We start from the raw sequence: 562004 nt of genomic DNA, 5'->3' as shown, positions 1-562004 counted from the left end.
AACGAAACGATGAGAAGAACGACAACGACTTGAAAACGACAACAGGAATAGGGCCGAATAACAATTTTGTTATTTATTTCGTTTTGTCGGACAGAAAAATGATTATTCTGTAGCCCGAAATAATTTTTAAAAGATAATGCCAAACCCTTATCTTTATAATAAAACTGAATTCTTGGGCGTAACATTAAATTAAATAACAGTTTTCTTGTTTTTTTGCAAACCACAAGTCTAAAACCAGCACCCTTTACTTTGTAATTTGGCTATGGTATAGCTATCAAACTAATTTTCAAGGTGGAAACATTTTAAACGCGAACATTTATGATCACGAATACAAAACATGAATATTTTGTACATGATATACTTATATTCGATATTGTCAATGTTGCTAACGTCACACTTCTATGTATATACATATGGATCTATAAGAATTTTCCCCTCTCACCTGTCCAGCGGCTGTAGACTATCCCCTGTCATTTTGCCTGAGCATTGAGCTGACTTGTTCGTTCATAATTACAATCAAATTATTTGACAAGTTTATTCTCAACACAAAATTAACTTTCGTGAGTTTGCCGGCGGTCAAGTTGTTCAATTTAATATTTTAGTGGGAAACACTCACAAAGTGTAGAAATAATTAAGTGTTCCGACATAAACCGTTGTTTGCATGTATCTGCATGTAACTGCATGTATTAAGCTTTTGATTTTATTTCCTTAGTTTAATAGAGAGTGAAAGCAGCGAATGTAGGAAACAATCAAATTTAGTTTTAAAAGGCAGCACAAAAAAATATATATAACTAATTAATTGGGGTGATGTAGTGCAGGTGGCTTGCTATAACAATCTGTTATCATATTTACCGTTTTTAATTTGCATTTTGCATACATATATGTTTCCATGAAGAGTGTATAGTTGGATATCCTTATATAGATGTTTCCGAAATAGTCTGTCTTATATCATCAATAACGTGCCAAATGTTAGTTCTCAACAGGAAAGGTCTGGATGGTTTAACAGCATAGACCATTGATAAAACACATAACCTATATGAACAGTTGGTAGACTAATTACTCTTCTTCGTTCACTAAGATTATTTTCTTATTGAGGGATGGTCCCAAGCCTTCTATGACAAATTTCCTGCTGAAATCATTTAATACTCGGGTGATTCATATTGCTGTGGTTAATTGTGCGATAATGCTTTCGACTTTCGAATCACTGCGGGCAGTAACTTCTTATATGGGAAGCCAGAAAGCTTATTTTGAATTTTAAGAATTTCGAATTCGAAATAAGAAAGTTTCGCTTATTTACGGCCCATTTAGTCAATCCGTTTCATTTCTGAATATGGAATGCCTATAAAAATTTATATGGAAATTTGCTGCAAAATTTCATAAATTCCAGCGAGAGAATTTCATAAATCTTGTTTTTGCATTCGAAACACCATCGAATCATTCACATTTAAAATACTTTAACATGTTTACCGCCAAATATCGCTTCATATTTTATAGCTTGCAATTCCCACGGGGCTTCAAGCTTGATCCTCCAAGTGTAAATGTATGTATGTATTCAAAATTGTCATCCCGGAATCCTTGCGATTTCTGCATTTCAAAAGCAACAAATCGGAAGTAAATTGGAAACTTGCTAGTTGCATCCCTAATCACACATTTTCCAACACCCAACATCCGAACGCGAATCAGCGCAAGTTGGCACGAAATGAATATTTACCCAACAAAACACTCGTCGCAGAACACCGCGGTTTTGGATTTTCAATTTGCGCTGAACTGCTTGCGGTGGCAAGTGTGATGCCACGTCGCGCATATTTACCGTTACAACTACACATTAGCGCTGTCAAACGACTGCTGTCCTCCCATATTAGTGGAATTGTGTGTGTGTGCGTTGTATCTTTTCGCGAAAATCCACAGGTCTGCTGACTTAGTTTGCATAGAAATAGTGAATCTCTGAGGGAGCATTCGCTCCAACATCTACATGAACATTTGCATTCACACATATTTCGTATGTAAATATATGGAAAGCTCTACTGGGTTTGCAGGTGTTATTTAAGTTTCGCCCTTTTCGTGTCCTAAATGTTGAAGCTAACGGTGACAGTGGTTGCGAGTGATTTCATAAAGTAAGTTGATGAGTAAAGTGTGTGATTTAAGCTATGACACTTATTGTCTCTTGATACAAAGCTTTTCGAATCAGAACAAAACTCTGCGAAAACAACTTCATGATTCTAATCTTTAACTTCATGCCACACATATTGATGTTGACTTGATAAAAGCTTCGGGAGTCTGTTTCATCCACCTTTTAGTCCAGACCAGGGCTAGAATTGTAGCAATATGTCGGATCCGGAAGTATACCCATATAGCTTGAGTGGTTATATTTACATATTATGTTATTCTGTTAAGTCTATTTAAGACGTGCGTACAAATGGAGAATAAGTATGCAAATTCCAAAAGAACTCGCTTAAGTTATAAATAAGCTTCTTCTGTTATTAACTATTTAAGATAGGTTGAACGTCACTTTAAAGTATATTGTATGTACATATAGAGATATTATTTATTTTGTAAAATATTATATACTTTTATTATGTTAAAATATAAAATTACAAATAAATCCAGCAATTCAAAATCTCTTTTCTATATGGTGCACATGTCGGGATTCATGTTTATAAAGCAAACAAAAATTTTACGTTGTTGCATCTGCAATCATTATACATATATGTTCAAGGATTTCCACTCATATATGCACGGTGACAATAAGGAACTTATCATAATATCCCACTGGTCACAATAGTTAGTTATTAGACTAGTTTGCAACATACCATTTGGTTAATTTAATGATTTGTTGCCGTATTCGACTCGTCGAGTTTTGTAGAATTGCGAATCAAACACATTCCAACAGGTGCTCGAACATACTGCGAGCATGGAATAGGACAATCGAAAAATTCTTATATTTAGTTGCACTGACTAAATTTGTAATTGCAAACCGGTTATTTCTTGACTTGTCACTTGTCTACTTGGTTATTCTGTGTACACTCTTATTCACCTACACATCGTCCCATTAGCATTTCCGATTTCTCATTCTACGCGTCATTTCTTTGAAGGAAATTCCTTCTTTGAATTTTATTACATCCAACTCTTGTCATTGCATTCATATTTTTGCAATCATCGTTAAAGACCGCAAAAGGAGGGGTTTCGACAATAAATATATTTGTAACCATTTGCCACAACATTTGAGTTGCGTGTACATATGTATTATGTATAGATTTACGTGAGAAGATCTTCAACAAGTGAGCTCATCAATAAAGCTCTCATAATTCACATACATATACAGCTACGGCCAACTACTTGACAACGATATGCACCAAATAAATCGTGTTGCCCTAAAACCAAATATCTCTTTAATCTGGTTTTGCATGATCTTAATTTTAAAATGGTTCCCATGTCTTATTTGTCTAAATGTATTCAAAAATACCCGGTAGTTTACAAACCTCGTGTGTTTTTCTGACTTTTACTTTTTTATGCACATTTACAAATAATTTAGGTAAGTTTATTTAATTTATGCATAATACAATAATTTCGAAAAGTATAGTGCCTAATTAGGTTGGTGTGAAATGGGCAGAAACAAATCCTGTGACGAAAGTACGATAGTCATTATTAATAATATGAGCAACGATGCGAAGTCCTATTTTGAGATTGCACACTCTTAAAAGATCTTTAAAATAATGGGTTTCACCACTGTTCAGTAATTTAAATCCCATAACACCACAGTAAGAGTACCAAGCAAGAAAATCCCTCATATAACCATCGATAGAGATGACGAGCGAATCAAAAAAATTACCCCATAAAAGAGCAAATGCAATTCGCGTAAATATTTTTGGAGGAGTAGAAAAGAGTCCTATTTTCGAATGAAACTAAAATAAATACACATTCACCAGATGGAAAAACTTCCGCTCGGCGTTCACTAAGAAAGGGCGCAGCACGGCGGGTGTACTATAATGATTAGTGATGTTGTCATGAAGGGGTGTTGGGTCTATAAAAAAAATGATGGAAATATGGATCAGTACTAGTATATTTCTATACTTTAAGGTGTAATGCTTCCATATTCCGACGACAATATGTCTGTTTCTTGCTGTTTCAGCAGGATAACGATCCCAAACATACCGCGGGTTAAACTAAACGATGGATGGATGGAAATATAATTTCTTAATTAGACTTGCTTTTGTGCAGTTCAGACCTAAACTCTATTAAGAATCTCTGGGGGCAATTAAAAACGAAGGTTCGATTGAACAAAATCGGAAATTTGATCGAATTATTAGGAAGGGTAAATATAGAATAGGGAGCAATTTCCAAAAGCATTGTGAGCAGTTAATTGAATCAAAGCATCGCAGATGTAAAGTCTTTATGCAAATAATGATTTTTCTTTAACTTTTCAATAACAAACAAAATTGTTCTTTAACAAAATATCAAGCTTTGCTTCTTACGTGACACATCCTTTTTCAAAAAGTGAAAAACGTAGTGAAAAATAAAATAAAATAAAATTAAATTAAAAATCCAGAAGTTTCAATTATACTAGTCAACTTTCCGATTTATGAATGATTACATGATTCAAACAGCAGCTTTGCTAATTAATTGACCATAGCTGTATATATTTATATTAATATAAAACTTTTTTTGTTGCAATGTAATTGCCGAGGAAGGTATTGAGACGTTGTTTGTCGTGTTATATGCAATAGATTCCATTGAAATAAAAGTAAAGAGGTAAAGGATATTTCAATATCTTAAATAAGGGCTTGTAGGATAAAGTTTCAATCCAGTCAATTTGGGAATATAATATTTATTTGAAATCATTTAATTAATACAAGTAAATTCATAGATTAGGTCTCTTTTCTGAAATTCGGATTCAGAATTACAAACTTACAAGTTCAACTAACAAGTGTATCGGGTAATATTTTCTACTATCTTACAAAATCCTCGAGAAAAGCCCAATCTGTAACGAAATCACAATATTTCAGTCCTTTGCAGAAATGTTATTTTTATTTTTTTGTTTGGACCCTCCCCGCCTATCCCAATATTTTTATTTTCATGAACTATACGTTGGATAATGATTCAAATATTCGAATTTTCCTAAGGGCATGTAGGACAGATTATCTGCGTCAAGATTGAACTGTGTCTTGCCTTTCTTGCAAAAAATTTGGTTTCCACCCAAATGAATGCTTATTAACGCGCGAGTGAGCTACTTTCTTTTTTGAGGAGGAACATTTAAATGAAATTAAATATTATAGATGGGCATATGCAAATCAAGTACACAAATGCCGAAATGGATATACATATGTACATATCTGTATGTGCTTATATATAAAGGACATAAGAAAGTCTTCAATCATCTTTTTGTGTATAATTACTGTTGACATATAGCCATGCGTGAGACGATGACATAGTGACACAAGCATATATGTACATACATTTATATGTATTTATGCGTAAGTGTGTGTGTGAAGAGATGTAGAAAACGCTACTCTGACGGTTTAGAACCTCTTTAAACATTTAAATTTAATTTGCCAAAGTCTCCTGCTCTCGTTTCAGCTTAGCCAACTACGCTGCCGGCGTATGGTTGCGTCACTTGATGTGACAAGCGCCTAAAATGAGCTGAGAACATCAGTGTATATCTCCTGAATATGAACGCTCCGAAAGAGTTTAATTAAATTTGTAACGGGTGATTTTTTTGAGGTTAGGATTTTCATGCATTAGTATTTGACAGATCACGTGGGATTTCAGACATGGTGTCAAAGAGAAAGATGCTCAGTATGCTTTGACATTTCATCATGAATAGACTTACTAACGAGCAACGCTTGCAAATCATTGAATTTTATTACCAAAATCAGTGTTCGGTTCGAAATGTGTTTATCGACAAATTTTGTTCAGCGATGAGGCTCATTTCTGGTTGAATGGCTACGTAAATAAGCAAAATTGCCGCATTTGGGGTGAAGAGCAACCAGAAGCCGTTCAAGAACTGCCCATGCATCCCGAAAAATGCACTGTTTGGTGTGGTTTGTACGCTGGTGGAATCATTGGACCGTATTTTTTCAAAGATGCTGTTGGACGCAACGTTACGGTGAATGGCGATCGCTATCGTTCGATGCTAACAAACTTTTTGTTGCCAAAAATGGAAGAACTGAACTTGGTTGACATGTGGTTTCAACAAGATGGCGCTACATGCCACACAGCTCGCGATTCTATGGCCATTTTGAGGGAAAACTTCGGAGAACAATTCATCTCAAGAAATGGACCCGTAAGTTGGCCACCAAGATCATGCGATTTAACGCCTTTAGACTATTTTTTGTGGGGCTACGTCAAGTCTAAAGTCTACAGAAATAAGCCAGCAACTATTCCAGCTTTGGAAGACAACATTTCCGAAGAAATTCGGGCTATTCCGGCCGAAATGCTCGAAAAAGTTGCCCAAAATTGGACTTTCCGAATGGACCACCTAAGACGCAGCCGCGGTCAACATTTAAATGAAATTATCTTCAAAAAGTAAATGTCATGAACCATTATGCGTTTTTTTTTTTAAAAAGTTATCAAGCTCTTAAAAAATCACCCTTTACATTGCCTAAATACACACACAAACTCAGGCGTTTTATTTAATACGTCTACACTAAGCTAAGGATTACTTCTTATACCCGCGGGCGTTTAGTCGCACGAAATCAAATTTAGCGCTTTTAAATGGAAAAAAAAATTGTTGGCGGATTTGAAAAAGGAAGTTAAATTATCGAAAGAAAACGTTTTTGAAAAAATTGTAATAACAACAAAGATCCTAAGTTCCCTATTAGATAATGTTACATGGAGCTACAGTTGAAATTCAAGTGGATAAGTACGGTAGTTTCCGCCTACCTTCATCCGTCGATTTCAAAATTCACTTTCGAATCTTGCGACATATGTATGTATGTCTTCAAAGGACCGTGGTTTATGACTCAAAGCAAAACATATTGTTTTCTACTTAATTTCATTGGTAATTTGTTATTGTAACAATTAAACTGCGCGCGGATTAGACTACTGTGCATGTTAAGCGTTGACGGCATTTCATCGCCTGATTGCTTACATATACTTATATAGGAAAATAAAAACAGAGTGGATTTATTGTATGAAATAATTTTTAAGTTACGCAAATTTCAAGAGATAAATCTGGTTTCTGTTTGTCTACTTTTGATGTGGGTTTTATCGTCCTGTTCCGTTGTTAAACAAAGTAAATATTATTTAAAAAGTATATGTTTATAGAGTAATTTAGAAGAACAATTTGTTTATGGTAAATTATTCAATTGACTAAGTTCAGGTAGAACCAAATATTGTATACTGTCGCAATTTGTAAAGGTCACAGGTATGAAAATACATATTTTTAGGTGCTTTTTATTCTGTTACTACATTTTGCTTAATGAGCGAGATATTTTCATTAAATCAATCTAACTAACACAAATCACTATCTTCCTCATGCTAGTGTCGTGATAAAGTACATATCAATAACTGACTTTTTTTTGCGAATGATATAATTCTCATGTTATATTGTGCAATATAAAATACAAATGTACAAAACGTAATACGAACAAGTAAGGAAGGGCTAAGTTCGGTTATGTCATTTTATACTCTCGCAATTTATTTATTTTATTTTATTAATATAGTACACAATTTGACTCTTATATTCGTCATATATATAAAGTCCATTGAAAGTTGGAAACCCTAATATTAGATATATGTGGGAGCTAGGCACGGAGATATATTATTAGCAGAAAAATATTCCCAATAAATTTCTTCAAAATATCTGAGAGACTCACCTATATTTTCGGTAAAAAAAAGATTAGAAGCACTGAGGCCCTCGATATATGGGGCCTTGAAAACCTATGGTCCAATTTCGGCTAATTTTAGAAAGGGAATGCCACACTATAAATGCAATATTTGTGCAAAGCTCTGTTCCGATATCTTCACCAGTGCTTACTTTATATAAAGTAAAGTAAACGTTGCAGATTGATTTCAAAGTTCTGGTATATAATAATTTGGCCTATTTTCACAAACATATCATTGGGATGCAAGGAAAATATTACAAACCGAATTTCACTGAAATCGGTCGAGTAGTTTCGGAGATATGGTTTTTGACCCATAAGATTTAAGATTTTGTATACCAATTTGAATACATCCCTTCTGTACCTTCTTTATAAAGAAATTTAAGGTTTCTGGAGTTTTTCTTTGCTGAATTAAAGCATTTTTATTGGTTTTCAACATAACTTCTATATGGGAGGTGGGCGTGGTTATAATCCGATTTCCTCCATTTTTGGACTGTATAAGGTAGTGCCCAAAAGAAATGACTGTAGAGAGTTTGGTTGATATAGCTTTAGGAGTTTGCAAGATATGCACAAAACACCTACTTTGGGGCGGGGTCACGCCCACTTCCCCAAAAAAACTACATCCGGGTATGCCTTGTCCTAGTGCGATCCTGTGTACCAAATTTCACTTTTAAGCTTAATTTATGGTTTAGTTATGGTACTGTTTTCGGGTTTCGCCATTTTGTGGGCGTGGCAATGGACCGATTTCGCCCATTTTCAATACCAACCTCCTCAGATCATTAAAGATATCTAAATTGTTAACAAAATTATCGCTTGCACGGAGAGACATCCGAATTTCAACTCCACTCGCCATGCTGATCATTTATATATATGTATATATCTTCATTTCTAACTCTTTTATTTCTGTGTGACACAAACAACCGTTATGTGAACAAAACTATTATACTATGTGCAACATGTTGCGAGAGCATAAAAATACCACCAGATTCAGGAAAAATATCACCTATTTCCGCCATCAAGCTACACTATATCCAAGACTATACGCTATGTTTCCCTTTAAAATTATACAAACTTTTCAACTTGATTGGTTACTGACGTTTCTGAATATATATTTCCAACTTTTTTTTATAGCTAAACGGTATTATTAGTGGCTATAAGTACGTCCTTTACTATAAAATAATGTAATACCACGCAATTAAATGAAATACTCGTACAGATTTCATTAATGATGTACGTGGCTTAAAATGCAAACAAATTTGCATCGAAATGAGCTCGATTAACTCCACCCGAACTCTTCGCACTGAAATTAATTTATGCGCGCTCAAATGAATGTCATACCCACACACGTGTGTGTGTGCCTACAGTTTTCCACACCTATTCAATGTCAATATTTGACATTCTGCCGCTTCGACGCTGATAATTGATCTGAAAAAATGTGGCAGGAAATTAAAGGAAATGGTGGATGGAGGGCGAGTCTTTTGCATTAAGTACGCAACGAAAGCGAACAATATATTTTTCACGCTGACCAAAGCGAGCTCTTGGTTATTTAATGCGCAAGGTTTACAAGCACGTATTTACATACTCGTACTTTTATATATGTATATAGCGTCATTTAACGTTATAGTAATGCGTAATTCAACGGCATTTTTTGCTTGCAGAATTGCTTTTTTTGTAATTTTCGACTTTCTGTTTTTGATTTATTGAAAGTGTTTACGCATCCGTTGCGCGTCAGCAGTTTTTCCGTCGCCTACAGCAATTTAAATCGACTCAAAATTTCAGTGAAACGAGCCTCCGGCCATTCAAATAAACAATCAACAGAAGCCAAGGAAGGAAGTGTATAAAATGAGCCAAGCAAAAAGCTCGAAAGAATTTTACTTTCGAAAGCAAACAGCGAGACTTCATAGACCGCATGAAAATACTCACATAATGAACCTGTTTGACCTGCCTCCATCAAAAAGCAAGTCAGTATACATGCATAGATGAGAGTGGACGCTGCTGACCAGTGGCGTGGCGTATGAGTAACATTCGGTGGGCTGTCAAGCCAGTCCTGAAGTACTCATGATTTATGTGCGTTTAGACCAACATATTTTTCTGCTGTAAACAAAATAGTAGCGGGTGGCATAACCGTTGAAGACACCACCCAAAAAAATGCATTTGTATAGGTGTTATCTGGTGTGTGTGTGTGTGTGTGAGTTCTCCACATGAGTCGATGTTTTCATAACCGAAAGAAGTAATATTCATGTGCAGGTGTTGGAGCAGCTGGAGCGTGTGAATTGAATTGATTTATCGGCATGTTGGCGTTACGTTACACAACATAAATAACAAACAATAAACAATATGCGAATCTGCCGCAAACATGTTTTGGATCTGTGCAATGAAGCAAAGTGTGCACAGACAACAGCTGACTTTACTTACGTGCAACAAAGCTCTTTCTTGTAGCTAATTCCGAATTAACTGTAATATCTGATTTTGTTTGACTGCTAAACTTTTTGCTTTTATGCCGATCGGTTGGAAACGTCTGGCGGGTGTTTAGCTTTCAATGAAACAATCACTAGTAAGAGGTTGTAAGTACAGGTATTTATAGCATATGCATGCCGGTGTGTGTGTGTGAGTATGCGTATGTGCAACATATCCGATAAAATCCGTTTACATGCTTGTTTACACGCAACGGAAGTTCTGAAGGTATTATGAGTTATTTTCGGAACTATTTTTACATGCAACGTGGCAGATAGTTATATATATCTACAGTGTATCTCATTATTCTTGTCACAATATGAGACAAAACGTGTGTTCTATGATTAAAAACAATTTAATAAAATGTATCATGGTAGCATGAGAGAAAATTTCACAATCATACACAAGACGATTAAACTTTTCAACAACACCACGGAGTTTGAAATATTTGATAATGTATTCGACGCTCCAAGAGGTGACTAAAGTGTTTGTTCATTTTTTTACTCTCGCAACAAAGTTTTATTTACATAACGGTTGTATGTAACACCCAAAACTAAACGAGTTAGATATAATTATATATACCAAATTGATCAGGGTGACGAGTGGAGTTCAAATCCGGATGTCTGTCTGACCAAGCTGTAACTTAAGATAAAATTGAGATATCTCGACTGGCGACATCGGACCACTGCCACGCCCACAAAATGGCGAAAACCAAATTGGTATACAAAATTTTAAATGGCGGTGGCACCGCCCCCTTATGGGTCAAAAACCATATATCCGAAACTACTCGACAAATTTTAATGAAATTCGATTCGTAATATTTTCCTGGCATCCCAATGATATGTTAAGAAAATAGGCCAAATCGGTGCACAACCACGCCTACTTCCTATATACCAGAACTGCGAAACCTTCAGGTCGTTTACTTCACAGTATATTAAGTAAGCGCTAGTGAAGATATCGGAACAGAACTTTGCACAAATACTGCATTCATAGTGTAGAATCGCCCTTCTAAAAATCGTCGAAATGGGACCATAAGTTTTAAGGCCCTATATATCGTACATGAAGTTCTCATTGCTTCTAATACATTTTTTAACGAAAATATAAGCAAGTCTTTCAGATATTTTGAAGAAATTCAGAGGGAATATTTTTCTCCTAATAATATGCCTCCGTGTCAAAAATGCGTGAAATCGGGTCATAACTTTACCTAGCTCCCATATAACTAATATTAGGGTTTCCAATATTCAATGGACTATGTACCATATATATGACGAATACGTGGGTAATATTGTGTGTTATATTAATAAAATTAAACAAATAAATTGCGAGAGTATAAATTGTTCGGTGACACCCGGACTTAGCCCTTCCTTACTTGTTTTATTTGAACTTCGTTTTCGAAATGTGCAAATTATTTTGAGAGTACCGAATTTGATCATTTATTCTTTATTCCAACTTAGAAAAATAAAAAGAAATGCTTTTTACTTGTTAAACGCAAATAATTACATAAAATCACTTATGACATAAGAAAAATATTAAATAAATATGTACATTACCTTCGAAATCAACTTCGAAAATTTCATATTTGGCCAATATATCCACATAAAAATATAATAATTTTGCGACATACTGTCTGTTTCCGTGTGCTTGCTAATGCAAGTCTTTGCAATGTGTTTTAATACTAAGCTGCTTTAGAATATGTCAGCGTTGCATTAATAATGTACATGTGTATGTGCAGAGTGTTGAGATAGAAGTGTGGAAAATATAAATAATTACTTGAATACAGCAGGATACAATATCATAAAATTGTTTCATTGTTTGGATATTTGCATATTTCCCACCAGCTTCTATGAAAATTAAATTATTTTCAGTTTCTGCTAACATGTCTTAAACTTTGAATATGCTGGCACTATATATGTACATATCTGATATGTGCTATAAATTTAGTTCGCTTACGTAACGTGTACGAGTTTAACAAATACCATACAGAAGGTATTATTCACCAATATATGTATGAACATATATAAATTCATTCGCTACCAACGCTGACTGCCAACATTTCTAATTGGACACAGACCAAAGAAACATGAAAATTTATATGAATCTACATATCTACATAACTGCAACTCTACAAGGTCAATTTAGAGTGTAGCCACATCATCATTCCAACTTAGATAAAATTGTAAATTGCTCGAGATGTTGACATTTTTGTTGAACAATTCCAGTTTGTGATAGAATTAGGGAAAATATGTTGGACAGAGAATTTAGATACTCATTTTAATACTCCACCTTTCTTATGTCTGTGTCGAAGTAAAACATACATATTAACACAATAAGAAATCCTTGAATCATAGGTTCAAAACAGCTTTAAAAAAATATTGATTTTCCTACACAAAATGTATTTAAAAAATTGCTTAATCATGCATCAATTATTACTGATACACTGAGCTATTTAAACGGTAAATTGGTAAGTTAGACAAATAAATTTCAAGGCCATGCTAAACACTATGCATGAGTCCCAAAGTACAAACCGGTTTCATTAAACCCACAGCTCTTTGCTTACTACACCCAGAAGCTCATAATGATGACATTACTCTTTTTTGTGGCATCGAATTTCTACTTTTTTGCTACGTAATTCACAGTTCATTAGCTTTGACAGAATTTATTTTTTCTACGTCTGATTTGCGTTCTCAATTATCCAAACTGGGATTAGTAAATGCGAAAACTGGCGAATACACACATCGGTATGTATGTATGATAATATATATATATTTCTTGTTACATTAAAGCTTGTTACATTTACGTTCAGAAAAAAAGCAGAGCTCATATGACATTGTGTTATGTGTAAAATAGTCATCTAATACTTTTGAGACCTCTCTCATGAACCAAAATGTGTGGTTTAGTGAACCAGAAGGTTGTTATGTTCGGTATGGAGGTTTAACGCCTGGAGTTCTTTGAACTCCATATTCTTAATTTCAGCATTTTTTCTTTATTCGTGATTCAATTATAATATTTTTGGATAGGTCCGATCTCGTCATATTCAACACTAGACAGTCATCACATGAGTTATCAGTTCATTGTAGGTTATTCTATGCCAATTTCACCTCACACACATTGTAAGATATTTCTGCATTGACTGTTAATCCCGGCTAGGTCAACGTTTGCGTCGGCTTACCGCGATTCGACCATAATATATTCTGAGCGATATTTATCAAATGCTTGGTTTTGCAAAATTAGTTACATGCAATCAAAATGAACCCATCCCAAAATCATGCGGATTTCAGATAGAAGATAATTTTGGTTTTTAATGCGGATGTAAGTGTTTTTATCAGGATCATGGCATCTAATATAGACTACACACTTGATATATATGAATGCCATTGAGTTATGCTCAATTTTTAATGAGTGTAGCAGGCTCTTACAAAAGCAACTTTTTAGTTTAAATATTACCATAAATGAATGAAATAAAATGCTTTAATTAATTGTCGTTCAGCTGTCATCCTGACTATCGCACGGCCAAATTAATTTAATATATTAAGATTATAATTGTAAAACCAGTTTTTGTCTTTCCCACAGCCGACTACTTGATTAACGAATAGCTGCTATAATTTGTTTTTTTCTGTTAATAAGAAGTTGGTAAGCTGATTGCTATTTGATCAATAACCAGAACCAAATTTCAGGCGTGGACAACTACCCGTAGTAGTGATTTGTATTTGATTAAACATTATCGTAGTAAAAATAGTAAAACGATATAATACTACGTTCGGACCGACATTGAAAACGTGTTTTCATTGAAAAAATGGTTTTTTGTTCGAAAACTTGTGTTTTCATCCATGCAAAATCTGACAAACGAAATCACAGTTTTCGCTGAAAACTTTTTGAAAACTTACATTCAACTCATTATAATCGATTTCTGCTCTAATTTGGTCGATATTATTGGAAGACATATTTTGCCAGCTCTAAATTGTCATTTGATATTGTAAACAAAATAAAAAATAATGGAGAAACAGAAATAAAAATAAGAAAGGAAGAGCTAAGTTCGCGTGTGGCCGAACATTTTATACTCTCGCAATTTATTTGTTTAATGTTATTAAGCGCGTTTTCTTTTCTTTTCTCGAAAGGTGCCTTTTTATATTTCAACATTATACACATGCTGCTTTACCTTTTTGAATGATTTGCATGATTAATTTTCATTTTTTAGATGATTAAAGAACAAAAAAATGTCACCCTATTATGCTGGTCATTACTCACTGACAATTTGATAACTAAAGGGTGATTTTTTAAGAGCTTGATAACTTTTTAAAAAAAAAAAACGCATAAAATTTGCAAAATCCCATCGGTTCTTTATTTGAAACGTTAGATTGGTTCATGACATTTACTTTTTGAAGATAATTTCATTTAAATGTTGACCGCGGCTGCGTCTTAGGTGGTCCATTCGGAAAGTCCAATTTTGGGCAACTTTTTCGAGCATTTCGGCCGGAATAGCCCGAATTTCTTCGGAAATGTTGTCTTCCAAAGCTGGAATAGTTGCTGGCTTATTTCTGTAGACTTTAGACTTGACGTAGCCCCACAAAAAATAGTCTAAAGGCGTTAAATCGCATGATCTTGGTGGCCAACTTACGGGTCCATTTCTTGAGATGAATTGTTCTCCGAAGTTTTCCCTCAAAATGGCCATAGAATCGCGAGCTGTGTGGCATGTAGCGCCATCTTGTTGAAACCACATGTCAACCAAGTTCAGTTCTTCCATTTTTGGCAACAAAAAGTTTGTTAGCATCGAACGATAGCGATCGCCATTCACCGTAACGTTGCGTCCAACAGCATCTTTGAAAAAATACGGTCCAATGATTCCACCAGCGTACAAACCACACCAAACAGTGCATTTTTCGGGATGCATGGGCAGTTCTTGAACGGCTTCTGGTTGCTCTTCACCCCAAATGCGGCAATTTTGCTTATTTACGTAGCCATTCAACCAGAAATGAGCCTCATCGCTGAACAAAATTTGTCGATAAAAAAGCGGATTTCACATTTCGAACCGAACACTGATTTTGGTAATAAAATTCAATGATTTGCAAGCGTTGCTCGTTAGTAAGTCTATTCATGATGAAATGTCAAAGCATACTGAGCATCTTTCTCTTTGACACCATGTCTGAAATCCCACGTGATCTGTCAAATACTAATGCATGAAAATCCTAACCTCAAAAAAATCACCCGTTAGAGTACAGGGCAGAATAAATTCAAAAATTTTTTGAGAAAAAAAGCGCTTTACATGCAACTCGACTCGTGTATTGGGCACAAAGTCCACTAGAAAACAAAAATCATTATATGAAAGATGGAGTAATTCCTGAAGTTTCATTAATATATCAGAAGTTTTACTCAAGTAAACGCTTGCAAACAACTTGAGAACAAAACTTTGATACTTTCTTAGCAACAGGTTGCGGGAGAATGAAAATGAAAACGCATCGAAAACATAAAATGTCGGTCAGAACGACTTCGGTTCCACAATCCACAAATTGTGTTTGCAAGAGGTTTTCAATGTCGGTCCGAACGTAGTATAAGTCAGCGCTTTAATAAAGCAAAGGCCGGTCAATTGATCAATTAACTTCTGTGCGAAAAGGCTATAAGACTTTTGGATGATCTGGTAACTGTGGGACGGCCACAATTTTTTCATTAATAATACTCAGTGGAAATATTTAAACCATTCCCCAAATGGTTTGATACTGTGGTCCTCAAAATTGATTTTATAGTTATTTAAAGGCTATTGCAAAATACCCTCTCAAATTGAAGAACAAACTTGGGCAAATATCTATATCTACATCTTAACTCACTAAAACAGGAAGAAGTCTCAGTTTTCTGTTTGATTTTTAAAAATCCTCAATTTTTGGAATGATCTATTCATGTTTTGAAAAGCGATTTTTATAAATCAAATATCGTCATCGATTCGGCATTTCATATATTTTATTGAAATATCAAAATGTTAGACGAATATAATATTTTATAGAAAATGTTCATATTTGTCAGAAACGAAGACTACTATTTAAGACCTTCCTTCGCGGAACTATGGGATAATATATATATTTCGTCACTAAAGAGTGAGACTATATAATATGCATATGTATGCAATTTGAGCAACTGTATACTTCATGGGTATACATTTTGCTACTCTCTAAGTTTTAGCGTATCGAAGTTCACATATCACATCTCGTTTAGGGGCGTCATATATATCAACTTATCGTCATATAAATCAATTTAGAACGCTTTCTGATCCATATTTTGTTAAATTAATTTATAAGGTGTTTATTAAAATGATGTAATTAACTCCCTTATAAAATAATAGCTTTAAAATTTCTAGAAGTGTCCATTTGGACCTGTACGCAAGCGAGTACAATGGGATAATGAGGGGTATGTATGCAGTTATATATAAAAAATTAATCGATTCTTTGAAGATCATTAGTATGATAATTTTTGAAACATTCTCGCTCTACGTAAAGTGCTATCTTATATAGCTCACATATCTACCGAATTATTTGGTGATACCCCCTGGCCCTAAGGTGGTTCGGGATTCATTTTGATGTGAAAAGAGGCCACCACCATTTCTTTCCCCAAAACTTTAACCGGTAAGCATGCAAGACTTGGTCGTGGTGGTCAACTCCACCTATTGCCGAGTTGTATTCAGCGACATTCCTCTTACGTCCTTCCCGTCTTGAGCATCGTTTACGGTATGCAACGGTTAAATTGTATTGATCGAAATGAGCACGATCGACCGATCAACATAGTCGGTGGCCACAGAAAGGTTCTTGAACATTTTACCCTAAAAACATTGCATATTGTACCCACCAAACAGCTCTTTTTCACACTATTTGTCTTATCTGTGTTATTTATTCTCAAAACCAGATGAGTTTTAAATGTTTTATTACCAAACTTCCTGTCCGAGCTGTCCGAGAGTTAAATGCTAACTGATTCACGAAAAAAAAAACAAATTTACAAAAATGAGCGCTGAGATAAGCGAATAGCGGATAACGGAACCTATTACGTATACACCGGAAATTATATATACATTCATGACATCTCGATGTATTATAAACTGGCGCGTGCTTGCAAGATTATGCCTGGGTCTGCTCCTGACAGTGTTTCTAAGAAGAATATTTTTCTGTACCCAATGAGTACGAGCGAGTACAATGGGAACGAATGGGTTAATAAAGTTATATATCTCAGGTTCAGCGGAATACTTACTGGATTATGTAGACAGCTGAAGACTTTAACCTCAATTCAGTGAATCGCAGTTTTATTTCCACGAGTTTCGTTCGATTGCGAACTAAAAGCCTTGAGTCCAAACGAAATGTATCCTTAATAATTTAAATTTAAATGAAACAAAATGCAATCAATTGTTTATTTACTTTTTGCTAATTTATTTAATTTCATTTAATTATTCCGAAATATACAACAAATATTGTTTATAGCCAATACTGGGCTCTAATATAAGTATTCAATTCTAATTATATTAATGGAATAAGACTTTCCGAAATTAGTACATTCAAAATTCACATATTCATTCGCTTTTAAGCACATATATACATATGGTGCATATCTACTTGTACGCACTTAGAACTAAATATACATACAAACATTTATATATATATCTATAGATAGTATATATTGGAGATTATGATTGCTTTTCTTTATTTATGTTTATACTTCAGAATGCTGACATGGAACAACATAAAAGTTGAAATGTGTACTAAGGAGTAAGATAAAAAATATAACGGGTGCTTCTAAGCGATGTACCACAAAGAAACAAAAAATATATTCTCATTGCATTTGCCATTATTTTAACCAGAAATAATATTTTCTAGTATTAGAATAATATTATCTATCAGTACATTCATAGCTCAAAACGTCACTGAGATCTTCCATAAAAAGCACTTAACATTCTGCTTTAAATTTCATGCCTCAGCAGAAAATATAATTCTTATTATTACATAGAATCGTAGTAACTTGCGCACTGTTTCCCCATCTCGGCTTAGCGCACCCTCTATTTGCTTTGAAACTTTGAAGCGAGCATTTAGCGGAACTAATTTCATGAGTAATTAAAAGGTAAATAAACTTGCCTGCCAACTGTAAAAGGCACCACGAAGTGCCGGCGGAGAGCGCGTCGTTTCAAGGATAGTTTTGGCAGTCTGTTGTGTGTTCTTGTCTTTTTTGGCCGAAAATTTTCGTATGCAAAGCTATGGCCGCGGGTCAACACGTTGCTTTGTTTAAAAGTTCATTTATCATACTTTGCATTTGTTGGCGGCGCTGTTGTGGTGCTTGTCTTCCAACAAACTAGGTGGGACACCGCCCCATTTGCCGCCACTGGCCAGTTGGCGAGTATACCCATGCTGTTTGTTTGGCGTGCGCTTAGCCGCGCTTGCGATTTTAATTTACGGCATTGAATTACACACGGTGGTGTGAAAATCACCGAAACCACTGCACTGTGGTGGCAATAAATTAGGCACTGTGCAAACGCCCAGCGCACTCGCCACACTCGGCTCTTTGCCAGCTTGTGCCATGGGAGTTGGCCACCTCCGCCTCCGCAACTGACCACGTTTGGCTGTGTCACCCCGAAACATAAATTCAATAAACAAATTGAAGTGAAGAAAAAAATGTTTTTTTTTTTGTTTTTGTTTTCACTAGTTCTGGGAAATGTTTTTTAGTTTCGCCAGCACACTTTATCGGTAATTATTATTATCATTTACAATGCGACAACACTGACACCGCTGACACCGTTAAGTAAGCTCATTTGCGTGCGGCGTGTTGCCATTTGTTTACGGTTCGCGCGCCTGTATGCGTGTATAAGAATTTTAATTAAGCATAGCATAGGGTTTGTGGTTCATTGAGTGGGCGTTCAACGTGACTTTTGTCGCGTTGCCAGCGACCCACCTAGACTTGGCCTGAGCGTTTGTGCTTTTGGCTTCCGCTGCTTTGACTCGGTGACTAACGCGAAACACGCTCCCACACACAGACATTCATGTATGTGGCATACTCATATATCTCTGTGTTTGGACTCATGTCTATTTGCAAAAACTCTTTGAGCTCTCGACAACCAACTTCGTCAGTCAAGTGTCGCAAGTATTTACAAACGCTTGTCGGTATTTGCCCACACTCACTCATACATATTTACCTATGCAGCTCAAGTACTAACTTAGTGTGATTATTAAATATTATGATGATTATTAAATATGTAACATTTAGCAGCGTTTTTCTTACTCTACTTTTTAATTACGTTTTTCATTGAAAATTAAATTTATTTTTTAACAATTTTGTAATTTTAATTATTGTAATTTGTAATTATAAATTGTTTATGACGAAATACATTTGGTAAATATTTACATTACACTTTAATAATTGCTACAACTTGTTACAGACACACATATTTTACATAGAGCTGTTGGTTGTATACCCAGTAGGGCTTAACTAATTCTACCACTTTGACTCTTTATGCATAACAAATATATCAATAGTAGCGGTTGGATTTGAGTTAAATTTGATTATAATTACATAGCTAGTATTTGAGTTAATCTCAGACACAGACACACGTGTCTACTTAAGTAAGTAAACTAAACACTACATCACAAGGTTTGGAATTCGCTTTGTAAAAAAAAACTTTGGAGAACAATTATCAATGGCTTGGAAGGCGTGGCTTCAGAGATGAGGTTGGTATTTAAGCGTTTTAAATATTTATTCTGCAGAGACTAGTGGTTAAGTAATAACTACGTAATCTAAGTATAATTTAATAACTGCATTCTCTTGATCCAATATATTTTTTCCAAAAATGAGTGGCATGTTGAACAAAGAATATTAGTTCTTCAAATAATTAGACTGGTAGCACTTGCGGCTTGATACCTCTCACTAACAAGACCTTTTTTTTTTCAATGGAATGGAAGTCTTCATCTTCCTTTGCTTCCACCAGCAGGTACTGCATCGAACACTTTCAAAGCTGGAGTGCTTTCGTCCATGATTAAATTTAAGAAAGAAAAAGTCGAAAGCGTCGAGATCTTAAATACATCTTGTGTAAGAACTGAAGTCGCTCGATCTTTTCAAGCGACATCGCTTCGTTCTATGGGCTCTTGAAAAGTTCCAAGCAGATCCGCCTTTTTCGAGCCAAATTCTGTTCAGAGATGAGGCCCATTTCTGGATCAATGGATATGTAAAACAAGCAAAATTGTAGCATTTAGGACGAAGAGCAACCTGAAGAGATTCAAGAGCTGTCATTTCTTCCAGAATAATTATAGTTTGGTTTTGTTTGTGGATCGGTGGTATCATCGGTCCATACTTCTTCAAAAATGTTGCCGGTGAGAACGTCACCGTGAATAGCGACCGTTATCGCGCCATGATAACCAACTATTTGATGCCTAAAATTGAAGCTCCTGATCTCGGTGACATTTGATTTTAAGAAGACAGCGCCACTTCACACACACATTCCATCAATCAATAGATTTATTCAGAGAACACTTTAGTGAGCGGATTCCCGGTTCGATTCAGGCGTTGGAGCAAAACTTCAGGCGTGTAATTCGCCAGTTACCAGTCGAAATGCTCGAACAAGTCCTCGCGAATTGGACTCAACGGATGGACCATCTGAGACGTAGCCGTGACAAATATTTGAAAGAGATAACCTTTAAGAAATAATGCCAAAGAATGATAACAAATATTCCCCATTCAATTATAATTTTTTGTTCTTTTTTTCTTTATAAAAATAGGGAACCTCGAAATGGATCACCCTTTTTTATAATTTATTTAATGAATAATGTGTATTTGATAAGAAGTCTTGTATTGGCGCTAGTAGCCATATATAATGGGAGTATAAGTTTGTAAATAATTTGGACAATCATCTTGTGAAATTGTCTTTCACTGCGCAAAAATGGCATCATCAAGTTAATTATTGTTTGATAAGATCAGCTCATTCCATTCGAACACAAACTTAATTCACTCAAAGGCCTTTGGCTAACTGTTTACATGACGTTGCAACATTAAGTACATACATCATTTGCCATTATTTGGTTCATTTGTTCCTTAATTATTGTGAAAATTTCGAAGTTACTCATACGCACTGTTGAGCTGCACACTACGCAACTGCGTGGAGCAACTTTTCGCCCGTAGCAACTTCAATTTGAAGTTTCCACGAAACTTGCCATGGACACTTTTATCTGTTTTTGTTTGTTACGTTAAAGTTTAACAAAGCATGCCTTGCTCACCGCTCCTCCCGCAACTGATTTGCTGCATTGCGTCCAATTTCGTAATTTTTTGCTTTTATTGTTTTCGTTTCCTTGCAACACAACTTGTGAGCGCACGAATCGGTGCGACAGGCAAAAGCGAAGCTTTCTGCTTTGGCAGCTGCCACAAATTCCACGCAACTAAATTACGTTAGTGAGACACACGCTGCTGCGGAGCGAATTCAAGTCACGTGGCGTTTCGGCCATTTTCGCGCCGCAGCAAAACGTTTGCGCCGCATTCAAAGTGTTTCCCCAATGCATGTGAATACATGTACGTACGATGTATGTACATATGTATGTATGCTTTGTGTCGTAGTACATGCAAAAGCACGAAACAATACAGCAAAAGCAGCTGTGTATTCTAGTGAAATATGGCAGTCAATTTTCAATTCAACTTTGCATAGAAAAAGGAAAGCGGGCGCATAAGCATAAATGTTAGATATTCGAAATCAGTTTATCGTGGCAGCCGCATTCATATAAATATTCATACACGCATTTGTGAGCGTCTACATATGTGCATGTGTGTGTGCTTAGTGCGCCGTTCTCGATTTGCATTTAGAGTTGCTCGACGTCTCTACGCCTCTAAATGCAAATCGAGCCAACCAACTGTTGCCCTTGAAATGAATTGACGGCTGAAGGTTGTTGCAATCTGCAGGCTCCGCTCCAGTGGGTTTTTCCACAAGTCAACGTTGACATTTGGGTTGATGATTTTATCCGAGCGTGGGCAGGATATCGCTTGCGCTGATTAAATTCTAAAATGTCACCATTGTGCACAGTTCCGAGCCTATTTGTTGTACAAAAAAGAAATGAAAATCGGAGAAACAAGTGCAGGAAAAAATGTGGATGATGATTATATCGTTACTTGATTTGTATCCGAACAAGGACAGTCTACTCGGTGGCATTCCTCAAAGCTATTTTGAGAAAGTTTCCTCCAGCTACTACATCAACAACAATAAATAAATATATTACTTAAACTTACTAATGATTGCCTGGAATTAGTTAAAACTTAGTACCATAGACACCAATCAACTTGATGGTCTTAAGTATCTGATATAGTTTTAGTCAGCAATAGACTCAGAGTTAACTGGACTCTGGACCTCTATAGGGACTGACCTAACAAAACTGATAGATATGAGTTTAAGTTAAAATGTGATACGAGTCTTTTGAAGATATAAAGACAACTTTAGTTTTGGAACAAAATTAGAACTTAAGTATACGAGGGCTGCTATATATATTTCTGGCCTAGACAACACTAAGTGTTGCCAGGTGCAATCTGACATTTCCATTGGAAAGTTTGACATTTTTTAGCATAACATCACTCAGAACGTTTTGTCATTTAATCGTGAATTGTTTTATTTACAGGGAATTAAAAAATTCATCTCGGCCAAAAAATGGAATTAACTCGTGAACAATTTCGTGCGATCATTTTTTACAACTTTCGACGTGGATTATCGCGACAAGAGTGCATCTATGAACTAAAATCTGTGTATGGCTATGAAGCACCATCCTATAGCACTGTGAAAAACAGGTACAACGAATCCAATCGTGGCCGACGCTCGCTCAAAGACGAATTCCGTGAAGGTCGTCTAAGAACAGCCGTTGTGCCAGAAAACATCGATGCCGTACGTGAACTGATAATGCAAGACCGTCATGTAACATACCTTCAGATAGAGGCATGCCTATGCATTTCTCCCACCAGCATACATTCGATATTGCATGAACAACTGGCCGTAAAAAAGGTTTGTTCCCCTTGGATCCCGCACAATTTGACAATCGCTCAAAAAAAGGCTCAAAAAAAGTTCTTCGAAAATTGGTTTGAGCGCAAGCAAAAGTGTATAAATCTTGATGGAGAATATTTTGAAAAAAATGAAAACATTTTCGTTGATAAATATTCCTATTTTCATTATTAGGCCAGAAATATATATAGCAGCCCTTGTACAACTGGACTAATCGCAACATAACATAGGTAATGAACTCTTAATGATATCTTTTAAGGATGGCAAGTCAGACTGACTCGTACAACATTGCTGAGTCCCATAAGACTGTCATCGTCATCATATAAGATGGTTGGAATGGAGAGATTACAACCTAACCTACTCTCCAAGTTAATACCTATACATATTAGTCAGACTGACTCGTACAACATTGCTGAGTTCCATAAGACTCTGTCATCGTCATCATATAAGATGGTTGGAATGGAGAGATTACAACCTAACCTACTCTCCAAGTTTCATTTCTTCTTTCCTGCAAGGATCCATTACTATTCATTAACTGAACGAAACAATTCAAAGTGTACCGTCTTTGTACAAGATTCGCCGTCTACCGACCGAATTAACAACCTCAAAATATTGGAAGCAACCGTTATGTGAATTACCCCTTGATATTGTGGATACTTAGCCAGATAGACCCTACATATCCAACATATCTCATACACGCAAAGAGTCACCGAATGACGGTCACCACCTCTCGACGAGTCTACTCAAGCAAAATCATTTCCATATCGTCCGACTCCGCCACTACTATAGAATGGTCATTAGTTCAATTTTTTGTAGTATAGACTGGCGATGAAGAAAGCCAAGTATTTAGTATGCAGAACGGGGTATAAAATCCTGTGTCAAAATCTAGTAATATGTATAGGTATTAATTTAACCTCCAAACAATTTCTGTGTGTGTCAACTCTGTCACAGAAATTTCATAAAATTCTGAAATGAGTCGAACTCACTTCCACGTTATCCCCATAGAAACCACGACATTCCGCCGAATTATAAACGAATGGAATATTTTGTCCCCGCTTCTCCTTATCTGTCTTAGTGGTTAATTAAAAGCTAGATATAACTATGGTATTATATTTGCAGAGCGTTCAACTATCGTCTTATAGACATAGTGGTGGCTGGAAACTGTGGTTTCATGGATACACTGAAGAAGCGCTTGCAAGTTAGACGCCAGAATGCCGCTCGAAAATCCACACTGTAGAAGGCATAAATAAAGGGATTTATAGCGCTGTTAAACCAACCCAGCCAGGTGAGTCCCTTCGCCAGTGTACGACTTACTTGATGCTCCTCCAGGAAAGGGGTTATCAGATAGTATACGAAAAACGGTAGCCAGCAGGCGATGAAACCGCCCACAACGATGCTCAACGTTTGTGTAGTTTTATTCTCTTTCTTCAACGAAGTGATGCGATTCGATAAGGATTTGGCGTGATGATGATGGTGTTGTTGCTGTATGCGCGTGTGACGTGTCAGTGCTGTAGCTTCCGCTTGCAAATTCGGCGAATTGGTCGCACTAGCTGCAGGCGCATTCGCACCTGAGCCCGTACCGCTGCCGGAAGCGCCGAAGTGGTGGTGATGGCGCACGCTAAGCGTACGTGTCGGCCAATGCTGATCGCTCAAACTTGTAATGCCAACTGTTGGAACGGTGAGCCCACCGCCACCAGCGACGGTGGTGGCCCCGCAACCGCTTGTCATAACGGTCACGGTTGAGGACGATGTTGGTGTGCGTCTTAAAGACGACGGGCGCGTCAATTCGTAACAACTATTCTTGGCATTCGCTGTGCTTAGTGCAAGCAGTGAGTGACAATGTGGCGAAGAGCCGCCACCACCACCGCTGCCAGTTGCTGCCGTGGTAGTGGCGCCGCCAGTCTCACCTTCGCACTGCATGACGTCGTGCAGCTCCTTGGCAATGGTTTGGTTCGAGAATGTACGGGCTGCCGCTTGCTTTCGTTGGCCCGAACTAAGCTCCTGCTCGGAAAAGTCATGGTCAATGTCATTTTCTACATCGGCGGCTGTGTAGCGCTTGAACTTCTGCCAGAGAAAAGAGAAAAGAGAGAAGAGAAATACAGAAATATCCAATAAGCTTGTTATTATATGCTTTGTCGTGCTCAACATCCACAAACGAGCACGAAATTTAAAATTGAAATGAAAAAGTATCGGAAGGACACCAGTACGTTTTCTGTGGAACTTTTCATATTTTTCATCTCGCCATTATCAAACACAGGGCACATTAATTTAATTTTTTGCAACCATAATTTCACCTAAACATATTTTACTGGCAACTTTCAAATTACTCACCTTATTATGTACACTGATGTCAGTCATATGGTCATGGCGTGACGCAATAACACATGAAATTCTCGCATAAACATAAATCATAACGGCCATTGGAATGAAAAATGAGCCCATGGCGGAGAAAATCACATATCCTTCATTCTGATTGTAACGGCACTCGCTTAGGTCGCGTCGTCCTGGTTCATACCTGAGTTGGCGATGGCAAAAGAGAGCAAAAAAATTACACCCTTGATAATAATCCAGACTTTAAATTAAAAATTATTTAATATTTTCAACCAAAATGTACAAATACACATACAGAAATGAAATCATGCTTAAGTCAAGTTCACCATAAAGTAGTTCCAGTGCCTCAAAGTGCTTTACACTGCGACAACACGTAGTATGTCCACTACAGAGGAAAAATATTCGGTAAATTTATATTATGTTATTATATTATGTTAATTTATATTATATTATATATTCGGTAATATCTATGAAAGGATGTTCTAGTAAAACTGGCAGGTCCTCAGGAAGCTGGTTCTAAGCTGTCCGATATACATATGCATCTATTGTAAAGCCTTTATTGGGAAAAAAATTTCCAGACAAAATTTCCGAGCTTTAGATTAGTCGGTATTCGACACTTCTATCTTCTTTGAAGTAGTTATGCGGCTATTTAATTGAACCTACAGTTCGGTACAAAGAATTGGAAATAGAAATAGAATAAAACGCAGTCAAATAAGAACCTCTATTCCACTTCATATAAATAGGGAAATATATTTTTTGAGAAGGCAATACGTTTATTATTTTAAAAGTTTTCCTCATTCAAAAAAAGTGTAATTTTCTTTAGAAAGTAAGCGCGACAAATATTTGATTACCCAAGCTCAACGGAATATCTCAGTGGTGTCTACAACGAAAAAATTACAGCTATTGAACGCTATTTTCGGCATAAATTCAGCCATTAAAACTGAGGTCGATATCTGGGGGCTTAAAAAGTTATAGTAGTTGCAAAAAAGCGCGATACATACATTTCAAAAATCAAAAAACAAAGAAAGGTTTTTTCAAAAGTCATTTGCTTGCTTTCTATTTCCATTTGAAGCTGCATATTAACAATGTCATTTTCATTAAACGGTGCTCTACTCCGGTTGGAAAGGAACGTTCACAGCTATTTATACACACATGTACGTACTCATGAGTGTTTGGGTGCCGTGCCACTTTTGTTGAGTCTTCAAATTTAATCAAGCAATGCAGCTTTTAATGGCCGCCAGACAATTTGTTAAAGGTACAATCACACCTAAGCACACACACACACTTGCATATGTACATATACTTACCAACCCAACATTGGTGGGCACGTGATAGCCAAGGCCAGAACCCAAACAACCAGAATCATTATGAATGCCAAACGCTTGGAGCGCCTTCTGCGTGAATAGGTCAGAGGTTGCGTAACGGCCAAGTACCTAAAGCGAAAAGGGCATAATACATATAAAAAAACGCCTCAAGTGAATGTGGCATATAAAAATTAAGGACATTGGTAAAAATGGTTTCAAATGTTGCCTTTTGCCGATGCTCATTTTGGAAATGAATTTTGCATTTTCATAAATTCATTTTTAATTAAAATTTCCACTTAACGTTTTCGACATTCTCAAATATTTAACGGTTAATTGCCAAGTATGACCTCCTCATTAGGCGCTCGTTTGGCCCTATGCGTACTCACCTGTCGACACTGATGGCGCAGAGGCTCAGTATGGACGCCGTGCAGAGCAGTACATCCAGTGATATCCAAATGTCGCAGAGCACCCAACCCAGACGCCACGAGCCTGCAATGACACGCAGTGAAAAGGACACGCAATTTAAGTGATTTCTTCGCAACGAAAGCGCAAATAAAATTGAATTAAAAGTTTCCAAAGAAAAATGCAAAGTAAACTGGAATAAAAATGCCAAATACAAAAAATAAACAACAAAAAGTTGAGCGTACTAAAGAGCGAAGACTTTAATTTTTCTCCTAAGAGTCCTTGAAAAGGTGTTTTTGTCTTGTATTGTGCGAATGTAAAAAAGGTGAGGTGAAAATGGCAACTGTCCTTGTAAGGAGCACAATGATAATGTGTAAATGACAGTTGTTTGACTGCGAACGAAGCATTAGTGAGGAGCAGCAGCTGTCTCAGCAAGCGGACAAGTTGCAGAACTTATGCGGAAAATAAAAAAAATAAAGTTGAATGCTTTTCCTTCGAAGTTTTCTTCGATACTTTTATTTATATCATATTTTTAGATAATTTCATTATTAAATCAATCATTTCTTCTAAAAAGACATTTGGTTTGGACCATTTTCTCATATACGATCGATAAGATGAATATAAATATTTGGTTATACTAATCGTCTTATACAAAAAGGATAGGAGCTTATAAAAAAGGTCATAGACAGACTTTGTCACCGGATACTTATTCTAGCGACGGAATGGAAAGTAGTAATTCAATGTAAGAGTTATTTTCCAATTGCACTCGCCAGAAACCCGTTATAAATAATTGAAAACAAACATAAATATTTATTTGCAAACACAACTCTTTCTCTTCAAATTCTTAAAGTTTTCCGATTTATTTGCATTGATGCGGAGAGGTGCTAGTGAGCATACTAATGAGTTCGCCTTCAAAAGAGAGCCCATTCCCAGCCATTGTATTGACAAATTTAGTGTTTTTCAATACTCGATCATAAGTTTGGCAACCCGTAACGCAAATCAGGGGCTTTAAAGTACAGCAGTGCAAAGTATTTTTCGAAGACGTAAACATTTTTCACGTTCTACCCAAGGGTCTAATGCGGAAAACTTTTATTATGCAATAAAGGTTGCGCAAACCACAGTTCTGCTGTTCGACATGCTTTGCCATCCATTTTTTATAACTTTATTTCAGCTCCCATACATATTTGTGCATAAGTTTGTAGTGAGAATGAAACAGTATTCAGAAGTTCTACCCAAAGCTAATATAAAGTATGGAAAATATGAATTTTTGCAACAAGAAATTTGGATGAGAGCGCAAATCGGCTTATTGCTATAAAGTGAAAGTTGAAAAGTTCGATGCTGAATGGTCTACGTGTACGTTTTGCCCTTCTCTACCTTGCACTCATTGCTTTTAAATATACATGTATACATTGTATCTCTATGTATAATATATACAAATGTTTTCATTAATATTTACATAGAAGGGTACTGTTATCCTCTTAAAAACGAAACACTTTTCACCGAATTACACGAATCCCAAGTTGAATTTTAAAACCAACATCGTCTTTGTTAGCGCAAATATTTAATCAATAAACTTTTGCACGGTATGGCACTTGACCCAAAACAATAGACTCTTGCTGTTTACAGAAAACGAAAATTACTAAAAGTAAAAAATATCTTTTAAAACCTACTTTTTATATAAGTGGAATCGAAAGCTGTCTGACGGCAGAGAGATCTTGAAATAACAATTGAGTTACACAAAAAACTTACAAATTTGCGAATTGCGGTAATGAAGCTACATATTCGTATACTTGCATCATATAAATATTATTTTTATCGGCTCCAGCGTAAACGAATATTAAACATTATCTCCTTATGAAATTTTATTACGTGTTTTAAGTTAACATGTGCTATAAGGATTTAATGGGAATCTCACAACTCGAAATTTAGAAATCTCTCAAACACTGTGTGAAAAAGTATATTATGTCTCCGAAAGGTGAGTGGTGCCATGCAAAGTGACCTATTATTGGACTAACCGGTATAAATTTGATTTTCCCGGCGGTATACCTTTTACTTTTAATGGGTCTGGAGGTGAATGAGGACAAGACGAAATATCTCCTGTCATCAAACAAACAGTCGACGCATTCGCGACGTCTCCCACGTCACTGTTGACAGTCATAACTTCGAGGTCGTAGATAATTTCGTATACCTGGGAACCAGCATCAACAACACGAACAATGTCAGCCTCGAAATCCAGCGCAGAATAACTCTTTCCAACAGGTGCTACTTTGGACTGAGTAGGCAATTGAACAGTAAAGTCCTCTCTCGACGAACCAAAATCAAGCTCTACAAGTCGCTTATCATTCCCGTCCTGCTTTACGGTGCAGAAGCTTGGACGATGGCAACATCAGACGAGACGACACTCGGAGTTTTCGAGAGGAAAATTTTGCGAAAGATTTATGGTCCTCAGAACATTGGCAACGGCGAATACCGCAGACGATGAAACGATGAGCTGTACGAGTTATATGACGACATTGACATAGTTCAGCGAATAAAAAGACAGCGGCTACGCTGGCAAGGTCATGTTGTCCGAATAGACGAAAACACTCCAGCCCTGAAAGTGTTCGATGCAGTACCCGCCGGAGGAAGCCGAGGAAGGGGAAGGCCGTAGGAGGGACCAGGTGGAGAGCGACCTGGTTACACTTGGGATCTCCAACTGGCGCCGAACTGCGAAGGAGAGAGAGAGGTTGCGCGCTATGGTCGATTCGGCTATAACCGGCTGAACGGTTGCAACGCCAATCACATACATACATACCTTTTACACTTTATGTAGTATGGGAGGTATGTTTCTAACATATGTAACTGACATAGGTTACCAGTTCAAAAGAAAGATATACTACTAAACTTGTTAGCAGACGGACCCAAGCAATTGTACGAAAATGGTTATAAAACCTGACAAGGTGAGGTTTTATAAACATACGTTCTGTGAAGAGAACTATACTCAGTATATATTCTCCCAAAAAAATTACAAAAGGTGGATTGTGAAACCAGTTGACTATTGTAGGGGGTGGGGATTCTTTTGGGGATACCCTTATTCAAAAGGTGGGCATATATCTAGAAGTGGGAAGATAAACTGCATAACCTCTATTAATTTTTTTCGCCTAATTGATTTCGCTTTTATTATCAAAAATTATCAAAATTCGGCAGGATTCGACAGAGAGAGGGTAAAAAACAAATATATTATATCAATAAGGTTTCACATTTTATATTTTCTAAAAATATGGGGTCATATGTAGAAGTTCACGCAAGTGAGGAAAGTTTCTGATTGCCATTCACTGGGGAATGGCCAGAAACGATTCTTTTGCATATGACTCAAGCAGCTCACGACTTCCGGTTTTAGACCAAGTATCCCCTGGGTAGCTAATAGACATCCGTATGGAGGCGAGCTAAAGTGAGAAGGCGAAGCCCGCTTCTGCGGTTGTGCGTAGGGCTTGGGACAAACCACATAAAAAAACCTCCCCAATGAAAACAAACAGAGCCTCGGATGAGACACCGCCCTTTTGACAACGATCCCTGCAAACGTTTTAAAGATAAAGATTTAAGGGCATGCACCTGGAATGTCCGGACCCTTAATTGGGAAGGTGCCTATGCTCAGCTGGTTGATGTCCTCATACAACTAAAGGCTGACATCACCGCCGTCCAAGAAGTGCGATGAACGAGACAAGGACGGAAGAAGGTGGGTCCTTGTGACATCTACTACAGCGGCCATATAAAGGAGCGCAAATTTGGTGTTGGATTTGTGGTGGTAGAGAGACTCCGTCGCCGAGTCCTGGCATTCACCCCGGTGGATGAACGTCTAGTCACAATCCGCATAAAAGCGAGGTTCTTCAACATATCGCTGATTTGCGCCCACGCCCCAACGGAAGAGAAGGACGATGTGACCAAAGACGCTTTCTATGAGCGCCTAGAACGCACCTATGAGCGCTGCCCCCGCCACGATGTCAAAATCGTGCTTGGCGATTTTAACGCCAGGGTGGGTAAAGAAGGTGTCTTTGGCACAACAGTCGGAAAATTCAGCCTCCATGACGAAACATCGCCAAACGGCCTGAGGCTGATCGCCTTCGCTGGGGCCCGAAATATGGTTGTCTGTAGTACCAGATTCCAGCATAAGAAAATACATCAAGCTACTTAGCTGTCTCCTGATCGAAACACGCGGAACCAGATCGATCATGTTGTGATAGATGGACGACACAGGAGATGGAAACACAAGGAAGGTTCGACGTCGAAAAGCTGCAATCACAACCGACAGCCGAACGATTTTCTACTCGACTTGCACTCCTGCTCTCTGAGAGCACTCATCAGCATCTCGATATAAGGGAGCTGTGGAACGGCATCTCAAACTCATTGCATACCGCTGCAGCCGAAACAATTGGTCTCCGACAACGCCAAAAAACCAGTTGGTATGATGAGAATTGTCGTTCCGCAGTGGAGAGAAAACAGACTGCCTACCTCGCAACGTTGCGATCGACCACAACACGTTCGGGGTGGGATAGATATCGAGAACTGAAGAGGGAAGCGAGACGCATTTGCAGACGTAAAAAGAAAGAGGCCGAAATGCGTGAGTATGAAAAGCTTGAAAAGCTGGCCGACATGGGTAATGCTCGAAAATTTTATGAAAAGATGAGGCGAGTAACAGAAGGTTTCAAGACCGGAGCATTATCATGTAGGAGCCGAGGAGGTAATCTGGTAACGGATGTCCAGAGCATACTGGGATTATGGAGGGAACACTTCTCCGACCTGCTCAATGGCAGTGAAAGTACAACATCAGGAGATGGCGAACCCGATTCCCCAATCGATGACGATGGAATAGATGTTCCATTACCCGACCATGAAGAAATTCGAATAGCAATTACCCGCTTGAAGAACAACAAAGCGGCGGGGGCCGATGGATTACCGGCCGAGCTATTCAAATACGGCGGCGAAGAACTGTTAAGGTGCATGCATCAGTTTCTTTGTAGAATATGGTCGGAAGAAAGCATGCCTGAGGATGGGAATCTTAGTGTGCTCTGCCCAATCCATAAGAAGGGAGACCCCACAATCTGCGCCAACTACCGTGGTATAATATATATCGCATATAAGGTTCTGTCGAGCGTATTGTGTGAAAGACTAAAGCCCACCGTCAACAAACTGATTGGACCTTATCAGTGTGGCTTTAGACCTGGAAAATCAGCAACAGACCAGATATTCACCATGCGCCAAATTTTGGAGAAGACCCGTGAAAATAGGATCGACACACACCATCTCTTTGTCGATTTTAAAGCTGCCTTCGATAGCACGAAAAGGAGCTGCCTTTATGCCGCGATGTCTGAATTTGGTATCCCTGCAAAACTAATACGGCTATGTAAGCTGACGTTGAGCAACACCAAAAGCTCCGTCAGGATCGGGAAGGACCTCTCCGAGCCGTTCGATACCAAACGAGGCTTCAGACAGGGTGACTCACTATCGTGAGACTTCTTCAATCTATTGCTGGAAAAAATAATACGAGCTGCAGAACTAAATAGAGAGGGTACAATCTTCTACAAGAGTGTACAGCTCCTGGCGTATGCCGATGATATTGATATCAGCGGAAGCAACAACCGCGCCGTTTGTTCTGCGTTTTCCAGACTAGATAAAGAAGCGAAGCGTATGGGTCTGGTGGTGAATGAGGACAAGACGAAATATCTCCTGTCATCAAACAAACAGTCAGCGCACTCGCTTCTTGGCTCCCACGTCACTGTTGACAGTCATAACTTTGAAGTTATAGATAATTTCGTTTATCTGGGAACCAGCATTAACAACACCAATAATTTCAGTCTTGAAATCCAACGCAGAATCACTCTTGCCAACAGGTGCTACTTTGGACTGAGTAGGCAATTGAAAAGTAAAGTCCTCTCTCGACGAACCAAAATCAAACTCTATAAGTCGCTCATTATTCCCGTCCTGATGTATGGCGCTGAAGCGTGGACGATGACAACATCCGATGAGACGACTCTTGGGGTTTTCAAGAGAAAGGTTTTGCGCAAGATTTATGGTCCTCTAAACATTGGCAACGGCGAATACCGCAGACGATGGAACGATGAGCTCATCGTTCGTTCGATTTATACGACGACATTGACATAGTTCAGCGAATAAAAAGACAGCGGCTACGCTGGCTAGGTCATGTTGTACGGATGGAAGAAAACACTCCAGCTCTGAAAGTATTCGATGCAGTACCCGCTGGAGGAAGCCGCGGAAGAGAACGACCTCCACTCCGGTGGAAAGACCAAGTGCAAAGTGACCTGGCTTCACTTGGTGTTTCCAGTTGGCGCCAAAAAGCAAAAAGAAGGAATGAGTGGCGCGCTCTGGTGGATTCGGCTATAATCGCTTAAAGCGGTTCCTACGCCAAATATATATATATAAATATAAAATTTAAGTAAGGAGGGGCTAAGTTCGGTTGTGACCGAACATCTTATGCTCTCGCAATTTATTTATTTAATTTTATTAATATTTGTATATAGTACACAATTTTATATACATATGTATATGGTATAAAGTCCATTGAAAGTTGGAAACACTAATATTAGATATATGGGAGCTAGTTGAAGTTATGACCCGATTTCACTCATTTTTGGCGCGGAGACATATTATTAGAAGAAAAATTTTCCCTAAAAATTTCTTCAAAATATCTGAGACTTACCTATATTTTTGGTAGAAAAAGGTTAGAAGCACTGAGGCGCTCATTTTCGATACATGGGGCCTTGAAAACCTATGGTACGATTTCGGCGATATTTAGAAAGGGGGTGCCACACTATAAATGCAGTATTTGTGCAAAGTTCTGTTCCGATATATTCAACAGTGCTTACTTTATAGATTATAAAGTAAACGATACAGATTTAAAGTTCTGGTATATAGGAAGTGGGCGTGGTTGTGAGCCGATTTAGCCTATTTTCACAACATATCGTTGGGATGCAAGGAAAATATTAAAAACCGAATTTCACTAAAATTGGTCGAGTAATTTCGGAGATATGGTTTTTGACCCATAAGTGGGCGGAGTCACGCCCATTTAAGATTTTGTATACCAATTTGAATGCAGCCCTTTTGTACCTTCTTTATGAAGAAATTTAAGGTGTCTGGTGTTTTTCCTTGCCGAATTAAAACATTATTAGTGGTTTTCAACATAACTTTTGTATGGGTGGTGGGCGTGGTTATAATCCGATTTCCACCATTTTTGGACTCTATAAGGTAGTACCTAAAAGAAATGACTGTAGAGAGTTTGGTTGATATCGCTTTAGTAGTTTACAAGATATGTACAAAAAACCTATTTCACTTTCATAGCTTAATTTAAGGCTTGGTTATGGCACTTTATATGTTTTCGCCATTTTGCTAAGGAATATGTGTTCCAAGTTTCTTTAAGATATCTCAATTTTTACTCAAATTATCGCTTGCACGGACAGACGAACATACATCCGGATTTCAACTCCACTCGTCATGCTGATCATTTATATATATATAACCCCAAGTCTAACTCTTTTATTTCTGTGTGACACAAACAACCGTTATGTGAACAAAACTATAATACTCTGTGCAAAATGTTGCGAGAGTATAAAAATATTTAAAATAATTTGAATTTCCTCTATTTATGTACATACAAAAAAGTATATGTTAATAAAACCTAAAATGAGGTCCCACCGCTTCTTTTTTTAATTCTAAATGCCGCATCGTCGCATTGGCGTCCTTTGCTTTTTATAAAAACCAAAAAAAAATCACAAAATCGAAAAGAGGAACGTGTTTATATCGGCTTAAGATTAGCCAATTAGGTACCCTGCATCGAAGAGCTGTATCAGGTCTAAAACGATGAAATCTTCCAGGACGATTCTGAGCCAAATCACAGGTCCAACATCATAAGTATTTTGTTTTTAATTCTACTACCAGTTATTAATCGCATTCAGAACTAATTTTGACATCCTTCTTTGTTATATTTTTGGAGGTACGGAGGTTTGGAGGTATTTTATGCCTGAAATGGGAATAAATCAGTGGACGTGGCCTGGGAACAGTGCCGATTTAATCGCGATCGAAAATATGTGGGCGTTTATGAAGAAATAGTTAGTCGCATAGAAGCCGAGAAACCAAAAAAAGGTGCATTCCGTCCTTTGAAATGAGTGGTATGATGACATGGGTCGGATTACTCCAAAAGGTCATTTCGTCCATACCAGCAGAGACTAGGGCAGTAAAATTAAAACATAAAACAAACAATCACTTTGATATTACCGTTTTAATAATTTTTCTGATAAATTTTATTTAATATCCCTATTTTTTGTGAATTTGACCAAATTTGAAAAAAGTTCGCTCCTGAAAAATGTAACATTAATATTTTTTTTGCTAATAATTTATTTTATCTCTTATTTCAAATACAAACAATCCCTCATTCAAAACTGTTTACTTGGATGAATATTTTAGCTCATAATTCAAATTTTCATAATGACCCGATTTTTTTGCCCAGCACTGTATACATATGTAAATGCGAAGTCAATTGTGGAATAGTGCCAATCAATGTTAGCATAATTAAACGAGAACTTCAATGAACTGTCATTTCTCACAATGCGACTCACCTATCAAGTGGACAGCTACAGCGGGTGGCATTACAAATATTCCCACTAGCAGGTCCGCGATGGCCAAGCTCATGACGAAACAGTTTGTGACCGTTTTCAAACGTCGCGTCGTTATGACAGCCAATATGACGAGCGTGTTGCCGATGATGGTGACCACAATGAAGGTGCTGAAGACAGCAATTAGACAAATGCCCTGCCACGACAGCATCAGGTCGTAGAAACGCGCCCATTCCTCGTCCGCGTCAATAGCAGTTGTGATGTTATTCGTGGTGTTGGCCATAAACACCGTCTGCAGCGGACTGTTGTTGTTGCTATCGCTGGCGGGCGTGGCGTTGGCGCTGACAGCTGTTGTCAGCAACAGTGAGCGATTGATGACTTCCAGGTTGGGCTCGTAATACATGACCGTGCTCGTGTGTGGCGAATCAGTTAGCGTCGTCACTGTTGCTGTTGCTGTTGTGGGTGTATGCAGCAGCTGTGCGCTATTGTTGCTAGTGTCATAGTGACGATTGTTGTTGTTATTGTAGTTATTAGCGGTATAATACATCGCTTGTGGCATTTCTTGTGTCATCCTATTGTAAATTCCGTTACGCGTCATCATTAACGGTACATTATTAGCGATTTTGCGCAACGAGTTAATACCAATGGAGCTCTTCGCGCCAGCTGATATTGCCCAAACGATGGCGAGTAGGTCGTCGTCGTCGGAATTTGTAGCGGAAGGCCGAATTATCATTATACGCACTCATTTGTGAGCTTTAAAATCCTCAGTTTGACGTTTAATGCTGAAATGAAGAGAGAAATCGTTCAATATTTGACTTACAAAAAAACGTTCAACGAACATATGTACATATGTACGTATTGTATATCAACATCAAATGCTTTCATACACAGAGATGTTGTTGCTTCAAACAAATTCTTTTCAGCATATGTCATTATATCATTCACGGCTTTTGTTCTTGACCGATTTTGAAGCTTGTCAGCCTCCGATAACGGAAAACATCTGCTGTGTTATTCTATGAATATATATCTAATATATAAAATTCTCGTGTCACGGTGTACGTTATTGAACTCCTCTGAAACCGCTCGACCGATTTTCGTGAATCTTAGCGTGCATATCGGCTAGGGTGGAGAATCGGACAACATCTATTTTTCATCCTCCTAAATGTTAAGGGTGGTCCACCCCTAATTTTTTTAACTTTCCGCGAAGAAAATTAAAATTTTTCTAAAATCGGGAAGTTATTGGTTGTTGAAGTTCAAACCGATTTGGCTAATTTTAGTCTTGAAATATTCGTGGAAGGCCAGAAAAAGATTAGAAAGTGAGTAAATATGGAAAAATTGCGAGGAAGATATCAATAAGAGAATTTTATTCGAGTTGACTAGAAAAATATAAAAAGAGAAAACAAAAAAATAATATTTTGAAGGTTGTCATTGTTGCTTTGTTAAAATATTTTTATTATTGTTCAATTGTATCAGGTTGTGTCGATAGCCCAAAACTATTTGGAACAAATAAGGAAAGGCTAAGTTCGAGTCAAACCGAACATTTTACACTCTCGCAATTTATAGATGTAATTTTATTAAGATAACACACAATTTGACCTATATTTTCGATATAATGTCCATTAGAAAATCATCATATATAGTATATGAGCGCTGATGTAATTCTAAAGCCAATTTCACTCATTTTCACTACCAAGATTAACGGGAATAGGGGCAACTTGGCACCTGTTAGTAGGCAAAACGGCCTTGAAATTACTCCTAAATTGCAAATGAACGAAGCACCAGTCGGTAAAATCGTCAAAAATAGCGCTATAACGAAGATTTTCCAAATATTCAAGAAGTCGCTGGAGGTACTGCACAGGACTTTAAAAGATCTTGATTGTCGATAAACGTTTTTGGTGGAGCCAGGATTCTGTTAACAGGTGATTTATGCCACACTCTTCCAATTATTCTTGGATCAACTGTTACTGACGGGCTAATCGCATGCCTAAAATCATTTAATTTGTGGCGACACATAAAGTATCGCCAATTAACAACTAACATTTGAGTGTTTTTGCAACAATATCAAATTGCGATTGTAGAAGCAGTTGGAAATGGTAGGGTCGCAGTTGACACCTCGATGGATTAATAGCATTTCCAACAGATTTCTGTCTCTTCATTGACTTGAAAGAGAAGTTTTCCTGACATGAAACCTCAATATGATAACCATAAATGACTGATTGAATGACCTATATTGGTGGTAAAAAAACAAAGATATCGATGATCTTAATGCGACAATTTATAATTTCGGTCCAGGAGAGTTGACACAGCTACAAAACAGGATGACGTAGTCAATTATCCCAAACTATTTAAAATTGCCTGTACTATCACCACTCACTTTGCAATTAAAAGTAGTGTGAGTTGTCATCATGCTGCGTAACATAAATCGACCTCGAGTAATCAATATCGTCGCCGAAGCCAAGATTGGACCAACTTAATTTAATGTATACCTTAGCCACAACAAAGTGTGGCCGGGTCTGCTAGTGTATCTATATATTTGTGTGCTCCCAAAAACGCTTCGAATTTTAATATGATGGACAATTGCTGCAATGTTGGGAGTATGGGGTGCCGAAGAATAAAATAAAGATGTTTCTATGATTCTATATACAAAGATATTATTTAAATAGTTACGAATTTTATGTATTTTGTAAACACGATCGACATAAATACCATTATAAGATCTTTGACGTCGGATTCAATTATTTCACTTCACAGACCTATGATGTTTGTGAAATTCTCATATTCGGATTGTCGGATTTCACAGTCCGCTGTCTCTCAAACACATTCGCATAGTTTCTGGATGCACTGAAGCAATATCCGAGTTTTTTTGGGTTTGTATGCAGACTATATTGGGTGACTGTATATAATACTTACGGAGAAAGTCCAAAATTTCGTTGGATATCTCAACGGGAAGGTATATTATAACATCACTGGGTTTTGTTTCTTAACTACACTCGGATAAGTGAAACATTCTAAACTAGTTTTGTTAAGATATTAGACTAACTAGGCGATATTTACATTATACAACTAGGAGATAATTTTTTACAGTCGGTCGGTTTTCGGTATGAATTAGTTTTCACTAAATGGCTAAATTGCAAATCAAATGATATTAAAATAAAACTCTCATTTAAGTGAAACTCTAGTCCCATAATGGACGAAATAGACCCAAATATATTCCAATTACAGATCCGTCCTTACAATTGTCTTATAATAATTATATAGAACAATATCAACAGTGAGTGCCACTCAAAATGGCCCCCCTGCGAAAAGCTTTCAAAACATGTTAGAACACCAACCCTTATTATTTATTTTGAATTTCTGTTATTTTCCCCAAAGCTTAATTAGTAACCAATAAAAAAAGCAAAAATTATTAAATGAGAACGAAATATTTTCAATATTTACGAGAAAACATAAAAACACACCGAAAAATTAGGCGCCCCTCAAAGGGACCCACATATTGAAAGTATCTCAAAAAACAGTCTTTTACTAAAGCCGTTAACAATTTTGTGTCTGTTTGCTTACTATGATATCGACCTATTCTTCTTCTTGACTGGCGTAGACACCGCTTACGTGGTTATCTCTCCTTTTGGCATTTTGGCGCCAATTGATAATACCAAGTGAAGACAGGTCCTTCTCCAACTGGTCCTTCCATCGGAGTGGAGGCCTCCCTTTTCCTCGGCTTTTCTTTTCTCTCGAAAACTCCTAGTGCCGTCTCATCGAAGCTGTGACGCGAATGCCTTGACTGCTTGTTTGATGACAGGAGATATCGACATATTCTATTTATTTTGAAAGAGTAAGATATTGTGAGTTTTCGTGAAGAGTGTTGGATTCTCCAAAAAGTAAAATTAATTCCAAGCCTGAGTGTCCCAAATCTTCGATATATGTTAGCAGAATAATTTAATACCAAATGCAGTGCAACAACCATCAGAAGAGTTCTTCATAAGGCGGGTTACATGGAAGAATTGCCCGGAAAAGAACATTTGTTGGTGAGAAGAACAAGAAAATTCGTTTAGAATACGCTCAAAACTACCAAATGAAATGGAAAAACGTAATTTTTATGGACAAATCCAAACGTTTCGAACCACCAAGTAGATTATATTCGCTACCATTACCTGTTGGCAGCGTTGAGCTTTAATTTCTTCCACTTCTCACACCTTCCCCCCTAATTGTCAAGAGTATTTGCATTTTGTTGCAAGCGAATGCGCTTCGAGGCCACTGCATTTCATTCTAAATTTCTAAATGCAACAAAACAGAAAAAAAAACAAAAAGTTAACTGTTTTCGCATATGCATGTGAGTGCATTTGGTGCACGCATTAAAGCGCGCAAAGCACTTACCACTCAAACTGCCATTTAGGTAATGAGTAAGTAGCTGGGATTCTATATATGTATGTATGAAGTGCAGAGTATATGTGTGCGTTTGAATGCTACTGGCGAATGCATAAATCAGAAATGCGTGCCTCCAATGTATTAGCAGCTGCTCGTCTGTGTGCGCAATCGACTAATTGCATTTCAAAACGTAACGAGTTTCAAAGGTGTTAATATGCAAACAAGGGTATCGTTATATGTGTATATGCTGGTGTATTGTATTTTAGCGATTTTGCATAAATTCCAACCACTTGAGAAGTTGACTTTAAAACTAAGTGTACTTTTAGCCAAATAATAGCAATGTTTTTGAAAGTAGATTGGCCTAACCTCTTAGAGAAAATACAAACTCTAAAGTTGTATAGCCGTCCAGAGTTATAAAGACATATTTCAAAGCACTTACTTGGCTAGAATCTGTCCGATTTTAAGTTATTTTCATGACCCTTTAATAACTCAAATTGTATAAGTGAAATAAATCAGTTACTTTTGATTTCTCCAATTAAAATTTGTTTTAGAAAAGTTCATATTCAAGGAGAGCCAATTAATTTGTTACAATCATTAAATCAAATTCCCATAATTAGTTAAACTTTTATCAAGTTTTTAACAATTTTGAAAGGAAATTTCATCATTTGATAAGCAAACTGTGAGAATTTCAAACAAATTACCCCATATGTATTGGAGGCCTTCAAATGAGGGGCGCATTAAAAAACCCCCTAATTAATTTGTAAACTGCTGTGTACACACTTATGCCTCCAATTTTCATCAATCGGCCGTCAAGACCAGGCAAATAGTGGTGCTAAAGCGAGCTTATATCCTGTTTAATGGGTTATAAAGTATGCTCCATACATAAAAATATTAAAACTAAATAAAATATTTCCCTTTAACGATGACCGAAGAGATACACGATTACAGTTTGCCCAGGTGCATAGAGATGGTAGTCTTATTGGCACTATGATGTTTTTTCGGATGAAAAGAAGTCTTATTTGGATGAATCGGAAGTGTATAATTACTATTTCCATGATGTTCGGTCGGAGGAACGTCCGCTGGAATGGCTACATAGTCGTGGGGGTGGTGGATGGGTTGGTCAACCATCTTCAACCATACTGACCTCAATTTTTGAATACTAATTTGACTGCATATAAAATGTAAAGAAAATTGATTTTATCTATTTTCAAAATTTGTATGGAGCTTTGTCATGGTATTGCCTCATAATAGTGCACATATGAAAAGTGGTCGAGTATTAAGTCTTGAATTAATGGGCAAAATGGTGTTTTAACGCAGTGGTCGCCTTACTCACCATACATCAATATAATAGAAAACGTGCGAATATCATTGGCTGGGAAAATTTACGAGTCTCGCCGGCAATATTCCACTAAATAAGAAAATTTTCAAATCATTATAAAGCCATGGTCATTAAATTCCTGAAATTATATTAGAAATTTCAACTAATTCTTTCTACGATTCTTTGATGTAATTCTCAATAATGGGTGATCGACACACTCTTAAAAAAATATATAAATGTTTAAATTAATTTATACAAAAATTCATAAATATGATCTTGGCAGAAAATGTTAAACAAAATTAAAAAAAACATGTGCTAACCTGATGACCCAATTTAAATCACTAATTTTTCTATTGATTTTTTAGCTTATTTAGTTTTGTTAGAAATTAACTAAAACTATTTGATCCAGAGGGGTGTTAACCAGATGACGCTCAGTATACATACATTCATTCATATATACTACAGATATTTCGGATGTTCGTGTTTTAAAACACACAAATAGCAATCGGGTGGAAAAGAAGGCGCTAGTTGAGTTAAATGATGAACTTGGAATAATTATCTAACGTGAATTACCAACGCTATAGAATGAGTATTCAAGGTTTTCCCAAACGAGAAGGCCATAGGAAGAATAGTGAAAACGAAGGAATGTAGGAATCCTGAGAAACGGTCCAGTTGAATTTAAACAGTGCATGGGCAAGCATGAAGTTTTAAAATGATATCTGCTGGTCTTGTAAATATTAACATTGACTGTGGGAACGGCTTTCTCGAAACATAGTGGCAATTGCGATATAACTCAAAAGCTACAGCGTATATTTTATACACAGCGCTTATTTCGTCGATTGGCGTGAGCTTATAAACTCTTATTTATAAATGTGAGAGAACACATATTTTTTCTAAAAGGAGGACTTTTATTAATTATTTACAAAGCAATATTTCGCATCAAATTTTTGCCGACACAAAAAACGAACGAATCATCATTTTTTCGATAATTGATGATGATGGTGTTTGCTCGGTGTATAATGATTTTATTTCACCGTTACATTCTTGTTTAAATAATCCATGTCAAAAATTGTGAAAAATGGCCGCATGAAAATTTTAACGATTTAATTCTATTTTTTATAATATTTTATTTTTTAAAGCTTTATAAACATTACAAACAGTACTAATATAGCTCACAAAACTGATACTTTTGCAAGTTCGGCTATTTATATACACAAACATATGCTTGAGTACGATGTTATACGAGGTTTATTAAATTATATGTATTTTTTACTTCTTCTTGAGAATAGCATATCTAAAAAAACACCCTTTATGGATTGTTGAACTCCGTCACGAATTAAGCAACAAAACTTATATTTAAATAGTTTATAACTAAGCTCATTTGGACATTTGATTGTGACACTTCATCCTGTTGGAGAAATCAGCTAATAACCTCGCCCACCTCCCATTTAGAGTTTAATTTTTTATTTTTTCAAAACGTGACAACTGTTTAAGGAATAACTTATATTTTATCAAGTCAGAAAAATATTCGTTTTGCTTAGATTTATTAGTTAGTACGGAAATTTGAACCCCAACAGCTGATTTGCCTTTATGAAACCTATTTCCGGCATCCGATTTGTTGTGATGAAAGCTGAATTTGAAATTTTGAAAAATGTTAAGCAGAAATCATTTATCAACATTACAATCTGACTGAAGGACCTTTTTTGGACACTGTTTCCGGCAGTATGAGTTATAAGCACTCGTGGCGGACAAACTGTTTTCACAGTGCTCAAGTTAAGAAGTCAGATCATTCCTACCGATGCCGAAGTGCCCTAGCTTTAGGAACAAGAGGTTTCTCATTTAATATTCGCATAATAAGCTTCCTGAGCCATTTTACTGATGCGAAGACCAGTGTACGCTATGGCTAATTGCCACGTTTAAATTATGGCTTAAGTAGTAGGTGTTATGCCACTTTCTAATTTCTAACGGCCGAATGAAGAGAGAGGGATTCGCCACCGATGCATTTAAATACTTCAAATGAAGCCACCGGCTTATAAATAACAGCAAGCTTTGGTGAGCTTGGCTACGTTCACTTACGTGAATACGTGCATTGGTACCGTTATAGCGCCAGCACATAGCTCCTCATTGCCAGACAGTCCTTGCACTGCGTCGCTGTGAAATTCATGACGAGCTCTAGCAATCGTTGTGACAGTAATTTATGCACATCTCGGAATTAAGTCACCACAGCACAAAGCACATGGGAGTGGGTGCCAGGGGCAGTTAGCCGCTGCGTGCTAACGACAGGTGTGGCAATTGCAAAGGAGCGCATTTGAAATTAATTCAAAGCGACACGCCAAGACAAGTATTTGTGGTGTGCTTTTCAAATAGTTTGCTTTGACTCAAAAGATCAGTTAATTAAAAGATACCGTAAGTGTAGTCTGTCTTATTTAGACAAACACGCTTTGAAATTCGTTGCAAAGGAGTGATTGCAACTAAAATTGTGTGAAATACTTCAGTAATTGAATGGTTTACATAAAATTACATCAATCAACAGCAATGATATTAGAGCACTCGTTACATATTTGTGTATATACATACATATGTATATGTGACTTTATATATGAGGCATATTTCGAAAGAGTGGGTAAAAGTAAAGAATTTTAATTGATCCATTTTTGAATTTTTTTTCTGATTTTTTTAATTCACATTTGGGCCGATATATGCGACATAATTTCTAAAGAAGTAAGACAAATGTGTTCGGTATGTTGTGGTAGTTGATAAATATCAGAAGTTACCTATTGGGAAGTAAAAGAGTTGGTGGGATACTCTCTGCACTCAAATGTTTCATAAAATTCCTCGATTAAATATTTTTTTTTTGTAAGATGGACTTGGTTGCCATCCGATTTTCTCAACTCCCCAGAGGCTTAACATGGAAATACTCAAATACTAACAAGTAAGGACGGATTAATTGGGTGCACCCCACAATTGGAAATAAAGCCCACCGAATGTTTGAAAATCCGAATAATAGGTATATAGGAGCTAGAGGATGGATACCGGTGCAAAGTGTTATTCCGATATCTTCACTGGTGCCGTTATAGCCGAGTCCACAACAGCGCCCCACGCATTTCTCCTTTTGGCAGTTTGGCGTCAATTGGTAATACCAAGTGAAGACAGGTCCTTCTCCACCTGGTCCTTCCATCGGAGTGGAGGCCTCCCTCTTCCTCGGCTTCCACCAGCGGGTACTGCATCGACTTTACTTTTCAATTGCCTACTTAGTCCATAGTAGCACCTGTTGGCAAGAGTGATTCTGCGTTGGATTTCCAGGTTTACATTGTTATTGCTGTTAATGCTGGCTCCCAGATAGACGAAATTGTCTAAAACATCAAAGTTATGACTGTCAACAGTGACGTGAGAGCCAAGACGCGAATGCGCTGACTGTTTGTTTGACGACAGGAAATATTTCGTCTTGTCCTCGTTCACCACCAGACCTATACGCTTCGCTTCCTTACCCAGTCTGGAAAAAGCAGAACTAACGTCGGGTTGTTGTTTCCAATGATATCGATATCATCGGCGTACGCCAGTAGCTGTACACTCTTATAGAAGATTGTACCTTCTCTATTTAAATCTGCAGCTCGCATTATTTTTTTAAACTCCCACCGTCTTCCTAATATTAACCTTACTTTAGTCATAGATAAACTTGTTTCGATTAATGTAAATTTATTTGTATCTGACGGCTGACATCTTTAAAACATGATTTCTCGCTTCACTACTTACACACACATTTAACATTGTATGAGACAGCAGAGTGAAATTGATATCGCCCACCGTAATAATTCAACATCAATAGCCTTAACGTTGCACAAACAAGTTGTTGTAAATTATAAATGCCTTCTAAAGATAATTTTGACATTTAGCATGTTTGCACAGTTCACTTACTTAGCTTCATACTAAATGTCAAAATCGATTACAGTTACTATCTGTTGAGAGATAATGGAAAAGTACTTAATAGGAACATAATATTCACATTAATGCAGAAAGCTGCCGTGGCAAACATAACTGTAATATTTGTTGCAACCACCAATAAGCAATATTAAGTTAATTACAACACTTCAACACTTTGGGGGTTAATTGAGTATCAGCAACATTAAACGCTTTGAGATACCAATCAGAAATTGGCTCGCAACTAGTAGAAAATATTAGCAAAAAAATACATTAAATTATAAATTCACTTTACGATATGGCTCACATGAGTTATAATTTTATAATTTAATACAAATCGACTTTTCTGATGTGGTATTTTTTCAGTGATTAAAAAGATGATATTAAATTCAGAAATAAGTCGAAAATTTATTTTTTTTAATTTCACTTATTTTACTCTGGAATGCAATATTTTTGTTCCATTAAAATAGAAAATCAGGAAATTATTACATAATATAATAGACTTTATTGCATTATAATAACAATAATCTGTAATAAACATGTGGGGCTTATCTTTTTAAACAAAACTTTTTAGGACCCAAATGTTCTACAGCAAAAGGGTGAATTTGAGTTTTTCAATTTACTCACAAAAATGGTAGCAAGGCCCAGGCAAAAGTATTTTGTGCATCTTTTTCAGGGAGGGTAAGAGTCAAAATTTAGTGTGCGTTTAAAAAATGTTGTTATAAATTCATAACACACAATGGCAGTTTTTAATCCATATAAGTATGGCTGCACTTAAAATATTTTGAGGGACATACATATAATATATTTAAACTTTAATTTCAATATTACTCGCCAAAACAATTAAATTCTTTATTGAGTTTATAGAAAAGTCACACTAAGGGAGTATCGAGGTATCGGTTCGTCTTGCTGCTTATTAGGATGTCTTAGATTTGTATTGACAATTTCAGAATGTATCTGAAAAGAAGTAAGGAAGAGCTAAGTACGGCTGCGACAGTACATTTTATACTCTCGCAATTTATATATTTAATTTTGTTGTCGACTTCAAAGTTCTGGTATATAGGTAGTACCTAAGAGAAACGACTGTAGAGAGTTTGGTTGATATAGCTAGTTTACAAGATATGTGCAAGCAACCTACTTGGGAGCGGGGCCACGCCCACTTCTCCAAAAAATTACATCCGGATATGCACCTTCCTAGTGAGATCCTTTGTATGAAATTTTACTTTTAAAGCTTTATGTATGACTTTGTTATGGCACATTATATGTTTTCGGTTTTCGCCGAATGGTCCGATTTCAATACTTACGTTTCATATGTACGAAGTTTCATTAAGATATCTCAATTTTTACTCTAGTTATCATACTAAAGAGCAACGTTTCAACAATACAGCTCAATCAAACAAAGTAAGTAAATGATAAATGTATCACAAGATAGAGAGAATATAATCAATTGGTATTCAATTGCGCGATCTCAATCTCATATGAAATATATGATTTTATATTATATAAAAAAGGCTGTTACGGTACATAGAACCAAAAATATAAATCGGGGTTTACACTGAGTTGATTGATGTTTCTTTATTGTTTTTGTATTTATAAGGCTAAGGCTTCAACTCAAAAATATATTATGAGATATTTGATTTAGATTGATATTGAATCAACGAATCCATTCTACAAGAAAGAGCCCAATACATCCTTCTGCCTTGGAGATAGTTAAAACATGAAACTCCTCTTCCTTACTTGTCTACATGAATTATACTTTTTTCTACATAAAGCATGATTCGAACTGGATTCTCTATATTTAGCCACCCAATATTTTGCATATGTTTCATATTCAGCATCCAGCCTCAAAACACTGTGTAATTGAGTATGCGCTGTCATTGAATCGGCCCATTTAAGATAAACGAATTGTTTCAATTTAATTCAAATTAAATATAAATATTGACTTCAACGCTTTACTTTACTTTGGCATATGAAGGTCGCAACTTAAATAAATGCCGCTTACCAAAAACTTTGCATTGACATGCTGCCAATGAAAAGCGTAAAAATCAATAGAGCCGGGAAACAAAAAACATACTTCTCCACACATACGTATATATATATCTATGTACTTATATAGACTTTGTACAGTTGCATGTAATTGTGTGAATATGGTTTGTTCCAACACACACAATTAGGTTTACAGCAGACCATGACTTTTATTACGAGGAACCGAATAGACGAAAGTTTTTAAATTTAATAGTAACTCCATTTCGGAAAGCTTTTCTTAAAGTGGCTGAAAAAATATATTTACTAAAATTTTAGTCTAATTTTTATCTCAAAAGTGAATGGTATGGATCATAGATTGTCGTTTGGACGGATATACGGAAATCAAATCGTCTCATTTTACGAGAGTATGAAAATGTTCAATTGCTTGAGTCACTGTACACATTCCTGGCTCTGCGGCAATTTTCAGTGCAAACAGTTGCATGCAACCCATCACCAAACTGCAAAGTCTGCAACAAACGCCACCAAAATTGCTCACAAAATGCCAGATTTGGTTGCGTTTCATTTTACCAATTTGCATGTAAGTAAGTAAGTGCGAATAGTTCGCTACAATTCACAGCACAAATGTATGTACATTAGGAATATTCATGTGGGTGCAAAATGCGTGCGTGTGTGGGTGTGGCAAGCTGCAGACGACGAGCAAGCGGCTAACGGTGGTTTTGTTTCCAGCAAACAATAGCTGGAAGGCATTTGCTACTTTGTTATTTCAGCATGCGTTTGCCATATCGGTTTCCCTATCGATTTGGTGTCGGAAAACAATTCGCTCAACACATTCGGGTACATATGTGCTCGGCATCTGTGCTAAATATGCGCGTCAAGGGAGATCTCCCTGGGATCACAATCACACACAGACGACTCTTTGCGCGCATACAAATTAGAATAATTTTAAAATTGAATTGTGATGAGATTCCGAGCGTAATTCAATTTCACTGCATTGAATGTCAAATTGGATAAACGCTCTCGCCAATTTGTGATTTATTTTGTCCAACTTGCAGTTAGCAAAACAGCAGTTTCTGGTCAACTAGTTAAAGAGCAGAAGTAGTGACTGATTTAAGACTGACTTATCAATAAGCGCTGTAACTAATAATTCAGCTCAAAATTAAATAGAAAATTTTGATTTTCTTTTTCGATCGACCATTTGTTTCCGTCACAAATCCACCACTATAATTAAATTATTTCAAACTATTAAAAATAAGTAAGCAACATGTTGCACAGATAGTTTTGTTCACAATAACAATAACGATTGTTACATTAGAGTTCTTCGTATTCGACTAATCGACTAATCGAATTAACCGGATAAGGCATTATTCGAATAGTAATATTCGGTTTGCAGTATCTGGATAGTCGTTGTGGTTGTAAGTTGTCGACTATTCAATTAACCGCTCATTTCCGACTATTCGATTAACCGTATGGTATAAAGTCCATTGAAGGCGTGGTTGTGAACCGATTTGACTATTTTCATAAAATATCATTGGGAAGCCAAGAAGATATTATGAACCGAATTTCATTGAAATTGATCGAGTAGTTTGGGAGATATGGTTTTTGACCCATAAGTGGGCGGAACCACGCCCGTTTAAAATTTTGCATACCATTTTAGTGCAAATTTAAGGTTTCTGGTGGTTTTCTTACTAAATTAAAGCATTTTTAGTAGTTTTCAACATAACCTTTTTATGGGAGGCAGGCGTGGTTATAATCCGATTTCCGCCATTTTTGGACTGTATAAGGTAATACCTAAAAGAAACGACTCTAGAAAGTTTCCTGATGTAGGTTTAATAATTAACGAGAAGGACATAATTGGATATAATTTCCTTCGAATAATTTGCATGGCTCCATACCCAAATAGGCTTTTGTATATACTATCTCTACAAACTACAAAAGTTATATAAATCCAACTTAATGGAATCATGTCCATTTAGTACCCTTTCATGTATGTATGTGATTGGCGTTGCGCCACCTCTCTCTCTCCTTCGCAGTTCGGCGCCAGTTGGAGATCCCAAGTGTAACCAGGTCGCTCTCCACCTGGTCCCTCCACCGGAGTGGAGGCCTTCCCCTTCCTCGGCTTCCTCCGGCGGGTACTGCATCGAACACTTTCAGGGCTGGAGTGTTTTCATCCATTCGTACAACATGTCCTAGTTTCTGTCTTTTTATTCGCTGAACTATGTCAATGTCGTCGTATAACTCGTACAGCTCATCGTTCCATCGTCTGCGGTATTCGCCGTTGCCAATGTTCTGAGGACCATAAATCTTGCGCAAAATTTTCCTCTCGAAAACTCCTAGTGTCGTCTCATCTGATGTTGACATCGTCCAAGCTTCTGCACCGTATAGCAGGACGGGAATGATAAGCGACTTGTAGAGCTTGATTTTGGTTCGTCGAGAGAGGACTTTACTGTTCAATTGCCTACTCAATCCAAAGTAGCACCTATTGGCAAGAGTTATTCTGCGCTGGATTTCGAGGCTGACATTGATACTGGTTCCCAGGTAGACCAAATTATCTACGACCTCGAAGTTATGACTGTCAACAGTGAAGTGGGAGCCAAGACGCGAATGCGTCGACTGTTTGCTTGATGACAGGAGATATTTCGTACCCTTTCATACAACATGAAAATAAGTGAAAATGGATAATAACCACACCCACCCTCCATACAAACGTTATGGTGAAACTACCAAAAGTGCGTTAACTCACTTATAAAAAATGTCAGAAACACTAAATTTTATAAAATCAATGGTATAAATTAGCTGAACTCGTATTGGTATAAAAATGAAAAATAGGTGTGGCATCGCCCACTTTTAGGTCAAAAACAATAGCAAGATAATATTTTCATGATACCCAGATTTCTCAGATTGGAAATGGGCGAAATCGATGATGAAAAGTTAAGAATCTTTTAAAGCTTAGAACGTAGTCATTACCTGAAACTCCACACTATGACACTATGAGATAGTGAAATGCAATATTCAGACTGAAGATAGTTGTCATTATTTGTTTTTTAGATATCCAATAGCAATTTCTACAGAGTCTCAAGGCGCAATCATACCAAGTTACATCCATAATAAATTTTCTCCTCGTCATACCGAATTCGTTTAGGCAATGCGTCAACATTTTCAGCAAGAAGTTTTAAAATTATAATTGAAAAATTTAAAAAAGGTTCTCTAACCGGGGAATCAGCCAGAAATACTATAATATTAAGAACTCTTACATTGAATTCACATCTTGTCAACAAGCTAAGAGTTTCTTTCAAATGTCTAATTGAAGCTGGTTGTTTTTATACTCTTGCAACAAAGTTGCTAAGAGAGTATACTAGTCTTGTTCACATAACGGTTGTATGTAACACCCAAAACTAAACGAGTTAGATATGTAGTTATATATACCAAAGTGATTAGGGTGACGATTGGAGTTCAAATCCGGATGTGTCCGTCTGTGCAACCTAGGAAGGTTGCTTTCGAAGAAATCGCTTTGAACGAAATCGGACCCCTGCTATGCCTACAAAATGGCGAGAACAGAAAAAACACATAAAGTGCCATCAGTAAAGAAAAACACTGGAAACCTTAAATTTCGTTATAAAGATAGTACAGAAGGGTTGCACTCAAATTGGTATACAAAATTTTAAATGGGCCTAGCTCCGCCCACTTGGAGTCAAAAAACATTTCTCCGAAAAAACTCGACCAATTTCAATGACATTCGGTTCGTAATAATTTCCAGGCATACCAATAATATGTTGTGAGAGTAGGACAAATCGGTTCACAACCTACTTCCTATACACCAGAACTTTGAAGTCAATCTGAATCGTTTACTTTACAATATATAAAGTAAGCACTAGTGAAGGTATCGGTGCAGAACTTTGCACAAATACTATGTTAATAGTGTGGCATCGCCCTTCTAAAAATCGCCGAAATTGGACAATAAGTTTTCAAGGCCCCATATATGGATCTTGAGGACCTCGGTGCTTCTAACAAATTGTTTACCGAAAATATAGGTAAGTAAATTTATTGCTATATTTTTATTAAGATAACACACAATTTGACACATATATTCAGCATAAATATATTTCACATATTAACGATTTATAAGCTATTAAGCTCATCGTATTTTTGAAAATCCTATAATTAGGTATTCTCATATATTCATATATAAGGGAAGTTATGACCCGATTTTAACCCTTTCTGGTACACACACAGAGACACACTATTAGAAGAATAATATTTCCTCTGAATTAAATTAAGATACCTGAGAGATTTACCGAAATTTTCGGTGAAAAGTTACCTTGGGGCACTGAGTTCTTCATATTCGATATCCGGGGCATTGTAAAGTTATAGTCCGATTTCGACAATTTTTTCACAAGTGATGCCACAGATCATATACAATAATTGTGTAAAGTTTTATTTCGGTATCTTCATTGGTTCCTTATGTATATATTATAAAGTGAAGGAATAAGATGGAATTCAAAAATGAGTTATATGGGAAGATGTATTGGTTGTGAACCGATTTCGTCCATTTTCCACACGTGTCAGCAAGGTCAAGAAAATATTATATACTGAAATTCATTGAAATCTGTTGAATACTTCCTGAGATATGGTTTTTGACCCATAAGGGGGCGATGCCACGCCCATTTTCTATTTTGTAAAAAAATCTCAGTGCAGCTTCCTTCTGCTATTATTGCTGTGAAATTTAGTGTTTCTGACGTTTTTCGTTAGTGAGTTAACTCACTTTTAGTAATTTTCAACCTAACCTTTGTATGGGAGGTGGGCGTGGTTACTATCCGATTTCAACTATTTCCATGGTGTGTGGTGGGGTACGCAGGAGAACCGACTGCAGAAAGTTTGGATTATATAGCTTTATTGGTTTGCGAGATATATACAAATAACCGATTTGAGGGGCCCACTTCCCAAAAAATTACATCCAAATATGCCCCTTCCTAGTGCGATCCTTTATACCAAATTTTACATTTAATAACTTTATTTATGGTTTAGTTATGACACTTTATGACACAGGTTTTTGGTTTTCGCCATTTTGCCCATTTTCGAAAGCAACCTCCTCAGGGTGCCAAAGAATACGTGTTTCAAGTTTCGTTAAGATATCTAAAGTTTTACTCAAGTTATCCGTTGCACGGACAGACGAACGGACGGACGGACGGACAGACATCCAGATTTCAACTCGCCTCGTCATCCCGATCATTTTGATATATATGTATAACCCTGTATCTAACTCTTTTAGTTTTAGGTGCTACAAACAACCGTTATGTGAACAAAACTATAATACTCTCTTAGCAACTTTTGTTGCGAGAGTATAAAAATATCAATCGCACTACAGTATTTAGTACAAATTAAAATTAATATAAAATTGAACCGATTGCGTGGCTTTTCTCAACATAATATCTTTAAGTAGAATACTTACAAAAAATTCCCGAAAATTCTTAAAGAAGAAAGAAAATTAATTTGTATGATTTATTTATTTAAATAATTTCTTCAATAATTTAGCAAGCCCAAATCGCAAATAAAGCTTTAACCAACTTATTGCACAGAAAAAGTTTACAGAGTGATTTTATGTACGGGCATACATTGCGAACCATCTTATATAATAATTTCTTTTAAGTTGTACATAAATTTTTAACACGAAAACTCCCACTAAATAAGCACAGATGCCATAAACCCGACAACCTCATCTTTTTTAATGTTGCTCATAAATATGTCAAATCGACAGCATTGATGGTTATTTTATGACCTTTTAGCCCCTGAAACATCCACACCCACACAGGGCTGCATAAAGCCCAGCATTCATAACACAGAAATGAATGTTGAGTCCGTTAATTACGAGACTCGCTGCAGATTCTCGCCTTAGCAGTACTTACTTTGTGCGAAGTACTTTTGACAGCAAATGTGCTGCTCGCATTTAATTATCATCACAAGCACAATCCTCACACAGGTCCGGCCAACACCAGCCAAAGCCAAAGCTCGAGTACACTAATAAAACGGCAGACAAACGCCAACACAGAGGCCACTTGCAACAGCGATACAAGTGGCAAGGACGAAGGCAACTGCTGCTCGCTGTCTCATGAATTGTTGAACACAGTTGAGGAGGTGTTCATTTGGACACCAGAAACAATAATCAACGCCAACAGCACCTCGCCAATGCAGGCCACAAGACAAGACTGTTGTGTAAGACAGCACTGGGCAAGGGTACTTTGATGGCAGGATTTAAGTGCACCGAACAAACACAAATGACAGCACCGCACACAATACGACTTACCGCAGTAACGTCAATGCGTGTTGGAGCGCTTTCCCATGCGCTACGAAGTGCAAATGAGGATGTGTTGGGCGAGGAGGTCCGCTGCTTGTAATTGTTGTTGATGTTGTTGACGATTATGCACTTAAGAGAACACATAAAAATTACATAAAAGTGGCATCAGCTCCAATAATGGCCAAACGGCCGGCCAGCAGATGGTGTGGCCGACGGCCGATGTGAGGCGAACGCGAGCACTTAGACGCGGAAGTCTGCGGCACGGCAATTGCTTCCGTCTCGCTAACGGATTATTTGTGCTTTCACTTAAGATTTTAACGAATGCAAATTGTGATTTTCACTTTTCACTTCAGTTTCGCAGCCTCTGGTGGCAGGCGTCTTTTCAACGCATTGATTCGCACTTCCGTTTCCGGCTGTCGTTTCGAATCCAAAGCCAATTAACGTTTCAGACACAACTCACTTTAACACCTTTAACACCAAAAACCGTTAGTATGAAGAGTAACGGCACAAATCAGCACTTTTCACAATTCACTTGTGCACATAGCGACCATCACATTGCCTTCTTGTGTGTGTGTGTGTGTGTGTGTGTGCGTGTGCACGAGTAACCAAATGGTCGCAGGCCTTTAAAATAATTTTGAAATTTGTTTTTGTTTTTTATTATTATTTGTCTTTGATGAGAGCACAATCTGAAATTAGTGGCGATTCTACGCGCTAACAACAACCGTTTCAGTGCAGCGTTTCAACCGAACTGCTCCAAACATTCGCAAAGATTTGTGCAGCTCTGCTCGCCAAGCAGGCGCTGTTAGTGGCGGGCTCTGTTGCTAGCATCCTGCGTGCGAAATAACGGAAAACACTGCTCTTGCTTTCATTCTGTCCGTTAACAGTGTGTGGCGGTGAACTTTTCCAGCGCGCTGGAATCACGAGTGTATGTGTGTGTGTCGGTGCGGCGCATGCGCATTGCGCAGATAAACCAATAGAAGATTTTGTGAAAAGCGCGCCAAAATATCTGCTTGTTGATTGGGAAACCGCGTATTTCACAGCCAGCAGACCACAAAGCAAGTAAACAACAACAGGCAGTCTTGTACAGCTCAATTAGAAGCGGGTCAAAGGCGTTTGGTGCCACGGCATCTTCAAGCAGTGCGTATGTGGGTGAAGAATTATTGCTGGCGATGTCTACAAGCCCCAGCAGACGTGTTTATGGTCATTGACATGTTTACATTTCGGCTGAAACAATTTGTTCTTTAAGGTAAACAAAGAAAGTGCTCTACCGGTAAGAGGGCGAAGGTCTCAAGACAATTAAGTACTTAGCTGTGTGTATGTAAATTTTGCGAGTTCAAAAGATAAAAAATGTACAACTTGTATACTTAGAACCAAAGAACGCAAATTAATTAACATGTGAGTATGTATTTGAGCATAAATATTATATTTTGGGCAAGCGGAAACTCAACACACTGTGAAATCAACTTGTTATAAACCACCTTCAACTAGTTTGACCAGTGGACACAATTGGTCAGCATATTATATTTTATCCAACTCACTCACTCAAATTGGTATTCATTAAAGGTCAAGTATCTGAAATATCGGGTGATCCAAGTAACGGGTAATTTTTTTGAGGTTAGGATTTTCATGCATTAGTATTTGACAGATCACGTGGGATTTCAGACATGGTGTCAAAGAGAAAGATGCTCAGTATGCTTTGACATTTCATCATGAATAGACTTACTAACGAGCAACGCTTGCAAATCATTGAATTTTATTACCAAAATCAGTGTTCGGTTCGAAATGTGTTTATCGACAAATTTTGTTCAGCGATGAGGCTCATTTCTGGTTGAATGGCTACGTAAATAAGCAAAATTGCCGCATTTGGGGTGAAGAGCAACCAGAAGCCGTTCAAGAACTGCCCATGCATCCCGAAAAATGCACTGTTTGGTGTGGTTTGTACGCTGGTGGAATCATTGGACCGTATTTTTTCAAAGATGCTGTTGGACGCAACGTTACGGTGAATGGCGATCGCTATCGTTCGATGCTAACAAACTTTTTGTTGCCAAAAATGGAAGAACTGAACTTGGTTGACATGTGGTTTCAACAAGATGGCGCTACATGCCACACAGCTCGCGATTCTATGGCCATTTTGAGGGAAAACTTCGGAGAACAATTCATCTCAAGAAATGGACCCGTAAGTTGGCCACCAAGATCATGCGATTTAACGCCTTTAGACTATTTTTTGTGGGGCTACGTCAAGTCTAAAGTCTACAGAAATAAGCCAGCAACTATTCCAGTTTTGGAAGACAACATTTCCGAAGAAATTCGGGCTATTCCGGCCGAAATGCTCGAAAAAGTTGCCCAAAATTAGACTTTCCGAATGGACCACCTAAGACGCAGCCGCGGTCAACATTTAAATGAAATTATCTTCAAAAAGTAAATGTCATGAACCAATCTAACGTTTCAAATAAAGAACCGATGAGATTTTGCAAATTTTATGCGTTTTTTTTTTTTTAAAAGTTATCAAGCTCTTAAAAAATCACCCTTTAGATATACTTTTCCAATAGCCTTTTTTGACATATCACGTGTGAGTCGTATCAAGCGTCACGTTAATTTTGTTCAGTATTGTTTGGCAAATTGGCAAATTTTACAAATTGTTAAATTTTCTTACGAAAATGCACATTCTGTAAAGAATGTGTTTCTTGCGCTTTGCTCAACTTATAGCCAGCATAATCGGCCTACTAAGTGTAATATTCGCCACATCATAACCCATCTTGAGACACAGCATTCATTATTGGATAATATTCGACCGAATAGACCACGTCCAGCACGGAGTGAAGAAAATATATGTAGCTGTACACGAAGACTGTGGAGAGACGATTCGGCGCCGTTCTCAGCAACCTGGACTGACGTATGGCGCATTTTACGTCGAGATCTTAAATTGAACGCATATAAAATACAAGACTGAAGCCGCTCGACCCTCCCAAGCGACATCGTTTCACTATATGGGCTTTTGAAGAGTTCCAAGAAGATCCGACGTTTACACGCCAAATTCTGTTCAACGATGAGTCCCATTTCTGTCTGTGTCTCTGTGGGTACGTAAACAAGCAAAATTCCTGCATTTCGGACGAAGAGCAACCATAAGAGATTCAAGAGCTGTAATTATATTCAGAAAAACCAACGGTTTTGTGTTGTTTGTAGGCTGATGGAATCATCGATACATATTTCTTCAAAAATGATGCCGGAGAGAAGGTATCAGTCAATGGCAACCGTTATCGCGACATGATAACCGACTATTTGATGCCTGAAATTGAAGCTTGTGATCTCGGCCACATTTGATACCAACAAGACGGCGCCAATTCCCACACATCGCATCAGTCAATGAATTTATTGACCGAATACTTCGGTGAGCAGATTATTTCATTCCTGTGGACTTTTAGACTTTTTCCTGAGGGGATATATGAGTCTAAAGTCTATGCGGACAGTCCTGCTTCGACATCACGCTTGTTATTCGCCAGTTACTAATCGCAAAAAACATGTCCCTTTAAATTTGAATTTTCTTTGTTATTTTCTTTAAGAAAGTAGGGAACATGGAGAATTATTTGTAAAAGCAAAAAAAATCTAGATTTTTTATTTATCCTCCCACTTAAAGGACAATTTTGATTTTTGGTATTTCCCTGGCACTGACTGTGAATTTTACAAGACTTTGAAATAAATATGCATAATTATAGTCGACATTATCTGCTGCTACTTTTGAAGCTTCTCACATTTTGTTATTAATTGATCCGCTCAGGAACTTCAAATATTTCACACTGTCAAACTGCAATCCCCCCTCCCCGTGAGCCCCGATTTGTCTCAATGCTGAAGAAAGGCGACATTTCCAACTCAAATATCAACACAGCTTAGCCGGCGTGCAAATAGGTGCAAATGTGTGTGTGTGTTCTCTTGTACTTGTGAATACGTAATTGTGTAATTACGTCGATAATGCAACAAAAAGAAGTAGATGTAAATATTACAGTTAAATGACGCACTTAATGGGCTGCACAACAGTGCAAAATGATGTCATTAGACGAAGAAATGGAAATTCACAGTTCGCAGAAGCATTGCGCAACACAACCGACTTTGGCCAACCTCAACGGGAGGAGGAGCGCCTCGGTTTATATCTAGATCTCTAAACTGTTGCAATGTGCGGGCGAATAACTGTTATGTACTGCAAATGCATTTAATGAAATGATGTGTTGTTGCTGTTGTTGGTGGTACGAAACGTGACTGCAATTCTTGTGACAAATGCTAAGTTAACCAACACAATCAGCAATTTGCGTGTACTTTTTGTTTTTGTTCCTACATTCTTTTTCTTATTCATTTGCATTGTGTAATTACATTGAAGGATTGTTGTGTGCCGACAACTTTCGCTTTACGAAGCTACGGAGGGAAGAAAGGGAAAGGGATGAACGGATAAAAAATGGCTTTACAATTTCACAAAGCTTAGAGATGCTGAAACCAGTTTTGCTTTAGAAGCTTGGACTGTTATTACATTTAGATTTCAAAGTATAATTATACAAGCTTGGCTTATGATGTATCCAATCTGGTAGAACTATCAACCAATGAGCCGTTGGCTCTGTACCTAAATTTAAATTTTTTAAGAAAATAAATTTGTATGCAATTATGTAAGATAATATGTAAGTATTAGTCAGGCTAAAAAGTTCTGATGACTTGCCTTCAAAATATGCCTCAAATTGAGAGCAGTAAAAAGCCGCTGGGACCAAATACAGCAGATGCGGAAGCAACTCGAAAGCTTTTTTCTGTATGCATTTCAAAACTTAGGTCCCTCGGATGGCTGGTGATTGGATTAAAATGATAACGCCGAAATAACTTGGGCTGATTCATATCTCCCACACGTAGCTTTGATATCTGAAGAGTATAAGCTATCTCGGTTAACCTCATTTTATGATTGTGCTCAACATTTAAGCAGTAAGCATTTCTACCAATTCATTAAATTAACTTTTTAAGCTAACTATGTGCTTGTAATTACAATACCTTCATATAAGTATTCAAGGCAATTAAATTAGAGAAATATACCACACTGCTCTTATTGAAACTTTCAAGTTCACATTCGTGTTTTTTTTACTCGTGATTCGCTTCAAGTGCTCTCAAAATATTTACAACTCTCACAGCACCGCTTGACGTGCCACATTTGCTCTGCCACATTTCCCTTCATATGTGTGCATATGGGCTTATAAAGCTTTGTAAAACAACAAAAGAAAAGTTTGGAACATTTTTAATATTCAGAGAATTCATAAAGGAATGCATGATGGATTGGGTAATGGGACGTGTAAGTCACTGACATAAATCATGAAATATCAAAAAATTGTCAAATCGCGAAGAACACGCCTGCATACAGCTGTGTTCGTAATAAAAGCAGCGCCATTTATGATTACAAAAATATTTTCTTGTAAATAAGTTCAATTATATTCGTTTTCTGGATTTCGGACTGTATGACAGCGAGGGGATGGAATCATTATATACGTATTAGAGGTGTGGGAACTACCAAAGGTCTAGACTATAAATGGATATAGAGGGTTTTTCAGTAGGAGCGCAACAAAAACGGTGGGATATCAATGAATTCTTTATTCCTGTGAAAGTACATTCGATGCAATTATGTATGGAACTTTGCATGGCCACCACGGGTACGCTTGCAGAAGTCTAGACGGTGAACCCAATTTTCGTGGATAACACGTTCGCCAAACTTGGTTTACCATAAATGGATTTTTGATTCGTTGTGCGGCTTGTAGCGCCGTCCTATTGGAACCACATATTGTCCAAGTCCATGTCATCCAATTCGGGTCAAAAATATTCGGTTATCATTGAGCGATCAGACAGGACGATTATGCGATTATGACGAAAATAAATTGTAGGTAGCGTTCTCAAAGTTGAGGCCACTTACTCAGACTTACCTATCGGTCTACTTTTGTTGCGTCCCTATTGAAAAACGCTTTATATAAGTAGAGGTATGGACTACGATCTTTGGACTATTGTGCCCAAGGTCGAGACAAATTTCATACATATTCAACATTCATTTACATTGAAGTTAAGAAAACAATATACACGGTATACAGTCAATTTGAAAGTCGAAACCCCATACATTTTGTGTATATTGGGGGTAGAGGAAAGTATGAACTAATTGCATTTACCTTTGGAGTTACTAAAGTATAATTGAGAACATGTGTCCACCCAAACCAGTAATCTTCTATAACAAACTGTGATTTAGTTATAGCACTTAATAGTATTTTTCCGAAAAAGGACCCAACGGAAATTGGTTTTGAAAGTATTTTGTATCAGAGCGCATTCCAACTCCCACTGCTGTTATTATGAACACAAGTGTACGCTACCGAACACAAAACGGTTTAGAAGTTAAGAATTTTGATCTTTTTCAAGTGCTTTTACTGCGCTCCAACACACTGACATCATTCAAGTCAATTGCCTCCGTTGTTTTGTTCTTCGTTGTTAAAATTTAAATTACAAAAAAACAAAAAATTTAACTAAAAGTATAATATAATACATAAACCGTGGAAATTTAAATGAGATATAATTATTGTTAACTTAAAAAATTTACCAATTGTATTATAAACAAGTAAGGAAGAGCTAAGTTCGGGTGTAACCGAACATTTTATACTCTCGCAATTTATTTATTTAATTTTTTTTATATTATATATAAGTTCGATACATGGGGCCTTGAAAACATATGGTCAGATTTCGGCGATTTTTAGAATGGGGCTGTCACACTATAAACATAGTATTTGTGCAAAGCTCTGTTCCGATTTCTTCACTAGTTCTTAATTTATATATTGTAATCGTCTTCAAAGTTCTGGTATATAGGAAGTAGACGTAGTTGTAAAGCGATTTGGCCTATTTTCACAAAATATCATTGGGATGTAAGGAAATTATTACAAACCAAGTTTCATTGAAATTGGTCGAGTAGTTCCTGAGATATAGTTTTTGACCCATAAGTGGGCGACCCCACGCCCATTTTCCATTTTGTAAAAAAAATCTGACTGTAGCTTCCATCTGCCATTTCTTATGCGAAATTTAGTGTTTCTGACGTTTTTCGTTAGTGAGTTAACGCACTTTTAGTAATTTTCAACCTAACCTTTGTATGGGAGGTGGGCGTGGTCATTTCCGATTTCTTTCATTTTTGGACTGTATTAGGAAGTGACTAAAAAAAACGACTGCAGAAAGTTTGGTTTATATAGCTCTATTGGTTTGCGAGATATGTACAAAAAATCTATTTGGGGGCGGGGTCACGCCCACTTAAAAAAAATACATCCAAATGTGCCCCTCCCTAATGCGATCCTATGTTCCAAATTTTATTTTCATAACTTTATTTATGGCTTAGTTATGACACTGTATATGTTTTCGGTTTCCGCCATTTTGTGGGCGTGGCAGTGGACCGATTTTGCCCATTTATCGCTTGCACGGACCGACGGACAGACGGACGGATGGATTTCAAATCCACTCGTCATCCTGATCATTTATATATGTATATAACCCCATATTTAACTATTTTATTTCTTGGTGACACAAACAACCGTTATGTGAACAAAACTATAATACTCTGTGCAACATGTTGCGAGAGTATAAAAAGTCTAGGCTGTCACTGCATTTTTATACTCTCTCCGTCTTTCCGTCCGTGCAAGCAATAACTTGGGCAAAAATTTAGACGTCTTAATGAAACTTGCTAAACTTGTTTCCTGGACCTATGGGAGGGTTGGTACTGTAGATCGTAGCGTCTGACCATTGTCAAGCCCATAAAGTCCATAAAATGGTGTGAAAATCTATAATGTGTCAAAACTAAGCCCTAAATAAAGCTATAAAATTATAATTTGATACAGATGTTCAGACTAGGGGCAGATTTCTCTGAAAATTTTTTTTTTTGAAAGTGGTCTCCTTATAGGTTTTTTGAATATAAACTACCAAAATTATATAAACCAATCTTACTATACACATTTCACACCACCCTCTCCATATAAAAACTACTTAAAGTACTTTAACTTAATAATGAAAATAGTTAGAAGCATAATTTTTATAGAAAAGTTGGTATAGAAGAGTTACACTCCGATTGTTATAGAAAACTCCTCATTAGCGTGACCTCACCCACTTTTGGGCCAAAATCCATATTTTAAGAACTTCTCTATTTTAAGTGTTTAGCTTAAATTTCCTAAGAAGGAAATTCGTACCTGATATAAAGCAGCATGCAACTTGGAACTCAATCATACTGTACATAAATACTGAATTCTACTTCAAAATGGTCGAAATCGAACTATAATTTTTCAAAGCTCAGAATATCGAACACTAAGACCTCAGTGCCTATGGATATTTTTACAGAAAATGTTGAAAAATCTCTCTATTATTTTATAGAAATTCAGATGTGAATTTTTCTTTCAATAGTGTGCCTCTGTGCAAAAAAATGGGTAAAATGAGGACATAACTTCCCGTAGTTCGCTTATGGCTCATATACAGGTTTTCAAGCTTCTGGTGGTCTTTTTATCGTATATATCGGTTAATATGTGAGATATCAGCAAAATTAGCGAACTTATAATCTTGTTTACAGTGTAGCTTAGTGGCGAAAATTTATGAAATCGATCAAGGAATTACTAACTCTCATATATTTAATGATTTTCGTTATTCTAGTATACTTAAGACATTAAATTTATTGACTTTATGGATCAATTTGTTAGTTATTTTAAAAATAATATAAATACTTTAGTATACTTACTTGTTTAAATTGCAAAATTATTAGTTTTACACGTACATACATACTTATTTAGATACCCGAGTTTGAGTTGTCTTCACGAAGCTTTGAAGTCATCTTAGACTCCATAAAAAACTTAGCACTTTTAGTAGTTAGATATTCACTTTCGTGCTTTCTTATCTAATCCGCTTAATCGCAACACTATTCTTGAAGCACGAGTCTGGCTTACTTTGGTTGCTTTTGTTTTTTAATTGCACTTTTCAATTTGGTGACAATTCATGTTAATTCCACTTTATGGTTAGCAGCTAACTTTCTTAACAAGTCCACAAAATTCGTTTTTCTCTTCTCTGTCGTGTTCATTTACGCACTCTATTTTGCCATTTTCATCCATCTATTTGACAAAGCAACTCGTATAAATTACCACAAGGGGAAGCGAAGGGGACGAATGAGTCTACAGCAGGTAAACTAAGTGGTCGTTTGTAGTTGTTGTTGATTATTTTAATTGCAGTCGAGAATGGCAAAAACTTTTATCCTCTGCAACAAATTTAATTTCATTTGTTGTTTATTATGCAATGGCAACAATTGAGGATGGATTAATTCGGCTAGTAGGTACAAGAAGACAGTTAGGAATTTGGAGAAATAACTCCGTGTTAGTGACAATTATACAAAGTTGCTGTGAATATTTGAGTAAGTTTCGGTAGATTTTTTTGGTGAGTGGCTAAATTGTTTTTTTTTTTGTTTTATGAATCATGCAACGAAATGTCGTTGTGCAACGGAATTTTATTACAGATACATACTGTATACAAAGCGCCATAATTTTGAAGGCTACTCTGTTTTAGATACTTATTTATGTTAAAAGCAGTCAAGTAACTTAAACCGAAAAAAAAGTAAGGAAGGGCTAAGTTCGGTTTTGACCGAACATTTTATACTCTCGCACTTTATTTATTTAATATTATTTAATACACTATTTGACCCACATATTCGTCATATATATGGTATAAAGTCCATTGAAAGTTGGAAACCCTAATATTAGGTTAGAAGCACTGAGTTCCTCATGTTCGATATATGGGGCCTTGAAACCCTATGGTCCGATTTCGGCGATTTTTAGAAATGGGCTGCCACACTATAAATGCAGTATTTATGCAAAGTTCTGTTCCGATATCTTCACTAGAGCTTACTTTACATATTAAAAAGTAAACTATTCAGGTTGATTTCAAAGTTCCGGTATATAGGAAGTAGGCGTGGTTGTGAATCGATTTGGCCTATTTTCACAACATATCATTGGGATGTAAGGAAAATATTACAAACCAACTTTCCTTGATATTGGTCGAGTAGCTTCGGAGATATGGTGTTTGACCCATAAGTGGGCGGAGCCACACCCATTTCAACTTGTGTATACCAATTTGAGTGCAGCTCTTCTGCAAAATCTTTGTAATGAAATTTAAGGTTTCTGGTGCTTTTCCTTAGTGAATTAAAGCATTTTTAGTATATAAATGATCAGGATAACGAGTGGAGTTGAAATCCGGATGTCTGGCCGTCCGTCAGCCCGTGCAAGCGATAACTTGTGTAAAAATTGAGATATGTTAATGAAACGAATCGAAAAATGGGCAAAATCGGAAAAACAAAATGACGAAATCCAAAAACGCATAATATGTCATAACTAAGCCATAAATAAAGTTATAACAGTAAAATTTAGAATAAAGGATCGCACTATGTAATTTTTTTGGGAAAGTGGGCGTGGACCCGCCCCCAAATCGGTTATTTGTATATATCTCGCAAACCAATGAAGCTATATAAACCAAACTTTCTGCAGTCGGTTCTCTTACGTTCCCCATAGTTGAAATCGGATAATAACCACGCCGACCTCCCATACAAAGGTTAGGTTGAAAAATACTAAAAGTGAGTTAACTCACTAACGAAAAACGTCAGAAACACTAAATTTTACAGAAGAAATAGCAGAAGGAAGCTGCACTCAGATTTTTTTACAAAATGGAAAATGGGCGTGACATCGCCCACTTATGGGTCAAAAACCATATCTCAGGAACTACTCCACAGATTTCAACGAAATTCGGTATACTATATAATATTTTCTTGACACCCTGATAACACGGACATAAATGTGCGAAATCGGTTCACAACCACGCATACTTTCCTTATAACTCAATTTTGAAACTTGACACAAAGAGTGTATATCATCTCTGGCTTCATTTATAAAAAAATTGTCGAAAACGGACTATAACTCAGAGGCCTCAGATATCGAACATGTTGAACTCAGCGCCTAAGGGTAAATTTTAACCGAAAATATGGCTAAATCTCTTAGATAATGTAATGTAATTCAGAGGAAATTGTTTTCTTCTAATAGTGTTCCGTTCCAAAAATTATTAAAATCGGGTCATAACATCTCCTAGCTCCCATATACCTAATTACCGGTTTTCCTTCAGCGGGTACTGCATCGAATACTTTCAGAGCGGGAGTGTTTTCTTCCATCCGTACAACATGACCTAGCCAGCGTAGCCGCTGTCTTTTTATTCGCTGAACAATGTCAATGTCGTCGTATAAATCGTACAGCTCATCGTTCCATCGTCTGCGGTATTCGCCGTTGCCAATGTTTAGAGGACCATAAATCTTGCGCAAAACCTTTCCCTCGAAAACCCCAAGAGTCGTCTCATCGGATGTTGTCATCGTCCACGCTTCAGCGCCATACATCAGGACGGGAATAATGAGCGACCTATAGAGTTTGATTTTGGTTCGTCGAGAGAGGACTTTACTTTTCAATTGCCTACTCAGTCCAAAGTAGCACCTGTTGGCAAGAGTGATTCTGCGTTGGATTTCAAGGCTGACATTGTTGGTGTTGTTAATGCTGGTTCCCAGATAAACGAAATTATCTACAACTTCAAAGTTATGACTGTCAACAGTGACGTGGGAGCCAAGACGCGAGTGCGCTGACTGTTTGTTTGATGACAGGAGATATTTCGTCTTGTCCTCATTCACCACCAGACCCATACGCTTCGCTTCTTTATCCAGTCTGGAAAGCGCAGAACAAACGGCGTGGTTGTTGCTTCCGATGATATCAATATCATCGGCATACGCCAGCAGCTGTACAGTGTACACTCTTGTAAAAGATTGTACCCTCTCTATTTAGCTCTGCTGCTCGTATTATTTTTTCCAGCAATAGATTGAAGAAGTCGCACGATAGTGAGTCACCCTGTCTGAAGCCTCGTTTGGTATCGAACGGCTTGGAGAGGTCCTTCCCGATCCTGACGGAGCTTTTGGTGTTGCTCAACGTCAACTTACATAGCCGTATTAGTTTTGCAGGGATACCAAATTCAGACATCGCGGCATAAAGGCAACTCCTTTTCGTGCTATCGAAGGCAGCTTTAAAATCGATAAAAAGATGGTGAGAATAGATTCTTCTCTCTCGGGTCTTTTCCAAGATTTGGCGCATGGTGAATATCTGGTCCATTGTAGATTTTCCAGGTCTAAAGCCACACTGATAAGGTCCAATCAGTTCGTTGACGGTGGGCTTTAGCGTTTCACACAATACGCTCGACAAAACCTTATATGCGATATTGAGGAGACTTATACCACGGTAGTTGGCGCAGATTGTGGGGTCTCCCTTCTTATGGATTGGGCAGAGCACACTAAGATAAGCACACAAAGGCCTAATATACTATAATATATTTGACGATTTTCGTTATTCTATTAAACTTTATGCCGAATTTATGGGTAAATTTAAGTGTTATCTTATTAAATCTTCTTCAATAAATTACGAGAGTATAAAATGTTCGGTTACATCCGAACTTAGCGCCTCTTTACTTGTTAAACATAACCTTTGTATGGGAGGTGGGCCTGGTTTTTATCCGATTTTCTCCATTTTTGGACTGTGTAAGGAAGAGCCTAAAAGAAACGACTCTAGAAAGTTTGGTTGATATAGCTTTAGCAGTTCACGAGATATGTACAAAAACCTTAGTAGGGGGCATGGCCACGCCCACTTCCCCAAAAAAATTACATCCACTTATGCCCCTTTCTAATGCGATCCTTCATACCAAATTTTAAAATAGCTTAATTTATGGCTTAGTTATAGCTCTTTATATGTTTTCGGTTTTCGACATTATGTGGGCGTCGCAGTGGTCCGATTTCGCCCAACCTCCTCAGGGTGCCAAGGAATATGTGCACACTTTTTAAAATTAGACGACTCCCTCACGCAATGCTCTCACTATGTTAACACAACATTTTGTGGCTGGGCGTTTTTAGCTTTAAATAGATACAAATTTATTAACACAATCAAGTTATTTCCTTTATGCTCAGCTCCCAGTGGCATCATAACATAATTAGCTGCGAAACCAAGCTAATTCATATGCATATGTATAACGGTACCCAATACGTTTTTGCGCAGAAGCGTTTGTAATCTCCTAAAGTAATAATCGAACTAATTGGCTAATTTAGCGCGCTATTCATCCGCCTCCACAGTTCGGCGCTGATGCGGCACTCAATCCGCGGCTAATAATGCATGGGTGACTCGTGCAACTATGATAGCAATGCGATTAAACTTAAACCCAGTATTTCCACGTAAATTTTAATGAGTTTAACGTTTTCAAAGCTGATTAATGGCTGCCAGTTGACATCACATCACAACATTGAACTAAACCAATATATATAATAGATGTGCCATATATGTAAAGGGTGGTTCATACGTGTGTCCCACTTTTTATAACAATTCTTGAGAATCCTAAAGAATCACCTTCAAGTATAATTTTCAAAATTAAGTTTCCATCAACCTTCAAGCAATGTTTATATTCTTGGGAAAAATTTACGAAATTTAAGTCTTCTGATAGCATTTCTAAATAAAGAATTTCGTATATCTCATCCCACCATCCAAAATGCCAAAAGTGTTTAAGCAGCACTTCAGTAGTAAGTACGCTTTTTTTAACGCATTTACATTCTTTCATAAACGGTAATTAAAATTATGTGCGCTTGGTTGGGAATTTCAGACGAAGTTAGAAAGTTACCCGTGGCGTTGCTGAGACGATAAGTGTCTTATTACGTGTAGATGAGTGTAATGCTGACTTATTAAAGGCATAACCAGCATTTATGCAAATGTTTGCATGTAGAATAAGCGGGATTACAACGGTATAATAAGCAGCGAATTAAGAAGATTTTAAAGCAGAAGAATTACAAGCTTGTCAAGCAACGCAGCTTGATATTTAGCTGTGCTTGTGAGGCTTAAGGAAATATTTCATATATTGTTGGTACAAACAACTGGTGAGTTATGGTATATCACTATCATTTAAATTCAGTTAGCACGTATGAATGATTCGTCGGCTCTTCTTGCGATATATGCTTATCTATCTCTAATGCATTAGCAAGATTAAATCAGCTGATTCAATACATAATTATATATGCATATATTTATTAGGTAACGTAATACAAAAGTAAACCGTAAAATGCTGATGTGTGTCAACTACCTGAGTTGAGCATTAAACATTCATTAAAGAGAATATTAAAGTTAACTTGTTCAAACATTATGAAATCTCCTATGCAGTGAGACATACGTGTGTGAATTTATAAAGTGGGAGGCAAAATTTATGTAGATTAAAACACCTTGTTTCATTTCGTTCCACTTACCATACTTGTACACTCAAAATTAGTACATTATCAGTCAATTTGTACTAAATTGTCAATATATATGCTTTTTTGTGTAAACTCAAACGTGTGTTTAATGAAGTCTGAAAGATAGAAACTGGATTCCTTTTTCCGTATTCTCAGAATAATGCCCTTGATTGGGGCTGGTTAAGGTCATACATATCAAATTTGAGATACTATGTATCTTGTTGAATCGAAATGTTGTTCAAAACTATTTACAATTATAAATGTACTGAGGACAAGACTGATTTAATAATAGATTACGCCACAGGTTAACCGTTCGGTATTTTGAGTTTTCATTTCCTGTGATGTGACGCCATTCAAGTCAGATAGACGCTTTTTTACTATGTTTAACATTTCCGTTTTTCAATAGACAGTTCTTCATGTTGCCTATTCTGATTCTGACTCGCGTGACGTCATTGTGTCGTAATCTCGTCTTGGTATCTTGCTTGGCTGAGAACATAATATTGTTATTTGACTTGCTTCGTTTCACTAAAATTGCATTAACACTACGAGTATAAGTGTCAAAATCCATTACAGTTACTATCTGTTGAGAGATAATCGAAATGAGCATAAAATAAACATAATATTTACATTACTGTAGGAGGTCTATGTGACAATCATAACTGCAATATGTATTTGTTACAACTACGAATAAGTAATATTGAGTTAATTACAACACTTAAGCACTTTGGGTAGAGCAATTAAAAATCATGCGAAGATTACTTATCACCTGCACAAAAATCATAGAATTACGCATTCTCTTTATCAATTGGTACACAACAGTTATTACATTAACTCGATTGGTAAGTGTCTTTTATAATTTTCTATTAACACTAATTTGTCACAATTCTCAATCCAGTAGGAATAAAAAATGTCATTTTTATTTACTTTGGGATACGATATTTTCGTTTAATGAATTATAAATTGTTATAATGATAATATTTATAGTAGTAATACATTTACTAACAAGTAACGAAGCATTTTCTTCAGACCCAGAAACCGCGTGATATATTCATCCTCATTAAGACAATTTGTTCCTAATGTCCAAACATTTACGTTAAATTAAGGGGACTGTTTCATGTAATATCCATATATTCTGTAATTGGAACTGAAAGAACCTTTGTTAAGACCGATATATATAAAAGCCATTAATTAATGAAGGGGATGGGATTTGTTAGATATCGACGCACTGTTTAAACCAAGTTTTGTTTTGATATCTTCATTTATGCTTGAAATATTAAATACTATTCGAAATCAAATATGTTGTTCGATTTCACAAATTGCGTTTTATCAATAGTATGTGTGGTTACCAATTGCGTAGTCTTAAGTGGTTATGGGAATAATTTGTAAGAAATTTAAAACAATTGTAAGGTCAAGTAATTTGTAATATATAAAATCGTCTATTATTAGGCGGTGGTCATGCCCACCAATTTCGCAAATTAACAACTTGATTTTCTTGTATAAATTTCATTCTTATATTTAAAGCTTACTAATATAATATTTCGAAATTATAGGCCATATTATATTCGCATTTAAAAATAAGTCTCAATTTTATTACCAGTTAACTTTGTAATGATTTCCTAGAGTCTTAACAAGCATTCTACACTGTCAACAAGCATAGGAATCACATTTTAAATCTCTGTTACTTCCGTAGTACTAAATGTTAAGGTTTACAATATTTAATCCTCTTTGCTGAGGAATGAGAAAGCGGTGAGTGTCATTTGTCAAATGCTATAAACAAACTCACTCAACTGAGCTGTTTGCTTTAGCTTCGATTTCTTTTTCTCTTTCGATGATCCACTTTATGTCCAGGCAACGAATGATGGCGAAACTTTTCTTACAAACTTTAAACTTAAAGCTACTTTTCTTCGTAAGCATTCTGGAACTTTGAAGATTCGCTCTAATATTGCACTTCTTGATAAATTCGTAATGCAAATAAAATGAAAGTAGAAAGATATGATATTATTTATCAGAACTAATTTATTTAAAGTGGTACAGAGGCTTAACTTAAGTTGTCATACTATTTAATAACAAATTTTATACCGATATGATTGGCCTTTGACGGAATAGTAGAAAAAGCAAATTTCATTTTTATGATCAAATACCGCTTTGTTATTTATGGGAACACTACTGGTGGTAGTAGTTACTTGAAATGTCACGGACGAACTCACTGTAAGTGTTTAATGACTCAGTGAAGTGGTTCAAAGCCTACACTGTTTACGATACTTCAAAAAAAATACTCGCCGCTATTTAGTTCAATTTTCAAACTGCTATTCCAATTTTTTCGCAGAATATCCGTGAATTGATTCATTGATACTCACTGCTCTTATAAATCCTCTAACCTCTCTGCTTTCCGAACCGATTGGACTAACTATGTATGTATGTCAGTTAAAACTACTGGTTACTGGTTACTGGTATGCATAAAATAAAGTTTCCACCCACTCCTGCATATTATCATAAATGTGTATGATTGCGCTCCACATAAATATCAACTGGTCGCAAATGTGCGGTAAAACACTAATGAGACCAAGATAATGTGGTTATATGTGCTCGTGTGCAATAAAAATCGGATGCCAGCACACAATAACTCGATAAATCGCCACCGAATTTAATTAATTAGCGGCATAATTGCATAACAGTTTGTTGTTATTAATTTGTTGCTACAAATTTTCATTGAAATAACTAAACACATAATGAATGGGCGGGCCGCGGTTATTGAAGATTAGTCAATAAATATTTTAAAGCGCACGATTGTGTACACTTGATAGAATCGAAAGTGTTTTCAACACAGATTTTTTAATTTTCGTTCACTGGAAGGAAGGAAGGAGGGGAATTTCATTCCCGAGAACAATGTTAATATTAGCATTCAGCAAAAGTAACCGAAAACCAAATTTAAAAATCAATGTAGTAACCTAATTAATAATGGAAGAAATACTTTCTGATTTTAACTTAAAAATAGTTTCCCAACTCATAAGTAGGATAAACGATTAAAAGCCCATCGTCAATTAGCTGATTCCAATAGGTCCAATATATCTGAGTAGACCTGGTCCTTGGAAATTTAAAATTTACTAAATATATCGCGATAGCTGATCGATGGTCAATAACCGGAGAAATATTACGCAATCTACCAAAGAATTGTATAAAAAAATTTTTAAACATTATCAACAGTGTCAACAGTGTATTATACTTAGGGTACGTTCCATCGCTTTGGAAAGTATCTGAAGTTATTATGATACCGAAGCCGGGTAAACCACTACATGATGTCACATCTTATAGGCCAATATCGCTGCTGCCAGCTTTATCGAAAGTCTTCGAGAATGTTCTCATAAAGAGGCTCAAATCAATAATAGATCGAAAACACATTATAACAGTACATCAGTTCGACTTTCGTGATCACCATTCAAGAACTGACCAGGTGCACCGAATCGTTAATTTCGTTGAAAACGCTATGGATAAAAAGAACGTTTGTTCGGCGGCCTTCTTAGGCGGGTCTCAGGCTTTTGTTAGAGTTTGGCATTCGAGTCTACTGCTGAAATTTAAATGCATGTTATCCAAACAATATTGCATACTCAAACTTGCAACCGATAGAAGCGGGTCTTCCCAAGGAAACGTGTTGGGGCCAATGCTTTACTTGCTTTTTACAAGTGATATCCCCACTGACTCAAGTTATGTGACAGCGACATTTGCGGATGACACAGGCATGTAAGCAGCAGGAGAGTCAACTTCAGTATCTACCCTTCGAGTGCAAACAGCAGTCAATGATATTACTAAATGGGCTTCCAAGTGGCGCATTAAATTAAATGATTCCAAATCAATGCACGCAGACTTTACTTAAAAAAAAACCATCATACCATCCCATTTATATAAATGGTACTCCTATACCACATCACAATAATGCTAAGTACCTAGGAATTACCCTAGATGCTAAGCTTCGCTGGAAAGAGCATGTCAAGAAAAAAGGAGTGAGCTTGATCTAAAACATGCAAAGTTTTACCATCTAGTCGGTAGGAGATCCACGCTTTCAATCGAAAACAAGCTGTTTATATATAATCAAGTACTAAAGCCAATTTGGACCTATGGAGCTCAACTATGGGATTGCTCAAGTCAAAGCTGTATTGCCTGCATTCAGCGCTTACAAAATAAGATACTAAGAAGTATAGTTAATGCTCCTTGGTATATTAGATCTGCTGACCTTCACCGTGATCTTGGAAAAATGGTGGTTATTTAGCCGATTACTTTTCAAATACATTCATTTATCAAAATGTATCGATCCCAAATTTTTCAAAATAAAAACATTGAAACTTTGCAGTGCATTAGTGGTATAGCCAACGGTCAAAACCGAAAAATAATGACTTCATTACTTTGCAAATATTTAATCAACACTATTAATTAAGAAAAATAAATCTCACTTTTCCACGACGTTTAACTTGTTTATTTTCCACTATTAAAGTTGGCTTTCCTTCTAAATTTAACACAAACTATCTCGATAAGCCACGGTAACGCACAAAGCGCCATAAAGAAGTTCAAACAGTGAAAGGTCACGATGTAGTCTTGTGTTAGGTCGCGCAAATAGCCCACCAGAGGACCGATGGCGAACATTATATTGCCTTGCAGAAACATGAACAAACCGTAGCCAGTGGCGAATCTGCGAAGAGTGAAAATTCTATAAAACTCATTTCAATTGTTTCCTCTTTGGCGTATGCCGCCTTTACCATACCTCTCCTTCGGCAAGTACTCGGCGAAGACAAGCGGCAGCGGTACATGGATCCAAGTACGCAAGAAGCCCATTGCCGCCGTGGTGCAGGCCATGTCCGCATAGCTGTACACATTCAAAAATGCTAAAATCAAACGACAAGCAAAACAAAAGCAAAACTTTTAGACAACTCAATTTGTGCGCGCCCAAACTGTAGTCACACCAACCACAAATACAAATACTCTCCACCCACATAACGGCGAGTGGCTGTGGTGTCATATTTCATACCCGCTTATCTTAGTCAAAGTAAATATTGATTGTGCGCGGGAAACACGGAGCACGCAAATCGGTTTGTCCACAATAAACCGCTCACTTCGCTGGACTGCGCGGCGCGGGTTCAACGTACATCAGTTTAGCCGTGTATATACAGCGGTCATAAATATAGAAAGCGGATATCACTATATCACAATCGCACTATCAGCGCGAGTTTATCGTTTGATGCTGATAAGCTTTGGAGCATCATAATTCATTTTCGTAATCTCAGAAGTAGGTGGGTTTGCGTGCGTTTATTGCTTCCCCAATTCGTCAACACATTTGTTTTTGTGGGCAATTGGAAGCCAACGGTAATTGTTGGCAACATGTGTGTCAAGGCCGACGGTACTTACCAAAACGCGCGATAACTGTAAAGAAGGAACCAGCCAAATAAATGTAACGGGATGGCATTTGAACGAATATAGCGGAGAATGCCAAAAATATGCGTGAAGCCAAATCAGCAGCAGCACCGATGGCGATGATATTGGCTGTGTCCGGCTAGAATTATTCAGCATATGCAAGTTCAATAGCAGTGAGCGCTAATAATGAAGTTACTTACTTTTGTGAAGCCCAACTCAAAGAGGTAGAGTGGTTGCAGTGTGAAGAACGCAATGTCAGAGTACAGCGCGAAAGAGATACCCAAGACAATATTCACGTAAATGGGTTTCTTCAGCAACTCTAGATCTAAGAAGTCTACTAGAATTTTCCAACAGCTGCGCTCCTCTTCGACGTGACCACTCGCTATATTTACCTCAAGCGTTGAATGAAACCGCGTCATTTCCGGCGAAGCGTCGCGCACAACAATTGGGCCGGTCCAATTACCCAGACTTGTTATGCTTGACGCACGACTTGAGAAATTTTTCAGATTCAGGTTCTCTCTTGATATAGTTAGCGAGCGATGTTTTTGTTGCATTAGCGGCGACAAGTTATTGGAATCAACCATGGATGTATCTTGTCCAACATATTTCTTGTATTCGTTGTTATTTATGGTTTTGTTCAAAGTCAAAGTGACATCTGAAGCACCATTATAAGTCTGCTCCTCTTGGACCGTCACCTTGCGCATATGCCATTCCACTGGTTGCATCAGTAGCATGCCCAGAATAGCATGGGAATTGATTGCTGCCAGCACCAACAGACAACCGCGAAATCCATAGAGCTCCATTAGCATTTGCATGCCTACCGGATAGAACATAGTGCCCAAGCCGATTAGCGACTGTGCAAAACTCATCCACATAACGCGTTTCTTAACGAAGTAGTTGTTGAAGGTTGTGTATGAGGTCGGCACAATAAGCCCAAAGCCCGTGCCCTGAATAATGCTGAATGCGAATAGCAACTCCCAAGTGGAGCGCACGAATATTTGTAAAATCGAGCCGAAAAAGTACAGCCCACCGCCCAGTAGACCGACGGCACGTAGACCGTATCGATTAAAGAGTGAGCCAGAGAAGAGACCGGCAAAGCTGAAAGCACAAAAGAAGGCGCTGGTTATGAAAGCCACAGCGCTGGTCTCAGCGCCGATGCTCCGCAGAAAATCACCAAAGATCAGTCCAAATGAGGGCAATGCAGCCAAACCACTGATCTGTAAAACAATTCGTTCTAATTTAACTGATTCAAGTTAATACTTTCAATTTTAGCTTGATTTTACTTACAAAGGGTAGCGCCATGCCGATACACACGAAAACTCCCCAGCCTCCATCTGGCGCCTCTAGTCGCGATTGCGTCTTCATTTCACAATGAACCTTACACTCGAATTGCGAAGACTTGACTGATCTTCGCAGGCATTCTCAGCATCTTCATTCACTCAGTGTACCGTATATTAATCACATAAACAACATTCAACTAAATGATAAGATAAGTATCTATTGTAATGTGCGTAACGGAAGAAGTCTCCCACACTTTACGACTCAAGTACACCGGTGTTCTACTCTGACAAATGAAGTGGCACTTTTATGTAAATTCCACAACATTCAATACGATAAAATTATATGTAAATGCCTCACACCTCGTGCCATAAAACCATAAATTAAGCGTTGGTAAATATTTTGCAGTAGTTGGAACAAAAGCGCTGAGTTCATTTTCTACTTGTTGAAAAGACAAAAAAAAATTGATATCTGTATGTTATTTCTTTTTTTTAACAAAAGACACTAAGACTATATCTTATGCTTTATTTTTTGTACCCTTGTATGTATGTAATTGGCGTAGAAACCTTTAGCCTGTTATAGCCGATTTCACCAGAGCGCGTCATTCATTTCAGCGTGTACTGCAACGAACACTGCCAAAGCTGGAGTGTTTTCGTCCATGCGGACAACATGACCTAGCCAGAGTATACCCTGTCTCTTTATTCTCTCAACTATGTCGTCGTATAACTCGTACAGCTCATCGTTCCATCGTCTGTGGTATTCGCTGTTGCCTAGGAGCATAAATCTTGCGCAGAACCTTTCTCTCGAAAACCCCAAGATTCGTCTCATCGGATGTTGTCATCGTCCAAGCTTCAACGCCATATATCAGGACGGGAATGATAAGCGACTTGTAGAGTTTGATTTTGGTTCGTTGAAAGGGGACGGTTTGGAGAGGTTCCCGATCCTAACGGAGCTTTTGGTGTTGCTCATCGTCAGCTTACACAGCCGTATTAGTTTTGCGGGGATACCAAATTCAAACAAAGAGGCAAAAAGGCAGCTCGTTATCCCATAGTAATTGGCACGGATTGTGGAGTCTCCCTTTTTAAGGATTGGGCAGAGCGCACTGAGTTTCCAATCGTCGGGCATGCTTTCTTCCGACCTCATTTTGTATCCTTCGATTGTCCAATAAAGGCCTGTAAACATATCACAAAATCTACCTTAAGTGCATTGAATGAGCCACGAATTGGTACCGGTTAAAACAGTACACCTCAGAAAGAATGGTAACTGTTTTTTACAGGGATATCTTTTGAGACCTAAGAAAATGGTCTAAAGGAAATATCCTGAGAAAACAACTGACTGATTTCATTGGCACAACTGTCGGAAAATTCAGCCTCCATGACGAAACATTACCAAACGGTCTGAGGCTGATCGACTTCGCCGGGGCCCGAAATATGGTCGTCTGTAGTACTAGATTCCAGCATAAGAAAATCCATCAAGCCACTTGGCTGTCCCCGGATCGAATTACTCGCAACCAGATCGATCATGTTGTGATAGATGGACGACATGTCTCCAGTGTTTTTGATGTGCGTACGCTTCGTGGTCCCAACATCGACTCGGACCACTATCTTGTAGGAGCTAAGATACGCACCCGCCTCTGTGTTTTTTTTTTTTTTTTTTATGGATACGCCAAAGGTTGATGTAAATCTTCAAAAGATATTGATGGCCCGTACCATCAATTATGCACGATTCACTGTACAAAGCTACAAAGCTTATACAGCGCATACGTACTAAAGCACCCCCTGCCTGTACTTCCCCACGGAACTACCTTTCGGCTTTCCTTCGCGGGGCAGGTATTATAAATTATATTGCCCATTAGTAATTGAATACGTCGTCATAAACTTTCCTTGCAGCTTATCGGGGCTGCACTCTCGATCGTACCGCGATTTCGTCTTCTCGAACCCTTTGCATGATGTAAGTTGTTATGCCACATACTGTATCCCACGCAATCTGAGACGATAACATAAAACCTACAATGTCCGCGCCACATATTGGTAGGGGTTTTCTTAATTTCTCGGACAGGATTCGCCTTTCATTTCGAAAACGGACACAGTCCACCACCAGATGATCTGCTGTTTCTATACAGTTTTCACAGTACACGCAGTAGGGAGATTCAACGTGCTTGAATTTGTACAGGTATCCTCGGAAGCAGCCGTGGCCGGTTAAAAACTGGGTAAGATAATAATTCACCTCGCCATGTCCCCGCATTATCCAGTCTCTAATATTGGGTATCAGAGAGTGGGTCCACCTTCCCTTAATTGAGGTATTCCATCTTTTCTGCCATTGACAGATGCATTTCTCATCGACTTTTGCCATTTCTTGAACATGCTGGTTACATGCTTTGTGGTGTCTTATATCACGGAGTAGTGCGCAACGCTCAGCGGCTATATCTATGGGAAGTCTACCCGAGATAACATTTATTGCATCGTCCGATACTGTTCTGAACGCACAGCAGGTTCTTAGTGATGCCAATCTGTGTACCGAGGGACTCCTCTCATGTACGAAGTATATTTAGTCGCAGAGAACCAAATTGGCGCCGCGTATAAAATGATAGAGTTACTAACACAAGTTAACAGCTTTCTAACTTGTTGCCTGGGGCCTCGCATATTGGGCATTATCCTAGATATTGCCGACACAGATCGCGCCGCTTTGATGTGGGTAGCTCTCAAGTGCTGTTTAAATGAGAGTCTGTGATCCAAGACAACTCCCAGGTATTTGAGATATGGGCTCGATTTTATGGTATGCCCATCAATTATGATCTCAATGGTCTCAACTCTCTTACGACTACTCATTAATACCACTTCCGTTTTATGCGCAACTATTTCTAAGCCAGCGTTGTCCAACCATTTCTTAACGTACATATGGTTTCGTTACATTTATGTTTTGCTTCGTCAAGTGTTTTCGCCACGACTACAACCGCTATATCGTCCGCATATCCTACTATCTTTACCGAGTCCGGCACGACAACTCTTAGAACACCGTCGTACATTATATTCCACAGTACAGGACCAAGGACTGAACCCTGCGGGACGCCGGCAGTTACTTTGTACGTTTCAGGGCCGCATTCTGTGTCATATACAAGCACCCTATCTTCAAAATAACTTATAATAATACGAATAAGGTATTCAGGGACTTTTAACTTTGTCAACGCTTTGATAATCTGGGTCCAGTTAGCTGAATTGAAGGCATTTTTTATGTCAAGGGTGATAACAATGCAGTATTCTTTATCCCCCCATTGCCACCTAGTACCTTCTAATGCTTTCTTTGCTATTTTCGTGACAGTTTGTATAGCATCTACAGTGCTTCGTCCTTTCCGGAAACCGAACTGCATTGGATTCAGCCCGGAAGTTCCCTCGGTATATTGTTCAAGCCGCCTACATATTATTGTTTCAAGTACTTTTCCGGCCGTATCAAGCATACATAGCGGGCGATACGACGAGGGCTCTCCTGGAGGTTTGTCACCCTTGGGAAGTAGAACGAGGCGTTGGCGTTTCCAGCATTTGGGAAAGACTCCTTCCTTCAAGCATTTTGTATATGTTTTCCGAAACAATAGCGGTTTTTCACGTATAACCAGTTTGGTAACGAAATTTGGTATTCCGTCTAAACCTGGTGCTTTCCTAGTCTTTATTCTTGACATCGCAGTTTTTATTTCTTCAGGGGACACTTCCATGATTTCCTCCGGGTTTATTATAAGATTAGGAATTTGCATAGGTTCTCTTCTTGGGAATATAGTATGGACTATTCTGCCAAGTATAGTGGGGGATACAGGTGAGCTTCTTGATCTGCCTATTTTATTCATTACGAGCTGGTAGGCTTTTCCCCAGGGGTCATTTTCCACTTCTGAAATAAGTTGGTTAAAAGCATGCTTCTTGCTGCTGACTATGGCTCTATGAAGTTCTTTCCTTTTTTCCCGAAACTGGGCGAGGAGTTCCTCAAAATCTTCTCTTCCTCTAGCCCGTTGTTGCCTACGTCGAAACCTTAGGCATTCAGCCCTCAGTTGAGCGATTGCTTCAGTCCACCAGTACAATGCAGCTTTGTTTCCTCCACGTTTTTTCTAGGCATCGCGGAATCGCAAACCATTACTAGTGATTTTGTTAAATGTTTTGTTTGACTTTCAGCATCACCTTGTGAATCCTCTTGAATTTGGCTTATAGCGTATTCGAGCATTTCCAGGTCACAGGCTTTTGTTTTCCAGCTTGTTTTTGCTATTTTGGATACAGAACCACGACGGTGATATTGCTTATTGCGCAAGTTAATCTCGAACGTTATAGCTTGGTGGTCACTATGTGTATAGACTTCGGAGACTTTCCATGTTGTTTGCGAGGCTATCGAAGAGCTTACGAAGGTAAGATCAATAAATGATGACCCCCTGCCTTTCATGAAGGTTGGTTTGTATCCATCATTGAGGAGAACCAAGTCAAGATTTGCGAAAGCTGATAATAATGCTGTACCCCTCATGTTTGTTATCGCACTTCCCCGTTCAACAGCCCATGCATTGAAGTCACCAGCAATGACTAGAGGTACCTTTCCCCTTGCGTGGGACGTGAGCTTGAAAAGCATGTCAAGGAATTCTAGAATGGTTAAACTAGGAGCAACGTAACAACTATACAAATGTATTCCTTTTATTTTTGCGTACACGAAACCATTTTCTTGGCTATCACCAGCTTCTTCAAAAGGGACGTTATTAAAAGTCCATATCGCAGATTTAAAACTTTTGTCTGCGATCCAGTTATTATCATTGCTTGGGGTCTTGTATGGTTCACTGAGTAACAACACGTCTTTGCTAAGGTCCACTACCGTTTTTGCCAGCAGAGCTTGAGCTGCCGAACAATGATTTAGGTTTAATAGGAGGCACCTAATCATTTGTCTATTATTTTCCCAACAGCCTTTTTATATGCTGGGCAGCTGAAGCTGCCAGTCGGGTGTTTATTTGCCCCTTGAGGACATAACACACATAGAGGGTCCTTTCTGCAGCCTTTGGCGGCATGTCCCTTTTCCCCACATCGGTAACAAGAGCCGGTAAGATCTCTGGAGTTTGTGCAGTTGCGAGATGTATGCCCGAATTCGAGGCATTTGAAGCACCGCACTGGCGTTGTGAATTCACGAATCCTACAGTTAACCCAACCTATCCGTATCCTATTTGTACTGAGGAGTTTGTTTGAGGTTGAGACTGGACGACTAATGAGGGCAATTTGTGATTCGTCCTTTAATCGCCGCATGGATTTAATAGCGCTACATTCTACAGGGTCTTCGTCAGGAAATTTCTCGTTTATAGTCTTACAAATTTCGTCGGCTGTCGTTGCCTCGTCCAGGTCTCTGATTTCAATCGTGATTGTCTGTCCTAGGACTCTTACTAGTGCCATGTCTTTCAGAACCTGTAATGCACGCTCCTTAAGTTTATTCGAGGGCTCCTTTGTTTTTGCCTTGAGTTTAAGCAGGAGTTCACCCTTGGCTGTTCTCCTTGTTTTGCTCAAGCTATCGCCAAGATCTTGAAGTCTTGGGTCGGATTTCATCTTTTTAAGCATGTCTGCAGTTGCGAGCGGGATGGGAAAGATACCGAGAGCTGAAGAGGGAAGCGAGACGCATTTGCAGAAAAAGAAAGAAAGAGGCAGAAATGCGTGAGTATGAAGAGCTTGACAAGCTGGCCGACAAGGGTAATGCTCGAAAATTTTACGAAAAGATCCGGCGACTAACTGAAGGTTTCAAGACCGGAGCACACTCCTGTGGTGATCTAGTGGTTGATGACCAGAGTATACTGTGTTTGTGGAGGGAACACTTCTCCAGCCTGCTGAATGGCAGTGAAACTACAACACCAGGAGATGGCGAACCCGATTCCCCAATCGACGACGATGGAACAGATGTTCCATTGCCCGACCGTGAAGAAATAAGAATAGCAATTACCCGCTTGAAGAACAACAAGGCGGCGGGGGCCGATGGATTGCCGGCCGAGCTATTCAAATACGGCGGCGAAGAGCTGATAAGGTGCATGCATCAGCTTCTTTGCGAAATATGGTCGGAAGAAAGCATGCCCGACGATTGGAATCTCAGTGTACTCTGCCCAATCCACAAAAAGGGAGACCCCACAATCTGCGCCAACTATCGTGGGATAAGCCTCCTTAACATCGCTTATAAGGTTCTATCGAGCGTACTGTGTGAAAGACTAAAGCCCACCGTCAACAAACTGATTGGACCTTATCAGTGTGGCTTTAGACCTGGAAAATCAACAACTGACCAGATATTCACCATGCGCCAAATCTTGGAGAAGACCCGTGAAAAAAGGATCGACACACACCATCTATTTGTCGACTTTAAAGCTGCTTTCGACAGCACGAAAAGGAGCTGCCTTTATGCCGCGATGTCTGAATTTGGTATCCCCGCAAAACTAATACGGCTGTGTAAGTTGACGTTGAGCAACACCAAAAGCTCCGTCAGGATCGGGAAGGACCTCTCCGAGCCGTTCGATACCAAACGAGGTTTCAGACAAGGTGACTCGCTATCGTGCGACTTCTTTAACTTGATGCTGGAGAAAATTATAAGAGCTGCAGAGCTAAATAGAGAAGGTACAATCTTCTACAAGAGTGTACAGCTCCTGGCGTACGCCGATGATATTGATATCATCGGAAACAACACCCGCGCCGTTAGTTCTGCTTTTTCCCGCCTGGATAAGGAAGCGAAGCGAATGGGTCTGGTGGTGAACGAGGACAAGACGAAATATCTCCTGTCATCAAACAAACAGTCAGCGCATTCGCGTCTTGGCCCCCACGTCACTGTTGACAGTCATAACTTTGAAGTTGTAGATAATTTCGTATACCTAGGAACCAACATTAACACCGATAATAATGTCAGCCTTGAAATCCAACGCAGAATCACTCTTGCCAACAGGTGCTACTATGGACTGAGTAGGCAATTGAAAAGTAAAGTCCTCTCTCGACGAACAAAAACTAAACTCTACAAGTCCCTCATCATTCCCGTCCTACTTTATGGTGCAGAAGCGTGGACGGTGTCAACATCCGATGAGACGGCACTAGGAGTTTTCGAGAGAAAGGTTTTGCGGAAGATTTACGGTCCCATAAACATTGGCAACGGCGAATACCGCAGAAGATGGAATGATGAGCTGTATGTGTTGTTCGACGACATAGACATAGTCCAGCGAATAAAAAGACAGCGGCTACGCTGGCTGGGTCATGTTGTTCGAATGGATGAAAGTGCCCCAGCTCTGAAAGTTTTCGATGCAGTACCCGCTGGTGGAAGCCGAGGAAGAGGGAGACCTCCACTCCGGTGGAAGGACCAGGTGGAGAAGGACCTGTCTTCACTTGGTATTACCAATTGGCGCCAAACCGCCAAAAGGAGAGATGCGTGGCGCACTGTTGTGGACTCGGCTATAACCGCGTAAGCGGTTTCTACGCCAGTTAAGAAGAAGAAGAAGCATGTCTGCATATGACGTGTCACTGGTTTTTGAGATTACCAGTGCTTCTGTGCGCTTCAGTTTCCATTTTGAGATATTTCGTTTTTTTTGGTTCTGGATTATTGTTTTTCCCTTTGTTTTTACTGGTTACCAGTACCCATTCGGGAGGCTGTCTTTTCGGGCGAGTGTTTTCTTCTGCTTCTCGAAGTACTCCGCATTGAGGCGTTTTCGCTTGTGGCGTCTTATCAATGTCGTTTCGCCTCTTGCTCTTAGAGGTTTCTTGGCCACTTTCAAGCTTTCTTTTAGCCTGCATCGCTATCATAAACCACGGCGAAGTTTTAGACGTGTTTTCCCTCCGCTCGCATTGCATTGGGTTGGTAATTCGTTCGGAGGCCGCTTGCTCGTATAGTGTTGTTAGCCGCCCTATAGTGCCCCTCATAGCTTGATGGATTGATCTTCTTTTCCCATCCTCAAGCATAGTTACCAAATTTCCGATTTTTTCGCCAAGTTGGTAGAATGCTGACATATTTCTTCCAGTAATATTTGCAGTGACCGTAGGAGTATCAGTATCAAGTTTTTCTTGTTCGATACTTCGCACTGCGATATTGCCTTCTCGTCTGTTCTGTAGTGGCGGTGTTCTCATTATAGTTGAGCTTCGCCTAAATGCTGTTGACTCGTTTCCGTTTCCATTTCCGTTTCCGTTATCATACTCATGTTTGTTTTGTGCTGTAGTGTTCATGTAATTGGGTCCCCCCTCAGGGCCGCTATCTCTGCTCGTTATGTGCAATCGCTATGTCGATCCCGTGGTTATCTTTGCATTGCAGGGAGGTCACGCAGGGGTTGACGTAGATCCTTATGGGTACCTACGTTCAGTGCCAGATCAGCGTTAATCGGGAGCAGAGCTCAACCGGAAATTGCAGCGTCAACTCAATGACGACAAGCATCGAACGTACCCTAAGGCCTTGCCAGGGTTTTAGTGGGGACGGGAGGCATCCGTAGCATTAACCGGCAAGCCATTTCAGCAAGATTTCACTCCGCTTACTAAAGTTACCGAATGCCGCGTCTGTCAGCGCCGATATAGTCCATTTCCGAGAAACGTTTCCAGTGGGGTCTCACCAGGGTCTTACTGGGCTCAGACTCTGGCGTCCGTTTTGTAACACGTTTGTGTTCCAGTCGTTGACCACCAGTCAACTTGAAAGTGTATTGGAAGGTGTTTTCCAGCCGCTCCTACTTTGGAGACAGACGCTGCCTAGTGAGCCGCTCACTCTGAGTCAGACGCTCACATGATTTTTGGGTTTTAACACTTATTTATGGGCGGTGTTAATTCGCCCCATCACAGGGACTTCGTCGGGCAGATGTAGCCTTTTGAGCTACACCCTCCATCCCTGCTGCTTTGGTCGGGGACTGCTTATTGGATATTCGCAGCTAACCTACATATCTGGAGGCCGTTCAGCTATCCGCCACCTGCTGACCCCCACAGTAGCCCAAGCTAGCCCTGTGTAGAAAAGCGCACACGTCAACAAACACAAGGAAGGTTCGACATCGAGAAGCTGCAATCACAACCGACAGCCGAACGATTTTCTACTCGACTTGCACTCCTGCTCTCTGAGAGCACTCATCAGCATCTCGGTATAAGGGAGCTGTGGGACGGCATATCAAACTCCTTACGTACAGCTGCATCCGAAAGCATTGGTTTTCGGAAAAGTCAAAAAAACAGCTGGTATGATGAGAATTGTCGTCTCGCAGTGGAGAGAAAACAGACTGCCTACCTCGCAATGTTGCGATCGACCGCAACACGAGAGGGATGGGAAAGATACCGAGAGCTGAAGAGGGAAGCGAGACGCATTTGCAGACAAAAAAAGAAAGAGGCCGAAATGCGTGAGTATGAAGAGCTTGACAAGCTGGCCGACAGGGGTAATGCTCGAAAATTTTACGAAAAGATCCGGCGACTAACTGAAGGTTTCAAGACCGGAGCACACTCCTGTAGGACCCTCAGAGGTGATCTAGTTATTGATGACCAGAGTATACTGAGTTTGTGGAGGGAACACTTCTCCAGCCTGCTCAATGGCAGTGAAAGTACAACACCAGGAGATGGCGAACCCGATTCCCCAATCGACGACGATGGAGCAGATGTTCCATTGCCCGACCGTGAAGAAATTCGAATAGCAATTACCCGCTTGAAGAACAATAAGGCGGCGGGTGCCGATGGATTACCGGCCGAGCTATTCAAATACGGCGGCGAAGAGCTGATAAGGTGCTTGCATCAGCTTCTTTGCAGAATATGGTCGGAAGAAAGCATGCCTGACGATTGAAATCTCAGTGTACTCTGCCCAATACACAAAAAGGGAGACCCCACAATCTGCGCCAACTATCGTGGGATAAGCCTCCTTAACATCGCTTATAAGGTTCTATCGAGCGTACTGTGTGAAAGACTAAAGCCCACCGTCAACAAACTGATTGGACCTTATCAGTGTGGCTTTAGACCTGGAAAATCTACAATGGACCAGATATTCACCATGCGCCAAATCTTGGAAAAGACCCGAGAGAGAAGAATCTATTCTCACCATCTTTTTATCGATTTTAAAGCTGCCTTCGATAGCACGAAAAGGAGTTGCCTTTATGCCGCGATGTCTGAATTTGGTATCCCTGCAAAACTAATACGGCTATGTAAGTTGACGTTGAGCAACACCAAAAGCTCCGTCAGGATCGGGAAGGACCTCTCCAAGCCGTTCGATACCAAACGAGGCTTCAGACAGGGTGACTCACTATCGTGCGACTTCTTCAATCTATTGCTGGAAAAAATAATACGAGCAGCAGAGCTAAATAGAGAGGGTACAATCTTTTACAAGAGTGTACACTGTACAGCTGCTGGCGTATGCCGGTGATATTGATATCATCGGAAGCAACAACCGCGCCGTTTGTTCTGCGCTTTCCAGACTGGATAAAGAAGCGAAGCGTATGGGTCTGGTGGTGAATGAGGACAAGACGAAATATCTCCTGTCATCAAACAAACAGTCAGCGCACTCGCGTCTTGGCTCCCACGTCACTGTTGACAGTCATAACTTTGACGTTGTAGATAATTTCGTCTACCTGGGAACCAGCATTAACAGCAATAACAATGTCAGCCTTGAAATCCAACGCAGAATCACTCTTGCCAACAGGTGCTACTATGGACTAAGTAGGCAATTGAAAAGTAAAGTCCTCTCTCGACGAACAAAAACCAAACTCTACAAGTCTCTCATCATTCCCGTCCTACTTTACGGTGCAGAAGCGTGGACGATGTCAACATCAGATGAGACGACACTAGGAGTTTTCGAGAGGAAAATTTTGCGGAAGATTTATGATCCTCTAAACATTGGCAACGGCGAATACTGCAGATGAGCTGTATGTGTTATTCGACGACATAGACATAGTCCAGCGAATAAAAAGACAGCGGCTACGCTGGCTAGGTCATGTTGTTCGAATGGACGAAAGTGCTCCAGCTCTGAAAGTGTTCGATGCAGTACCCGCTGGTAGAAGCCGAGGAAGAGGGAGACCTCCACTCCAATGGCAGGACCAGGTGGAGAAGAACCTGTCTTCACTTGGTATTACCAATTGGCGCCAAACTGCCAAAAGGAGAGATGCATGTCGCGCTGTTGTGGACTCGGCTATAACCGCGTAACCGGTGTCTACGCCAGTCAAGAAGAAGAAGAAGAAGGAGTTATTACCTTCCCATGATTCAGTTATTAGTACACAGTCTAGTCAAATATCTGTAAATTGGACTCTGCGGTAAAATAATAGAGCCTATTTCAGTTTTCTTACGCGTAAACAGCTCTAAGCACTACATAGAATCATCTATTATTTTTTTATTTATTTTTTTTTTATTTTTAAGAAATTTGTACAATAATAAATTATTTGACAAATGAATATTTAGCAGCGCTAGCAACAAGGGCCTTCGGCTGTCTGTAATCTAATATAACGTTAATGTTTAAGGTGTTAGTATAGCTAACTACGATTTATTCTTAATATTAAATATGCTTTAACAAGTCAGTCTCTTTCAACAATTTGTACATCTTTAGAACGTTTGTGATGTTGGCCTCTCTCAAAAGGTCGAAGGGATCCGTTGTACTCAGGATATCTTTTCGGGTTGAGTCGATAATTGGACAATGTAGTAAATGCCAAATTGATGCCGGCTCTTCACAAAATGGACACTTACTGGGTGGGGTACGTTGTAGAAGATGTGCGTGCGTGATAATTGTGTGCCCCAGGCGTAGGCGAATAAATGGCTTAATTGTTGAGAGAGCTATGTCGGCAGCGATAGTTCCTTTCTTTCTGCTAGGATTGATAGCGGAGTAGTGATGAGCATAGGTGTTCCAATCGCTAATTTGAGTCTGGCGTCTTTCGTTTGCGATTTCAGTCAAAATGTCTTTTTTAGACATGTAGTTAAACATTATGGATGGTGTTTTTGCAACGTTTTTTGCAGCCGCGTCGGCGTTTTCGTTGCCAATGATTCCTGTGTGGCCTGGTATCCACATTAGTTTGATTTTTCGAGGTGTGGCTATTAAAGTGTTGCGTATCGCGACTACCTCATTTTGACTATTGGAGGGGCATTCGATGGCGTCAAGGCATGAGTTACTGTCGGTGCAAATAATGAACTTGCCTCGGTGAAGCTTGGCATATGTGATGGCTTCGAGAATAGCGGAGACTTCAGCGGTAAACACGGAGCAAATCGGGTGGAGTAGGCCGTGCCGAATAATTTCTCCATTTTCTTTTGTTACTGCAAATGATGTGTTGTCGCGGGATTTAGAGCCATCCGTAAATAAGAAGTTCCATCCATTTTGGCTGTAAAAGTGCTTTTCTTTCGCATAAATTGCTCTGTATTTCTCTTGTGGTGTATTTGTTTTTGGAAATTGGAGTGTTTTAATTGTGTGAGGAATGTTGTTAATCAACCACTGTTGGCGGATAGTGGATACTCTAGGCCTTGAAGTATGCGGTATCTGAAGGTGTTTAAGGAATTTCAGTGGTCGACTGATTGCTGGCAAGAATCTTGGCTCCCGTTTTCTTGACATTGCGTTTTTTACGTCTCTTTTTAAAATATTGTTTGGAGTAAATAGCAATTTAGGGAGTAAACGACGGCAGCTATCGATTGTTCTTTCAGCGATTGTAGGCAAGCCAGTTTCTGCAAAGAGGTTTTTTAGGGGTGTCGTAGGGAATGATCTTATGCTTCTCCGTATTGCTACGTGATAAGGCGTGGATATTTTGTTGATTGCAGATGCTGGACAGTTTCCATAGAGTGGAAGTGCGTATTCAACCTTGGAGAGTATTAAGGCTCTGGTTGCGTTGATAAGAGTGGCTGGGTGAATATGGCTTTTCTTAGATGTTAGATATTTTATTATATTTAATCTTGTCACAAGACAGTCTCTAACATATTTACAATGTGATTTAAAGTTATATTTAGAGTCTATTATTAATCCTAAAACTTTAAGTTCATTAACAATGCTAATATTAAGGTTAGTACAGAAGTTAGTTAGATTAGAGCAGTTCACTTTTTTGCAAATATGTAAAATTTTTGTTTTTTCTATTGATATTGTGATACCAGCAGTCAGGGACCATGAAGTTAACTCTGCTAGGACATTTTCGAAAATTTGAGTGACTTGAGCAAGATTGTTACACTTTGTGTAGAAGACTACATCATCGGCGTAGAGCTGACATTGGATGCCGCGGATATTTGTTGTTCGGAGAACAATTTCATCAAACGCGATTATGAAAAGAAATGCAGATAAGGGTGAACCTTGTGGGGTGCCATTATCTAAAGGAACACTGTTGGACAGAAATCCGTTTATTTTGACTCTACACTTTCTATGCTGGAGAAAATTTTTAACAAATTTTTTAATTTTTGGGCCCACTTTCCAAGCGTCAAGTTGTTTCAAAACTATGTGTATGCCGATTCTGTCGAATGCTTTTTGAAAGTCTATCGCTAATAAAGACACGTGGTTTTTGGAGGATAAAGCGTTTGAAATAAAGTAGTCTAGATGTAGGAGTGCATCCATGGTGCCAAATCCCTTTCTGTATGCAACTTGATTAGGGCTTATAAGGTTTTTCACTTCAGCATACCACGCTAAGCGATTGACAATAATCTTTTCTAATAATTTTCCAAGACATGATAGGAGCGAAATTGGTCTATAACTGTTTACATCAGAAGGGGGTTTGTTGGGTTTTAGTATTGGAACAATACATGCAGTTTTCCAAAATTGTGGGTAGGGTCCACTATCAAAAATGCAATTGTAAAGCTTGAGTAGTCTACTCCTGACTGAGTTTGGCAGGTTTTGAATTATGGGATATGTAATCTTGTCCAGGCCTGGTGAACTTCCTTTGACTAAGGAGAGGGCAAATTCGAGTTCTGATGGGAGGATTTTGGACTCAAGTTGCTTGGCTGTGATTGATAAAGGGTAAGAGATTGGTGGTTCCTGGTTTAGTCGTCTTGCTTTTAAGTTGCGGAAAGTGTTTGAGAAGGTTGTATCGGAGGAGGAAAGGGAGAACTGAGAAGCAAAATTGTTGGCAATAGCATGTGGGTCAGAGAGTGGTCCATTAGCGGAATTAATGTACGTAAAGGACATTTGTCTTGGGGAGCGAGTGAGTATTCGTATGTCATTCCATATTTTTTTAGGTTTTGTTGATGGGTTTATGCTGGAGGTAAGTTCTTCAAATGCTTTGCGCTTTGCTAATTTGGCGTTTCGCTTAAATTGTGCGTTTGCTTTTTTGTATCTCAATAGATTTTCTGATGAGCGAACGGTTTTGTATTGGTGCCACAAGTTCTGCTTGGAAACTTGGAGTGCGGATAGTTCGGAGCTCCACCAAGGAACGGTTTTATTGGATCTATTTGGTTTAGTTTGTGGTATGGTGAGGTGAGCTGCTGATCGTATAACTCTTAGGATTTTAGCTGCTTCTTGGTTTATGTTATTAGCAATTGGAGAGGCTGCACTGATTTCTTCGCACATTTGACTGAATTTCTTCCAGTCGGCTTGGTTAGTTTTAAATCTGGGTGTGAATTTTACTAAGGATTGATTGCAGACTGAGGTTATTTGGGTAAGGATAGGGAAGTGGTCGCTTCCATGTAATGAGTCAAGGACTTTCCACTGGCAGTTTGAGGCTAGAGTTGCGGAACAAAGTGTAATGTCAACTGTAGAAAAGGTGTGGTGAGTCGAAAAGTGGGTGGGAGCACCATTATTTAGTGATATAAAATTGGATGGGATTAACGCGTCTTCAATTTTTTGTCCTCTAGAGTTTGTGTAATCAGATCCCCAGATAGTATTCCAGGCGTTGAAGTCGCCTCCAATGATACATTGTGTACTGAATTGGTTCAGAAGTTGGGAAATATCAGATGTAGAAAAAGTATCTTTGGGAGGAATGTACATGCAAACAGCCACTATCTTGGTTGTTGTATTGATGTCAATCGCTAGTGCTGAGAAGCTTGTTTGAATAGGTGATAGTTTGTGTTGAATATTCCTTTTGACTAATATTGCAATTCCTTGCTTTTTACTAGTGATCTGAGGTAGATTGTAGAAATGCCCTATGTAATTTTTGGGAGTGTAGGCAGTTTGGTTTTGGGGTAAGTGAGTTTCGGTTAAAAGAATGATGGATGGGGAATAGTATTTAATCAGAATTTCAAGTTCGTGATAGTTATTGAGGTAACCATTCATATTCCATTGCAAAATTGATAACATGATGAATAGCAAATAATATGGAGGTAAAACGAAAAGTTATGGGAGAACGAATATATGCATACACACACGCATGTAACTGCTTTTGACACTCTGCGAGCAGAGCGCCGGTAGCCACCTACAGTGAGGGATGCATTACATTTCGAAGTCACTGTTATGATCAGCAACGCTCTTTGGCTCAGCTTGTACTGAGTCGGAGAGCATTAGACCACCACAGTCGTTATTTCTGGGCGAGGGGAAGACATAATTGTTGCTTAAGGTGGGGTTGATTGTTGAAGAGTTGGTGAGAGAGAAGGGTTTGGTCAAAGTAGAATTAAAAGGTGAATTGGTGATTGAAGTTTTGTTGTTTGTTGGCGTAGTCGTGCTAGAAGCCCATGAATGGGCGATAGATTTGTTGGAGTTTGGTAAACTAGTGTTAGTTGAAGTGCTATTTGGAGAGGTGGAAATTTTTTTTGAAGCTTGAGGTGTATTTTTTGTTTTGTCGTTTTCGGAAGGTTTTGATGTTGTGGAGGCTGAAGTGGGAATGTTTGGAGTGGTTATTTGTGCAGGTAGAGAAATTATTGTTGAAAAGGGTGTAAAAGAAGAGGTGGAGGAGTGCTGAGATCTGTATTTAGTAGCTGCTTCACGCATGCTGCATTTGTCCATGGTTTTTATTTTTAAGATTTCTTTGGCCTGTATAAACTTGGGACAAGTGTTTGCGGAGGAAGGGTGTTCGCCTGAGCAATTCACACACATGGTTCTTGAGCATTCGCTGTCATTGTGAGGGGGGAGACTGCAGTTGACGCATGTAGGAAGGCTTTTGCATTTTTTTATTGTGTGTCCGAGCTTTTGACAGGTTTTGCAGCGCATCGGGTTGGGATAGTAGGGACGGACTGAAATTTTTCGCCAGGCTACATCAATTTCCTCAGGTAGCTTGTAGGCATCAAAAGTGAGGAGCATTGCACCTGTTGGGACTATGACACCTTCAAGCTTCTTCTGGAATTTATACACTGCACTTACTCCATAATCTTCAAGGCCTTCAATAATTTCTTTTTCAGGCAAATGGTTAAGAAATGGCGCGAAAATCGTGCCTTTTACGGAGTTAAGGTGTTCATGGTAATTAGCTGAAATTTTGCAGATGTTCGAAAGTGTTATCGTGTTTGTGAATTTTTCAGCAGTTTTTTTATTTTTAACTAATAAGAGAAGACTTCCGTCGCGCAATTCTGAGATGGATTTAACATCTTTGCTAATGCCTAAAATGGCTTTATGCACCGCAAAGCATGAAAAAAGTGACAGTGGTTTATTGTCTTCTAATGATTTAAGGACTATGTATTTTGGGTCGTCGTTTTTAGAGATGTTAATGGGGGGAAGCTCAGGGAAAGTCTCTTGAGATTTGTTGGCTTTTTTTCGTTTTGTATGAGGACTAGAGGAAAGTAGGGCGAACCTATTTTCCCCTGGGTTGTGGGCCCCAGGGGGCATTATGAACACACCTTACGCAATCACTTATGTATAACTATTTATGCACTTTTTTTTTTTTTTTTTTTATGAGATCAATTGATACACAGAGAGCGTCACAGAGTAACGAAACGGTATAACGAAAACAGAAGAATAAGCGAATACTGATAACTCGCGAAAAGAGTGAACGTCCGCACGCGTCAGAGGTTAGTCGGTGACTGAATCATCTATTAGTTTTGGGTAGATTGTGAGCTTTCATATATCCAAATATCTTTTAGAATATCAGCTATCAACTTCATTTTACAGACAGTTTGTGGTCTTTTTTTTAATGTTCCTTCTCATTCACTCTATCCACGGCGATCAGCGCCGAAATTGTTAGCTGTGAATTGTTTATGTGCGTTTCTATATCTGGTGTTTCTAGAAACCCCTTTCTCTAAAAAACTTATTTTTTTATGTTCAGTTGTGACGAAAGAAAACTGCTCTGGGTCAGATCTAATTTTTTCAGTGCTGAATTACGGGTGCTTAAGAAACAAGGTAGACATTGGCTTGATAATTAGAGATTTGCTACAAACGTTACATTTGGTGTCATACCGCTTAAGTGGCATAGTATTTCCTAACTGTAATTTCACGTGAGTGACTGCATAATTGACAACTGATTAGCCAGAAATAACCAAGGCAGGTGCCTACATTAAGAGGGAAGCAAATATAAGGTGGATTCGCAATCTATGTTTAACAGCATTAGTATATAATATATAGTAACTCCAATCGAACATGACAATAAAAACGTTTTACCAGTAAAGTTCATGTCATCAAATAGCATTGTAAATAAGATAATAAAGGTTACCGGTTTTATAGAGTCTATAAAAGTTGTATTGACAGACACGCATGTATGCACTTGTTGTCTTAGTTCATATGTAATTAATAACAATAAAAATTCATTAGACGTGGCATGTCACAAATCTTATTTTTATGTTGTTAAATGGGAGGAGAAGCGAATTAATTTTTATTTTTGTTTGGAGAGGGAAGCCGACTTAGTGAAATACATTTAGGGTACCGAACCAATATTAATGATCTTAATTAAAGCAATAGTTCCTAAAGTCTAAGGATTAGCGTAGGTTTGTTAAAGGCATCGTTGTAAAAAAAAATCAAAAAGATGGCTTTCTTGGTTCTTACTATTAAATAATATTAAATTAATCTCCTCTTTCCCCAAAAATTTCTAAAATTGTACCTAATAATGATGTAGGCACGTGATATGTTTTCTATTTAACGGTTATATTTAAGTATTTATTTATAAAGGATGCTCCTATACACCTACGTTTTTGAGATCCTTCGCATTGCTTGAACTCACCTGCGAATGCGAATAAATGGAAGGGTGCAAAACGTGCCGAACCAGTATTTCTGCTGTCTCATTAGTTGAAACATATTAAAATTAATGAAAATTACATATGTTTCATTACATATGAGTTAATAAGTTTTAAGTTTTATTTTCTTAATTGTGTGGAAAATAATTGCTGGCTCTCTGCAATACTAAACAAGCCTAATTTGAAAAGTTTGCTTGAATGTCTAGCACACGTTTTGTCTCCCAAAGTTAATTTGCTGCAAATGACACGTTTTAATAACGTAAATTTTTGTTGTCCTTCTCAAGAGTGGCTTCCAGTAAAATTGCCCAATTATAAATGAGTAGACCCTTGATGACACTTGAATCCTACTCAAATAATATTTCATTTTGTCACTTTTACGTGTTATCAGCAACTACAAAGGGTCACTCAGACACTAAAGTTGCCATCTTCATACAGTTATCCAAATAATTTTTAGCCAAAAGTACAAAGAAAACTGTCTGATTCAAATGCATGACATTACGAGTGTGTTTACACTGTCACAAGTTGGTCATGTAAGTATGTGTGTGTAAATAGTCTGAATTCAAACGAAACATTTAATTTATTCGACAGAATTAATTTAAATAGACATCGGCAAACATGCTATATTAACATGAACGAAATGAGGTTTGCTACACCGCATAGGAACACCCAAACACCCGATTGCATGTGTGAGAAAGGGGCTCCACTGAGCGATGAACTACACAGAATGAGTTGTGGATGATTAAAGAGGGAAGATGTGTTAAGAATCAAGGCTGCGAAGATGGCAGGAAATAAAAACTAACAACCGTCAGCACCAGCGGATTCCTCATATTACTAATGACATTTAAAACGTTTTATTTTTGATTTTTATTAGTCCCCACTGTTTTCGTCGAAGAGTTATTTATTCGATGCCTTAGCTAAGTTGTCTTACTGAAACAACTTGGTTTTCTTGTCATAAAGAAGAATTATTACTCTCACTTAGGTAAACCTGTTCTCAATTAAACTCTTGCAAATTGCTTATTCAATGGCGAAATTTGTGTTCAATTAATGTAGAAAAGCGAGTTGTTGTAGTTGCGATGTTCGGTTGTGGAAGAGCTCTGCAATTAACTGCAAAATTAAGTTAGACTGTTCGATGTGAAGTAAGGGGGGCGTGCCAGCTTCTGTGTAGTGCCAAAAGGCTCATAGCAAACCTCATTACACAAATCTGCAGCGTCTGCTTTATCGCTCAAAAGTTGGCCTTCAATGTAGCAAACTTTTCGAATTTCAAAATGCTATCAATATCATATCAACTACCACTGCAACCAATTAACTTGCCCCAGCGGGCTTTCCTGCATTAAATGCATTACGCGAACGACACTCCAATGCAGTCCCCAACGAAATAGTGTGGGGGTGTGTGTGTTTATTTGCTCACAACTGCTGCGGCAAGGCAAAACTTTTTGACTTAATTCCGATGAGCAAACAGCGGCACGCCGCGTAGAACGCAGAGACGTCACTCGTCTGCCACAAGGGCTGGTTGCCTTAGATGCCGTCGCTTTCCTTTTCTTTGCTTTGTCTGTTGCGTGTGCTGCGGAGCGAATTTGCGCGCAATTAATGCCAAGTGCAGACAAATAAAAATTGATTACACTCGAACTTGCCAAATGGTACCGAAATTGCTGTTATTTTTCGCATTTTCAACACATTTACTGCGTGTGATGTTGTTGTTATTGCTGCTGAGTGTCGTACATTGTGTGTTCTCTGCGGTTCCGGTGTATTGTTTATTAATATTTGCTGTTATCGAAATAATTTCAATTGGAATGCCTGAAATCACATTCATTATCAAATGCATATGGCAACTCTGCGGAGAAAATTAGTTGCTGTCAAATAAATAAAAACACAACTTATCATTAAAACAATGCAGCTGAGCGCATGTAGCATGTAATTGCGAACATTTTTAGGTTGGTTCCTAAAATCTGTGCAATTCTGGAAAAGAAGAAAAATGCACTAACTCGGCATTTTCACATTTTTTATACTCTCGCAACAAAAGTTGCTAAGAGAGTTTTGTTCACATAACGGTTGTTTGTAAGTCATAAAACTAAACGAGTTAGATATAGGGATATATATGTATATCAATTGATGAGGGTGACAAGACGAGTTGAAATCCGGATGTCTGTCCGTCCATCCGCCCGTGCAACGGATAACTTGAGTAAAAATTGAGATATCTTAATAAAACTTGGAACATATGTTCCCTGGGACAGTGAGAGGGTTGCTTTCGAAAATGAGCAAAATCGGTCCATTGCCACGCCCACAAAATGGCGAAAACCGAAAACACATGAAGTGTCATAACTAAGCCATAAATAAAGTTATAAAATTTGGTACAAAGGATAGTCCTAGTAAGGACCATATTTGGATGTAATTCTTTTGGGAAAGTGGGCGGGCCCCAAAAATCATTTTTTTGTATATACATATCTCGCAATCCAATAAAGCTATATAAACCAAAATTTTTTCAGTCGGTTCCCTTACGTACCTCACCATAAGCCATGTAAATAGTTAAAATCGGATAATAACCACGCCCACCTCCCATACAAAGGTTAGGTTGAAAATTACTAAAAGTGAGTTAACTCACTAATGAAAAACGTCAGAAACACTAAATTTTACAGAAGAAATAGCAGAAAGAAGCTACACTCAGATTTTTTTACAAAATGGAAAATGGGCGTGGCATCGCCCACTTATGGGTCAAAAATCATATATCAGGAACTACTCGACAGTTTTCAATAAAATTCGGTATATAATATTTTCTTGACACCCATATAACTCAATTTTGAATTCCATCTTATTCCTTCACTTTATAATATATACATAAGGAACCAATGAAAATTGCGAAATAAAACTTTACACAAATACTGTATATGATCTGTGGAATCATTTGTGAAAAAATTGTCGAAATCAGACTATAACTTTTCAATGCCCCGAATATCGAATAAGAAGAACTCAGGTAATTTTTCACCGAAACTTTCGGTAAATCTCTCAGGTACCTTAATTTAATTCAGAGGAAATTTTTTTCTTCTAATAGTGTAGCTCTGTACCAGAAATGGTTCAAAGCAGATCGTAACTTCCCCTAGCTCTCATATACCTAATTATAGGATTTTCAATATGATGGGCTTAATAGTGAAATCGGTTCAGGAATTATCGCAGTCCTCATATACTATATATGATGATTTTCGTTTTTCTATTGGACTTTATGCCGAATATGTGAGTCAAATTGTGTGTTGTATTAATAACATTAAATAAATAAATCGCGAGAGTTTACAAAATGTTCGGTTACAACCGAACTTAGCCCTTCCTTACTTGTTTTATAATAAGTCTACGGCAAAATCGTAAATCAAGACGCGAAATTTCTTTGTTTAGAAACTTCTATATACTCGAAACACTTAAAGCCACTTAAAAAATACTAAAAATCCCTCCACCCTAGCACATGTCCACACATAATATTGTGTGCCCTTGTGTGCATACAAGGTTTTTGTCATTTGCCGGAAGCAAATAAAACTTTCTACTTTTAACTGCAAGTCACAAGTGCATGAACAGTCTGCAGCTTGAGATAGGTACATATGATATATATGTGTGTGTGCGTGTGTGTGTGTGTGAGTGAAAGTGTAGCGATTGTGGCATATAAATCCTTGTCTTGTGGTGCAAGTGCCATCCATTGTGTGCCGCAATCTGTTTATGTTGTTGGTGTAGTGATTGTAGTAGCCACTCGCTTTTGGGTCAGTTGTTGTAAGCAAGAAAGTTTTGAGCAAAACTTTATGTGGCCACTGGATACAACTTCGACTAGACTAAGTTTAATGATGCAGCTGCTTGTACTTTGTAGCCAATTTTGGCAAATGAAAAAACTTTTTTCGAAAGGAAACACAACTTAAAACTGTTTAACAGCCCCACAACGGGTTGGTCTGGCTTTATGCACTCAAAAAAGCCCATATGTGGCAATACATTTCCTAATGGGTGTGGCATCACAGCAACTTTGTCAATACATATACACAATATTTTCATAGTCACTGTAGATACATTTTAATTTATATTCTGCTGCGAACAAAAGTGAAAGTGACAACTGGTAAGGAAGAGCTCTAGCGGTGTGAAATCGAAAATGTAAATTTTTAAAAGTTCAAGTCGAAAATGGAATGGAGATAATTGGTGTAAAATCGACTTTTGGAATTCTTACCGCATTTCCGTAAGGAAAAAATTGTAAAATATTTATTTATAATTTCCACAACAAAAAATTTAAAACGTGCTCTTGCTTAAATTTGACTATTTATGAGTAATTTGGTTATTAGATGTACATATATTCAGACAGCCAGTCAGTTGTTTAAATGGTTTCTAATCGATTTTGTTGATTGATCATAATACTGGAGATCTTTATATGACGTTCTTTTTAGAAATCAGCACAAATTTTAATCAAGAATTATGGAAGATATGCATTTACTAAGCAATCAAGAATTTATTTGAAAATTGCATCCAATCAACAATTATAAGCGGTTCAAATACAAATGAGAGACCTAATTAAATGCGGACGTGCATATTTAATCCCGTTAAAGAGGAACTCGAAGTAAACGACGATTCACGAACTAATCTCTTTGCTGAAGATTTCTGCAATAAGCATGTATTATCCGCGCTTAATTTTAAGCGTCTTATCCGAGTCGCATATGTTCATGCACTTCTCGATAAGCAGGTATACAACCGATAAATGTGCATATGGATATATGTATGTATATATAAATGCCATTGGAATTGTTCTACGCATACAATTATTGAGCTCATGAGTGGGCCAGAGATTAACAGCAATTGCACAGCGTGTCCATCAGAGACAAGTGGTTGGTAATTAAATTGAGAAAAATGCGCACCTTCGTATTTAATTTGCAAGCTGCTGTCTCCTTGGGGTAATGTTGCTGCTACACTCGTGTAATGGGCCAAAAAATAATTCGATACAAGAACAGCATGCGCTCAATAACGACTCATTACTCTTAGCTACGTGTATATATCATCTTAAAATCTCATTTCTCATCTTAAAAATTTCAAATAATTTAAGGGAACAATCAATTAGTTCCATTGGAGGTCTAACGTTCTCTGGCTTCAGTTCTTTTACATATCTCAAAATCTCAGAAAATCCAAACTCCTCGGCTGTAAACAAGTTTTTACAGATACCGATGTACCACTACTTTGACAACTGTCCACCGTAAATTCATTAAATTCCTGTTGTCTTTTACTCATGCAACTCATCAGTTGGTCATCGAGGCAATGACAATAATTGGCGGGAAATCGTTTAAAATCCGATACCACCATGAAATATTCGACTTTCATTACATATCCGATTTACATTTAATATTGAAATTTATGTGATGTTAAGCACATACAAATATACATATATACTCGTGTGTACGGTTAAGTATTTAAAATTGTCGCGCAATTTGTAAAAGTAATTACTCGGTGGTTAATCTGATCACGGTACTGATACAATTTGAGCAACAGTGTCTTATTACATACAATTACTTACACGTAATTAATCTTATTAAGGTATCTCTGACTTTAATTATTAACTATCAGATTTTTGGGTTCCATAAAATTTAATTTTATCGACCGTTTTCAGCAGAATATTATTACATATTTATATATCGCGTATTGTGTAGAAGTTCACGCAAGTGAGGAAAGTTTTGGAGGATGGGACCATGTGTAGAAGTTCACGCAAGTGAGGAAAGTTTTTGATTGTCATTCACTTGGGAGTGGCCAGAAACGATTCTTCTCCACATGGTTCAAGCAGCTCACGACTTCCGGTTTTAGACCAAGTATCCTCTGGGTAGCCAACAGACATCCGTTTGAAGGCGAGCTAAAGTGAGAAGGCGAAGCCCGCTTATGCGGTTGTGCGTAGGGTTTGGGACCCACCACATAAAAACACCCCCCAATGAAAAATCTACGAAAGCCTCGGATGAGACACCCCCCTTTTGATGACGACCCCTGCAAACGTTTTAAGGATAACGATATAAGGGCATGCACCTGGAATGTCCGGACCCTTAATTGGGAAGGTGCCTCTGCCCAGCTGTTTGATGTCCTCATACGACTGAAGGCTGACATCACCGCCATCCAAGAAGTGCGATGGACGGGACAAGGACGGAAGAAGGTGGGTCCTTGTGACATCTACTACAGCGGCCATATAAAGGAGCGCAAATTCGGTGTGGGATTCGTGGTGGGAGAGAGACTCCGTCGTCGAGTCCTGGCATTCACCCCGGTGGATGAACGTCTAGCCACAATCCGCATAAAAGCGAGGTTCTTCAACATATCGCTGATTTGCGTCCACGCCCCAACGGAAGAGAAGGACGATGTGACCAAAGACGCTTTCTATGAGCGCCTAGAACGCACCTATGAGCGCTGCCCCCGCCACGATGTCAAAATCGTTCTTGGCGATTTTAACGCCAGGGTGGGTAAAGAAGGTGCCTTTGGCACAACAGTCGGAAAATTCAGCCTCCATGACGAAACATCGCCAAACGGCCTGAGGCTGATCGACTTCGCTGGGGCCCGAAATATGGTTGTCTGTAGTACCAGATTCCAGCATAAGAAAATACATCAAGCTACTTGGCTGTCTCCTGATCGAAACACGCGGAACCAAATCGATCACGTTGTGATAGACGGAAGACATGTCTCCTGTGTTTTAGACGTGCGTACGCTCCGAGGACCAAATATAGACTCGGACCATTATCTGGTCGCAGCGAAGATACGCACCCGCCTCTGTGCAGCAAAGAATGCCCGTCAACAAACACAAGGAAGGTTCGACGTCGAAAAGCTGCAATCGCAACAGACAGCCACGAAATACTCTACTCGACTTGCACTCCTGCTCTCTGAGAGCACTCATCAGCATCTCGGTATAAGGGAACTGTGGAACGGCATCTCAAACTCACGGCGTACCGCTGCAGCCGAAACAATTGGTTTTCGGCAACGACAAAAAACAAGCTGGTACGATGAGGAGTGCCGTCTCGCAGCGGAGAGAAAACAGACTGCCTACCTCGCAACGTTGCAAACGACCACAACACGTGCGGGATGGGATAGATACCGAGAGCTGAAGAGGGAAGCGAGACGCATCTGCAGACAAAAAAAGAAAGAGGCCGAAATGCGTGAGTACGAAGAGCTTGAGAAGCTGGCAGACAGAGGGAATGCTAGAAAATTTTATGAAAAAATGAAGAGGTTTCAAGACCGGAGCATCTTCATGTAGAGACCAAGGTGGTAATCTGGTAACCGATGTCCAGGGCATACTGGGATTATGGAGGGAACACTTCTCCGACCTGCTGAATGGCAGTGAGAGTACAACACCAGGAGATGGCGAACCCGATCCCCCAATCGATGACGATGGAACAGATGTTCCATTACCCGGCCATGGAGAAATTCGAATAGCAATTACCCGCTTGAAGAACAACAAAGCAGCGGGGGCCGATAGATTACCGGCAGAACTATTCAAATACGGCGGCGAAGAACTGATAAGGTGCATGCATCAGCTTCTTTGCAGAATATGGTCGGAGGAAAGCATGCCTGACGATTGGAATCTCAGTGTGCTCTGCCCAATCCATAAAAAGGGAGATCCCACAATCTGCGCCAATTACCATGGGATCAGCCTCCTAAATATCGCATACAAGGTTCTATCGAGCGTACTGTGTGAAAGACTAAAGCCCACCGTCAACGAACTGATTGGACCTTATCAGTGTGGCTTTAGACCTGGAAAATCGACAACTGACCAGATATTCACCATGCGCCAAATCTTGGAGAAGACCCGTGAAAAAAGGATCGACACACACCACCTTTTTGTCGATTTTAAAGCTGCTTTCGACAGCACGAAAAGGAGTTGTCTTTACGCCGCGATGTCTGAATTTGGTATCCCCGCAAAACTAATACGGCTGTGTAAATTGACGTTGAGCAACACCAAAAGCTCCGTCATGATTGGGAAGGACCTCTCCGAGCCGTTCGATACCAAACGAGGTTTCAGACAAGGTGACTCACTATCGTGCGACTTCTTTAACCTGATGCTGGAAAAAATTATAAGAGCTGCAGAGCTAAACCGAGAAGGTACAATCTTCTACAAGAGTGTACAGCTCCTGGCGTACGCCGATGATATTGATATCATCGGAAGCAACAACCGCGCCGTTTGTTCTGCTTTTTCCCGCATGGATAAGGAGGCGAAGCGAATGGGTCTGGAGGTGAATGAGGACAAGACGAAATATCTCCTGTCATCAAACAAACAGTCGGCGCATTCGCGCCTTGGCTTCCACGTCACTGTTGACAGTCATAACTTCGAGGTCGTAGATAATTTCGTATACCTGGGAACCAGCATCAACAATGCGAACAATGTCAGCCTCGAAATCCAGCGCAGAATAACTCTTGCCAACAGGTGCTACTTTGGACTGAGTAGGCAATTGAACAGTAAAGTACTCTCTCGACGAACCAAAATCAAGCTCTACAAGTCGCTTATCATTCCCGTCCTGCTCTACGGTGCAGAAGCTTGGACGATGTCAACATCAGATGAGACGACACTAGGAGTTTTCGAGAGGAAAATTTTGCGCAAGATTTATGGTCCTAAGAACATTGGCAACGGCGAATACCGCAGACGATGGAACGATGAGCTGTACGAGTTATACGACGACATTGACATAGTTCAGCGAATAAAAAGACAGCGGCTACGCTGGCTAGGTCATGTTGTCCGAATGGACGAAAACACTCCAGCCCTGAAAGTGTTCGATGCAGTACCCGCCGGAGGAAGCCGAGGAAGGGGAAGGCCTCCACTCCGTTGGAGGGACCAGGTGGAGAGCGACCTGGTTACACTTGGGATCTCCAACTGGCGCCGAACTGCGAAGGAGAGAGAGAGATGGCGCACTATCGTCGACTCGGCTATAACCGGCTAAACGGTTGCAACGCCAATCACATACATTTATATATCGGATTGTTATTTAGATATATGGAACTTATATTATCATATAAGTACCCTACGGGCTTAGCATGATATTATTCTAAGATTAGAACAGAGCGAAAATGCCAAATACGGTTGTTTGTAACACCCAAAACTAAACGAGTTAGATATAGGGTTATATATACCAAAGTGATCAGGGTGAAGAGTGGAGTTCAAATCCGAATGTCTGTCTGTCCGTCCGTCCGTCCGTCCGTCTGTGCAAGCTGTAACTTGAGTAAAAATTAAGATATCTTGATGAAACTTGGAACACTTATTTCTTGGCACCATAGGAAGGTTTTGCTTTTGAAAATGAGCAAAATCGGACCACTGCCACGCCCACAAAATGGCGAAAACCGATAACACATAAAGTGTCATAACTAAACCATAAATGAAGCTATGGAAATACAATTTGGTATGAACGATCGCACTATGAAGGGGTATATTTGGATGTAATTTTTTTGGGGAAGTGAGCGTGGCCCGCCCCCAAATAGGTTTTTGTACATATCTCGCAAATCAATAGAGCTATATAAACCAAACTTTCTGCAGTCGTTTCTTTTAGCCATTTCTTAATACAGTCCAAAAATAAAACAAAGGTTAGATTGAAAATTACTAAAAGTGGGTTAACTCACTAACGAAAAACGTCAGAAACACTAAATTTCACATAAGAAATGGCAGATGGAAGCTGCAAAATTACAAAATGGAAAATGGGGGTGGCGTCACCCACTTATGGTTCAAAAACCATATCTCAGGTAATAGTTACCTTACATCCCAATGATATGTTGTGAAAATAGGCCAAATCGCTTCACAACCACGCCTACTTCCTATATACAGAACTTTGAAGACGATCTGAATCGTTTACATTACAATATATAAAGTAAGCACTAGTGTAGATATCGGTGCAGAACTTTGCACAAATACTATGTTTATAGTGTGGCAGCCCCATTCTAAAAATCGCCGAAATCAGACCATAGGTTTTTAAGGCCACATATATCGAACACGAGGACCTCGGTGCTTCTAACCTAATATTATGGTTTCCAACTTTCAATGGACTTTATACAATATATATGACGAATATGTGGGTCAAATTGTCTATTATATAATATTAAATAAATAAATTGCGAGAGTATAAAATGTTCGGTTACACCCGAACTTAGCCCTTCCTTGCTTGTTGTTTTTGCTTTTCATAAGAAGGTGGTAAGTTTCATCAGCTGATTAATATTTTTCAGAAGCGACATCTATCGTAGCTTTTTTTATTAAAAAATTCAACCAATCGCAAACAAAGAACGTATATCGTACGTCTTTGTCGCAGAGTTGCATTTGATTTTCAACTCGATTTAAATTGAATTAATAATAAATGTAGATTTGATTTTGTATGGTAAATCGATCTTAATTAGCGTTTTAATCGAGCAGAGACCGTTAAATTGATCATTAGCTCCTGTTTAAAAACGCTATTAGATCGCGCGATGAGAACTATCTAAGACAAAAATTCCAGCCTGTTAGAAACCCCAAAAAGATAAAAAGAAATACTTTAAATTTTTTTCGTTGAAAAATTAAAGTCAAGATGTTAACAAAATTTAAAACAAAAAATGGGGTTATGTAAATCAAACCATCAGCGCATACAGGAACAAGTTTATAAGTACATATATACACAAGAACTTACCCGCATTACTTACCCAACGATGTGAAAAGCGTGTGAACTTAAGAAGTACTAAAGACGCAATCGGTCTTAAGTCCGCTTTTACACGGTATGTATGTACATACATATATATTTGTAGTTGCACAAGTGACCTAGCTTGTGGTGCATCCAGCATTTCACTTAATCTTTTATTTATTGCCCGTTTTGTCGGGGCGTTGACGCATTTGCGGCTACTTAGCTACAAGACACCGAGCTTCAACATCAAAATAAGAAGGTCTACTTCATATATACTCGTACACATGTCCTTAGCCATTTGTGTATACTTACATACGTACATATTACGTATGCGAAAATTTGATAAGCTCAGAAAGTTCTATTGGCCAAACTAAATCCGGGAAAACATTTTCTGTTATTACACATAACCAAGAATATATTCATATACTATATATAGCTTTTATATAGTATGCAGAGTATATTGCTACATTTCATATCGCATATCGGCCGCAAATTCACATGAACAAGTATTAATGCGATATCATGAATAAAATGATTCGCCCACGGCTGCGGGTTTATACGATGCTCTTGTCGAGACAACTAACGGAACTAAGCAGAGGAAACGTATTTGTGTTATATATGTACCTACATATATATAGATGTGTTTAAAAATCGATTTAATATTTCATTCGATGGGGTCATAATAATTTACACATTGACTAAATGGATAATGATTAATGGCTCGGCATGCAGCAAAACGCTCGAGTGGACTAGTGGACTTTTATGGGTTTCATGAGATCTTGAATAGAGCGATAATAATTTATAAACCAGAAGTAAAGCAAACGATAATTAGAAAAAGGGAAATTGTTGACTTTTACAACCAGCTTCTCCTGCAGAAAAATATTAGGTCTACAACTTTGCTTCCGCCGTTTCTTTTTTATCTCTACAAATGCTTTGTTGGGTTAATGTTAACTCAAATGTCCAAGATCGATATAAAGAAATTTAATCGACCAGTGCTTGACCCTAGAGGCATTCCCGCAAATGTCGAAAATTCGGCTCAAATCGGCTACAAATATTTTGTTGGGTTAATGTTAACACAAATTTCCAAGATCGAAATAAAAAAAAATCGATTTAATCGACCAGTGCTTGACCCTAGAGACATCTATTGGAAAACGGCGTAAGCAAAGTTGTGATGTTAGAAAACACTTTAATTCAAAAAGATTTACTATATATTCATTTTTTTGGTACTTTTTAAAATACGAAACTATGAGATCACAACAAGCAGAAGCATATTGTCCATAACGAGCAGTTCAATGTAAGTATTAAATAAGAAGAGAAGAATAAGCTCAAATCCTTGAAATAGTTTTTTCATCATAATATTTCACCATCTCCATTGGTCTCGAAATTAAAACGTGAAACAAGTCTCTAGATGGCCTGAGTCATGATATTTATTTAGGAACTATATGAGGAGTCGTTACGCGATCTCTGAAACATGATACCCAATACATCTTTGGAGACCTGCTGTCTGATAGGTCTGCTAATTGCATGCGTATATGTATACACATATTATCATTACCAAAGAACAAAATGGAGATTGAAGATTTATGCTTTTCGTATTTGAATTATTTGCTGCTGATTTATTCGTATTCTGTTTGAGCATTTCGACTTTGATTATGCTGCTTTCAATCCTTTTAATGGTGCTGGCTTTTACTGCGTTACTGCGTCAGGTCATTTCTTCCTTTTTTCTCCGTTTTCCATTAAATAAATGGCAATGCAAACGTCGAGCAAATAAATGCTCTATTATTTCAGTCGCATCGCCGATATTACTGTGCACATATGTATGTGCATATGTTACGGTAACTTACTTGCAAAAATACAAAGTGTTTATATACGAATAGTACATAGTGTGCATGCAGTACGTAACGGCAATGTAGTTGAAGAAAATTGTGTTGCATTAGTACCACTGTTTGGGCTAAAATGTTTTTCTAAGCGAAAGACGGAAGAGGAAACATAAAAATAACACATATGTGAATTCAGTTTTATTTTGCAGAAAAACGTCAAGAAAATACATTTGTCTTTGAGTGTCCAATTCTCTAGAGTATCATTCGTTATTTAAATTTTTGGAGACCGCAATTGGAGGCTGGCTTTTAAGGAAGAAAAACTAAAGACGAAAGAGGACATACATTTATATAATTATATATTTACATACATCTATATGCAACTAAGTAAATAATATCATAGAAATATATTTAATGACCTAAGCTGAGTTGAATTTGGTTTTAAAAAATCCACATATTACATGAGTTTTACATACCCAAAAATAGTTATTTTTGCAGACTAGCCAACAAAAATTTTTATTTTATTTTATTTTATTTCATTTCATTTCATTTCATTTCATTTCATTTTATTTTATTTTATTTTATTTTATTTTATTTTATTTTATTTTATTTTATTTTATTTTATTTTATTTTATTTTATTTTATTTTATTTTATTTTATTTTATTTTATTTTATTTTATTTTATTTTATTTTATTTTATTTTATTTTATTTTATTTTATTTTATTTTATTTTATTTTATTTTATTTTATTTTATTTTATTTTATTTTATTTTATTTTATTTTATTTTATTTTATTTTATTTTATTTTATTTTATTTTATTTTATTTTATTTTATTTTATTTTATTTTATTTTATTTTATTTTATTTTATTTTATTTTATTTTATTTTATTTTATTTTATTTTATTTTATTTTATTTTATTTTATTTTATTTTATTTTATTTTATTTTATTTTATTTTATTTTATTTTATTTTATTTTATTTTATTTTATTTTATTTTATTTTATTTTATTTTATTTTATTTTATTTTATTTTATTTTATTTTATTTTATTTTATTTTATTTTATTTTATTTTATTTTATTTTATTTTATTTTATTTTATTTTATTTTATTTTATTTTATTTTATTTTATTTTATTTTAAAAACCATGCCACTCTGTTATAAACAAATAACATAAGTTCAACACTGTTAATAGAAATAGCGCTGTTAAAGAAAATACACTGACAGCTGTTACAATCTTACAAAACAGTTGGACGCATTTCCAATATCGTAACAAAGTATTCATTTTTAACATTTTGGAAGTGTTTTCCGTTAACATTTGAACGAAATTACATGAATGTAAACAGAAGAGCTGACAGACCTTAAATTATCAAATGTATTGAGTCAATGCTGTTGTCCAATTAAAAGTAGAAAGCTTAGACTAAAATCTCGCCTTTATTATGTTGAATTAGCCATCGTCTTAATAGAGAAACCGGCCCGGACTTAAGAGAAAGTATAATTAAATAATGATCATTCACAGAAGAGTGGACATTCCTTACAGAGGAGTATGGCGTATACGCAACATTTTAATAAATTTCAAAAATTGGCGCTGTGAAGCACTTCTTAAAAGTTAATGAAATGAATGATTAAAAAAACTACGGTATTAATTTATACTATAACAGAAATTACTAAATCCAGGACATTACTGTTGGGGGATAATGTAATAATATGAAAATAAAATTATAATTTTTATTAGGTCTAAGCCCATTTAAGGGCGATCCTCCTTATGTATTTGGCAGCTAGAAATGCTATGGGTCAATATCGGTAATTTTTTTACTAGATTTGTGAGATGTCATATGATATCAACCTTATCAAACTGTCAAGTATCACGTGTACAAAGATATTTTAATTTCTACTAAAGTCATCGCTTGAACGAAGGGCCGAACACACAGATATCCGGATTTCAAATCCACTCGTTATCCTGATCATTATAAAATATAACTGTCTATATAACTTTAGAGCTTACAAACAACCATTATGTGAACAAAACTACTATAGCCTTGCAACATTTTGCGAGAGCATAAAACGTGTTAAGGCGCACTGTTATGAAAACCTCTTTTTGTTTAATTGAAATTAGAAAACATAAAGAAGCGAAAAAACGCAGTTTATTGCCGCAATTGAAATTTTATCTGTATAATTGACACATTCACTGCAACTGCAACTGCACCGTGGCAGCTTCAATATCCTTGTGATTAAGCTCTCAAGGCAATCAGTATTTCAAACACAAATGCGAACTCATGCGCTCATACAAAGCTACATTATATACTGTTTGTATGTATGTATCAGATTTGCATACAGTTACTTGCCTTTTGTAATGAAATTTTATTTGATTTTACCTTTTGCATAAATATCGAGCAGTAATCGGGTCCATTTGTAGAGGCATTGACATTCACACTCAGTCTCCGTTCGATTGCCACTTTGCATTAAACCGTTAAAACAATACGAATCACGCCTTTATTTGCCTACGGCTAAAATCCGCACAAAGATTGCCGCTGCTACATGCAGAGGCCTTAGGCACAAACGGGATGGGAGAGTGCGAAATTGAAAAGTGCGCAGCAGCACTGGAGGCGTCGAGCTGCATGCGCTAGCCTTTTCGCTTCGGATTGCTCAGTAGGCAGAAAAATTGAATTTTTATTATGAAAAGGACAGAAGCCGGCAAAAAAGGCGGCATAATTTGAATCTGTGCACGCATGACATTGAATTGTGTGTGAGTGGTCGACCACTACAGCATCCAATAACAACTATAGAATGCAAGTGTGTGCGTGTGTGCATAGTAACAAGGTGAATGGTGTGTGTGCGTGTGCGTGAGTACATAGCAAAGGCTCAACTTAATAAAAACCAGTTTGAAAGGCAATTTAAAATCAACGACAAAGTTAATCAACTGTGAAATATTTCAGTGTTTCCCAACAGACACATACACACGAACATCTATAAGTATGTACATTAAATAGACGAGACTCGGTATATCTTTGCCAGCAGCCTATCTGAAGAAAGCTGCGACAATGGCACGTCGAAAAACAATTTAGATTCAAAGATGCTGGCTGTCTAACGGTCCGCTGCATCAATCAAAGCGCGTATCACTTTGAGCGCCCAATTTGAGTTCGTTAATCTCATTGAGCCGACGATTTCGCAGACACCGGCATTGAGTGGCCAACAGAAAGGTATGCGTACTTAGGGTTTCCCGCTATTCGCCGGAGGAATGAAAATAAGCAACTAAATAAATAAATGCCTATACAAACAAGTTGTCATTCCCATAAGCGGGTGTGGGGTGTAAACATAAGTACATACTTGAAAATGAACAGGTCTAAAAAATAATAACGATAAATAAAAATAAGAAAATTGCACATAACACGAATTATAGACGTCAATAAGTCGTTAACAACGGCAATGCGAACTGATAAAAGTAAATCTGGATTATTAGGAATTTCCAGTGTCTTCGATTTTTCGGCATTGTGTTGCGTACGCGCTAAAGGAATTCGTAAGAACTTTATTCCGCGCGAGTGCACAGTGGATCCGGTTGTATGGAGCCGCGGCCATAAATACTTCTAGTTGAGATATCGTTATGAAATTTTTACCAAAAATCTAGAAAAATATTTTAAATATGCTGTTGGCCACATCGTGCGACTATATCCTATAGCTCCCATAGAAACGATCGGGTCAAGTTTTAATATTTTTTTTATTTTCGGTTTTAAACTTTTTAATTTTATTAATATAATAAAAAAATAATATTTAGAGGGAAAAGGAAACGGTTCATTCCTGTCCGCTCACAGTTATACATATATATTCTTAATAAGTTAATTAAGAAAAAAAAGATAACAAATAATATTTATAAGATTGTGTCATTTAAAAGTTGATATGTAGATTTTAAAAGTGCTGATTTTTTACAAGATGGCAGTTTTCTTTGACCTGTAATAAAGGGATCTGAGCTTAAAAGCATTCTATTTATTAGATCCTCGTTTGCAGCAATCCGTGATATCTTTCGGGTATGTTGCCTTCTAAAAATTTTGATATCCTTATTTCTAGATTCTGCCGCTTCTTCAGATAACTCTCCAATGGACACAAGAGCATGATTTATTATGTCTGGGGCATGAATTAACACTTTGTGTACTGTGGGTGGTAGATAGTACCAAGGATACAAATGGATTAGCTGTTTGGCAGTCTCTAGTGCATACTCTGCAAATTTGTCTACATTGATTTTGTAGCCTGATGCCAAGCATTGCAGCAATGTTGAACATCGCATTATTACATTTTCATTCAGACCAGTAATTTCAGCTGCCAATTCCGGGTTATTAAAAAATATTCTTCTTTTTGAATTTTAATTTTTCTTTGCAGAAAGCATTATTTTCCTTCTGAGGTATAAATTCGCCAACTCTTCAGGTCTAGTCTATACGACAAATGCAAAAAATATTCAAAAAAATGAATATAAGAGTGTAATGGAGACAATCCAAACTCAAAACGTGTTTCATGAACATTTTTTTCCAAACATTTTTTCAAATCGTTCATCTCTGTTGGTTTCGCTTCACATATGTAGCACTTAGAAGATGATATTTCACTTAAGGCATTACAGATTTTTCCATCAACCATTGTAAGCTGTAAACTGTGTTCAACTATAATTTTCTTATTAGATATCATACATATCGTTGGCTTTAGCAATTCAATTTTATCTTTAAAATATTTTCCTTCATTTACTCATTTCACATTTCATTACTTAGCATCTTGCAACGTAAAGCCATAGATGCAGATTCGTCAATTTTCGATAGCTGAGCTATTCTTCGACGCTTTGTTCTCTTTGATGACCTATTAAATACTAATTTCGGACGTCCACGCTTAGCGCTTCTAACCACTGTTTCAGTTTTAGTTTCTATGCGATCCATTGATATTATTACTTTTTCCTTTAGCCAATTCGATTTATATTCTACAACTGTTGATTTCTTACGATTGTACTGAATCCAAAATGCTGCAATATTTTTGCAAGTGTACCCAATGCATTTCGTTAACTCGCTCATCTCGGGCATGTAGCCGATTTTTTTAATATTTCTTTCCACATGGTCAATAGCCTTTTGAAATTTTTCAGCATTGGTACCAGTTTCTGTGCACCAAAGCTCGAATATATACCAACGTGTGAACATACACTGATAACAGTCGCCTATCAAAATCAAATCACAAAATGGAAATCAAAATCAAAATTATAATTTTAAATTAATAAGTACACAAAACACAAAAAACAAAAGCAAAGAGATGCCACAACACAAGAAACAGTTACTTTGCAATGCAAATTCGACATTGAAGAAAAAAGGCGGCGTTAGTATATTGTAGATTGTGCACATATCTGCAACTTTCTGCAGCTAACTTTAACATTTATATTATCTTAAAACCCACACAAATACAGTAAAAAAAATTTTAAGGGGGAGAGGGGGGGAACATAACTAAAACTTTAACTAAACATGGAAAACGCACACAAAATATACAAAAAAAACAAGGCCAACAAAAACATTGATAAAAAAAAATAAAACATAAGTTAACTTTTATTAATTTTAGAACATAAAATAAATACCTTCCACTATAAAATCCATTTAAAATAATTAAAATTCGATAACTTATTTATTTGACTGACCACTTTGAATTACGATTTACTTATGAAATATTCGCCCTATATGCAGCTACGCTTTGAAAATGAACACGAGTTCTCGCCATCAATACATTTTTTTTAAAGTCCCGTTAGATTTCCAGTTAAAACTGGGTTGCCATTTAAAAGTTTGGTCATTTTAGAGATAACTCGTTAACATTTTATCAAAATATATTCTGATCGATTTTTTGATTTTTAGCCTATGGAGGGATCCACGTGGAGTGGTTCGTAAAGGGTTCGATTTATTTACAAGTATAATAATTTATTTTTAAATTTAAAGGAAGTTGGCTGATCGTACGCGAACAGACAAAATTCCTTTAGCTCTCTTTAACTCGTTGATTGATACAATCCTATACTCGTCCTCATATACTTCCTAGCATTAAGTTATGTAAGCATAATAGGCATTTAACATGCCCATATTTCTCAATTAATTTCAAAATACATATACTATGAACGAAAAGTACTGTTCTGCAATCTTTCTTAATGGGTTACATTCAGTGTTTTTTTTTCAAGAGAATATTGAAGCCGAAGCTTTCTTATTACCGATAAAAATTGTTGTTTTTATACTCTCGCAACAAAGTTGCTAAAGAGAGTATAATAGTTTTGTTCACATAACGGTTGGTTGTATGTCATAAAACTAAACGAGTTAGATATATAGATATAGGGTTATATACAATATCGGACAAAACTAAAGCACCCCTTAGTGCGTTTTTTTGAAGCTGTTGTTTTTCTTAAAACTAAGAGCTCAGAAATAAAAACTTTTTGCATATATTATTAGGCTATACAATCACTTGAAATAAAGCAATAAAATTTTTTATTATTTTCTTGTGATTTAAAATATGTCAAGGAAAATATTCCATATCCCTCAAAATCCCATCGGACAAAACTGAAGCATCCCCTATATATTTTTTGGTAAAACTAATTAAATTTTAAATAAACATTAACTAAATGTTTGCAAACATGTTGGAATACTTAATAGGATTTCTAATAAATAGTTCTGAACGAAGTTTCAGCAATATTTTACACTATTTAAGCCTCACATGGTTAACAGTATTTAAGTATTAAAAATTGTAAGTAAAACAGGTAATATTCAGAATTTAAGAACAAAATAAATGGGCGAAATCGGATCACTGTCACGCCAACAAAATGGCGTTAACCGGAAACATATAAAGACATATAACTGAGCCATAAATTAAGCTATTGAAGTAAAAGTTGGTATGCAGGATCGAACTATGAAGGGGCATATGTTGAAAACTACAAAAAAAGCTTTAATTCAGTAAGGAAAACCACCAGAAACCTTAAATATCATTATAAATTATTATAATTTATTATTTAAAGGAAATACAATTATAAATAATTATACTACCTATAAGATATAACAGCACTAGCTACAAGGCCTTCGGCTGTGGGCTAATATTAATTTGTAATATGTTAATCTAGTTAAGAATTAGTATATGTACAATTCTTATGTTTAGTATAAAGAGTTATTACATTATAGATATATATATGTATATACATAGGGATTTATAAATATAAAGGTATTTGTATAGTGAATAATTAATTTGTTTTAGATTAGATGTTTTAATTGGGCTTTGGAGATGAAATTGTATATTGTTTTAATGTTGGTAGTTGACGGTTCTTTAAGAAGTTTGGATATGGGGTAAGAGAATTCCCGTCTCATATTGCATAGAGCAGGGCAGTGGTTTAATAAGTGCTCTACAGAATTCGTAGAACTATTACAAAGTCGACATCCATGTGTTGTTTTATTGCGTTCCAGAATATGCTGGTGTGTAAAAATACAATGTCCTAAACGGAGCCGAGTGAAAATTTTAATTTCCGATATGCTGCAGGAAGTAGGGTATACTGCTTTATTGCGCTCAGGATTTGTGAGATGATAATGGTTGTTATATGTAGACCAAGCAACCTTTAGTTGAATATACGTATACTTTTCAATAAACTTTGAAATATCTTTGTTTTCATAAGTTTTAACAAAAATACACGGCAACGTATGGTGTTTTTTGCTTCTTTGTCGGCGAGTTCATTGCCCTTTATGTCACAGTGACGTGGTACCCACATCAGTTTAATCTTTCTTTTACCGTCAATCAAATTGTCCCGAATTTCTTTAATTATAGTGTTGCTGATGGTTGGGTTTTGTACAGCAGATATCGTGGAAAAACTATCCGTACAGATGACATATTTACCTTTCGAAGACATGATCCATTGGGTTGCAACTTTTATGGCATATGCTTCAGCGGTAAAAACAGAACATGGAGGTAAAAGTAAGCCCTTTGTGATGATTTTTGAGTTCTCGGATACCACTGCGTATGCAGTATTTTGATCGGTTTTGGATCCATCAGTATAAATGAATTTCCATCCTTGTAATTTCAGCTCACTTTCTCGTTGCATAAAGAGTTGTTTAAATACCTCTTTGTTGGTGGAGGTTTTGTTAAAGCTCACTAATTTGTCTTCTATAACAGTAGAGTTTAGAGCCCACGTTGGGTGTTTACTATTTCTTGATGGAATTGGTTTAAGATTAATATCCAATTTGTGGGCATACTTAACGATTATGTCTATTGCTGATTTGCATTTTGGTATTCGTTTTTGTCGGATGATCGAACGCACATCCTTGAGTAAGGAAGGATTAGAGCCAAGGTATACTTTTGGTATTAGTCGCAAGGTGTTAATCTCAAGTCTTTCGTTAATGTGAGGCAATCCAGATTCAACGAGTATGTTTTTAGTGCTGGAAGTAGGGAAAGCCCTGAGACTACGTCTTATTGCCGTGTGATAAGGCGCGTAGAGTTTCTTTATTTCGCTGCCTGCATGATGTCCGTAGATAGGAAGCCCATAGTCGATAATTGATAGTAGTAGAGCACTCGAGATGTTGATGAGAGTTGTAGGATTGATAAATGAATGTCTTGATGTTAGGAACTTAATAATATTTAGTCTTTCAAACAGTTTTTCCTTATGTATAAACATTGATCCTTAAATTTAAACTTAGAATCGAAAGTTATTCCTACTATTTTAAGTTTATTTACAGTAGGTATATTTATGTCTCTAAACGAAAAGTTAATATTATTACAATTTCTTTTACGACATATATGTAAAATATTACATTTTTCTAAAGATAACTTTGCTCCAGATGTAAGAGACCATTCACTTAAATTATTAAATATTTCCGTAAATACAAGCTTTATTCTATTCAAATCGAGTTGTTTTGAAAATATCAAGATGTCGTCCGCATACATACAATGGTCGACTGGGAATTTGAACAGAATTTGGCTGATTTCATTAAATGCTATTATAAATACAATCACCGATAAGAGGGAGCCCTGAGGTACTCCGTTTTCTAATGGTAAACATTGAGAAAAGTTGTTATGCACTTTAACTCGAAATTTACGATTTGTTAAGAAGTTTTTCAGTAAGTTGTATATCTTTGGTCCTAGTTTCCATTTTATTAATTGTTGCATAACAATGTTTTTCAAAATCTAGGCTTAAACAAGTAACGTGTCCTTTGCTAGAAATAACCTTGGAAGAATGGTGTTCGAAGTGTAAAAGAGCGTCTATGGTACCTTGGTTTTTTCTGAATGCAACTTGATTATGACTGATTAATTTATTTTTCTCTGCGTACCACATTAAACGTTTAGAAAGTATTTTTTCTAAAACTTTTCCTAAACAAGAAAGGAGCGAGATAGGTCTATAGCTCGTGAGTTCCAATGAAGATTTACCAGGTTTGGGTATTGGAATGATTTCAGCTATTTTCCAACTTTGAGGATATGAACCTTTTGAAAGTATTTCGTTGTAAAGGTTTACTAACCTTTTTTTAAGATCTTGAGGGATCTTCTTTAACATATCGTAGGAAATCCTGTCAAAACCAGGAGTTTGGCCTCTAGCATTGGAAGTTGCGAAATCAAATTCGTCAATAGATATAATTGTCTCTAAAGAAAGCGCTGAATTGTTAAGTTTATTAATGAGTAATATATTATAGTTGAGAGCTTTCTGTTTCTCAGCTATGAATTGGTTGGTAAAATTAGAATCTTTTGAGTAGGAACTCCAGTATGTTGCAAAAGCATCTGCGATAATCTTTGGATCATTTGTTAAACCATTTTGGAGAGCCAAATAACTGATAGATTTATTTGTTTTTATACCCGACAGACGTCTTATATCTTGCCAAACTTGTTTAGGATTGGATTTGAAATTGATGTTAGTAGTAATTTTTTCCAAGCAGGCTTTTTTTGCCTTTTTGGTTTGTCGTTTAAAGATAGCGTTGTCACGTTTATATGTTAAAAGGTCTAAAAGGTTCTGCGTTTTTTTGTATTTATACCAACTTCTTTGTTTTAGTGTTCTTAACTCTTTTAACTCATTACTCCACCAAGGTTTGTATAGGGAGTTACATGAATTTTTTGTTTGAGGGATCGAGTAGTGAGCTGAAGAGTTTATTATTTTACGGATAAGTGCAGCCTCTCGATTAATGTTATTGGAAACAGGGAATTTATCAGATATTGTAGAGCAGATAGCTTTATAATTAAACCAATTAGCTTTGCTAGTCAGAAAAATGGGTTTAAATTTTTTAATGGGTGTGAACGTCTGAGTTCCAATTTCTATCGTCAGTGGGAAATGATCACTTCCGTGAAGGTCTCTACAGACTTTCCAAGTACATAATGGAGAAATATTGGAGGAACATGTTGTCACATCTACATGGGTAAACGAATGATGAGTGGAAAAGTGTGTAGGACTGCCATCATTTAAGATTACGAGATTAGTGCATAATAAGGTATCCTCAATTTTTGTACCTCTATCGAAGGTTTTAGGTCTTTAATTAGTAACTGCAATTCGTGATAATTATTAAAATATCCGTGAATATTCCATTGCAGTATTGTAAACATTTAATTTAGTGTAAGTTAATTTGAATAAATTTTGTTAAATTATTGTGGATCTTGGTGTTCTATGGTTAATGAATGTGTGTTGTTTATATGGAAGGAAGGACTAGCGAGAGCAGAGTTGAATGATTCAATTGGGTTTAGCGTTATTTCTCTTTCCTCGATTTGCACTGTATCATTATTGTAGGCAGATCTATTATACGAAATGTTGTTGTTTTCTGTTGGATTGTTGGTTTGCGAAGGAATTTCATTATTCTCTTGCACAGGTAGAAGATTCTGATATTCGATGATACGTTGCGATAAGAATTCATACAATACTTTATCACTGTTTGCGTTTTGTGGAGAGGGAATTTTGTTTAAGGTTTGATTTTGTTGCAGACTAGTAGTTTGCTCAAAACAGGTTTTTTGTTTTATGTTTTCTGTTGCTTGTAATGCATTTTGATTTTGGCTACTATTTATGATGGGATTTTTAGTAATTGAAGAGAACGAAAGGCCCCCAACAATTGATGGTGTTTGTTGTTTATAAAAGTTTATCGCTTCTTTCATTGTACATCTGTTTTGAACTTGTAATTTTAATATCTCTTTTGATTGTAAAAACTTAGGACAAGATTTGTCATATGATGCGTGCTCTCCTGCACAGTTTCTACACATAGTACGTGTGCATATATCGGGGTTATGGGGGGGAAGATTGCAGTGTTGACACATTTTCGGGTTTTTACAGCGTTTAGCTGTATGATTAAGTTTACCACAATTTTTGCATAGCATGGGGTTGGGGAAATATGGTCGGACAATAACTGAATGCCACGTGATGTCCATGCGATTAGGAAGGCAATATTTGTCAAAAGTAAGGAGGCAGACTCCGGTATGTTTTGGTTTACCATCTATGACCTTTGAAAATTTGTAAACCCCTACAACTCCTTGATCAGATAGGTTTTTAATTATTTCGTCTTCACTAAGGTCGATTAAGCATGGGGCATATATTGTGCCTTTTGTGTAATTAAGTTTTCCATGATATTTCGCATTCACTTCACAGATACCATGTAAAAATTTAGTACGAAGGAATTTTTCCGCAGTTGGTTTGTCTTTTAGTAATAAACATAAACTCCCGTCACGTAATTCAGTGATTTTGATAATATCTTTGCATATTAATTTTAGTGCAGAATGTAAAGCGAAACAGTTATACTTATTTAGAGGTTTATTTGCGTCGATTGATGATAATACTACATATTTAGGGTTTTTCAATTCGACTTCTGGGAGTTTGGGGAAGGGTTCAAGAGTTTTTTTTAAATATTTTTCGTTTTGGTTGGGGTTCAGATCCCAGTAAGGCGAATCTGTTATCCCCTAAATTGGGGGGCCCGGGGGCCATATTGTTTTTAATTTAGCACACTCCGAAATTAAATATTTAATATATGCACAAAAAGATTATTAGTTAATTCAATTAGCGAAAAGAATGAAAAGAAATTAAACAAAAAAAGAACCGTAAGTTATACTCAGGCAAGAAAATATACACTATGAACACGTCTGCTCGACACGAGTGATAGTCGGTGACTGTTTGTTTGTAATATTTTCATTGCATCCCAATGATATGTTCTGAAAATAGTACAAATCGGTTCACAACCACGCGTACTTCCCATACGCCAGAACTTTGAAGTCGATCTGAATCGTGTATTTTACAATCGGGTACTTTACAATATATGTATAAAGTAAACACTAGTGAAGATATCGGAAGAGAACTTTGCAAACATACTGCATTTAAAGAGTGGCATGGCTCTTCTATAAATCACCGAAATCGGTCCATAAGTTTTCAAGACCTTATATATCGAATATGAGGACCTCAGAACATATATCGAACGAATAAAAAATTTTAATGATAATTACAAAATAATTCAATTAGCTTCCTAACAAAAATTCTGAACATAACGTTGATGACAAAATGTAGCTTAAAAACTCTAAACTATTATACTCTGTGCAACAAGTTACGATGTACGTACATAAATATGTAAAGAGATGTTGATTGAAATCGGTCGAGTAGTCTGAGATATAAAATTTTAAATTTAAGCAGATGGTATCATTTCTACTACCATTTTTTTAATTAAATTATATGTGAATTTAACTTTTCGCACAGAAGTTAATTGATCAATTAACCCGCCTTTGCTCGGTTAAGGCGCTGATTTAAATTGATTTACCATACAAACTGAAAATCGCCCTTTGCTACATTAGTTTTTAATCGGTGGTTTCTCAATTATAATCTTAATGTATTAAATTAATGTGGCTGTGCGAAAAGGCTATAAATGAATTTTTACGATTATGCCATTGTTCATTAAAAAGTAATCGCAAGTACAATATATGTATAACTTAGACATTGTTATTGTAGACCGAAAATCATTTCTGAACTCATGCTGAGGTTTATGTGAATCAAACTAGCCAGGCATACGTATGCAGATTACTTATTTTCGATTGCGATTTTAAGTTTGCTAGCTTAATCTTAAAAATTTGGAATTATTTTATCAAGGAGACAAGCATGGTCGTTCGAAATTCACTAAAAATAAAATGAAACTAAATAATTCTAAATAAATGAAATTTTAATAAAATAATCAAATTAATAAAATTAAAAAGAGAGGTCAGTGTTGAAAAGGACGAAACCACAACAACTATATAAAATGATATCTCTTTTTTAAAATTCAACAGAAATTCGAAAGTAAAAACAAACTTGGAGCTTAAACGGCCGCTCAACAAACAAAATCTCAAGTCAGCAAAGCAAATATTTGCAGAGGAAGAGATCAAGCGTGTGTTGGCAGCACACAGATACATATGTGCAACCGCATGACAATACCAGATACTGTGGTCAGCACTCTAAAAGCGTCTACAAAACATAAAAAGATGCCGCAGCGCCCGAGTGTGTGTATGTGTGTGTGATGACAGGCGGCGGGAAGTGTTAGGCGAGTATTGTGCATGCCTCGGATTTCATTGCTTCAGCTCAACTTTTTGTTATGCAAATAAATATCAAATTCTCATTTTTCTCATGTACTACAATAGATTAAATTTGCTCAAATTTCATCAGGTTTTATTCAAACTTTAAGTGAATATTTTATTTGTTGTATTTTTCTTTATAGAAAAGTGAATTATTATTTTTCCTATGCAGAATTTACAATGTGTCTCCCCTCTTGTGTGGGTTTATTTATGTATATATATCTTCCGATAGAGAAGACTATCTTCAAAGTGAATTCTCTCAAAGAATTCAGTTAAATAAATTGCTTGTATTGTGGCTCGCTTGACCATTTAATCTAATTTCGTTATTTACTTTGATTTCGTGCGTGTGTGCCGTTATGTTGTTTGTATGTTCAACACACACATACATGTGAAAGCTCACATCATTTCTCGGTTTCTACCAGTTTTTCATTTGTAAGTAAAAACGTCGCCGCCGCAGTTGCACAGACGAAGCGATGAGGCAGCACATTTCGTGGTTGTTCGGATTCATATACAAACCGTTAACAAACGGAAAACGGAAATAAAGGATTTTTCTTGTGAAAGCACAATTGCACGGATGCTTATTGAAACTCGAAGTGTACAATAGAAGAAAAACATTGTTAAATCAGCAGTCTATTGGTGTTCTCATTATATTCGGAAGGCATTCTGCTGCCTTCCAGCGCACTCGAATGTTGAACTAAACAAATTTGCAACAAAATAACGTGAATTATAACTGTAAGCAATTGTATACGAATTAACGTGAGAATTAACGTTTGTGCTAGCGGAGAATAACTGCAAAAACAGTAGGCTTTTGTCTGTAAACTTGTATGGGCTTATTGTAAGAAAAAAATCATTTGAAATATTTTCTTTCTGAATAGAGCATTGACGTGCGGAAAGCACGTGTATAACCTTACATTCCTCTAGCTAAATTCGATTAAGGGGCTACATGGGTTTTGTGGGGTGAAAAAGGCCTATTTTCAATATTCTTTTTTATATATTATATGTAAATAATTATTTATTTAATTCCAACTTTTTTCTATCTCATAGATACATGTTTACATGTAATTTCTGAAATTTTCAAAAAAAAAGAAATTAAAACTCCTCCATTGAACTCGTGTGTGAACGAAAAAAAGACAAAAAAACTAAAAATTGGAATTTTGGCAGACATTTTTCCAAAAAAAAAATAAACATTTCGGTCAAATTGGCTTGCCATTTTGTTTTTTTTTTTTAAATAGTTGTAATTGAAAAAATAAAAAATCCTTCGTCCAATCACGTAAATTGTATCTCACTATCAACACTTATGCAAAATTTCATCGGTTGAGTAGTTTTCGAGAACATTTGACAACCAACTTTGAAAACACGGTTCCGAGAAAACCGCGTTTAAAGTTTTGAGTAACAATAATACCTGACTTGTAGCGCACACCTTCCAAAGGCTATATGTATCTCCGAAACAATTATTCGGATCGACTTGAAAATTTAGGATAATATTCTTGAGATGTTGTAGAAATTAATAAGCAAACAACAAAAAAGGAAGAAAGTAAGTTCCGAGTAAGAATTAGAGAAAAAAGATATAGTTCTTGAATCATGAATGATGCAAATATTCCAAGAAACACTGCATCATAAGTCTTACAATTGTTTGAAGAACATACGAAGTAATTTCATAAATGTCAGATATCATTAAATTTTGGCTCAGATATTTACTACATTGGCTGAAAAGGTTTTCACCTTCTGAAGGAACAAACAAAACAACTTCTCCTCTTGCCTAAAATACTAATTTTAATTAGAATATTATCAGAGTTTCAAAAATTTTTTTATAAATTTGACCTAATCAACCGAGGTGATCTGCTGTCGGCAGCTGGACGCAAAAAATAAAAAAATACGAAAAGTATTTCAATGGGAAATTCTTGAAATCACATATTAATCGCTCTGTCTTTAAGTTAAGTACATACTTCATTTAATAGATTCGATTTTAACCACAAATTGACACAGATTACCAATCCGCCAATCACAATAACAATCAAATGTAAGCCCGCCACGAATGTACATAAGTATTTGCCAAGTTCTTTTGTTGCGCAAATTTTATTGAGCCATAAAGAAGTTTAAAGTGCGAACGAGCAAATACCGTCGACGACGCAGCAATTCGACAAGTATTTTATGACTGCAAATGTCATGTCTGCAGTCAATGAGCACAATGGCACAATATACTCGCAGCATTTATTATATTATCGCTGCACTGTGCGGAAATGAGGCTCATCAACTTTCTGAAAACAGTTACAAACACTCATATACTCGCCATTATTAAGTCTTGCCGTGTTATAAATACTGTCGTTAATTGCTGTATTTTAGTATTGGTGCGTCCTAAAGCGCTGGATATACGAATATGTAAATAAATCCCTTTTTCGGACAACGAGGATGCCATTATTTATGCCAATGCGGTCCGATACAATTAGAGTCAGTACGAAATACTTCTGCATAGATTTATTTGATTTCAGCTATAATTGCAAAATTTTGATTATTAAGGCTGAGTAATTTGTCATATCGAGCCTTTTTATGTAGTCCATATTTCAACGAATACAAAAATCTACATAATTGATATGTGAGTAAAATATTAATTTCACCATTAGTGATTTATTAGTTTCAAAATAAATAAATGTAAATATGTATATGATTCCATCATCATCAGTACCTTTACGACATTGATAACTGGTTTGCGGACATAAAAGGAAAATATGGGATTCGTTAACAATATAAAACTAGTCAAACCATTCTTAGAAATGTTCGAAAATCAAGAGCTAAAGAGCTAAGGTAGAATATAAACAAGTGCTCCTTAGGAACTAGTCAGAACAGGACATTCTAATGAAGTGTTTCTTAAATTGACTTAAGGAAGCCGGTTCTTCGCCACATTGTTTATGTATATTTATTTTATATTAATTTTCGGGTCGGTCACCAAGTAATTTCGTTTTTTTTTACTGCAATTTAAACACTATTTTTTATTGGGCCTAATCATTGAATCCGTTTCGATCGAACAATTTTACGTCGGAATCATTGAAACCGTATCGAAAATAAAATTTACGATCACATTGAACTCACTTACCGACTCGAAAAAATACATTCCGCGGCTAATAGATGTCGCTAATTACGAAATCATTGAATCCGCAAAATCGAAAATTTTGTTCGAAATCTATCCGTTGATGAGTGAGTTGCGGAAATTTAAAAGAAGTAAACCATTTGGAACTTTTTATGTAAACAATTACTGATGACGGACTAAATTATATTTTGAATGGGTATTTTAGAGACTAAGAAAGTTAATTAAAAATGTTTAAAAGCGATATAAAGTTGCCACCCTCGAAATAGCGAAAGAGTTTTGTCAAAGACCCACAGGCGAATTAAATATTTTTTTGAAGAAATTTCACAATAGTTAAAGGTCAGTTTTAATTTTTTTAACAAAGCAAAAAAGCAAAGACTCTTTATTAAATTTGCCGCATTTGTCGATGTTTTTACGATCTCACTTTGTGGTAAAGCAGTTTATCGACGGAAACAATGATTTTACGAACATTTTCGATCGAAAATCTTTATCATATCGAAATCGAATTCGCTGCGGATTCAATGATTAGGCCCATTATGTAAAATATTAAAAAAAAAGATGTGAATTCTCCATTTTGATCCAATACCTTTTGCCAGCTTTCGGGCAATACATTGGTTCCACGATAATAAAATATTTTATCCTTGCAGGCAAAAAACCTGGACCAAGTGGTTTTTGACATCCTGTTTTGAGGTAAAGGTTCATACAAAAAATTTTACAGAGACCGAAATAAGTAATTGTCCGAAGGTGCCAAGTCTGGTGAATGTGGTGGGTGTGATAGCACATCCCATTCAAGCTGCAAAAGCATAAAGCAAATGCTGCCTTCACCAACATTTAAACATCTCATTACAAGAAAGTAATTTATATCTTTCACATGTTTTCTCTAAAGCGTGTAATAAAAGAGTAAAGAGAGTGAAATATTTTAAATTCCTAAATTTAAAATTGTTTGAATGTGAAACGTTTCTTTTTTGTTGCAATAAAAGCAGCTAACAATCCGTTTAAAAACTTTTCACGCCACTTTTGCTTAGCAAAAACTTTTGATTTACCTATTAAAAGCCACATGAGCTAAAACTAGTGCTTGAATTGAGTTTTCAGTTTGTTTTTACTGTAATGCTTTTCGTTTTAGCTGTTGTAACATATAAAATAAAAATAAAATTAGAAAACTTTAACTTTATTTAATTTACTTATGTAAATTCAAACTTTTGCTCACAAAAAGAAAACTCCTTCCAACACCGTAATTAATTTTATATTGTGCTCTGAATATTTAGATAACTCAAATTCGTACAAACAGATATCAGTTAACATCGAAGCTAGTCTAAATTAAGAGTCACCGCCCAAAAAATAGTTATACCAAACTGGGTCAATTAACTTTAAGCATTATTGAGATCGGAAGGAAGCTTTAAAATAGAGAGGAAGAAAGTTCCGGTCTTATGCGTACCCTGTTAGTGCTCACTACCTCTCATATACACATGATGGCACATTTGAATGCGGAGCTTTAATGCAGACGACATTGACGTAGGTGTGCACAGTTATTCGTTGGAATAGAAACTGAACAGCACTTCTAGTAAAAACCATCTACAACGCCACCAAATATATTTATATCCTAGTGGCCGACATTCACAAGTTATGTAACAACGTCGGTCTGCAACGCAACGCACCCACTGGCCCAGATAGTCCAAGTCCCTACACAGCCATTATTTTTTCACCTATTTGGTGCGCCGCGAAAAGTTCGCGTGCCCGGGTTTGTTGCCGCCTCTGCTATTTCACTAAGCCGAAATGCACTTAGCTCGACGGAAGCGGAAGCACTCGCTCAAAGTAGGTACCAGCCGACTTCGCTAACAGCCATTGCGTCGCGTCTCATCGAGCCGCAACACACTTGCGCACACACCGTCGAATTAACCAATCCACAACAAGGTCTTACAAATATACAACGCCAGCCCATCAGTACTGATAATTCTGGCCACATGTAGGGCTTAATGCGGACACACACACAATCGCCGCTGGCGAGCCAAGCAAATTTTACAGGAAATTTCCAGAAATAAAACAATTGTATGCAAAATGTGCGCAGAAATTTAAATGAAAACGCATTCTCTTAATTTTCGTGCAATAAAAGCGGCATGTTGCAGCATTGATTGCGTGGCCGTAATGTGAATCTTGCACCCTCGGCGCAAATGTAAATGACCTCTTAGCCAGGAATGCATGCATTGTGTTGCGGCCAAAGTTGGCATCAAGTGCTGTTGCATGAGCAAACCAGTTGGAGGATACTCGAGGGACGGCATTATTCGGGCGTTGGGACTCACACAATGATGGTGATGCGTAGAGCGGCAATGCGTGGCATAATCAACGGAGCAAATATTACGATTTTACATTTTAATCTGCCGCCATTAATGTATGAACGACAACCGCCAGCATTTGCCTGAAGAGAGCAATAAATTGGAGCGCTCCGCGATGTACCGCAACACGCACATGCTCATACCCTGCGGGAAAATGCAACAGTTTTCGAATTCAGTAAAAATTGCAAATCACAACCTCGCATACCTTTTTTATCAGCTCCGTTCTCTTGCAAACACTCTCTTTTCTTGAAAGAATTCAGCTTGATTGTTAAAAAATAGGTGACTTTAACATAGGCGCTGAAGAACAAGGTATTTGGTGTAACGATCCACTATCAATTCGATATCGGTTAGAATGTGAAATTCGAGGCATTCAGAATATGTATTTTTTCGATATGGACCTTCTCATTTGAGTGAAATATATTTCTAGCAAATTTCTAAGGCTGGAAATTGTCGTTGAGGGCCAAGTCTAGTCAACTATGGGTGAAAGACCAACTTTTCGCGAAATGATGATGTTGGATTAGATCTCAAAGTAAAATGGACGGTAATGATAATAGATGAACAACTTGAACAACTTTCATGGGTCAGTAGACTATCGAATGAGCTCAGGTGTTTAATGATATATCCAGGTTTCATTCATTGCCACTAACTAGTTCTTACTGCGTTTGCAATAATGCCAGGTTATCTCTCGCTCAGTATAATTTAATTTTCAAAAACTGCAGCCAAAATCTCGCAAAAGATATTGCAGTTCTTAGCATACTAAGCATTTTCTCACAGGTAATGTATGAACGAACTCACTGGAGCCACTCAACAAAAACCTCAAAACAATGCATGGACAGCAACGATGCTCTTGCGGGTTTGTAGCATGCAAAATGCATTCGCACACTTCCATAACAGTCTGACCAACGCCATCACTGCAAGTGAGCCGAAATTTGTAAAGGCGAAAGTAAAAAAAAAAAACGAGTATGGAGTGTGGTCGTATATCGCTTTGAAGTGTGTATGGCATTTCGTGCTTCGGCATGTGAAGTAGCCAAGGCATAAGTCGCGTCCTGTGGTCGATTTTAATATCCCGTTTGTAGCAAGTTCGGTTGACTGCAGATTATGACCATGGTATTGTGGAGTGCATTGCTTGCGGACATAATGTTGTGGCAACTTTTTATGCAACCCTTGCAAGCATGTGAACTTTTAGTTGGACAACGTTCAGGACATTGTTCGCCATGTCACTATGAACTATGTCGTCTGCTAAGGTCCCAAGGTCGTAAACGTTTATGGGAGTACATATGTACTACATATGCATTTTATGTATATACATATGTATATGTAAACTTTGTCAACAAACTATAACTGTTGTAGCGGAAGTTGGAAGTTAAAACTAAATACATATCGCTGAATGTTGACTCATAGTATCACAAGTGCATTGACAAACTCCATTTGAAATCAGTCTGACGATCGGTTAGCATATCTCAGAATTTATGGATACATATTAGTGATGAGCGATAATACTATTTTTAAATCACTGTGATTTCAGTGATTGCTATTTTTAAATCTTGTGATTTTATATTTCTATTGCGATCACAACAAAAAAACGAATTTATGAGAATTTGTACTCCACATTTTTTTTTTAATTATAAAAATATCCAAAATTTACCTGCTTTTGTAATCACAATTAACTAATTAATACATTTTGGGTACATTTAACTGCTTTTGTAATCCGTGCCCGGATTAGTCGTACCCAAAATTATCAAAATCTCAACCAAAATTGCTACTGTGATCACTGAACAGTGATTGCTACTTTCGAACTGGTATTGCTACTGAATTGTGATTGCAAAGAACGTATAATAATGATTATTATACTTTCTTTGGTGATTGCTACTGAACAGTGATTGTTACTTTTCGAACTGTTATTGCCACAGTGATCGAATTAGAATCACTGAACTCCTATATGTACTGTGATCGAACAAAAGCACTAAACTTCTCTATAGCTATTGTGATCGAAATCAAATTACTTAACTGCAATTGCGATTGTAAATCACTGATATTTACAGAAATTGATCACAGTTGCTAGATGCGATTTTTCAATCACAGTGAAAAAATCACCGGTAGTGAAATATCGCTCATCACTAATACATATCGTTTAACATGAGGGATATTCTAGCAAAATTAATTTTGGTGAGCAAAATTTTTGCAGAAAAAGGTACTAACAAATCGAGAGAAATTATCGAAGTTCAGCGATATTTGGAAGACGAAGACATTGTTTTAACAGATGAGAAAACAGAGGAATCATAAGCATAACAAAGAATTGATTTTCCTAAATGCAGCGCAGAACTAACGAACCATTCAGACAGATATCGGAAACCCAATTTTATTTGCTTAGGTTAAGTGAAATATCTATTGGACTAAGTCGTCTTGAAAATAGAAGACGAATTAAAATACTTCGGTTTACAGTTTATATAGATATACGGCTGTTAGAGCAAACTAAAGAAGTACCGTGAGCAGCAGTTCAAAATAGAACAAGACGAAATGCTGAAAAGCGTGCAACTGACAGAAGCATGAATACTTCCCAACACAATACTCGCTGAGAAAACTGTGTAATTCGCTCCATGATATATCGATTAAATATATTATTCGATGATTATTTGCAAGCTGAAGTCAAGTTTATCAAAACCCATAATTTTTTAAAAGAAAAATACAGGATCGATACCTAAATACATATAATCCTCCATAGTGCGAATATGGATATCCAATATATACTGGATCGATATGCATACTGTTCCTACATAATTAATAAATAATTTATTAGCATTTATACAAAGTAGTAATTCTAAATTCTTTTGGATATTCCATTGTATTTTCATCACGACTTTTTCATTTCACAAGCTGAAATCACCTATAAATTGCTAAATGTGGGACTAGTGTGATCAGTGAAAGACATCAAAAGTGACTGAGGTGAGAATGTGTATACTTTCAATATACCACCAGATAAAGCTCACTTTTAGGAGCATACATACATACATAAGTATGTTCGAAAAGTTTTTGGTGAAGTATATCTTCATTTGCAACGATTCCATTATTATTTCTTTATTACTAGACGTCCTCCTCTATAATTTAACTGTCATTACATTATTTTTTTCCTTCGATGGAGGTTCTCTGGCCTCTCTATATACCCAGCTAATGGTTTTACGTCTTTAATGATCAAATTGGATCAAATTATGGAATGTGTTGCGACGATATCCACAGTCAGTACGCTCTTTTTGCAGTCCCCACATCCACTAACGGTAACATTATTCGTATTCCAATTTATTTGGGAGATAGTGATTACAGGGCATTCACTTTGCGGGAGCCAGCACGTCGGACTCGATTTAGTTTAATGATTTGTTTGTTTTTAGAGTTAGTTGATCTTCCTCAGCTTTGGATTTGCATAGGTTATATTCAAAAATACGTTTACGTGACAAGTTACCGCTTTTTCCGCACTTGAAGCATTTAATCAACTATCATTTTTCGTACCCGTTAGTATATATATATTTGGCGTAGGAACCGCTTTAAGCGATTATAGCCGAATCCGCCAGAGCGCGCCACTCATTCCTCGTTTTTCGCTCTTTGACGCCAACTGGAAACACCAAGTGACGCGAGTTCACTTTCCACTTGGTCTTTCCATCGGAGTAGAGGTTGTCCTGTTCCGCGGCTTCCTCCAGCGGGTACTGCAACGAACACTTTCAGAGCTGGAGTGTTTTCATCCATTCGTACAACATAATCTAGCCAGCGTAGCCGCTGTCTTTTTATTCGTTAGTAGATCCTGAAAATTACAATATCCGCCTGCTAGTGCGGCATAGCGCGCAGTATCTTCTCGTGTACTATTAACGAAGCTCTGAATTTGTATGCCCTCTATGTACTTTGCCGACGCCTGAGCCAAATGAGCTAAATTTTCAATCAAGGTAGCAAATTCTTGCAGAGAATCACTGACTTTCTGTTTGCGATTTTGCAGTTCTGTTTCCTGTGCTCACACCATACAGTCTTTCTGCAGCACTCATCAATGCTTTCTAGCTGCTTGATTCGTAATTGGGAATGGTTGGTTATGTTTCTGCTGCAGGTCCTTTAAACGCGCCGACTCGATCTGCCGCGTTTCAATTATTTGTAACTACCATCTTTTCAAATTCGAGTTTGAAAATCTGGAATAGAAATGTTGCGTCAAATGATGGAGAACCTAGACAAAACCTGTTCACCATTGGCCGATTAAGTTTTAGGTATCGGAAACGATCTTTCATTTATTTAAAAACCAATTTAAATTCACTACTCTTAACTTCATGCAAGTTATTTTACTCGCTATATGTTTCCGCCAAGTGCCACTATCCATGTGAATTCCAAGATAAGTCCTTGTGTTACTAGGATATTATTTATTTTAAATGCCCGACAAGTTTCAGGTCTTAGCGCAAAGGTAACATATTTGCATTTTTGTTCATTCACATTTATACGCCGGTTTCCCAACCATTATTCGACAAAAGTTAAATGTTCTTCTAATACTATTGATTTCTGATGGGGGATTTGTGTCATCCACAAATGTGGATATTAATACATTATTAGCTTTTGGGATATCGAAATTACCTTTTACTTTTTTATTATTCCATAATAACCTTAATGTCCGACCTTATCGATCGCCTGAGCTACATCTTGAAATCGACTTGAACAGTCTCTCTATGCTTTCCTACTTTCGTCATTAAATATATTTACTTGATCGTGTCATGTCGACTTTGTCGGATTTACCTCATTTATGATCCTATTCATTTCAGTCTTAATAGATACAAGCGGCATTGTGTAATGTTGGTAGCTTAAAATTTGTCTTTTCTTCATCACTCCGAGCGATAAATTGGAAGGTAATATTATAACGATTTTTTTATATAATTAATTTTATGTAGCTTACCAAAAAGAAAAATCAACATACCTTAATTACAATAATGGCAGCGTTGTTTCCCACTTCTCCCCTCCAAATTATATTGAGTCATTAAAATGCCAACAAATAACGAACGAACCCCATCGACACTGTCTTTGTGACCCTTTGCATTTACCAAAAGCCGCATCTTCATATGATCATAACATCTGCATTAGACCTCGTTTGTAGATGAGTTTCCACAGTGTGCAAAGTTTCCTCTGATGGCATGGTGGGTTTGGCCGATAGTTCCAAACACTTCTCATCCTCCATATCACCGGTGATGCGGCCAATGTACTTTTGGCTCCTGATCTTGATAAGTCTAAAAAGAATTAATTGAAATAATGAATAAATAAATATGGCCTTGGATTTAGGGATCGCCATTGTCATTGAAAATCGGCGCTTTGCACAAATACTGCATTTTTAATGTGAGATCCCTGAACTCGGACAATAATTTTCTTGAAAACAACCGGTTATAACCACGCCTACCTCCCAAGGCTTTCTTGAAAAATAATAAAAGTGCTTTAATTCAGTACGCTCAGCCTGTCGTAATCTTGTCTCCTATCATTCTTGTCCCAAATGCAAGTCTCATTGGAAACTGAATACGTTTGAACTGAAATGGCAAATCGTTGGAACTCAAAGAAATTCGTGGAATCTGCCCCTTGTAAGTCCCTTTAAAAAATTCTTGCAACTATTAAATACATTATTCGTTAGCTGCTTGAAGATTGCGAAGCATAATAAATGACAAAGCATTGTAATGACAAAGAATTTCGAAATTTCACTGGATAATTCACAGCTTCGTCGCCGTTCTTCCAACTTCAAGTAGCGTTGCTGCAATTCCAGTAGATACGAGAGCCAACGTAATGCCATTTCGAGATTGTTGCCAAAATCCCGTTTTTTACACATTTACCACTGTTTCTTCGCTCCTATTGGTCGTGATGCTATATATAGCCTATAGCCTTCCACGATAAATGGACTATCCAACCCAAAAAGAATTATTCATTTCGAACCAGTAGTTTCGGAGATTAGCGCATTCAAACAAACAAACAAACAAACTCTTCAGCTTTATAATATTAGTATAGATTTATGGCATAGTTATGTTACTTTATGTATTTTCGATTTTCGTCTTTTTGTGGTTGTGGCAGTGGTCCGATTTCGTCCATCTACGGAAAGCAACCTTCTTATGGTGCCAAGAAACACTTGTACCAAGATTTATCAAGAGATCTAAATGTTTACTCAAGTTATCGCCTACACAGACGAACGGGCGAACGGACTGACAGACATCCGGGTTTGAACTCTATTCGTTAACCCGATCGCCTTGGTATATACACATAACTCCTTTGGTTTTGGATGTTATATGAAGAATACATATTGAGCGGTTTTGTTTATTTATTTTAAAGATTTGCAAATAAACTGTTACGCCACGTTCAGCGTAGACACGGGCACGATTTACCGATGTGTGCGGGTCCACAATATCGTGCGTGCAATACAAAAAAATGTCCAATTACAATAAAATGATTACTCTGTGTGAAATGGTCTTGTTATGTCATTTTTTTTTTTTGGGAAAAAACGATAATGGCTTTTATTCCACAAAATAGTAAAAAGTTTAACTTTCAAAATTATAATTTCAATTTTCACTATGGAAATGTCATATTCTCTGCCGGCTCGATAATCGATCAGCTGTTATACATTTTTGTTTTTGCTTTTCATAAGAAGTTGATAAGTTTCATCAGCTGATTGCTATTTTATTTATACGTTTATACGTTCTCTGCTTAACCACAATCATTATTAACAGCAGCGACATCTACCGTCTAGTAGTATTACTTATTTTATCAAAAAAATACAGCCAAATTTACAGCGTGGACGACAGACAAAAACGTATATGTAATTACAAATACGTTATTTTTTCTTGTATGGTAAATCAGCGCTTTAATAGAGTAAAGGCCGGTTAATTGATCGTTTAGCTCCTATACGGAAAAGCTATAAGTACCAATCTAAATATCAATGGTGGTTTATAAAAGTTCGATTTATATGGAATCATTGAGTATGGAGAATACCCGTTTTCGCAAAGTTGATAAGAATCTTTTAAAAAAAGTATTAATTTTGGAAAAGAAAAATGAACAAACGGACATATCATAACATTTATATATTACAAAATCAAACAATAAAATAATCTAATGTTGTTGGAAGCAGCCAATATTTTATGATTTTGAATGTAAAATGGCATACACTATTTTGAGAGAAATTCTAGCAGAAACAAAGAAGAGTGGTTCTACTACTGAAACCTGGGAAACCCGCCAACCAAAAGGAGACCTATGGCCCGATAACTCTTCTTTCCCCAGTAGTGAAGACACTTGAGGCCTTGCTGCTTCAGACACTCATGTACGACCAGAACCAGCGGAACATCAACATGGTTTCCGTAAAGTTCACAGCACCACCACAGCACTTAGCGTCATAAACGCCCGGTTAGTTTATGGTCTTAATCAAAAACCACCCTGTAAGAGAACCGTCCTAATAGCGTTGAACCTGTCAAAAGCTTTTGACATGTCAACTTAACAACGCCACTAGAAGACATTGAGCAAACAACACTTTCTGTGGGGCTGAAGAGATGGATTATGAACTACCTGAGCGGTCGGCAATCATCCGTTTTATTTCGAGATAAAACATCTAAACTCAGGAAAATTAAACAGGGGTTTCCACAGGGCGGTGTCCTCTCCCCGTTATTGTTTAATTTATACATCTCTAAACTCCCTCAACCACCAGAGGGAATTTCAGTTACCTCCTACGCAGATGACTGTACGATAATGAAGTCGGGCACTGACATCGATGACATGTGTTCGAAAGTGAACAACTACCTCCTCGAACTTTCTCGCTTCTTCTCTGCGAGGAGGCTGGCACCCGCTAAATCCACGGCGACCCTCTTTACCAACGGGACGAAGGAGTACAGACTAAATTTTAATTTTCACGTCGATGGCACACCAATACCGACTGTGAATAATCCCAAGATTTTGGGTGTCACATTTGACAGCCTGCACTCCTTCACTCCACACACGACCGCGATAATCACTAAAGTACAGAGCCGTAACAAAATCCTCAAGTCGCTAGACGGTAGCACTTGGGGAAAGGACAAAGAAACGTTGCTGACCACTTACAAGACTATCGGCCGGCCGGTTGTAAATTACGCAGCACCGGTATGGTCGCCTGGATGCAGAGGCACGCAGCAGAGGAAGATACAGACGTGTCAAAACACCGCACTCCAGACAGCTACAGGAATCCTCTTGATGTCACCAGAAACACATTTGCTCAATGAGACCACTATGCTGCCTATTAAGAAGCATAATAAACTGCTTACCAAGCAGTTTCTACTAGAGTGCTTTCGTAGAAATCACCCATGTAGTCACTTGCTGGAAGCAGAAACGCCCCCCAGGTGCATCAAGAGGTCACTCCTACAATACGTCGACGAACTTGAACAATACATCGACCAGACTGCGGACGCAGACAGTTTTAGACACGCTCTAAACGCCTTTCAAAGTGGAACTATTAACACCTTCCTTGACTCCCTTCCAGTGAATGGCGTCCTTGGAACCAAACCACCACCTTTAGCAGACGAAGAGCTCGTGTTGCCGCGTGAAACCAGAGTGACCCTTGCGCAACTTCGATCTGAATATTATAGCAGGTTAAACTCCTACTTATCCAGACTGAACCCCGACATACAAAATACATGTCCTGCATGCAATGAGTCCCCGCATGACACTAACCACATTTTTGCATGCCCAACGAACCTACTCATCTAACAACTCTTTCCCTTTGGTACGACTCCGTCGAAACAGCATGTTTCCTGGGCCAGCCGTTAGATGACCTCGACGACAACTAGATTTATGCTTTCCGTTCCGGCAGGGATAGATAATCGTTACAACAACAACAACACATACATAGGAATTGTAATTAGAAACTACATATATACATTGGGCAGAAACATACATGCTCTGAATCATATAGTTAGATAGTAGGTTATGAAATACGCAGCTTTTAACGGAGAGCATATACAATTCCAAAGTTGTTCTGGTTATAAAAAAAAATTAAATTATATTTAGAATAGTACATCCAATGGCCTTGGAAGAATTTCTAGTCGCAACCGAGTTACGGCTCAAAATCTATTTACAATTTCATTAAACACGGTAATGGTTATCGGCTCTTGCGATTGCGAGTTTCACCAATATGGTATTCCCACCTTCTTCATAACATCTCAGTGTGTTGAACTTTTTGTCATTATCTCTAAAACTGTTGATTCTAAAAATAATAAAAATTTAAAAAATTTAACTATGTATGTATGTACATGGGTCATAAATTTATATCTGTTACAGAAATATGTGCAGAAGAATAAGTGCACTGGGCTCTGAAGCGGAACTTCAAAACCTTCCTTCAGGTTCTACTCAAATATTTGTAACTGGTATTTTAGATCGTTTGTGCAGCGACCGATCGGTTAGAGGTTATCTCCTCAGCTGATTTTTCATCACTTTTTAAATTTGTTAAATCTAGTAGAAGAGTACAAAACCGCGATAATAAAGAAGAAGAGATGGAAGGTTATAAACTTCTCTCATATTAAGCTTCCCAAATTTCTTAAGGACGGTATCGCTTTTGTTAAAAACGTACCAAACCATGTATAATTCGGTACAGAAGATTTAGCTAGAGTTGAGTATTACAGCGAAATGGTAATGCTTCTATCCATGGCGGAATGAACAGCAAGATCTTACTGAAAATGACAATGAGCGAACTTGTATAATACATCGTATTTTTATAGTGGCAAACCGAAAAAATATGATGTTTTTGAACAAAGAGAACTGGAAAATGTCTTAGAAAGTCTCTATAATGAGGCAGACTTAGAAGAAGATGTGCAAAATGAACTACCTATTGTGGAAAATGAGTTTCGGGTGTTAGCACTTCCAGAAATAAACCCTAATATTAATTTGTTAGATTTGAACGTCGAAGATTCGACTATTAATGGTACTGAATCTGATTGCAATATTAGGCTTATTAAATTACCCCCTTTAAATCCGGTTGAGGAGTTATTTTCTTTAGTTCAGAGTTTAAATATTAAGCAAAGAACATACTTGACTCATTTGATGCACCAGCTAAAAACAAGTTGTCCATTTTATGAGTTCATAGGGGGTGGAGCAGGTGTAGGAAAAAGTCGTTTGATATCTGCAATATATCAAGCTCTTAACCATCGCTTCATTTCCACACCTGGATCCAACCCAAGTACTATAAAGGTTCTACTTTGTGCCCCTACCGGCAAAGCAGCATTCAGAATAGGGGGACTGACTCTTCATTCAATATTTTCTTTACCTGTCAATCAATTGAATAGAGATTTGAGGGCTCTGAGCAATGACATCGTTAACTCTTTGTATACCAGACTTGCTGATTTAAGACTAATCATAATTGATGAAATATCAATGGTGGGCGCTCGTATGTTTAGCTCTGTTGATGCTAGACTTAAACAATTTTTTAAAACAAACAACCCGTTCGGTGGTATACCTATTATAGTTTTTGGAGATTTGAAGCAGCTTTCACCTGTTGGAGATAGGTGGATATTTTCATCTAATCCTAATGATGCTTACAGCACTTTAGTTGGTTCCCCTTTGTGGGAGTTATTCAAATATTTTGAATTAACAGAAATTATGAGGCAAAGCGAGGATCAGGCTTTTGCTATAGCGTTAAACCGCATGGCATCTGGCACTATGACAAATGATGATATATCATTAATTCAAACTCGGGTAGGTAATTCTGAAGAAGTTCCCGAAGATGCGATCCATTTATTTTGGTCTAACGAAGAAACGAATAATTTAACGACCCCTAAACTCAGATGCTCGGTAAGAGGATTAGTATAGGGGATCAACAAGAAAATAGTTTGGACAAGCTAAACCCTTCCAAACTTCAAAAAGGCAAGGAAACCCCCATAACACCATAAACCGTTGTTATGATTACAATTAATATAAACACAAGTGATGGGTTGGTTAATGGAGCAACTGGACAACTTATGCAAATTGATTTCCATTGTTATTTTCCAACAATTCTGTGGAACCTTCTTGAAACCTTCTATTGGTTTGATAGCATGATCAGAAAAGCCTCATCCTCTAGAAAGTTCTTCGACCTCAATTGAACAAGTTATGAGATCTTTTCAATATAAAGGAAATGAACTAATTACAATTGAAAGCAATTCTTTTTCAGTTGTTCCAACAAAAGTCAAGGTGCCACATAAAACAAAGTTGTCGTTCATACTCAACCAAGAACGCCCTAAACCTATATTGAAGCTTGTTGTAGAGCTCCTGTATCAGAGTTAAGTTTTTTGAATCGAATCCAGTTTTTTAAGAATAATGGAATTGAACACATCTAAATCCCTGAGTATAAGTTTCAATTTTATGATTTTATTTTTATTTCATAATGTTCAGAGTCTTCATGCGCACAATAATTATTTAAAACTGGAGTTCTTCTTGTGAACATTTTTATATACTTGAATTTACTCTAAATAATGAACGAGCTGAGGATAGACAAACTGACACGAATAATAGAAATAAACAAGGGATTACAATATATGCAGCAACACTAGCTGGCTCTACAGAATCAAAGATTATAATAGAAAATTTATGCAGATCGAAAAGAATATGTCAGTTTCATTTCTCAAGCTGATGTCCGCTAAAAATTGTTAAACATGGGAGTAGTGTGATCAGTGAGGGAGATCAAAAGTGACTGAGTACTTATTCTTTGAAATAACTGCTATTTATATACAAAAAGAATTTAATAATTTTTAAAAGATTAAATTTCTGTATAAATTTAAATTTAATATAAATTTGCAGTTATTATAATCATAACAATTTAGTTAATTGTCTATTTTATTTTATTTTTCACATTTGTAGCCTGTTTATAGGTGTGAATACTTTCTCTATATCACTACATATAAAATGCACACTTTTAGGGGCATGTATTCGAAATACATATGTATTTTTTGCTATAGAATAAAGTATATACATTGTTACATACATATGTATATTTTAAGTTGTATGGATTTTATTCTTCTTCTTCTTAACTGGCGTAGAAACCGCTTACGCGGTTATAGCCGAGTCCACAACAGTGCGCCACGCATCTCTCCTTTTGGCGGTTTGGCGCCAATTGGTAATACCAAGTGAAGACAGGTCCTTCTCCACCTGGTCCTTCCACCGGAGTGGAGGTCTCCCTCTTCCTCGGCTTCCACCAGCGGGTACTGCATCGAAAACTTTCAGAGTTGGGGCACTTTCATCCATTCGAACAACATGACCCAGCCAGCGTAGCCGCTGTCTTTTTATTCGCTGGACTATGTCTATGTCGTCGAACAACACATACAGCTCATCATTCCATCTTCTGCGGTATTCGCCGTTGCCAATGTTTAAGGGACTGTAAATCTTCCGCAAAACCTTTCTCTCGAAAACTCCTAGTGCCGTCTCATCGGATGTTGACACCGTCCACGCTTCTGCACCATAAAGTAGGACGGGAATGATGAGGGACTTGTAGAGTTTAGTTTTTGTTCGTCGAGAGAGGACTTTACTTTTCAATTGCCTACTCAGTCCATAGTAGCACCTGTTGGCAAGAGTGATTCTGCGTTGGATTTCCAGGCTGACATTGTTATTGCTGTTAATGCTGGTTCCCAGGTAGACGAAATTATCTACAACTTCAAAGTTATGACTGTCAACAGTGACGTGGGAGCCAAGACGCGAATGCGCTGACTGTTTGTTTGATGACAGGAGATATTTCGTCTTGTCCTCGTTCACCACCAGACCCATTCGCTTCGCTTCCTTATCCAAGCGGGAAAAAGCAGAACTAACGGCGCGGGTGTTGTTTCCAATGATGTCGATATCATCGGCGTACGCCAGTAGCTGTACACTCTTGTAGAAGATTGTACCTTCTCTATTTAGCTCTGCAGCTCTTATAATTTTCTCCAGCATCAAGTTAAAGAAGTCGCACGATAGCGAGTCACCTTGTCTGAAACCTCGTTTGGTATCGAACGGCTCGGAGAGGTCCTTCCCGATCCTGACGGAGCTTTTGGTGTTGCTCAACGTCAACTTACACAGCCGTATTAGTTTTGTGGGAATACCAAATTCAGACATCGCGGCATAAAGGCAGCTCCTTTTCGTGCTATCGAAGGCAGCTTTAAAATCGATAAAAAGATGGTGAGAATCGATTCTTCTCTCTCGGGTCTTTTCCAAGATTTGGCGCATGGTGAATATCTGGTCCATTGTAGATTTTCCAGGTCTAAAGCCACACTGATAAGGTCCAATCAGTTTGTTGACGGTGGGCTTTAGTCTTTCACACAGTACGCTCGATAGAACCTTATAAGCGATGTTAAGGAGGCTTATCCCACGATAGTTGGCGCAGATTGTGGGGTCTCCCTTTTTGTGGATTGGGCAGAGTACACTGAGATTCCAATCGTCGGGCATGCTTTCTTCCGACCATATTTCGCAAAGAAGCTGATGCATGCACCTTATCAGCTCTTCGCCGCCGTATTTGAATAGCTCGGCCGGCAATCCATCGGCCCCCGCCGCCTAGTTGTTCTTCAAGCGGGTAATTGCTATTCTAATTTCTTCGGGCAATTTCGGGCAATGGAACATCTGTTCCATCGTCGTCGATTGGGGAATCGGGTTCGCCATCTCCTGGTGTTGTACTTTCACTGCCATTCAGCAGGCTGGAGAAGTGTTCCCTCCACAAACACAGTATACTCTGGTCATCAACCACTAGATCACCGCTGGGGGTCCTACAGGAGTGTGCTCCGGTCTTGAAACCTTCAGTTAGTCGCCGGATCTTTTCGTAAAATTTTCGAGCATTACCCCTGTCGGCCAGCTTGTCAAGCTCTTCATACTCACGCATTTCTGCCTCTTTCTTTCTTTTTCTGCAAATGCGTCTCGCTTTCCTCTTCAGCTCTCGGTATCTTTCCCATCCCGCTCGTGTTGCGGTCGATCGCAACATTGCGAGGTAGGCAGTCTGTTTTCTCTCCACTGCGAGACGACAATCCTCATCATACCAGCTGTTTTTTTGGCTTTTCCGAAAGCCAATGGTTTCGGTTGCAGCTGTACGTATGGAGTTTGATATGCCGTCCCACAGCTCCCTTATACCGAGATGCTGATGAGTGCTCTCAGAGAGCAGGAGTGCAAGTCGAGTAGAAAATCGTTCGGCTGTCGGTTGTGATTGCAGCTTCTCGATGTCGAACCTTTCTTGTGTTTGTTGACGTGTGCGCTTTTCTACACAGAGGCGGGTGCGTATCCTAGCTGCTACAAGATAGTGGTCCGAGTCGATGTTGGGACCACGAAGCGTACGCACATCAAAAACACTGGAGACATGTCGTCCATCTATCACAACATGATCGATCTGGTTGCGAGTGATTCGATCCGGGGACAGCCAAGTAGCTTGATGGATTTTCTTATGCTGGAATCTAGTACTACAGATGACCATATTTCGGGCCCCGGCGAAGTCGACCAGCCTCAGACCGTTTGGTGATGTTTCGTCATGGAGGCTGAATTTTCCGACTGTTGTTCCAAAGACACCTTCTTTACCCACCCTGGCGTTGAAATCGCCAAGCACGATTTTGACATCGTGGCGGGGGCAGCGCTCATAGGTACGTTCTAGGCGCTCATAGAAGGTATCTTTGATCACTTCGTCCTTCTCTTCCGTCGGGGCGTGGGCGCAAATCAGCGATATGTTGAAGAACCTCGCTTTGATGCGGATTGTGGCTAGACGTTCATCCACCGGAGTGAATGCCAGGACTCGACGACGGAGTCTCTCTCCCACCACGAATCCCACACCGAATTTGCGCTCCTTTATATGGCCGCTGTAGTAGATGTCACAAGGACCCACCTTCTTCCGTCCTTGTCCCGTCCATCGCATTTCTTGGATTGCGGTGATGTCAGCCTTTACTCTTACGAGGACATCAACCAGCTGGGCAGAGGCACCTTCCCAATTAAGGGTCCGGACATTCCAGGTGCATGCCCTTAAATCATAGTCCTTTATACGTTTGCCGTGGTCGTCATCAAAAGGGGGGTTTCTCATCCGAGGCCTGAGTTTCTTATTCACTGGTTATTCGTATTTATGTGGTGGGTCCCAAGCCCTACGCACAACCGCATAAGCGGGATTCGCCTTCTCACTTTAGCTCGCTTCCAGACGGATGTCTGTTGGCTACCCAGAGGATACTTGGTCTAAGACCGGAAGTTGTGAGCTGCTTGAGCCACATGTAAAAGAATCGTTCCTGGCCACTCCCAAGTGAATGGCAGTCAGAAACTTTCCTCACTTACGTGAACTTCTACATATGACTCCATCATCGATTTTATTCTAATTTATTGAAATTGCCATTACATTATTTCATATCATTGATTGGAAATTGAAGTCTGGTCGGCTATTGCTCGATGTCGTCGACATACTGTAAGAGTGACTCCTAGACACGGATACCGTTTGACTTTTAATTTATGGACCAAAAAGTGGACCAAACCTAACACGAAACCGAAGAGATTGGGGAGTGTGTAAGCAACAAAAGAAATATATTTTTCCACAAAAAAGAAATATACATTTACTTTATTAACATTAGTCATTAAACTTAGTATCAATTTATACATTTAACAAATATTGGATATTCTTCAGGTGTTTATATCACATTAAACATATTAACAGTATAAGCAGTTCGGATTATTCCGAAAAGGGAGCAGCTTATGCAACGAGCTCTAAAACAGCGAGCACGAAGACAGTGGCTAAGCCTGGTCTGAATGCTAAGGTTGGCCAAAGCAACAACAACAACGGCAGCTGGAGCCAGGCCTACCAATCAGAGGCAGAAGGTAAAGGAAGAAGCCAAGCGTGTAGTTGGTGGTGTATCAACCAGGAAATGGCCTGCCTTTAAGGTGGAAGAGCCATCGAAAGCGAAGTATGCGGAGAGGAAACGCTTATTTTACGAAAAGCGCACCTGCACCCTCAACAAAGGAGGAGCTCACAAAAGAGCTCCAGGAAACAACTTTAGCTTGGAACCGCCAGAAGGTAGGTGCAGCTAAGCGGTCGAAAACAAGGGGTGAGATGCCCAGATGCCCAATAGATCCTTTGTGGATGTGGCCCGGAACCGTATCACGTGGCTCTGGAAGTGCTATTAAGCAATCCAGGTCCGCCGCAATCATGTACAGATGCTGGATGGTACCAGGGTCAGATCAAGTTAGTAGCTTGTGATGACGAAAGATCGGTCCAGCTATATCAAGCCGCTATAGCGAAAGTGGGAGAGGTGTATCCCGGAGCCAAACTAGTAGCGGTTGACAAAAAAGACATTCCGTCCAGGCCAAGGGCAAGAGTTTGGATACCGGCTACACTATCCCAGCCGGAACAGATCATGCAGCTGATCAAAGCTTGCAACCCAAACCTACCAACGGAGGGTTTGAAATTTGTCAAGTCGTTCGACGAAGCGACATCCGAATCGGGCGTGGAGACCAAAAGGGCCACGATGCAGATTCTGTTGCTGCTGACAAATGACTCAATTGAACCGCTGAACAAAAGTGGCGGTGAAATTAATTATGGCTTCACTAAAGTCAAAGTCAAGTCTTACAAAGCGGATGCTGGCGCTATCGACCATCTAACCTCGGATAACGAGATGGATGAGGTAGAGGAAGATCCAATGGAGTCCTCGAGCGATGTCGATAGCCTCGAACAAGGTGAGTGCTCCTCAGAGTCTGAACTAGTGGGCTGGCTCTCCAATTTATATACCTTAACTAATGCATCTCTTACAAATAAATCTTCACCATAGCAAACTAGCGTCAGTAGCTCTAATTAACGGCATGGCAACAGATCAACCTGACTTTGTCCTCATTCAGGAGCCATGGGTTAATGGAGGGCGGATTTGCGGTCTGAGGACACCGAATTATAAGTTATACGTGTCACATTGCGAAGGTAAGAACAGGGCATGTATATTGGCTAGAAAAGATCTTAATGTTTTTATATTATACGAATAACACAACGGCAGTAAGCTGGGAGACAGGCAGAGGTAGTTACCGGCTGGTCTCTTGCTACATGCCGTACGACGAAGAGCAAGTGCCATCGCTGCTTATAAAAAGGCTGGTACAAGATAGTGAGGCGTCCAAGAGGTCATTGACACTTGGATGTGATTGAAACGCCCATCATTCACTGTGGGGCAGTTCCGATAACAACGTAAGAGGTGAGTTGCTCTTTAATTATTTAGTAGGCACAAAACTCTTGTTGAGCAATAGAGGCAACACGCCAACCTTTATCACTAGAAACCGACAAGAAGTATTAGATATAACACTTGTGTCGGAAGAGTTGATAGATAGAGTAACACGATGGGTTTTAGAAGAACACTCCTTTTCCGATCATCGGTATATTGATTTTGTACTGAGTGTAAAAGTAGATCGTGAGAACAAATACAGAAATCATAGGAAAACAAATTGGCTAGTGCACATGCAAGAGCTAAAAAAGAATATTCCTACGTTTCCTCCATTCCAACCTAAGTACAAGGAAGACATAGACACCTTAGTCCCAGTTTGTGAAATTTGTTTTTCTTATTTCAATGAGTGAACAAGTCCCTATACTTACGAAATTTATTTGATTTTATGCTTTCAATTTAGCTAATGGACTGGAATCGTAGTTACGGCAAGCCTTTTTGAAAAAAAAAAACGCGTTTTGCGTAAAATGTCATATCAACTATTAGTATTTTTTATGTTCTTGAGCTGATTTTACAGATTAGACATTGTTCTACGCAAGACGTATACCAAGTATTCAATAACAAGTAAGGAGGGCTAAGTTTGGGTGTAACCAAACATTTTATACTCTCGCAACGTAAAGTGATATATGTATATTAATATATATATTATTAATATGTATATACAGTGGCGTGCACAAATGAGTACATAATTAATTTCTTTACTTTCCTGAACGATAAAATAAGTAATAACAAAGAAAATAAGAACAAATATTTTTTCCTTTATTCGTTGTTCCATTCTAAATAAAACAACAAAAAATTCAAAACATAAAGCAACAAATTCATAGAGATAAAAAACCATAACAAAAATAACTCGCATGTACTCAATTTTGCGCTTTTGTATGTACTCAGCATAAAACCAATTTATACCGTTATTCTTGAATTGTTTGCTATCGTCTACGACCAGTAACGCAAATTTATGTGTAAAAACGTGTGATTAGTAATAAATAAAGTGTTATATCAAGTGTACCGCAATAATATTCTGCATTTAAAAAAAAAATTAAAAAGTTATCGTTTGATGTGGAGAATAATGTAGTTTCCTTAACAAATAATGGTGCTTCATCTCGGGAAATTGCCAATAAGTTAAATATTAGTCAATCTGTGGTCATTCGCGTTCAAAAAAGACGACATACTGCTCCCAAAGAGCAAACCAGAGGCCGCCGCAAACTGTTGACCGACGCGGATGCACGTCTTATGATGGCCGAAATGAGACAGAACAAGACCATTACACCGAAAAATACTTTAGTTGCCAAAAATAAGCACGTTAGTGAATGGACAACACGACGAGCGCTGCACAACATTGGCTATATTTCAGCCGTTAAAAAAAATAAACCTGCATTGTCCAAAAAGAACCAAAAGGCGCGAATGAAATTTGCAAGAGAGCATAAAAATTGTACGATAAATAACTGGCAACGAGTTATTTGGTCAGATGAATCAAAATTTAATCGTTTCCAATCGGTAAGCAGTACTGCTGGCGTCGCCCTGGTGATACCATTCAACGCAACCACATCAAGCAAACTGTGAATCATGTTGGTGGAAACATCATGGTTTGGGGATGCTTTACTTGGTGGCATATTGGGCCATTACACAGAATTGAAGGTATAATGAAGAAGGAGAACTACCTCACCATTTTGCAGACTCATCTTCCCGAGTTCGTTGACAAGTGTGCCTATCCTGAAGAAGAAGTCGTGTTTCAGCAGGATGGTGACCCAAAGCATACTGCGAAAATAGTGAAAAAATGGTTGAGTGAGTAAAATTTTCATCTGATGAATTGGCCAGCCCAAAGCCCCGACCTCAACCCGATTGAGAATTTATGGTCAATCGTGGGGAGGCGGCTGGGGTTGTACCAATCAGCTCCATCAAACCTAGAAGAGCTGTGGGCACGAGTACTGCTAGAGTGGCAGAATGTACCAAAAGAAATAATAAAGGAACTGGTTGAAAGCAAGCCAAAGCGTATTAATATGGTACTAAAAAATAAAGGGTTATGGACCGAGTACTAAAAAAGTGCTCCACTAACAACTTTATTGAAAAGTGCAAAATTGAGTACATGCGAGTTATTTTTGTTATGGTTTTTTATCTCTATGAATTTGTTGCTTTATGTTTTGAATTTTTTGTTGTTTTATTTAGAATGGAACAACGAATAAAGGAAAAAAAACGTTTTTATTTTCTTTGTTATTACTTATTTTATCGTTCAGAAAAGTAAAGAAATTAATTATGTACTCATTTGTGCACGCCACTGTATGTATATTAATTAAAAGTATAAAGTTTTACATTAAGGGTATTCGTTTAAACGTGTAATGTTACCCATCGCATAAATTTATGCAAATACGCAGTGTGTTACATGAACGCACTTCAAATTCTTTGTGTAAATGCCACTTATTTATGTATTAAACAGCTGTTTGGGTGTCAAAATATTAAAATGCCGAAAGTTAGCGAAAAAGCAAAATTTATTCAACTTTGCGAAAAATCACTAGTATTTGATTTGTTAATGTTGGAGCTGTTTGGAAAACATGACGGTAATTGTTTTGCGTCAATGCTACATTTTTTAAAGGCGCATATATACATAAATATATAAATGATTTCAGAAATCCAACGCAAAAAGGAAGATGAAATTATGGAAGACTTTAGCTTTGCATTGGCAGCTGCTGCATATTTTAGATATGGATCTACATTTGTTCATCATTCTGTCCCAAAATCACCCAACTTTTTAATAGATGTATTACCGCATTTGGATGAAAACAGGTTTCGAGAAATTGTGCGAGTCAGCAAAACCACATTTGATTTTATCATTGATCTGATAAAGGATGACGAAGTGTTCAATGGTCCACGTTCATGTAAACAGTTTCCTATCCAAATTCAATTGGCTGTAGTAATGTACCGACTGGGTTCATGTGGAGAAGGAGCAACAATTACTAAAATTGCTAGTTTGTTTGGTATTAGCGATGGTGGAGTAATACAGGTGAGCTATTTACATATGTATCGGTTAAAATTTGTGTTTCAGCTGTATTTTAAATTTCTCAATAGGTCATGACCAACAGGGTATTTGATGCAATTATTAAAAGGAAAACTCAGTTTCTGTTTTGGCCGGACCCTGTAGAGCGTAGAGCTTTAGTTGTTCAAACACTCAGTGAGCTACCACATTGTGTTGGCTACGTAGATGGAACGGAGATAAAATTGGCGGAAAAACCCACTGTAGATTGCGAAGCATATTTTTCTCGCAAGCATATATATTCACTTAAGGCTCAATGTGTGTGTGACCACAAACTAGTAATTCGTCATATGGTATTGGGGTATCCCGGTAGTGTTCACGACGCTAGGATATACAACAATTGCGAGCTATCCACAAACGCCACTGAAATGCTAACAGGATCAGAGTGGTTAGCTGCAGACAGTGCATATAAATTAACTTCGACCCTTATTACTCCTTTTAGAATAAACGCAACGGAAGGCACCTTGAATCAACGAATTCTGTTCAACAGAACGTTCAGCCAGTACCGAATAAGAATTGAGCATTGCTTTGGTTTATTGAAAGAACGTTTTAATAGCTTGAAAGAACTCAAAATTCAAATAAAGAGTGATAATTCGGTAAAGTTTGCATGCCGGTGGATATTAGTTTGTGCGATATTGCACAATATTATATTAAAAGAAAACGACGGTGGTTTTGATGTTGACGAAGAAAGCATTAGTGAAAACAGTGAAGTCGACGAGCCTGGGGATCAAAACTTACCAACAGTTGAAGGTGCATCTAAGCGCCTTTCATTGTTATCACTAATGGAAACTTAAAAATAAAGTATTGAAACTCATGTTTACATATCTTTAAAATCCATTAATATATGCTTTTATTTACAGAAAAATAAAAAGTGCTTCTGTGCCTATTAACATTTAGTTACATTCAAATATACATGTATTTTGCTATGAGATCTTTTAAATTTGCGAAAAAAGTACCATGTGAAATCTCTTAAAGTTTCACATTTATTTTGATTTTAACTTTAACTCTATTTCAAACATTTTAATGCGTTCTTCACTAGCAAGTTTCAGTTTTTCAATTTCCAGTTTGGTTTCTTTTTCTGATTCAGTTTCAATTCTTTTCATTTCTAATTGATTATTCAGTTCAATTCTTTTCAACTCGACCTCATTCTTTTCTTTTTCTTTTTCTAATTCTATTTTCTTAACTTCTAATTCCAACCTTTTCTCCTGAATAAAAATCAATTTATTGAACGGGGCTTCACTCTTTCTTTTTGGTTTTTTTGTTGAACTTCTAAAGTCCAACGAACTTTGTGGTGTAGAAGTTGCCGCGGCGGCGGCACTGCAATCGCTACTTATACTTATAGGTAATATTGGGTCAACTAAATCCTCACAATCGAGCGCACACAAGTCGTAGGAATCGATGGTATCGTTTAACGAACTATCAGCACAAGGGGAATCAGCCAGTACTTCAATGCTGTCAGTGCTTTCAAAAATTACTCCGGGATTTACATTTTTGCGTTGCCCGAAGATAACTTCCAGTAAGTCAAAGTTGGGACAAATTTTGTTGACATGCGCTGATACGCTTGACTCGTCACCATTAGCGAGTAGTCCAGACCCAGTTTTGTTTTTCCAGGCTGCCGCGGCAACGTACAACGCTTTGAGATACCTCATTTTGCTTTTCATAGCTACGCAAACGACAGATTGAAGTGCCGGTGTATTTTGCTGCAATTTTTCGTAAAACCTTTGGGAGGTCGGTTTCTGGAAGATATGCGTAAATTCGTGTTAAAACAAACATATGTACCTAAACATTTTCACTTTTCTAAAACCCTTACCTCAAAAGATTCTGGACTATCTTTAATTGCGTCGGATACTGCTTGCAACAGCTGCAGGGACTGCGACTCTGTCCAGCGATGGGACGGTTTCAGCCGTAGACGCTTTTGCTTTAACTTTTTATCCTGAAATATAAAACAATTGCAACAATTAAATAAAATTTATGTTCCGAGTTTCATTCTTACCTTTTCCATTTTAATTTTCACAATAATATTCATCAGCTGGTCGTTTGGTAGGGTTGCTTTTGCAATATCGTAAATTTACAAGTGTTCTTTACACACTGACATTGGTGCGTAATGTGTTTAAATGAATTTCCATATAAGTTGCTGCCAGATTTTTACGCATTCGTAAATATACACGGTTTAAGAGGTTTACGGGGCTTTTACACGTTTAAACGAATACCCTTATTATGTATCTACAATTGAAGTAAAATTAATTATATTACAGCAAAATTATTATACTTTTTTCGAGTCTCTTTTTAATAATAATTAAACTTTGAAATGTTGAGGAATATGAAAAAAACAATCGTTTATTAACAGTGAATTCAAATTTTATTTCTTAAAAGAACTTAAAAGTAAGAAAACATATAATTCATTTATTAAGTAAATATAATGTTTTTAAATTTAAAGATTACAAACAGTCTGATCAACATTTTCCCTACGTACATTTCATTTATTCTTAAACTTTGTGTTATAAAGTATTCCTTATATTTATAAATTATTTCATATATTTACAAATAGTACAATTGATTTAAATATTCTTAGTTAACATCTTTGTCATTTATCTTAATTTATTTAATTTATATATCTATACTAATATTATAAAGAGGAAATGTTTGTTTTTTTGTTTGTTTATCTCGAATAGGCTCCGAAACTACTGAACCGATTTGAAAAATTCTTTCACCGTTGGAAAGCTTACTATCCCTGAGTGACATAGGCTATATTTAGTTTAAAAAACAAATAGGGTTCCTTACCAAAACTCCGATAATGTAAAAAAAAATACCAAAAAGCTTTCTTTAATCGCGAATTCTGCGAAAACGATTGAAGATATAACAAAGTGATGTACTACAATTTTGTAGAACTTATCTACAAAAAACGACGCGACATCATATCTCTAACTATTATAGTTTTGTCACTATAAGCGATTTTATATAAAAAAAATTAATTAAAATACCACTACTTGAAAAGGCTCTTTATTTATACCTTAGTATTAATCCTTATCGAAATAAATGATTTATTATTTAAGATCGCTTCAAAACCTTTATATAACTTTTTGAATTATTAGATTCTGACATTCCATTCAAAAGATATCACGAGTTAAAAGTTTCCGACAATGAAAAGACCTTCTGCCGTAGTAGCTCTACTGCAAACTACATATATCGAAGCTCTATGCATTCTGGGTCGAGTATGAACGACAACTTTACTATATGTGGCACCCTGACTTTTATGAATAGTTATTCCCTCAGCCGGAACAACTGAAAATTGATTTCTTTCAATTGAAATTTGTTAATTTCTTTTATATTGAAAGGATCTCATAACTTTCTCAATTGTAGTCCAAGAACTTTCTAGAGGATGAGGCCTTTTTGATCGTGCTATCAAACCAACAGAAGGTTCCAAGAATTTAACCCAAATAATTGCTGGAAAATTACAATGGAAATCAATTTGCATAAGTTGCCCAATTGCTCCATTAACCAACCCATCACTTGTGTTAATATTCACTGTTATCATATATTTGGCAGTGGTATTTAGTGTCCCCCAAAGGGGAACCAACTAAAGTCCTGTAAGCATCATTAGGATTAGATGAAAATATCCACCTATCTCCAACAGGTGAGAGCTGCTTCAAATCTCCAAAAACTATAATAGGTATACCACCGAACGGATTGTTTGTTTTAAAAATTTGTTTAAGTCTAGCATCAACAGAGCTAAACATACGAGCGCCCACCATTGATATTTCATCAATTATGATTAGTTTTAAATCAGCAAGTCTGGTATACAAAGAGTTAACGATGTCATTGCTCAGAGCCCTCAAATCTCTATTCAATTGATTGACAGGTAAAGAAAATATTGAATGAAGAGTCAGTCCCCCTATTCCGAATGCTGCTTTGCCGGTTAGGGGCACAAAGTAGAACCTTTATAGTACTTGGGTTGGATCCAGGTGTGGAATTGAAGCGATGGTTAAGAGCTTGATATATTGCAGATATCAAACGACTTTTTCCTACACCTGCTCCACCCCCTATGAACTCATAAAATGGACAACTTGTTTTTAGCTGGTGCATCAAATAAGTCAAGTATGTTCTTTGCTTAATATTTAAACTCTGAACTAAAGAAAATAACTCCTCAACCGGAATTAAAGGGGGTAATTTAATAAGCCTAATATTGCAATCAGATTCAGTACCATTATTAATTGAATCTTCGACGTGCAAATCTAACAAATTAATATTAGGGTTTATTTCTGGAAGTGCTAACACCCGAAACTCATTTTCCACAATAGGTAGTTCATTTTGCACAGCTTCTTCTAAGTCTGCCTCATTATAGAGACTTTCTAAGATATTTTCCAGTTCTCTTTGTTCAAAAACATCATATTTTTTTCGGTTTGCCTCTATAAAAATACGATGTATTATACAAGTTCGCTCATTGTCATTTTCAGTAAGATCTTGCTGTTCATTCCGCCATGGATAGAAAAGTATTACCATTTCACGGAAATATTCAACTCTGGCCACTTCAGGACTAAATCTTCTGTACCGAATTATACACGGTTTGGTACGTTTTTTAACAAAACCGCTATGGTCTTTAAGGGGAAGTGGAACTCCAATTTCTGGTAAGTTATCGGCTTCCCTCTCTTCTTCTTCATTATCACTGTCTTGTACTCTTCTACCAGATTTAATAAATCTATACAGAGATGCAAAATCAGCTAAGTAGACATTTTCTAACTGATCGGGACGCTGCACATAACGGTCTAAAATCCCATCTACGAATATTTCAGTTGACTCTGAAGGAAGGTTTTGAAGCTCCGCTCTAGATTTTATCATTCGAACCCGCTCTTCAGGTCGGGAGGTATTAATAAATATTTCTGCATTACTTGCTTCCGAAAGATGGAGCCCAATGCAGCAATAGACTGCTTCTTGTGCAGATATTTCCGTACTTGATATAAATTTGTGACCTATATGTTGAAGTTTTTGCTTTACTGTGTAATTTCCGGCATTAACTTCGGATATGGCTTCATATAAGAGCCTAGAAACTCCTCTGTTTGATTTATTGATATAGTTAATTCTATATGAACAGCAAGCATATGCATCCAATATATATTGGATATCCATATTTGCTCATTTATAAAGCGATCCTCTATTTTTCGACAAAATTGTTGTCCTCTTACTTCCCTAGTACACGACCTACTGTGATTATGCTTTTGATAACATAAATAATTTTCCAAGTGGCTCACTGAACCATCTGTAGAAATATAATTGTCAATGAAGTCAATAACTTCGGGGAATGTATCAGGATTTTGAAGGTTGATCCTGGGAGCATTATTTAGCCAGTACATTCCATGTACATGCGGGGAACCTCTCTGTTGAAACTCGACTCTCCAGTAATAGATTTTAACATAATGTTCTCCAAAAATGCCGGTATTATCTTTAAACAATTAAAGGATTTGACGGTAGTGGTAGTCAAAATATCTAGCGCAAGTAACTGCATCTGAGCGGATTAAACGATATCTATCTTGCGTTGATAAAATGTTGGCTTCCTCCTCCGAAATGTCTTTAGAATCTACAGTTTTTGATAGAATTACCAAAAGTTCACCAGACTGAGATTCAGCAGCCGATAGTGTTATAAAGAATGTCGGAAGTCCAAATTGCCGAATCATTGCAATTGCCTTTTTCTTCTCAGCTTCCCACTGCGCGGGAGATGATCTCACACCTTTCAAAACTTTATAACCATCATCGTGTTGAATCAAATTTTGAACAAAGTTTTCGTTTAATACATTTTGGGCTACAGCCCAACCAACCGTGTTACAACACGGTTACGACCTGAAAACTTACGAAGGCAAATTGATGTACTATTCTTAATTTGCAAAAATTCTAATTTTTTATAATCGTAAAACAACTTTGGAATAGTACATGCTCTCCGATCAAATCGGCGAATTTCAGAACGTACTATCTTACTATATGTTTCAGAGCATGTACGTTTCTGCCCAACGTATGTAGTTCCAAATGACAATTCTTCTGAATTATTATCCTGAATTATGTCAATTGGTGTTTGTCCTTCACCTGGCGCTATAACTAAGCGGTTATAGTCTAAATTTTCTACAGGAATATTGCCCAAAAGGGTCTCTTGACCACCTGGATTATTCTCTGTAGGCACAGGTACGATGTGGATACGATTATCTGAGACGTTATTGTGGGAAAGTTGTTCCTCAATAAGTCTAGTATCTTCAGCAGATGCAACAAAAGGGACTTCTTGGTTATTAAAACTTGATATTCAGTTTTCATTAACACGTATATTGTGTTCACGATACAGAGGTGTGTTTATTAGGAATTGCAAAGCTTCCATAACTTTCGCAGGCCGAATGGTATCAGTCATATAATCATGATTGTATTCCAAACGCCTTCTTAAGTGAATTTGTATCACATGTGTTTGATCAAAAGAACGAGGTAAAGATGTCACAATGTTGTTAACAGAAATGGGAATGTTAACAACGGCACCTTTAAGGGAACTTTGCCCTTGATATCCCAAAGGACGGATTGTCATAAAAGGCAATCTAGGCATTATTAATCTTTCTTCAATTGGGGTTAAATCTTTCAAACAATACGGTATTTAAGGAAAGTCTAGACCATTCGATAAGCAAATTTTTGGAATGTCATTTTTTGTTATCGCATTTCTGCAAGTAGCACAAAAATTATAACTTCCATCTTCTGAAGGAAATTTTTGCTTTAAAAAAATGCGGATGCAGCACTGGGATGACATTGAGCAATAATTTCAAAATTTAGTTTGCGAATTTGGTATGAAAACCATAACCCCCCACAGCAAATACAAATTTCGGTAGGACCTTTCTTAATATTTTGAAAATAAATGTATTTGAAATCTGCTAAATTGCTACGATTAGCATCAACATCAATTTCGACAACATTATTTCCCCTCGTTAATCTAATTCGCTGGGACTGTCTCTCGTTCTCATTCAGCCTATTGACTAGATTATCTCTATGATAGCGAATATAAGCTTGTTGGCGGCGCCTTTGTTCAATAATGTCTTCTCTTGCAAGCCTTCTGCAAAGGTGCCGACGTTGTCTATCTCTACTACGCTCATCCCTCCTTCTTTCGGCATTTCTTCTAGCATGTTGCCTTTGTACTTGGTCGGGATTACTTGCACGAAGTTCTTGGTGTGCTTCGGTATTATGAACTTGCTCAATTGACCGGATAGTAGGGTCTTGACGCTGAATTCCACGTCCCCTAGTATTTCTACTTTGCTCTTCTGAGCGAATTTGTAGATTTTGACGTCTAGTTCTGTGCTAAACAGTATTTATGCTTTGTTCTGCAGATCGTACGTCTAAGTTTTCCCGCCGAAACCTACGTTCCCTAGTATTTCTACTTTGCTCTTCTGAGCGAATTTCTGAATTTTGACGTCTTGTTCTATGCTAAACAGTATTTACGCTTTGTTCAGCAGACCGAACGTCTAAGTTTTCCCGCCGAGACCTACGTTCCCTAGTATTTCTGCTTTGCTCTTCAGAGCGAATTTCTGAATTTTGACGTCTTGTTCTGTGCTGAACAGCATTTACGCTTTGTTCAGCAGACCGAACGTCTAAGTTTTCCCGCCGAGACCTACGTTCCCTAGTATTTCTGCTTTGCTCTTCTGAGCGAATTTCTGGATTTCGACGTCTAGTTCTATGTTGAACAGTATTTATGCTTTGTTCTGCAGAACGTACATCTAAGTTTCCCCGCTGAGACCTACGTTCCCTAGTATTCCTTCTTTGCTCTTCAGATCGAATTTGAGGATTTTGGCGTCTAATTCTATGCTGAACAGTATCATTAATTTGGTCCAAAATACGAATTTCTGGATCTAATCTCCGATTTGCATGACTTTCTGTATTCTGTGTTTGCTCGCCAACTCTAAATATATCGTTTGTACGAAGAATTTGCATGCGTCTCCTATTTTGAAGGCGACTTAGTATAATAGATCGTTTACTTAATCTAGACATAATTCAGTAATTGTAATAGGCTTACCAAAAAAGTTAAAATAATTGCTTAATAGAAATTTTAAATCTACTTCTCCAATGTACTGCTTCACTGCACTGCTTCTCCTGTAATCGATTCCTACTAACATCGGACTAAAATTTGTTGTAAACCCGATATATAAATCGAAAGCATTTAAATCGAAGTTTTCATACAACTAGTACAAGACAGTTGTTTTAATAGGAAACTTTAAATCAAGGGTTATTACGAATTCAAAAAAATATTTGTTTTTATAAGCGCCAGCTTATTTTTTTTTTTTAACAAAATCTAAAACTCTGAACAAAATCTAAAACTATTAAGATGATTCATGCACGGATTTTCAATTAAATTATCGGAAAATATTATATTGTCTATATGGAGACGGGGGGTCCCTTTGTAACATTACATTTGGTATTTTTGACATTTAACAAGGGAAAGTTTCAGATAATAATTCATTGCAATTTTTTATGGTATCTGATAGTTTCACCGATACTCAGTTAAGAGTCATAAAAGGGACCTGAAGTCTAGAAAGGTAATGGAACGATTTTGGAAAGTTACAACACCTTTTTGAGCTGGAATATGTGATGTGCAACGTGTTGCGAATATAAAAATGTTGCAATCGTTGTTCAGAATTCGTTATTCGTCAAATAAATCATATTGAAATAAAATTGAGTTATATATTAACATATACCATTGGTCTTACACTCACTTAGTTTAATTTTTACTAGCACAAATCACTATATTGACAACATATTGGGTATTAAGCGAACATTTTATACTATCTCAATTAATTGATGTAATTCTGGTAAGATAACACAAATCGGCTCATATATTCGGCATAAAGTCCACTAAAATAACGAAATTCACTATATATAGTATATGCGTGCTGAGGTAACCCCTGAACCGATTTCACAAATTTTCAACACCAAGGTACACTATATCCAAGACTATATGCTCACTTAATTTTGCTAAGATATCTTACATATTAACCGATATATGCGGAATAAAGCAACTCGTTTTTTTGAAGCCCCTATAATTAGGTACATATATGGGAGCTAGAGGAAATTATAACCCGATTTTTATAATTTTTGGAACAGAGACACACTATTATAAGAAAAAAATTCCCTTTGAATTACAGTAAAATCTCTGAGAGATTTACCGATATTTTAGATGAAAAATTGCCTAAGGCACTCAGTTCTTCATATTCGATACCCGGGGCGTTGAAAAGTTGATATTGATTTCGACAATTTTTTCACAAGTGATGCCGTAGATCATATACATCATTTGTGTAAAGTTTTATTCCGCTATCTTCATTGGTTCCTCATGTATATATTATAAAGTGAAGGAATCAGGTGGAATTCAAAATGGAGTTATAAGGAAAGTAGTCGTGGTTGTGAACCGATTTCGCCCATTTTTTATCCGTGTTATCAGGGTGTCAAGAAAATATTATATTCCGAATTTCATTCGAATCGTTCGAGTAGTTCCTGAGATATGATTTTTGACCCATAAGTGGGCGATGCCACGCCCATTTTTAATTTTGTAAAAAAATCTGCGTGCAGCTTCCTTCTGCTATTTAATCTGTAAAATTTAGTGTTTATGACTTTTTTCGTTATTGAGTTAACCCACTTTTAGTAATTTTCAACCAAACCTTTGTATGGGATGTGGGCGTGGTTATCATCCGATTTCAACTATTTTCATGTGTGTGGTGGGGTACGTAAGTGAAACGACTACAGAAAAATTGGTTTATATAGGTTCATTGGTTTGCGAGATATATACAAATAACCGATTTGGGGGCGGAGCCACGCCCACTTCCCCAAAAAAAATTACATCCACATATGCCCCTTCCTAGTGCGATCCTTTATTCCAATTTTTATACTCTCGCAACAAAAGTTGCTAAAGAGATATTTATGTACGTCAGATTTTCGATTAAATTGAAATCTTATAGTAGCGATAATGAAAAAGCCCCTGCTCATTTATTGGATAAATTGTTGCATTCATGGTATTTATTCCAATGTCTGACGTCATAATCATACAATCATCATCAAATGAGGCAAAAGAAATAGTCTCTGGTCGTTTAAGGAGTTTCGAAATGTAGTAATTAACAGTATCGAGGAGAGGACACCAACAGGTGGAACCTGTTTAATTTTCCTTAACTGCGCATTTCACGGAAATCGGGCGATAGACTCCTTGGTTGACGGATTTTCCAGCTATCAGCAGTGGGACAACTTTTATGATTATCCACATTTTAGGTATTTTAGAAGTGGGATTTGCCGATTTTATATGATCCAGCTACTTGGTCCGCTTTTCGTTCTGAAGATGGGTCAAATCTCTCGATTCAAAATCTAGAAGAAGATTGAAGTAAAGTTATTCAGATAATACTCAACTTGACCTATACATTCGGCAAAAAGTCCACTAAAATAACGACAAACGTTATATATTATATATGAGAGTGGCAGTAATTCCTAGACCGATTACACAATACTAGGCGACTCCACGCCCATTTCAAATTTTGTATACTAATTTAAATGCAGCCCTTCTAATACACAGCCTTTCTCACTTGTAAACCTAAAAGACTGAAATGTCGGACAACAAGCATACAAAAATTGGGGTGTCACCAAAGTCAACGTTCGCTTTAGACACACTTTCGTCATTACTTGGTGTAATAATCATTTGTTCGACAATGTTTTCGGCAGCTACTTGAATTACCTTTTGTTTGGTTCCTGTATGATTTTTTATTTAACTTTTGCAACTAGCAAATCCGCCCGCAAACCGCTGTTTCAATTGCAAAAGGCGAACTTAAATTCACTTCAACAAAAGTTTTTTTTCTTATTCTTACTGAAGACCCTTTTATCGCTTATGGTTCGCATACTTGACTTCCTCGAAATGCGAAATCTCAAAGCGAACTTGCAAACAAAATGAAATGAAAGCTTCTCAAGTGTTTTTGCCAAAGAAAGAAAGAAGAGATTTTAAAGTTTTCAACTTATGATAAGAATTTAACGCACATGCAAAGTGAAAAAAGTTCGAAATTTTTGATTGAAGTGCTGAGCGCTTCCTTTTCACCGCTACACATACCGTTAACAAGTTTTTATTTTGCATTCGAATTCGCACTGAAGTATAAAATTACAGTTACGCCATTACAAACATTCATACATGCTTACATATTTATGCACATGAACTTCCGCTTCTTGGTGAATACTTTTCAGGCTCGATGAACACACGCTCATCGGTGTATTCATGCAATGTCTGGTACGTGTAACGGTACAGATTAACCCAAATCAAAGTTTTGGTTAACAGTGTCCTATCAACGGGACTTTTGGAGCATTTCGGATAAATCTGTGTGTGATGAGCAGTGATTTATTTTAGAATAAGAAGTAAACCATAGGGTGGTTCAAAATTCTTTTAATGTAATGAAGTCCAAATCTATTTTATGTTTACCCAGCAACGTTGAATGCCATAAAATTAAATTTTAAGGAAATAAGAAGTTCTAACATTTATTTTGAACTGTATTTCGTCCAATCTATTTCGTTCTGAAATTTATTCAGTGTTCCAGCGATAATATATCGCTGACTTGAAGCGATTTCTAATTCAAGAAAAAGTGCAAGCATACTTTAGATATAACTACGACGAATATGGATGATCCCAATATAGATTTTTAGTAAACAAATATTTTTATTTTTATAAAACATTGAACCACATTAATATTCCACAAACACACTCGTTATATACGAAAAAAATATATGCAAAACAGTTTAGAGCTATCAAATGTTGCCAGAAATCCGTTTTCAATCCATCATATCATTTTGTAGAACTTCAAATGGCATAAAAATCAGCATCAAAACAAATCAAAGTATTCTTCTGAATAGTTAACACGCAGTCTTATGCATGAGTGATTTCTTTAAGAGGCATAATGCCGCCACAGTGGGTTATTTATGATGAAAAGTGGGTTATTTAACATACGAGTATATAACATATGTTTTAGTTAGTATAATAAAATGCAATAGATTTGCACCAACATATATTGGGGATAGGATCAGACTATAGCGAAAAGCAAAATGGTCACTATTTTCTCATAAAATGCCAAAGACAGACATATTGTTTCCGTATTACAATGTGTAGTACAATAAAAGCTCAAGAAATCATGTACCTGCAAAGTGACACACATATAGTATTGTACTATGTTGACATCCATCAGCTGATAATTTCAATTATAATTGTTACTACTCAACATATTTTTCCCATCTTTCTTTTTTAATTTTTGTTTTTAATTTCAGTTTATTTTGAATTTAATTTATTTTCTGTATGTCAAAATGTCAGAAAACATATGATTGTGGCAGAAGAGCTTAAAGCTTTCGGTGTGTTCAATGCAATCCATTGTAGTACATTTTACAACACCACAAAATTTCAATGGTTTCTAAAACTCTATTGTGGTACGGAACACCATTTGCTTTCAAACAAAATTCGTAAAACCGGTGATACACATACAAATGTATGGTTTCTGTAGCAAACTACAATATGTACTGCATGTCTGTCTCTGGTATAAGACATTTAAAAACTCGGATCTGACTGAGCAGTAACTCATATTCTTTCAGATTAAATCCTTCTATATGATTTCCATACCTTAGAATATTGCTATTGAAAATTTTGGGTAGATACTATTTACCGTTATTGGAAAATCTACAAAACAAAAGGTAAAACACATAAAGAAAGTATTTTCCGGAGAGAGTTCTCATATTATTGGCGTTTGCCAGTCGCAAGGATTCCGATCCCCTCTCTAGGCTATCGACTTCGAATAAAAACAATTACCATGAAAGGTTTTAAAATGCAGCGAACATTTATTTTCAGTCAACACTTCGAGAATTTCGGGCATGAAAAGCACATAAGTTGGGAGGCGCCTTAAAGTTTGTTGGACTCTTCAATTTTAACTTCATAGAACAAGAATAAACAAGAAAAGAGGTAAATATTATTATTTGCTTTGGTTTTGAATATGGTATGGTGAAAGTAAATACTTGAAATAACTTGTGAAGCAAAAAAGTACACACATGACAATACACATAACTGTAAACAAAGCCAAAGGATCGGATACAAACAATTGGTGTGCTCAACTGCTCACAATTCACTGCACTTGAAATTATATGCATATATGTATTGTATATGTATGTAAATGATAATAAATATGTATGTGTGAGTACACTTATTTGCTCGTGCACAGCTATTTATTTAAATGAAATTTAAAGATGTACCGTGAGAGCTGTTTGTTTTTCCAGCCATGTCAGTGCTAGTGCATGCTTCAGCAAATCTCACATCTGTCACTTAGAATTGTATGCTTAACCGGTTAAAAGTCCTTGAAAATTTTGACGGGTGATTTCTTCTATTTTGCAATATATTAACTGAAGTGGCAACGTTACCCAGTAAAAAATCTTTGGATTAAAACCAAAATCGAGTAATAAAGGAGTAATTACTTGTTCATCCATTTCGAGCATTAAGTGAGTAATAAAGGCAGTTCCGTTAAATTTTTCAAAAAAAATTTTAGTTTTCTCGCTTATTGATACATTTTGGAGGAATAGACGAGCTATTAATATGCTAACGCATACTTCTATTGCTCGTTTATTACTCCAAAATGTATCAATAACGAATTAACCATAACAGCCAATCATAACTGTTAATTTTTGTGGAATTCTTTTGTTTACAATAAAAGCGTATTTTGTCACTTTAAAATAGTCTGAATTTTGTAATCAACGCGTGAACATTATTGTAGTATCGTGAATATAATCAGATAAAAAGTGGTCAACTGTCGCGAATATATACAGGTAAAAAGTGATAATTAATTAAAAAAAATGTGTGGAAATATTTATTCTAAGCGTCACCTAAGGCGATTAGTGAAAAAAGAAATTCAAACATTTTCTACAAAGAATCGAGAGGCTGTTTAACTTTTTCTTTTTCGGTAAGATCTGAGTTTTATATATTTTATCTTAAATAACTTATACATATATGTATGTATTTTTTCATCTTTTGCAGAATCAGTTACAGAAACATATTCGACTTACGGGGATTTTGAAAAAGCGATTAAACTGGCCTTTCGAAAATGTAAGGCAACTTTTTACCGAAAGACCTATTCAATAAAATCTGCTTCGTCTCAGGAAAATTCCTAAATCATAACTTGATTTTAAATCATTATAACTATACATATACAATGTATTTATAATTTATGTGAATTACTAATACTTATATTTTGAAAATAAAAACATTGAATTCAATTATTTAAAAAACAGTTTATATTTTTCTCTGCACTTTTTGGATGTAAATAATATTACTCTTTTTTGTGCTCTTTCTGGAGGCTAAAATCATTACTCTTTTTGTGCTCTTCTATTCCAAAATCATTACTCCTTTTGTACTCCTTCTGGAGATAAAAAAGATCACTCCCTCTGCTCTCGTTTCGGAGGTCAAAAAGAGCTCAAAAGAATGTTCGGTTTGCGCTCCATTAGGAGCTCAAAAGGAGTGATCCCTCGTAAGGACATGCTATGTTAAAAAGGAGTAATAAATGCATGGGCCTCGGAGCATTGTGGAGTAATCCATTACTCGCAAAGGAGCGATCTAAGATTAATCTTTGGATCATCCCATTTTTTACTGGGTAACTACATTTCCAGATGAATATATACAGGTAAAAAGTGATAATTAATTAAAAAAAATGTGTGGAAATATTTATTCTAAGCGTCACCTAAGGCGATTAGCGAAAAAAGAAATTCAAACATTTTCTACAAAGAATCGAGAGGCTGTTTAACTTTTTCTTTTTCGGTAAGATCTGAGTTTTATATATTTTATCTTAAATAACTTATACATATATGTAACGGGTGATTTTTTTGAGGTTAGGATTTTCATGCATTAGTATTTGACAGATCACGTGGGATTTCTTACATGGTGTCAAAGAGAAAGATGCTCAGTATGCTTTGACATTTCATCATGAATAGACTTACTAACGAGCAACGCTTGCAAATCATTGAATTTTATTACCAAAATCAGTGTTCGGTTCGAAATGTGAAATCCGCTTTTTTATCGACAAATTTTGTTCAGCGATGAGGCTCATTTCTGGTTGAATGGCTACGTAAATAAGCAAAATTGCCGCATTTGGGGTGAAGAGCAACCAGAAGCCGTTCAAGAACTGCCCATGCATCCCGAAAAATGCACTGTTTGGTGTGGTTTGTACGCTGGTGGAATCATTGGACCGTATTTTTTCAAAGATGCTGTTGGACGCAACGTTACGGTGAATGGCGATCGCTATCGTTCGATGCTAACAAACTTTTTGTTGCCAAAAATGGAAGAACTGAACTTGGTTGACATGTGGTTTCAACAAGATGGCGCTACATGCCACACAGCTCGCGATTCTATGGCCATTTTGAGGGAAAACTTCGGAGAACAATTCATCTCAAGAAATGGACCCGTAAGTTGGCCACCAAGATCATGCGATTTAACGCCTTTAGACTATTTTTTGTGGGGCTACGTCAAGTCTAAAGTCTACAGAAATAAGCCAGCAACTATTCCAGCTTTGGAAGACAACATTTCCGAAGAAATTCGGGCTATTCCGGCCGAAATGCTCGAAAAAGTTGCCCAAAATTGGACTTTCCGAATGGACCACCTAAGACGCAGCCGCGGTCAACATTTAAATGAAATTCTCTTCAAAAAGTAAATGTCATGAACCAATCTAACGTTTCAAATAAAGAACCGATGAGATTTTGCAAATTTTATGCGTTTTTTTTTTTTTTAAAGTTATCAAGCTCTTAAAAAATCACCCTTTATGTATTTTTTCATCTTTTGCAGAATCAGTTACAGAAACATATTCGACTTACGGGGATTTTGAAAAAGCGATTAAACTGGCCTTTCGAAAATGTAAGGCAACTTTTTACCGAAAGACCTATTCAATAAAATCTGCTTCGTCTCAGGAAAATTCCTAAATCATAACTTGATTTTAAATCATTATAACTATACATATACAATGTATTTATAATTTATGTGAATTACTAATACTTATATTTTGAAAATAAAAACATTGAATTCAATTATTTAAAAAACAGTTTATATTTTTCTCTGCACTTTTTGGATGTAAATAATATTACTCTTTTTTGTGCTCTTTCTGGAGGCTAAAATCATTACTCTTTTTGTGCTCTTCTATTCCAAAATCATTACTCCTTTTGTACTCCTTCTGGAGATAAAAAAGATCACTCCCTCTGCTCTCGTTTCGGAGGTCAAAAAGAGCTCAAAAGAATGTTCGGTTTGCGCTCCATTAGGAGCTCAAAAGGAGTGATCCCTCGTAAGGACATGCTATGTTAAAAAGGAGTAATAAATGCATGGGCCTCGGAGCATTGTGGAGTAATCCATTACTCGCAAAGGAGCGATCTAAGATTAATCTTTGGATCATCCCATTTTTTACTGGGTAACTACATTTCCAGATGAAGGGTTGAAAAACACACGTAAACAATTCCGACAAACTCTCTACGTACATATGTACATTATCTAGCGACTCGAAGATGTATTCGATTAGCGATTTTTTCTGCTCGCTATCTGTGGGCGCTGTCTCCTGTAAAAAATTGTATATGTAAAATTAACAACAAAGTTATCGACTTGCAGAATTCCAAGCGCTGAACCCAATTTTCGTGAGATATCACGTTCTCCAAACTTGGTGTTCAGTAAATCGATTGTGACATTCGCTATGTGGGTTGTGGCGCTGTCCTGTTGGAACCACATATTGTCCAAGTCCATATCATCCAATTCTTAAAGTTGAGGTCACTGTCTCCGAATTTCGGTAGTAAATTTTAATAATTTTGACTCGTTGTTGGATCGTATAACTTTCAATGATGAAATGCCAAACCTTACTGAAGAGAAATGTGAAAAGGGCGGGAAAAATATGGCATCGTTTGCTGACCTTCTACTTTATAGCGCCCCGTTTGAAAACCCCTTTATATTCACAGTATTTTACCACTGAACTCTTGAATAGTTCATAATTAGCAGGATGATGAAACGATTCATCTTGTGGATGAATGAACTGAGTCAAACAAATTTGACGAAGTAGAAAGGGTCACGTGGCCAATACCTGACAGTCTAATAAGTTTTACAGGATATACTCATGGGGATCTATTAAAAAATCAGACATGGAAATTATTTCTGTCCGACCGATATCGGCATCGGCAATATGTGGCCGATTCTTAATCAAACCTTCCAAATCAGCTCCCGAAACTTCTATCGAGTCGCTATTATTATGTGTGACCTGTTGTTGTCCTGATGGAACACAACTTATACTACTTACTCCTTTTGGCGGACCGCTTTCGCGCAATTGCTGCCTTCAGATGGTCCCATTGTTGACAGAACAGAATTAAGTTTGGTCGCAGGGGGTTAGCTCAAAATTAATTATTTTCTGTCAAATCCACCAAACACATAACTAAACATTCTTGATCGTCAATCCTTGCTTGGTCACCCTGGTGGTTTCTCTGATCACCTCTTTAAAATCTTACTTTTAAATCACGATGACTACTGACGCACATGACCTCCATAGTTTGCCCTGCATTCAGAAAATATTTTATATTAGTTTCTTTCATTTTGTTCAACGCTTGGGTTGGCCATGAATTTGATTACATTTATCAAGAAATTCGCATGTCCGGACACACCATCAGCAAAGCGGCCATCCATTAATTCACGTGGACCATGGCGTTCGTGTTGCATAAAAATGTTATGGCACGAAAATTAGCAAAATTAAATTGACGCAAATACGTGCAGTTGCAAGCAACATCACCATTGTTCCTTGGTACCACACAATCACAACCTATATACTGGCTTGCTTGTTAATTTGCATTCATTTCGTGACACTTTCGGATTCGTATCGTAAAATGTATTTTTAAAGTATACTTTATTACATAATATCAATCTGAAATTTAAATACAAAGTTAAATCAAAACAAGTAAGGAAAGGCTAAGTTCGGGTGTAATCGAACATTTTATACTCTCGCAAATTATTTATTTAATTTTATTGATATAACACACAATTTTACCCACATATATGGAAACTTCAACCATTTTTGGCACAGAGGCATATTATTAGAAGATAAATATTCCCTACAAATTTCTTCAAAATATCTGAGAAACTTACCTATATTTTCGGTAACAAAAAATATTAGAAGCACTGAGGTCGTCATGTTCGATATATGGAGCCTTGAAAATTTATGGTCCGATTTCGGCGATTTTTAGCAGGGCGATGCCACATTATGGTATATGGGATGTATGCGTGGTGGTGAAACGATTTGGCCTATTTTAATAACATATCAGTAGGATCCCAGGAATATATTATGAACCGAATTTCATTGAAATTGGTCAAGTAGTTTCGCAAATATGGTTTTTTACCCTTAAGTGGACGGAGCCACGCCCATTTATAAATTTGTATACCAATTTGAGTGCAGATCTTCTGTACCATCTTTATAATGGAATTTAAGGTTATTGGTGGCTTTCCTTACTGAATTAAAGCATTTTTAGTAGTTCTCAACATAACCCTTGTGTAGAAGGTGGGCGTGATTATAATCCGATTTTCATTTTTAGACTGAATAAGGAAGTGCCTAAAAAACGACTTCTGAGAGTTTCGTTGATATAGCTTTAGTAATTTACGAGATATGTACAAAAAACTTATTAGAGGGTGGGGTCTTGACCACTTTTGGCATAATTTAAGATTGTTTTAAATTGCTTCTTTCGTCATATTTGTCAGCGAGACAGGCAGTGAAAGTAGGAGACATTTAAAAATAAAAAATTATGAATATTAGTTTTAGTATCTCTTTCATGTTATTATACAAAACAGATCTTAAACTGTTTAACATTTTCATGTCAGTAATATATTCCAAAGCGTTACCATTGCTTATCGCATAGCAACCATTGAAATAGGTACCTTCATTTTTATACTCTCGCAACAAATGTTGCTAAAGAGAGTATTATAGTTTTGTTCACATAACGGTTGTTTGTAACACCCAAAACTAAACGAGTTAGATATAGGGTTATATATACCAAAGTGATCAGGGTGAAGAGAGGAGTTCAAATCCGAATGTCTGTCTGTCTGTCCGTCCGTCCGTCCGTCCGTCCATCTGTGCAAGCTGTAACTTGAGTAAAAATTAAGATATCTTGATGAAACTTTGCACACTTATTTCTTGGCACCATAGAAAGGTTGCTTTCGAAAATGAGCAAAATCGGACCACTGCAACGCCTACACAATGGCGAAAACCGAAAACACATAAAGTGCCATAACTAAGCCATAAATAAAGCTATGGAAATAAAATTTGGTATGAAGGATCGCACTATAAAGGGGCATATTTGGATGTAACTTTTTTGGGGAACTGGGCGTGGCCCCGCCCCCTACTAAGTTTTTTGTACATATCTCGCAAACCAATAGAGCTATATAAACCAAACTTTCTGCAGTCGTTTTTTTTAGCCACTTCCTAATACAGTCCAAAAATGAAAGAAATCGGATAATAACCACGCCCACCTCCCATACAAAAGTTAGGTTGAAAATTACTAAAAGTGGGTTAACTCAATAACGAAAAAAGTCATAAACACTAAATTTTGCAGAAGAAATAGCAGAAGGAAGCTGCACGCAGATTTTTTTACAAAATTAAAAATGGGTGTGGCGTCGCCCACTTATGGGTCAAAAACCATATCTCAGGAACTACTCGACCGATTTCAATGAAACTTGGTTTGTAATAGTTCATCCCAATGATATGTTGTGAAAATTGGCCAAATCGCTTCACAACCACGCCTACTTCCTATATACCAGACCTTTGAAGACAATCTGAATCGTTTACTTTACAATATATAAAGTAAACACTAGTGAAGATATCGGTGCAGAACTTTGCACAAATATTATGTTAATAGTGTGGCAGCTCCATTCTAAAAATCGCCGAAATCGGACCATAGGTTTTTAAGACCCCATATATCGAACACAAGGACCTCGGTGCTTCTAACCTAATATTATGGTTTCCAACTTTCAATGGACTTTATACAATATATATGACGAATATGTGGGTCAAATTGTGTATTATATAATATTAATAAAGTTAAATAAATAAATTGCGAGAGTATAAAATGTTCGGTTACACCCGAACTTAGCCCTTCCTTACTTGTTGTATGTAATTTTGAATTTGCGAATTCGAACGCATTATAATCTACTCATAACAAGTAATCACTGCTCTACAGTGTAATGCCATGCCATTTGACCTAGAGTATTTTTTTTGTGAATTATTATCAAAATGTTGATGTGTAAGTATTTGCCACGAGTGGCAGCTGTCTGTTATTTAAAATGTATGTAAGTATACTTATCAAATTCCCTATTTCTAATCAAACCAATTGCTATTTCTGGCTTCTCCCAATGCTCCGCATCTGAAGGCAGCTATTTTGCGAAGTAATTGTGTTTGAGGGCAGACATGGTTATTTCTGTGCACGTGCCTTCGTAATTCCTTGTAATGCTAATGATTTCGAGTGTAATAATAATAGTGTGGCCAAGGGCCAATAAGTGCTGAACTGTCTACTGAACTATCAAAGTTATTTGTAAAATGTGGAAATAGTTGAGAGTTTAGAACTTTGTCTCATTCAATTTTGAACATATGTATAATACAAATTTAAGATTTGATAAAATCACACGAATATATGTATGTGTCAGATTTTGTTGCCAATGTCCAAAGGGTATAGCCTTAAGTAACTGATTAAAGATGACCAAAATTAAAAAAATAACAATGAAGCAAAGGCTAAGTTCGGGTGTAACCAACATTTTATACTCTCGAAATTTATTTATTTAATTTTATTAATATAACACACAATTTGACCAGGATATTCGTCATTTATCCATATTAATATTATAAATGCGAAAGTAACTCTGTCTGTCTGTTACTCTTTCACGCCTAAACGGCTGAACGGATTTTGATGAAATTTGGTATGGTGATAGATGATAACCTAGAAATGGTCATAGGCTATAAATAATCACCCCATCGTTCTTAGTGGAAAACTGAATTGAGTTTGTGATTTTTTTATGGTTTTTGCTGGGAGTTTTGCTCTATCATGCCTAAACGGCTGATATTCGACATTATTTGGCATTAGTCCGACTTAGACTTTAAAATATCTTGATTGTCAATAAACGTTTTTGGTGGAGCCGGGATTTTGTTAGCAGGTGATTTACGCCAGACTCTTCCAATTATTCCTGGATCAACTGTTATTGACGGGCTAATCGCATGCCTAAAATCATATAATTTGTGGCGACACATAAAGAATCGCCAATTAACCACAAACATATGAGTGTTTTTGAAAAATATCAAATTGCGATTGTAGAAGCAGTTGCAAATGGTGGGGTCGCTGTTGAAAACTCGATGGATTAATAACATTTCCAACATATTTCTGCCACTTCATTGAATCGAAAGAGAAGTTTTCCTGACATGAAACTTAAATATGATAACCATAAATGATAAAGATATCGATGATCTTAATGCGACAATTTAGAACTTCGGTCCAGGAGAGTTGTCACAGCTACAAACCAGGATGGCGTAGTCAATTATCCCAAACTATCACCACTCACTTTACAAATAAAAGTAGTAAAATAAATAAATATCGTCGCCGAAGCCAAGATTGGACCAACGTAAATTAATGTATACCTTGCCACAAAAACGTGTGGCCGGGTCTGCTAGTATGTTATAAAGCCAATTGAAAGTTGGAATCCCTAATATTAGTTTTATGGGAAATAGGGAAGTTATGACCGGATTTCACGTATTTTATGCACGGAGACATATTCTTAAAAGAAAAATATTCCCTCGGAATTTCTTCAAAACATCTGAGAGACTTACCTATATTTTCGATAAAAAATTATTAGAAGCACTGAGGTGTCATGTTCTATATATTGGAGCCTTCAAAAAGTTTGGTCCGATTTCGCCGTTTTTTGGAAGGGCGATGCCGATGTCTTTATGTATTGTAAAGTAAACGATTCAGACTGACTTCAAAGTTCTGGTATATGGGAAGTTGACGTGGCTGTGAATCGATTGGAATTATTTTCACAACATATCATTGGGAAGCTAGGAAGATATTACAAACCGAGTTTCATTGGTCGAGTAGCTTCGGAGACATAGTTTTTGACTCATAAGTGGGCGGAACCACGCCCATTTAAAATTTTGTATACCATTTTGAGTGCAGCTCTTCTGTACCATCTTTATAATGAAAATTAAGGTTTCCTTACTGAATTAAAGCATTTTTAGTAGTTTTCAACATAACCTTTGTATGGGAGTGGGGTGTGGTTATAATCCGATTTTCTCCATTTCTAGACTGTATAAGGAAGTGCCTGAAGAAAATGACAATAGAAAGTTTCTCGTAGTTTACGAGATATGTACACAATGCCCCTTCAATCCAAATATGCCCCTTCATAGAACGATCCTTTGTACTAAATTCCATAGCTTAATTTTTATCTTAGTTATAAATTGTTATAGGTTTGCGGTTTTCGCCATTATGTGGGCGTAGCAGTGGTTGGATTTCGCCCATTTTCGAACGTAACCTTCTTATGGTGACAAGGGACACGTGTAGCAAGTTTCATTAAGATATCTCAATTTTTACTCAATTTGAACTTTACTCGTCACGCTGATCATTTTGATACAGTGGAACTTCCATAATTGAACTTCTATAACCTGAAGATCTCTATAACTCGAACTTTTGTATTGGCAATAACGTTTAGAAATCAAATTTCATAAAAATTTCCTACCATAACTCAAACTTCCTTAACTCGAAGTTTTCCATAACTCGAACTCTTGAATTGACAATAGAAGTCAAATTTCATACAATTTTCCTTCCATAATTCGAACTTTTCGGCCAGCGCATAATACAAAATTTAAAATTTATCGAGGCACAATTTTAAAAGAGAACAAAAAATATGATATTACTCTAATAGATTTCATAAATCATGTAACAAAAACATGGGATAAAGACGTTGAGAGCCAAACAATAGCTATGTTCAACAAACAAAATTAAAGAATACATGTAAAACATGTCGTTGTTAAATAAAACGTTATGCGAAGTAAATAATTAAAACTGTGTATAATATATATATTTTGAAAAATCTATGTTTTAGTGAAAATTTCTATAACTCGAAGTCTCTCTACTCGAAGTTTTTGTGGATTATTGTGATTCGAGTTAGAGAAGGTCCACTGTATATCAAACTCGTTTAGTTTTAGGATTTACAAACAAACGTTATGTGAACAAAAGTATTATACTTTCTTTAGCAACTTTGTTGCGAGAGTATATTAATTGTTATTGCAATTTGAAATCGTTTTCGTATACAATGCCTGTTCTTAAGAACATTAATAAATGTTCTTTTAAATGATTCAGAATTGTCTGTTACTTTTGAAGTCTACAACATCGAATGGAGGGTGGACACACAAGTAAAAAAATTTTAGATAATTTCATACATACATACTTAAGTATATAAAAGGAATCTAAATCTGTTCTTTCCTATAGACTTTCTGATGAAACCGAACTGATGTGAATTGTAAGAATTTAAATTACGTGAATTGCACAAAGTGACAGGCCTCCTAAGCCCTTATATTGAAGATAAGATTTAAAGCAATTGCGCTTATTTGGAATAAACCCGCGCAAATCCGTGGGACTGAGTTGGTACTTTTATTAATACTTTATTTATTTATCTGTTATAATCTTGAGAAAACGGATGGTTTTCAAAATTACGTTATATGTAAATATTTATATCTGTTACTATTCTTTTTTGTTGAACATATTGCGAGAGTATTAATTATTTATTTATTTACAATTATTAAAACAACATCTATTTTCCACCATTGAGCTTATTTTAATTGTTTAAAAATGTTCTTTATGAAAATTCCGTCCCTAAACCGAAATTTGCTATGCCTATAAGCCAATTGGAATATTAATAATTGTCAGCCTTACGTTTGGGCTTCACAAAATACATACATATGTATGCACTTACATTCCATGTTGTTGTATTGCATAAATTTATTGAAACACTATAGGAATAACAATAAAATAATATTTATTGCCTCGCATTGCATGAACAATGGTTGCTTGGGGCAGAAGGCTTTAGCTTTGTAATTTTCCATTTAATTATCACTTCGCTGGTGCTATACTCATTTGCACTAATTTTATTTCATTTAATGCTCGAATTTCTAAATTTAGCATTATTTGGCAACACATGCGTTCACTGTGTGCATTTATTATTCAATATCTAACAGTCATAATTTTGAATTCTCAAATTGGTATTATTTATGTTAATGCATGTTCTAATATGTTAATGATTTATTTTGTAATGTATTTACAGTGAAACTTCTGTAATTCGAATCACCATAATCCACAGAAAAACTTCGAGCTAGAGAGAGTTCGAGTTATAAAAGGTTGTATTCTGTAATTTTGTTTGTTGCAGTTTGCTTTTGTTTGGCTCCTACCGTCTGTATCTCATGCATTTGTTACATGATTTATGCAATCCATATGTGTAATATTATATTTGTACTCTCGCAACAAAGTTGCTAAAGAGAGTATAATAGTTTTGTTCACATAACGGTTGGTTGTAAGTCCTAAAACTAAACGAGTTAGATATAGGGTTATATTTATCAAAATGATCAGAATGATTAGTAAAGTTTAAATCCTTCCGTCCGTTTGTATTATGTCCTGGTCGAATAGTTCGATTCATGGAAGGAAATTTTTATGAAATTTGACATCTATTGTCAATTCAAAAGTTCGAGTTATGGAGATCTTCGTATTATAGAAGTTCGAGTTCCACTGTATTTATTTATGAATATAGTATGTAGAAAAATTTGCTTATAGGTCTGTTTCATCATTCCTATAAAAGAATACATGATCTTGTTTGGAGTTGAGATCGGACTCGAGTCTTGTATAATGATAATGCGCTCAACTACTTTCAAATAGTAAAAAGTGAAGACCTCAAAACGATTTTCATAATATTCTTAAAATTGATATTTCCGAAGCCCTTGGTTTCTTTGATTAGCATATGGAACACTTTGTTTTCAAGAAATCATAATAATCATGCCACACCCAATATGATTTCCAGAAAAGCAGATATTAACTTGCTTAATCATTTACCAGACTTAATTGTCCTGTGATTGAAGTAATCCCGAGCGAATTCGAAATATTTCTAGATAAATCTGACAAACTCAAGTAACAGTTTTCAGGGCGATCAAGATGACGGAGGATCACATATAGAAAAAAAGATAAAATGAAAAAATAATTTAAATACCACCATAGAAGGGTATATTTCAAGATTCAAAAACACAACAAGCTTCGAATACTACTTTTTCAATAATATTAACATTAAATGTATGAGTTGAATATGTTTTCCGACATTAGTTGTTGTGTTTTATTAAATAAACAGTATTGTTTGATTTGCTTCTGCTGATTTTGCTGCCTTGCCAAACCTAACCTCATTTATGCTAATTTTATTTGCGTAAATTTGAAAATTTTAGTAAATATTGCAACTAAAAATGTGCAGCGTTGCAAAAAACCTTTAATGTGTACATTTAAAAGCAATTAATAATGAAATCGCATTGAATAAAACACCTATAGCGGTCATGAATAAATTAAGTCGTTTAACCGGAATAAGGCAGTGTCAAAGTGGGGAAGTTTGGAAACAAGCAACCCAATGAATATTTGAGTGCCGCGCAGTGTTTCCCAATTGCCAAGTGGCATTGTCATGAATTTGTGATTTTGCGGAATGGCTAACGGCGGTGTTCATTCGAGTAATTTCGGAACTACCGCTACTATCGTTCGGCATGGATTGAAGGTTTACAATAGATACACTTATTAAGTTTTATTCCCTCAGGCGTTTGTACTTATGTAGGTAAGTATGATGAACCAGTAATCGAGTTTATGTTCAGTAATTCAAGGTGAGTTTGCCTGAAATCACTGTTAAACGTGGCTACCTGTAACCCAAGCGCGTGAGACGTTCTCTTTATGGTTTAAGTTAAATTGCACAAAAGGACACGTGCCTCTCTTTCTTTACTGTGTGACTTTTTGGTCGATGGTTACAGGTTTAATTGACGGTTGAGTGGCATTTAATAAGTTTTCATGTTTCATTTCGCAAAATATCAGTATTTGTTTATATATACCTCTCTGTGTGTGATTACTTCATATGTCCCTTTTGTAACCCTAAAATTTTATTAACCTGGGACCCTGCTTAAATATTCATTCACACTAATAATTTATGAATTCAAAAATACAATTGCCGTCATCGTCAAGCGAGTTGGGTGTGGTGATACTATTCTGTGAATCTTAGTTTATGTACCGGTCTTTGTAGTATCAAATACTGCCCAATAAACTCATTATGAATTGTGGTTGTCTATCGATAGGTTATGACCTTGAAATTTTGTCATAAATAAAAGGTTCACATAAAATACAGAATACAGATACATATGTAATACGATGAGCGGGGCGCAATCGGTAAATGAACGCAATTTATCCAACTATGAAATGCAAGAGTGGATCAAGATTTAAACTGATCAAATGGTAAACTATGTTTTTAATCAAATTTTATCTAACTTATCAGAATGGTTTCGCTAACTAGGGTTTCATACCTTTGAATAGTTTTCAATAAAATCCTCATCAGAATAGTCAAAATAATTTTTAGTACGGATTTCACAAATCTTTATAATTTAAGCAATTAATACCGTAATACAAGCGTAAAATCATGTGCTGAACACATAGAAGACGACAAACGACGAGCGACATCTGTCAAATATTAAAATACACCCGTTCTAATGGGCACAGATTTTTTGACAACAGCACGACTACGCGACAACAGGCTTGTAGTTGTCGTTGTCGCCAAATTAGAAATGTTTCTAATTTTGCCGACGACAATGGCCGCTATAGAGCTGCCACTAACATGTGAAATGTAAAATTATTCAAAGGTCTCACAAGTATGACGTTATTTTGCACGCAGAAACGTAAAATAGCTTTGATATATCATTTATAATAACAATCGATTATTTAAAACAAATAAATCGCAAATTTTTACATTTTTTGCGTAAATAATTTCACTTTAAACTAAATATGTAAATTTTATTGAAGTGAAAGATGTTAGTACGGCAACAATGAAATTGATGTTTGATATGTCGCTGCCGTCTTCAAAATGTTCAAGACTCTGGCTTCGAAGCGACATTTGTGGTCAGCCGTCGCTACGTTGTGTCGTGTCGTCGTCTTTGTGTTCAGCACTTCACTGTCGTTATTGTAATTGACCGGAATTATCAGTTAATATGTATGTAATATTTCCAGTCTTGAGCATATTTCATTTGATCGGAACAATATTTAAATATCCATGACCTTGAAATTTCAACATTAATTCAATTTTCTTCAGTGTGCACATATAAATATATATATATATATTGGCGTAGGAACCGCTTTAAGCGACTATAGCCGAATTCAACAGAGCGCGCCACTCATTCCTCCTTTTTTGCTTTTTGGCGCCAACTGGAAACACCAAGTGACGCCAGTTCACTTTCTACTTGGTCCTTCCAACGGTGTGGAGGTCGCCCTCTTCCGCGGCTTCCTCCAGCGGGTACTGCATCGAATACTTTCAGAGCTGGAGTGTTTTCTTCCATCCGTACAACATGACCTAGCCAGCGTAGCCGCTGTCTTTTTATTCGCTGAACTATGTCAATGTCGTCATATAAATCGGACAGCTCATCCTTCGAAGGTCTGCGGTATTCGCCGTTGCCAATGTTTAGAGGACCATAAATCTTGCGTAAAACCTTTTTCTCGAAAACCCCAGGAGTCGTCTCATCGGATGTCGTCATCGTACACGCTTCAGTGCCATACATCAGGACGGGAATAATGAGCGACTTGTAGAGTTTGGTATTGGTTCGTCGAGAGAGGACTTTACTTTTCAATTGCCTACTCAGTCCAAAATAGCACATATTGGCAAGAGTGATTCTGCGCTGGATTTCGAGGCTGACATTGTTGGTGTTGTTAACGCTGATTCCCAGGTAGACGAAATTATCTACGACTTCAAAGTTATATGACGTGTTAACACTGACGTGGGAGTCAAGACGCGAGTGCGCTGACTGTTTGTTTGATGACAGGAGATATTTCGTCTTGTCCTCATTTACCACCAGACCCATACGCTTCGCTTCATGATGGGCATGATTGGATGAAACAGTATCCGGACCATAAAGAGTATTCAAATTTTAAGGCGCCTGGCGTACGTTTTCGTATTTATCGATGAAAAATGTAAAATATGGCGTATTTTCTATTGGCAAAATAATGTATTACTTTCTTCTAGACTTACAATTCATAACTATTTATACCATCTGTAAAACGATTTATAACCATTATCATTAAAAGATAAAATTTAGTTCATTAATATTATTTAAAGAGAACGACAATTCATGCGATTTACTGCAAAATTTGAACAAAACTTTAAGCACTCATAAAGGACACCACGCTTTAAAAATAGCCACACTGCTTCATTTGATTTCATACTCTCAACCACTTTAAAGAAACACAATGCACATATTGTGTGTGTGTGTATTTTTACCTGAATGTGTGTGTGTTTAAATATGAAATGAGCTTCATTCTTCGAAAGTAATTATTTTTTCTTCCTTCAATGTTGCTGTATCAGCTTTTGATCCAATATCCGAGTCTAACAGAATAAATTAATTATTGTCTGAACATCCCTTTTAAAGTGAAACAAGGCAACCGCACACAGGTACAAGCTTCTGATGCGTCATACCCGTACTTTTACAGGTTATACGTGTATACTTTGCCGTTGTGTGGTCGTTGTGGTTGGCTTTGTCCGCCGCAGCATAACAACACATTCAGGCGCACATACGCTCACATACTCTCTAATACTTTCTAGACTTTTTGCCTTGGCGTTGCTTTCATTACACACAGTTGTTCATTGAGGTAATCAAACATAAATTGAGTGCTGCTACTTAGTTTCGGAAAGTACGCATCACAGCAAGAATAAATTGGGGTAACAACGTCAGGGTTAGAGTCATGATAAATGTGCTCCAAGATGTGGGTTTATAAATTAATAATTGACAAAAAATGGCAATTCATTAATGATCTCTAGGTGTCTCTTTTGAGTCTTATCTTCTGTTGTGTCAAAACTAGTCAGTTTCCATACGTGGCATGGTATAAGAATATGAAGCTAATCACTCGAGATATCTTCAAAGCCCCATTAGGGCTGGAACATTATACAGTTAGGAGCAATTATTAAAAGAACAAACAAAACTAAAACCATGACTTAAACAAATAATAATGACATAGAGCGACATTTTTGAAAATCATCTTCGTGAAATGATCCACAATCTCCAAAACTCCTACTTTTAGAATACCACTTTTCCCCTTGTATTGTATACTTCTCGCACTGAACGAATGCGATCAGGATTGCCATGAATGACAGAAACAAAGGTGACTAGAGTTTTGACTCGATGACTGTCTTAGTGTGTTGTTTATAGAAAATTGCTCTAAGTCATGACACCATAATCGAAAGGAGGGCAAATATTTATTACAATTATCATAAAACCTTCGACAGTCTCCTTTACGTTTGAAGTCTCCTTTCGAAGAGTTGCCTATTGTGTGAAAATATTAAGTTTTCCTTCGTTAAAGGCAAATCCGCTTGAGAAACGTTCCGTGAGATTAATAGTGTTTTGAGGGATGGTACTCTATCACTACGAACTGCAGAGGAATGGTTTCCGAGCGGGTAAAAACGCCACTATGGATCACATACGACAATATCAAGCGAAAACAGTCGTGGTCGAAGGCCAGTGAATCGTCCCAAACAGTGGCCAAGCCGGGATTGACGGCCGAGAAAGTTTTGCAGTGTATTTGATGGGATTGGAAGGGAATCATCTATATCACTATGAGCTGCTCACATATGGCCAGACGCTTAATTCTACCATCTACTGCGAACAACTGGACCGCTTGAAGCAGGCGATTGACCAGAAGCGTACAGAATTGGCCAACAGGAAGGGTGTAGTATTCCACCAGGACAACGCCAGACCACACGCTTCGTTGATGACTCCTCAGAAGCTACGGGAGCTCGGATGGAAGGTTTTATCGCATCTACCATATAGCCCGGACATAGCGCCAAATAATTACCACCTGTTCCTGTAAATGGCGAACGCCCCTGTGGGTGTAACGTTGAACTCAAAAGAGGCTTGTGAAAAGGGGCTGTCCGAGTTCTTCGCAAATAAGGAAGGGGCTTCTACGAGGGCGGTTTTATGAAGTTGTCGTCTAGATGGAAACAGGTTATCGAACGAAAAGGCACATATTTGAATTAAATCCGACCACTGTAACACTTTTTAGAAAGCATTGATATATCGCATTAGATAATTAGTATTCGAAACTCTATAAATTTAAAAAAATAAAAAGTTAAAAATTACTTACTGACTGCTTTCAGACAAACTTTCTTTTTAAGATTATTGGATATTATCATATGTTTGCAACAGACTGTATACCCACATACACTTAAGCATGGGTTTATATGTATGTATGAATATTCACATGTAGCCAACATTGAACAAATTGCATGCATATATTTGCAAGCTGACACCGCAACGTGTTGCCTCAGTGTTTATAAAGAAGGGGCCGATGGCAAGCTGTCTGGCTCTTAGGAAGTATATGTGAGAGCGTGTTACCACCATTGCTGCGTAGAAGCGATGAGCCACTGAACTGTTGTAAATGCACAACTATTGATGTTGTTGTTGTCTTTTTTGTGCTGCACTCCTGGTGCACTCCTGGTGCACTCCTGTCTTGGCTTACGGGTTGACTTGCCGGCTGACTGGCTGGCTGGTTATGCTTGGCATTTAGTAACTTAATAGAATTAATTACTATAATAAATTGAGTTTGCGTTGTTGACATCACAGCGCCGTCAACTTGAAGGATGCTTTTGTTATTGTTTTTGGTAGCTGTTCAGGTAAATGACATTGATTTCACTTTACCATCGATATTTCACTTGAACCCTAGCGAAACTGTGCGGCAACGTCTAGTTACCACTGCGTCTCAACTATCAGCACGAGTTGTAAATGTGTACACACGCACATATAAGTTGGAAAATTTTGAAGGGGAAGCCGCAGCGCAGTATAAGTTTTATTGACCCCTTCTCACTTATTTGGATACAGTTGAAAGGTAATATTTTTTAAATTTTATAGCAAATTTTAGAATTTAAAATTTTTGGGAGCGGTGTAATTTCTCTATATAAAGGAAGTGTCTTAGAGAAAGCTATTTAATATATAAGATGAAATGATACTTGAGGTAGATAGATTTAATTCGGTGCAATCCATACGGATAGCTTACTATTGGATTTCAGGGTGAAATATGGCTTCATATATAATTCAGTTTCACCTATCGATGCAAAAATACGACAATCATCAAGTTTAGTCGACACCCACATTGCACTTCTCGCTCGATCTACTCGTCACACAGTCACATATCATGTTGTCCGCATGGACGAAAACACTCCAGCTTTGAAAGTGTTCGATGCAGTACCCGCTGGTGGAAGTCGGGGCAGAGGAAGGCCTCTACTCCGTTGGAAAGAACAGGTGGAGAGCGACCTGGTTACACTTGGGATTTCCAACTGGCGCCGAATTACATACTTGGCAATTCCATTCATCGTCCATCCGTAATCGTATAACATAACGAAAAGCAAGCCAATCGCCACCCAATTTGCAGAATACGCTCCTTTTAGGATCTCGAAAAGATCTCTGATACAGCCACGACAATAGAACTGGCATTAATACATATACATATGCTCTGCTCTTCAACTCTTCTACTGAATTTCAACTTACTGTTAGTAGAATGGCACATTAACGTTGGGAACCTAACGAAATGAAACAAATTCAGTACGCGAAATACATATATACATATGTGCCACGGTCCAATGTTTTCCCTGCAGAGTGGGTACCTATGGCTTTACATACCAACATACATATATCTGGAGCACATTTGTAAACAAAGGCAAAACGTGCGTATGTATGTATTGCAAATGTGGCAAGAACATCTGTGTGCTACCGCCATATTAACGCCGTGCTGCCTGTGTCGCAAGGCATTTCTAGGCATGTACTGGCTTAATGTAAAAATGATTCGAGTTGAAAGAAAAATGATGTTTAAGGACAGTGTAATGTTTATTTAACCCGTGAAAAATGGCGCACGCGACGCCACCCACACACTCTAGCCACCTACATACTTAGGTATGTATGTTTGTGCTGAGCATGTTCAAGGTATGCGGATGCTCCGTTGTGTGTGTTGTGTCTTTGCTGACATACTTGCTTAGGCAGCAGTACTTACCTACAAATTTTTTACCTGGAAAAGTCTTAGCTCCACAAATGACTCCGACGGCATTTGTTTGTTTAGCAATTGTTGACTGAAAAATGCTCATTTCGCATATGTGACCCATTTATGCCGACGGCCCACGCCTATACACATACATATATACAGGTGTGTACATTTAAATATGACAGTATTTCAAAAATCAACGGTATCCAACGGTAAATTTCTTACATATATACATTTTTTAGACCTTAACTAGACGAGAGGAACTAACTGCATCTCTAATTTTTACACAGTTGTTTTTATGAGAGGGGCTTCTTTAAAGCTCCATGTTTCAAAATTTTATTCCGATATCTTCATTGGCGCCAGATTTATAAATATGTGTATATATATATTGTAAAATGAAATAATCAGATTAAATTTTTAAATTTTTTTATATGGTAAATAGGCGGTGTTGTAATCCAGTTTGAACAACTTTCAAAAAATAAAATACTGATATCAAGAATTTGAAAGCAAGGTGGGCGATGCCACACCCATTATTCAATTTTACACGTGTTCGAGTTCAGAATTTGTTGCACGGAGTCACATGCAGTTCTATTGTTATTTATCTTCTTAGTAAAATTTAATGCTCGGTATAAAACTTGGACATTGGAAATGGCCCCGCCTATTTAGTCTCCGTGCGACTTCCAACCTGAAAAGAACCCCTATGATTTTCAGAAAAGTATTTTTTAGATATTATAAACAATGATTAAACAAATTGGAACATTGCTGGGTCATCTGTCTTTTATCTGTTGATAAAAGTTCTCTGGGGTAGCCTGGATGAGGGCCTTATCTTTCAATAAAATTAGCAGATTTTATAGCAAGGAAGGGCTTTATATACAAGTTTTTTGATTATCTATGTTGGATGTTGAGTGGATTGCTCATAGTATAATAGATTTTCGAAAACTGTAAGTAAAATATTTTAATCGCTGGAAAATTACAATAAATGTTATAAATTATGTAACTCTACATTTTTCTGAAAAGCTAGTCTTTATAGGTACGTATTCTAAAAACCGAAAATTGAAAATTTAGCAAAAAATGTTTTATAAGGTAGCGTTTGAGGAATACTTAGACATACAGTGGAACTTCTCTAACTCGAATCACCATAATCCACAAAAAAACTTCGAGTTAGAGAGACTTCGAGTTATATAAATTTTCATTAAAACATACATCTTTCAAATGTTGTAAAATATAGATCCATCCACAGTTTTAGTTATATACTTCGCATAAAGTTTTATTTAAATACGTTAAATCGTGTATTCTGTAATTTTGTTTGTTGCACTTTGCTATTGTTTGGCTCTTGGCGTCTGCTTCTCATGCCTTTGTTACACGATTTATGAAATCTATAAATGTAATATCATTTTTTTGTGCGCCTTGGTCGAAAAGTTCGATTTATGAAAGGAAATTTGTATGAATTTTGACTTCCATTGCCAATTCAAAAGTTCGAGTTATGGAGAGCTTCGAGTTATAGAAGTTTGAGTTATGGAAGTTCCACTGTATTTTGGAATAAATTTGTTTTATATTAAGACATATCTTCCTAAAAATAAATATTTTTATAAACATTTCTTGATTGTATCTAATATTTCTCTAATCAACTGTTCTATGTTTTTGTATCAGACTATCTATCTATATTTGGCGTAGAAACCGCTTAAGCGATTATAGCCGAATCCACCAGAGCGCGCCACTTGTTCCTCCAGGTCACTTTGCACTTGGCCTTTCCATCGGAGTAGAGGTTGTCCTGTTACGCGGCTTCCTCCAGCGGGTACTGCAACGAACACTTTCAGAGCTGGAGTGTTTTCATCCATTCGTACAACATGTCCTAGTTTCTGTCTTTTTATTCGCTGAACTATGTCAATGTCGTCGTATAAATCGGACAGCTCATCCTTCGAAGGTCTGCGGTATTCGCCGTTGCCAATGTTTTGAGGACCATAAATCTTGCGCAAAACCTTTCTCTCGAAAACCCCACGAGTCGTCTCATCGGATGTTGTCATCGTTCACGCTTCAGCGCCATACATCAGGACGGGAATAACGAGCGACTTATAGAGTTTGATTTTGGTTCGTCGAGAGAGGACTTTACTTTTCAATTGCCTACTCAGTCCAAAGTAGCACCTGTTGGCAAGAGTGATTCTGCGTTGGATTTCAAGGCTGACATTGTTGGTGTTGTTAATGCTGGTTCCCAGATAAACGAAATTATCTACAACTTCAAAGTTATGACTGTTAACAGTGACGTGGGAGCCAAGACGCGAGTGCGCTGACTGTTTGTTTGATGACAGGAGATATTTCGTCTTGTCCTCATTCACCACCAGACCCATACGCTTCGCTTCTTTATCTAGTCTGGAAAACGCAGAACAAACGGCGCGGTTATTGCTTCCGATGATATCAATATCATCGGCATACGCCAGGAGCTGTACACTCTTGTAGAAGATAGTACCTTCTCTATTTAGCTCTGCAGCTCGTATTATTTTTTCCAGTAATAGATTGAAGAAGTCGCACGATAGTGAGTCACCCTGTCTGAAGCCTCGTTTGGTATCGAACGGTTTGGAGAGGTCCTCCCCGAACCTGACGGAGCTTTTGGTGTTGCTCAACGTCAGTTTACATAGCCGTATTAGTTTTGCAGGGATACCAAATTCAGACATCGCGGCATAAGTGGCAGCCAGGTCTAAAGCCACACTGATAAGGTCCAATCAGTTTGTTGATGGTGGGCTTTAGTCTTTCACACAATACGCTCGACAAAACCTTATATGCGATATTGAGGAGACTTATACCACGGTAATTCGCGCAGATTGTGGGGTCTCCCTTTTTATGGATTGGGCAGAGCACACTATGATTCCAATCGTCGGGCATGCTTTCTTCCGACCATCGACCCCCGACGCTTTTATGTTCAGCGTATGTGTATCAGACACTACAGTAGGGTTTCGTATCACCAGACCTTAGTCTTTCCACAACTATTTACAGATAAACATACATATATGTATATAATTCATTGCCAGACAGTTTATATACAAAGTGTGTGGCGAGAACGGCTTTAGTTTTTATAAAAAAAAATTGTGTGATTTTCGTGTAATATTTTTTTTCAAATATGAACTCAGTTCAGCTGTTTATTACTAAATTATACATATACTACATAGAGGCTTACATAAACATTAATACAATGACAGCTTATTGTTATATATAATTAAACATAAACACATTAATTATACTTAAATACAGTGACATCACAAATAATTAGGCGTTTTTTATATAAATACTATAAACTCTAAAATGTTGATCGTTGTAAATACATAGTATTTAGTTATTTAGTGTATTTCATTATACATATAATAACATATATATGTATATATATGTATATGTATTTATTATATATGATTTTATATATACATACATATGTGGGTCTTAATTAGAATTCTTTGGTCTTCAGACATACTTTTATAGATAAAGACCTTACTTTATTATATACAGCTTTACAATTATATACACAAAAATATATGTAAGTACATAACAGTATACTTAAGACCCGATGTACACATGTAGTAAGTTCTATATATAAATGCAGTAAATGGATTTAGTTTATAGTAAAATTTACATTAAATGAATTAGCTTTGACATTTACAAGGGGACAGTTGAGTGGAGTGTTGGTCAAAAGATCTATTTTAGGTCACGACTTTACACACCCGAGGCTTCAGAATCGGGATGTTTTGGGTGTTATTAACTCTTGTAGCCCTCTTGATAAGGGTGCATCATTTGAGCTTTGTGTAATACGCGGGCTGACATTCGAAGAATTCTCAGAGAAAATTAAACATATTTACCACTACCACTTTGGATACGTCATATTTACAGTGACGTGTTTATATACAAGCATAGGGGTATTTAAGCTATTTAAAAGCGATTATATAACACCCCAACATCGAGTCAGCCATATTGAATGCGTCTTCATACGGATGTTGAGCACAATGCTTTACTGATAGCTTTAAAATATTAGAACCACAAACATATATACGGAACATAGAACACTCATTACACATACATACACATAATCCGATGCATAACGAGTCAATTTTTTTGTAGCTTATAATTCTATATATACATATATGCTGGTACATATGTTTTCCACTCAAATAAACCTACGCGGATGTGCAGAACAATGTAAAACAGGTGGGACCCATTGACCTTCGATTGTGCGCCCATATGCTGGAATTTCTGCTGAGCGCTGCGCTTACAGTCGCATCGATGTCGTTGTGGTGGGCGTTTGCGGTCGCATCATATTGCTGCAGCAGCGTCGGCAGATGAGTCGCCAGAAGGCCACGCGAAAGTCGATGCTGTAGAATGCATAAATGAAGGGATTTATGGCACTGTTTAGCCACCCCAGCCAGGTGAGCACATGCGTGAGCGCCCGACTGACCTGGCTCGGCTCTAGAAACGGTGTAAGCAGATAGTAAATGAAGAATGGCAGCCAACAGGCAATAAAGCCGCCGACCACAATGCTCAGCGTTTGCGTGGTCTTATGCTCTTTACGCAGTGAAATGATACAGTTGGCCAAGGACCTCAGCTGTTGCTGTTGCGGTTGGGATCCGCGTGGCTGCTGCATGCGTGCTATCGAACCGGGCGGGCACGACTGGGCGTACTGCTGCCGTTTGCCATTGGACGCGTACTGATACACTGCAGCTGGTTGCGTTTTCCATGACACCGGTCGTGTTAGCCCGTAGTTATTGCCCTTACCGTTATGTGTCGCCGGTAAGCTAAGTAGTGGTCGGGCTTTCTCCACATCGGCCGCCATGACTTCAGAAAGCTCGTTAATGATAGTTTGATTGGAAAATCTGCGTTCACCCGAGGTCTTCTCGCGTGTCAACTCGAAGAAATCCTGTTCGCCATAATTGTCGGTATCAACGGTAGTATAGCGTCGGAAGCGCTGTGAGGAAAAAAAAAGGAAAATTCAATAAATCTTAATTTGCATCTAATTACCAGCTTAAAGGGCGTCTTAATTAAAGTTTACAATGCAATGTATTGCGTAAGTATGAGTGTTGCCTATATAGACATGTGAGTCGGGCATTTCAGTCAAACGGAAGATATTCTTCCAAATATTCAAATTTGGTACAATCGTACTAGGAAGGGCATATTTGGATGAATTTTTTTGGGAATTTGGGCGTAGCCCCGCCCTCAAATAGGTTTTTTGTATATATCTCGTAAACCGATAAAGCTATAAACCAAACTTTCTGCAGGCGTCCCTTACAATCCCCATCACACACCATGAAAATAGTTGAAAGCGGATAATAAGCACACCCACCTCCCATACAAAGGTGATGTTGAAAATTACTGAAAGTGCGTAACTACGTAACGGAAAACATCAGACACACTAAATATTACAGAAGAAATTACAGAAGTAAGCTGCACTCTGATCAAAAATGGAAAATGGGCGTGGCGGCCCACTTATGCTTCAAAACCCAAATCTCAGGACCAACTCGACCGATTTCAATGAAATTCGGTATATAATATTTTCTTGGCACCCTGATAACACGGTTGAAAAATGGAGCGAAATCGAAATTTACAACCACGCCTACTTGCCACATTACTCAATTTTGAATACTAATTCGTTGACTTTATAATACATATATACATTAGGAACCAATGAAGATAGCGAAATAAACTTTAGACAAATACTGCATTTGAGCTGTGCCACCACTTGTGAACTATAACTTTTCAATGCCCCGTACCAAAAATTATTAATATCGGGACATAACTTCCCCTAGCTCCCATGTAAATTATATTTGGATTACCAAACTTCCGGTGGGCTCTACACCGCATATATCGGTTAACATGTGAGATACTTAGGAAAATTAAGTGAGCATATACTCTTGAATATAGTGTACCTTGGTGGTAAAAATGATTGAAATCGGTTCAGGAATTACCTCAGAACCCATATAATATATATATTGACTTTCGTTATTCTATTGTACTCTATGCCGAATATATGAGTCAAACTGTATGTTATCTTAATAAAACTATGTCAATAAATTGCGAGAGTATAAAATGTTCGGTTGCACCCGAACTTGTTTATATTAATACATATCCCATAACTTTTGATCATATCAAATCCGATGTATAGATTTGGAGGTTGGGAGAGGGAGAAAATTCATCTAAGTCACCATAAACTAAACATGTATATTAAGCTAGAATAATGAATAATAGAAAATCTGATGGAGATACCATATACTAATCACAACCACTTTCTCATGTCTTAAAACCAGCTTAACCGAATTATCTCTACTAGAAATTTCGTGATTACAAATTAAAAACTCCTAAATCATTCCCCAAGCATCCAAATTAACCTTAAAACTACAGACCGACTTCAACACCGATTAGTCTGATTAGCCAACAAAACTAGTAATTTATCTAAATTAACCTTCACGATAATTGAATAATTGAATTCGGTTAATTAACATGTTATTCATTGTATGCCACTACTTATTAATTTACCTTGCAGTGCACACTGGTGTGGGTCATTTTGTCATGCCTCGAGGCGATGACGCAGGAAATACGCGCATAAACGTAAATCATCACAATCATTGGCAGAAAAAAGGACCCACTGGCCGAATAGATGACGTATCCTTTATTTTGATTGTAACGGCACTCATTTCGGTCACGTCGACCCGGCTCATACCTGTAACAATATGGAAAAAATTACACGAACATCAGAAATTAGATTTCAATTTGGTTGAAAGGCAAAAAATGTGGCAATCGCAATGGAACATTCGAGGGGCCACTTTGCAGCGGCAGCGCTTAGTACGACGCGACGCCACATTTGCTTAATGCTTAATGCATTTATTATGACACTACTTACCAACCAAGCATGGGCGGACAAGTTATCGCCAATGCCAACACCCAAACTATGAGTATCATTAACAGCGCCAGGCGTTTCGAACGGCGCTTACGCGAGTACTTAAGCGGTTTCGTCACTGCCAGGTATCTGCAAATAAAAAATATAATTGTCATTAGCCAACTTACACACACAAAACGTCGCAATTGAACTGTAGCTTGGAATCTATTGCACTAGTCAATTGGGTTCAGAGAGTGGGTGGCTCACCTGTCCACGCTGATGGCGCACAAGCTGAGTATGGACGCGGTACAGAGCAGTATGTCAAGAGAGATCCAAATGTCGCAGAGTATCCAGCCGAGACGCCAGGAGCCTAGAGAAAATGTAAAGAGTAAAGTTGTAGTCTATTGAATAAGCCAACACCCATATACTTATATGTATGTATGCTAAATTTAATCAATTCTAATTTGGTTAAATACAAATGCAATTAAGCTTCTAGTAATTGAATAACCCAAATAACTTGAGTAATTGTATACTTATTAGTATATATATTATATTTATAAGTATAGTAAGTGGATATAAAATCATTGGTTGGTTGAAAAGGGAGGCGAAGAGAGCCTGACCGCAAGCGGCCGCACTTAGGCCATTGTTAGGCCCATTGTGCTCCCCGAAGGTACCCTGGTAAGCGTCACCTGAACAACTCGGTCGATTTAACGAAGTTTCTGAGTTTATTCCATCCCTGCCTCTTAATTTCTCTCAGATTAGAGTAATGGGAGCCTTGGAAGGTATCTCTTCTTAAACGACAGAAGGTCGGGCATTCGCAGGGATAATGCTCTAGTGTCTCATCATCTTCCGCGCACGCCCTGCATTCCGCCGATTCTACTATGCCAAGCCTCCGCAGGTGGCCTCTTAGAGGCAGGTGCCCCGTGATGACCCCTGTGATACAGCTCTAGTTCTCTTTTGCTTAAAGTAAGAAGTTTTTGGTCTGTCCAGTGTCAACACTACCCCATAGTAACTTTGTGGTGCGACTCGTGTTGCACATGTTCCAGGACCTGAGATGTTCCCCTAGCATCCATTGCTTTAGGCATCGCTTGAGAGAACTGAAAGGTCTGGGGCAGTTTAAGGGAACTGTATTCCCAGCTGCTCCTGAGCGAGCCAACTCATCTGCCTTTTCGTTTCCTTCTATACCTGTATGACCGGGTACCCAGATAATGCTAACTGAGTTTTCTCCCGCTAGTCTATTAATTGCCTCTTTGCATGTTCTGACGCATTGAGAATTTGTATTGACGCAGCGGATAGCCTTAATCACGGCTTGGCTAACCACAAGAAAGTTAATGGACCTGTTTTTTTGGGCGCAGGCCCACCTAGCGCCTTCCCTTAGTCCGACAATCTCAGCTTTAAGCTTCTTTCTGTGTGTGGGTATTTACAGAAGAAGCCTGCTCCCGTTCCTGTTTCACCTTTTGATCCGTCGGTGAATATATAGATTTCACCGTTGGTACTATCTATGATTGTTCACAGGACCAATCCAAACCGAGTTCAGTGACAAGATTTATTATGATCCCATGTCCCCATTGGTGCAATGTTTGGGTCCAGTGGCCCAATATCTTTAGCCTACACGCTCTAAACGCTGCAACATGTATGTGTATGTGATTGGCGTTGCAACCGTTTAGCCGGTTATAGCCGAATCGACGATAGTGCGCCACCTCTCTCTCTCCTTTGCAGTTCGGCGCCAGTTGGAGATCCCAAGTGTAACCAGGTCGCTCTCCACCTGGTCCCTCCAACGGAGTGGAGGCCTTCCCCTTCCTCGGCTTCCTCCGGCGGGTACTGCATCGAACACTTTCAGGGCTGGAGTGTTTTCGTCCATTCGGACAACATGACCTAGCCAGCGTAGCCGCTGTCTTTTTATTCGCTGAACTATGTCAATGTCGTCGTATAACTCGTACAGCTCATCGTTCCATCGTCTGCGGTATTCGCCGTTGCCAATGTTCTGAGGACCATAAATCTTGCGCAAAATTTTCCTCTCGAAAACTCCTAGTGTCGTCTCATCTGATGTTGACATCGTCCACGCTTCTGCACCGTAAAGCAGGACGGGAATGATAAGCGACTTGTAGAGCTTGATTTTGGTTCGTCGAGAGAGGACTTTACTGTTCAATTGCCTACTCAGTCCAAAGTAGCACCTGTTGGCAAGAGTTATTCTGCGCTGGATTTCGAGGCTGACATTGTTCGTGTTGTTGATGCTGGTTACCAGGTATACGAAATTATCTACGACCTCGAAGTTATGACTGTCAACAGTGACGTGGGAGCCAAGACGCGAATGCGCCGACTGTTTGCTTGATGACAGGAGATATTTCGTCTTGTCCTCATTCACCTCCAGACCCATTCGCTTCGCCTCCTTATCCATGCGGGAAAAAGCAGAACAAACGGCGCGGTTGTTGCTTCCGATGATATCAATATCATCGGCGTACGCCAGGAGCTGTACACTCTTGTAGAAGATTGTACCTTCTCGGTTTAGTTCTGCGGCTCTTATAATTTTCTCCAGCATCAGGTTAAAGAAGTCGCACGATAGGGAGTCACCTTGTCTGAAACCTCGTTTGGTATCGAACGGCTCGGAGAGGTCCTTCCCAATCATGACGGAGCTTTTGGTGTTGCTCAACGTCAACTTACACAGCCGTATTAGCTTTGCGGGGATACCAAATTCAGACATCGCGGCATAAAGGCAGCTCCTTTTCGTGCTGTCGAAAGCAGCTTTAAAATCGACAAAAAGGTGGTGTGTGTCGATCCTCTTTTCACGGGTCTTCTCCAAGATTTGGCGCATGGTGAATATCTGGTCAGTTGTCGATTTTCCAGGTCTAAAGCCACACTGATAAGGCCCAATCAGTTTGTTGACGGTGGGCTTTAGTCTTTCACACAGTATGCTCGATAGAACCTTGTATGCGATATTTAGAAGGCTGATCCCACGGTAATTGGCGCAGATTGTGGGATCTCCCTTTTTATGGATTGGGCAGAGCACACTGAGATTCCAATCGTCAGGCATGCTTTCTTCCGACCATATTCTGCAAAGAAGCTGATGCATGCACCTTATCAGTTCTTCGCCGCCGTATTTGAATAGTTCTGCCGGTAATCTATCGGCCCCCGCTGCTTTGTTGTTCTTCAAGCGGGTAATTGCTATTCGAATTTCTTCATGGTCGGGTAATGGAACATCTGTTCCATCGTCATCGATTTGGGGATCGGGTTCGCCATCTCCTGGTGTTGTACTCTCACTGCCATTCAGCAGGTCGGAGAAGTGTTCCCTCCATAATCCCAGTATGCCCTGGACATCGGTTACCAGATTACCACCTTGGTCTCTACATGAGGATGCTCCGGTCTTGAAACCTTCGTTAAGTCGCTTCATTTTTTCATAAAATTTTCGAGCATTCCCTCTGTCTGCCAGCTTCTCAAGCTCTTCGTACTCACGCATTTCGGCCTCTTTCTTTTTTTGTCTGCAGATGCGTCTCGCTTCCCTCTTCAGCTCTCGGTATCTATCCCATCCCGCACGTGTTGTGGTCGTTTGCAACGTTGCGAGGTAGGCAGTCTGTTTTCTCTCCGCTGCGAGACGGCACTCCTCATCGTACCAGCTTGTTTTTTGTCGTTGCCGAAAACCAATTGTTTCGGCTGCAGCGGTACGCAGTGAGTTTGAGATGCCGTTCCACAGTTCCCTTATACCGAGATGCTGATGAGTGCTCTCAGAGAGCAGGAGTGCAAGTCGAGTAGAGTATTTCGTGGCTGTCTGTTGCGATTGCAGCTTTTCGACGTCGAACCTTCCTTGTGTTTGTAGACGGGCGTTCTTTGCTGCACAGAGGCGGGTGCGTATCTTCGCTGCGACCAGATAATGGTCCGAGTCTATATTTGGTCCTCGGAGGGTACGCACGTCTAAAACACAGGAGACATGTCTTCCGTCTATCACAACGTGATCGATTTGGTTCCGCGTGTTTCGATCAGGAGACAGCCAAGTAGCTTGATGTATTTTCTTATGCTGGAATCTGGTACTACAGACGACCATATTTCGGGCCCCAGCGAAGTCGATCAGCCTCAGGCCGTTTGGCGATGATTCGTCATGGAGGCTGAATTTTCCGACTGTTGTGCCAAAGACACCTTCTTTACCCACCCTGGCGTTAAAATCACCAAGCACGACTTTTACATCGTGGCGGGGGCAGCGCTCATAGGTGCGTTCTAGGCGCTCATAGAAAGCATCTTTGGCCACATCGTCCTTCTCTTCCGTTGGGGCGTGGGCGCAAATCAGCGATATGTTGAAGAACCTCGCTTTGATGCGGATTGTGGCTAGACGTTCATCCACCGGGGTGAATGCCAGGATTCTGCGACGGAGTCTCTCTCCCACCACAAATCCAACACCAAATTTGCGCTCCTTTATATGGCCGCTGTAGTAGATGTCACAAGGACCCACCTTCTTCCGTCCTTGTCCCGTCCATCGCACTTCTTGGATGGCGGTGATGTCAGCCTTAAGTCGTATGAGGACATCAACCAGCTGGGCAGAGGCACCTTCGCAATTAAGGGTCCGGACATTCCAGGTGCATGCCCTTATATCATTATCCTTAAAACGTTTGCAGGGGTCGTCATCAAAAGGGGGGTGTCTCATCCGAGGCTTTGTAGATTTTTCATTGGGGGGTGTTTTTATGTGGTGGGTCCCAAACCCTACGCACAACCGCATAAGCGGGCTTCGCCTTCTCACTTTAGCTCGCCTTCAAACGGATGTCTGTTGGCTACTCAGAGGATACTTGGTCTAAAACCGGAAGTCGTGAGCTGCTTGAACCATGTGGAGAAGAATCGTTTCTGGCCACTCCCAAGTGAGTGACAATCAAAAACTTTCCTCACTTGCGTGAACTTCTACACATGATCCCATCCTCCAACATACTTCACTTGAATATATATTGGCCGGATATCAAGGATATCCAAGGACTTTGTTGAAGTTGTTTTCATAGCATAGCATAGGTTATCCCTATCAAGTAGGTCCTCTGAACCTGTTCCAATGGTTTAATGGGGGATTGAATTGTGGAATTTTCGTCCTTCTCGTAAAAAGACAGATTTCTGATTTTTCCGGATTTACCGAGAGCCCAGTCTCTCCGCCCAAATAGAGGAGATTTCCAGGGCTTTCTCTAAGAGCCGTGATTAACGATTGAGATTTTTCCCTGAACAGAGAATCGCTAAGGCGTCCGCATAACAGACGACATTAAAATTCTCCCTGTCAAGTAGGAATATCAGTTTGTTGATCAAAGTGACCCACAGCAAGGGGGACAAGATTCCTCCTTGAGGGGTTCCGCAAGTGAAATGGTGAGAGATTTTTATTGCTTCCCCATCGTAGACGGTCGTCTGTTACTGAGCATATGACTCAACCAAGCCAAAATGTTCTGGTTGATGTCGAATGAAGCAACAGACGAGATCAATGCAGCGGTGTTGGCGTTATTGAAGGCCCCCTCGACGTCTATAAAAGCCGCGAGGGTGAACTCTTTCTTGACCAAAGATTTCTCTTCCTTCTTTGGCAAGGGATAGTTTTCTTTACCCGGTTTGGGGATGAAGATAACCTTGGCATCCTGCCATTTACATGGGGTGTACGCTAGCCGGACACAGGCGGTAAATATTTTAGCCATACGGATTGATAGTAAGTCTGCCCCGTATTGTAAAAGTCTTTGAAAGGTCTGAAACTCCTAAAAGGCCTAATCACCATCTCCGGAGTGAGCACGAGGTCGTCAACCTGAGTAGATTGTACAAAAGGTTGCGGACTGCCCGTCGTGGACTGTGGGAAGTGTGTATCTAATAAGATTTTTATTGAATCCGCCATGTCTAAAGCCCTGCGTCCTTGGCTGTCTACCATTAGCGCGGTCTGCATGTGGTCTTTAGATAAAAATCTTTTAATTTTTATTGCGCCACTTACGCTATCGACTTGTTTACAGAACAAGCGCCACGAATTACGTTCTGCTATTCTGAGTTTGTATTTATATTTGCGAAATGCGGTCTGGTATTCGTCCCAACATTTAGGACTGTCAAACCTCTTGGCTTTGTTGAAGGCCCTGCGAGAATTTCTTCGAAGACTTTCTAGTTCCCCATTCATCCAAGGTCTGTTGGTGGTAGAACCCGCCGTTCGAAGAGGACAAGCTTTTTCAAATGCATTAATAATACAATCTGTGAGATTCTTCACTTCTTAATAGCTGACTTGGAGTTGAGCTGATCTGTAACTGCAAGTCTACCTACTAGGCGCCCGAGTTCAGCCACATATTTGCACCAATTGGTTTTTGATTTGTTCCTAAACATCGGTTGCTCTGTGCCCCCGATGTTGATACTAAAATCAATGTACGTGTGATCGGAAAATGAGTGTTCCAAGTCCAACACTAGGCCTACCGCATTAGTATTGCATATCGTTATATCTAGGACTTCCCTTCTACGTCTATTAATAAAGGTGGGGGTATTACTTATATTCATGGTCAGAAGGTCCTTAGAATTAAAGTATTCGAACGGGGCTAATCCCCTAGGGTTACAGTCTGAGCTGCCCCAGGCCATATGATGAGAATTAACGTCCGTTCCAATGATTAGTTATACGAGTATAACAACACGGGCTTGAGCCATTTACAATGGTATAACATGTCTGAAATCTAAACATCTTTTATTTGCTGTTCTTCCTGACATTCTGGCGGTCAAAAAATTAAATTCGAGAAAATTAATTTAAATGAGCCTATGGAGAGAATTTCCTTTTTATATTTTTTTGAGAATATACACCGTGAGCAACAATACGAAATTTCAGCAGTAGAATATATTTGTAAATAGGGAGCAATAACGCTGGATATCAAGTTAACCTTTAGTAATTGAATCATGTAAATTTTCAATAAAGAACTTTCAGTTCCACAGTATTGCAACAGCAAGTAAGTACATATTCCTTTTCTCATTTAGATATTCAATAATTTGAATAGTTGTGAATTTATTCCACTCATTTTGTTGTAAAAGACTTATTGCAATCAAAAATCGTTTGTAATCCCAAAAATTTAACGTTTGAGTAGAAACTGAAAATCTAATTTAAGTATTACTTAGACAGCTGCTAATTGTTTAAATTGAATTGGGTAAGTTTGAACACCAAACATGTTGCGTCAATTTGTGATCGAATTATAAAAGTATCTGTGAATAATGACAGCTGTAATCCAATGCTGCTTAATCTATTGCTGTTGCTTGGAAATAAGCAGAAAATGGAATAAAGTGAACACTATTAGTAGAAAAAGGTACTCACAGAAATGATTTTAGATAATTAATTGATCGACCACCTATATTACTCAAACTCTCTAAATGATTCATTCGTCCACTTGTTACACACCGAATGCGTTAAATATTTGATCTAAAATTTAATAATATATTATTATTTTGCATTAAATAAATACTTCTTATTAACACAATTATTAATTATAAGAATCGAACAATAATGAAACCGACTCATGGAGATGTTTTCGTTAGAATCTCTTTATTAACTGAATCGATGTATTAATATCTTAATTGACTCATTTTATTTGGTTGCTGTGATATAAGGATACTATTTATTTAGTAACAAAACTTCGGAGTTTTACCACGTCTCTCTTCGGCAGACTTATAAAATCCATATATGTATATTAGGTTGGCAAGTATATCCCCGCCTTTTTGTCTTTTGAATTTCGCGGCTATGTATAGAGCTCTTATGTGGCTATACCGTACATCTTTGAAAGGTCTTGACACGCTATGCATGATTAGTTTGGATATCGTGTTCAACAGTTATAGACGTGTAAACATGGAGTTCACTAGCGGAAGTCCTGTGACGAGGAATATCGATCAAATCATGGAAAACATCGAGTTAGACCGGCATGTGGCATCTCGTGACATCGCCCAGTTGATGGGAGTAAGTCACCAAACCATTTTAAACCATCTGCAGAAGGCTGGATATACAAAAAAGATTGAAGTTTGGGTGCCGCATGATTTGACGCAAAAAAACCTTCTGGACAGAAGCAACGCCTGCGATATGCTGCTGAAACGGAACAAACTCGACCCATTTTTGAAGCGGATGGTGGCTGGCGTCGAAACATGAATCACATACGACGATATCAAGCGAAAACGGTCGTGGTCGAAGGCCGGTGTCTCAAACAGTGGTCAAGTCAGTGGTCGGCCAGGAAGCAGACGATCGACCAGAAGCGTCCAGAATTGGCCAACAGGAACCACACACTTCGTTGATGACTCGTCAGAAGCTACGGGTGCACGAACAAAAAGTTTTATCGCATCCACCATATAACCCGGACTTATCGCCAAGTGATTACCACCTGTTCCCCCCCATGGCGAACGCCCTTGGTGTAAAGTTGAACTCAAAAGAGGCTTGTGAAAAGTGGTTGTTCGAGTTCTTCGCAAATGAGGAGGGGGGCTTCTACGAAGGGGTATTATGAAGTTTCCGTTTAGATGGACAGAGATAATCGAACGAAACGGCCCATATTTCAGCTAAATACGATCACTGTAACACATTTTATAAAGCATTGAATAAAGAGCAAAAAAAGCGGAAGGGGGATATATTTGCCAACCTAATTAATATAAAATAAATGAATCCAAAATCTTCAATAGCCAATTATATACCTTTTAAAACTTTTAAAATCAATATTTAAATTCTAACAATACAGTTTTAACAGATACTTCACCTTGAGTCAATAGTATGTATAACATGTCTAAAATCTAAACAAGTTGTATCTCCTGTTCATCCTGACATTCTAGCGATCAGAAATATTAAATTCAAGAAAATTAATTCTGAGCATAAAGAGAGTATTATTTTTTTTACATTTTTTAGAATATACACAGTTAGCAACAATACTTAAATTCAGTAATAAAACTTATTAGCAAAAGCATACTAGGAAATCACTTGGTAATTGAATCATGTACGTATATGTTTAACAAATATTTTTGAGTAACATTACAGCAAAAAGTACTCCCTTTCCCTTATTAAGTGTTTGAATAGTTGTCAATTTATCTCAGCCATTTCGTTATAAAAGACTTATTGCAGTCAAAAATCTGTTGTAATCCCAATTAAAATTAACGTTTCTACTTAAAGGTGATACTCATCTTATTTGCACAAACCAAATCTAAGTATTATTTAGACAGCTATCAGTTTTATTAGTGGGTTCTAGTTAGATATGCTTTAAAAGCTTTAAAAATTCTACACAGTTGACTAATCAATGCTAATAGAACTATACCAGTCAAATGGAAATGGATTTTTAATGGCTCTTATCTCCAAACATTTAAACTTATAAATTATAATGTTCTTTGTTGTAACCAAACTCAATTAATTTTTCGTGGAACATTAAAGATTTGGACTATCAAATTCCGGCATCATTGCTTGGTTTATCTAACAGCTGATTCGGGTCTTCATGATATAATGGCGAAAGTTATAGCGTTAATCAAACATAATTGAACTCTCCTGTAGACGCAATAACTTAACCAGAATCAATTTGGCATAGAGAGTCACAGTCACAATAGGCTTATTATCCTAAGAACATAAATAATACTAATCCATACTTTTCCTTCTACTTTGAATAAATACATTTCTTTAGCATATTTCAATTTATAATTATTTTTTTAATTTTCCACGCGCTGACTTCGAAACACAATAATGCGAAGGCCATGAAATAATCACCCTACAAAATTTCCTTGGTCTCCCTTACGTGCTCTATATTAATCTTAATTTAACTGCTGATTTTACACAGCGATAATCTCCCTTTGGCTGGCAACTTCGTATGAAATCTGCATTCTTGTTTGCATGAAAATGTTATTATTATTAATGGGTTGTAAAAAGGCGTTATTTCTTTCGGAAAATATTTGGGCAATCATTTCTGAAAAGCTGCAATTAAATCATATTTTTATAGGTGCACATATGTATGTATGTGTGTTTACATTTTTGTTCGCTTTTTATACGTTTTTCCATATGGAATTTAACATAAAGGCACACACTCACGCACTTGGACACCTCATAAAAGCATACATGAATGGCGTCGCCAAGCTTTTTAATACTTTTTGATGACCTCAGATTACTGCCACACAATTTGTGGTATCCAAGAGTATACATACATTATATATTTATATATACATACATATATGGGTTTATGAGTTGTGTGCTTTTAAGGGGAAGGGGGAAATGAGGCAAGTGTTTGACCATAGGAATGTCATCGCAACATATGCTGGACCACATTCTCTGACATTAAATTTTTTATTTCCGCATTCTGAGCTTTACACCGTTTGGCTTTGTCGTTTAATACGAAGCGTTTACAGTCCATGCGTAGCAATAACAATTTATGGAAATTTTCCTCGTTTTACGCATTTGATAAAAAACATGTGTGTGATTTCAAGATAACACGGGTATACAGTGTATAAAATTAGGTTCACACCGGTATTTAGTTTGTGATAAATTGCCGCAATAAATCAAGGGAGCTGATACTTGCGATTCGTAATTTGTTTTGACAGCTTTGTGGGAACTCTTTGTTAATAAATATTTGATTAAAGGAAGAGTGAGGAAACATACATATGTATTTCTCAGTTATATTTGAGTAAAGTGTGAAAAATTATGAGGCTCCAATTGGAACCAATATCCGATGCATCATTGAAGAAATGAAGCCCGCTTTATTCGATAAAAAGGCCTTAAAAAAATGCAGCTGTTGTAGCCCCATGCTTGATATATATTGATACACAATTTTTTCCCAATTTCCCGAAAAATCAACAAAACAATTCTTAACTTACCCACTAAATGTACGGCTACAGCAGGTGGCATAACGAAAATGCCCACCAGTAGATCCGCCACTGCTAAACTCATAACAAAACAGTTTGTGACGGTGCGCAGCCGTCGTGTGGTTATAATCGCCATGATTACCAATGTATTGCCCAGCACTGTGATCACGATAAGCACACAAAATATTGTGATCAAACAAATGCCTTGCCAGGACAACATGAGATCGTAGAAATGTGCCCACTCTTCGGACGATGAGTTTGAAATCTGCAAAACTTCAGTAACCGCGCTTGTAACGGTGCTTTGTGCCGTGGAAAAATTTGATTTGTTGATTAGATGCTGATCCGAAATAGACTGTGTCATGTTGGCGCTGTTGGGTGTGGATGCGGTGTAGTATATAAGACTGGGCGGACTTCGTATAAAACTATCTTCGTTCGCTCGTTGTATATCCATGGTCTCTAGTGTGTGTAATCAATTTTGCACAAGTTTAACTTTATCTGAAATATATACATAATTTAATGTTTTCAGTTTAAAAATATATCATAAGTAATAATTTCAAAAGGCAATTGAAAAGTAAAGTCCTCTCTCGACGAACAAAAACCAAACTCTACAAGTCCCTCATCATTCTCGTCCTACTTTACGGTGCAGAAGCGTGGACGATGTCAACATCCGATGAGACGGCACTAGGAGTTTTCGTGAGAAAGGTTTTGCGGAAGATTTATGATCCCTTAAACATTGGCAACGGCGAATACCGCAGACGATGGAACGATGAGCTGTATGTGTTATTCGACGACATAGACAAAGTCCAGCGAATAAAAAAACAGCGGCTACGCTGGCTAGGTCATGTTGTTCGAATGGATGAAAGTGCTCCAGCTCTGAAAGTATTCGATGCAGTACCCGCTGGTGGAAGCCGAGGAAGAGGGAGACCTCCACTCCGATGGAAGGACCAGGTGGAGAGGGACCTGGCTTCGCTTGGAATAACCAATTGGCGCCAAACTGCCAGAAGGAGAGATGCGTGGCGCGCTGTTTTGGACTCGGCTATAACCGCGTAAGCGATGTCTACGCCAGTCAAGAAGAAGAAGAATAATTTCAAAATAGTTCACGTGTCCCATCTAGTCTAGCAGGATTTTAAATTTCTGCAGGTTCTTTCTCTGTCTTAATTCATATGTATAGGGTTTAAAGTCTTAAAGGCATTGGGCTATTGATATTTGAGTTTTACTTCAGAAAGGAGGTATAACCCCGATATTGAGAAGTAGTGTAATCAAAAGAAGTAAGGAACGGCTAATTTTATTAATATAACAAACAATTAGTATAAGGTATATTGGAGCATGGGAAGTTATGGCCCGTTTTCACTTATTTTTGGCACGGAGACATATTACGAGGGCTGCTATATATATTTCTGGCCTAGGCAACACTAAGTGTTGCCAGGTGCAATCTGACATTTCCATTGGAAAGTTTGACATTTTTTAGCATAACATCACTCAGAACGTTTTGTCTTTTAATCGTGAATTGTTTTATTTACAGGGAATTAAAAAATTCATCTCGGCCAAAAAATGGAATTAACTCGTGAACATTTTCGTGCGATCATTTTTCACAACTTTCGACGTGGATTATCGCGACAAGAGTGCATCAATGAACTAAAATCTTTGTATGGCTATAAAGCACCATCCTATAGCACTGTGAAAACCTGGTACAACGAATTCAATCGTGGCCGACGCTCGCTCAAAGACGAATTCCGCGAAGGTCGTCCAAAACAGCCGTTTGGCCAGAATACATCGATGCCGTACGTGAACTGATAATGCAAGACCGTCATGTAACATACCTTCAGATAGAGGCATGTCTATGCATTTCTCCCACCAGCATACATTCGATATTGCATGAACACCTGGCCGTAAAAAAGGTTTGTTCTCGTTAGATCCCGCACAATTTGACAATTGCTCAAAAAAAGTGCTTCGAAAATTGGTTTCAGCGCATGCAAAAGTGTATAAATCTTGATGGAGAATATTTTGAAAAACAATAAAACCATTTTCGTTGATAAATATTCCTATTTTCATTATTAGGCCGGAAATATACATATATAGCAGCCCTCGTATTAGAAGAAAAATATTCCCTCTGAATTTCTTCAAAATATCTGAGAGACATACTCATATTTTCGGCAATAAATTTATTCGAAGCTCTGAGGTGTTCATGTTCAATATACAGGTAGGAATGCAAACAATGTATCGATGTTTTTGAAACATCGATGTTTTCGTCAAAAAGCATCGATGTTAGCCATCGATGTCTCGAACCTAAAAACATCGATGCACCGAGGTCACTTTCAACGATGTTTTATGTCGATGTTTTATATAAAAATTTGCCTTCACACCTTCACACTTTTTCGGGTATTAACTCGAAATCCTCTATTTGGATACGCTTTATTACATTGGAATTCGATTTTTGTAAAATACGGATATTATGACTTATTTATACAATTTAATTCTGGCGTGGGCTACTGCGTTAGATCAGAGATTCAAATTACTGCGTTTTAAAGATGCGATGGCTAAAAGAACTACTTTTTTGTTTCATAAAAAATTCAAAGAATCGCGCTGATACAACGGAATCTTCGGATGAGTGTGAAACAGAATACTCGTTTGATATTTGGAACCAGACCCCTACCATTCAGAAGCCAATAGAGTTTGGGTTGACATGAATACTGTGTTTTCGGAGTTGTATAAATAGGCTTATTAATATTTGCACATTGTGGCCACTTCAGTGCCGAGTAAACGACTGTTTTCTAAACCTAGGGCAACTATCACGCAGAAAAGAAAGAAATGACAATGAAAAACTTTCTATGTCGTTGTTTTGAAATTCTGTTATTTATTGAGAAAAAACTTTAACAGACATATGTATAATACTAAGTGAAATAAAATGTATCAACTTAAGACGTACTACATTTCATTTATTTATGCTACTGCATCCCTTAGCTTTTCACACTAAATTTAAAATAAGTTAAAAAAGTTCAAAAATACATCGATGTTTCGATGAATCGATGTTTTAATGGCCGATGTTTTTGATTTCGATGGGTTTTGAAGAAACATCGATACATCGAATCATCGATGTTTCATTTCACGATGTTTGCATCCCTATATACAGGGCATTGAATACTTATGATCCGATTTTGGAGATTTTTAGAAGGGCGATACCACACTATAATTGCAGTATTTGACCAAAGTTCTGTTCCGTTACCTTCACTTGTGTTTACATATTGTAAAGTAAACTATTCAGACCGACTTCAAAGCTCTGGTATATGAGAAGTAGGCATGGTTGTGAACCGATTTGGACTGTTTCAATAAAATATCGTTGGGACCAGGAAAATTTTATGAACCAAATTTCATTGAAATTGTTCGAGTAGTTTCGGAGATATGGTTTTTAACTCATAAGTGAGGTAGTACCTAAAAGAAACGACTCTAGAAAGTTTCCTTGATAGAGTTTTAGTAGTATACGAGATATGTACAAAAAACGTATTAGGGGGACAGACAGACATCCGGAATTTAACTTTACTCGTCACCCTGATCATATTGATATATATAACTCGTTTAGTTTTAGGACTTACAACCAAAGAGAAGCAATTGCTTTTGAACCACATTTAAGAATCGACTTTTCTAATGCTGTAAAAGTCGCATTTTATAAAGTTTCTGTGGTCTACGCATTACTTGCTGAAAATGATTTTTACATGTAATGTACATACATAATTATTCCACTCGAGAAAAATGGTCTTCTTGCTAATGTCTTCCCAAAAACTATACAAAACCAAACGGAAGATATGACTTTCCTATGCCTGATATACACTCCCATACACAATCAGACTTTGTTTTTTCTATATTAGGGCAATGGTATATAATAATATACTCACACATATATATATATATATATATATATTACAAAAATAAAGTGGTTGAATTATCACAAAATGCGAATGCCAAAATAGACAGAACATTTTTGGATGCAGGAGCAAATTATAAAGGAAGTAAAGGAAACAGCTCAAATGTGCGAGAATCATATTTTCTTACACCCAACTTCCGGGAAATAAAAACAGTTACGATTTACTAAAAATAAACACAATAATGTTTTAACCTTGCTACCGTCAGCGACTACTCTGCGACAAAATGTCTACGTCTAATACCAGAAAGCGTACTGCGTCTTCACACCTCACCACCGCGACAAAGCAATGCCACGTGGATGCAATAAACAAAGAAACTGTGCCCAATTGCGCAGTCCACGCAACTTTCCAAACCAAGAACACAAGACCCATTTGTATGTATTTTTGTATCTACAAGTACACTACAACTCTTAGTAAAATATATACATAGGTATGTAACATACATATGTGTGTTGTTCCCTGTGAAGGGTGCAGAAATTTTCACAGCACAACCTGCTTTCTGCCAAATGCTACAGCTGAACTATGGGTACGTTGTACTTGCGTAGGTGACTCATATACAATTTTACATATTATAGTATGATCCACGTAGTGTTTTTTTTTAAACAAAATTCCCGGATCTCGGACCCCAACTTGATGGTAAAGAATTCACACAGAGTCAGACATTAAGATTTTGGTGAGAACTTTTGGTCGAATAATGGGAACAGCGAGTTGGATGACATATGACCTGGAATTATGTGCTATATGCGGATTCTGTGTCATTATGAGGCCTAGGTGAAGTTCGTGGTCGAATTAGGAACTACTGTTTGAAGGTAATGTGGTCTTTTACATATGAATATCGAGCAATCATTCTAGAATAGAAGCCGGAACTCACTATACTATCACTATATAACTATCACTATATAACTATATATTTATGTATACTATCTGACCAACCTGTAAGGGAGAGCATATGTGAATGAGATATATGTAATATTTCACATATTTTTCCAAATTTCCAACAACATTGTTCTTGCCATTGTCGTAAACTCTTAAACATAACACAGTTAGTAGCGGCATAAAGGCTTGAGAGCGGCAGGTGGTGCCAGTAAATTGAAAACTGCAACACCTAAACACCTGTTTACATATATCAATTGAGGGTGTTGGTGCGCCTTAAGCTGTGCACAAAACATATGACAATGGGGGGTACACATTAGTATGAGAGTACAAAGCATTACTGCAAGTGGAATATTTGAACATTTGTATATATGTGTGAGTATTAATGTGTGGATATGCATGTGTAAGTGAATATGCATTCCTTTTATTTGATGACTGCTTTTAGGACACACCCTATAATATTATATTATATTTTACGTTGCCACTCATAAGCTTAATTTATGTTAAACAAAGGAGTTCTTGTATTACTTTAGACAATGGATGATGTGTGCAAATAAGTGAGGATGAGGAGGTAGGAATATGCATACCTAATTTCACCTTACTTTAAGCGCAAGAGCGAATCATACATACTAAATTCAAATAGTTGGGGAATATTTTTTATATATTTCTACATAAAACAATTGTTTAATAACAACCATCTCCGTAGTGATCTATGACCACTTTCAAAATTTACTTTTTTATTTTTTATCAAAAGTTGTCATTAGCAGCAGAAATGATAATTTTATCACCAGTTTATTTACTCAATTCGAATTATTTAATCCCTTCAACTCTACCCTGCTCGTTCGATTTCTGAGTACAATAACGGGAAACCTACCTGTTTGGTAGAAAAAATTTCAAAATATTTGCACGAGAACACACCTCTGAACTGACTCATTTGTACTGCCCAAGCCCTAAATTTCATTTATCGCCACTCGACAATGAGCCGTTATCGTTCCACTTTCATACTCTTATCAACCGCCATACGTCATATTTCAAAGTGATACTTTTATATACACAAAGTCATCGAAGGGATTAATTTTAATGCAATAGGCAAATGTCGCTAATGCATTGCGCTACACATGACAGATTATACATAGATCCACAGAAACATTTGTACGTGTATAGAAATATCTAAATACATATGGACATCACGTAAATACTATATGCTTATACGTACTCCATGAAACACTTTTACTTTCATTGTTCGGCGCTTTGTTTTTAAACAAAAATGTCAGAATGGAATTTAAGTTTATTGGTAAGAGAAATTGAGCAGTACTTGCAAAAATTACCAGAAGTTGTATATATGCATATACCTTTGATGATGCATTTGAAGCAATTAATTTTATCTCTCTGGAAGGGAAGAAATTTATTATAAATTATAATTAAAAGTAAATGGGTAATAAGCGAGATTTAGTAAGATGGCTGGAAGGCATAACCAACGTTTCTGATACTAGAACATAATCATTTTATTCTTATTAGAAATAACTACAAAAATACAAATTTTACTCCGTTATAATCGAGTACAACAGGTAAACTCTTCAGCAAATCGTTTAAAAATACGATAGTATTTGGATAACCCATTAATAACCTATCTTCATTTGAATATTATAGTTTATTTGATTCATGTCAGTTTTCAGTTTTTTATACGATTCACTATTTCGTAAGATTACATAACCTCTTTAGCTACTATTGATGCCTATATTAATTTCATGAAGAGTTAACTCGTAACTTGTTGAGCACAGTCATGTGTATATAGGCGTTTGTTACCGTACGATACTCTATAAGCCAAAGGCCTCGGTACTCATCAGTTAGAATCAGGTTTATTGCGGCATTTACCCTCTTCTGATCTATATAATTATATAAGCTGTATTATTGTAAACATGTGTACCTATCAAAACTCTGTATAATCAGTAGATAAATAAGGTATGAAAAATTTTGAAATTAATCTAATAAGCAGTTATAAATAATAGACAAGTACTCGTGACAATCTTAAGTAACATTTCTAAAAATAGGAAAACACTAAGTGTGTAGATATGCATGTAAGTACCTGTTAGCTTATCAATGTTTATAATGAATTTGCATGAAAATTCCTAATCTAAAAACTGTTGAAAATAATAATTATACTATATGAATAAACATTGTTGTAAATTAGCATGAATAAGTTCTGGGAAACATTGCCAAATTTATTTAAGCTATACAAAGATATATTCCCTTAACTGTGTTTGTAACATTACCAACGATGGGAATATTTGCACTGTCTGAGATTTGCCAAAATTTGGAGTGTGTCAAATCGAACAAACAACTGGCATAGTCAGATAAAGATAGCATATGGGGCGTTAAATGACCTTCAACAGCAGAAAAATGCTTTTCTAAAGATTTTCAGAATTTTGTAGTAAAAATAACACTAGAATAATATATATTCGGTAACTAACTGAAGGTTTTAAGACCGGAGCACACTCCTGTAGGACCCACAAAGGTGATCTAGTTATTGATGACCATAGTATACTGAGTTTGTGGAAGGCCTCAGCCTGCTGAATTTCAGTGAAAGTACAACACCAGGAGATGGCGAACTCGATACCCCAATCGACGATGATGGAACAGATGTTCCATTGCCCGACCTTGAAGAAATTCTAATAGCAATTTCCCGCTTGAAGAACAACAAGATGGCGTAGAGCTGATAAGGAGCATGCATCCGCTTTTTTGCTGAATATGGACGGAAGAAAGCATGCCCGACGATTGGAATCTCAGTGTACTCTGCTCAAAGTTATAGACAATTTCGTATACCTAGGCACCAGCATTAACGCCAATAATAATGTCAGCCTTGAAATCCAACGCAGCATCACTCTTGCCAACAGATGCTAGTATGGACTGAGTGGGCAAAAGTAAAGTCCTCTCTCGACGAACTAAAACCAAACTCTACAAGTCCCTCATCATTCCCGTCCTACTTTATGGTGCAGAAGCGTGGACGATGCCAACATCCGATGATGAGGCACTTGGAGTTTTCGAGAGGAAGGTTTTCCGGAAGATTTATGGTCCCTTACACATTGGCAACGGCGAATATCGCAGACGATGGAATTATGAGCTGGCAAATAAAAAAAACAGCGGCTACGCAGGTTAGGTCATGTGCGAATGGACCAAAGTGTTCCAGCTCTGAAAGTGTTCGATGCAGTGTCCGCTGGTTAAAGTCGATGAAGAGGGAGACCTCCACTCCGATGGAAGAACCAGATGGAGAAGGACCTGTCTTCACTTGGTATTGCCAATTGGCACCAAACTACCAAAAGCAGAGATACGTGGTGCGTTGTTGTGGACTCGGCTATAACCGCGTAAGCGTTATCTACGCCAAGCAAGAAGAAGAAGAATATACGCTTTATGAAAGTAAAATTAGATGCAAGTAATTGAGAAACAATATTTCGTTTAACGTTTTGTGATAGTAAGAGAACCATTTCCAAATGCACGTGGGAATACTTTTATTTGTTCATATATACACAGTGGAACTTCCATATTGACATTGGCGATTTCCGAAAGAAATTATTTGCTGCAGAAAAAAATATTACACGAGGCTTCTGTATGAGAATGGACAAAGAATTGCATGGATGTTTACGATTATTCTATAAACTTGACATCTCTAGATATACCAGTTATGTATATCATAAAAAGAGTATTACTTTGATTTATAATAGCCTAAATATATATAACCAGTCCTTTATAAAAATATTTTACAAATAAGGCTGAAGTCAAATGTATTAGATAAAATTTGATATTTAAGAGTTTAACTTTCTTCATGTATCTGTAAAGAGCGAGACGAATTTAGCTCCCCTTATTTAATTGTTTTCCATCCAAAGAACCTTTTTTGACAACACCGCGCACATGTTCACGAGTCTATCTGCATTTGCAAGTATTAAGCTAATGTTCAGCAAATATTTTAGGTGTGCATGATTTTCTGGTTAACGGTGCCACATGTTTACTTTTAACTTTATTTTAATGGTAGCAGATAATAAAATAAAAAAAAAATGTTTTTATATGAAATTTTTTATGACCCAGACACTTCTTTCCGTTTATTTGAATGATAAGAAAAACAGTGTGGCGAATAAAATGCGCATTCGCCTTTTTCTACGAAATCAAACTAAATTCAAGAATGTGAAAAATTGTCTTTTTAAAACTATTAAAAGCACATTTTCAGAACTTTTCTTGTCTGGCAGTACAGTATACATATGAGTAAATCTGCGATCAACTAATTTCTGGATATACAAGTATTTAATAGAAATATTCAGTATATAAGTCTGATATACAGTCGAAATTACATAACTCGAACTTCTATAACTCTAAGTTCTCCATAACTCGAACTTTGGAATTGACAATAGAAGTCAAATTTCATTCCTACCAATCAGACAGTGTCATGTTAACACTCCCACTAGAGTTCTCGGAAATATCTATGACGTATTTGTCGATTAAATATCTACAAGAGGCCAGTTGCATGTGTCTACCCTACTTATCGGAATATATTTGTAAAGTGGTACCTAATCTGCCTAGTTTATTCGCTTCAAAGTTTCCTGGAATATCGCTGTGCTGATGCCTGTAAAAATTAATATATTTCTTGTCGTTAGTACGCTTTTTGTTGAAGAGAGTAGAGCTTTTTTGATTCTCTTCTTGAAAAACACTGCAGTGATCTGAAAGTCGGAAGGTGATTTTGATCTCTAATTTTTCTGAAAACACACTGACACCCACACGTTCCTCTAGTTTGGCTCCATCTGTATATATACTTATCTCTGTATTTTTATCAAACTCGCTCCTATTCCATTCCTCTCTATTGGGAAAGACAATTTTGAAGATTGAATTTTGATTTATTTCTGATGGATTACGAAAATCCATGTTGTTAGGTAGGAATGGGAACTTGCTAAGTATATGCTACTGAACACAACTATTCTTACTTGTTCGGATTCTTAAGTTATTCTGTCATCTTGATTTTTAAAGAAGGACCCTTCTGCGCAATTTGTTTTTTATTTCTAAAATACAACTTATTTGGCTCTAAATTAATTGTTTGTAGAACTCAAATGTTAGACCATTGAGTTATGGACGAAAGTAATTTATTGGTTTTTCCGGAATCTGCAATTTTAAAACCTGCAATTTCAAAAGCAAACCATAACATCTGATAAGAGTGTTTCCAAAAATGTTTGCCACATATTCCCATTCCCAAAGATCAAAGTGTTGACCGCGGCAATTAAAATTTAATTTTTTAATAAATTTTTTTGTGAAATCCACACATGTAGCATATGTCATAAATTCACTTGATCGCGCCTTTTCAATCACCATCATAAAAAGACATTTAATAAATCATTCTCATACTCATTTGATTGAAAAGTGCTCAACCCGCGAGTACCTTGTTTACTTAAGTTTTCGCAATTAATTTATGGAAGATTGATTTGTTTACTTTTTGAGTCATCGACAGCTGCACTGCGGCTAGATTGTGCACAATTTGCTTTTTTTAATTATTTATGTAGGTGTCGCTTTCTTTGCAGTTGACCTTGAACAGCAGTCTTCAATACGCAAAATAAATAACTTTAATTTCTTCTTCACACTCGCTTTTAAATTAGTCTACACTCCCAACGCGCGCTTGATATATTCACATATCATATCGACGCTAGTTTGATTACTCCACTTATCAGGCAATTAATGCTTCACGCTACCAAAAGCTGATTTATGAATTTTCACTTTATTGTCTTTGTCCATTCATAGAATCATTTACTACGCCTTTCACACACACACATACACTCATACATGCAAACATACAAACCAACAATACAAATCATCAATGATTGTACACACACACACACACGCACCTGCGAGTATTTCTGTGTATATGTGAGTTTTGTAGTGGCCAGTAAGTCTGCCGTGGAGCCGCGTATCACCGCTGAATCGCACCCAACCCCCGTTATGCGAGACAGATTAATGTCTGTACACTTGCGGATCAATTGTTAATAATTGGAGAATTAAAGCGCTTCACATTTAAGCTGCAGAAACCGTTACATTTGGCGCTCACCTCTAACTGTTGCCGCTTGTTGGTGTCCTCGTGTTTTATTTGGAAATCACAAAGCGCGTGGACGCGTAAATACTGCGGATGCCAGCAACAAAGTCACGTTTGCAGTCACGGCGAAGTGACACCATCGCTTGGTGCGCCCCGCTTTTTATCTCGATTGGTATGCGTTAGCGGTCGTAGGCGAATCACTGCTATCTTTCTTCAATTCTCGTAATTAATTCACACGAAACACACGCACTCACACAAATCGTGCGCCGTGTTGTCGCATTTTATCCTCTGCAATCAGCGATAATCCTCGACAAATTAGTGCCAAATCTCGTTTTCACTGGAAAATCAAATACTGGCGTTTTTAATTTCTTGCCTTTGAGCTTTCTATTTTTATTCTACTTGTGCTTCTCGAGTTTCACTAGAGCAAATTTCGATTTCATTAATTGCGAATCGAGAGCGTATACTTTGCGGTTGAACTCGCTTGCAAGTGTCGCGTCAATAAACTGTTTGCCAGCAAAGGCATTCGTTGGCGTGAAGCGAAGGTGGAAAGGTGTCGTAACGTCAAGTATAATTTTGATTACTTAAAATTGAATTTTATAGCGCTACGTGCTGTACAACAACAAACTGATGTCGCGATAAAGAATCCAAATACGATTAAGATAGATAAGGCGAGTGAGTGGAGTGCGCTGCGACTACCTTTGTTCGTATGTAATTATGTATGTGTCTATATAGGTATGTATGTATATCAACAATAACAGTATCAAAACCCACACTAAAGGGGTGTATTAACTCTTAACCCCACATTGAATCCATGCAGAAAGTTAACCAAATGTAAATACATAGATAAGTCTGCCCTCCAATTGAATACCCAGCAGTTATTTTGGGTGTACACTCCCAATTAGATCGTCTCATTTGTAACTAGTTAAAGACTGATGAATTAGATTTGTAATGCACATAAAGTTTAAATTTTTTACAATCAGTAATCAGGAAAGATTATATTGAAAACTGTTAAAACTATCTAACGAAAATCGTCATTGAGCGTGACTAGCCTATTTTTTAGCGCCAACTCCATCCCAAATAGGGTTTCTAATATGTGTCAATTTCTATCTAAAAATTGTAATATTTTTTCCTGGTCTGGTGCTGTATCGGTTTTGTACTTCCCTTTATACTCATATACCTAACATAATGAAGATATAATTTAAGGCTGCTAATTTTATTGTTATGTCTTTATGTATAGATTTATTCTATAATATGAGTTACCAAACCCCTTAACTAGAATATACCCTCGTGAAATCAGCGATGCGCGCTTGTGGAACTATCTTTATATAAAGTTTATATCATATCTTGTTAATAGCCTACCGTTGATAATGAGAAGTAAAGATAAATGATATTTGTTCATTGATAGAGTTTCACATCGTCGTAGCGGTTATCGTATTCACCTGCTACACCTTCTGTCTGCCTAGTCAGCATTTTGATTACAGAAACCATGAATAATTTCGATATTACTATCAGCGAAAGTTGGTTGATAAAGCAGTAAAACGGAAAAAAGAAACTCATAGCCGACTGCGACTGCCTGCAACAGAAAATTAATTATAACTTTGCTCACTTAAACTTCTGGCAGAATCACTGTCAAAGAGGGACAAACAGTGAGTAGTCAATGGAGCACCTATTCTTTCAGAGGCTAAGCTTCTCATGTAATATAGGCAAATATATTTATTTATTTATAAGATATGAACGAAAGAGAAAAGTTGATTTTACTTTGACAGGAGTCATTTTGGTCAGAAGCACTGTTAATTTTTTTAGAAATTCTAAAGAATGACTTTTTAAAAATATTTTTCTACCGTTCACCTTACGAAGTTCTTTCAGTGGTTGAAATTATCGGAATTTGAGAGAACTTTATATGTACATATTCATGTCATAGCATGATTTGGCGCTCAGTTTCATTAGAGTCTGAATGTGACACTCTTCATTGAATTCCTTCGCAAGAGTCCTAACCGAAATTATTGGATTTTGATCAAATTTTTGAGTCATTAAGGGGCACGCCTAGTGTAATGGCCTAAAAAAAGGTGATTTTTGGGAATTTTTAATAAAAAAAATACTTTATCAATTATTTCAAAATTTTAAGAATATATTTATACATGTTTCAAGAATATTCAGTGAAATTTTAAAAAAAAAAATTAAATATTTTTTAAGTTATAGTTGATCTCCAACGGCGCGACAAAAAAAGGTCCTTCACTGTTGCAGTGCTTCCGGCCTTCTCCGTGGATGAAATCGAAAAAAAAAATCTCCTTAAACTAGATAATATTGTCTGTACAATGACCTACGATAAAAAAATCAAAAATTGACAATATGGCGGCTTTTTTAAAAAAATAGTCGAATTTTACCCTAAATTTTGGTCGTTTTTGGCCTGCCAAAATTCGATTTTTTGATCAGATCAAAAATCGATAGGTCATTGCGAGTACGGAGAACTATATAAAGAACATGTGAAAAAAACTCGATAGTGATCGGATCATTTGTTTTTGAGTAATCACTGCAGCAAATTTGGAAAATGCTGTTTCGAGAAAAACGCGTTTAAAGATAAAATGATCGCATTCACTGTTACCGAGCGACTGCTCTTTAAATTGCTATAACTCAAAAACTATTTGAGATATCGCTTTGAAATTTTAATATGTTTTTTTTTAAAGGTGTAATCTACCAAAATATGAACCAAAAAAAAATATTTTTTTTTAAATTTCACACTAGGTGTGTCTTAAGAACACCCGTCCAGCAATTCATGAATCATGATTTTGGACTTTTTCATTTTGCTTTTGGATTTTTTCCATTGCTTTTGCAGTTTTTTCTTTGCAACAATTCTCTTTAAAAACTGTACGTAAACATCACCGATTTAAAACTGGATTAAAATTTTATCAGTCAATTATGAAATAAATGACACCACGGATTATCTTAAATAACTTTCAAAAGTTAGAGTGCTAATAACGAAAAAGAAGAGAAGGAGAAGAGTTTTTGTGTAAACATGTGAAATGTAATGTGGAAATGTACTTGATTGAAAAGTCGATACCCCAACAACTGTCCTTGTGATGATCTATAAATTATAGTTTCTCAAAATCTGTATGCAAAACAAAAACAAATGACGCAATGTTTTTGAATTGAAGTAAAACAGCAACAATGAACTTACCCCCACGGGCACCATGACCGAGTCAAGAACAAAGATCTCTCGATCTTTCGACAACAGTGCCACAGTTCGTGGCTTTCAGAGGCCATTGCACTCACCCATTGTAAGCGGGTTCATTCGAAAGTCCAACACACAATGCAGAAATTCATAAATACTTTTACGATATTAAAATCGTATGAAACTAGCAATAAATGCGCAAAATTATGCGAGCAATATAAATTCAGAGGCCAAATAATTTAATTGTGTTGCCCCGCAGCACTTTGACGTCTGGCATTATTGCATGCGTCCATCCATCCCTTTCAGATGGATGGCTCTGCTTATTTGCGCCGCTGGCTGCTTTTCCGTGAATAAATATTAAAACTTTGATCTCTTCAAACTTGAGACCTTTGTATTGCAAATTTGTTTTCACATTTATTTTCCTAAATAATAATGCCAAAATTGTTGCTGTTATTGTTTCTATTTCCATTACTCTGCGGAGCCAATGGATTATTAACGGCAAGGTCGTAACCTAATTTGAACAAATTGCATTTTAAGTGCTTAGACATGTAATAAAACAACAAATGTTCGTAGTTGGGACTCAGTTCAAAAAATATTGCTCGAAGAATACTCAAGTGCTTCCGGCAAAGAAATTGATTTCTACATTCCATTTCGTATTTAGACTTCGCAGAAGTGTGTGTATTTATGCGCTTTTATGACTATATCTTTATTCACACTTTGCAGCAATCACTTAAGGCGCTTCAACGTCTATTTTATTAGCTATTAAAAACTTTTACAAAACACATTTCGATTGGAACCCCTCGCGTGCAGGAGCACCAATGTTAAATTGATGTGTAAACGAATGGAACATTTGATTGTCTGAACATTTGTATTATTGCTTAGTAAAACGATTACGAGAAGTACTCCGAAGATTTGTAATTGGTGTGAGCTGTGGAATGCTCAAATGACTTTTTATTAGTTTAATTTCGTATTTGTGAGTGGGTACTTTCTACCTTTTCATGAAACCTTATAAACCAATGTGTCTCTTAAAGTTGGCGATTTCGTCTTAGGAAGAAGTATCACAATATTTTAGTCACAATAACATAATTAATTTCTGTCTCGCTTGAATAATTTTGAATTATGATTTGAATAACTTATAAATAGAATAGTTTATTACTACATAGTCGTACATTTATAAGGTGAGGTAACTCCCGCACAAACTAGATGTGAAACTTTGATCTTTGGTGTCTAAAAATATACCATTTTATGGCAGAGGGCATGTAATATAAGGTTGTTAAATAATGTCCCTTCCCCCATTTTGTGTTTTGAATTTCGTGGCTACGTATAAAGCGCTACAGAGCCAGTATCTGTAATACTATGCATGATTCGTTTGGATATTGCGTTCAACAGTTATAGACATGTAAACATGGAGTCCACTAACGCCGAAATTTACGCTATTTTGAAGTGTTACTTCATTGAAGGCAAATCCAACCAATTTCTACGATATGCTGCTGAAACGGAACGAACTCGACCCATTTTTGAAGCGGATGGTGACTGGCGACGAAAAATGGATCACATACGACAATATCAAGCGAAAATGGTCGTGGTCGAAGGCTGTTGAATCGTCCCAAATAGTGGCCAAGCCGGGATTATCGGTCAGGAAGGTTTTGTTGTGTTTTTGGTGAGATTGGAAGGGAATCATCCACTATGAGCTGTTCCCATATCGCCAGACGCTTAATTCAACCGTCTACTGGACAACTTGAACTGGACTGCTTGAAGCAGGCGATCGACCAGAAGCGTCCAGACTTGGTCAACAGGAAGGGTGTAGTTTTCCACCAGACCACACATTTCGTTGATGACTCGTCAGAAGAACGGGAGCTCGGATGGCAGGTTTTATCGCATCCACCATATAGCCCGGACATAGCGCCAACTGACTACCACCTGTTCCTGTCCATGGCGAACGCCTTGGTGGTGTAAAGTTAAACTCAAAAGAGGCTTGTGAAAAGTGGCTGTCCGAGTTCTCCGCAAATAAGGAGGGGGCTTCTACGAGGGGGCATTATGATGTTGCCATCTAGACGGAAACATATTTTTGAACGAAACGACGCATATTTGAACAAAATCCGATCACTGTAATGCTTTTAAAGCATTGAATAAAGAGCAAAAAAGCGGAATGGAGATATTTGACAACCTAATATATAACTAAAATTAATTCCATCTAATTCTTTAATTGAACCGAACAACGATTTTAAAGGAATAACAGAAACAATGAAAATTCTTAGCATTGGTGAAGGGTGCTGCGAGAATGAAAACCCTGGATTCCAAATATTAACTGATGAAGAAATCATTGTCGATTTGAACAGTAAAAAGAGAGAAGATGATGAAGGGACTGAAACTTGTGACTTACATTAAGTACCAACTCACACAGAAGCTTTTGTAGCTCTAGATGTTGCTTTTATGTTTATGTGATTAATTTCGTCAAAGATCAATCCCAAGTTAATTTCCATCAAAATTATAAATTATATAGCTATTTATTATCTTTATAGCTCGAGTTTCATATACCGAAGTACATAATAAGAATTTATTAAAATTAAAATATTGTTTGATTTGCTTTGAAATCGATTATCCGGAATATCATTGATTTTATTTGATCCGGATAATCGGGATTCTGCCATATATAGTATTAAGTCATATTCAAATATTCGAGATTCATGAAAGGCTCTTATATGTTTGCACAAAATTTTTCCTACGGTTGTTGAAATCGTTGTGCTTTATATTTTGAAAAATTTGGACTGAAATTCCTCAGTCCCATGCAAAAACGGTGTGCTATTTACTGGTCACTCTGTTGACGAAATTAACATGCGCAGATTCCTTTTGGTGGAGTTATATGAAAAGGAGAGTGTAGGCTAGCCCTTCTCGTAGCAAAGAAGATGTTCTTGATGTTGATGTTGCACTTAATAAATAGTCGAAAGAAATCGCAAAATAATATAAAAGGTGAATATTTTCTTATATTCTCTTGCTATCTAATATTAATTTATTTTGTGGCTAACTTTGATTGTTGTATTAGTGACTAAAATAAGCGCGTTATTTTTGTCTCTTTATTATCCAAAATTATTATAAACTCAATGTGTCGTCATAAATACGCAAGCAAATGCAACTGACATAATAAAAACTCCGTTACCTCGTAGATTAAAAACAAGAGAAATGAAGTGGACACGTATCTGATTATGCATTGGAGATTTGTATGTATATTTGTAAGTGTTAGGAGTAAGACAGTAACGTCTACCATTTATATGGACAACAATTTTTGCTTATGTCATTGGCACCCAAATCATTTTCGAAACCCAGTTTACAATAAGAGCCAACCCACTGCCAACACTTTCTAAATGTGCCCATAACACTGTCTGCCCTCCTAGCAGGAGCAGTAATTTACTTAGTTTCTGTCAAGGTATGAATATATGTATGTGGTTATGGACATGCACGTGCTGATTCAAGATATGCCAACACCACAAAGGAATCGAAAAAAATCGCTGTAATAGAAATCATATTTTAAATAGACTAAGAATTAAAAAATGTACGACTATATCACCGACAATTCGGTAGGCTATCTTTGAGATAAAATGTTTTACGGCAATCCTTAAAAATATGATTCGTATTTAGATTTCCATCAAGACTCACTGTAGACATATAAAACACTGAAAATAAGTCAGAATGAACTACTAAGTTTAAATTTATTTCTCAAAGCAAAATGTGCCACTGTTGAAACTACTAAAAGAGTGGTGAATGTCTAAGGAAAACATTAATGTCAACGTTAAGCATATCACAGAACCGAATTTGATATTTAATGTGAGATGTAAGATACCCTAGACATCCTGAAAGTAGGTAACTTACCATATGATACCATTTTAAATTTTATTAGATCCAAAAGATAAATAAAGCAATAAAACCTTCCAAAAACGCTTCTTTGGGAATCTTTTCTTGTTCTAATAATATGGTCTGGTACTAAAAACGTCGGCTGTCTAACAACTTTGTCTTCTTTACTTGTTTTAAATTGTTTGAGTTTCGATAAATTATAAGATCAATGTTCGAAAGAACAAGTACAGAGTGGTGCTTACAGTCTATATGCCGTCATGACTTGTTATAAATGTTAATTCCCTTTGAATAATCTGTAAGAATACTCCCATAAATTGGGGGGGGGGGGGAGTATTCTGTCGGAAGCTCTCAATTAACTCCAGTTTTCGGCTGCCAGACCACTGCACCCTTAGGTTGCTTTTGCCAGACTTAGGTTAAAGCACCTAGGTAGGGATTTTTTCTGCGAACCCAGCGAAGTGACTGGAATCGACATTAGCCGACTTAAGAACTCTATTATTGAGTCCAAGCGCTTCGCCGCAATATAAGGGTCTTAGTGATCCGTTAGAAGTTTTTCCGGGTGTCACAATGGACAGTCGATTTGCGGAGATCTACCCCTTAATCTAACCTAACCTAAATACCATAAATTTCCTCTTTTTGGAGGTGGTGTGTTATCTTTAGATTAAATATTTTATGGGAATGTCAAATGCCGATTGACAGTTTTGCAAGCACTCATTGTCATGAATTTAACTTGAACGAGGTACAAACCTTAAACTAAGGACAACAAACCTTCTCAGTTAAAGTTCTTGGGTAAATATTAATGGCATTATTTATTTTTGCGATAAACCTCATTTAGCATTGACATACTTTCTAATGATATTTAAAGCGCATATACCATTAATCGAATAACGGAAAAGGTAGATCACTAAAACACTTATACCACATCAGATCAAATGCTGCGGCCCTTAAAGTAGACAACAAAAACACCTCCAATAACATCCCTGTTTCCTAACTGAGGGACAAAAATAGCAAATTGAGGTTTTTGTGTATGATAGCAGATGAGCAAGCCCAAACATTATTTGATAATAGCCCTCAGCCGTTAACATGTAGGCTTACAACTGAAACAAGCACCATACCCGTTAAGCAATATAATGTTTTATGAATAGATCGTATGCGGTCGTAGTAATTTCAACATGCATAGAAGAATAAATATTTACATTAGTATGTATATGAATAAATTTAAAATAGGACTTGACAGACTAACTAATTAGTGTATCCGAGTGATTTAATTGCATGAACAATCACATTTAATCTGCCATTAAGACAAATAATGACATAAAATGCAAAAGCCGTCAAGCTCCAATAAACAAAAATGCACACGCGAATGCTTGTGTGTATACCGTTATATATGTATATATCTATGTGTATAAATACACTTTCGCCTACCTGTAAATTAGTTTATTGCGCGCAGTTTTGGCAAATTATAATTTGTTGCAGCAATTCGTTAACTCAATGCATCAATCCTATGACTATTTAATCCATCAAATTCTCACCTACTCACAATATTTTATGAAAATATCTGCCACATTATTTATGTACACCCATACAAATTAGCAAAAAAAAAACAAAAACGAATAATTAACATTTTAGCAACAATTTAGCGCCAAGAGAACACAGATGTTCATCAATATGTTAACATGTATGTGCGTGTGTGTGTGTCTTCCATGACGCTGACTTGCTATATATAGCAAGCTGAGTATAAAATTCGGTTGCAATTTAATGTTTTTAATGCGATATACAGTTGTACATACAAACGTTTGAAACATTTGAATATTTATATAGAAAATATGTTAAACAATGGGAAATTCTTTATAAATTTCAGTAATGAACAATAAATATTGTGACGACGGAGAATGAACACGTTTTTTAATGTTTGGACACAGCTGTAGTTGACCAAGCTTTGTATTAAAAAAAAAACTCACTGGTCTCCAAGCATTATTAATTGTTGTGTTTAAAAGTGTTCGGCTTCCACCAGGTGATTTCAAACGTCCGAGTGAATTTTCGACATGATCAATCGGCGCGTCCGTCACCCATTCACAGGGGATTAAAAAATGAGAAAACTAAAGCACCGCAAAATATCAAAGAAAAGCCGAAATGTACTGTAATATTGTGACGAATTCGACAAGTGAATTTATATATCTCAAACATATTTTTATACATTTGAGTAATGAAGTAAAAATCGAAATTGGAAAAGATATATAAGCATTTTTCAACAATTGATCTTGGAAGACTATTAAATACTAAAATGAAATGAGGCAATCCTTACAATTGAAATATATAATCGCGAATACTAGAAACATAACAAACAAGTCTTTAATTTAGTTACGAATTAGATCAAATTTGATCTAAGGAATGACTGTAGGGAAAGGGACTCCAGCAGGCTTGCAAATTCGGTTATCAAACTTTTAATTACTTCACTTTTGATTTTTATGGAAATGTATTTAAAAATGGGCATAAGCGTATCATAGCCACGCCTACTCCAAAAAAGCTATTTTCAAACGAGATCAACTTATTTTCCTTTACAAAAACTATCTAAATAAAGCATGGCACGTATAATACTTTTAGAGTATGACTCAGAATCGAAATTATTCACAACTTCCCCAATCATGGTTTGCGAGATCTGATGAACTTCAGTTTTACTGCATGTTTCTCAAATCATTCAGTATTTGAGGCGGAACTGTTGAAATTGAATTTTGTCGGCATAATTGTTGCAATCTTAACAGTATTAATACTTAATGGTTATAATCGGATATATACTATCGATTTACCATACAAAATAAAAATCTACATTTTTAATTGAATTATAATCAACTTGAAAATTAAATGAAACTCTGCGACAAAGGCCGTTTATGTAATTATATAAACACTCTTTGTCTGCGATTGGCTGTATTTTTTGATAAAATAGCATTAATACCACTCGACGGTAGATGGCGCTGCTAAAAATAGCAATCAGCTGATGAAACTTGCCAACTTCTTACGAAAAGTAAAAACAACAAGTAAGGAGAGGCTACGTTACAATTCTATAAGGCATAAAGTTCAATAGAATAACGAAAATCATCATAAATAGTAAATGGGGACTGAGGTAATTCCTGAACCGATTTCACTCGTTTTCACCACCAAGATACAATATATCGATGACTATACGCTCATTTAAATTTATATATATTGCTTAAAATCAGGTATATGGGAGGTAGGAGATAATATGACCCCATTTCATTAATTTTTGGATAGAGACACACTATTAGAGGAACAAATTTCCTCTGAATTACATTAAATTATCTGAGGGATATACCGATATTTTCAGTGAAAAATTACCTTAAGGCACTGAGTTCTTCTTGTTCGATAGCAGGGGTCTTGAAAAGTCATGGTCTGATTTTGACAATTTTTCCACAAGTGATGTCACAGCTCAAATACAGTATTTGTGTAAAGTTTTATTTCCCTATCTTCGTTTTTTCCTAATGTATATATTATAAAGTAAACGAATCAGATGGAGTTCAACACCCTGTCATCAGGGTGTCAAGAAAGTGTTATATACTAAATTTCATTGAAATCTGTCGAGTAGTTCCTGAGATATGGTATGTGCAGCTTCTATCTGCTATTCCTTCTGTAAAATTTAGTTTTTCTAACGTTTTTCGTTAGTGAGTTAACGCACTTTTAGTAATTTTCAACCTAACCTTTGTATGAGAGATGGGCATGGTTATAATCCGATTTCTTTCATTTTTGGACTGTATTAAGAAGTGGCTAAAGAAACGACTGCAGCAAGTTTGGTTTATATAGCTTTATTGGTTTGCGAGATATATACAAAAAACCTATTTAGGGTGGGCCACGCCCACTTCCCAAAAAAAAATTACATCCAACTATGGCCCTTACCAGGACGATTTCGTATTTCTATCTACCTCAGAGTAATATTTGAACGAAATTGGAGAAGCTCAGTATCATCAAACGGAATTTAAATAACTGGAACAGTGTGTGTGAAAGAGAACGTGTTTTACAAATTTCATGAAGTGAGCGTGGAACAAAAATCGTAACTGTGTTACTCAAAATTACAAAATTTATAATTTTTAACTAAAGAAAGCCACGAGAAACGCAAGATTTCCTTTATAAAGCTGAGAATGGCAAATAGATCTGCATAAAAACTAGATTATGGACGCTTCACTGCATACTTAAAAATGAAAATATTTTTTTCTTCAAATTTATGAAACAATTTGTTATTTACTTACTGTTCCATTACGTTTTTGAGCCACTGTGCTTTTAAATCTACTATAAGTAAACTGTTAAAAAATCGTCACAATTAATTGAACACACTGAAGTATATCACTCAGCCAGTCATAAATATTTGATAAAACACACAGCAAATTAAAAAAAATGTAGTTTTCATGCATTCGCTTCTTGGTCTTGATCTGAATAAATAATTTAATGGTTTCTTAGAAGCGCACAATTTTGCTATAAACTTGTTCTTCCGTCAACTATTTAACACTTACGCCAAACGCAAAACAACTTTAACACCGATTGCAATCGCAGACACCGTAATTAAATGGTCTTGTTGCTTTAATTAAGTATCAATTAATATTTTCAACAAAGCACTAATTCATGCTTTCAAACACTCGCGTACGCAACTTTTATTTTGCATGCCCAACGAGTCAAAATCTCGTGCATGTGTATGTAACTATATTCGTATGTGTGTTGAATGACGAAGTATATTTCGCTTTCACTTTCTTCTCGGTCGTAAACAACCGTTTCCGTTGAATGTCTCCAAAGCACTGTTGTTGACGCGGCTCCTTCAAAGCCGGCTGGCTGTTGGCCCTGTTGCGTTCGTTTGCTTCGCTGCCATGGTTGCCATTACGCCCCGTTAAACCAGCGGAATATGTGGATATATGGGTTAGTGTGTGTTCGCTGTCGCCATTGTATCGTTTGTTGCCAATATCTGCTTAACGTGTGTGTACGGGGTTGTTGTCGTTGCCTCGATGTGCTGCTGCTGCCACAACATCCAGCTACTTGACCACTCGTTTTTTTGTTGTATTCTGCCGCTTGTGTGATTTTCTCGGCGTACACACACACACCAACTGGTGAATGTCTTAGCCAGCCACTTCTCCTCCCATCATATCAATTAAGTGATTTCACATTTTTCTTGTATTTTTTGCGAAGTACAACGAATGAGACAGTTAATGAATTTCCTTCAAAATCACCAAAGTTAACGCACCCGTACTCAAAGATCACTCATTGGATCAAACAGGACTTTGGTTCTGCTAAAGTCAAGAAATTATTATAAATCACTTATAGCCATAAACATAACACATATACCATATCGAGGGCGAAATTCCAATTATTTGCTAACATTTCGTTACAATTCTTGTGATACGATTAGTCTTTTGTGACAGCCTCTCTTGGATGTTCACTCCATCTACACATCATCTTAGATGCTCATTTGGCCTATACCGATCTTGAAACCTTTTTTATTTACCATTAATTTATTCACATTTCGGAAACTATATCACCTTATTCAGTTATTTCGAACTCGGCAAGAAGACATTTCAATTAAACGGAATCATAGATCTAAAAACATTTACCGTGATCTTCATAAAAAAAAGATCTCATCCGATGTGTTACATTTTTCGTTGTTGGTTGTTTTGAAGCACAATGTAGAACCATAGCTGTACTGCTTCAAAACAGAGGCTTAATCACATGAGTATCACATTTTATTTGGTACTTAAACCTAATTTGTTTGGGGTAGATCTACCAAAGCTACTAACTATATACATATGTATGTTGGCTGTAGCATCTCGCTCAAGAGGAGAGAAGTCTACGAATATTTTTTAAACAAAAAGAGTCCATGGAAATCAACGTGAAGTCCAAGTCTGATGTCAAGTATAATTGATACTTTTTGATAGTTCTCCAGATTAAATGAACCAGACTAACTGGAGACATTTTCCTTTAGTACCCAATCAAACACCATAAAAATCGAAGAAATCGGATAATAACCAAGTTTGAATTGTTTTTTATTATACTTTTCAAGGCCCCAGATGTTGAACATTACGGCTTCAATATCTGTGACAAATTTTTACCAAAAATGTATGTAAAATTATAATATGTTCTCTAGAAACTCAGATGGAATATTTTCTTTATAATAACGTGCCTCTGCGTTTGATCATTTGGCATGCCTAGGAAACTCATATAGTTATGCAGATTGATGTTGAGCATATCAAAAGGCTAGGATCTCTCCTAGCCGTTCGGTACCAGATAATGTTTTAGACAGGGTCATTCACTCTCTTACGTATCTGTTCTAAAAGCGCAATGCTACTGGGATATGCGGATGGTATGACATCATAGGCCTTGCTAACAGAGCAACTACTGGGAACTACATTATTGATGATAGCTATACATTTAAAAAAGTTAATGACTTTGTTTATCTTGGAACCAGCATAAATGCCACCAACAATCTAAGCCCGGAGATCAAGTGCAGAATAACTCTTGCCAACTGGTGCTACTTTGGGATAGGTAGGCAATTGAAAAGCTCTCTCGACGAACAAAACTTACGCTCTATAAGTCTCTCATGATTCCCGTGCTATTATCCAGTGCATTGACAATGACAATCCGAGACGATAAGGTAATTGGAGCATTCAAGAGAACTGTTCCCTGTAAGAACTTTGGAGCCGACCGTATAAGTGAGGAGTACCGAAGAAGATAGAACCATAAACTGTATGAGATCTCCGACAACGAGTATATATGTAGTTAAGCGATTAAAAATCGAACTAATGCGGGCTGGTTAGGCTATTTCGTACGTAATGAGTGAAAAGCTCCAGGCTCCAGTGAAAAGATTCTTCCATTCGAGACCCATAGATGGACAACGGAAGCAAGAGTGCCCACGCATCCAATATGTACTATAATTATTTCGTTCGTTTGGACTAGTATGACTTTAACCGAATATATGAGTGTGTGTTATCTTAACAAAATTCGATAGTTTAAATAGTTTCTTTAATAAAACTTCGCAGGTTTCTAGAAATTTTAAGAGTATACATAAGCTCCCCCCTGCTTACATATTTTCGAAAATACACTGAATTCATATTGAATAAATAAAACAGCGCATTCATCATAAACAAATGAACTCAATTAATTTATTTTTCATTAAATATCTCAACGGATCTTACAATAAGCAGCCGACATAACCACTTTTCCAAATCACTTGTGCTTTTATTAGTTTTAGATTTTAATTGTCAAATCTCATTTCACTCACAACGCCTCATAATACACCACATACTATTTAAGTACAGTTATTGCGCTCCTTTGCATTAAGAACTGACACAATGGATTGCAATTTTATCAAAACATGCCAAATATACAGTTACATAAGTACATACATATTAATTAATGTACGAGCATGTAAGTAGTAAATGTTTGTTTGTTTGTATGTATGTCGTATGTAGAATATAACAACACTTAATTTATTTTATTTTTTAATATAATACAACAATAATAACTTAATTACCGATTTACATAAGTACATACATATATTTCATCAAATCCATACGGTTTCTTCAAAATCGATAAGTATTTATGTACTAAGTGAGATTATTAATTAACGCATTAATGCATCACCTATCATTACATTACGAACTGTTAAATACAATATCAACTAATTACAATACAAATACACAAAATGAATGCAATGCAATAAATTCACATCGAAAATATCAAATTTTACTATTTTTTTTATATCGGTTTGTATATATTGTATATTGGTTTAACGGTAATTTCACTTCCTTTGTTTTACAGCTGAAAACCATCAAATGTGCATAAATGCACTTGTACACACGTATATATATTTTACGTACATATAGAATTTATGCATATATGCATCTAATTAGTGTTTAGTGTTGTTGTTAGTGTAAATACGTTACGTTATAATGACAACTCTTTGACACATATATATTGTACTGTACTATACATATATTTGTTGTTGTATTTCTATTGAGAATTTGGAAGCACAGGCAGCTGTAGTTCATGAAAATACCGTTAGTAATGCAAGTGAAAACGGTAACAGAACTCGGATATATCTAGGTGTAGTAAGCAAGTTAAATTAAGTTAGTTTCAAGTTAAAAGATCGGAAACAGAAATCAGATATGTATTTAAGTTGATGAAGTTATAGTATGTTTACATATGAAAATAATCTCGTTCTAAGCTCGTTCAATAATCTAACCGTTTACATATAGCCAAATGAGAATATCAATTGTCAAATGTGTCTTTCTCTCGCTGTCGCTGTCGCCGATTTTTGTTCACATTTTCATTTGACATTTTTCCTCTTCTTCGCAAAATTATCGATATAACTAGGAATAACACCGAAAATCTTGTTGTATAAAACGAGATAATTTTATAATCTCGGATTATCAAGAGAGGAATTTTGTATGAGAAATATCGTTTCTTAATTACAGATATAGTATTAGTTTCAAGTTAAAAGATACTCTGAAAAAACAAGCCATCGAGTTAATAATTTACAGGTTACAGTGAAGTGAACAATTTGAAAAGTAGTTCATTAAGTGCTGTAAGATTTTCAGTTTCGTATGAAAAAAAATTACTCAGTATTAACTAAGGAGAGGCTTTTGCACTTTGACACACATGGAAATACTTACTTATACTACTAAGCATTACCGTTTTATTGTTAAAAATTACAAATTTACAATACATGCTTACTTGTTTAATACAATATGTATTTATTTGTTTATAATTTATTTACTGCTTTTGCAAGTCTTTGCTCGTTTTTATTTGCATTATTTTGTTTTTGTTTTTCTTTTATGTAAAGTCTTAAAAGTTCCAATAAAATGATTATATCAAATATCTGCTTCATAGAAAATTAGAAAAATCAACCGTGTATTCATATATATATATAAGTAACGTTAAATACTTTCAAATGTTTTCTCCTGCTCGGTTTAACGGTACATTTTACAACTGTTTCTATGTATTTTATATTTATATATGGAGCTTGAAAAATGACACTAGTAAAATGTTAATACAATAAATGTTATTCAAAATTTAACGATTTATTTATTATGGGTTTTGTTTTATGGTTGTTTTGTTTAGTTTGTTTAATTAATTATTCAGCAGCAACGGTATTTGTTTAAATATTCATGCATTTAACTCGTTAATTTTACATTGATTCACGTTTGTTTTTTTAATTGTTTATTTTATTTTAATTTAATATAATTTAATTCAATAATGTTAACCAACTTTAAAATATTCATTTCTATACTAACTGTTTACAGCTTCTGCTATATATATGTATGTATGTATGTATGTATATAAATGGTTTGATTTTGGTTTTGTTTTATATAGTTCGGGAATTACGGGAGATACTTGTACGCACACGAGTACACATAAAAAAACGGGTGTTTCTACATAAAAAAGACCACAACAGTCCACTAGGCTGACGTATTACGTATTAGTTTTTAATATAGAATAATTACTAGTGTAATGGCTTTAATGGAAAACATAGAAAATTGTTTAATGCTGTGTTTCGAAATTAAAATTTTTTAATTAGGAAATTAATTTCTTATAAAAGGTTTTTTTTATCAAAAAAGCACAAAAGTGAGTCGTTATCAGCAGAATTTGAGGGAAACTTTACTTTTCGCAATATTTTTCACATTTTTGATAGCAAATTACCTAACTCATCTGTTAAGAGATTTGCCATGATTCCCTTATTAGTATTCTAGAACTGCTACATCCAACTATGTATGTTCAACAGTCAACAGTCTTCCGTATGAAATACTGAACAGTTGAACTTGGTTTTTGACTAAGCTAGTAGATTTCTGAAAAATGTTGATGCTTCGGGAGTTTAACAATGGCTTTACAGTTTGAACCCGAAGAGTTAGACAACATTGGAGATTATTAGTTTAGCAAGTTAAAATATTGCCAAACATTTCTAAGAGATTTATATTTATACACCATTTTGCAATTATTAAAAAATATCAAATTCAGGCTGAGTACGCTCACTGAGATGTTGGTACTAGGAGTATCATAAGTGGAATCAACCAATCGTAGTTATTTGGACGAATACTTGAACTGCTAAGGATCAACAACTAAATTGGGGACTACGTATAGTAAGGAAGTGTGGAAGTACAATGATTTTTTTGCCATTATTGCGTGAAATCTTTGGAGAAAAGCATAACATATTGCACATAGAAATGTAACAGTTAGCGAAAGGCATTTCTGGTGAGTGTTGTAAATTTGCTAGTTTATTGTAAGTGGAAGACTTGCAACACAAACTTTTGCGATTGTCCAATTGCTGAAGTTCCTTAGTGTACTCGCGTATATTTAATTATTTTTATGTAAACAATTTAACTGTTTTTTAGAATATTTCCAAAAAAATTCATCCAAATGAAATAGAATATTAGACCATAATAAGCGAAATTATGCATATAAAAGAGAATGCTGTTTGTATTTGTGTGTGCACACGTACATACATATGTAGAATTTAAAGTATCCCATTGAGCTACAAAAACACAAACACATGTGAGTATATATGTATGTGTATATATTTAGTAATTTACTAAGACAAAAAAAAAATTCAAATTATTTCTTCAATATAATATTTTATAAGAAAATGCAAATATTATTGTGAAAGCTTTCCTAAGCCCGATGCCTATAGTGTGGTTCATTTATAAGCAAACCATATGTTTTTAGCTTAGATCTGTAACATAGTCTGGAGAACAAAGCCGCTGCTTTTTTATTTGTCAATACTTATTTTTTTCGAGCTTATAAAGTTAGACCAGTAGTGAACCAAAATAGAAATTGGTACAGCTCAGCGACTTTTATATTTTAAATACATTTTTACCGCGTTTAGTATAAGTGAGGTTACAGAAAAGAGACCAAAGGCAATTTTCTAAAAAAAACCGTATTTAAGCTTGAAAAAGCACGAATTCCATAAAGCCACCTCATCATTTCTGAACAACTTAAAGATAAAATCTGAATAAATATCTCGAAAAATTGTTCACAAAAAAGTAGTATTAAAAGACAACGTATTAATCTCAAAATCATTTAAATTGGGCCTAATCATTGAATCCGTAACGAATTCGATTTCTATACAATTAAGATTTTCGATCAAAAATGTTCATGCAATCTTCGATAAACTGCTTTACCACTTTGTTCCAAAAGATTAAAACTGACCTTTAGCTGTTGTGAAATTTCTTCAAAAAAAAAATATTTAATTCGCCTGAGGCTCTTCGAGAAAATTATTTCACTATTTCGAGAGGGCAACTTTATATCGCTTTTAAACATCTTTAATTTATTTTTGTTGGTCTGTTTTTGCCTTTTGTCTCTAAAATACTCATTTAAAACTTAATTTAGTCCGTCATCAGTAATTATTTACATAAAAACATCCAAATGGTTTATTACCTTTACATTTCCGCAACTCATTCAGCAACGGATAGATTTCGACCAAAATTTTCGATATTGCGGATTCAATGGTTGCGTAATTAGCGACATCTATTAGCCGCGGAATGTATTTTTTCGAGTCGGTAAGTGAGTTCAATGTGATCGTAAATTTTATTTTCGATACGGTTTCAATGAAGCCGACGTAGAATTTTTCGATCGAATCGAACCATTTTTCGATCGAAACGGATTCAATGATTAGGCCCATTATAGATCCGATTAAAATCGTAGACATTTTATAAAAAGTATTGTTGAATATTGTTGTTGTAGACTAACATACATATAAGTATTGATATTATGTCTTAAATATTTCCAATAGACTACTATTGTGTTATGTTCCAAACTAGTATTTAATTTACTCGTACTTATTGGTATCATATGTATGTAGCTATCCAGAAAAAATTTTTAATTGTAGACTGCCTTTTATAGACCTAGAAAAACTTCTTAAGACTTCTTAAGAAAAACAAATATAATATTCGGGTGCTCCGTCAATTGTCTTTTGAAGAGATTCGATTGGAGTTAGCGAAAGAGTTTCAACTTCAAAAACTTGATTTTTGATCTATAGAATATTCAAATAATTTGAGAATTAAATAAACTCCAGAAATTTCAAACTTGTTTGAAAATCTATAAAAATATTACTTATTTTTTTAAGCAGAGCAACCCGATTTTGAGTGTGTCTCACTGTATATATATTTCATAGCTATAGTAGCGGAACTTATGGAAAACTGTTTTTACATTTTTTTCTAAATACATTTTGAAATTTCTTCTTATATGAATTCTGTGTACATATTTTTGGGAAAGCATTTTTCGGTTTAGTAACTTAATACATATAAACAAAGGTCTAATAGAGAAAAAAATTTAATTTTCTGAAAAATATTTTATTCTTTTTGGTTGAACGGTACGCGACATAATTACATTATTCAATAGATTTGATAAAAGGTTTTCATATTGTAGAAATTAAAAAAAAAACAAATTGGTATAGAAATTTTGCGCTATTTTTATTCGATAACAATAAAATATAGATAGATATGTACATTAATTTAAAACGAAGACCTCTACGAGTAAATGAAAATTTAATATAATATTCATCGAGTCATAGTTGAAAGTAGAAAAAACAAAATATTATTAACATATTTAACCGCTGTAGACATAAAATTGCACCGACCCTTAACATTCACAAACTTTGCTGCAGTTTTCGCTTCGAAGCTGAATGGAAAATTTCAGTCCTCTAAATGGTCCAGTCACTAAGTAGAACATAACGGTTTTTGAGGCTCAAAACTGGTTAGCATAGCTAATTATAAGCAAAGATTCCACCTTTAAACTTCTAAACCTGCTGTCAACACAATCAACTTAGATTTTTACAAAAGTAAAAAACAAACACTTTTGTTAATCCAGCTCACTAACTCATGCAACAACTCTTCTTCTTTTACAATTGCTCACAGCAACATACATACAGACGTGTATCTATGTGTTTCGAGACATGCGCTCCTCAACACACCTTATAGTATAAGCTATATATAACAATGCACTGAACAACTTAGTTTTATAAGAGTTCGGGTTTACAGTTTTATTATTAACTTTAAGATTCAATTATGGTAAGCTTCGTTTGAATTTATATAATTATTTATAATTTTATTTTAAACAATTACCAATATAATTTGTTATTAGTTTCAGCTTAGTTAATGTTTATTGTAAATAGTACTTAAATAGTAGATTTATTTAATTATTGTTCAATCGGTTTAAAAATATTTCTGGGCTTCAGCAGTTGCACCCATTAAATATGATTTCTCTAGGTATGTTTGTTTGTTTGTATTTGTTTTCAATTGAGTTTTTTTTATTAAATATGTATGTATGTAAGTAGTTATTAAGTACTATATTTAGTTTATACATTCTGCAACGTTTTTAATTTGCTTAATATACAAAAAGATTGTTTTTATTTTTGTTTTGGTTTTTTTTTTAATAAGGAAAATAGTTTCTCGTACACTCCCACAAGTTGGAGTTGTTCAAGATGATTTGTCTAAATCCAATACATACAAATAAGCGTATATATTCGCCGAAAGTGAACAGTTTGTTTAATATATATGTTTGTATGTATGTGTGTATGTGTGTATATTATTTGAAATTTGATAATTTACAATTGTTGTAGGAAAGGAAACACATTTTGGCACATTATTCAATTTCAGTACAAGACATTTTTATTATTTCCGCTTTTGCGTGTTTCATTTGCCTCTGCTGCATACGTGTTTGTTGTTGTATTATATAAAAGTGTGTGCTGTAATCTGTAATTTAGTCTATAAATGTAATTAAAATATGTGTGTAATATATATATTATGTATCTACAATATATATATATGTATGTAGTTGTAATGTAAATATTTTATATATGTATAGGAATTTTGTTCTTAAGCTTATTTGTAAATACATGCATGTACATGCATACATATGTAATGTAGCTATGTACGTGTGTGCTGTTTTAGAATGGAGCAAAGAGTTTTAGATTTTATGCAAATATTCACAAAAAAATATAAATAAACGCTTCACAATTACACATATTCCTGTATTCATACATATGTATATGTATATGTATGTGCATGTATGTAGGTACACACGATTACAAATATTGTTTGGTTCACTTATCGTTAAAAACGTTTTGCACGATCACTTTACGAAATATTATGGTCTGTTTTGGCACACGTTACGTAAGTGCCGCCAATGACAAACGTAAATGTTTGTTGTATGAGTATGTGTGTGTGTGTTTTGCAAACAGTCATATGTCGAACTCGCAGCTTCCACTTTTGCAACTTCATGCTCTCTTTCCAGTAAAAAAAATCAAAATTCTCTCGCAAACATCGCAAATTACAAATTTGTCTTCCATCAACTTTTCTCAGCAACTCGGTAAATCTGTGTGTGTTTCGTTTGGGTTTGTGTTTATCCTTGTGTAGTGACCGTTCGGCTGCTGCGAAGCAGGATACGCAAGAAAAAAATCGCACCTGATGCGTGAAAATCGCTCGTTCGCACCGCAACGTCGCGCCTTAAATGCTCGTGCTGGTGTGCCGATTGATTCCACGCTTTCGCCGGTATCCGCCCGGACTACGCTGCCACCACTAGTTGTTGTTTTTCCACCGTGAAAGCAATTCCTTCCAACGGTTTTTGCGGCGCCTACTTCAAATTTGCCATATCAGTAAATGATTAGTGCTGTCCTCGCGGCCGGCGATTTCGCTTAACGAATTCGCACCCGAATTGCGGAAGTCTTCGTAGCCGTCACCGCCGGATATCACGAGTATGGTACTCGATTCCGATTTCGGTTTCGTATGTTTCGTCGAACTATAAGCAGATTTGTTTAAGCATATTATCACACATATTTAAGTCATCCATACATACCTATGACTTCTATACTCATTGCTGCTCACGGTGCTTTCGTTATCGCGTCCTGCTGACCCAGTGCTACTGCCACTGCCTTCCGCGCTGAGACCGCTCGTCTCTACGAATGTGAGGAAACGCACATGTCCTGTGTGGCCGTGTGGAATGCCAGTGGGTACCACGTTTTGCACGCCCTTCTCGAAACCTTGTGCCGGTATAGTGAGCAATACGCCTGCACTGGTGCCAATCCAAATGAGATCCCGGCAGGACAGCAACGACGTGACACGCAAGCATGCGGCCTTGTGCTGCCGTATAATCTCATCGCAATTCGAGAGCATTTTATTTACAGCCGGCGCTAAATTGACTTCGGCTATTAATTGATGGCTGAAATGTTGGAATTTGATTTGAATTGTTTATAGTTTTCAACGAATACATTTATGTATGACTCAAGGTGATTTTCCTACACATTTTCCTTTATTAATGTCGGAAATTTACAAATGGAGAGCTTTCCTATGATTTTGGTTTTACTTGGTTAAGCCGAATTCTTTTAAAACAAAAGTTATACTTAAATATAACCGCTAGAACTTACCTCATGGAATGAAAACACTTGATATGTGCCGAATTTTGTATTGAAATCCACACGTAGTTATTCGACACCGTCATATTGGTAATTGGCTTCGAATCGGAAGAGATTTGTATTTGATTTACCACCTAAAAATATAAATTTTTATAAATTTTCATAAATTTTCTTTTACCCAATTTTAGAGAATTTCTGAGAAGAAATGCAGAAGAGCCACTTACCAACAAAGTTTCAGTATCTAAAACCTTTATAATGCCCTGTATTGAGCACCACAGCTTGCCGTGCACATTCAGCAATTTTGTAACGGGACTTGTTACAGTACCGATTGACAAACAGTGCGATGAACTGGTATTCCAGGCAACTGCAAATATTGAATTCGTATAACAGTTGTAATCTCAAAATAAAAAGCGAAATTAAGTACAATTTTATTTTGTATGTTACTTGATAGATAATGAGATACAACCGATAGTTAAACATGAGATCCGATAGTAACGGATGCTATCTACCATAAAAGCTCCGCATATCGCAAACGCAAAATATTACTTACCACCATCGCGCAAGTAAACACAAATATCACCATTAGCTAAAGAGACGAATACCCTGTTGTCCAGATACCTGGAAAATATGAATAATTACAAATGTTCAGGACCTCTCACTAAATTGCGACTCACAGTATGGAATACACAGCCGACTGATGTTCGATCTTGATGCGATTCTTCTTGATGCGTATATTATCGGTGCTGTTGTAGACATGAATGCAACCGTCTTCCGTACCTATCCACATTGTCGATAAATTGCCGTCGCCTTCATCTGGATTGGAATCCTATAAATATTCAAAGAAAACGCCACATTTATAAATACAAAATACATTTTAGCCGCCGCAGTAGCCTACTTGATGTGAGTGGTGCGATGGTGTGCCGCTGCTGCTGCTGCCTGGCAATGTCATCGAGGCGATCGTCTGTGTTGAGGGCGCCGGACTTGGCACGCGTTCGATAATGCCACTGCCATTGTTGCCCGTGGCTCCAACACAACCCCTGGCGTTCGCGAGCGCTGTATCGGTTTCGTCATCGCTGGAGCTCGAATTCAAATCCAATTGGTTGTCACCGCCAGCAGCATCGCCATTTGCATTGGCTGCGCCGGCTGTTGGTGCCGATGGCGTCTTTTTCTTCTCAGGTGTGCCAATCGCTGTGGGCGGCTGGAAGTTCGGTGAGATGCTTTTGCGATAATCGCGCAGCTGTTGTGTGTAACTGTGTTGCGGTGTGGTGCTAGCGCTGCGTGGGAGTGTTTGTTGTGTCTGCTGTTGCAGCTGCGTGCCACTGCCTGTGGAATTCCTATTGCTCGCATTGTAGGCGGGCACAGAGGCAACACAAAGTATGCGCGCATTACAGACACCATTGCAGCTGGTGACGTTCGGCTCCGGATAAAGGGACATGATGCACACTTGACCCACGTAGCCGTCACTGTTGCACACCCACACGTCACGCTTCTCGCTGAGCGTTGCTGCGGCGCAGGTGAACTGTAAACCAGCGCGGGTTTTGCGTATCGGTATCGACATCAGAAACTCTGGAATGGGATGTCGCTCGAGGGTGGCAGCTACAAAAGCAAGAGAAATAAAGAATATGTATAAAATTGTATACGCAACCATAACAAAGAGTGAACTTACCCAACTTCTGTTTAGCTTCATTGAAGGTCTCCTCCCACTGTGTGCGTTTCTCAGCTTTGCTGAAGACGATCGAGAGTTTCTGACTGCCATTCCTGGAAACAAGGGTTAGGCGCAAAGTTAAAATTTAATGCGTTCGCTCTAAGTTTTTGTTGGTGGCTTACGGTGAGTTAACCAACAGGTCCAGCATATTCAATTGGGTGTCATTGGTCTGACGCTCCGATAGCTGACGCTGTACATCTCGCAGTAATTCACGTATGACATCCTCCAGATACTGATGTGGATACTTGAGTGATGCAGTGATATCGGCGATTTGTTGTAGCTTATTACAGTCTTCGGCTAAATTTTCGATTTCGTTCATTATGCGCTTCACATTCTCATCTTTTGCTAATTGGTAGAAAAAAATATCAGTTAAAAAATTAGACTTATTCAAAGTCAAGCACTTACTCTTCACAATTTCTAAGCAATCCAGCGAGATCTTTGTAAGGAACTTATATTTGTTGGTATCCAGTGTTGAGGCCACGGTGCCTGGGCAGGTAGTACTGTAAGAAAGCCAATATATGTAGGAGATGATAATTTAAACGCTGGAGTTCTACTCACGGATTGGGTTTTCGTATTGTGCCGCTGCGTTTCTTGATGCTCGTCAACACGAGTAGATCATTGAAGAGAAAAAAGCCGCGCTCTTTGCGCGCGCCCTGTCCCGACGGCATCGAAACCAAATCGAATAGCAGAAACTGTCGATCGGGTGTTATCAAATCGGTGACACCCTCGATAACGCCCTCAAGTTCACGCAATGTCGCCTCACGTTGTCCATTCTCGAGAATTTCACGCTCTTTACAATTGATATGGACGAGTATATCGTGTACCAGCTTGAGCACATCCTGCAGATGCTTTTGATCGGGATGATCGCGATCGGTGTGCTTTATAAGTCTTTGAAAGAGCATTTCGTAACTGTAGCAGAGCAGGAAAAAGATAGTTATTATGACTGCAATTAGTTAGTATGAGCAATGAGCACTTACTTTGGAAATTTCTGCACCGGCTTGATGAGCAAATTGTCCAACGTCAATTTACCTTTATGCTCACGTGCAGTTATTTCCAAGAATTTCGCAAACGAGGGTCGCTGATGTTTCGTTGAGCGTATCGCATTCTTGGCACGATTGCAGTTATTCACAAAAGATGTGTACACCTCCAATACTTCCAACTTGGAGAACTGTGATAGTCAATTAAGTAATTTTTAATAAATATTTTCAAAGGAAATCACACAACTGACCGTTTCCAAGAAAGCATCGCCGACTTTTTGATTCGCCTCCCAACCATCCCAACGCGATTTCAACTCGGTCAGAAATTTCTGGTGTATCTCCAGTATGTCGGGTACCATAAAGAATATCTCATCCACGGTGCGTGAATCGATCATGCCAGCATGTTCGGGAGATTTGAGTACCTTGAAATATTTTGTGACGATCGTTTGCAGGGACTCAACATACGACTGTTCATTGCGTAAGATCTCCTGCACAACATGGGTGCGTGTATCCTGCAAGCATTAAGTAGTTGGGGAAAATTAATGAGTTGTTGTTGCTATAGTACAAAGCTAATCAAGATTTCCAGTTGCATAAACTAAAAGCCAAATTCTTGATTTTCCACTTACACCATCGTAGTGCCCGTAATTCCATCGATTATTAATTTCGAGTTGTGCGCGACGTTCGGAGTCGTCCTCCGAATCGGAACAGGTGATCGATTGCATTTTCTTCAAACGCTCGCACTTGTCGTTTTGATGTGCGACAATGACTTTGTTGATACGATTCACGGCAGTCGTAATGGCTTGATTGGCCATCACTGACATGGTTTGTGAAACACTGACATTATTACTACTACCGTTTGATGTGGCCGGTGTGTTCTGTTGCAAATCGAGCAAACTGAGACGCAAACTTTCACGATTATGCGTCATTTTTGTCGCTTATGGTTAATATTTGTTTGTTAAAATATTTATATTATTATATTTGGTATTCTTAGGTTATGTTAAGTTTATATTTTTCACAATTTGAACTTTTATGTTTTCTTGTTTGCTAAACTTATTAGTTACTATTCACTTTAGATTAGTTATTAACAGCATTTTCCTTTGATGAGCTCTATGAAATTAAGATTATCGTGGGTCTCTTAGTATAACAGTTCTTCGAATGTGTTGTAGACTCTTATAAAATTTAGGTCTTACAACAAATTTTCCAACGATATTCAGTTATTTCCTGATACAAGTAACGGTCAAGCGTTCTTGGTTGTAACATATAGTATATAATGAATACATTGAAATAACTTCATATCACCCATGTGTTCCGTGCACTCGCTTGAGAATTTGCTTACAGATTTCATAAATAAATGTGTTTTGCCATGATGAAGTCAAAATAAATTCTGACTGATACCTCTTAAGCATCATTAAGGCATTACACATTATATTTATTACTTTGAGTCTCTCCAAGAGAAATCACTAGTCTCTCCATGGTTAAACAGACTACAGTCCCAGCTTTGGAATGTGTTTGACTTCTCTATTTGGCTCGACTTTACTATCTTCTCAACCTTTCAACCTTCTTTATATTCATTGCCATCACAAAGCCTCACCGCTCTGCTCGCAATCACTGATTTCATTACATTCGAACAACTGTGTACTACAAAAGTATTATTGATTCTTAAATTCGATAAAAATCATTTCTATGGAATCTAAATTATATCAACCACTTTAAGCATTTACCTGGAGCTTTCGTGCTTGTATGCGCTTTATGTTGGCAACAAAAACAATTGGGTCTCGTTAAAGGTCATCTATTGTTGCAGCTGGTATGCCGTTGCAATTATTTTTATATTCTTGCTCCTAGTTATACCCAGCTTAAAAACACCCACCAAGTTGCAGCCAGCAATCAAGGTACAGTACAGCGAATCACTCAGATGGCAACAAGTGATTTTAGCGCAGCCACTAGTTGATACGCGCGGATAGTTACGCAGCTGGGCATTTTATATAGGCCAAAGCAGGAAATAAAATAGGAAAACATGCAGCAGGGCCTCTATAGGATAATCCCTGTGCAAATAATATATAGTAGATACATATATATTGCAGCACTTAGCACAGTTATTTATATAAATAAATATGGATATTCATACACATCAGAGTGAATACACGCATTTGTGGTATGAAGACTGCATTAGGACGGACCCGCTTGGCACAATGCAAAAAGAAAAATATTTTTCAAATATATTTTTCTTTAATAATTTATTTATATGTTTTTAAACTAAATTATTAATTTTTGTAGTAAAATTTTATAATTTGATAATATACGTGTGTTGTATTAATTGTATATTTTACAACTTGGACTCAAAAGGTAAACGTCTTGTATAAATGGCGCACCGTACCTGTCAAACTCAAAAGACATAATTTGGGTTCAATTAAATTTCTATGAATTTGTCTCAAGTACTCACATTCGCCCATTTGAAACGTTGTTTCATCGGCTTCTAACCACTATTCAGATTAATGACAATTTATTGTGGTCTTAATTGCATATTATCGATGGTAATTTGAAAAGAAGAGGCAATTATTGCCAAATCATTCCTTTTTCTACCCTCTCGACTTCTTGAGATCTAAGCAACATTTCTCAAGTCATCGCAGCAAACCAAATCGGTCGGTCGGTAATCAATTTCATGTCATGCACATTACTTTTATTGAAAATTGCATTATTCAGAAACACTCCACAGAAATTGTATAGGGTTCTAAGATAATGTGATCTGTAAATGCCTCCTTCGAGTTATCTCAAACTCATTAATTTTTATTACTTCACTCTCAAAAACTCAGTTGATAAGTCATAAATTATTGACAAAAAGACTAACAGACCAATTTGACCATTCATAATCATATGAGTAAAACACATTTAACTCGAATAACCATAGTCAAAAAGTCCAAATCTGAGAGCCCACTAAATATCACTGAAATGTTAAAAGAGAAAAGTTCGCAAATAAGACGGCCCATCCTAATGCGCTTACAATGCAGTCTATCACAATATAGCAATATTGTAAACAGTTATTTTTTCATCATGAGCTTAATACATAAGAGTGTACTAAGCTACACCTGGATGAAAAAAAATATGTTTTCCACTTGTTACTCATATTGTTATTGTTGTTGTTGATGTTGTCGCCTGTCAAGGCTGTTATATTTTGCATGAAAACTTGTTTTCACCTTTATGCCCACTCAGGGTGTTTATAGTTTTGTGGCGCTATTTACTACTGCACTTTGAAGTGGCCTACTCAAGGCTGTCATGGGGTCAAACAAAAACAACAAAAGCAAAGAAAGAAACAAGAAAATGTTGTACACAACTTATAAATGCAACCAGTGGGCTCTGAAGACAGTTTAAATGCATTTTGGGTAAAATTTACAAAGCTCGATCAGCAGCTTCGGTAGCTTACTCAGTTATTGAGAGTTCACTAAATTCAACAGAATTCCCACGATTTTAAGGTATGTTTGCCTCTTTAATTTCAACTTTCACTGGTAAAATCGCAAAAAAAAGAACGCTTGGCATGCAATGTGTTTGTCAAAGCAGCCAGAATTATAAGCGCTCACAGCGTTTTTCGGCACACAAATCTTCAGCAACAAGAAACAATGAAAATGTGCGGTTGCACTCACACAAGCCACAAGCGTCGTAGAGTAGCGCAACGGTTTAACTGAACTTCGAATGTGACACGCATGCATGCGTGAGGGCAGCAGTACCTGCGCGTTGGCGTACCCACAACAATGCAACAACGACAACACACGCATGTGTGTACAGCACTCACTATTGAACAATTGTGCTGCCGGGCGTACGCTGCGTATGAGTGTTCGCAGAAGCAGCGCTTAGGCACGCCACTAAACTGCATTTAACGGTAGCGCAATGCCGCGGCAACAATGACGCCGTTAAATGGCGTTTACATGGCGATGACGAACGCGCCACTTAAACTATTAAAAAGTCTCGAGCACTGCCGACAGCTAAGCGCGGTTGTGTGTATGTGTGTGTGTGTGGCGCTGCAAGTTATCAGAGGGTTGTGCAAAATAAAGCCATTGGCAGCAGCATCAATTAGTGCAGCAACGACCCACTTACGGTTGAGTAGCCTGCAAGCTGCCGTATTGTGGAAGTGTAAGTGTATATGTGTATGTGTGTGTGTGTGTGGGCATGTAGGCCTAACAATAGTTACCTTTGGCATGCTACCCCATTTAACCGACGACCAACAATTCAGCCAAGCAGTCAGTTGTAACGGCTTTCTACACGAAGCGCTTCCGCAGGCTGTCATATGACATTACACTCACACACACACACGTGTTCATAGCTGTTTACTAGTATATACAGACTTTCATGTCCTTAGAGGCACTCATATGATTAATAAGACTTGCATATTGCATAGTTATTCACGAGCCACCACCCTTATCACCCACACACAATATACTGTCACTCCACCGTTCACTGTTGCGCTTCCGCCTCGCACACTCAGAAAGGCTTGTGACAGCGCTTCAACCCAACTCTATCGGGCGCAGCATAAACCACAATGGCAGTGGCAATGACAACAACAAATAATTGTCGAACCACCACTTTTGTTGTGGTGAAAAAGGAAAAAATAAATATGTTATAGAAAATTATCTGAAAGCGCTAACAAGCTTGTCGCGTGCTTGTTACATGTGCTGACATTCACACAGCAGCGTTGCGGGGCTTGGTGGCGCGTGTGGGGTAAGGAGCACAGTTTTGGCCTGCAGTTGCTGATAGCGCGCAAAGCACAGTGGTTGCCACATTTCCCTGCTTTTTGTGTGTTCTTTCGCTGTTAGGAGCAGCAGCATGTAGGCTTTCAGTGTATGCGGGGGAAGGGTGAGCGAACAACATTTTAATTTCAGCCTACTTGTTATTATAGCATATTCGCAGCCGCGCCGACGTTGGAGTAAGGCAACAGGCGCATGATACACTGATTGCCACATACATATTTGTATGTATGTATGTGTGATTATTTTTGGATTTCGCTAAGCGTACGCCAGCACCCTAATGATGATGGCATGCGCGTGTTAGTGACCACAACAAGCACATACATACAAACATATATATACAACTGCCGCTAAATACTAGACACAGCTCGTGTATAAGATTTTCGATTTCTTTAATAATTCCGATATATTATTTTATTTTAGTATTTGCGCTTATTTATTTGCAAATTGCCCTCAGCGCTGGCATGCGAATGGCAAAAAAAATGCAAAATGCGCATAAATATGCCAAATAGCCACTTTTCAGCGGTAGAATCGCTATCATTTAGCCACACAAACAAGCACTCGACCGCTGAAATGAAACAAAAATAATTCTCTGATACGAAATACTGACAGTGGAGAGGCGAGAGCAGGCAGCGGTGCGGCGCGAGCGCGGTACAAAAGAGCAAATGCCGAGAAGAGCGTGTTATAAGAAACAGTTTTTTGGCAGCGCAACATTTATTATATGGAAATTATTATTATTTTTTTCAAATTTCATAATTTTTTTTGTTTGCCAGTTTAAGTGACTATTTATTTCCATATACAGCGCCTATCTTGCATAGCTCGCCTTCAACTTCACGCAAGGACACTCTTCTGCTGCAGCTTGCTTACAGTTGTTGCAATTCACTCATTTACATATAATTATGTGTATGCAGGCAGCGCTCATTACATCGTTTATGTGTATACATACATACGTACATATCTATGTAAGTGGTATGTTTGCTCGGCAGTGTAGATATGTAGCGTATACGCAGGTGCGATTTTTATGTGTACACAACGTAAAATTTTTACACTCCACTGGCTTTTTACGAGTGAAAAACTGATTCGATTGCCACTTAAGCCACTTGTATCTACTATGCACAGACACACACTCATACATACATACATACATGCACATACTGTTTGTAGTATTTAAGATTTTAGAAATTTAATTTATTTTCTCTGTTACTATTTGGTTTTGGCAAGTTCGATTTTTCCAAACTAATATTCAAAATACACAACCGTGTATGTGCCAGTTGCAAATTATTTGGAAATATTCCGCAGCTCTTCGTGCGCCATTGTACGCACACACACCCAAAACACAAAGTCACATGCCCGCATCTGGTTATCTGGTTTTCTCGCTGGACAGACGCGTATACATATAGCAGTTTTGAAAATTCTCAAGCATCAGCCTTTCAGCTGCAATAATCCTGTTACACAAATTCATTCATAACTTGGCATTTAAAAAATGTTTTGAACTGAAATTCCGCAATTTTGAAGTAGTCCTACTTTTTGTATGTGTTGTTTGGGTTTGCTTGGTGGTCACTTTCGTTTCGTTTCTTTAAATGATTGCATTTGGTTATTGTGTTGCTTTTTATTTTTTAAATTTTTGTATTTTTGTATTCGAGCCTAAACTAAATTAGAGAAATTAATTGTTTGATGCGTTGTTTAAATGTTCGTCGCGAAAAATAAAACAAATTAAACAATTTTTTTCGCCACAACCGACGCACGTAAAAAGGCTAAATTTTCGCTACTGCTCTACAACTAACACTACTAGCGACTCTGCTTCTTCTTCCGCTCATCTCTTTGCTTATTCTTCTACATATTTTCGTCGCCTGCGCGCTCTTGCCAAACATTATTACAAATTTCACGCGCTCTCCGCACAAAACTCCGAAGACCTGTAGCGGCAACAACAAGTGTTTGGAGCTTTGAAAAGCACACGAATGGCACATCAGGTCACAGCGTTGTTCCAGTTTGGCGTTAAGTACAACAAAATCAAAAATTATTTCTACGCAATAGTTACAGCACAACTCGAAGTGTACATATTTACGACATGTGGGTGAAATAATAATCGTTTCTTCATCGGCTGGAAAACACGGGAAAATTGTAGTTGTGCGCTCATACAAACATAAACACAATTTTCAATTTGTTTATACTTATGAGAGACATTCGGAAAGCACTTGAGGGATTGCTACATGCGCATTAAGCTCCGAGCAGTCGCTCTCCCAAACTTTCACAATTTGAATGCCACTGTAGTGGCTTTTTTCTCTTGCGGCAAGCTTTTCTCTTTTTCTTCACGTTTTAAGGAAATGTATGTCGGTTAAAAAATAACGAATTTAAAGTTTTGAATTCCTTAGAATGTATTGAAACTGATCGGGGATTATGGGTTGTCGGATTTAAGGCAATAAAATCAAAACTTCTTTTATGAAATTTTAATATCGGGCAGGATTTGGGTTAAGGAATTCGAATAAAAATAGTAGTTTTTGGTTCGTAGAGTCGAATATTCGACAATTTTCGGCAAATAACAAATTTAAATCTTCACATTTGAAAAAAAATGGTCAACAGTTAAGTTAGGTCCACACTAAATAAAGAGAGAGAGAGTAATCTTATAAATTTATAAATGGGAAATTTGTTTATTGGATTTTAGTGAAATATAACAAAGTTATTAGGTAACAGATTTCAAAAGTGGGTTTACTTTGTCTAAGCTCTCTCTACCTCTCTCTCTCTTTAACATATTAACCTACTCAGTCCCAAGGGGGGGAAAAAAGGTAAAAGTCAACAAAAATATTTTTTTATTCATTCATTAAAACAAAAATTTTGTTCAAGGACATATGCGATGAAAGGTTTCGAAGATAAGACAGGTGCAGCTGGCTGGACATTGTGACATCCAGTAGACTGCACGTGAGGACCGAAGAGCTTAAAGGGAGTACATCTATCCGTATCTCGCAATACAATACATCTTTGAAAGGTCTTGACATCTGCAGAAGGCAGGATACACAAAGCAACTTGATGTTTGGGTGCCGCTTGATTTGAAGCAAAAAAACAACGTTCTGGACTGAATCAACGCCTGCGATATGCTGCTGAAACGGACCCATTTTTGAAGGGGATGTTGACTGACGACGAAAAATTGATCACATACGACAATATCAAGAGAAAACGGTCATGGTCGAAGGCTGGTGAATCGTCCCAAACAGTGGTCAAGCCGGGATTCACGGCCAGGATGGTTTAGCTGTGTGTTTGGTGGGGCTGGAATCCCTTCCATGCTGCTCCCATATGGCCAGACGCTTAATTCTACTATCTGCTGCGAATAACTGGACCGCTTGAAGCAGGCGATCGACCAGAAGAGGCTTGTGAGTTCTTTTTGTGACTTAGAAACCCAGCTGAGGAACACATCGACTCTCTCACTCCCAGCACCATTATATAATTTATAAGTGTGCTGGGAGTTAATGCAGACATAGGGAGGGCACAATAGACCACAAGTCGCAGCGCATTCCTCTAAAACTTCTATTCAATTCTATATATGCATACCTATACATACATACATATAAGGGCATCTAATCGAACACTTTCAGACTTTATGGTACCTGCGTATGGGCGAAGTGAGTTGCGAAATGAACAGAACCTGCTGCACACTGTCGATACTTACAAAACTATTTACTATGCCAGCATCTTCCGGCCAGCACTAAATTAGTTGTGCCATTGTGAAAATTTCAGAACACTAAAGACTAAAAAACATACTCAAACTCGCCTACCTGAATACTTATGTAATTAAACCTCAATATTTTACAGCATACTTGTATGTGCCACTGTCTATGCAACCGGAAATTTATAAACTTTACATATATGGCGAAGTATAGAAGTATGTATAGAGACTTTAACTTACCGCCGCCATTTGTTGCCTCTGCTCAGATATCAACTTCTCGCTGGATCCTTTCAACAACTCGGCCAGCAACTCCTGAGACGGCACCACTGTCGTATTTTTAACCGCACCGCTTTTCGCTTTGGCACCTCCGCCAGTGGTCGCGTCGAGACTACGCTTAGCCTGGTGTGCTATGTGATTGCCGGCTGAGGCTGTCTTCTCACCACTCATGGACTGGCTGCGTTTGCTGTGATGACTTTTCAGCGCTGGAGCCTCGGAAGCTGCTCGCTTTATTTCACGCTGATGATGATGTTGGTGGGCATAATGATGACCTGCATCAAGATAGTCCTTATCATCGCGCGTCACGGAGTTATCTAATGTGCTTTGATAACGTTTTTCATGTGGATTAATCTTATCTAAGCTGCCAATACCGCTGTCTTTGTTCACATTCTCTATTTTGGAGGGTGTGGATGCAGCACGCGTATGCGAAGGTACGGGCAGATACGTGTTTGACTTGCGAACTCGCATCGAATTCGAGTGGTGGGGTATGTTGCGTGTTGTATTCGTTGAAATGGCGCTGGAGTCATCGTAGGCGATTCGCGGTCGACGTTGTTGCGATGAGCTGCGGGTTAACATAATATAACAATTAGTTTCCTTTGCAATATTTAATAATTTTTAGCAAACAATTTGAGTTGCTTAACTTATTCTTAATACTTACATCTCGGACTCGCGTAGGTCTTCCAAAATTTCCTCGAAATGCATTTTGTTAGGCTTCTTCATTTCCTTTTCCAACATTTGGCCGTAGGGTCCACGTAGTGGTCGTTTGGAAAATCGTTTGAAATCGTAGTCGCCTGGCACGGGACTGGGACTAGCGCGTTCACGACACTGCGATGCTCCGCGATCGCTCTCGTTATCAGACACCGAGTCTGTGCGTAGAAAGGGAAAACTTTTATTGTTGCGCGAAAGTCCAGATAATGTCATATTGCCACTACCCGCACTAAGACTACCACTTTGCATTTCTTCTTTCTCCTCGGAACTTTGCAAGCTAAAACTCGTAAGCCGGTCAGCTTTTGTCCAAACTAGTGGCTTATCGGATTCAGGAGTATTTACTTCGGGTGAGTATATCGAACCTGGAGTTCTATTTTCATCAGTAGGCGGACTATTGATATACATAATACCACAATCCTCCGTTGTATCCGGCTTGATCACATTCAAGTTGGCTAATGAAATATCCAGTGCGAGGCCTCTGTTGTGCGCTTCCGCACTAGCAGCCTCGCTCCACGCAGCATTGTCAATGTACATACCCTTGCGTCGTTTGGACTTATCGATACGTTTACGTTCGTCTGCACTGTGTCGTGTAGTGATTGCATCCAGAGATGCACGTTTCTCCGTGCCGATATCTATATCGTCTTGGCTATATCTCTTACTAAGCTCAGCAGTGTCTATTGAAGCTTGACGCCGTTCTACAAGATCACTGAATTCCTCGTCGAACGTATCTTTTCTACGCAAGATGCATTTGTCATCAGCTTCTTCAGAGGAACGGCTAACTGAGATCGTCGGCAGATTTTCTACACGATACTCCTGTGCTGTTTTTGGTACTGGTTTTACATTCACACAATCATTTAGCGAGAGTAATGGCTCTATTGTTTCTGGTATAATGCCAAACTCTTCTGGTTGCACTTCCACCCACTCCTGTGGGGGATTCTCCAAACGCCAGTCCTGCGCAGCGCACTCATACACAGGCACTGGTATTAGGCATGTAGTAGCCGTTTGCAGAAAATTGTCCGGCGGGGATTCCAACGGGATTCTTTCTTCCATTAATGTGGCTATATTCGGTTCAATAGATTCCGCATTGATGGGTTCTAGAATGGTGGGTTGTTCAATCACTTTAGCTTTCTCAACTGCACCCTCCTCCGCCTCCACAACTGCAGGCACTGGCTCAATAGTGACGGCAACTTCTTTCGCATCAATCGTATAGTCATTTTCGGATTGTATCGTATCTGTTAGCGATTCCATTTTCGCGTGTGCAATAACAAGATTGTGCTGTAATACCGCATCACTACTCTCCTCTGTAATAGTCGATGCGTGCTCCAAATCGGTGTTGAAAATATCTTCCTCTGGTATAATATCGGGCGATTCCATCACATTTTCTAAACTCTTCATATCCTGTCCATAATTTAAATTAATACTCATTTCGGATTTCTTCTTCAACGGAATGTAAATCCAATCAGGTTCGGACTTCACTTTCCCCACGCTTTCCACTGCAGGCGTCTCTTCACTGCGCGGTTTTTTCGTATTGGTAGCCGAATCAACTGATCCAACAACTTTGTCACGCCACAACCGATCACGCAATGCGCTCCACGAAGACTTTTTGTACTTTCCAGACGAAAGGTCAATTTGTGAAAACGACGCCGACCGAAATGGTATACCCTTTTGGGCGTATGAACCAATTACCGTGCGAGATTCTGGTCTCGTCAGTTTCGTAGCTATACCCGAACTGTCGATCTGCTGTGCAGTATCCGCATTGGCAGCGCTAGACACAGCGATATTAGCAGAAGATCGCGGCGGCGGCGATTTTGATTTCTCTCTGCTCATCGACATTAACGATTCGAAATTCGACAGACTCGTATTCGGTTTGAGTGTATCGTATAAACGGTTTGTCGATGCTTGTGCGGCTGCTGCATCTTCTCCTGTCGCTGTTGTTGCCCCCGCAGGCGAGGAAGTGTTTCTTTGCTTCGCACAATCGCCAACACCTGATTTATTCTTGTCAGCCTTTGTCTTTGCTTTCAAATCAGCAACTTGCTCCTCCTCCTGGTCCATTAACATGATATCATCGGTGCGATTCGACATGAATGACGTTGACTGTCTATCGGCACTATCCAGGGAGGAGGTGCCGGCCGAAGCAGTCCTCACTGCAGGCGCATGTAACTGTGTGTCAGTCCGTTCCAAACTATTCGACGCCGAATGCGATCCATTACGTGGCTTGCGTGGTGGCGGTATGGGCGGTGGAGTCGGTGAAGACCTATTGCCGCGGAGTAGTTCTGTTAGTTCTCTAAGTCTCTCGGACTTTTCGTTCGATTTACGATTTCGCGACGAGCCACTGCCCTCCACAGATGCGCCACTCGAGGCTGGAGTCGATTTCCGACCAAAACCCAAACGTTGGAAACGATCCAAGGTATTCCTACGCTTCTCCATATTAATCTAGAATGAATAATAAACAAATTTTTATTATTGCTCACAATGACCGTTTCATCATAAATATTCGCCGCAATCCCCTCCTCCCTTCCATCAACAAACTGTTGCCTATTTGATAAACATTACTTTTACTGCGGCTGTGCGAGCGTCTGTTTAACACACATTTCGTAGACTTCTTTCAATTGAGGCCCGATTTCGGCGAATTTCCACACCGTGCACCGCTAAATGTAGGATATCGACGAAATGCACAAATAAAACCAACTTTTTACTGAGCAAAATATCGCAATATTCATTTATGTACATAAAGCACAACCCCACGAACACACACACACTTGCATACTCCGTGCGCCCGTTCCCATTATGGCTGTTTTTCGTCGTACATGCATGTGTGTGTGTGTAGTTGTGTGTTGTGGCGAGTGCGTTATTTCTCATTTTATTTGCTTCGGAAAAGCATTTTCATGCGCGGCACTTGGACTGGGACTGAGACTTACTCATGTCATGCCCACACGAACAAAAACACCAACTAAGAATCTATAGATTTGTATGTTTATGTGCGTATACTTATATGTGTTTGTAGGTGAGTGTGTTAAGGCGCATAATTTGTTTATGTCGGATGGCTTTATCTACACAAAAACAATGGGCAACTTAATTAGAATTTCGCAATAAATACACACTTTGGTTTGTTTAAAATAAATTTGGTGAAACTTTAAATTTTATATTAATTATTTATAATAAAATATTACAGCTTATCTTTAACGATAGAAGTGAAATTGTTGCTCAAAAATTTTCAAAAGGTATCGTTCGAGGATGGTGCAACAGGAAAATTTGAATGCATAGAATGCACGACTGTGAATGGGGGAGATAAGATCTGCTCTGACATGAAGAAAAATATATATAATAAATATATTAATACGGAGCCCTGGCAAAGTTTTCGGAATATTAATAGGATTATAGAAGTTTTCAGGAACAATCGCAAGAAAATCGTGTTATGATAGAAGTAATGAGGACTCAAGTACTGCAGGCTTTTATGTATGTATATTTGAATAGTTAAATTTAAAATTAAAATGTAATTAACGAAAAGGAAGCCCCAGGTTATAAATATATTCAGTATTCCTTCTCTCGCAATTTATTCGTATGTGCAAAGTTCTGTTCCGATATCTTTACTAGTGCTTACTTTATAAGTATATTGTAAAGAAAACGATTCAGATCGAATTTAAAGTTCTCGTATATGGGAAGTAGGCGTGGTTGTGAACCGATTTGACATATATTTATAGCATATCATTGGGATGCCAGGACAATGTTATGTCCATTTAAAATTAAGTATGCCGAATTAAAGCATTTTTTAGTAATTTTCAGCATAACCTTTGTATGGGAGCCGGGCGTGGTTATAATCCGATTTCCTCCATTTGTATGCTGTATAAGGAAGTGCCTGAAGTAACGAATCTAGAAAGTTTGGTATACCTTGAGCAGTTTACGAGTTATGTACGAAAAACTTAGTAGAGGACGGTACCACGCATACTTTCCCACAATTTTTTCAGCCTTCCTAGTATGATCTTCTGTACCAAATTTTACTTTCATAACTTTATGTATGGCTTAGTTATGGCACTTTATATGTTTTTGGTTTTCGCCATTACTGTTAGGTGAACAAAACTATAATACTCTCTTAGCAACTTGTTGCGAGAGTATAAATATTGATTAAACTCTCGAGAGTGGATACATTCTCAAGTTATCCATTCCACTGTAAGAAAGGCTACACATTAGTTTAGTAATTGTTTATTGTGTTCTCTTATATAGCACAGCGCCATATTTTTTGTGGAAGGTAGTGGTTGTTGCCAGCTTTAAATCTAGTTATTTTCTTTATATTGCATTTATAATTGGATTTATCATCATTAAGTTAATAATTTTCATTTTGTAAGTGTATATACTTTATCCAACATTATACTGAGATCTGGATGTGGCAGGAAAAATATTTTCTAATCAATTATTTGAACTTAAATTGACATAGCGAATGGTTATGTTGGCAATGAGAAATGTTTAATTAAACGAAATTCACTCAAAAACTATCAGAATCCGTAGGCGTATTGTCCAACTGAATTCCATTCAATTCTATTGATTTACCAAGAACGCTTCCCACACAATCTGCTTTCGAAGATGTGAGATCATAAAAAATTAGATTCCACCCAGACATAAGTCATTCGCTATACCAATGATTTGGACCGAACCAAAGGATCATGTAAGTGATTGTTATTTCTGTTTGACTCAAACAAAAGGCATTTCAACCAAAATCCAAACACACTAGCCAATATGCAAACTTGTCTTCGGCCACTAGACCCATCCCATATAGTATGGACAGCCTTTGCCCAAGCCTCCAAGTCGATTAGTAAATCAGGATTATATTCCGGAACTTTTTCTAGGTCAGCACGAAGTACATATCTGAAGATCTGAATTTGTATGTTCACAAATAGGCAACAGATAAAGGATAAGAGCTTTTGAAGAAAAACAAATTGATCAGGAAAAACTCGCCTGGAAATGTTTTATGAACGTTGTACAAAATTTTCAAGGAAACCATAAATTGGAAAATTGTAAAGCTTTAATAAATGGACTTATAATGTCATATGGAGCTTTGGTTTGTATTATGTTTTTAAAAATACATATGCCTGACTCTCATTTGCAGTTCTTTCCGGCAAATTTGGGTGCTATGACTAACGAACAGGGCGAGAGGTTCCATAAGGGCATTTGGAGAAGCGCTATCAAGGGATATGGATTACTTTTAGAGACTTAAAAAAGACCTTCCAGAAACCAAATATTCACGAAACTTATAATTTTTTTTTCTATATTAAGCAATAATTGCTCTCAATATATTTGTTTGTACTTTAAATATATGTTTTTGAATAACTGATGTGTCCATTTTTTCATTCGCATATTAGTGTTTAATGGATCTAATACATACATACATTCAAAATTTGAGAAGAGTTTTAAAAAATTTTAAAAAGTGTAATTGGTGCAAGACGAATTTGAGCAACAATAAAAAGTCTGAACTTAATATTTCATTTTTATACTCTCGCAACAAAAGTTGCTAAAGAGAGTATTATAGTTTTGTTCACATAACGGTTGTTTGTAACACCTAAAACTAAAAGAGTTAGATATAGAGTCATATATACCAAAGTGATCAGGATGACGAGTAGATTTGAAATCCGGATGTCTGTCCGTCCGTCCGTCTGTCCGTCTGTCCGTCTGTGCAAGCTGTAACTTGAGTAAAAATTAAGATATCTTGACGAAACTTGGCACAAATATTCCTTGGCACCATAAGAAGATCAAGTTCGAAAATGGGCAGATCGAATAAATGAAGATATAAAAGTAAAATTTTAGGATCGCACTAGGAGCGGGCATATTCGGATGTAAATTTTTTGGGGAAGTGGGCGTGGCCCCGCCCACAAATCGGTTATTTGTATTTAACTCGCAAACCAATGAAGCTATATAAACCAAACTTTCTGCTGTCGGTTCTCTTACATACCCCACCACACACCATGAAAATAGTTCAAATCGGATAATAACCACGCCCACCTCTCATACAAAGGTTAGGTTGAAAATTACTAAAAGTGAGTTAACTCAATAACGAAAAACGCCAGAAACACTAAATTTTGCAGAAGAAATAGCAGAAGGGAGCTGTACTCAGATTTTTTACAAAATGGAAAATGCGCGTGGCATCGCCCACTTATGGGTCAAAAACCATATCTTAGGAACTACTCGAACGATTCGAATGAAATTCGGTATATAATATTTAATCTCTCAGATATATCAATTTAATTCAGAGGAAATTGTTTTCTTCTAATAGTGTTTCTCTGTTCCAAAAATTATTAAAATCGGGTCATAACATTTCCTTATAACTCATTGTAGGTTTTTCAAAAGTATCTTCTCCTAGCTCCCATATACCTAATTATAGGTTTTTCAAAAATTCGGTATTATTATTGGTTAAATTTCTTCAATAAATTGCGAGAGTATAATATGTTCGGTTGCACCCGAACTTAGCCTTTCTTTACTTATTTATTTTAAAAATAAATTATTGAAAATATTTTCCTCGGACGACAACCCTGTAAAGCATTAAAGGTGTTGTGGTTAAACTGAGATAGACCAATCAGTTGTCCTATTCTTCTTTTGGACATTGTACAACTTAACAAATGTCAAGCAAAGCCGAACATGATTTTTATTGTAGATCTTTCATATTATGGAACAACTGTGATGAACTTATAAACTATTGTTACAAGTTATTTGAGGATGGGATCATGTGTAGAAGTTCACGCAAGTGAGGAAAGTTTTTGATTGTCACTCACTTGGGAGTGGCCAGATGGTTCAAGCAGCTCACGACTTCCGGTTTTAGACCAAGTATCCTCTGGGTAGCCAACAGACATCCGTTTGAAGGCGAGCTAAAGTGAGAAGGCGAAGCCCGCTTATGCGGTTGTGCATAGGGTTTGGGACCCACCACATAAAAACACCCCCCAATGAAAAATCTACGAAAGCCTCGGATGAGACACCCCCCTTTTGATGACGACCCCTGCAAACGTTTTAAGGATAATGATATAAGGGCATGCACTTGGAATGTCCGGACCCTTAATTGGGAAGGTGCCTCTGCCCAGCTGGTTGCTGTCCTCATACGACTTAAGGCTGACATCACCGCCATCCAAGAAGTGCGATGGACGGGACAAGGACGGAAGAAGGTGGGTCCTTGTGACATCTACTACAGCGGCCATATAAAGGAGCGCAAATTTGGTGTTGGATTTGTGGTGGGAGAGAGACTCCGTCGCAGAGTCCTGGCATTCACCCCGGTGGATGAACGTCTAGCCACAATCCGCATCAAAGCGAGGTTCTTCAACATATCGCTGATTTGCGCCCACGCCCCAACGGAAGAGAAGGACGATGTGACCAAAGATGCTTTCTATGAGCGCCTAGAACGCACCTATGAGCGCTGCCCCCGCCACGATGTAAAAGTCGTGCTTGGTGATTTTAACGCCAGGGTGGGTAAAGAAGGTGTCTTTGGCACAACAGTCGGAAAATTCAGCCTCCATGACGAAACATCGCCAAACGGCCTGAGGCTGATCGACTTCGCTGGGGCCCGAAATATGGTCGTCTGTAGTACCAGATTCCAGCATAAGAAAATACATCAAGCTACTTGGCTGTCTCCTGATCGAAACACGCGGAACCAAATCGATCACGTTGTGATAGACGGAAGACATGTCTCCTGTGTTTTAGACGTGCGTACGCTCCGAGGACCAAATATAGACTCGGACCATTATCTGGTCGCAGCGAAGATACGCACCCGCCTCTGTGCATCAAAGAATGCCCGTCAACAAACACAAGGAAGGTTCGACGTCGAAAAGCTGCAATCGCAACAGACAGCCACGAAATACTCTACTCGACTTGCACTCCTGCTCTCTGAGAGCACTCATCAGCATCTCGGTATAAGGGAACTGTGGAACGGCATCTCAAACTCACTACGTACCGCTGCAGCCGAAACAATTGGTTTTCGGCAACGACAAAAAACAAGCTGGTACGATGAGGAGTGCCGTCTCGCAGCGGAGAGAAAACAGACTGCCTACCTCGCAACGTTGCAAACGACCACAACACGTGCGGGATGGGATAGATACCGAGAGCTGAAGAGGGAAGCGAGACGCATCTGCAGACAAAAAAGAAAGAGGCCGAAATGCGTGAGTACGAAGAGCTTGAGAAGCTGGCAGACAGAGGGAATGCTCGAAAATGTTATGAAAAAATGAAGCGACTTAACGAAGGTTTCAAGACCGGAGCATCCTCATGTAGAGACCAAGGTGGTAATCTGGTAACCGATGTCCAGGGCATACTGGGATTATGGAGGGAACACTTCTCCGACCTGCTGAATGGCAGTGAGAGTACAACACCAGAAGTTGGCGAACCCGATCCCCGAATCGATGACGATGGAACAGATGTTCCATTACCCGACCATGAAGAAATTCGAATAGCTATTACCCTCTTGAAGAACAACAAAGCAGCGGGGGCCGATAGATTACCGGCAGAACTATTCAAATACGGCGGCGAAGAACTGATAAGGTGCATGCATCAGCTTCTTTGCAGAATATGGTCGGAAGAAAGCATGCCTGACGATTGGAATCTCAGTGTGCTCTGACCAATCCATAAAAAGGGAGATCCCACAATCTGCGCCAATTACCGTGGGATCAGCCTCCTAAATATCGCATACAAGGTTCTATCGAGCGTACTGTGTGAAAGACTCAAGCCCACCGTCAACAAACTGATTGGACCTTATCAGTGTGGCTTTAGACCTGGAAAATCGACAACTGACCAGATATTCACCATGCGCCAAATTTTGGAGAAGACCCGTGAAAAGAGGATCGACACACACCACCTTTTTGTCGATTTTAAAGCTGCTTTCGACAGCACGAAAAGGAGCTGCCTTTATGCCGCGATGTCTGAATTTGGTATCCCCGCAAAGCTAATACGGCTGTGTAAATTGACGTTGAGCAACACCAAAAGCTCCGTCATGATTGGGAAGGACCTCTCCGAGCCGTTCGATACCAAACGAGGTTTCAGACAAGGTGACTCACTATCGTGCGACTTCTTTAACCTGATGCTGGAAAAAATTATAAGAGCTGCAGAGCTAAACCGAGAAGGTACAATCTTCTACAAGAGTGTACAGCTCCTGGCGTACGCCGATGATATTGATATCATCGGAAGCAACCACCGCGCCGTTTGTTCTGCTTTTTCCCGCATGGATAAGGAGGCGAAGCGAATGGGTCTGGAGGTGAATGAGGACAAGACGAAATATCTCCTGTCATCAAACAAACAGTCGGCGCATTCGCGTCTTGGCTCCCACGTCACTGTTGACAGTCATAACTTCGAGGTCGTAGATAATTTCGTATACCTGGGAACCAGCATCAACAACACGAACAATGTCAGCCTCGAAATCCAGCGCAGAATAACTCTTGCCAACAGGTGCTACTTTGGACTGAGTAGGCAATTGAACAGTAAAGTCCTCTCTCGACGAACCAAAATCAAGCTCTACAAGTCGCTTATCATTCCCGTCCTACTTTACGGTGCAGAAGCTTGGACGATGTCAACATCAGATGAGACGACACTAGGAGTTTTCGAGAGGAAAATTTTGCGCAAGATTTATGGTCCTCAGAACATTGGCAACGGCGAATACCGCAGACGATGGAACGATGAGCTGTACGAGTTATACGACGACATTGACATAGTTCAGCGAATAAAAAGACAGCGGCTACGCTGGCTAGGTCATGTTGTCCGATTGGACGAAAACACTCCAGCCCTGAAAGTGTTCGATGCAGTACCCGCCGGAGGAAGCCGAGGAAGGGGAAGGCCTCCACTCCGTTGGAGGGACCAGGTGGAGAGCGACCTGGTTACACTTGGGATCTCCAACTGGCGCCGAACTGCGAAGGAGAGAGACAGGTGGCGCACTATCGTCGATTCGGCTATAACCGGCTAAACGGTTGCAACGCCAATCACATACATCTTGTATAAAAATAATCATAATCAATCATTACTCTGTGCTGTTCGTAGGTAGAGGATACTAAAATACCACCTTATAGTCAGATGTCAATAAAGAGTTAATTTCGGAGATATGGTTTTTGACCAATAAGTGGGCGGAAGCTCGCCCATTTAAAATTGTATACCATATAGAGTGCAGCTCTTCTATACCATCTTTGTATTGAAATTTAAGGTTTCTGGTGGTTTTCATTACTGAATTCAACACATTTTTAGTAGTTTCAACATAACCTTTGTATGGGAGGTAGGCGTGGTTACAATCCGATTTCCTCCATTTTTGTACTGTATAAGGTAGTATCTAACAGAAACGACTCTAGAAATTTGCATACCCAATTTTACTTCCATAGCTTAATTTATGGCTTAGTTATAGCTCTTTATATATTTTCGGTTATTGTCATTTTGTGGGCGTGGCAGTGGTCCGATTACGCCCATCTTCGAACTTAACCTTCTTATGGTGCCAAGGAACACGTGTACCAAGATATCTTAATTTTTACTCAAGTTACAACTTGCACGGACGGACGGACAGACAGACATGTGGATTTGAACTTTACTTATCACCCTGATCATTTTGATATGTATAACCCTATATCTAACTCGTTTAGTTTTAGGACTTACAACCAACCGTTATGTGAACAAAAGTCACTTTAACAACTTTGTTGCGAGAGTATAAAAATGAATCTGTTATATTTTAAATTCAAAAATTCGTGTTTATAGATGTAAATCATGTTTACCACAATAAATAACAATAGACGCCCCACACGCATCTTTGCGTTTTTTCAACGCGTCAAATGTCATTCCAACCCACAGTACCTTTCCATAGCATGACGTAGATTTCTCAGTACTTGTAATCGCACTTCGGTAGATACAAACACAACGGTATTTTTAGCATACATCAAAATACAATACGTACATATGTATATATGTACGTAGACAATTGTAACGATCCGATCGGCGCTGAATTGGCGGCTGACAGTTCGGCAGTTCGTTTTTGATACTCGAAAGCGCTGTGGAGGAGCCATGAAATGAGCAAATAATAAAGGCAACGGAGCATTATCCAATACACACTAGCTCACACTATTATATGCATGTATGTATGTATGTATATGGATTAGTGTATTAGTGTGCACTGAATGAATTTTCATCAATTTTCGTTTATGTTCTTCTTTGGCTTCTGTTTTTTCATCGTCGCTTTTATTTTTCGCTGTTGTTGTTTTTTTTTTTTGTTTTTCTGATGTTTTAGCAATTTCTCACTTATTATCTGCTTGTTTTGTATTATTTAGTTTTCATTTGGGTTTTGTTTTCCTGTTTGTGCATAAATTAACAGACACACCAACACAATTATCGGTTTGGTGATGTGTGTGCTTTTGCGTAAGTACGTAGCGGGTTATTCACAACCGAAATTACTCAGCAGATATTATTGAATGCTAAATATTAAATACATATACATAAGTACATTTGTACTTATATATACATATATGTATATGTACATATACATAATTTTAGTACATACAAACAATATATTTCTAAAGATATTAGAACAATATAATGGACTTTTTCAGGAGGAAAAGCTCAAGAAAATGCTGTCGTCAGCAAGGAAAGAGATATATGTATTTCCCATTACTGAACTAAAAAATTCTGGTGCAAAGTTTATAAATATTAGACCCAGCTAAACCATTCCCTTTCTATAATCTGCAAAAATACGGAGTCAAACAATGGAAAAGCGCATCATCAACTTAACTTGACGATACGCCTATGTAATTTGTAATATTTTTTTTCGGAACTTTATATTAGCTTATAACCTATACACTGTCTATATGATGATCTAGACAGAAACTTGGTAAAAAAGTTCAAAGCGCGCTGGAAGAATATACCGGGATGCAAAACCTCAAAAGTTATGTGTAAGGCGGTAGATAAGAGAGAATAGAGCATCTCTTCTGTGAATGTCCTGCATTATCAAGACAACGGCTTCAGCATTTGGGGGTACACATTACGTTAATCTGGAAGAGATTTCGTTGGTGAAGCCACAAAGCCTTTTGAAATTCGCAACAAGCGCAGGCATCCTAAAGGATAATTACTCCTCATTAACTAAGTGACTGCACTCCATCTGGTATCGCAAAGGACAAAAACTGGTCTATGCAGGGGCGAACGCAGTAATTGAACAAAGTAATTGAATTTTTAAATAATAGAATTTAATTCTACATAGTCATTTGAAAAATTGTAATTTGTTGTTTTCAAAGCAATCTTTCTGCCGACGATGTATGAATATGTAAAATAAATGAATACATTAGTCACTAACAGAGTTGCCGTTTTGATACATTTGTATCTTTTTTGATACTTTTTTTTCTAAATTTTGTAATTTGATAATTTTTTCGTTCACAAACGGCCTATTTTGATACTTTTCTGCTGATAGAATTTAATTTTTTGAAACTATGAAAATGTTAAACTAAAAACAAACCTATTGTATCTGGATAGATTTAAAAAGTTGTGGGAATGTAGGCCAATTAAAAAACCCAGAAAAATATAAACTGGACAGAGACATTTTTTTAATTTGCTTCAAAGTAATTAGTTTGCCTTATTACTCTGTGGCTGCTGAACTGGATTTTTTTAGATTTAAGGGGAATTGTGAGTCGAAAATGGACTTCTTTTGAAAATTAGTTCTGAACTGAAAAGTCACCAATAAGGTTTCTATTATTTTTTTTAGAGTTTATTGTTAATTATAATACAGGAAAACTAAAAACTCATTTATTATGACTTTCAGTTTTCGTTCCATGAGCAAACTGTTGTGAAATAAATTTAAATTAAAAAAAATTATGCTATTTGCAAAAAAATACTTGAGTGCCTTAACTAAAATGTCTATATTTTTAATAAAAACAACCAGAAAAAATTGGTCTGAATTAGATACACAACTTTACTTATTATTTGTTTTTCAAATTAAAATTTTCAAAACAGTGCATCGTTTTTTAAAGATTGGAGCAACAATCCCTATATCTGTCGCTTCAAGTGAACGCACTTCGCAGGCTTAAAACATATTTAAGAAATAAAACTAGAGAAACACGCCTGAACGGAATGGCTCTCTTGAATATCCATAGAGATATAGACGTGACGGAGGAAGAGATTTAAAATGTTATGGCCCAAAATAAAAGAAGATTAGACTTCAATTTGTAAATAAAATAATGAAACATTGTCTTTTTACCTAATTACCAGATAATTTCTTTAAAAAAGTAGAGAACCTCGAAATGGATCACGCTTTATGTATGATTCCATAGTTATTGCAGTAATGATTTATTTTATATCCAAAGTATTCGCCATACTAATTTTGGTCCAAAAGCTTAGCTTGCTGAGAAGGTAATTTTGAAATGAACAATAGTTTTCAATGCTGGCGTCAATAAAAATCAGATAAATTATGAACATATGTATGTATATTTAAATATGTAGAAATATAAACCTACATATATACATTTTCATAAATAATATATTTATTATGTATATGTATGCATCTATGTGCGCAAATTCTACACCTATTTGACTATGTAATTTCTTCACGTAATTTCTTTGGAAAAATTTTTATTTTGTTTTAGTTTCCACTTGTCTTTGAAAATTTACGATTGTTACGCCTGCAAAAACAGAAGTCCACGTTGTTTTTGTCATAAATCATATTAAAAGTTGGCTGGAAATGAAATTCAGCGCACTCGACCATGCCAGCCAGGCGAGGCACACAGAAGCCTCCCCCTACCACCACCAGTACATTAATGGCGATTCAATAAATATCGAAATTCAAATCTAATAAAGATAAATAAGGGTGAGTAAATAAATGGAAATTTCACTTGTTACTATTAAACAGACTTCGATATGTGCGAATGTGTGACCGGCGGTGAGCTTGTGAAAGGCGAAATAGCTTTGTTTGTTTTCATAAAATATTCAGTTTGCAGGAGAGTGATTGCCACACTTTGAAGTGCTTACGAGTACATATCGTATGTGGAAAGAATAAATACAATATATATGTATATATATATATACCATACATATATCTGTATATGTGTGCTGATAAAATACTTTTTAGTTGTTTTTTAAATAAATACAGCAAATAGCTTTCAGACAAATCGTTTTTATTTAATTTTCAGCTGATTTTCAAGAAATTTTTGTTAAGTACAAGACTGCTCTGGGAAAATTGTGTTGATAGAACACACTTTTATCAAACATTTTTACATGATCAATACAAAAAGTTACCATTAAACTAATGTATTTCAATTGGTTAGTCGTAGATGGTTTATTAACATATACCGTGGACTTGACCTACCCCACCAAAAGGCAGCTTACGGAATCAAACCGCATGATCCACTCATTGATAAAAACACTTGCGTTTTCACCTTCAGTAAACAAAAGTTTATCCCACTAAAAAGTGAGTTTCACACGACGTATGTTACACCATCCTGCTGGAATCATTAGACGATTTTGATGTGGGTATGGAAAACCCAACTATATTTCTAACTTATGTCTTTGCTGGGTAAATTGTCAAAGTATACAAGTTACAAATGTCACACACAAGTCTTCATTTTGAGGTCTGATTTGACAATATCACCTCGAGGACCTATAGGTTAGGTTGTAAGGCCCCCTATATTAGGTATGAGGAGTCGACGAAACCCACTGAACCTACTGCAAATCTGCAGAGATTTTCACTTCTATATTCGCTATTTCTCGTCCTCCTCCATGTAGCTTCTACAGCTAGCATCCCTTCTACATATAATTGAGCAATATACTTATTGTAGAGTTCTTATATCCAGTTTAGAATATCAGAGCGTCGGCATCAAGCCAAGTTTAACTGCAATATGTCTTGCAGTAATTCTCTACACCTAATTTAAAATTTCTAATTTTTATGTTAAACTTGTGGCACGTTAATAAAAGTCTTCGAGGGAAGGGATATTTGTAAAAATTTAGACTTATGTACACACATCTAATCACTAGTACTCACCTCTCTTTCGTCGTTTTCAGACACATTAGCACTTCCCAACGAGCTTATTCCAATTGCCGGAATGTACCCAAACGAGTGTATGGCTGGAATGCGTTTCAGCACAACAGGACCGTGTAGAGTGTTACCACCACCTTCCGTTGCCGTTTGGGTTGTCGAAGACAAAGATGTAGCAGAATGTGAAAACTCGTTATCCAAATGAAAGATCGCTGTCTGATCACTACAATTCGATTGCAAATCGTCGACAAGCGATTTCTGCTCCGACACGAGCGACGATTCGATGGTCTCACTGCTAAGCCACAATGGACTCGGTATGCCGTTTGATTGGGGAACACTCGGCAGAGATTGCGAATTCTTTTGATGTAAGCCTCCAGAAGACTTCGGCGACTGCAATGAGATCGGTGACGTTGGCGAAGTGGGTGAGGTTGCTTCGGCCAAAGATGTGAGTTGCTTAGCAGAGCATCGGCACGGCAAACTACAGTCTGATTCGGCAAAGTCTGATTTCAGTGAGAAGTCACTAAAGTAGCGTTTTGATTTACCCGCAGTTATATTGTTGTTATTGTTATTTTCTTGATTTTCTTTATGAATCGACACAAAATTTTGAGTATCACTAAAAGATTTATAGATCTGCTGTTGTGGTGGTATTGTTTTTGTTAAATTCAAATTAAATTCTTTATTGAGCGCGTGGCAGTTGGACACATTTCGCACAGATTTTGATTGAGACACGTCTGTATTGTTTGCGTTTTCGGTCGATAACTGTCCGGCATTTGTGAAAGCTTTATCACGGTTTTGTGCAACTACTTCAGCGGTTTCCCGCTTCTGTTGCTGGGTATACGCACTTTCAACAATAATGGGCTCAATTTCTGATTCAGTTTCTTCGCATTCGGCCACACAGTCTTCGAATTTGTCACTTAAATAATTGAATTTACGACAAAAGGTCGGTGTTAGCTTAATATTAGTAGCCGACAAAGATGAGGGCAAGTCGTGTTTAGACGTGGCGGAGACATTTTGATATGTACGATGCAAACCCGTCTCACTAGCCGCTTTGCGACCATTGGCTAGCGACCTGGCGATGGTGGGTAGACGCGAAACACGTTCCGACTTCAAACGACCGTAACTATCGTAGCGCAGCGTATGTTTCGGTAACGGCGAAGTTAAGTAGGCTACTGATGACTGCGAACCTTGGCACGACTTCTCCGCACTTGCGGCAAAAGGATATGCGTATGCCTCTGGCACGGAACGCGTGTATTCCGTGTGACTCCGTGCCCTGCAGTTGTAGTTGTTATTGCACTCGCCACAGGCACTGCTGCCGCCAGCACTGAACACGGTGTGCGTGTCAGATATGTCAAACGCGTCGAGCACACCGTCAGTTACAGTGGCGACAGTATTAACACTTGTCGACGCTGATTTTTTCCCGTTGGCTGCACTCGGTTGACTTTGCTCGGAGTCTCCACAATTACGCCGTTTATTATTAATATTATTATGGTGATATGGCGGTGGTGTTGGTGGTTGTACGGGTGGCTGTTTTTGTTGGTGACGTGGTAGCTGTGCTTGTGCTTGCGCCTGTTGCTGCTGCTGCTGCTGCTGCTGCTGGTGATGATTATTTTTGTTTTTGATGGCACACTTTTCATTGGCAATTGGCGTTGCCACCGAAACCGAACAGCTGCTCTCGCTTAAACTACGCGCGACAAATTTCGTTTCCTTGTTGTCGTTATTGTCGTATACGTTATCTTCTTCTTCGCTTCTTTTTATGCAGTCTTCACCGTGGCGGCTATTTTCTTTGCTTCGCCGTGCGTCATCTGCTCGTCGCTCGTCGTGTTTCTTTATTTTTGTTGTGTTGCTGGCGGACTCGCTTCGAGTATTTTTAACCGCTCCAAAGCAACTCAACAGCTCACAATGTTCTGGCGAAACGGAGCGTTCAAGAGATCGCGACGATTGTGACCAGCGTTCCTCGGTGCTGGAAATCTCTTTCGGATAATGATTCCCACCCTTCTTGGGAATGGCAGTGGGCAGATAACTTAAAGATCTCTGTGTTTCTTTGTCATTCAAGGCGCTTGCTTGCTCGAACTTTTTTACCTTACTCTGGATATTTAGACCATTGCTGCAAATTTGCTCGCCGTTATGGAAAGTGAGTGTTTCCAACCCACTCAGCTGGTCTTGCACCGACGCACTCGAACTCGAGTAAATTGCTGTCTGATAGAAGGTTCTTGCTTCGTGTTTTGGTTTGGGTGGTGGTTCCGGTGGCGGGGGTTTGTATTTTTGTGACGACCGTTGCGTATGCTGCAGGTGACTGCCAATACTTTTCACACTACCATAATCGCTGGGCAAAGATGTAGATAGAAGCACCTCATGGCATAGGAATTCACTAGAGTCGCCAGGCTCCGGCGGTAAAATATAGGCGCTCCTAGCAGTGTCAGTGGTAGGAATTGGCACTGGAGCTGTTGCGGTTGCCTGCCCAGGCGTGGGTGTTGCTAATGTTGTATTTGTTTCGTTTGGTATGTATTCCAAAACAGTCGCGTTATAATGTACACTGACGGGATTGTCAATTGTATAACAACAAATGGCGGGGGAAGCGCGACGCGTCGCAGTTGTTGTTGCTGTTGTTTGTGTTGCGGCGGGTGACAACAATGTTGGCAACAGACTACTCGTTCGCGCCGACGACGATGGCGACAACGGCGGCGATGTTGGCGGGGACGTACACGTACACGAACACGAATGCGAGTGCGTTTGCGTTTGCTTGCGCGACGGTGTGGGGAATAAAACGCGACAATTTTTGGCTAATATTCTGTCTTGTGTTATGTTGTTGTTATTATTATTGCTGTTGTTCCTTTTGTTATTGAAAATTTTAGTTTTATTGTTGGAATTTTCCTCTGTGGCAGCTGTTTCGTTAGCGGCATTACACGCGCTTACTTCTTCCTCATCGGAAACGAATCGGTACGACGACAGATCGGAGACTGAATCGGTGTTCTCGCGATAACATCGAGCGTAGTCCTCACCGCTGAAATGCCGCTGACGCTCGGCGTATGCGCCCCGAGCATAATCACCGCTAGCCATGCTAACTCTTTCCGCACAGCAGTGCTCACAAAAAGCCAGCGTGTTTTTGGCAACAACTGACGAGTAGGCTGAGTTGGCCGAGTTGGCGGGTTGAGTCGTTTGTATGGCCGACGATGATATTGCGCCAACCGAACATTGCGGGGCCGACTGTGACATGGGAGGTGGCAGCCGCGATAATAATAAGGGCGCGTGGCCATTATTATGATCATACTGATCGTGCGTCTGGCTGCTGCTGTTGTATTGATCGATCAGTGGTTGTGTTGCCAAATCGGTTGCCGTTGTCAATGCGGTAAGCGTCAAAGTGGGCAGATGCTCCACGGATGCGCTCTCATTTAGATTGTTGTTGTTAGTATTGTTATTGTCGTTATTCGTGTAGGTAAATTCGTTTTGCTTTGTGTTCGCTGCTTCCAGAACATGCCTCACTTTATTGTTGGCACCATCATGGACTGCCAGCGGCGGCAGCATATTGTCGATGATCATTTGCTGTTGCTGGTGCGGCAGCTTCTGCTGCGTTTGCTCTCGTACTAGTTGTGGCGCGTGGTTTTGCTGTTGCCCCAACAGCTTGTAAACCGTTTCGTTCGACGAATTTTGCAACTTCTTTGTTGACATCTGCAGCTGTTGCAGGCTGTTGGCATACTGCTGTCTCGTCGACTGCGTCAGCTGTTTCGCGTCATCGACGTCGGTGAACTCCAGCGATAACTTCTGGTAACGCACCCGCTGCGGCCGTCGTAGATGACTCAAGTTCGGCGTGGTTGGCAGCGATGTCGAGATCTTTTTGTTCACACGCACGCTTTTTTGTTGTTGCTGTTGTTGTTGCACATCTCGCGGACCCGCTAGTAGCGTGTGCTCGCCACAGCTTGCATATCGGCCGCGAAATATTGCCAATTGTGTTGTAGTCACTGCTGCTGGTGCCTCTGCGGTTGTCCTAGCTGCATTTGTTGAAAAATAGAGACCAAAACAGAAATGGATGAGACACTTGATTTAAAAATAAATCGCTGAGGCTAACAATAAAACACAAAAGTCATATTTTATTATTAAAGTATTCACATGCATGTATGTACATATGTATATATTTTTATATGTATGCGTATGTGTGTGTGCGGTGTGCCTATTTTTACATATGTAGGAATTTTATTTGTATGTTGACTGTAGTTCCAGCGCTAGCGGCGGTGTGCAGCGCAGGGGATCGCGAATGAAATATGAAATGTGTGCCAACTTAATTTACTCGGTATTAAGTGGCATGAGTGTATATGTATATGTGTGCGCAGTTGTAAATATTTTCGAGCATAATTAATTCCTTTGCATTTGCTGTCTATTGGATTAGTCTCATTCTTACTAATCATATTTTTAAGTAATATTTCTCGGTATACATATGTACATGCATATGTGAATATGAATCTTCATTCTAATGTACTAATTTTGAAAAATTGTAAAGCAAGGAGATTTGGGGAAAACTGGGAAAAATCGAGAACATCGAGTATAATATTTCTCCCAATTTTCGATATATCTAAATTTTTGGGACGCTAATAAGGCACTCGTCTGTTATTCTTTTTATGGGGTTTAATGTATAAAAAGAAAGAAAGATGTCACCAGATGTACACTTATTTATTTATGGCCTATTCGAGACGTGCTCGAAGGAATCGTATATAAATACACGAATGCTATACTCCTGATTAACTACGTGACGGCACTCCATCTGACATAGCTAAGTACCAAAACTGGTCTAGGTATGGCTTATAGGCCTACCAGACTAACCTAACCTAACCTAACCAGGAGCCTGGATTCACCCATCAAACTTGAGGCAGACTGCTTTAAGAATCACATTAGAAAGATCTAAGAAATCTTTTTGAAGAAAATATAATGCTTTCAGTTTAAAGACAATTTATTTCTCAACAGAACCTCGATTTAAATAATTTTTATATAAGAAAATTACTAACATTTTACTACCGACTGTTTAGATCTGGAAGAGGAATTTCATATCGGGTTTTAAATAGAAAGAATAAGATGAGGTGAAGGTATTCGGATCACATACGACAATTTCAAGCGAAAACGGTCGTGGTCGAAGGCCAAACAGTGGCCAAACCGGGATTGACGGTCAGGGAGGATTTGCTGTGTGTTTGGTGGAATTGGAAGGGAATCTTCCACTATGAGCTGCTCTCATATGGCCAGATGCTTAATTCTACCATCTACTGCGAACAACTGCACTGCAGTGATTACCACCTGTTCCTGTCCATGGCGAACGCCCGTGGTGGTGTAAAGTGGAACTCAAAAGAGTTATATAAATACCAAATGAAGTTATTTTTAAAATGTGCCCGCCATTTTGGGTCGGCATTTTGAATTGTAAAAACCGACATCGAATTCGTAATCCGGGACCCCGAAAACATCCCGAGCAAGGAGTTTATAGCGAATTCGATGAATTTTAGAAAACGCTTTCCGCTTTTTTTTTGAGTTATGTCAAAACCCTGATCTGATCGATGGACCTAAATGAATCTCTGATTAGGATTCAGCGACCCCAAAAACGTAGGATAGACAGGAGGAGGACACCCTGATCAGACCCAAATATTTTTTGTGTAATAAAGTTAATAATATTTTTTGATGAATAATGAATTGAATCACATACCGTTTTCGTTTAAGCCAGATGCATGCGAACTTTGCCGTATGATCTGTTTCCGTTTTGTTTTCCAACACGATTTCGAATTATCCGAGTGACTCGGACAGCAGCAGGTCTTGCTGGTCTCGAACCTTGAGTCACTGCTACTCAATGAACGACAGCGGCTCTGAGAAGTCTCGCGGTGCTCGTTATTCGATGCGTTAGCCGCGTCTTCGTTGTTATAAGAATGGAGTTGTCTAAATTTTTTCGTTTCGTTGCATTTAAACCTAAAAGAAAGTGGAATTAAGTTATTATTATCATAAATATAAATGCCGCATGAAGCGTCTTAAGCATTCTACTCAAAGTATTTGGAAAATGTGTACACTCGTGGCGACGGTTTACACGTGCGCCTAAAGGTATGCAAATGTTTTGTTTTTCAAGCATTTCATAGGGTAAGTGCGCTCGTGTGGGAACAGTGCGTTGGCCCCTAGCGTACTTAGAAGGCAGATAACTCACACACTCGAAATCATTTGCGCCTGAGGCACACACATTACGGGCTGGGTATTTACTTATTTATGCATAGGTGCTGTGTAAGTATGTTAGTGTTTACAATTAAAAGTACGAAAAGTTGTGGGTGGGTCAACACAAACATGCGGGAGCTTTAAGAAGAAAGGCAAAGCAAACAACAACAACAACAACAACAACAATATGTAGAAAAGTGTGAATGTTTTCACCTGCTCCAAGTAATTCGTTGTTTATTATCGCACACACTTTGGGCACTCTCCCTCCAGCGCGCTTCATTTGAATTCGAATTCCGCGTACGGTGGTGGCCTTCTTTGGCAGTGGTGCGGCAAGTTTCTGGCATTTTGTTTATTCTTCCGATATTAACTGCAATTTTGTTCAAGTATAAAAGGAATTTATAATGACTATGTCGACAAATGTGTGCGAGAGTATGCAAATAAACAAATTCAAAAAAGCACAATGGGAAGCTGGCGGCGAGTCTGAGGTGTAAGGCAGAATCCTCAATTGCGAAACGTCCTAAAAATAGTGCCACAACTGATAATGACAAACAATTCACATGCATATTTACGCGAATATTTATTTATGTAGTTCCTAAGGTGCACACACACATACACATACACGTACATTTATGCAAAGCAAACACATCCAAATGTGTAGAACTTCTTCTGGCAAATAACGAGTGGCATCACTTAACCCACATTCGCATGTCAGCGTGGAGTACGCCACGCACACGCCTCGTACTCGCGCCGGCCGCAGCGTGTACAGCAGCAAGTGTCCGCACCGCGCTGGGACACATTATTCATTTGCAAGTTGTTGCAGCTATTTTTAGTTTTAAACAAATGAACGCATTTTAAAGTGTTGACACGCATTGCACACCATGATAAATGACTCAGACGTGTGTTCAAATCAGCCTTACTACAGAGCGCTCACAGAGCAGTTCACGTTTTCAGCAGAAATCACAATAATTAAGAACATTGCTCTCGGTGAGCTATTTATAAATAGGATCATGAAATTAACGAACGTTTTGAAATTCTCATATTTATATATTTAATATTATATATTAACTCTATTCACGCAATGTAAACGCATAAGTGCGCGGCCACGCACTGAGCGATGAGCGGCTGAGCGATGAGCGACGAAATTTAAACATATGAAATGCCATTGAAGTGGCCAAGCAGTAAGCGATGAGCGACTGAGCGACTGAGCGATTTCTCTGCGACTGAGCGACGTCGCTTAACAATTAAAACATGTTCTAATTTTCAGTTGACTGCTGAGCGACGAACAGAAAGTATATATAAAGAAACAGTAAAGTATATATGAAATATTATGTTTAACTTAAATAAATGAATAAAATGAAATTTATGTTTAACTTACCTCAAGGTCAAAACGAGCCTCTGCTCTGCACGAATTGCTTTCCTTTGTTTTGTTAATTTAGGCCGAACTTTTTCAAGCAATATATCAAAAGATTGTATAGACATACGTAGATATTGAAAGAATCTATCTGGAAATTTACGTAGATTTTGATATCAATGATTAAATTCACCGAACCTCCATCTTGTTTGGTTTATAGGATGAACACCATACTTTCTTTTTTTTATACGTAGCAAGATTCTATAAACATGATATCTATTTTCAAGCAGCAATATACGCTGTACAGCCCTTGACAACGGCATTTTAGCAACTAATCGTTCAACAACAGTCGCTCAGTAAAAAGCCATACGTCGCTCAAAATCGTCGATCAGCCGCTCATCGCTCAGTCGTTTACTACGTGGCCGCGGCCTAACTCTTAATTCTCTCTAATTTGGTGACTCACTATCAAAAAAGTCCTTTATGATTTGATTACTGTATTTATTTGTTTTACTCTTTAAAAATAATTTTTAGAATTCAATATTTTTCATAAAAATTGAAAATTTAATCCACCGTTCCAAACTTACTTAAAGAGCCATAACTTTTAAGTAAGAAGTTGTAAATAATTACTGTACAATAATTACAGTGCTCAACAAATCTAAAGGAAAAATTTGCGTTGATCATAATGTGCAACTACTTTTCTGTTCCTAGAAACTCAGAAACAAACGACTTCCACGCAGCCAATTCAACATTACTTAACGTTTGATGGAATTTCTCCTCCTTTTCGAATTTGAGCCTAGACATCGCTTGGCTTACAAAAAAGCGCTTTATATAATGTTAACTGTTTCATCAATCCAAGCTTAATATTTAATGGAGGTAACAAAACTTTTTTGAGATCAATAAGTATGTTCTTCTTTTTAGTCTGGCGTGGTATAAATTGATCTCTCTTAGGCCACTATTTTATTTTATAATGACTCAATGCATGCACAAGAGGAATATAGAGCCTTTTTGGCATTATGAATCAAAACCGCCTCCAAGTTATTTTTAAGGAGTATATGAATAAATGCCGCTCATCCGGATTAATCGCAGAGCCTAATCTTTCCATAACACCATTTGGATTAACACAAATTTTATTTTGCGTGGTGAAAAACGAGGATAACTTCTGGTTACGGATTCTAAAAATGGTTACTTTCGTTCCTGATGAAAGTCAATTCACTGTTGTACAAGTTCTGTGGATAAGTGAAGGTCTCTTACTAGGACGTTTAAGGGGCTATACTAGTGTGACATTTTCACAAAATCGGTTTTTTTTTTGCTTATTCGATAGTTAATACTTTCAAAAATATCCTGTGAAAGCGGTAAGGTCGTATCTTGAATAGTTTTTGAACGGCAGCGTTCTAAACAGCCTTCGCTTGCAGGCTTAAGCCGCCATAGTCGAAACTTTAAACGCGTTTTTCTCGAAACGATATTTTTCAAAATTCACATCATAAATGACATCATAACTCAACGAGAAATTGAGCGATCGACTTCAAATTGAAACTGAATATTTATGAATATATTTACTATACAATGGCCTTTGATCATTGATTGGTTGAAGATTGTCAATTTGACATTAAAAAAAAAACGACAATTTTTGTTATCTAAAAAACGACATTTTTTTCAGAAGTATGTCATTTTATTTATTTTTGATATTTTTCAAAAATCGTAGGTTATTGAATAGGAAATACATTCAATTTTAATAACCTTTTTGATTTTTTTTTCAGCTACTCATTCGGCCGAAATCATTTTCATTGGGGAACTTTCTTTTTTTATCTTTGAAGACAGCACATAACTCCTTTATTTTTTCAATATTTTTATAAAAAAATATTCAAATATATCTGAAAACATACCGTATTATGTCCAGAAAACTTCGAAGCATTCGATAGAGTACTTTCTTTTAACACTAAAAACGCCCAATTTTTCACGGGTTACACTGGTATAGCCCCTTAAGGGGTTAGGGGGGTTTCAGCTGATAAAAACAAGGGTAATTTTACATTTTTTAATTCAATTTTAACTATTAACCATATCAAAGAGACATATTTAAATAGTATTTATTTTATGGAATTTGTATTTACAAATTCTGAAAACCCTGCCGTTGTTATATAGTTGTAATAAAAATAAAAAAAATCCTTCGTTCATTAACTAGATAATGTTATTTCAAATCGCTTCATAACCTTTCGAGAAATCTTGTTAGTTTTGAGGTAAACGCGTTTAAAGTTTTAGGCTATTAGGTTAGTTCTTAAGAATATCAATAACAATTTAAAATTCTTTTTTTTGCTTGTAAATGGTTGAAATATGTTCGACGCTGTAGTAATTTTAAATTATTGAGACGCAGTATAGATAGTCGAATTTCGACCACTATGTAATGCGCTTTATAGATTCTGTATTCTATCCTACACTCAATATTCAAGTAAGCACATTGCTAATTAATCGAAAACGTTGCCCTTAACCAAGGTCGCACGCGTCGGTCTGCAACAATATCATACAGTATGTGCATATGTAAAGACATATTCATACATATGTATGTATCTAATTGATTTCGTTGCACCGGACTTCTATTCTCAACTTGTACAGAGTTCATTTACACCTTACCTTAAAAAATTACAGTTCTGTGCTAAATGTGCAACGTGGAGAATGCCACGCGACTTATATGCCCTGCAGCAAGACCAAAGGTGTATAGCCAACACCAATGGCACTGATGAGCACACGGGCTTTTCCAATAAGTCCGATGAGCAATTAAATTTAACGCAGGAAACAGTCATGGTGGAAAATGTATAGATTTTCCCACAACGCATAAATATCCGCGCCGTTTTGTTAACATTAATTACTTAATGCCTCCAATTCATTTCAGACTTTATTTATTTTCGGTGGAAAACACCAAAAGTGTTTGCCGGCATTTCTTAGAGAGCAGCTAATTTTAGTATAACCAAGATGTATGAGTGCACAACTACATACCTTATAAATAGTGTCGATGAATATATGTAGTAAGTAGAGATGCAAAGAGACGCACACACACGATCGAACAAACTAGTAATTGTACGATTTCTTCCGTAATCTTCTTTGAAGAGCATCTTCTGAATTGGATTGCAATTATGGTTATGGAAAAGTAAAAATGGACAAATCTAAGTATATTCAATGGAGTCATGTATTACCGATTCATTCCGAGAAGCCATCGAACTTTTGCTTCTTTGCAAATGCATATATCCGCCGTCCAATATTGTATACCAGATATGCAGTTGTTTGGAGAAATGGTAAGTAAACAAACCGAAATGAGCACGATGACAGCCGTTGGTGCAGACGGCATAAAGCCAGATGCAAGCAGAACAAATACAAACGCAGGCGCTGTTGTGTGGGTGGGTAATCTCAACCGCAAAAAGTCTAATGAAAAGTAAATCGCAGAAGAAGAAAAACATAACCTTAAAAATAAAAACTCTCTACAATGCACATAAATATCTATAAGCCAAAACAAATATTTCTTGGAAGAGGTCGCTGAAACATTTATGTGTAGGTATTTATTTGAATTTTTCAAGGTGTCTAATTTTCTCTAATATATTTATGGCTCAACATTATTTTCGATGAATTTGTTAAATTGATTATACATACATACATATATATTGTATTATAGAATTTCTTAGTGCATAAGTTGTCCAATCAGCTGTCAAAATGAGCCCTTATGTTCGGCATTTATGTTCAGTATTCTTTGTCAAATCAGCACGTAAAAACTTAAAACAAGGTGAATATTTATTAATTTTATATAAAACCCTTCGTTCTGAGCGGTATTTTCAGAAACAGTTTTTGTGGTAGGTCAAGATAGTTGAGACTCTAAAGATACTAAACGAACATTTCGTTCGAGAAAATTGGGATATATAACTACAACATAAGCGGCTACTGAGCGTACTATTCACAACACCATCACCCATCTTGAGACCCATTCATACATTCATTATTGGACACTATTCGACCGAATAGACCACGTCCAGTACACTTCCCACACATCGCATCATTCAATGGATTTATTGAGAGAATACTTCGGTGAACAGATAATTTCTTTTGGGCTGGTCGATTGGTCACCAAGATCAAGTAATATCACACCGTTACACTATTCCCTGTGAGGATATTAAAACTCTTAACGTCTATGCGGACAATCCCGCTTCAATTCAGGTCTTGGAGCAAAACATAACGCGTGTTTATAAAATAAATGCCAAAGAATGTTCTTTCGAATGATTATTATTCCCCATTAAATTTCAATTTTCTGTGTTTTTTTTTTTTTTTCTTTAAAAAAGCAGGGAATCTCGAAATGGATCACCATTTACATACTTCTATCACATTTTTTAGAAATATCGCCATTGAACATTTTCTGTTCATAGATCTCAAAATAATCCTCCCTACAAAGAAATTTCGCCGAAATGGAGAGATAATATCGGAGGTTGAAAATCTACAGCCAAAAATAAATGTTGCACAAAAGTCATATCGAAAATCCGCGCCCGTTATTCTTCATAGCATACCAAGCATTTATTATAATATTTTGATAAAAGTCGCATTGAAATGCAATTGTGCATATTTAGCATTACATAACTGAAGGAAATACAAACTAATATAGCTTATTAATGAATGTGGTGCATTATAAAAGTGCATATCTAGGCATCTGTCATACATACATTACATAATATTATAAAAGTATGTTCATATGAGTATAACGAGCTAGCTGTGCAATGGCCTCACCTCCACTACTGCATGGCTTTGAAATAAAGACGGGTCTGTGTCTTCAAGCGCAGTTCCGCCCAAGCTTTCTACACTTTTATTTATGTATTGTCTTATTAATTATGTCACAGAGTACTTGGACTTGCAGCAGAAATACGAGTTTATAAGTAATGCACAGGTGAACTCAGGTAACATTCTGATCCAAGACTTGAATCGAAGCGGGATTGTCCACATTAATCTGCCGCCTTTACATATCCCACAGGATAAAGTCTAAAGGTCGGTCAGTCTGATATCACACGATCTTGGTGGCCAAACGACCGGCCTAAAATTGAAATTGTCTGCTCACCGTAGTGCTCTCTCAATAAATCTATTGATTGATGAGATGTATAGGAAGTGCACGATTCACGAGCTTCCATTACAGTCATCAAATAGACGTAGTCTGTTCGTTCGAATATTATCCAACAATGGCGGCATTCGGTCTCAAGATATGTGATGGTGTTGCGAATAGTACGATCAGTAGGTCGATTATGTTGACCATAAGTTGAGCGAAGCAAGCGAAACACATTCTTTACAGAACGTAAATGTTGTTCCGGCGTAAGTCATTCCATTATAAATTGCCAAACAATACCGAACAAAAATAACACGACTCACGCGTGATCTGTTACAAAAAGGATTTCAAAAAAGTACTTCTACTTGGATCACCCGATATAAAGATAACTAATTCCAACAGAAGTGTAAAACTTCGTTCGTGGAGTAAGATATATTACAATATCATTTTTTAGAACCTTTAACCGTAATAAAAACAAAGTATCTGAAGCGCTTTATGATGGAATACTGAAATTGGAATACAAAGAAATGTCGCATTTAGTGTAAGTGGAACTTTCTGATAGTATTTAGAATTTCCGTTCCCTACTTTATTGTGACTTGGATTAGTTCAGTTAATCGAATGGTATAAAACTTAAATTATTGAACGGGACTAGCTTTTAGTTTGTCGTTAGAGTTTCAGAACGTATCAGAAGCAGATAGTACAACTAAAAAAAAAATTTTTTGAATTATTAAGCGATTTTGACAGTCGGTTTGGTGAAAAAAGTTCTTTCTTTGGGCAACGTCTATGCGGACAATCTACACGGCACGATGGAAAATAAAATATTTAAGACAAGCATATAATTGAAATAAAGATACCATTCAATAAGGTCTTCATTAATTATTTTTTGAAGAGTTTGGTGCATAAATAACTTACGTTTGTTTCAGAAAAAAATTTAGTATTTAATTTCTGCGTTTTTGAGGAATCGTTGAACTTCCAGTGGAGCACACACCATTTGATTATAATCGTTTCAGCCCGCTACAACAATCACCCGCTTATTAACACTTACTCACAAGCACAGTTGCGCACTTAACAAAGCCGTTTACTACTGTTTCAAATTCAAAAGGAATTCACACTCACTTTGTTGTAATAAAGCGGGCAGAAAAGTGATTTTGTTGTGTGATTAATCACCTTGAAGTTACACATCTGTCCGTTGCATCATTGATATCTCACTTTTCGCTTTGCATTCTGCCGTCGAAACTTTTGCCAATGCTTCACAATGAACTGATTTATTAAAATGACTTTCGTTTTGTGTTCAACGATTTCGCCAAAACGAAATAAAACAAAAAAAACGCGAAAATATCGGTGCAATGGAGCAACGGCGTTCGCAAATGAATCGCAATTTAATTATTAATTACTTCACATTCATTTTGACTTAATGGGCGATTTATTAATTTTAATTCGCATTTTTTGCGTTATTACTATTATTATTATTTTTTTACCCAAATTACAATGAGGAAATCACCGCGAAATTCACGCGACCCCGTTGCGCATCGTCACGCGGACGCCCTCTTTAGTGGCTTCGGTGTGCGACTAAATCTAATCTCTTCAATTTATCGTTGTTATCTGCCCCGACTGCTGTTGCTGCTGTTGTTGTCAGTTTATCTCCAAAGAAATTATCGCGCTACCTTCAATTTACCAACTATCTTACATCATATACATATGTATACATATAGACAAACACACACACACTCAAATGTACATTTGACATGTTGTTTCAGTTTACCGTTTGAAAATATGAGATAAAATTGAAGATGAATGAAGTGGAATTACAAAGTAAAAAGCGAGTTTGTTTTCAAGTCTACTGCGCAGCAAAAAATAAAACTGGCAAGCGATTATGCTAATACAAATCAATCAGTTGCCCTACGTAATATTAAATTTCGTTAATTACCCAAAACACTTTACCCACTTTTGCCAAAACTTCATTTCATCACCCATTTTTCACGCCGCTCATTCTGACCTGCTTTTGCCGCCGACCAGCTTCAAATAAAAACAGAAAACAAAAAAATATTTGCAAACAATACTCCCTGCACCCTGCTGGAAAGGCTTATTGTTATTAATCATCTACCTCAGCGGTTCCTAGTATGCGCACTAGGGTGGTGAAAATTTCACCATGAGATTGCGTTTGCAAATAATTAATGAAAACATTTCCTAAATACTTTTGAGAAATGCTACGAGACAGTCCTTGATTGGAAACAACCCGAGTTCATTCAGATTACGCAGACCCGTCTGTTGAGGGAACGGAAAAGTTTTAAATATTGTACTATTCTTCCATTACGCGCTTTTAATGATATATTTTTCATTAGGATGACTTAAATCAAATATTTTGAGATGTATAGTGCAAAATTCTTCTTCCTCGAAAGATATTGGATGTAAGTGATGTCTTAAGGAGGTCATACCATGCGATTTGTTCAAAAAACTGATTTTTATACTCTCGCAACATGTTGCACAGAGTATTATAGTTTTGTTCACATAACGGTTGTTTGTGTCTCCAAGAAATAAAAGAGTTAGATATAGGGTTAAACATATATAAATGACCAGGATGACGAGTGGAGTTGAAATCCGGATGTCTGTCTGTGCAAGCGATAACTTGAGTAAAAATTAAGATATCTTAATGAAACTTGGAACACATATTCCTTGGCACCCTGAAGAGGTTGCTTTCGAAGATGGGCAAAATCGGTACACTGCCACGCCCACAAAATGGCGGAAACCGAAAACCTATACAGTGTCATAACTAAGCCACAAATAAAGATATGAAAATCAAATTTGGAACATAGGATCGCATTAGGGAAGGCCACATTTAGATGTAATTTTTTTTAAGTGGGCGTGACCCCGCCCCCAAAAAGGTTTTCTGTATATATCTTGCAAACCAATAAAGCTATATAAACCAAACTTTCTGCAGTCGTTTCTTTTAGCCGTTTCCTTATACAGTCAGAAATTGACTAAAAGTTGGTTAACTCACTAACGAGAAATGTCAGAAACACCAAATTTTACATAAGAAATGGCAGAAGGAAGCTGCACTGAGATTTTTTTACAAAATGGATAATGGGCGTGGCGTCGTTCTTTTATGGGTCAAAAACTATATCTCAAGAACTACTCGACCAATTTCAATGTAATTCGGTATATAACACTTTCTTGACACCTTGATGACGCAGGTGGAATATGGACGAAATCGATTGACAACCACGAAAACTTCCCATATAACTCAATTTTGAAGTCCATCTGATTCCTTCACTTTATAAGATATACATAAGGAACCAATGAAAAATTAATGAATAAAACTTTACACAAATACTGTATATGATCCGTGGCATCACTTGTGGAAAAATTGTTAAAATCGGACTATGACTTTTTAAGGCCCCTAATATCGAACATGAAGAACTCAGTGCCTAAGGGTAATTTTTCACCGAAAATATAGGTAAATCTCTCAGATATTTTAACGTAATTCATTCCCTCTGAATTTTTTCTTATAACAGTTTGTCTCTGTACCAAAAATGGTTAAAATCGGGTCATAACTTCCTCCAGATCAATTATACCTAATTATAAGTAATATAAAATTAAATTGATATAATGTATGTTGGTGATGAAAATGTGTTTAATAGGTTCAGGAATTACCTCAGCCCTTATATACCATATATGATGATTTTCGTTTTTCTATTGAACTTTATCCCGAATATATGGGTCGAATTGTGTTATCTTTATAAAATTACGTCAATAAATTGCGAGAGTATAAAATGTTCGAATACACCCGAACTTAGCCCTTCCTTACTTGTTTTATCATAAATTGCTTTCGTAACATGTCTAGAATACGGTAGTAAAGTGATTTTTAACAAGTAAGGAAGGGCTAAGTTCGGTTGTGACTGAACATTTTATACTCTCGCAATTTATTTTTTAATATTATATAATAGACAATTTGACCCACATATTCGTCATATATGTATATGGTTTAAGGTCCATTGAAAGGTGGAAACCCTAATATTAGGTTAGAACCACCGAGGTGGTTGTGAACCGATTTGGCCTATTTTCACAACATATCATTGAGATGCAAGGACAATAGTACAAACCAAATTTCATTGATATTGGTCGAGTAGAAATATGGTTTTTGACCCATAAGTGGGCGAAGCCACACCCACTTAAAATTTTGTATACCTATTTGGGTGGAGCCCTTCTGTACCTTCTTTATAATGAAATTTAAAATGGTAATAATAAAATGGTGTTTTCCCTTACTGAATTAAAACATTTTCAGTCGTAACCTTTGTATGGGAGGTGGGCGTGGCTATAATCCGATATCCCTCTTTTTTGGACTATATAAGGATATGCCTGAAAAAAACGACTCCTCAGAATTTCGTTGATCTAGCTTTAGTAGTTTACAAGATATGTACATATACTTAGTAGGGGGCTGAAAAAAAATCCCATCCAAATATACCCCTTCCTAGAACAATCCTTTGTATCAAATTTTATTTATAGCTTTATTTACGGCTACTTTATGTGTTCATCTTCGAAAGCAACCTTCCTATGGTTCCAAGAAATAAGTGTTCCAAGTTTCATCAAGATATCTTAATTTTTACTCAAATTACAGCTTGCACAGACGGACGGAAGGACAGACAGACATCCGGATTTGAAATCCACTCTTCACCCAGATCACTTTGGTATATATAATCCTATATCTAACTCGATTATTTTCGGGTGTTACAAACAACCGTTATGTGAACAAAACTATAATACTCTCTTTAGCAATTTTTTTGAGAGAGTATAAAAATTTCGAAGTCGTTTTAAAAATACAGCATTTAGAAGAAGGCGCTGTTCGAAGCGCTCAGTTGGCAGCTGAAAACCTTGTACGAGTTTTTCTCAAAATTGTTTTTTTTTTTTAAAGTATCCTCCATCGTATCTCAAAAACGCCTTGACCGAAAGACTTCAAATTAGTTGGGTGCACTCAGCACATGTAAATGCATGGTGCAGTTTTTGAGTTTTTGCCCGGTTTTAACAGATCACCAAAACAGTTTTGATTGTGGGTCGTGTATCGGGAAACCATTGAAGGATATATTGACGTATACATATATATATATATGTTGCCAGATTTCTTAGTAGGAAAAAGAGCGTTTGTACCTTAGTATTGATTTTTACCATGTTTTCATGATCGTGATCATGATCAGACGTAATCAAAAGGGTTGATTCATAAAATTAAACTTACAAGTCTGTTCCAAATAAGTGATATGAAATATTTCTGGCTTTTCATCTAAGTGTTGTTAAGAATTAGCCCACTTTTAAGTAGTACGTAGTACGTGTTGGAATTACTGGAAATTGTACTTGTAAATCTATTTAAAGGCAATGACTAAAGCTTTCACGAATCGCAACAAAACGGAACCCCCCTTCCGCACACATACTTATGCATAGACAAATACATACTTGTATGTATATTTAAATAAAGTTTAATTTAATTACTTTGCTTTGTGCCGATATTTTAGCAGGTGCACCTTGAGTGGTTATAACAAAGAGTCATTTGCTGAGTATGAGTATTTGTTAGGCATGTCAGCTGTGGCTCCTTATCGTAGATTAAATACTATCAAAGAATGTGAAAAATTCGCGTAATCCAAATATTTGCTTTTCGCATGCCTTCATCATTTTCGCATTTGGTACATTCTAACGGGGTTGTAACTTGAAAATGAAGTGAGGTAATTGTGAATGTCGCGTTTACAATGTAAAACGGAAAAATTGTATAACAAAGCCAAATACAATTCTTCTTTTATACTTTATTTTCTATTAATATTAAACAAGTAAGGAAAGCTAAGTTCGTGCGCCACCGATCATTAGACACTTTCACAATTTGAAAATTCTCCCAATTTTCGTATCGAATCCGATAAACCCAGCTTTACATAATTTCATTCAGAAACAAGTAAGGAATTGTATCTTACATACTAACCAATATTGTATACGGTATAAAGTCTAACGGAAGTATCCGTATATCATCTGATATATTAAGTTTTGACCCGATTTTGCACATTCTTAAGGTTGCTCCACAAGTTCTTGATTATTTTGAGCTCAGAGGAGGGAGTAAGCCATTACATACAGGTCACATTTGCATCGATGAACCACTCAGATACCAGCCTTGATGCATGTTTCGGGCCGTTATCTTGTTATTAACACCATCTCGGAGGCATATTTTTATCAGAACATAACAGCTTAACATTTTGCAACATTTCCCCTTACTCAACGGCGGTCATTGAGTCTTTTATCCAAAATAAGGGACCCCACATCATTATGATACAGCCCGCATGATTAAATTTGGCCGACGGGCAGTCCTTTATAATCATTTTAATAAATATTAATCTTAACTTTACCTCCAGTGGGTCTGCACCAATTTTTGTATTCAGCGACAAAAACGTTCCTATTTTTCTGTCAGCTTCCATAGAAGAATACTTTTTTGACTTTGAGCCCCTGTAGACTAGTGTTGCCTAAAGGACGACAAATTGTCGCCAAATCATAAAAGGCTCCTTACTGGCTATGAGTCTTGGACGATGCTGTATAATGTGATGCCTGTGATGCTGCGAGAGTATAAAAATACATTGGAATTAAGCGCGCTCGATTGAGGTCTTAATCAACTACATTAATTTGAGACAGCTTATAGAAAGTTCTTTACTATAGAGACAATGTAGCCATAAAAAATTTCATCGGCAAAAGATTTATAACAGATATGTAACAGATTGGGGTGATGGGGTCGTATGTAGAAGTTCACGCAAGTGATGAAAGTTTCTCATTGTCATTCACTTGGGAGTGGCCAGGAACGATTCTTTTGCATATGACTCAAGCAGCTCACGACTTCCGGTTTTAGACCATTTATCCCCTGGGTAAAAACAGACATCCGTTTGTAGGCGAGCTAAAGTGAGAAGGCGAAGCCTGCTTCTGCGATTGTGAGTAGTGTTTGAGACCCACCACATAAAAAACCTCCCCAATGAAAGGTGTTACTTTGGACTGAGTAGGCAATTGAAAAGTAAAGTCCTCTCTCGACGAACCAAAATCAAACTCTACAAGTAGCTCATTATTCCCGTCCTGATATATATGACGCTGAAGCGTGGACGATGACAACATCCGATGAGACGACTCTTGGGGTTTTCAAGATAAAGGATTTGCGCAAGAATTATGGTCCTCTAAACATTGGCAACGGAGAATATCGAATACGATATATACGACGATATTGACATAGTTCAGCGAATAAAAAGACAGCGGCTACGCTGGCTAGGTCATGTTGTACGAATGGATTTGAAAGTGGACGACCAAGTGGAAAGTGACCTGGATTCACTTCGTGTTTCCAGTTGGCGCCAAAAAGCAAAAAGGAGGAATGAATGGGTATAGATATATATGTAAACATAAGCAAGTTAATGATTTGAAAATCAACTTATTATTGATGGTATTTAAATATTCCTAAGATCACACTATACTTTATGTGTGAATATTTCCACTCACCGCCTTTAATTACAGGTAATTCAATTACAACGAACAAATCCATTTCTCAACCACAATCATTTGACATGCCGCGGACACTTCGCTGTCAGCTGCACTTCATCTGTCAAAATTACAACAATAACAGCAATTAAATGATATATCCTGATCAACGCGCTTAGTTAAGCAGACTCTTAGCCGTTGCACTTCTGATATTCGGAATAACGCTTTACTGCAGTGTCCAGTTGAATTGGCGAGCCTGAAAGTCCCTTTGGCTAATGGTTAGGCGCTTAGCATGCGCACCAAACGCGCCGCTTATTATGACGGGATTTTTATAACTTTGCTTTCCATATGCTATTTTTATGGCACTCATCCAAAGCGATTATTAGTGAATTTTTGCCGTGTTTCTTGTATTTGGCACCTCATTTGGCCGACTGTTTTACTATTTTTACTACGCTTGACTGACATCTGACAGCGCAGTTAAAGAAAACCCATTTAAAAGAATTGCGCGCAGTTTTTCAGTTTCCTCCCCAAAATCGCCATTTGTTCCAGCGGCGACTCCTCTTCTTGTCTACTGCACATATTTACACCGTAAACACACATACACACTAATTCACTCGAGTACACCGCATTTATACATTATTATGGTCGTTGCTATAGCATAACACTATTTTATGATTAATACTCACGACGGACATCAACAACACCTTCTGAGCATCACACGTCGCCTGTTTTAGGTTCGGGCAGCCTCGTAAATCTTTTTTTCACATCACCGCCAGCGTATGCCAAATTGAAATCGAAACCGAAACTGAAATTGAAAACTGCAATGAAGCTAGTTGCTGCTGGAAGATTTATAAATAAACATGTAAGGTAGGGGTAAGTACGGGCGCAACCAAGCATTTAGTCAAGCGCAATGTAAGCGAAATATTAGTCCGCGGACTTTTTAAATAAAGAGAGGCCTACAGAGCCCGCAGTTAGGGAGTTGCTAGGTTGTTCTACAAAGTAAAAAAGAATTCGAAGCAAAAAGTGTGGACACTAATTTATTTAAAATTAAATTATATTATATAAAATCTGCCAACGATAAAACCCGTTTTATTAATGAAAATTCGAATTGTGAAGGATTTCTATGAGTATATGTACAATGTCCTTCCCAGCCAACAACGAATCTGAAATTTCAAGCGACCCTAGGCGACATCGCTGTCACCATATTTTTCAATTTCTCCCCAACCGAGCGCCTTCATAAAATATCCACCTTTAGTGCATTTCGTCAATCACATTTCACTGGTTTATTTTCACTTATCAGGCGTTATTAATTTTACCACCATATCTTCGTAGCTCCCAACAGAGCGTCAACACAACGGCGGCAGATTCGCAAATTCGCGAGTTCGCGTAAATTCACTTACGAGTTGACCGGCCATATATCAGCTATGTGTGCCGCGTGTGCCATATTCCTAGCTGAAGACTATGGAGCCATGTGGGTAAAGTTTTGCATGGTTACGAGTATGTTTAGGTGAGTAATGTGTATACTGCGTTTTCATGCAGAATATATATAAGTGAATGGTTATTTATGGTGGCCTTTTTCAGGTTGCGTGACGAATTAGCGGAAGAAGATGATTCTTCGTTGTCTCCATATGTTTTTGTTGTGTTTGATTTTAATGGATTTGTAAACTGTTTTCGGCACAAAACCACTTGATTAATTACACGTATCGTGAAACCACATTTTCATGTCTTCAATTCTGAAACTATATTAACAAAGGTGTCTTCGATTCGCCAAGCGTTGGAGAGTAGCAAATCGAACGAAGAGCAACCTGAAAATAACGGTTTGTTGTGGTTTCTGTGCCGGTGGAATCATCGATCCATATTTCTTCAAAAATTATGACGGTGGGAACATAACCATCAATGGTGACCTATATCGCGACATGATAACCGACTATTTGAAACCAGAAATTGAAGCTCGTGATTTCGGCGACATTTGGTTTCAACAAGACGGCACTACTTCCCACACATCGCATCAATCAATGGATTTATTGAGAGAAAACTTCGGATAATTCAACTTCAGATAATTTCACGTTTTGGCCACCAAGTTCGTGTGAAAAATTAATGATAAGGAATGTTCTTTCGAATGATAACAAACATTCCCCCTTAAATTTGAATTTTCTGTGTTTTTTTTTTTAAGTAAGGAACCTCGAAATGGATCACCCTTTATAATGTAATACTGTATTTTCAAACAGACCTTAAAAATCTGATTATATTTTATAATGTGTCCTTGTGGCCAAATCGTTATAACAAACTTAGTATATTGTGGCTGAACTCGAAACACAAACTAACATATTTACTGAACGGACTTGAACCGAATTCGGTAAAAAAAATGTTATTTTATGAAAGGTTTCATGTGCAATATCTCAGGATGACTAACTACAGGCACTCAGATCAGAGCAAAGTCGCCATTAGTGCTTGACAAAACTCTTTTATATAACAATGGACTCTCGGAGTAAGCATCCATCTCGGAGAGTATCAAATTTCCGAACGCACCGCATCCTGCAAAGTACCACTGCATTCTCAAATACGTTAGATTCAAAAGACATAGCGTTGAGTATAAGTACAACTGTAAATGCGGAAGCATTGAACAATCCGCTCATACGTTTATTCAATTGTGTATGCAAGAGCACTCATTGAAATCTGAAGTAGATTCTCGAATTTATCTGCAAGTACGTACTTAGTACAATTACATTGTTGCAGTGCAAAATTAATGTAAAACTCAAAAGAAGTAATAAAGAAGTGCTCACAAACACGCCGACTTACACAAATGCAAGTGCACACATACTTATAATCAAATATATGTAGTAATGCATCATATGGGTACTCTCAATGGCGCAAGCGACTCGAAGACTTGGCGCGAAATTCAATCTTACAGTTCAAGTGCAGTTTAAGTGTGCAAATTTTGCAACAATAATATTATATTTATTTTTTTTTATAGAAGCACTAAATGAGAGAACGAACATGCGTTTTGAGCACACGTTCCAAATTCCCTGTCAGTTAAGATTGACAATGAGTGAGTGCAATGTATCAAGCACATACAAACATGAATATATTTATATACAGTATTGCGACGAAAATATGCATATTGAAGCGATCTGTTATAAATAATGAAATCTATTTAAAATATTTGTTTTTTAACCATTTATTAATATTCACGATCCAAACAGAATTCGAAGCAAGTCACTTACTTATAAAATTTGACATGTCAGAATTACTATTCTGGGTCCTTAACAATTCAAAGAAATGTAGCCACTTTCTCTTCAAACTCTATTATATCGTAGGGATTACAATAATATGAAATGTAGCAAAGTCCTCGAAATATTAACACGTGCTAATTATTCATCCGAGCTCTTAAGAGCCCTGAGTGTATCTTTTATGTTACGTTACTCCTGACGGATCGCCAAGACATGGAAGTGGATCACGGATTATCCACCTGCTTCCGATTTGGCGTCAATGTTGCTAGTGTACACTTTCTTGCAAACTGATCCGCTTTGCAGTTTCCGACGATTCCACGATGGTCGGGTACCCACACAAGTCGTATTGCAAAGTACTACGAAGATACTGATAAGGATGTTAGACACTCCCCTACTAGCTTAGAGCGTACTATCATCGAATCCAAAGCCAGTATTGCCGCTCTGCTGTCGGAGTATAACCTGAAAGACGCTGCAATGAACAGGCAGCCGAAATCTGGAGTTAATTGAGAGCTTTCGACAAATGACTCCCCCTCCATCTTTCTCAGTGCATTTCTTCTTCATCGGCTTCTTCCCTCCCACATACATACATAGCTCTTGAAGGTAATTGCGCAGTGAAGAAACAGCTGGGGGACGGTTACTCGATGCATTGGTCTAGATCAGGGATGCACGGTAAGTAAAGGATTTCTGTCGCTGTTTCGGGCCCTTCATGTACTCATCCTTTATTTTAACAATTTGTTACATTGGTATGTGGGACTATACTTATGTATATATAGTCAAATACTTTTCCTTGAATCCGTAACATTGAATTCCCGAAAAATGCAATATTCTTGCACAATAGTGTAGCTGCTTATAGATGTCGCCAAAGTGTTTACATAAATATCAACATGCATAAGTGGGTGTATGTGTGCGACCAGCAAGTAATTTGTGACAAAAGGGAAAGCAAATGAAACACCAACAACACAAAATCAACAACAATCTTGACAACGTTGGTAACAAAGGCGAATGAGCAGATAAACCGCAGAAATAAACACCTCAACGGCGATGCATATCATTTTCGGAACGTTTTGAGAGCGTAACACAAGTTGCACCTAGAATCGCACAGATATTCGTCTATATGCCTAAGTCAAAATAATATGTGGTAGATATATGTACATATGTATATGTGTGCACCTGCAAAACAGTAAATTCTAACAAATGCGAGGTTGACTATATATACAAATGTCTGATATTATAATTTATTGTTTGTATTTTTATATTTATAAGTTACTTTAAGAATCGCAGCGAACAAGTTTACTATAAGAGTGCATTGTAGAACTCAGTGTTCTATCCAAGACTTCTTTTGCATATACTATGAAGTTTATCTTAAGAAGTACTGTTAGTAGTATGGACTTTAAGACAAAAAAGTATTTTATTTTTAATTCTTAAACTAACCTAAGGCTAAACTGTTCTCCATCGGATCTCAAAAATAACTTGACCCAATGACTTGAAATAAAATAAAATTATTAATAAAACATTCCTAAAATTTCGAGACTTTTATAGCAAAAAACTAAAAAAAGCAAAATTCGCAATTTTTTTCAAATGTCTACCTAAAGTCCAAATTTTGGTATAATCATTATGTCATTGTGCATTCCATGCATTTAAGCTTATAGATTAAAACGACGTTCATTTTTTTTGTTTCCTATAAACCAATCAGCCGGAAACGTGCAGGCGAGAGTTCAGAACGCAGAAACTCATGTTCTACACAATATCTTTATTATACTCTGGAAAAGTTGCTAGGAGAGTATTATAGTTTTGTTCACATAACGGTTATTTGTAACACCTATAACTAAAAGAGTTAGATATAGAGTCATATATACCAAAGTGATCAGGGTGACGAGTAGATTTGAAATCCGAATGTCTGTCCGTCCACTGTCTGTCCGTCTGTGCAAGCGGTAACTTGAGTAAAATATAAGATATCTTGACGAAACTTGGCACTAATATTCCTTGGGACCATGAGAGGGTTGCTTTAGAAATGGGCAAAATCGGACCATTGCCACGCCCACAAAATGGCGAAAACCAAAAACCTATAAAGTGTCATATCTAAGCCATAAAAAAGTTATAAAAGTAAAATTTGGAATAAAGGATCGCACTAGGAAGGGTCATATTTGGGTGTATTTTTTTTTTAGGAAGTGGGCGTGGCCCCGTCCACAAATCGCTTATTTGTATATATCTCGCCAACTAATGAAGCTATATAAACCAAACTTTCTGCAGTCGGTTCTCTTACGTACCCCACCACACACCATGAGTTAAAATCAGATAATAACCACGCCCAGCTCCCATACAAAGGTTAGGTGAAAATTACTAAAAGTGGATTAACTCACTAACGAAAAATGTCAGGAACACTTAACTTTACAGAAGAAATAGCAGAAGGACGCTGCACTCAGATTTTTTTATGAAATGGAAAATGGGAGTGGCATCGCCCACTTATGTCCCAGATATCAAACATGAAGAACTCACAGCCTAAGGTAATTTTTCACCGAAAATATAGGTAAATCTCTCAGATATTTTAATGTAATTCATTCCCTCTGAATTTTTTTCCTATAACAGTTTGTATCTGTACTAAGAATGGTTAAAATCGGGTCATAACTTCCCCCAGATCCCATATACCTAATTAAAAGTAATATAAAATTAAGTGAGTGTATAGTCTTCGATATATTGTATCTTGGTGGTGACAATGAGGGAAATCGGTTCAGGAATTACCTCAGTCCTCATATACTATTTATGATAATTTTCGTTCTTCTATCGAACTTAATGCCGAATGTATGGGTCGAATTGTGTTATCTTTATAAAATTGCATTAATAAATTGCGAGAATATAAAATGTTCGGTTGAACCCGAACTTATCCTTTCCTTACTTGTTTTAGCTTAAAATTTATTTTTATGTTGTCGAAATATTTGTTAATGCTACATCTATTTACTAGTCGTAGAAAACAATTGTAAAATAGACCGTCTTCTGGGACGACTCCCTTAATTAATATAAGTACGTGATTTCAAGTTCATTCGCGCATAAAATTTTGTTTAATTTTAGAAATAAAGCTCTTAATTGAAAGATCCCTTCTTGTATTTTTATAAGTATCGATGTATGTATGTATATATGTGCCCATTTAACAAAGCATCACAAGTAATGAGAAAATGAGAAAATATGAAAGAAACTGCAAATTGTTCGGAAGCGTAAATAAGATAAGATTTTATCGCCGAAAAATATTTATCACTGAGTACCGTTACTTAATATAGACGCTTGCTTGTCTCTTTTCATTTTGTATTTCTGTAAGTTACTTTAGCAAACTCCGTTGTTATCAAATTCAACAGATTCATTTACTGATTTTGCAAAGCAAATTGCACACTCTCACACAAACACATACACACATACATACATATGTACATCAGTAAACACATACACACATATATAGAACTTATTCACCCATATATGTAGATGTCACACACGTGTAAGAAAAACAAAGGCTTTTTATTAAAAATATCTTTGACATTTGTAAAATGTACTTGAATACTTACTAACATACATAAGTACATATATTTACATACATATGCATGTACTGTTTTTCAGATTTGACTAAAATACGTAAAAAGAGACTATTTTACGTAAGTGCTCATAAATAATTTCTTGATGAAAAGTGAAAAGGCATTTTAAGTCTTTCAAGGAAACGGCAATAATTCAATTTAATGCTTAAGTAATACGATTACGCTGATTATTTGCATTTATTATGGTTATTTTATGTATCCACAAGGAGAATAATCAACGAACAATATCAACAACAACAGCAATTATTATGGCCCAATTGGCTATCGACAGCCGTGCGGTCGCGAAACCGCAGTCTCGGCCACAGCCGCAGCCACGTACGTACTGCTACTCGGGCGGTATCAACGGAGACTTCCACGCGAAGGGCGTTGAGTGTTTAGACAGCCCCCAACCTTAGCCCCTGCATACGTACTGATCTTGCATTGCATACTCAGCCAGCCAGTACAGCGCCTAGTGGCCGGAGATTTAAATTTAAAATTTATTTGATTTATAATGATGGCTTTTACTTTTCATCTTTTAACTCTGAGCACACCGAACTCGCTCCTTTTTTGTTCGGTACAAATTTGCATGCGCTCGCGTCCAATCAGAATATGTCTGGGGCGTGTATGACATGCCGATCGCAACGGTCCGAGCGCGCCTGCTATCAACCGGCGTCACTGCCGCTGTCGATAGCTGGTACGGCGCATTCGCATTCACTTTTGTTCGAAGTACCGCTATAAACTACAAATTATGGAACATTTTTGTTATCGGCCGTCGGAACAACAAACAGCAACCAACAATACGATGCCGCCAAAAAAAGAAGGAAGAGCAAACGGTATAAAATTGGCCAACAATCGACCTGGACACTGGGTCTGGAGTGGCGCGCGAGGTGATGTAAGTTTGACCCTCATCGAGCCATTTGCTTTCGCGTGTGCCATTTGTTGGTTTGTTGTGTTTACATCGCTGTGATTGCTGGTGGAACTGTTGACGTCACAATGCTTGGCCATCTGGATTTCAGCAAATTTATAATCGTCTCACTGCAGCCACCCAACGGTGTCCCCAATGCGATGCCATTATCCCTATATATGGTAGTCGCAACGTTGTTGTCGATTGATGTTAATGGAATTACGAGTCGAATGAAAGTGAAATGCTGCAACTGGACAGCACCAGCGACTGTCTGGAGCTTCTTATTAGATCCGACGGTACTGTAATAATGTAACTAATTGTTTTGAGTGATGCTTAATAGTTGGCTAAAAGTTTCCACTTTCAAATTCATACAAGTATTTAAGATATACGCTCCCTCGTAACGGTTTTAAGTTCTGCCATAAAAAATATTTGTGTTTCCATATTCCTCCGAGTATCACTTGCGTCACTGATTACATGGACCACTGCACCGCGGAACCGTCCCCCAATGGTTTAGTTTGGATGGATCGAAGCTCAGGGGGAAGGTGGAGGGTAAGTTTTCTGTCGTAAGCTCTCAATCTACGCCGGCTTTAAACTATCACACCACTACAGAGTCTTCCATGCAGAAGTGGCCTCGAGTAGGCTTCGTAATGTGACCTCCTTCAGAGGGGTATGTATTCATTCCGGCATCAGCGTACTAGCAATCGATGACAGTGCGCCCCAGGCTAGTTAAAGAGTGTTTAACTTCATTGAAAGCTTACAAGGGAGGGTATCCTAGCAATATTAACACCGGAATGGAAGCGAGTTGGCAGTCCATGGTCCAATTATGCGATGGACTAACAGACATTGCATGAGCTAGCCAAGCGCTGGACAACAACCAGCACATGTGAGGTTGAGAGGTCCTTTTGGCCCGCAGTGGAACATAAAAGGTCCTTTGAACTGCTTTCTCTTAGCAAGATTCAGTACCATAGGTCACCTAACCTAACCATTGATTGATTTTTCTCAAAGCTTCTTGGAATCACAACTTGTTTATGAATCAATGTTCGCCCTCCATTACACTACTTGTACATAACTCAAAAGAACTTTAAGTTTTTTCATAAATTTAATGGAGCATTCTCGTGAACCAAATTGGTCCGTGTATTCTAGAACTTACAGTGATACCTCAACCAATGTGTGCTCTGGTTTAGCTTTCGCAGTGCGTAGAACCTTCTCTACCATTCAGTGTCGAAGTCATTCTTAGTGCGTAGCAAATGAAGTTCCATCGTGCTTTGTAGAACCAGATTTATCGTTTAAACTTATACTTGTAAATATATAATTTCGTATGTCTTGTATATCTATATGTATGGTATTATATATCCAGTATATAGTACTGTATGTACGTTGTCTTGTGCCACTACTGACATCTATTGTTGTTGCTGCTTGTTACTGCATTTTATTATCCCTGTCGAAGTCAAAAGTCAAAAAGGATAAGTTGATTAATTTTTTTGCCACTTTCTTTCTACATTCGATTTTCAACCCAAACCCAAAGACTTATGTACCCGTATACTAACTACATCGAACAAATCGTACGTTCGAGGTCGATGGTTTTTGTTTTTGCTTTTGCTTTTGTTTTTAGTAAAATTACAATCGCGATCGCTTCATCAAAAATCGTGATAACAACAGCAAACAGCAAAAGTCGGTAAGCCGTGGAAAAGTAAACGTTTCTTGTACTTTCATAACAATTTCTTTCGTTACAAGTTCCGCTTTATTGTTTAAGACCAAACTTAATATTCACTAATTGATTGTTTTTGCGTTCAACTTCTTTAGTTTTTTCGTAATTTTCATGCTCATTTTTTTGTGGGTTGCTCAAGTCACATTGCATTTGTTAATCGTTGCCGTGGTAACTGGAAAGGTCGGCGAAATCTAAACCCAAATAAAATGTTTCGAAAATGATGAGGTGCACGTAGTCAATCGATGAATTGTTATTGTTTTTGCTCATTACGTCTTTGCCTTTGTATTTGCGCCCATTTCGCTGGAAGAGGCGGAAGATTTGCGTTTTTGTTTTGCATTTTGCATTATCTACAATCGAACCATTGGGTTTCGGAGGGCGTTGTTGTCATTAAATTTAATGAAAATTGGATCTTGCAACATAAGAAACCAATGCTGTAATCTTAATGAAAAAGTCTTTGAAATTCCCAAAATATTTTAAAGTTTTAAAGCAAAATTTTCATTTTTTTATTACGAAGAGATTTCTTCACTTCACTAGTTGACGCAAAGGGAAAATTATTTACTCCATGTTTCCTCTGATACTACTACCGAGTATATTTTCAAAAACTCTCAGAGACCAAAGAAGTTTGTTCGTAACTCTTTATAATAATGGTCAACGCTAAAGCCCAAAGCTCTATAAGCATTGAGAGATTCTTTGCATCGAAAGATTAAAATTCGTCATCAGATGATGTTCGGATGCCAACAGGGGTTGGGTTGCCTACCAAATACGTGTGCTGTACATGAAATGTATTGAATGTTCTTGTAGACGGCTTTTGTCAATATTTTAGACGAACTCGTAAATTTCTTTTATCCACATAAGAAACCTATAGTGGCGAGTTTTGGAAATGATTCGATACTTTTTATTGTATTACTTTACAGGCCTAGTAGCCGAAAAGTGGTTTTCGGACTGGTTAAAGAAATTGAAACATCTGGGTCAAGTGTATCTAACTAAAGGGAATCTATGTTGAGTCTAGTACTTATCGCACCACCGCCATATTGAGACCTTGATTTCAATGATTCGCATAATTTAAACCCTTCATTGTAATTTTCGGCATATTTCCCATTATTTCCAATACCGGAAATATGAAAAATAACTTGTAATAATTTTCACCGCTATATTGTTGTAACCAGTATCGAGAATCAACATGTCAAACATACAATTATGTAATGACATTCAATCGTTAGTATTGTAAATAAATAATTGTTGGCTTCCTACTTTGACTTTTCAGCAAGAAGTGAAAATAATAACATAAACATAATACAAAGTAAAAACAACAAAAAGACAAAAAGACAAACCTCAAAAGCAGATGTGATGGAAAGGTGTGATTGACTTCTGATAAGAAACTTCAACTCGGCAACGAAGCGAGAGTCAAACACATTTATACACAATATGTGGGTATGTATATAAATTTGTATGTTTTGAAGAAATGATTGGCAACGAGTGAGGTCAGATGGTGAAAAGTAAAGACAGCAGAGAGGCTGGCTTAAATAGAAGTGGCAAGAAGTCATGCAAACATTGGTAACCGCTAGATGACAGTCGGAGGAATATGCAGATAAGAAATAGGAGAAGGTCCCCTTTTGACCTTTAACGATTTACCACGTCGTTGTATTTGTCTCTAAAAGTAAAAAATAACAAAACTGATATAACCTAAATTTTTGAAAAAAGTTTTGAGCGACTTCTACTTCGAACAGCTGATGGCCATGTTCTTTTGGATTAGTATTGTTGGGAATTTCATCATTGAAAAACTTAAGTCTGAACAACGATTACGTTCTGTAAAGAATGTGTTTCGCGCGCTTCGTTCAGCTTATGGTCAACATAATCGGCCTACTGAACGTACTATTCTCAACTCCATCACCCATCTTGAGACTTAGCATTCATTATTAGATAATATTCGACCGTTGGCAGCAACACGGGCTGACCTATGGAACGACTTGGCGCATTTTACGTCGAGATCTTAAATTGTAAGTTTACAAAATACAGTTTTTGCAAGAACTGAAGGTGCTCGATCTTCCAAAGCGGCATCGCTACCGACGTTTTCGAGCCAAATTCTGTTCAGCGATAAGGCCCATTTTTGGCTCAATGGGTATATAAACAAGCAAAATTTACGTATTTGGGACGAAGAGCAACCTGAAGAGATTCAAGAACTGCCATTTCATCCAGCAAAAACAACGGATTGATGTGGTTTGTGAACCGGTGGAATCATTGGTCCATATTTCTTCAAAAATTATGCCGGTTATCTCGGCGACATTTGGTTTCAACATCGCATCAATCAATGCATGTTCTTTCGAATGATAATAAACATTCCCCATTAAACTTCAATTTTCTGTGTTTTTTTTTTCTTTAAAAAAGTAGGGAACCTCTAAATGTCAAACGCATCGTTCAAAATTTTCAGGCAGCTGTTGAGGGAAACATCATAAAAATCCATAAAATAGTTTACGATGACCATGAAATATGATCGATCCTGAAAGCTTGCACTCTGAAATGTTGGACATATCTTGAATAGTTGTTTGGATGTGACAATAGATAAAACATGGCCCTGTTCATTTCACTCCAAAGCCAAAGAAATTGTGAAAAGTCGAAAAAGCCATTTGACAAAGATATGGCGTAATTACGGAGTAATTTCAAAGGATAATCTGGAAAGAGAAAAGTCCATCAACAACTACACTACTACATAATTTTTATATAACATTATTTATCATTTTAAAGACGACGTCGCGGAAACCCAATTTAAGAAGAAGAAACACAAGGTGTCCATGGAATCGAAGGCAAAAAAAAATTTGGAAGTAGGCTTCGAACTACAGTGTAATCCATTTATAATGGACTCGCTTAAGATGGAAACTCTGTTATTATGCACCTCTTTGTCAAGTCCCTGTTCAAGCATATGTAAAAAACTCGGTTATAATGGACTCCGGTTATAATAGACAATAAAATCGGATTTTGTCCATTATAACCGAAGCTTTAAAAATCAAATTTCAAAACAAAGTTGGCAATCAATTTTTGATGGATTAGATTTCGACCCGGAGGACGATGAACCTTTAAGCCAAATTATCGAAATTAATAACGTAGTGGTTTTAAGCAAGTTTGATGAATATTCAAGGATTGACGAGAATATTATAGCCACAGAAGAACACTCAGACAATGACTTAATTCAAGACTTTCTGCATGAGCTGCTTGAAGAAGACTCCGGTGATGAAGATTTAGCACAGCCCGAAACTATAATAAAAATAGAAGACGCTATGAATTACTCTAGGAAACTGAAGCTATATTTTCAACAAAAAGAGAATAGTTCAGATGCAATCAATTTGCTCAATAGTATTAGATGGACACTCGGTTATAATGGACAATTTGACATGGTCCCGTGGAGTCCATTATAACCGGATTACACTGTACTTCCGTATCCACCATTTTCACCGGATGTGGCGTCAGCGACGTTTTTCTATTCTCATAATTCAAGAAAATTAGATATATTTTGAAGCAAAAAAATTACATTTCAAACAGCAAAATATTAAAATTCTAAATATTTTTGCCGATAAATTGTCCATGAATTATTATTAAAGATATTCCTAAATAATTAGTCGCATCCACTTGTTGATTATAAGTACATTTTTGCATACGTGTACATATGTACAACTATAACTTGCATATATATAGATATATGTATATGTATGTAATTGCTGAAATGTAAACCTTTACCTAATTTCCAAACTGTGCAAGCAATGAAAGTGCAACAGGCAAAAGTGTGCGGACGTGTGTGCATATACTACAAACCGTAAAAACCATAAAATTGACAGTGACTTTATTAGAAACAATAACAACAACAACAACACAGTCATGTACATCATTAGCAACAAAAACAACTAACTCGGAAAATGCATGCAACATTAACAGACATTGCAGCGGTGCAACCATTAACAACAACAATAATAACAACTACTAAATACAATAATAGCAACAACGTGACACAGTACAACAACAGCGGAACAGTGTTGCCATTTGAACGCTGCTGGAGATGGCAGTAATGTGACCATTTAAGACCTCTTTCTGATGGCTTATGGAGTGAAAACGTCCTGCTGTGTGAAAACAAATTATAGGCATGTAATGTTGCATGTTGTGTATTTCATGCACTGCCAGCCAGCCAGCCATGCCATGCAATGCCATTCAGCCAACCACCATTCAAGCATTGAACCATTCAGCCATCCAGCCAATCCTCTGCCACCGACTAAACAACTCGACCAGACAACCCAAATAATAAAAACCGAATTAACTGAAACTCCATCGGACTTGACGCGCAAAATAAACGAAACGAAAATATTTAACAAATACCCGTACTAAATGTGTGCATGGAAAAAAGTATCGAAATCAAATAATAGGAACCTCGCTGATCCGCAGCAAGCTGCCGCATCGATGGGTGGACGCGACCAGCGCTAGATGCTAGATGCACTCGATGTAAGCTGGCAAAATATTTCACGGTGCTACGCTGCACTCCAAGCACATACACATGTAAGTATGTATGAATGTATGTGGCACGGCGGGCACATGGCGCATGGCACGGTAGAGATCATGCCGAGACCGCGCGCCAAGCTTAGCCGACGAGCGCGCGAACGAGTGCATCAACAAGGCAGCAGTGCGCGGTGCGGTGCGGCGCGGCGCGTCGCACTGGTATTAACCGTCTTATCAGATTTGTGAGGATTGCGCAAAACTATTTTTATTTCGGAGCAGCGGCGACTATGGCTTTTACTGCTGCGACCGCATTGGTTTCCGTATGCCACTTCTGCCGTGTACCACTTCTGCGTTGTTGCTATTACTGTTGCTGCTGTTGATGGTGTTGTTATTTTCGTGTTTTGCAACTGGTACCCCGCTCAACGCACCACACAGCGCACCGGTAAACACGGCATAACTTCACCTCCTTTACACATTCATTAAAAATGAGGATATCATGGTGACTTAGCTCGATATTCCGCTTAGAATTGAAATGAAGCCAAATCTCAAGGCGAACCGAACCGAACGAGCGCCAAGCCAAACGCAAAACCACAAAAAAAGGCGATTACGACAGCTAAACGGCTGAACGGCTAAAACATTGCGAACGCTGAGGATGATGATGTCGATGGCGATAGTGCGAGCGATGACGGCAGGAAGGAATTAAATGGAGCGTCAGCAGCGCAAAGATGCTCATAAAACTTTTCGAAAAAGGCAACACTACGAAAAAATGGTAATTAAAGTCGTTTATGTGCCGGCTACCGTCCAGCCATGCAGTGGTTCAGTGCCAATAGACAATCGCAATCGGAAAATACGTTTGCCCACGGCGACGCCAACGGCGACAGCGTCAAATGGCCAGTCGTTGGTATAGTACGAGTACAAGCTCCAATTTGGTACATACTCGTATACTTTATAACATGAAAGTGCTCTTTAACCAGCAAGCATCTTGTGTGGACGAGTGTGTAATCCGCATGTGCATGCAGTCGTATCTATTTTGATATCTGCAGAACAACTCCGTGTTTCGTGTGCTAGGAAATAATTCGTTTTCTCCCTCAGCGCAATTTGAAGGCTCACAACACTCATATCTCTATCAGCACTTGCTGCAATCGCATTCGCGACTTACAGTTGATTAGTAGCTTTAGCGATTAGAGCAGATCGTTTAATTCTAATACAACTATGACACCTTCCAAAATGGGACTTCGAATAATAAAAACCGACTGTCTGTTACTTGTGTTTGTAAATATCTGCACGAGCTGTATATCCAATGTACATCCAATGTACATGCACAACCCTGTAAGGAAAATCTGAGCTTTGCTGAACTAATAATAATTATCATACGGTTCTAACTCAAGTGGGTCCAAATTAACCTCCATACTAAGGTATTTAGCGCTTTATTAAACGAGCATTATTTTAAGCTTAATGATTACTGACAACTTCTTCTTCTTAAGTGGCGTAGACACCGCTTACGCGGTTATAGCCGAGTCCACAACAGCGCGCCATGCATCTCTCTTTTTGACAGTTTGGCGCCAATTGGTAATACCAAGTGAAGACAGGTTCTTCTCCACCTGGTCCTGCCATTGGAGTGGAGGTCTCCCTCTTCCTCGGCTTCCACCAGCGGGTACTGCATCGAATACTTTCAGAGCTGGAGCACTTTCATCCATTTGAACAACATGACCTAGCCAGCGTAGCCGCTGTCTTTTTATTCGCTGGACTATGTCTATGTCGTCGAATAACACATACAGCTCATCATTCCATCATCTGCGGTATTCGCCGTTGCCAATGTTTAGAGGATCATAAATCTTCCGCAAAACCTTTCTCTCGAAAACTCCGAGTTCCGTCTCATCAGATGTTGACATCGTCCACGCTTCTGCATCATAAAGTAGGACGGGAATGATGAGGGACTTGTAGAGTTTAGTTTTCGTTCGTCGTGAATCGTGATCGTCTTCTCAGTCCATAGTAGCACCTGTTAGCAAGAGTTATTCGGCGTTGGATTTCAAGGCTGACATTATTATCGGTGCTGATGCTGGTGCCTAGGTAAACGAAATTATCTACAACTTCAAAGTTATGACTGTCAACAGTGACGTGGGAGCCTACACGCTATACAACTAGAAGCTATAACTTTCTTGAGCTGAATAAAATGCTGAATTCCGAAGATGCCTGAAAAGCTTGATTTCATTTCACACAAAATTCTCAGGATTTGCTAGATAGCATTCCCGCAGGGTCCAATTTCACAAATAAATATATTTTATGAATTCATGTAAGATGAGTGAAAAAATAATATAGAAAAAAATATGAAATGGAACAATGAATTCCATTTCATATGTACTCATATGAATGAAGAATACATGGACTAATCAATAAATCCGTGCGGTCGGTAATTTATTAACCTATGATTTATATATATATATTTAGAATCTGTTTAGTTATAAAAAACCATAACTAAATTTAAAATTTTAGGTATAAAAACATGAAAAAAGGTTTATGGACATAAGATCCCACCTTTTGAACCTCAAACCGTGCACATTATAAGACACTACTTACAATTGATCGGCTTCAAAAAGATTCCAAAAATGTAGTTGAAGAAACAATATTCTCTTACTTAGTCTTAAATGCTAAATTGCAGGTACTATCGTACAAGCCTCGTACAAGCCTCGTACAAGCTTCGCAATTATTTGGGTCGATTACTTTATTCTTAGATGTTCATGTGAGAAAGTGTTCAAATTAGTCCACAATAGTTTAAGAGATAATTGTCTTGCCATACTGCAAAAGGAGAGTATTCTGAGCAGAATAATAATTATTTTATTAAGCTTTGATGTGGACTCTCTTTTCAAATATCTAAGCATTTAATTATTTCGCTCCATTTATTATTTGTAACACATAAACAAATATGTAATACTCGTGGTAAGTTTATAAAGAGACCTGTTGGTGTTTCAGTGTGCCAGTAAACTCAGCTTGGTTCAAATATTTCATAAGATAAATCCATAAAGCGACTAGTAGTAATTATAGCACTTTCAAACTAAATAACTGTATTCAATAATTCTTACTCAATTGGAGTACTAGCAAGGATCACATTTGTATTAGGACGCGGTGTTATTCCATAACCAATGACATTTTAAGTAACAAAAAGTTGGTGACCAAAGTTTTGTATGGATGGAACGGCTAGCAATATGAGGCCAGTTTTGGACAAACCCAATAAAAAGTTTCAGACAATCTCGAACAAAAAAAAACGCAGGTGGTCTTCTTTTTATACTCACGTAACGTGTTGCACAGAGTATTATAGTTTTGTTCACATAACGGTTGTTTGTGTCACCAAGAAATAAAAGAGTTAGATATGGGGTTATATATATATAAATGATCAGGATGACGAGTGGATTTGAAATCCGGATGTCTTTCCGTCTGTCCGTGCAAACGATAACTTGAGTAAAAATTAAGATATCTTAATGAAACTTGGAACACATATTCCTTGGCACCCTGAGGAGGTTGCTTTCGAAAATGAGCAATATCGGTCCACTGCCACGCCCACAAAATGGCGGAAACCGAAAACCTATACAGTGTCATAACTAGAGACCGACCGATTAATCGGCCTTGGTATCGGCATCGGCCACAAAATTAAGCATCGGCATCGGCCATATTTGGCCTACTTCTTTCGGTTTACACTAAAATAATTTCTTTTTACTTTTTTGATTTCTTTAGAGCATTCTTCTGTTTACCATATAAAACATTCACATTTGACTAAACTAACAATTCATCATGGTGATAATTTAAGTCTAATATAAAGAAATTCAATATTTTTGCATTAATGAAAGGTTTTATTTAGCACTGATAGAAACATTCGATTTCTGTCAAATATGCACAGTTTTGTTTAAAGTTGTTGAGGTTATAGAAGCATTCGTAACTAGGTTAATTTATTTTTAAAAGTTTCGTAATAATCACTTGGTGCTGGCCTGGACTACAAGGTGCAAGGAAAAGAACCTCCCAAACAACTTTCCGAAGTTTCTATTGAGTCACTATCGCCATTTGCCGCCTTTCACAATGCGAGATATAAATGACAAAACTCATCTCTTTGAAAATAACGGATTATTTTTACTAGACCTACTATTTTCGAATATTGGCCTTAATGCTCATATTTGTCCTTAGGGGGCTATACCAGTGTAACCCATCAAAAATTAGGCGAGTTTAGGGGATTTTTGTTTTTAAGAAAGTACTCAATCGAATGTTTCGAAGTTTTTTGGACATAATAAGGTGTACTTTCAACTATACTATATTTTAAGATTTTTATTTTCAAAAATTTTGAAAAATAAAGGAGTTATCGGGCTGTCTTGGGAGGCATGATTACGGCCGAATGAGTAACTGAAACACAAAAATTGAAAACGTTTATTAAAGTTGAATATATTCCCTATACAATGTCCTATGATTATTGAAAAATACCAAACATTAACAAAATGGCGTAGTTCTGAAAAATTTCGATTTTTTAGGTAAGAAATTGACAATTTTCATCAAATCAAAAAGATAGGTCATTGTATAGTAATATATTCAATTACATTCAGTTTAAATTTGAAGTTGATCGGTCAATATCTCGTTGAGTTATGATGTCAGCAATTTTGTGAAAAGTCGTTTCGAGAATAACGCGTTTAAAGTTTCGACTATAGCGGCTTATACCTGTGAGCGATTGCACTTTAGAACGCTGCCATTCAAAAACTATTCAAGATACGACCTTACCGCTTTCACAGGATATTTCTGAAATTATAAACTATCGAATAAGCAAAAAATAAAAAATCGATTTTTTGAAAATGCCACACCGGTATACCCCCATAAAGGAAAAAAGCTATATTGCTGATTGCTGATTCGCTTTGAGAAAACGCGAATAACTTATTTGTTCTATCAACATATATCTTATAATAATAATTTATTTAGTTTTGAATATTAATTAAATGAATAAACAACTTCATATTTACATATGAATTGAGTTGTTTACTTATTTGTGAAGTTATTTGTCTTTGTTTTTATTTTGTTACTATACTAATTTACTAAATAAAGTTGTTGATGAAAGAATCGTCATCGGCATCGGCCAAAATTTTGGTATCGGTCAGACACTAGTCATAACTAAGCCATAAATAAATTTATGAAAATAAAATTTGGAACATAGGATCCCATTAGGGAGGGGCACATTTGGATGTAATTTTTAAGGTAAAGTGGGCGTGACCCCGCCCCTAAATAGGTTTTTTGTATATAACTCGCAAACCAATAAAGCTTTATAAACCAAACTTTCTGCAGTCGTTTCTTTTAGCCATTTCCTTATACAATCCAAAAATGAAAGAAATCGGATAATAACCACGCCCACCTCCCATACAAAGGTTAGGTTGAAAATGACTAAAAGTGCGTTAACTCACTAACGAAAAACGTCAGAAACACTAAATTTTGCAGAAGGAATATCAGAAAGAAGCAGCACTCAGATTTTTTTACAAAATGAAAAATGGGCGTGGCGTCACCCACTTATGGGTCAAAAAGAACTACTCGACCGATTTCAATGAAATTCGGTATATAACACTTTCTTGGCACCCTGAAGACACGGGTGGAATATGGGTGAAATCGGTTCACAACCACGCCTACTTCCCATATAACTCAATTTTGAATTCTTCTGATTCGTTCACTTTACAATATATACATTAAGAACCAATGTATATATCGGAATAAAACTTTACCCAAATACTGTATTTGAGCTGTGACATCACTTGTGGAAAAATTGTCAAAATCGGACTATGACTTTTCGGACTTTCATCGAACATGAAGAACTTGGTGCCTAAGAATAATTTATATTCTTATATATATATAGGTAAATCTCTCAGATATTTTAATGTAATCCATTCCCTCTGAATTTTTTTCTTATTACAGTTTGTCTATGAACCAAAAGATTCCATATACCTAATTATAGATAATATAAAATTAAGTGGGCGTATAGTCTTCGATAAATTGTATCTTGGTGGTGAAAACGAGTGAAATCGGTTCAGGAATTATCGCAGTCCCCATATACTATTTATGATGATTTTCGTTATTCTATTGAACTTTATTCAGAATATATGGATCGAATTGTGTTATCTTTATAAAATTACATCAATAAATTGTGAGAGTATAAAATGTTCGGTTGCACCCGAACTTAGCCTTTCCTTACTTGTTTATATAACGGTTGTTTCTGTGACCTAAAACTAAACTAGTTAGATAGAGGGTTATATATACCAAAGTGATCAGTGCGACGAGTCAATTTGAGTAAAAGATATATACCAACCAAACTTCCTGGAGGCATTTACTTTAGGCACTTCATTATTCAGTATGAAAATGAATGAATCGCCTACCTCCGATACAAAGGTTTTGTTAAAAACTACTAAATGTGCTTTAATTCAGCAAGGAAAAACGTCAAAATTAAAAAAAAAACAAAATGGTAAATGGTATTGAAAGGTTGCCCTTATTAAATTTGAAATGGGCGTGGCTCCTCCCACTTATGGGTTAAAAAACATATCTCAAAAACTACTCGGCAAATTTCAACGAAATTTCAATTGCGGTTCCAACCTTTTTCTTAGCAACCCAATCTTTTAGTTTCAAAATGGGTCAAATTAATTCACAACCACGCCTACTTTCCTATATCGCAACAGTGAAGATATCGGAACAAAACTTTGCACAAATACTGTATTTCTAGTGTGGCATATATATATATATATATATATTTGGCGTAGGAACCGCTTTAATCGATTATAGCCGAATCCACCAGAGCGCGCCACTCATTCCTCCTTTTTGCTTTTTGGCGCCAACTGGAAACACCAAGTGTAGCCAGGTCACTTTGCACTTGGTCTTTCCACCGGAGTGGAGGTCGTCATCTTCCGCGGCTTCCTCCAGCGGGTACTGCATCGAATACTTTCAGAGCTGGAGTGTTTTCTTCCATCCGTACAACATAACCTAGCCAGCGTAGCCGCTGTCTTTTTATTCGCTGAACTATGTCAATGTCGTCAGAAAAAAAAAGAGGATCGACACACACCACCTTTTTGTCGATTTTAAAGCTGCTTTCGACAGCACGAAAAGGAGTTGCCTCTACGCCGCGATGTCTGAATTTGGTATCCTCGCAAAACTAATACGGCTGTGTAAATTGACGTTGAGCAACACCAAAAGCTCCGTCATGATTGGGAAGGACCTCTCCGAGCCGTTCGATACCAAACGAGGTTTCAGGCAAGGTGACTCACTATCGTGCGACTTCTTTAACCTGATGCTGGAAAAAATTATAAGAGCTGCAGAGCTAAACCGAGAAGGTACAATCTTCTACAAGAGTGTACAGCTCCTGGCGTACGCCGATGATATTGATATCATCGGAAGCAACCACCGCGCCGTTTGTTCTGCTTTTTCCCGCATGGATAAGGAGGCGAAGCGAATGGGTCTGGAGGTGAATGAGGACAAGACGAAATATCTCCTGTCATCAAACAAACAGTCGGCGCATTCGCGTCTTGGCTCCCACGTCACTGTTGACAGTCATAACTTCGAGGTCGTAGATAATTTCGTATACCTGGGAACCAGCATCAACAACACGAACAATGTCAGCCTCGAAATCCAGCGCAGAATAACTCTTGCCAACAGGTGCTACTTTGGACTGAGTACACAAGTCGCTTATCATTCCCGTCCTGCTTTACGGTGCAGAAGCTTGGACGATGTCAACATCAGATGAGACGACACTAGGAGTTTTCGAGAGGAAAGTTTTGCGTAAGATTTATGGTCCTCAGAACATTGGCAACGGCGAATACCGCAGACGATGGAACGATGAGCTGTACGAGATATACGACGACATTGACATAGTTTAGCGAATAAAAAGATAGCGGCTACGCTGGCTAGGTCATGTTGTCCGAATGGACGAAAACACTCCAGCCCTGAAAGTGTTCCCGCCGGAGGAAGCCGAGGAAGAGGGAGGCCTCCACTCCGTTGGAGGGACCAGGTGGAGAGCGACCTGGTTACACTTGGAATCTCCAACTGGCGCCGAACTGCGAAGGAGAGAAAGAGGTGGCGCACTATCGCCGATTCGGCTATAACCGGCTAAACGGTTGCAACGCCAATCACATACATGTCAATGTCGTCGTATAAATCGTACAGCTCATCGTTCCATCGTCTGCGGTATTCGCCGTTGCCAATGTTTAGAGGACCATAAATCTTGCGCAAAACCTTTCTCTCGAAAACCCCAAGAGTCGTCTCATCGGATGTTGTCATCGTCCACGCTTCAGCGCCATACATCAGGACGGGAATAATGAGCGACTTATAGAGTTTGATTTTGGTTCGTCGAGAGAGGACTTTACTTTTCAATTGCCTACTCAGTCCAAAGTAGCACCTGTTGGCAAGAGTGATTCTGCGTTGGATTTCAAGGCTGACATTGTTGGTGTTGTTAATGCTGGTTCCCAGATAAACGAAATTATGTACAACTTCAAAGTTATGACTGTCAATAGTGACGTGGGAGCCAAGACGCGAGTGCGCTGACTGTTTGTTTGATGACAGGAGATATTTCGTCTTGTCCTCATTCACCACCAGACCCATACGCTCCGCTTCTTTATCTAGTCTGGAAAACGCAGAACAAACGGCGCGGTTGTTGCTTCCGATGATATCAATATCATCGGCATACGCCAGGAGCTGTACACTCTTGTAGAAGATTGTACCCTCTCTATTTAGTTCTGCAGCTCGTATTATTTTTTCCAGCAATAGATTGAAGAAGTCGCACGATAGTGAGTCACCCTGTCTGAAGCCTCGTTTGGTATCGAACGGCTCGGAGAGGTCCTTCCCGATCCTGACGGAGCTTTTGGTGTTGCTCAACGTCAGCTTACATAGCCGTATTAGTTTTGCAGGGATACCAAATTCAGACATCGCGGCATAAAGGCAGCTCCATTTCGTGCTATCGAAGGCAGCTTTAAAATCGATAAAAAGATGGTGAGTATCGATTCTTCTCTCTCGGGTCTTTTCCAAGATTTGGCGCATGGTGAATATCTGGTCCATTGTGGATTTTCCAGGTCTAAAGCCACACTGATAAGGTCCAATCAGTTCGTTGACGGTGGGCTTTAGTCTTTCACACAATACGCTCGACAAAACTTTAATATGCGATATTGAGGAGACTTATACCACGGTAGTTGGCGCAGATTGTGGGGTCTCCCTTCTTATGGATTGGGCAGAGCACACTAAGATTCCAATCGTCAGGCATGCTTTCTTCCGACCATATTCTACAAAGAAGCTGATGCATGCACCTTATCAGTTCTTCGCCGCCGTATTTGAATAGCTCGGCCGGTAATCCATCGGCCCCCGCCGCTTTGTTGTTCTTCAAGCGGGTAATTGCTATTCGAATTTCTTCATGGTCGGGTAATGGAACATCTATTCCATCGTCATCGATTGGGGAATCGGGTTCGCCATCTCCTGGTGTTGTACTTTCACTGTCATTGAGCAGGTCGGAGAAGTGTTCCCTCCATAATCCCAGTGTGCTCTGGACATCCGTTACCAGATTACCTTCTCGGTCCCTACATGATAATGCTCCGGTCTTGAAACCTTCTGTTAATCGCCTCATATTTTCATAAAATTTTTGAGCATTACCCTTTTTTGCCAGCTTTTCAAGCTTTTCATACTCACGCATTTCGGCCTCTTTCTTTTTACGTCTGCAAATGCGTCTCGCTTCCCTCTTCAGTTCTCGATCGCAACGTTGCGAGGTAGGCAGTCTGTTTTCTCTCCACTGCGGAACGACAATTCTCATCGTACCAACTGGTTTTTTGGCGTTGCCGGAGACCAATTGTTTCGGCTGCAGCGGTATGCAATGAGTTTGAGATGCCGTTCCACAGCTCCCTTATATCGAGATGCTGATGAGTGCTGTCAGAGAGCAGGAGTGCAAGTCGAGTAGAAAATCGTTCGGCTGTCGGTTGTGATTGCAGCTTTTCGACGTCGAACCTTCCTTTGTTGACGGGCGTTCTTTGCTGCACAGAGGCGAGTGCGTATCTTTGATGCTACTAGATAATGGTCCGAGTCAATGTTTGGTCCTCGGAGCGTACGCACGTCTAAAACACTGGAGACATGTCTTCCGTATATCACAACGTGATCGATTTGATTGCACGTGTTTCGATCAGGGGACAGCCACGTTGCTTGATGAATTGTTTTATGCTGGAATCTGGTACTACAGACAACCATATTTCGGGCCCCAGCGAAGTCGATCAGCCTCAGGCCGTTTGGCGATGTTTCGTCATGGAGGCTGAATTTTCCGACTGTTGTGCCAAAGACACCTTCTTTACCCACCCTGGCGTTAAAATCGCCAAGCACGATTTTGACATCGTGGCGGGGGCAGCGCTCATAGGTGCGTTCTAGGCGCTCATAGAAAGCATCTTTGGTCACATCGTCCTTCTCTTCCGTTGGGGCGTGGGCGCAAATCAGCGATATGTTGAAGAACCTCGCTTTGATGCGGATTGTGGCAAGACGTTCATCCACCGGGGTGAATGCCAGTACTCGGCGACGTAGTCTCTCTCCCACCACAAATCCAACACCGAATTTGCGCTCCTTTATATGGCCGCTGTAGTAGATGTCACAAGGACCCACCTTCTTCCGTCCTTGTCCCGTCCATCGCACTTCTTGGACGGCGGTGATGTCAGCCTTTAGTTGTATGAGGATATCAACCAGCTGGGCAGAGGCACCTTCCCAATTAAGAGTCCGGACATTCCAGGTGCATGCCCTCAAATCATGATCCTTAGTACGTTTGCAGGGGTCGTCATCAAAAGGGGGGTTTCTCATCCGAGGCTCGGTGTTTGTTTTCATTGGGGAGATTTTTTTATGTGGTGGGTCCCAAGCCCTACGCACAACCGCACAAGCGGGCTTCGCCTTCTCACTTTAGCTCGCCTCCAAACGGATGTCTGTTAGCTACCCAGGGGATACTTGGTCTAAAACCGGAAGTCGTGAGCTGCTTGAGTCATATGCAAAAGAATCGTTCCTGGCCACTCCCAAGTGAATGGCAATCAGAAACTTTCCTCACTTGCGTGAACTTCTACATATGACCCCATCCCCCCGGGGATGGCCCGTATAAAAAAATAAAAACCACCGAAATAGGAATGTAACTTTACAAGGCCCCAGATATCTGACATTCGGATTTTCAAACTTCCTGGGGACTTTATGCTGTATGTATCAGTAAATATGTGAAGCATCTTAGCCAAATTAAGAAAGTAAAATCTTTGGCTAAAATAGTTGAAATCTGTCCAAGAATTACCACAGGCCTCATATACTATATATAATGAATTTCATTTTCTATTGGACTTTATTCCGAATAAGCTGGTCCAATTGTGTGGTCTCTTAATAAAATTGAATAAATAAATTGCGAGAGTAATGAAAAATGTTCGGATTCCCCCGAATTTAGCCCTTCCTTACTTGTTTTAAATAATGACGTTTGAACCAGTTACTTGCAAGAATGGCATGGTAAATATAGTATGAAATAGTTCAAAGCGTCCCACTCCACAGCTGCAGAAACATTAAATGGAGGAAAGTTTTCGAAATAAGCATTAAATCAATCAAATGAGAGAAACATTTTCATGTAACACTAAACTAGTATTGTAACTGTAAAAATCGAAGCAGTGCTTTCTAAAGAAAGGTGTCTGAAATTTTATTGATAGCAATTATTTTACCTGCCTTTCTTAACGGTATAAATTTTGATATTTCAATATACGGGTATTAATTTACACATTCATATTAAATTGATTTGTATAATTATAGGTATGTTTATAAACTCGTCAATATCCCAAAGCACCACAATTAGCCAACACCTAGCAATCAACGCTGATCAACACACTTTGTAACGAAATTCCAAACGCCTGAGCGATGCATAAATTCAAGCAATATTTTCTAATTAATATTTCGTGTGAGCACCATGACTTATGCCAGTATGTAAAACTCCAGATGTGTCAAAATGCTACGGCTATTGAAGCAACCACTAATATGAATAGAAAGAAAACACACAAAATATTTTAAGTCACTGAATAATGGCTAAAGTCTGCTCAAACTGATGACGAATGGTTACTGGTTGATTAACTCACTGATGTGCAATTATTACGGCGCACAGTGGGAACTTTCCATACGAGTATTGGAAGCTTTTAGTTTATTTTTCACAAACATTGAAGAATCAAGCAATCGTTAAGAAATGTAGGCTTGCCATATTACAGAGTTTTTTGAAAACAAGATATTTAAAATTTAAAAAATAATATTTTTATAATTAAAAATCGCACAAATGATCAGGCGGAAGTAATTTATTTTATTACTTTTTGCTGTGTTCAGCAACACTGTGAGCTGTCATGACCAGAAAAGAAAAACAAGAATATAATAGTCAGACAAGAAATTTCCATTATTTCACTCCCATTCGTTGTACATCAATATTAGGTGAAAAGGAAATTTCAAATTTCGATTTCATTTCGATACCATTTTGGAGGAGGTTTTTCTAACCTTTTAAAGTGGCTCTACAGATTTTTATATTTTTCTATGTATAGCACAATTACTATGATACACATACATACATATGTATTATAACAACAAATATGAACGATTTTGTGAATTTCCATTGGCTAAAACCAAACCTTCAAGCCACGTAACATCCTGTCTAACCTTGAACCATTTCGCTGGGGTTTCACATGCCTCATTGCCCTGCTGATCGAGCGTGTTAAAGTGGGAATCGGGCATATGCTCAATTGCAGCTTAGCTAGTGGCCAATTCTTGTTTGTACTGGTATGTATGTACATTACTATTCGTCCTACGCACTGTCATAGTCAGCCGTATAGTTAGAGGGTTTTGAGGAGGAAAAATAAATTGGAGATTTCCGCATAGAACTGAGAATTAGAATTAGTAAATACTGGGAAAATACCTAGTATTGCCCTTAATTCTGTTACAAAGTTCAGCGAGGATAAATTCGCTCAAAAATATGCCGGTAAAGGTACTCATATACATAATGTTTGCTTTCGCTTATTAACAACGGATTGTGGAGCTAAAGAAAATCTTACTGCGTTAATTACTTTACATAAGTGTAGAAAACGTGTAAGTGAAATTTATGAGCTTCTCTAATAGCTTAATATTCCAAGAGTGTTTGTTTATCGCGCATGGTTCGAACCAATTCAGCCACAAAACTCTCTTGGCAAAAAAGTATGTCGTATTAAAATGTGTTTACTATTTATGCCATGGCTACCCTCCCCAACGAGTTTATAACGACGTTTATGTGACAGTCTCCTTGCCGTTGGGCTTGATCTATCTCATTTATATTCTACGATTTTGTTAAGTCTGTCAACAGGGATCCTCGTATGCCGCAATGATTAAAATACAAGAACATACGAATATGCCACACGCCACACTTCTTGGGTCCCATCCTATTTGGCATTGAAGCGCTCCAAGTGGACGCCAAGCGAACTGAGTGTCTTTGCGTTTGTTCCTTAGCATCCAACTCTTACCACTTCGGTCGGTGCTGCCTGCGAATTGTTTGCTTACATTAAACACAATAAAATGTGGATAGAACTGGTCAATAAGTTAAAGTCCAACAAAATTAAAAACCCACTTAAAGAAATAAAACTGCAAACAATGCGAGAAGACAACGGTGCAGTTTAGAGTTTTGCCTTACTTTGAACCTTCTACCTTTGGTTGCAGCCGCGGCTGCCCTGTGCCGTTGCTGTGACGCGACGTGTTGTCGTGTGGCTGAAGTTGTTGCTATCGCTCACCTGCTCTTGCACCGGTACCTGTACATTGCCGTAAACAACTACTCAACTGATATACATATGTATGTATGTACAGTGTGGCATCAACTGGAGTGGCGGAGACTGCGCCTGCGCAGCATTTGCTTCTCGAGTGTTTCTTTGTATATCACGGTCAGTGCAACACCGAAAAACCCGAAAAAATTGTCGCCCATCGTTTCATCTTGTTGCTGTTTTGCAGTTCATTCGCGAAAATTTAGTGTTCGCTTGTGCATATCTATTCGTATACGAGCACAAGTACACTCGTGCATAGAGGTACTTAATTGGAAGACACATACGAGCACGCAAATTATATAAAACATGCCTATATATGTATAAAATGGGGGGCATGCTGTATAATAACAGTATGTTTGGGCGATAACAGAGAGCAGAGGTGTCAAAAGTCATTAATTTGGTCACAGCTTGGGCGTATGTTTGTAAGTATTGATATCAAAGAGATCAAAACGGCTTGAAAAATGAATTTTGTCATAACTCTTTGTCCATCGGTGCGTATTTTGTCAATGAAACAATTATAATCACTAGCCATCTTCCACTTTGTGTAACGTGTTGAAGAAAGAAGAAACTTAACTAAGCCGCATCTACATTTCATAATCTCTATAAAAGTAAGATTTTTTAGAAAGATACACATATCCGCTTTATTACACTGTACAACACTCGGCTGGGTATTAGAACAAAGTAATTTTTTCCCGGGAGATGGAAGTGAATGGAAAAAATCGAAAAATTTGACTTCGAAGTTCGAAAGAAAGATTTTTAAAAAAAGTATTATTAAGGATATAGTTACTAATAAATCCAAAATATGGATATAATTTCTATTTTCCTCTTAATTTAATTGTGTGTAAAACTTTTCGGTCAAACTTATATGTCAGAAACTAAAGGGGTCCAGTATTTTTCGATATTAAAAATTATATTTTTTTGAAGGTCTAACTCAGACCTTTCATAGCATATTGCTTATAGACCTGACCTTACACTTTTTTTTACTTATGACTCAACTCCCGGAAATAATTAGTTTGGTACAATACCCCAAAAAAAGTATTTTTTGCCGAATAGTGTTATTATTTCTATCTAATCTTACTGTTCATGATTTCGAATTTCGAGTAATTTTCGGGTATTTGTTGTACTTATTGCAATGTACAAATGTACAATGAAATTTATTTTTTTATTATTTCATAAAAATTAAAGAAGTACTCAACTAACTGTTGATTAAGATATTTTGAATAGATAAATATGATTGGTTGATTCAAGTAATACTACGTTCGGGCCGACATTGAATATATGTTTTCATTGAAAAAATGGATTTTCGTTCGAAAACTTGTGTTTTCATCCATGCAAAATCTGTCAAACGAAATCACAGTTTTCGCTGAAAACTTCTTGAAAACTTACATTCCACTCAATATAACCGATGTCTGCTCTAGTTTAGTCTATATTATTGGAAGACATATTTTGCCAGTTCTAAATTGTCATTTGATATTGTAAACAAATTCCACTACTTTGTCAAAATAATGGAGAAACAGAAATAAAAACAAGTAAGGAAGGGCTAAGTTCGGGTGTAACCGAACATTTTATACTCTCGCAATTTATTTATTTAACTTTATTTATATTATATAATACACAATTTGACCCACATATTCATCATATATATTGTATAAAGTCCATTGAAAGTTGGAAACCATAATATTAGGTTAGAAGCACCGAGGTCCTCGTGTTCGATATGTATGTGATTGGCGTTGCAACCGTTTAGCCGGTTATAGCCGAATCGACGATAGTGCGCCACCTCTCTCTCTCCTTCGCAGTTCGAAAGGAAACAACAGCCTCGGATGAGATGTTGTGAAGCGATTTTCACAACATATCATTGGGATGTAAGGAAACTATTACAAACCAAGTTTCATTGAAATCGGTCGAGTAGTTCCTGAGATATGGTTTTTGACCCATAAGTGGGAGACGCCACGCCCATTTTCCATTTTGTAAAAAAAATCTGAGTGCAGCTTGCATCTGCCACTTCTTATATGAAATTTAGTGTTTCTGACGTTTTTCCTTAGAGAGTTAACCCACTTTTAGTAATTTTCAACCTAACATTTGTATGGGAGGTGGGCGTGGTTATGATCCGATTTCTTTTGGACTGTATTAGGAAGTGGCTAAAAAAAACGACTGCAGAAAGTTTGGTTTATATAGCTCTATTGGTTTGCGAGATATGTACAAAAAACTTAGTAGGGGGCGGGGCCACGCCCACTTCCCAAAAAAAATTACATCCAAATATGCCCCTTCATAGTGCGATCCCTTATACCAAGTTTTATTTCCATAGCTTTATTTATGGCTTAGTTGTGGCACTTTATGTGTTTTCGGTTTTCGCCATTTTGTGGGCGTGGCAGTGGTCCGAATTTGCTCATTTTCGAAAGCAACCTTCCTATGGTGCCAAGAAATAAGTGTGCCAAGTTTCATCAAGATATCTTAATTTTTACTCAAGTTACAGCTTGCACAGACGGACGGACGGACAGACAGACATTCGGATTTGAACTCCACTCTTCACCCTGATCACTTTGGTATATATAACCCTATATCTAACTCGTTTAGTTTTGGGTGTTACAAACAACCGTTATGTGAACAAAACTATAATACTCTCTTTAGCAACATTTGTTGCGAGAGTATAATAAGAAAGGAAGAGCTAAGTTCGCGTGTGACCGAACATTTTATAGTCTCGCAATTTATTTGTTTAATGTTATTAAGCGCGTTTTATTTTCTTTTCTCGAATGGTGACTTTTTATATTTCAACATTATACACATGCTGCATTACCTTTTTGAATGTGCACCATTTTTTACATGATTAAAGAACAAAAAAAATGTCACCCTATTATCATTACTCACTCACAATTTGATAACTAGAGTACAGGACAGAATAAATTCAAAAATTTTGTGAGAAAAAAAGAGCTTTAAAATTACATGCAGCTCGACTCATATATTGGGACCAAAGTCCACTAGAAAACAAAAATCATTATATGAAAGATGGCGTAATTCCTGAAGTTTCATTAATATATCAGAAGTTTTACACCTGAACATTTTGATATTTATAGCTCTATATCGTTTAGTTTTATGACTTATAAATAACATGAGAACAAAACTTTGATACTTTCTTAGCAACACGTTGCGAGAGTATAAAAATGCTCAAATGTAATCAAACAAATAAATTTGTGTATTGTCAATGAAAACGCATCGAAAACACAAAATGTCGGTCAGAACGACTTTGGTTCCACAATCCACAAATTGTGTTTTCAAGAGGTTTTCAATGTCGGTCCGAACGTAGTATAAGGTAATTATAATACCATTGTAAAGGTTCACTGCGAAATTGAATGCTGTTTTAATGAACATTATACACATTTTATTGTGATGTATGTGATTGGCGTTGCAACCGTTTAAAAACTCTTGTATAAAATAAAATGAAATGAATAATCCATATAAATTATAAACCCATATTAATTATAATTATAAATCCTATGCGGTTTTAATTAATCATTACAATTCTTAATGTACGCGAGTGGAGGCTAGTAACTTGTTTGTTTATAATTTATCAGAAAATTCAAATACTGTTCAGTAAATTTACTTGAATACAACTAGAAAACCTCAAGATAAGAATTACTTCATGAATATCCATTTAGTATATATACATATAAATATATTATTGTACTTGTATATTATACATACATATATACCAAAAGAAGCAGGAGCAGAAAATTGTCTCAAACCTCAGAAAATAAAGGCAAAGTCTTCAAAATATCGGTAAAAAATGGCATCAATAACAACAGACAACCGTACCGTCCGATCTCTCTAAAAAAGAACCATTCATAAAAAAATTTCAAAATGAGTTTAGAATTCGCGAATAATTATGGAAATTGTGTAGCGACGGAAGAAAGACAAATAATTGTATTATTGTTTAAAAAAAAAAAACAAGCGTTAAACGTGGTAGCGGGAACCAATGATCTGGTGCAGGACCATACCATCGTATTACAGACACCATGAATAGGTTCCAATATAAAGATATTTTCGATAACACGATACTGTCATATCCTGAGGGAAGTATACCACATATGTATGTGGTAATTTCGGTACTTTAACGATACTAAACATTCTTCAAAGTTGGTAAAATATTGTTCAAGGACAATGGTGTGAGTTCTTTTAATTATCCAAGTCAGTCGCCTGACGCGAATCCAATTGAAAAACAAGGTGTGAGGTTCCAATTGATACGATCTGCAAACTTAGCTCCAGAATGCCAAAACGAATTTAAAAAGTTATTGAAAATAATAGTGGATTTATTAGACATTGAAAGCAACACGGCTGTATGTACATATTATTTTGACCATGTGTGTATATATATATTATATAATTGACGCTTTAATTGAGAAATTGTACCATTTTAATTGAGTGGTTTCTGAGCATTGAGAATTTACAAAAAAAAACTTTCTATACACAATTCGTTAAAGCTTTTTTAATTAATGAAAGCTTCAAAATTTCTTCCAGAGTGTAAAACTAATTCGAGTACTCCGTGCCAATTAACGAACAACACATATTATATAATATCTGTGACATTAATTGTTCGTTATCATATTTTGTATCCCTCCGAAAGCAAGGCTTCAAGTCTACATTTATTAATTAAATTATTTTATAAATATTAAAAAATCATTAATTTTTATCAAAATTAAAATCATACATAAGACAATTACAGCTCTTTTCTTTGTATGATCATACATAGCTGAATCTAAATGCAGTGACAGTTTTAGGTTAGATTTTATTAAAAAGTTAAAACTAAATTCGATTGTGAATTAAAGGCAATGAGGCTATCTAAATAGAATGTAGAGTGCAGCAATTACATTTATCCATTCTATTTATAAACAGAGTGGTTGGTTTAAATATTGAATATTTAGCGATATATAGAAAAGATTTCATTTTGTGGAACGTAACAGAAATTCATAAATTTATATCTAGTATCTATTAGTACATCTCAAAGGCAACTTACTAATTGGAAAAGAGAGATGCATACAGTGGTTCTTCAAAGCTGTTACATTCAAACTGAAGTATCGCAAAAAGCTAAACTTATATAATCATTAGATTCGTATTGGTTTAACTTAAATTAAATTAAGTTGTAAAACTGCAGTGCAACATTAGGGTGGAAGCTGCTTTACGCGCCTCTACAAACATACTATATACATATACGGTTATTCGTCAAACCTTATGTAATAATTGGAAACTCACCAGTAGACAAATTACTCTATTCACATACAAATCGCTGAGGAAGTAGTTGCAGCTGCTTTAAGGTCAATTTTCCAATTTTCGTGCGGCAGCCGTGAAGTGAAGAGCAAGCGATTGTTTATTTATGCATTTATTGTTGTTATTATTATTATTGTTATTAATTTTAATTTTCTTTTATTGCAATTTTGCTCTTGTTTATGCAGTTGTTGTTGTTTTCACTGTAGCCGGTGTTTTTAGTTTTGGAAACTGCCGCTTGTTACACAAAGCGACGCACTCGACGCTTTCTTAAGCTGTTTGCTGCTGGTGGGTTGCAGTTGTTTTGGTAAAATGTGTTTTTGTTGTTTTATTTTTTAGCTTTTTTTTACTCTTTCATATACACTGACAATTGGTAATGTTTTCTTTACACTACAGATAATTTTTTTTGCTATTATTATTTTTGCCATGGACTTTGACTTATTTGCATACGAATGCAAAGTACGGTGGCCAGTCGTGCAAGCAGACGGTTGTGGACTGGTCGCGAGACGCGAGTATCTTGTAGATACTTACCAGCTCTTAAATACATACACACACACACACGTCTGTGTACGTCTCTGCTCACATGTGCTGATGTACAAAATCTGGCCTCTTCATGAGTCTTACTTGTATATTTGGAACTGTGAACGCTTTACGTGCCTACATATGTATGTACATATATAGGCAAAGATATGAATATGTACATATGTATGTATGCGTATGTATTGCTTCTTGAGCGCTTTTTTGGTGTATATTTTACTTATTTTCGAGCACTTAAATTACTTTTAATGGGACACGTTAAATGGGTCGATGCGAAACCGACGTGAAGGCATATTACGCGCATTTTTGCCACTGCCACTGCCGCAATCAAAGCCGTTACTCCGCCCCGCAAATACATTTCTTTAATTTCCTCATTTCCTGATTTTCTTCCTGTGAATACTTCAGGCAACTCATGGATTTCATATAATATTTTTAGTTTCGAATCAGGTTGGAGTTGGCCAAACGAGGCCAAACAAATACTGAACTCAAGTAAAACTTAACCCGGTTCTTGCTGTGTTAAGTATTTACGTCTCGAAAAAGGCACAACACGCAAAAGTTATAAAAGGGCACCAAGGCAGACATAATTAAATTATTTTACCAAACAAACGGTACTTTTTATAAAAAGAAAATGCATTCATTCACATAAGCGAAAAGATGAAAAAAAACTTTAAAGATAGCTCCCACCAGAAAAAAACCGATTTATTGTTGTTGTAACGGCTTAAAACATTCCCCAAATAATTCTGAGGAATGCTGCCGATTTGACAGTACTTGGCCAGATAAGAATCCTAGTCCGTTTCAGTTACGTAGAACCGACTGTCGTGAGAACGGAGAAAGACCGATTTCTTGCCTATTTGTTAAGCTTATAGACTCTTTTAATGGTTTGAAGCGCGTCTTGAAATCATGACTGCATAGCAGCGCTTAAGATCTTTCAATAGTTTAGTTAAATGTCATGTAAAATTATATTCATCGCGCTAGCTAAAATCTGTTAAACAATAATAGCTTTTGACCTTCAGAACTTCTAAAGAAGCTAAAAAAACGATTTTCTTCAAAAAATTATATTTTTTAGAATTTATTTGACCAAAGACAAAAAAACCTCAATTGTCTCGAATAATTGCGCTTTAAGTCCAACTTTGGCCACTTCACAAATCATGTCCATTTTATTGATCTGTTTTTTGGCATACAACTAACGCATTCTCCTTTGGGCTCGATGGTTGGCAGTAGAAATCCCACCACGTCCTGTTTATACCTACATCTTCACTCATGTGTATGTGCGGACCTGTCGCCCACTGGCTGACGTCCGGCACATTGCAATTCGACCACTGCCCAAAACGCATGCAGCTGCCTGCCGCGCTATCATCAAGACGCCCATGCAACTAAGTTTCACGCCTCTTCAATACAACCGAGGAACTTCCACACATACATACACACATATACGCGAATGAGCTTAAGCGCCAAAATTTATACATTTTTATGTTTTTTCCTTCACTTGAACCACAAATATGATTGCACTCAGACACATAGGATTCGCACAAAATTCGTACTTTTTAACTAATTTAATTCTGCTGTCTTTCGTGTTTCTTTTCGGCTGTTGCAATTATCATATGCACTGCTAGCCTTTTCCGACTGTTTGTAGTTGTAATGGGATTTCACATTTCATTTCCTATAAATATGTACGGACACAAAGCGGGATCCCTTGCATGCATGAAGCACTCGCAACGCACAAGTACTCGCACCAGCTCACGTGTGCGCCCCGCACGTTGACGCAACAACCTGATGCTGCAGCGCAGAGAACACAAATGAACGGCACAGAAAAGCGTACGACACAACACAACCAAACCCCACGCAATTCAATACGACGCACGACACAAACTTACTTCAATTTAAACGAAATAAAGCGAACGAAAACGATTCAAATTGGAGCACGCAATTGTACGTCTCCACGCGACGCGGCGCACTTTTGTAATGACGACTGGCGCTCGAGTGCACACGCTAATCTACCGGTGGCGTTCGCTGGCGCACTCCGGGTGCTCTCGCCGTCGGCAGTTGGTAAGGCGCCACTCCGTACTTAGTAGTAGATTTTGGCACTTTTTTCTCACCTGCATTCAATTTAAATACGTACTCTCTTGCCTGTGTTGTTACTCGCAGCATCGATTGCACTCGCTTCTGAGCTCACAGCTGATCAGCTGTAAGAGTTGGAAGAGAGCTAATGTTTTGAGAGCGTAATTTTGGCGAAGTAATTTTCTGACCTCTACTCTGAGTTTTTAAACTTAGTTAGTTTGCTGTTGAGATTTTATAAGATTTTGTTTACATTTTTGGCGCCTTTTCTGAATCTTTCGTCTTGCGGATTTTATACTACTTTTTACAATTAACTGCGATTGGGTTTTCATTTAACGGTGCAATATATTGAATTATATTCTATTAACTGGATTAATTTTAAAGTATTCTCAGAATGAATACGCCAACTTTGGCTTAAAGGGGATAGGTTTCTTCCGGAAATAAAAAAAGTAAGGAAGGGCTAAATTGTGGTGCAACCGAACATTTTATACTCTCGCAATTTATTGATGTAATTTTATTAAGATAAAATACAATTTGTTCCACATATTCGGCCTAAAGTCCAATAGAATAATGAAAATCAATATATTTAGTACATATAAGAGGGCTTAGGTAATTCTTGAACCGATTTCACTTATCTTCACCACCAAGGTACACTATATCAAAGACGATACGCTCACTTAATTTTGCTAACATAGTGAGATATATATATTATTCGATATATGCGGACTAAAGCCCACCGTATTTTTGAAAAACCTATAATTAGGTATATGGGAGCTAGGGGAAGTTGTGACCCGATCTGAGAGATTTACCGATATTTTCGGTGAAAAATTACCCTTAGGCACTGTGTTCTTCATGTTCGATATACGGGGAATTGTAAATATATGGTCCGATTTCGACAATTTTTCCACAAGTTTCGCCCATTTTTCATACGTGTCATCAGGTTGTCAAGAAAATGTTATATACACATTTAATAAAGAATTACTGACATTTTTTAGGGAAAATATATCTGAAGAACTATTACTCGGATCGGTTTGAAATCGAAATTTTCTGACAATATTGTAGAGATTTTGTAGAATTGAAAAATTTGAGTCGTCAAACCCCTCAAAACTAGAATGTACTGTCCTCAAAGCTTAAGAGCTTCTGCAGGATAACGCATTAGGATCTTGTTACCGAACACTCCTCTTATTAATATTCGTTTATACTCTCAGTTTTTTACAGTCAATAGGCTGTCAAACCTTGTTCTACTTTCGTTAGTAGTTAGTGTGGAATTGAATTTGAAAACGCCGATCTGCTCTGACACACACACACACACATAGCTACATTAAGCAGATCAATGCTACCGTGTTAATCGAGAGGACCAGTATGACCACTGTCATCTATTACCCAAAAAGCAGACTGCAAGAGATACAACAGTGAAACCAAAAACGAGGCAAAAACAAGAACAACACAACTTTCGGATGGCCAAAATAAAAACCGTAAAACCGCAATTTTGTCTGCCCAAGTTGCTACTTTTTGGGTTTGTCGATGTCAGTTGGACCGTTTTGTTGGCTTTGCTGCCGGTTGCGCAGCGGCGGCTACCACACATGGAACATCTATCACATAATTGTTATTGTTATTATTTATTGGCGGCGAAGGTAGACCTACTGATATATTATGTTTATATATACATATGTATATAAGTATATATATACAAATATTGACATGTTTGTTTGGATTTTGATACGGACACACATGTATGGAACACATGTAGTTGTTAGTTTCGGGTAATTTAAGTATGCAACCAGCACTCGTATCACAAACTGGTATGGACTGAGCTATTATTGCGGCAGCCGACATCATGGTCCTCGCCGAAATTCAAATTAATGCAAACTAAATATATAACTTAAGTCCGGTCTACTCGACTACTACTCACCCATCCCAGCTACCACTATTGATATTGTCTGTGATATTAATGTCAACTACCGGTGTTGTAGTTGTGTTACGGTAGGCCATGTGAATATTTGATATAAACGAACGCCGGTAGGAGTAAATTAACGTATACACGCCCATTTGTTTACCTAATGAATGTTTAGACAATCAAGGTACTACCTAGTTTTACCGACCTCTTGCGTTTCACTTTGGGCCAAAAGAATATCGCAACCGAGCAAGTTTTAGTTGTTAACCAGCGTTTACCAAGCTCGTGAGAGGTCCATTGATCTAGAGCTAGAGTATAAGAGGACACCCAAGACGGGGGACTTGTTCCCAGCATGGTGAAATAGGAGGACGGGCCCCCTTCTTGCGGGCTCATCCGTTCAGCAGTTCACAGCGATTCCTCTGTGACTCGGCACGCAGACGAGAAACATTCACCAGACTCAGGGTCATATTTGCCGCTCTACTATCGGAGTGGATACTTGCCCCCCTGATGGAGGCTACACTCCGAAGCGGTTCATCAAATGCTACTTTAATTGCAGACACCTTTACTTGAAAAACACTACAGTGGTCTGGTAACTTGAAAATTAATCATAATTTTTACTCAAGTTATCGCTTGCAAGGACAGACGGACGTACTGACAAACAGACATATGGACTTGAACACGTTATTTTTATATACATATTTAACTTTATATCTAACTCGTTTAGTTAGACAAACTGATATATGTATATTGGATATATGAGGGAAGTTCTTATATTCGGTATCGGGTAACTTAAAAGGGTATGTTCATTGTAAAGGATCTATTTATGTATAGTTTTATTCCTATATTGATATTGGAAGTAGGCGTGCTTGTGATCCGATTGCTACCATTTTCAAACTGTGATCGAAAAATTTCAAGATAATATTATGCGCAAGATTTGGTAGAGTAGATCCTGAAGTGAGAAATGTCACCTAAAAGGAAGAGAGGTCCCCACTGTATCATCATTACTGTAAAAATGTACGTTTCTGACGTTTTCTTTAGTTACATATCGCTATTTTAAAATTTTCCAACATACATAGCTTGCACGGGCGCCCTATCCAGCTTCGCTATTATTCCATATTTACTTTGTGATCATTATAATCTATCAAAAGGTTGAATGCTTCTGGATATACATACATTTGAAGTTCGAATAGTTTAAATAGCTACTGTTGATCGCTTAACCCGTTTTTTTCTAATTAAGCTATGTTTTTATTAAATAGAAGAACACCTAACCCAAATAATTTAATAATAATAATAATTTAAAATTTTAAAGGGTTTGAGCAAATTAAGTACACATTTAATTAGTTGGAATTATTAATATGTTAAGAAATATATATTAACATATAAATAATAAAAATATTATTTTTAAATCGTGTTTAAATCGAGTTAATATGGCAAAGCCGAATATATCAATTCATATTCTTGTCAATTCCATTACATGTTTCATTCCAATTTGTTCCTGTGCTGAAAGTAGTTCGATTTTATTTATTGTTTACTTTTCGTGAACAATTATTAAACAAATAATTGGAATTAAATTATTATTATAAAACTGCAAACACAAACATATAAATAAAGGTGAGGAATGCAAGTATTAAAAAATATGCTTGGAAATTATTGGAGTTAGTGGTCATTCAAAGACAGCGTGTCAATATAAGGGCGTGACTTAAGCCACACCTAAGTTGATTCAATATAAAGTTTGGCTTAAATTGATTTGCACTTTTGTACGAGCCATTGAATTTGAAAATTATATTTATGAAGAATTTCAATTATTTAACAGCGAAATGGTTGTTTTGGAGTCTTGTTGGTCGCCAATAATTTGGTCAAATTCTGTGAAAACCGGAAGTTATGCCGTGGCGGTATACACTGCAGCTGTATCAGTGGTTTTTATAACATTGGTATATAGTATTACGTTCATATTAGTATAAAAATATTGTAATATAATAAATTGTCAAATTCTAGATATGTTATATGTTAACCGGCGGAGAATCAGCTCAACTATATTCACCACTTTTTGAAACGGATATTAGGTCATCTATGCCAATCTATGGCGGGATATTCATATTATACTTTTTGCTTCTCATAATTGCATCGTATTTTATATATTATGGAATAAGAATAAGGTAAAATCACTTATTTTATTGCTGATAATGATTTGTTTAATATATTTTCCGATATTAATAAATACCATAGCACACGAGGCTGGCTTCTACCCTGGCTTGTTTTAGCAGGCTTAGGCATATTGTTCCAGTTTTGTTGGAGTCTTTGGCTTATTGGTGGCTATTATATTTACGTAAGTTTTTGATGGGTTATACAATTATAATTATATTATATAATTATTTTTATATTACAGCTCGAGCAAACTTTGTCCGCTCTTCTAAATTTTTGCTGGGTGGCTTACAATGTAATTATTCTTAATGATATCAACCGTGCAATTTTCCTAATTGTAATATAATTACAGATTTATTGCTGGTTGTGCGTGTTCTCACAGTACCAAATATTTTTGGTGATGCAAAATCCTAATATAGTGCTCTTGGAACCATTTTGAGATGATTGAATATCCACTTGCAGATGAAATACATATTCACTGTATTCGAATTAACGTTTAGTCGTTAAGATTTTAGAGACATTTACATATCGAGTGCAAAACATATCAAACCTCCATGTAAATGGAAACATTGCTATGACAAATAAGAAGACTACATTCCGTCCATTTTATAAGTATTATGTACAACAAACGTCTTTTTAAATCCAACATACTAAATATCTAATGTATTCCACTGTTATAAATTCGTAAATTACAACTAAACGAAAAGGTTTACATTTTACAGCACAATTTTTATACATTTTTTACGAAGATCTGTAATATAAGATTTAATAGATAATATGGATTAGCTTTCCATAAGAAGCAACGAATTGATATGCCTTAAAAATATTTGAATAAACTTCATTTAATTTACTTGTAATGCAAAATATTTATATTGACAGATATGTGTATATGTTTGTAGTTGGAAACACAACTTTATATGTGAAGTCTTTTGGAAAATGTGATTCTACATGGACTAAGATTTCATCACTGCACATCATATAATAAATCATGATTTAAACTAATTCGCAACAGTGGGAGACCTGTATGTAATTAGTCTCTTAAGACGACGTTAGTTAGTCTTAATGCATCGTGTATAAGTCGAAAAATATTAATTTCGATTATGAATTTTTAACCACTTTAAATTTCTTGAGATCTGGTTACACTCAAGATGTAAAATCCACTCTGGCATTGCCACATAAAAGGTCGTTTAAGTCGACCGTCAATTTATTTTGTAACGAACCCAAAAATTTTTATTTTTACGTGTAATTCAAGAAGCATTCGATATTTTTGTAGTTTCAATTAGTGGAAAATACACACAATTTTTTCTTGTTATGTGCTTATAACAGATATAACAAGAAATTGCTTAATAAAAACATCTTTAAATTTATATATGTGAAAGTTGAAATAATTGATGGCGGGTTTTGCACAATCGGGCATCATAGTATTTGAATGAAAGAGATAACAGTTTGTTGGATAATTAAATGAAGTTCCAAATTTCGTCAAGTGAGATAAAAGGTTAATAATTCAATTTTACTCCAGCGCACTGTCTTTGTCATACAAATGAGATATAGGGTGCTGTCAGCTGATGACTTCACAAGTGCTTCACCAGTTGGCCTTTTCTTGTCAAATGTCATATATTTGCTTGTCTCTTTTGAATAGTTTTTTTCTTCGTCTTGTATTACCATCGTTTTGTGAAGTGTTATCGGTTTCCTGGTGTGTTGATGATTGCGTTCAATTTGTCAATATATTTCGTTGACTTTTAGTAAAAAATTGTACGCGCTAGGAAAAACATCATTAAAAACAATTGGAATATAACTTGAATATTGGCCTAAAGGCGAATAACGAAGAGTGTGAAGACAATAAGAAATACGTATATAGATATAAGTGAAGAAGAAGCAATAGAAAACGGGGGTAACACACACAAATAAAAACGCAGCAAAGAAGAATTGCAGAAAGAAGTAAAACGAAACGATTTCTAGTTGTGTTCGTGTAATAAGGAAAAAATTTCGCTGTCGAGTTAAAATTTGTAAAAATTGTTAATTTCATTGTTGAAAAGCGTAAAAGCGCTATAATAATAAAAGGAAAATGTCAACACCCGCACGCAGACGTCTTATGAGAGATTTTAAAAGGTAAGAACAGAAATCTTCGCTAACCCGATGAGTGATAATTGTTGTTCAGCCCAATTTATCATAGAGAATCGCCTATGGAAATGATTTATGAAAAAACGCAGAAGAAATTTAGTAAAAGAGGTGGACATGAAAAATTACGTGTGATATTTTGTTCACATGGTTTTTAGTATTGCACTTTTTTTTTAATTTTGTTTGCTCACGAATATATAACGATATATACCTATGTATGTAGTTCTTCGTTTTGCGTTTCACTTGGCCACAAAATGCTGGCATTGGCATTGTAAATTTATTTAGTTTTTCTGACTTGTATTTTAGAGAACTTCTATATGTTCCCGAAAATTCGTCCGAGCCTCATGCAATGATATGGTAGTTGTTATTGGATTTTAATCTATCATAAAAAACATATATATGTACATATATACAAATTTACATAAAATATTTTTATTATGAAATCATAATGCATTAACATAAAATCAACGGTAGATGTATGGGTGCCAATTTGTCAACTACAACGTATTTAGGCAAAAAGTTATTGTTCTTTTAACAATAATAGTAGATTTAAGTAGTTTATTGATTACATGATATTTTTTGCTGCTTCCTCTTGACTTTCGTTCCTAGTTCAGTGTCTGTACGGCTCCACTTTGAGGGTACAGAAACGATAGACATCTGCTTTGACTCATCAGTTAAGGGTATGATCATTATTTTGTTATTCATAAACGTATATTGGCCAAATTCAGCATGCAAATATATGTATACAACGCTTTTGTGTTTATTACTCACTGCTAACAAAACAGCAAACTCCAAAGGAATGTTAAAAATGTATGTAGGCAACTCTTTAGATACACAAAACTGTATTGCCAAATCGTCCTTGAAGTTCCACACAATAAACACTGCATTTTACAACAGACAAAATCAAATTTAAGTTTTGTACTTCTTGAAGTATTGTTAAAACGTACCTATCAGCTTCATATCACGGAATACATAGTTTAGTTTTGCTAAAAAGTTTTCATATAGAATTAATTTGGTCAACAACTTATACTATTTATTTTAATAATACTAATACACACAGTACACTTGTCATTTGTTTTGAGAAAAACATCTACAAAAGCTAATTGTACAAATACATTGTTCAAAATCGCTTTAATCATTTTCGATAAATTTTGTAAAAAAATTATGCATAGAAAATGATATGATTTCAAAATTTTTGTAATCTATGTCGTGCATAAACATGTATATACTTTATACTCTAAAATTATACAATAATCTACGGTCGAAAAAAATAGTAACATTGTTAGATATCAGGACAACTAAATTACAATAATATGCCTATGTATAAATATTTCTTGCTGTGATATTATTCATCTTATATATATTAGTGTGTAGGTTTATTTTCGGCTATATTATATGCTTTATGTCATATTGCTTATACGCAGCATATATATTATATATATTAGTAAATCGAAAACCCAGATAGCATAATTTCGTAAAGTTAAAGAGTGATTAAAATTAAATGAAGCAACTATAATTATACGGATGTGTTAAGTTTACAAATTGCCTCAGTTATCATACTAATATGTTCTTTTTTTAATATTCATCAAATAACGTCTGACAGTTAGACTGACAAAATTTTGATATATTTTGTATAAACCAGGTTATATCAAAAGATTTTAAATTTAATATTACACACATATAATCATTAAAATAATAATGAATCATAAAAATTAATAATGTTTAAGCGGAAAGGGCCCAATTTTTGTCCATATATATTTAGCCTCTACCTCTACTAAATTTTATTTAGACCGTTTTCACACGGGCAATTTTTGTCGCGGCAATTCTTAGTTTTATAGGAGAGGGGGCGACGAAGAGAGGAGAATTTCTCTCTCTCTCGCTTCCCTTGGTCGCCCCCTCTCCTATAAAACTAAGAATTGCCGCGACAAAAATTGCCCGTGTGAAAACGGTCTTACGAGATTTCATACGGTTGTGTAAATCACATGAACATATACATAGATATATAAAAGTTTATTTACATATTAGTGAGGGTAAAGAACTAAGAAGAGAACCATATATAATGCATACATACAACGGTTGAAATATATTCAAGAACTATGTTTACTTCTTGCAACTGGAAATTATTTTTAATAAAAAACGTTCAAATACCTAGTATACATTTTTATACTCTCGCAACAAATGTTGCTAACGAGAGTATTATAGTTTTGTTCACATAACGGTTGTTTGTAACACCCAAAACTAAACGAATTAGATATAGAGTCATATATACCAAAGTGATCAGGGTGACGAGTAGATTTGAAATCCGAATGTCTGTCCGTGCGTCCGTCTGTCCGTCTGTGCAAGCTGTAACTTGAGTAAAAATTAAGATATCTTGACGAAACTTGGCACAAATATTCCTTGGCACCATAAGAAGATCAAGTTCGAAAATGGGCAGAATCGGACCATTGCCACGCCCACAAAATGGCGAAAACCAAAAACACATAAAGGGTCATAACTAAGCCATAAATGAAGTTATAAAAGTAAAATTTGGAATAAAGGATCACACTAGGAGGGGCATATTTGGAAGTAATTTTTTTGGGGAAGTGGGCGTGGCCCCGCTCACAAATCGGTTATTTGTATTTAACTCGCAAACCAATAAAGCTATATAAACCAAACTTTCTGCAGTCGGTTCTCTTATGTACCCCACCACACACCATGAAAATAGTTGAAATCGGATAATAACCACGCCCACCTCCCATACAAAGGTTAGGTTGAAAATTACTAAAAGTGGGTTAACTAACTAACGAAAAACGTCAGAAACACTAAATTTTGCAGAAGAAATAGCAGAAGGGAGCTGTACTCAGATTTTTTTTACAAAATGGAAAATGGGCGTGGCGTCGCCCACTTATGAGTCAAAAACCATATCTCAGGAACTACTCGACCGATTCGAATGAAATTCGCTATATAATATTTTCTTGACACCCTGATAACACGGACAAAAAATGGGGAAATCGGTTTACAACCACGACTACTTTCCTTATAACTCAATTTTTAATTCCATCTTATTCCTTCACTTTATAATGCAAACATAAGAAACCAATAAAGATAGCGGAATAAAACTTTACACAAATAGTGCATATCATCTCTGGCTTCACTTGCGAAAAAATTGTCGAAAACGGATCATAACTTTTCAATGCCCCAGATATCGAACATGTTGAACTCAGCGCCTAAGGATAAATTTTAACCGAAAATATGGGTAAATCTCTCAGATATCTCAATTTAATTCAGAGGAAATTGTTTTCTTCTAATAGTGTGTCTCTTTTCCAAAGATTATTAAAATCGGGTCATGACATCTCCATATACCTCATTGTAGGTTTTTCAAAAGTATCTTCTCCTAGCTCCCATATACCTAATTATAGGTTTTTCAAAAATACGGTGAGCTTTATTCCGCATATATGTATTGGTTAATATGTGAGCTATCTTAGCAAAATTAAGTGAGCGTATCGTCTTAGATATAGTGTACCTTGCTGATGAAAATGAATGAAATCGGTTCCGGAATTATCTCAGCCCACATATACTATATATGACCATTAATGGGTTAATTTGTATGTTATCTTAATAAAATTTCTACAATAAATTGCGAGAGTATAAAATGTTTGGTTAACCTGAAAACCGATTATTCGAATGAAATTCGGTTTGTAACCGTTCGTACGAAAATTAACCGGTTAGCACTATTCAATTAGTCGCAATGTTACGACTATTCGAATAGTCGTTCTACTGGGGGTAATTCGAATAGTTACACTGTCACTATTCGAATAAATGAAAATTGTTTGAAATCCAAACAGCCTTTAATTTTTTAAAGTTTCGGTATTCCATCCGCTTTATCAGAATCAGAGAGGACGTTCTCCATTGCTGGAAACATTGTGACACCACGTAGAAGCTGCTTGCAACCAATAAATGTTAACCTTTTAACTTTCTTATATCAAAATAGACGTTTTATGAAAAATCCTGATTTAATACATTCGCCCAGTTGAAATGGTTAAAAACTATTTTGCAATACTTAATGGTTCCCGTGAAATAATTGTTATTTTTTGTATTTTAAGGCAAGTTTTATGTTAGTTTTTATGTTTCACTTTTTTCAATAAAAATAAGAAAATTAATGAACTTGCACTATTCGAATAGTCGATAACGAACGGTTAACCGAATAGTAAAAAATGAACGGTTATCGAATAGTCTATGACTGACGACTATCCGAATAGTGCAAACCGAATATTATTATTATTTGAATAATACCCTATTCGGTTAATTCGGTTAGTCGATTAGACGAATACCGAGAGCTCTAGTATGGACATAGAATATACAGTGCTCTGACCAAAAACGAAAATGTACAAATATTTTTAATATTTTTCGAATATATATGTCGACAAATATTGAAATCAGCAATTGTGTAGAATTTCAATAAAACATAACTAAATTATTCTTCATATGTTTAAGGAAATAAATAATATATTATTGTCATGAACACCACAAAATGGGAAATTCAAGTGACGGTGTTTCAAAAAAAAAAAAAGAAGTGGTACCTAGCTTAATTCGCAATAACACGTGTAATAGGTTATTAACGCTTTTCTGAAAGTGAAATATTTTATTAGTTAAAAATTCTGAAAACACTATTTTTATTGCAGACTTCAAGAAGATCCACCAACTGGAGTTTCTGGAGCGCCAACAGATAACAATATTATGATTTGGAATGCTGTGATTTTTGGTCCTCACGACACCCCATTCGAAGACGGTACCTTTAAATTAACAATAGAATTTACGGAAGAGTATCCAAATAAACCGCCAACGGTTAGATTCGTATCGAAAGTATTTCATCCGAATGTGTATGCAGATGGTGGAATTTGTTTGGACATCTTGCAAAACCGATGGAGTCCCACATATGATGTCTCAGCAATTCTTACATCTATACAAGTATGTTTAAATAAATGATGAATATTATAAGTTAATTTAATAAACAATATTGGATTATCTATTTTTAGTCTCTATTGAGTGACCCGAATCCCAATTCACCAGCTAATTCCACAGCTGCTCAGCTCTATAAAGAGAATCGTCGCGAGTATGAGAAGCGAGTGAAAGCTTGTGTTGAGCAAAGTTTCATCGACTAGCCATCCGCCACAGCAGCTCCAACACGCAAATCAACTGCAGCTGCTAGTGCAGTAGGAAGAGGAACTGCAACTGCAGCATCTACAATGTTTTATTGAAATAAAATTCGAAGAAAAAAAAATTAAAATATTAAAATTTAAAATACATATATATAATACATAATATACAATACATAAAAACAAAAATCATACACATTCGCACATCTTTTTCAGTCGTGTAAGTTGCGTTGCTAAATTGCAATTAAAAGAAACTCATCAAATAAAGATGTAATTGCACTCATGGCAGCAAAAATACAAAAATACAAACTATGAATAAAAGTGGCAAGCTCGAAATGAAGAACTCATTAAGATATTCGTAAAAGTAGCAATGTAATTGCTATGTGCAACCCTTTAATGACCGATTGACATGAAGAATTTGTCGTTAACGATTCAATGTTAAATCGATATTGCGGTTGAAGGAAAAACATACGATTAGTGTTGAAAAGCGAAATGTTGTTTCGTCGTGCTTCACATCTTCAGAAATAAATAGAATTTGTAGAAGAAAACAATATATTAACAAATAAAAATCAATTACATTAATATGTGTATGTACCTTAATGAAATTCAACTTCAGTATAATTTTGAGTGGAAATTTAGAGTGTAGAAACAACAGCGTTCCAAGTGAGCGACATTGTTAAATTTCGACGAAAATAGTTTAAGCCAATAAAATAAGGTTTAGACGGAAATGTATGTTACCTAACCGCTTTCCATTTTAAATTTGCACTTTCCAACTTACTATACGCGTGCTGTTTGCTGACGTCAGCAACCTGTAAACCCTGCTCATTTCCTCTGTTGTTACAACTAATGGGTGCTCAGAAGCTTTGCAATTTACTGCTCTCGTTTTAGAAATAAAACATTGATTATCTCGCGAGACACGTGTACCAAAATAATATTACTAACATAAACCATCAGTGTCAATATTGTTAAGAAGAAAATTAAAAAAAAAATGTAATTCTCGTCGCGTTCATTGTAATTATTTTGATGAAGAAAATTGATTTAGTAGCAAAATTGAACCGATATTCGTAATAAATTTTTGAATTTGTTCTATTAAATTCACTCCTGCTACCAATAAGTTTTTCATTTTAATATTTGTTTTGTGCGTGTCTTTCTTAAATTGTCATATATTTAAGCATGCAATACATGATTTAATAAAAGAGCTGAAATCATTTTACTATGTTTAAGCAATTACAAATAAACAAAAGCATATACATACATATATTTAACATAAATAAAACTATTATAAAAATACATTATAAGAATTACGATATGATAATATAAGTGGTCTCTTATTTCAGTTTTCAAAAAGTGTATTTGAAGTGTAATTGAAACTTTCGGTTCGCAAGGATTGCGAACCATCTAAGAACCAATAATATGTAAATTTATTTTCCCTTTGCTAAAAGAAATTTCGAAAGCGCAATCAAAGCCCGGAGTTAGGCTTAAGGAGGCCTAGTAAACTGCCGGATTACCAAAGAGGGTAACGAGATTGCCAAGAGGGACATAAAACTGTCATCCGAAAACTTAGCCGACATTGGTAAACACATGCACTGTCGATACGATGATCTGGACAGGTTCATGGCAAGGAAGATCAAAACGCGTTGGAAGGATTTACCGGAACGCGAATCGCAAAAGAACAATAAGGCGGCGGGGGTCGATGGATTACCGGCCGAGCTATTCAAATACGGTGGCGAAGAGCTGATAAGGTGCTTGCATCAGCTTCTTTGCAGAATATAGTCGGAAGAAAGCATGCCTGACGGTTGGAATCTCAGTGTACTCTGCCCAATACACAAAAAGGGAGATCCCACAATTTGCGCCAATTACCGTGGGATAAGCCTCCTCAACATCGCGTATAAGGTTCTGTCGAGCGTATTGTGTGAAAGACTAAAGCCCACCGTCAACAAACTGATTGGACCTTATCAGTGTGTCTTTAGACCTGGAAAATCAACAACCGACCAGATATTCACCATGCGCCAAATCTTAGAAAAGACCCGTGAAAATAGGATCGACACACATCACCTTTTTGTCGATTTTAAAGCTACTTTCGACAGCACGAAAAGGAGCTGCCTTTATGCCGCGATGTCTGAATTTGGTATCCCCGCAAAACTAATACGGCTGTGTAAGCTGACGTTGAGCAACACCAAAAGCTCCGTCAGGATCGGAAAGGACCTCTCCGAGCCGTTCGATACCAGACGAGGTTTCAGACAAGGTGACTCACTATCGTGCGACTACTTTAACTTGATGCTGGAAGAAATTATAAGAGCTGCAGAGCTAAACCGAGAAGGTACAATCTTCTACAAGAGTGTACAGCTACTGGCGTACGCCGATGATATCGATATCATTGGAAACAACACCCGCGCCGTTAGTTCTGCTTTTTCCAGACTGGAAAGGGAGGGAAGCGTAAGGGTCTGATGGTGAACGAGGACAAGACGAAATATCTCCTGTCATTAAACAAACAGTCAGCGCATTCGCGTCTTGGCTCCCACGTCACTGTTGACAGTCATAACTTTGAAGTTGTAGATAATTTCGTCTACCTGGGAACCAGCATTAACAGCAATAACAATGTCAGCCTGGAAATCCAACGCAGAATCACTCTTGCCAACAGGTGCTACTATGGACTAAGTAGGCAATTGAAAAGTAAAGTCCTCTCTCGACGAACAAAAACCAAACTCTACAAGTCCCTCATCATTCCCGTCCTACTTTACGGTGCAGAAGCGTGGACGATGTCAACATCCGATGAGACGGCACTAGGAGTTTTCGAGAGAAAGGTTTTGCGGAAGATTTATGGTCCCTGGTCCCGGGTCATGACATCTCCATATACCTCATTGTAGGTTTTTCAAAAGTATCTTCTCCTAGCTCCCATATACCTAATTATAGGTTTTTCAAAAATACGGTGGGCTTTAATCTACATATATGTATTGGTTAATATGTGAGATACTATATCTCCGTAAGAGGGGCATTTCTGTTACTCTAACTAATGTAACGGCAATGTTGATCAAAACCTATATTGTTATATGCAAGACTATACTTGAATAAAGAACAACAGTTAGTAAATTTACGGCTTTAGTAAGAAAACGCAATATTTTTCGTTTATTTGGTACATGATCTAGATTGATTTATTAGTTAATATTTAAAGGGTTACATTGTTGCAAGTAATGTACACATTATGTAGACTGCTTAGTTTTAAAGTATCAAAATCGAAAGTATCGTGATTTAAACTAAGCAATGGTAAATTTGTTTTTTTTTTTTTGTCTTCGAAGACTTAGGTTCAAATTGAAGTATTGTTAAAATTTTAGTACATAAAATAATACTAGCATACGATCAAAAAATTCAAACACTTTTGCTTGTCAATATAAAAGAATGGAAATTGACAAGCAAATACATATCTTCTTTATATTTACAATTTTTTTATAAATGCAAAAATTTAAATATACTCACTATATATTCCTATAAAGGCTTGACCTTACGATATTTGGACCTACATCAAAGCTAAAATAGTAAAGGTGAAATGTGTACATATATAATAGTATATATGTAAATACATACTCGTAGTATATATAATAAAGAGAAATATTTGAATTTTAAGGATATTCCAAACATTGTTAAATGTCGTACAGTTTGTAAAATGATAACATTTATTTATATGCACGTTTGTGTATTTACGCGTAAAAACAGAGGAAATACTTAAAGGCACTTTTTTAAAGCGTGGTTGTAGCAATTGGTTTCCATTATTGCTTGATATTTCACTGGTGAGTGTGTGACACCAACCATTTTTTCGAATATTATAAATTTTTGTATTCTCAGATTCAGATTTCCTGGATTACTGACGCTGAATACTATTGCTCATTCTCGTACTCGTCTTCAGTGAGCTGGGTTCGTATTGATGTTCTTGAAGTCTTGTGTTTGCGTAGTGCTACGCAGCACTTCCAGCCAACTGTAAACATTAAAGATTGCTCAATAAATTATTCAATATTATATTACTAGTTCTAGGTGATAACATACCGATTGTAGGTGTGTATACTTTCAGCGCGGAAAAAGTAAACATGATTCTTAAATGACAATTTGAAAACAAATTCCTTTTGCACGGCATCTTGATGACCTGGCGGTCCCACCGAATATCCCAATAGAGGTAAACTCGCTAAAGCGAATTCATCCTGATAACTCTTATAAAAGTACAAGCAGAATGAGGTGAAGACCACCCATAGCTTTTGCCAACCGGAACTGTTTTTGAATTTACGTAACAAATAGCCGGACAGTTGGTTTTCGGCGGATATGAGATGATCTCCCAAGCCGACGGTTGCGCCACGATGCCAGCAGACGTGTAGAGCCGTGTTGCTGCGCGAGGGTGGCGTTTTGTTTTGTAAATTTTGTTGTTGCTGCAGCTGTAGCTGTTGAGCGGTCAGGCCATTCGTCAAACCGCACAGATCGAGACCCTCCTCCGACGAGCCTGTTGAAAGTGAAGTGGTATAAAGAATAGTAAACGATTTTTTGGTGTCTTATGGAAAAATTCATTCGAAGCGGAAGTGCAACAGTACAAAAATCTCTGATAACGCTCTAGTCATATATTATTCATTGATATAACAGCGAAAAATCTCACAAAAATATCTCATTTATTTCATATTCTTCCAAACCCTCTTTTAAGTGTATTTTGCAATTTTTTGGAAAAATTATAAGTTTAATTAAAAAGACTTACATGGAATTACATCTTCCTTTTCTTGGCAGCCCACAAGATAAGGCGTATTAATAATAAATATTTAATGGAGTGCTTTAGTTTTCTAATAATTTAAGAAGTAACACATAATTATAAAGGCTTCAGTTAATATTGTACAACTACAACAAACAAAGCAGCTCATTAAAACTCTCACCAATATTTTAGTGCAGTCCTTTTTAATTAAATTCTTAATACAAATTAGCAAATTTATTTTTTCAAATGTGTTACTTCTTAAATGTTTTCAATACTATTACCAGTCTACTGTGTACTCACTGCAATTCTTCAGCGACGTTAAGGTTAATTGTGTTGGTGGCTTAGACTTGATATCTGCTGCCGCTTTGGAAAGCTCTGCCAGCCAGAGTGTCTTCTCGGCAGTGGTGCCAGCACTCACTGTTATTGCACATTGCCCACCAAATATGGAGAATGTATTGTGTTCGGCATTTTCCGTGAGCAACGAGCGCACAGGAACGTGTCCGAAAATGCGGAATGACTGATCGATCGGCGATTTGGTGCCATAAAGTAGAATGTCGGAAAATAAAAAGAACATACGTTGCTGTAGTCCACGTTTCGAATGTTTGAGTAGACAACCTTGTCGTATCAGTCTTCGTTGGTTCTGCACCAACTTGTCGAAGCCAGTTATGTCACGCTGTAATTCGCAGAGTTGCACGAAATTTTCCGACTCTGGTAATTGTTCACGAATCTGCTTGGCGGTTCGCAACAGAATATGATAAACCGCCTGACAGTCGGCGTAGTCGATGTGCTCTTCGGTGTAAAAATCACATAAGCCTGTGACCAAAATTTAAAAAATATATATATTTTTATTGTTTAAAGCATAAATGAACACGCGATGTACTCACGTTCTAAGATGAGTTGATAATGCAGTATGCGATTCAGTGGTTTTAGCAGCAGTTCACCAATTGGTAAATAGCATAATTTCTGTTGTTCGAAATCTTTGTAGATCTGCTGGAATCGTTCGTCTGTTTCGAACATCTCGTTCATGCAATGCAAGATCTCGATATGTGACTGTACGTATTCATCGTAGACGGGCAACACGGCGATATTCTTCATCATCACATCGCCAATGCGATGGGTGTCGTGCGTTCCACGCCCCTCCCAAAGCACCATGCGATGTTCGATGTCGCGTAGAAATGTGTTGTGATGCTGTGCCATGGAGTCGAGGAAATCGAATAGTGGTTGCAAGTTCTCCACATCTTGTGCGGAGAGTTCTTGGCGGAATGACCGATTTAGTATATCCAAGTCCTTTTTGTATGTTCTCTCCGTCATAAGCAGTTCTTTGGCCAAGAAGTATGATTTCTCTGTGGGCCATTTCTGATGAAATAAAATAAAAATTTAAATAAAAAAAAATTATTTATTTAGAAAAATCATATTAAAAATATTTAATAAACTTACTCTCTTCTTTGTGTCATTTTCGACGTCCAATGAGCTGCCATTAAGTCCGTTATTATTGTTCGCCATGGCTACACCCGTCGGTAATTCGTGTCGCTTTGCGTGCTGTATCTCGGCTTGTATTACATCATATGTGCCAGCTTCAGAACGTGACAATGACGAAGATTTATCTGAGCCCAGCGTTAGATCATAACGATTTTGTGGTGTGCCCACTTCCCCACGACGATCCAGTGACATGTTACCATTGATGCCGTGGTAATCTGTGAATGGTTTTGTTTTTATTATTTTCAAATTTGATTTAACTGTTTATCTTATACGTTCATTTAATTCTTAATACATTCATAAGTATATTCTTGGCTGAAAAGAAAGTTGTTTTCGCAAGATAATTGTCTGCAAGATGAGAAGATTAATATTTTCTTCGCGCATAAATATTATACTCTCACAACATGTTGTACAGAGTATTATAGTTTTGTTCACATAACGGTTGTTTGTGTCACCAAGAAATAAAAGAGTTAGATATGGGGTTATATGTATATATATAAATGATCAGGATGACGAGTGCATTTGAAATCTGGATGTCTGTCCGTCCGTCCGTCCGTGCAAGCGATAACTTGAGTAAAAATGAGATATCTTAATGAAACTTGGAACACATGTTCCTTGGGACCGTGAGAGGATTGCTTTCGAAAATGGGCAAAATCGGTCAACTGCCACGCCCATAAAATGGCGAAAACCAAAAACATAAAGTGTCATAACTAAGCCATAAATAAAGTTATAAAAGTAAAATTTGGAATAAAGGATCGCACTAGGAAGGGGCATATTCGGATGTAATTTTTTTTTGGGGAAGAGGGCGTGGCCCCGCCCCCAAATCGGTTATTTGTATATATCTCGCAAACCAATGATGCTATATAAACCAAACTTTCTGCAGTCGATTCTCTTACGTACCCCACACACCATGAAAATAGTTGAAATCGGATAATAACCACGCCCACCTCCCATACAAAGGTTAGGTTGAAAATTACTAAAAGTGGGTTAACTCTACTAACTAACGAAAAACGTCACTAAAAAAACACTAAATTTCACATAAGAAATGGCAGATGGAAGGTGCACTCAGATTTTTTTACAAAATTGAAAATGGGCGTGGCGTCGCCCACATATGGGTCAAAAACCATATCTCAGGAACTTCTCGACCGATTTCAATGAAACTTGGTTTGTAGTAGTTTCCTTACCTCCCAATAATATGTTGTGAAAATTGGCCAAATTGCTTCACAACCGCGCCTACTTCCTATATACCAGAACTTTGAGGACGATCTGAATCGTTTACTTTACAATATATAAAGTAAGTACTAGTGAAGATATCGGTGCATAACTTTGCACAAATATTACGTTTATAGTGTGGCAGCCGCATTCAAAAAATCGCCAAAATCGGACCATAGGTTTTCAAGGCCTCATATATCGAACATTAGGACCTCGGTGCTTCTAACCTAATATTAGGGTTTCCAACTTTCAATGGACTGTGACAAATATGTGGGTCAAATTGTGTATTATATAATATTAATTAAGTTAAATAAATAAATTGCGAGAGTATAAAATGTTCGGTTACACCCGAACTTAGCCCTTCCTTACTTGTTTAGTTTTAATTTCAACAAATGTATAATAATAATTCAATATTACAATGGCGTAATAGGTTTTAGTGGAATTATTGTTAAATTAAAATAATTTGGATGCAAACATTTTGTTTATCAGCGTTTTTTAAATATTACTGAAACCTGATCGGATTTTCGAGTCTAATGGAATTCATACACTTCCCATTCACGCACTTTCATTAGATCTTGACTCAATTAAACACACCTGTGCTACATGATTTCTACAGAGAAATTAAAGCAAAAATCGATTATTGAATTTCTTTATTTATTTTATGTAATCATTAATGGAATTTTTATTAAGTTTTTAACATTCTTGTTTGGAATTTGAAAGTGTTGTGAGTTTCATTTAATAATTCATGACATTATCTATATTAAGTATGTATGTATGTTTGTTTGGCCCAGTCGTTTATTAGAAATATTTCTTTTCTTCAAAATTCGAGAATTTCCATGTTTCGTTTGGTTCCAAATACAACAACCATAAATATTCGCAGACGAATACGTAATAAGTTTTAAGCAAAATTTTGCCAAATGTAAAACTTTAAATAACAATCGACTGGACACTACACGTCTACTGAATTAAAGCCTTGTCTTCGTGTTTCGTGTGTGATTTGTGTGCTTTGTTTTGCTTAATACATTTAAATGCATAACTGACTTTCTATATAATCATCATTAACGTCCTTCTGCAGTTCTGCCTTCACTTAACCTAATTGCTTTAAATTCTCAATATATTTTAGTGAGTTTTTTTTGTTTTTATGTGTTAATACGCACCAGAATTTACCATATGTTTGGTATTTGGCAACTCTTTTTTAAACTACAAACAACAAAATACATGGAATGCTTAGGCGGTAAATATTGATAACAGATCATAAAATTTGGCACATTCGAATTAATACAACGATTTTGATTGGAAATTTTGATATCCGTTAATTAATTTCAAATATCGCTTAGACACTTTAGCACACAAATATTAAAATTCATAACATTTCAAATGAAAAAAAAAACTTATTTTTTAAGGAAGAAATGTTTTCATCATCACAACAAGTATATCAACATACACTTAAGTATAGTACATTAAATATTACGCAAATTTTCAGTTTCATATAACTACATCCATACATTTATACATCGATGTCTACTCAGGTTGAAAGTAAGTAATTTGAAAACTTAACGATATAACATGTTTCCATTCCAAATAAATATATGACGATACCACTCTATATTTTCACTTCGAAAATGAAAAATAGATTAAAGCATTTGACACAACCTACTAACAAATTGCGGCAAGATTTGACTCAAGAAAGTTGTTCGAAAATCTTATAAATTTGTTCAATACATTTATGTATCTCAAGCTTAGAAACAACACGAGAGCACACATAATACAAACACCCCTATGCTGTGCAGTTTACAAATTCAACAAATATTTATAATTTATCAAGATTGGAAAATTATTATCTACTTCGTATTCTAAATAAAAAGCTCCTCTCTTGATAAAGTATTAAGATGTCAAAATGTTCTTCACAGTGCTCTTGAGTACAATATCTAATCGTGCATCTTGTGCCAATAGTTGATTTTTTACTTTTGTTTTTATTGTTGAACGGAAATAAAAGTTGTGATTTAAAAAGTATACGCGACGCTAGCAATCCATTTTCATTTCATTTTTAACGAATTAATAATTGGAACAGAAATATCAGCTGTTTCTGTTTACATTATTTTATTCATCACACCTGTGGGGAAAAACTCTGCGTAGTGAAGCTTTGTATTTTATCAAGATTGTCACTGAATATAACAACGGAAAAGTTTAATGTATTAATGTATTAAACTTTTCGATAAATTTTGCAAATTATTTCCATTTTATTAAAGAAAGATGTGAAAATGACTATAGCTTTTTATTTTTCACCAAACAGATGTGGCAAAATTTGACAGATTTACAAACTCGCTGCTCCCGGAATGTTTATTCTTGACTTTCAAATACAATTGAGAAATGACGTTCTCAAAACGATTCCAAATAAATTTTCGTGATGAGGCGAATATCGAATTTAAATATTGTGGTAACAATCACGACACCAAGACCGTAGGTGTAGTTTTTCACAATATCTCTTACATATATAAATAAATATGCATATATGTGACCTGGTCTACGAAAAGGGAACTAATGTGCGAAAACTAGTTTTCTGGGAAACAGCTGTTAAAAATAAACATCATCTCATCTTCCATCCGAATCAACTAAAAAGTGAAAATTAATTTTTTTACACCTAAGCCCCCTTTCCGTAGACCAGGTCACATATATAAAATATTTAAAATTTCATCTATCAATATTCTCGCGTTTTTTTATAAATAAATATTCTAAATTTAAAGTAAGCAACATACAAAATAAAAACAATTTCAAGAGTAGGTTACAATAGTTCCTAACGTCATAATTGCTGTCATTGTAATTTCTCTCAATTTTACTAGGAAGCACGTTACTATTTTCTTGCTTAAGGTATGTTTCTATAAATTAATTTTCTATTAGAAATAATTTAAAAAAAGATTTGGCACTCCATTTATAATTGGTAATTTGGTAAACTACAATTGTACCTTATATATGTATGTATATAAAGACACACAGGTATATATACCTCATATATATTTGATAGCTCAACATTCCAAACTTTTCAAGATTCCAAGTAAAATCCCAAATGTGTGTGTGTGTGTGTTTCACCAAATAGAAGACAAAAATGTATGTGCTTTTAATTTTCTTCATTTTGGCAAAAAGCAGTGGGGTTTCTTGGCAGTTTCTTATATTTTCCTTATTTATTTAACAACCTCCGATTTGGATTAATACTTCCATACTAATTGAAAATATTTTACATTTTACAGCCTCAGATGTTGCGTTACCCTGCTGGAAGAATGACAACGGTGTCAATATGTCCAAAGAAATATGACACGATATTTTGACAAGAACGGAGTCGGCGTTTTCAACAACAACAATTAACAATTTTTGTTTAAAATATAATATAAAAGCATTTTACAAATTATTTCACACAAATAATTTCATGTTTTTAAACGATGAACAACTGATCTGTAATGGTGAGACCGTACGGTCTGCTATGAAAAATAATTTAAGATGTGATACTCTAAAATTCGAATGTAAAAAATAAGAAAAGTGCGAAAAATTTTAAATTCTTACCAATTTTCAGATGATTTCTTAGATTTGTGATACTTTGTATAGTTTCTTACGGTTTTAAAAGGTTCAATATTTGGGTAATTAAATAATTTACAAATACAATAAAACTATCCTCGACTCATCTACATATGCAATAAATAAACAAATTTGGATTTTATATGTATCTGATTTGTTGAATTCGTCTTCCGCCCCGGCTAAGCTAAAATATAGAAACAATTTCGAGCTAGTTTAAACTATTTCACCTAGCTTTTGATATAGTTAGGCTGAATTTTTGACATATTACTTGATAAACATTTTTTTTTTTGGAACACATTGACCTACCGTCGTAACGCATACCTGCTCAATCCAATCTCAACTTAATCTGGTAGTGCCGTAGTATCTTAAGAAGTGTAGCAGTGAACACGTTCTCAAAATGTATAATCATCGTGTTTCTATAATTTCAATACTTGACCTCTTAAATCGAATATACATATTATTAGCAAATTTGTGTGTGTGTATGTGTGTGTGTGTGTGTGTGTGCGTGTGTAAATAAGTTACTTTATATTCATTTAGCTATCTTAAATGTTTTCAATATTTCTGCTTTGATTCAGAATTATTCGATGAGTAAACAGTGCATTAAAATGTAACATTTTCAATACGATTATATTTGTTGCTTTTACCAAGCTATTAGATAATCTCAACCCTTAACTTACAACAGATGTTGATGATTTTTGTGTGTGTTCATATTTATTTAATTTTCATCTTATAGGCTACTCGCGTTTTCCCAAAAATTTCTACTGTTGTTGTTAAAAAAGTTTAGTCATTTTAAAATCAGGCAAATGAGGACTTGATTAAAATTTTTCTTTTCATTTTCGCTAGTTAGTTATTTAAAATTATTTCGTTTTAATATTTATAAACTTTATGGGGATTTGTCGAAAGCAAAATGGTTGCAGCAGTTCACACCATAAATCAGTCTCAATTGAATATAAGATGATTCGGAGAGTATTAGTTAATATTTTATAAACAAGTTCAGGATCGACATTTATAGTTGTTGCAATTTGCTAAACTTGAAACGCGCTAACACAAGGAAGTATGCGTTGCACTTTACATTTACTACCAATAACTTTTGATTACTATGTCTTCTACATACATATCTATTTCAACTACATACGAGCACGTTAACACGAGAGCCATGCTGTTTAATATGTCCTCAGTTCCTTTGGAGCTCATAAGAATTTCCTTCCGTAGTTATATTCCATTAGTGATCGCTTAAATTATCAGAATCGTCAAACTTGGGTGGTGGATCAACACGTATATCCAGTCCACATGCATATCGTTCATACTCTATCGGTTCATTTTCATAGTCTGAGAGAAAGTCCGGGTACGGCAACTCGATATCGCCGCCGTATTGTGTGTATATACCATCAGTGGTTCGTCTTATCGTACCAGTTGCCTGCGCAAAACCACTGCTTTCCTCACTGGAATTGGCCAAGTCATCTGAGAGACCATCTTTGCTCTCCACTTCGCTGTTCTCGGGCGTGAGAAAAGGTCGCATGTGAGTTTGCTCCGGATGAAGTGTTACTTCAGACCTTTCTGCAGTAGCTTCACTTGTGATTGATTCTTCACGTTTTAGCTGGCGTTTTTTAGTACGAGCTGGTTTCACTGGTTGGCCATTTGGCGGCGGCATTGGGTGATTGGCTGGTGCGGGTTTCGTAGCCGTATTCTGACATGTCATTGGTTGCATTAATTGTGTGTGATACATTGGATTGGTGATGTGACTTAAGCGGTCGTATCGTGGAAAGCCCATTTCATCTACATTGTCCGTCATGTCCAAACTTTCAAACTTGCCTGACGTTGCGTATGCAGCACCAGAATATTGGGGATAATCATCGTACTCATCGGTCTCTTGTTCGTGTTCTAATTCTTCGTCGAATTCCAAATACTGATCTTCTGGTCGATATGAGGGATCTGAACTTCCAGAGTCGATTTCTGGTAAATAACCTTCTGAACATTCCGAGCTTTCTTGCTCCATTAAAGCGCGTTCCGTTGAACGCATTCGTTTGGTCGGTATTTGACGTTTCCGACGATATCCTTTATTACGCAATTTGGGATCTTGTGTGCGTATGTCCATAGAACTATCAGTGTCATTGCCGCTTGGTGGACTTTTAATCATGGTAGTTCGTGTAATTGAACTTTTTCGTGGTGGTTTTTGCATCAATTGATTTGGTGGCGATTCCGAGCTCAAACTACTCGAATAATATGGTGAACATTTAACGAGCTTTTCCGCCCGCTGTGGTAACATAGGCGACGACGTTTCTGTGCTTGTGGTAGTTTCACTGTAATTGGTAGCTGTTGTGGTGGCTGACGAGACGCCGTTACCCTCTCCGCCCAGCGACGACTCTTCGTCAATGCGCGGTGGCATTGACTCTTGCGAAGATTGCTGTGACTTCGACAACATGTGCTCATGAAAAGAGTTCGATTGACGAAGTTTGTTCGTTTTGTATTCTCGTATTTGAGATTTCGACATCGTTTTATCGTCATAGCTATGATGTTTTGCCAGTGGCTTGTCGGGCAGTTGACCTACGGAGTGAGTGCGTGGTAAGTCATTTGGTGACGTAATGGGTGGTATATTGGGTATAGGTGGCGCTGGAGCTTTTTTGGAAGCACTTGCTTGCGACGATGTCGGTGCCTCAGATATGGAAGCTGAGGCGGAAATTTCCTCGGCTTTACTAATAGCTTTCATATGCTTTAACAAAGCTTGCATTAATGGTCGTGTCACTTGAGGCTTTGGCTTTGTCGGGGGCTGAGGGGCTCTAGGCTTCACCGGTGGCGGGGGTGCTTTAGACTTTTGTGTTATTGAAGTATTTGCTTGCTGACTTTGAGCCGCGGATCCATGCAACGGAACGAATTCTTGACTTTGATAACGCTCTGTTAGCTTCTCACTAGGGGAATATAAACGCTCTACGAATGGAGCTTCACTTTCTGATGAAATATCCTGACTTTGGTATAGTTTCGACATCATTTCCAGTGAACGGCGTTTTCGCGCGGCACTCGTGTGTTCTGAAGCAACTTCTTTTTCTTCCAATTTGACTAATCGAGATAATGAATTCTGACGTCCGTAGTCACCTAATTTTGGTGTGGAACCTTTTTGTCCTGTTTCATCTGAAGTCGTACGGCCATTATTACCATTACTCGCACTCCTTCGATGTACTTGCGGAATAGCAGTGCGCAACTCTTCACTGGGAGACTTTTTCGAAATTCCCCGTGATTGTTTCAGTGGTACATAATCTATGTAGCTGCTTCTTCTACCACCTCTGGGATCTTGTGGGCTTTCTCCAGTCTGAGCCACCAAAGTGCGGCTGCTTGACGTGGACCACTCAGTCATTGTTTGTGCCATTTCAGTTAGCGTCAGTGTAGTGTCGTCACTTTTTGTCGCCGAAGTGGCTTCAGACATTTTTTCTGTTTCAGAGTTTGACAATATATCATAGCGCATACCGTCTGATGAACCATTGTCACCAGAAAGTCCTTTTGAAAAGCTTCCACTTTGTTCATTCAAGCTTTCGGCCGATTTGTTTATTGAGCTCATGCTAGACTTCGTATGATTCGACTTCTCACTTTTGGCACATGATTGGGTTGACACTGCCGACAGACTATCTGATCCGGAGAGATTAGCATATTGGCGGACTGTGTTGGTGCCCGTTGACCATTCAGAAATACTCAATCCAATCGACGTATCCTCCGAATGGGAGCTATGTGTACATTTCTTTTGTTGTAAACCCATCCGCACAGTGCCATCCAAATCCGTTCCAATAGAACTTGTCTCTTCTTCGGAATGACTAGAATGGCTACACTTCTTATAAGAACCAGTACTAAGACGTGATTCATAATTACGCCGTACCGTGGTCTGATCCTCCATAAATGTTCCAGATGTTGATAGAATATCATCGATGGAGGTATCAGAATTATTTGAACCCCGGGACAACTTTCGCAAATACTCTGTGGTTCGATTTTCGTCTGATGGTAATTGAATTTTTACGGTGCCAGGCATAAACACATCATCACTTGATAAAACCTCATCTTCAGAAATTGGACTACGCATGGTTGGAGAACGTGTTGGTTGGGATATAATTACCGAGTCGGGACTGGAATCTTTCCGAATAGGGGAGATTTGAGTTGATTTTTGCGATGATGAGCAAGTCACATTAAATGAAGACGAGAGGCATGAAGCCGCACTTAAGGTTGAACTTAAACATGTTGGTGTATCGTGTTGGGTATCCTCATTACCGAAATCTTTATCTTCAAATGCTGCGGACATTAAATATGCCGTATCCTCGTAAGGTAATACTTTCGCTACATCTGGTGGAGTAATAGGAAAATCTTCATTAGAGAGCCTATCGTCGGCTTGTGATTGTATATCGTCGTCTGTTCTATCAGTTGCTGTGAAAGACTCAATCATAACTTGATCAGCACTTTGTGCCTCCGTGGCATAATAGGTTTCTATATCTTCAATTATTAGTGGAGGTTCCATAGCACTAGCAGGTGGAGAAGGCCACTCTTGCGAATCTTGTGATTGGAACGATTTACTAGCTTTCCAACAAAATGTTTTCGGTACAGGTTTATCCAAATCGGGCATTTGATAAATGGACTCCACTGGTTTTACTGGTACATGATCGAAAGGTATTTCGGGAAGTGGCCAGTCTTCTGAATCTTGACTTCCTGCATTTGAAAGACACATAAGTGTGTGTCTGTCTACATCATCGCCTTGTTGTTCTTCGACTTGAGTGACAGAAAAGCGTCCGGTCACAACAATCGGAGACTTCGGTTCATTAAAGCTACCGATGCTTGAAAGTCGATCGCCAGTTGCAGAGTCACAAGGAATTTCTGGCATTTCGGCCGACGTACGTCGATCGGCATCTGATATATAAGCCAAATTCGTATTGCTGCGAGAATCTGAACTTAAACTTGGTTGGTGATCTGTGGAACCAACAGATTCGTCGCGCATGCTTACTGAATGAGTAGATGCCTTACTAACATCGTCTTCCATACTAGATTTTTCCGAGGCTGTACTACGTTCTGATATTCGCGATAAGGTTCTTCCCAAAGTAAAACCGGTGGTATAACCAATTATATCCGTTGGATTTACTCCAATACCACCCAATGAGCTTGTCATCGCCGGATAACCAAATGTAGTTGGGAAATCATTTAATTCATCTTGAAAGCTTGTGTCACTTTCTTTTTGGTCATCTGGTGATACCTCTTTTAAATCACTATCAGAGGAATCGCGTAATGGATTGTTGGCATCGTACCTCTCATAGCCATCAGTTTCAATGTGGTGCCAAGGATCATCTGTACTAGAGCTGCCAGAGCTTTCTATTGGGAATGGCTTCCATGTTGACTGTTGCTCCTTCTGTACTAATTCTCCTCTCCGATGTGCCGCTCCCATTGAACCAGAGCTGCTTTCGGTTTCAAATGATCCCCGCGATTCCACACTTAATGATCCTTTCGAATCAAAACTTGACTTTGATTCTTGTGAGCTACTTCCAGATTTTCCAGTCTTATCTCCACCATCAGTTTTGACTACGGCCAGTTTTTTACCGACGCTAGTACGTGCAGGTTTTTCAATTTTTGGTGGTTTTTTTGAAGCACCAGAACTAGATTCACTATCCTCATTTCGCTGTAGAAGCTTTGTTAGTTTTTCATCAATTGGATCCAAAAAACTTTCGGTGCTAATGCCTAAATCTATGGGGCTTTGTTTCTCCAAAGTTGGAGTTGTTGGTTTCTTTATAATGACTTTTGTCTCATTTGTTGGTGTGGCTTCATTCGAAGCAGTAGGGCTAGTTTTTGTCAGCTTAGCTGATTCTCCTACATCTCCTTCATTACCAACCTCTAATTTTAACATTCTTTGTTTAAGTTCTTGACATTTTTTCTCCTCAATGTCTCCGAAATCTTGGGAAATTCCCAACGGTCTTGCAATGGAGCAGCTTACGCTAGACTCTTCGTCCATAGAACTCTTCTCCTTACCACCACTTACAGATAAACTCCAATCTTGAAGATGTTCTCCCCGATGAGGACTAACATCCTTTTCCCCACTGGTCCATGAGTCAGAACTTTTAGATTTATCGCTTTGTTTCTCCAAGCTATGTTTCTTCTTAGTTTCGGATGTTTCAGCTTGTTTTTCAAATGTTTCTAAAACCGATTTCTCAATCATTGGACTCGTGTTAGGCGGTGTTACTAAAATATTCAAGTCGGATGTAGGCGTAGCGCAATTGGAGTATTCTAACGGAATAGCATCTTCCAAAGTTGCTTGCGTCTCTAATATGTTACGATCTGGCTCCAAAGTTCGGGGTTCATTATCAGAAGTATCAGAACCCACGAATTCATCACATTCAACAGTTATCCAAGAGCCTGTCTCATCGCTACGACTACGATCCAAACTTAACCGATTAGTATCTTGACGAGACACTTTTAAATGACGACATTCTCCCGAGTTATCGTCTTCCTCAATAGATGGCTCTTCGCATTCAATCGTTGGTACACGATGTGGATATACTTCTGGTGGAATTGGAGATTTACTCGCTGGTGAATGGCTATCATCTGCTGACACAAACGAATCCAAGCTCTCTGCCGTGGATGGTTTACGGCTGTAGGTGCCATCACTCTCTTTTGTATCTTCGGATGGCAAGGATCGCTTTAGTATTTCCAATGATCGTCTTTCCGAAATAACCGCCTGCATATCTATATCTTCATGAACATTGTATTGATGTGCGAACATACGTCGATCACCAATAGCACTTCGTATGGTCGATTTTTCGTCGACTTTCTTTGGCTCCGAAGTTGGCGAAGGTTTTTTATCATCAAGGCTTTTTGCCTTTATATCAGTACCCAAATAATGATGTTCAGCTGGTTTCTCCAAACTACTAGATTTACCATCAATTTTTTTATGTACAACACTTCCTTCAATCTTTTGTTTAATCTCTTGGCTTTTGGCGATTTTCTTAGGAGACTTAATAACCATGTCATCCGGTACGTCTGATTTTTCTGATTCCTCAAAAGATTTATTTCGATCTTCGAAGCTACGATTCGCTTTGTCTAACTTATCTGGGCTACGACCTTCATCGAAACTGCGACTAAATTTGACTAATGAAGTGTCCAACTTTCGTGGAGATTTTGCTATTAAAACATGATCTTCAGCTTTGCTCTTGAACTCTGTTTCTATTATAATTTTATCTCCATCCGTTTTCACTGAGATTTTATCTTCAGGAGCTGGGAATGGCGGCAGTGAATCTTTAACAGGGCTAAGCATGGTAATAGTCTGTTTCATAGCGGACTCATATAATTTTTGTTGTCGTTCTTTTCTTTTAGCAATATCTGCTTCTGTTTCCTCTTGAGACTTGCTTTTATCTTTGCTCAGACGACGAGCTTCAATAGAACGAGGACGCTCTTTTGGGCTCGATTTCTTTCCTTTACTGTCTTTTGTCTTAATATCATCCACACTGGTACGTCGAGATTCTGGACGACTTCGTGATGTGCCTGCCTTTAATTTGGTACTCTCTGGAGACTTTGGCCCCATTTTAAACTTACCTTTGCCAGTACTTTCAATACTACTAGTTCGCGAAACTCCCGGTGATGTTTTTCGAGAACTATTTGCTGAGCTATAGGGCGACCAGTCAGTAAAACGATACTTAGGTATATCCAAAATTAGATGATCCCCACTCCTAAGTCTCATCTTCGACTTTTTCTTTGCTTTTATTTTGACACCTTGCAGTGCAATTTTCTCTATAAACTTAAGCTGATTCAATAATTGCATCTCTTCCTCATCAATGGCCACTGTATTCAGTAAAGAATCTTTTCGTGCAGTGTGATAACTCGTCTGTGTCGGTATAGATCCAGCGCAGGAGTGTATGCTGTCAGCAGTATCATCATCTTGTGGAATACGGGTTCCTCGTTCCAGTGATTTTTCTTCCAATATTTCGGCTTCCTCTTCAAAACCAACTGTATCATCTTTCGATGAAAATGCATTCATAGGTGGAAGCCGGTGTAGTGATATGACTGGGGTATCCAGGCTCTTAGTACGTCTCTCGGTGGTTGGAGACTCTTGAGTAGCTTTTTGTCGTTGGAGTGATACTGAACCTTCGGACAAATTGAGACGAGCATGTGCAAAGAGTATCGGTGCATGACCTTTAGATCGCATCACTATTGAAGAATCTATGATTTCTTCAATAAATTTGGCTTTCGATTTTGGAATCTCCGTACGTGGTGATGATTTCTTCTTAAGAGTATAATCAATATCGGATTCCATAATTTTTTCCTCTTGACAAGTTTCGTAAATATCATCATTGCTGCGGAAAAACTCGGCGTGTTCTAATATTGGTGACGGAATATTTTCGTTGCGTTGATAATCGTTAGTGCACTCATCCATACGTCTGGGTGGAATGTGCAATGGCTCATCTTCTGAGGACGGAATGGAAATCGATCTCTCAGAAATACGTCTCAACTCCGTAGTATTAGCATATTGCGGATCTAGTTTTTGTGTGTGGTAACGGCTTTCCAGTTCAGCAAGCCGACGACATTGTGGCGGTGAACCTTCAATTTCTGTTGAACTCATAGTCTGTCCACGGCCCCAAGCAGCCGATATTAAACGGCTCTGCTCAATTCGCAGTATTGGTTCTATTTCTTTACGTGATTGAGGAGGTGAAAACTCCAGTCGCGCAGGTATGGCTTCAGCCGAACCAAAAACATCGTCTGAGTCCAAACTTTCATCGTCGGAGGAAAATGATGTAATGCGAGTTTTAGCTTTCTTGGGTTTATTTGAAATTTTTGTTTTTGGTATTATACGTGGCTTTATCACTTTTCTGGTATTGGCTTGCAGTTCTTTGCGGAGATTTTGTATAAGTTCTATTTGCTTTTGCTCAAGTTTATTCTTTTGTTGTTGTATACTTTCTGTCCGCGAAGATGTTGCGGAATCACTTTCTATTTGACTAAGTTTTTTATTTAATTTCTCCAACAAAGACGGATCCATTTGTTTAGTAATATCCCGCTTAGGTGAAGATAACTCAATTGTCGGTATGGACTTATTAACTTCCAAAGTTATAGGATCAACTTTAGAGAGATCAATATTTTGAGTAAATAGAAATTCCTTGGTTTCAGCTGGCAACAAGCTGTCCAATATGTCTGGTAGAAAATCGGCGACCTGACTAGCTGAAGTAGCGGCTTTTATGGCTTCCGCCTTTGGTGATTTCGGAGATTTTGGTGATTTCGGAGACTTTGGCGATTTCGGCGATTTTGGTTTAATGTGTTTCTTTTCTCCTAGTGTAGGTGCGGTGCCGTTCATTATATGACGCTTGTGCAGTACGTATGGTATTTCATCTTTCAAAACTTTTGGAAAACGTCTATCGTACTCTCTGAAGAAGCTCTTTGGCAACTCAAAACCGGTTTTTGGAATATCAGTCAGAACTGGGGGCACATCAAAACACTTTGGAATCTCAAAATTACCATGTGCCTTGCAAAGCGGCGGAGCGCTCGGTATTTGCTTGTAGATATAATCTTCATCACTAGAATCGGCTGGAGTTAAGTCTATGGATTTCTGATGCATCAACACATGCCGACGAGAGTTGCTGCCAAGACGCGCGCGGTTCGCTAATGAATTCGGATCACTTTTAGTTCGCTCAACGGTAGCATGTGAATAGTTGAGGGGAGCCATAATCGGATTATACTCTTCGAAATGGGTTTTAGCCATCAACTCTTCCTTACGAGTCACCTTTTGCTTTGCAGCACGAGCCTGCTGTTTTTCAAATTCGGAAACTAGTTCCGGTGTTAAGGGGTACTCTGGGCTTTGTTTGGTTTTCTCTTCTTTGCCTTGTACTTCCCACTGTTTGGTATAATTCTGAATGCACTCAATGCGATCCTGGTCGAAACTGAAAATATTCTCACTGTCTGAACGTCGTCTGAACACAGAAATTTTTGACGACTGCGAGTCCACTTTTTTAATTGGCGCCGTTTGATCAATAGAGTCGTTAGTTTGAATTTCTTTTTCTTTGCATTTCTTACCTGATGCCGGTGTCGAAGCTCCATCTGGAGATTTGCTTCCGAAAGATTTAGTATTACGCTCAATTTCCACATTTTGAAGACTTATCGAGTGTACTTTTGATGTTTTGTGTGACTTGTTGCTCGGAAATGTTGAATAAGTGTCGCGACTGTCGTAGAACGAGCTATTTGCTGTCGAGCTGTGTGTGTCGGACAATAAACAATCGTGGCTTTTTACTTTCGGCCGACCGCACAAGCTATCAGTTTCAACACCCTCCACGGCATCATAGTAATCACTCTTTGACTCTTGACTGGATTGCTGATATTTTTCATATTGATCCTTTTTGTTTAAATGCTTTAGCTTCTTTCCCGTGGTGGTTGGCATCTCATAGTTGCGCCCGAAACAGTCACCTATTAGTGACTCTTTTGAGTCTTGACTAGATGCCACTGATGTCTTACTCTTGGTTGTTTCCCGGGACTTTTTGCTGTCAGTGTGATACAAACTGTCACGCGATTTTTTGCTAGAATCTGAGCTACGCGACATTTTCGTCTCAAAGACTTCACTACGACTCTCTTGACTAGAAGTGCGAGAAAGTGCCTCTTTGACCTTTTTGTAAAAACTGCCTTCCGACTTCACGCATAACTTCTCACGTGGTAAGTAGCGCGGATCTTCCGAATCCCAAATTTCATTCATTATATCAACGGCCGACTTGCATTTGACATCCATTGCCGAACGATATTTATGCTGCTCAGAAACAGATTCATCATCACTCGGAATGTAGTTACCCGAGTCGAGCGAACACGAGCGCATATGGTCATCTGATCGTCGACGACCACTGAAAAAGTCAATGTCATACTTTTCAAGCAACTCATAACTATCCTGCGAAATATCATCTTGGGAACCAGCGTAGTCAATCTGATGCCCGTAAGCACGCTTGTTTTGGTGTTCATGGGTGTTATACGTACTGCCAGGGTAACTTGAGGAATAAACTTTTGAATTGGGCAATGGGGAAAAGTCTTGAGTGGCATCAATTGAATGGTTTTTAGTAAAATACATTGAATGTCTCGAATCATCGTAACGGGTAACGGGAGAGTCAATACGATTAAACGAGAGGAACTCCTTGTCGAAAGCAGTCATTGGCTTGGACTTTTCGCTTTCATAAAACGAAGAGAAATCATACAGATCTTTGCAAGAACTACTCTTCAACCAGGACTCCTTCTCAACTTGGTCGTAAATGTTCTCCCCTTCATACGCCTCTTTATTGTACTGACTAGTAGAGTACAAGTTGCCGGAAGATATTTCAAATTCAAGTTTTTCCGACGAAGTCTTAAAACGATTCAAAGGTGAACCGACGGGGCTGCGTTCCTCAGCGGAGCTTACCGGCTTGCTATCATTGAATAATAAATAACTGTTTGTTATGTTTGTGTTTGGGCGCAAATTACCAATCGAGTGAGCGTGATGAGTAATATAGTGACTATCATAGGAATCCACAGAATCTACACCGGACAGTTCGGAATTGCGAGGCAGCGAGTGCGTATGGCGTCGTGCCGTTGCACCTCCTATGCCCGACATAGAGCTCTGTGAGTCCATTGACGGTGTGAGATAATTTTCGGAATGAGTTAGTTTAACACGCTCTGCGGTCGCATAGCGTTTAGTACCGAACCCAGTTCCGAAATATGACGAAGACGAGTCAGACGGATGATTCAAATCATTGTGATATTGATAATTAAGACTCGAAAACCCACGTTCAGGTTCGAAATGCCCGTTTTGCTCTTTCATATCGGTTATGCCCATTTGTTTGGCACGTGTGTACTGCAATATAGATTCATCAATAAACTCATCACTGAAGTGTTTCTCTCGTGATTTGGATTTAGTTTTGCGATTAACAGTCGCATAAATGTCGTTACGATCATTCAGATTTAAATTTTCGGAATTGGATATCTTATTTTCAGGTTTGGGGGTAATACTTATAAAGTCTGGATATTTGTAATGTCCAATGTCGTTTATGTCTGTGTATATGATATTATCTGTTTCAGTTTCGGTTGAGTTATTATTATTAAGCAAACACTGTTTAGACATCGAATAATTGGTACTGCTATAATGGACTGGGGTGACAGTTTGCGATTGGCACTCCTGTGACCGAAGCTGCTGATGAAGGGCAGGGCCCGGCGCCGCTGATACCATACTCTCCCGATTGGTTGTAGATGCTGTCAAGTCCGAATCCGCTTCCTCCTCGACTAATTCCTCCTCCTCCTCCAAATCCTCCTCCTGTTCCAACTCCATAGAGCTGCTGAGATCCACCGATAGACCCACTGTGTTGGTTGTGATAGTGTTGATGGTGTTGCTGTTGCTGGTGTTGGTGTGCATGAGCTGCGGCGACGCAGGGGCATACGCTTGAGATGCCACTGAGACTCGACGAGGGGTGCTGCTGCTGTATAAGTGGGACAAGTGGCTCAGACCTACACCACGATGTATTGATTCATTCCAAAACGACGATATCGTGGGGCATAACGAGATTTGAAGAGATATATAGTTAGCCAAAGCAATTCCAAAATATCCTTCCAAGCATATTAATACAAACCATAAATACTCAACCGAAAATCACGAAATGAACCTCCATGCACAAAACACTTCTTCTTTTTTCAAAAGTACGTAAAATTAGGGACTTAACACAGTTATGTAGGATAAAACATAAAGAAGAAATAATTGCCGGCTTTTGAATGGATTAAAAAATAAACTGTGTATAATCGTTTTTTAGACAAGACCAAGTCGAAGACTGTGATGAAAATCATACCACAAGAAAGCAACGCTTTACACATTTTTTGTTTTGGAAATTTCCAATTCATCTCAGTTCGAGTTAGTTGTCTCCAATAAACATAATACCCAAATAATTTATGGTATGAAGGACTAAGATATCATACCAATTCGATTTCAGAAAAACAAATGCATAAACAATTATAAATACTATAATAAAAAATATCTGCATAAAAGGTAATTTCACATTTCCAATAATAAATTAAATACTACAACTGAGAAATCGCCTGCTCTACTGATGTGTGAAATATTCGACTTACCTAAACTGTGATCGCCTGGATGCGCACGAGCCTGATCTTGGGCGCGCATATTGTTGTGTTGCTGACTGCTGTGGTTGGGCGAAGTCCACGACCCCGGCCCCTGAGGAGAGACAGAGCGGTTCGAATTCATTTGGTCCATAGCCGCTGCCGAGTGGTGTTGCTGTTCCTCCGCCAATGTTGGCGATTCCGGAGCATAATTCTTCGTCTGATAGATCTCCACCTGGGCTGCTGTGACCTAGGTACATAGCATGGATATTAAATGAAATTCTAAATATTGAATAGAAAAGTTGAATATTTATTTACTTGAGAACGCGTGTGGTCTGTAGGATTGTCTTGTCGGCGATCCAAGGTATCCGCTGCCTTCTTCGTCAGAGAAAGCGTCGTCGAGGCGGTGCATTGATTGCGATAATCCCAATCCGCTTTATTGTGCAACAAAGATGGAAGAAATTAAATTAAATTAAAATAATAGTTATTGATTTATCTTATATAAGTTATTTAAAATAAGTTTCTTAATCTAATACGATCATATTGCATTGCAAATGCTACTTTCGAATAGCTAAAACAGATATTACTAAAGAAGAAACGAAAAATCTTAAATGGAAAACACAAAATCTTAAAACAATACAAACCAGTGTCAATTGGGAGAAGGGGATTGGCTGAAATGCTGGAGTTCACATACGTATGCGACTGACTTCGGCTACTAGCATTCAAAGGCCCTTGCCGGAATGACTGTGACCTGCAGCAAAAGAAAAGACAAGAGGATACCACGTTTTTATTTGCATGCTCGTTTATGTTTTTGTTTTATTTGAATGCGTTTTTAGTTTTTATTTAGTTTCAAATGCTTTTCGTTTTTATATTATTATTTGTTAATTTTCATTTGTAACATTTTAGTTGTAAAACTTTTCATTATCTTTTCTAGTTTATGAAGAACTCTACATAACGTTTATTAACATTATAACAAATAAAATATAAATTATTAAAAATTAATTTTAAATTGTCAACAGAAATACGAAAAATTCAAATAAAAATATTTAGCTATTACAAGATAATAAGGAAACCAAATAATGAAGTGGATAGTTCTATATAAATATTTCTTATCCACCAACAATTTGTAAACAGAAATCAACTAGTATGCTTATATTTATAGAAGCTTTCGTATTGCAGACACCAAAGATAGCTTTATATATGTAAATGTGAACACAAAGAACTGAAGCTATTTAGACTTGTCTACAACGAATATATTAAATGAAAATTCGCTACCCAATGACTTTACAACATCAAAAATCTGATTAAATAATGAAAATATAACGACAAAAATTTACATTCCCATATATATTTTCATGCAATAGTATTATAATATAAATAAAAATAATAAGAATATATTACTAAAACGAAAATCTAAAACTTCTTTATCAAATAATAAAAATTATTTAAATATGATATTTAATAAAAGAAATATTTAAGATAATTTTATTAGTTTTTCTAATATAATTCATATATTTTGCAAAATAAAAAAAAACTGAACATACATGGCAGAACCTACGTGGATTGAAATGTGGATTCTAAAGAATTTAAGAAATATTGCTCCCTATCGATAAAAAATTTAAAATTTAAAACATAGTATTTTAACCAGCATCTCTATGTCGGGTTTTTATAAAGTGAGGTGTTAAATATGAGTTAGCTATAATGTTATATGTACCAAGTGTGTTGAAAGTAACTTGAATAAAAATTTAGATATCTTGATGAAACTTGGTACACGTGTTTATTGTGGCCATTTCCTTATACGGTCTAAAAATTGAGGAAATCGGATTGTAACCACGCTACCCAATGACTTTACAACATCAAAAATCTGATTAAATAATGAAAATATAACGACAAAAATTTACATTCCCATATATATTTTCATGCAATAGTATTATAATATAAATAAAAATAATAAGAATATATTACTAAAACGAAAATCTAAAACTTCTTTATCAAATAATAAAAATTATTTAAATATGATATTTAATAAAAGAAATATTTAAGATAATTTTATTAGTTTTTCTAATATAATTCATATATTTTGCAAAATAAAAAAAAACTGAACATACATGGCAGAACCTACGTGGATTGAAATGTGGATTCTAAAGAATTTAAGAAATATTGCTCCCTATCGATAAAAAATTTAAAATTTAAAACATAGTATTTTAACCAGCATCTCTATGTCGGGTTTTTATAAAGTGAGGTGTTAAATATGAGTTAGCTATAATGTTATATGTACCAAGTGTGTTGAAAGTAACTTGAATAAAAATTTAGATATCTTGATGAAACTTGGTACACGTGTTTATTGTGGTCATTTCCTTATACGGTCTAAAAATTGAGGAAATCGGATTGTAACCACGCCTACCTTCCATACAAACGCTATGTTGAAAACTACTAACCACGCCACGGGCCAAAAACCATATCTCAGAAACTACTCGACCAGTTTCAACGAAATGTGGTTCGTAACATTTCCTTGAAATTTTGAAAATGGGAGAAATCGGTTCACAACCACGCCTACTTTCCTTATATCACAATTTTGAAGCCCATCTGAGTGCTTCACTTAGCAATCTATAAATTAAGCACCAGTAAAGATATCGGAACAAAACTTTGTATAAATACTGTATATATTTCTAGTGCAGCATAGCCCATATAAAAATCACCGAAATCAGACTATAACCTTCAAGGGCCCAGATATCGAACATGAGACCTCGAAGCTTGCGGCTCATAAATAATAAAATATCGATAAATCTCTCAGATATTCTAAATAAATTCAAACGAGATGTGTTCCTTCTAACAATGTGGCAAAATCAGGCCAATATTTCCTCTTGCCCCCATATACCTCACATTCAATTTTCAAGCTTCCGGTGGACTTTATACCGTATATATTTGATAGTATGTGAGATATATTAGAAAAATTAAGTGAACGTAAAAGCTTGGATATAATGTAGCTTGGTGGCAAAAATAGCTGAAATTGGTACAGAAATTATCTCAGTCCCCATATACTATATGTAATAATTTTCGTTTTCTAGTGGACTTTATTCCGAATATATGGGCCAAATTGTGTGTCATCTCAGTAACATTAAATAAATAAATAAATTTCGCGAGTATAAAATGTTCGGTTACGGTATGTTAAATATTTTGAAGTTGTTGTTGTTGTAAAACTCTATATATTTCGGGTATTAAGCTGGTACTTAGACAGAAGTTGTCGGAGTATTCTCTTAAGTCGGATTTTATATTTTAATGATATTGCCATTTGTAATAAAATAAATATATTTTGTTACCATAAAATTATATAAAGTTACTAAGTCGTGTATATTATACGAATGTAAATTTATTAAAATATTAAATACACACAAAATATTAGTAAGATTGGGCACATGCTTTCCATTTTCATAACATCAAAGAGTACTAAATAATAATTCAGATTTTAGCATAAGTTTCTACACCAATTAAATATAGTGTCAATGTTTACAATTATATAAATGAAAATTGTTACACAAATTATAATTTTTTCTACAATTACAATTAAAAAATTAGTGTATTTTATTAAATCTTAAGTTATAGCCAATAACACACTCACTGAGAACTAAAAAAAAATATTTCAGATGACATGTATGAGTATGATAGTTTGGGAGATAATTTATAATACTGTAAAATGAATAATAACCGTAACTAGTTTGCCAATCAACATACAAAAAAACATGAAAAATGTTCACTTTATATACACAGAATACAAAATCAAATAATTTTTAAAACTATTGTAAAATTGAAGAAAAAAACTTTAATTAAACAAGAGATTCAACTAAAATTCAACTCGATTTTATACATTATGTAGTTAAATTTTATTTTCAAGCACATTAATATATTTTACAACCAATTCGTTTTAAAATCCTCTTCTCTTTTCTGAGCTCTCTCTATTGACAATAGACTCTGTGATGCAACTTTTCTTAAGTTGATCAACATTGTTAAATATTTATAAATTTTGAGTTGTAATAACAGTAAAGTACGAATGAATAGTTAGCCGAGTTTGCGTATTATGAGCGTTTTTCGTACATACGAGCCGCAACTATACGAATACATGGAGAGTGGGAAAATCAAGTGTTTCAAAGTAAAATAACCTTAAAATAAATGAAGTATGCAGTATGTTTTATGAGTTTATATTAATGAAAATGATATTGAATTATTATAAGCAACAAATAAATGTTTTTTTTTCTTAATAGTATTTTAGCAAATTAAACACACTTAGAAATATTATTAAATTAGTACTAAGGGATTATAATATGCATTGTATTTTATAATAATTCCCTTTGTACTTTAATGCCGAATGCAATTACATTTAGGTTATCAATTTATTAAAAATCAAAATTGTTTTCGATTATCAGGTAATATTTTGATCACAACGAACTTTGAAATGTTCAAATTTAGTCGAAATTTTTTTTTGCATTTCAGAATGTAAATGTACACAATGATTCTCCTTCTCTGATATGAACCAAAAAATTACTCGTCTCAAAATGTTCTCAAATATATTGAAATGAACAATTAAATGTGTTTAAGACTTACCTTTGGAAGTTTTGTCGTTTTACATAATTTTCACGAACAAATTCTATGATCTGTTTCTGTGTTTTGCCGCTATAGCTGTAGTATTTAAAAAATTTATATAATTTATAAACAGTTCCAATATCATACAACATATAACAAACCGGAAAGAGCTGCCACGCGATAACACCCGAGCTTTTCGTCTAGGCTGATTCTGTACTGCGGCACAACGGAAGAACCCGTGATTCTCTACACATTTCTTCCAAAAGTTTTTACACTCATTACGTCCCTCAAAGAAAAATTCCACAGTGTCTTTATAATAACCCTGCAAATATTGGAAAAAGTTATTGGTTAATTGGCACCAAATTAATAAAAATATTTCTTATTTGGACTTACATATCCCTCAGGATGAAGTTTCACCAGGAATCGTTTGCGCTTAAATGATATCTTACGTATTTTAGCCCAGGAGAAGGTATTGATGCGTGTGATATTTTGGAAGACGGCAATACCCATGTGAGCAACTGCTAAATTCAACGGAACACCCTCTACATCCTTCGCTGGATGCATTTTCATTCCATACAATTCACATCGCCTAGCCGTTTCCAATAGATTCAAATCGGCCTCAGCAGGAGACTGGCCTCTATGGAATTCCCAGGAAAATGTTTATAACATTAATTAACAAAATACGAAAAAATAAATTAGTCCTTATAAACTACAGAGTATGCCGAGGACCAATATTGAAGTACCATAATACAATGTTAGTAGGTCGGGTCTACCAATATATAAAGAAACGATCTGTAACATATATGGTACATATGCAATACCTATTATTTCTTGAGACAAATTTTTTGTTCACAATATAATTTATTAACTACTTTACAAACTGTACTAATAAAAATCTGAATTTTAATTGTTTAACATCAACGCATATTCTAATCAGATACAATGTGACGAAAGAGATTTTCTTTCATCTTTCTCTGATACTGTAATACAATATTCTCGTCACATTAAACAAAATTGCACTTACACATGCTTCTTGTGGTTCTCCATGATTTTGCGCTGCATGGTAGCATCCTGATGAGGTACGAAACGATATGATGACAAATAGGTGTGATCGGGATAATCTTCAGGCACATAATCGCCACATGATGCTTGCACTATGTAACTGGCCATTAGCGCAGCGGTATTGTCGTTGCATTGCAAATTACCGTTGGCCAAGTCCCGTTTAATTTGCAAACAAAAGAGGTACCTAAAAGAGAATTCATATTGGTCAAAGCACAGTAATATATGTAAGTTCGATGCTGTTACGCGTCTATGCAGTTAGATAGATAAAGAGACAACCATATATATCGGTATATATTCATATTGTACGTTAAGAGTATTCGTTCGATAGCTAGAAGAATAAACTTTTTGAGCACCTAGTTCTTGGCGAGCACTTACCTCGTGTATTCTTCTTCCAGTTGCGCTGGATCTGGAGTGTAGAATTTAACGCAGAAACGAAGCACTGGATCGATAAGCGACAGACCAACTTGACGATTTAGGGGTTTCTCGAGGTCTAGCCAATATTTGGTGTGTGTAGATATCTCCTGATATTCCAAACCAAAATAATCGGCTTCAAGAAGATTTAATTGACGACACACCTGGTCGAACAGTACACGCCCAAGCGCTTTTGCCTGTAAAATAGTATAAATAAAAAAGTTTTTGAATACAAATTCCCATTGGAAAGTGAATGGCGTTTAAATTGGAAAATAAAAGCAATTTGTTTCTCACGTGAATTATTTAAATAAATATTAATGAGGTGAATATCGTTTAATTGACTCCTCCGAGCAGTATTTTACGTGTATTTCATACATAGTCAGAATTTAGAGAATAATAGTCTTAGAAGAATACATTTTTGGTATTTATCGTAATCCAAATCCAAACCTTTTTATCTAAAGCAATTAATCTTATTAGCGTTTTCTTTTACCACAAAAATGTTGCATTCATTCAATCGGGCTGTCAAATTTACGTGTTCTTTTGTTAGTTTTTATTTATTATTTATCATTTTCAATAACATCAGGTTGCCAAGAAAATATTACGTGTTAAATTTCATTGAAATTGGTCGAGCAGTGCCTGAGTAAGTTTTTGGAATCAAAAGTGGGTGGCTGAGCGCACATATATTTGTAATATACCATGGGATACCAAAGGTAAATGTCTCCAGTAAGTTTGGTTTATATAGCTTTATTAATTTTCGAGTATATACGAAAAACTTATTAGGGGCGGAACTACCGTCACTTTTATAAGAAAATGACTTCATAATGTGATTTTATAATAACATTATACTTTTATTTGTGGCTTAACTCTAACACTCTATGGCTATCTATTAACGGCATTCTGTGGGCGCGGAAATACCATATAACTTGATATCAAGCTCATTTAGTTGCTGGTTTTAAGGCGAATATTTTACTCTGGGCAACATCTTCCGAGAGTATAATCATATAAATAGAGCTCTATGGCATCGACCACATTTTCTCTTAAGCTCCATTCGAAGCTCGAATGAATGGATAGTCCATTTATCGAGGAAGGCTATAGGCTATATAGCATCACGCTGCAATAGGAGCGAAGAAACAGTGGGAAATGTGTAAAAAACGGGGGAAATTGTTTATCTTTGAGGGCTTCCGTTCCTTGCGCTGCGAAAGCGGTTCAAAATACACAAAAGTTATGTATGAAAGAATTATTTCTCTTTTAATGATCTAAAAACAAGTCCGTGAGTACCGTTTTTGTGATAACTAATAATTTCTAAAATTTCAATAAATTTTTTTTTTTAATTTTTTTTCTAATCTATCTATCCAAAAAAATTGGAAAACTCGGGAAAGTGGTAACAGAGAATTCAGAATTGCAAATGGACGATGACATCTACAATGAAACATTGGTGTTGATTGAAGAATTGTGTTTGCTTTTGACTGAAATTCATATGCCAGCGCCAAATCGTCAAATTAGAAATGTACTGAATCGTACATTGGAATGTGAGCGTGCATACGACAGAATAACTTTGGAACAACAACTTCAAGAAATGTTGTTATTGAATGAGCAGCAAAAAAGTGCCTATGATGAATTGATGAAGACTGTCAATGATGGAAACAGTGGACTATATGATGCGCTCGGCGGAACTGGCAAAAATACGATCTCAAAATGGAATTGTGTTGGCTCTCGCATCTACTGGAATTGCTGAAACGTTGCTAGAAGTTGGAAAATAGCACATTCGGTACTAAAGGTTCCGTTAAACATGCAAATCAATGAAAAACCTGCTTGTCATTTCGAAGCAATCAGTTATGAAAGATCTGTGGAATAATAACTGTCGCTTTGGTTTCCTGTTATCAGGCGAATTTTGACAAACACTTCCTGTTATTTCGAAATCAACAGTGGCGGACGAATTGAACGCATCTCTCAAGTCATCGTATTTGTGGCGACTCGTGAAAACCATACGATTGACCATGAATATGCGAGTGTTAATGCAACAAGATAGCACCGCAGAAGAACAAGGAATTGGAAATGGGCAAATTCCGGTTGATACTTCTAATGATTTGATATCAATCTTAAATTATACAATGATGACTTAAATTATACAAGTCAAATTCCGGGAGATTTGTGTTCGTACAAATCGATGGATAATTAAGTGTTGAAAATGAAGACGAAGCCGTGAATTATTCAGTGGAATTTCTAAATTCTCTGAATTTGCCTGACAAGTCACCGCATCCCTTGCGTCTTAAAGTTGGATCTGTCATTATAATGCGCCGAAACCGTGTAATTGAATCCGACTGATTGTGACGCAGCTATCGAATAATGTAATAGTTGCAGTTCAAACGTTTTCAGTTTCCAGTGAGACATGCATTTGCGATGACATCAACTGGTCACAAAGACAGTCGCTGCAAATGTGTGGTATAAATCTGGAAATGTAATGTTTTGCACACGGCCAGCTATACGTGGAGTGTTCACGAGTTGGAAAACCGGTAGAAAAAAAAAAACATAAAGCACTTTATCAAGCTGCGCAAATAAATGCTTTTCAATACAATATCAATTCAACTTAATATTCTTTTAAAAACAAATAATTTTACGCAGGGCAACGACTGCGGGATCACCTAGTATTTCAATAAAACTCTGTAAGACCTTTACCTTAACAAGAGATATTTAAAACTAAGATAGACATAAAAGACCCACAACTCTTTTCCTCATTTTTTATGATGACCAAAATTGTTGTTTTAATTATTTACTGAAATTGTTTTACTCGTTGACAACATATATATATATATATAAATGAACATCAAAAGCGGCTTTGCAAAGATCTTCGGCTGATTGTTAACCCACTAATAAAAGAAGCTACATAGCCTTAATCAAAATGTCAATAGTGCGTTAAACGATGCAGCATTTCAAATGAATTGAATATACGAATCTTAATTGCAGTTGAAAATGCACGATTTTTAATTATTGTCATTTAAATATCGAATTCTAGGGCACGAACAATAAAATCTTGAAGTTGAGCGCTGATAAGGCAAGAACTAAATAAAAGTGAGTAAGATGAGCTTAAATTCAAATTGTTAATAAACACCAAGCTTTTTAGTAGCAAAAGCAGTGTCTTGTTAAATGTTGGCAACCACTTTCACAAGCGTGCTCACGACTATAATCTAATAAAACAATCGGATTAAGCTAAATACAGAAATACGCATTAATTTATGGCATAACATTAAGTGTTCAATTTCAACATTTACGATCACAGCGCGTACTAAGTAACGATCGTCACGTCGGCAATTATTCAAATTCATATTTTCAGTGAATGGCCTCTTAGGAAGAAGTCGAACTAATGTTCTTGCTTACCAATAATACAAATATATACATGAGCATTAGGGTGTACGGATTTATTCGCGTTTAATTTTGAGCAAATACACTCACTAGAAATTCCCCTTATTTATTTAGAAAAGTTTGTTCTTTTTATTTTTGAAAGACCAAGGCTATGATATGTAGCTATGTATGATTCATGGTTACGAAAAATAAGCTCTATTCCGAAAGAATAAAGTGAAATGGCATGCATAACTCTCCTAATAATTTGGAGCAAGTTTAAACGTATTTCAATACTCGTGTAAGGGATATTTTGAGCACATTCAGTGTTGCATTTTATTTAGATGATTATTGTCTATGGATTAATCACAATCATGGGAAACACAGAAATTGAAGAAAAATATTTATTGGTCATAGAATATAAAATAAAATATTTTAATATAGCTTGTGCGCGGCACCAAAACTGTATCATATTCCGATTTTTTTATTAAGAGACACACGTTTTTTTGGCTAAAAATGCATCCACCCTAATGTACATACATAGAATTTTCTATTTACATATTTGTATGGGCGTGTAGAACTAAACTCTTTACCTTTCAGTTACTCAAACTTCAGTCACAAGACACGCGTGGCCTCACGACAACAACAACTATGACAACCGGCCAAACAACTCCCAAAGAGTATTCGTGTGGGCCACCGTTTTAAGTACATACATATATAAGCGGTACCTAGACACTGCGCGGCAGCGAGTTGCGAGTCGCGAGCACGAAATTAACTTTCTAAAATTAGAAATTTGCGTGGCCATATTCTTGAAATAGTACTAAAACGAAATGTACAGGACGTTGGAGTCATGGAAAACTTGAATTGTACTAAATGACAAGTGAAATTGCACCGAGGAACCATCGCAACTGAGAGACACTTCGCGTTATCGTTCTCGCGGGCGGCAATGAGTTGCATAGAAGACAAATTAATATTTCATTCACGTCGATTTTGTGTGAACGTTGCAACGTATTGCTTGGGGAGAAATCGATATTGCAGATATATTTATATAGATATGTACATATATATGAATGGAAATGCATAGATGTGAATAAATACAATGTATGCATTTGCTTATTTACTCAAGTAGATTAAGACTCATGACCACAGGTCATTCAATTTAACGGTCAATAAAGTACTGGCCGTAATATTTCTGCTGGATTTATTTTTATCTAGCAATTTTTGGAAATTCCATAGAACTGCTCGATATATAAAAATATTAGAGGAATTGTTTCATCCAAGTTTGTTAAGACAATACATATTTGTATTATTATGAAAATATGTATGTTTAGTGAGTTAGTAATAGATATTTCATTAAGAACATCGCAAAAACACCAGTAATATCATACCAGTGGGTATGGAAACGTAATGGGTGTACCAGCAAGATGATCCCTATCCTAGATATCGCTTGGCGAAAAAATAAAAATATAAACACTAACTCTCAGAGAAATTTCATAATTTGTGATCAGCGTGTGTTTTTTCGTTTAAATCGATTTTCAGTGATTTCGACCCTTAAATGAAATGAAACAATCTTATAATAAACAAAAATATATTATTATTACGTTTCCATTTATGGATCCACTAAGTCGTTATTCACTTACATTATTTGACACTTGTTTTTTTTATTATCTCAAGACGACATTAAAAACATCTCTAAAAAATATATTTCTTGAAAATGCTTAGTTTGATGCACCGATTACAGTATTTTACTTATTTTTATCAATAAGTAAATATTATTTTATTATATTTTTATAATAAAAATAGTATGTGGCTTTTTTAAATCACAGTTTGATAACTATCATACATTTATTATTTTATAACAGGTTGCAACTTCTAACTACTCTTCTACTCGGTGAGCATTAAGGATTCCGCTAAGGGATTTTACTGTCATCGATCGATTTTACTATAAATGCGTTAAAAGTTTCAATTTCGCAGATAAAATCAAATATTGCCAAAGCATTTTATTTTAAAAGCAAAACAAATTTTCAGCAGCAAGGGAGTATTTTATCTCTTACTATAGTCTCCAACATGAGAGTATGTACATACATCCATATATTGAGTGCGATAGGTGTTGTTATTCCATTAAATATTACAAGCTTCGTTCAGGGAAAACCGTAAGCTCGTTTGTATTTACATTCGTTACTATACGTTCAATATACGTATGTTCTACCTGCATTTTGCACGATACCAAATCATATATCTGCTGTGTATATTTGTTGATATTTCAACGCTCGACAGGACTAGAAAATAAGGCACGGTAAAGTTAGTAAATTTATTATTTCGGATTTGCTGTGCTTCCAAACTGCCAACAGTAAAAAATTGCAAATACACACACACATACATATGTATATGTATGCATGCACTGCAATGTTTTCCCTAGTAACTCGAAGGAGCTTAGAATGCAGTTGCATGCTATTTACTTGCAATAAATATCTGTTGGCGAATTCAAAGGGCACTTCTGAGTTTTGAACAAGGCTGTTAATCCAACACAAATTTATTCATGCATGCTTCGAAAGCTGTAAGGAAACTCCTTTTTTACTTTTAGTGATCATTGAAATATTAAATATGAAACAGAGCTTTGAAGTTTTATAATTTTTTTTTAGTTTGTGAAGCAATAATCAAATCCAAGGGGGTCTCTAATTCTTTAAAGCAGAGTCAAACTCAAAGGACCTCTCCGAGCCGTTCGCAGAATCACTCTTGCCAACAGGTGCTACTATGGACTAAGTAGGCAATTGAAAAGTAAAGTCCTCTCTCGGCGAACAAAAACTAAACTCTACAAGTCCCTCATCATTGTCCTACTTTATGGTGCAGATGCGGCAACGACGAATACCGCAGAAGATGGAATGATGAGCTGTATGTGTTATTCGACAACATAGACATAGTCCAGCAAATAAAAAGACTGCAGCTACACTGCCTAGGTCATACTGTCCGAATGGACGAAAGTGTTCCAGCTCTGAAAGTGTTCGATGCAATACCCGCTGGTGGAAGCCGAGGAAGAGGGAGGCCTCCACTTCGATGGAAGGACCAGGTGGATAAGGACCTGTCTTCACTTGGTATTACCAATTGGCGCCAAACTGCCAAACGGAGAGATGCGTGGAGCGCTGTTGTGGACTCGGCTATAACCGCGTAGGCGGTGTCTACGCCAGTCAAGAAGAAGAAGCGTCAAACTCTAAACCAGTATTCTATGCTGAGGTTAGTATCAAAGCATTGGTTCTAAAATAGCCTCTTTAGCTGCTGAAACACGTATTGTGTTCTTAAAGAAAGATGATAATTAATTGATTATTTTGCTTCTGAATATCACAATACATTGGTTTTACTATCGGCTGATTCAAGTAGAGATACTTTTTTCAATAGCCTTTTTTGACAGAACAACTTGAAAGATTCAAGAGCTGCCATTTCATTCAGAAAAAACACAGTTTGGTTTGGTTTGTGGGCCGGTGGAATCATCGGTTCGTATTTCTTCAAAAATCATGCCGGTGAGAACATAACCAGTCAATTGCGACCGTTATCGCGCCATAATAACCGACTATTTGATGCCTAAAATTAAAGCTCGTGATCTCGGCGACATTTGGTTTCAACAAGACGGCGCCACTTCCAACACATCGCATTAATCAATGGATATATTGAGATAACACTTCGGTAAGCAGATAAATGGGCCGGTCGATTGGCCACCCAGATCGTGTGATATCACACCGTTAGACTTTTTCCTGTGGGGATATATAAAGACTAAAGTCTATGCGGACAATCCCGCTTCGATTCAAGCCCTGGAGCAAAACATCACGCGTGTCAGTTGAAATGCACGAACGAGTCATCGAAAATTGGACTCAACGGATGGACCATCTGAGACGTAGCTGCGGCCAACATTCGAAAGAGATAATCTTTAAAAAAAGAAAATATTACTGAATGATAATAAACATTCCCCATTATATGCATTTTACTGATTACATTAGTACCGATTGGTTTAAAGTTTTAACTTTTTTTCAGGATTCACATGGTAATCAACTCCCTGCAACGTATTAAAACAATCAACAACCAACAAAAACAACATGTTTGCGATTTCTTAAGTTAAGACAAAGGTTATGGCTTTATTATTCGTAGAAAACTTTTTTAAGTCACATTCAATGTCTTGGTCTTTCATGATAACACAGTTTACCATACGCCATATGTATTAATCAATAAGAAATACTTTTATTAAATCATCGCACTCATAAACTTTAAATAGGATAGTAAACTTTTACCATTGTATATTTGTTGGTCTATAGAGCACTTAAGTGGCGCAGTACGTCAGCTGCAGTGCAGCAAGTGGCACTCAATGTGAGGCTTTGTGTCAAGTCTAAATAAGAACGCGTCCATTATACTTCGTAGGCCTCAACTGTCACTGCGTATTACTTTGTGTTTCTGGAAAGCAGCTCAAAATTGTATTTGTATAACAATTAATTCCATTTGAAAGCCTGCCTCAACAATGCTTGCGACAACGACACTGCAGACAAATTAAGCAAAATAAATTGAGGCGCGAGAAGATGCGCGAAGAACACACAGGAAGACTGGCCAGCGCTGACATTTGCTATTGTCTTTAGCGTGAATAAGTCAATGAGCGAATGCGGCATTGTGTGGTTGTGTGGCATATAGGAAAACAGTTATTGTATGCATTTTTAGTATATTCCATACAAATAATCAGCAGAACAGCTCATGTAGAACTCAAATTGAATTAAAACAACCCTTCATGGCAGCACATTTTCTTAACTGACTGCGGAGGAAGACATCCAAATCGTTGCGCGTTTGTCAAAGAGCCTTCACTCACATCCAACTTGTAACAAAAGGCAAACAGTGCTTTTGAACTTGCAGGTCTTAAGCCTGTCTAACACTCACTCACTGCTTCGCTGTTGACGAACAGCCTAAGGTGAAATATCCTCCTACGTAGAGAATATTGTCCTCCTTTCTATGCGCTCTCTATTTATCTTGGCCCATCACACCTACTTTCGTGTATTTGTGTGTGTGGTGCCAGCATTTAAAAGATGTTGCAAGGTAAAAAGTTTCGCATGAATAAGCTCCGCAAAGTAAATGCTCGTCTCGCAACTGAGCAACGATGAAGAAGGAAACTTAAACATAAACTAAAATAAAACGTTAGAACAAAGTGATAAACGCAGCAGAGACGTGTGGTGTACAAAATTTTAATTGCTTCAATGTAAACACAAAATCTTTCACATGCCTTCCACCGTCCAAACCGCGCTTCTGCCATACATACATACATTTGTATGTGTGTGAAATCTTTAATATATATGTATGTATATGAATATATATATATATTTATTTTGGCCCCGATTCAGGGCAAAACTTTCAAAATGTATATCTTTTATGCATGAATGCATCAATGCTAGGTGTATATAGGCTTTTTATTGCATCACTGGTAGTTGCGTATACGCCCAATTTACTCAAAGAGTTGTCAACTACAAAGTTTCAAAAACTTAGTTTTTTAGCTAAAATGTTCTATTATTTAATATAGTATTTTATCATCACAGTTTTATTTTTAAGGGTGGTTATTAGCTTTATTTAGGCCTCAAACCTTATTTTGAGAACGTTCTTCAAGCCAAGAATGTGTAGTGCCATTATTATTTTCATTTTGGAATACTACAAAAAATCGAAATGGTAGTTATGATAGCCGTCTTCGATACGTAGATGCTCTGCTTTTCCATAATTGGTTGCGAAAAAATATTTACTTTTTATTGATTATGACGTGAAAAATAACTGAAAAGTATATAAGAACAATTTAAATAGAAACCTCACTTGAAAAACTACTGGTCCATTAAAAGCATTGAAGATTCTTAAAATATGATCGTTCATGAAATTTTTGCTATACGAAAACTTTGTCCAAAGTGACCGATTCACAGAGTCTATGATGGTTCGTATTCTCAAGATCTGGGCCTAGTGACGTTTCCCCGTTCTCAAAAGACAAGCAAATGGGCGATAGAAAGGAAACCTGTGGGTTTGGAAGATCGCTATAATCATTTATAATTATAATATATTTTTTTTAATCGAAATTACGGTGCTTTCTTCCAAGCATAACTTTTCAACCTGCCTGTTACAATTCTAGATATATTTCAATGTAAATAATTTTACTGCGGTTATTTGTATATTTCTATTGTGTGATCTCATTATTAATTGGATTGTGTAATTATATGGAAAATTATATTAAACCGTTGAGTTAGTGCTCTCAACTCAAGAAGAAACGCTCTTTCTTAGCCCAGCTTATTGTGATGATATTTAAGCAGTTCTATTTTTATGAGATCAGCAACAATTATATTTTGATTACGAAACTAAAATTAGTGTCCGACCGATTAATCGGCCAAAACTTTCACCATCGACTTCGACCATATTTGGCCGATTCATATTACTTCTTTCAAATGTCACTTCAATAAATGTTTTGTTTTTTATTTTTTCCGATTTCTTCCAAGCTTAAAATATGAATGCTTCTGTTCACATGTGTTTACAGTTTGATTCATATTTTAATGAACCAATCATTTTTCGCGATAATAATATAAAGTCTAGTATAACGAAATTCATTATTTTTGCATTAAATTTAAGGTTTTATTTAGAATGATCTGATTTATGTCAAATATGCACAGTTTTGTTTAACTACTTGTTGAGATTTTGAAACCCTGTCTGTTTGTAAAGGTTTTTCTGGAGGAGAATTTATCACAATATCATTCGCCATAGACAAGAACAGATCATAATTACTTGGTGCCTGATTTTGATTATAATTTGAATTCAAGAAAGCCGCCAAAATAAGCTCCCTTAACTTCTACGGTGTCTCTATCAATATTTGTAGCTTGTCGTTATGCTCTTCTCCAATTTGCTGACCACTTCTGGACAACTGGTTCCTTCGGGCGGTCCCATTGTTGACAATACAGGTTCGAATTAAATTTGGAGGTAGGGTGGTAGCTCAAAATAATGTATTCTCTACCAAATCCACCAAACACATAGCTAAACCTTCCTGGCCGTCCATCATTGCTTGGCAACTGTTTGCGCCGTCTCACCGTCTTTTCTTTACTGAATCACTTTTCATCAATTGTAACCATCCACTCAAAAAATGTATCTATACAGCAGCGAATCGCAGATGTACATTCGGTCGATGAATTGTTGCATAAACTCGTGTGACAGCCACACTTCGACCTTCATCATCAAAAATACCGATCGCACTTTCATCTCATTGAAAAATAACGAATTTCTTTTACTAGACCTACGATTTTTGAATATTGGGCTCAAAGCTCCCATTTGTCGTTAAAGGAAAAAAAGCTATACAGCTGACGCCTCGTCTCGTCGAAATTAACTAATTTTTTCCAGTTTTTGTTATGTAATATCAAGCCAAATTTAAATGTACCAGTTTTTCAATATTAAGAGAAATGCTGAGCAGATTATATGATGTCAGTGACCACACCCTTAACGTGTGTATACACTGTATACTGTATATATATGTATAGTATGTAAGCATACTTATTTACCTTGTAAGGATGCAAAGTGGTAAATCTCAAACGCTACAAATGGAATTGCGAATGTGAGCAACTTTGGTGCCACACTTTGCTCTAAAATAGTTTCTGGCACTTATCCAATGAGTCTCCACCAAATGTTTTTGACAATCCGTTAGGCAACTGCCTCATACAAGTTGCTTGGCCGCTTGGCGACCACTAATATTCCGGTGCTGTCTATTTGGGTAAGTATTATTATTACTGTTAATATTTTTGGCTATGTGGTTGGGATGTGCGCCACACTCCAACAGCAATCTTCAAGTTGTATGTTCTTTGAATAAGAGGCAGAACGTAAAACTACTTCTGTTCCATTTAAAAATTCATTAGGATTGAAAAACGGCACTGCGCTTTTGTACTTTTTGTTATTTTAAGCACCAATATTTACTATTGTAGAACCATATAAAGTAGCGAGCAAAAAAGCGAACAAATAAAATAATTGGAAAACACTCAAAAGCGAAATGGCTTATTGGGGTCTATGACCGTTATGTGTGTGTCGCTTGTAACTGAGTGTAAAATATATAGTATTGGCACAGCGAATAGAGTCTTATTTATTTCGTAACAGTGTACCGAATGTAGAGGTGAATATGGAAACAGCAAAAACAACAAAAACAACAAAATGGCAATTCGAAAGAGCACCACTCCGACAGGATGTAAGCCGCTTAGACATAATTATAAGAGTATCAACAAGAATACGTTCGCAATGTAAGGGTATACATCTAGTATCTTGATATTATTATTAAGTGGAAAAGAGTGAATGGGACTGTCTTATTTTATTATATATTATATATACTTTATAATAATAGACAGAAATAAGTTCATACAACAATTAAGGTCGACATTATAAATAGTCCCTCCGGTCCGAAATACTTTCTAGTGAACCCCGGGAGAACCTGATCTGGCCAAAAAGGTCTTTTTAGTTTTTAGATTAAAAATTAAAGAAATCGAATTATAACCACGCCCATCTCCCATACAAAAGTTATGTTGAAAATTATTAAAAATGCTTTAATTCAGGAAGGAAAAACACCAGAAATCTTAAATTTTATTATAAAGATGGTACAAAAAGGCTGCACTCAAATTGGTATACACAATTCTCCGAAACTACTCGACCAATTTCAATGAAATTCGGTGCATAATATCTATTTGGCTTCCCAATGATATGTTGTGAAAATTGGCCAAATCGGTTCACAACCACGCCTACTTCCCATATACCAGAACTTTGAAGTCGGTCTGAATAGTTTACTTTACAATATGTAAAGTAAGCACTAGTGAAGATATCGGCAGAACTTTTCACAAACACTGCATTTATGTGTGGCATTGCCCTTCTAAAAATTGATGAAAGCGGACCGTAAGTTTTTAAGGCCCCATATATCGATCATGAGGACCTCAGTGTTTCTAATACAATTTTTACATAAAAAAATATAGGTAAGTCTCTCAGACATTTTAAAGTAATTCCTAGGGAATATTTTTCTTCTAATAATATGTCTCCATGCCAAAAATGAGTGAATTCGGATCATAACTTCCCTAGCTCCCATATACCTAACAATAGGGTTTTCAAACTTTCAATGGACTTTATACCATACATATGCCGAATATATGGGTCAAATTGTGTGTTATCTTAATAAAACTATATCGAACAAGTAAGGAACCGAACATTTTATACTCTCGCAATTTATTTATTTAACTTTATTTATATTATATAATACACAATTTGACCCACATATTCGTCATATATATTGTATAAAGTCCATTGAAAGTTGGAAACCATAATATTAGGTTAGAAGCACCGAGGTCCTCATGTTCGATTAATGGGGCCTTAAAAACTTATGGTCCGATTTCGGCGATTTTTAGAATGGGGCTGCCACACTATTAACATAGTATTTGTTCAAAGTTCTGCATCGATATCTTCACTAGTACTTACTTTATATATTCTAAAGTAAACGATTCAGATCGTCCTCAAAGTTCTGGTATATAGGAAGTAGGCGTGGTTGTGAAGCGATTTGACCTATTTTCACAACATATCATTGGGATGTAAGGAAACTATTACAAACCAAGTTTCATTGAAATCGGTCGAGTAGTTCCTGAGATATGGTTTTTGACCCATAAGTGGGCGACGCCACGCCCATTTTCCATTTTGTAAAAAAATCTGAGTACAGCTTCCATTTTTGGACTGTATTAGGAAGAGGCTAAAAAACACGGCTGCAGAAAGTTTGGTTTATATAACTCTATTAGTTTGCGAGATATGTACAAAAAACTTAGTAGGGGGCGGGGCCACGCCCACTTCCCCAAAAAAATTACATCCAAATACGCCCCTTAATAGTACGATCCTTCATACCAAATTTTATTTCCATAGCTTAATTTATGGCTTAGTTATGGCACTTTATGTGTTTTCGGTTTTCGCCATTTTGTGGGCGTGACAGCGGTCCGATTTTGCTCATTTTCGAAAGCAACCTTCCTATGGTGCCAAGTAATAAGTGTGCCAAGTTTCATCGAGATATCTTAATTTTTCCTCAAGTTACAGCTTGCACAGACGGACGGACGGACGGACGGACAGACAGACATTCGGATTTGAACTCCACTCTTCACCCTTATCACTTTGGTATATATAACCCTATATCTAACTCGTTTATTTTTGGGTGTTACAAACAACCGTTATGTGAACAAAACTATAATACTCTCTTTAGCAACATTTGTTGCGAGAGTATAAAAATTGCGAGAGTATAAAATGTTCGGCTATACCAGAACTTAGCCCTTCCTTACTGGTTTTATAGACCATTGTCTGATTTCGGTAATTCAATTTAATTAAGTAAGCAGATTCTCGCATGTAGAGAAATCAACTGGCTAATAATAACGTTAGACCTTTGGTCCTACCCACTTTTCGACTTATAAAAAAAAACCCATAATGTATTCCCATAAAATTTAAAATGTTTATGTATACATATATGTACGTAATGCTTTACCTGTACTTGGAACATGGTCACGGAATCATCTAGCATTTGTATACGAACGGTTAACTTCTTGCCACCGCGATGTCTTGGCGTGGATGGTGTGCCATCAACTCCAGATGGGGTGCTCAGCGAGTGAGTCATACGTCCACCGGGCACTCCCATACCGTCCACACCGCTAACACCTACACCACCGCCACCGCTCATGCCGCCATCTCGAATCGCTGTACCCATATCGGCCAATGACATTTTATAGACCAGAATTTTTATAAATTTTCAATACTCGTCGTTTCAATCACCTTTTTACAACAATTATTAATTGTATTGCATACAATTTTATATACTTTTAGATATCTTTTTATACTTTTTGCACACTTTGCTTTTGATTTTCTTTGCTGCTTATGACTTACATATGTTGAACGTCTTGATTTCGAATTGAACTAATCGAGTGGCGGGGATGCATACATATATTTACGATTATTATATTTGCGCGCCTAAACTTACTTTACTCACACAACTATTACAAATGGATAAACCGAAATTTAAGGTTGTTCCTATTGTTACTATTTAAATTTAAAATGTTAATTTACAATCATTAGCCTACGTATATTGCACCGTTTGTTCACATCAGGTTCTTCGTATATGCACTTTTGCGTTGCTTCATTGTCGAAATCACTCGATTTGCTTTTGTTCTACATTTCTATGTTGGGTATATGTATTTAATTTGGAATGGATGTGGGCGTCTTTCGAATTCGATAGGAGTTAACGAGCGGCTGGTTTTCGGGTTGTTTAATAAGACAAGACTTCTGCTTGTGCTGCATTTGTGTTGATTTTAGAGGTTTAGCGCTTGAACTTTGTTTCGCAGTAAATTTTAGTTCAAAATTTATTTAGAACAAAGTTAAAACCGATGTACTTGAAATAAGTGTTTTCTTTTTCGTTGTAATTAGATCTTTTATTTTAGAGAAGATCCACTTTTATTTCTGGTAACTTTATCCTAAAATGATTAATATTATTATTTATTATTTACAAAGTTTAGATTCGCGTATTCTTTGACGTTGCTGTGGGTTTTTAGCTAAATTTGATCGTTGCAAGAATTGGGTATGTTTAACACCTGCAAATAGAATAAAATTTACATTTTTTATTAGTACGGTACCGATAAATCTTGTATAAAAATAGGTAAAAAACTAGCAAATAATCAGAATGAATTGGGTTTATGCTTTTATGCCATAAAAAACGTTCTGGAATTTTCTCACTTCATAACTGTATTCTTTATATGTATTAGCCGCATAAATTTCTAATCTATTAGGTTATATGTATTTATATACTTTTGTACATATGTATGTACTATGTATGCATGTATGTGTGTATATCCTGAGCTAGGTATCATTGTACGTCGTCTTCTTCTTTTCCTCAGCTTTCTAAAGACCTACCAAATTTGGTATAGAAATGTCACGAGTACTTTGTATACGTTGAAATTGCTCAAACTAGTATGATGCATTGAAAAATGCATCAACTACATCCAAGAACAGCACCGACCCAGCAAACATCGAGATTTCTATGACAATCCGGTACATAGAAGCAAGTCTATGTCAGCTTTGTGAAGTGACTTTGCCATATGTATGTAGTTATGTGATAGAATACGAAAATACATAAAGTGTGCCACATTTGGAACTACCGTTTTTAACAGCTGTTTGCTCGTGCTTTTACTCCAACTTAGAACGATATTATACAAGGAATAGAGTGTTTCAAAAATATAAGTCCAAGAATTATATAAACGGAATTGTTGGACCTAACATAGAAAAAAACTGTCTAACTTCTCTTCACAAACCAATGTAATATTCTGTCAAAAATGTAATATTCTCACACCCAAAAACTAACAGTTCGAAACTGTAAAAATCTATCATTCTTGATCCATTCATATCTTGATCCTTTTACATGCCATTAAATGAATACAATTTGACTTGCCGATAATAACAAGGAATAAAGTCATTTCTTTAATTTTTGCACCCGTTACTTTGAAGCTCAGCAAAAACGCGACGAACCGAATGTCACGCACCAACATTATAGAAATGCGAACCATCACAAGTTTGCCAAGTTCGTAACCGGACCAAACCGGCGACTTCCATCTTGGGGAGTCAGCGTTTGATGACAGCGAGTTACCCGCCACTTCCTGCCGCAGCTGACAAGGCAACTGCTACCATACAAAACTCCTACTCAGCAGCCTCGATGCAGCCTGATGAATATGTTTTTAGCGTATTCATCACCGATAGTGCATTCGAATACATAAATAAAATAATAAAAAAAACTGTGCTCATGTGTCAGTTGCGAGTTTACAAAAGGGTGAAACTCAGTGGCCACGGCGCATTTGCGATTATTAATAGAAATTAGTACACGACTCAGCATAACAGAATTCTTCTTTATGTACTCCTTTAAATTACACATAAAAAATTCAAAGCCCCGCACACTCAAATGTGCGTATGTATGTATGTTTGTGTGAATATGATTGCTTTTATGAAGTCCCAAGATTTCACACAAACCGCATAAACTCTGGTGATGCAGCTGTGCAGGATGTCCAATGCAACTGCAAGTGCCAAAACATACTATAGTTGCACTACACATATGGATGGATGCGGGATATCGACAGTGAAGCTTCGATATAATGGTACTGGGTTAAATGAAAAAATTTTGTAATTTTTTCTGTACACTGTAATAGATTTAACAAAAATTGTTTTTCTTAAAATATATATGTATATACAGTTACTGACAATAAACTAGAATCAAATATATGGTTCCGTAATAATTAACAATCTTTATAATTTGTCCGATAGATATCCAATACATTTTGCTTGTAATCGATTCCTACAATATTTATCTTAAAAAAAAAAAACAACATTATGGTAGCTCTGTTACACTTTACTGTTATATTATGTTTAAATTAATCAAAAGTTTTTTTTGTTGTCGTGACAAAAAAATAAATCAAGGATTAAAAATATCAATTATAGGCGTTATTTAGTAAAAAATTATATTGTTAGTATATAATCCGTAGGATATTTGTTAAAACTTGACATTTTATTGTAATAGAGTATTATTTGTGGAAGAAATAAGCCGAGAAAGGCTTTGCTCAGGCTCAGAACGGAAGCTCATAAAAAATTTGCAAAATAACAGTTATACCAAAGAGGAAAATGCAAAAAGTATAAAAATATCAAAATATCAAAATTTGTTTACTGCTTTGAAACCTCAAAAAGAATACAAATTGAAGAGACTGTCACGAAAAACTACGTCTCAAGATGACAATTACATACAGATTTTACCAAAACGCGATCCTTCCCCGTCCTCTGTAGCTATCCAAAATAATTGGGTGTAAAAATTTCTTCCCGAACTGTTATGCCTCGCCTTCTAGAAAATAATCACTTCGGAAAGTTGTCCCGGAAACTCCCTTTAATAATTGGACCGGTGAAGAAAATGCAAAAAAGGGTCGTAAGATCCTTTGGTTTCATAAATTCAAAAGAAATAGCGATGGAAAAGTTTGGATTTGACATTTAAGGAATGTTGAAATGAATCCTTGACACACGACAAAAACTTTCAAACACGGAAGTGGTAATATCATGATATAGAAATATTTTTCGTGGAAAGTTGACGGACCGCTGTTTTAGATTCGGGAAACCATGTACTGTTATCACTACGTTAGAATGTTAGATGATGTAATGCTTCCTTAATCTGAATGGAACATGACATGTTACAACTTGACCGGCGTAATCTCCGGATCTCAATCTTATAGAAAACCTGTGACAGATTGCAAAGGAAATGTTTGTATTCATTAAACCACGAAATCAGGAGGAACTATGGAAAAAACTGTAAAGCTCTAGTGGAATCTATGCCGAAAAGGTGCGCTGTCGTACTCGAAGTTAAAGGTTTTACAACAAAATTCCTCCTTAAAGGCATTTTTAGTTATAAAATTTTACTATTTACGAGTTTCGGTTCCATGATTATATTTCATTGTCAATTGAAACTCCTTAAAGTTTTTTTTTAATAAAAAATAATTGTTTTCTTCTACGATCTGTAGAAAAACGTTTTTGTGCAAATAGTAGTGAACAAGATTTGGATTCTATTATATTTTATTGTCAGTAACTGTATATATATTTACAAAATTGTGAGTTTAATAATAGAAATTGATTATTTCGGCATTTTTGAGCGTACACTTTTTTGTTTATGTTATATCGTGGCTTCACTGTAGACGATAAGTCTTATTTACATAGCAGATGAAAACACCACAGAAATGTACGTACATCAATAAAATTTAAGAAGAAAGGCGGGCAAAAAAAAAAATAAGAATAACAAATCATATTTCAAAGGAAAGACTGCAATATGCCAACCAGAAGCAAATATCTTTTAATACTGTTAAAGTTGTGTGAAAGCGTTCGAACAAAATAAATTGTATATACAAAAGAAAACAAAACTCTTCGGTTATTCAGTTTTTATCTTATGTACAGTGCGTGACACAGGTATAGATACGCGCAGTGTTTACACAGATAATGAAATTCCTGAATAGCGAATGAGCTTAAGCAGCTAAAAATTTTATTTAAAAAATTTAAATCCGGTAACAGACTCTAATTATAACTGTGGCAATAAGTTGAAATAACTTAGATGGCCTGTGTTCCTCTAACCAAGAGTAATGGAATTTTGTTTTATCTTAAAAAAAAAAGAAATATGTCGGAAGAAAAAGAAAATGCCCAAATCTTTGCTCGAAACCAAAATACATCATTCACCATCAAATGCAAAAAGCTGCAATAACCTTCGCTAATAATTAATACAACAAGTGAAAAATAAAACTTGAAATTTGACAGAAGTTGATCCATTTAATTGAAAGCAATTAAAATAGTTTGGTTAGTCATAAAATGAGTATAAATTAAATGTATTTCATTGTTCTATCGAAGATTCCACAAAGTGCGTAGCAGGTGCGGTATGTGTGCTTTAGCCTTACACTGTATACGCGGACAGCGAGACATTTACGACTGCGAAGTTCATGAACCCGTAGATGAAGATGTTTATAAACTGCAACGCGGCCAATCATTTGTGTTTATTTATTATTAACAAACAGATGTACTGAAATGGGTGAGCGCCAGTCCACAATTATTCTACACTATACATACATACATACATATTATATGTTTAATGTTTTTCTTTTTTCGTAATTTCAAACATTTATTTTAAGTTTGTTTTTGTAATCAACTTTAAAAAATGTGCTGACTTTAATTGTTTACTTCGTTGGTATAAATTTTGAATTATCTTAAACTGCTATCAAGTTTATTTTAGTTGTTTTTTATGAAAATGTAGCAAGAACTGAATTTATTGTGTCTGTGTTCGATTTGTCAAAACTTGGTGAGTGGCGAATCGAACAACCAATTAGTATACATAGAATAAAATCCTCTATATTGAATTCAAACTTTATTGCTTTCAAATGTAACTTTTTATCAAGAGAGAAAAGCAAGAATAGAAAACGACTTGTACATATAACAAGTAAGAAAGGGCTAAGTTCGGTTGGACCGAACATTTTATACTCTCACAATTTATTTCATATTTAATTTTATTAATATAATACACAATTTGACCCACATATTCGTCATATATATATATATATATATATATATATGTATGTATATGGTATAAAGTCCATTGAAAGTTGGAGACCCTAATATTAGGTATTTGGAAGCTAGGTGAAGTTATGACCCGATTTCACTTTTTTGGGGCACGGAGGCATTTTATTAAAACCAACATATTCCCTCTGAATTTCTTCAAAATATCTGAGAGACTTACCTATATTTTCGGTAAAAAACTGAAACTTTGGACTGTATAAGGTAGTAACTCAAAAACTGAAACTTTGGACTGGATAAGGTAGTAACTAAAAGAAACGACTTGAGAAAGTTTGGTTGATATGGCTTAAGTAGTTTAGTTGGCCACGCCCACTTCCTCAAAAAAATACATCCAAATATGCCCCTTCATAGTGCGATCCTTCATTCCAAATTTTATTTCCATAGCTTTATTTTTGACTTAGTTATGGCACTTTATATGTTTTCGGTTTTCGACATTTTGTGGGCGTGGCAATGGTCCAATTTCGTCCATTTCTCCTCAACCTCCTCAGAATGCTAAGGAATATGTGTTCCAAGTTTCATTAAGATATCTCAATTTTTACTCAAGTTATCGCTTGCACGGACGAACAGAAATCCGGATTTCAACTCAACTCGTCATGCTGATCATTTATATACATACATTTAACCCCATATCTAACTATTTTATTTCTGGTAGACAAAAACAACCGTTATGTGCAACATGTTGCGAGAGTATAATTAATAAATATTTCATCTTAATCCTAGAAACAGATTCCAATTCCAATGTTAAGCAAATTTGAATGATTGAATGATTATATGAAATAAGGTTTGGTTAGTGCAAACAAAAGATCCCTTACTAACTACTTACTAATTAATTAACTTAACTATTAATCTATTAAACTCAAACTGTAATATTAGTGATAAGTCTACATAAAAATATTCCATTAACGTTTTTGATCAATAGAAACTCTTTTCTCATATAAACTCTGTACCCTTTGGTAGTTGACATTAAACCTGTATGTGTCTCTATTTGTTGCGTGACGTCAACATCTAGAGAGCTAATTAAATAACCATTTCGAGTGCTAATACTACGGTTTAAAACACATACCACCAATTTGAAAATTCCAGTTAAAAATTGATAAGATAACACACCAGAAACTAGACTATACTATACCGTAAAAACTTAAGAGATTTAAAATAGATTAGAGTTGGAAAATGAACACCAGTTTAAAAACTTCAAATTTTAGATAAATGAATTGTGGGACATTAGCCTAAATATGCTGAAGTAACTATTTTTAAAGGTTTGCCACCTACTTAAAAATTCGAAATGAAACAACTTTATAAAATTCAATAAAATTAGGCGTATATAAATTTAATTTTTAATTGCAGTTGAACAAAGACGTTATGTGTAACCTAAAATTATGTAGTAAATAATTATGATAAAACTTGGGAGGATTGAAGAAATTGGCTATATAATTTTAATGCAATAACAAAAGAAAAATTTTATTCATATCGATATCATTGGAAACAACACCCGCGCCGTTAGTTCTGCTTTTTCCAGACTGGATAAGGAAGCGAAGCGTATGGGTCTGGTGGTGAACGAGGGCAAGACGAAATATCTCCTGTCATCAAACAAACAGTCAGCGCATTCGCATCTTGGCTCCCACGTCACTGTTGACAGTCATAACTTTGAGGTTGTAGATAGTTTCGTCTACCTGGGAACCAGCATTAACAGCAATAACAATGTCAGCCTGGAAATCCAACGCAGAATCACTCTTGCCAACAGGTGCTACTATGGACTAAGTAGGCAATTGAAAAGTAAAGTCCTCTCTCGACGAACAAAAACCAAACTCTACAAGACTCTCATCATTCCCGTCCTACCTTACGGTGCAGAAGCGTGGACGATGTCAACATCCGATGAGACGGCACTAGAAGTTTTCGAGAGAAAGGTTTTGCGGAAGATTTATGATCCTCTAAACATTGGCAACGGCGAATACCGCAGACGATGGAACGATGAGCTGTATGTGTTATTCGACGACATAGACATAGTCCAGCGAATAAAAAAAAAGCGGCTACGCTGGTTAGGTCATGTTGTTCGAATGGATGAAAGTGCTCCAGCTCTGAAAGTATTCGATGCAGTACGCGCTGGTGGAAGCCGAGGAAGAGGGAGACCTCCACTCCGATGGAAGGACCAGGTGGAGAGGGACCTGGCTTCGCTTGGTATAACCAATTGGCGCCAAACTGCCAGAAGGAGGGATACGTGGCGCGCTGTTTTGGACTCGGCTATAATCGCGAAAGCGGTGTCTACGCCAGTCAAGAAGAAGAAGAAGAACAAAAGAAAAATTTTATTTTACTACACTAATTTTTAATCGAATACAAATCAGCTCTGAGGGTAGTTGTCCACGTTGGAAATTTGGTTGTGGTTAAAATTGAAATCAGCTGATGAAACTTATCAACTTCTTATGAATAGCAAAAACAAAAATGTATAAGAGCTGATCGGTAATCGAGTAACCGACTGTGCGAAAGCCATAAACTGGTTTCTCAATTATAATCTTAATGTATTAAATTAATTTAGCTGTGCGAAAAGGCTATTACTCCACTCAGTTTTTATAAGTGACGTTTAAAATTATGGACTGTATACATACATGCATATTTAATAACTTTAACAAAAGAAATTTCGAAACAGTTTGGAAAGCAAAAACCGCCAAAGTTGAAAATGGAAAATTATGAAACACAAACGGTTTTCAAATCAGTTTCGAAAGGTGGCCAACAAAGCAATCACTTGAACAAATAATGAACTGGTCCGGAAGCGTGCTCACACATACATCTGAAGGAATGACATCAGCTATACATATGCACATATTTTATTACAAAACTCTACCAATTATTATGCAACAGACGGTATAAATATATGTATATGTACATATGTATGTGTGTACGCCTATGCCACAACATTTTCAGTGCTACTTAAATATGTGGGAGTTCTCGTTTATTTCCAATAACGTTAACGTAGTGAAACCATGGCGGCAAATAAGCGCACAAAAACAAAATACAAAAATTATGAAAAGAAGTAAAATCGTGTAGCATTGAGATATACTTGGCATGATTTATGAGTGTTGAAACCATTTTACATTCATCGTTTCCAAATTTCGCTGATGTATCTCAAGAGACACATTTCTAATGGACAGTTGCAAATTTTTTGGTGAAATGATGTGTAAGATTATGATAAAGGTTTACCTTGTAAGTTTTTGATTTTGAAAAAGGATGCAAATTGTTTGAAATCCCATCGATAATACAATTTAATAAAGTTCCTGCATGCAGTTAAGCTCATACACACACACACACATACAGTAAATACGAATATTTCTATGGGTTTTTATTTATCGCTTGTACAGATTAAAAAGAAAATATTTTCCCCGGGAAGAACCACTTTCAATGTTATTTTTCGAAATTTATGAATGTTCATAATAATATGGAACACACCTTCAACTGAAAATTTTCAAAACTCTAGTCTAATATGAATTCAACGAAATTGATGTGTTACCATAAATTCAAGCAAACATAAATACCAACAGTTGATTAGTGTTGAGTTCATTACTCAATATTGAGTGCGCGCCACTAAATTTATTGCTTCGCACTATAGTTGGTCGATAACATTTGAACCCATCGAGTGGGTCGCAAGATGCTTCCGCTATGGACTTACATACGAATATGTATGTACGTATGTAAGTATTTGCTTAATAAACTTAATAAGTCAACAAAAAAAATGGAACATTGTGCAAACACACAGACAAGTCCATATATGAGTATAATTTAGAGCGTTGACTAATCGGAGCTGGCGACTTCATTGAATACCGACGATTATACAGACAGGCAGCGATGTACAGGAGTATTTGTAAGTATGTATGTACTATGTACGTGTATATGTTTGACACTTACATGGTGTTGACAAGTGACATCCTTGATTTGTGTCACAGAAATTATATTCAAGAAATGTGCAGCTCGCATATAATAGTTGACAGTGCAAATCAATAAAGATATGCATTCAAATGACTATTTTCATATTGTTAATTAATGTTAACGAATTGCCTTTAATGCTGCAAATTGTTGTAAATTACTTGTTTCATTGTGCAAAGCTGAGAGAAACGTACTTCAATGGGGTTTTAGTAAATATAACGTTTAAATAAAGTTTAGAAAATTTTTAACAAAAAAAAATATTTTTTTTATTAATTTTAAAAATCAAAAACAGCAAGAAAGTGAAAATGTCCGCATATAATTTAAGGTCATCATCATCATTTTGCCGACTACAAGTCATTATAATAGACAAATAAAGTGCACTCGTTTTTATTAACTGTAGCCGACCGCATGAATCCATTACGATTGCAATTGGTCGGTTGTAGCAAAAGCAAAATCAATTAGTATCGTTTGTCACTGCATTCAAAGGTACATGTTCACTGTGCCTGTCTGACTAATGGAACAGTCGGATGACAGGTTGGACAGTTCTTTATCAAACATATGAGACTTTCGTTCACTCGTGCATTAGGTTGGGTCGCTTTGTTCATAAATGCAGTCAAAAGCAAATAGATTGTTATTATTTATTGATTTTACTATGATTTTGAGATTTTGGGTTAAAAAGTATTAACTGTAAAATATTGTAACTTGCTGGTGAATACTGAAATATAGAAGGAAATAGCAGAAAGTCAATACGGCTTTTGCTATTAGAAATACATCTGGGATTTGCATTTAAATATGTCAAATGGCACTGCTATTAATATAAATATTACATGCACAAATCTTGAGCTGTAATAGACCCAATCCAATCTAATAAGCATACAATTCATAGACAAACAAGAGCACAAGAGTACTAATTTGTTGAGTTTAAATGATTGCTCAACGAGAAGGGCTGACAGATCCCTCAATGCTACTTAGACATGTACACCCCGGGCATTATCAGTAGAACAACCTACAACAACAACACAATTGTTGTTCCTACTATTATCACTTTTCAATAGAGTTGCCACATTAGGGTACAACACTTGAAACGCCTGACACTGATTTTGTTTTTGTCTCTACTAAAACAAAACTAAATGCAACTTACTATTTTAAGGACTACAAGTACTGGAGATTATTAGTTTTTTTGTAGATATTATATTAACAAAACTGACCCAGTGGCAACGCTGTGTGTATCCTAACGTGCGTAGCTGCGTGCATTCTTACATACCGTATGTTCCTGCGTTTACATAGCCAGCGGCATTTTTGTTTAGTCGCTTATTTCATTGCAAATGCTGGCTGGTGTTGCACATTGATGCACATGATATGCATATACAATTTACATGTGCACTTCTGGGATCACTTAACTAAAACGGAGCGTCGCAAATTGTGGCATTGTAGCGGATTTCCAAAATGCTCACTTCTTTTTAGTGAATATTTCAATTGAAGGCGTCACGTTTATTATTCCAGATATTTTGATTATATGACGTCTGTGGACACACTATCACGTGTCTTTTGTAAATAAAGAGAACAAAGAACAAAAACAATTTATGAATCTACACAACAAAATTTCAAATTATTACTCCCCAAATGCTGGAATTGCTCAAACAACAGTTGACCGTTAATTGGTAGTTGGGCGTGAGTGTTACTGGTTGTTGTTGAACATATTTAGCAACCACTAATTTTGGATTAATTAATTGTTCTTGTTATTTTTTTAAATAATAATAATTTTAAAGTAAAATAAAGTAAACTTGGACATTCCAAGTTGGCAGCACTAATAAAAGTACGATAAATTGGCTTGCACTTATTATTATTGCAATTATAAGCAAATGTAAATACCCATTTAACAAAATTCTGATTGCTCATCGGTCACAGTAAAGACAATTTCAAACCTGATAAGAACCAAGTATATTAAATAACTGTGCAGTGTTAGAGATATATGCACACATATGCATATGTTTTTGTGTATAGCGTTTAGATATATATATTATATTAAAAACACCCACATTTATAATCATACTGTTAATGAAAGTCATATTTATCACATATACTTAGTCTTTTACAAACCCGGTTGGCATTGTTTAGTAATAATAAATTCACTAAAGCATTGGTCAATTTGTCACTTTAGGCGTGTTAAGGAGAAATTTGCACTTGAAGATACATATTTTCATAAATACCCACCACACAAATACAATTTGTATATCGCACGTCATGACACTGGGGCAATAAACCAGTGGTGACACAGTTTAGTCAATTGGCCACTTCTCCAGCATCATTTTAGCCTTGCTTGAAGTGCTGCAATCACTTTACTTATTGATTTAATCGTATTCTAGGCACGTACATATACAAGAGCCTACAAGTACTATTTAAAATTTTAACTGCATACAGCTTTTGACAAGTGCCATAATTTAGCTAACGTTATCGACAGCTGTAAAACATTCATAATTACAAATGTAAATCATTTTATATAATAGTAGCAGGTTTTATAATGGCATAGTCGTTATAGTAAACATTAACCCCTTTGCCAAAGGATCAATAATTAAGTTTAACGTCTCAAATTAAATATTGGGTCAAATCATTCATTCCGTAGCGAATTCGATATCGATAGAGAAAGGATTTTCGACCTAAAATTTGAATGCAATCATAGACTTCGTCGATAAAAGTAAAACTGCTTTGTCGAAAAATTTGAAAAAGTTTGAAAAATTAAAGTGCCTGGGGTTTTTGATTAGTTTCTGTAAATATTTTAAATGTATACACTCGCTTTACATTTAAGTGAAAGTTAATTCGTCTAGAACGCAAGATACTTCAGCTTTTAGTTAGTTAGCCTAGTCAAGCGTCAAATATGATGAATTTCTATTTCAATTTGGGACTGGGAAAAATTTAAGCAACTGGTCTCTTATTAGGGGCACTGGTTATAGAAATATCATCCTGAATATTTTCCAAACTTTGAATGCCTTTGAAACGCTGGACTGATATATGGAGGAACAGTATAACACTGACCTCCTCCTTGAGTGTACTCAAATTTATAAAAAATACATCCCAAATACAATCTCTTTTAGAAAATTCTTCCGCAATTTTGGGGTGCAACTTCATATCCTCAAATTAATTTTTGTTAGTCATTTGTTTCTCTTTTATCTCTTGTCTTTAAAAATTAATTTAGTATGTCATCAGTATTAAAATAACTAAAAACTTGTGAATTTTTGCTGTTTGCGTTAAGCCTCACAAGCAATTATATAACTTTTATTCTTACGTATTCTTATTTTCTTATACCCGTATATGAGTGCTATGCCGACACAATAATAAACCAATGAACTCTTTCAAAGTGACTCATAATACTCATCGTAATAAATAATTATTTTTTTTTTTCAAATATGTATATAACATAATTCTGGTTTAACTAATGTTGCTCGATCATTTTTCTTTTCAAACCTCTCCAATATAAAAATTTATTCAAAGTTTACAAAAGTAAGCTTTTTTTAAATCGCTATTAACATCAGAAATTAATTGTGCAAAGAAAGTATAAAACTGCTTTAGAACTTCAAAAGATGTTCACGTTATAACATTTTCAAAGCTCTTAAAGCAAAACAAACTGTGAAATATGTGTCAAAGAAGAATAAAATATCAATGGGTGACATCATTACCTGTAGCTTGATTATCATTTTTGTTGTTGCTCTGTTTCTTGTTTACTTTTATCCGTACTTATATTTTTAACATGAAAATCGAGCGGCAAACCGTTGCAAGTTTCTCTTTCTGATAAAATACCAACATCTCTCTGAATAAATGTTCTTATCTCCTAATTTAAATATTGTATGTAGTAGATAATAGTTCGTTTGCAATTGAAAAAAGTCTTCCCAAGTGTCAGTGGCTTTTATTAAATTTTAATATACTACTTTACGCATACATATGCATATATTGAGATTATGTTTTATTTTACTTATTACTAGATTAAACAATTTGCAAAGTGAGCGATAAAATAAATAAATTTTTGAGTAGAACATTAACTATTAGAAAACCATATCTAATTTAATAATAATTTTCTTCTTATTTAATATACTTGAAAATGTAATAATTGTATATGAATGTATATCTATATGTATATTTACTTAGATATCGTTAATATGTACATGCATATAAGTACATATAGCCAGGCAATACCGAAACCGTAGACATTATATACATAAACGGGAGAGATAAGATAGCATGCAGTATCCAAATTACGTTTGCCCCAAATATGATGGAAAAATATGCACATTTAAACTCTGCAGTTTAAGGTTTGTAATTACTTCGAATGATTCTATCATTAACAATATGTATTAACAAGTTAACACCCTAACGCCGTCAATGATTTCTTCTTTTAATTTATTGGGGAATATTATTCTTATTCCCTTATATATCTACTTTGAGTTTAGAATAACTAAATTACCGATTTATATTATATTACCATAAATAACACCGCTATCAGTATAAATATAAGCATATATTTAAAATAATTTTATGTTTAAAACATAACTGTTTATACGAATCTATTGATAAACACATCAATGAAGTCCATCCACTAAATTTTTAACAGCCGTGGTGAGGTCAGAAATGTGTGGTAAATACGGATAACCGTATAGAGTGCATTTGTATGTGTTCATGAATGAACATAGCGAGGTCATATTACTGAGTCTGCCCCAACTAAATTTTACTTACGGATTGTGTTATTGTGTCCCCTGCATCCAATTGGTTAAACTTGAAGACAGTGGGGTATGGTGATTTTCCGAACAAATGTTTAACTTACAATTCGTGTTTTCTATCAACAATGGAGTGCTTATGTAGGCATCGCTTATTATTTGTATGGGTATGTATCCCTTTCGTCCTTGTGCCTGTCCAAAGCAAATACACACACAAAAACACAATTGCGAATTGTTGGTAAAGGGTGTTTCCGCATGGGGATCGGTTACTCAGTTTCGGTATTTATTCAGTAAATATGAATATTTGTAGGTGTAACAAAACCAAACACGAAGTAAATGTATTTTTAAATCAAAACACAACACATATATAGATATTGGTTAAACAATTGGCACTTATATTTTAATAAGATAATAATGAACTCAATTAACATATATATTGTGTTCATATATTATTGAATCTTCTCAGGGTGTTGCAAATTTTTTCCCCATTCACGTATACACAGAAAAACTGAATCGGAATTTTCTCCCACTACGCCTCGGTTAGAGTTTTGATGTAACTTGTATTATAATTTAAAAACACGAATTATAACTTTAATTAAACTCTTATTTCTTGACGCGGCTATGGGCAAAATGTTTTGTATTCACTATTTTATTATCAATATTTAATTATTAGCCCAGATTTATTAAAAAGTAATACCCGACAAGAATTAACAACCGTGCGCACCCATCAACGCCATTTTTGCCTTTGACGTCAAGAAATTCAACACAGACGAAATGTACAAGAAGTGTACTTTGACAAGTGCATTCCAATAATAAGGTGATACAAATGAAAAATACTTATGCTTACAGAGTGAAACTAGTGAATATTTCAATACAAATTATATTCCAAAATGGATTATGGACTAATAAAATTTAAAAATTTCGCAGAAGTGTATTTATTTTATAGTACACGCTACTCGTTACGTTTTGTACACTATTCCTATTAGTAGAGTTCCATAAATCTTACTATTTTATTCTTTCATGAAGAGAAATATCGAAAGATATACTTGGCAACTCTTGAGCACGTGGTGTTGAAATCAAAACAAAACAGAAAATCCAATTATCCTACCAAATAGCAGAAACCAAGTATTTATTTTGAAAACAATTGAATTAGAAGTGGAAAAATCAGTTTAAATGGCTCGTAGACAATGGACCGACCTAGAAAAAATATCTCTTTCCTCACCAATTCTCGAAGTGATTGAAAGTTTAGGTTTTGAGAAGACTACCCCGGTCCAAGTAAGATATATTTAATCAAGGTTTGCCTACCATTTCTAATTTTAAATATTTTAAGAGTGCTACAATACCATTACTACTTCAACGAAAAGATGTCAGTGTCGAGGCAGTAACAGGATCCGGTAAAACATTAGCTTTTTTGGTGCCTATGTTAGAGATGTTACAACATCGTCACACTGAGTCGCCCTGGACGTCCAAAGAAATTGGTGCGTTAATTATATCACCAACACGCGAACTTGCCTTCCAAATATCGGAAGTTTTGGACACATTTTTGGAAAGAAAAGAGTTGAATTTTTTACGTCAGAAGTTAGTCGTGGGTGGTAGCAGCATAGAAGAAGACATTTCGGCGATTAAAAAAGACAGTCCTTGTATTTTGGTATGTACCCCAGGTCGATTGGAGGATTTATTCGAGAGAAAGGGTGATCTAAACCTTGCGGGCAGAGTAAAAAGTTTGGTAAGTAACATATATAAAAGATTTAAGAAATAATATTTAAATTTTTTAATAAAAAATTTTGTAATACAGGAGCTGCTTGTGCTGGATGAAGCTGACCGATTACTTGATCTGGGTTTCAAAGCAACCATCAACAACATTCTTAGTTACTTGCCTAGACAACGACGTACTGGTCTATTCTCCGCTACTCAAACACAAGAGCTAACAGATCTTATACGCGCCGGTCTTAGGAATCCTGTTCGAGTTTCGGTTAAGGAAAAATCCACTATTAGTACACCAGTGAGGTTGCAGAATTTTTACAAAGTCGTGCAACCTGAGGAAAAATTTTTAGCTCTTCTACATTTCTTACGTTCGCCGCTTACTTCTCGTGGAAAGGTTATGGTTTTCTTTCCCACTTGCGCATGTGTAGAATATTGGTTAACAGTCATTACACATTTTCTACCAAAACGTTGCATACTGGGAATTCATGGCAAAATGAAAAATAAACGTAAAAATACAGTGGAAAAATTCAGACAGGTGGCGGACGCGGTGTTACTCTCTACCGATGTATTAGCACGTGGTCTAGATGTGCCTGAAATCGATTGGGTGGTACAATGGGATCCGCCAGCAAGTGCAAGTAGTTTCGTACATCGTGTGGGACGTACCGCACGGCAGGGCAATGAAGGAAATGCGCTAGTGTATCTCCTACCCACCGAGGATGCTTACATTACTTTTCTAAAGATAAATCAAAAAGTTGAACTTAATGAGCTGCAGGATGTCAATCACAATGCCGATGAACTGGAGCCAACTCTAGAGAAGTTTCATAAACTACAAGTGAGTTTTATTCTAATAATTTTCTGAAATGTGTTGTTATATCCTGTGTGTGTTTTGTCAGTTAAAGGATAAGGATATTTTCGATAAAGGAACCCGTGCCTTCGTATCACACGTTCAGGCATACACAAAGCATGAGTGTAATGCGATTTTGCGTCTAAAAGATTTGGACTTGGGAAGAGTTGCCACAGCATATGGCTTGCTTCAAATGCCGCGCATGCCAGAGTTGAAGAATTGTGAAAATACGAATTTTATTGGACCTAAATGTGATGTAGATATAACAAAATTGAGCTATAAAAATCCACAAAAGGAAAAAATACGACAAGAAAAACTCAAGGTCTATGAAGAAAGTGGCGTATGGCCAGGGAAGAAAAAATTCAAGAAACGCACGGAATCTTGGGAGCAAACCAAAAAGGCGAAAATGGATACGAAAACTAAAAAAGAACTTAGAAAAGCGAAGAAACAGCGAAAACTCGAAAGTGGAGCTGTGGGTGATAAAGCAAAGAAAAGAAAACCGCAATATACACAAGAAGAGTTAGATGAACTAGCAAACGATATACGGTTATTCAAGAAACTGAAGAAAAATAAAATTTCCGAAGAGGATTTTGATAAAGAAATGGGTATTGAGGATTAGGCAGACATTATTTCAAGTTGAACATTATTTCTAAGTAAAAATCTGTTTTGTAATTTAATAAAGGTTTTACCACAGTTTCCTTGTAAAAGATATAACTTTATTGGTAATTGTACTTTAAGCGCGACAATTTATCGCGGGATACATGTTATCTTACTATGTAATAAAATAATGATGAATATAAAAGTGCCGAACATGGTACGATGAAACAAAACAAACACATATGTCTTAAAACGTATAACAAAATTATTTAAATGGGAATGATTACACCGCAGCTTCTGTGACGATCTGCAGAATTGTACGCCGTTTGGGGTCGTAGGAAAATCCATTTTGTTTGAAAATTTCCGAATCGTAGAACGGTTTTAAATTAAAAATGTCTAATTGTTTTGCACGCTCGATGAGATCGCGTTCCATTATTTCCACATGCGTTGCTGTAGGACCCTCTTTACAACGTATGTACGCTAGCTGGTCGAGCGTTAGTTGTCGTAGAATGAAGAATAGCAATTCTGAGTGATCCTTCTGGAAGGAGAGATACTTCTGGAATGCTGTGCGCATTTTCTTCATTACACTGAACTTTTGCGCTTCAATGAAGCTCTCCAACATCATGCGTATAGACATGCTGACATCAGCCTCAGTAACATTCTCACGCAAATGCATGCGTGCGTGCGCTTCGGACATGCGGATAACGCTTTCAATATGCCTTACGGTTATTGGCAACGAACCGGTGGCAAAGGACTCCTGGCGTAGTTGTGCATACATCTTGGCTATTTTGTCTTCATCAATGTTCTAAATAGAAAGAAAAACCGTAACAAACATATTTGAATTTGTATTGTAATTGGTTTACTAACCGTGAGTTTAGGGCGCACATTTTCCTTGGCATAAATAATGTACTGCCGTAAAAGATCCTGAGGTATTTCAGTAACTCCTGTTGTCTGCGTTTCTTCTACATACTCCTCGCTTGAGGGGTGGTGTTTGATGTGTGAATTTACCACGAACTTAGCCAGATGCTGATCTTGCATGGGATCGAATTCGTCTTTAACTACACAAAGTACGTCGAAACGCGACAGAATTGGTTCCGATAGGTTGACATTTTCAGAAAAGGTCATCGACGGATCATAGCGTCCGCCAATTGGATTGGAAGCAGCAATAACTGTGCAGCGAGCTTGTAAAGAGGTTACAATACCAGCTTTTGATATTGAGATTGACTGTTGTTCCATGGCTTCGTGAATGGATGTTCGATCTTGGTCATTCATTTTGTCAAACTCATCAATTAGACATACTCCTTGATCGGCTAACACTAAAGCGCCTGCTTCCAAAGTCCACTCACGTGATATCGGATTTCGACGAACATAAGCTGTCAAACCCACAGCACTAGCACCCTGTCCAGTTGTGAAAACCGCGCGTGGTGCTATCTTTTCGGTGTATTTCAAAAACTGCGATTTTGCTGTGCCGGGATCTCCGCATATGAGCAAATTTATGTCACCTCTAACTTTATGTTTATCACCTGGGTTCTTAGACTCTCCACCGAATAATGCCAAGGCAAGCGCACGTTTTATATATTCATGTCCATATATAGAAGGAGCCATTGACGCAATTATTCTTTCCGCGATCCTTGGATCTTTGCTTAACTTCTGGATGGTAGCTATATCCTCATCTGTTAGCGACTGTACGACTTGCTTACTGTCCTTCACCACAATGTGATTTGCTATAATTACAGTAGCGAAAACTGGGAACCCTTGCTCTGTATTTAGAGAGCCATCATAATTGTTGGTGTAAATACCAGTCACCTCCAGTTCATCGCCTGGCTTACACAAATCGCATAGATCTGCCAAAAGTATAACGTCTTTGCTTCTTGGGATCCGCCCAGCGGGAATACGACCAGGTGATTCTTGCAATGTAATCTTCTGGTAATTGCGATAAAGCGTTTGCTCCATATTTATCTGAAGAAAGATAGAATAATTAATGTACAGATAAAAAATTACTTGTGTTTTAGTATTATAAATAATTTCCCCCAGTAACTTACAGAAAATGGACCAGCACTTTGACACTCTGGGCAGGAACCCGGTTTTACTTCGGAATTCTGTGATTGAACAAAGGGCCCCAAAACGTAACCACATTTTACACAGTCATATTTAATAACTGAAAGCTGAGGCAGTACGCCAGTTGTTGCAGTAACTACACCCAAAGTACGCACGAGCTGGTTTAAATGTAGTTTGCGGAAGGTACGTAACTCTTCTATAAGTGGCAGTTCTGATATACGAACATGAATTTCTGTTGTAACTCGTTCGTACGTTGGAAATATAGACAAAACCATTTCTTTTGCGACTTTATCGAAGATTTCCAACATTTGAAAAGGAGCTTCAGGTAAGAAATATGCCAATACGTGTTCCTTGTTTGCCAAATCTGTATATGACACCACAAATGACGATTTATTCTGCTCACACATACGACGAATGCGATCCCTGTATGTGTATGTACCACGCTCGTCCACAAATGTGCGCAAAAATGACTGAAAACGATTGGCAATTTCTGTGCGTGGTCCAAGCATACTGACCCACTCTTTTGTCGAATGACCCTTTGTATCTTCTAAATTTTCTATAGATTCTATCATTTCTGCATCTTCCATTTCACCTTCTGCCGCTTTTTCCGCAGCTCGGCGTTTTGCACGTGGACCGACATCGTCGTCATCGTCACTTTGGTCAAAACCCAGATCGCGATCATCGCGATGTATACCTAAGGCACGGTCACGTTTTCGCATTTCAGATTCAGCTGCGTGCCGCTCGCCTTGTGACAACTCTGAGAAATCCTCATCATCGTCCAACATTGCGGGATCATAGTGGTCCAACTCTGGCATAGGCCGGTAGTCGTTCTCCATATTATCCCCAAACAACTCCTCACCATCTTCTTCCTCTTCGTCTCGTATAGTTTGATCTCCAAGGATTTCATCTTCATTTTCGAATGGCTCAAAATCACCAACTGGTGAAGTCATTGCAGCTCGCAATTCACGTCGGTCGTCTACATCACTAGGCGTTGCTGGAGGTGGAGAACTCACTTGATCCTATAAAATTCATATATTATTACGGATAATATTTATATTACAATTAATTACCGCCATTTCTTTTATTTACAATATCTTTTTAACAAAATTGTATCTGATGTTGACGAACTAATGCAAATAATTTGAAGTTTATTACTTTCTGCTATTGCATGCACGCGAAGCAGTTTTTGGCGCCACTTATGACAGCGTAATGTATACGCAAGAAAGATGTAATATAAATAAAGGGTGTATGTCTTGGATATAGTTTTATGTTTTTGTGTTTTCTTTTTCTGAATTCAAACTGGGAATCAAAACCTAATATTAATTTGATTATTTTTAATATTTTTTTAACAATATTAATATATTTAATTTGACTAAACAATAAATGTATATTTTTCCACTTTGCATAAAGGTACATCTCTTTGCGCCTGATGACGAAAACGATTTATTAAAAGTTGATAAACATTGCGACCGCCTTGATTGTTCTGATTTAATTCGATTTTCAATGTTAGAGTTGTATTTTGATTATCGGAATACAATTAAAATAAACAGAGTCAACGTTTTCAGCTATTAAATATAATAAATGTTGATAAAAAATATGAAATTAACATTTAGATAGTGTAAATTTATAAACCGAATATATTTACATATTCTGTTGGACCTTGGATGAAGATTGTTAAGTTTCGATTGCTAATCCTGTTGGTAATATCGATTTAATTTTTAAATCGCTATATAATTTTCGCAAAAGCACCGTTACTTCTTGAGAAAAATTGGCGTCACTCCAAAATTTGCGGACAATTAATTGCCAGGATTTTATTAAATATATTTAAAAAGTTAAAACTTGCAAAATGCCAGCTCGTTCATCAGATGGCAAGATAGTGGAAAAATTGCGGGCACGGAAACCTGCGCAAATATGCAAAAAGCGTCCCACTCGAGTCGTTCCAAAAAGGCAAATGCAACGTAGCAGAGGCGTAATTGTAACGATGTCTGTGGAGCAAAGTGGTGGAATATCTTTAAATACACCCGAATGTGTGGCGACGTCCCACTCAAGAAAAATATCAACTACGTCTGCATTATTCAGTCCTACGGGCGTATCAATCGGAGTTTTATGTGAGAGTACAGAGAACAAAGAAGGCAAGCATTTTATGGGCATTTTTTTTTTGAATAAATACAAACATCTCATTACCAAATGTATAAAAAATGTTTTAACAATAATTATGGTTTAAAGATCAATCAAAGTAAGGAAATGCATTCGGACGTCAGCGAAGTAGAAGAAAATACGCATATTTAATTAATTTCGGCGATTAAACCCAATTAGGCTAATTGTAACGTCCTCATCTAAATATTTAGCTACAAAAAAGGAAATTCTCAAAATTACACTTCTTCATACATATACATATATGTATGCATATGTTATGTGTGGCGGCGTTTATTATGCATTTGAATATTAAAAAAAAAATGCACCATCATACCATAAACACATTCATGGCTATTCTTTTTGAGAACTGTTGAACATAATTAAAATATAAATTCCCTAGACAGCCGGTTCTGTGATACCGGAATTAACACGGATTTCATCAAGCCAAGGGTTCTATTAACGATTGAACCAAACGTAGAAAAATTAGAATTCATTTATTATTGGTTTGGGGAAAACAAAATGATAATTTTAATTCTTATAATGCGGAATGAAAACCAAATAAAAAACGTTTTTTGTAATATACAATTAATTTCTAATTGCAAAATGCAAATTAAAGTTTTTACTATATATTCTAAACAAATAATTTGTCATAAAATATTTAAATGTTTCAATATTTGAAACTTCATCTTACAGTGATAGTGGATATGAAAAATTGTTCTCAAGATAATGCAAACATAGCAATGGATTTGAATAATTTATCACCGGAAATGAAAATACCATTGAAAACTAAATCAAAGTCACTCGCATGCGAACTTCGAAATGTTTTGCACTTTCTAGACGATCAACAGTTGGAAAAACTGTCTGAAATCAAAATTAAAAACATCCAACAATTGTTGAATATACCACTAAGGAAATTGCTTGAAATAAAACTCAGTAAAGACCAAATACAGTTGCTTTTAGCTTTGGTAGAAAAAGAAATTCAGGTTGATTCAGTAGCGCCTGAATTCACTCCCGAAGAAGTGCAGCCGATGAGAGTTATAGCAGAGGAATTTCAAAAATTGGACTCAATTGATGATGATGACGATGAGAAACCATTGGTAATTGACGAAAGTCTACATATTATTTATGAGGTAATACATAAATAACTCTAGCAAATTTAATGTAAGCCTAGATTTTACATAATTTAAACCTAGACTTTAAATTAATTCAAACCTAGTTTTTAAGGTAAAACTTTTTTTTTTTTAGAATAAAAACGTATCAAATATTGAAGAACGCAGTTTGGATGCTATTGAGGACTGTTTTTCCAAAATTCGTAATGTCAAAGTACCTCAAGCGCGAGCTGCTCTACAAGAAGTACGCACGGAGTTAACTGAGATCATTGCCGAATTGAGTAGAAAAGAAAACAGGATATTGGACAATATGAGTAATAATAAGAACGTTGTGAAAACAGCTGGTACTGAAGAAGCCGTCACAACAACTAGTAAAATTCTCCAAAGTAAATTTGAACACTATACTGTTGATGAAAATATTAATTTCGATGGAATAAGATTGATCTTGGTCACAGACAATTAAGGGTGGAAATAGAGTTAGTTAGGCGGTTCAATATATACTATTTTTTATAAAACATAGTTTGGTAGTAAAAGTACTGAGAAATATGTTTCCAAAATTTCTGTCCTTTTTTATAAGCCATTTTTCCCAAGCATTCTTTTATAAAGATTTTTCTGCGCATACACGCTAGTTTGACATATTTATAGTGGCAGAATTTATAGTTTGTGCTTTATGCGAATATAAAATCAGAATGTTATACTCATACTCAAAAGTTACAAAACGAACTTTTAAGTGAACTGATGGCTAGCAGTAGTCTAAAGTATTTACACACATTTTTAGTGCATTAAAAGAAGCCCAAATTTCGGCAAATTTTAGCGTTTGCGGCCATTGTCCTCTTAGCATTGTTGCTAACAATCTTTTATTAATGAGACTTATTGTGGATTTTGAATGACATTTCCTATTGTTCTTCCGCATTCTCTTTGAGACATCGCCGGTTTCTGTTCAGTTGTCTTTAAAAAAATATATTATATAAAAAATATAAGCTTCGGAGTCGCAAAATCACTCTTCAACTTGGTAACAATCGCTCATCGAGTTACAACTGATAATTCTTTATTTGTGGTATTTTGCTTAGAAGGATAGATCCCAATTCGCTTGTGTAAACTCTTTAGTGTGTGTAAATACTTAGATTAGATACTCAGAATCCATCTGAATTACTCTTTAACAATTTGAAGTGTATGTGTAGTAAGTCATTGAACACGTCTTTTAGCGTCACCGTTACACTCAATTCTGCAACCGACAGTTTTGATTAGAAAATTGCCAACTCCATTAAAGAAAAAGGAACTTAATGTGGATGCTGATAGTACGACCAGTCTTGACCTTAATTCGTCCAATGTGAACAAAGTGGAAACTATTGCCGATGCAGCTGAATCTAAGAAACCTGAACCAATGCCGCTACAGAAAAAAGGAAGGAAACGTAATATTAAAGTAATGAATTTGGTGGATGATAAAGGTAATGCAGTCAAAGAGAAATCCAGTAAATTATTTACAAGAATTAATCGAACAACTCACTAAACTTTATAACACATTTCAGATGGCTTAGATATAGCGGGTGCACCTCCTTCCGAAGTATCTGTCGCCGATCTTCCCTCTAAAGTTTCGGAAAACAAATCACCTTCGTCGGAGTCTTTGCTAATCAATCAAACATCAAATATAATTGAATCTAAGAAGTTCCAGGACAGTGGTTTAGTATCAGATGATTCTATGAATGCAAATGTTCAAGAGCTGACTAACCATTTAGATACCAGTGATAATGATCTAGAAACCAATATATCGCTTAATTCGTATTGTGAAGGTATGATGTTATATATTTGTATTTTAAACCAAAAAAAAAATTTATTGAACATTTGTTATATGGGTACATTTAAAGGATCAAAAATTCCAGCAAAACGGCGAATTCAGTTCGACGCGAAACCATGCGATGAAGATAGCCGTAGAAACAGTTCGAATGATGCAGACAAACTTGTAACAATTACGAATACACCATTGTCACCCATATCTAATGAAATTATGAGTCCAATAAAAGCGAATTCCTTGATTAGTAATTATAAACCAGCTCTGGAGATTGATGGTCAATGTGCAGGGATGGTATATTTGGTAGGAGTAGGTATTATTAAAGTATATTTAGCATTAATTGATTTCTTTGCAGGTCAAAGAAATGGATCTAACCAACGTTTCCATAAACAAACCACATAATTTAGATTTGTTGTTGCGTTCTAATACCACTGATCCTAGATTGTTGAAGTACTTGAAGAAGGTGAGGCTTAGATAATGTAAACACATTATTTCTCAACATATATATATATTCGGCCCTATTCCCGTTGTCGTTGTCGTTTTAATAGTCGTTTCTAAGTCGTTGTCGTTCTTGTCGTCGTTTCGTTCCTAAATTGGTATTCTTGAAGTATATCGTAACGCCTAAGAAAAGTTATCGAAATTTGTCTACATATTTTATATAGTATACTTTAAGGAGCTCTTTTCCCATATAAAAATTTCTTTCTTATGCAACGAGACACATTTTTAAAGCAGTCCTTAATGGATTTTATGCTATTCTATATTGACTCTAAACAACGTTATCACTGTAATTATTGTACTTAAGTACAACAATGTTAGTCTTCCATCTTTATTTGATTTTTTAAAATAAGTAGTGGTGACATCTGCGTCCTCCAAACTTTTTTCTAAAATATGTTATACTTCCAGCGTCTCATGCTCCTTGCTTCTGGCTAATCCGACTACTCTAACTAGTGGTCCAGCCAAAGAAGACATGGGTATCTGTTTATTAACTCCTCCTCTTGTTGGAGTACTATTTTTTCTTCGTTTTGAATTTTAAGATCTTTCATATCTTAAATATATTCTTAGATATAAAAATGCAATTTTATTAATGCCAACAATTTCCGACGAGAGATGGCGGTGGAATGGATTTATTTATTTTTTTTTTTTTGAGAAAAAAATATCCCTCCCAAAAAATCGAAATTTAAAGGATCTATCCCTTTTCTAAAGTCTTTGGTATTTTTCCATTTCAGAAATTAAAATTTCAAACTGTTTCCGATTTGGAATTTTCATCTTCACTTCAAATATTCCTTCAAATAACCGCGTCGTTTTTATGTCGCTCACAATTATAGCAACGACAAAAAACGACTGTTTCTATGTCGTTTCTATAGTCGTTTCAAATTGGGGAATCTCAATTTATTTTCGATAAATGTCGTTAACGCCAACAGGAATGCCAAATAGGCGTTCTTAAGTCGTTTTAAAACGATAACGACAACGGGAATAGGGGCGATTATACATCAAATTCATTTGAAATATTTCGCAGGAAAACAGTACTGCGCCCTGCTCCACGACTCTTTGTGGCATCAGCAAAGTGGTTCAAAGCGATCCTCGTCGCTCGACTAGCATTTACAATGCGGAAAAATTTCAAAATCAACGAACACAAGAATCAACACAGTCAACACCCAATATGCTGCTATACGGGTGTTTGCAGCGGTCACCATGGTATCAGTCCCTCATGTCTACAATGAAAATACAAATAAATCAAACCATTTCGATATTGGTACGTGCTATCAATAATTTTCAAAAAATTCGCTTGGATGATCCATATGCTGTTTTTGATATATTTAAACTTTATTGCGCCGGCGAGTTATTGGAAATTTTGGAAAATCTCGGCCTGTTCGTTGACGTTAACGGTGTCATATCTGAAAAGAAAAATATGAGCAGTTACGCGGGTCGATCGTACGGCTGCGCTTCCGTTGTAAATGCTACATACAGTTTTATACAACCGGTAGATCCACACTCCGTAACAGTACAACAACAAATGCGTTCATATACTTCGCCAGCGTCAAATTTCGTTGCATCACCTACAACATTCCAACCGTCTGCACCATTTATAAGTTGCTATGTGGATTCGCCGCAAATGGCAATGGATAAGCCCACACAATTGCCGCAACCATATATGTTTCGTCCAAAACCGTCACCATATCGTGCTCCACTACCGCCACGCCGACATTGCGGTCTCAAGGTGCCCTATTCGTCTAAAGCAGCTCTAACGCGCTCATCGTTGTCTCCTATAAAACCTCAGCCTCGTTGCTCGGACTCTGAAGAAGAAAACTGGGATTTAGATGATGATGATATCAAATCATCGACACCGATAAAACCTTCACTTAGTCCAAGTTCTGCCAGTGATTGCGACCAGCGCTCCCCAAAATATGAAAAATCGTACGGAAATGAAAATAAACGTTACTAATAATCCGTATAAAAAATAAGTCATTCAAATCAACATTGAAATTGTTTGTTTATTTCTTTTTCAATTTTTTGTTAAGTTTTCTTTTACCTAGAAGGTATCAGGCTTAATAGCGAATATGAGTTCTCTTATGTAATGTTTTGTGCAGGATACAATTTAATTTTAAATGCGTTGAAATAAATCGCAAATCAAATCAACATAAAATGACAACTTTGTTTACTTTTTTCGATTTATACGGGTGGTAGTCTGTGGAGGGTACATTTCTCCAGTCTGCTGAATGGCACTGAAAGAGCAACGCCATTAGATGGTGAACCCGATTCCCCAATCGATGACGACGAAAAAAATGCTCCGACCACGATGATATTCGAATAGCTATTACCCGATTGAAGAACAACAAAGAGGCGGGGGTCGATGGATTGCCGGCAGAGCTATTCAAATACGAGCTATTCTTTGTAGAATATGGACGAATGAATGCCAGGTGATTGGAACCTAAGGGTGCTCAGCCCAATCCACAAAAAGAGAGACCCTACAATCTGTCACAATCCAAATTATCGCCATAAAATCGGTATCCCCGCAAAACTAATACGGCTGTCAGTTTACATAGCTATACCAAAAGCTCCCTCTAGAGAGGGAAGGACATCTCCTAGCCGTTCGATATCAAAAGAGGTTTCATACAGGGTGGCTCACTATAGTGTGACTTCTTTAACCTGATGCTTTAGAAAATAATACGAGCTGCAGAGCTAAGTAGATAAGGTACAATTTTCTATAAGAGTGTACAGCTGCTGGCGTACGCCGATGATATTGATATAATTGGATACAACAACCGCGACGTTAGTTCTGATTTTTCCAGACTGGAGTGGACGAGGACAAGACGAAATATCTCCTGTCATCAAACAAACAGATAGCGCATTCGCGTCTTGGCTTCCAAGTCACTGTTGACAGTCATAAAATTGTAGGTTTATCTTGGTACCATCATTAACACCAATAATAATGTCAGGCAACGCAAAATCACTCTTACCAACAGGTGTTTATGAGTATGCAATTGAAAAGTAAAGTCTTCTCTCGACGAACAAAAACCAAACTCTACAAGTCCCTCAACATTTCCGTCCTGTTTATGGTGCTGAAGCGTGGACGGTGTCAACATCCGATGAGACGACATTAGGAGTTTTTGAGAAAGGTTTTGCGGAAGATTTATGGTCCCTCAAACATTGGAAACCGCGAATACCGCAGACGATGGAACGAAGAGCTGTACGAGTTATACGGCGACATTGACATAGTTCAGCGAATAAAAAGACAGCGGCTACGCTGGCTAGGTCATATTGTCCGAGTGGACGAAAACACTTCAGCTTTGAAAGTGTTCGGTGTATACGCCAGTAAAGAAGAATAAATCTACTATGGTGAATAAAATAGCTGATCGTTTCCCAAATCAAATATTTCTACTATCAATAATAGGGACTTAAGGGTACCGCCATTGCTTTTGCAAGTAAGTCCTCATGAGCAACCATATTACTACAGCGTCTTTCAAGCGGAGGTTACTGCAATTAAAGAAGACCTTCTTGTTCTGACAAAGAAGGTGCTTACAACAAGAAACGTATTTATATTCACAGACAGCCAAGCGGTTGTAAAATCACTAAAGTCTCAAAGGGTTTCTTCAAAGTTGGTGAAGGAATGCCTTGAACTGTTAGTAGAATTAGCATCCGATTTTACGATACATCTGCAATTGGGTTCCAGGACACAGCGATATTTAAGGTAACTGTGAAGCAGATGAACTTGCCAGATTGTGTACAACGTTAATTGACAAATATGTTGAAATTTAAAAGGAACTATATAAGAATTCTGCTATGAGTTCTAACGGGACATTGTTTGATTGATAGGCATGCCTGCAGATTGAGGATACCATACACTGATTATTGCAGAAGCTATCCAGAAATAGAAGAAGAAACTGTAGAACTTTTTCTATGCGGAAGAGAATGCCTCGAGAGTTTCCTCGATGATATCTCGGAAGTTGCACAATTAAAACGTTTTGTATAAATTAATTTCATCAACACCACTGAGTGGTTCAATGAGGACATGGTAGTTCCAGTCCCGGTGCCTCCTGAAGGCCGAGTCCTTATTATAAAAACGGCTTGTGTGAACATTGTTGGAGAGAGTGAGAGCGCGTTCTTAAGAATGAGTATTTCGTTGATGGAAATAAGCTTTTTTTGCCAATATTCACCGACGGACATACATTTGAAATAGGCATTGTGTAAAAGGTAGTTTACATCGCAATGACTTCAAATCATCCCTTCAGGGGGAGTTTTCGGATATAGCATAATGTGTGTGTTCACGGATGAGTTGGCTCTAGTTACTTAGTATTTCAGTTACAGTTACTTGTAATCGTATATTTCTACATAAATTTCTCTGCCACCTCAGAGATATTTTCAACGGCAAAACTAAATACTTTAAGAACTTTCTTCCAAATTAAATATGCATTAAAAATATTCAAATGAGATACATCAGTTGCGTTGGCTTGACTCTCTAAATTTCATATGGTTTGAGAATAAATGTTAATTTTTTTGATTTATTACTAAAACATACTAAATACTATAGTTTTTCTTAGCTTTCAATAATTTGTCTGCGGTGTGTTTTCTGGTGTAGTGCCCATATGCAGTTTTAATATTTGCTGTTTTCAGATACATATGTACTATATGTGCTATTTATACAACTACATGCATATATACATATATGAGTTTATTTATGGCTATATGTTCATATGATGGAGTCATATGTAGAAGTTCACGTAAGTGAGGAAAGTTTCTGACTGCCATTCACTTGGGAGTGGCCAGGAACGATTCTTTTACATGTGGCTCAAGCAGCTCACAACTTCCGGTCTTAGACCAAGTATCCTCTGGGTAGCCAACAGACATCCGTCTGGAAGCGAGCTAAAGTGAGAAGGCGAATCCCGCTTATGCGGTTGTGCGTAGGGCTTGGGACCCACCACATAAAAACGAATAACCAGTGAATAAGAAACACAGGCCTCGGATGAGAAACCCCCCTTTTGATGACGACCACGGCAAACGTAGTTATAAAGGACTATGATTAAAGGGCATGCACCTGGAATGTCCGGACCCTTAATTGGGAAGGTGCCTCTGCCCAGCTGGTTGATGTCCTCGTAAGAGTAAAGGCTGACATCACCGCAATCCAAGAAATGCGATGGACGGGACAAGGACGGAAGAAGGTGGGTCCTTGTGACATCTACTACAGCGGCCATATAAAGGAGCGCAAATTCGGTGTGGGATTCGTGGTGGGAGAGAGACTCCGTCGTCGAGTCCTGGCATTCACCCCGGTGGATGAACGTCTAGCCACAATCCGCATCAAAGCGAGGTTCTTCAACATATCGCTGATTTGCGCCCACGCCCCAACGGAAGAGAAGGACGAAGTGACCAAAGATACCTTCTATGAGCGCCTAGAACGTACCTATGAGCGCTGCCCCCGCCACGATGTCAAAATCGTGCTTGGCGATTTCAACGCTAGGGTGGGTAAAGAAGGTGTCTTTGGCACAACAGTCGGAAAATTCAGCCTCCATGACGAAACATCACCAAACGGTCTGAGGCTGATCGACTTCTCCGGGGCCCGAAATATGGTCATCTGTAGCACTAGATTCCAGCATAAGAAAATCCATCAAGCTACTTGGCTGTCCCCGGATCGAATCACTCGCAACCAGATCGATCATGTTGTGATAGATGGACGACATGTCTCCAGTGTTTTTGATGTGCGTACGCTTCGTGGTCCCAACATCGACTCAGACCACTATTTTGTAGCAGCTAAGATACGCACCCGCCTCTGTGTAGAAAAGCGCACACGTCAACAAACACAAGGAAGGTTCGACATCGAGAAGCTGCAATCACAACCGACAGCCGAACGATTTTCTACTCGACTTGCACTCCTGCTCTCTGAGAGCACTCATCAGCATCTCGGTATAAGGGAGCTGTGGGACGGCATATCAAACTCCTTACGTACAGCTGCAACCGAAACCATTGGCTTTCGGAAAAGCCAAAAAACAGCTGGTATGATGAGGATTGTCGTCTCGCAGTGGAGAGAAAACAGACTGCCTACCTCGCAATGTTGCGATCGACCGCAACACGAGCGGGATGGGAAAGATACCGAGAGCTGAAGAGGGAAGCGAGACGCATTTGCAGAAAAAGAAAGAAAGAGGCAGAAATGCGTGAGTATGAAGAGCTTGACAAGCTGGCCGACAGGGGTAATGCTCGAAAATTTTACGAAAAGATCCGGCGACTAACTGAAGGTTTCAAGACCGGAGCACACTCCTGTAGGACCCCCAGCGGTGATCTAGTGGTTGATGACCAGAGTATACTGTGTTTGTGGAGGGAACACTTCTCCAGCCTGCTGAATGGCAGTGAAAGTACAACACCAGGAGATGGCGAACCCGATTCCCCAATCGACGACGATGGAACAGATGTTCCATTGCCCGACCGTGAAGAAATTAGAATAGCAATTACCCGCTTGAAGAACAACAAGGCGGCGGGGGCCGATGGATTGCCGGCCGAGCTATTCAAATACGGCGGCGAAGAGCTGATAAGGTGCATGCATCAGCTTCTTTGCGAAATATGGTCGGAAGAAAGCATGCCCGACGATTGGAATCTCAGTGTACTCTGCCCAATCCACAAAAAGGGAGACCCCACAATCTGCGCCAACTATCGTGGGATAAGCCTCCTTAACATCGCTTATAAGGTTCTATCGAGCGTACTGTGTGAAAGACTAAAGCCCACCGTCAACAAACTGATTGGACCTTATCAGTGTGGCTTTAGACCTGGAAAATCAACAACTGACCAGATATTCACCATGCGCCAAATCTTGGAGAAGACCCGTGAAAAAAGGATCGACACACACCATCTATTTGTCGACTTTAAAGCTGCTTTCGACAGCACGAAAAGGAGCTGCCTTTATGCCGCGATGTCTGAATTTGGTATACCCGCAAAACTAATACGGCTGTGTAAGTTGACGTTGAGCAACACCAAAAGCTCCGTCAGGATCGGGAAGGACCTCTCCGAGCCGTTCGATACCAAACGAGGTTTCAGACAAGGTGACTCGCTATCGTGCGACTTCTTTAACTTGATGCTGGAGAAAATTATAAGAGCTGCAGAGCTAAATAGAGAAGGTACAATCTTCTACAAGAGTGTACAGCTCCTGGCGTACGCCGATGATATTGATATCATCGGAAACAACACCCGCGCCGTTAGTTCTGCTTTTTCCCGCCTGGATAAGGAAGCGAAGCGAATGGGTCTGGTGGTGAACGAGGACAAGACGAAATATCTCCTGTCATCAAACAAACAGTCAGCGCATTCGCGTCTTGGCTCCCACGTCACTGTTGACAGTCATAACTTTGAAGTTGTAGATAATTTCGTATACCTAGGAACCAACATTAACACCGATAATAATGTCAGCCTTGAAATCCAACGCAGAATCACTCTTGCCAACAGGTGCTACTATGGACTGAGTAGGCAATTGAAAAGTAAAGTCCTCTCTCGACGAACAAAAACTAAACTCTACAAGTCCCTCATCATTCCCGTCCTACTTTATGGTGCAGAAGCGTGGACGGTGTCAACATCCGATGAGACGGCACTAGGAGTTTTCGAGAGAAAGGTTTTGCGGAAGATTTACGGTCCCTTAAACATTGGCAACGGCGAATACCGCAGAAGATGGAATGATGAGCTGTATGTGTTGTTCGACGACATAGACATAGTCCAGCGAATAAAAAGACAGCGGCTACGCTGGCTGGGTCATGTTGTTCGAATGGATGAAAGTGCCCCAGCTCTGAAAGTTTTCGATGCAGTACCCGCTGGTGGAAGCCGAGGAAGAGGGAGACCTCCACTCCGGTGGAAGGACCAGGTGGAGAAGGACCTGTCTTCACTTGGTATTACCAATTGGCGCCAAACCGCCAAAAGGAGAGATGCGTGGCGCACTGTTGTGGACTCGGCTATAACCGCGTAAGCGGTTTCTACGCCAGTTAAGAAGATATGTTCATATGTATGTATGTAAGTGCCTAACTCCAGCTTATTCTGCAAAAAATCATTATAGTCAATTGCTTACGATTTTTATAGAATTTTTTCTTCAGCCGAATATGCTCGTATGTACTCTTGTGTGTATGTGCATGTTTTGGTGCATTAAATTTTTGTTTTTGAAGAAATCACGGAACTGCAGTTGGTATGCAGAAACTTACATTCATACATTTCGTTGGCTTTCTTATTGAGTGCGTGCAATTCTGGGCCATTTGCTGCTGCCTTTGGTCTTTGGTCAACGATTTCAGAACCTTCGGTATTGTTTTTACTGTGTTTTATGCAGTTTCAGCTGACTGGCCTTTTTGTTGAAATTGGGTGCAAAAAGAACAAAACGAAATGAAAAACAAAACGTTGGCGAAACCACTTCCCATTTTTTCGCATTTACAATAATAATGGTAAAATAAAATGTTCGACGTCTGCAATTTATTTGATCGCAAAAAATCTATTTGTGCATGTGGGCCAAGTGATTGCGGTTAGTCAGAAGTTGAACGTGTTGGCGAGCGCGAGTGCCTGGTATTAAGTGTCTAGTGTCGAGTGTTTAGTGCAATAAATACAAACGGATTATTGAACAAGTGAAAGAAGGACTAGAAGATCCTTTAAGATCAGAATATTGAAAACACCATCAAGGGTGTGTGTGTGTGTTAAAAATTTTCAACACAACCAAGTGATCGTAAATGCATAGTTGCCATGATTTGGGTATGAATGAAAGAAGAAAAACTGGAGAAAACGATGTTTTGTTGTTGTTAAATTGTTGTATATTGTAATTCTAGTGTAAAAATTATGCGTTGCTGGCATTTGTGCTGGTCTTATCGGTGTCCTCGAATGCGTTGTCTCAAGACAAAAAAACCACAACTGTGGCAGCGGAACCTCCTCAGGATGAGGACACGATCGATCTGACTCCACCTGCAGTCCTTACAACCGAAAAAGATGATGATGAACGCGGTGCAGGGCAGGTTTGAACTAGTGCACTTATAAAAATAGAATATATGTTATGAAATCGCTTGTCTCTCCTTCACAGATCGTGGGTCAGTCTTTGCTTCCACAGCTCTTAGGCCAGTCCCTCTTGCCGAGACCATTGAATTTATTTAGCGCTATGTTTCCGGCGCTGAACTCCTTATTACTCATGGGTAATCTGTTTCCTGCAGCATCGCTTTTGGGCACACCCTCATTGCTGGGCTCAACGCATCAATTAGGACCCGCACAGAATGACGAAGTGCCAGCCGATTCCAAAGTGGTTTTAGTATTAGCTGAAGATCGTAATCCTCATGCTGCGATGAGAGCTGCACATCAGGAAGCTGCACGAACAATTCGTCAAAATGATATGTTTAGCCAGCTGCTGGCACAATTTGGACAAGCTGATTTCGGTCAGATGCTATCGCAGTCATTGGAACAAATACAACAACAAAATGCTAATCCGTTACTGCAGCAATTTGTACCGCTGGACTTCTCCCAAACAATGGGTCAACTTTTAACCCAAACGTTTCAGCAGTTCCCGGGTTTAGATCTGTCGCAGTTTCCAATGTTGGGGCAAGCACCACCCTCCGCTGATCCGTCTGTAGGTTCAGCATTACCGCAAGCGGAAGGTGAAGCCGCAGCTTCGGCGGGCGATGCTGCACCACCGACCCCAGGATTACAGTTTCTGAATTTCCAATCTGCTTTAGATGCCGGAACCCAATTATTGGGTCAAGCTCTGCAGCAACCAACTGGTGATCCAAGTACTGGCTTCCAGTTACCAAATTTTCAATCAGCTTTTGATGCAGGCAGCCAAATGCTGGGACAAGCTTTTCAACAAGCTAATGGCGATGCTGTTGGTGGGTTTCAACTACCCAACTTTCAATCTGTCATAGATACTGGCAACCAAATGCTGAGCCAGGGCGGCAGCTTATTTAATCTTCGTCCACTACAATCATTAGATGCATCCGCGTCTGCCTCAGATGCAGAACCAGCGGCTTCTCAGATATCTGAAGTCCGTGTTAAACCAGATACCATGCCTTCGGATCAACCCAGCGCCCAAGAAATGCAAAAGGATATGAATATGGATGAATTAAAAATGAAGTCTGCTTTGCAAAAAGCTCTTCTCCACAAGAAATTGCCAATTTTGTGGTTCCGTATTCCCGCTGATTCACTTGAAAAGGATCATGACCTTGAAACGAAAACACCTAATGCATCTAAATTGAAAAACGGCGATGAAAAACAAATACAAACAAAGTTGCAAGCATTCCAACGCCAAGTTATAACCGAACTAAAGCTGCTGCAGGACATAGAGCGGCAGGCTAAGGAAATGCGTGCCGCGTCAATGGGCGCAACGTCAAAAACTTTTAAGGATAATGCCAACACACAATCCAGTATGTTGAGTAAGATACCAATACATAAGATAACCCGCTCAGATATTGAAAAAGCGCTGAACGACGATTACGTTAAAAAGCTGCTGCATAAAGCTGCGATTGAAAATCGTAAGGAAGCTGGAAAGACGACCATTTATACTCCCAGTGGTATAAATATTAAACGTCAAACCTCCAAGTCTAAGATAACCCCACGACAAATGACAAGAGATGACATTGTTCGCATGATGGCCTATGCATATCGGATGGCAAATGCTAACGGAATACGGATGCTAGAAAGTCCAGAAGGTAAGAAGCCATCGAGCGATTCTGCATCAGATGGCAATCAAGCCTCCGGAGATACCTCAAAAACAGATGAACGTAAATGGCCGTCAGATGCAAAAACCACCATGGAGAGACAGTGGATGGATGAGGAAAAGCAGATGCCAAACCCAAACACTTTCCAACAGGATCCCACATTAATGCATGCGGGTAGACAAATGCAACAAAATATGGGTCGGCAGTGGCTTGATGAGCAAAATCCGAGCCATACAAATCAGCCACAAGCTCAGCCAATAATGGAACATCATCGCCAGGCACTGGAAGATAATCCCCAAATGAATTCACAACGTCAGTGGGTCGATCACAAATCTGACATGCTAAATTGGATGCAAGACAATTCCCCAATGCCTATGCAACGTCAGTGGCTGGATAACCCAAGCATGCCACCAATGTCAAGCCAAAGAGCGGATGGACGAATGTGGGCAGAGCAACAGCCACAGGTAGCCATGCAGCAACCTATGATGATGCCGCAAATGCCGATGCCAATGATGCAACAGCCCCAGATGGTTGCACAGCAAATCCCGATGGAATTGCAACAAATGCCAATGCAACAGCCCCAGATGGTTGCACAGCAAATTCCGATGGAATTGCAACAAATGCCAATGCAACAGCCCCAGATGGTTGCACAGCAAATTCCGATGGAATTGCAACAAATGCCAATGCAACAGCCTCAGATGGTAGCACAGCAAACACCAATGGAATTACAACACATGCAAATACAACAGCCCCCGATGGTGGCGCAGCAAACACCAATGGGGCAGATGCCGATGATGATGCAACAGCCCCAGATGGTGGCGCAGCAAACACCCATGGGACAGATGCAGATGATGATGCAACAACCTCGGGTATCAATGCAGGAACCGCCGATGCTAATGCAGCACACGCCTATGATGAAGCAACAGCCTCAAGGCGAATTTCCGCAAATGGGTGCGCAAAGCGATACAATGATGTTGCAACAAATGTCACCGGATATGCAACGGCAAACTCACGAACAAGACATGGTCGGTGAGGCTATGCCACAAATGCCTGAGAATACTGGAAAAGCTCGATTTAAAGGTAATCTATTTGGTATATTACGCGAAAATGTTACTCTTTTCCCCACTGACTCATTTGATCGATCAGGCGGCTCCATTTTCGATGAACTTGATTTGTTTGGACTGGGTGGAGGTGGCAGTGATAAAAAGAAAAAAGGAAAAGGGGAACCAAAGCCTCCTTTGAGACCGACAATTATCAATTACTATTACAACGCTGGTCGTCCAGCAACTTATGGCAGCGGTGGTTATAGCGGTGGAAGTGTAAGCTATGGGTCAAGTAGTAAACCGAGCTATGGTGCGAGTTACGGTGGCGGTGCTGGTGGAGGTTATGGCGCCTCCAAGCCTTATGGTGGAAGTGTCCCAAGTTATGGCAGCTATGGAAGTGCAGGACCAAGTTACAGTAGCGCTGGGTATGCAGCGCCTAGCACGGGATCCTACCGAACAGCTATTGGAGATGATGAAATCCAAGCGATGCTTCAGGAACACACACATATGGTGAGTACTTTTGTTGTGTTGTAGTTGCGATTATTATTTTTTGTTTATTTTATTTGGTATCAATGTAAACGCATCATGTAGAATTATATCCGAAGTTTGTTCGAACCATATACCTTTGAAAGTCCAGTATACTATACTTTTAACATTTACTGACATCATCAGCCATTTCACATTACGAACTTGTTTTGGGGTACATATATATATTGATTATATTTTGCGAATTTGTTTTTTTTTATACTCTCGCAACCTGTTGCACAGAGTATTATAGTTTTGTTCACATAACGGTTGTTTGTGTCACCAAGAAATAAAAGAGTCAGATATGGGGTTATATATATATAAATGATCAGGATGACGAGTGGATTTGAAATCCGTCCGTCTGTCCGTCTGTCCGTGCAAGCGATAACTTGAGTAAAAATTAAGATATCTTAATGAAACTTGGAACACACATTCCTTGGCACCCTGAGGAGGTTGCTTTCAAAAATGGGCAAAATCGGTCCACTACCACGCCCACAAAATGGCGAAAACCGAAAACCTATACAGTGTCATAATTAAGCCATAAATAAAGTTATGAAAATAAAATTTGGATCATATGATCACATTAGGGAGGGGCACATTTGGATGTAATTTTTTTGGAAAAGTGGGCGTGACCCCGCCCCCAAATATGTTTTTTGTATATAACTCGCAAACCAATGAAGCTTTATAAACCAAACTTTCTGTAGTCGATTCTCTTACGTACCCCACCACATCCCATGAAAATAGTTGAAATCGGATAATAACCACGCCCACCTCCTATACAAAGGTTAGGTTGAAAATTACTAAAAGTGGGTTAAATAACTAACAAAAAACGTCAGAAACACTAAATTTCACATAAGAAATGGCAGATGGAAGCTGCACTCAGATTTTTTTACAAAATGGAAAATGGGCGTGGCGTCGCCCACTTATGGGTCAAAAACCATATCTCAGGAACTACTCGACCGATTTCAATGAAACTTGGTTTGTAATAGTTTCCTTACCTCCCAATAATATGTTGTGAAAATTGGCCAAATCGCTTTACAACCACGTCTACTTCCTATATACCAGAACTTTGAAGACGATCTGAATCGTTTACATTACAATATATAAAGTAAGCACTAGTGAAGATATCGGTGCAGAACTTTGCACAAATACTATGTTTATAGTGTGGCAGATCCATTCTAAAAATCGCCAAAATCGGACCATAGGTTTTCAAGGCCCATATATCGAACATGATGACCTCGGTGCTTCTAACCTAATATTATGGTTTCCAACTTTCAATGGACTTTATACAATATATATGATGAATATGTGGGTCAAAGTGTGTATTATATAATATTAATAAAGTTAAATAAATAAATTGCGAGAGTATAAAATGTTCGGTTACACCCGAACTTAGCCCTTCCTTACTTGTTTTATCTTGAGTTCCTCTTCATGTTATCGGGAATAAATAAGATTCTAAATATTATGTTCTCAAAAATACGAACGCTATTAAAAAAAAGAAAAGATAATTTGTATGAATACCGTATGATAATTTGTATGAAGAAGACAGATATTTTCTGAAAAAAGTCCGGATCAGTATCTGTCACCTAAAATGTCGATTGTTGGTAGAAGAGAACAAAGCCACTAAAGAGGACTACTTAACGATCACATCTTCATATAGCTCTCGTTCAAACCAAAACGTTGGAAATTCTCAAGGGAAATACTTTAAAGAAAAGATACTAGAACTTGTATACCATCAAAGCAGATATGTATATAGTGCATCATTTATCATTTTGTTACTAATTACTTCATTCATGCTCATCCCTATTCTGTTTTTGGTTTCCATGCAAATTTCATACCATTAACAGGCGACGCATTTCAGAAAATGATGTCCGACAGCGATCGCAAACCCGTTACCACCGCAGTTGTGCCAACTGCAACAACATACCAGACAACGTCGACGGCCACCGAAGACAACAAACAAAAGCCCCCACCATTGCAGACGGAAACATCTTCGATTCGCCATAAGATAAATTCTACAACAACCACAACCACTGTAATCCCGCCAACCACAACTTCTTCAAAGTTATCAAGGTTAGATTGTAAGTTAAGACTAAATAGTATTTTAGGTAAGAGTAAAACTTACAAAGGCGATTGCGTCAGACATAAACGGAACGCCAATTATGGCACTCTACAAGCGATCGACGCAAATTCATTAAATGAGTTACGTAAAACATATAAGGACTCATTGAAAGAGATAACGTTGAATCCCGAAGAAGATCCGGCCGAGGCCCTGATGCGATACAATGCCGCTTCCATTCGTGCTGCCTTAGAGCAAGCGAATCAAGCTCCGATGGAGGTAAGCACGGACGATGAGAGCGCCTCTACAATTGAGAGCCACAACAATGAAGCGTATTACGATGGAGCCCATATGCCGGTTTTAAATCAAATTCATGCTCATCCGCATGCATTGTCAGAACCTAACCTCTATGTAGCTAATCAACACAACCCACACAATAATTACAAGATTAATGACAATATTGTACGTGTACCAGCTAACATGGCACCCCAAATACGACAACAAGAAATAGAACAACAAAGCTCTGATAAACCACGTGAGCATGAGCGAGAATATAAAATTCTAATACGTAAACAGGACCATACAAAACCCGTAGATAATAAGAATTTTTCAACGGTTATTATCGATTCGGATGCGCCACAGCATACGAACGCTTCTAATGCGAGTGAAATGCAAACTATGGCTCCCGGTTCATCTGATAGTGAGCTCAGAGCTGTGTTGGAGCTTATTAAGCAACAAATGCAGACGTGCTGTGACAAGTGTCGAGACCGAATTTTGGGCAACATTAAAGCGAATATTAAAGAATTGCATTCCCACGACAGCCTGCAGAAGGAAAATCCACTGTACGATGAAGCGACAAGGAGAAATTCGAAAACAGCCGTCTCTGCTTTAAAATCGAATTTCAAAAGATGCAGGGACGATGAGCAATTCGAAAAGTGGTTACGTGAAATGGAAGCCAAGGGATATGAATCCAAGTACTTGACTAAGTCCCATCAATGGCAGTATTTGAACAGCGGTAAACTGGCTTTAGCTGTAGAAAGCAATGAATACGATCAACAAATTGACAATATGGTTACGAAGAAAACTAACGAACAGTCCTTTAAACGTTTTACGCCACCAAGTTTTCCGATGTATGATGAGGAACGTAAGATTAAAAAAGTGAATATGTCCAATAAAAGTAAAGGTAAAGCATTTGGGAAAAAATTACCGGAAATCAACTACTCGATTAAAGAACATGTACACGTGGTGAACGACGAGTTGCGCCATTTAAAGCAGTACTCTGAGGAAGTCACGCCCAGCCCATATGCGATGCGTGGCAAATTCAAGATCAGTAGTGGTAAAAAACATAGTGACAGTGCGGCTGTGACTATACCAGTAAAATTTAATACAATGTCCCAGCAACGATCATTGCTCGGCAATATGGCTGATGAGAATAAGGCCAAAGTAGTGGAACTATTAAGCTTACTGTACGATTTGAGTCCACGTACTGAGAGTACAACGAATAGTAAACCCACACAGCTCTCAGTTGTGGTTATGCCAATTGTGCCGGCGACTACGACCGCGAGTCCTGGCCAAGTAGCCACTACTATTAGGACACGAACAAAGCGTATGCGTTCCCGACGCAAGCAGAAGGCAGTAAATGATGCGCCGACAAAAGTCGAACATAGCAGTGTCGGTAAACGCTGACAAAATTTGTATTATTAATGTTATATAAATGCATGTATTAATTATTCTTAAGTTATAAAGACAAAGACGTGCCTATAATAATAATATTTCGTATTTCAAGGTCGGTTAAATATTATTTGAATATTTGAAACTGTGTGCGAATTTGTGCGTGACCTTCATGTATTATCTGTAGCTGAAACGTGAGATTTTACGATTGATGCAGTTAAACTAAAAAGGCATGAGCATGTTTGACACTTTTCCGTTAATTATTTATTTTTAAGTATTTTTCTTGATTAGGTTTTATATTGTATTAAGCACTATTGCTCATTTCTGAAATTTGTCTTTCATTTATCATTTCATGCTCGTGCTATTAATGCGGCCAATGATCACCACATCTCTTCATTTCACCAACATCTCATTGAAAATCGCATTAACCCAGCTCTAGTGTTAATCCCGAAACTTCATCTTCCATGGATCCCGAAAATGTAGGCTCGTTTTTCAGTTTCAGTCCAAGTATTTTAACGCCTTTTATGGAGCTACAATCTATACCGTTATATGAAAGCGATCCCTGGAATCACAAATCTTTTGACTTACACTATCCTCTCTATCAGGGTGGTGGCAGTTATCAGCCCTATTTAAATAGTAAACGATTAAAACGCAAAACTCATGGTTACACAAACAATATACTCACACCCAGTATTTTGGATCATTTCTTGAAAGTACGTGTACAATTTGAAAAGAGTTTTCCACAGCTTTATAAAAGCTTACGCGATCAACAGCGTGCTCTTAATTTGACAAGGGTATCCGTTAAGCCGCCGGTGATACCTAAAGAAGTGATGTATCCACCAACAGAATTGGGTGCTGCCGAATTGTTACCCTTAGATATAAGCTCCACTCAAACTATTGAACCGAAAGCTAAAAATGAAGATGTTATAGATTATTTTTTATTTGATGATGATGATTAGCGTATTTAAAAAAAATTCTTGAAAGTGGCCTATCAAAATGTGTATCTACAATAAATTAAAACTTTTAAATATGTAAAATAATGTTATTATTATTATTTATAATATTTTTTTTCCGGATGGAAGAGGTAAGTATTTTATATGGAATGTCCACTGGAGTGAAATATCGCGATCAGCATATAGTCATATATATATGACGTCGGGTAATGGAGTGTATGACATGTGCTCGAAAGTGAACGCCTACGTCCTTGACTTTTCTCGCTTCTTGGACGAAGAAGTATAGTCTAGAGCTTAACATTTCTGTCGATGGCATTACAATTCCGGCAGGGAATAACTCCAAAATGTTGGCTGTTTCGCTGGATAGCCTGTACTCTTTCACCCTCCATACGATCGCGATTGTTAGCAAGGTACATAGCCGCAACAAGATCCTCAAGTCGCTAGCCGGCAGCACAAAGAAACATTGTTGGCAACTTACTAGGCTATCGGCCGGCTGGTCATAAACTATGGTCGCTGCTATACCTTTCTGAAACAAGTCGACTACTTACAGAACTATACCGACTGGACTTCGGATGCGACGGTTTTTCGACAAGTACATGAATGGCGAGCTCGAGTTGCCTCACGAAACTAGAGTGACCTTCGCGCAATTCCGCTCTGGATATTGTACTAGATGAAGCTCCTACCTTGTAAAAGCAGCTCGTTTCCTGGGTCTCCTGTTAGATGACTTCGATAACAATTGATTTAGGCTTGCCGGCAGGCAGGTTTGGGTAACCGCTAAAACAGCAAAACTATATGAGAGCGCAAAGCATTCAATGAGAGATAAATATAAGGCTACTTGGCACATATAACAAAATGTTCTTACTGGGTAATGGTTCACATCTCAGATTGGATTGGGCACACGATAATTTCATTTTTATTGACAGCACCACTGCAATTAACAGGGTACACCTCAGATTACGTTAACGTGTTAATTTTAATATATAATTCAAATGCTTTGCTGCCCGCTGGTTGTGTCTGTCCTCAAGTACCAGGCTCTACCATTTTGCGGTACACGAGTGCACAAATTCATAACGGCCCACGAACATAAAAATATGCGCGTTTTCAACGAATTTACCTACACATATACGAGCATTTATGGTTGTATCTAAATTGCCAGCTGTCATGCGGAATTATGAAGTTGTTAATATTTCATGGGCAATTTGAGATTATTGCATTAGCGTTGCCTAAGTGTTGCATGAACTAACTTTGTACATATGAATGAGATTTAACAATTAAGCAGCAAAGTGAGATAATCATGTACTAGTTCGGGTATAAGCCCAGTTGCGAAGGGACTTGAATATTCAACGAAGTCGTGAGATTTTATGTACTTACAAATTCCAGAGATCCGTAAAATATCTAAATTTGCATACATATTTTGTGCTTCGAAAAGCTTGATATGATTAGTTAAGTTAAGCCGGCCATATCATACACAACTATGACTACTAAGTAAAAGGGAAGCTCGTGGTAGATTTTCATCTAATATTGATGACATTCATCACTTTCATAATGGTTGGGGTTGAAATTTCTTCAGTATAATTTTTAAAAGCCGTGCATCTGAGTGTGACGTAGACCAATTTAGATAAAAAGAGATGACGCTATTACAACAAAATGTACTCAATAACAATTGTTTTCCTTAGGTCGTCTGAGCTTAGCACACTCATCTATAAATCAGTTGTGGAGAGTTTTTTATATTAACGCTCTAAAAATTTCAAATTCTGTGATCACTGTTTAGAAGAAGTTGTTTACAAGTGATAATCAAAATTAAAGGTGTCATTAACATTCCTTGGAACCCAAAGTGCTTGTGCGCCAAACTGCCAAAAGGAGACATGCTTGGCGCGCTGTCTCGGCTATAACCGCATAAGCGGTGTCTACGCAAGTCAAGAAGAAGAATATGGAACCCAAAGTGTCTGACTTGAATTACACTATTGATTTTTTGGTTGCAAATTGTCAGAAGCATCCTCAGTCACTTCGATTGATTGAATATCATGGATCCTCTTCGGGGATTTTCAAAGTGAAATCGCACAAAATTCTGGAGTGAAAGGTAAGACTTGTTATATTTCCATTCTACTTTTACTTACTGGACATGCATTTAACCAGGCATTACGGTAATACTTCTTTAGAAACTGCTTCCATTTGTATATGGGTAGTTATGGCATCTGCCGTTATGCCTCACTTTTACATATTTCTTGTTTAATAAACTTTATATAAGTTATGTATTTAGACCGAAGGATTGTTGCATAAAACAAAACCAAGGGCGACTGAGTAGTAAAACAGCTTATGTTTAATTTTTCGGCACTTACAAACTTTATTTAGCGGCAACACGATTTGTTTCAGGCCGTGTGCAAGGTAAGACTCTGATTTTCGAGCGCTAATTTTGATAAAATTTGGGTAAACTTGTGCGTACCTAAACATACAAACATGCGCAATACCCAGTAGGAAAAGTTAGTACTGAAAAGGTCAATTGTACTATGATATTTTTATGTATTTTTCGTTAGTTCTGAATGCACTAAATATTCGGGTAGGTTATGTAATTCACTTCCGAGTGAAATTCAAGCAAATTCACTTTCAATACGATGTTTGGGATATTTGATGAGCTGAATTTCAGTTTTACTTTTCAAATTACACATTTTATTTAATTCTCACTTTCACTCGGATTGCAGAACCTGCCTGATTAATTCTAAATTATTTATAATGATCGGTTTGATTAGCTATCACTTGATCTTTGCCAACTTTTTGATTGTTGTCTACATTCCACCCTCTTATCAGGTCGGGAAAATATAGATCCAATTGAATAAACTAAATATGAACGGAGTGGTTGATAGCCTCAGGGACCGTTTAATGCAATTTCTTTTGTTTTCTTTCGAAGCTCTAATTTTGATCGTAGATTACTGAATAAATTGTTTTCTCATCACTAAAAGCTGTTTTAACGAAACGTTATTACAATTAAACTTGTTGGAAGCGTTTTTCCTAGAGGGTATGCTGCGTGTGACAGCTGCTTCAAAATGTATGTGTATATGTGGGTGCACGGTTCTATGTACATATTTATACCCATGCGAGCAGATCATTTAATAAAATTTTAAACTCAATTAAAACTTGACGTATTAAAAAGTTTCCGCTAAAGAGTGTAATGAACTTTTAGTTAGAAAATATGCCCATTCCAAATCTTGCACAGCGTAAGTTCACTTTCACTGCAATGTCTAAAGCGAAACTGTAACCCCGCAAGCTACATATGTGCCAACCTGCCTTTTCTTACCATATAGACGTGTGTATTACATATTTATGCTCGTATATATTATATATACTATATTCTCGTACATACATACAGAGGACCATATAAATACTGTAAGACTATTAAATATGTATTATGCATGCCTTGGGTTCTGATAAGTTTAAGGACACGGTGTGTCCTTGCACACTGCTATGTATTCGACGGTATGACAGTATGTTTATATGTGATCCAGCAACGGAAGGTGTCGCATTATCATAATTAATACACTTATATAACAGGAGATAAGCTTTTGTTTCTTGCACTTCACAGTGAAATCAAGTATGTAGTTCTAAACTACCTTACAACTAGTATGATTCGCAAGACTACGCGTTCGATGCTTTCACTGTTTGAGATGTTAAGAATGTACCAGATCAAGGTTACTAATAATTTTTGCTCTATTTCCTCTTGGTCCATGCTGGCATGAAGTTCAGTACGGGGTCGTTAGTCTATCGTATATAATAATATGAATGTTCTTCTGTTAATAAATGTTAACAAATATATTTTGCGTAATTGAATTATGCCATAATTATACAGTGTTATATTGATTCTATACTTGTACAATATATGTATATGTGATAATACTTATACAAATTGTATGTCAAATTTTAAATGTGTAAACTTGAACAACTTAAATGGTGTCTGGGGATTAATAAATCAGATCAGCAATAATGATTGCATCGAACTATGATTTACTATGTGCCAGTGCCCTTAACAAGCTGCATACAATAAACAACATTTTAAACGACTACAACAATGGTAAATGTGGACAAAAATCCACTACCAACAAGAGAAAGTAAATAAAACCTTGTCGGATGAAAAATAATGGGCTTCAGCATAGCAGCTATTTGTGCAATTAAGCAAATTGTCGCGGTTGGTATATTTAAGCCATATTGAATGGCGATCAATGTAGTAAGATTGGTTGGTCTTTGATGACATCAAAAGAAACTCAGATTTAAGCTTACAGGCTTACGCATTCGGCCTCAGTATTCAGGGATAGCTTACAGTGCGACAGCTTTGTTTTCATAATACCTAGTTAACAAGATATTTCAACGGTGTTGGACCACAGGGCGGTCCAATTCATGTCATGTTTGATGTCATTTACCAGTTGCCGAATATAGTTATCTCCTAATGATATCTGGATTCTTCCATTAGAAACTATGTAAGCGAAGAGGGAGATAAAGTTGATATCAACACTGTATAGCCGACACATTAAATGTAGTAAAGGTGGGGTTTTAATAGAGATAGGTCTTATGCAAGCGTTGGCATATATAGTCATGTTGTGATATTCATAAGAACGAGAAATCCACTATAATAAGCGTAGAGCTATTGCAATTTTGGTAATAGCTACGTCTAACATATTTAATTAGGTCTCTCAAGACGACATGTACCTCTGTAACATTGAAAATTCCGATTTGTCGGGCACCGAGATAACAAATTAAATTCTCCGGTTTTCAACTGTTTATTACTTCTAGTTTGGTATGTTTTTAGTTCCTTAACCCCTTCAAATGCTTTTTCAAGGCATTATCGCCTACTACCTCTCTTTCCTCGTTAAAATAGTCGGGAATATAAGAACTATTTTATCAAAGAGGAATTTTCAACTTGATATGTTATTTGCGAATTAAAAAAATTTCAAAATGTGCATAAATACTATTCTCTCTGAACCAGCTAAAAGTATCTAACGAGTTCACTATAAAATTATACCCTCTATGTGATTGTTATTAACCAAGTTCAAGTTTTAATGTCATGTTATGACCGCTTCTGTACCGCCTCTTTGTATCGCCCACAACAAGCTTCAGAGGAGCCAACTGAGTTTGCTTAAAATTTCATGGAAATTGTTTATGTGGTTTCAGAGTCCAAAGTGAACACATTTAACGTTCTCTCCCTACATCCATATGTACATATCTACTGTTATGTCGAAATGTGGTCGACAGTTGATACTGTAGGTATGTCCCGGCAATGTTTTGACATTTCCGCTCTTCGGATTGGGACGCTTCGAAAATTGTATTCGATTTCCGTTACGTTACACACCGCTTACAAACTGAGTGAAGTCTCGGAGTAATGTCTAACGGGTGGAAAGGTTGAAAGTCAATGAGTTTGATGAGAAAATTGTCGGGGCAGGTGGACAAAAGTCACGCACGGCACGAATACCTGCCTGAGCTTTCAAGTTCACTCCATATATATGAAATAAGCAAAGGGTTGAATTTAAGTTAAGACCAATTTTTGTGCACTTGCATGTAAAGATATATATGAAAGCATACATACATACACATACAAACATTTATTTAAGTGCTTTTAAGTAAACAAAAATTTATTGATTTGTGTCACGTGCTTCGCCATCGATGTTTCTGTTATACAATAAACGATACAGACATTTGCATTTACATTTTCAATCCAAATTTATCGAAACATAAGTATTTATGTGCGCTACGAGTGTATGGAACATATCCACTCATGTTTGTATATATATGTATGTATATATTACAAAATTACAAGTAGTTCACCAATTTTTAGCTGAAAAGCTTAAATTCCAGCAGCAAACTGTTAAAATGCAGTGAATTAATTGCACTTTTATCCGCCATATTCGTTGTACGAGTACTATGAGTGGTGCTTGTAGTTGTTGCCGCTGATTCTCCGTACAATGATTTGATAAGTTTTGCATCGTTTTCGATTTGTCAGCTTTAATTTGAGCGCATGCAGTAGCTATAACAACAATAAGAACAACTTTTGTAAGCTCGTGCAGCACAGAGTTCGTTAAATAACTGCTGACGATAGTCGATAATGCCATTAAATGCGTTCAATGTGCTAAATTGCAAACCGTTAGAAGTTCATTGTTTGACATAAAAAAGAGTGCCAGAGTATGTATTTGGTGTTGGCCAAAGGCTACAGAGTTTAGCAACCAGTAATTAGTTTTCGGTAACTAGATTTTGAATACAGTTCTCATTGTGACAATATATACATATTAACCGATTTATAAGGTATAAAGCCCACCGTACTTTTGAAAAACCTATAATTAGGTATATTGGCTAGGGGAAGTTATGACCCGATTTTAACCATTATTGGTACAGAGACACAATATTACCCTTAGGCACTGAGTTTTTCATATTCGATATCCGGGGCGTTGGAAAGTTGTAGTCCGATTTTGATAATTTTTCTATAGGTGATGCCACCGCTCAAATACAGTATTTGTGTATGGTTTATTCCGCCGTCATCATTGGTTCCTAATGTATATATTATATATCAGATGAAATTAAAAATTGAGCTATATGGGAAGTAGGGGTAGTTGTGAACCGATTTCGCATATTTTTTATCCATGTAATTAGGGTGTCAATAAATTAAATAAATTATGTACCGAATTTCATTGAAATCGGTCGAGCAGTTTCTGAGATATGGGTTTTGACCCATAAGACGACGCCACGCCCATTTTCCAATTTTTTTATATCTGAGTCAAGCTTTCTTTTGTCATTTCTTCTGTAAAATTTAGTGTTTCTGATAATTTTCTTTAGTGAGTTATCACACTTGAAGTAATCATCAACATAATCTTTGTGGGAGTGGTTATTAACGGATTTCCCCTATTTTAATGGGGTGTGATGGGGAACTGAAAGGAAATGTGTCTACAAAAGTTGATATATATAACTTAAGTAGTTTTCGAGATGTACACAAAAAACCTAGTTGGGGGAGAGTGCAACATGTTGCTAGAGTATAAATATTCCCTCTGAATTTCTATAACATATCTGAAAAAATTTTCGGTAAGAAATTAGCCACAGACACTGAAGTCTATTTGGGGGCCCAAAAAAGTTTTAGTCCGATCTCGACAAATTTTTTATGAGCTAAGCACACCTTCAATGCAATTTTCGAATCAGGTGGAATTCAAAATTGTGTTGTTGGAAGTAGGCGTAATTGTAAACAGATTTCAACCCTAAACATGAGGGACAAATTATATACCCAATTTAATTGAAATTGGTCGAGCAGTTAATGAGATATGGGTTTTCAACAAAAGTGGGCGACGTCACGCCCATTTTCCACTTTTTAGACTAATCTGTGCGCACCTCTCTTCTTCCATCTCTTCTGTAAAATTTTAATGTAAACGAAATTTCTTATATTTGCCGTTACGTAATCTTCAACAAAGTGGGAGCTATGGATTCAATATTATGTATGTCTCATACCTCTAAAAAAATAAGAACATTGGTAGAACTGCATCTCGTTACGTAAGTACAATTTGAATGAAAGACACGGCTATTTATATCCCTATTAATATCGGCCGCACACTTGGCGCATTAGTCAAACGATAATTACAGAGAGAGATGGTTTGGTAGTCATTGGTAATGCTGATGAGCGCAAATTTTGGCATTTGTCCCAGAAATTATGTAAATAGAAACACAGACAGCACAGAGCCCATTGCTCACAAAAGCACGAATATTCATTTTTCTAGATATGACACATAATATAAGCACATATTTACAAGTACATACATACGTACAAGTGAAGGAAAGTACTACGACTGGGTAGGTCATGGGGTTAGGGTCTCTACACACACCTGCTCAATGCGGATGTTTTCAAGTAGCAGTTTTGTATCTGCATAACGGTATGTCGCAAATTTCAAGTTGCATGCAGAAATTTCTCGAGCACCATTCACTTGCTACGGCTGGGTATGTTAAATTATGATAATCACTTAAATAAAACTGAGAATAACATGTGAAAGTTTTCGGGTGCAACATATTGCGCGTGTGTTGGTGCATCAGTTGAACTCAAGGAGCTGCGGTTGCCACTGGAGACCGAGTGCAAACTCATGCACTCAACGCACAGTAGTACGATTATTGGGATATAGTTTACAAAAAGGTCTTCCTTTCTTATGGAGGTGATTTGAGTCGAAGCTAATTTTATTCAATATTTGTATTATAAATATGTATTAAGGCACTGTTTCATTCTTCGAACATTCGTCTTAAGGCGTGGATAATTGAGTTTTGAGTTGCTACTTGATACAGATCTTCTATGACTTTTAGTGGAAGAAAGAATCGATGTGCTCTGTTTCTCAGGTCGCTCTCCATCTGGTCCCTCCAACGGAGTGGAGGCCTTTCCCTTCCTCGGCTTTCTCCGGCGGGTACTGCATCGCACCCTTTCAGAGCCGAAGTGTTTTCGTCTATTCGGACAACATGACCTAGCCAGCGTAGCCGCTGTCTTTTTATTCGCTGCACTATGTCAATGTCGTCGTATAACTCGTACAGCTCTTCGTTCCATCGTCTGCGGTATTCGCCCTTGCCAATGTTCTAAGGACCATAAATCTTTCGCAAAATTTTCCAACAACGAAAACTCCTAGTGTCGTCTCATCGGATGTTGACATCGTCCACGTTTCTGCACCATAAAGCAGGACGGGAATGATAAGCGCCTTATAGAGTTTGATTTTGGTTCGTCGAGAGAGGACTTTACTTTTCAATTGTCTACTCAGTCCAAAGTAGCACCTGCTGGCAAGAGTGATTCTGCGCTGGATTTCGAGGCTGACATTGTTGGTGTTGCTGATCCTGGCTCCCAGGTATACGAAATTATCTCAGACTTCGAAGTTATGACTGTCAACAGTGATGTGGGAGCCAGGACGCGTATGCGCTGACTGTTTGTTTGATGACAGGAGATATTTCGTCTTGTCCTCATTCACCTCCAGACCCATTCGCTTCGCTTCCTTATCCAGACGGTAAAAAGCAGAACAAACGGCGAGGTTCTTATAGAAGATTGTACCTTCTTTATTTAGCTCTGCAGCTCGCATTATTTTTTCCAGCATCAAGTTAAAGAAGTCACACTATAGTGAGTCACCTTGTCTGAAACCTCATTTGAAATCGATCGGCTCGGAGAGGTCCTTCCCAATCATGACGGAGCTTTTGGTGTTGCTCAACGTCAGATTACACAGCCGTATTAGTTTTTCTGGGATACCAAATTCAGACATCGCGGCATAAAGGCATATAACGCGTAACACTTTTTATAATACGTATTTGCCTAGTTCGGGCACACTGTTCGCCGTCTTGCCTTGCGGCTGAAACTTTAAGGCAACCGATGGCGAAACTTTCACTGCGACACTTAAAAATGCACATAATCCTTGTACATGAATGGAGAGAAAAAAGAAATTGAAAGAACTTTTGCAAATAAGTCGTGGAAATGCAGTCGCCAACGGGCCCCAACTTGTTTGTCAAGACGCAATCATTGCGGTTTAATGTTAAATTTTATAGCAATAATTCTGCATGTACATACTCTTAATGTAACTTTATACAATAAGATAATTGATATTTCTTCCGTGTATTCAAATTAGTTTGTTTTGCAGGCGTTCAAGGTCAGTGGAAGATATGCCGTTGATGTATACACGAGTTTTCGCAAAATAAGACGATTAAGTTGGAATTGAATTCACTTACGTTCAAATGAATCAGAAAGTAAAATGGAATTATAATAAAATATTTCCCGGTAAGACCACGGACAAACTCTGGCCTTGAAGACTGAGATTTAAATGAGGAAATATCACAGATGTCATATCCTTAATGAAAGGAGCTTAAGCCATATACGTATGTACATATATATGTTGATTAATTTTCTGTGAAAAAATTCGTGTGAAGACGACTTTTCATAATTAATTGCGAAAAGTAAAATTGTACATCTATCCATAAAAATCCGAATCAGTTTATTAAGTTGTTTGCAATGCTGTTAGCAAACTTTGAAGAGTTGCCATAGATACTTTTCTTGCAATTAATGGGAAATTCTAGCAAAACTTTATTGGGAATATTAAAAGCAAAATATTGAAATACTTCTGTATGTACCTAAAACTATATACTTAATGTTGAAAATTAAAATTCACCTTTGAAATTTAAATTTCTCTTAATTTTAGTCGAAAGCGCTCTAATTGTGATGTGTGGTTGCAATTTTGTGGCATTTTTTTATAAAAGGTGATTCATTTGGAACTTTTTTAGGGAACATTAGTGAACTTTTTTTACGAAAAAAACATAGAAAACTCAAAATGGGGAATGTTTATTATCATTCGAAAGAACATTCTTTGGTATTTATTTTTTAAAGATTATCTTTAAAATGTTGGCCGCGACTACGTCTCAGATGGCCTATCCGTTGAGTTCAATTTTCGATGACTCAATCGAGCATTTCGACTGGTAACTGGCGAAAGACACGCCTGATGTTTTGCTCCAAGCCTGAATCGAAGCGGGATTGTCCGCATAGACTTTAGATTTTGCATGTCAATACAGGAAAAAATCTAACGATATTATAAAATATAAAGTTGAAAAAAAATTTGTAAACGTTTTTCAGGCATAAGACTTTCCATGACTTACGCGTGATCTGTCAAACAAAGGCTATCAAAGAAAAATACCCTTACTTAGATTACCCGTTAAATACAAAGTGAGCATATTATTATAAGTAATTAATCTGTCTGCAATCAATTATAATCCAAGATTGCAATAAAATTAATTAGACGCAATTTAAAATACAATAAATACATATATTTGCTGATTCAATTTAAAAAGAAATGTAAAGGATAAAGATGCTCTCAATTCGAAGATACGTCTCAGAATTTGTATTTTCAATTAATTTAAATCAAGAAATACAAGAAATGAACCTTTTGCTTCTACTTGTTACTGATACTTCTTCTCATTTACCGAATTTCCATCTGTGAATCACTGCTGAATCGCAACCTAATCGATACAAACGGTGGCTAAGCCATATTTGGCGGCCTGGAAAGTTTTGGTATGTGTTTGCTGGGAATACCAGGGAATCATCAATTATGCGCCCTCGAGACCAAATTCTAATGCATTCATCTCCGTGTTTGGATCTGACACCATGTGATTACTAACTGCTCCCCTCTATTGCGAATGATTTTGATAGTGAAAATTCGCCTCAAGAGAAGTAAAAAAAATGTAAAAATCGATAAGGACATTTTTTTGCAATTAGGGACTAGTGTTTCTATGAGAATGGCATTATGAAATTACTTTCCAAATGCATATTTGAGCAGATCGTTCTAACTATCCTAAACAAAATCATATATTTTCTACAAAAAATAATGTATTTATTTTTACATACCTCAAATTTAAATCTTCCCTCGCAAGCTAATTGCGGAAGATACTTTCAACAGAAAAACTATAGATCTTAATAAAGGCTGATCTGGACGAAAACTGAGAACAAGATGCTGTCATTTTGCTGATGGAAGTGTCGAATTCCACATTGTTTTAACCGAATTTCTTTTAGTTCACGGAATTTTTTAGCGAAAAATATATTGCTGTTAGAAACACATTTCAACGAAAAAGAGAGTTTAAACTTTTTTTGATACGTTTAATGAATAATAAATAATTGTATGTATGTGATTGGCGTTGAAACCGTTTAGTCGGTTATAGACGATGATAGCTATCATAATAAATAATTAATAGCAAGTCATTTCATGCAAAGGTAATCAAATTTGCTGGAAATCTTAAATAATCACTTAGTTTTTGATGTGCTTTCCCAGCCACAAATGAATATATGAATCCAATAAGTCAGAAATTTGTGAAATTTGTCAATTCATCAACATTAATATTTAAATCATCTGCTACGCATAAATTCCTAACTCATTAGCTGCTTTGCTTAGTGTTGTGTTTGGCTCTTGGTTGGAAATGAGATTATAACTATGTACTATGTATCGAAGGGGTTGCCGTATGATCGGACTACTGCCTTACCAGCGGCGAAATGTCACCTTCCGTGTCGGTGCGCACAAATGCGAATATTTGCATAATTCATGAGTGCGATTCGTCGCTGCTTCAGGGCACACACAGGGCCTCTTGTAAACAGGCTTGTTCCAAAGCAACTGGAATTTATTTTTAAATTGCATTTAAATTTAAATTGCTAAAGTGGTCAAGGAAAGTTGCCGAAGTTTACATGCAACTCTCAAGTAAGCCAACAAACTAATTTACTTAAATGTTTATAAAGTTTCGGGTCCGCCTTTACGGAATGCGACATTTCAGAGTTATAAGTGAACTGCGTACTCGTACTTGCGGCTGCAACGGCGGCAATTTAAAGTTGAAAAACGAGTACTTTGACCTAATTTTCAATTTGCATATATTAATGGAACGCAGCAAAAATAGCCACGTTGCATGCGATGCAATTTTAATTAAAAAGCGTAAAATGCACTCTTAGAACCAACTCAATTGCATAATACAAAACTGCGAGATATATAAATATGCGAAGGAATTTGGTGTGGAGCAAAATGGGGTTGACACTCATTGAAAGCGTCGCCTTCTTATTTCGCCCACTCAATTATTGCCACATTTTGCCACACATCATCCTTCGCGGCTGTGTGGGACGCTTGCTCACTTAAGTGGCGTAATTTTCTGTATGCACACGTCCTTCACGCAAACATAAAACATTGGTGGTCGAGCCGTAGCTGAGCCTTAGTCGCATGCTGTGTGTCGACACGGTGAAACTGGAGGCTCATCATATAACCATCTTACAAAGTTTTAATTGTGCGTAGGAATGCTTTAAGCTTAAAATGCGTAAATTTGCAATTATTTGTGTGGGAATATTTACAATACTTGTTGATTTAGGCTGTAAGAATGTTGTTGAATGTTCTCGAAATCTCTATGGACCAACCCAAACCGCTCTCATTTTCTAACAGATGTGGTTAAATTTTAGTTGATTCTAGTAAAGGAGTATAAATATGAATTAACTCTAAACGGTAGCCTTCAGAACCAATTCTGCGGATAGAGTTTGGAAAAGGCTTTACTAAACTACTGCTCGAAACCGAAACATTGTTAGCTATATTTGTAATGTAAAATTGAGAGTTCCTCTTTCGGTATCTATGCTTATAAAGCAAAATATTATTGCAGGTTGTGAGAATGTAGACAGTAATAGGACTATGGATCGACACATTTTGGTTAATTTTTTGGGCAGTGAGCATATCTACTTCAGGTACTTACAGTATATGTACAAAAAGATGACAGACATTCATAATTCACCTGGGTTTATCAAAATTAAATTTAAACTAAGTGAAACTGAATCTCCGCGCCGAGCCTAGCCCCAGCAACCACTTCACTGCTCTTATTCCTTCAGAGTCAGGAGTCGCTGGAGGAGAAGCGTGGTGGGTTTCTTCACGGATGGGTCGAAGATGACGAGGAAGGTAGGTGAGGGAGCTTACTGTCGGGAACTCCGCTTCAGGTCAGGAACGTCAGTCTCACTATTAGTAGCATGGAAACATGTAGGAGTACCGTTGTCCTATTGCGGTTTAGCACTAGAGAGATGGGCCTCGGCTGAGCTTGGCAAGTTCTGGTCAATCACTATCATTTGCGTTGTCGCCTGATTATTCTGGCCTAAGGTGCACCGAAGGAAATCTACCGAGCTCTTCGCCGTCAGTAAAGTTTACCTCTCTCTTTGTCGTAGGGGCTCTTACTGACCATTGTCCAATTGGGATTCACACTGTAAGGTTAAAAATCTTACCGGATGCTAACTGTAGAAATTTCTGGCCTCACAAAGGACTGTCTTTTATAGTCAACGTATGTTTCCTTATAATCTAATCGTCAAATATGCATGCATGTTATGTGATTCGTTTAGTTGTCTATACGGCTCGGTATAAGGTCTACTTGTAATTTAAAATTTCACTTTATTATTTAAAATGTCGTTATATGGGAAATATTCCCATTCTATTTTCTTACTCTTTAAACCAAAGGTGAAAAGGTCATGAAAAGTTGACTGCAATCAATTTTATATATCATAAAACATTTTGGAAATGACTTGTGATATCATTTAATTTAATTGTATGGGGCAATGCACTAAAATGTTTACTTAATGTTATAGTATATATGAGCTTTAGTAGATTGGCTCCTACGTATGATGATGACGCGAGTACATCACCAAAAATAGATTAGTTTCCAATTATAGTCTATTTGCATTTGTAGCGGTAATGATCCATCGAAGATGCGGTGGGTGCTGTGTAGTGTACTCTGGTGGTCATTGCTTCATTTACGCACCACAATCGGCGAATGCTTCAACGCATGAAAATAAACGTTTTTGATGGAAATGGATCAATTAGTCAACCTAAATAGTTGGAATGTCTTAAGTTGTCAGTTAAGTAGAATATAATATTCCATATTTGCTGTCATATTCATTTGGGGTAATTGCATGCCAAGCCACACAGGTCACTTCTATACATAATGCCCCGACTGCCACGTGTGCATACATATATACAAATACAGGATGTGAGCTCATGTGGTACATGCATTTGCTGAGCTTTTCTAAATAAGCGACATGGAGCGGTCGTTCGAAGGCGGGTCGGCGGCACAATAGGTAATTGACGTGCTTGTAAACTATTGGAACTTCAATGTCATTCACTTCGACGTTGCGTTTGATCGGAAGGTGGCAAATGCTCGGCGCTCTTCTACTGACAGTGCAGGTAGGGAAGGTGGAGGTCGCCTACTTTGACTTCACAAATACACCCCATATAGTATATACAAGGATATGTAGATGTGCCTATATATGCCTTCCATTGAGTTGCCGTGCGAATGTTCTCTGATTAGGTCTGACATTTGTTTGATTTGCTATAAACACATTAGGTATATGACTTCCAATAATTATAGTTTCACACGAGTAATCAGCAAAGAATCAATGTGTTTAACTAAAATGCTTTACAAATATATGTACATACATACAGATATATACATAGATATCTAAATATAGTAAGTGCTGCGGCTAATTACCCTTCATAAGAACAGAAAATAAAAGAATTACGTAGAAATGTATTTCCAATACTTTCACCCAACTCACTTTTGGTAAATGCTGAGTACATGACGCTTATTAGAGAAGAAAGAATTTTGGTCATTATTTTAATAATGGACTTCGGCGTGGCGTCCTACTATGTCAAAATATGAAATATGAAGGACATTTTCTTGTTAGGAGAGTCCTTTGAATTTCTTTAGAATTACTGTGAGATTGAAGTATATTTTCGGTAAAAAAATTATATAATTTAGGGCCTTTTCCTCGCTTTGGTTCTAGTATTCCCGTATTTTTCGATCAATTGGGATTATGGGGCAATAGTTGGACCTCGCATTTGCAGACAAAAAAAGAAAGAGGCCGAAATGCGTGAGTATGAAGAGCTTGACAAGCTGGCCGACACGGGTAATGCTCGAAAATTTTACGAAAAGATCCGGCGACTAACTGAAGGTTTCAAGACCGGAGCACACTCTTGTAGGACCCCCAGATGTGATCTAGTTATTGATGACCAAAGTATACTGAGTTTGTGGAGGGAACACTTCTCCAGCCTGCTGAATGACAGTGAAAGTACAACACCAGGAGATGGCGAACCCGATTACCTAATCGACGACGATGGAGCAGATGTTCCATTGCCCGACCGTGAAGAAATTCGAATAGCAATTACCCGCTTGAAGAACAATAAGGCGGCGGGGGCCGACGGATTACCGGCCGAGCTATTCAAATACTGCTTGCATCAGCTTCTTTGCAGAATATGGTCGGAAGAAAGCATGCCTGACGATTGGAATCTCAGTGTACTCTGCCCAATACACAAAAAGGGAGACCCCAAAATCTGCGCCAACTACCGTGGGATAAGCCTCCTCAACATCGCGTATAAGGTTCTGTCGAGCGTTTTGTGTGAAAGACTAAAGCCCACCGTCAACAAACTGATTGGACCTTATCAGTGTGGCTTTAGACCTGGAAAATCAACAACAGACCAGATATTCACCATGCGCCAAATTTTGGAGAAGACCCATGAAAATAGGATCGACACACACCATCTCTTTGTCGACTTTAAAGCACGAAAATGAGCTGCCTTTATGCCGCGATGTCTGAATTTGGTATCCCCGCAAAACTAATACGTCTGTGTAAGCTGACGTTGAGCAATACCAAAAGCTCCGTCAGGATCGTGAAGGACCTCTCCGAGCAGTTCGATACCAGACGAGGTTTCAGACAAGGTGACTCACTCTCGTGTGATTTCTTTAACCTGATGCTGGAGAAAATAATACGAGCTGCAGAGCTAAATAGAGAAGGTACAATCTTCTATAAGAGATAAAGGTTTTGCGGAAGATTTATGGTCCCTTAAACATTGGCAACGGCGAATACCGCAGACGATGGAACGATGAGCTGTATGTGTTATTCGACGACATAGACATAGTCCAGCGGAAAAAAAAACAGCGGCTCCGCTGGCTAGGTGATGTTGTTCGAATCGATGAAAGTGCTCCAGCTCTGAAAGTATACGATGCAGTACCCGCTGGTGGAAGCCGAGGAAGAGGGAGACCTCCACTCCGATGGAAGGACCAGGTGGAGAGGGACCTGGCCTCGCTTGGTATAACCAATTGGCGGAAAACTGCCAGAAGGAGGGATACGTGGCGCGCTGTTTTGACTCGGCTATAACCGCGTAAGCGGTGTCTACGCCAGTCAAGAAGAAGAAGTTGGACCTCTTCAAACTAAATCCTTTTCACGGCATATTAAAAAAGACATGATATGATAAAAGCAAAAATGAATCTCCAACTAATTGGCAATTTGATTGTAAATGTCTTTACGAAGAATAGGCAACGGAAAAGTACGGTTAACTGTGTAACGCTTGCCAAACAAGTAAAACAAACGAAGTATGTAAAGTGTTTCTTGACACTAACAAAATTTAATGATTTTTGTTATTTGTTGTTCTTGGTTTGTTTTTGCATTGCTTTCGAAGTTTGTTTTGCAGCAATTTTCTTTAAATTTTCTTTAAAAAAATGTTGAACTGAAGTAAAAATAATATATTTTGCTGCGGAAAGTGAAAAAGTGTATTTATTTTCAATGAGTAAACTGTTTCTTGACAAACTGTATGTACAAATGTAAGTGCATCCATTTTCTGGTTCTGGTGTTTTTCCTTACTTAGTTAATGTATTTTAAAGGAAAAAACTCTAGAGAGTTTAGTTGATATAGCTATGGCAATTTACGAGCTATGTACAAAAAACATTAAAGAGGCTCATTCCTAGGTAAAGGTCGCTGTATCTACGAACGTATTTCTAATTTCTTTCAGTTTGTCATTAAATCCATTATCTGTTCGAAGGCATTCAAAAATTGCACTAAAAATAACTGTGAAACAAGCAACAAAGAGAAGTAAGTGCGTAATAAGAACAACCCTAATACATACAGAAATCACTACAAATATATGTAATATTACGGACTGTTTTGAAATTTCAGAATTAGTACAATTACCTTAAGTGTTCCCTTAAAAATATTTACTCTATGAACAAACATTTACGGTCATTTAAATACTAGTCAAACTGTGTATTGGGTAATACGAGATTCCATTTGTTGGAATATCCCTATTCCTTCATACAAAAATAGCATTCTACAACACTGCATGTTCGAATATCACTATTCGAGATATGATAGTTACATCATGAATAGGTTGGTAATACTTTTAAGTTTTCATTCGAAATTGTTGTTTGCTTCATTCTATTCGAAATCAAGCTTTCAACAGGTTATGGACCCAATCCACGCTAAATAATTAATTTTTTTTTAATCTTTTGTCTGAAGTTTAAGTTTTGTGTTGTGCATACAATGGAAAAAGCAAAAAGGAATATAAAACCTTTTGACGGGGAAAAGTATTCCGTATGGAAATTTCGAGTCAGGGCTTTGTTTGCTGAGATGGATGTACTAAAAGTTATTGATGAAAATATGCCAGATATAGTGGATGATACTTGGAAAAAAGCAGAAAGATGTGCAAAAAGTCTGCTAATTGAATATTTGAGTGATTCTTTTTTGAATTTCGCAACAAGCGACATTTCGGCGCGTCAAATTCTGAAGAATCTAGACGCAATATATGAGCGAAAAAGTTTGGCGTCGCAGCTAACGGTGCGCAAACGGTTACTGTCACTCAAATTATCAAGTGAGACGCCACTATTGAGTCATTTTAATGTGTTTGATGAGTTAGTGAGTGAATTACTAGCTGCGGGTGCAAAGATTGAAGAAATGGATAAAGTGTCGCATTTGTTGTTGACTTTGCCTTCTTCCTATAATGGTGTGATTACAGCAATAGAAACATTAGCTGAAGAAAGTTTGACATTAGCTTTTGTGAAAAATAGGTTGCTTGACCACGAAATTAAAATTAAAAATGACAGTAACGATACTAGTAGAAAAGTTATGAAGGCGTTTATTCAAAATAATACAAAAAATAACTCATTTAAAAATAGGGTAAGCAAACAAAAGAAATCATTTAAGGGAAAGTATAGGAATAACATAAAATGCCATCATTGTGGTAAAGAGGGGCACATAAAAAAAGATTGCTATCATTATAAACGAATAATAAACGAAAAAAAAAATAATGAAAATAAGCAAGCTCAAATCGCAACATCCCAACAAGGATTTGCATTTATGTTAAAGATATTCAAAACAGACTCGTTTGGTATGCACAACTTCGGTTTTATTCTTGATTCGGGCGCGACAGACCATTTAATAAACGATGAATCATTATATTCGGATAGTATAAAATTGCAACATCCACTTAAGATTGCTGTTGCCAAAGAAGGCGAGTTTATATACGCTACAAAACGTGGCATTGTGCGGTTGCACAATGGTCATGAAATTACCCTGGAGGATGTTCTCTATAGAGGCTGCAGGCAACTTAATGTCTGTTAAGCGACTGCAAGAAGCTGGAATGACAATTAAGTTCGATGTAAATGGTGTTACTATATCCAAAAATGGGTCGATAGTCGTTCAAAATTCAGGTATGTTGAATTATATACCAATTGTTAAATTTCAAGCATATAGTATTAATGCGAAAAATAAAAATATTTATCGATTATGGCATGAGAGGTTAGGTCATATAAGCAAGGGAAAATTGTTAGAAATAAAAAGAAAGAACCTATTCAGTGATAATAATCTTCTTAGTAATTTAGAGTTGTCAGATGAGATATGTGAACCTTGTTTGAATGGGAAACAAGCTAGGCTACCATTCAAACAATTTAAAGATAAAAGTTATATTAAAAGACCCCTGTTTGTAGTACATTCAGATGTATGTGGTCCAATTACACCGGTTACTCTAAATGACAAAAATTACTATGTAATTTTCGTCGACCAATTTACACATTACTGTGTAACTTATTTAATGAAACACAAGTCAGACGTATTTAACATGTTTAAAGATTTCGTAGCGAAGAGTGAGGCGCATTTTAATCTTAAGGTTGTTAATTTGTATATTGACAATGGTAGAGAATATTTGTCCAATGAGATGCGTGAGTTTTGTGTTATGAAAGGGATTACTTATCATTTGACAGTGCCATATACACCTCAATTAAATGGGGTTTCTGAACGAATGATTAGAACCATCACTGAAAAAGCTCGTGCCATGGTTAATGGTGCAAAACTAGATAAAAGCTTCTGGGGAGAAGCTGTGTTAACTGCAACATACTTAATTAATAGAATTCCGAGCAGAGCTCTTGGTGATAGGGCAATAACTCCGTACGAGATGTGGCACAATAGAAAACCTAATTTAAAACATTTAAGAGTGTTTGGTTCAACTGCTTATGTGCACAATAAAAATAAAAAAGGAAAATTTGATGATAAATCATACAAAAGTATCCTTGTTGGTTATGAACCAAACGGGTTTAAACTATGGGATGCTGTTAATGAAAAATTTTTTGTTGCAAGGGATGTTGTTGTTGACGAAACCAATATGGTTAGCTCTAGAGGTGTGAAATATAAAACAGAATTCCTGAATGAAAGTAAGGAATGTAGTAAAACAGACTCCCTCGAAGAGGTTAAGGAATCTGATAATGTAAATTTACCGAACAAAAGAAAAGAATGTGATGAAATAGACTTCCTGAAAGACAGTAAGGAATCTGATCATGTAAATTTACCGAATAAAAGAAAAGAATGTGATGAAATAGACTTCCTGAAAGACAGTAAGGAATCTGATCATGTAAATTTACCGAATAAAAGAAAGGAATGTGATGAAATAGACTTCCTGAAAGACAGTAAGGAATCTGATCATATAAATTTACCGAATAAAAGAAAAGAATGTGTTGAAATAGACTTCCTGAAAGACAGTAAGGAATCTGATCTTGTAATTTTTCCGAATGAAAGTAAGAAAAGAAAGCTGACTGATCTCCTGAATGAAAGTAAGGAGCAAAATTTCCCGAATGAGAGTACGGAATGTAAATCAACTGAACAGCCTAGTGAAAATAGTGACAGTGGCAATAAACATATTAAAGAAATAGGTAGAAGAAGTGAAAGATTAAAGATTAAGCCACATATATCTTATAATGAAGATGATAACAGCTTCAATAAATATATATTGAATTCACATACTATTTTTAACGATGTCCCAAATACATTTGATGAAATAAAATTTAGAAACGATAAATCTTTTTGGGAAGAAGCCATTAAAGCAGAGTTGAGGGCTCATGAAATAAATAATACTTGGAAAATTACAAAGAAGCCAGAAAACAAAAACATTGTTGACAGTAGATGGGTGTTTTCTATTAAATATAATGAACTCGGCGATCCCATAAAATATAAAGCAAGACTAGTTGCTCGAGGATTTACTCAAAAATATCAAGTCGACTATGATGAAACATTTGCTCCTGTTGCTAGGATTTCAAGTTTTCGATTCATATTAGCACTAGCAGTTCAATATAATTTGAAGGTCCATCAAATGGATGTAAAAACGGCTTTCCTTAATGGGACGTTAAATGAAGAAATATATATGCGACTTCCTCAAGGTGTATCATGTAATGGTGAAAATGTATGTAAATTGAATAAGGCAATTTACGGGCTCAAACAAGCAGCTAGATGCTGGTTTGAAGTATTTGAAAAAGCATTAAAAGAATGCAAATTTTCTAACTCTCCAGTAGATCGCTGTATATATATCCTTGACAGAGGTGATATCAAGGAAAATATATATGTACTGTTATATGTCGATGATGTGGTAATAGCTACAGGGGATATGACAAGAATGAATAGTTTCAAGAAGTATTTGATGGAAAAGTTTAGAATGACTGACTTAAATGAAATACGACATTTTATTGGAATAAGAATAGAAATGTTTGAAGATAAAGTCTGTTTAAGCCAGTCCGCTTATGTAAAAAGGATTTTAAATAAATTTAATATGTATGAATGCAATTCAGTTAGTACACCTCTACCGAACAAGCTAAATTATGAATTGCTTAATTCAGATGAAAATTGTAATGCACCATGTCGGAATCTTATTGGTTGTTTAATGTACATAATGCTATGTACACGTCCAGATTTAGCAACTGCTGTAAATATCTTAAGTAGATATAGTAGCAAAAATAATATTGAGTTATGGCAATGCTTAAAAAGGGTTCTTAGGTACTTGAAGGGAACCATTGATATGAAATTGATTTTTGAAAAGAATAATTTTGAAAAAATATTAGTTGGTTATGTAGATTCTGACTGAGGTGGTAACGAGATTGATAGGAAGAGTACAACGGGTTATTTATTTAAAGTGTTCGGTTCAAATTTAATTTGTTGGAACACTAAAAGACAAAATTCGGTAGCTGCATCATCAACCGAAGCTGAGTATATGGCCTTATTTGAAGCTGTTAGGGAAGCGTTATGGTTAAAATCTCTTCTAAATAGTGTAAACATCAAACTTAAAGAACCCATTAAAATCTATGAAGACAATCAAGGCTGCATTAGCATAGCAAACAACCCCTCATGTCATAAAAGAGCTAAGCATATTGATATTAAATACCATTTTGCTAGAGAGCAAGTTGAAAATAATGTGATTTGTATTGAGTATATTAATTCAGGTAATCAACTCGCGGACATCTTTACCAAACCATTACCTACTGCAAGATTTGTGGAACTACGAAAAAAGCTGGGGCTACTCCAAAATGACTAACTACCTATGAAAAAGTTGGGATTACTCCAAGATGACTAATATATGTATATTATCTATTTTGCTGAATATTGGCGTTTCTTTTATTATTTAATGAGAAATAATTAACTTATGAATTTATAGAATTAATCCATACTTATTTAAACACTAATGTTACTGTTTTGTTAAATGAAATGTTAAGATACTTGTAAGTGATCTGATCGGGTTTTTCTGGGTTTTTCCCGTATCCTTGCAGCAAATGCTGGATCACATTATACATCCCAGAATGCATACCAACCACAAAAGACAAAGACAATAATTAATGAATACAATTTTAAGTTATATTCTTATAATAAATGTTATTTTTGAGGGGGCGTGTTGGAATATCCCTATTCCTTCATACAAAAATAGCATTCTACAACACTGCATGTTCGAATATCACTATTCGAGATATGATAGTTACATCATGAATAGGTTGGTAATACTTTTAAGTTTTCATTCGAAATTGTTGTTTGCTTCATTCTATTCGAAATCAAGCTTTCAACAGGTTATGGACCCAATCCACGCTAAATAATTAATTTTTTCATTTTCTTTCAACACCATTCAAAAAGTTACCGTCGTTCACTTAGCATTTTGGGCTGTATACTCAAAAGATTATTAAAACAAAATATTATTTCGCAATCAACTGACAAATTTTTTTTACAATTTTTCACACAGAGTACTGTGCTTAAGTGAGAAAAAATTGTAAAGTAGGACGGCATGATTATTTTGTGCTTCTTCCAGTGTCTAATTCGGGGTACTTTCCGAACAGAGGGTACATATTTTACACACATGTCGCTAATTTAGTATTCGATTCGTATGTACCTATGATTATAGACGTTTTTATCGCCTACTAAGTTTCTTCTCTCCATTTAGTTTCCAACACATAAACCCATTCTTTATATGTGTATGTAGATGTATGTATCTATGAACACACATGCCAACAGTTACCCGTTGCACGAAAGGATACGTGTGTGGGACAAATGCTTTCGATCGATCGGACTGGTTCTTATGCTCCTGCGTTTACTTCTGTGGCCTGCTTGTCACTCATTTGGTCGGCTGCGCCAATATTTAATGACTTGGCCTAGTTAGTTGGACTGTTTTGTGTAATTTTGAAAATTGCTTTGTTTAATTTAACCATAGCTTGCTGGGCTCAGAAATAGATCACATTCAATATGTCAGCCCCGAATGCAATTTAGTCAGATAAACACATGGCTGCTTGTAGCTACATACATATATACTCGCATATATTTGATGCATTATTAACGAGCATTGACAAAAGTCAGATAAAATTTAAGTTGAACACATGTCAGGATATTTATGTGAAATTCACTCGCACAAAATAATTTATCGCCTGCCATAAGCGAGTAGAACCGATTGTTGAGTTGTTTGCGTCAGACGACAATCAATTACTTTTCTTTAATGGATAAGGTGATTTGACTACTAAATGCTATCTAATTATCAAAGTAAAATACAATCTTAGAAAATTACCCTTTCTAGTATGACAATCTTTAATTATAGTATCTTTAGAGAAGTCGGAAAGATTATGTGTTCTTCTATAATTATAAGCGAATGGCAAGGAGAACATTAATATCGACATAATTCCTGGAAGGTTAATTTCTAAATTTATTTAGATATACCAAAAGCGCTCTTTATACTTAGTACTTCCGCTTGGAATATATTAGATGAGTTTGGCAGACGGAAAGAAAGAGAAATGTTAAGATTCTTGGAGTTACCCCCCTTCCTACACAATTTTAGATCCGTTGGTATATATTGAGATGATATTCACCTCTTTAACTGCACCTCTTCTCTTCTTCATTCCCGCCTAGAGGGTATCCTCACCTGGAAGTGACTCACAAGAGAAGTACTCAACATACTCTTTAAGAAAATATTAATATCGAATAAGATGGAGGGAATAGTTGAGTATGTCAAATAAAGAAATATGCCTTTACGGCTATTGAAAGATCAAAACACTTGATATAATTCAGGTGATTTGGATCACACTTGGCATATCTTAAATGGTATACATTAAATCTTATATGAGTTTAGTTATGTTTCGACACATTTCATTCTAAGCTCTAGGGATTTCATTAAAGGTTTTGAGGTTAGATTAAGTTTTTTATTTTCGGATTACAAATTGTATATCCCTGACGATTATTTACCTCACAAATAAAATTAATCGAAAAGGTTTTTTGTTTCGTTCAATTCCTGTACTCTGAAGAAGTGCGGTAGATTAATTAAAAAGTTATTATAGTGACTACTGAAAACTATCTTGTGATGTTAGTCACTTCGAATTACTTACCTCATACCGATATTCGCTTCACTGCAATGGTACACTTACTTAATTGAAAATTATGGTAATTTCCGGCAGACATGCGAGGTTTTATTTATTCGAAAAACAAAAACGAACCGCTAATAAAGTCAATACGTGCTTGAAGTGTAAGCTTTTTTGGGCAAGCATCAAGCGCCTAACGGTGGAGCGAACCGTTAAGTGAGTGGGGTAAATGAGTTTAATTGATTGCTGCGAAGAACGCTATGACCACCTGGTCGTGGGTTTGAATATGCAACTACTAAAAAACGAAAAAAATATAAATAGCAATCGGAGTTGGAAATTAAGTGAGTGTTTCAAGAAGTGACAGCATTTGTGACGCGAGTGTTACCGTCGTTCATAATGATGCAGGATGGGTGGGGGCGTTGATAGTGGCAATTGGGTGGGTAGTTCTATACGGGAGACCGAAGGCACAACTCCTGTTGAGACTTTCAAGGCTCTGCTCATCAATGCAACGCTGACATTAAGTACTTGAGCTGTTTGCTTGAACTTGTTCGGTTGCTGAAGGTCAACGCTGAAATCAATAAGTCAGCTTTTGGTAAATCGTGTGCAGTAAACATACTCTGCCGCTCAAGGTGGCAACTCTTTTTGTCAAAAAGTGTGTGTGAGTTAAAATTGAAAGGATACCTTTTGCCTACGCCTCCTAAATTTGTGTGAACAGTTTCAAAGCAAGTTTAAGTATTTGGTGGGATTAAGTACTCCGTTGAATGTTAATATTATATTAAAATGGCCTTCATGCCATTAAAAGCCTATTCAGTTATTTGTGTGTATGTATGCATTTAGTAAATGGCATTCATAAAGTATTTATATTTGTATTTATTTATAAAAAGCAAAGCCTTGAGCTGTATCAAAGCAATAATTGTCATATGAGTACATGTATGTATCTTTTATTCTATACGCCTTTATTTTGGTTCATGCTTGTGGAAATTTGGTTTCGTTTTTTATAGCAACCATAAATAAAAAAGTACAAATATTTCCTTTTTCATAAATGGAGACATACAGAATTTCGTAACTAAATCTATTTGTGTATGTACATATGTGAGAAAGTATATTAAACCCAGTAGGCAAAGCTTATAAACGACTCGGCTGGGTATTTGATCAAACTATCTTCTTTCGGGAGATTTTTCCACAAGAGATGTCACAGCTAAAATATAGTATTTTTGAAAATATTAATCCGCAGTCTTCATTGGTTATACAATACAATAAAATGAAGGAATCAGACCGAAATAAAAATTGAGTTATATGGAAAGTAGTCGTGGTTGTGAACCGATTTCGCTCATATTCCGTCCTTGCCATCAGGGTATTAAGAAAATACCGAATTAAAATCGGTCGAGTGGTTTCTGAGATATGGTTCTTCACCCATAAATGGGCAAAGCCACGCCCATTTTCAATTTTTTTTAATCTGAGTTCAGCTTTCTTCTGTCATTTCTTCTTTCCAGCGAGCTCCTCTACAGGTGTGAGGACAGGAAAAACTCACTAAGGGTCAGAGTCGGAGAACATGGTGTGCGCGAAAGCGATACTTGAATTGTGACACGGTCAATCAAACATAAGCCTTAGAATAGTGACTATCCCAAAGAATTAGACTTTACAGTCACTCACAACACCAATTGGCTTAGCAACGGGAGTCTGCGTAAAAGAAAAATAATGAAAAATCTAGTCAGTTCGTGCCCAAATCCTTTATCAAAATAATTACAATTTCCGATAGGGTCTATGTTATCTGCTATATTAGCATAAATACATGTGTTGAAATAAATACATAATTCAATTTTATGTGCAGTCATGAGCGTGTCGACTTTACGAGCAGTTAATATTGAAGCAGCGAACACTCAAATGCTATTACAGTTCGTCACAACGGTATTTTTATGTCATCCAACATATACTCATAAAGTACTGAACATTTATTTTGCACATGCGATACATACGATCTGACGCATTTATTGCAGGTGAGCATTGTTCCAAGCCGAGTGATTTAATGCAAATGAATTTCCATAGCAGACACTGGTACATATGTGATTTGTAATTTTATGAGAGCTCATTTAACACGGTGTGGTATTAGTAATTAATTGATTAATTCACGTGTTCTTTGGGAAATACTTTGAAATGAAAAAATTGACACTAATCATTATCGATCTCGTATTGTTTTCTTTTTTGCATAATATCGATGACAATAATATTGATAGGCATCTCGAAAGACTACGTGCTTCATATTCTGTATGAAATATACAGGATGAGAAAGCTGTCGGCTCTATGGGAAGGGCGACCGTCAGACTGTGAGTTAACTGCACCCGGAGAAACTACTCTGAAGAATTAGAAGACGGCCCTAACGCCAAGTTGTTATGATGACTGCTGTCATAGTGTTATTTTAAGGCGCTTGTGATTTAATATACATGATTTTTGTTGTTCCACTCTGTATCAATCGATCGATGCACTCCGATTTTAATGTTCACGCACATTTCTATGTAAATAAATAGAGGGATCTGTGCTAAATAAAGACTCTACACCATATACAGAAATACATACATTTAAAGGGGTTTTCAAGAGGGACGCTACAAAAGTAGACTCTTTTGACATTTCTCTTCAAGGTTTGCCATTTCATCATGGAAATACGATCCAACAATGAGTTGAAATTACTAAAATTTACTACCAATTTATGGTCTTCATAATCGACTTGTCAGGTCAACAATTGAGCGTCTAGTGGAAAAATTTGAATCCACAGGCACAGTACAAAATGTTCCCGTTCCAGTGAAACAACGAAGAAACACCCGTAGTTTCGAGAATATTTCTGGCGCTAACGCATCAATTGAGGTAGACTCAAATCAGTCTTTTTGAATTTGAAAATGGTCCGGATTTTTAGCGATGAGACTCATTTCTGGTTGAATGGCTTTGTGAATAAGTAAAATATGTGTTATTGGTCAGGCAGAAATCCACACGTACTCCATGAGTCACCATTGCATCCCGAAAAAATTACGTTTTGTCAAGCCAGCAACGATTGATGAACTTTTTACGAATATCGATCGTGAAATTTCGGCCGATTTATGCGTGGAAACCGTCGAAAATTGGGTTCAGCGACGGGACTTATGCACGCATGCCCGTGGTGGCCATGCAAAAGAAATCGAGCTCCATACATAATGGCATCAAATGTACTTTTACAGGAATAAAGAATTGATATCCCATTGTTGTTGTTGTTTTATTTAAAAAAAAAACTTTTGTAACGCTCTTATTGAAAAACCCTTTATATACATATGGTTAATGTTACTGTTGTTGGCTTTTGATTAGATTTTCAGTTCATTTGGTTTTCTAGTCATCGGAGTTAATAGCTAATGGAAAACCTTATACGAAGTTACGTGGTGCCTTTGTGTAATTAGTCGCGGTTGACCATGAATACATCTCCTTCCGTTCTGCAAAACACTTTTTCCATTTGACTGACAAGGGTGGCATGGTTCTATATTGGTCACAAATGTGTGGGATGCGTACCAAGCAGCTGTTAAGCAAGCACTTACATAGGTAATTATAAAATGGCAGCGTTAATGTCTGGGGCGTGAGTCAATATGGCGTTGTACTAGCAGCTTCTTCTTTATTACCAGTTCGTCAGCATCGATATCGTTTCATATTTGATATTCTAGCATGAATTCGTTATCCACCGAGTCCTTTCTACTTTTCTATATCACACAAAATATTTTGAAAGGAGAGCTAAGTATAAACGACAGCTTCCGTCGAATTCAAGAACTGCTTGTTATTGGGAACTCAAACTCTTTCCAATGTGGATTATTCATTACTGGAAAACAAATGTCAGTCGTGTGATAGAACTAAATCTAAATTTATATAGAAGAATACAACTATTGGTGTTTGCTGATGACTATGGACAACATCGGAGCTTCCATGCATGAAACGGCCGAGGGTGTCAGCTGTTCAATGGTTGGATTGAAGGCTTTGAATATGAAAAATCTACTAGTGTGTTAGTTAATTGAAAAATAGTTTCTTGATTTTCAAACAAAGGTGATCTGATGTGCTATGATCTAATTTTACCACCGCAAAAATGGATTCTTATACTCACCTCAAACTACTTCCATAAGTATAATATTCAAATAATATTTTTATTTTTCTATGATATTGTTTTTATTATTATTAGTATTATAATAACTTTACTATTTCTCAACTTGCATTTGAATATATCATTGTTCTCATCCTTTATTATTTCTTTCCGTCATTTATTTTTATAATTAATTTAAAATTATATTAACCAAGTCGACATTTTATTTTGATGAAGACCTCTTTTAAGCCAGTCATTTGCGAAAATTTTCGAATTTTTCATTTTAAAATAATTATACAAACTTTGCTTAAATATAACCTTGATAATAGGCGTCAATTTTAAAATAATGTTCTGCTCTAAATGGATTTAAGCGATTTTCATTTAATGCGATTTGAATACTAAAACTTAGACACTTACATGCTTAGATGAACTGCCCCGAAACTCTTCTTTATGTAGTATTAAAATATAGAATTAAGTGTTGAAATGTTGATTCATGAATAAAACATAAATAATAGTTTAATAAAAACATATTACACAGCGGGGATGCAAATTCAGAATCTTTACATGGTCTACAGATTCTACAATTAAAAATATCTTCCATGTTCGTTCCATAAGTTTGAAAAATTAAGGCTATGGTTTTGTAACATCAGTTAAATTTAGATCTGCTGAGCGTATGCTGCAAAGTAATAATTTATGCGAAAGGGACGGATTTATATCTGGGATTAATATCTGGGTCTAGTGATCACCAACACTTCGTTGAAAAGAAAGCAATGAGCTAGATACAAGAGCCAGCCTTTCCCATTAGCCATTGTTGGGTCGACTTGATCGTTACCAAAAAAATACGAGAAACTGTCTAGGCTTTTACTGTTTAGAACCCTTTAAGAACAAACGTATGTATATTGACGCCGTATTTTCCCCGCTCTTTTGACAGTTCTATTCAGTAAGGTTTGCTATTTACGGGATACATTTACAGATACAGGATCCAACAACGAGTCGAAATGATTAAAATTTACTACTGAAGTTCAGAATCAGTGGCCTCAATTTATGGTCGTCATAATCGTCCTGTCTGACCGCTCAATGATAACAGAATATTTTGGATGGATCCGAATTTGGATGGACTTGGATAATATGTCGTTCCAACAGGACAGTCACAATCGGTTTATTGAAAATCAAGTTTGGTTAATGTGTTATATCAAGAAAATTGGGTTCAGCGTCTGGACTTCTACAAGCGTGCCCGTGGTGGCCATGCAAAAGAAATCAAGCTCCATACATAATGGCACCGAATATACTTTCAAAGGAATAAAGACTTTTTAGCGCTCTTAGCTCAACGAATATGTATAATCAAATTATTTATTTTATATCTGTAGGAACTACATATTTGACCTTAAAGGTACTAGAAGAAGAATAATAATAAGAAGAATATGACGAAGAGTACTAGAAAGGGTTAAGACAGATTCACTCAGACTCAATTCAACATTATCCGTAGTAATATTTTAGAGAGTATTATGAGTACTCTACTCAGACTAATGCGTGTGTAGTGTGCCTTTGGAGAGTGTAGTCTCTTTAGGAATATTTTTTTGTTGCTTGAAATTTACTGAGTTACTATGTAGAGATTCAAAATTTGTCCCACTACTTGCTATGGTATATGCATATACATACTGTGTATAAAAGACCAAATGTGTGTGTGTTTATAAAAACTGAAAGTACACGCTTAGTTCTATAATTTTATCTAGAATTTCGGTATGGGCGTTTGCGATTATGGTTACTTCTATGCGAATGTCTTTAAGCGTTGTCTCTTATCTCATCATTGTTTTCTCTACTTATACACTAATTATTCATATGGTACATTATTGGCTTGAATCGACTTGATTAGTTAACGTTTATTCGTATAAATTCGAATACACGTCTTATGCCGAGACACTACGTGAGTACTTTTCGCTTCTTATAGACATATAACATGTACATACAAGTGTCTACTACCCGCCGATTCCATTAAATTCGCAGCCAATTTGATTTGTAAACTAGCATAGTCGTATTTCATGGATATATTTATCTACTCAACTCTTACTAGTTAATCTATGTATTCGTATAAATGTGTTCGCTACCATCCAACAGTTATATCATCTAACAATTTCACTCGGCTAACCAATACTCGAAACACATACATGCTCAACTACCATATGTCTCTATGTCAATATATGGATGTGTGTGTGCATATGCTTGTTTCGTTATTCATTATGACATACATACACATTTAATTTCTTTATATCTATGTACATAAATTATGGTTGTATGTATGTATGTATGTGTATGCTGTGATAAGTTTTGCTTAAATATAATGTTAACATTGCGCAAGTTCCTATGGAGAATTCAACTATGCATCTTATGCGAGATGCCTGAAGTTTTGGTGATTTGCGATGGATGAGTTGGGCGAAAAGAAATTTGAAAACTAATAATTGAGCTGATATGAGCTCGTGCACTCAAGCGAATGGTGGCCAACATGTATGTAGCTACGCATAAGCAAATGTGTACTTGTATATGAGCATGCGTGTATGTAAGGATATTTCTTCGTACATATGTGTGGACAATGAAATGAAATATGGAGAAGCAAAAATAACAGAAAAAAATATTAAAAAATCACAGAAATATGATTACAATATCATACATACACATATGATATACATATGTAATTAAAACTGCACTTCATTCATATTTTAGAAGCAAAAATAAAAATTCATTGTAATTTGAATGAAATATAACTGCAGAAATTTGCATTAAAAATATTTCAATTTTATTTTATTTATTTCACTAGTTTTAGTTTTCCCAACTTTGTTTCTGTTTGTATTTGTATTCTTGTGCTGGAAATTGTAGTTCTGGTTAGCACATGTGAATATTTTCAACAAAATTCACTATTAAATAAATACGAAAATAATAATTTGTATTGTCAAGCACGATGATATTCATTCATAATTCCACTATTTAAAATTGTTTAAAATTCTATTTTGAGAAATCAATATGCAAATAATAAATTCTCTTTTTGTACTCATAGTACATACCTAAACATTTCACTTCAATCGTAAATAATTTGTTTAACTCTAAAGACAGAATTCATGCACCGGTTTGCCTTTATTTCTGTACCGAATTCGAGGAATATTGTAATATTTTTTTGAAAAATAAGTCTTAATAATTTAAAAATTTCGATAATCCCTTGTTTTCAATCTGATATCGTAGAAACCCTCCGACTTGTAGCAGTAAACAACATTGTAAAATAATGGGAGGAATATCTTTAAAGTTTGGAGCCAGAAAAATATCTAACTGAATTCACCATGCGCCAAATTTTTTAAAAGACCCGAGAAAAAGGAATCGACACACATCACTCTTGTACCGATTTTAAAGCCGTTGGATAATACCAGAAGCACAGTTAGGATTGAGAAGGACTTCTCCGACCCGTTTTGTATCAAAAGAAACAGGGCGACTATTTATTGTGTGATTTCTTTAACATGATGCTGGCGAAAGAAATAAAAGCCGCAGAGCTAAAAAAAATCTAAAGTATACAATTGCTGGCGTATACGGATGATATCGAAATCTTTGGCCTTAACTGTGCGGCAGTTCTGCTTCAGATGAGAGCGACTTGGTATTTTCTATTACAGTTGAACTTTCCTAACTTAAATTTCTATAACTCGAACTCTTGAATTGGCATTAGAAGTCAAATAAATTACCTTCCATAACTGGAAGTCTCTCTAACTCGAACTTTCTTTTTGTGGATTATGGTGATTCGAGTTAGGGAAGTTTAAGTGTAAGTGCATTTTCATAACAGAAATTCTAATGAAATGCCGTCTGGACGAGCGCTTTCGAGAAAAGTTTTTTGGTTAGAAATTTGCGATCCAACCTAGAAAAGGCAGAACTCACGACTTATGACTCAGATGTCGACTGTAAAAAAACATAATATCTCTTGTAACAGTGGATAGTTCTAACCTTAAAGAATTCCACCCGTAATTTGACTATGGCACCATTGTTTGATAAGGCAGTTTTTGGGGAATTCGACAATAGATTAAAGAGATTATTGATCTCACTGCACAATTACGAAATACCGATAAGCCCGTTAATGGTTGGCGTACATGGTTAGGCGTATAACCATTCATAATAGCAGCAAAGCATTAAAATGCAAATCAAAAAAAACTTAAACTTAAACTGTGTCTATGAATAAGTGTTTCTATGTGTGTGTGTATTTTTTGGTGGCATATTAAAAACAGTTAACTTGTGTTTTTTCGCGCGCATTTACTTTAAATTTATACACATTTTCTATGCACATACATATATAAAATAGTATATGTGTACGTGTTAGCATAATATTATATATTATTAAAACATTGTACACAAAATCAACAACAACAAATAAGCATTAACATTTATCTACATACATATGTATATATATTTAAATATATCTGTATATACACATAACGGTACTACGCGTAATACATGCATACAAGCTGTTGCATAGAGCATTTTTCTTCTGCCACATAGCATTCGTATCGACTGTATGCGCGTAAATCTATCTGCATTCAAGCGTTCTCACAATTTATTTCATTTTATTTTTTGCCATTTATTACCATTTACACGTATTTGCTAATCATTTAAAATATTTACTCTCATTCACAAGTCATTTATGTTTTATTGTTTGTTGTTATTGTTTCATATTTTAGCGCCAGCAATTTGTTTTTTGTTTGCATTCAGCTGTTGGCGCTCTTTGTTTTTTGCCTTCTGTATGCTTATTTCCTTTATTCCATTAGTATTGCTCAATTAAGCGCCAATTCTTATATAATAGACACACACTTGCATCTACACATGCTTAAATATATGTATATGTACACTGTACGTCATCAGCATTGCGCCCCCCTAGCATGCTTGGTTGATATCAAATATATTCCATAGTATTTGCGGTAGAGCTACAAAAGTTTTTTCAATTTGTTGTGCCATTTGGGAAGAAGAATTGTTTTATTTGTGGATGAAAAATCCAAAATCGAAACGGATTTATGGATGTGTCACGTTTTTGCATAAAATTGATTTAGAAATTTTCAATTTTCTTCGAAATAAAGAAACTTATGAAAAGAGCTTCAAATGTGGCAATAATCGTTGATTTACGGAAGCAGGCGCTCTGTATATACTCAGGGAAGCTTCAAATTATCACGGCTCTTCCGTCAAATTTGAAGAAAAAATAATATTAAAGTGATCAAGTCAACTACTAAGAGGGTGGCTAAAGAAGTTGAACGTATAAAAAGGCAGGAACTAAAGAAAAATCCACCTCTTAATAAATTGCGAAAAGAAATACGGCTAATTATTGTTCGAACATGTTTAACCTTCTAAGGCGTGGCATTATCTCTTATTTTCGGATAAGAATACATTTATTTATGAAAGCCCAGATGGAAAGGTTTCTATTTCCATGACGTGCACCATGGATGGGCCCCATTAGAATCGCAAATACACTCGGGTCAAAGTTGTAACGGTGTAGGGAACCATATCATATTATGATAGCCGCGTATTGCAGTTTTTAACGCCAAATAGGAATGCAAATCGAAAAAGTGGATTTCGCGTTTTTTTTATATATTTTTGGCAATCTAGACTTATATTCAAGACACAACAATGCCTAATTCAGTTTGTTCGGTCTGAAAAACAGGGATACAAAGCCAAAATGTCGGTGTTCTGGAGTGGCCGCCATACTCCCCAGACCTAAATATTACAGATAATGTCTGGGGATGGTTGGTTAGAAAAGTGTATGGGAGTGGTAAGCAATGTACCAAGCATGAACGGAACTAATCGATGGCATAAGACACATCTGGTCAACCATTACACTAGATTTTATTAAAAAACTATAGGGTTCTCTCCCCACTAAAATTTATGAAGTTTTTATTAACATAAGTGGCACCGCCATTTCTAATTTATGTTAAAAATTGTTTCAAGTATGTTAGAAAAAAATTTTGTAGCTCTAACCCAAATACTATAGAAAATATTTGGTATCAACCAAGCATTCCTGGGGGGCGCTATCCTGATGACGTGCAGTGTATATGCATGTACGTATATGTATGTGTGTATGTAAGTGTATGCATTTGCTAGATTTAACATATTATTTGCTTAATAATAGTTAAATAATATAAATTATTACGCATTTACAATAAATAATAGCAACAAAAACAACACAATTGCTGCAGCAGTGTATCATACAAGAATGTGTGCGTGCAGTAACTGTACATATACATACATATGTACAAGGAAATATGAAAATTATTTTGCCAAAATGCGAAAATTTCTATGCGCTTCTGATTCAATTAGTTAGCAACTACATATACCTACATATACATAAATAATAAACAAATTGCTTTTATGTTGTACTTATTTACCGCATCAACAATTCAATATTATGCTTTGTTATATCCGTAAATGATCACAGTCAAAAAATTGAATATTTCATTATGATTATGAAAATGCTGGCATTGATGATGGATGTGACGAGGCCATGTGCTGCATGTGTGTGTATGTATATATGAATATGCGTGGTTAAGTGTATGGAGGTATATGTATGAATATGTTTGTGTAATTATGTGTATTAGTGTAGGTGCGTAGGCATGTGTGATAATTGCTGCACGCTGCTGATTTTTATTTATTTTTGTTTCTCTTTGTTTTGTAATTTCGGCTACGAATTATTCTTGTTGTTTTTGTATGTGTGTTTTTTGGCAAAATTTGCATTTGTAGCGGCATTTCTATGGTCTGGCAATGACGAAGCGTTTCCGTTGTCTAACTGCATTCGGCTGCAGCGCTGCATTTCGCATGCTTTGTTCAGGCTGTGTGCAAGCAACAATGTGCAAACTAACGCCACAAAGTATGCAATGTTCGCACTAGTTTAGTTTGTATGCTTTACACTGTGGTATTTTATGCATTAAATATTATTTATTGTTATCCATATTATTATTATCATCATTATAACTACATATGTATGCTTCTTTATGCACGTAAGTAACATTTCGGGGGGGGTGGGTTGTTGGAAAGCTGCCTTGTAACGCTTTCGGGTTTTTCGGTTAACATCTTTATCATATCTATTATGTAATTCGACGGTGCTTTATACAGCAGTTTGTGTGCGTGTGTTTACATGTAAGTATATATATGCATACTTAATAATTCTTTGCTAAACTCTTAGTTGTTTTACTTTTTGTTGTATTTTATTTGTTTTTTTTTTCTTGTTTTTGTTTTTGTTATTACTTGCATTCGTTAAGTTCTACGTTAATTTCACATGCCTTAACTTATTGGGTTCGCTCCTAGTTTTCTGTTTGTTTTTATTGTAACTATTATAAAATTGCGTTTTCTTACATATGTATGTATGTATATAATTTCTATATAATTTTTACAGCTACACCATTGCTATGCATTCCGTTATATGTAACTGTTTATGTGCACATTCACGTTGCATAGTTGTGTGGTGTTTAATTAGCTGTATACCGTTATGCTTAAGTAGCTAATTTCGTCTTAATTCAAATTTATTCACTAAGTACTTTTATTCAGCAGTACAAAAATTAGTCCTTGCAAAAATTAATTCTCAATTGTTTTGTAACTAAGCTAAGTTTAGTTATAATTAATTTGTGTTTTTTTTTGTTCTCTAAAGCTAGTTCAACTTCATCTCATTTGCACTTAATTATGCAATTTTTTGTCACATAAAATATTGTACATACGTACATATGCAATGCATATATGTATATACATACATATTATTAAATACCTTCATAATTATATAACACTATATGTATTTATCAAATATTTTGTTTTTGTTTTTTTTGTTGCTTTTATTTTACTGTAATGAACTTAATTTCCATAATCATCGTATGAAAATAACAATTTGTTTATAACATCTTAGGTCTGTAGGTATTTGCATATCAGCGCTGCTAATTTTCAGCACACTCCCGATGCATGTATGCTGACTAACACTGATACATTTATATGTGTGTGTCTGTATATATATTTCTTAACAGCCACACATGCATAATGGTTTTCCTCTCTAATTTCAGCATAAAAATCTTTTCTCTTTATTACTACTTAAGTAACTAAATGTAATCAATCTTAGGAATTATTCAGTTGGATCGATCATCATGCGATACTTGTATGTATGTATGGTATACGCGCTTCTGGCGTTGCATTCTCGGGCGCTATGACCAGCTTAACTGCCGCAGATTATATAATTCGCCGCACGCTTCATCAAATCCCCAAATTTACTGCGTTCTGGTGTCACCCACACAAACAACCGCAAGCCTACATACATACCAACGCATGTGTTTTTTTTTCTAATTTCGTTTTTGATTCAGTTTTTGTTGTTGCAGTTATTGTTTGTGTGTGTATGTGTGTAGTGTTCGCAACTGTTGTTTGCATACAAATGTGTTTTTTTTTGGGATTTTCAGGTTGTTCTGGTAGTAAGTAATATGCTTGTTGTTATTGTTGTTGTAGTTAGTATTTTTTGTTACTGGTTGACTTTGATTGACACTATGATGGAAGCGCAAATAGATTATCCGTAGCTGATGTAGCGGTGATCTCCGCTGTCGTGATAAGCCTATGCTAGAAATCGCTACTCGTCGATGGATAACCCAAATTGCTCTCCACCGTGTCATCCTTATGTCAGAGCGGCGGCTTGTACACTTCGATGGCCGGCGTCAGCATGTCCACGCGCGTTGATATCGATGTATCACTGCAAGCAAGCAAACACAATAATCAAATCAGTTTGAATTTACTGAATTTTAAACATACAAAATGTAACAACTTGGAAACATATATAATTCATATTACAATAATAATTAAGTATATTTGTGTCGGGTTCAAAATATGTGAAGGTTTTCTCCAACCCTTAAGTGGTGTGAGGTTCGATAGTAACCAACCTATGAAAAGTTTATACATTTTAAAACACTTTGGACACTTCATTCATAGTTTGTGCGTAATCCTAATACTCGAAATACACCATATACGAGTATGTATAAAAAACGAAGATATCGATCTATTAGGCTGGCAAATATCTCCCGTCCGCCTTTTTGTCTTTTGAATTTCGCGGCTATGTTTAAAGCGGTACAGAGCTTGTATCTAGCAATACTATTAAGGATGGTTAATTTGGGCACCGTAACATTACGTTTGGTTCATCCCACAGCGCCAGTTCTGCTTACCAAAAGTGGCCCACTGGGCACATTATATCAGCCATCGATGTTTCATGTCGATGTTTTATATACAAATTTGACTTCACACCTTCACACTTTTTCGGGTATTAACTCGAAACCCTCTATTTGGATACGCTTTATTACATTGGAATTCGATTTTTGTAAAATATGGAGATTATGATTTATTTATACAATTTAATTCTGGCGTAGGCTACTGCGTTAGATCAGAGATTCCATAAACCATTCAAATAATCGCGCTGATGTAACGGAATCTTCGGATGAGTGTGAAACAGAATACTCGTTTGATATTTGGAACCAGAATAAACATTTGGTCCACCAAAAGGTGAAATGTAAGCTGTCAAATTTATTATTAATTTACAGGGACGGAAGGTTGAAGAGAAAGTGCATCTCGGTTGTTACCCCTACCAATCAGAAGCCAATAACGTTTGGGTTGACATGAATACTGTGTTTCCGGAGTTGTATAAATAGGGTTATTAATTGGCCACTTCAGTGCCGAGTAAACGCCTGTTTTCTAAGTAAAATCGAAAAGAAATGACAGTGAAAAAACTTTCCATGTCGTTGTTTTGAAATTCTGTTATTTATTGAGAAAAAACTTTAACAGACATATGTATAATACTAAGTGAAATAAAATGTATCAACTTAAGACGTACTACATTTCATTTATTTATGCTTCTGTATCCCTTAGCTTTTCACACTAAATTTAAAATAAGTTAAAAATGTTCAAAAATACATCGATGTTTTAATGGCCGATGTTTTTGATTTCGATGGGTTTTGAAGAAACATCGATACATCGAACCATCGATGTTTCATTTCACGATGTTTGCATCCCTAAATATTATACATCTTTGAAAGGTCTTGACATAACCTATAAAACTAGTTATAGACGTGTAAACATTGAGTTCACTAACGCCGAAATTCGCGCTCTTTTATAGTTTTCCTTCGTTAAAGACAATCCGGTAGAGAAACGTTCCGTGAGATTAATAATGTTTTGGGGAATGGTACTTTATCACTTCGAACTGCGGAGGAATGCTTTTGACTATTCAGAGCGGGTGAAAAAGACATCATGGAAAGCATCGAGTTAGACCGACCCATCGCCCAGAAGATGGGAGTGCCGCATGATTTGACGCAAAAAAACCTTCTGGACCGAATCAATGCCTGCGATATACTGCTGAAATGGAACGAACTCGACCCATGTTTGAAGGGGATGGTGACAGGCGACGAAAACTGGATCACATACGACAATATCAAGCGAAAACTGTCGTGGTCGAAGACCGGAGAATCGTACCTAAATCCGATCACTGTAACACTTTTTATAAAGCCTTGAAGAAAGAGCAAAAAAGCGGGAGGGAGATATTTGGCAACCTAATATTTAGACTGCGGACGCGGACAGCTTTAGATACGTCTTAAACGCCATTCACAGCGGAGCCATAAAATCTGTCAAACCACTACCCAGAGCAGACGATGAACTCGAGTTGCCACATGAATCTTTCGTTCTGGATATTGTAGCAGGTTAAACTTCTACTTATCCAGACTAAATGGCGACATGCAGAATATATGTCCTGCGTGCAATGAGTTTCTGAGTGTTATTAGTCAACTCTTTGCATGCCCAACGCACCTGACTCATCTACGCTCCGACGCTCTCAAAGAGCATGTTTCCTGGGCCTATCGTTAGATGACCTCGACGACAACTAGATTTATACTTCCCGTCCAAGCAAGGCTGGATAATCGTTAAAACAACAACATTTATTAAGCAATTTTCGCTGAAAATTTCTGTATACCAAGGTCCATTTTGGATTGAGAAAACAGAAACATTTATTACGTTATGTGAGATGTTGAACGGATTTCGTATATTTTTGATGAGGTGAGGTGAAACATTTTGTCAGATTCTTTGCCAGGGGGATGATTCTATCATTTCTTTAGTTCACAGCTTATGCATATTTGATCTGAGAGTGAAGAGGAAAAAGGTTGAATATGAGTTTAAAATTTTTTTATAGGATTTATAATTATTCTTCACTGTAAGTTTTTATTTGTAATATTCTGCTTTGTAGTACATTCTCGTACACCGGAAGCTACTATTATTCACACGAATTGTAGAAAAAGCGGTTTTGCATCCGGTCAGAAATTTGAGTCGAATGATACGGTTATCGCTCCCACGGAAGCTACTTTGTGGATCTTAAGACAGCGTGCTTTCAGACATGTTAAAGTCGAGTGTAAGAGGCTATGGTCATTTTCTTACTTATTGGACAGCAAAAATGCAAAATCAAGTCGAGCTATTGACAAATATTAAAATTATATGGTATACTAAAAAAAAAAAAATGCACAACACATCTTTATTTAGAAATTAAGTTAGTAAGAGATTTGGAATGAAATAATATCCGGTACTGAATGACATAATTTTTTTCTAGACCCCAGAAGGCAGTTGCTTTAAAGTAAACCCAAACTGAAACAATCTCTTTAAATCATGTTTTACAAATTGTGTTTTGTTGCCATATCAGCTGTCGGGCATCAAATCAATTATTTTTCAATATCCGTTGTTCCATGTACCGATCATATTCATCAGTAGCTACTTCTCATTGCATTCAATTGCCGTTTTATAACTTAAAAATCTAAGAAAAACACAATGAAAGCCAGCTTGTGTAATTTCATTGTTGATAAACAATTAATATTAATTTCGTTGAGGTAAATATTTACTGAGGCTCACCGCAACACAGTTCTCGGCAACGATATATGTGTGTGTGATGCCCAGCGGTGGAGTGAAATCCGAAATTTCGTGTTGAGCTTGATGAGTTTTTTTTTTTTTTCATATAATTCTTTATTTATTGAATCTGCTCTTTGGAGCCTAACAATAAGTTATAAAATCTTAATTCTAATTAAAACTAGACAAGCTCAACCAATTGATTGAGTTGTTTTGGTGAAACGTTGCTCCTCAGTGTGCTGGCATATCTCTTCTTTTTAGACGTGATTGATTACAAGAATGTAATAAAGCATTAGCCAATGGGTTTGGGTGATCGCGGAGTTTGGACAAATATTTATTTCTGCTGTTCTCTACTTCTTTCTTTACCATGAGAATACCAAGATCTTTATGGATATTTTCATTACGCATATACCATGGTGAGCACGTGATTGTTCTAAGCATTTTTGATTGGAATCTCTGAATTATATCGATATTGGTTGCACAGGTCGTACCCCACAGTTGGATGCCGTACATCCAAATCGGCTTTATGACCGCGTTGTATAATAGAACTTTGTTGTCTAGGCTAAGTTTTGAATTTTTATTTAAAAGCCAATTTAAATGTGCTGCTCTTATCTTCATGCAGGTTATTTTGCTCGATATGTGTTTTCTCCACGTGAGCCTTCTATCCAAGTGAATACCAAGATATGTTACTTCAGTCGCTTGGGGTACTAAAATATTGTTCATTTTAACTGCCGGACACGTTTTTGGTCTTAGAGAAAATGTAACATGCTTGCACTTCTGTTCGTTTACATTTATACGCCAGTTTGCTAGCCATTCTTCGACAAAAATCAAATGCGCTGCTAATACTTTTGATGCTATAATTGGGCATTTGTTTCGGCTCAATAAAGCTGTGTCATCCGCAAAAGTTGATGTCAAAATATTACTAGCTGTTGGAAGATCTGCTGTATATATTATGTATAGAGTTGGCCCTAAAACACTGCCCTGAGGTACACCAGCTCTTATTGGTCGTTCTTCAGATATGAAGTCTCCTACTTTGACAGTAAACTTTCTATTTTTTAAATAAGACTCCAAGATTTTATGCATTTCGAGAGGTAAGCTTTTTTTAATCTTATATAAAAGCCCGTCATGCCACACTTTATCGAACGCCTGAGCCACATCTAGAAATATAGCAGAACAGTACTCTCTATACTCGAACGCCCTTCTGATTTCGTTAGTAATTCTATTTACTTGTTCTACAGTGCCATGTTTTGCACGAAAACCTAATTGGTGCGTTGGTATTACATTATTTTCAAGGAGGAAAGGAGACATCTTTGATAGTATTTTAGAAAGACAGGGTAGAAGACTGATTGGTCTGTATGAAGACGGCTGTGTCAAGTCTTTACCTGGTTTCTCTATCATGATGATCTGCGACTTTTTCCATGAACTTGGATAGTATCCGAATCTGAGAATAGCGTTAAAGAGCAAGGTGAGTACTGTTAAAGCAATATTTGGTAACTCAATTAGCATTTTTGGAGTAATTTTATCGTGTCCTGCCGACTTTTTAGGATTCAGCTCTTTTATGATTTTAATAATTTCAGAAGATGACGTTTGAATAGACCCAAGCGACTCGTTAGCGCTATTGGAGATGATTGGCAGCTTAAATCTGTTCTTTGGGCAATTAGGTTGAAATACCTTTTCTAGGTGATTTGCGAAACAATTTGCCTTATCCTCGTCACTTCTTGCCCAGTTTCCACCCAAGCCTCTTATAGGCAAGTTGGAGTCGACTGGAGGCTTCATTGACTTTTGGGCTTTCCAAAGAGAATTTCCTTTGTTTGAATTTGGACACAGTTTCTTTATATAATTGTGAGTGTGGTATTCTTCCTCACGTTTAAGCGCTGTTTTTAGTTTTCGTACAGCATATTTTAGTTGCAGCTGAGTAGAAGGGGAGCGATTTAACTGCCATTCACGTCTAGCTCGCCTTTTTTCATTTACAAGCTTTTCTATTTCATTATTAGTGAGTTTTCTGCGGATAATCAGTTTATTGCTTATGTTTGGTGTTGCTATGACAGCTGCATTTGATATTACATCATTAAATTCTCTTATACCTTTATCAATATCTCTTTCTGTATCTATTTTTACATCAATATTAATGTGGCTACTCACATATTTTTTGTATTTTAACCAGTTCGTTTTGTGAGATGTTAGACCCACCTTTGGCTCAACGAATATGGGTTCTTCACACAACTTTATTAGTACAGGTGAATGATCTGAAGATAAGTCTGTACATATATCAACTGTCACAAGTGATCTATCTATATTTTTGGTTACAGCGAAATCAATTAAATCTGGTATTTTGTTACGATCACTGGGCCAGTATGTAGGCTTACCAGGAGATATTATATCAAGGTTATTGTGGTTCATAATGGTTTGGTACAACTGGCGTCCTTTCGGATTATTAAGACGTGACCCCCAGTACATGTGTTTTGCATTATAATCTCCACCTGCTAGAAATCTATGACCTAGCGTTCCAAAGAAGTCTTTAAATTCGCTATCTGTAATTTTAAAACGAGGTGGGCAGTATAAAGCCGATAGATTTAAATCACAACCACGATTTTTTAACGATATTGTTGTAGCTTGTAACTGTGCTGTAGCATGAGAACCCAGAGTAAAGTGGTTTAACCGATTTCTAACCAATACTGCCGTTCCGCCATGTGCTTTTCCATCCGGGTGATTTGTAACATACAGTCTAAATCCCGGTATTTTAAAATTGTTTTTGTTTGTCAGATGAGTCTCTGATATTAACATTACATCTATATTTTTTTCAGACAGAAATCTAATTATCTCTAGTTTATGTTGGTTAACACCGTTAGCGTTCCATATACAAATGTTTAGTATGCTCATTTTTTACTTAATAAGGTTTGCAGCATTTGGTTTTGTGATTTTATTAAATCTTGGATCATGTTTTGCATCGTAGACATGAATTGTGTCATACATTGAGTCAGATTTAGAATCATATTTTCAATGCCACTATTTGGAGGATTTTGCGGTGGTTGCATTTGTACATTGTTGCCTTTTACAACATTGGCATAGCTCCCTTGTACAGTATTATTAGCTTGATGAGTTGAGCTCCATTATTTACACAATTAGTGGGCAAAAATAGAAAAAAATAATAAAAAGAAGTTAATCAAAGAGCTGCTAAGATAGCTGTGCCCAGGCAGTTTGGATAAAGGCGGAAATGAAGGAATTTTCTTATCACCATTTTTATTTGTTTTCGAACTTCTTGTCTGCGGCAGCGCATCTTTTTATTACAATAAATATTTAGGCAACTGTCTTAATGGCGAAAGCAGAAAATAAATAGAGCTAAAGTAAACATAAAGTCCAGCGAGGTATTCGTAAGCGTTTCACTTCCTGTCGAGCAGAATGATTCATCATTTATCTACATTCGGCCGTTGAACATTTGGCTGCTGGTCACGAAATAAACACACGTACACACATAAATACAAACCAATAAACTTATGAATGTTTATTTGTGTGTGTGTGTGTATGTATGGTATATCCTCGGGATCCATTCGTGCATGCTGCCATTACGAAAAGTTCCAAGCCAATATTAATGCGGCTAACGCGCCCACCGAGTGCGCGCGTAACCAATCAATCAATCTATCGGCCGTACAACACGCTAAAGGTTCAGCCAGACAGCTAAAGGTCTTCCTGTGTAGTTGGGACATTCATCCAGCTGTTTGCTGAGCGGGCAATTGAAATCCCAGTCTGATTTGTAAGCTCCACAAATCGGCAGTTTTGTTGGACGCTCAGCTTTTGGATTGTTGGCATATTACAACAACACTACAGCTACGAAACCTGACTGAATTCCCGCAAATCATAAATAAAAATTTGGAAAGCATTTTTCTCAGTTTTAGCCATTATTTGTTCGTATTCTCCAGCGAATCGGAAGTGGAAGAAGTGACGGAAGTTGTGTAACGTGCTCGGCACATGTTGTCATGTATGTAAGTGTGAAAGTGATGATATGTGTTCACTTTTTTGGGCGTGAGTTTGAGGCTGCATTGTAATTCTTTTGTCCGATTTTCATAACCGACGCGATTCGAGGTTATGAATACTTTAAAGCGTGCGACGGTTGAGTTAACGGTTACAGAAATGAAGCAAATATACCCTTGGTGACCTATCATTCCTTGCACTTTGAACCGCCTCAATAGATATTTGATATACTCAATATGGCGTTTCAACTATCCAAATGGGTCACTGAGACATTGACCCTCATTAACTTTACTGGTGTTTGGAAGCGTCTTGAGAGAACTATACAGAGGTCCCAATCTAAGATGCTTAGAACAATCACGGGTTCAACATGGTGCATGCGTAACGAAAATATCCACATAGATCTTGATATTCCTAAGGTAAAGAAGGATATAGAGGAGAGCAGAAAGAATTATGTTTCTAAAACTCGCGCACATCCAAATCCATTGGCTAAGGCAATCAAATACGCTCAATTAGTAGATCCAATAAGTAAAAAAAACATTGAAAAAGTAGTTGCGCTAGGTCTACAACATTTGACTCAGCAGTTGTGAATACAGCAATATGGGCCAACATAGACACACCAGGTGTTGTTCGAAAACATGTTGCCAAATGAAATATCCAAAGAAAATTACTTTGACAGGCCATATTGTAGTTCTGACTTATTATATTTCGACTTTCTTTCGAAATAATTAAGCGTTATATACTATATACCCAACATAATGTTCTCAATAACCAACCCTTAATCTTTTATAACATGGTGTATCTTTTTATCTTTTATAACAAGTGTATATTAGTTTTCTTCAGCATTTGAGGAAAGAAAAAACAAACATAACTAGCAATAGATATCCATTTATGCCTCAGAAAGAAAAACTCAAATGCAATACTTGAAAGTTTTAAGTGGCTTATAACTTCAAATGGCATGCAAATAAGTTTTGATAATGGAATAGTGCATGCAAAAAATATTCGCCCCTAGATTTATGAGCGTATGAGTTTTACTGTTACTTGTAAAAATTTGTCTTACTATGTCTGACAGCCACTAGTAAAGTTGTCGATTTGTTAGAACATATTTACAATAAACAAGTAAGGAAGGACTAAGTTCGGGTGTCACCGAACATTTTATACTCTCGCAACAAGAATGATAGAAGACAAGATTACGACAGGCTGAAGCGTTCACGACCCACGAATGGGAATAGGTAACAGAAGAATTGTCAAATGGAAAACGGAAATGTGAAACATAGTGAACCAAATTGAATAATGTGCAGATAAAATATCACAATGAACGTAATTCTTAAAATCTTCATTTATAAAATGATCCAATATAATCATGCATATTTATAATTAAAATTATATGTTTTGTTACAAAAATTTCGCCATTTTGCCAACTTTTTTGTTGGTTGAAAAAGTGAAAAAAATTCTTTATAGACGACTTTTTTGTACTATTGTTGTTTAATTCCGTCATTGCGGACTTCTTTTTCAAGTTAATACATTTTTCACTTAGAATTTTAAATAATAATTAAGCACTAGCCTTGGCTTCAGCTCTTTGTTTTGGTTTTATTGTTTTGTACCACAGTGCAATTTTGTTTTGCTCGCGTGTTCGGGGTCGTGAAAGTTGTCATTCAACAGGAACATAAAACCTAAAAAAGCTAACTGTAAACGCCTGTCGTAATCTTGTCTTCTATCATTCTTGCTCTCGCAATTTATTTATTCAATTTTATTAATGTAAAACACAATTTGACTCACTTATTTGGCACATATCTATACTTCTTTACTAATATTATAAGGAGGAAATGTTTGTTTTTTTGTTTGTTTGTCTCGAATAGGCTCCGAAACTACTGAATTTGAAACGATTTGAAAAATTCTTTCACCGTTGGAAAGCTATACTATCCCTGAGTGACATAGGCTATATTTAGTTTAAAAAACAAATAGGGTTCCTTACCAAAACTCCGATAATGTAAAAAAAATACCAAAAAACTTTCTTTAATCGCGAATGCTGCGAAAACGATTGAAGATATAAAAAAGTGATGTACTACAACTTTGTAGAACTTATCATTATCTACAAAAAACGTCGCGACATCATACCTCTAACTTTATAGTTTTGTCACAATAAGCGATTTTATATAAAAAAATTAATTATAATACCACTACTTGAAAAGGCTCTTTATTTATACCTTAGTATTAATCCTTATCGAAATAAATGATTTATTATTTAAGATCGCTTTAAAACCTTTATATAACTTTTTGAATTATTAGATTCTGACATACCATTCAAAAGATATCACGAGTTAAAAATTTTGAAATTTTGAATGGTCCTGTGAGGAATTAAAAATAATTGTCGCTTGATAATAATCTATATATATAACAAGTAAGGAAGGGCTAAGTTCGGGTGTAACCGAACATTTTATACTCTCGCAATTTATTTATTTAACTTTATTAATATTATATAATACACAATTTGACCCACATATTCGTCATACATATTGTATAAAGTCCATTGAGAGTTGGAAACCATAATATTAGGTTAGAAGCACCGAGGTCCTCGTGTTCGATATATGGGGCCTTAAAAACCTATGGTCCGATCTCGGCGATTTTTAGAATGGGGCTGCCACAGTATTAACATAGTATTTGTGCAAAGTTCTTCACCGATATCTGCACTAGTACTTACTTTATATATTGTAAAGTAAACGATTCAGATTGTCCTCAAAGTTCTGGTATATAGGGAGTAGGCGTGGTTGTGAAGCGATTTGGCCTATTTTCACAACATATCATTGGGATGTAAGGAAACTATTACAAACCAAGTTTCATTGAAATCGGTCGAGTAGTTTCTGAGATATAGTTTTTGACCCATAAATGGGCGACGCCCATTTTCCATTTTGCAAAAAAATCTGAGTGCAGCTTTCATCTGCCATTTCTTATGTGAAATTTAGTGTTTCTCACGTTTTTGGTTAGTGAGCTAACCCACTTTTAGTAATTTTCAACCTAACCTTTGTATGGGAGGGGGCGTGGTTATTATCCGATTTCTGTCATTTTTGTCAAGTTTGGTTTATATAGCTCTATTGGTTTGCGAGATATATACAAAAAACCTATTTGGGGGCGGGGTCACGCCCACTTCCCCAAAAAAATTACATCCAAATATGCCTCTTCATAGTGCGATCCTTCATACCAAATTTTATTTCCATAGCTTTATTTATGGCTTAGTTATGGCACTTTATGTGTTTTCGGTTTTCGCCATTTTGTGGGCGTGACAGTGGTCCGATTTTGCTGATTTTCGAACTTAACCTTCTTATGGTGAAAAGGAACACGTGTTCCAAGTTTCATTAAGATATCTCAATTTTTACTCAAGTTACAGCTTGCACGGACGGACGGACAGACGGACGGACAGACAGACATCCGGATTTGAACTTTTCTTGTCACAATGATAATTTTGATATATATAACCCTATATCTAACTCGTTTAGTCTTATGACTTACAACCAACCGTTATGTGGACAAAACTATAATACTCTCGTAGCAACTTTGTTGCGAGAGTATAAAAATGAAACCCGTTTTCCATTGTCACGACATAACATTAAAACGGCTCGACCGATTTGGCTGATTCTTTTTTGTGTGTATTCTAGGGGGTTTGAGAATGGTTCTTACGGAGAGAAAATTTTAGAAAAATTGCCTGAAAATGTCTAAAATTCACACTTTTCTAATCTGCCTTACAAACAATTTGTTATAGGTATTAATTTTTATTTGGAGGATATTATAGATTTCAGTTCAAATTGAATAGGTACGCATACATAAGATAGGTCAGCTATACAAAATAAAGTAGTGCATCAAATTTACACTAAGGCGGTACGAAGTTCGTCGGGTCTGCTAGTATGGTATAAAGTCCATTGAAAGTTTGAAAACCCTAATATTAGGTATATAGGAGATAGATGAAGTTATGACCCGATTTCACTCATTTTTGGCACTGAGACATATTATTAGAAGAAACATATTCCCTCTGAATTTCTTAAAAATATCTGAGAGACTTACCGATATTTTCAGTAAAAACTTATTCGTAGCTCTGAGGTTCTCATATTCGATATATATAGGGTCTTGAAAACTTATGGACCGATTTCGACATTTTTAGAAGGGCGATGCCACTATTTAAATGCAGTATATTTGCAAAGTTCTCTTCCGTTATCTTCTCTAGTGTTTACTTTATATATTGTAAAGTACCCGATTGTAAAATACACGATTCAGATCGACTTCAAAGGTCTGGTATATGGGAAGTAGGCGTGGTTGTGATCCGATTTGGATTATTTTCACAACATATCAATGCAAAACTAGGAAGATATTATGAACCGAATTTTATTGAAATTTGGCGAGTAGTTTCGGAGATATGGTTTTTGACCAATAAGCAGGCGGAACCACGCCCATTTAAAATTTTGTATACCATTTTGAGTGCAGCTCTCCTGTAGCATCTTTATAATGAAATTAAAGGTTTCTGATCGTTTTCCTTACTGAATTAAAGCATTTTTAGTAGTTTTCAACATAACTTTTGTATGGGAGGTGGGCGTGGTTATAATCCGATTTTTTTGGATTGTAAAATTAAGTGACCAAAATAAACGACTCTTGAGAGTAGTAGGGGCGGATTCACGCCTACACGCCAAATATGTCCCTTCCTAGAACGATCCTTTGTACCAAATTTCACTTCAATAGCTCAATTTATGGCTTAATTATAGCTATTTATATGTTTTTGGTTATCGCCATTTTGTGGGCGGGCCAGTGGTCGGATTTCGCCCATCTTCGAACTTAACTTTCTTATGGTGCAAGGAACACGTGTACCAAATTTTATTAGGTATCTAAATTTTTACTCAAATTACAGCTCGCACGGACGGACGGACAGACAGTCATCCGAATTTGAACTTTACTCGTCAACCTGATCACTTTGGTATATATAACCTTACATCCAACTCGTTTAGTTTTAGGACTCACAAACAACCGTTATGTGAGCACAACTATTATACTCTCTTTAGCAACTTTGTTGCGAGAGTAAAAAAATAAATGGTATATAATCCGACATAGAGAGCCTTATTTAGACTTAACTAATTGACAACTCCACCAATGAAAATTTTATTCCAGGATAGCAGTTAATATCAGGCTTTTCAGACACTTTATTCTTCTATAATTTTCGTAAGCTGAACAAGTGTTGACAGCTAAAAAGTGTGATGTGGGGTTCCAGTTTAAGGGGTTGTAGTTATCTATCTGAGGCAAATATATGACAGGGTGTCTCTTTTGTATTATTTACCGATATTTAAAATTTCGGAGCATTTTTAGCTTTGAGTGTTTTAGTATTATACTTGTAAAACAAAACAACCAATATATGTATTTATATAACCCTTTCCGTACTTTTGCTCCTCTTGAACGTTAGAAAGTCAGTGCACAAAAGTGAGTTAAATGAGCAATTAAATAATCTCAAAAATAAAATACATTCTAAGCGGTTGCATCTCGCCAGTTCACCAACGCTCTCATGTGCCTTTTCGGCATATTTGGTTAGCTCCTTCCAAGCACTTTTATTTCATTTATACAACTGCGGTAAACAAACTTGCTAATCCTAGACCGAAATGAGTTCAACAAGTTTATGGTTTCAATTTATGACGAAATCGTGACACACATTCACACACACAAATAATAAAAACAAGTTTGTTGTGGTTAAGTGCTGCAAAAATCAGCTCTCAATCCGGAGGTCATGCGAGGCTTGATTTGGAAAATACAACAGACAGATCCAGTAGGGTGCTAAAGTGGGATTTGCGAAAAAGAGCTCGTTGTTGTTACACATTTTTGTAATTTTTTCCCCATGTGCATGCGTAAGCTAGAGGAATGAGTAGTTAGCACTTTGCCCCTGACCCCTTGTATGTTGTAAATTTTCTAACGAATGTGATAACAGTTGTATAGAAATAATAAGAACATACATATTTACAGACGGAGTGTTTTACGTAGCGGAATTTCGGAAATATCCCAGTTCAGTCATAGGCCAAATGTGGAAAACAAATATCAATGATTATCTGTCGAGTTTATACAAAGAATAGGTTGAGATCCTTTAATAACTTTTAACGATAACGTGACTACTTATATTTTTCTCAAGTTATCATCGTTCAGAAAGTTAGTTGGATGACATGCTAGGATTCATGTGAGATCCAAAATATATCACAGTTTAGGCGATAATCTTTTCATTGTCACTAAATCGCTTTCCAAAGAACCTTTTCTCGAGGTCTTAAAAAAAGAAAAATTCGCTAGTTACTAGTTCCGGTGGATGCGGAAGCAATTCTAAGTAGTTTGACTAGCGTTGATTTCAGATTCGGTTCATTGTTTTGAGGGTTAGCTCAGAGGAATGTAAGCCCACTTAGTACAGAACTTTCACGTAGCCATATTCATCAATGTTATATGAATTTCCTTTGATAGCTTAATAGTGTCAGTCGTTTCGATATTCCGTGCGTCCACGAAATGCCAACTTTAAGAAGATAATTCTTATTTAGGGTCTTATAATGTACAATTCTCATCATAGAACTAGATGTGACAAATAGTTCAGTTATTCAGGATTAGAGATTACAACTGTCAGTATAATTGTAAATCAAAACGAATGTAAGCACTTTGACATACTTGCCAAACAATGTAACTTGTTGTGGGGAGTCAATTTGTGATTTACCACATTTATAAAGGGATCTGTGCGGTCGCGGTTTGTATGTAACGACCAAAATGGCAAAACTGTGTGCATTACGTTTAGCGAGGTGTGCACACCAATGTGGCACATCACGTGTCTCCCGAGACAGTTGGCACATGGGTCGCGACTGCGAATGGTTTAATTAATTCTTTATTTTATTTGCGATTTATGCTCGTGCAGTCGAAGTGGCTGCGCCATCACCTGTCACGTTCCGGTATGGATTTGTCTGTGTGCGTGTGGATGTATACATAGTACTTGTTGGCTCTGCTGTCTGCGCTCGAATCCGCTGACTGCCATGCCACGCTATGCTGAAGGCAAATAAGTGCCAACATGGGCACTTGAAAAATGTGCGGCAATGGTATTTGACACAAGGCAGGCTCTGAGAGTGGTTATTAATTTGATCACACGCATATGTGCACATGCGGAGTATATCTGTGTGTGTGTGCGTGTAATTACAGTAGCGTCAGAAGCTGTGGCTGTGAGGTTGATGTGTGTTCGCTCTGAACACGCCGTTTTGTGTGTTTTGCGGTGTGAACGCGGTTTGTTAATAAAAACCACAAAAACACTCTTCAGGGAAATGGAGTTTCACTAACAAACCGCACCACATACTGACAAAATGGCCAGCCACAGATGGCTGATGGTAGCCTCGTGCACACACATATGTACATATTATAGATGGATATGGATATATGTTGCTTATGAAGTGCAACCCAGCAGGCATTATAGAAGCTATCTCAAGTAACAAATGTTCGCGATTAAAAGTTAATTTGTTTTATTGCATAAAGTTGTTCCTGGCTGTTAAGAGGATTGTAATACTTGACATGAAAACTTTTAAATTTTTTCTTTGTCTTTTAATTCATGCATTAGTTTTTTAGCGGTACTTGAATATAAAATCAAGACATACTTGATTGGAAGCAGAATATTTTGCGAAAATATAATAGAGTATTAGAGCTTGAAACAACATATTATCTGATAATTATACTCTCGCAACCTGTTGCACAGAGTATAATAACTAATTTAGTTTTGTTCACATAACGGTTGTTTGTGTCACCAAGAAATATAAGAGTTAGATATGGGGTTATATATACATAAATGATCAGGAGGACGAGTAGATTTGAAATCCGGATGTCTGTCCGTCCGTCCGTCTGTCCGTCTGTCCGTGCAAGCGATAACTTGGGTAAAAATTAAGATATCTTAATGAAACTTGGAACACATGTTCCTTGGCACCCTGAGGAGGTTGCTTTCGAAAATGGCAAAATCGGTCCACTGCCACGCCCACAAAATGGCGGAAACCGAAAACCTATACAGTGTCATAATTAAGCCATAAATAAAGTTATGAAAATAAAATTTGGAACATAGGATCCCATTAGGGAGGGGCACATTTGGATGTAGTTTTTTTGGAAAAGTGGGCGTGACCCCGCCCCCAAATAGGTTTTTTGTATATAACTCGCAAACCAATAAAGCTATATAAGCCAATCTTTCTGCAGGCGTCGCCCACTTATGGGTCAAAAATCATATCTCAAGAACTATTCGACCGATTTCAATGAAATTCGGTATATAACACTTTCTTGACACCCTGATGACACGGGTGGAATATGGGCGAAATCGGTTCACAACTACGTCTACTTCCCATATAACAGAATTTTGAATTCCATCTGATTCGTTCACTTTATAATGTATTCATAAGGAACCAATGAAGCTAGCGGAATAAAACTTTACACAAATACTGTATTTGAGCTGTGACATCACTTGTGGTAAAATTGTCAAAATCGGACCATGACTTTTCAAGGCCCCTGATATCGAACATGAAGAACTCAGTGCCTAAGGTTAATTTTTCACCGAAAATATAGGTAAATCCCTCAGATATTTTAATGTAATTCATTCCCACTGAATTTTTTTCTTATAACAGTTTCTCTCTGTGCCTGAAATGGTAAAAGTCGGGTCATAACTTCCCCCAGATCCCATATACCTAATTATAAGTACTATTAAATTAAGTGAGCGTATAGTCTTCGATACATTGTATCTTGGTGGTGAAAACGAGTGAAATCGGTTTAGGAATTACCTCAGTCCCCATATACTATTTATGATGATTTTCGTTATTCTATTGAACTTTAATCAGAATCTATGGGTCGACTTGTGTTATCTTTATAAAATTACATCATTAAATTGCGAGAGTATAAAATGTTCGGTTACACCCGAACTTTGCCCTTCCTTACTTGTTTAACAAATAATTAATAAAAAAATTTAATAACTGCAATTTACGGAGGTTTAACTCTTTTTTATTGAAAAACATACCTCTAAGTGAGTACTCGAATTAACGAAAAATTCATTATAATGAACAGGCCTGACAATTAATGTGTTCGTTATTTCGGAAAACTACTGTTTATTTAGTGATGAAAAGAATTTTTACCTTGACGGACCCGAATAGATACAGTTATTAATTTCATGACTTAAGGAAGTAGGAAAGGCGCTTGAGTCGGCATCACATCGGTAGAGGTGTTTTTATGGATTGGCGAACAATATGATGCGTTCAAATTGAAAGTGCATATACCCGGATTTCCTAAGTCTAACAGCAGCTTTCGCGGCTAAGCACCTTCCAGCTATGTCTACGGGTGCTATGTATATGCAGTGCCAAGGTTGGTGTCGTTCGGAGCGCGCCACTCATACTACAAGAGTCGCTCGTTAAACAGTTTCTAGCCTTTTGGCTAATGAGGCTTTTTCAAGAGACTTCCACCACAAGAGTATCCCATAAAACATAATCGGTCACATTCCGCAGCCCGGCTGCCCCTCTCTGCAAGCTTCGTTAACGACCATGATCCAGAGAAGAGGGGAGAGAACTCCTCCTTGGGGGTTTCCCTGTTAACAGCACGATGCACACGCACGCTGCCCCAATCCGCCAACAATAATGTGAACTAATGAAAAAATATTTTTTACAAAAAAGGAAAATTCCCTTTATTTTTTGAACAGATCATGTATGTGAGTTTTATAATGATGGACAACAGTTTAAGAAGAAAATAATTAAATTGGTAACATCAGTTCCACAGAGTTATTAAGAATGTTTCACATATATATTTCTCAACAGAATTTTTTACACAATGTTTTTTGGTATATTCACCTAAGGTACATGGGATATTGCTCTTGATACAGTTGTGCATTTTGTCCCTCAGTTGTTATCTCTAAAAATAGAGATTGGCCAACTTTAAAGGCCTCAAATTAGTTGATCGATTTCATGAGATGCAACAGTTACTTGGTTGCATTGCCCTTCATGTTTTCATGTTTGCTGGGATATTCGCATTCATTGTCCGTTGTCGGTAAATTGGCAAGTAAGTTGCTGAGTCATTGTGTGTCCGTGCCATTTCGGCGAGTATTATTCGCTTGTCTTTGGTGTTTTCAGCCCTCTTTCTTGTTGTTGGCAAATACCATACTTGGCTCATCGGATTTAATCGTTTGTACTGTTGCCTAAACGTTGAATGTCGCCGCTTTTAGTGACCACGTGCATGCAACATGAGTACGATTGCGGCAATTAAAGTGTAAATTTGAAATTCAAAACTGCCCATATAGGTTATTACAAGCATTTACTTGCCTCGAGCACGTGTGACTAAAGCAGTTTACTGTTTTTTGCATTCGTACAACTGGTGTTTAAGCTAATAAAAGTACTTTCTCGAAGTATCTAGAGGTAATGAAGATATTTAAATTGTTTGTAAAGCATTTATATGGCTAAGAGCAAGCGATTTTTGTCGTTCTAAATTGGTGAGTGAATTGTGGGGGGGTACTTTTCCATAGACCATTGTAAGTTCTGTTCGCTTCCGGCTATAATCGCTTAAAGCGGTTCCTACGCCAAATATATATGTATATATATATTGTAAGTTCTGGGCATGTCTCGTTTACTTGAACAAGTACAGAAAAGTTGAAAACCCTAATATTAGGTATACCGAAGCTAGGTGAAGTTATGACCTGATTTCACGAATTTTTGGCACGGAGACATATTATTAAAAGAAAGATATTCCGTCAAAATTTCTTCAAAATATCTGAGAGACTTATCTATATTTTCGGTAAGAAAAAATTAGAAGCACTGAGGTTCTCATGTTCGATATATGAGGCCTTGAAAACTTATGGTTCGATTTCGACGATTTTTAGAAGAGCGATGTCACACTATAAATGCAGTATTTATTCAAAGTTCTGTTCCCATATCTTCACTAGTGCCTACTTTATATATTGTAAAGTAAATGATTCAGATCGACTTCCAAGTTCTGATATATAGGAAGTAGGCGTGGTTGTGAACCGATTTGGCCTATTTTCACAACATAATTGGTATGCAAGAAAAATATCACAAACCAAATTTCATTGAAATGCAGCTCTTCCGTACCATCCTTATAATGAAATTTAAGGTATCTGGTGTTTTCCCTTACTGAGTTAAAGCATTTTTAGTAGGTTTTAGCATAACCTTTGTACGGGAGGTGGTTATAATCCGATTTCCTCTATTTTAGGACTGTATATGATAGTACCTAGAAGAAACGACTAGAAAGTTTGGTTGATACAGCTTTAGTAATTTACGAGATGTGTACAAAAAACCTAGTAAGGGATGGGGCCACGCCGTCTTCTCCAAAAAAATTATATCCAAATATGCCCCTTCATAGTGCGATCCTTTGTACCACATTATATTTTCATAGCTTTATTTATGGGACTAAGAAATATGTGTACCAAGATTCATCAAGATATCTTAATTTTTACTTATGTTACAGCTTGCACAGACGAACAGACATACATCCTGATTTGAACTAAACTCATCACCCTTTGGTACATATAACTTTATATCTAATTCGTTTAGTTTTGGGTGTTACCGTTATGTGAACAAAACTATTATACTATCTTATCAACTTGGTTGCCAGAGTATACAAATTTGTATAAGGGGTACATTGGAGCTAGGGGATAATCAGGACTGATATCATTTATATTTGGTATTATTTTTATGAGATGTATTATCTATTGCCCGATAATACGGTATAAAGTTAATTGGAGTTATTTAAATTATTATATTAAGTATATGGGGAGAAAGAACCGAACCAATTGTATAAATTTTTAGCACTACGTCACATTATTATCAGGAAAATGTATCCACTAATTCTCGGTAGAAACATAGCTGCTAACACTAAGGTCTTCGTATTCGGTGGTTTGAGGTTCTAGAAAGTATGGTCCGATTAATGAGATGTCTTACAACTTGGAATAACTATTGATATAAGAATATCAAGATCAAGTTGGTCGAATAATTGATGGTGAATGGGATTTCTTTTTTAGGGTTATATATATCAAAATGATCAGGGTGACGAGACGAGTCAGCCGTCCGTCTTGAGTAAAAATTGAGATATCTTAATGAAACTTGGAACAAATGTTCCTTGGGACCGTTGCTTTCGAAAATGGGCAAAACCACTGCCACCACCACTGCCACGCCCACAAAATGGCGAAAACCGAAAACACAAAAAGTGTCATAACTAAGCCATAAATATAGTTATAAAAGTAAAATTTGGAACAGAGGATCGCACTAGGAAGGGGCATATTTGGATGTAATTTTTTTGGGGAAGTGGGCGTGGCCCCGCCTCAAATCGGTTATTTGTATATGTCTCGCAAACCAATGAAGCTATATAAACCAAACTCCACCACACACCATGAAAATAGTTGAAATCGGATAATAACCACGCTCACCTCACATACAAAAGGTTAGGTTGAAAATTACTAAAAGTGGGTTAACTTACTAACGGAAAACGTCAGAAACGCTAAATTTTACAGAAGAAAAGGCAGAAGGAAGCTGTACTCAGATTTTTTTACAAAATGGAAAATGAGCGTTGCGTCGTACACTTCGGTATATAGCATTTTCTTGACACCCTGATGACACGTGTGGAAAATGATTAAGTGAGCGTATAGTCTTCGATACATTGTATCTTGGTGGTGAAAACGAGTGAAATCGGTTCATGAATTACCTCAGCCTATATACTATATATGATGATTTTCGTTATTCTATTGAATTTTATGCCAAATATATGGTCAAATTGTGTGATATCTTAGTAAAAGTATATCAATAAATTGCGAAAGTATAAAATGTTCGGTTGCACCCGAACTTAGCCTTTCCTTACTTGTTTGTTAATCAATTTGAGGTTTCAAAGTTGTAGTACAAAAAATTTCTTCTAGTGAGTTCTCCGTTTGCATTCTCTGTATGATATAGAACCCTCATCGCTTCCCCATATAATCCCTTTGGTTATTGTTTTGATTTATTTAAGCTTTCAAAATGTATTGTTGGCTATTAAATATTCTCAGAATGATAACCTCTTTGCACGATATTTCAAAGGAAAGGTTCGGTCTTCAACTATATCTCTTTTCCCTAAGTAAAATTCTTCGAATCAAACCGTGTCCGTTGTATTTCATCCAAATAAATATTAAATAATTTATTTTCATTATTTATTCCCAAATAGTTTCTAAAAGGTATTTCAAATAACTGCGTGTAAGTGCAAAGAGTGCAACACTTGTTATGTGTTGAGAATGAGAAAAAATGACAAAGATTCTGAAAAACAAGTAACTACACAATCAGGTATGTATGTATGTGTTTAGTTAGCTTTATTTGCACAAGGCATATAACTTTAGTTGAAGTCAAGCATTTGTCTCATACTAAACTTAATTAGATTTTAAATGACGCAAATGCAGAAGTTCTCACACTACTTACTATGCATACACATTCATACATACACACTCATGTGAAAATGCATTAAACTTGCATCTTACAGAGTTCTTTCAATGCGACACATTGTGGATACTGCAACAACGTCGAACGCAACGAACCAGAAGAGTTTTCTTGATTGCAGCGTATGTTGAATCCAGCGCAAATTAAAACAGACACGTGTATGTAACTGTATATAACCATGCACATAAATCTGTTTGTTCTGAACTGAAGAAGAACTAGTTTTCAAGCCTGCTCGAACTCGTTTTTTCCAGATTTTTATAAGACTGAATCACTTAAGTTGCTTCTAAGATATTGCAAATGATTGGTAAATTATCAAATATGAGAAGGGTTCCAAGTGTCCATACGATTCCTAATTTTCTACGAAACTCGCTCTCCAACATTTATTTTAATTCGATCCCTACTAATAAACGAGTATTGTATTTCATCCCTCACTTTGTTGTTTTTACTCAGAAGATTACACTGATCGGGACTAATCGAGTCTCTTGTCTCGATTAATAAATTGTTTTACCATTAATTGAACCACATTGGAAAGAGATCATCTAAAATTAGTAATAGTCAGTATCATTCATATGTTCTTAGAATTGCAATACAAAATATGTAGTGATATTTTATGAGCTCCAAGTTTTATGAGAACCAAGTATTTAAAGATTTGGAACTATAATATTTCTGATTGTGGTCTACATACTATTATTTTCTTTTTTTTATAAAATTTCAAAGAGACTTCATTCCAAGATGATACTTTCGTCTTAACTTGGAGTTCTCACCACCTGGTTATGCACCGCAACTAACTGTGGATGGATGCAGTGTGCATGAAGAAACCTAAAAGGCGTAGCGACAATCCAGGCAGCCAAGGAGGTGGAGCAGCCAGTGGCAACGTTGGCAACGCCAACTAAACCTTCGAGCGCCAATCCAAGCTGAGCGTAACACCCATCACTTTGCTCTGCACCGTTGCCCGTGTGAAGAACTTAAAATCCCATTTACTTTTATTTCCTTGCTGAAGTTTGATGCTCGCTTCCTGCCCGCGTCGCTTCTTTGCCGCTCTGCCTCTTTATTTGTGTATTCGTTCATTCATATGTTTGCTTGTTTGTCGCTTCGTTGACTCACTAAAGCGTGTGTGTGTTTTATCATAATAATTTAAAGTAGTGTGTTTGTTTGTATTTGTTGTTAGTTGAAATAAATTAGAGCTTTAATTTAAAAGAGAATACAGCTTTAGCACACATATACACATATATTCTCTGGGAGCACCGTTATCACCCCTATGCTTGAGAATAGTTTTGACCCGGCGTTGGGCTGAATATATAATTCATATTTTCTAAATTTCATTCACAATTTGTTTGTTTGCTGCAAATGGTTCACATTCGGGCGTACTTTCGAGCACAATTTAATTTTTCCAGTTTTACGAAATTTCCATTTCGTTGCAAGGCGGCTCGGCGCACATCCAATTGTGCCACACTTTCAGAGCGCCAAAGCACTTTGCAACAATTAAAAATTCGAACACGAGCATTTTGCGCTTTTGATGTTTAGTTTGTTTAGTTCTCGGAAAGTTTCCAGCAGCCGCCACTAACGGGAGATGCGATTTTTTGTCTATTTTTACACATTGCGGCTGCGGAGGAAAACACTTTTAGCAGCAAAAATTCCACACTGCAATTGCCGTTAGCTGCTGTGGCATGCAAAAGCTAATGGAGCACAGGCGTCCGGCTTTAGGGCAGGTCGCCGCTCTGTTTGGTCAGGCGTTTGCCTTTCGTTTAAGGAATTTTCCGATGTGTTAATTAAATTTTAATTCCATTATTTATTTGACCAACTTTTCAGTTTCTGCAGTGTATTTGTATTTTCTATATATGCGAGAGCACAACAATACATGTACATACATATGTATACATATTTATGTATATAGATACGCCTTTAAAGAATGCCAACGTAAATTTAATACTAAATTTTATGGCAGAAGAATGTCTGTAAGCTCTTTTAAACATCATGACTGCCGAGAAATATGATGCCCTGTATAAGAGAATATGAATAAAAATACAACAGATATTTATATGTATATTGAATTCGCATCTGTAAATAAAGACAGACATATTAGGCTTTAAGACGTGTCTTAAAGGCCGGAGTGGGCCGAGGTTGAAAAGATACAGGGAAAAGTATATATGCAGATGGATCTAAACTAGAGGAACAAAAGGGACGTGATGTCTTTTCAGAAAAATTTGACCTCAAAATCGCCTTCTGACTTCCAGACCACTGCAATGTTTTTTAAGCAGAGTTTGCTGCAATCAAAAAAGCTCTCTCTAACAAAAATAAATATATTTAATTTTACAGACAGCCAGGCGGCCTTGAAATCACTAAAGTCTCTGATATACGTCTTTGAAATGTCTTGACATAACCTACAAAACGGCGCTATGCATGATTAGTTTGGATATTGCGTTCAACAGTTATAGACGTCTAAACATGGAGTTCACTAACGCTGATATTCGCTCTATTTTAAAGCTTTCCTGATGACTCGTCAGAAGCTACGGACATATAGCCCGGACGTAGCGCCAAGTGATTACCACCTGTTCCTGTCCATGGTGAACGCTCTTGGTGGTGTAAAGTTGAACTCAAAAGAGGCTTGTAAAAAGTGGCTGTCCGAGTTCTTTGCAAATAAGGAGGGGGGTTTCTACGTGGGGGATATTATGAAGTTTCCGTCTATATGGAAACAGATTATCGAACGAAACAGCGCATATTTGAACTAAATCACTTTAACACTTTTTATAAAGCATTGAATAAAGAGCAAAAAAACGGAAGGGAGATATTTGCCAGCCTCATATAAAGAAGTAATATTTTCATCGAGAAAAGAAAATGCGCTTAGAGTATTAACGAAGATAGTGAAAGAATGCCTTGAGCTATTAATGGGACTATCTGACTATTTCACGATAAACCTGCAATGGGTTCCATAAGGACACATTGACATTCCAGGAAACTGTGAAGCGGATGAACTAGCCAGACTGGGTACCACTTAACAAATAAATTCCGATAAAGAGGGAATATACATGCTTCTGGCCACGTGTAAATATTTAAGTGGAGTAATAGTAGATATTTAATTGACAAATAAGTCATAGGCATAGCTGAGTCTCGGTGGAAACAATCCCTGACTTGCTCAACAAGCAGATTAACTAGGAGGAATACGAATCTGATTGGTATGCATGGCAGTAGACTGGGGACACCATACGACGACTATTGCAGAAGCTGCCAAGAAGTAGAAGAGGAGGAGACAGTATATCATCTTCTACGTGGATGCAATGTTTGCACAGGAAAAGAAAGACAACGATCGGTCATGATTTTCTTAACGAAGTCTTCGAACTTGTTGAATTGAACAACTTTATCAAGACCACAGAATGGTTCAGAGAGGACATGATAGTGTGAGAGGATTCTAGTCTCGGTGGAGTCACAATGGTCTCTGAAGTCCTAACTGCGTAGTACGATGTTTGGGACTATGTAATAGAAACGGATACGAATTATATCCAGAGATGGACTCCCAACTCAGCAGCATTCTTCATTCCGCATTCTTCGTTCCTGACAAATTTTTTTTCAATACAAAAAGATAGAAGATTGCTACCTCTGGAATGGACTAAGAAGGTTTAAGAAGGCATACACTTGAACATTTACTATCCAAGATCCATTTTGGCAAGCGTGGCAACACGCAACACAATTTCATTGCAGTCGATCGATTTTACTATCGTGACTAAAGAAGTTTCTCTGAAAAAAATTTTGTGTAACTTTCAATTTTACGACGACTTAGTGCTTTATGAATTGTAATCAAAACTTTCGGTAGTGTATTTTGAAGCCCTGTGAAGTCAGCAGCGTCATTACAATGAAAAGTACAAAAAAATATGTACATAGCAGAGAGCAGCTTCGGGTATGTTCGAGTGTGTTCAATCACACTAGCTTAAATTCGGTACGAGTGTGTCGTAACTAGGGATGGCAAAAAATTTTTTTTAATCGATTAAATAATCAAATGATTAATTGCAAGATATAAAAAAATAATTGCAATTAATTGCAATTAATGTAAAAAAATCGATTAATCGATTAATTCCAATGTTTGCAACTTTGCGTAAAAATAAAACCAATAGGAGACTATATTCTTATTTCAGACATTCAAATTGTGTTCGTATATACACAAAAAGAAAAACGGAAATAAAATTAAAAAATCGTATTAAAAATTCATTTGTCTTAGCATAAAGGAATATATGTATATTCATTGAAGTCAAGCAAATTTAGAAGTCTGTTCAACCAAGTTTGAAGAAAAAGCAATTTCGATAAACGTATTGTTGTCAAACGATTGCGTATTTCGGTCGCAGTTGCACCCGCTTTTGAGAAAAGCCGCTCAGCTGGTACTGAGGTACCAAGTAGATGACAATACTTTTTTGAAAGTCCGTACAGTTTGGGTAAACGGTTTTCATTTCTTCCCAAGCCTAAATAGTGTTTCGATTTAGTTCTAATACCTGACAATTCAAATAAAAGCTCAATTCATCTTGTGGAGATGTAAAATCGTTGTCCTTCTTCCTTCTTTTGTGCACTAGAGTGCACAAAATGGTGTCAGTGTCATCATCACTTAGGGAAACATTGCCTTTACTCCTAGATTGCAGAGTCTAATTTGTACACATATATTTATATATAACTAGAAGAAATTTCAAATATAATACCGATTGCTCCAACTTACCACCAATTTCCAGGCTACAGTTGCATGCTTTAATTTTAAATGCTGCAACATATTTGATATGTTATTAGAAAATTTTAAATTTTTGCAGCAAAATTGACATTTAACGTAGTTATTGCTTATTTTATTAAAAAAATGTCCACACTTCGCTTTTAACTGGCGCCATTGCTCTTCAAACAACTTAACGTAAAATGCGTTTGACTTAACTGTAAATGCAGTGTTACCAGACATTCATTTGTTGATATTAAACTACGTTGACATATTAGAATTTAACTATGTTTACACCGTTTGCAATTTCGACCCCTGTAGCTAACTTAGATGAACATAAAATGTATTAAATTTCAAAATGCTGTTTGCGATTATTTTGCAATTACTCGAGTAATAGTCGAGTAATTTGAAAAGGTGTTTCGATGCAATTAAATCGTAAATTGAATGAAAATAATCGATTAACTTAATCAAATGATTAATCGTTGCCATCCCTAGTCGTAACACTCTTCAAACACGTGTTCGATCGAGTTTGGAACCCGAAGCGAAAATAACGCAAACGAACAATCACGACGGTCCTATCTTCGAGTGCAAGCAGCAAACTCGGATTTTGTGTATATTATATTTTCGGGTGTGTCGTGCACGTGTTGATTGTGATCGACACACTCGAGTGACACTCGAAGACCAAAAAATAATAGATAAACATACGTACACACATATGTATGTATGTTGGCGTCGGGATGACGCGTTCTGTCTTAGCTTTTTTGGTTGAATAATTTGAATATTAGACGTACATAGTACATATTATAAAAGAATAATTCAATTTAAGAATAGAATTCACTCAAAACTTATTTTATTTATTAATTCATAAATCATAAATAAAAAACATTTCATTGCACTTAAATATTTTAATTTTTTTTAAATCACAAATTTCAGGTGTAGACCAGATAAGGTGTTTGTGCCCGTGGAAATGTTCTCACAACCCGAATTTTCTATCGTTGTCATTATGAATTATAAAAAGTAAACAAAACAAACAAAACCAATAATCGTTGACAATCACTACGCAATAATAGCATGACTGCCAATTACATACATACATATTCTGAAATTTTGTGCACACTCGTGTGTGACTCGATCACATTCAATACGATCGGGTTAGAGTGCCAGCTCGTTCACAAACGAGTGTAGTGTTTAGAAGTGAAGTGAAGTGGACGTTTTTTGTGTGAGGTCCTGGGGTTTTGTACGATTCTCCTAGTTTTTTTCACATCAACAACATTAGTTTTGCTAGAAGCTTCTCGGAAAACTGGTAAACTTTGACCGGACACCATACCTACAGGAATAGATAAGTAGAAATTTCTTTTTTATTAAAATTAATTTTCACTTGCCTGTTATTTTTTCGCGGCAAATTGTAAAAAACAAACATTATTTCCCCTATCAGCGATTAAGACAAAAAACGTGCTCATAATTTATTTTGCCGTTTTGTTTTGCTAGATCAGCTGATCCCCTTTTTTGTTTTCTTTTCTCCTTTGGTTTTGGCGTTGCCAACCATTGGAAATATAAGCAGAGTTTTAGCGTTAGGGACTGAACGTACCTATTGACAGGTGTTCCCAACCATTTTGTTTACGGAGGTATGGCCTCTGAAAATGGTGTTGGGCGAACACCGGAGAATCCTTTTAGGAGGAACTCCAAAATTATGAGAACGCCCCCAAACGGCAGCAAGGAGGTATCCACCGCGGCTGGATCAGCAAAGAACTGCGACAATGCCGATCAAACTAACAGCGGGGACAAAAATCAGAAATCGCAGATCGGTGAAACTGCAAGTGTTCTCAGTAGACTTGGTAACAAAATTAAAGAGTTGGAAAATATCATGTCTGGCCAAAGGCATATTAACCAAGCCATGCGCGATGTAGTAAGCAGCATAGTGAGTCTGTATAACAAAGCAGAGAAAAATGATAGTGTTTTGAAAAAAACAATGGTAGAGAAAGTACATATTAGTAAAGAGGCAAATACCCCAAAAAGACTGCGGGAGTTACAAGGCCAATTACCACCAACTAAGAAGCCTAAAAGTATAATCGAAAAATCACAGGCAACATACAGCGAGGCCGTGAAATTACCACAGGCATATACCTCTGGAAATGAATCCAGCGCAGGTGAAAAATGGGTGGACGTGGTAAAGAAGAGGAGGCCAATAGAGAAAAAAATAAGGCTGAAACCAGACGCTATCATTTTAACAAAAAAAGAGGGAGCTTCTTATGCTGATATCCTGCGTAAAATAAAAAGCAATAGCGAGCTCGAAGAATTGGGTTCGAATGTGACATACATTAGGAAAACACTTAGAGGAGACCTGTTACTTGAGCTAAAAAACCAAGCTGATAAAAGAGCGGAAACTTTTCAAAACGCCCTAGAGGAAGTGGTCGGAGAAATGGCCGTAATACAGCCTAAGACCCACAACGTTACTATAGTATGTAAGGACTTGGATGAAATTACCACTCCTGAAGAAATTTGCGAAGCATTGCAAAAGGAGTGCGGATTCCAAGACATAGGGAAATCAAATATTAAAAACATTCGAAAAACGCGTAGCGGCACACAAATAGCTCTGGTGTGCCTTCGTGCTCAGGATGCCAAAACGGCACTGAAGCTTGGCAAAATTAAGATTGGGTGGTCAATTTGTCGCCTTAGGGAATATGCCCCTATTCCTCGATGTTTTAGGTGTTTCCAACTAGGTCACATGGCACGAACATGCTGCAACTCGATTGACAGGTCTTCCCTGTGCACACGATGTGGAAATGGGGGTCACGTTGCAAAGATATGCACTAACGCTCCAAGCTGCATGCTTTGCAAAGGAGATCACTCAGTCTTGAGCACGACTTGCCCCAAGTACATAGAAATGTCCAAATCACTGCGAAAATGAAGATTTTGCAGCTAAATTTAAATCATTGCGCTGCAGCACAGGAACTGCTAAAACAGACGCTGTTTGAGAATAATATCGATATTGCTTTATTGAGCGAACAATATACTCAGCGCTCGGAAAACACTTGGATCACGGACATAAGTGGGAAGGCGGCGATATGGTCCTGCAAAGGAAAACCTATCACCTCATGCTCCAGAGGAGCTCAAATTGGCTTCACATGGGCGAATATATCTGGTATTTATTTTGTAAGCTGCTATGCTCGCCCCAGCGCATCAACCATGGAATTTGAAAACTTTCTCCTTGAGCTGTCTCTGGAAATTAGAGGCAAAACGCCTATAATAATAGCAGGTGATTTTAATGCATGGTCTACTGCTTGGGGCAGCAGAAGTACAAACCATCGTGGGCGCTTAATTTTAGAGTTTTTGAGTCAAACTAACCTTACGTTAATAAATAGCGGTACAAAAAACACATATCAGAAAGGTAATAAAGGTTCTATAATAGACCTTATGTTTGTAAATGACGCACTTAGCAGACACATGAAGTGGGAGGTGTCAGGCATGTTCACAAATAGTGATCACATGGCTATCATTGCTGAAGTCTTAGTATTCCGAGAAATGGAACCCCTGAGAGGAAACACTTCTCAGAAACGTAGCTGGAAGCAAAACGAGTTCGATGCTGATGTTTTCGAGATAGTCTGGAGTGCAGTAAAGGCACCTGACGAAGACGCCACCCACTTGGTAACCGCATTGCGGAGACAGCTGGTCGCAGCATGCGACGCAACAATGCGAAGGACAAAATATCACAACAAACGACGTCCAGTATATTGGTGGAATGATGAAATTGCCACGCTAAGGAAGCTTTGTCACTCAGCTAGACGTAACCTACAGCGCCACCAGGGTAGAGAAAACGAAGGTATCCTTAGAGAAACATTTAAAAGACATAAGAAGCTCTTGAAGTCAGCCATATCCCGCAGCAAAAAGTCCTGCTTTGAAAAGCTCTGCGAGGAAGCAAATATTGATCCCTGGGGAACTGCATACAAAATATGTATGTCGAAGTTCAAAAATAAATCGCAACAACCTAAAAGCGGCCCGTTCATGAAGAAAGTTGTCGAAGCACTATTTCCGACACACGAACCGATTCCCAGAGCTGACCGAAACGATATTACAGAGTCACCCCTTTTAGTTACGGAAGAAGAACTATTGGCTATAGCGAAAAAAATTAAAAACAACAAAGCGCCAGGATTAGATGGTATACCAAATAGAGCCCTCAAGGTAGCCATAACTTCAAATCCCACCCTGTTTACTAAAATGTACAACGCATGTATAAAAGAAGGGATGTTCCCCGACCCCTGGAAAGTTCAGCGTCTGGTTTTACTTCCAAAACCAAAGAAACCACCTGAAGAACCATCATCGTACCGACCTCTGTGTATGCTCGACACAATAGGGAAAGTGTACGAAAACATAATAAGAAACCGCTTGGAGCTTGCAATCCAGGAAGCCGGAGGACTATCAGAGAGACAATACGGCTTCATAAAAAAGAGATCCACTATCGACGCGCTAAGAGAAGTCGTTGACACTGCAAAATGTGCAGTAAGTGGCAAAAGATGGAAAGGTGGTACAAAAGAATATTGTGCGCTGATTACCCTGGATGTAAAGAATGCGTTCAACTCAGCAAAGTGGGCAAATATATTCAAAGCATTATATACAATACGCGCCCCCAAATACTTGATAAATATTATTATGAGCTATTTTGAAAACAGAAGATTGATCTTCGACACCGACGAAGGAACTAAGAGCTACTCTATTTCTAGTGGAGTCCCACAAGGCTCTGTTTTAGGTCCGCTCTTATGGAACCTCGTGTATGACGGTGTGCTGAGAAAACAACAACCAAAAAATGTAAAACTAGTTGCATACGCGGACGATCTTGTTGTGGTAGCAGTATCTAAACAGCTCGGTGACCTTCAGAACAAATGTAATGAGTGTATAAATGGTCTGCGCCAATGGTTCTCTTCCATGAGCTTGGAACTGGCGGAGCACAAAACAGAAGTATTGCTTATAAGTACCAGGAAACTTGAGGAAAAAATAACCATAACTATTGGAGATTGTGCGATTATTTCACAGCCAAAGTTAAAGTATTTAGGGGTAATATTAGACTCTAAGCTTAAATTCAAGGAACACTTGGCGTACACGGCAAATAAAGCAAATAAGATTTATAACGCCTTATCAAGAATGATGGCAAATAGAGGCTGCGTGCGATCCAGCCGGCGTTTTTTAATTGCAAAAGCCATGAGCTCCGTAATATTATATGCGGCCCCAATATGGGTCCAGGCGCTAGACATAAAAGCGTATGCAAAACCAATAAATGTTGTACATCGACTCTCAGCAATAAGAGTAATAAGTGCTTTCCGCACTATATCCAGCGAAGCGGCTGAAGTACTGGCAAGTATACCGCCCATAGACATCCAGGGTGACGAATTCGCAAGATTAAACGAACTCTCAGAAATAACAGAAACCAAAAAGAGAGACGAGAGAAATAAGAGCATAACAATGTGGCAGCAGCGGTGGGAAACTTCAACTAAAGGACGGTGGACCCACAGACTCATACCTGACATCCATTCGTGGATAAATAGACAGCATGGGGACCTTGATTTCCACTTGACCCAATTATTAAGTGGTCACGGATGCTTCAGAAGCTACCTATATAAATTCCGTCATGACTCTAGTCCGTATTGTCCGATGTGTACAGAGTCCATAGAAGACTGTGAACACATATTTTTTGAGTGCCCCCGATTTTTAAGTACAAGAGATAGGCTTAAAATTGCCCTAGGAGGTAGTTTAATGGTGGAAAATTTGACTGCACTCATGTGTCAGTCTCCCGATAAATGGAAAGCTGTTAGTGACGCAACAGCTTTTATTATGACAGAACTTAGACATTTAGAACAGATTAGGCGTCAGTCAGTCCGTATTATAGAGGAGACTTAAAAAGTCTAGTCACTCCCACGAAGTAATACTTAATCCGGTGGTTCCGTGGGAGAGTCTTGTGTTGGGAGTAGGTTAGGTTTAGCGGATTAAAGTTCCGCACTCCGGCTTTCGATGCTTCCCCCTACTATAAAAAAAAAAAAAAAAAAAAAAAAAAAAAAAAAAGAGTGCCAGCTCGTTCACAAACGAGTGTCAACTCGGCACTCTGTTAAAACAAGCATATATGCTTGTGTTTCGAGTGTCGCGAAAGGCTCGTTCGTTTTGAACATGTCTCCAAGCGATCAATACGTGTATTCATACCGAAAAGTTTGATCAAACAAAATCAGAGTGGACATTCGAGTGTGCACGAAAATGATACACCCGTTGCAGCTCTCTGGTACATAGCTGTCTCTTCTATATAGTTAATGTCTGTTTTATTTTAGTAGACTTTTACAAATATTAATAGCTTTCATGAAATATTAAAATTTCAAAGTGGGAATAGCATAAAGAATACAGAAGCATCTTCTTCAATTCCATGAAATACATAGATCTTAATTTGAATAATAGGCGGATTGTCTTCATTAGTTCTACAAAATTGTTGAGAGCAGAAATCGAGTTCAATAGATATTATTAACCACCGCTAACTGGTGTGTTATGAAAGATACGAAGAAGGAGGCTTTTATGTGTGTTTTTATGAATTTCAATATTTTTGTGCAAGTCCAAAACTATAACAGTAAATTACAAATAGAAAATAGATTTATATGCGTGCAAGCATAATGATTATAAATAAGAGAAAATTATATCTCCTTGGCACCAAAACCACTATTGACCAATGCAATTGTTTGGTGGACTCAAAAAATAATAGAAATTTCCAAGCATGATATCACATATACTATACATTCATATGTAAGTATATGTATATTTACAGTTACAGTTGTATGTAAATCCACAAAAACTAAACATTTTAGTCGGCTTCCTTGCAGCACACGCAGCAATAGCATATTACAACTATTTATTTATTGTATATAAATTCGAATGAAATTGATTCATCAATCACTGAAATTCAATATCCGAATGCCCTGTGCAGTGCATTTGCAGGAATGAAGGCAAACTGCTTTGGCAGCAACTGATAATAGAAGCATTAAGTATGTATGTAAGTGTATGCGAATGTATGCGTGCCGCAGAGTACAGAAATGTGTATGAAAAGCGAGAAGAGAGGAGAGAATGTAGCGCTTTTTGTGTGTGTAATAAAAGTCGAAAATTCAATAAATTTCACATTTCATTTCATTTCATTCGGATGCAATCAAAGCCAATACAACATTGACTGGCTTTGGCGTAGAATCGACAATTCGAAACAAATGTGATTTCTAGTATTCACAATTGGACTACTGTACTGCTGTAAGTACATGGCTACACAAATATCTTCACTGAAACATATGGCAGCCCAGTTGGAAATTTGTGCTATAATCAAATTTTTTTCCACAAATATCAAAGCGGGAAACTTCTCACGGAAAATGTTGACTATTCTGGTGAAACAAATACTCGGTACTCGGAAAACGCTGATATTTTAATATTGGGATTTTAATATTTCAATTTTGGGAAAATCGCAATTTGTTTAAAAAATTAAATAAATATAAACCTGTTAAATGTTTCTTCAACCGGATATCCCGGCAATCGAACAAATAATTCGATTAATAATTGGATATCAGGATCTGTTGATATGGTTAAGTACAAAGAATATTCGGATACTTCAATAAACGGATACTCCCAGAACTACAAATAATATCGAGAGAAGTAGTGAAGTGTAAAGTATTTTCTCACAAAGTTTATGCATGTTTCCGCATTCTGTGGCAGGCGAAGTAACCATTCGTAAATCGTTTCTTAAATTTCGAATCATGGCTCCATCATTTCCTTTCGGTGTCTAATTGAGAACATTCGAGTGGACTGTAGGCGATGAACCGACTACAGACGTGGTAAGACGGAACTGGATTTTGTTGTCTCGATACAAGAAATTTAGTGATAAAGATGAAATAATAGTTGAGGCCATGGCCTACTTTGAAACAAAAGGTAAATCGTACTACGAATGCAAAGGTTGTATCGTAAAGTTGAAAGACCTTTGTAATCAACTATATATATAAAGTTTGACCGACATTTATTCATCAATTTGAAGTATTATTTCTATCCAATTATCGCAAGTAATTTAGAGAGCTTCATTGCAATGAGGGAAGAAAAATTCAAATAAACACTGAAAAACTAAAAATATAATTATTTATTACTGTCCGTTAAAGAGCATATAAAAAGTCCGGTAAAAAACAAGTCGAAATATTTGAAAAGTTTAAACGAGCTTCAAAAGTTCTTGAAGTACATCTGTAGGGCGCATATGTCCGGTTGGGTGCCAAAGTCTGAAATGTGAGTGGAACAATGGCGGAAGCACAAAGCAACAGCTAAAATTGACAAATACGCCATGAAAATGAGGTAAAAAATATGAAACATTGTTTGCGTTAACGACAAAACGAAGAAAAAAGCTGGAAGTGAATTCCGAGCTACAAAGCGCTGGTCGGTCCACCGTTGAGTACTTGAGTGTAAATTTGCATTTCGTACGCCTGAAGTGGAACGGTGAAGACCATCGACAGCAGCGAAAACAAACGAGTGAGGAGCGGTCGAGAAGAGCGCAAACAAAAACACTTGCGAATACTTACGGTACACACCCACAGCACTGCCGCCACAACCGTAGTGCAGAAGCGACGGCAAAAAAGAATGTTCGAGCAACATGAAACATCCTTAAGTACCTCCTTCATCGCTTTCGCTTTTGCCTTTGCTCCTGCTGTGTGTGAATTATTTAGCCACCAACTTTACCTAAGTTTGACATTGCGCGTTTTGAGGCGGGCGGACGGGCGTAATCCGGTTTGTGCCGCCAAACTATGGCAAATGAAATTATGAAGAGAATGAATATGGAAAAAATTGCGGCTAAAATGGAAGCAAAATTGAAGCAAAATGTGATGCGGTCACCAACAGACGAAGCGAATGCAACTAACCAACCGAGTGACCAGCAGGCAGGCAAAGCAATCTACTCGACAAAAAATGGTCCGTGTGTCCATTTGAATGACTCGGCCCAGTGGCGGAGCAGCAACAGTGCGCCAGAGCGACAGCAGCCAGCCAGATCGGAAGCCCATGCCGAAGTCCATTTGCTAGCCGTGCGGCCTGCTGTGTGGCCCAGGGACGCTGCAGTTTATCTGCAGTGAATTCAATATAAATTTTGTTTACTTGCTTATGTGTGTGTGTGTGTAAGTGTTTATATTTGAAAATGTACTTAGTAAGTGTGTATTTATGTTCAAAATGCATGCATACACATGTACAGTACAACACATTTTCTATAATTTTTTCTGTGTTGCACACAATAAACGTGCAACATTGTGTTTACGGAATTGCGATGGACTGCACTTTGCATGATAAAAATGTTGTTGTTGTGTTTTTGTATATTTGGCAGAAATACCGAAAAATGCTCATTGAATTTTCATTTGATCACATTAGTTTTGTTGATAAAATGCTGTTTTAATATCGTTTAAGCGCTTGTGGGCTGGCGTGTTTATGGTTAAGCCTTCGCAGAGCTGCAGTTTATAATTTCAAATATGTATGAAAGAAATGAGTAGTTGTACTTTCCACTTTAAGGTTTAAATTGTTTGCTATAGTTGGAGTTGTCAAGTGATTCTGTCGTTATTACAGTCGAATAATCTATCTAATGCTAGATATTGGGATAGGTGGCATCATTCTTCTCATGGTTAATGAGATTTACAACAGTAAAAATTGACAGCGGTAGAAAACAGTATCTCAATTATATAATCATCAAGGTTGACAAATATCTTCCGCCCTAATGTCTTTTGAATTTCGCGTCTATGTATAAAGCGCTACAGAGCTCGTATCTGGCAATTTAAACGCCGAAATTCGCGCTATTTTAAAGTTTTCCTTCGTTAAAGGCAAATCCTCTAGTGAAACGTTCCGTGAGATTAATGGTGTTTTGGGGGATGGTACTCTATCACTTCGAACTGCGGAGGAATGGTTTCCACGATTCAGAGCGGGTGAAATCGATACCATGGATAAGCCAGCCGGCGGAAGACCTGTGACGACGAATACCAATCAAATTATGGGATCACATACGACAATATCAAGTGACAACGGTCGTGGTCGAAAGTCGGTGAATCGTCCCAAACAGTGGCCAAGCCGGAATTGACGGCTAGAAAGGTTTTGCTGTGTGTTTGGTGGAATTGGAAGGGAATCATCCACTATGAGCTTTTCCCATATGGCGAGACGCTTAATTCTACTATCTAATGAGAAGAACTGGACCGAATTAGCCAACAGGAATGGTCTAGTGTTCCACCAGGACCACGCCAGACCACACACTTCGTTTATAACTCGTCAGAAGCTACGGGTGCTCGAGGAGGTTTTATAGCATAGACCAAATAGCCCGGACATAGTGCTAAGTGATTCCTGTCCATGGCGAAGGCCCTTGGTGGTGTAAAGTTGAAGAGGATTGTGAAATAAATCCTTCCATATTTGAACTAAATCCTTGAATCATGGACTTCGTAAGTCGGTTAAAGCTATTTAAAATGCTTAAACATTTCAAATCGTAAGAAATGTATTACAAGAAAAATGAAAGAAGGATTTGAAAGAAAATATTGGCTCGTGACGTTAAGAACGAAAGAAATAGAAGGTTTTGTTTACAATTACTATGGATAATTGACAGTTCCCTTCGCTTATGACGTAGCCAGTTGTAATTTGGAAAAATACCAGCTCTTTCCTTGAAACCATTCTACTATAAATGGCTAATTGATGAGATTCTCATTTGAATTTTAACAGCACTCAGATCTCAAATCGTTTGTTGTATCTCGTTACTTGCCCATTTCATGAGGTTTTTGATAAATTTATTTATATTTCACATAATTTTTTTAATTTATGAAGTTACTTATAAATATGTAGCTTCTTTTATGGTAATACATTATATATATTTATACTCTCGCAACAAAAGTTGCTAAGATAGTATTATAGCTTTGTTCACATAACGGTTGTTTGTAAGTCATAAAACTAAACGAGTGAGATATAGGGCTGTATATATCAAAATGATCAGGGTGACGAGACGAGTCAAAATCCGAATGTCTGTCTGGCCGTCCGTCCGTCCATGCAACGGATAACTTGAGTAAAAATTGAGATATCTTGATGATACTTGTAACACATGTTCCTTGGGGCCGTGAGAGGGTTGCTTTCGAAAATGGGCAAAATCGAACCACTGCCACGCCGACAAAGTGGCGAAAACCGAAAACACATAAAGTGTCATAACTAAGCCATGAATAAAGTTATAAAAGTAAAATTTGGAACAAAGGATCGCACTAGGAAGGGGTATATTTGGATGTAATTTTTTTGTGGAAGTGGGCGTGACCCCGCCCCCAAATCGGTTATTTGTATATATCTCGCAAACCAATAAAGCTATATAAACCAAACTTTCTGTATGTGGTTCTCTTTCGTACCCCACCACACACCATTAAATTAGTTGAAATCCGATAATAACCACGCCTACCTCCCATACAAAGGTTAGGTTGAAAATTACTAAAAGTGCGTTATCTCACCATCGAAACACGCCAGAAATACTAAATTTTACAGAACAAATTGCAGAAGGAAGCTGCACTCAGATTTTTTTACAATATGGAAAATGGGTGTGGCATCGCCCACTTATGGGCCAAAAACCTTATCTCAGGATCTACTCGACCGATTCGAATGAAATTTGGTATATAATATTTTCTTGACACCCTGATGACACGTGTGGAAAATGGATGAAATCGGTTCACAACCACGACAACTTCCCATGTAACTCAATTTTGAATTCCATCTGATTCCTTCACTTTATAATATATACATAAGGAACCAATGAAGAAAGTGAAATAAAAGTTTACACAAATACTGTATATGATCCGTGGCATCTTTTGTGAAAAAATTGTCGAAATCGGACTATAACTTCAACCTTCAACCCCGACAAAATAAATAAAGAAAACTTCCACAGCAAAGTCAATAATTTTCCGTTTTTAAAAGCTTCAGATTTATTTAATATTAACCACAATGCAATAAGAAATAACAGTATGGTAGTGTCACAAGGGAAATACAACAAACAAAGTGGTTTAAAAGTGCAAACAACACTTCTCGATGCCTAGAGCACTCCGGACGCATCTGTACAGGTACATATAGACATAAATATGCGATGCGATGCATACAAATGAGTCATTTTATGCTCATATATACATTAACCTATGTACAACATACACTTATATACATAAATGCATTTGTGTGTGCGAATGCGAATATCGGAATGAATCATATCCATAGTGTGAATCCAACTGGCACCGACGTATGTTGGTCTAATTAAGGACTTATAAATCAATAAATTAATGCCTAAAGGTAGAAAATATTCGAATCGGCTGCCGCAAGTTGGCTAAAACTTTCTCTGTAAGGGTAAAATATTAAATTTGTATGTTATATATATTTTTATTAAAATATTTCGGTTTTCCATTTAGTACTCACCTACGCATGTAAGTGTCTATGTATATACAGTTTTTGAGTATCTGACTATTGTTGAATAAAGAATAAATAGTTTCTTTCCAGTTGAAAAATATAGTATTCGGATTCGTTTTGCCTTTTCTCTATTCGTACTCGAAAATGCTATCTCTTTATATTTCAACATTTTATACATGCTGCATTACCTCTTTGAATGTGTTTCATTTTTTACATGATAAAATAAAAAAAAAATGCTTTATTATGCTGGTCAACTCTCACTCACAATTTTAAAAACCGAGTACAGGGCAGAATAAATGTAAAACTTTTTTGAGGAAAGAAAACGCTGTAAGATAACGAGTCGAATTCCCTACAAGACAGTATTTGTACCAGGTTTTCTTTTACAGATTTTGACAATTTTCACTTTCACGAATAACTAGAAATTGATAATAGAAAATTTGTAATCTCAAATTAGCAGGCGAATAGAAATCAATGTATTGATTATAATTTTGAGACTTGACATTTTCTTTCCAGCTCATGAGCTCACACTGATCAGTTTGGGAAAATATTCGGAAGGGAAATCCAGGCGCACGGCTGACTTGAGTTGTATATGGAATTTAGTACTTTATGGTATAAAGCCCACCGGATGTGTGAAAACCCTCATCTTAGGTATATTAGAGTTAAGGAAAGATTTCACACATTTTTGGCACCGAGGCACATGGTCTTCTAAATTGTGTTATAAGGAAAGCAAGCGTGGTGGTGAGCTGCTTTTGCCCATATTAAAACTGTCACATAGGGATGCAGTTATTAACCGAATTTCGATGAAAATGGTCGAGTAGTTCCAATATTTGGTTTTTGTTCCATAAATAGGCGGAGTCTCGCTCATTTTGTCAATCTAAAATACCAACCTTCTTATGGTGCCAAGAAACACGTGTACCAAGTTTCATCAAGATATCTCAAGTTTTACTCAAGTCATAGCATGTAGGGAGGAGCAGACGGACGGACTGACACATATCTGGATTTTAACTCTCGTCGTCCTGATCACTTTGGTATATATGACTGTATATCCGTTATAAAACTAGTTCCAATTGAACACCAATATTTGTACCAGGTGTTTACGATACAACGACGAGTTCCACCTACACATATTCGCGTATGTACATATGTATGTCTGTCTGTAAGTTGGTCCGTATATATGTATATGTCTATAAGCTCTTATGTGTGTTTGTAACTTCTCCTTGAGATCGACAAAGCAACTCTCTGCACCTATAATTGTAGCAACATGTCTCGAGTAGCAAAACAACGCTGAAGGGCAGAAAGACGCTCTTTGCAAAGATGAAATGGCTTAAGTGTGCAAAATAATATCCACTTTGCGGAGAAAAGAAGGAAATATGAATCAAGCCGGTGCAATCTGCATTTGAATTGCAGAAAACCAAGTACGTCGGTGCAACTAGGAGAGCAGCACAGTTTGTACCCCGACTGTATGTTTGTACGTATGTATGGTTGGATGCAAGGATGTAACAACTGTGCTAAACTGATTTTTTTGCTCACAAGCTGTTATAGATGTTGTTGCTGCTGTTGGACTAGTTACACGCATAATTTCCCGAGCACTCCTATGTGAGGATGTGGAAGGACAAGGGGTTATTAGGAATTCGAATAAATTGCACTTGCACAAACCACAAATGAGAAGAAGAGAAGGAGGCAAGAGTGGAAAATTGCTAAGCGCTAAGCGTCCTGAATTACCAGCAGTGGCCGCAGTCCGCTCCATATGAATATATGCATTTACGTAGGTTTGCTTGTGTGTGTGTGCGTGAGATCTCTAATGGCCATGTGCTGGACCGTAAATGAAACAGCTTCTAATTATCCTTCCTTCTCCGCCGTCGCCGTTGATTTGCGCACCGCTGACAGCCTGCCAGTTCTGCCAGTGAATCGCTGTGTGTGTGGGCCGTTGAGATTATGTTGCGGTCGGAAGAATTTTCGCACAAGTGAATTCGTGAGTTGATAGCCCCAACTAAAAAGCAGCAATTACAGTTGGTCCGAGTGCGGCGTAAGGGCGGCGCGCAGGAGTGCTAGAGTGGCCGCAGTTATGAAACGTTATAAATTGCATGGATTAACGAGTTTTGAATAGGATTAGTGCTTTTTTCGCCAGCTTTTGCCGGCACTCAGAAGATTTACTCATTTTAATTGTGTAAAGGCAGCTGCAAACGACTCAGCAACTACTTACCGCACTTGTATTTAGTTGGAACGCTCTAATGGGTTTCAAGAACACTCAGCTGCCGCTGCAAGATCCGCGCGCTATCTCCATTATCCGCACTTGCTCTGCGCGTTCTCCCTCTTTTAATTACAAAACGCAAATTTTTAATCATTTTGTGTATTTGCGTCGCTAACGAAAGCCTTTGAGATTCTTGATTGCACTCAATAGCAATTGAATCTTAGTTAGTCACTGCAAATACACGGTAAGCATTTCGTCATTCCGAGAGGATTTACCTCTCTGTTACTTTGCGTACTTTACTTTATTTCCCTGTTCTTTTTATTCATCTTCTTCGTTTTTTGCGTAAGCCTTAACATTAATGACTACTATTTGGGTAAGTGGCGCGCGTTGTCGTGACAAAAAAGTGTCAAAGTAAATGTTGCCACCATTTGGGTGACTCGTAAATTTTATGGAAATTTCATTAAGGCAATAAAATTTATAAATTACGCATAATTTATGTATGTCGATGATCGCTAGAACGTGCACTGGCAAACGACATACGCACTCCATTCGCATTGTGCCGTTATTTTTTGTGCTCGGTGCCCAAATTTGGCCAATTGTCGCCATATGGGCACGAGAGACGGCGGTGTGATGTGGCGTGGCGCGCGGAAGGCAGCTGCTGTGTGCGTGAGTAATTGCGCACCTTCGGCATCGGCTTTCGCTGAAATGGAGACAAAGCTGGTGCATATCTCACAAAAAAGTGGATTCTTGTGGCTGCACGAACCTTTCGCAAAACAACAATTATTTTTCCGTGCGAATGGTAAAAGCGCAATTACCCGTCTTTTCTTGCACACCCAACTTTGTGCCGAAATTAGCAATTTGTAGATACTCGTGCTTTCACGCATGTACTGCATATACATATGTATGTGTGAGTGAGTTAATAACTTTGAAGGTGAAAAAGTACCAAAAACATAAGATTTTAAATTTGAAGGTAGAGACAATTTCTCGATATTTTCTCTTGAAAGCTGTTTGATTATTTAAAAATAAATGGTTAAACCACATTGGACCTAGTAAATGAAAGCTGAAAGCTGCACGTGATATATACTCAGTTCGAAAGTTATATTTCCGTTTTTAGGTCTGTAGGACATTTAAAACTAAATAAAATTTAAAGAGAAGAACCAGTTTTCTTAAAACCTTGCCATGTTCTCAATGACTTCCTCACATTATGAACAAAGTGCTTTGAAATGTGTTTAAATGATGTCCCACACTTGGGCATCGTGAGTATAAGTGAGGATATTAAGGCCTTCAGTGGCATGAAGTATCATTCGAATGTTCATAGGTTCGATCATAGAACGTTTTTCAATTCGTTTACTCTTCCTTTCGTGAAACTAATATTATGACCTCTAATTTCTAATACCGAAAACTAAAGGGTCCAAGTAGAGGTACTCTTTTCAATAGCCTTTTTTGACAGATCACTAGTGAGTCTTGTCAAGCTGCCATATTATTTTTATTCAGTATTGTTTGGCATTTCATTATGGAAAGACTTTTTTACGAAAATTCACGTCTACAAGAGGCCCATTTCTGGCTCAATGGGCAAGTAAACAACCAAAATTGCCGCATTAGGGACAAACTGAAACCTGAAGAGATTCAAGAGCTGCCATTTCATCAAGAAAAAACAATAGTTTGTGGGTTGGAGGAATCATCGGTCAGTATTTCTTCCAAAAAGCATGCCGACGAGAACGTAACCGTCAATTGCGACCGTTATCCCGTCTTGATAAGCGACTCTTTGATACCTGAAATTGAAGCTCGTGATCTTGGCGTCATTTGGTTTCATCAAGAATGCGCCATTTCCCACACATCGCATCATCAATGGATTTATTGATAGAACTTTTCGGTGAGCAGATAATTTCACGTTTGGATCGGTCCACTGGCCACCAAGATCATGTGACATCACACTGTTAGACTTTTTCCTGTGGGAATATGTAAAGTATAAAGTCTATGCGGACAATCCTGATGCGATTCAGGCCTTGGAGCAAAACATCACGCAAGTCATTCTTCAGTTACCAGTCGAAATGCTCGAACGATTCATCGAAAATTGGACTGAACGGTTGGACCATCCGACGTATCCGCGACTAACATTTGAAAGAGAAAATCTTTAAAAAATAAATGCCAAAAAATGTTCTTTCGAGAGATAATGAACATTCCCCTTAAATTTGAATTTTCTGTGTTTTTTCTTTAAAAAAGTAGGGGACTCCAACATGGATCACCCTTTGTAAAATGTGTTGATAACGAATATTTTCTAGGTTGAAAAATGAAAGATATTATTATAAAATTCAAAATAAAATATTCATGATATACGCCGTTGTGGCGTTATATCGAAAGGTAAGGCACCTAATTCAAATTTGTCCATAAACAGATCAGAACTTAAGACGGTACTACATTGAGATAAATGGAGCATTATGAATTCATTTAAACTCTCTCATCTTCAGATTGCATAGGAGTACAATTGGTGTATTATCTGTATAATTTCAGAAAGAAAGTTGTGGTGGAGCTAACTCTCTGTAACAGTTCAGATACACCACTGACCGATAATACACAATAATAAACATATTAGATTGTTCGACAAATTTTTAGTCACTAAAGTGGAAAATATAAAACTAAATCGTCGGGTGTAATATTTCAAGAATGATTCAATGCGTTGCTCATCGGAAAGCCAGTGTGTTGGCAGCGTCCAACTACCGGTCTTAATGCTGAGCGCGCACAATTTCGTTGTTTCTGCATTTCGTGCTCAAAACGCTTTGTAGCGTATCAGTGATTTTTTGGCCAACACGGACCTTTGAATCCTTTCCTTGGCGGTTGTGCTGTTCAGCGGTTTTTTTACACGCGTAGAATACTTTGTGGCACACCTTGACATGATGCGTTGATTTGAGGTGCGCCTCACAAGCTCTGTCGCCACACGACGCAGCTCTCCAAATTTGCCGGATTGTTGAAAAACTCCTCAACAGCATAGTTCGTGTATGCTTCGCGCTCGAAGAATGAAACATTTTTATCTTGACTTAAAATTTAATGTGCGAAGCGAATGCCGTAAATGTGCGCTCCTTCCTTGTTCCATTTGCTCCCTACTTCTGCTGAGTTCACAGTCATACACATACACAGAGAGAAAGCCAGTCGTCATCACAGGTTCGTAGTACGTTGTCGGCATGGGGATGACGAAGACTCCGTATGCAAGTAACTTTTTTCTGTGTGTGTGTGTGTTGTATGTGGGTGGCGTATGACGCGCGTCGCGTCACGTATATATACTAAATATGGCAGGGAACGCTTTCCCGTTTGCGTTCGCAACAAGCACAACTGAAACGGCTCTAGTACGATATGAAATGTGAATGTGATAGTGAAATTCGAAATTAAAAATGAAAAGAAAAATCGATATCCAATGCAATTGCGTCGAACGCGGGGAAATTGTCGGATATGAATGCGGTATCTGTGGGCTATGGCATGATGATGGCTGACGAAAGGAAATCGAAATGAAATGTTGGTCACCGTCTGCTTTCGTCGGCACGAATGATGGCATAAATGTACCGTTTGATTTTTCGCTAACGGAAAGGTATTGAAAACAGTTACTACGTGCAAATCAACTGGGAAAGAATAAATTAATGAAACATTGGTAGCCGAATTGTATTGATTGTGGAGAAACAATAATAAATATGTATGTATGTAATGCAATATAATATTATTCAGAATTAAGTGCAAGAGTAATATTGAAATCAATGTTTAGTGCCAGGAATCATTTATGCAATAAGGAATGTTGTTAATTTTTTGTCAGTTTTATTTAGTTTTTATATTCTCATCGTTATTTCATTTTTTATTGACAGTTCTTCTGTATAAATATTAGATGTAGTATACATTCAAATGTACACGAAGTAGGTAGGCTAAAATGTTCGTATTCTTTTAGTAAAATTATCATAATCAGATTTCGATAAAATTTGATTTCATTATTGCACTCGAGAGCAATATACCAATTGTACGAAAACAGGCCTTCATCCCGGTTATTCCCATTTAACGACCATGCTTTCGAGTTTTCGAAATAATTTGATCTTGATCGAATTCATGAAATATTGCCCCCGTTTTCATTGATGATTGATAGGTGGTAAATATTTGTATACTCTCGCAACATGTTGCTAAGAGAGTATTATAGTTCACATGACGATTTCGTTCACTTTATAATATATCCATCGGGAACCAATGAAGATAGCGGAATAAAACTTTACACAAATACTGTATTTGTGGCATCACTTGTGAATTGTCGAATTGTTGCAAATTGTCGATGTGGGACAGTAACTTTTCTATGCTCCGGATATCGAACATAAAGAACTCAATGCCTAAAGATAACTTTTCAACGAAAATATCGGTAAATCTCTCTCGGAAATCGGTTCAGGAATTATCTCAGCCCTCATATACAATATATGACAATTTTCGTTATATTTATTGTTTTAAGTTCTTATAAGAGATTTGGCACGACTGTTAAAAATGTCTCCGTCGTATAATTATTTAGGCAACATTTCAATCTGGCCATTCCAGTTTCCCAATTGCGAAATGTCAAAACCTCCCCCATCTAGTCAACTGTCAAAGTAGAGGAGGTTTTGACGTTTGATATTGCGCCCTCATTTCCAGTGAGATGAGAATTGTACATATCTTTATCTCTGATTGCGAGTGTTAACTGGCAGTAGAATAGCTCCAGTTGATTGTGTCGATTATATTATATTTTGCTATTGTGTAACTTGTTCGATAAAATTCAATAATTTCTAACGACTGAAAAATTTTTGTCGACAAATGAGCGTCTGAAAAACATTCGCAGTAGTTGGTTGGACGACTGAACGACACTTACAATAGCAATGGTAGTCGACAAGCGCTCAGTAGTCGATTATCTACTGCCAGAAGACACTCACAGAAGGGGTGTTAGTTTCATAGAAAAAAGTTTCCACTGAGATGTAGAAGACCTTATGTCACGTAGTGCTCTTCGTTAACATTTGTAAGTGGTTAAGAATTCGTTTGTATTGTTTTGAATCGGTTCAAAAGACCTAGCGAGGTGGGTATATTGTGCTCAAGTAAACCTGTCCTCATAATATCAAATTATTTTTACAAAGAGTTCGAGTTCGCAGTCATCATTTAATAAAGGAAGAGTTTCTGCGTTTTCCTCAATACATAAGTGTTAACTATTTCCATCTCCATACTTTCGTGCGATAAAGTTAAGATTTCATGTGCAACATGTTCCGTAGAAAAGTCATGCGGTCTGTGACCCTCAAGTTAGTTGGATATGGTGTTGGCAAACTTCTAATTATAATAATTAGTTTTGGGTAATTCTCATAAAATTTCGAGTTTTGTTAATAAATTTGTTGCGCTCAGTGGTCGGAAGTCCGCCGGATATTCGTTTATTTGAATTTTAATTGCCTATTTCAGAGGCTCGTAAATACTGTGTATCCAGGCTGAATCTCATACGAAAATCGCAATGGTCACAAATGAAATGAAATTTTGCATTTCCAAGCATTTAACACCGGATAGTCAAAGGGTGTTACGCACTCGTCGTACAACCAGAAAGTTTAGTGATTTAATTTGCTAAAACTACAGACATCTAAAACGATTTCAAGTACAAAGCAATTGACATAGTTTCGCCAAAGCCCCGAAGACCCGACGGCGGTGTTGGCACAACACAGCTGTCACTGCCGCCGCCCACCAACTGTCGGGCCGGCAACAACTCGCTGTCCGACTCTCACAATATAAAATAACAATATGACTAAAGCAATGACAAAAGTGACTGCCGTGAAGCGAGTCAACAAACACAGCAACAAATTCAACTAAATAAACTGGCTGTGTGGTGCTTTCGATGCGGTGCCACTGGCGTGGGTGGCGGTGGTTTGAGAAAAGTCTATAAATTTGACAACACTGAATTTGAGTGACAGAGTGAGTTGACTAGCGTGTAAGTGAGTCAGGCAACGACCGACCGGTTGGCCATTGCTGCTGACGACGAAGCAATCAAGTAAAGTCAACTGCCACAGCCATCAACGCAACAGCAATAAAAGCAACAATGAAAACTCGTCGAACAAATGAGCACAAACTTTTATGGACACATTTGTGTACATACGAGTATATACATATGTATAAGTATTTAAGTAACTATGTACAAAGTTTGACATTAATAAGTATTTATGTATGTTTTCACATTTCATACACACCTGGTGTTCCAACAGTTGTGAAGGAGTAGCCGTAAGTTCACTAAATGGTGGCAACCCTCTAGGAAATTCCTCTCAATTCATGGATGTTTATGTGAGTCCAAAACAACGACAGTCCAAGATAGATAATGACTCATAATACCATCAATTGTCAGCGAGTTCAGGATTTAAGGCTTAATGGCTGATTCTTGGCGCCGACTTTGTCATCGACACGTGTTTTAAAGTAAATTTATATCTCTGTAGAATATATTCCCTTACGGCGAATAGTTTTACGAAATGAACTAGAGAGTGTACATAGTGTGTACATTACTGGATTATTTAAGTGGGCGACCGAAAGGTTGTTTGGCTGTTCATTGGAAGGAAACACACTTAGACAGTGGGAGACAGTCCTTTGTCAAGTCAGGAACTTACCCCTTGATTGGTTATTAAAATTTATTAAAATTTTTTGTTGGTGAGACACTGCAGTATCTGCTAGATTCCAGTTGTGGAGAATATTGAAATACTCTGTCAGGTTCATCTAGTGAACTCCTTGGTCGAATTCAGCCGCTGAGTCAAATTACTATTTTAACATACATAGGTTTCATTCTAGCACATCTTTCACTGTGATTCAATCCAGCTTATTTCCAGAACCAAATGTGAGCTAATTCGACGGCGACATCTTATCAGTCGCACCTCGAAAGAGGTTTACATTATTTATAAACCTGGATATATTAGTCCAGAATTGACCCGTCTCGAGTTTAACACCCAGTTAAAACTTATTACACACTCTATTGGTTTACTAAAATCAGGACGTAGTCTAAATTAAAAGAAAGAAAGAGCTTCGGAAAGGCAAGTATGTACGTTTACAGAACTATCGAAAAGCTCATCATCTAAATTAAAAGAAAGAAAGAGCTTCGGAAAGGCAAGTATGTACGTTTACAGAACTATCGAAAAGCTCATCATCTCCTAATCTCCATCAGTTCCTAATAAATATGCATCCTAATAAAATGGAGCCGAGTGCTGAGAATAGGTGCCTTTCCTGCAGGGTATTGTAGACACATATACACTCATACACATTTCCATCGTCCATGTGTCATTTTTGCTGGCGGCGTGAAGATTTTATGGTTTGACTATTCTTTTGTGTTGTTCTATTTTGCCATTTTCCTTTTATTTTTACTCGTAATTTCTTTGTATATTGTTTTCCCTTTGCGCACAATGAGCGATATCACAATAACAACAACTTTTACAATGCCACAACCGCAGTTGAGCGAAATTGTGTTGCGTTGATGTTTTGGCGGCGCACCGAAATTGATTTTCTCACACCCCCGCCCCCAACGCCGCCGTCGTGCATAGGTTCATAAAAGCAGTGGATCGCCGGACGGTGGCGAGCGTATGTCGTGGTGGCCGATGAGTCTGCTCCGAAATCACGGTGAATGTCACCTGCTCGACGGGTGGACGGACACCACTCGTGTGCTTGTTCGTCCAGCGTTTCCCTTCGCCGCTTACGCGTTGTCGGTATCATTAACAGCTATGGCAACAATGGCAGGATTGGTAGAATAAATAGATGGCTGGTGGATGAGCTCTGTTACATTGAATGTGACGCCATGTCCGAAATTGAAATGGACATTCGGTGATGGACAGAAAGAGGAAAATTTATTTATTCGCACGGAATGGCACACGCACACCCACATTCACATTCACATTTAAGTGTGTATGTAACGGGGACGGTTACAAAGGGACGGTAAAATGTTCGTACAGTTGACGGACACGCAATACTCACACACACACACATATATGCCGGTGTGTGTGTGTGTAACTGCCCTTGTGTCAAGCAAATAGAAATTCGAAAGTCAATTAACACACATTTGCAGTAATTAATTAAGGTAGTAGTGAGTCAGTTGGCGAAGCCAAAGAGCCGATGTGATCAATGGTCGACCTTACGAGTTTCATATAAACTATTGAAGCCAGTACTTATCAGTTTATACACACATACTTATGTAAGAATTTAAATGTGGTGTATACAACTACAAAAATATCTACTAACATACATACATCCAGCTTATTCATATATCTTGTCTGAATGTATTTTTGTTAATTAGATAATTAGCGAATTAGTTGTGCTGAAAATACAGTTTTTTGCAGAATATATGCTCAAAATGAGTTTTTACCGTTAGTTTATTTATAAGTTAATATTACAAATTTGTGATTCTTTGATATTGTTCGACTAGAAATGAAACGATGTCGGTTGGGTACGAATACAATAAGTTCTGTGGCTCCAAAATACATTGATTCGCCGCTAAAAGGACTAGGAATTAAATTTCTGTACACTCCAATTAACACTGGAATATAGAACAGAGCTGAAATTTGTTTTAATTTAGTAAGGTGGGTCTAAATTCGGGTGTAACCGAACATTTTATACTCACACTATTTATTATGTACAGGATAACGAAAATCATTATATATAGTGTGTGAGGGCTGAGGAAATTTCTCAACCGATTTCACTAATTTTCACCACCAATGTACACTATATCCAATCTCACATGTTTACTGATATATGCAGTATGAAACCCACCGTATTATTGAACAACTTATAATTAGGTATGTATATGTGAGTTAGGGGATGTTGTAAACCGATTTTAACTTGGTACAGAGACACATTATTAGAAGAAAAAGATTCCTTCCGAATTAAATTAAAATATCTCAAAGATTTACCAATATTTTTAGTGAAAAATTATACTCAGGCATTGTGTTCTTCATGTGCGATATATGGAGCCTTAAAATGTTATAGTCCGATTTCGAGTATTATTCAATAATTGATGACAGATCGGAAATGCAGTATTTTTGTAAAGTTTAATTCTGATAACTTCATTGGTTCCTAATGTATATATTATAAAGTGAACGAATCAGACGTAATTCAAATTGCATTACGTGGTAAGTAGGCGTGGTTGTGAACCGACCTTATCACTAATTTTCCGTCGGAGGATGGAGTCATATGTAGAAGTTCACGTAAGTGAGGAAAGTTTCTGACTGTCATTCACTTGGGAGTGGCCAGGAACGATTCTTTTACATGTGGCTCAAGCTGCTCACGATTTCCGGTCTTAGACCAAGTATCCTCTGGGTAGCCCGCTAATGCGGTTGTGCGTAGGGTTTGGGACCCACCACATAAAAACACCCCCCAATGAAAAGGAAGAAACAGCCTCGGATGAGAGACCCCAATTTTGATGACGACCACTGCAAACGTTTAAAGGACTACGAATTAAGGGCATGCACCTGGAATGTCCGGACCCTTAATTGGGAAGGTGCCTCTGTCCAGCTGGTTGATGTCCTCGTAAGAGTAAAGGCTGACATCACCGCAATCCAAGAAATGCGATGGACGGAACAAGGACGGAAGAAGATGGGTCCTTGTGACATCTACTACAGCGGCCATATAAAGGAGCGCAAATTCGGTGTGGGATTCGTGGTGGGAGAGAGAGTCCGTCGTCGAGTCCTGGCATTCACTCCGGTGGATGAACGTCTAGCCACAATCCGCATCAAAGCGAGGTTCTTCAACATATCGCTGATTTGCGCCCGCGCCCCGTCGGAAGAGAAGGACGAAGTGATCAAAGATACCTTCTATGAGCGCCCAGAGTATACTGAGTTTGTGGAGGGAACACTTCTCCAGCCTGCTGAATGGCAGTGAAAGTACAACAACAGGAGATGGCGAACCCGATTCCCCAATCGACGACGATGGAGCAGATGTTCCATTGCCCGACCGTGAAGAAATTCGATTAGCAATTACCCGTTTGAAGAACAATAAGGCGGAGGGGGCCGATGGATTACCGGCCGAGCTATTCAAATACGGCGGCGAAGAGCTGATAAGGTGCTTGCATCAGCTTCTTTGCAGAATATGGTCGGAAGAAAGCATGCCTGACGATTGGAATCTCAGTGTACTCTGCCAAATATACAAAAAGGGAGACCCCACAATTTGCGCCAATTACCGTGGGATAAGCCTCCTCAACATTGCGTATAAGGTTCTGTCGAGCGTATTGTGTGAAAGACTAAAGCCCACCGTCAACAAACTGATTGGACCTTATCAGTGTGGCTTTAGACCTGGAAAATCAACAACAGACCAGATATTCACCATGCGCCAAATTTTGGAGAAGACCCGTGAAAATAGGATCGACACACACCATCTCTTTGTCGACTTTAAAGCTGCTTTCGACAGCACGAAAAGGAGCTGCCTTTATGCCGCGATGTCTGAATTTGGTATCCCCGCAAAACTAATACGGCTGTGTAAGCTGACGTTGAGCAACACCAAAAGTTCCGTCAGGATCGAGAAGGACCTCTCCGAGCCGTTCGAAACAACACCCGTGCCGTTAGTTCTGCTTTTTCAAGACTGGATAAGGAAGCGAAGCGTATGGGTCTGGTGGTGAACGAGGACAAGACGAAATATCTCCTGCCGACAAACAAACAGTCGGCGCATTCGCGTCTTGGCTCCCACGTCACTGTTGACAGTCATAACTTTGAAGTTGTAGATAATTTCGTCTACCTGGGAACCAGCATTAACAGCAATAACAATGTCAGCCTGGAAATCCAACGCAGAATCACTCTTGCCAACAGGTGCTACTATAGACTAAGTAGGCAATTGAAAAGTAAAGTCCTCTCTTGACGAACTAAAACCAAACTCTACAAGTCTCTCATCATTCCCGTCCTACTTTACGGTGCAGAAGCGTGGACGATGTCAACATCCGATGAGATGGCACTAGTAGTTTTCGAGAGAAAGGTTTTGCGGAAAATTTATGGTCCCTTAATCATTGGTAACGGCGAATACCGCAGACGATGGAACGATGAGCTGTATGTGTTATTCGACGACAGTCTATGCCCAGCGAATAAAAAGACAGCGGCTACGCTGGCTTGGTCATGTTGTTCGAATGGATGAAAGTGCTCCAGCTCTGAAAGTATTCGATGCAGTACCCGCTGGTGGAAGCCGAGGAAGAGGGAGACCTCCACTTCGATGGAAGGACCAGGTGGAGAGGGACCTGGCTTCGCCTGGTATAACCAATTGGCGCCAAACTGCCAGAAGGAGGGATACGTGGCGCACTGTTTTGGACTCGGCTATAACCGCGTAAGCGGTGTCTACGCCAGTCAAGAAGAAGAAAATCAGCATGTCGACAAAGTATTATGTACCGAATTTCATTGAAATCGCTAGAATAGTTCCTGGGATATGATTTTTGACCCATAAGTGGTGGCTCCACGCCCATCGTACATTTTTTCCTATCTTATCCATTTTTTATATAAATTTGAGTATGGAGAGTTGTAAAATAGAGAGTATAAAAATAACTTTTTAATAGTGGACACTAGCTAAGAGTGAGTTAATTCAACTATCGTTCTTATATAGAAAGGATAAAACTTGACAATTTTATAGGTGAGGAATGAATTTGTATCGATTACAACTTACAGCCTTAGCCAACTGAATCAAACTATAATATTTTGATAATTAAGAAGGAATGTGTGTATACTCAGTATAATAAATCGGAAAAGTTCTAAAAAGGTAGACCTAGAATTCAAATCACGCCATTGGGTCGATTATATACAACTTTTTCATAAAAACGTGAATTAGTAAACCGCAATATATGATCTGCTCTTGAAATCAATTTCGTCCAAATAATACTTTGACTTGCATGTACATATGTACAGTTAACATATTCGGTCTGCAATTTGTTAAAATAATAAATGTGTGCACATAAATACTGGAGCATGGAAAATGGATTGGATTGTCTGCAAATCGCGTGTCGTCAATAATTAAGTGACACGTAAAGCGAGCAACAAAAAAATAAAAACAAAGGTAAATAATGATAAAAACAGGGTTGCATGCGCAGGCATTTGCTGCCGAGCATGATTGCATCGTCTGCTGCCGCCGACATGCATACCGTTACAGTCATAGTTTGCATGCATACATACATATATACTAGGGCTCTTAAAATTATTCGAATAACCCGAAAACCGATTATTGGAATATCCGGTTTGTAATGAATATCAACCGATTAATACTATTCGAATAGTCGTAACATTGCGACGGTTAACCGGATAGTCGGAAATGAGCGGTTAGTCGAATAGTCGACAACTTACGACTATCCGGATACTGCAAACCGACTATTATTATTCGAATAATGCCCTATCCGGTTAATTCGGTTAGTCGAATACCAAGAGCTCTAATATATACATATACCATAAATATGTTTAATATTTTCCACATATTAAAAATCACATTTTACATTTTAACTTTTTTGTCTGAATTACGAGTTGTTCCAAACAAATTCGTGCATTTCCTCACGGTTCCTTTCTAATTTAACAAATTAATGAGGCGAAAACATGCATGCCGGATTTTACCGTTTTGTTGTAATGGCCTCGATGCTCGTGGTTTGTGTAGAATATTTTGAGTAATGTTTTCTTAGCTTTATTTAGCGTAAGATTAACCTGCGTTGAAGTGTGATGAGTCAGCAAATCGATGTGTATTTTGAATATGTTCGCTTATATATACTCTCGCAACAAAGTTGCTAAGAGAGTTAATAGTTTTCTTCACATCACGGTTGTTTGTAAGTCATGAAACTAAAAGAGTTAGATATAGTGTCATATATACCAAAGTGATCAGGGTGACGAGTAGATTTGAAATCCGGATGTCTGTCCGTCCGTCCGTCTGTGCAAGCTGTAACTTGAGAAAAAATGTATATATCTTGATGGAACTTGGTACACATGTTACTTGGCACTATAGGAAGGTTCGAAAATGGTCGAAATCGGACTACTAACACGCCCACAAAATGGCGATAACCAAAAACCTATAAATAGCTATAATTAAGCCATAAATTGAGCTATTGAAGTAAAATTTGGTATGATGTATCGCACTATGAAGGGGCATATGTGTATGTAATTTTTTTGGGGAAGTGGACGCGGCCCCTCCCCCACCAAGTTTTTTGTACATATCTCGTAAACTACTAAAGCTATATCTTTCTATAGTCGTTTCTTTTAGGTGCTACCTTATACAATCCAAAAATGGAGGAAATCGGATTATAACCACGCCCACCTACCATACAAAGGTTATGTTGAAAACTACTAAAATGCTTAAATTCAGTAAGGAAAACCACCAGAAACCTTAAATTTCATTATAAAGATGGTACAGAAGAGCTGCACTCAAAATGGTATACAAAATTTTAAATGGGCGTGGTTCCGCTTACTTATGGTCAAAAACCATATCTCCGAAACTACTCGACCAATTTTAATGATATTCGGTTTATATAGAAGATCCTAGCTTCCCAATGATATGCCACGCCTACTTCACATGTACTAGAACGTTGAAGTCGATCTGAATCGTGTACTTTACAATATATAAAGTAAGCACTAGTGAAGATATCGGAACAGAAGTTTGCAAACAAGAAGAGTATTTAAAGAGTGGCATCGCCCTTCTAAAAATCGTCGAAATAGGTCCATAAGTTTTCAAGACCCCATGTATCGAATATTAATACCTCGGTGCTTCTAATGAATTTTTTACCGAAAATATATGTCGGTCATAACTTCGCCTATCTCCAATATACGTAATATTAGGGTTTTCAAACTTTCAATGGACTTTTTACAACATATATGCCGAATATGTTGGTAAAATTGTTTGTTATATTAATAAAATTAAATAAATAAATTGCGAGAGTATAAAATGTTCGGAGACATCTGAACTTATACCTTACTTATTTCAATTTATTGACAAGAGAGCAGAGTCAATTAATTTATATATGAAGACCACAACAAAGTTGTCCAATTGTTCACAAACACTCTTTATTCATATATGATATCCGATTGAGTACAGAAAGAGCCTTAGGAGTCTTATATATTATGGAAGCTCGATAGCTGGAATGTTGAATAATGCTGTAAGTAGTGCAGTAAGCTTGTACGGTGCTGACAAGTAATTCCACTTTTCGAAATTTGTTTTTATTTTTGCCAAGTCATGAACTGTCGTTTGACAATGCGTGCAAAAACAGTTCCGAGTTCAAGGAGCATATACATCCTTACTTAATCAAAAACTGCATGCGATTCCACACAAGTGTCGTATTATAGCAGTACGCTTATAGTTAACCCTCAGCATACTCATTAATATAATTATGTTGAACTTTGAAACGCAGAATCAGCACTTTTTGCTCACTGCTGCCAGCACGTTTCATTATAAAGGATCTCAAATTAACATTTACAAACGTTTGTATGTATATACGCTTGTTTGTCAATATTTGCACTTATCAGCCAATTTATGAGCGTAAAGTTTCGCATACGTCTACATACATATGCACGCATGCGAGTGCCAATAACTGCATGTTTTTGTTGATATTTACCAATTTAATTATAATTAATTCGCAATTTTAATGAGTAAGCGCATGACACGATTTCAAACACTACCTAACTAATTGGCCTACCCCCACTTGCATATACATATGAAGGCGCAAAATGTTGTTTCTGAAAAGCGCTAACTAGATTTTACGTATAAAATTTATGCAACAGCTGCCATTTGTAATGCAATCAATTAATACGCGACATTGCTGCTTGAAATATGAGAAATTCTGACGCACGTAAAGTTTTACATAATTCAAAGATTGGATTAAGTCTCAGTTCTACCCTATCAATAAATATGCGAGACAGGATTGACAATAAAGAAGAAATTGCTTTAGACAATTGGAGAGGAGTTGTGTTCCATCAGTGCAACGACGGGCCACACACATCGAAAATAACTCGCCAGAAGTTACGGAAATTTGGTTGGGAGGTTCTTATGCATCCACCTTATAGTATAGACCTTAGAAAAAACCTTTCAAAAGAAACTGTTTCAGTTTTTTGCAAATAGAAATGAGATTTGCTATAAGAGTGGTATTATGAAATTATAAAAAAAAATATATATAAATTATAATCTAAATCCCAACAAGTTGTCCAACAAATCTGTGCATATCTATACTACTAACTATTATAAAGAGGAAAGATTTGTATGTATATTTGTAATGAATAAACTCAAAAACTACTGTGCCGATTTCAAAAATTCTTTCACCATTGGAAAGCTACATTCGCCACGAGTAACATAGGCTTTTTGCTAGAATCTCAACTTTCTGATGGTATCACAAAGACTTCGTGATCCGTTAATCTGAAACTGAAAATCGTCTTGCAAGTCATTCTCTTCGCATCGCAATCGCGTACCAGTAATGAGCGCTCGCAACTACTTGCTGAACAAAATTTCAAAACCCCCCAAGTACGCGCTTGAAAGTCGAGTACGGAGCATGTGCAGCGGCTTGAAGAACAAAATATTAGACATATATAAACTTGCACTAGGGAGTCGAACTCTGAGTGTTTCCAGCGCCTTCCTAATCAGCGAGAAAGACAACGGACATCAAAGACTAGAGGTCGTAATAAGTTTTAGCTCATTGCAAATAAAATATAATTTCATGTTCGAATTTTTCTCATTTTATTTTTTTTTATATCCACGCACGAAACGGGAAAGTACATACATATGTATGGGAGAGTGTGTATAAGTGTGCACAAACATATAACTTTTGAAAGGGGAAAGTACATACATATGTATGGGAGAGTGTGTATAAGTGTGCACAAACATATAACTTTTGAAATGTTTGTTTAAGCCCGTGCGAAGCCAGAGCGGTCTGGTAGTAAGATAAAAGCAATAATTTTCGATTTCCATAGTTTTTTTTCGATGTTCGATGGTACCTAACCAAAATTTAAGCGATTCCACTGGTCTTTAGTCAAACTGCAGACAAATAGCGAATTCTTTATTCTTCTCGGTTTCACGTGGCTTTTCGAAATGTAATCTGCTTCTCACGAAATCAAGGAAGAACCATTTGTTCTACGACTCGAAAGTATATTCCACAGGGATCTATGTACTTCTCATTTCCCTCAAATGAAACACAGAAGGCAAATTACACAAAAGCAAACAAGTTAGTTAACAGATTAAAATCTTATTTTTAAACTAATTTATTTGTCCACTGAGTGTTTTTGTTTTTATACTTTGCAATAAACATTTACTGAAATTATGCATATGAATAGACCTTGCAAAAGTCTAGTGCAACAACTAATTTCATGTTTTTATTTACATAATTACGAACATAACAACATTGCCGTCAAAGTCAACGATTCATAAAGCGAAAGCCCCAACCAACTAGAAAAGTGAAGGCAAAACAAACATCTCAACATGAATTTCGCAAATTAAAAACACCCGTTTTCCGCTGTAAATCACTCGCATGGCGCTGGCGCTCGGTGCTGTTGACGGGCAGGCGACGCTTCGCAGCACCGAGCGTTGTGCAACGGCCGCGAATAATACTCGCGTCCTGACAATGGACGTCGCCGCGCATGGGGGCCTTCGGAGAGTCGAGCCTTCAGCATTTGTGCGCTATAAAGCCGAATTCAAATGCTTGCAGAACCCGTTAAACCGTTATACTCCCACACTTTTAAACGAATTTAAGCTCAGTTGGCGCTTGCTAGAGCTAGAAACTCACACAAAGTGCTACAAGAAACAATAATTTTTTAAGAAATTATTTTCTCTGCTGCCATTCAAAGCAAGCGAATTGTTACAAAAAGAACAAAGTACGAAAAAAAGAATGTTATAATAAAAGTTGGGGGGTAATAAAAAAACAACAATAATAGTGTGAGTATTTTGTTTTTTTGTTCGCTTTGTGTTTTGGTTTGTTGTGTGACGCGACCGGTGATGGTATTGGTGGCGTTTGCGGAAAACCTTCAAAATACAGAACCCAAACCCCAGATCACCGCATACATGCAATGAGCGATGAGCGTAAGGGCCACATGGGGACGCCAGCCAGCGACGTGGTGGTTACGGCCGAACATTTGCTGGGAAGGAACTGCCGCTCCGGATGTATCCAACTGTCTGTCTTGTTTCCGTTGTTATTCCTTTTTAAATACTGTGCGGAGACTTAAAACATTGCGGTTTTATTTATTTCTGGTTTATATGTAACTGTATTCTCTACTTTTTGCATTTCCATTTCCATTTACATATTTATTCCGTTTGCACACACGAATGCACGCGTAAGCGATGCTAAATAAAAACCGAGTGTGCTGCTCTGGCCGCCAATGGCGGGTGGACTGTCGAATGAATTGTTGTTACATTTAATTTAATTTGTTGACTTGGTAACTATAATAACCTCCGACTTTGGCACATGCAGTTGGTGAGTAGGAATGTGTGTGTTAGGCATCGCAGCGGAAATCTTAAATTCACCAAATACATTTGTGAAGAATTTTTTTCGAGACAAAAAGGGTTTTCGTAACTTGTACAAGGAAGTAATAATAGAAGTCTTTATTCTAAATAGGAAAAAAGAAACAAAATTTCTAAAGCATGGTCGTTTACATCGAAAGCATACATCGGCAGAGCAAGAGGAAGGCGAGGATCTGAAGAAGCTCCGATTAGAAAACTGGAGAGAGACCGCAAAAGACAGAGCAGCTTGGAGGCGTATTGTTCAGCAGGCCACAGCTCACAGAGAGTTGTAGAGCCATGATGGTGATGGTCACATATGTATGTTCTAAAACAAGTTCATATACATATGTACAATTTCACCACATGTAAGTCTATGAAAGATGGGCCGAGAAAGTTTATTGCTAAAATTTTCCTCTGTACACAAAAATATTTTAGTTCGAAGACATTCAATTATGCTTATAAGGTTCCACATCTTTCAAAAACTTTTTCAATAATCTATCGATTTATTGTGGAATAGCCAAGATTAAGGTGTGCAGTTATTTAAAGGGGTAGTTAAAATATCAATAGATATAACTTTAGTTTCCCCAATTAATTCTTTAGTTTAGTCAGACCAATAATGTAGTAAGTTCTCGGAAATTGCAGTCGATTAGAGAGGAGATTTCATTCGTAGTCTTATTGAGGATGACCTCAATATTTTATATGATTCACACAAGAAAGTAAATAACTATATATGTACATATATGTCATTTTACAACAAGTATTATCTGCGTAAGAACTATGTATTACTTTGGATGAAATTTACTTTCCTAACGTATTAAAGGCCCGCCATTATTGTGCCCAAATTAATTTTACTAAAATTCTTTTAGATACTATTTCGTTATTGGTAAAGCTGGAGGATGATAATAGAAATTGTAGAGGTATGCATTGCGACCTGTGGTCTCAGTTGGATTGCTAAGTCCCAAAATTTTATTTACTTTTGCTCATGTGTAGTGCCAAACACACTCTAATAGTAGATATGGGGGAGTTTTATCCTCCGAGTCACAGAAGCGACAAGTTGCTCCAATTGTATAGTCCCATCAGGATTTTTAATTTATTTCTTGGGAGGTTTATTACACACTTAAATCTTTAAATTTTGTTACCTCACAATGTGGGTTTTGCTTGTCGTAGTCCTGCTGTCTGCAGCCATTGTTCCTCATTGTCTGTCCTTTCCTCATTCCAGAACATCTTCCCTATCGTGTGTGGTTCCACCGCTATAAAGGGCTCTGGGCCCAGCAGTTTTGTCGCCGATCGTGCTTGTTCGTCGCAACCTCGTGTTAGGTAAAAATACAATGTTTCATTATTTTATTCACAAATGGAAGTCTAATCTTCTTTTATTTTGGACCATAACATTTAAAATCTCTTCCTCCATCACGTCTATATTTCTATGGATATTCAAGAGAATTCCGTTAGAAATATTTCGTTCAGGCGTGCTTCTCCAGTTTTATTTCTTAAATATGTTTTAAGCCTGCGAAGTGAGGAAAACGAGCGTTCACTTGAAGCGACAGATAGGGTTTATTGCTTAAAAAACGATTCACTGTTTTGAAAATTTTTGCATCGCAACAATTCAACGCGTCTAAAAAAGTTTGGATCTCTTTATTTGATTTAACCAGTTCCTGAAAATATATTCAAAATTTTAGTTAGAATATATAATCTGAAGAAAAGATTTTTAACAATTTCCACATTCTAAATTCAGCAACGAAATCATCGGGATCTTCTACATCAGCGGACCATTGCTTTTCTAAAACACGAACAGTCTCCTGCATCTCAATAACGTCAAAATTTATGCATTTATTTGGCAAAATGTTTTCAATTTTGGAAAGCAGCTCTCGATGTTTTAAAAATCGTTCATTGATTTGGTCCAAAAAATTATCTAAAAACGGTATATAAATTGATCTGCCGTAATATTCTTCCGGTTCGCCTTCATAATTGTCGCGATTAGTTTGCCGTTTCGCCAAACGCGGAATTTTGATTTCTAAATCAAATTCTGCGGCTATTGTTTTAACTGATTCAAAAATTAGTTTAAACGATTGTTCAGAATCCTTACGCATTTCACTAATTTTAGCATACAAATTATTTGCATAAGCAACTCAGCTCCTCAAATCACAGTCTATTTGCTGCAAACATAGGCTTATGTGTTTTGATAATGCAAAAATTGGCTTTAGTATCGCCATAGCAATCCCAAATTGAGGTGATTGGATTGCAGTCAACAAAGCATGTGGCTTTCATAAATCACTTCTTAAATTTTCAGTATCAAGCTCTTCCAACGCTGTACAGATCAATGGGAACGGTGAGGGAGAATTGACAGTTAAGAGAGAAATCAGAGAGCTTTTTCATCTCTGCTTACTGGTGCTCAAAAGAGTTACAATCAAGAATGATAGAAGACAAGATTACGACAGGCGTTTACAGTTAGCTTTTTTAGGTTTTATGTTCCTGTTGAGTGACAACTTTCACGACCCCGAACACGCGAGCAAAACAAAATTGCACTGTGGTACAAAACAATAAAACCAAAACAAAGAGCTGAAGTCAAGGCTAGTGCTTAATTATTATTGAAAATTCTAAGTGAAAAATGTATTAACTTGAAAAAGAAGTCCGCAATGGCGGAATTAAACAACAATAGTACAAAAAAGTCGTCTATAAAGAATTTTTTTCACTTTTCCAACCAACAAAAAAGTTGGCAAAATGGCGAACTTTTTGTAACAAAACATATAATTTTAATTATAAATATGCATGATTATATTGGATCATTTTATAAATGAAGATTTTAAGAATTACGTTCATTGTGATATTTTATCTGCACATTATTCAATTTGGTTCACTATGTTTCACATTTCCGTTTTCCATTTGACAATTCTTCTGTTACCTATTCCCATTCGTGGGTCGTGAACGCTTCAGCCTGTCGTAATCTTGTCTTCTATCATTCTTGGTTACAATGATTAATACGAATGCAAAAATATAAGGAAAATGCAAAAACGGCACAAGAACAAAACACTCGTACGCAGATAATTCATTTGTTCTATTCTCATTCACGCTCTAATCATTAGTGACAAGTGTTGTCTTGAGCTAAAAAAATTAAGTATATGTTGCCAAGCAAAAAAAGTATCAAAAGCACAACCGTTGTTTTAAAAATTTTCATTTGAAAAACAAATAATAAGTAAAGTTGTGTATCTAATTCAGACCAGTTTTTTCTGGTTTTTATTAAAAATATAGACATTTTAGTTAAGACACTCAAGTATTTTTTTGCAAATAGCATAATGTTTTTTTAATTTAAATTTATTTCACAAAAGTTTGCTCATGGAACGAAAACTGAAAGTCATAATAAATGAGTTTTTATTTTTCCTGTATTATGATTAACAATAAACTCTAAAACAATAATAGAAGCCTTATTGGTGACTTTTCAGTTCAGAACTAATTTTCAAAGAAGTCCATTTTCAACTCACAATTCCCCTTAAATCTAAAAAAATCCAGTTCAGCAGCCACAGAGTTATAAGGCAAACTCATTACTTTGAAGCAAATTAAAAAAATGTCGCTGTCCAGTTTATATTTTTCTGGGTTTTAATTGGCCTACATTCCCACAACTTTTTAATACTATCCAGATACAATAGGTTTGTTTTAAAAAAAAGTATCAAAAAAGATATAATTTTATCAAAACGGCAACGCTGTTAGTGAATAATGATTCATTTATTTTACATATTCATACATCGTCGGCAGAAAGATTGCTTTGAAAACAACAAATTACAATTTTTCAAATGACTATGTAGAATTAAATTCTATTATTTAAAAATTCAATTACTTTTAACATCCCAAACCTCCTCCCCCCCTGCTTTCGCCCCTGCCTAGGTCGACTTTGAATTTCCTTATAAAGTTTATCTCTCTGGTATATTATAAAGTTTGCATATCTGGCGGTATCATCCCTAGGTAGGAGAGCTAGAGGAAGTCATTTGCAGAATGGTTTGGGTAGACAAGCTGGAGCCACTAATCAAGGAGATTTTATATGGAACGTATCTAAAACCGAACAACCGCTGTCAATGCACATTAGTCATTCGAATAAAAATGTAGGGAAAATATATTAACATACTGTGAGAGTTTGCAGCTCTCAGAGTTGTCAGCAAGGAATTCTTGGTTGCCAGTATTATACCGTCTAGAATGGCAATTTAGTAGAAAATATGGCAGAATCCCAGACAACTATAGATAGTTAAGACTCAATGATGAACCTCAGCGACAAGTTTATAGTAAGTGCATCAAAAAATGGTACCTCACGTGTGCTTCGGTTTTATAATCATCGGGCAGAACTCATACTCGAACCAACCAGTCGATAAATTACCGAACTTTTAAAGTCCGATGTAACTTTCTTCAACTTTAATGAAGCTATGAAATGGCTGAGTGAGTGTGTATGTGTGTTTGTGAATTATTGAATTTTGAATATGTGTTAAAAACATCTCAATTACGGCATAAAATGTCAATTTATTTCTGGAATTGTGGAATGGTGGCAATTATATTGAATTGCGTAAATAAATTTAACAAATAGCATTTGCTGAGTTGCGGTGAGTCAACAATTTCAGCACTTCATTTCGTTTAATTAATAAAGTTGGAGGCAATCAATGCGCACTTGTTTCACATAAAAAGTAACACACGTGTGTGTGTGGATGTATGTACATACATATGTATAATATGTATGTAAGTATGGAGCTTGTAGTGCGCTTGACCACAATGAAATACCGAGTAATGGCGATATGAAAATTAATGAATGGAAATTCGTTCGATGGTCAGCACTGGCTTTGAATATGGTTGCCCAGCAGCGCTGCAGTTGTGTTGGTGAACTGCATGTCAACCCGGCGGGGCTGATAGTGATAGCGCTAGCCATGGCGTCATAACTGGCATTTAAGCGTGTTGGAAGCATGCCAGAATGCATTCATAGAATTAAAAAGTGCATCCGTAAGGCACTCTGCGAAAATTTATATGTGAAATAAGAATTCAATTAGGATGCGGTATATTTAAACACTTCTGTTATTGAAAATTAATTATTGACACACGGCGGGCTAAATACGTATATGCATCATGTGTAAACATGTGATTGAAATGCAGAAGCATCAGAAATGAAAAGTTTCCCATGGATTATGAATTGAAGACACATTACGGCCAATACGCAGGCAACATGTTGCACGAGGAAGCTGGTTGGCCGAGTAATAATCAGGACCAAGTTAACTGATTAATCTGCCGAGACAAGTATTCTAATACGGCCTGCTCGGAAAGTTCTTAAAATGTGAACTTTCCATTGCTGGGTGTTTTATTTTTGTAAGACCTCGACAGTCATGGAGCATATTTATTCTCCAGCTTTCAGTTTACAACGTTTCTTTACTGTCAGCTTAGGAATCGCGTTAGTCCTATAGTGTTAGGTAAGGTTAAGTCAAGGGGAAGATCTCATTATAATTTGAAAAGTTTTGGACTTCATATTTTGGGTAGATAAGTCATCAATTCCATTTATTAATTGCTCGTAAACTAGACTCAGACCAAAGAAAGAACCCTTCTCCTCATTTTTCCTAGTGCGTTTCCGGGTTACTCCCTGCCTTAGATTCGTCAAGAACACTATTTTTCACTAATTTGACCAATCTCTCATACCCTTCTACTTTATTGTGTCCAGGAGTCCAAATAAACGGAACAGAACTATGATACTAGATCTGTTTTCAGGCGAAATTAAGGCTACAAAAGCTGCTTGGCGGTCATTATCGTTAAGCTTCTTTATTTCGTAGAATATACCTTTTGATCCCAACATCAACAACAGCAACAATGTCAGCCTCGAAATCCAGGGCAGGATCACTTTTGCCAACTTTGGACTGAGTAGGCAATTGAAAAGTAAAGTTCTCTCTCGACGAATCAAAATCAAACTCTACAAGTACATCCTGATGTATGGCGCAGAAGCGTGGACGATGACAAGATCCGATGAGACGACTCTCGGGGTTTTCGGGAGAAAGGTTTTGCGAAAGATTTATGGCCCTCTGAACATTGGCAATGGCGAATACCGCAGACGATGGAACGACGAGCTTTACGACGACATAGACATAGTTCAGTGAATAAAAATACAGCGCCACGCTGGCCAGGTCATGCTGGACGAAAACATTCCAGCTTTAAATCAGTTCGATGCAGTACCCGACAGTGGAAGCAGAGGAAGAGGAAGGCCTCCACTCCGTTGGAGGGAACAGGTGGAGAGCGACCTGTTTACATTTGGGATTTCCGAACGGCCGAACTGAATTGGGAGGTAAAGATAGGAATGACGCACTATTATCGATTCGGCTATAATCGGATAAACAGTTTCTACGCCAATTACATGCATACACCTTTTGATCCTAAAACCAAGTGAAGAGACGGTTAATAATATTTCAGTTGCCTCTTTCTTATGAAAAATCTAATCAAGCAAGTTGTCTTGCGTGTGATTCTTTGTTTCTGTTTGTGCTATTCTCTGTTTCGTATGCGCTGGAAAAAGTAGACAGTGTCAATCAGGTTCTTATTGAATGGACACACTTGGGCGAAGGGCCTGCTACCAGTTTCGCAGTAAAAAATCTCGCTCAACATCCATTGATTGCTGTGTAAAAGTTCCATTTTGACAACAAAGAGGCGTTGCGACAACTGCCACCCAACCGCTTGGACCTTCGTCACCTAATGCCATTTACTCGGCGTATACTAGTCGTCGTATTCGTAATATTCTGATATATTTTATGCAACCAATAAATGTTTTATTTGCCTTCCCACTCCTCTCGTCCGCTTTGCTTTTATTGTTGCTTTAAGCCTGCATTCGGTTTTTTCTCATACAGCAAATATTCTTTCACAATTTTGTATGCGATTACAATATTTTGAGATGTTTGTCTTGGACAGCAGGTCGTCGAAGCGAATGAGAGTCGTGCGTAGTATTTTTATTGGAAGGACAAATCGATTTATTGCCTATTAATGCTAAAGATACAAACGGCAGATACATATGTTGCATGCTTAAATTATAACTGTATATACATATATATGGTAGATATCAGGCAGTCTGAAGAATGTTATTTGGGTGAAATAATAGTGCGTTAGTTTTTGCATATGTGTTCCGGCATTCACTCTTGCTCCATTGTGGGACAATAGTGACAAGATGCCGGATTGCGGATTGCGGCTAACGGTGTTAGGGTCGTGGCAATGTCTCGTCCGAGTTTATCAATGAATTTGTTGACATCCACCCTCCATTCATGCGCACATTGTTGTGCGATACAAACAAATAAAGGTATCTCTTTGCTTTGTTGTTCGTTATCTTTGTGGTTGAATGTTGAAGTTTTTCCGCCTGAAGAATATTTTAGTTTTGCGTTTATTGTGTTATGGGTGTGAGTATTGAAATAATTATTTTGTCCTAATAAATTTTCTACAATTGGGTATAAAAATCATTCCGTTGCGTTTGTTTCCATTCTATATTCATATATCTTTTTACTCATCAGCATTATAGTCATTCTAATAGCGCATTATCTTGATCGTACTTGCAAATAGTTTTGATATCCGTTTACTTTCTTTTTAACCTAATACGAGTTTAGCTTTCAATTTACTTGATGTGTGTATGTACACTTATATTTGTGACACTGATTTCTTATAAAACTTCTCACAAGTTTTTGGAAAGGGAGAAGAAGGAGGAAGCGGATGGTCAAACGACCATGGAAGTGGAGCACGCATCATCAGACCTGGCCAGCATCGGGGGCGGCTCGTCGGCTGATGAGTCTGTCTTCGGCCTGGACCGGCTATTCGTCGCGGAGCAGGACGAAATCAGCCCAAGCGCTGAACTAGCGCTCTTGGAGGAGAGTCCGGAGAATGAAGTTTCACCAGATTAACCTCCAACATGTAAAGGCGGCTTCCGCAGAACTGTTACTCCGTCTGGAACAGGACGGAGTCGATGTCGCCCTCATCCAGGAACCGTGGCTGAGCAGTAACGGCATTTCTGGATTGAGGACGAAGAGTCATAAGCTGCTAGCGGTATATGAACCAGGTAGAATCAGAGCCTGCATGCTAGTACGAAACGAACTAAAAGTGTTCCTCTTGCCTAATTACAGCAATGGAGACGTTGTGACGGCTAAGCTAGAAAGCGGTGAAGATGGACTTTGGCTGATATCAGCCTACATGTCTCACGAGGATGAGGTGGAACCACCTCCCCTGTTACTTAGAAAGGCCCTAGAGGAGGCGGACAAAGCCGGAATCGGGGTCATCACAGGATGTGACGCGAACGCGCGACATCAAATCTGGGGCAGCTCGGATACGAATAAAAGGGGTGAGTCACTTTTTGAATTCATTGTAGACGTAGATCTTTTTGTCTGTAATAGGGGAAACACCCCTACCTTTGTGAAGGTCCTTGACCTCCCCTTGCCTCAAATACGATTGGACCTATGATCTCGGGTTGGAGGGTTCTAGAGAACCACTCTATCTCGGACCATAGATACATCGCGTTTAGTCTTGATAAAGAAATTCCGCCCAGCAAAAGCTACAGGATTTTTAGGAGGACGAACTGGGAATCCCTGCGTGTAATTATGCCCTGGAGGGCTCCTGTCCAATAGTGACACCGAAAGGCAGAGGGAAACCCTTCTGGTGGACCTCGGAGCTGTCTGAATTTAGGGCATCTAGCCGAAGGTTATTCAACAAAGCTCGCAGAAGCGGGTTTGCAGGCGACTGGATATTGTATAAGAGCGGACTCGCGCTTTACAAGTCCGAGATTAGGAAGGCTAAAACGTCCTCCTGGAGAGCCTTTTGTCAAAAGGTCGAAGGTTGTCGGGAATCTTCTAGGTTTAGGACCATTCTCGCAAAGAAACCCGTCCCTTTGGGGTATCTTAAGGACGGCAATGGAATGTGGACTCTGAGCAGCGAGGAAACCCTCAATCTGCTCCTTGACGCTCACTTTCCGAGCAACCCTTCCCCTGGAGGAGCGCACCTTGGAGTGCTCCTCACTGACCATGCAGCCTTCCCGGACCTTTTGAGTGAACAGAATCTCGTATGGGCGATAAACTCATTTAAACCATTCAAGTCCCCTGGGCTGGATAGTATCATTCCAGCGCAGCTGCAGCATGCAATCAAAACATCATGCAGCTGGTTGACCCCTATCTATGCGAACTGCATTAGATTGGGTCACATTCCGGGGGCTTGGAGGCAGGTTGGAGTTACGTTCATTCCCAAGGCTGGAAAGAGCACGCATGTCGCGGCCAAGGATTTCAGGCCTATCAGTCTCTCCTCTTTCTTATTGAAAACTTTGGAGAGGCTGATTGATCGGTATATCAGGGGAAGGATACCAGTAGATCTCTTATCTAGCGCGCAGCACGCTTACTGTAAAGGCAGGTCAGTAGACACCGCCCTACACACTGTGGTTACTTGGATAGAAAAATCTATCGCACACAAACACTTTGCCGTGGGAACCTTTCTTGATATCGAGGGGGCTTTCAATAATGTTCTGCCGGAAGCGGTAATTGGAGCCCTGAATAGGTTCGGGGTTGAATCCAACCTTAAGCATCTCGTTTTCAGTCTGCTCTGCGAAAGAACGATCGTAGCGGACTGGGGCAACGCGCGTGTACACCGTGCCGTTAACAGGGGAACCCCCCAAGGAGGAGTTCTCTCGCCTCTTCTCTGGATCATGGTCGTTAACGACCTGCTAGAGAAGCTTGCAGAGAGGGGCTGCCGGGTGGTAGCCTACGCTGACGACGTAGCTCTCATGGTCGAGGGGAAATTCCTAGGCACTGTGTACGAACTTACACAAAGTTATCTTGGCGTGGTATCGAAATGGGCTGCGGATTGTGGCCTTTCAGTAAATCCAAGTAAAACTGAAATGGTTCTGTTCACAAGACGGTACAAAATACCGGAAGCGCCCTTGCCATCGATGGGTGGAACTTGTCTCCGTCCAGCGGATAGAGTCAAGTACCTGGGGCTCATCCTGGATAGAAAGCTCTCATGGAAAGCTAATATAGAGGAGAGAGCTAAGAAGGCCTCGGTTGCCTTATATTGCTGCAGAGGCGCCATCGGAAAAAGATATGGTCTCTCACCTAAGGTGGTTCTTTGGCTATATGAAACTATAGTCAAACCAATAATGTTCTATGGGATACTCGTGTGGTGGAAGTCTTTGGAAAAGACTTCACTAGTCAAAAGACTAGTAAGTGTTCAACGAGCGGCTCTCGTAAGTATGAGTGCCGCGCTCCGTACGCCACCAACTTTGGCACTTAATGCCTTACTGCACATAGTACCCGTGGATATAGCTGGACGGTACTTGGCTGCGAAAGCGGCTGCTAGACTTGGGGAATCCGAGTTTTCAGGCGAGTGCGTGCCTGGGCACTCAAGAATCATCACACACTTCAGCTTCATTCCGAGATCTTTGGATCACCTCCATGCCACCGAGCTCAGCCCGGGCATCAATTTCACTGCTCTTATTCCCTCAAGGGACGTTTGGGCGGGAAGGAGTCGCTGGAGGCGAGGCGCGGTGAGCTTCTTCACGGATGGGTCGAAGTTGGCGGGAAAGGTTGGTGGGGGAGTTCACTGTCGTGAGCTCCGCATCAACCTTAGTTTCAGGCTTTCTGATTACTGCAGCGTTTTTCAAGCGGAAGTGGCTGCTATTAAAGCAGTGACGGACATATTGCTTCGAAGTGCAACAACCTTTAGGGATGTGGTGATCCACTCGGATAGTAGAGCGGCGATACTAGCTCTGAGTTCAGTGAACATGCGCTCAGGGTTGGTTAAGGAATGCCTATCCTCACTATCGGTGGCATCGCTATACTTTTCAATCAGACTAGTCTGGGTTCCTGGCCACTGCGGAATCGCGGGGAATTGTAAGGATGATGAGCTTGCAAGGTCAGGGACGACGGACTCACTATTGGAAGCATGGAAGCATGTAGGAGCACCATTGTCCTACTGCGGTCTGCTATTGGACAGATGGGCTTCGGCTGAGCTGGGTAGGCGCTGGTCAGCTGCCAACACATGCTTAGTAGCAAGATCCTTTTGGCCTAAGGTTGACCGCGGTAGGTCTGCTGAACTTTTCGCCCTAAGTAAACCTCACCTCTCCTTAGTCGTAGGGGTTCTTACTGGCCATTGCCCCATTGGGATCCACGCTGTAAGGTTAAAAATCTTACCGGATGCTAGCTGTAGAAGCTGCATGGAGGAGGATGAGATGGAATCGTCTCATCACTTTCTTCTGGAATGTCCCGCCTTTGCGAGATCAAGAAAGAGATTTCTTGGCTCTCACTTTTTGGAGCAGGCGCGCGAAATAGCGAATATCGAGGTTAAGAATCTCTGCAGATTTGTAGTAGGTTCAGGGCGCTTTGTCGACTCCTAATTTTGTTAATCTAAGGGGGATCCAGGCTTCACAAAGGACTACAATTTAAAGTCTACGTGTGTTTCTCCATTTGGGAAACAGCCTTGCAACCTAACCTAACCTAACCTAATAGCGCATTATCTTGATCGTACTTGCAAATAGATTTGATATCCGTTTACTTTCTTTTTAACCTAATACGAGTTTAGCTTTCAATTTACTTGATGTGTGTATGTACACTTATATTTATGACACTGATTTCTTATAAAACTTCTCACAAGTTTTTGGAAAGTGAGAATTTGCTGGTTTATGGAGATATGAGAGTTATAGCTGGCACAGGCATATGTCGTTCAATAAATTGAGTATGCAGCCTTTATAGCACTGATCCCTGTCTTCACCTCATTGGTAAACATGGAATTAGACATCTAATAAAATGTTGCAGAGTTTTATACTCTCGCTACATGTTGAAAAGTGGTCAAGGTGACGAGAAGAGTTGAAATTCGGATGTACGTCTGCAGTCTATCCGTGCAACGGATAACTTGAGTAAAAATTAAGATATTGATGAAACTTGGTATACAAGTTGCTATTGAAAATGGGTGAAATCGGACCTTTGCCACGCCCACAAAATGGCGAAAACCGAAAACACATAAAGTGTCGGATAATAGCCATGTTGAACATTTCTAAAAATGCGTTAACTCACTAACGGAAAACAACAGAAACAGTAAATTGTACAGAATTAAAAAAATGGAAAATGGGCGTGGCGTCGCCCACTAATGGGTCAAAAACCATATCTCAGGAACTACTCGTCCGATTTCTATGTAATTCAGTAATACTATCTTCTCCAAAACCTGATGACACGCATGGAATATGGGCGACATCGGTTCACAACCACGGCTACTTCTCATATAACTAAATTTTTAATTCCATCTGAGTCGTTCACTTTATAATATATACATCAGGAACCAGTGAAGATATTGGAATAAAACTTTACATAAATGCTGCATTTGAGATAAGTCATCCCTTATTGAAATTTTGTCATATAACTTTTCAAAGCCTCAGATATCGTACAAGAGGAGTGAGTGCCTAAGTATAAATTTTTTTACCGAAACATATCGATTAACCTGTCAGACAATCTAATGTAATTCAGAGGAAATCTTTTTCTTCTAATATTGTGTGTCTGTATCAAAAATGGTTAAATACGGGTCATAACTTCCCCTAGCTCCCATATACCTAATTATAGGTTTTTCAAAAATACTGTGGGCTTTATACCGTATATATCGATTAATATGTGAGATATTTAGAAAAATTTAGGAACATGTAACCTTATAAATAGTGTAGGCAAAAAACATCCATATTCCCGCCTTCAACTTATGTCTTATCTTAATAAAATTATGTAAATAAAATTACGAGAGTATAAAATCTTTGGTAACACCCGAACTTAACCCCTCTTTATTTGATTTCCTTGCTTTTTGTGCCATTTTTATGAGTTTAGAAACATTTTAAAAGCTCTCACTTCCTAGCTTTTTCGTGAATTCTTGGCTAAAAGAAATACTGTAATACTGTAACGATGACATGACTCCGCGTGATTTTTACTTATTTCTAAAATTGAAGAGAACCTTAAAGGACTGTTATTTTACAAGCAGACGAGAAATCGCTGATGGAGCCAAAGGCTATCCAAAAAATCGAGTTTGAGAAATGTTTCGAAATAAATACAGCTGAACTTCCCTTACTCGGATCAAAAAACCTCCGAGTTAGAGAGACTTCGAGTTATAGAAGGTTGTATCTTGTAATTTGGTTTGTTGCAGTTTTCTATTGTTTGGTTCTTGACGTCTGTATCCCAAGCGTTTGTTACATGATTTATGCAATCCATAAGTCTAATATCATATTTTTTGTTCGCCTCCGTTCGAGTTCCTCTATCTCTTTTAAAATTGTGCCTCGATAGTAAAATTTTAAATTTTGTATTATGTCCTGGTCGAAAAGTTCGATTTATGGAAGGAGATTTGTATGAAATTTTCTTCTAAGCGCTATTGCCAATTTAAGAGTTCGGGTTAAGAAAGATAGAGTTTTGGAAGGAAATTTGTATGAAATTTGGCTTCTATTGCCAATTTAAAAGATCGAGTTATTGAGCTGAATAATTTTTTGTTTTCAAAAAACATTTAAAACGTACAGTTATTTTTCGTAAATAAAAATTTTGTATTTCCGAAAGCTTCCACATTATTGATATATAATACTACTTATATTTTGAAATTCGGTTTCGGCTTCCAAGAAAAATTTTCTGGAGCAAGGTTAACCATATTATTTAATTTAATAGAACTTTGTATAAATACCGTTTCAATTTGAGTGCTAAAGAAAAACGAAATTTTGTTTCTATTATTAAGAGTATCTATCCTAATACACTTGTGTTATTTCCATATAATTGAGTTTCATAATTTATTGACTTCCTAGTACTAGTTTTAGATAAATATATATTTTGTATAGTTAGAAGCAATTGTGTTCTGCCATTATCCAGCAACAATTGTATTTGTTTGTAACAATTTTACTTTAAATTAGCAGATATGCAGATATTTTACGTTTAATTGCAAGTATCGTAGCAGTATGATTCCATGAATTAGATACAAAGTATCTCGGTAATCCATTTATCTTCACCAACAAAAGCCTTTTAAAGGATTATGTTAGCACAAGTGTTGGCAAGTGAGATTATAAGTGCAATGAAAGTGTTTGCAGGCGCATTTAAATGCACATATTTGCTTTTGCTTTTGCTTCCACTGTTGCTGTTATGTAAGCATTATCGCATATATTCGTATGTGCAGATGTAAATATGTGAAGGTGTGCGTGCGTGCCTATGCAAACGAGCAATTTATTAGTAATGCTACACCTGCAACGTAAGCGCAACTGGCATTTTAATATACACTGACGAGCTGCAGAAGCAGTTAGGAATTGAAATAGAGCTCATGCGTGGTGTGTATTTAAATAAATATTGCAAACAATTACACTAACACTGGCACTTTACTACTACTATTTGCTGCAAGACACGTTCGGGACACAATTACAACTTAATATTTCCTTATTTGTCCGTTCATTTGTAGCAAGCAATGAAAAGACAGCGCACTTGCAACACAAATTTGAACTTAAGTGCGGATATGCGAATACAGTTGTTGCCGAGGATTTTCATATTAGTTTCGAAAGTAAACTCTTTGCGCTTGCCTTGCCTGTTTACTGCGTGCCCTGCACATACAAATGCCGTTACGCCATTGGTAGCCATAAACCATAATAATAAATCTTCACCAACTGCCTTGTGTGGCAAGTGCACGCACATGTATGGCTGCATTGCCCGAAATTGCAATTTCAATTTAAAGTACTGCGTCAAAGGAGCGCTGCCGCTGCCAAGAGCCCCGGAAGCTGCACAGCCAGCCTTCCGCAAATGAATCCACAAATTGTGCTGCAACAATGTTTTGTTGTCGTTCGTCACACGAGAGACACGCATACACACACGCACGTCACATGCATCAATGCGTACTCTTTCACACACACATGCATACATATTTATATATATATATATATATATATATATATACAACGGCGTGCGTGTATTTTCATTTGTATAGTACATTTGTGCGCTTGTGGCTCACTTGCAATTAAGCAACGAACATAACGCAACGGTACAACAGCACAACAACACACTGCACAACACTTTTCGTGCCACAAACAAAAGCAAAAGCAAAAGCTTTGTCAGCAAGCGTGTTGACAAAAACATCTACTTGCCACAATGTATGCGGATAGAATGAACGTGAACGCACACACACATACACGCATACTTATGCATATGAATTGAATGTGTGTGTGCGCCACATTGAGAGCGCATTCAAAGCAACACACTTCAATGCAAAGCCTAAATTGGAGTGAAGTGATCTGCTGTGAATCGCTTTTGTATCACCCACAGCTCGTACTTTGGTTACGTATACGCAACGGTGTCCGGAGCATTTCGTATGCACAGCAAGTGCACAGATGAATGACAACAATAGGGACTGTCGACTAACTTGCAGTGCAATGCAATAATACCGTTACAGCTGAGCTTGTTCAATGCTCAACGCTTTGGGGCAAAACAGTGTTCGGCCGTTCGGAGCTGGCGCTCCTCTGGCGATTAATCTGTTTGAATCACTTTTGGGCTACCAAGCTGCCACTCTGAGTATTTGGTATTTGGCTGCCTACACAAGTGTGTAACTAATGAAAACATACATATATACGCATATACCTGTTTACCAGTGTACTTACAAATTGTACCGTTTTTTGTATTTAACTTGTGTTTCTCTCTTTCATTGGACAATTACGCACGAGTTCAAGCCGATAAGTGGAATTCTGTGCTAGTTCGGATTTTTTCTTTGTCTTCCGGCATTCTCGCTGTCACGCCCACAAAATGGCGAAAACCGAAAACACATAAAGTACCATAACTAAGCCATAAATAAAGTTATGGAAATAAAATTTGGTACAAAGGATCACATTATGAAGGGGCTTATTTGGATGTACTTTTTTTGGAGAAGTGGACGTGGCCCCGGACTCCTACAAAGTTTTGTACAATCTCGTAAACTATTAGAGCTATATCAACCATCATATCATGTCCTTTCGACATTTCATTATACAGTCTAAAAATGGCGGAAGCCGGATTATAATTACGCCTACCTCCCATACAAAGGTTATGTTGAAAACTACAAGAAACCTTAAATTTCATGGTGAAGAAAGCACATAAGAGATGCACTCAAATTTCAATAGACAATTTTAAATGGTCGTGGCCTACTTATGGAACAAAAACCATATCTCAGAAACTACTACACAAACTACCGACGAATTTCAACAAAATTGATTTCGTTTCATTATTTCCTTATACTACAGTTAGAAAATTAGCGAAATCGGTTCACAATCACGCCTATTTTCCCTATACCACAATTGAGGTCCATATGATACAATTACTTTACAATCTATAATTTAAACACCAGTGAAGGTATCGCAACAGTCTTTGTACAAGTATTTCGTTTACATATAATGTACCATCGGCTGTCTAAAATTCACTGAAATCGGACAATAAATTTTCAAAGCCCCAAATACCGAATATGAGGACCTCAGTGCTTGTGACCAATTTTTTACCGAAAATATAGGTAAATCTCTCAGATACTCTTAAACATTTCCCAGAGGATGTTTTGCTTATAATAGTCTGTCTCTGTGCCGAAGATGGACAAAATCTGGTCAATACTTCCTTCAGCCCTATATACCTAATATACTGGTTTGCAAAGCTCCGGTGGACTTTATACCGTATAAATCGTTTAGTATGTAAGATATCTAGCAACATTAAGTGATAATATATAGTCTTAGATATAGTGTAGCTAGGTGGCGAAAACGATTGAACATTGTCTAGGAATTACACCTGCTAACCATAACCATAAATAACCATACCACCTTCCATACAAAGGTTATGCTGAAAGTTATTAATAGGCTCTCTTTTGACTGAGAATTATTCACCAAATTTCAATTAAATTGTGTGATATCTTAATAAATCTGTGGTAGAACTATTCCCGGGTATAAATCTTCCCATAACTCCATTATATAGATGAAATCGGTCTAGACCAAGTACATCTGTTGTCTTTTCCCCTATAGATCCCATATTACGTTTTATTCCTTTGCATGAGTTGACATAGCAACCTCGTATATCTGAATACAATATATAATATAATTAAGTGAGAACAATTCGATCCACTTTATATCATCTCTATTCTTAACTAATACAAGGTAACTTAACAGTCTACAGAAGATAATATTACAATGTTTTCTTGCTTAATAAGAGAAATCTTATTATACAAATACGCTTCGGCGTTTTGTGATTTGTTCAATTTCGAATTTTGCCAAATATGTCAGCGTGTCTCAAAATAGTGTATTTTTCTAATGCCAAATTGTTGCTACTGCAATTGACAATAATGAATTTCCATGTGGACATTTTCGCATAAAAAGTGATTTTCTCATATGCGCATTTATGGACTATCGCGCTAGAATGCTCTGAGAATAGCACTCTGACTAAATTCGCCAGCTTTGCGAAAGCCCATGTGCCAACATCATAAAAGTGTATTAACATTTCCGAAGTCAATGGCAATGCGAATCTTCGCCGTATGGATGTATCTACGAATGGGATATGAGAAAGAGGCTGATAACAACTGTTGCCAAGTGCGATTGATTTAGGCATATGTATGTACACATATACGTTTGAATACCTAAAGGCCAGTTGGAGTACCGTATGCCACTTGCAGATGCCCTTAAAGTGAAAACAATGCGCAAATACAACGAAGCTTGCAGATCAAGGCTAAGTTCATTGAATCCGGATTATACGTATGTACATGCATATCTCTATTTATTTTCTACTTATTAATATTTCCTTGCAGAAAAATACTCAAATATACTTATACATTCCCATTTTTGGGGTGTAAGATAATGCACACACAACATTAACGTGGTGAAAAATTGATTTTTATTATTTATTTTTAAAAATTTCTAAATTTAAACTTTATTAATCGATAAATACATTAATAATAGAAAACAATCGATTAATATTTTTTATCGATTTTTAAAAAGTACGAAACAATTGTATTACTTTTTGAAAGAATTTCAGAAATGCATTGGAGATCAACAAAAAGAGCGTTTTTCATTGGGATTTTCCGACATTTTAGTACTATTTTGGTTTCAATTAATTTTTATACTCTCGCAACAAAAGTTGCTAAGAGAGTATTATAGTTTTGTTTGCAAAATCGGACCACTGCCACGCCCACTAAGGGCTAAGTTCGGGTGTAACCGAACATTTTATACTCTCGCAATTTATTTATTTGACTTTATTTATATTATGTAATACACAATTTGACCCACATATTCGTCATACATATTGTACAAAGTCATTGAAAGTTGGAAACCATAATTTTAGACTAGAAGCACCGAGGTCCTCGTGTTCGATATATGGGGCCTTAAAAACCTATGGTCCGATTTCGGCGATTTTTAGAATGGGGCTGCCACACTATTAACATAGTATTTGTGCAAAGTTCTGCACCGATATTTTCACTAGTGCTTACTTTATATATTGTAATGTAAACGATTCAGATCCACTTCAAAGTTCTGGCATATAGGAAGTAGGCGTGGTTGTGAACCGATTTGGCCTATTTTCACAACATATCATTGAGATGTAAGGAAACTATTACAAACCAAGTTTCATTGAAATCGGTCGAGTAGTTCCTGAGATATGGTTTATGACCCATAAGTGGGTGACGCCACGCCCCTTTTCCATTTTGTAAAAAAATCTGAGTGCAGCTTCCATCTGCCATTTCTAGTGTTTCTGCCGTTTTTCGTTAGTGAATTAACCAGCTTTTAGTAATTTTCAACCTAACCTTTGTATGGGAGGTGGGCGTGGTTATTATCCGATTTCTTTCATTTTTGAACTGTACTAAGAAGTGGCTAAACAAAACGACTGCAGAAAGTTTGGTTTATATAGCTCTATTGGTTTGCGAGATATGTGTAAAAAACCAATTTGAGGGCGGGACCATGCCCACCTCCCCAAAAAAATTACATCCAAATGTGCCCCTCCCTAATGGGATCCTATGTTCCAAATTTCATTTTCATAACTTTATTTATGGCTTATTTATGACACTGTGTAGATTTTCGGTTTCCGCCATTTTGTGGGCGTGGCAGTGGACCGATTTTGCCCATTTTCGAAAGCAACCTCCTCAGGGTGCCAAGGAACATGTGTTCCAAGTTTCATTAAGATATCTTAATTTTTACTCAAGTTATCGCTTGCACGGACAGACGGACAGACGGACGGACGGACAGACATCCGGATTTCAAATCCACTCGTCATCCTGATCATTTATGTAGATATAACCCCATATCTAACTCTTATATTTCTTGGTGACACAAACAACCGTTATGTGAACAAAACTATTATACTCTGTGCAACAGGTTGCGAGAGTATAAAGATACCAACTTCGTGATTCCAACTGATAATCGATAGTTCGGTAGTTTGGTGTTTGAGTTAAAGACTAAATGAAATACAGCAATAAAACAAATTTTGTTCTTTTATAAAACCTTCTAATTGGAAGCGACCAATTACAACACAACGTCATCATCGGTATATGCCTGGCTATGAGCTTGCCTATTGAGCGATAGTTGACAAGAAGGAATGATAGGAAGCTGGCTGTAAAATGCTACAAGTGCAGAATATTAAAGATCGATTTTGTGTCACCTTCTTAGCATACTGTGGCATTGATACAGCCTTGCATATAAACATACCTCTATATTAGTATATATATAATATATACTGCACCATTTGGTGGTGTATCCCTGTAAGCATCAGCATCAGCAGAGGCAACAAAGTCATCAGTAAGGCACATCGAACGGAACAAAACAAGAGCTTAGATTGTCATTTGCTGATATGCGATGACAGGATACGTCGTTGAAGGACCTTGTTGTGGTAACCTTGCAGCGGCAGTAATGAAGCAGCAAACCGGCATTGTCACAGCTACAGCCACAGCTCAAGCAACAGCATCATTGCCATAGAATATTCATTACGACATGAGCAAGAGGATGCCACCGCTGCCGCAAAGTATTGAAACGAAAGACGAATGCCATACATAGGTGGAGGCAATAGAGATGCCGCTGCCGATAACGATACCATTGCCGCTGACAATCCACTACGCTTCGGCTGCTGAACGATTTCAGCGCTATTGAAACATTAAATATGTAGGTCCTCTAACTCTCTAAACACCACCACCGAGCATCGCACATCGAGTCGCAGCTGCGGAGTTTGCGGTGCGGCACCTTCGGTGACCAAGAGGAGTGTATTAAATTTGTGACAATATAAATGGTGTTGGAAGGAACTCCGTTTTATTGTAATTGACATGGAGATAAATGTTTGTTGTCATTGTTGAAACGCTTACAATGCTTGCGCTGCTCGCTCGTTAATGTGTCGTTTGTGGAGCCAGTGATAAGTGGAGCTGGTGCAAATTTAGTGCTGCCATTTAATGAATGGTGAAGAGGCCTCAGCGTCAGGTGACAAAAGCACAAATACCGGGATTTGCGTTGAGTGCATAAAAAATGACAAAAGTCCTTTGATATATACATATTTACCTACATATGTATATACCTATATAGTATACTCATTATTGCCTCTCTCGGCATTTTATCGCAATTTTAGTAATGAGTAAAGCAAACCTTGACTGTAACGAACACTTCCACAGCGATGACCATCATTTCAGAATGCCGCCTGCTTAATAAACAGATTTTCCACAATATGGCCGCTGATAAACAGCAGTGTAACAGCAATAACAATAATAATAATAATAAGAAAATATTAGAAAGCAATGAGAAAGTGAAAAATGAAAATTGATTGGAAAGTGAAAGGCGAAAAACAAAGCGGGAAAATGTGACACCCACACTACTTCGCTCGCACCCTCACTGTCACACTCGCCCGACTAGAGAAAATGTACGAAAGCAATGCGACATATCGAGAAAAGTGGGACAGACTTTCCTTGAAGGCAACAATGACTCACACATACAACGAACACACTTATATATAATGTATTTACACTTATGTATATAGTCGTATGCATATGTGCATAGTATATGAGTAAACAATTTTTTAAGGGAAGCTACAGAACCCAAGTGACAAAATATTCTGGGAATTTTACTAATTTTATTGTTGGGTAATTTTATTATTTATTTATTGGGTAACGCATAATTTGAGTTAATTCCTGGACCGAAAAGACATTTTTATCAGCTGAATAAATGTTATCCAAGACTATACACTCACTTATTTTAATTAAAATATCTCAATTATTAACCGATTTTTACAGTATGAAGGTCACCGGATGTTTGAAAACACTAAGGTTAGTAATGACCCGATCTCACTAATTTTCCTCATCTTCTCCTGAGGTCCTCATCTTCGATATCTTTTGACCTAAAAATGGTCAAAAAAGAAAATCTTTTGAACTACGCCCATGTTCTTAGCTTAGCTTTCTTTTATGGCTTAGCCCTTTATAGCTTTTTAGATAACGCCATTTTGCAGGCACAACAATGGTCTGATTTCACCCATCTCAACCCTCTTACCTTAATTTTTACCCAACAACAAGTAGGTTTTGTTTCTCCCATCTTTGTGGTTAGATAGTTCTAAAATCCCTTTAAAGAAAAGTTCAGATATAGAGCTATTATATAAGACTAGGAAAGGGTAATGTTTTATATAAACAAACAAATACGACAAAGCTAAAGAACTAATCAAATACAAAGTTCTGCTGATGCTTCAAGATTTATATTAATTAACAGAGGGGAATACTCTCATAATTAATATTTTCTTCAGCTGAGTCATCAACCTCTAATCTAAACAGAATTCCTTGGCTCACTGGGAAATGGAATGCATTTTATTTGTAGACGAGTAACTTATGTACTCAAATGTATGTACATATACATGCATTGTAAGTTATTTTTTGTTCTCCTTAGTCACTTTGTTTAGGGACTCAACTCACGTCTGCGTGCATGTGTCACGACAGTTGATGCATTGCAGCTGGCGCAGTGGAATTTATTTAATTCGTTGCTTGTTTACCGCAAGCGGCGTGTGTCAAAAATATGGAAAACTCCTTGACACTTTGGTTATGCACAACATATTTGCGGAGACTTCAGACACAGACGCTTTAAGCGCTTTCTTTTCACTTAGCAGAAAAAATTTGCAAGTGCTTTCGATTGTATAGGTTGCAACAGAACTACTTTTCATATAACAAGCAGTGATCTTTTTATTCATATTTCCCGTTAGCTTTAAATTAGCTCTATTACGTATATCTCAAAAAGGAAAAGAGTTCTCTTACTGAACGAAACGAGTATTCGCTGTTCATATATTGAAGGTATCTACGAAGCATACATGTATGTAAATATGTGATTGGCGTCGAAACCATTCAGCCGGTTGTAGCCGAATCGATGATACCGCGCCACTTCTCTCTTTCATTCGCAGTTCGGCGCCAGTTGGAGTTCCCAAATGTAACCAGGTCGCTCTCCACCTGGTCCTTCCAACGGAGTGGAGGCTTTCCCCTTCCTCGATTTCCTCCCACGGCTACTGCATCGAACACTTTCAGAACTGGAGTATTTTCATCTATTCGGACAACTGTCGAATAGCCGCTGTCTTTTTTCGCTGAACTATGTCAATGTCACAGTATAACTCGTAAGATCATCGTTCCATCATCTGCGGTATTCGCTTGTAGAGTTTGATTTTGGTTCGTCGAGAGAGGACTTTACTTTTCAATTGTCTACTCAGTCCAAAATAGCACCTGTTGGCAAGAGTGATAGATATTTCATCTTGTCCTCATTCACCTACAGACCCATTCACTAATCTTCTTATCCAGGCGGGAAAAAGCAGAACTAACGGCGCGGTTGTTGCTTCCGATGATATCAATATCATCGACGTACGCCAGGAGCTGTACACTCTTATAGTAGATTGTACCTCAGCATCAAGTTAGAGAAGTCACACTATAGGTTCCTTGTCTGAAACCTCGTTTGGCATCGAACGGCTCGGAGAGGTCCTTCGCAATCCTGACGGAGCTTTTGGTGTTCCTCAACGTCAACTTACAGAGCCGCATTAGTTTTGCGGGGATAGACTTACTACTTCAACATAATTTTCATTTTCTCATAAAAGTAATCCTTGTTAGACCTTTAAACCGACTTCATGGAAGGATTTCATAATTTTGGAATTATTCTATTGAGGAATTTCCGACTATGCCGAATGTACGGTATAAAGACAACGATAGGAATGAGAACCGAGTTCTAGGGGAATGCCAATTTAATTCAATTAGGCTTAAGTGCAATAAATCCGACTATTTACATTAATATATCTTCTTCAGTATCTGATTTACGTTATTAGAGAATTAAACGAAACTACGCCTAATTGAGGAAGAGTAAAACCATTTTTCCCATATCCCATGGACAATTTTAGTTTAATTTTGACTTAATTATAGTACTTTATATAACGAACTAACAACTTCTATGGTGGAAATATATGATTTTTTTTGACAAATTTGAGCTAAGAGGCTTCAAGATATGTCATAAATTTCATCAAGTTTTTAAATAATTGTAAGTTTATTCAAGTCCCTAAATGTTAAGATAACACCTTCGCTCTACTACTAGATGTAGGTTTGTCTAAGCCAATTTGTCATTTGCTATTTCGAAGTGTTTTTCTCCAATTGTTCCGTTAAAAATCTTGTTTCGCCATTACAACGCTCACTTAAGAAGTTTGTGTTTGAAATAAATCATAACAGATGTCAAATACAAGAATATCCGCCACACCCACATGCTGTCACTTTACCAGAATAGTTATCGTAAACAAGAAAATGCTAAAAGCGGTTGTATTTCACTGTCTGCTAAAGTCAACTATTTTCGCAATTTCGAAATAATTATATTTGGCAGCTCCTTGAACGTTCGTATAATAATAATAATATGAGCATAATAAATTACGTCTGTGTTAAGTATGTATGTATGTACATATATGAAAGAAGATTAAAAAACTGTTTGGTAAATATTATGAAGAGCTGGGTTACCTTCACACAGCGGCCTCATATGCCAGTTGTACATATGTTCTTTGGTGCAGCACATTGTTCGCCTAACGTTCGTTTTCACGCCCAAAAAGTATTTGGATTACTGCCAATTGCCCAATCAGGGTAACAAGTTGCCACATATGATGTAATTTTGTACTTTTTCAGTCTGTTTTAGCATGATTACTATTCGTTTGATGTTGCCGAGACGATCGATTGAAAATTTTATCGTAATTAAGGTTGATTGCCTTATGAATATATACATATGTATATATCGATTCCATTGACAGAGGAATTTTTTATTTAAGTTATGATTATTTTCAGGGGTATTTAGTTATTCAAAACAAATATGCTTTATTATTGTGAATTACAGGTTAAATTACATGAATATTCATTCTACAGACTAAAGGATTAATTCTATATTATAATATTATATTATTGAATCCTTTTACCTTGAATTGTTACCAATATAATACTTTATATAAATGGTGTTAAATTAAAGAAGGGTTTTTGGTACTTTAGACTTGGAATAATGGAGCGCTATTTATACTGAACTTACTTGGCTATTTTATGACCTATGGCACCTTTGCCAGTTCTGGAGCCATTCTTTGATATTAGGAGCATTTTTTCATTAGAAAATAGTGTTTTGCACGTGTCGTTCTTAATCCGGATCCTTTCAGGATCCTTGGGTCACTCAAAATAAACCAGTTATATGTGTACAAGTGCCTTAGGAGGTTAAATCTAAGGTGAGGTTAGACCAAGCGCTAAGTCTGCGCGAATGCAGACAGCTTCGACTGTTATTTGTGACACCCAGATACTCCTGACGGATCGCTAAGACCCTTATGAATCGACAAAGTGCTTGAACTCTATTATAAAGTTCTTAAGGCAGCTAATATCGACTCCAGTTACTTCGCTGGGTTCGTCGAAAATGTGTCTACCGAGGTGTTTTAATCTAAGTGTAGCGAATGCTGGACATTGAAGGAGGAAGTGGTTGGATGATTCCGCTTCGTCTTCCTCCAAGCAGCTTTGCAACTAGCGTCTGTCTTCATCCCTAACCTCATCGCATATGTGCTTATTGAACAAGGACCAGTAATGATTGCGGCGAGATGAGCCTTTCTAAGCGATAGCAGCTGGATTGGCCGCTTTGGATCCACCGCGGCCCAGATAGTCCACGCTTCTACATAGGTGTTGACTGTTGTCCAGCGTTTGGCGAGCTCACTCGAAGTCAGTGTGTTCAGCGCTCTAGCGCAAGTGGACCATGGACAACAATGGAAAGAGTTCCCATTCCGGCGTCCATGTTGCTACGGTACCTAGGGTTTCTTGCAAGCTGGTTTCCAGCGATTCCGCGGTGACAAGTCGAATTGCAAAGTAGTTCGAAGCTACTGCAAACGATGTTAAATCTTGCTACGAAATAATTGAATTAATTTCTCTCATAGGAACGATATGAACAACCTGATTGATATTGATTAATTGGCAGCATTGTAATGTATTTTTGAGGTTTTGGTTTTGCTATATATATAACCATTCAAGGTAATTTAATTATCAACAAAAATAAAGCCTAATTGAATAACATTTAAAGCCTTAAAACTCATATAAGAAGACCTCTAAACCATTTTAACCATTGGTCACGAAGGCAAGATTTCGTTGTCTTAACCAGAAAAAAGTGACCCAATTTCATTTCGAATAAGGACATTTCTAAACCAACTAACAATGCTGCGCTTAACCTCTGCCTCCCTTTACCGCTCATAATTATTCACAGTTATAAATCAAAACTAACATTTTATGCCTTCCGCCAGCCATAAAATATAAATAAAATAAAAGTTAAATACATTCACAGATTATCATTGCTCTCTGGTGAAATGCTAAACCGTGTTGAGAGGAAAAAACGAAAATGAAAAAAGTACAATTTAAGTAGTGTAAATGGGCGGATACAGACGAACAAAAACAATAATGGAGGCGCACAAACAGACACAATTGCAACAAAGCCACAAACAGCTGTGAATGCGAGTTTATGAGATTTCAAATGTGACTATGTGTATATATGTAGCTTACATATGTATATATGTACATATGTATATGCCATAGTGGTCGCCACGCTCCGTTAAGTCTGTGTGGCGGTGCGGAGGTGTTGGCGGCATTTGCGTCGACTTAGCAGTTATAACATAAAAATCTTTTTATTATTGTTATAAAGCGAATTTGTCTAAAAGCGCACTACTCATTCACCCGTGGACGCGTTCGCCTGCGCCAGAGATACGTTACACACATGCAGCAAAAGAAGAGCATACGTTTCTTGTTTTTTTGTGTTTCAGTTGCATCTACACATATATATGTATATATATTCTATATATGTATATGCAGAAGGCGACCGTGTGCAGAATGCCACGTCCTTTCATCAGAATAATTTAATATTTTAACCAACCAACAGCTGAGCACAACTGCAGCAGCAAGAAGCGCATGAAGCAGCGGCAGCAGGCAGATATCGCGCGGCATAGTGGCGAAGCGGGAAGGAGGTCAAGGGTGGCGCAACGCGCTGTCGTCTAAGGAAGGCACTGAAGGGCAATGGAGCGCACCATCCACCAAAACAACAAATACATATGCACTTGTATGTATGTGTGTGTAGGGTCACCATCACATATGGCATTCACATTTTCAGCCGCACATTTGCATCCGCATCCGGAGACTACGAAAAATGTATGAATGGTTGCATGATGACTGTGCCGATGGCAACGACAGCGTCGTTTTAGTCTTTCCACCACTGCACCTTCGCCAGCAGCAAGTAATAATAAGCGAAGAAAATGTGGGGAAAAACGAAAACGGCAGTCAGGTAGTAAAACAGCGGAAGCTCTGATCGACGAATCGACGAATAACGGAAAGGTGAGCAAGTTGCTGACTGTTGCAAAGTTGCAGCATATACAGAGGATGGCAGATGATTAAGCGGAATGGTTCAAAGACTGAGAGCAAATTTTAAAAATATATATCTACATATGTGCACTGATCTTTAAGTTGGGGAACTAATTCTTAAAGCTTGCGTGGTTGACGAAATTGTTAAGACGATTTGAGGTAGCTTAGTCTAGATTACTAGATTTTCGCTTTAATTTAAAATAGTGGCTCGTCAATTTTTTTATCAATATGGTATTTTAAGACTGACGGCAATATATTTTTTTCAAAGGCTGTTTGAATCTTCCAATGGCATTCAAATACTAAAAACCATACAACATTCTGTTATAATTATTTCTCTGACCCCTGAGCTCCTGAGATCTCGATTATTTCTTTTCAGCACAATTCTCATGAGATTCCAAATACACGCCTTTCAAAATACCATATCTCTCGAGTGGTAGATATGGTATCTCCAATAGTTATGAAGTTTTTATATTTTCATTTTGATCCAACTGTAAACAATAAGAACTGTGTGCACTGTCTCTAGTTGCTAGAATATTATATATGCTATATTTAACACTTCAATTTCGAAACTGAGAACTAAAACTACTCACAGAATTTAAAGATTAGCACAAACAAAGTTTTCGTTGAAACTACTTTTCAATATCATCCTTCGAAAGCTGGCAGCTCAGGGCAACATTATATGAGTTTGTGCGACTGTTTTCCGACTTATTTGTCACTGGCTTGGTTTATCTTCACAATTCATCGCGTTCACTTTTTTGCGTTCTTATTTTGGAGCTTTGTATTTTGCGTTTCTTTGCCTGCCATTTCTTTTTTGACTCATTGTTGTCTTCGTCATTATTCTATGGATATCCCACATATACACACACACATATATATGTATATATGCAATATATATATATGCATATAATCCTCATAGATGGTAGGTACCTACGTAAAGGGCGCTGACTGTGCGGACACTTGTGCTGGCGGTGCAGCCGTGTGTTTGGTACGCGATACGCGCCAGCGTAATTCATTCAGCAAGCAAGCGAAGGCACTCATATCTAGCGAGTAAAAATAAACGAATGGTGAAAGCAAAAACAAAATCAAATAGCAATAGCAATAGCAACAGTAACAAAAGCCAGCAATGAAAATAACAGTAACAATAACGCCAGACAATACATGAAAGCTGCAAAGCAACGAATACTAAATCGTAGCAACAATGTAAGCTTATCTCGCATGCATTCAACGTTGTATATATGTACATATAGAAGTATACATTTGCTCAGACATTCTTGTTCGCTGGCACAGGTGGGCTGTGAATGTCGTAATAAAATTATATAATACGTCATTATGTAAACGGGGTGAAGGGGACACAAAGTCAAAAGATGCAAATAAAGATTACCGACTATTTGGTAGTGAAGGTCGTAAAAGACGAGTACTCGTGCGAGTATTAGCTGGTATGACACACGGTGACTTTGTGTTGAAGCAGACCAAAAATGCTGGACTACTTTTCTTTCTGAGAGCGAAATTGTGCGTGAAGTGAGATTATAAAATTACAGAAATTTCCTGATTTATCTATGTTTTTGAAGTGGACTGGTAAATCTAGATATAAATAATTTCAGTAGAAAACTAAGTAAACACAATAATTGAGACAAAAATTCTAAAAACTTCGTTTCAAGCACACTAGCACACACAAAAAAGGGGACTCTTTCTGAATTTCTATATATTCAATAGATCCAAAAAAGCATCTTTAAACTTACAGCTACCATAACGCGGCATGATAGCCGTTGTCCTGCATAATATTTCAAGCTATTAGGATATTAAATAAAGTATGAAATGGAACTCACATAAAAAATAATTGAAATTAATATGCAAGGTAGTCAAATATCTCCCTTCCTTTTTGTCTTTTTAATTTCGCAGATATGAATAAAGCGCTACAGAGTTCGTATCTGGTAATACTATACATCTTTGAAAGGTCTTGATATAACCTATAAAACGACGCTATGCATGATTATTTTATATAATGCGTTCAACAGTTATAGACGTGTAAACATGGAATTCACTAACGCCGAAATTCGCGCTATTTCAACGTTTTCCTTCGTTAAAAGCAAATCTTCTAGAGAAACGTTCCATGAGATTAATGATGTTTTGGGGGATGGTACTCTATCACTTAGAACTGCCACCGGCATGTGGCATCTCGTGACATCGCCCAGGAGATAGGAGTTAGTCACAAAACCATTTTAAACCATCTGCAGAAGGCTGGGTACACAAAAAAGCTTGATGCTTGGATGCCGCATGATTTGACGCAAGAAAACCTTTTGGACGTAATCAACGCCTGCGGTATTCTGCTGAAACGGAACGAACTCGACCCTTTTTGAAGCGGATGGTGACTGGCGTCGAAAAATGGATCACATATGACAATATCAAACGAAAACGATCGTGGTCGAATGCCGGTGAATCGTTCCAAACTGTGGCCAAGCCGGGATTGACGGCCAGGAAGGTTTTGTTGTGTGTTTAGTGGGATTGGAAGGGGATCATCCACTATGAGCTGATCCCATATGGCCAGACGCTTAATTCTACCATCTACTGTGTACAACTGGACCGCTTGAAGCAGGCGATCGACCAGAAGCGTCCAAAATTGCCCAACAGGAAGGGTGTGGTGTTCCACCAGGACAACGCCAGACCACCCACTTCGTTGATGACTCGGGAGCTCGGATGGCAAGTCGCATCCATCATTTAGCCCCGACATAGCGCCATGTGATTACCACCTATTCCTGCCCATGGCGAACGACCTTGGTGGTGTAAAGTTGAACTCAAAAGAGGCTTGTGAAAAGTGGAGTGTACGAGTTCTTCGTAAATAAGGGTGGGGACTTCTACGAGATGTGGAAGCCGTCTAGATGGAAACATATTATCGAACGAAACGGCGCATATTTGAACTAAATCCGATCATTGTAACACTTTTTTGGATTGAAGACCCAATTATAAAAAATTTCCCAAAACAATTTTATAATCTTTAGGCGGATTTAGGATAGTGTTTTAGATGGTGAGGCAATATATTATGCAATATTTTACTTATATATATCTAATATATTACCGTTCAGTATGAGAAACTGGATGAGATATCGGTAGTGGGGCCAAATAACCTTTTAAAATTCGCTTTAAGCATTGACTATGAGACCCCGCCACGATGTCAAAATCGTGCTTGGCGATTTTAACGCCAGGGTGGGTAAAGAAGGTGTCTTTGGCACAACAGTCGGAAAATTCAGCCTCCATGACGAAACATCGCCAAACGGCCTGAGGCTGATCGACTTCGCTGGGGCCCGAAATATGGTTGTCTGTAGTACCAGATTCCAGCATAAAAAAATTCATCAAGCAACGTGGCTGTCCCCTGATCGAAACACGCGCAATCAAATCGATCACGTTGTGATAGACGGAAGACATGTCTCCAGTGTTTTAGACGTGCGTACGCTCCGAGGACCAAACATTGACTCGGACCATTATCTAGTAGCAGCAAAGAACGCCCGTCAACAAACACAAGGAAGGTTCGACGTCGAAAAGCTGCAATCACAACCGACAGCCAAACGATTTTCTACTCGACTTGCACTCCTGCTCTCTGAGAGCACTCATCAGCATCTCGATATAAGGGAGCTGTGGAACGGCATCTCAAACTCATTGCATACCGCTGCAGCCGAAACAATTGGTCTGCGGCAACGCCAAAAAACCAGTTGGTATGATGAGAATTGTCGTTCCGCAGTGGAGAGAAAACAGACTGCCTACCTCGCAACGTTGCGATCGACCACAACACGTTCGGGATGGGATAGATATCGAGAACTAAAGAGGGAAGCGAGACGCATTTGCAGACGTAAAAAGAAAGAGGCCGAAATGCGTGAGTATGAAAAGCTTGAAAAGCTGGCCGACATGGGTAATGCTCGAAAATTTTATGAAAAGATGAGGCGATTAACAGAAGGTTTCAAGACCGGAGCATTATCATGTAGGGACTGAGAAGGTAATCTGGTAACGGATGTCCAGAGCATACTGGGATTATGGAGGGAACACTTCTCCGACCTGCTCAATGGCAGTGAAAGTACAACACCAGGAGATGGCGATCCCGATTCCTCAATCGATGACGATGGAATAGATGTTCCATTACCCGACCATGAAGAAATTCGAATAGCAATTACCCGCTTGAAGAACACCAAAGCGGCGGGGGCCGATGGATTACCGGCCGAGCTATTCAAATACGACGGCGAAGAACTGATAAGGTGCATGCATCAGCTTCTTCGTAGAATATGGTCGGAAGAAAGCATGCCTGACGATTGGAATCTTAGTGTGCTCTGCCCAATCCATAAGAAGGGAGACCCCACAATCTGCGCCAACTACCGTGGTATAAGTCTCCTCAATATCGCATATAAGGTTTTGTCGAGCGTATTGTGTAAAAGACTAAAGCCCACCGTCAACGAACTGATTGGACCTTATCAGTGTGGCTTTAGACCTGGAAAATCTACAATGGACCAGATATTCACCATGCGCCAAATCTTGGAAAAGACCCGAGAGAGAAGAATCGATACTCACCATCTTTTTATCGATTTTAAAGCTGCCTTCGATAGCACGAAAAGGAGCTGCCTTTATGGCGCGATGTCTGAATTTGGTATCCCTTCAAAAACTAATACGGCTATGTAAGCTGACGTTGAGCAACACCAAAAGCTCCGTCTGGATCGGGAAGGACCTCTCCAAGCCGTTCGATACCAAACGAGGCTTCAGACAGGGTGACTCACTATCGTGCGACTTCTTCAATCTATTGCTGGAAAAAATAATACGAGATGCAGAACTAAATAGAGAGGGTACAATCTTCTACAAGAGTGTACAGCTCCTGGCGTATGCCGATGATATTGATATCATCGGAAGCAACAACCGCGCCGTTTGTTCTGCGTTTTCCAGACTAGATAAAGAGGCGAAGCGTATGGGTCTGGTGGTGAATGAGGACAAGACGAAATATCTCCTGTCATCAAACAAACAGTCAGCGCACTCGCGTCTTGGCTCCCACGTCACTGTTGATAGTCATAACTTTGAAGTTGTAGATAATTTCGTTTATCTGGGAACCAGCATTAACAACACCAACAATGTCAGCCTTGAAATCCAACGCAGAATCAGTCTTGCCAACAGGTGCTACTTTGGACTGAGTAGGCAATTGAAAAATAAAGTCCTCTCTCGACAAACCAAAATCAAACTCTATAAGTCGCTCATTATTCCCGTCCTGATGTATGGCGCTGAAGCGTGGACGATGACAACATCCGATGAGACGACTCTTGAGGTTTTCGAGAGAAAGGTTTTGCGCAAGATTTATGGTCCTCTAAACATTGGCAACGGCGAATACCGCAGACGATGGAACGATGAGCTGTACGATTTATACGACGACATTGACATAGTTCAGCGAATAAAAAGACAGCGGCTAGGTCATGTTGTACGGATGGAAGAAAACACTCCAGCTCCGAAAGTATTCGATGCAGTACCCGCTGGAGGAAGCCGCGGAAGAGGACGACCTCCACTCCGGTGGAAAGACCAAGTGCAAAGTGACCTGGCTTCACTTGGTGTTTCCAGTTGGCGCCAAAAAGCAAAAAGGAGGAATGAGTGGCGCGCTCTGGTGGATTCGGCTATAATCGCTTAAAGCGGTTCCTACGCCAAATATATATATATATATGAGACGGAACTCTATCTGATAGCGCTAAAGACTAAAACTGGTCTATGTGTGGCTTTGCCAGACTAACCTAAACTAGAGATCTTCGTATTCGACTAATCGACTAACCGAATTAACCGGATATGGCATTATTCGAATAATAATATTCGGTTTGCAGTATGCAGATAGTCGTTAGTTTTCGACTATTCGATTAACCTCTCATTTCCGTTGTTGACTATAGTTTTATTTATTCAAATACTTGCAGCAGATTAACTATTCGAATAGTCGCAGCAGAACAACTATTCGAACAATCGTTGTAGAACGCAATGTTAGGACTATTCGAATAGTATTATTCGGTTAATATTCATATGAACAACTACAAACCGGATATTCGACTAATCCGTTTTCAGGTTATTCGAATAATTTTAAGAGCCCTAACCTAAGCCAGTCCCCAGAATTCCTACGAAAATCGCTATACATTAAATTATTGCCAAGTTGATAATGTGGGATTGATGTTCAATGTTGGAACTTATAAAAAAATAATAAAACTCTTCCTTAATATCCCTTTTAAATACCATATTAGATCGCCTTTCTCACAAAAAGGTTCTCATAACATTCATGTGTTGTTCGGAAACGGTCGAAAACTGCTTTATAATTTGCTCAAACAATTTAATTCAAAATTTCGCTTTAACTTATGTAACGAGTGCTGTGAAATTATTTTATCAAAAAATTTCCTAAAATTCAATAACATGGCTGCACGAAAGCTCTAATGAGCTTTCATCAAAAGCAAGATTTAGTTTTTGTTATAAAATATTTTTGTTAACAATTTAACAGTTAACATATCTAACATGGAATTTGATGTCTGAAAATTATTTGCACTGTGTCAAATCAGCACCTTTCAACACTTAATTCTCTCGAATTTGAAAATATTTCTCTGTATATGAGTGGAAGTTTGTACCACCGCACCGCGATTTCGACGAACTAAAACACGTGTACTGAAATGCTTTATGCTTTCAGCAAACGATAAATGCTAACTGCGTATGCTGTGCGAAGCGAATTTCGCAGCGTTGATAAATGATTGAGAATTAAGCGCAATGTTGGGTAATACTTTCCACTCCAACCAGAAGGTGGAAGGTGGCAGCATAACGAAAACCGCAAAAATAATGGCGAAATCAACGCGAAAATTTCACACATCACCGATAACAACGCCAGCGGCGCATAGCAACGCGCTGATACAACAAGCGTAAGCAATGGCAATGGCAAGGCGAAAGTGCGCGCTAAACTTCGCACAAATCTCTACATGCAACGGGTGTGCGGGTGGCATAAGTGGTGGATTTTGTGCGATTTTTGTGCGTGTGTTTTTGCAAGTTCGAGCTTTTATTAAAGTTTTCTGCTGAAAAGTGAGTTAGCGTGCGTTTTGTGTTTGAAATGAACGAGTTATTGGCGTAAATGCAACTGTGTGTGGCTGCTTTAATTAATTTGAAGGACATGGCGTATGAGTAACATGTCTAGATGGGGAGCATAATTTGTTCAATCCTTCAGCGTATACATTTTTCAAATAACGGAAGTGAGTTTACTAGATTATATTGAAGTGCAGATCGTTTTACTAAAAAAAGCTAATTAGTAGGAAGGAAGAAATAGTTAATTAATAATTATAAACTCGATTTAAACTGAAGTTTATTGTGAATAAAATTAGTTTTCAGCAAAATTTTGCTTCATAAATATAATTATCCAACTGTTGAAGTTGGATTAAAGGCCGCGTATTTTCCACTTTAGCTCTAAAACACTGGCAACGGTATAATTCAATTTCTAAGCGAAAAGTTTTCCTAAGGCTTTTTTATAGTTCTCATGTCGTTATGTGCTAAATTATATAATTTTTTTTATACTCTCGCAACAAAAGTTGCTAAGAGAGTATTATAGTTTTATTCACATAACGGTTGTTTGTAAGTCATAAAACTGAACGAGTTAGATATAGGGTTTATATATATCAAAATGCTCAGGGTGACGAGACGAGTCGAAATCCGAATGTCTGTCTGTCCGTCTGTCCGTCCGTCCGTCCGTCCGTCCGTCCGTGCAACGGATAACTTGAGTAAAAATTGAGATATATTGATGAAACAATAAAAAAATGAGGAACACACGTTCCTTGGGACCGTGAGAGGGTTGCTTTCGAAAATCGGACCACTGCCACGCCCACAAAATGGCGAAAACCGAAAGCGCAAAAAGTATCATAACTAAGCCATAAATATAGTTATAAAAGTAAAATTTGGAACATAGGATCGCACTAGAAAGGGGCATATTTGGATGTAATTTTTTTGGGGAAGTGGGCGTGGCCCCTCCCCCAAATCGGTTATTTGTATATATCTCGTAAACCAATAAAGTCATATAAACCAAACTTTCTGCAGTCAGTTCTCTTAAATACCCCACCACAGACCATGAAATTAGTTGATATCGGATAATAACCACGCCCATCTCCCATACAAAGGTTAGGTTGAAAATTACTAAAAGTGAGTTAACTCAGTAACGAAAAACGCCAGAAACACTAAATTTCACATAAGAAAATGGCAGACAGAAGCTGCACTCAGTTTTTCTACAAAATGGAAAATGGTGGTGGTATCGCCCACTTATGGGTCAAAAACGATATCTCAGGAACTACTCGACCGATTTCAATGAAACTTGGTTTGTAATAGTTTCCTTACATCCCAATGATATGTTGTGAAAATAGGCCAAATCGCTTTGCAACCACGCCTACTACCTATATACCAGAACTGTGAAGACTATCTGAATTGTTTACTTTACAATATATAAAGTAAGCACTAGTGAAGATATCAGTGCAGAACTTTGCACAAATACTATGTTTATAGTGTGGCAGCCCCATTCTAAAAATCGCCGAAATCGGACCATAGGTTTTCAAGGCCCCATTAATCGAACATGAGGACCTCGGTGCTCCTAACCTAATATTACGGTTGCCAACTTTCAATGGACTTTATACAATATATATGACGAATATGTGGGTTAAATTGTATATTATATAATATAAATAAAGTTAAATAAATAAATTGCGAGAGTATAAAATGTTCGGTTACACCCGAACTTAGCCCTTCCTTACTTGTTTTTTACTTATTTTGTCGACACTAGCGTACGCAATATGTAAGTAATTCAATATGTTGTTGCAACATAATGTTTCAACACACATACAGACAAGTAAATTGATAAGCGCGTCAAATGTAAGCATACTTCTCACAGTAAAAGTGCGAACAATACACATTATAATAAAACCACAATACTCACACATACATACACACACACATGGGTTTATATGGGAGTTTCATGTGAGCATGTGAAAATTTTATAACTTAATTTATGTAATTTGAAAATAAGCGCGATAAAACTGAAAGTTTTACTTTGCAAAACTGGATGGGCTGTAAAATTTTTATTTGCATTGTATTTCATATATGTTTTTTCCTGCTGCCATATGATGCAGTTATAAACATGTTTTACACCTTTTACTTATTATTCGTTTAACCAAGAGAATCCAACACGATTTTAAATGTATACTGAATTTAATATTTTGCCAGAAAATTAAATATTTGTTAATGCTTTACACTTAAATAAAGCCAAAAAAGTGCCAGCAGTTTAAGTAAAAATCTAATTCGAAAAATTTCTCTTTATTTAAAATCAAAATCGTTATTTTTGAAAAGTGAGTTAAAAGAATTTATTTTCGGTAAAAAAAAAAAATTCGAAGCTCTAAGGCCCTCATGTTCGATATATAGGGCCTTGAACAATTATGATCCGATTTCGATTTTAAGAAGGGAGAAGTGCAAAGTTCTGTTCCCATATCTTCACTAGTGCTTACTTTATACTAACTTTCGACTTCAAAGTTGTTGTATATGGGAAGTAGGCGTGGTTGGGAACCGATTTGGACTATTTTCATAACATATCATTGGGAAGCCAAACAGATACTATGAACCGAATTTAATTGAAATTGGTCGAGTAGTTTCGGAGATATGGTTTTTGACCAATGTATAGGAGGTAGGCGTGGTTATAATCGGAGTTCCTCAAACCTTTTTAGAGTTTAAAGAAAAGTCCAAAGGAAATAACTCTAGAGAGTTTGTTTGATATAGCTTTAGAAATTTACGATTTAAAAACTTAAAAGGGGCGGCATCACGACCATCTTCCCAAAAGAATTACATCCAAATATGCCCCTTCTTAGAACAATGCTTTGTACCAAATTTCACTTTCATAGATTAATGTGTGGCTTAGTTATGACACTTTATATGTTTTCAGTTATCGCTATTTTGTGGACGTGGCAGTAGTCTGATTTCGCCCATCTTCGAACTTAAGCTTCTTATGATGCCAAGAAACACGTGCAACAAGTTTCATTAAGATATTTAAATTTTTACTCAAGTTACAGCTTGCACAAACGGACGGACGGACATCCGGATTTGAACTTCACTCGTCACCCTGATCACTTTGGCTTATATAACCTTATATCTAACTCGTTTAGTTTTAGAACTTACAAACAACCGTTATGGGAACAAAACTATTATACTCTCTTTAGCAACTTTGTTGCGAGAGTATAAAAAACGTCACAAACTATCATCATCATGCATCGTTCCTTAATTTTAGAATATAATGGACTTAAACTAATTTGTCATTTTGATCAATAAAATTTAGCATTTATTATATGTTTAATAATAAAGTCTACTCCGACAATTCGAAGCAACTAAAAGCTTGATAAAACTTAACTTCAACCACTTCATTTACCCTGATGTAGTGAAATGTTTCGAGAGAAGAACTCTAAATCTGTGTCATCAATATTTTATTACCCAAAATAGACTATAATATGTATTATGACAAAGGATCACATATTGAATTTAGCGCAGAAATTCATTTAATGTGAACGGGTATGCAACTGTCAAAACATGAGAGCTTCTTGCGTCCACATTATGCAGTTGTCATTTAATAAACTGACGGATCCCTATGTACAATCGCTAAGCATGCATGTGTGTGTGTGTTTGTTTAGTGCTCCCAAATTAACTTGCTTTTATATTAAACATTTGCGTAGAGCTCTGTGTTTGTTAAAAAGCTCCCTGACATGCGACTGCCAAGTTAATATCAATCATAATAAGCGGAACAATTATCCTATTTTCATGTAATGCGACTGTGTGCATACATATGTTCATATATAAATGCGTACATACATATGTAATTGAATGTCGAGTGCGAGGAGTTTTAGCATATATTTAGAGTATTAGGGCATATCAGAAACTGTATGAAGTGCACCAGTCCCGAAATTGGCTGAAACCAAACCCGAAATAACTAGCCCATTTCGAGATTGCTCCCAACACGCTTGCACTCTTGAACTGATACCAAAAAATGTTGAACCACTCTTAAAAATATCTTCTATAAATCCTAAGCTTGGAATTGAATACTAATGTTTTTGAATTTTTTAAACAACTTCCAAAGCAACTTTAACTATAGAAGTTTGAAATATGTTAATTAATAATAGGCGTGTTTTATTTGACCACCACAAGCTAATAGCTAAATCGTGGGCAAATAAAACGCATTTAGCTTATTTCATATCTTCGATTAAAAATGAATTGTGTTGGCAATGCGGGCCCGAACTCTCAGCTGAAATGTAATTTATTTGAAAAAAACAAGTTAAATTTATAAATCAAATTTCCTTTTGTTTACCGCTTTTCTATAATATTCATCTATTAAGGAATCTATTAAGGAATCTACAATCATTATTATATCCGGGATGGTCAAAATATATATGGATAAAGTTCGTAAGAATTTAAAATTTTGGTTTGTTTAAATTTTTTTCTGTCAAAATGAGGATTCTCGCTATTGCCAACTACTTTTTTTTGAAAAAACCACACTATTGTGAATGAAAAAAAACGGTGCACTGGCAATACCTCTAGCCAACAAGCCAACAAAATAAGCTAATAGCCTAATTTGCTGGTCAAATAAAACACGCCTTATATTTTAATTGAGAAAATAGTACCACTTAATTTTTCATAAATAATCCCCAAATTTGCTTGGGACTAATATCGAAAGGTCTTGAAACTGCTACCTAGAACTAGTTTTCAAATAATCGAATGATTAATGTGCATTTAACAAGAAAACAGTTATCTATATAAGTCTCAATTTAAGATTTAAGAAGTTTAAAACTTTTTTTCTCTTAATTATTATTCAAAACTTTCGTATTCGAATCTTAAAAATCTGTTAATCCTTATCTTTAATAGCACCTCAGATAAGAGGCTTGAACAACTGAGAAATTAATAAAGCTTGAACTGTCTTCTGATGTGTCTGTTCCCATTAACCATGTTGAAATTATTTCGTATCTGTTTCAAATGCATTATTGTGGCCGAAGGCCCGACCGAACTTTAAAATGTTTAGTGAACAGTTTCGAAACTGTTTGTAGAAATCATATTTGTTTGTACAGTTCTTAAAAGGCTCTAAATAAATGAAGATCAACTAAATTTGGAGTTCTATAAGTAAGTTTTTGGATATATAACAACTTTCTAATTATGGGTTATCGAGGTACTACAACTGGTCGTCATATGTACAAGGACAAGCCTATGTGTCTACTACTAATATGCCTAAACATACTTTCAGTAAGAGCTTGCTAATTTCTTTTATAATCCACTATAATAGTTTACATTGTTCCGGAAACATCCTTTGCTTTATTAGGCGCCCTAATGTATGCGAATGCATGCTGGTACACACATAGTTGTATACATTTAGGCGCACATATGGGCATTCATTGTGTAGATTCGCTGTGTTACTCTCGCCCATATCTGCTCATAAATTATGGAATTCAAATACTATACACATTATTCATGTTGACGAAGACAGATACATTCTGTTGCGTATAGTTAGTTACACATATGTACACACATAAATACACACATATGTACATGTATTGTTATGTATGGCGGTGTGTGAAATCATTTGAATTATGCGTTGCACTCAGCGCGCGATCCGATTGTAGTTAGTAAATAATTGAAATTCGATTTTAGTTGGAGCGAAAGTGGCGAACATGTGACGCAGAAGTCTACACGCATGCCTCCACACATGCTCATATTCAACATATACATATGTACATATGCATTTATCTATCTATATACATATGTACATATAGAAACAGTTTTTAAATGGATGTGAGCTTGTGTACAAGTCATATGCATTTATGACAATTATATACTGACATTCACTGATTTCCCTGAACTGGGGGGTAATATCCACGCGCGGGTGTTTACTATTTACCGAACAGCAGAAAATTACAGTTATGTCATGGCTTTATAATTTAATTGATTTGGCGAATGAGTTACACGCCTTAATAAACAGTAATTTTTACACAGACTACCAATTAAACAGTAAAAAGTAAATTTAGACTCAAAGCGCTCTTGTGATTATATAAAAATATAGTAAATTATTGAATAACACAATTAAATTAGAAAGTTCAAAGGAGAGTGGCTTGGAATCTCATATGTATGAAACCATTTAAAAATTTAAAAATTAATTAACTATTTCAAATAATTCGTTGTCTATTTTAGTACAATTCTAAAGGAAAGCGCGATCAAGTTTCCATTTTATTATTTTTCTCTATCGGACAATATCAATGTGATGTTATACCAAGGAAAATATTTTATTTATTAAAACAAAAAATTCTATCAGGAAAAAACGGATCCAGTACTGAAATACCGATAATGTCGGGTATGTATTATACATATTATATAACTAAGACTCTCTACATGTTGTCGCCACTATTCGCCAAGATTTATAGTTGTATTCGCCCAATATTCAAGTGCGTTAAGGGAGTCGAGCCTGTCTGGTCTGCAGTTCTATCAATCTTACGATCTTCTTTTTCTAATTTTTTTTCAGACGACCAGATTACATTATTGTGTGTAACAACTGATATGTAGAGTCAAAGTTAGATCTTCGAAAAGAGTAAAATGTTTATATATCGAGCAAGTAAGGAAGAGCTAAGTTCGGGTGTAACCGAACATTTTATACTCTCACAATATATTTATTTAATTTTATTAATGTAAAACACAATTTGACTCACATATTTGGCATATATGTATATTGAAAGTTGGAAACCCTAATATTAGGTATATGGGAGTTAGATGAAGTTATGACCCTATTTCACGCAATTTAGGCATGGAGACATATTATTAAAAGAAAGATATTCCCTCTGAATTTCTTTAAAATATCTGAGAGACTTACCTATATTTTCGGTAAAAAAAATTAGAAGCACTGAGGTCCAAATGTTCGATATATGGGGCCTTGACGATTTTTAGAAGAGCGATGCCACACTATAAATGCAGTAATTATGCAAAATTCGGTTCCGATTTGTTCATTTATGCTTACTTTATATCATGTAAATTAAACGATTCAGATCGTCTTCAAAGTTTTAGTATATAGGAAGTAGGCGTGGTTGTGAACTGATTTGGCATATTTTTGTGTACCAATTTGAGTGCAGCTCTTCTATACCTTCTTTATAATGAAATTTAAGGTTTCTGGTGGTTTTCCTGACTGAATTTAAGCATTTTTAGTAACCTTTGTATGGGAGGTGGGCGTGGTTATAATCCGATTTCTTCCATTTTTGGACTACATAAGGAAGTACTTAAAAAAACGACTCTAAAAAGTTTGATATATAGTTTACGAGATATGAACAAAAAACTTAGTGGGCCACGCCCACTTCTCCAAAAAAATTACATCCAAATATGCCCCTTCATAGTGCGATCCTTTATACCAAATTTTACTTCCATAGCTTTATTTATGGCCATTTTGTGGGCGAGGCATTGTTCCGATGTTCTTCGAAAGGAACCTTCCTATGGTGTCAAGAAACACGTGTACAAAGTTTTATCGAGATATCTTACACAGACGGACGGACGGACCGACGGAAGGACTAACGGACGGACAGACAGGCATCCGGATTTGAACTCCACTCTTCACCGTGATCACTTTGGTGGTTATAACCCTATATCAAACTCGTTTAGTTTTGGGTGGTAAACAAAGCGCTATTATACTCTCTTAGCAATTTTTCTGTAACAAAAACAAATTATATATGTATATTAAAAATACTGGACACCTTATAGCATCTATCATATAAGTTTGGCAACAAAGTTTATACACCATTGAATTAATATAGATAATTTCCATATTTTGGATTATTTAGTAACTATATCTTGTAATTAGAAATACTTTTTTAAAAAAGCCTTTTTCGAACTTCGTAACCACATATTTCGATTTTGGAGGCTAACACTATAATATAACTTTTTTTACTTATGTATCCATCTCCTGGAAAAAATTTGTTTGGTCCAATACCCAAAAAAAAGTCGATTTTGTCGTATAATGTAATAATATTAAGTTAAATTTTTATCCATTTAAAATATATTTAACAGTAGGCAACTCTTCTCAAAAATATATTTAACGGTAAAATCTTTCAAATTGCTTTATAATTTGTTTACTGTGAACTTTGCATATAGGTGGCAACCCTCAACCTATTTCTTGTTTTAAACCATTTCGGTATCACACCGAATAGTAAACAAAATTTCATGCAGCCTACCACTTTAAAATAAACGATTCAGCAACACAAAGTAGGAAATTAGGAAGTATTTCAAATATCTTAGCGCATTCGAAACGAACTAGTTACTAGGAAAGTTAACGAAAGCTATTTTAGTTCGATAGATTCAGTTAAATTTCCTCTAACCACAACTCTACATCATTTTCAATTATTCACAAGGGTTTCAGACATTTTGTTTGTAATCACAATTTTACGAATTTACATAGAACTTAAAAAAATACTTTGTGAACTCACCTAAGGTTTTCGATGCGCGGTCGCCGACCTTGCGGCCGATTCCTTCGATGGCTGCGATCCTTTTTACACCTACAATCACAATGCATAATGCAGAGCGCGATTGACGAGATCACTGTTATCACAAATGGCACCGTAAAGAAGTGTATGATCATCGCTACCTGATTGTCGTGATTGTACGACGTCAGCACGACCGTTTTATTTTTGCGCGAATAATAGCAGGGGAATATCGCACCTTCGACACCATAGTATGCATTGAACTTTTTACATGTGACCGTCGGCGGATAACCACACCCCTTTATATTCACTAGCAGTGTGGCCTCCTCAGACTGCTCCCACTCCGCGGTGAAGTTAGTGTAATCGGTCATATTCTCCGGTATCGTTATATTTTGCTCGATAAACGTCACATAAATATGTACACAACGATATAGATCAGAGGTGCAACCTTCGCGACACGAACTCCACGAACAATTAAATATACCGATTAGATCCTCACGCCGAGTGGTTGTGCACAGTGTCGGACTGTCGATGAAATCGTGACTTAGCGTCGATATCGCCGGATCGACATAGAGCGGCACCAGAAATAGGAGCGAGGCGCCCGCCGTCACCGAGAAGAAGGCAAGCGTTGACGTGCCATAGAAGCGTGCACGTTCGCGCCACGAACGAAAACGCCGGTTGCCATTTTTCTTTTTTGGAGCCAGTTCTCGTTTTTTACGTAACCGTAACTCTTGTTGTTGCTGCTCGAGTAATAATTCTGAACTGCCACTCCTCATATTATTGTCCGTGCACACAGGGCGACGATTACTGCCGTAACCGTAACCAACTGCTGTCGCTGCCGCAGTCGCAGTCGACCGCCCTCTCGCCTCGATGACCGTATCCGCTTCCGCGATGTATATTGTGTTCGCGTGCGCGCTGTGGCTCACCTCGTTGCACGAGCAACGAGTGGCAATGAGCGAACTTACAGCTTCTGCGTCGTCCGTGTCGATGTCGGTAATATACTTGATGTCGGCGTCGCTCGTGGCTTTGGCGTTTATGTGGGTGGCGCGGCCAGCGCGAGCAGAACGGGCGGAACGGGATGTGGTCGCAGTGGCTGAGACGGCAGTAGCGGTGGCTGTGACAGTGACGGTGTTGCCGTCACCAACAGCAGCAGGAACTGATGCAGCAATATTAGTAGCAGTAGCAGTTGCAGTTGCAATTGTTGTTTTAGTTGCAGTCGTTGTTGCAGCAACAGCGGCGGCCGCAGCTGCGTTGACAGCTGGAGCAGCGGCTGCGCTGGTCGGTTCGCAATCGTTACTGTCGTTGGGATATATGTTGCCAGTGTTGTTGCTGATTGCTGTCGATGTGGTTGGAAACGAAGTCGTCGCGGCAGAATTTGTTGCTTCCACTGTTGCTTTGGCAGCGAACGTCGTCTTCTTACTGTTGTAGTGTTTCACAGTTGGTGCTATTGTTGTTTATATCGCACGAGCAACTTATTGTTGTATGATTGGTTTTTATGTTGCTCTACTGTTGTTGCAAATCAATTGTTGGAGTTGTTATTTTGACGCCGTTGTCGCTGATGGTTTTGTTGATATTGTTGCTGCTGTTTGTACATGCGCGATAGTGCGAGAACCGAGAGCGTAAATGAGAGCGTTGAGCGCGGACAGTGAGTATAGTTGAGATGAGCTGCCGCTAACAACAACAAGTTAGCGTTTGAGTTCAACTTTTGTTGTCGTTGCTGTGTTGATAACGGCACTATTAAGGTCCATTATAATTGCAGTAGACGTGATCTGGGTTGTTGTGGTAGTTACACTATTTAACAGCGCATTGTTATATTTATTATCAGTATTTTACTTTGAGGCAATACAAGGAAAGTGTGACTCAGCTGCAAGAATGGCTTCACAAGCGCCTTTTATTCCACACGCTCAGTCACTCATGTGCGCCTTGTCGTCTGTTGGCATTTAAGTGACCTAGTGACCGATGCCACCCGCATAGAAGTGCTACAGCTGACCAAACGAGTCGTTTCACTACCGACGGACTCGAAGCATTACCATAAACTCTCGCAGTAAATCGCGACAAAGCGCGCGCGTGTTCTCACACTCGCACTCCACGCGAGCGTTGCAGAGAGAGAGCTAAACTAGTTAAGGCGATTTGGTAAAAACGTTGTCTATTCGAACTAAACAACAAACACAACAACGTGAGAGCACTAGCGTTGGCTACAGTTAAGGATACGAGTGTTGGTGAACGACGGTGAGAGGAGCGTCTTATGCAGTGGTCTGAGAGTGTTGCGACTCTGCTGCGCGTAGTGTCGTCGCTTTTGGCAATTGTGGCAGCAATCAGCTGTTCATCTACGAGTAGCTGGCGTAGCTCATTGACAATGACAATGAAAGGCGACGACAACAGCGACGTCCACGACCACGAAGACAATGAAAACACAGACACCAGCAATGAATGTGGCGATGGTGATGGCAATGGCGATGGCGCTGTGAACGACGCTGTACAGATGGCGAGGAAAATGGGGGAATTATGGCAGACACGACTGGCAGCTGATACCGAAGACACTTTATTTTTTGGTGCAAAGGTGTTGTTTTCCAGCGTTGATAGAAACATTTAAAGCCCACGACGCTGCGACCGAGTTAATGGCTATTATTTCAAGAATTATGTTTGTGGAAATTTTCGCTTTTCAGTTAACATAACGGCTTATCACTTGCTTCACACAAGTAACGAGAAAAAATTGCACTTTTCTTCACTTTTATTTTTAATAAATATTTGAAGGTTGAGTATTCATTCCAAGAGTATGAGTTAAAAGTTTCGTTGTTTTGTTAGTTTCGTGGTTTGTTATTAGAAAACAGAGTTTGCAGTGTAGAAAATAATTTGTTATGCCTTCGATTGCACTATTTTTCACTTTCGTGTTTTACTTATTTTTTATATTTTTTTTTTTACATTTTGTATGCTTGTTGTTGACTTCACACACACCACTGTAATACAAATTTATTTTACTATAGAAAAAATAATGATTTCACTTTTGTAAATACTTAAAACTTAATTTAATCAGCGATGATTGGTAATATCTTTCACTACTAGTTTCGAACTTAAATTGCTAGAAATTGCATCCTCCATATTTTCATACAGTCAATGATTGCCTTAAGCAGGAAATCCTTGTGCTGGCTTTAATTTCTCGAAAACTGAACTTCTTGAGAGAGAATTGTAGATAATTGAACCAAATAGTGGTTTAAGTTCCCCGCTTGGATTAGCTAGGTTCGCCGAAGGTGAGCCTTCCAAGGTGTTACCACCTCAGTTAGAAAAAGGTGGACAATTGAGGAGGAAATGCTGAGATAATTTCACCTCGCTTTCCTCCAAACAGCTTTGGCAGCTTGCACCGCCTGGATCCCAAGTCTCAACTCATGCGTGCCTTTTGGACAATGTCCAGTAAGCACTCCAATGATCGCGACGAGATGGACTTTGCTGAGAGATAGCAGTTCGAATAATCTTTTACCCACCACTGCGCTCGAAAAGGACCTCGCAACTGCACATATGCTGGATGTTGTCCAGCGCTTAGCGAGCTCACGCGAACTCTATATGTCCAGCGCTCTTGCGCAAGTGTACCATGGTCTGCCAAACCGCCTCCATTCCGACGTCAATGTGGCTAGGATATCCTCCTTTGTAAGCTGGTCCACTTTACAGTTACCAACGATTCGGGTACCCACTTGAGTCAGATAGCAAAATAGCTGGAAGCTCTTGATAAAGATGTTAGATGCTCCTTAACTAGCCTAGAGCGTGCTGTCCTCGATTTCTATACTTGTATTGACGCTCTACTGTCGGAGTGAATGCATACCTCTCTACGGAGCAGTGCAGTCGCAGCGACCTCAACTTGAAAGACACTGCAGTGGTCTGGTGGCCTAAAGCTGGTGTTGACTCCGAAAAAAACTCCCCTTCCCACCTTCCCCTTTACTTCGATCCATCCCTGAAAAAACTCACTGCGCCTCTTCTCCATCGGCGTCTTCCTTCCTACATAGCCCTCGTAGGTATGTGAACAGCGAAAAACCCACTTGGTAGGTAAATATGAATTGATGAAAAAAGCGCAAATATTCAGTTAAACCCAGTGAAATTGATATGTTCTTTGGAAATATTAGGAAATTTGATTACAAAAGTAGAAGCTGTCATTATTTATATCGAGATCATTCACATATTACAAAGGAGATAATTTCCACTTAAAATAATGTTCAAACAAAACGCTTTAAATAAAGATAAGATTTGTCCAAAAAATACTAGTAAGCCTTCAATAAGACTCTCAAATCTCAAAGTGACTTAAATTAAAATTGGTGGCATTTGTGAACCCAACCAGCGTCTCCAGCGTTAATAGCCAAAAATTAGTGGCTAACAAGGACTCGCAAACTGAACTCTCCGCGCACACTAGTATTGATGTAGGTTAGTTTACATTGTAGAAATGGGAGCGTAATTGGGAGTGTCAACAGAAAATGTGTCACACACACACACACACATCAGACATACAGCGAAGACGAGGAACTGATTTTTTCATTCGAAACCTAATTTCGAAAAGTTTCCCACTCATTCTCTTTCGCAGTCGTTTGAGAGCTTACAGAGCGCGCTAAGCATTTCGTGATTTTGTGCTTCTTTTCCTTTTGCCATTTCGAATAGTCGTGTAACGGCATGTTTGTGGGTGTGCGTGTGTGCAAGTCCATTGATGATGACCCAAGTGTGGGTGGGTACACTTTATGTCATATGTTCGAATAGCGTTTCTTCTGTATTCCTTAGTGTTTTTTTACGTGTATGTGTGTGTGGATGTGTGTTTGAGTCGGTTTTGTTTTCTACTTGTATTTATTGCTTTATTCAAGACTTTGCAAAGTAATTTAAGAAATATACGCTACGGACTTCCAGGAATCAAAATTTCCTTACTTTCCCAGCATTATTTAATTGCAAATTTCGCTTTAATTGCCGTTAATCGTGGCTCAGACTCCTTCTAGGGAGACTTCTTGTGGTCGAGTCACTGAATTTTTTATATTGTTTGCTTTGTTGTTGTCTTTGTGTTTTTGTTTTCGTTTTTTTTTTTCAATTGCGTGCAGACTCGGTGGTGTCATCGTCTGATTGCCTCGGCAGGCGTTTGTATGTACATATTTTTTTCCTTTGCTTTAAACACACTATTTTGTGCATATGGCAAGTGTTTGTTGTTGTTTTATTGTTTTTTGCTTAATGTTTTGTATACATTGTCGCTGTTCATTCTGGGAGTATACTGACAAATGACTGGAGGACGTTATTCCAGCGAACTGTCATATTCATATGTACATATATATGCGTGTATGTGTGTGGGTGTGTTTGCGCGTATGTAAACAAGCGCGTGTGAGTAAGCGCTGTGTGTTTTGTATTTTTCTTTTAATTTTTTCAAATCATTTTTCATTTGCTTTGCCATTGCTTTGCAGTTTGTTTTGTTCTACATGCTGCATAATAGTTGTGTGGAGTATTTGTTGTTGGATTTGATACGTCTGTTGGAGCTATTGTCGGTTGGTCTGTTTGTGTTGTTTCTGTCCATACCCTATCGCTGGCTTTAGCATTGCGTGACTTATGCCACTCAGCGTTGGTCATTTCGCCATTCGAGACATATGGGCAACATGCAGACGTGTTGTGGGTGTTGCATGCACTACATTTCACAGTTGCCACACACACTAAACATTATAATTTCGAGTATAATTACTTTCGGTTTTCCGTTTGCTGCTATTATTCACCCACCTACAAGTCCGAATTGAAACAAAAAAAAACACATAAAAACATGAGACAGCCACGAGGTCATACACGCGGCAACACCCGGTCAACACGGCGTATGAGTAATATCACAAAATTAGCTAAATGCTTTCTATACACTTGTTCTAGCACATTGTGGAATGTGTATTTTGCGTATGCAAACTATTCAACGTTCAAACCCCACCAATCAACTTGATATTAAGCTGAGGTCTAACACTGCGTATGAGTAATCAAATTTTAAATTTCACCAATTTCGCACGCATAAGCCACGCTCAACGCAAAGATTTGCACCCTAGCATTCGATTCAACAGTTTCGCAGCTACACTGGCCTTGCTTACGGCATAAAACGCTTTCAATGATTATGTGTATAACTTTAGCAATAAATGCGCTGCTGCAGCATGTCTGTATGTATGCGCTGCAACTGCAGCATTTGTGATTAAATGAGAATTTCTTAAAGAGCGAGACCATTTTGGTGCATTTCTCTATTGGTGGTGATGTGGTTTTAAGACACAACAACAGTCAGCCTTCAATGGAGCAACCTTGCCCCTACTGCGAACACTTCTCTGTGTTGGTGTGCTGAGTGTGGGTGGGGGTGCGCCTCGTATTATATTATGTACGCTGGTCGTGCGACCAACAAACCAGCAGCAAGCGTAGAAACGGAACTTAAACAGTCAACACTACGCTTTTATCTTAGGCTTGCGGCCACTCGAGCACGCCACCCACAATGAAATATGCAGACATGAAACGTAAGGCGCGCTACAAGCACTAGCGGTAGTGTGGTGGCGGGTGGTGGGGTTGCGTAGAAAATGCGCGAAAGAAAAGCGATATAAACGCAAATAACAGATAAGCGGTTGAGGTGTAGAGGGCGCGTGTTTTAGGGGTTTCGACGTACTAGGTGCTAACAAGTGCAGCGCTATGAGTTAACCGCAGCCTTACACATACATATACATATAAGAGTATTGTACATATAAATAAAAATTGGAAAAGCAATAAAATCCATTCTCTGTAAATATTTTCTTTCTATTAGTGAATTTTTTTTTATATTTAATGAAATTTCTACAACGCGTTTGGGCATAAATTTTAATTAATTTTTTTATTTTTAAATAATTTTTTGCTCTTCACACCCACATGCAAGTCGTAATTTAAAGCAAACAAATGCACAGGGCCATATTCATTCAGCAAATAGTTCGTCTTTATTATCTGCTCGTTAATCCGTTATTTTTCCTCTCATGCCATTCCACAAGAGTTCCGCTGACTGCGCGCGAATGTGTGCGTGCCAGCGTATTTACACTAAAATCGAATGTCATGCCGCCGCGCGCTGCGCCCTAAGGGAGCGTGGGAGGCGTGAGGGGGCGACACCCACACTTCGAAAGTGTGATTTGCACACGCACACACGCGCACAGCCACGCGTAACACACACACACCTGTCAATGGCATAACGTAAGCGCGAGACAAGCAAGCAATTTCTGCAAGTGAAAGGCGATTTTGAATTATCGCGGTTTGCCAATCAACTCTTGTTGCACTAATGGAGGATGGCACACTTATTTCGGAGCATTAAATTTCAACAATTTCAACTTTACTTGTAACACTGCGAGCGCACATGGGTTTTTTGTAGCGTTTACATTGTAAATTGCATTTAATTTCACTTGAGATTTCTGCAGATCTTATTTTTCATTGCTCAATTTGTCTGGTGTTAATACGGTAACACGAATCACGCGCGTTAGCCTTCGTGCCGCACAAACGTTCGCCCAAAACTGAATTCCTCAACGCTGTCGAATGTTCGAAAGGACTCCGCCGTAGTGCACTGCGTTGAGCGTAAATTAACTAACTCAATCGCTTTCCTGTTGTCAGTGCGGCAATGTCAAGTAGTGGCGAGCACGTTGGCTCAATTTCGCGAAGTTGCTCTCGGCACGCGCGCAAACTTCCACACTCGTTCAGCTCGTACGTGGCTGACATTTCGGTATACAACTCTCTTGCGCTCCCTTTTGCTATAATCGCGTAATTGCTCTCTGGCACATATCCATAAATTCTATTTCGCGTTGATTTTGTACTTTCTACTCGTGCTTAGTGCCTCGACTAGGCCAACGAATGTACAAGTAGCTGCGTGTAGAGCCGCTCCCAAGTTTGTGCGATTTTATCATAAACGCTGTGGTTGTTGCTGTTGTTGTTTCACTTAAATGTCCTTTGCTGTTATTATTGCACGTGTGCCGTGCACACAAAATAAAACACGAGCGTTGGCGAGCGTATAGAGTTTCAGTTGGAAAAATTGTGATACGTTTTTTTTGTGGCAAAATGTGAAGGTTACTGACATTTCTACGAATGCCCCTTCTGAGGAGTGTTACACCTAGACTTCAATTTTGAGTTACTGAAAACGAGCAAGCTATAGAGATTAACTTTCCTCTTTTAGTTAAATACCACTTTTTTAGAAAGTGCCTAGACGATATTTTTATACTCTCGCAACAAATGTTGCTAAAGAGAGTATTATAGTTTTGTTCACATAACGGTTATTTGTAACACCCAAAACTAATCGAGTTAGATATACCAAAGTGATCAGGGTGAAGAGTGGAGTTCAAATCCGAATGTCTGTCTGTCCGTCCGTCCGTCTGTGCAAGCTGTAACTTGAGTAAAAATTAAGATATCTTGATGAAACTTGGCACACTTATTTCTTGGCACCATAGGAAGGTTGCTTTCGAAAATGAGCAAAATCCACCACTGCCACGCCCACAAAATGGCGAAAACCGAAAACACATAAAGTGCCATAACTAAGCCATAAATAAAGGTATGGAAATAAAATTTGGTATGAAGGATCGCACTATGAAGGGGCATATTTGGATGTAATTTTTTTGGGGAAGTGGGCGTGGCCCCGCCCCCTACTAAGTTTTTTGTACATATCTCGCAAACCAATAGAGCTATATAAACCAAAATTTCTGCAGTCGTTTTTTTAGCTACTTCCTAATACATTCCAAAAATGAAAGAAATCGGATCATAACCACGCCCACCTCCCATACAAAAGTTAGGTTGAAAAATACTAAAAGTGGGTTAACTCACTAACGAAAATCGTCAGAAACACTAAATTTCACATAAGAAATGGCAGATGAAAGCTGCACTCAGATTTTTTTACAAAATGGAAAATGAGGGTGGCGTCGCCCACTTATGGATCAAAAACCATATCTCAAAAACTACTCGACCGATTTCAATGAAACTTGGTTTGTAATAGTTTCCTTACATCCCAATGATATGTTGTGAAAATAGGCCAAATCGCTTCACAACCACGCCTACTTCCTATATACCAGAACTTTGAAGACGATCTGAATCGTTAACTTTACAATATATAAAGTAAGCACTAGTGAAGATATCGGTGCAGAACTTTGCACAAATACTATGTTAATAGTGTGGCAGCCCCATTCTAAAAATCGCCGAAATCGGATCATAGGTTCTTAAGGCCCCATATATCGAACACAAGGACCTCGGTGCTTCTAACCTAATATTATGGTTTCCAACTTTCAATGGACTTTATACAAAATATATGACGCATATGTGGGTCAAATTGTATATTATATAATATTAATAAAGTTAAATAAATAAATTGCGAGAGTATAAAATGTTCGGTTACACCCGAACTTAGCCCTTCCTTACTTGTTTTTATTCAGTATTGTTTGGCATGTCAACATGGGGAGACTTACCCCTGGGCAACGTTTACAAATTTTTCAACTTTATTACGAAAATTCACGTTCTGTAAAGAATGTGTTTTTGAGCCAAATTGTGTTCAGCGATGAGGTCCATTTCTGGCTCAATGTGTATGTAAACAAACAAAATTGCCGCATTTGGGACGAAGAGTAACCTAGAGAGATTCAAGAGCTGCCATTTCATCAAGAAAAAACAACGGTTTAGTGTGATCAGTGGGCCCGTATAATCATCGATCCATGTTTTTTCAAAAATGATGGCGGTGAGAACGTACCCGTCAAAGACGACCGTTATCGCCCCATTATAACCGACTATTTGATGCATGAAATTGAAGCTCGTGATCTCGGCGACATTTGGTTTCAACAAGACTGCGCCACTTCCCACACATAACATCAATTAATGTATTTGTATTTATTGAAAGAACACTGATAATTTCACTTTTTGTCCAAGATCGTGTGACTTTTTCGTGTGAAGATATGTTTTAAGTCTATACGGACAATCCCGCTTCGATTCAAGCCATGTAGCAAAACATCACGTGTGCCATTCGCCAGTTACCAGTCGTAATGCACGAACGAGTTATCGAAAATTGGACTCGACGGATGGACCTGAGAACTGAGACGTAGCCGTGTCCAACATTTGAAAAAGATAATCTTTAAAAAATAATTAACGCCAAAGAATGTTCTTTTGAATGTTAAACAACATCTGTGTTATTTTCTTTCAAATTAGTAGGATACCTCGAAATGGATCACCCTTTATAATCTTTTGGCAACTTATTCCATTCACGAAATCATTCGTCTTCATCCAAACCAGCCTTGCTGTAATTTCTTGAAGTGGAACCGTCTTCCAGGAGTCTCAAGAAGACATTTGTTGAACACTCGCTAGATAAAATGTCAGCACAGCTCTTAGGGTCTTGGCAAAGAACGTATAATAATTCAATTACAATCACAATAATAATTATTATACATTCTTTGACAAAACTAGACTTTCTTCAACTTTTTTTTTTATCTATTTAAATGTATTCGCTTCATAGTTAACATCTTGATGGCGCCCCGCACTGTTGTAGCTCGGTTCCACACCTACGTGTCACTTAGTTGCTGGTTTGTGTTTGAGCTAAATTTGTAAATTCTTTGAGTGAAAAATGCTTGGTTGTTCCAATAGGTGGCGCAACTAACGCCCCAAAAAATAATCAAAGAGGTTTTAGCAAAGAACGTATAATCAAAGAACGTATAATCAAAGAACGTATAATCAAAGAACGTATAATAATAAGAAGGAGCAAATGTTAACTCGCAGCTTTTTGTGTGCTAAAATATAAGGGAACATCGAAAACTCGCCACTTCGAAAGAAAAATAATACACCACAGAATGAGCGAACTGAGATCAATTAGACACAAAGGGGAAATGGGTGTTCTCACGTCAATTCTCCATATGCTTGCTTATTAAGATTTACATTTGCAATTTATTTTATATTTTAAGTTATTTTATAGAAATTTTTAAATTATTATAATTTATAATTAAAAATACATTTTGACTCAAATTAATAAATTAATAAAAAAATATTTTTATGGTGAGCGTCGAACCTAGGGAATTTGATGGACATGCAAAGTAGCAAAATACGTGCGTGTGGATGTATGAATGATAGTTCACTGAATAGATTGTGCGAGAATTCGCCGATTGATGGTAGGCAATTCTGATAGTCATGTTTTATTATATTTATACATATATTATTAATAATATATTTATTTAATTTAATTTTCTATATATTTTATATTATTTTTAGTTTTTTAAGTTACTTTTTATTCATATCTAATTGAAAATTCTGTCTTATTCTTTAATTATTTAAACAAACTATATAATAATCTACAATATCATTATGGTCTCGTGCAATCATTGATTTGCCGTCGGCAAATTTCATAACAATGTGTATGTTCAAATATTTTTACTACGCGTGCAGAAATATACATACATATGTATGTATATGTACATATGTACGCACTTATAAATGTGAACAAAAAAATCTACATTTCTCGCATTTGTCACATCTTCAGAAAAAACTACTCGCCTACAACAAAAATAAAAAACGCATGCGTATCAACAACAAAGCAAGTGGACTTCATTCATAAGCGCAAGCGCCGCGCACATCTCCGCGTATGCCTTGCCTAAAAGCGATTTGTCTGGAGGATGCTAAAAATCACAAATTCAAACAATTTCTGATATTTCCTTCAGAAGAGAAAACTGGCAGTGACCGAGAATCATATTCATATTTCTATTAGAACGAGCATCTTGTCCTATGGATTATGAAATATCAATTAAGCTGACTCGTTTGCAACATCTATCATGGTGCGGTTGGTGCGCACGCAGTCGTTTTTTAGACGGTGCTCGGGTTCAAATCCTGGCCGAAGTCTTATTTTTCGCATATTTTATATTTCTGCCACAATTGTTGATATGTTGTTGAAATATGAAAATTGATTCTTTTGTGATTTTTGTCAAGCTGATTGCACTGTTGCCACTTTTCGCTTTGACTTCAGCATCAGCAACGAAATATGATTTATAATTTTTGCCATCGTCGCGATGAGACAGTTTGTCGACAGCGACGTCTGCAGCGGGGAAAAGAGTTGGCGTATTGTTGTTTCTGCTTCTTGATGATCATATTTTTTCGTCGTGAGCTGCACATGTATGTATGTTTGTATATGCGTTGGTTTGTTTTTTGTCGGTCATTCATATTCACATATTCTAATTGGTGCGTTTGCTGTTACGCATATAAAGGAATAGTGTTGTTGTTCGTATGACGGTTGCCAATTCGTAATATTCTACATACATATGTACGTACACTTGTAAGTTTGTAGGTCATTCGCGAATTCCCTTTTTATGCTTATATGCAGATATACTTATGAATGAATGTATGTATTTCGAAGTACGTGTAAGATGCTGCATACGTACGATTGATACATATGAATACAGTTGATCTCCTTTTTACACGGTTATGTTTTGCACGGTTTTTTTTTACACGGTGTTTTTGAACACTTCCCAGTTACCATTTTTACACGGTTTTATTTTTTTATACGGATTTTTTATTTTAATTGTATACTTTTTTGCAATTAAATCAAAATTCCATTCGTCAATACGTCACAAATCCATTGCTGTTAATAGAATTTAATAAATTCTAAATTAGGTTTAAACTAAAAAATACAAATCTTAGATTCGAAAGCCAGTGAAAAGGTTGCAACAATTTCAATACGTAAACAAATAAATGAAGCTGTATGAAGAAGTAAGAAAAAAGAAGACACAGCGATTAATGACGGAACTTTGAAAATTATTATTTTTTTACCATTTCCAGAATATTTGTTGTTTGTTCCTTCTAACAGTAATATGTACATACATATAATACCAGAAAAGTCTATAACCACAACAACAGTGAAAATTCTCACTGTACGAATAGATAGAATTTCATGTAAAATTAGATATTTTTTACACGTTTTCTATTTTTTGCACGATTTTTTTCTTAAATTGGTCCCAATAGTGAGTTTTATATAAAAATTTGATTTTTTTTGCACGGTTTTTTTTACACGAGTAATTTACTGTCCCAGTTAACCGTGCAAAAAGGAGATCAACTGTATATACCGACTGAGCTTATGCTATATATGTATATATGTTTGTATTTTTATTTTTATAAATATAATACAAATATAAATATAAATATAAATAGAGAAAATATTAAAATTAAAATAAAAAACGTATGTAAATAATTATCATATTTTAAATATAATAGAAAAAAATTGCAAACAAAAATATTATAGGACGAAATTACCAATAATCAAATGAATAATAATTAATTGGAAATAAAATAAAATATAATAAAAAAAAAAACAAAAAAGTCAAAAAATATATTAATACTTCATGTAAGATTTGAATAACGAAATGGAAGATTAGAAGCAGCAAAATGCCATTATATTAGGTCACAGAATTAAGGGTCCATGCATTTTGTGTGCCCACTGCTGAAAAATTATAATTTTGATGTTTGAATTCATTAAAAATAATTATTTTGTTATGATTAAATAAATTCATTTGCTTTGATGAGAATTTGAGATTGTTCAAATAACTTGTACGTGTTTACAAGAACTTGTACAAAAAACACGCTACATACATTTGTAGGTATCCATCAGAGAATTATTAGAGTCCATTCTTCTTATCTCCAACATTGGAAAACGGCTCGAGAAACTTTAGAGTTCGTTTCAACGGATTCAGCATTATATAATTATAATAGTTTAAGTCTGTATTCCGGGTTTTCTACTAACGAGAGTTTGAGCGTTACGCTAATAATTGTATAATGGGAAGTTCTATATGGTTAGAGACTACCGTCTTATGAGCTACATTTCTGGATGTATAGAGATATGTATATTATTTTGACATTTAGATGTTGAATCCGAAGAAATCGAACCGAGGGAGAGGAATGGTTTTTTGGTTGTTAAACGGTATCGCACAGTCAAGCATTAATCATTCAGAAAAGATCCAAAGTATGTGTGAATGTGTTCAAAATAATCGAGTGTGACCATTATTATTAATAATAGAGTTGAAATTTATGTATGCGCATGCCTAATAAATTTAACAATAAATAAGTAAGTAATATCCTACAACTTAACTACATTTGGCTGCTCATCGGTAAACCGGTGCAGGTGTTCTCTTACACTTCATCAAGTCAAACTGGTGTGTCGGCGTTGCCCATTACATGTTTTCTATGAACTATCTGGCAATGTAGCGATATCAACGATGACGAAATGAGCAAATGAAAACGAAAATTTTAGGTGGGTCTATGTATATACTATATATATATAAATATGTATATATATATATTTAAAAGTATTCATCAAACGAGCGCACAAGACCATTCTCCACGCCTTCGCATCGTTATTGACCGGCCTGGCAGCTCGGAGTCAAGCGCATTGCCGGGGTGCCATTTATATTGTAAATACGTAAGCATGTATATTTATGAAAAATCGAAAAGAAAACAGTAAACTTGAATATTTTGAGGTGTGTACGCAACTATCGCAATTTGAAGTCGAGCATTTACTCGTTTAAGATATGAGAAATTCCTTTGTTGCCTGAGAAATGGGGATGCAAATATCTAATGGATTGATACGTATCACTTTTGGTTCAGAGTGAAACACGATTGCCATAGAAGCGATGAGGCTAAGAATCCGGTCCTGAAACATCTAGGTAGAGCCATTCATTCGGTGAACCAAGTGTATTGGCTGGTCATACACTTATAAGGGATTTTTTACGATCTATACTTCGGGGTCTTTTGACATCACAATGGACCGGGCCATTTAGCTGTCCATGTGGATATTTCTCGACGCTTGTTGCGATGATCAGCCTCTGAACCTAACCTAACATAGACCAGTCGAGGATTTTCAAAAAAATATAACGTGTTGGGCATACCCTTCATGAATTTTTGGTGCTACCAAGAGAACCCAATTGAGTATTCACAATATTAAAAATCAATAAGACAAAATGGAATTAGCCTTGCTTCAGTATCCACAATATTCTCCGGATCGAACCTCAGTGATGAGTTTTCAGACCTCAAGGAAGCGCTCTCTGAAAAGAAATGTGCAATGTTAAAGAAGTGATCACCGATACTGAAGCACTACTAATACATATATGTACAGGTTATTTAAAATATTGTTCTAATCGGTGTATCTCTAAAATGCTTCGTGTAGCATCGGAATCCATTACAGATCTCCTTCACTGCTTCTATAAAATGTTTATGGAAGTAGGAAATTTCATTCGCGAAACAAGGAATTTCATTGTGATGCATTTATCAATGGGATTTTTTAAATTATTTTCCGGCTTATCGTTCAAACGCGTTCGCATTTTTATCCATCCACAAAATACAGTTATTGCAACAATTTGTTTTCAATGATTCTATTTTTAAAGCATTTTCATAGGTGTGCATTCGGGCTTGTTTGCCGACGTATGTACGTGTATTTGTATGCGCATTGCTCAAGAGCTCGTGCGCACAGGTGCTCTACCAGTGCTCAAGTGCTCCAGCGTGCGCTATTCCATTGCGCCGGCAAAGGTAAGTGAAAAAACAACATCACTTGTTGCATAAGTGGCGATTTGGTGAACGTTTGCAACAACAAAGCAGCAAACACACAGAAAAGCTGACTGATTCGCGTGCAACATTTTTTATGCTCCACAAGGCCCAATGAAGTGAAGAGACTCGAAGTAAAAAAATAAATAAATACTCACTTTCAAATTTTTTCCATGCACTTTGGCGTGCGAAACTGTTACAAGAGCGCGGCGCGCCGACTTGCCGGTTGCCGGCATTTGAGTTGCTGGTAGTATATACATATGTATATGATATGCAACCGGATTTGATGCCGAGTCTGCAATGTTTCAGTGTTCGACCCCCACCTCGTAACTGGCAATTCTAGCTTCGGGCTGTCGACGTGCACTCAGCAACGTGCCATTTGATCCTTTTCTTGATCTCTGCTAATTTTTCATATTTCTGTCCGTCCGTCCCCTTGTTCAATATTTTTTTTTTTTGCTCAGCGCTTATGTACTTGCAAAGATTTCAGATACAACAAACAAGTATGAATTGCATAATATATTTTGCAAACGAAGTTTCTAAGTTTTTTTTTATGCTGCTACTGCTTCTTCAATTAGCTGGTGTAGCGTTGGCGTTGGAACTACATACATATTACGAGGGCAGGATTTTAGTGCGCGGAATTTAAGACAAACTCTTTGGAGAAAGGAAGGAATTTATCATTATTAGTGAATAACAGTAACAAAACAAACAAACCTAAGCCTAACAAACAGTATAATAACCTAACTGACAAAACTTCTTCTTCATTACTGGCGTAGACATTGGTTACATGGTTATAGTACTATTCGTTCTTCCTTTTGGTTGTTTGGCAACAGTCCGCCAGGCCTTCCAAACGGAGTGGTGGTCTTCCATCGAACTCTTTCAAAGTTTGAGTGTTTTCGTCCATTCGGAAAACATGACCTAGCCAGCGTAGGCGCTGTCTTTTTATTCGCTGAACTATGTCAATTCCGCCGTATAACTCATACAGGTTGCCAATGTTAATAGGACCATAAATCTTCCGCAAAACCGTTCTCTCGAGTGCCGTCTCATCGTATATTGACACCGTCCACGCTTCAGTACCATAAAGCAGGACGGAAATGATGAGGGATTTTTAGAGTTTGTTTTTTGTTCGTCGAGAGAGGACTTTACTTTTCAATTGCCTACTCAGTCCAAAGTAGCACCTGTTAGCAAGAGTGATTCTGCGTTGGATTTCTAGACTGAACGGATGATGGGGTCATGTGTGGAAAGAAGTTCACGTAGGTGAGGAAGGTCTCTGACTGCCATTCACTTGTGAGTGGGCTGGAACGATTCTTTTGCATGTGGCTCAAGAAGCTCATGACTTCCGGTCTTAGACCAAGTATCCTTTGAGTAGCCAACATACATCCGTGTAAAAGCGAGCCAATGTGGGAAGACGAAGCCCGCTTATGCGGTTGTGCGTAGGGTTTGGGACCCACTACATAAAATAACCTTCCCAATGAAAAGGAAATAATCTCCTCCTTCCTATCTTGATAGGGCCTTTAGCGGCCGTGACCCAAATGTCATTCTCCAATTTCTTGCACCATGAATGATGGGACCACAGGTGTCAAAGTCATAAACCCTATTTTTCTCCAGTTCTTGATTTCCAGACTTGAATAATTTGCTATGTTTTTCCCAAGTACTTGTTTACACTTTTCGTATCAGATCTAGTTCTATTTTTTGATTATTTGATAATAACTGTGTACAAAAGACTTAGCCTTCAGGTTATCTTCTTCTTCTTGACTGGCGTAGACACCGCTTACGCGGTTATAGCCGAGTCCAAAACAGCGCGCCACGTATCCCTCCTTCTGGCAGTTTGGCGCCAATTGGTTATACCAAGCGAAGCCAGGTCCCTCTCCACCTGGTCCTTCCATCGGAGTGGAGGTCTCCCTCTTCCTCTGCTTCCACCAGCGGGTACTGCATCGAATACTTTCAGAGCTGGAGCACTTTCATCCATTCGAACAACATGACCTAGCCAGCGTAGCCGCTGTTTTTTTATTCGCTGGACTATGTCTATGTCGTCAAATAACACATACAGCTCATCGTTCCATCGTCTGCGGTATTCGCCGTTGCCAATTCTTAAGGGACCATAAATCTTCCGCAAAACCTTTCTATCGAAAACTCCTAGTGCCGTCTCATCGGATGTTGACATCGTCCAAGCTTCTGCACCGTACAACATGACCTAGCTAGCGTAGCCGCTGTTTTTTTATTCGCTGGACTATGTCTATGTCGTCAAATAACACATACAGCTCATCGTTCCATCGTCTGCGGTATTCGCCGTTGCCAATTCTTAAGGGACCATAAATCTTCCGCAAAACCTTTCTCTCGAAAACTCCTAGTGCCGTCTCATCGGATGTTGACATCGTCCAAGCTTCTGCACCGTAAAGTAGGACGGGAATGATAAGAGACTTGTAGAGTTTGGTTTTTGTTCGTCGAGAGAGGACTTTACTTTTCAATTGCCTACTTAGTCCATAGTAGCACCTGTTGGCAAGAGTGATTCTGCATTGGATTTCCAGGCTGACATCGTTATTGCTGTTAATGCTGGTTCCCAGGTAGACGAAATTATCTACAACTTCAAAGTTATGGCTGTCAACAGTGACGTGGGAACCAAGACGCGAATGCGCTGACTGTTTGTTTG

General features: G+C 37.2%; 14 protein-coding genes and 4 long non-coding RNA genes across 36 annotated transcripts; 9 read left to right on the top strand and 9 right to left on the bottom strand.

Moving 5' to 3' along the window:
* Positions 1-23362: 23362 nt before the first annotated feature.
* On the bottom strand, positions 23363-54993 carry LOC105213633 (dopamine receptor 2-like). Of its 2 annotated transcripts, none has more exons than XM_011186593.3 (6): positions 53773-54993; positions 35894-36672; positions 27272-27374; positions 26889-27014; positions 25582-25765; positions 23363-25314 (listed from the first exon to the last, which is right to left on the bottom strand). In XM_011186593.3, exons 2-6 carry the CDS (start codon positions 36621-36623, stop codon positions 24379-24381), a joined length of 2079 nt encoding a protein of 692 aa, XP_011184895.3. In that variant the 5' UTR covers positions 36624-36672; positions 53773-54993; the 3' UTR covers positions 23363-24378. The 2 variants fall into 2 exon arrangements, with proteins under 2 accessions (XP_011184895.3, XP_054091883.1); XM_054235908.1 differs by lacking the exon at positions 53773-54993 and adding an exon at positions 36778-37269.
* Positions 54994-72545: 17552 nt separating this feature from the next.
* On the bottom strand, positions 72546-74950 carry LOC105213631 (monocarboxylate transporter 9). Its single transcript, XM_011186592.3, has 5 exons — positions 74792-74950; positions 73705-74721; positions 73499-73643; positions 72858-72978; positions 72546-72785 (listed from the first exon to the last, which is right to left on the bottom strand). Exons 1-5 carry the CDS (start codon positions 74867-74869, stop codon positions 72572-72574), a joined length of 1575 nt encoding a protein of 524 aa, XP_011184894.2. The 5' UTR covers positions 74870-74950; the 3' UTR covers positions 72546-72571.
* A 57948-nt stretch (positions 74951-132898) lies between these two features.
* Positions 132899-135358, top strand: LOC128922460 (uncharacterized). Its single transcript, XR_008471667.1, has 2 exons — positions 132899-133435; positions 133654-135358. It is a non-coding gene; the product is annotated as an uncharacterized LOC128922460 (long non-coding RNA).
* Positions 135359-143512: 8154 nt separating this feature from the next.
* Positions 143513-145065, top strand: LOC128923093 (putative nuclease HARBI1). Of its 2 annotated transcripts, XM_054235554.1 has the most exons (3): positions 143513-143751; positions 143821-144194; positions 144260-145065. In XM_054235554.1, the coding sequence occupies exons 1-3, from the start codon at positions 143577-143579 to the stop codon at positions 145016-145018; spliced, it is 1308 nt and encodes a 435-aa protein (XP_054091529.1). In that variant the 5' UTR covers positions 143513-143576; the 3' UTR covers positions 145019-145065. The 2 variants fall into 2 exon arrangements, with proteins under 2 accessions (XP_054091529.1, XP_054091532.1); XM_054235557.1 differs by having other exon boundaries at positions 143513-144194.
* On the bottom strand, positions 145047-146451 carry LOC128923104 (uncharacterized). The gene is made up of 3 exons (XM_054235566.1): positions 146218-146451; positions 146035-146157; positions 145047-145960 (listed from the first exon to the last, which is right to left on the bottom strand). The coding sequence occupies exons 1-3, from the start codon at positions 146248-146250 to the stop codon at positions 145208-145210; spliced, it is 909 nt and encodes a 302-aa protein (XP_054091541.1). The 5' UTR covers positions 146251-146451; the 3' UTR covers positions 145047-145207.
* Positions 146452-156469: 10018 nt separating this feature from the next.
* On the top strand, positions 156470-158056 carry LOC114805294 (uncharacterized). The gene is made up of 2 exons (XR_008472862.1): positions 156470-157718; positions 157954-158056. It is a non-coding gene; the product is annotated as an uncharacterized LOC114805294 (long non-coding RNA).
* Positions 158057-180345: 22289 nt separating this feature from the next.
* On the bottom strand, positions 180346-216808 carry LOC105213630 (5-hydroxytryptamine receptor 1D). Of its 3 annotated transcripts, none has more exons than XM_029041280.2 (6): positions 216259-216808; positions 194146-194628; positions 183646-183748; positions 183403-183528; positions 183039-183222; positions 180346-181473 (listed from the first exon to the last, which is right to left on the bottom strand). In XM_029041280.2, exons 2-6 carry the CDS (start codon positions 194582-194584, stop codon positions 180781-180783), a joined length of 1545 nt encoding a protein of 514 aa, XP_028897113.1. In that variant the 5' UTR covers positions 194585-194628; positions 216259-216808; the 3' UTR covers positions 180346-180780. The 3 variants fall into 3 exon arrangements, with proteins under 3 accessions (XP_028897113.1, XP_011184892.1, XP_011184893.1); XM_011186590.3 differs by lacking the exon at positions 216259-216808 and adding an exon at positions 205000-205519; XM_011186591.3 differs by lacking the exon at positions 216259-216808 and adding an exon at positions 204800-204993.
* A 3635-nt stretch (positions 216809-220443) lies between these two features.
* On the bottom strand, positions 220444-309907 carry Arhgef17_1 (uncharacterized). Of its 7 annotated transcripts, none has more exons than XM_054225856.1 (21): positions 309775-309907; positions 307352-307753; positions 275132-275250; positions 260770-260923; positions 260066-260322; positions 254395-258374; positions 239401-241883; positions 238707-239304; positions 230327-230587; positions 230076-230266; positions 229657-230007; positions 229504-229598; positions 229221-229443; positions 229060-229151; positions 228289-228989; positions 228068-228219; positions 227944-228011; positions 227618-227757; positions 227406-227527; positions 226838-227200; positions 220444-226780 (listed from the first exon to the last, which is right to left on the bottom strand). In XM_054225856.1, exons 4-21 carry the CDS (start codon positions 260898-260900, stop codon positions 226621-226623), a joined length of 10368 nt encoding a protein of 3455 aa, XP_054081831.1. In that variant the 5' UTR covers positions 260901-260923; positions 275132-275250; positions 307352-307753; positions 309775-309907; the 3' UTR covers positions 220444-226620. The 7 variants fall into 7 exon arrangements, with proteins under 7 accessions (XP_054081831.1, XP_054081830.1, XP_028897040.2 ...); XM_054225855.1 differs by having other exon boundaries at positions 307352-308020; positions 309775-309904; XM_029041207.2 differs by having other exon boundaries at positions 307895-309868.
* A 3411-nt stretch (positions 309908-313318) lies between these two features.
* Positions 313319-314848, top strand: LOC105213628 (uncharacterized). Its single transcript, XM_011186588.3, has 6 exons — positions 313319-313460; positions 313663-313780; positions 313845-314005; positions 314076-314175; positions 314236-314286; positions 314344-314848. The coding sequence occupies exons 2-6, from the start codon at positions 313667-313669 to the stop codon at positions 314428-314430; spliced, it is 513 nt and encodes a 170-aa protein (XP_011184890.1). The 5' UTR covers positions 313319-313460; positions 313663-313666; the 3' UTR covers positions 314431-314848.
* An 846-nt stretch (positions 314849-315694) lies between these two features.
* LOC105213627 (ubiquitin-conjugating enzyme E2-17 kDa) lies at positions 315695-321849 on the top strand. The gene is made up of 3 exons (XM_011186587.3): positions 315695-316100; positions 320771-321056; positions 321125-321849. Exons 1-3 carry the CDS (start codon positions 316057-316059, stop codon positions 321248-321250), a joined length of 456 nt encoding a protein of 151 aa, XP_011184889.1. The 5' UTR covers positions 315695-316056; the 3' UTR covers positions 321251-321849.
* LOC128919880 (uncharacterized) lies at positions 315917-317202 on the bottom strand. The gene is made up of 2 exons (XR_008470015.1): positions 317057-317202; positions 315917-316990 (listed from the first exon to the last, which is right to left on the bottom strand). It is a non-coding gene; the product is annotated as an uncharacterized LOC128919880 (long non-coding RNA).
* A 3038-nt stretch (positions 321850-324887) lies between the features above and the next one.
* Farp2_2 (FERM, ARHGEF and pleckstrin domain-containing protein 2) lies at positions 324888-380194 on the bottom strand. 5 transcript variants are annotated; one of them, XM_011186583.3, is made up of 15 exons: positions 379446-380185; positions 365173-366268; positions 351282-351514; positions 350869-351090; positions 350238-350481; positions 350006-350166; positions 349866-349940; positions 345911-346017; positions 345585-345700; positions 345282-345516; positions 327402-327658; positions 326849-327320; positions 326265-326777; positions 325283-325727; positions 324888-325214 (listed from the first exon to the last, which is right to left on the bottom strand). In XM_011186583.3, the coding sequence occupies exons 2-15, from the start codon at positions 365404-365406 to the stop codon at positions 325142-325144; spliced, it is 3387 nt and encodes a 1128-aa protein (XP_011184885.1). In that variant the 5' UTR covers positions 365407-366268; positions 379446-380185; the 3' UTR covers positions 324888-325141. The 5 variants fall into 5 exon arrangements, with proteins under 5 accessions (XP_011184885.1, XP_054081418.1, XP_054081419.1 ...); XM_054225443.1 differs by having other exon boundaries at positions 379534-380185; XM_054225444.1 differs by having other exon boundaries at positions 365173-366151; positions 379534-380185.
* LOC128919879 (uncharacterized) lies at positions 327654-332775 on the top strand. Its single transcript, XR_008470014.1, has 2 exons — positions 327654-331520; positions 331898-332775. It is a non-coding gene; the product is annotated as an uncharacterized LOC128919879 (long non-coding RNA).
* A 290-nt stretch (positions 380195-380484) lies between the features above and the next one.
* Positions 380485-382670, top strand: LOC105213625 (probable ATP-dependent RNA helicase DDX55 homolog). Its single transcript, XM_011186582.3, has 4 exons — positions 380485-380701; positions 380757-381152; positions 381222-381962; positions 382024-382670. Exons 1-4 carry the CDS (start codon positions 380600-380602, stop codon positions 382591-382593), a joined length of 1809 nt encoding a protein of 602 aa, XP_011184884.1. The 5' UTR covers positions 380485-380599; the 3' UTR covers positions 382594-382670.
* LOC105213624 (DNA replication licensing factor Mcm2) lies at positions 382669-385859 on the bottom strand. The gene is made up of 4 exons (XM_011186581.3): positions 385700-385859; positions 384614-385648; positions 383439-384530; positions 382669-383376 (listed from the first exon to the last, which is right to left on the bottom strand). The coding sequence occupies exons 1-4, from the start codon at positions 385703-385705 to the stop codon at positions 382855-382857; spliced, it is 2655 nt and encodes an 884-aa protein (XP_011184883.1). The 5' UTR covers positions 385706-385859; the 3' UTR covers positions 382669-382854.
* Positions 385860-386334: 475 nt separating this feature from the next.
* Positions 386335-392220, top strand: Su(s)_5 (Protein suppressor of sable). 2 transcript variants are annotated; one of them, XM_011186580.3, is made up of 8 exons: positions 386335-386761; positions 387459-387895; positions 388011-388260; positions 389080-389322; positions 389404-389664; positions 389755-389966; positions 390019-390126; positions 391180-392220. In XM_011186580.3, the coding sequence occupies exons 1-8, from the start codon at positions 386476-386478 to the stop codon at positions 392104-392106; spliced, it is 2724 nt and encodes a 907-aa protein (XP_011184882.1). In that variant the 5' UTR covers positions 386335-386475; the 3' UTR covers positions 392107-392220. The 2 variants fall into 2 exon arrangements, with proteins under 2 accessions (XP_011184882.1, XP_011184881.1); XM_011186579.3 differs by having other exon boundaries at positions 386339-386761; positions 389740-389966.
* Positions 392221-398630: 6410 nt separating this feature from the next.
* LOC105213646 (defective chorion protein, FC106 isoform) lies at positions 398631-407138 on the top strand. 4 transcript variants are annotated; one of them, XM_029041245.2, is made up of 6 exons: positions 398631-398858; positions 398933-399115; positions 399181-401881; positions 401948-402354; positions 404231-404442; positions 406533-407138. In XM_029041245.2, exons 1-6 carry the CDS (start codon positions 398850-398852, stop codon positions 407056-407058), a joined length of 4038 nt encoding a protein of 1345 aa, XP_028897078.1. In that variant the 5' UTR covers positions 398631-398849; the 3' UTR covers positions 407059-407138. The 4 variants fall into 4 exon arrangements, with proteins under 4 accessions (XP_028897078.1, XP_054090408.1, XP_054090410.1 ...); XM_054234433.1 differs by lacking the exon at positions 406533-407138 and adding an exon at positions 406215-406517; XM_054234435.1 differs by lacking the exon at positions 404231-404442 and having other exon boundaries at positions 406533-406672.
* A 30867-nt stretch (positions 407139-438005) lies between these two features.
* LOC105213645 (protein tipE) lies at positions 438006-544629 on the bottom strand. The gene is made up of 2 exons (XM_011186612.3): positions 543860-544629; positions 438006-444278 (listed from the first exon to the last, which is right to left on the bottom strand). The coding sequence occupies exons 1-2, from the start codon at positions 544627-544629 to the stop codon at positions 444209-444211; spliced, it is 840 nt and encodes a 279-aa protein (XP_011184914.2). The 3' UTR covers positions 438006-444208.
* Between the last annotated feature and the right edge of the window lie 17375 nt (positions 544630-562004).

Source organism: Zeugodacus cucurbitae, chromosome 2 (genome assembly GCF_028554725.1).
Source record: "Zeugodacus cucurbitae isolate PBARC_wt_2022May chromosome 2, idZeuCucr1.2, whole genome shotgun sequence".
Classification (NCBI taxonomy): Eukaryota; Metazoa; Arthropoda; class Insecta; order Diptera; family Tephritidae; genus Zeugodacus; species Zeugodacus cucurbitae.
Note: the sequence above shows the minus strand (reverse complement) of the source record. Positions and strands in the feature narration are given on the sequence as shown.

Coding starts and splice junctions, on each gene's coding strand:
- LOC105213633 (XM_011186593.3), bottom strand. CDS start 36,623: ATGATAATTCGGCCTTCCGCTACAAATTCCGACGACGACGACCTACTC. Junction 27,375..35,893: donor TGTAGCTGTCCACTTGATAG/GTGAGTCGCATT, acceptor GTGTCATTGCAG/GCTCGTGGCGTCTGGGTTGG. Junction 27,015..27,271: donor TGCGCCATCAGTGTCGACAG/GTGAGTACGCAT, acceptor TTTTCGCTTTAG/GTACTTGGCCGTTACGCAAC.
- LOC105213631 (XM_011186592.3), bottom strand. CDS start 74,869: ATGAAGACGCAATCGCGACTAGAGGCGCCAGATGGAGGCTGGGGAGTT. Junction 74,722..74,791: donor TCGGCATGGCGCTACCCTTT/GTAAGTAAAATC, acceptor ATTGTTTTACAG/ATCAGTGGTTTGGCTGCATT. Junction 72,979..73,498: donor TACAGTTATCGCGCGTTTTG/GTAAGTACCGTC, acceptor GTTTGATTTTAG/CATTTTTGAATGTGTACAGC.
- LOC128923093 (XM_054235554.1), top strand. CDS start 143,577: ATGAACGCACTTCAAATTCTTTGTGTAAATGCCACTTATTTATGTATT. Junction 143,752..143,820: donor GCTGTTTGGAAAACATGACG/GTAATTGTTTTG, acceptor AAATGATTTCAG/AAATCCAACGCAAAAAGGAA. Junction 144,195..144,259: donor GCGATGGTGGAGTAATACAG/GTGAGCTATTTA, acceptor ATTTCTCAATAG/GTCATGACCAACAGGGTATT.
- LOC128923104 (XM_054235566.1), bottom strand. CDS start 146,250: ATGAATATTATTGTGAAAATTAAAATGGAAAAG. Junction 146,158..146,217: donor TGAAAATTAAAATGGAAAAG/GTAAGAATGAAA, acceptor TTTATATTTCAG/GATAAAAAGTTAAAGCAAAA. Junction 145,961..146,034: donor ATAGTCCAGAATCTTTTGAG/GTAAGGGTTTTA, acceptor CATATCTTCCAG/AAACCGACCTCCCAAAGGTT.
- LOC105213630 (XM_029041280.2), bottom strand. CDS start 194,584: ATGGATATACAACGAGCGAACGAAGATAGTTTTATACGAAGTCCGCCC. Junction 183,529..183,645: donor TGCGCCATCAGCGTGGACAG/GTGAGCCACCCA, acceptor TTTTATTTGCAG/ATACCTGGCAGTGACGAAAC. Junction 183,223..183,402: donor TGTCCGCCCATGCTTGGTTG/GTAAGTAGTGTC, acceptor ATATTGTTACAG/GTATGAGCCGGGTCGACGTG.
- Arhgef17_1 (XM_054225852.1), bottom strand. CDS start 265,353: ATGTTTTTCTTCTTCTGCGATTTACTTTTCATTAGACTTTTTGCGGTT. Junction 230,588..238,706: donor AGAGGCAACAAATGGCGGCG/GTAAGTTAAAGT, acceptor TAATGCTTGCAG/GATACACGCACCCATGTTGT. Junction 227,758..227,943: donor TGTTTACTTGCGCGATGGTG/GTAAGTAATATT, acceptor CAATATTTGCAG/TTGCCTGGAATACCAGTTCA.
- LOC105213628 (XM_011186588.3), top strand. CDS start 313,667: ATGGTTGTTTTGGAGTCTTGTTGGTCGCCAATAATTTGGTCAAATTCT. Junction 313,781..313,844: donor CAGTGGTTTTTATAACATTG/GTATATAGTATT, acceptor GTCAAATTCTAG/ATATGTTATATGTTAACCGG. Junction 314,006..314,075: donor TATTATGGAATAAGAATAAG/GTAAAATCACTT, acceptor TAAATACCATAG/CACACGAGGCTGGCTTCTAC.
- LOC105213627 (XM_011186587.3), top strand. CDS start 316,057: ATGTCAACACCCGCACGCAGACGTCTTATGAGAGATTTTAAAAG. Junction 316,101..320,770: donor CTTATGAGAGATTTTAAAAG/GTAAGAACAGAA, acceptor TTTTTATTGCAG/ACTTCAAGAAGATCCACCAA. Junction 321,057..321,124: donor CAATTCTTACATCTATACAA/GTATGTTTAAAT, acceptor ATCTATTTTTAG/TCTCTATTGAGTGACCCGAA.
- Farp2_2 (XM_029041285.2), bottom strand. CDS start 365,406: ATGTCATTGGCCGATATGGGTACAGCGATTCGAGATGGCGGCATGAGC. Junction 351,091..351,281: donor CTGGAAGAAGAATACACGAG/GTAAGTGCTCGC, acceptor ATTCTCTTTTAG/GTACCTCTTTTGTTTGCAAA. Junction 345,701..345,910: donor CCTTCTCCCAATTGACACTG/GTTTGTATTGTT, acceptor TGCACAATAAAG/CGGATTGGGATTATCGCAAT.
- LOC105213625 (XM_011186582.3), top strand. CDS start 380,600: ATGGCTCGTAGACAATGGACCGACCTAGAAAAAATATCTCTTTCCTCA. Junction 381,153..381,221: donor CGGGCAGAGTAAAAAGTTTG/GTAAGTAACATA, acceptor TTTGTAATACAG/GAGCTGCTTGTGCTGGATGA. Junction 381,963..382,023: donor AGAAGTTTCATAAACTACAA/GTGAGTTTTATT, acceptor GTGTTTTGTCAG/TTAAAGGATAAGGATATTTT.
- LOC105213624 (XM_011186581.3), bottom strand. Junction 384,531..384,613: donor AAAGTGCTGGTCCATTTTCT/GTAAGTTACTGG, acceptor ATCTTTCTTCAG/ATAAATATGGAGCAAACGCT. Junction 383,377..383,438: donor ATGTGCGCCCTAAACTCACG/GTTAGTAAACCA, acceptor CTTTCTATTTAG/AACATTGATGAAGACAAAAT.
- LOC105213646 (XM_029041245.2), top strand. Junction 399,116..399,180: donor ATGAACGCGGTGCAGGGCAG/GTTTGAACTAGT, acceptor TCTCCTTCACAG/ATCGTGGGTCAGTCTTTGCT. Junction 402,355..404,230: donor TTCAGGAACACACACATATG/GTGAGTACTTTT, acceptor GACGCATTTCAG/AAAATGATGTCCGACAGCGA.
- LOC105213645 (XM_011186612.3), bottom strand. CDS start 544,629: ATGAGGAGTGGCAGTTCAGAATTATTACTCGAGCAGCAACAACAAGAG. Junction 444,279..543,859: donor CCGCGCATCGAAAACCTTAG/GTGAGTTCACAA, acceptor GCTTGCTTGCAG/TGATACATCGATATCAACGC.